This window comes from Pristiophorus japonicus, unplaced genomic scaffold (assembly GCF_044704955.1).
Source record: "Pristiophorus japonicus isolate sPriJap1 unplaced genomic scaffold, sPriJap1.hap1 HAP1_SCAFFOLD_461, whole genome shotgun sequence".
Classification (NCBI taxonomy): domain Eukaryota; kingdom Metazoa; phylum Chordata; class Chondrichthyes; family Pristiophoridae; genus Pristiophorus; species Pristiophorus japonicus.
Window position 1 is genome coordinate 1 of NW_027254365.1, and position 499,878 is coordinate 499,878.

General features: G+C 45.8%; 3 protein-coding genes, 1 long non-coding RNA gene and 1 other non-coding gene across 10 annotated transcripts; 1 reads left to right on the forward strand and 4 right to left on the reverse strand.

Annotated features, from left to right (window-relative positions):
• Nucleotides 1-28,024: 28,024 nt before the first annotated feature.
• Nucleotides 28,025-364,303, reverse strand: LOC139252375 (uncharacterized). 6 transcript variants are annotated; one of them, XM_070873361.1, is made up of 23 exons: nt 364,102-364,303; nt 346,099-346,278; nt 344,184-344,272; nt 325,708-325,758; nt 320,039-320,140; nt 268,894-268,994; nt 244,820-244,965; nt 223,609-223,721; nt 223,390-223,518; nt 221,901-222,101; nt 188,770-188,916; nt 163,503-163,610; nt 145,794-145,877; nt 128,629-128,748; nt 110,707-110,816; nt 110,088-110,193; nt 109,873-109,995; nt 89,971-90,063; nt 62,577-62,695; nt 53,148-53,283; nt 41,502-41,584; nt 38,959-39,115; nt 28,025-28,983 (listed from the first exon to the last, which is right to left on the reverse strand). In XM_070873361.1, exons 2-23 carry the CDS (start codon nt 346,112-346,114, stop codon nt 28,945-28,947), a joined length of 2,373 nt encoding a protein of 790 aa, XP_070729462.1. In that variant the 5' UTR covers nt 346,115-346,278; nt 364,102-364,303; the 3' UTR covers nt 28,025-28,944. The 6 variants fall into 6 exon arrangements, with proteins under 6 accessions (XP_070729462.1, XP_070729457.1, XP_070729461.1 ...); XM_070873356.1 differs by lacking the exon at nt 364,102-364,303 and adding an exon at nt 357,694-358,261; XM_070873360.1 differs by lacking the exon at nt 364,102-364,303 and adding an exon at nt 347,243-347,453.
• LOC139252380 (U2 spliceosomal RNA) lies at nt 68,608-68,805 on the reverse strand. Its single transcript, XR_011591450.1, has one exon. It is a non-coding gene; the product is annotated as a U2 spliceosomal RNA (small nuclear RNA).
• Nucleotides 364,304-404,454: 40,151 nt separating the features above from the next.
• On the reverse strand, nt 404,455-437,537 carry LOC139252378 (mediator of RNA polymerase II transcription subunit 28-like). Its single transcript, XM_070873363.1, has 5 exons — nt 437,266-437,537; nt 436,408-436,626; nt 426,750-426,816; nt 409,268-409,380; nt 404,455-407,774 (listed from the first exon to the last, which is right to left on the reverse strand). Exons 2-5 carry the CDS (start codon nt 436,567-436,569, stop codon nt 407,577-407,579), a joined length of 540 nt encoding a protein of 179 aa, XP_070729464.1. The 5' UTR covers nt 436,570-436,626; nt 437,266-437,537; the 3' UTR covers nt 404,455-407,576.
• On the forward strand, nt 436,413-450,628 carry LOC139252379 (uncharacterized). The gene is made up of 2 exons (XR_011591449.1): nt 436,413-437,790; nt 450,277-450,628. It is a non-coding gene; the product is annotated as an uncharacterized lncRNA (long non-coding RNA).
• A 3,038-nt stretch (nt 450,629-453,666) lies between these two features.
• LOC139252377 (cytosol aminopeptidase-like) lies at nt 453,667-499,148 on the reverse strand (the record flags this gene model as incomplete). Its single annotated transcript, XM_070873362.1, has 8 exons — nt 453,667-454,554; nt 472,512-472,621; nt 476,773-476,852; nt 477,551-477,653; nt 495,250-495,338; nt 496,143-496,267; nt 497,487-497,645; nt 498,984-499,148. Coding segments are annotated over 8 exons (1,027 nt in total), but the record flags the coding sequence as incomplete, so codon positions are not given.
• Nucleotides 499,149-499,878: the final 730 nt, after the last annotated feature.

Genomic DNA, 499,878 nt, shown 5'->3' on the forward strand with positions numbered 1-499,878 from the left:
ACCAAAAGGGTCCCAGGTACAAGTGCTAACAGGGAAAAGACGAAAAATAAAACCGACACTTCCAGTCGGAGTAACCAGATTAGGGAGGCAAGCAGTATTGTTAGTCCGCCCGGACATTAGACGGGTCCAAGGGCTTGGAAACAGTACACGGAATCTGGTAGAGGTGTAAACGTATCCAGACGAAAAAATGTTTGCGATTAAGTTGCTGAAAAAAACATCGGATAAGCTGTATTAGGTGTGAATGTCAGTCTTTAAGTGAAAGTGTTCGCGTGGAAGCTTGACTGTTGAGTTCACAAAGGACAGCTTGTTTTTTATCAAAAGATAAAGACGCAACCTTGAAACTAGACTGCTAAAAGAAAAATGAATTGAACGTCTAATTGGGAAAGAGATACTAGTTGATATTGGCTGTGAAAAAAATATTGGTTTTATTGGAGGGTAATTAACAAACGAAAGCCGAATTTTCACAATGGCCACAGTGAAATCTCGGCTTTGTTTCAAAGTGTGAATATTGGAAAAGAGATAAAAGACACTCTATGTTGATAATGATTTTAAATTACAAAAAGGTTTCACTGCAGTAAAGAAAAATTTTAATTTCGAGTTTGAAAACCTTTTCAAAATGGACAGTGCTTATCGAGAAAAAGTCCCGAACGGTCTAAACACCAGGAGAGCTTTTGAAAATAATGAGGGAAAAAGATCTAAGCTATGTGAACTCAGCAAAGGAAGGGAAAAAAACTGGGAATTAGAAAATGTTGCTGAATTTTAAATTCTTAAAAAAGATGGAACCGGCATGGAAGTTTAACTTTTGTGCTGAGAGAAATAAAACACAAGATTTGCTCAGTGAACAGAACCTGGTATATAGCTTGTGTGAAAATGTAAAAAGTGTGTCAGTTTCCCTGATTGTTTTGATTATGATCTACAGAGCTAAGATAAATAAGCCACAGTTGCCAGTACTTATTTTAAATTGGATTCCAGTAAACAAATAGCTATTAAAAATGTGTGGTCTCATTTTAAATCAATTTTTTAAAAAGCCTTTGGCAAGTATTTGAATTGAAAGTTTCGAAACACTTGGAGTTTAATCTAGAATGCTGTCTTTCCCGATGAAAATGTTTTATTTAAAGCTAATTATGGCAGCTTTACTAATGATTTCTGCTGCTTTAACGGATTCCTAATTTCTAAGCAAGCTTTGAAGGCACCAAGACTTGGGAAAAAATTTCTGATATGGGGAAAGATTAAAAAAATTACGCGAAGTCACATAATGACATCAGGCCTTCTTAGAAACCGGCAAAGAAGTTAACCCTTTCCATTGACAGCTGTTTTATACTGGATATTATTCATTTGGGTTTCTTAATAAAAGAAATGAAAAAGCAAGGATGGCAGCCAGAAAACTCACCTGACAGAGGAAATGCTGGAATAGTCAGAATAAGAATAGATAATCAAACAAAACAAAGTCAAGAGTTAGAAGCTAAGATAAATAAGCTGGAAGAGATAAAAGATAGTGCAGTGCACAGCCGTAGCAAAAAATGCAAAAATTGGAATTCCTCAAGCAGGGGATGTTTACAGACGGGCTAGGAGAAGCCCAGCAAAAATAATTAAGTTGGGATTTAGAGTGCAGGATGAAACTTTGGAGTGGGCAGAACACATAGAGGAGTTAAAGTCAGAACAACGGGAGAAGGTAGCTAAAATAACAGCAGTTATGTTAGCAGCAGAGACGAAGGGGGAGGAGACACACCCCTGCGCAGCTCCCCTGATATGTTTTAGCTGCAATAAGGGAGGAGGCGCAGGAAGGCAAGGCCCCCAACAGGCAAAGAAGGGAGCACCCTTCTGCAGTATATGAATGATATCCTGATTGCCTCCAGTACAGAACAACAACACGTACTAGCTTTAATTACAGTGCTAGGAGCTCTACAGAGCGCAGGATTAAAAATAAATCCTAGGCCGATGCAGGTGGGAAGGAGCGAAGTAACATCTAGGATACATAATTTCACAAGGGAAGAGACAGATGCCTAAGGACAGAAAGGAAGCAATTCAATCAATGCCCAGGCCAGGAACCATGAAAGGGGTCAGGCGGGTACGAGGACTATTCAACTACTGCAGAAATGCCGAGATCAGGAAATTGTGGTTGTAAGATTAAAACAAGCTCTCACAAGTGCTCCAGCCCTGGGATTACCCGACCAGAATAGGCCCTTCCACATCTATACCAACCACAGTAAAGATCATTACACGGAGAATAGGCATAGGCCAGTGGCATAGTAATGTTGGGACACATACACAGCATACCTTAATAGAATTGCTTAACGCAGGAAGGCTAAAAACGGTATCCGATGTACGAAGGGCAAGGTGGGAAGCAATGCTTTTATCCCCTAACGGGACGGTAACAATAATAAAAGACAACTGTACCAACCTTGCAGGGTGGATCATTATGGAGGGAAAAGAGCATCAGTGTAGCCCAACAGGAGAAGACGAGGGAAGTAGTCAGGCTAGTGAAACCCCACTTGAGGAGGCAGACATGGATCTATATGTAGATGGGTCTCGGCGCTATATCAACGGGACACCACAGACGGCATGGGCCGTGGTAGATAGCAGCGGACAGGTCAAAAGGGAAGGAAGGTGAGAAGGGGGCCTATCAGCTCCAGTGGCTGAATTAGTGGCTCTCACTGAGGCTCTGAGGCTGGCTAGGGGAAAACGAGTAAACATCTATACAGACAATCGATATGCTTTTGGAGTAGTGCATGGGGATACATGACCTCAGGAGGAGGGCCAATCAAACATGAGGAGATTGTTAAAAAATTAGTGGAAGCCTCCCTCCTACCCCGGGAGTGTGCGATAATAAAGGTCAAAGCGCACATAAAAATTACCGATCAATATCAACAAGGAAATGCATGGGCAGACGAAGCAGCCAAGCGGGTGGTGGAGACAGGTACACTGGCCGGGGTAGCCCAGGTCGGAGCATGTACAATACAAGTAGAACCAACATGATAAGCTTGATGTCCAGATGCTGGTGGTAGAAGGGAATGGGTAGAGATATAGAGGACCAATGTAGAAGCTGCGTGATATGCGCAAAATACAACCTAGGGGGGAAATTAAAGGTCAGAATGGGACCTTTCGTAATAAGGTGGATGAAGTTATTGCGCAGATAGTTGGTAACGGATATGATGTAATTGGGATTACGGAGACATGGCTCCAGGGTGACCAAGGCTGGGAATTTAACATCCAGCGGTATTCAATATTCAAGAAGGATAGACAGAAAGGAAAAGGAGGTGGGGTAGCTTTGCTGGTTAAAGAGGAGATTAACGCAGTAGTAAGGAAGGATAGTAGCTTGGATGATATGGAATCTGTATGGGTAGAGCTGCGGAATACCAAAGGGAAGAAAACGCTAGTGGGAGTTGTGTACAGACCACCAAACAGTAGTAGTGAGGTTGGGGACAGCATCAAACAAGAAATTAGGGATGCGTGCAATAAAGGTACAGCAGTTATCATGGGTGACTTTAATCTACATATAGATTGGGCTAACTGTTATGTATGGAGAAAGAGTCAGACGAACACTGTGAGCTCAAAGTAAAGTGTGACCTTAGTCTTTTATTGCAGGTCTCCAAAGTGCCCCTCCAACCTGTGAGGCCTCTTTAAATATCTGTGCTCCCACGAGTTTATGGGATCCCTTGGGACTCCAGGGGATGAGCCCTCTGGTGGTTGTACAGAGTAAATACAAGTTTACATATATAACAACACTCCCACACAAAGTCAATAGTGTAACTATTTACAATTCGTGAGTCGATCTGGGGCCCTTCTTGCCCTGGTTGATCGTCTCGGTGTGAAAGCTGGTATTGTTGAATCATTTGTTGGGCCCTCGCTGGGCTGCTGTGCAGCTAGCCTTGCTGGGCCTGGTGTGTTGGGCCCTGCTGGGCTGCTGTGGATGATGGGTTCTGCGTCCTGGTCAACTGTGGTGCTGGTTGCCACTGGTGTGCATGTTGGGGGATCAAAACAGGTAGGGTCCAAGGTGAGTTGTTCAGGATAGTCCGTCAATCTGAGTTTGATTTGGTCCAAGTGTTTCCGGTGAATGAGTCCATTTGAAAGTTTGACCCGAAACGCCCTGCTCCCCTCTTTGGCCACGACAGTGCCGGGAAGCCACTTGGGACCTTGTCCATAATTTAATACAAATATAGGATCATTGATTTCAATCTCGCGTGACACATTTGCGCTATCATGGTATGTTCTTTGTTGAAGCCGCCTGCTCTCTACCTGTTCATGTAGATCAGGGTGAACTAACGAGAGCCTTGTCTTAAGTGCTCTTTTCATGAGTAGTTCAGCAGGTGGGATCCCAGTGAGCGAGTGGGGTCTCGTGCGGTAACTAAGCAGGATTCGGGATAGGCGAGTCTGCAGTGAGCCTTCAGTTACCCTCTTCAAGCCTTCCTTGATGGTTTGCACTACTCTCTCTGCCTGACTATTGGACGCTGGTTTAATTGGGGCAGATATGACATGTTTGATCCTGTTATGGGTCATGAATTCTTTGAACTTAGCACTGGTAAAACATGGCTCATTGTCGCTTACCAGGACATCGGGTCAGCTATGTGTGGCAAACATGGCCCGCAGGTGTTCAGTAGTGGTAGTGGACGTGCTAGCTGATATTATCTCACATTCAATCCACTTGGAGTACGCATCTACAACCACAAGGAACATTTTACCCAAGAACGGGCCTGCATAGTCGACGTGTACCCTAGAACACGGTTTGGAGGGCCAAGACCATAAACTTAGCGGCGCCTCCCTGGGTGCATTGCTTAACTACGAGCATGCATTACATCTGTGAATGCAGGACTCTCCTAAGTCTGCATTGATACCGGGCCACCACACGTGGTATCTGGCTATCGCTTTCATCATTACGATGCCTGGGTGGGTACTGTGGAGGTCATTGATGAAGGTGTCTCTGCCCTTCTTGGGAACCACTACACGATTGCCCCACAGAAGGCAGTCTGCCTGTATAAATATTTCATCTTTGCGCCGCTGGAATGGCTTTATCTCGTCCTGCATTTCCACTGGGACACTGGATCAGCTCCCGTGAAGCACACAGCTTTTGACTAGAAATAATAAGGGGTCCTGGCTTGTCCAGGTTTTGATCTGCCGGGCAGTGACGGGTGATTGCTCATTCTCAAATGCTTCCAGAACAATGGCTAAATCTGCGGGCTGCGCCATTTCCATTCCCGTGGTGGGCAATGGCAGCCTATTGAGAGCATTGGCGCAGTTTTCTGTGCCTGGCCAGTGGCGGATGGCGTAGTTGTATGCGGACAACATGAGCGCCCATCTCTGGATGCGGGCCGATGTGTTGGTATTATCCCTTTACTCTCGGAAAACAGGGATATGAGTGGCTTGCGGTCAGTTTCAAATTCGAATTTTAGCCCAAGCAGGTATTGATGCATTTTCTTTACCCCATAGACACACACGAACGCTTCTTTCTCAATCATGCTGTAGGTTCTCTCAGCCTTAGACAGACTCCTGAATGCATAAGCAACCAGTTGCAGTTTCCCGAAATCATTAGCTTGTTGCAATACACACCCGACGCCATATGACGACGCATCACATGCTAGTACCAAACGCTTACATGGATCATACAACACAAGCAATTTGTTTGAGCATAATAATTTTCTCGCATTTACAAAGGCATTTTCTTGGCTTTTGCCCCAAACCTATTCGTCCCCTTTTCATAGTAAGACATGCAGTGGTTCTAACAGTGCGCTGAGACCCAGTAAGAAGTTACCAAAGTAGTTCAGGAGTTCCAGAAACGACCGCAGCTCCGTCACATTCTGTGGCCTCGGTGCGTTCTCGATTGCCTCCGTCTTCGTGTTGGTGGGCCTGATACCGTCCGCCGCAATCCTCCTTCCCAAGAACTCCACTTCAGGTGCCAGGAAAACGCACTTTGATCGTTTTAACCTGAGCCCCACGCGGTTGAGTCGACGAAGAATCTCCTCCAGGTTCTGCAGATGCTCGACTGTGTCCCAACCTGTTACCAAGATGTCGTCCTGGAAGACCACGGTGTGCGGGACCGACTTCAGTAAGCTTTCCATGTTTCCATGGAATATCGCCGCCGCTGATCAAATTCCAAATGGGCAATTGATATAAATAAAAAGACCTTTGTGCGTGTTGATGCAGGTGAGGCCCTTCGATGATTCCTCCAGTTCCTGCGTCATGTAGGCTGAAGTCAGAGCCAGCTTCGTGAACATCATTCCTCCCGCCAGCGTTGCAGAGATCGTTGGCCTTTGGTAGTGGGTATTGGTCCTGCAGAGAGAAACGATTGATATTTACTTTGTAATCGCCACAGATTCTGATGGTGCCGTCTCCCTTGAGGACAGGATTGATTGGGCTGGCCCACTCCGTTGAACTCGATCGGTGAAATGATGCCCTCTCATTGCAGCCGGTCTAGCTTGATCTCTACCCTTTCTCTCATCATGTACGGTACCTCTCTCGCCTTGTGATGGATGGGTCCCGCCCCATCTTCACTTTTGCTCCTTGGAATATCTCAATGTCTGGTTCAAACAGCGAAGGGAACTTGTTTAAGACCTGGGCACACGAAGTGTTGTCAGCGGGCGATAGCGCTCGGACGTCGTCCCAGTTCCAGCGTATCTTTCCCAGCCAGCTCCTGCCGAACAGCGTGGGACCATCGCCTGGTATCACCCAGAGTGGTAGCTTGTGCACAACTCTATCATAAAAGACCTTTACGGTAGCACTGCCAATTACGGGAATCAGTTCTTTCGTGTAAGTTCTTAGTTTCGTACGAATTGGAGTTAAGACTGGCCTTGAGGCCTTGTTGCACCACAGTCTTTCGAAAGTCTTTTTGCCCATGATAGACTGGCTCGCGCCCGTGTCCAGTTCCATTGACACCAGGAGTTCATTTAGTTCAACATTCAGCATTATCGGGGGACAATTCGTGGTGAATGTGTGCATCCCATGTATCTCTGCCTCCTCGGACTGAGGCTCTGGTTCGTCGTGATCCTCCGTGGATCTGTCCTCCTCTGCAATATGGTGGTTTGCAGGTTTAATAGGGTTAGCAGCTCGCCTGCACATTCGTTGGAGGTGTCCCATTGTTTCACAGCCCTTGCAAACCTACCCTTTGAATTGGCATGAATGGAAATGATGATCACCCCCGCAGCACCAACAAGGTGTTAATGGCCTTGCATTCATCACACTTGATGGTGGACTCTGAGACATCAGTGGATGTGCAGCTGCAGGCATGTGTGACTTGCCCTGTATGTTGCGATTCAATAACAACATCACTTTGTTCACAGTACTTGTAGCAGCACTTGTGTGCTGAGAGATTTGCTTAGTATTGTCACTGGTGGCAATGAACACCTGGGCTATCGCTAGGGCCTTACTCAAGGTTGGGGCCTCTACAGTCAAAAGTTTGCGAAGTATGGTTTCATGGCCAATGCTAAGTACAAAAAAATCTCTGAGCATGTGCTCCAAATGTCCTTCAAATTCGCAATATCCTGCAAGGTGTCTTAGCTCGGCATCATAACTCGACACATTTTGGCCTTCAGACCGTTTGTAGGTGTAGAACCGGTACCTTGCCATCAGAACACTTTCCTTCGGGTTCAAATGCTCTCGGACCAGTTTGCACAAATCATCGCACAATTTCTCCGTGGGTTTCGCTGGAGTGAGCAGATTCTTCATGAGGCCATACGTTGGTGCCCCACAGATGGTGAGGAGGATCGCCCTTCGTTGGCAGCGTTCTCTTCTCCATCTAGCTCGTTGGCCACGAAGTATTGGTCGAGCCGCTCCATAAAAGTTTCCCAATCATCTCCCTCCGAGAATTTCTCCAGGATGACAACTGTCACTGCATCTTTGGGTTCGCTATCTGTATCTCGTCACCAGTTATTATATATGGAGAAAGAGCTAAAGTGTGACCTTAGCCTTTTATTGCAGGTCTCCAGAGTGCCTCTCCAACCTGTGAGGCCTCCTTAAATACCTGTTCTCCCAAGGGATTATGGGATCTCTTGGGACTCCAGGGGATGAGCCCTCGGTGGCTGTACAGAGTAAATACGTTTACAAATATAACACCAACCAAACTGGTAGCAGTACGGTGCAGGAGGATTTCCTGGAGTGTATTAGGGATGGTTTTCTGGACCAATATGTCGAGGAACCAACTAGAGGGCTGGCCATCCTAGACTGGGTGATGTGTAATGAGAAAGGACTAATTAGCAATCTTGTTGTGCGAGGCCCCTTGGGGAAGAGTGACCATAATATGTTAGAATTCCTTATTAAGATGGAGAGTGACACAGTTAATTCAGAGACAAGGCTCCTGAACTTAACGAAAGGCAACTTCAATGGTATGAGACGTGAATTGGCTAGAATAGACTGCCGAATGATACTTAAAGGGTTGACGATGGATAGGCAATGGCAAACATTTAAAGATCACATGGATGAACTTCAACAATTATACATCCCTGGCTGGAGTAAAAATAAAACAGGGAAGATGGCTTAACCGTGGCTAACAAGGGAAATTAAGGAACTGTTAGATCCAAGGAAGAGGCATATAAATTGGCCAGAAAAAGCAGCAAACCTGAGGACTGAGAGAAATTTAGAATTCAGCAGAGGAGGACAAAAGGTTTAATTATGAGGGGGAAAATAGAGCATGAGAGGAAGCTTGCTGGGAACATAAAAACCTTCTGCAAAAGCTTCTATACATATGTGAAGAGAAAAAGAGTAGTGAAGACAAACGTAGGTCCCTTGCAGTCAGAATCAGGTGAATTTATAATGAGGAACAAAGAAATGGCAGACCAATTGAACAAATACTTTGGTTCTATCTTCACGAAGGAAGACACAAATAACCTTTCAGAAATACTCGGGGACCGATGATCTAATGAGAAGGAGTAACTGAAGGAAATCCTTATTAGTCAGGAAATTGTGTTAGGGAAATTGATGGGATTGAAGGCCGATAAATCCACAGGGCCTGATCGTCTGCATCCCAGAGTACTTAAGGAAGTGGCTCTAGAAATAGTGGATGCATTGGTGATCATTTTCCAACAGTCTATCAACTCTGGATCAGTTCCTATGGACTGGAGGGTAGCTAATGTAACACCACTTTTTAAGAAAGGAGGGAGAGAGAAAACGGGTAATTATACACCGGTTAGCCTGACATCAGCAGTGGGGAAAATGTTGGAATCAATTATTAGAGATGAAATAGCAGGGCATTTGGAAAGCAGTGACAGGATCGGTCCAAGTCAGCATGGATTTATGAAAGGGAAATCATGCTTGACAAATCTTCTAGAATTTTTTGAGGATGTAACTAATAGAGTGGACAAGGGAGAACCAGTGGATGTGGTGTATTTGGACTTTCAAAAGGCTTTTGATAAGGTCCCACAAAAGAGATTGGTGTGCAAAATTAAAGCACATTGTATTGGGGGTAATGTATTGACGTGGATAGAGAACTGGTTGGCAGACAGGAAGCAGAGGGTCGGGATAAATGGGTCCTTTTCAGAATGGCAGACAGTGACTAGTGGGGTGCTGCAGGGCTCAGTGCTGAGACCCCAGCTATTTACAATATACATTAATGATTTAGATGAAGGAATTGAGTGTAGTATCTCCAAATTTGCAGATGACACTAAGCTGGGTGGCGCTGTGAGCTGTGAGGAGGATGCTAAGAGGTTGCAGGGTGACTTGGACACATTAGGTGAGTGGGCAAATGCATGGCAGATGCAGTATAATGTGGATAACTGTGAAGTTATGCACTTTGGTGGCAAAAACACGAAGGCAGAATATTATCTGAATGTTGGCAGATTAGGAAAAGTGGAGGTGCTGGGTGTCATGGTACATCAGTCATTGAAAATTGGCATGCAGATACAGCAGGCGGTGAAGAAGGCAAATGGCATGTTGGCCTTCATAGCTAGGGGATTTGAGTATCGGAGCAGGGAGGTCTTACTGCAGTTGTATAGGGCCTTAGTGAGGCCTCACTTGGAATATTGTATTCAGTTTTTGTCTCCTAATCTGAGGAAGGACGTTCTTGCTATTGAGTGAGTGCAGCGAAGGTTCACCAGACTGATTCCCGGGATGGCAGGACTGACATGTGTGGAGAGACTGGATCGACTGGGCCTGTATTCACTGGAGTTTAGAAGAATGAGAGGGGATCTCATGGAAACATATAAAATTCTGACGGGACTGGACAGGTTTGATGCAGGAAGAATGTTCCCGATGTTGAGGAAGTCCAGAACCAGGGGTCACAGTCTAAGGATAAGGGGTAAGTCATTTAGGACTGAGATGAGGCGAAACTTCTTCACTCAGAGAGTTGTTAACCTGTGGAATTGTCTACTGCAGAGAGTTGTTGATGTCAGTTCATTGGATATATTCAAGAGGGTGTTAGATATGTCCCTTACAGCTAAAGGGATCAAGGGGTATGTTGAGCAAGCAGGAAAGGGGTACTGAGGTGAATGATCAGCCATGATCTTATTGAATGGTGGTGCAGGCTCGAAGGGCCGAATGGCCTACTCCTGCATCTATTTTCTATGTTTCTATGTTTCTATAAGGTGTATCACCAGAGGGCAATGTGATGGGAGACCTGAGGGTTACCTGCATAGTTGTACAGGACTCAGTATTAAAGGCTGTCCACCATGCTTGTGCCTCACTCTGGCGTTACAATAAATGGAACTAACGTCACAACAGGTGAGGCGTGAGTCCGGGGTCGGACGCCTATAAAAGGCCGCGAGATGCGTCGGGAGTTCGGTGGTGAGGCGTGAGTCCGGGGTCGGAGGCCTATAAAAGGCCGCGAGAGGCGTCGGGAGTTCGTTGGTGAGGCGTGAGTCCGGGGTCGGAGGCCTATAAAAGGCCGCGAGAGGCATCGGGAGTTCGTTGGTGAGGCGTACTTGTGCAGCTACAGGGAGAAGGCAAAAAAGAAGTAGAAAGAAACAGAAAGGTGACATCACAGCCTAGGGGGTAAGTGATTGGTTGGTGATTGGTGAGTAGTTTTTCTTTTTCTTTTTATATTAGTCAGTAACTTTTAACATTGTTGTTGCCAATTTAAGTGTATCTAAGGGTTAAGTCATGGCAGGAGAGCTCGGTCAGGTGTTATGCTCCTCCTGTACCATGTGGGAACTCAGGGACACTTCCGGTCTCCCTGACGACTACGTGTGCGGGAAGTGTATCCGCCTCGAGCTCCTGACGGTCCGCGTTGCGGAGTTGGAGCTGAGGGTAGATTCACTCTGGAGCATCCACGATGCTGAGAATGACGTGAGTAGCACGTGTAGCGAGTTGGCCTTACCGCAGGAGAAGGGTCCACAGCCAGAAAGGGAATGGAAGACCAGCAAGAAGAGTAGTGCAAGGAAGGTAGTGCAGGGGTCCCCTGTGGTCATGCCCCTGCAAAACAGATACACCGCTTTGAGTACTGTTGGGGGGGATGACTCATCAGGGGAGGGCAGCAGCAGCCAAGTTCATGGCACCGTGGCTGGCTCTGTTGCACAGAAGGGCAGGAAAAAGAGTGGGAGAGCGATAGTGATAGGGGATTCAATGGTGAGGGGAATAGATAGGCGTTTCTGCGGCCGCAACCGAGACTCCAGGATGGTATGTTGCCTCCCTGGTGCAAGGGTCAAGGATGTCTCGGAGTGGGTGCAGGACATTCTAAAAAGGGAGGGAGGACAGCCAGTTGTCGTGGTGCACATTGGTACCAACGACATAGGTAAAAAAAGGGATGAGGTCCTACGAAACGAATTTAAGGAGCTAGGAGCTAAATTAAAAAGTAGGACCTCAAAAGTAGTAATCTCGGGATTGCTACCAGTGCCACGTGCTAGTTAGAGTAGGAATCACAGGATAGTGCAGATGAATACGTGGCTTGAGCAGTGGTGCAGCAGGGAGGGATTCAAATTCCTGGGGCATTGGAACCGGTTCTGGGGGAGGTGGGACCAGTACAAACCGGACGGTCTGCACCTGGGCAGAACCGGAACCAATGTCCTAGGGGGAGTGTTTGCTAGTGCTGTTGGGGAGGAGTTAAACTAATATGGCAGGGGGATGGGAACCAATGCAGGGAGACAGAGGGAGACAAAAAGGAGGCAAAAGCAAAAGACAGAAAGGAGATGAGGAAAAGTGGAGGGCAGAGAAACCCAAGGCAAAGAACAAAAAGGGCCACTGTACAGCAAAATTCTAAAAGGACAAAGGGTGTTAAAAAAACAAGCCTGAAGGCTTTGTGTCTTAATGCAAGGAGTATCCACAATAAGGTGGACGAATTAACTGTGCAAATAGGTGTTAATAAATATGATGTGATTGGGATTACGGAGACGTGGCTCCAGGATGATCAGGGCTGGGAACTCAACATCCAGGGGTATTCAACATTCAGGAAGAATAGAATAAAAGGAAAAGGAGGTGGGGTAGCATTGCTGGTTAAAGAGGAGATTAATGCAATAGCTAGGAAGGACATTAGCTTGGATGATGTGGAATCTATATGGGTAGAGCTGCAGAACACCAAAAGGCAAAAAACGTTAGTGGGAGTTGTGTACAGACCTCCAAACAGTAGTAGTGATGTTGGGGAGGGTATCAAGCAGGAAATTAGGGGTGCATGCAATAAAGGTGCAGCAGTTATAATGGGTAACTTTAATATGCACATAGATTGGGCGAGCCAAACTGGAAGCAATACGGTGGAGGAGGATTTCCTGGAGTGCATAAGGGATGGTTTTCTGGACCAATATGTCGAGGAACCAACTAGGGGGGAGGCCATCTTAAACTGGGTGTTGTGTAATGAGAGAGGATTAATTAGCAATCTCATTGCGCGAGGCCCCTTGGGGAAGAGTGACCATAATATGGTGGAATTCTGCATTAGGATGGAGAATGAAACAGTTAATTCAGAGACCATGGTCCAGAACTTAAAGAAGGGTAACTTTGAATGTATGAGGCGAGAATTGGCTTGGATAGATTGGCGAATGATACTTAAGGGGTTGACTGTGGATGGGCAATGGCAGATATTTAGAGACCATATGGATGAACTACAACAATTGTACATTCCTGTCTGGCGTAAAAATAAAAAAGGGAAGGTGGCTCAACCGTGGCTATCAAGGGAAATCAGGGATAGTATTAAAGCCAAGGAGGTGGCATACAAATTGGCCAGAAATAGCAGTGAACCCGGGGACTGGGAGAAATTTAGAACTCAGCAGAGGAGGACAAAGGGTTTGATTAGGGCAGGGAAAATGGAGTACGAGAAGAAGCTTGCAGGGAACATTAAGGCGGATTGCAAAAGTTTCTATAGGTATGTAAAGAGAAAAAGGTTAGTAAAGACAAACGTAGGTCCCCTGCAGTCAGAATCAGGGGAAGTCATAACTGGGAACAAAGAAATGGCAGACCAATTGAACAAGTACTTTGGTTCGGTATTCACTAAGGAGGACACCAACAACCTTCGCACCTTTTATGTGGCACCTTATCGAATATCTCCTGGAAATCCAAATGCACGATATCTACTGGTTCCCCCTTATTCACCCTGCTTGTTACATCCTCAAAGAACTCCAGCAAATTTGCCAAACATGATTTCCCTTTCATAAAATCATGTTGACTCTGCTGGATTGTATTATGATTTTCTAAATGTTTTGTTACTACTTCCTTAATAATGGACTCCAGCATTTTCCCAACGACAGATGTTAGGCTAACTGGTCTACAGTTTCTTGCTTCCTGCTACAGTGGTGCAAACCTTTCAATGATCTCAGTAGGTCACAAAACATTACTGTAGAGCCACACCTCATCCTGCTGTGCCACTCATCACATCCCCATCACTCTGCCTTCCCTACCCTACTCCTGCACATCCTTACACCAACTTATCTTGCACCTCCATCCACCCCTCTCCATCTACATTATCAGATTTCCATCTAATTAGCCACCCCTCACACTCATCCTCAGCCTAGTGCAAGCATACCAACTGACAGCACACGTGGATAGAAACTTGGGTGTTTTAGCCAATGTTCATGTAAAGTTTCTGTTAATGTGTTGTCAAACATTGACATATTTATTTTCAACACTTTGCCTTCTTGGACAGATTTGTATGCACCTTTGGAAGTGGCTTAGTGAGTTGCAGTGAATGGTGAGGCATAACGGTACCCCCGCAATGGTGAGTGCAAAAGGAATGGCTTGGGCGTTGTCGGGATGCACTATGGTATTGATGTGGGGTGGTGCCAACCTGGCACATAATGTGGCAGCCAGGTGTACAGTGTCAAGTGAAGTAACTGTGACCATGGTGAGGTCATCCCTGGTATCACGAGCAGCAATGTGGTTGGGTGCTGATGCCCTGTGTCCTGTGCAGCATCAGGTGATTGTGAAGAAGGTTGGTGTTGTTGTTGGTGCTGCTGGTGTGCCCGTGCTGTTGGTGTTGGGGTTGATTGTGGTGGGATTCTGAGGACCAAGGTGAGATAGTTTCAAGGGCACCGATGCTGATGTTACAGATGACAAAGTTCTGGCCTATGTCTAAATGGGACAGAGTTGGGGCAAAGGGATTTAGGAGTATAGATTCACATGTCATTAAAAGTAGCAGCACAGGCTTACAAAGCCATAGCAAGTGCAGACAAAGGACTTGTTGAAAGGGTGGGATGAAGTAAACTGGGAGGAGGCTCATGTGGAACATAAACACTGGCATCAACCTCTTGGGTTGAATGGCCTGTTTTTATGTTGTATAACTCTGTGATATTACTATGCTCTTTTATTTGTTATCTCTTGGCTCTCAGATTCCTTTGTCTCTGCCTTGTTTCTGCCAGTCTTATTTGCTTTCTGCTTGAGGTCGAGACTATCCAGTTTGGATTTAAAACCTTTGGATTTAAAACCAATTTCCAGAGGAATTGAACTAAAAAGTAGAGAGGTTATGTTAAACTTGTAGAGAACCTTGGTTAGACCACACTAGCAGCACTGTGCACAGTTCTGGTCTCCATTTTACAAAAAGGATATAGTGCAAACTAGAGAAAGTGCAAAATAGATTAATGACGATGGTACCAGAACTGAAAGTATAGAACTATCAGGAAAAAACGAACTGGCTGGGGTTCTTTTCTCTAGAATAAAAATATGAAGGAGTTTGATAGGGTACACATAGAAAATATGTTTCCGCTTGTGGGGAAATCCAGAACTAGGGGTCGTGAATATAAGATAGCCACTAATAAATCCAATAAGGAATTCAGGGGAAACTTCTGTGCTCAGAGAGTGATAAGAATGTGGAACTTGCTACCACATGGAATGGTTGAGGCGATTAGCATAGATGTATTTAAGGGGAAGCTCGATAAGTACATGAGAGAGAATGGAACAGAAGGATATGTTGAAAGGGTGGGATGAAGTAAACTGGGAGGAGGCTCATGTGGAACATAAACACTGGCATCAACCTCTTGGGCTGAATGGCCTGTTTTTATGTTGTATAACTCTGTGATATTACTATGCTCTTTTATTTGTTATCTCTTGGCTCTCAGATTCCTTTGTCTCTGCCTTGTTTCTGCCAGTCTTATTTGCTTTCTGCTTGAGGTCGAGACTATCCAGTTTGGATTTAAAACCTTGACCTGGAAGAGCTTCTTTACTGCTCCAGATTTTGTCACACTTCCAAGTGTCTGCTGGCTGCTGTTCTAACATATCTATTAAATGATCTCTCTTCTACTGATGTGTTCAGCTTTCCCCAGCAATAACTTATTCCACAAATATTTTCCTGACACCTTTTGTTGCTCAATTTTTGCAGAATCCTTGAATCTTATGCCTGCAGTTGTAATCGGATATGAAAGTGCCCTTACACTAGATTGTTTTTGTTGACTAAATGTTGGAAAATTGGAAGCATTAATTGTGAATTTCTTGTAGGCATGCTTTGCATCACTGGTCAGTCAAGACTATGTGAATGGTACTGATCAAGAAGAAATTTGTACAGGTGAGATTCCCTTGAAGAATGCATGTAATGATATCAAATACTTTGCACAACATGAATCCTTTATTTAAGTTAACAAAATCAGACTGTGCCCTTCATGAGTGTTACTTGCATAGTTTAACGGATGTGTGTTAAATTTTCTGTTCGAATCAAGGCATATTATTTTAAAAAGGAACTTGTGTTCAGACCTGAGATGCAGCGGTTGGATTGATTTTGAAAGCTCTTAATATAATATGTTACATTGTGGAAGAAACTCTTTTCAAAGCATTCTTGCATTATACCAAGGTGGCAAGAACTATTGTAACGATGATCTTAAATAGCCTTTTGCAACATAATGCTGAATATGTTATTTATATTCATATAATACAGGGGTCAACATCTACATTTTGACACTTATTAATGTAGCTGAATTATCTGATGTAACAGTGGCCTGATGATAGGCAAAGGGAGATATGACATGAAATATGACATTCACAGCCCCAGGTTACCATGCAGGTGACAAATTTGAAAATTACCCCCAATATTCTAACTGCAGCCGAACTAATGATTTGTACAGGTTTAGCATTACCGCTTTGTTTTAATACATCATATTTCTATTTATAAAACCTAGAGAGCCATTCATAATTTTACATCTCACACTACTGTCCTTACATTTAATTGAGGAGGGGTGTTCTTATTTATAATTTACACCTCAAAATAATAATTCATAACATTAAGTGTTAGATGTCACAGATTTATTAAGCATGTAATAATTAAACATATACTTAATGGTAGCACTTAAGATGAAACTTTGCGAGTTTTAGCCGGAAAATTCAAACACGTTACAATTCTGGGCTTGGTTTTTGAGGTTTATCAAATTCTAAAGTATCTTTTCCAGCACCCACATTTTATACCTTTTTCCTTACCCCTTTTACGTCGCAATTTGCATGTTTCATTGGGTTACCTAAGACAACTCCATAATTTTAATGAACTTGTCCCTTCAAGGCCTTCTTATAAATGAACAAATGAAGCTTCTCTGCCTGTATTAAATCACTGGAATGTCTTTCGATCAGATTTATTATGTAAACTAACGATTAAAGAAAGAAGGACTTGGATTTATATACCCCCTTTCATGACCACCGAATGTCTCAAAGCGCTTTTACAGGCAATGACATACTAAACATTGTCTAAACTGACTATTGCTTCAGTATTTCTCTTTTTCTCTTCACCAAAAAACTGGAACTTTTATTTTATCGAGTTGATGACAATCTTGGCTCAGTGGAGTCAGATGAGTTGAAGCCCAGTCCGGACGCGAGTACGATACAGCTCATAATCTCGTCTGACACTGAGGCCAGAATTTTGCCGGCGCTCATAGGACGGGATGGGTGGTAGGTCAGCTGTTAAATTTAAAATGATTGACAGCAGGTCGGGACCCCACTGTCAACCCACCACCACACTACTTTCCCAGATGTCGGGTCTGTCAATGCTGAACAGACCCAACATGCAGCAGTAGAGGAGGCAATTTAGGTCATTATGACCTTGTTAAGAGCCTATTAAAATTAATTTTGAGCTGAACTTACCATTTTACCAGGTTGCCCACAGGTAATATATAGGGGATATTATATTATTGCTACTTGGGCATCACGTCCAGTAAGGACCGAGAGAACTGTGTGACCATGATTTAATTTATTTACTTGACAGCTGCAATTGTGTTATAAAATCTCCCATTTCACAACTGTTCACTTTCCAAGATCAAAAGCTGTTGCTTACTGCATTTGGAAGGCACTTTGAGCTTTATGCAGGTTGCAAGTGTTCGGAGCAATCTCTCTATCCTGTGTTACCACATTGGAACAACCTCTCTCACAATGGACAGCTTGCTTCTGTCATCTCAAGTTCACCTGACATCTATTACTATCGCACCTTGTTCCTCAGAATCCCACCACAATCAGCCCCAACACCAGCAGCACCAGGCACATCAGTACCACCAAAAACAACACCAAACTTATCTGCAATCAACTGATGCAGCACAGGACAGAGGCCATCAGCACCCGACCATATTGCTGCCGGGATGGCTTCACCATGGCCAGATATACTTCACTTGATGCTGTACACCGTGGCTGCCACATGATGTGCCAGGTTGGCACCATCCCATCCCAACACCATAAAGCATCCCTACAATGCCAAAGCCATTCCTTTCACACTCATCACCATTGCAGGGGGTACTGTTATGTCGCACCATTCACTGCAACTCACTAAGCCACTTCCAAAGGTGCACACAAATCTGTCCAAGAACACAAAGTGTTGAAAATAAAGATTTCAATGTTTGACACGACATTAACAGAAACTTTACATGAACATTGGCTAAACACCCGAGTGCCCACTCTTGTGTGTTGTTAGTTGCTATGATTGGACTAGGATGAGGGTGAGTATGAGGGGTGGCTCATGAGATGGGAAAGTGATTATATAGATAGAGAGGGATGGGTGGAGGTGCAAGGTAAGTTGGTGTAAGGATGTGCAGGAGTAGGGTAGGAAAGGCAGAGTCACGGAAATGTGATGAGTGGCACAGCAAGTTGAGGGCGAATATGGCTTTGCAGTAATGTTTCTTGATCTATTGAGATCATTGAAATGTTTGCGGCATTGCAGCCAGGTCATCCTGACCACATCCCTGTGTGTGCCCTCCTCTGCAATGTGCAACCAGGCTGTATTGATCTCTTGGGGAGGTCTGTTCCTCCCATGGGAAGTGAAGAGGACCTCACTGAATGCTGTGGCTCCCTCCATAAGCCATTAAGGAAACCGGCTGATGACGCATCATTAAATGACATCACCAGACCTGCTTCCTCTAATTGGGCTAAATCCCCATGGGCGGGCTTAACAAGCACAATCAGGTGAAATTCATTTCAGAGGTTGGGATGGAGCCAGCAGCGGGGTCGGGATCCGCCACTAGCGCCATCCGCCACGGACCGGTTGAGGTTCATAAAATCGGTTCAGGTTCATAAAATCAAGGCCATTGTGAAATAGCAAATAGTGGATATACTGGATAGCATAAAAATTGATAGAGGAGGTACCAGAAAGGCTTAAAGTTGATAAGTCACCAGGATAGGATGGGATGCATACTAGGATATGAGGGAAGTTAAGGAGGAAATCGCTGAGATGCTGGCCATAATCTTCCAATCCTCCTTAGATACGGGGGTGGTTACAAATGTTACAACATTATTCAAGAATGGATGTAAGGATAAACCCAGCAACTACAGGCCAGTTAGTTTAACTTCGATAGTGGGAAAGCTTTCAGAAAGGATAATCAGGGACAACGCTATCAGTCACTTGGACGGGTTTGGATTAATTAAGGAAAGCCAGCACGGATTTATTGAAGGCAAATCGTGTTCAATTAACTTGATCTAATTTTTGGTGAGGTAACAGAGAGGCAATGCAGTTGTACATGGTGTACATAGATTTCCAAAAGGCGTTTGATAAAGTGCCACATAATAGGCTTGCCAGCAAAGTTGAAGCCCATGGAATAAATGGCAGCATGGGTGTTTTTCGGATTGGATGAAAGTATACAGTGGTGTTCCCCAGGGGCAGATACTAGGACCACTGCTTTTCTTGATCTATATTAATGACTTGGACTTGGGTATACAGGGCATAATTTCAAAATTCAGTTCAGAGAAAGTTCACTAGGTTGATTCCGGAGATGAGGGGCTTGACCAATGAGGAAAGGTTGAGTAGGTTGGGCCTCTACTCATTGGAATTCAGAAGATTGAGAGGTGATCTTATCGAAACGTATAAGATTATGAGGGGGCTTGACAAGGTGAATGCACAGAGAATGTTTCCACTGATAGGGGAGACGAGAACTAAGGGGCATAATCTTAGAATAATGGGCCGCCCATTTAAAACTGAGATGAGGAGAAATTTACTTTCTCAGAGGGTTGTAAATCTGTGGAATTCGCTGCCTCAGGAGCTGTTGGAGCTGGGACATTGAATACATTTAAGACAGAGATAGACAGTTTCTTAACCGATAAGGGAATAAGGGGTTACAGGGAGCGGGTGGGGAAGTGGACCTGAGTCCATGATTGGATCAGCCAAGATCGTATTAAATGGCAGAGCAGGCTCGAGGGGCCTTATGGCCTACTCCTGCTCCTATTTCTTATGTTCTTATGTTCTTATCATAGGCAGTACCTCGAAACAAGGATAGAAACATAGAAACATAGAAAATAGGTGCAGAAGTAGGCCATTCGGCCATTCGAGCTTGCACCGCCATTCAATGACTGAACATGCAACTTCAGTACCCCATTCCTGCTTTCTCGCCATACCCCTTGATCCCCCTAGTAGTAAGGACTACATCTAACTCCTTTTTGAATATATTTAGTGAATTGGCCTCAACAACTTTCTGCGGTAGAGAATTCCACAGGTTCACCACTCTCTGGGTGAAGAAGTTTCTCCTTATCTCGGTCCTAAATGGCTTACCCCTTATCCTTAGACTGTGACCCCTGGTTCTGGACTTCCCCAACATTGGGAACATTCTTCCTGCATCTAACCTGTCTAAACCCATCAGAATTTTAAACATTTCGATAAGATCCCCTCTCATTCTTCTGAACTCCAGTGTATACAAGCCCAGTTGATCCAGTCTTTCTTGATATGTCAGTGCCGCCATCCCGGGAATCAGTCTGGTGAATCTTCGCTGCACTCCCTCAATAACAAGAATGTCCTTCCTCAAGTTAGAAGACCAAAACTGTACACAATACTCCAGGTGTGGCCTCACCAAGGCCCTGTACAACTGTAGTAACACCTCCCTGCCCCGGAACTCAAATCCCCTCGCTATGAAGGCCAACATGCCATTTGCTTTCTTAACCGCCTGCTGTACCTGCATGCCAACCTTCAATGACTGATGTACCATGACACCCAGGTCACGTTGCACCTCCCCTTTTCCTAATCTGTCACCATTCAGATAATAGTCTGTCTCTGTTTTTACCACCAAAGTGGATAACCTCACATTTATCCACATTATACTTCATCTGCCATGCATTTGCCCACTCACCTAACCTATCCAAGTCACTCTGCAGTCTCATAGCATCCTCCTCGCAGCTCACACTGCCACCCAACTTAGTGTCATCTGCAAATTTGGAGATACTACATTTAATCCCCTCGTCTAAATCATTAATGTACAATGCAAACAGCTGGGGCCCCAGCACAGAACCTTGCGGTACCCCACTAGTCACTGCCTGCCATTCTGAAAAGTACCCATTTACTCCTACTCTTTGCTTCCTGTCTGACAACCAGTTCTCAAATCCACATCAGCACACTACTCACAATCCCATGTGCTTTAACTTTGCACATTAATCTCTTGTGTGGGACCTTGTCGAAAGCCTTCTGAAAGTCCAAATACACCACATCAACTGGTTCCCCCTTGTCCACTCTACTGGAAACATCCTCAAAAAATTCCAGAAAATTTGTCAAGCATGATTTCCCTTTCACAAATCCATGCTGACTTGGACCTATCATGTCACCTCTTTCCAAATGCACTGCTATGACATCCTTAATAATTGATTCCATCATTTTACCCACTATCGATGTCAGGCTGTTCTCTCTCTCCCTCCTTTTTTAAAAAGTGGGGTTACATTGGCTACCCTCCACTCCATAGGAACTGATCCAGAGTCAATGGAATGTTGGAAAATGACTGTCAATGCATCCGCTATTTCCAAGGCCACCTCCTTAAGTACTCTGGGATGCAGACCATCAAGCCCTGGGGATTTATCGGCCTTCAATCCAATCAATTTCCCCAACACAATTTCCCGACTAATAAGGATTTCCCTCAGTTCCTCCTTCTTACTAGATCCTCTGACCCTTTTTATATCCGGAAGGTTGTTTGTGTCCTCCTTAGTGAATACCGAACCAAAATACTTGTTCAATTGGTCTGCCATTTCTTTGTTCCCCGTTATGACTTCCCCTGATTCTGACTGCAGGGGACCTACATTTGTCTTTACTAACCTTTTTCTCTTTATATATCTATAGAAGCGTTTGCAGTCCGTTTTAATGTTCCCTGCAAGCTTTCTCTCATACTCTATTTTCCCTGCCCTAATCAAACCCTTTGTCCTCCTCTGCTGAGTTCTAAATTTCTCCCAGTCCCCAGGTTCGTTGCTATTTCTGGCCAATTTGTATGCCACTTCCTTGGCTTTAATACTATCCCTGATTTCCCTTGATAGCCACGGTTGAGCCACCTTCCCTTTTTTATTTTTATGCCAGACAGGGATGTACAATTGTTGTCGTTCATCCATGCGGTCTCTAAATGTCTGCCATTGCCCATCCACTGTCAACCCCTTAAGTATCATTCGCCAATCTATCCTAGCCAATTCACGCCTCATACCTTCAAAGTTACCCTTCTTTAAGTTCTGAAGCATGGTCTCTAAATTAACTGCTTCATTCTCCATCCTAATGTAGAATTCCACCATATTATGGTCACTCTTCCCCAAGGGGCCTCGCACAACAAGATTGCTAATTAATCCTCTCTCATTACACAACACCCAGTCTAAGATGGCCTCCCCCCTAGTTGGTTCCTCAACATATTGGTCTAGAAAACCATCCCTTATGCACTCCAGGAAATCCTCCTCCACCGTATTGCTTCCAGTTTGGTTAGCCCAATCTATATGCATATTAAAATCACCCAAGATAACTGCTGCACCTTTATTGCATGCACCCCTAATTTCCTGTTTGATGCCTTCCCCAACATCACTACTACTGTTTGAAGGTCTGTACACTACTCCCACTAATGATTTTTGCCCTTTGGTGTTCTGCCGCTCTACCCATATAGATTCCACATCATCCAAGCTAATGTCCTTCCTAACTATTGCATTAATCTCCTCTTTAACCAGCAATGCTACCCCATCTCCTTTTCCTTTTATTCTATTCTTCCTGAATGTTGAATACCCTTGGATGTTGAGTTCCCAGCCCTGATCATCCTGGAGCCATGTCTCTGTAATCCCAATCACATCATATCTGTTAACATCTATTTGCACAGTTAATTCATCCACCTTTTTACAGATACTCCTTGCATTAAGACACAAAGCCTTCAGGCTTGTTTTTTTTAACACCCTTTGTCCTTTTAGAATTATGATGTAGTGTGGCCCTTTTTGTTTCTTGCCTTTGTTTACTTGGCCTTCCACTATTGCTTTTTACCTTTCCACCATCTGTTTCTGACTCCATATTACTTCGCCCTGTCTCGCTGCATAGGTTCCCATCCCCCTGCCATATTAGTTTAAACACTCCCGAACTGCATTAGCAAATGTTACCCCCAGGACATCAGTTCCAGTCCTGCCCAAGTGCAGACCGTCCCTTTTGTACAGGTTCCACTTCCCCCAGAACTGGTTCCAATATCCCAGGAATTTGAATCCCTCCCTCTTGCACCACTGCTCAAGTCACGTATTTATTCTAACTATCCTGCTCCCTCTACTCTGATTAGCACGTGGCACTGGTAGCAATTCAGAGATTACTACCTTTAAGTTCCTTCTTTTTAATTTAACTCCTAGCGCCATAAATTCAGCTTGTAGGACCTCTTCCCGCCTCTTGCCTATATTGTTGGTATCTACATGTACCACGGCAACTGGCTGTTCACCCTCCCTCTCCAGAATGCTCTGCAGCCACTCAAAGACATCCTTGACCCTTGCACCAGGGAGGCAACATACCATCCTGGAGTTTCGGTTGCGGCCGCAGAAACTCCTATCTATTCTCCTTACAATAGAGTCCCCTATCACTATAGCTCTCCCACTCTTTTTCTCGCCATTCTGTGCAGCAGAGCCACCCATGGTGTCATGAACCTGGCTGCTGGTGCCTTCCCCTAGTAAGTCATCGCCCCCAACAGTATCCAAAACGGTATATCTGTTTTGGAGGGAGATGACCACAGGGGCCTCCTGCACTACCTTCCTGCTCTTGCCTTGTCTCTTGGCCACCCATTCACTATCTGTCCTAACCCTTACCTGCAGTGTGACCAACTCACTAAATGTGCTATCCACAACCTTCTCAGCATCGCGCATGACTTGCTTCCACGCCGAAAAGGGGTGAGTTCACAGCTGTTTCAATGAAGGTCCTAATATTCCAGATCCCGAACTACATCTTGAAGGGTGGAAGATGCCTGTGCGTGGATTTTTTTAACGTGTGGCGGCCGTTGCACACCAGCCACCACACGGGCTTGACAGAGCGAGGTCTTGCTCCAGTGGCAAGGATTAACCAAGATGACTGGAGACCAGCTCTGCTGCACGGACCTAGTGTGCACACATATCACAATGTGGGCTGGCCCATGCTGTCCCTGGGCCCTCGCCTCTTCTGGGCCTCGATCACATCCCTCTACGAACTCTTACCGCTCCTTCGCCCCGACCTTGCCGCTCCTGCTGTACCTACCCACACTGCAATCAGCCGTTGCCCTCCTGCAGCAGCACGCGCTGCTCCCTGAAGCTGCATGCCGCCGCACGCTGCTCCCTCTAATGGCCCCGGCAAGCTGATGGTCTTGCAGGCCAGGACCGCAACAATTTCCGGGTAAGTGTATAATGGAGAAAGGTATAAGCAGGATATGTTGATTGGGTTAGATGATGGAGGCTGGTAGGAATGCTTGTGTGGAATGAAGTCCTTACTACTAGGGGGATCAAGGGGTATGGCGAGAAAGCAGGAATGGGATACTGAAGTTGCATGTTCAGCCATGAACTCATTGAATGGTGGTGCAGGCTAGAAGGGTCGAATGGCCTACTCCTGCACCTATTTTCTATGTTTCTATGAACATAAACACCGACATAAATAAGATGGGATGATTGGTCTGTTTGTATGCTATAAATTCTATGTAATTCTACAAAGTTCCATTAAGGTTGCAAAAGTAGCAGGTCCCGCACTCTGGAATTACCTCCTTGAACCCCTTCCTTTAAGGCCCTGCTTAAAACTCATGCCTTTGATCAAGCTTTGGGTAACTCCTGCTAATATTGTCTCAGCGTACTTTTTTCTCTGATTACACCTCTAAATGCCTTGGGACATTCTTCCATATTAAATATCCTATATAAATCCAAGTTGTTGAAGAAAGAACTTAAAGAAATAAACAAAGACTTACATTTATATAGTGTCTTTCATGACCACAGGATGCTCCAAAGCACTTCACAGACAGTTTTTGAAGTGCAGTGGCTGTTGTAATGTAGGGAAACACAGCAGCCATTTTTTACACAGCAAGGTCCCACAAATTACAATGCGATAAAAGACCAATTAAACTCTCAGCTCCAAGTCACACTTGGACATTTAATGCTGTTGCTTCAGAATCGCTGGGTCAAAATCCGGGATTTCCCTATCTAAATTATTGTGGGAGCACTATCACCAAAAAGACTTCAGCAGTTCAAGCAAAAGGCCCGCCATCACTCTTTAGGGATTGGCAATAAATGCAGTCTGGCCAGTGCCACCTATTATGTAATGATGTGTGTATCGTCCCAGTACCTTAAATGTATTGCAAGTACTATGCCACACCACAGAGGGCGCTGCGGTGGGAAACCCTGGTAGTACCTGTAACAAAGGCTATATAAGGCTGACCACCACACCTGGGAGGCACTCTGGAGCTGAACAATAAAGGACGAAGGTCACAGCAGTTAGATTAACACCAGACCGTGTGGAGTCAGTGATCTGTGTGCTACATACACCACATTGGCAACGAGGAAGCGGACGAAGTCCACGCAACCATGGCTACTCTGGGCTCGCTAAAGGATTTTACCGTAGGCAATGATTGGGAGGCCTTTACGGAAAGGCTCGAGTACTACTTCACAGCAAACGATCTGACGGAGGACACAAAGGCAATGAGAGAGAGGCCTAAGGCGATATTGCTCTCAAGTTGTGGAGATGAGGTTTACTGTCTCGTCAGGGATTTGCTGGCACCTGGGAGCGCCAGGGACAAGTCATACGAGGAGCTGACTGAACTCATTCGTGACCAGTTGAAACTGAAAGAGAGCATCCTCTCGGCCAGATACAAATTTTACCATCACTGCAGACCTGAGGGCCAGGATGTCACCAAATATGCTGCAGACTTCAGGAGACTCGCGGCGCCGTGTGATTTTGGGGCACACCTTGACGAGGCTTTGCGGGACGTTTTCGTTATGGGGATTGGCCACGAGGGCCTCCTTCACAAGCTGCTGGCCACGGAACCCACGGTCACTCTGACAAAGGCCATTGCCATCAGCCGGGCATATATGACCTCGACTTGCAGCACCAAGCAAATAATCCACAGTCTCGAACCCGGCAGGCACTGTCCACAGGGTAGCGCCCACCATGGACAAAACTGCAGAACGTGGCTCTGCCCGGGGCCTCGGGATCCTGGAGCTCAGAGTCCGCCGAGGGGGGCCAATCAAGCAGCACCATGCTGGCGCTGTGGAGGAAGCCATGGGGCTCACCGGTGCAGGTTTGCGGAGTATACGTGCAATACCTGCCACGTTAAAGGCTACCTTCAGCGTATGTGTAAAAGAAATCGGACTCACCGTGTGGCTGAGGAGATGGGGGATGATCCACTGTTCAGCGAGGAGCAGGTAGAAGAAGATGAGGTGTTGGGACTGTATACGTGCACTGACGATTCGCCCCCAGTGATAAGTGAAATAAAATCAACGGAGTCCCAGTGAGTATGGAAGTGGACACAGGCTCGGGTCCATTGTTGATGAGTCGGAGAACTTTTGATAAACTGTGGATTAACCCAGCTGCACAACCCAAGCTGGTCCCGGTCACGGCGAAGCTGCGTACCTACACCAGGGAACTAATACCTGTTCTCGGCAGAGCGATGGTGCAGGTATCCCACCGGGACGAGACGCACGCTTTACCTTTGTGGGTCGTTGCAGGCGATGGGCCGACACTCCTCGGCCGGAGGTGGATGGGGAAGGTCCGTGGGAGCTGGGAAGACTTCATCACTCCACAGGCTGCTGCTCCCCAGGGTGCTGCTGTGCCCCGGGTCCCCAGAGAGCAGCGCCGACCGAGCTGGAGCTGCAGCCTCAATCCACCCACAGGCAAGCCCCAGCCCCGGACCTCACACAGAGACCCTGCAGCCTTAATCCCCACAGGCAAGTCCCAGCCCCGGACCTCACACAGAGACCCTGCAGCCCCAGCCCCCACAGGCAAGCAGCCCTGCACAGAGGGGCCCAAGGGGGGGGGGTGGGGGTTGAGCCGGCGGGGCGCTGCGGGCGGGGTGCTGAGGGATCCAGGGGCCGGTGGATCGGAAGAGCCCCGCTGAGGAGCTGTTAGTGTCGGGCGGCGGCAGCAGCTGGAGGTCGGGGGCTACGGAGGCCGCGGGGGACGCGGCAAGTGCGGCCGCTGGAGAGGCCCGACGGCCGCAGGAGAGGCGGCAAGTCAGGTGGCAGCGGAGGGGAGCAGAGGCTGCGACGGCGGAGGGCATCCGGAGCGACGGAGAAGAAGATGGCGGCGGCATCGTGTCGGAGCTGCAGAGCATCAAAGATGGCGGCGCCCAAGGAGAAGCCTCGTGGAATCCTCCTGCATCAAAGATGGTGCCTTAAAAAGGAAATGCACCCGGGAGTCTTAAAAGGGCCTTACAAAGAGGTGGTCCCCACAAAGGACTTCTGTTTGGCAGAGCGAGTCTAAAATGAGTTATGTTAATGTGAGATAGTGAATTTATAATAAGAATTACTCTTTTTTATGCTGAATGGCCACTGTATTTGTGTGAAATAATGGATGAAATACAATTAATGATAACGGCTAACAAGGAAATCAAGGTTCCGCTACCAGTCAATAACCAGTTAATGTACCAGATAAAATGTACCATACTAACGCACTGTCTATGCCCACCTGCCTTCCGTTGGACAAGTGTGATGTTATGTAATGATGTGTGTATCGTTGTCCTGCGTCCAGGTGGAGGGGGGGAGGTGATGGTGATGTTATGTAATGATGTGTGTATCGTCCCAGTACCTTAAATGTATTGTAAGTACTATGCCACACCACAGAGGGCGCTGCGGTGGGAAACCCTGGTAGTACCTGTAACAAATGCTATATAAGGCTGACCACCACACCTGGGAGGCACTCTGGAGCTGAACAATAAAGGATGAAGGTCACAGCAGTTAGACTTACACCAGACCGTGTGGAGTCGGTGATTTGTGTGCTACATACACCACACCACCCACATCCCACATACAAATATAAAAAAGGTCTTCAGACTGACGCGCACTGTCTAAATTTCTAAGTGAACGATAGACATCCATGCTTAAGCTAGATTTGTTTATTTATTGTTAACAGAAAGAAAATAAGCCAGACATACAATGATTATCCTAGATGTAAACAGATGCATTTTCCTAATCACAATGATGAAATTGAAAGCATTCTATATAAAGTAATAATGTTTTAGTAAAACAATATAAATCAGCAGAAGCTTTGTGATTTCCTTTATTCACTTCAGTGAAAAATCTTGTAACAGAACTTCTGTTCCCTGAATTGCAAACCTAGGATGAGTCACATCCTGTTAACATTAAATCCTTGGTATTGCAGTCTTCTCGCTTGCCTTTCTTCTGACATCTAAACTACTTAAGAAATCAAAATGAATAATAAAAAAACATTTCATAATGTGTCCATTTTATATGAAAAGTGCATCCACACTTAGTAAAATCAGGACCAAAAGAAAACAAATACAAAGATCACACCCACAGTAAGTAAAGCAAGCTTTGCCGTCGCTGTGGGAACTGAAAATTTGTAGCTATAAGTGCTCTTACAAGTTGTGTAAATCTGAGTTATCGGTTCACAGTCCAAAAAAGTGAATTCCATTGTTCAATAGGGAATGAGCAATTTCCAGCCTCCTAACAACTAAGTCCCTCTAATCTGCAAACTTTCAGTCTCTCTTGCCGTATAAAAATTAAAAAATCCTAAAGCAAAGCAGCTCAAAGGAAAAGTACATTCAATATAAAGTACTTCTAGCTAGTTCATATTTAAAATTCCAAACTTGGAAGAAATAATCGCAGTTTAAATCTTTTTATAGCATGTGATTACATCTAAGATTGCGGGTTTAAGTCCCACTCTAGGAGTACAGTACATAGTCTTGGTTCAGACTTCAGTGCAGTACTGAAAGAAAAGGCTTTCTCAGGAAAACTTGCGATGGGCAATAAATGCAGCCTTGCCACCATCGCCCACATCCTGAATGTGGCTCAAGATGTGGTTCTTGTACCCTTCAGTGCAGCGTCAACCTGAAAATAAATACATCCACTGTCAGTCATCATTGATAACATAATCTGGACATCGGGTGGGTGTTAACTATTGGTGCTGCAGGGAGCCTCGCCAACGGGCAGAGCAAATTGAAAATTTGTGCATGCACGACCTACAATTTTTCATCATTTGCGCTGACAGTGGGCGAAGCTCTCTGCCATTGTACAAATCTCACAATTTATGGGTGAATTCATATTGTTTTCTTATTGAGTGAGCAAAACTGTCTTCAATGTAACATGGATAATATGGGTAAAAATCTAGACTCATAATTGCCTGCTTATATAGAAAATGTAGGAAACAGAAATATTTAAAAAATCTTACTGCACTACAATTCCATTATTATCCACAAGTTAAAAAGATCGACAGTTAACATTATAATTTTCCTATTATTTGTTTATATGTTTTACACAACACACTTATTCCTCATCGTAAAACATTGCCCATGCTTCATAAATTTGAAGATGAGCAGATAATTGCTCCTGTGGCTTTGAGAATACCACTTTCTAACCTGCTTCAGGTGGCACCTCATTAACACAGGAGAATGGAGGTCCCATGAAGGAGGAACTACAAGATTTTGCCCTTCCCTCAATCGGCAAATTGCTTATGAATGCTGGCTCCACACTTGTAACTTGACAATGAGAAGCAAATGAGGAACAACTATCAAAATGGCTTGAGTCACTTGCTGACTCCTTCAGACAAATTGCACAATTGCTCTGCCAATAATGAAAATCGGCCTCATGACCTCCAGACAACATCTCTGTCAAACAACCCAACTGAATTCCATCTAGTGAGTCTCCATTATAGCAGTGGATCTTTGCAAAATTACTCCCTAGATTTAGAGCCTCCTTCACTTTCCCTATGAATTTCGGATTGAGTTTTAAAAATGTATTCTTTTGATGTGAGCATCTCTGATAAGGCCAATATTTATTACCCACCTGTAGTCATCCTTGAGAAGAACATAAGAAATAGGAGCAGGAGTAGGCCATTTGGCTCCTCGAGCCTGCTCTGCCATTCAATATGATCATTGCTGATCTGATCTTGGCCTCAACTCCACTTTCCTGGCTGTTCCCCATAACCCTTGACTCCCCTTTAGTTCAAAAATCTGTCCATCTCCGCCTTGAATATATTCAATGACTCAGCCCCCAAAGCTTACTGGGGTAGAGAATTCCAAAGATTCACGACCCCACGAGAAGGTGGCTCACAGATGCTGAAAGTCATCAAACAAAGATGATAGTATTTTTAAATACCATGAAACAATAACTCAATATATATATTTTACTTGCAGCAAATATGACCTCAGAGGTGCCATCATCATCATCATCATAGGCAGTCCCTCGGAATCGAGAAGATTTGCTTCCATTCCTGAAGTGAATTCTTTGGTGGCTGAACAGTCCAATACGAGAGCGACAGACTCTGTCACAGGTGGGACAGATAGTCGTTGAGGTAAGGGGTGGGTGGGACAGGTTTGCCGCACACTCTTTCCGCTGGCTGCGCTTGATTTCTGCATGTTCTCGGCGTTGAGACTCGAGGTGCTCGGCGCCCTCTCGGATGCACTTCCTCCACTTAGGGCGGTCTTTGGCCAGGGACCCCCAGGTGTCAGTGGGGATGTTGCACTTTATCAGGGAGGCTTTGAGGGTGTCCTTGTAACGTTTCCTCTGCCCACCTTTGGCTCATTTGCCGTGAAGGAGCTCCGACTAGAGCACTTGCTTTGGGAGTCTCGTATCTGGCATGCGGACTACATGGCCTGCCCAGCGGAGCTGATCGAGTGCGGTCAGTGCTTCAATGCTGGGGATGTTAGTCGGAATGATGTTGGTGTGCCTGTCCTCCCAGGTGATTTGTAGGATCTTGCAGAGACATCGCTGGTGATTTTTCTCCAACAACTTGAGGTGCCTACTGTACATGGTCGATGTCTCTGAGCCATACAAGAGGGCAGGTATTACTACAGCCCTGTAGACCATGAGCTTTGTGGTAGCTTTGAGGGCCTGGTCTTCAAACACTCTTTTCCTCAGGTGGCCGAAGGCTGCACTGGCGCACTGGAGGCAGTGTTGGATCTCGTCGTTGATGCCTGCTCTTGTTGATAGGAGGCTCCCGAGATATGGGAAGTGGTCCACGTTGTCCAGGGCTGCACCGTGGATCTTGATGACTGGGGCACAGTGCTGTGCGGTGAGGACAGGCTGGTGGAGGACCTTTGTCTTACGGATGTATGCATATTGTGAATACCAACCAGCAGGAAAGCTTAACATTTGACATCTACGTTGTCAGAAACCTCCATCCTGGAAGGATATGTTGATGGGGTTTGATGTAATAGGGTGGGAAGAGGCTCATGTGGAACATAAATAACTGCATGGACCCATTGGGCTGAATGGCCTCTTCCTCTTCTGTACATTATATGTAATTCTATAGTCTTGCTCACAGTGACAGCAAAAAATCCTCCAAACTTAAATGAAAATTCCACTGCCTTAGTAGTATTTTTGAGGCTGTACATTGGGTTATGATGTTTTAGCAATCAGCCATTATTCAACAAGTTTCCCGCTGGAATGGAACTAAACTACAGAACCAGTGGGAACCTGTTCAACCTTCGTTGTTTCCAGGCCAGGTCCAAGACTACCCCAACCTCTGTCATCGAGCTACTGTATGCGGATGACGCCTGCGTCTGCGCACATACAGAGGCTGAACTCCAGGACATAGTCAACGTATTCACTGATGCGTATGAAAGCATGGGCCTTACGCTAAACATCCGTAAGACAAAGGTCCTCTGCCAATCTGTCCTCGCCCCACAGCACTGCCCCCCCAGTCATCAAGATCCACAGCCCGGCCCTGGACAACATGGACCACTTCCCATACCTCGGGAGATTCTTAGCAACAACAGCAGACACTGACGACTCCAGTGCGCCAGTGCAGCCTTCGGCCGCCTGAGGAAAAGCGTGTTCAAAGATCAGGCCCTCAAATTTGCCACTAAGCTCATGGTCTACAGGGCTGTAGTAATACCCGCCCTCCTGTATGGCTCAGAGACATGGATCATGTACAGTAGACACCTCAAGTCACTGGAGAAGTACCACCAACGATGTCTCCGTAAGATCCTACAAATCCCCTGGGAGGACAGATGCACCAACATTAGCGTCCTCGACCAGGCCAACATCCCCAGCATTGAAGCAATGACCACACTTGATCAGCTCCGCTGGGCAGGCCACATTGTTCACATGCCAGACACAAGACTCCCAAAGCAAGCGCTCTACTCGGAACGCCTTCATAGCAAATGAGCCAAAGGTGGGCAGAGGAAACGTTACAAGGACACCCTCAAAGCCTCCCTGATAAAGTGCAACATCCCCACTGACACCTGGGAGTCCCTGGCCAATGATCGCCCTAAGTGGAGGAAGTGCATCCGTGAGGGCGCTGAGCACCTTGAGTCTCATCTCCGAGAGCATGCAGAAATCAAGCGCAGGCAGCAAAAAGAGTGTGCAGCAAACCTGTCCCACCCACCCTTTCCCTCAACGACTATCTGTCCCATCTGTGATAGGGACTGTGGTTCTCGTATTGGACTGTTTAGACATCTAAGGACACATTTTTAGAGTTGAAGCAAGTCTTCCTCGATTCTGAGGGACTGCTTATGATGATGATGATTACATTCCAAAACCCGCCTACTACTATAATAAAAGCAATTCCTTGCCACAGTCACAGAGAAATATTCACAGAATCACAATTACTATCATTACTCTTCTGTGCTTTTAAAAATAAAACAATAGTATCTCTGCACTATGTTTTAAAAATTGTTCTATTTACTTTGAAAAAAGTAACGTTAGGGACAAAAAAAGTCTGAAAAATGTTAACCTAAACTTAAAAGGAAGCACTCGTCAAAATATGATTTAACACTTTACTTTTTAAAATGGGTCAATTTCCTTATCTGCCAGAAGGCCTGTGAAATCAGGCTTCTGCTCTGCACTGGCGATCTATGATATCATCATGAGCAGCAACCCAGAGCAGCTCAATGGGAAACAACAGGAGGCCACAATTTCAGACCAGCCTGACAGCCGATCCAGGTCCGCAAGCTGCGGAAAATCACACTTCCTGCTGTGGTGTGGGTAAGAAAACTGGCACTTGGAAAAAAAAAGTCTAACCAATTTTAATATCATTTTTTCCTCAAATATACATTTTGGGAGCACTTTCACCTCTTCTCTTTTAAATTAGAACTTGTTCAGAACTGGGAAATAACATGGGAGTTTTTATGGCTTCAAGTGCCAAAGAATGCATTACAGTATTAAGAATTATACTACTGCAGGATTTGTTTTCAATTATTCTGAGTACAATAAGGTAAAAATGAAAAATCAATAAGGAATGAGGTAATGTTGTCAGTTTTTTTTCTTTTTACATTTCTACCCTTTATCCCTGCTCTCTATTACTTGACCTGGGTTATGGTTCCAAATATTGCAACCTTTCAGTACCTTACTCAAGTGATCATTCTTGATGTTTGAACCTGAATCATGTGGAGCTGAAAAAAATCAGCCTTTCCGACACACTCTTGCCGTAACTCAGGTGGGAATGTGCCAAAGGGCCAAAAATTAAGTACGGGTCAGGGCCTTAGATTAGAGGTCCTGTCAGGCATGTACAGCGCAGTACTTCCGACCGCCCTTACAAGACCAGTGGCATAGGAGAGGGGTCTTGGACATCCGGCGAGGGAGATCCCATGCCCGTGGCCTCTTAGTAATAGAGCGAATCACAGCTAGTTATCTGGTTGAAACAAGGCCGACTAAATAATGTGAGATTGACCTGGAGTCCAGGTCTGAATTGTGGCCTGGACATTTGAACAGTGAGTATACGAGGCCGAGGAGGCAGTTACTACCACTTTCTGGGGAGGGGGCAACACTCTTCCGCTGCAGTATGCAGCCTCTGGGGCAGGTGGGTCCCTGCTAGCAGCATTTAAATCAACGGGTCATAACTTGGCAGGGTCAGCGGCACAGATCCTTGATGGGAGCATCCTGTCGCTTACACAAGGCTGCATATCCTGGATTTTGGGGATGGTTCGCTATAGGGTCATTGGAGGCCTTCCTAATCCTATCTTTGCCTGAAATCGACACATGCACATCCAACAGGAGATGTTGATTAGTGATCGATTTTTCTCTTCCCTCACCTAGAAATAACGAGGACAATTGTGGTACCTCACTCGCACCTTGGCTAAAATTTGCCTTCAGCACAAACCAAGAATCAAACCTGGAACCTAATGATTTGCATTGCACAATGCACTCAGTGAATTTATATTCTGGGGCATAGGGTAACCCCATGCTCATTATTTTTATGGTGCGGATTTTGCGGTAGGAATAAATTGGATAGCAACTTCTGGCATCCCCAAATGCGCAGATAAATGTGGAAATTATGAAGTTGCATTCCAAGTTGCCCATCTCCTCTAGAAGGTGCGCTACACCAGTGCCACGCCGAGAGATTCGGCATTAAAGTACAGGAAAGGCGTGAAGTTGCGATATTTATCCACTAGTTACCCACTAAGCATGCCAGAAAAAGTCAGGGCTGGTGCATTCAGGTGCAAGTGAATTTTTAACGGCATGATAATTACTGTCAAACAAGCTCTCTGGTTCTGGAAATTTACTTTTACAAGTGTGGAATCTTACTCCTTCAGAACTTATCGTTGGAGATTTCAAAAAAATAAAAAAAATATATAATTTTTAATGTTTTCTTTCTGTCGCTTTTATTTCTCTCATATAATCACATCTTTCTTTCCCTCCTTTTATTTTGCTTTCTCTACATGCTTTTACATTGAATTAAATATTCTAATTTATGCTTCCTGATTTAGACTCTGCGAGGTGAATTTTAACCCCTAAAAACAGGTGGGATGTAAACACTTAACAACCTCAAACCTGATGCAAACCACTTCCAACCCGCCCACTTTCGGGTTCAACAATGGCGGGATGGGTAGATTTTATCTCCATTTTAAAGTTAACTAGTTACCTGACCGGCCTGGGTTTCCCGGGCCTTGGAAACGTGGCAGCTAATGGGAGGCGAGGACTGCTGCGAGGAGGTAAGTGGCTTTCCAGCACTACTTGTGGGTCAGGAGGAGCATGAGTGCTTCATTCCACCCTCCCCCAAGCTAACCTGCTTCCCTCCCTGCGATTTGAATCCCCCCTTGCCGTGATCGGACCCCCCCAATCACCGACCCCCACCAAATCAGCCCTCAATATGTCTCTGATCCCCGCGATCACCCACTGACCCTACAAACCATCCCCCCAACCCCCTGCGATCTCTAAGCAGGAAATCTACCTACTCCTGAGCTGCGGCCTTTGCTGCAGCATTCCCTGCCCGACAAGGAGCCAAGCCTGTCAATCAATTTTGAAAAAGCACGCACGCACGCAGTGGAGTCAAAATTCCAGTGTTCGAACTCCTTAACTTCGGCTTGGAAATCTCTGTCCAGTAAATATTGGGACCTGCAAGTCTCCGTAAGGATTCTTCAGTCTGATTGGTTGAAGAGATATGCTGTTGTTTTCTCTTTTCACACATGCCCTACATTCTCTATAGAGGGTGCCGCGCCGAAACGGATCTCTAATAATTGTTAGTTGCCATGCAAAAGCTGTCCGCAAAATCCGTGCCAGTATTTTATTTTGGGCTTACCCAAGTAAGAGATGTTAGTATTGTGGAACAGAATATTTTCCCCATTGTCAACATCATACATGAAAGGGCAATTGTAACACAGGCCAGCTGTAGAATAAAGCTCCTCCTACTTTGCTCCAACATTGAGGTTATTTCCAAGCTGGAATGGTATAAATGTTTCTACTTCATACTCCAGCTATCATTCGAACCAAAATTCTTCTCTCTTTTGGCACTGTAACTTCTAGCATTTCATTATATCGGTTGAATTACTAAAGAAGTAACTAATATCAATAGCTGGCATTGATATAGCTTCTTTAACATCGAAAATTGCCTCTTTACATTTTACAGAGGCACAATTGGACAAAAATCAACAGTGAGCCAAAGAAGGAGATATTAGGAGGGCTGATAAAATTTTGCTCAAAGAAGTAAGTTATAAGGAAGGTCTTAAAGGAGGGGGAAGTGGAGGGGTTTAGAGAAGGAATTCTAGAGCATAAGACCTAGGTGGCTGAAAACATGGCCACTGGGATTTGTAGTTTGAAATTAGATGCCTGTTGCTCCCTGAGCTGGAGTGAAAGTTTGTATTTTTTTTAATTATTCGTTCTGGGATGTGGGAGTCGCTGGCAAAGCCAGCATTTATTGCCCACCCCTAATTGCCCTTGAGAAGGTGGCGGTGAGCTGCCTTCTTGAACCGCTGCAGTCCATGTGGTGAAGTTACTCCCACAGTGCTGTTTGGGAGGGAGTTCCAGGATTTTGATCCAGCGATGAAGGAAAGGTGAGATATTTTCAAGTGAGGATGGTGTGTTACTTGGAGGGGAACTTGCAGGTGATGGTGCTCTCTTGCGCCTGCTGCCCTTGTGCTTCTAGGTAGTAGAAGTCATGGGTTTGCGAGGTGATACCAAAGAAGCCATGGTGAGTTACTGCAGTGCATCTTATAGATGGTACACACTGCAGCCATGGTATGCCAGTGTTGGAGGGAATAAATGTTAAAGGTGGTGGATGGGTTGCCAATCAAGCGGGCTGCTTTGTCCTGGATGGTTGAGCTTTTTGAGTGTTGTTGGAGCTGCACTCATCCAGACAAGTGGAGAGTATTCCATCACACTCCTGACTTGTGCCTTGAGATGGTGGAAATGCTTTGTGGAGTCAGGAGGTGAGACACTCGCCACAGAATACCCAGCCTCTGACCTGCTATTGCAGCCACAATATTTACGTGGCTGGTTCAGTTAAGTTTCTGGTCAATGGTGACCCCCAGTATGTTGATGGTGGGGAATTCGGCAATGGTAATGCAGTTTACTATCATGGAGAGGTGTTTAGACTCTTACTTGTTGGAGATGGTGGCACGAATGTTACTTGCCACTTATCAGCCCAAACCTGAACGTCCTCCAGGTCTTGCTGCATGTGGGCATGGACTGCTTCATTTTCTGAGGATTTGCAAATGGAACTGAACACTGTGCATTAATTAGCAAACATCCCCACTTCTACCCTTATGATGGAGGGAAGGTCATTGATGAAGCAGCTGAAGATTGTTGGGCCTAGGACACTGCCCTGAGGAACTCCTGCAGCGATGTCCTGGGGCTGTGATGATGTGACCTCCAACAATCACAACCATCTTCCTTTGTGCTTGGTATGACTCCAGCCAGTGGAGAGTTTTCCCCTGATTCCCATTGACGAACAGCCATTTCATACAACCCCTCTTCTTTAAAGATCTTTCTGTTCTGCTGCACATTTACAAATGCTTTATTTACAGTTCACTTTCTGGTAATTTTCAAAACATTCATTGGCTGCTTTCCTGTCAACATAAACACAGTACATGTTCTGTTCAAAACAGAAAATTCCGCCAGGCCCACTCAGCTCCAGACCTCATTACAATCTTGGTCTAAACATGGACAGAAGAGCTGAATTCCAGAGCTGAGGTGAGAGTGACTGCCCTTGACATCAAGGCAGCATTTGACCGAGTGTGGCATCAAGGGGCACTAGCACAAAGGAAGATGGTTGTGGTTGTTGGAGGTCAATAAATTCAGCCCCAGGACATCGCTGCAGGAGTTCCTCAGGGCAATGTCCTAGGCCCAACCATCTTCAGCAGCTTCATCAATGACCTTCCCTCCATCATAAGGTCAGAAGTGGGGATGTTTGCCGATGATTGCAGTGTTCAGTGCCATTCGCAACTCCTCAGATAATGAAGCAATCCATACCCACAGGAAGCAAGATCTGGAGGACATTTAGGCTTGGGCTGATAAGTGGCAAGTAACATTCACACCACACAAGTGCCAGGCAATGACTATCTGCAACCAGAGAGAATCTAACCACCACCCCTTGACATTCAACAGCATTACCATCATGGAATCCCCCACCATCAACATGCTGGGGGTCACCATTGACCGGAAACTTAATTGGACCAGCCACATAAATACTACAAAAGCAGGTCAGAGGCTGGGTATTCTGCAGCGAGTGTCTCACCTCCTGACTCCCCAAAGACTTTCCACCATCTACAAGGCACAAGTCAGGAGTGTGATGGAATACTTCCCACTTGCTGGATGAGTGCATCTCCACATCATTCAAGAAGCTCGACACCATCCAAGACAATGCAGCCTGTTTTGGCACCCCTTCCACCACCTTAAACATTCACTCCCTCTACCACCAGCACACCGTGGCTGCAGTAGGAACACCACCACCTCCAGGTTCCCCTCTAAGTCACACACTATCCTGACTTGGAAATATATCGGCGTTCCTTCATTGTCGCTGAGTCAAAATCCTGGAATTCCAGGGCAATTAGGGATGGGCAATAAATGCTGGCCTTACCAGCGATGCCTACATCCCAGGAACGAAAAAGAAGGGAAATAACAAGCCTCTTCAAAAACCCAAGCAAACCTCTCTGTCATATTAAGAACTCCCTTCCACATACAGCTTATCTTTAATGTGCAACATAAACGGGTGGAAATAATGCTGAGTGAGATTTCTGCCCAAAGATTTGGAAATCCTTCAATACTACTACAAGCCCTCATTAGCAAGTAGGATGCAAACTTAACTAAGCTCTCGCTCAGTTAAGCCACTAAAGGGATCAAGGGGTATGGAGAGAAAGCAGGAAAGGGGTACTGAGGTGAGCGATCAGCCATGATCTTATTGAATGGTGGTGCAGACTCGAAGGGCCGAATGGCCTACTCCTACTATTTTCTATGTTTCTAAGCAAGCATTCACTAGTAAATGAGGAAAGATGTCTAATTAAAGGATTAAGCCCAATCAGAAAATGAATGGGGTCGAATAACATCACTGGATGTTGGTTTTCCCAGTTAGTACTCACCCAGCTCATGATAGTAAGAGTGTTCCTACCAAGTGGAAATTTTAGCTCCAAATATGAAATTCTAACATACCATTTTGATCATATTGCTGAAGTCAGACTTTAATTTCATGTTTTGCTCAATTTCATTTATTTTGAATTCATTTTGCAGAGATGTGGTCACCAGCTGCCATATTCTTGGCTTTGGATTCTTGCCCTGAGTTTTAATCTTTCCTCTGAAGGACTTCCATCTAAAATGAAAGAAAATTTGATAGTTAGCATGTTTTACATAACGAAAGGAGAGCATTATAAAACACAAATGGGTGGAAAATTGCGGTCGGAGGTTTCCTTCATACGAACGCCTCCAACCCTCCAAAAATCTACGGAAGTACCTGGTGGTCCCGGAGGAATGTAGAGATCCCAGTTGGAGGCCTAGATTCGCTGCACAGCGCATGGGGCGATGCCTTTCAGGTACGTACGTACAAGCTGGAGTCACGTGAGCCTGGACCACCAATCACTATGCAGTATTCTCATTGATAAAATGGGAGCTGTTTGTATGGACTCCCATTATTATCAATGAGAAAACCTCTAAAACACCGAAACGTAGCATAATAAATAAATAAAACACCTCACATATTTAACATTAATTAAAATTAAATGATTTTGGGTGGGGTGGAGTCTATATGTTGTGATACACAAGGTATCGCAATTGTGTGGGACAGACTCAATTTATTGTTCGTATTCCATCGAGGAATTAATTGAAGCCTTGTATTGCCATGTGACTGGATACTTAAAGTTCAGCCTCTAGCAGTAGGAGCAGCTGATATTTGACTAAATGATGGCTTTCCCAAGGTACAGAAGGAATCATTGAGTGCATGAATATAATCATTAATCTATAGCATACCTAAATTAGAAGTCCTATTGTTACATAAATGTGGAAATAAGAGTGAAATCCACACAAGAAAATACTAAACATCATTGCAGTATGCATTGTCCCAGGACTACATATTCCCGAGGGGGAAGGAGGGTAGACTCCATGGGGCCAATTTTCCACGCTGCCGATTTGTGGCACAGTTGTAGAGGCACCCAGAAAAAGTTGCAAGTTTTGTCGGAATAAACTTTCATTTTGGAGTGGCGCAGATTGTCCTTAAGCTCTGTAGGTGGAGCTTAAGGTCTGTGCGAAAAACTGAGGTTGCCAGGGTAATGAGGGACGCTGAATTTATCCTGTAGTGTCATTGCTGATTTTTCTCTCCCTAAGAACTTCTATTTTCATTACAGGTGTAAGCATTCCAAGAGCCTAATTTTTAAAAATTGATTTGTCTCTTTGTAAACTCAACCATGACCCCATGATGTGAATATAATATAGAGGATGTAACGGGCCAGAAAGATATGGCAGAAAGACTGGTTGTGACATCTCAAAAACATCCCAGAGGTTCTCTTAATTACACCTGTAGTGCACTAATGTACCTAATAGTTTTCCTCAGTGGCTTATATAAATTTACAGTTAGAGTCATCGGTGCTGCTGCTATTCCGGGCCGAAAGGCCCCCCGTCCCCGGTGCCGTGTCTTCAGCTCCGCTAGAACAATAGCATCTTCTCTGCGCTGATTTTCTTAAGTTCAGGTAAGGTCTTTCAGAACGGTGCACTGCGCCGTTTTTGAAAAAATCCTAGTTGGCCAAACTCACTTAAATGGCCAGAAATGGCGCAGCCGGCATCCCCTGTGACGTCAAAAAATCGTGAACTAAAAAAAAATCAGCCGTAAGTAGTTTGGGATGGCGCAGAAACTTTGGCGAAACTTGCAGATTTTAGTCTGCTCCAAAAAAAACAGCGTACGCCAAAAAAATGGCGCAGAATGGTGGCAAAAATTCAGACCAAAATTTCCGCAGTCACCAAGAATGGCATCTTTAAACGAAAAAGGGGAAAAAGCATTCAACCCCTTTTTGGGGAAAAGAAGAAAATATGACCCTAAATTACATAATTTAGTTACACCGACATTATCTATGCTTCAGCATTATGAGCCATAGATGACATCCTCCCACCCGGCCCCCCAAATCCACTTTTCTCCCATGGATATAAATTGTAGGCTGAACTTTTTATTTCACTATTCACATACAGGAAAACCTTTTGTCACATGTAATTTTCGAGAGAGGAGCTTTAATCCCAAATATTCCACATAATATTTATCATTACTTGGTGGCAAACATTACTCTAATATTTAAACTTAGTATATAAAGACTTTGATCAAAAATAATATAATAGATTGATTTTAGCTTCACATTGCCAATTAGAAATGAGTATAACCGCTATTCCTTACCAGCAGAGGTTCTTACACATTTGTATCATTTTTAAATGGCAATAATGAAGAGGTCAGCAATCTGGATTTTCCAGCCATCGTTTCAATGCCTGGAGAATCGGAAGTGCACAAACTGAATGTGCTAACCTCCGTGCCTCATTCTCCAATCTGTGCTGCAATCATGTGAGACTCAATGCTGAGAGCAGAGCTTTCCTCTGAAAATCTGGTAATGTAAGAGACGATTGAAGGCTGTGATTGGGGATTTGTAAGTTTATAAGATGGATGAGATAAGGTGCGCAAAATGGCCGTCCTCATCAGTATTTACCTTGTGATTCTGGATTCTTACCTCTTTTCATGAAGGTCAAATTCAAGCTTGGACTTAAAAATTCCAAATGCTTTTGTTACAGTCGATTTAAGGTCTTTGGACACCTAAGTAAACAATAAGATGTAGGTTTCCAATAAAAGTATATTCTACACAACAAAACTACTCAGAACTTTAACAAAAGCAAAATACTACGGATGCTGGAAAACCGAAATAAAAACAAAGTATTGGAAATGCTCAGCAGGTCAGGCAACATCTGTGCAGAAAGAAAGAAAGTTAACATTTTCAAAAAGTCATCGACCTGAAATGTTCACTCTGTTTCTCTCTCCACAAATGCTGCCTGACCTGCTGAGTATTCCAGCACTTTCTGTATTTACTCAGTCTTTCCCCAACCAACATCCATATCACCTGACTGACACTCAAACTCTTCCTGTCAGGGAATCTGAAATGAAAATGTCAGCTGATATTCTGAACCAGTAGAAAAGGAATAATTTCAGTCAGCCTAACCTCAGTGGTGGGAAAATTATTGGAAAAAGTCCTGAAGGACAGGATAAATCTTCACTTAGAAAGACACGGATTAATCGAGGACAGTCAGCATGGATTTGTTAAGGGAAGGTCGTGTCTGACTAACTTGATTGAATTTTTCGAGGAGGTAACCAGAAGGGTCGATGAAGGCAAAGCGTATGATGTAGTGTATATGGATTTTAGCAAAGCTTTTGATAAGGTCCCACATGGCAAAGTAAAAGCCCATGGGATCCAGGGCAAAGTGGCAAGTTGGATCCAACATTGGCTCAGAGGCAGAAAGCAAAGGGTAATAGGTGTTTTTGCGACTGGAAGGATGTTTCCAGTGGGGTTCTGCAGGGCTCAGTACTGGGTCCCTTGCTTTTTGTGATATATATCAATGATCTAGACTTGAATATTGGGGTTATGATGAAGAAGTTTGCAGATGATACTAAAATCGGCTGTGTGGTTGATAATGAAGAAAGCTGCGCACTGCAGGAAGATATCAATCAACTGGTCAGGTGGGCAGAAGAGTGGCAAATGGAATTTAATTCAGAGAAGTCTGAGGTAATGCATTTGGGGAGGGCTAACAAGGAAAGGGAATACACATTAAATGGTAGGATACTGAGAAGTGTAGAGGAACAAAGGGACCTTGGAGTGCATGTCCACAGATCCCTGAAAGTGGCAGGCCAGGTAGATAAGGTGGTTAAGAAGGCACACGGAATGCTTGCCTTTATTAGCCGAGGCATAGAATACAAGAGCAGGGGGGGTTATGCTTGAACTGTATAAATCACTGGTTAGCCACAGCTTGAGTACTGTGTGCAGTTCTGGTCACCGCATTACAGGAAAGACGTGATTGCACTGGAGAGGGTACAGAGGAGATTTACGAGGATGTTGCCGGGAGTGGAGAATATGATCTATGAGGACAGATTAGATAGGCTGGATTTGTTTTCCTTGGAACAGAAGAGGCTGAGGGGAGACCTCTTTGAGGTATATAAAATTATGAGGGGCCTAGATATACTGGATAGAAAGGGCCTATTTCCCTTAGCAGAGGGATCAACAACCAGGGGGCATAAATTTAAAGTAATTGGTCGAAGGTTTAGAGGGGATTTGAGGAGAAATTTCTTCACACAGAGGGTTGTGGGGGTCTGTAACTCGCTGCCTGAAAGGGTGGTAGAAGCAGAAACCCTCACCACATTTAAAAAGTACTCGGATGTGCACTTAAAGTGCTGTAACCTGCAGGGTTACAGACATCGAGCTGGAAAGTGGGATTAGGCTGGATAACCTCTTGTTGGCTGGCACAGACACGATGGGCCGAAATGGCCTCCTTCTGTGCTGTAAACTTCTATGATTCTATGATTATTCTATGATTTGCAGGGTTGTGAGAAAAGAATGGGACAAATTGGATTGCTCTTTCAAAGAGCCAGCTCAGACACGATGACCCTGTGCTATATTACTCTATGAAAAAAATTTGTGATGGAATATATCAATTTAGGTGGTCTGATAAGGTTTTCACTGGTGCAAGTATTTAATCTGACATATTCTTCCAGTTCTACAAATCTGTACTGTCTCCATAACATCGTATGATTGAATTTTCCATGGCGTAGAAAAAAACTTCATGCATGCGTATATGATACTGGAACAACAGAAGTCGAACTGTTGGGCATTCTCTCTTCTTTTGCTAACAGCATCTGGAAATTGGGCAGACACAAAAACTGCCTGCCTCCAAATGAACAAACCCCGGTAGTCTCAATGTGTCGCACATGTCATAACTGGGTCCAGCCGCAAAATCCAACGTGCCCACTTAAATCACACCGCAAATGCACTGCAAACATTGCAGACTTTTGGTCCCAATCACATGCAAGTTCTTTCTTTGTCTCGATATCTGACAGCTATTAGTAATTGCAATCTTTTCCAATGTCTATCAAGCTATTAAAAATAGGAAGGAACTAATAGATGATAACAGAGGTAAACTATGACCAGGGGTGTGCTCTATACTCCCAGGCAATGAAAAAAGCCTTGATCTAGAACTGTGGATGAGATAAGGAAGGTGACTAGTCAGGGTCCAACTACAGTAGTTGGAGGTTTTATCTTACCAGAAATTGACTGGGACAATAATATCTCTACTGATAAGACAGGGAAGGAATTTCGAGAGTTAATGGAAGATTGTTTTTTGACTCAGTTTGTAAAAGAGCAAACAAGGAGAGAAAACATCTAGGATTTGATTAAGAGTAATAGGGATGATCAAATCTCCCACACAAAGGTGGATGAGGCTTTAAGTTCCAATGATCATAAGCAGGATGCATAAATACGGAGATCAGAGAAACATGTTGTAATGTATGCACCTGTGAGAACGCTCACAGGTTTGTAGTGCCTACGGCCATACTGGTCTGGGGGAGCCCGATCTCGGATGCTAAGTAGAGTAAGGCCTGGTTAGTACTTGGGAGGGAGATCGACTAGGAATACATAAGAAATAGAAACAGGAGTAGGCCATACGGCTCCTCGAGCCTGCTCCGCCATTCAATAAGATCATGGCTGAACTGATCATGGATTCAGGCCTGCTCCCCATAACCCCTTATCGTTTAAGAAACTGTCTATTTCTGTCTTAAATTTATTCAATGTCCCAGCTTCCACATCTCTCTGAGGCAGTGAATTCCACAGATTTACAACCCTCTGAGAGAAGAAACTGCAACGAGAGCCCCCATAACTGGGAGCATGTGGTGTTCTCAGAAGCCTTCCTTTAAGAGCCAAAGCCTTCCTTTAAGAGCCAAAGCCTTGCAAGCATCCTGCACCCCCGTCACACTTTAACAACTTTTAAAATTATTTACACCTAGCCACTACTCAAATAAAATGTAAATAAACCAGTACAAAAGCAAAAATCTAAACTTACCTGAAAGTTGCGTGTGTCCCTTTAAGAAGCGCTGGTGGTGGGTGGGGGGGGGGTCCTTCATACAGCTGAACACACATTCAGCTGTGCGTGCTGTGGAGAGGGCCTCAAACGGAGTGGCAACATCCAAAATGGCAGGTTGTACGTCAGTTCAGCATTGCACACTGATCAATGTCATTATCTGACTAATTACCGTATTTGCAGCGAGCACAGGCAACGGTAGCGCTGACAACCTGCCCAAAATGGCAGCTGCCGTGTTCTGTGCTAGAATTGAGCAGAAGCGAGGCGGCTGCTATTTTTTTTTACCTAAACTGGCCTCATCAGCCGGTGCTAAGAGGTCGAATTTCATGGCCAATAAGTCTAAAACAAATGAAAAGGAAGCGAGTAGAGTAATAGTCAGAAATTTTGCGTTAGGCACTACAGGTAAAGGGAAAACTGAAAGATGTAAAGTAAATAAATCACGAGCGAGAAATAAGAAACGTGTGAGACAACAACATTAGAGCAGGAGGACAGGTTACGGTGTACAGTACTTTATACAAGTAGAAGGAAAAACTTGAATGAAGTGCAGGCACAAATTCAACTTAGAAAGTAATGGTAGCCATTACTGATATATGGTTAAAATAGTCAGGACTGGGAACTGAATATATACCAGGTTATAAGGTCTACAGGAAGGATAGGAAATCTAGTGGAGATGGAGGAGTAGCATTAGTGAGTAAGGATGGAATTACTTCTATAATAAGAGACGATATAACAAGTGGTAAACAGACAGTGGAGATTTTATGGGTAGAATTAAGAAGTAAAAAAATGATTTAAAACTGTAGTGGAAGTCATGTATAGGCCCTCTGGTAGCAGCTGTGAAGTAGCGCAATGTATTCATAGACAGAGATTTATAGGCAGAGATTAGACAAACATGGAGTAAAGACAGTAGTTTTAATGGGGGGTTTTATCTTTCACATAGATTGGGATAAGCAGACTAGCACCTGAATTTTGTGAGTGAGTTCAGGGTATGTCCTCGAACCAACAAGGGAGCAGGCTATATTAGATTTAATATTGAGCAATGAACCAGATTTATTTAACAGCCTAACGATGCGAAAAAATTTATCTAATCATGATCATAATATGATTGGGTTCATTGTTGTGTTTGAAAGGAAGTAATGCGAAACAGCTACACAAGATTCTAGATTTAGCTAAGGCTGACGTCAGAGACAAAGAATGTCCACAGTAAATTGGGCAAATCTGTTAATGCGTAAAACGACAGAAAATCATTGGAAGTGTTCAAAATATTATTTCAGGTCGATGACCTTTCATAGAATCATAGATTAGTACAGAACAGAATGAAACCATTCGGCCCATCAAGTTTGCTCCAGCTTTTTCGAAGAGCAATCCAGTTAGTATCACTCACCCGTTCTTTCCCCATATCCCTGCAAATTTTTCTCTTTCAAGTATTTATCCAATTCTCTTTTGAAGGCTACTATTGAATCTGTATCCACCACCCTATCAGGCGTGTATTCCAAAACCTAACCACTGGTTGTGTAAGAAAGTGTTTCCTCATGTTGCCTCTGGATCTTTTGCCAATCACCTTAATTCTGTGCCCTCTCATTATCACTCCTTCAACCATTGAAAACAGGTTCTCTTTATTTAATCTGTCTAAATACTTCATGATTTTAAACACCATTATCTCCTCTTAGCCTTCTCTGCTCCAAGGGGAACATCCCCAACTTCTCTAGACTACCCTGTAACTGTATTCCTGGAACAATTCTAGTAAAGCTCTCCAAAGCCTTCACATCCTTCCTAAAATGTGGTGCCCAGAATTGGACACAATACTCCAGCTGGGGCCAAACTAGTGTTTTATACAAGTTTAGCATAACTTCCTGGCTTTTCGACTCTATGGGGCCGAGATTGCCCCTCGCCCGAAACGGGGCAAATGCATCGCATTTGACTGTCCGTTACCGCCGATCTGGATGCGGTGTTAATAAAATAGAAATTACGCTTTTTTCTGTCCGAAACGGAGCAGTGTTAATTCCCAGTGGTAAGGGCTGCTTTCAGCAGTGTGCCTGCGGAGTGGAGATTGCACCGCAAAATTCCCCTCCTATCCATTTGATGCACACCATCATGCTAACGATGCAGCTCCCTGGCTGCCTTAAAGGGCAGGTTTTGCAGCTGTGTCTTGAGTTCCTCGACCTTTCTTTGCCCAGGATTTCCGCTGCTCTGGAAGCTCAGAGTGCTCTCATGCACTCTGGGCAACAGGGCACGGAGCGTCTTACTGCTGTTGTCTCTGATGGCTTCCAGAGTGTGGCTGCTGTCATGCAGTCTCAGCTAGAGGCTACGTGAGATCTGACTGCTGCCATTGCGGCTGGGGCCACCCCGGTCCACCGGGGACCTAACGGTGCCACCCCACCTCACCGACCTGTGCTCCAGCAGCTTGGTGGAGGAGGTGGGGTGCTGCCCCGGGGGAGCAGCACTGGTTCCCCGGACCAGGATACCGATGTGGGCTCTCCAGTTCACAGCAGCCCTGAGTCGAGACCTGCCACTCCGCAATTGCTGCCAAGTATGGCTTCACCCCAGCCACTTCCGACTGAAGGCGCACAGGAGGATGCGGCACAGTCTGCAGCCAGCCTTCCAGGGCCAGAGCTGGTCGAGGGCGTCTGAGAAGGACATCTGCAGCTTCCTCTGCACACACACAGCAGTCTTCCCAAAGCCGTGAGGCAGTCACAGGGGAGACACTGCGGCGTAGTGTAAGGATAGGTTTGCGTAAGAGGAGTAATAAGGAGTTGGACAAGCGTGATAATGGATTAAGTGAGTGGTTTGGAGACCCATTGTTTGGGTTTTAATAAATATTTAGTGTTTGGAATTTGTGATCAGGTCTCTCATTTCAGTGTGCAGGAATAGTGTGTGAGAGAGCTCACAGGTTGGTCCATGGAAATGGCCAGATGCAGGCTTAAGTGGGCATTGACTTGTGTGAGCCGGGCAGCTATGAGACGGCATTGTGCTTCCCTTGCAAGGTTAGGATGGGGACGCCACCTGCTGCGTAGCTGCACACCCGCATCCTGGTTCTCCTCCTCCTCCGCAGGTGCCACTGCTGCTTCGTCCTCCGATGGCTGAGCCCCCATGATGGCCAGGTTGTGGAGCATGCAACATACCACCACAAATGTGGAGACATGCCCAGGCGAATACTGCAGCACCCCACTCTGAGCAGTCCAGGCAACGGAACCTGTGTTTGAGAATGCCAATAGTGTGTTCGATGATGGTCCTGGTGGCCGTCACACTCTCACTGTACGCGAGTTGCCCATCAGTTCTAGGGTAGCGCAGAGGATTCATGAGCCAAGTGCTCAGTGTGTAGCCCTGGTCACCGAGGAGCCAGCCGCAATCTTCATTGGGACCAGTGAAGAGGCGTGGCACACCGCTCTGGCACAGTATGAAAGAGTCGTGGCTGCTGCCAGGAAACCGGGCATCCACTTGCAGAATCTTGCGGTTGTGGCCGCAAATGAGTTGTACATTGAAGCCCTTGCGGTTTCTGAATTGCTCTTCAGCCTGGTGGGGTGCCCTGAGACCTACGTGGGTGCAGTCAGTGATCCCCTGGGCCCTGCAAGAATGCAATCTGGCGCTCCAATTGCTTCTCTCTGGGGCAGGAGATGTCGTCGGCCCTCCTATACAGAGCACCTGTCACCTCCCGTATCGCTGTGTGGGCTGCAAACTGCGAAATGTTGCAGATGTTCACAGTGGCAGCTTGAAACGAGCCTGTGGCATAAATGTTGAGGGCTACAATGACCTCGATGCCACGCTCAAGGCTGTCCTCACCCATGTCTGTGGCTCCAATTCTGGCTGCAGGAGATTACAGATCTCAGTGACGACGTCCTTCCGGAATTTCAGTCTGCGCAGGCACTGATCATCACTCATATCTGTCTTTGCGAATTGATGGCGGAAGACCCTTCCGCGATATGCCCTCTCACCCCCACTTCTGTGTGGCCGTCTTGCTATTGGCTGCTCCCTGCTGCTGTTCTGCCTCCTCCAACTCTGCAGGCTGCTGCTGCCCAGCATCTAGCTCCGCTGCAAGCTGCCTCCTGGCTGCTCATCCGTTATCTGGTGGTGGGGGGGGGGCGGGGGCGTAACTGACTCTCCTCCTTGGGGGAGGCCCTTGCTAAGGGCCTTCGTGTGGCACCTCTTATTTGCCCTCTGTGGCCATCCCCCTGGCCCTCTCCATACTGGTCCGCAACGGTGCCTGCGGCCCTTGCCCGCTGCCTCTGCAGCTGTTGCCCCCAGCGCAGCCTTCTCCTCTGTGCCTCGGCTTCACGCACAATGCACAGCAGGCGTTGGTCTGTAAGCACTGCCCCCATTTCAAAGCCCTCCACCAACACAGCCTCCCCGAAGTGGCCACCTTGTTCTGCAGGTGGAAGGTGCCTCCAGCACTCGCAAAGCAGCGCACACTGTAGCCTTGCACTGCTAGTCAAAGAATGCAAAAAAGTTGCTGACGCTAAATCCAATCAAATCACCAACCCTTTAAGGCAATCTGGCAGTGTGCATCAGCAACTATGCACCACTCGAAAAAAACAACTCTTGGCACCGCGAGCAGCCAGATGACTTTTGAAGGGCAAAGGGGCTTCCGGCCCAGCACCTCGGCGGTGCGCGCAGTGATGATGCGCTTAGGAGTGCTGTCCATCACCGGCAGGGAAGTGGTGCTAAAACGCATCAGGGCAATAGCGATCTCGGTGGCCATTTAACGTGAACTCGGCGGCCATTGCACTCCGCAGCATGGCCGCCGATTTGAGGTGCTAACAGACTTTAACGAGAGGGGCAATTTCAGCCCCTATGCCTCTACTTATAAAGCCCAGGATCCCATATGCTTTATTAACTGCTTTGTTAATCTGCCCTGCCACCTTCAAAGGTTTGTGCACAAGCACCCCCAGGGTGCTTCTTGCATCCCCTTTAAAATTGTACCATTTAATGTGTATGTTCTCTTCTTATTCTTCCTTCCAAATTGTATCACCTCACACTTCTCTGCATTGAATTTCATCTGCCATGTGTCTGCCCATTCCACCAGCCTGTCGAGGTCTTCTAGAAGTCTATTACTATGTTCCTCACCGTTTACTACACTTTCAAGTTTCGTGTCATCTGCCAATTTTGAAATTGTGCCCTGTACCCTCAAGTCCAATTCATTAATGTATATTAAAAATAGCAGTGGTCCTAGTACTGAACCTTAGAGAATACCAATGTAAACCTCCTATTCACTACAATTCTCTGTTTTCGATCCCTTAGACAATTCTGTATTCTAGCTTGGCAGAGGGATGAGAACCTGAGTGTAGATTCAGAAGGGAGAAAAACAAAGCTGGAAATGGAAGGCAGTAAATACGTAAGTGAGTTTGGAAAGCAGAGAAAACAAAGGCTAGAAAATAGACAACAAAGGAGTTTGACAGTTCTTAGTGGTATATACTTCAAAGCAAGGAGTCCAGTGACTAAGGCAGATGAGCTGAGGGCATAGCTAGACATATGAAAGTATGATATCATAGTTGTTGAAACATGGATGAAAGAAGAGCAGGAATGGCAGCTCAACATTCCTGGTTATAGGGCTTTCAGACAAGTTAGAGAGGGCGATAAAAAAGGAGGGGAGTCGCAATATTGGTTAAAGAAACAATTACAGCTGTTAGCAGGGATGATATGTTAGAAGGATCATCAAATGAGGCTATATGGATTGAACGGGAGAACAAAAAAGAGGCAATTACACTGCTAGGAATGTACCCCCAAATAGCCAGAGGGAGATAGAAGAGCACATATGTAGGCAGATTTCTGAGAAGTGCAAAAACAATAGGGCAGTAATAGTAGGCGATTTCAACTACCCAAATATTAACTGGGATAAAATCAGTGTAATCGGTACAGGGGCGCAGAATTCTTAAAATGAAAAATGCATTCAGGAGAACTTTTTGAGCCAGTATGTAGTAAGCCCAACAAGAGAGGGAGCGGTTCTGGACTTAGGTTTAGGGAATGAGGTGGACAGGTGGAAGCGGGTGTCAGTGAGAGAGCATTTGGTGGTAGTGATCATAATTCAATTAGACATAGCATAGTTATGAAAAAGGACAAAGATAGATCAGGAATAAAAGTTCTCCAATTTTACTAAGCTGAGATGTGATTTAGCAAAAGTGTACTGGAAACAGCTACTTGAAGGTAAATCAGTATCAGCGCAGTCGGGGGCATTCAAGGAGGAGATAGTGAGGGTTCAGAACAAATATGTTCCCACAAAGCAAAGGGGTGGGACTCCCAAATCTAGAACCCACTGGATGTCAAGGGGAACACAAGATAGGATAAGGCAAAAAAGGGAAGCTTATGTGAGATACCGAGAGCTAAATACTGCAGAAAGCCTAGATGAGTATAGAAAGTGCAGGGGTGAAATTAAAAAGGAAATTAGGAAAGCAAAGAGAGAGCATGACAAAATATTGGCAACTTAAATGAAGGAAGGCACAAAGCTGTTTTACAAATACATAAAGAGCAAGAGAATAACTAAAAAAAAGAGTAGCGCATATTAAAGACCAAAAAGGAAGCTTGTGTACGGAGGCAGAAGAAATGGGTCTGGTTCTTAATGAATACTTTGCATCTGCCTTCACAAAAGAGAGGGACAATGCAGACATTGTAGTTGAGGAGGAGTGTGAAATATTAGATGGGATAAACATAGTGAGAGCGAAAGTATTAAGGGGTTTAGCAACTTTGAAAGTAGATAAATCACCAGTCCCGGATGAAATGTATCCCAGGCTGTTAAGAAAAGCAAGGGAGGAAATAGTGGAGGCTCTGACCGTCATTTTTCAATCCTCTTTGGCTAGAGGTGTGGTACTGGAGGACTGCTAACATTGTATCATTGTTTAAAAAGGAAGAAAGGGATAGACCGAGTAATTTCAGGCCAGTCAGCCAAATCTCAGTGGTGGCCAAATTATTGGAAAAAATTCTGAGCGACAATATTAATCGTCATTTACAAAGGCACAGATTAATCAAGGAAAGTCAGCATGGATTTGTTAAAGGAAAGTCATGTCTGACTAACTTGATTGAATATTAGATGGGATAAACATCTTAAGTTGCCAAAAAGTGTGGGGCGGAGCGGTAAGGGAGGTGTTGCACACCTCTCTTAGGGCGCTAGGCCGGCTGAGCATGTGCAAATCCCGAGCTGAGCAGCCAGCCTTGGAGCGCTGTAAGAGGCGCCTGGGGAGAAACAAAAACATTGAAAAAAAACACCAAAAACATTCTCAATAAATAAATCAAGCCACCACAACATAAATCGCAAAAAAAATAAAATCAAAAACAACCACACTTACCTGAGGTCAATAATACTTACCTCACTGCAGTCACTAAAGCTTGGACCACCTGCTTTCAAAAGCGATCCCAGCACGGCGCTCTACACAGCGCTACGGGTTGGGTGGGAGCTAAAAATGGAGCCGGTGTCGCCAGGAGTGGACCAGGGGTGTTGCCTTCCACCCCGCCGAAATTGGCCCCGAAAGTCCCGGATCGGAGCTGGAAGCTGGCTGCCCACCCAGAAGAGCTTATCACTGCCATTGCTGCCTCTCCGGCCAAGCTGAAAATCCAGTCCAGATGGTTCAGCAGGGATGGATGTTCAGCCCAAACAGTTTCACAGAAGAACATTCTTAACCTACATTTATTCAGTAAAGTGGTGCAAATGCAGTCCAAAAGATAGGAGTTTTAATGATGATTGAATACATTTACTGGCAATAATTTTCATTTTCATTAAATTAAAAGCAATGCCCACGTGCTCATGCTGTGCCATGACCTACACCACTCGAAGCTAGCACGAGCTCAGCTGTACAGGCTTTGGAGCAACTTACAGAGGGAACAATGGGTGAGTCACTGATCACAGGTGTGGAAGGTTAGGATCAGTGGCTTGGGGTTATGCTCTGTATTGGCTGGACTTTATAAATAAACTATTAAATAAGAAAAATAAACAATTGGCCTTAGTTTTCCTGCTAGGTGGAGATCAGCCAGGGCTCCAGAAGAGAAAGGAAAGAGAGGCTTTGCGCTAGATAAAACACTGCTGTAGAAGGCACAAGGGATATCACAAAGCTAAATGAGAAAACTAGGAAAAATAATATGGGTTAGTGTTCCAAAAGATTGGAGTCAAGTTTGAATAAATGTACATGAAAGCACAAATAATTCATAACAAAATTGGAGATTTGGGAACATAAATAAATATGGATCAATACTATTTATAACGGATACATAAAGTGAAATAATGGAAATAGATGTTCATGTTCCGCTACATTCAATACATACAAGATGAAAGAAATAAATACCTTTTCCTTCATTTCCTCAAGATTTTTCATCCGGTAAACTTGCTGTAGAAGTTGTTTCAGAGATTCTACAAGTCCTTCCTGGAACAATTTGTGCAGTTTTCTTTCAGTAAATGGAAGCCTTTCCTTGCCCATGTACCTTTAAAAACAATACGATTTGTTATACAGAGTGGAAAGATTGGCAGACAGCTGAAAAAAAAATCAACTTTTCTCTAGGTTTGGAAAGAGATGATCTATCTGACTACCGTTGTAGAATTTTAGAAATGACAGCACAGAAGGAACGCCATTTAAGCCAGTGCCAGTAATAGTGCCATCGGAGCAGGCCGGGGAGCGGAAGGAGCAGCATAACACTCCAGGGAGCAGCACGTGCTGGAGCAGGAGAGCAATGGCAGTGAAGAGGGACATCATCAAGGTCCAGGTCGGTGATTGGAGTGTGGGCAGGTACACCAGGAGCGGCGAGGCTGGGGCGAAGGAGCGGTGAGTGATTGCAGAGTGATGTGATCGGGGCCCAGGAGAGGCGTGAGTTCGGGGCCAGAGGCCCAGGGGCAGCACGGGCCAGCCCACACTGCGATATGTGTGCACACGAGGCCCGTGCAGCAGAGCAGGTCTCCACTCGTCTTGGTTAATCCTTGCCACTGGATCAAGACCTAGCTCTGTCAAGCCCGTGTGGTGGCTGGTGTGCAACGAGCACCACACGTTAAAAAAATCCATGCACGGGCATCTTCTAGCCTTCAAGATTTAGTTCGGGACCTGGAAAGTTAGGTGCTTCATTGAAATACCCGTGAAGTTTTTGACGTGGAAGCAAGTCATCCTCGATTCGAGGGACTGCCTATGATGATGATGAGTATTAGATCTACTTATCTGATTTTAAATGATGTTATAGACTCTGCCTCATAAACTATTTGTGGAAAGCATTCCATGTTCTAATAACCCGCTGTGAGCACCATTTTCTTTTAACTTTTGCTCTTAGTTCCTCTATTGATAATCCTGAATGTATCCTCCTTTGTCACCGACCCTGATATGACACCTACCCTTTGCAGGCGAGTGGTTGTTCTGCTTTATTCAAATGAGGCCTGGGAGTTTAAATGGCTTGAGCCTCATGCCGAGCTCCCCACGGGGAGGTTCCCTCCAGCCCCACGCTAATCTCCCCACCCCCAACCTCACCTCCATTGGGTGAAGCAAAGAGCATAAAGGAGCCAAAGGAGCAAGAAAGGGAAGAGGAACCTAATTTTGCTGAACAGAACATTTGTACTTCAGCTCTATTTACCTGCCTTTGTTATTATCCCTTGATATCCTTACCCAACAAAAATCTATCGATCTCAGTCTTGAAAATGTCAGTTGTCGCAGCATTCACAAGGTTCGCCGCGATCCAATTAGATTAATTAATTCAAATTCGATCCGTGGTCAGGGACAGGAGGGTGTGACTACGAGTGAGGAAGGTATGGGGATTCAGGATGGAGGGATTGAGGAGCCTCGGCCCTTGCTCTTGTCCACAGGTTCGAGGCTCTTACTCCCTGTGTGGATGAGAGCAGGGACTGCAGGGAGGATGAGCAAACTGACCACAGCACCATGGTATAGGGGTCATTCAAGTGGGGGGAGTAAAAACAAATGTTGTAGTGGTAGGGGACAGTATCATTAGGGGGATAGATAGGGTTCTCTGCAGCCGAGAGCGTGAGTCCCCAAGGCTGTGTTGCCTGCCCGATGCCAGGGTTAAGGACATCACCTCGGGGCTGGAGAGGAACTTGGAATGGGAGGGGGAAGATCCAGTTGTCGTGGTCCACGTGGGTACCAATGACTTAGAAAGGACAAAGAAAGAGGTTTTGCTGAGGGAGTATGAGCAGCTAGGGGCCAAATTAAAAAGCAGAACAAAGGTAATAATCTCTGGATTACTTCCTGAGCCACGAGCAAATTTGCATAGGGTAAATAAAATCAGAGAGTTAAGCACATGGCTCAAAGACTGGTGTGGGAGAAATGGGTTTTGGTCGTGGGACACTGACACCAGTACTGGGGTAAGAGGGAGCTGTTCCATTCGGACGGGCTCCACTTAGACCGTGCTGAGACTGGGGTCCTGGCGAATCAAATAACTAGGGCTGTAGAGGGGGCTTTAAACTAATTAGTGGGAGGAAGGATTCAGGTGAGCGAAAATTAAAAAAGTCAAAGAATAAGGAGAAGGCAATAGCAGCACTGGGGGAAATGAAAACCTTCATATTGATTGAACAAAGCAAATTGGCCAGGGTAGCCTTGAAGAAAAGTTAATAGATTGTATCCAGTATAGTTTCCTTGAACAGTATGTTGCGGAACCAACCAGGAAGCAGGCTATCTTAGATCTGGTACTGTGTAATGAGACAGGATTAATAAACAATCTCCTAGTAAAGGATCCTCTAGGAATGAGTGACCATAACATGGTTGAATTTCAAATTCAGTTGGAGGGTGAGAAAGTTTGTTCTCAAAGCAGTGTCCTAAGCTTAAATAAAGGAGACGACAAAGGTATGAGGGCAGACTTGTCTAAAGTGGACTGGGAAAATAGATTAAAGTGTGGGACAGTTGATGAGCAGTGGCAGACATTTAAGGAGATGTTTCATAACTCGCAACAAAAATGTATCCCAATGAGAAGGAACGACTGTAAGAGAAGAGATAACCATCCGTGGCTAACGAAATAAGGGATGGTATCAAATTGAAAACAAGGGCATACAATGTGGCCAAGACTGGTGGGAGGCCAGAGGATTGGGAAACTTTTAAAAGCTAGCAAAGAACGATTAAAAAAATTGAAAAAGAGAGGGAAGATAGATTATGGGCCCATGTTTCGGTCTGAGTTGCTCCTATTTTTTTTGGAGCAACTCGTTTGAATGGAACATCTTAGAAATTACAATTCTCGGCATTTAGTTTGTTCCAGTTCTAGTGAGTTAGAATAGTTTCATTTTAGGACAGATTTTTTTTCAAAGTGGGTCATGTCCAGCCATTTATGCCTGTTTTGCAAGTTTAGGCAGCGAAACTAACTTAGAATGGAGTAAGTGTAGATCTTTTACGATCAGAAAAACCTTGCCTACACTTATAAATCAGGCGTAGGGAATGAGAGATACGGGGGTGGGGAAGGGGGTTTACAAACATTAAACACCACTTTTACAAATAAAGAGCCATCATCAATAATAAATGAAAAATAAGTCAATAAATCAATCAAAAAAAAAAATCAATCAAATAAAAAATTAAGTTTCTACTCACTGACTGCAGCACTGGGAGCCCTCCAACAGTGTGCTGGGATGGGGCCCACCCAGTGTCTCTCTCTCTCTCTCTCTGTCAGTGTCTCTCTCTCTCTGTCAGTGTCTCTCTGTGTTTCTGACAGCGAGGGGTGGGGGGAGAGAGGTGGGAGGGGGGAGGGAGGGGGAGGGGGAAGAGGAGGGGGAGGGAGGCGGGGGGAGAGGAGGGGGAGGGAGGCAGGGGAGAGGAGGGGGGAGGGAGGGAGAGGAAGGGGAGGCTGAACAGGAGGGGGGGGGGAGCGAGAACTGAACGGGAGGGAGGCCCGAGTCCGATCTTCACCCGGGGAGCCCATTCGGCCAGGGCTAGGGGCGCTGTGCTTTGGGCCCCTCCCACGCAGCCACGGGGGCGAGGAGCCACTGCTCATGCGCGCACATCCCTTATGCTGTGCCACGCCAAGCACGAAGATGACCTGAGGAGCTCGCAGAATCACAAGGTAAGTTTTCGGTGCCCTTTTTATTCCAGAAAATCGGCGTACCTTATGGAGGTGCGCCGTTCTTACAGAGGGCGGAAACTTGGGCCCTATGAAAGTAAACTAGCACGAAATATAAAAACAGATAGTAAGAGTTTCCACAGGTACATAAAAAGGAAGAGTGGCTAAAGTAAATGTTGGTCCCCTAGAGAATGAGACTGGGGAATTAATAATGGAGAACAGTGGCAGAGATGTTTAACAAATATTTTGTATCGGTCTTCACGGTAGAAGACACTAAAAAGATACCAATAGTGCATAATCAAGGGAACTTAATACAATCACTATCATTAATGAAGTAGTACTTGGTAAAATAATGTGACTAAAGGCAGACAAGTCTCCTAGGGTCTTAAAAGTGACTGCAGAGAAAGTGGATGCATTGGTTGTAATCTACCAAAATTCCCTGGATTCTGGGGGGGTCCCAGCGGATTGGAAAACCGCAAATGTAACGCCCTATTTAACAAAGGAGGCAGACAAAAAGCAGGAAACTAGAGACCAATTAGCCTAATAGCTGTCTTTGGGAAAATGCTGGAGTCCATTATTAAGGAAGCAGTAGCAGGACATTTGGAAAAGCATAATTCAATCAAGCAGAGTCACCATGGTTTTATGAACGGGAAATCATGTTGACAAATTTGCTGAAGTTCTTTGAGGATGTAGCGAGCAGGGTGGATAAGGGGGAACCAGTGGATGTGGTGTATTTGGAATTCCAGAAGGCATTCGATAAGGCACCACATAAAAGGTTACTGCACAAGATAACATTTCACAGGGTTGGGGGTAATATATTAGCATGGATAGAGGATTGGCTAACTAACAGAAAAGAGAGAGTCGGGATAAATAGGTAATTTTCCGTTTGGCAAACAATGACTAGTGGGGTGCCGCAGGGATCGGTGCTGGGTCCTCAACTATTTACTATCTATATTAATGACTAAAATGAAGGGACTGAGTGTAATGTAGCCACGTTTGCTGATGATACAAAGATGTGTGGGAAAGCAAATTGTGAGGACACATAAAATCTGCAAAGGGATATAGACAGGCTAAGTGAGTGGGCAAAAATTTGGCAGATGGAGTACAATGTGGGAAAATGTAAGGTTATCCACTTTGGCAGAAAAAAATAGAAAAGAAAATTATAATTTAAATGGAGAAAAATTGCAAAGTGCTGCAGTACAGAGGCGATCCTTGTGCATGAAACATAAAAAGTTGGTATACAGGTACAGCAAGTAATCAGGAAGGCAAATGGAATGTTGGCCTTTTTTGCAAGGGGGATAGAGTATAAAAACAGAGAAGTTCTGCTACAACTGTATAGGGTATTGGTGAGGCCACACCTGCAGTACAGAGTGCATTTTTGGTTTCCGTATTTAAGGAAGGATATACTTGCATTGGAGGCTGTTCAGAGAAGGTTCACTAGGTTGATTGTGGAGATGAGGGGGTTGACTTATGAAGATAGGTTGAGTAGGTTGGGCCTATACTCATTGGAGTTCAGAAGAATGAAAGGTGATCTTATTGAAACATATAAGATAATGAGGGGGCTTGACAGGTGGATGCAGAGAGGATATTTCCACTCATAGGGGAAACTATAACTAGGTGGCATAGTCTCAGAATAAGGGGCCGCCCATTTAAAACTGAAATGAGGAGAAATTTCTTCTCTCGGAAGGTTGTAAATCTAAGGAATTCTCTGCCCCAGAGAGCTGTGGAGGCCGGGTCATTGAATATATTTAAGGCGTAGACAGATTTTTGAGTGATAAGGGAGTAAAGGGTTATGGGAAGCGGCAGAGAAGCGGAGCTGAGTCCATGATGGGATCAGCCATGTTCTTATTAAATGGTGGAGCAGGCTCGAGGGGACAGGTGGCCTAATCCTGCTCCTGAGGACTCTGATCGCTGGGATGCTGCTTTGAAAAGAAGAGTGCTTCACGGTGTCTGCCGTGGCTCAGCGCTATATAAATGCAAGTCTTTCTTTTCTTTTGTGAGGATCACACATATGACGAGGCACTGAGAATGTTCTCCCAGCACATGCAGCAAGTAGCAGGGTTACTGGTAGAGTCCACTGCCATCTTAAGCTGCACCATAAGGGAACCATATTAGCACTGTAGTACCTTTGAGTGTGTGGCAGCTCCTTACACATCTACAGCTGTCTCTCCCTGCAACATAAAGGCTCGAAGACCAGTGAGTGTGTACTCCATGGATGCAGAGACAGCTGGCCTCGACGCTTCAGAGGCCAAACTGCAGCACAGTGTCTTCTGTCCACAACCCCATGGGGCTAGGGCGCAGAGTAGCATATCTCAGGATTTCCAGGATCATACTGGAACCATTAATTCATAGAAACATAGAAAATAGGTGCAGGATTAGGCCATTCGGCCCTTCGAGCCTGCACCACCATTCAAGATCATGGCTGATCATTCCCTCAGTACCCCTTTCCTGCTTTCGCTCCATATCCCTTGATCCCTTTAGCCATGAGAGCCATATCTAACTCCTTCTTGAATATATCCAATGAACTGGCATCAACAATTCTCTGCGGCAGGGAATTCCACAGGTTAACAACTCTCTGAGTGAAGAAGTTTCTCCTCATCCTAAATGGCTTACCCCTTATCCTAAGACTGTGTCCCCTGGGTTCTGGACTTCACCATCATCGGGAACATTCTTCCCGCATCTAACCTGTCCAGTCCTCTTATAAGTTTCTATGAGATCCCCTCTCATCCTTCTAAGCTCCAGTGTATAAAGGCCCAGTTGATCCAGTCTCTCCTCATATGTCAGTCCCGCCATCCCGGGAATCAGTCTGGTGAACCTTCGCTGCACTTCCTCAATAGCAAGAACGTTCTTCCTCAGATTAGGAGACCAAAACTGAACACAATATTCCAGGTGAGGCCTCACCAAGGCCCTGTACAAGTGCAGTAAGACCTCCCTGCTTCTATACTCAAATCCTCTAGCTATGAAGGCCAACATACCATTTGCCTTCTTCACCGCCTGCTGTACCTGCATGCCAACTTTCAGTGACTGATGAATCATGACACCCAGGTCTCGTTGCACCTCCCCCTTTCCTAATCTGCCGCCATTCAGATAATATTCTTCCATTCAGGTCATATTTTGCCCCCAAAGTGGATAACCTCACATTTATCCACATTATACTGCATCTGCCATGCATTTGCCTACTCACCTAACCTGTCCAAGTCACCCTGCAGCCTTTTAGCGTCCTCCTCACAGCTCACACCGCCACCGAGTTTAGTGTCATCTGCAAACTTGGAGATATTATACTCAATTCCTTCATTTAAAACATTAATGTATATTGTAAAGAGCTGGGGTCCCAGCACTGAGCCCTGCGGCACTGCACTAGTCACTGCTTGCCATTCTGAAAAGGACCCATTTATCCCGATTCACTGCTTCCTGTCTGCCAACCAGTTCTCTATCCACGTCAGTACAATACCGCCAATACCATGTGCTTTGATTTTGCACACCAATCTCTTGTGTGGGATCTTGTCAAAAGCCTTTTGAAAGTTCAAATACAACACATGCACTGGTTCTCCCTTGATCACTCTGCGAGTTACATCCTCAAAAGATTCCAGAAGATCTGTCAAGCATGATTTCCCTTTCATAAATCCATGCTGACTTGGACCAATCCAGTCACTGCTTTCCAAATGCGCTGCTATTTCATCTTTAATAATTGATTCCAACATTTTCCCCACTACTGATGTCAGGCTAACGGATCTATAATTACCCGTTTTCTCTCTTCCTCCTTTTTTAAACAGTGGTGTTACATTAGTCCATAGGAACTGATCCAGAGTCGATAGACTGTTGGAAAATGATCACCAATGCATCCACTATTTCTATGGTCACTTCCTTAAGTACTCTGGGATGCAGACTATCAGGCCCCGGGAATTTATCGGCCTTCAATCCCATCAATTTCCCTAACACAATTTCACGCCTAATAAGGATTTCCTTCAGTTCCTCCTTCTCACTAGACCCTCGCTCACCTAGTATTTCCGGAAGGTTATTTGTGTCTTCCTTCGTGAAAACAAAACCAAAGTATTTGTTTAACTGGTCCACCATTTCTTTGTTCCCCATTATAAATTCACCTGAATCTGAATGCACGGGGGGCCTACGTTTGTTTTCACTAATCTTTTTCTCTTCACATATCTATAGAAGCTTTTGCAGTCAGTTTTTATGTTCCCAGCAAGCTTCCTCTCATACTCTATTTTGAGTAATTATAGACCGGTTAGCCTGAATTCAGCCCTACAGCTGATCATTGACCAGCCAGAAACAAGACCCTCTGTGGCATGGCAGGAGTCTGCTCACTTGACGTCTCAGGTAACACCACATTGGAGCCCTCCAGCCAGCCCTCTCAGATACCTGCACACGCAGGGAGCGGAGTCAGTTTTCCCAGGCAGCAGCAACAGAATTGGAACCTGCAGTCGGTCCTTCCCAGGACTCAGTTGTCAGAGATGAGAGCTCTCTCATTGTCCTAGTTTGTAACCAGTCACTTCTTGCACCTTGGCCCTCAGAGAGCACCTGGAAGGAGCGCCACATTATGCAGGGGCACCAACAGAAAGCAGGCCATTAGGATAGAGTAAGCCCCCACGATAGGGGTAATGCTGATAAACATTTAAGAAATGTCCTTTACTAGTTATGTCTAATAGCATCTATGTCAGCTGGCTGAATTTGGAACAATCCAAGAGAGTGCATCCTGCTGGGACAACTAGGCAAGAGCAAAGGGGCGGATCAATTCATTTGGTCTGCAGTCTGCAGTTGTCAATCAACAGAAAATGTCTTCATAGTAATCTGGGTGTGGATTGCTTTTTCAGCCAGTTAGATAGTTTGTCTGCCTCCTCTTAGCGTTGCTGCTGCTCTGTATAATGTTGGTTGTAACTGGTGCACCTTTTTCCTCATAAGCATTGATGGCTTCGTACCACCCTGAAAAGATCCAGGGCAAAATAGTTCAGGGCTGAGGTGGCTGTAGCAGTCATTGGGAGAGCAGTTTGAATTGTGGAGGTTGACAGAGATCATCCAAGATGTCCTTACTGAAGTGTAGCCTTTTGATGCACAGCTCCTGGATATGTACTTGCTGTGAGCACCAGGGTCTGTACATTCAGGCTGCTGAGTACAGGGAAGATTGTTTCACCCTCTTTGTATAATATGTTATTTGCCTTAACTTGCTACATTTCTTCTCTTCTTACTGTCATAAATAATGGGACTCTATTGGGGAAACTCATGTTGCTGCCTTTGCAGTGGCTTTAGGTGAAAATTAAATTTAGACTCCAGAAATTTCTGCAAAGAAGCAGAGTGAAGGCCGGGTCAGTAACTATCGAGTAGACAAAATAGTTCCAAATTGGGGCTGAAATGAAGCAGTGGCAAGCAATGTTTCAATCCAAGAATTGTCGTCTAAAAAAATATCACTTCCACCGTTATCAACTGACCCTGGCAAGCAAGTAGCCAAATAGTTGAAATGAACCAAAATCAGGCAGGCTGTGTTACGGACGTGCATCATGCATTCCTCTCCACCTAATTTTATTCTGCGTGCTCTGCCCAGATAACATTTTACTCCCAGGCGGTAAAGGTAAAATCTATTCCAGTATGTGGAACAGGAAGAAAGAGGAGCAGCAGGAAATACCTGAAAGAGTGGTAATTTCACCAAAGAGAAAATAAATTGAAGATGAAACTCCTTAAATTTGCAATTCATTCAGAGTTCCAGACATTAAAAATAATCTGTTTTTGAATGCACTTACCAGCCAATGGCTCCATCCAACTCTGCTTCAGCTGCCTGGCGCACAAGGATTTGCATTTTTTCAGTGTCTTTTTCAAGATGCAGGGCAAGAAAGTTGCCAAGATCCTTAATGGCACATTCCTGTAGGCAAAAAGAGCTTGAACAAGTTCTGTAAAATTATATCGCAATGGTTAAAAAAAAAGAAAATCTTTGAAGGCTGAGATAAAACAGAAATGACTCGAATACACACAGCTCCGTCAACGTTGGAATAGAGATGGGGCAGATATTCGTGTTGCTGCAAATGTTGCTAGGTGGTGTGTGGACAGTGTGCAAGGTTGCACTGTCAACTGGTTGGGACAGGCATGATGGTCTTCATGGTCTTTTCTTCCTCTTTTCTGATGTTAATATGTTGGAACTGATAGAAGGCGGCAGGAAGAACCAATCCTTCGTTCATTTTTGTGATATTTTCACAGAGCACAAGCACACACAGCTTTCTAACATGGCAGGCAGCTCTCTCGGAAGTCTCCGGAACCTGCTGCTTCAGTTTAATTATTAACTCTGTAGTTGCAGTACACAATACATCCACATCCACAGTGTGGAGCTACAAACATTGCAAGCTTACAGACATTACAATTTTTTTGACTTGATATTGACTCTCACTGTAGTGCTGTTCCATGGTCACTGGTCACCCTCCAGTACATTGCTTAAGCTCAAGTAATGTCATGATCCATTCGTGAGCCTTGACAGTGAGTGCTTGTAGGTTGTCCAGTCGTGGAGGATAACACAGCACAGCTCAATCTTGTTTGTACCCAGTGTCCACACATGTAAAACATTTGCAGTAGCGGTCACTGCACAGCAGTCAGGAGTGGGAACATGTTGGACATTCTCCTCTCCCTAACCCAGAGGCCAAGCAGAGAATTATAATGCTACTACTGCTTCTCCCACTGAAATAACATAGACCAGAGGGTGAATCAGGCACCTTCTTGGGCTGTATGGTTCAGAGACTTTACACAGTGACAGCTAGGAGAGCCCTTTTATAGATCAAAGAGAGATGGGAAAAATAATGTGTAATGGTCAGAGTATTACATAAAATATAAATAACAGAAACAGACCATTCGGCCTAACTACCCTTGTTTATACTCCACATGAATCTCCTCCCATTCTATCTACCTCATCTCAGGCTTTCAGCATATCTTTCTATTCCGTTTTCTCTCATGTACTCATTTAATTTCCTTTTGAAAACATGCATGTTATTTGCCTAAACTATTTCCTGTGGTAGCGAGTTTCACATTCTAACCACTCTGAGTAAAGGTATTTCTCCTTATTTCCCTATTGAACTTATTAGTAACTATGAGACTACTATCAAATTTCTTCATTCAGAGAGTTGTGAATTTTTTGAATTCTCTACCCCAGGGGGCTGTGGAAGCTCAGTTGTTGAGTATATTCAAGACAGAGATCGATAGATCTTTGGATATTAAGAGAATCAAGGGATATGGGAATAGTGCAGGCAATTGGAGTTGAGATAAAAGATCTCATTGAATGGAAAGGCTCGAGGGGCTAAATGGCCAATTCTGCTCCTATTTCTTATGTTAGTTAAGTATGGTTTAACCTTTCGGAATCCATACTGACTATTTTTTATTATATTTTCGGTCTCTAGATGCTCTTCTGTCACTTCTTCCAGTATGTTTCCTATCACGGACTGTAAGCTGACTGGTCTATAGTTCCCAGGTTTTGTTCTATCTCCTTTCTTCTATATTGGAAATACATTACTGTCCGCCAATCCTCTGGCACTACTCCCACCCTTCTATGGAACTTTTGTATATATATAAACTAGTGTGTCTGCTATCTGCTCCCTAGTCTCCTTGAGTATGTGTGGCTGCATACTGTCCACACCTGGGGATTTATCCTCTTTAATTTTGCTAGTTTGTCAATTAGTTTCTTCCTTTCTATCCCAACTGTATTAATATTTATTTTAAGCTCATCCTCTAGTGATGTGTCTATTTTGTTATTTTCTTTAGTAAAAACTGAGCCGAAGTAGTTATTCAATACTTCTGCCATTTTTCTGTCATTACCAATGTTCCCCCTAATTTATTTTTGGTGTGCGGACTCTCTTCCAGCGGCGGCAGCTGGAGAGTAGCTCGCACTAGACATCCCGATTGGTGTGTGGCCAATGACTCCTTACCTGTGAGATTATCTTGCTCATTCTTTAGTGGCCTTATCCCTACTTTAATTTTCATTTTGTTGGTTATGTGTCTATAGAACACTTTATTATTTATTTTTATATTCCTTGATAATCTGATTTTGTAATTTCTCTTTGCCTTCCTGATGGGTTTTTTAAAACTTCCCTCCCAAGTTCTTTGTATTCTTTTGTCCTCCTCTCCTTTAGTACCTAAGTACTTCTTATATGTTTTTTTCTTCAGATTCAATTTCCCCCGTTAGCTCTTTATTCATCCACGGTGCCCCATAATTAGCTTGCTTGTTTTTGGGTTTTAGTAGAATACATTTCTCTTGAACTCTATTAACTATCCTTTAAAAGATTTTTTAAGATTTTCTCCAAGTTTACTTTCTTTAGTTCCACCCTCATTTCTTCATAATTTGCTCTTTTCCATTCTATTACATTAGTCTTTCTCCCACTAATGTCACTCTCAATCCTAATTGTTGTGTTCCTAACACAGATGAGACTGCACACAGGGAAGTTAAAGTAACAGTGACCTCAGTCTTTATTAAGACACTCCAGAGTGAGGAACAGGCCTTAGGGGCCGGCTTATATACATTGCTCCCAAGGGATGCTGGTGGCGCAACATGGGAGTGCATGCTTTACAGATACACAACATCACTCCCCCTCAAAGTCAAAGTGAAAACTATTTACAAGGTGAGGCGGTCGGGAGCCTATCATTCCCTGGTGGACCGCCTCGGTACAAATGTCTGTTCTGGTGTGTTGGCTTGCCCTCGCTGGGCTGGCGTGTTGTTGGCCCTGCAGGGCTGCTGGGTGAACCTAGCCTTGCTGGGCTGTTGAGCGTGATGGGTTTGATTTCCTGGTCCGGCGTGGTGTTGTTAATCCTTTGGATGTGTGTTGTGGGCTCGAAAAAGGTGGTGTCTGCTGTGGGTTGTTCAGGGCAGTCTGTGAACCGCAGCCACGTTTGGTCCAGGTGCTTTCTGCAAATTTGTCCATTGTCTAGTTTGACTACAAACACCCTACTCCCTTCTTTAGCTATCACCGTGCCCGCGATCCGCTTGGGACCATGTCCATAGTTTAGCACATACGCAGGGTCATTCAGATCAATTTCCCGTGACAGTGGCGCGACCATCGTTTACATTTTGTTGCTGCCGCCTGCTCTCTACCTGACCATGCAGGTTGGTGTGAACCAGCGAGAGTCTGGTTTTAAGTGTCCTTTTCATGAGTAGCTCAGCCGGGGGCACCCCTGTGAGCGAGTGGGGTCATGTGCAGTAGCTGAGCAGTACTCGGGATAGGCAGGTTTGGAGTGAGCCTTCTGTGACTCGTTTAAGGCTCTGTTTGATTGTTTGTACTGCCCGCTCTGCTTGCCCATTGGAGGCTGGTTTAAATGGGGCTGAGGTGACATGTTTGATCCCATTGCGGGTCATGAATTCTTTAAATTCGGCACTGGTGAAACATGGCCCGTTGTCACTGATCAGTATGTCAGGCAGGCCGTGGGTGCCAAACATGGCCCTCAGGCTTTCAATGGTGGCGGTGGCGGTGCTTCCTGACATTATTTCACGTTCAATCCATTTTGAAAAAGCAGCCACCACCACCAGGAACATTTTACCGAGAAGCGGGCCCACATAGTCGACATGGATCCTCAACTATGGTCTGAAGGGCCTGGACCACAAACTTAGTGGTGCCTCTCTGGGCACGTTGCTCAACTGAGCACACACACTGCATTGCCGTACGCAGGACTCAAAGTCAGAGTTGATACCGGGCCACCACACGTGGGATCTGGCTATCGCTTTCATCATTACTATACCTGGGTGTGTGCTGTGGAGATCCGAGATGATCGTCTCCCTGCCCTTTTTGGGTAGCACTACGCGGTTACATCACAACAGGCAGTCTGCCTGAATGGACAGCTCGTCCTTTCGCTGCTGGAACGGCTTGATTAGATTTTGCATTTCAACGGGGATGCTGGCCTAGCTCCCATGCAGTACACAGTTTTTTACTAGGGACAGCAGAGGATCTTGGCTGGTCCAAGTCCTAATCTGGTGATTTATCATTTTCAAACACTTCCATGACCATCAACAAGTCTGCAGGCTGCGCCACCATCAATAAGTTTGCAGGCTGCGCCATTTCCACCCACGTGGTGGGCAATGGTAGCCGACTGAGAGTATCCGCACAGTTCTCGGTGCCTGGCCTGTGGTGGATGGTATAGTTATACGCTGATAGCGTGAGTGCTCACCTTTGTATGCGGGCTGAGGCATTAATATTTATCCCCATGCTTTCAGCGAACAGGGATATGAGGAGCTTGTGATCGGTTTCCAGCTCAAATTTGAGACCAAACAGGTACTGATGCATTTTCTTTACCCCGAACACACACGCTAAAGCCTCTTTCTCAATCATGCTGTAGGCCCTCTTGGCCTTGGACAAGCTCCTGGAAGCATAGGCGACAGTTTGCAACTTCCCCGCAACGTTAGCTTGTTGTAATACACACCCGATTCCATACGACGACGCAGCACATGCTAGCACAAGTCTTTTACACTTGTTATACAATACAAGCAGCTTGTTGGAGCATAAAATGTTTCTGGCTATTTCAAAAGCAATTACTTGGGTTTTTACCCCATACCCAGTTCTCACCTTTGTGCAATAACACATGTCGGGGCTCTAAGAGGGTGCTTAACCCCGGTAGGAAGTTACCAAAATAGTTGAGGAGTTCCAGGAACGACCGCAGCTCCATGACGTTCTGTGGCCTGGGTGCGTTCCTGATAGCCTCTGCCTTGGCGTCTGTGGGCCGAATGCCGTCCGCCGCGATCTTTCTCCCCAAAAACTCCACTTCTGTTGCCACGAAGACGCATTTCGACCTCCTCAGCCGCAGCCCTACGCGATCCAGTCGCTGGAGGACTCCTCCAGGTTTTGTAGGTGCTCGACGGTGTCCCGACCCGTGACCAATATGTCGTCCTGAAAGACCACAGTGTGTGGTACAGACTTGAATAGGCTCTCCATGTTTCTCTGGAAGATCGCTGCAGCCGACCGAATTCCAAACGGGCATCTGTTGTCGATGAACAGTCCCTTGTGCGTGTTGATGCAGGTGAGGCCCTTCGAAGACTCCTCCAGCTCCTGCGTCATGTAGGCCGAAGTCAGGTCGAGCTTGGTGAGTGTCTTGCCTCCTGCCAGTGTCGCAAATAGGTCGTCTGCCTTAGGTAGCGAGTATTGGTCCTGTAGCGAGAAACGATTAATAGTTACTTTATAATTGCCGCAAATGTTGGCCGTGCCATCACTTTTGAGTACTGGAACAATCGGGCTGGCCCACTTGCTGAATTGCACTGGGGAGATGATGCCCTTGGGTTGCAGCCTGTCCAGCTCGCTTTGCACTCTATCCCTCATCATGTGAGGTACCGCTTGCGCCTTGTGGTGAATGGGTCGTGCCTCTGGGACCAAGTTGATCCACACCTTCGCCCTGGAAAAGTTTCCAATGCCTGGCTCAAAAAGGGAAGGACATTTGTTAAGAACCTGGGTACATGAGGCCTCATCGACATGTGATAGTGCTCGGATGTCATCCCAGTTCCAGTAGATTTTGCCCAGCCAGCTCCTTCCAAGCAATGTGGGACCATCGCCTGGGACAATCCAGAGTGGCAGTTCGTGCACCATGCCCTCGTAGGTGACCTTGACCATGGCGCTGCCCAAGACAGTGATGAGCTCTTTGGTGTACGTTCTCAGTTTCGTGTGGATGGGGTTCAGGGCTGGTCCGAGTGCCTTGTTTTTTTTTTATTCGTTGCCAATCTTTCCAATTCTTTGTCAGATCACCTTGTCAGATTACAAACGCCAGAGGTCACCTTGCACACATCAAGGATCACTCTGCGCCAATGCTCTTAGCCAAAAGGCCGAGAGCCACTGCACCGTTCCTGGAAATACTGCAATACCAGGTTCGTGCCATGGAGGTGGATGGGTCAAACCACCCCACCCACCTCCTATTTCCAAAAAGCATAGGAGAACCACCTTCCTGATCCAGGGAGAACCACGTTGGGGTCATGGTTACTCCCCTGTCAGGTCAGTTACGCATGATCTTAGCCAAAAGGCCAAGTCTCTCAAACATCTTTTTACTCATGATGGATTGGCTAGCACCAGTGTCCAGTTCCATGGCTATAGGTAAGCCATTCAATTTTACGTTTAGCGTTATAGGTGGACATTTCGTCGAAAATGTGTGCACCCCGTGTACTTCAGCATCTGCCTCCTCTCTCTGAGGCTCAAAATTGCTTCGATCCACCATGGACCGATCTTCCTCTGCCACATGGTGGTTAGCAGCTTGCAGCTCGTCTGCAAGCTCGTTGGAGGTGCCCCATTGTTCCACAGCTCTTGCAAACGTACCCTTTGAAACGGCATGAATAGGCTGAATGGAAGCCTCCACAACGCCAACAAGGTGTGAATTGCCTTGCATTCATCCTTTGTTGCGGACTCTGAGTCATCTGGATCACCTGAGGCCTGCTGGCAGTTGCAGACTCGCGGTTTCTGCCCTGTACATTTCTGCTCGCAAACACAGTTCCAGTTAATTTATGAACATGTGTGCTGAGAGATTTGTTTGGTGTTATCACTGGTGGACATAAACACCTGTGCTATCACAATGGCCTTACTGAGGGTCGGTGTCTCTACAGACAAAAGTTTTCATAGGATAGTCTCGTGGCCAATGCCCAGTACAAAAAATGTCTCTGAGCATTTGCTCCAGGTAGCCATCAAACTCACATTGTCCTGCAAGTCACCATAGCTCGGTGACGTAGCTCGCCAATTCCTGACCTTCAGATCGCTGGCACGTGTAGAACCGATACCTCGCCATCAGCACGCTCTCCCTCGGGTTAAGATGCTCCCGAACCAGTGTACACAGCTCCTTATACGACTTATCTGTGGGTTTCACCGGAGCCAGAAGATTCTTCATGAGACTGTAGGTCGGTGCCCCGCAGACTGTGAGAACGCTCTCCTTTTTGCAGCGCTTCCTTCTCCGTCCAGCTCGTTGGCTACAAAGTACTGGTCTAGCCCTTCGACATAGGCTTCCCAGTCCTCACCCTCCGAGAACTTTCCAGGATGCCCAAAGTATGCTGCATCTTTGCGTTGGATTTGTATTCTCGTTGCCAGTTATTGTGTTCCTAACACAGATGAGGCTGCATACAGGAAGGTTAAAGTAACAGTGATCTCAGTCTTTAATAAGACACTCCAGAGTGAGGAACAGGCCTTCGGGGTGGGCTTATATACAGTGCTCCCAAGGGATGCTGGAATACCTTGGGACTTCAGGGGATGAGCTCCCTGGTGGCGGAACATGGGAGTGCATGCTTTACAGATACACAACAAACCTAATATTCCAGATCCCGAACTACATGTTGAAGGGTGGAAGATGCCTGTGCATGGACTTTATTAACGTGTGGTGGCCGTTGCACACCAGCCACCACCCGTTGCACACCAGCCACCACCAGTAGGCAATGAAACACGAAAGACAGACACTAATGGATTGCACAAGGATGATTAGTTGATGTTGTTATGTAGTTTCGATTAATTTATAAATTATGTTTGGAATGTTTGTTTTGTGGTGTCTCACATTTCAGCTTTGAGTCAGAGAGGGATGTTAAGGTGGGGAACTGGTGAGCAACAGGGATCTGGGGTTTCTTTCATTGGAACCGGATTCTGATGAAGCGCTTACGAACAGTGCGTTGGAATGAGGATCTGCTGCCTACCTCCTCCCTTCTTCCTCCTTCTCTTCCTGAGGTGGTCATGGAACCCATGGTGGCAATGGCTGCACTTTCATTATGGACAAGTTATGGAGGATGCAGCAGACCACCACTAAATGGGACACCCGCTTCAACGAGTACTGAGGGCTCTTCCCGAGTGGTCAAGGCAATGGAACCATTGCTTTAGAACTCTGATGGTCTGCTCCATGATGTTCCTCATTGCAGCATGGCTCTCATTATATGAGCGTTGGCTACGAGTAGTGGGGTTGCGGAGGTGAGTCATCTTTCAGGTGGAGAGAGGACAGCCCTTGTCTCTCAGCAGCCACCCTCGGGTTCGATGTGGTGGCTGGAAGATTGCTGGCACACCATGATGTGCTGGGAGTGGTCGCGTACCAACTGTACATTAAATGAGTGGTAGCCTTTGCCGTTATGGTACATCTCAGGATTGATATGTGGTGCCTGCAGAGCCAGGTGTGTGCAGTTGATGGCGCCCTGCACCATGGGTAAGCCCTATATCCTGGAAAAGTCTCATGCGCACTCCAACTGCTCTCTGTTCAGAGAGAAGGCAATGAACTCCCTTTTCCTAGAGTACAGAGCTTCTATGACCGAAGGGTGTGTTGCTTACCAGTTGCCAGGGTAAGAGACATTTTGAAACAGCTGGAATAGAATCTGGAAAGGGAGGGGGAGGATACAGTTGTGTGTTCCATGTCAGAACCAACACTATAGGAAAGGTTAGGGAAGAAGTCCTGCTAAGGGAGTATCAGGAGTTAGGACCTCACCGATAATAATGTCGGGGTTAACACCCAAGTCACATGCAAATTTGCATCGGGACAAACAGATTAGGAAAGTCAAGACATGGGTAAAGGATTGGCCTGAGAAGAAGGGGTTCCATTATCAGGGGACACTGGCACCAGTACTGGGACAGGAAGGAGCTGTACCTTTGGGATGGGCTACATCTGAACCAGGCTGGGACCAAGGTCCAAGCGGAAAGGATAAATAGGGCTGTAAATAAGACTAATTTAAACTACTAACATGGTGGGGGGGGATGTTGAGGCTACTAGAAATGGCAGAAACCTAACAATAAAAGAATCAGGAAGAGAGAGTAAAGGACAAATTAAAGGAAGGAATAAGAATGACATGAATGGCCAGAGATCAGATAAAGTCATAGAGCATAAAGGTTAAATAACTACTAAAAACAAAGACAGAGGAATAATAAATACAATTTAAATGTATTTCAAAGCAAAATGGATGAACTGGAGGCAATAATTTGTGGAGAGGATCTGGATATGGTGTGCATGACTGAAACATAGCTAAGATAAAGGGAAATACAAAGGTCTTCTGTGGGCATATTAACAGTAAAAGGGTTGTCAGAGGAGCAGTGGGGCCAATTAAGGACCAAAATGGGGAACTATTGGCGGAGGCAGAAGGTATGGCTGAGATACTAAATGAGTACTCTGCATTGGTGTTTACCAAGGAAGAGGATTTTGGCAAAGCTATGGTAAAGGAAGAGGTTGCTGGGATACTGAATGAGATTTAAAAAATGATAGAGGAGGTGCTACACAGGCTTATGGTAATTAAAGTGGATAATTCACCCGGTCTTGATAGGATGCATCCTAGGTTGCTGAGCGAAGTAAGGGTAGAAATTGCGGAGGTGCTGCCCACAAGGGGATTGAAAATGTTACTCCCTTGTTCAAAAAAGGGGAGAAGGATAAATTTGGAAATTGCAGGCCTGTCAGTTTAACGTCGGTGGTGGAGAAGATTTTAGAAACAATAATCCGAGAAACAATTATAAGCCACTCGGACAAGCATGGACTAATAAAGGAGAGCCAGCACAGATTTGTTAAGGGCAAATTATGTTTAACGAATCGTATTGAGTTTTTTGATGAGTTAACATCATCATCGTCATCATAGGCAGTCCCTCGAAACGAGGATGACTTGCTTCCACGCCAAAAAAGGATGAGTTTACAGGTGTTTCAATGAAGGACCTAATATTCCAGATCCTGAACTACATCTTGAAGGGTGGAGGATGCCTGTGCGTGGATTTTTTTTAACGTGTGGTGGCCGTTGCACACCAGCCATCACACGGGCTTGACAGAGCTAGGTCTTGGTCCAGTGGCAAGGATTACCCAAGACTAACAGGAACCTGCTCTGCTGCACAGACCGAGCGCGCACACATTTCGCAGTGTGGGCTGGCCCTTGCTGCCCCTGGGCCCTCGCCTCTTCTGGGTCCCGAACTCATGCCTCTCCTTGACCCCGGTCACTTCCCTCTATGGACTCTTGCCACTCCTTCACCCCTCCTGCTGTGCCTGCCCGCACTGCAATCAGCGACCTGGCTTTGTAGCCGTCGCCCTCCTGCAGCAGCACGTGCTGCTCCCTGCAGTGTTATGCTGCCTCACACTGCTCCCTCCAATGGCCCTGGCCGGCTGATGGTCTTGCAGGCCGGGACTGCGCCGATTTCCGGGCAATACTGTATATACTTGTGAAATGCACACCTTGACCACAGGGGGTAAACTTGTGGGAGACACTCCTCACCTGGTCATCCAGGTATATAAAGGGAGGTCCCACGCAGTGTCATCACTTCTTGGTCCTGTGAATAAAGGTGCAGGTCACAGAGTGACCTTGTCCATAGAATGTGCCTCATGTGGATTGTGCTATTGTGTAAGGACTTTACAGTGGCGACGAGAAACGGGAATCAACGACCCACGAGAATGGCTACCGGTAGCACAGAGGAATGGTACTGTGTTGGTGAGGACTGGGACGATTTCATTGAGCGGCTTCAGTAGAGCTTTGTCACAAAGGACTGGCTGGGAGATGCAGCGGCCGACAAGCGAAGGGCTCATCTACTGACCAATTGTGGATCTAAGACTTACGCACTCATGAAAGATCTGCTAGCACTCAAGAAGCCGGCGGACAAAACCTTTGAAGAGCTCAGCAAGCTAATCAGTGAGCACCTCAAACCGGCGAGCAGCATACACATGGCCCGACACAGATTTTATACCCACCGACGTCGGGAAGGACCGAGCATACGGACTTCGTTGCGGTCCTCCGGCGCTTGGCCAGCGCCTGCAGGGGGGAGATGCTAAGGGATTTCTTTATTGAGGGCATCGGTCATGCCGGAATTTTCAGAAAGTTAATCGAGACCAAGGACTTGACCTTGGAAGCGGCGGCGTTGCTGGCTCAGACTTTTATGGCGGGGGAGGAGGAAACCAAGATAATATACACGTGCAACTCTGACTCCAACATGGCGATGGATCAGGGGGTCAATATCATAAACGCGACTCAGAACCTAGCAGGCAGGCAAAGGCAGTTCGACACACCCCAGGCAGCAATAGACCCCAGAACAGGCTTTCAACACAGACAATGGCAGGCTGAATGGACATTTACGCCATCCCAGTGGACAATGCGTTCTGGGATGGGGCCATTGACACCCACTAACAGGGTGCTCAAGAGCAGTCAAAGGGACAATCAGCGAGGAATGCCTGGTAACAGCTCTTTTGTTCACAACAATGGGAATCTCAGTTCATGCTGGAGGTGTGGGGGCAGACATGCTGCCAGGACTTGCAGGTTTCAAAATTCGCCTGCAGAAATTGTAACCTCACTAGCCATTTAGTTAGAATGTGCAGGAAGCCTGTGACCAGGCTAATTTATGAGGCGGATGTACCAGAAGAGGGGTCTGTGAGCAGGATGACGCATGGGGCAAATCAATGGACGCTGAAGTTCAGCGGGTTCATGTGGCAAATATTCACAGCTCATATACCAAAACGCCACCTATGATGATGAAGGTCCTATTAAACGGCATCCTGGTATGCATGGAGCTGACACGGGGGCCAGCCAGTCACTCATGAGCGTTCAACAATTCGAAAAGCTATGGCCACTCAAAACCAGCAGACCCAAACAAGAACGCATTGAAACTCAATTACGAACGTACACCAAAGAAATCATTCCAGTGCTAGACAGTGCAATGTTGGCTGTCACACACAATGGATCAGTGAACTGGCTGCTGCTCTGGATTGTCCTGGGCAATGGTCCCGTACTGTTGGGGAGGAGCTGGTTAGCTGAGATGAACTGGAAATGGGGGGATGTGCACGCAGTTTCATCTGTGGAGCGAAGTTCATGCTCACAGGTCCTACAGCAATTTGAGTCGCTATTCCAACCAGGCGTCGGGATGTTCAAAGGTACCAAAGTAGTGATTCGCATCACCCCGGACGCCAGTCCAGTGCACCACAAAGCCAGAGCTGTGCCGTATGTGATGCGGGAGAAAATTGAAAGCGAATTGGAGCGTTTGCTGAGAGAGAGCATCATCTCACCCGTTGCATTCAGCGACTGGGCGAGCCCCATTGTTCCCGTCCTAAAAGCGGATGGCTCGGTCAGGATCTGTGGCGACTACAAAGCCACTATCAACCGGGTGTACCTACAAGACCAATACCCACTTCCGAGAGCGGAGGATTTTTTTGCCACGCTGGCAGGTGGCAAGCTGTTCACCAAGTTGGACCTCACTTCAGCCTACATGACCCAAGAACTGGCCAACGAATCCAAACTACTGACCACAATCACCACGCACAAGGGACTGTTTGTTTACAACAGGTGCCCGTTTCGCATTCGATCAGCGGCCGTGATCTTTCAAAGAAACATAGAAAGCCTGCTCAAATCCATTCCGGAAACAATCGTATTCCAGGACAATATCCTCATCATGGGTTGGGACACCGAGGAACACCTCCACAACCTGGAAGAGGTGCTACGCCGACTGGACTGGGTAGGCCTGTGACTCAAGAAGCCTAAGTGTGCGTTTTTGGCTCCCGAAGTCGAGTTTCTGGGCAGGAGGGTTGCTGCAGACGGGATTCGGCCTACCAAATCCAAAACAGAGGCGATTCGACGAGCGCCCAGGCCCTGCAACACATCGAAGTTGCGTTCATTTCTGGGACTCTAGAACTATTTCGGGAACTTTCTGCTGAACTTAAGCACATTGTTGGAGCCGCTACACGTGCTCCAGCGTAAGGGTTGCGATTGGTTTTGGGGCGACTGTCACAGTTGGCTTTTGATCGGGCGCGAAACCTACTCTGTTCAAATAAGTTGTTGACCCTGTACAACCCTTGTAAGAAATTGGTTCTGACATGTGATGCATCGTCCGATGGGATTGGGTGCGTGTTGCAGCAGGGCAATGCTGAGGGGTAACTCCAACCTGTGGCTTATGCCTGCAGGTCGCTCTCTCAAGCAGAACGGGAATATGGGATGGTTGAGAAGGAAGCACTCGCATGTGTCTATGGGGTGAAAAAGATGCACCAGTACCTTTTTGGCAGGAGGTTCGAATTAGAAACGGACCACAAGTCATTAACATCCCTGTTGTCAGACAGCAAGGCTGTCAATGCCAATGCTTCAGCTCGCATACAGCGATGGGTTCTCACGCTGGCTGCGTATGACTACACCATCCGGCACCGGCCGGGCATTGAAAATTGCGCTGACGTGCTCAGCAAGCTTCCACTAGCCACCACTGAGGGGGCAGCGGAGCAAAGCGCTGAGATGGTCATGGCCGTTGATGCCTTTGACAGCGCAGGCTCCCCCATCACAGCCCGCCAGATCAAAATCTGGACCAACAGAGATCTCCTATCTTTAATTAAGAAATGTGTCCTGACTGGGGATTGGGCGCCCACACACGGAGCATGCCCTGAGGAGGTCAGACCGTTTCACAGGCGGATGGATGCGCTCTCCATCCAAGCCGACTGCCTCCTATGGGGCAGCCGGGTAGTCATGCCCCAGAGGGGCAGGGGAGCTTTCATCAGGGAACTCCACAGCGAGCACCCAGGCATCGTGCTGATGAAGGCCATTGCCCGGTCACACATTTGTGTGATGTCTGTAAGTGCTGTAAGCTTGTAATGCTTGCAGCTCTATACTGGGATGTGGACGTATTGTGTAGTGCAGCTGCAGAGTTACAATAAACAGACAGGCAGCTTCCAGTAGCTTCCGGACTGAGAGCCTGCCATCTTAAGAGCTGTGTGTGTGTGCTCTGTTAAGATATCACAGTTGGCGACTGAGGATGGGATTTTTTCGGATGTTTAAAGCTTAAATTTTGTTGATGAAGGATTCAGCCAGCCGACAGAAGACTTTGGAAGTTTCTGTCTTTGAAAAAAAAATACAAAATCCGAGGTAAACTACAGCACAGGTGAGAACAGCTAGAGTTTAAACATGGCAGGTGTAATCGGATATTTGGGTGAATATAGACACAACCAGGAACATTTTAAAGCGTATGTGGACCGGCTAGAAATGTATTTCACTGCAAATAACATAATCAAAGTTCCAGACAATGCAGTCCAGAACCAGGCTGTATTGGAACGTAAGAAAGCGATTTTCTTATCGGTGGCGGGTCCGGCATTATACGAAACCCTTGTAAATTTGCTTGTGCCTGACGAGCCAAAGGACACAATGCTTAAAGAGATTTTAATGAAGCTGGAGTAGCACTATAACCCCAAACCGTTAGAAATTGCTGAAAGCTTTTGTTTCGGGATATGGAATCAAAAGATTTATGAAAGTATCAATGATTATATCATAGCATTAAAAAAACTATCGATGCACTGTAATTTTGGGAACTTTCAAAACCGAGCATTACGGGATCGTTTTGTTTGTGGGGTGAAAATTGATGCGACCAGAAGGAAGTTATTGATGACGGATGACTTGACTTTTGAGATTGCTTGTCAGACAGCGAGGTCGATGAGCATGGCCGAACAATATTCCCGAGAATTAAATAATGATTACGGTCGTCAGTCAACCGAGGTAAATCATCTGCAGGTTCAAAGTAAAAGACGGCCAGGGCCGAAAGTCTCAGAAACTGGAAATTCTAACAGAACGTCAAAGTCGTGCTATAGGTGCCTGGGACAACACATTGCTAAAAGTTGTCCATATGTGAAGGCAGAGTGTTTCTTCTGCAGAAAGACTGGGCATCTTGCGAAGGCATGCCGACTGAAGGGTAAACCAACTTTTAAAGCTATGAGTCCAGCGTTCAAAGCTATGCGTAGTAATCCAGAGACTGCATGGCTTGGAAGAACAACAGTAGGGCGAGATGTTAGAATTACACGTCATCAGGAACACGAGGTTAATGGACAGCGATTCAGAAAGCATCAAAATCCACATAGATGTTGCGGAATTCAAGATACCAACGGAAATTGACACGGGTGCCTCCGTGAGTGTAGTCCCGGAGTCACTATATTGCGACAAATTGCGTGATTTCCAACTGGAGAAATCCAAGATAGAGCTGCGAGGCTACTCGGGAGAGAAAATTCCTGTAGTAGGCCGTATCACCGTACCGGTGAAATATAAAGATCAATTTCAGAACTTGCCTCTAATAATAGTGAAAGGAGACAAGACTGCTTTACTAGGAAGAAATTGGTTAAGCTCACTGAAGCTGGATTGGAGTAAGGTCTTTTCTGTGGAAGCGAGATTTTCATCAACGGATGAGGTTATCAAACAGTATCCGAAGGTGTTCTGTGAAACGGGCAGTCCGATCCAAGGCTTCAAGGCGAGTGTCAGGGTACAGAAGGACGCTAGATCGGTTTACTACAAGCCAAGTTCCGTACCATATGCACTCAAAGAGAAAGTTGAGCAAGAACTCAAAAGACTAGAGACTGAGAACATTATTTGTAAGACAGATCGATGTAATTGGGCTACACCCATTGTTGTTGTACCTAAGTCTGATGGTAAAGTAAGATTGAGTGGTGATTATAAGGTAACCGTAAACCAGGTTCTAGAGAGTAATGTCCCAAATACATTGCCGAATATAGTAGATTTGTTCACAACACTAACAGGTGGTCAGATCTTCTCAAAACTGGATCTTACGAATGCTTACTTACAGCTTGAACTAGATGAAGAGTCCAAGTCATGTTTGATTATAAACACTCATCTAGGCCTATATCAATTTAATAGACTACCGTTTGGAGTGTCTTCCGCCCCTGCCATATTCCAAGGGGTGATGAACCAGATTTTGCAAGGTATTGAAGGGGTAGTATGTTATTTGGATGACATACCAATTTCAGCACCAAATAGGAAAATTCATTATAAAATATTGAATGAAGTCCTCAAACGGCTAGAGAAGCACAAAGTACGAGTGTCTGCTTATAAGTGTGACTTATTTAAAAACTCAGTGGAGTACTTAGGGTACAGAGTAGACAAAGATGGTTTACATCCGACCAAGGCAAAATTGGATGCAATTAGAAATGCACCTACTCCCAGGAATGTCACTGAATTTCGTTCATTCTTGGGTCTTTTGAACTATTATGGGAAGTTCCTACCAAATTTGGCTACAGTATTACATCCATTAAATGAACTTTTGAAAAAACAGGTCCAGTGGAAGTGGTCAAAAGAATGCGATACAGCATTCAAGGAGTGTAAAAACAAATTGGTAGAGAGCACCATGTTAGTTCACTATGACATATCTAAGGAAATTAAACAAGCATGTGATGCCGCTCCATATGGAGTTGGGGCAGTGATCTCTCATGTATTAAGCAGTGGGGAGGAGAGACCAACTGCTTTTGCTTCACGCACTCTCAGTGTCAGTGAGAGAAATTATGCGCAAATTGAAAGGGAAGCTTTGGCATTAATTTTTGGGGTCAAGGAGTTTCACAAATACTTGTATGGTCGTAAATTTACCATCGTTACGGACCATAAGCCCCTAACAGCAATCCTCCATCCAAAGTCCCCAGTTCCAACATTAGCTGCAGCCTGAATGCAGAGATGGGCTTTGATTTTATCAGCATATACATATGATATTGAATAAAGACGATCAGCTGATCACAGTAATGCTGATGCAATGTCTAGATTGCCTTCCCCATCACAGGGTACACCCGATAGGGAAGAAGTGTTTTATTTTTCATACATTGATAAACTGCCAGTCACAGCTGAAGAGATTGGTAGAGCAACCAAACATGACCCATTGATGTCAAAGGTGTATGAGGAGATTGCAACTGGATGGCCAAACCAGGGAACAGACAAAGATACACATCCATTCTTCAGTCGTAGGAATGAATTATCAGTCGATAAAGATTGTATCGTGTGGGATGCAAGAGTGGTTATACCAAATAAATTCAGGTCCAAATTATTAGGAGACCTCCATGACCAGCACCTGGGAATGTGCTTGACCAAGAGTTTTGCACGCAGTTATTTATGATGGCCAGGTTTTGATAAAGATATCGAGTACATTGTGAGTCAGTGTACGACATGTCAATCGGTAAGCAAGCAACCACCACCAGTACCATTACAGCCATGGAAATGGCCTTCCAGGGTGTGGCAAAGGCTACATATTGATTTTGCCGAGTTAGATGGACAACAATTGTTCATTGTAATTGATAGCCATTCAAAGTGGGTTGAGGTGTTTCCAATGTGGAAAATAGCAACAAATAAAACATTGGACATTTTACGAAAATTATTTTCTGCATTTGGCCTCCCTGAAGAAATTGTTTCTGATAATGGACCACAATTTCGCTCAGAAGAATTTGCACAATTCACAAGCAAAAATGGTGTGAAACATACCAACGTTCCACCATACCACCCTGCTTCGAATGGTGCAGCAGAGCGCACTGTACAAATTGTCAAACATGCCCTCATAAAATAAATGTTAGATCCAAATCCAAGAAAACGGCAGTTGTCATTGGATCACAAATTGGCTAATTTTTTGATTACATATCAAAATACTCCTCATACAACTACTGGTAGAACTCCAGCGGAGTTGTTTCTCAAACGACTGCCATGAACCAGATTCTCATTGTTAAAGCCAAATTTGGCACAGTCTATAGAAGAGACACAAATCAGACAAAAAGAGAATCATGATAGAGGTCGAGTAAAAGAGAGAAGAGTGAAATTAAACCAGAAGATGAGAGTGAAGAACCATCACCAAAAATGTTTAAAGTGGTTACCCGGAAGAATGGTGAAGATATGTGGTCCTCGCACATATTTGGGAAAGATGTTTGATAATGGACAGGTTAGGTTTGTCCATATTGATCATATTTTACCTACAGACATGGAAAGAGTTGAAGGTGGGAATGATTCAATTATTTCTGACTCATCAGATAGTTTTAATATACCAATAGCAAATCCTAAATCCAATGTACTGGAAACAAATCCAAGAGAGAATCAGAATGAAAGTCTGAGTCCGAGTCAGGGAAACAAAGAGCCTGAAGTTAGAGGGAGTACAAATGAAAATCAAGGAAATTCCATGGAGGAAAATGTTCCTCAGGATGACCCTCCAATGAGTGTGAAATCAACACCATGTTTGGAAGGTTCTGTTCGAGAGCGAAGGTATCCTCTTCGAAACAGAAAACAAGTCGTAAAGTTAAATTTGTAAATATATATAAAAATGAAGTTATTTATGATGTTTGTTATGATGGTTTTTTCATTAAGAAGGGAGAAGTGTGATGTCTGTAAGTGCTGTAAGCTTGTACTGCTTGTAGCTCTATACTGGGATGTGGACGTATTGTGTACTGCAGCTGCAGAGTTATAATAAACAGACAGGCAGCTTTTGGTAGCTTCCGGACTGAGAGCCTGCCATCTTAAGAGCTGTGTGTGTGTGCTCTGTGAAGATATCACAGTTTGGTGGCCGGGAATTGATTCAGACCTGGAACACTGTGCTCACAGGTGTACAACGTGTGCTCAGCTGGGAAATGTCCTCTGGGAGGCCCCGCTCAGCCCGTGGCCCTGGCCCACCAGGCCATGGTCACGCATTCACGTAGACTACGTGGGCCCGTTCATGGGGAAAATGATTCTCATCGTGATTGATGCGTACTCGAAATGGATCGAGTGCATCATTTTGAATTCATACACGACATCCACCACTGTGGAGAGTCTACGTGCGGTCTTTGCGACCCACGGTTTGCCGGACATCCTTGTTAGCGATAATGGCCCATGTTTCACTTGCTACGAATTCCGGGAGTTCATATCGGGTAATGGCATCAACCATGTCAGGACAGCAACGTTCAAGCCGGCCTCCAATGGTCAGGCGGAACGTGCGGTCCAAATCATAAAACAAGGCATGCTCAGGATTCAAGGTCCCTCCCTTCAATGCCGCCTATCGCGCCTCCTGCTGGCCTATAGGTCCCGACCCCACTCACTCATGGAGGTCCCGCCTGCAGAGCTCCTTATGAAACGTACACTCAAAACGCGGCTGTCCTTCATTCATCCTGTCTTGTCCGACATTGTTGAAGGCAAGCGGCAGTCCCAAAATGAGTACCATGACCGTAATTCAAGGGGGAGATGTATAGAAATTGGTGACCCCGTATTTGTTCTCAATCACGCTTTGGGGCTCAAATGGCTTGAAGGTACTGTAATAGACAAAGAGGGGAATAGGGCTATCGTGGTTAAGCTTAACAATGAGCAGATATGCCGCAAGCATCTGGACCAAGTAAAAAAAAGGTTCAGCATGGACTCTGAGGAACCTGAGGAAGATCATGAGATGGTATTCACACCACCGCCAGTGAACGAGCAACAAGAGCATTCAGCAGCATGCACAGTCCCTGCGGTCAGCCCGGACAGGCCGGAATCACTACAGGGGACAGACACGCAGGCCAAGGCTCAACAGCCAGAGCCCCAACTGCTGCGCTCCACGAGGGAGCGCAGACCACCCGAAAGACTTAACCTGTGATCCCAATAAGACGTTGGGGGGAAGGTGATGTCATGTATGTAACCTTCATGTAACAACACTGCAATACTGTATATACGTAAGAAATGCACACCTTGACCACAGGGTGTGAACTTGTGGGAGACACTCCTCACCTGGTCATCCAGGTATATAAAGGGAGGTCTCATGCAGGGTCATCACTTCTTGGTCCTGTGAATAAAGGTGCAGGTCACAGAGTGACCTTATCCATAGAATGTGCCTCGTGTGGATTTGTGGTATTGTCTAAGGACTTTACAACACACACACACACACACACACACAGAAACACAGACACACAGAAACACACACACACAGACACACACACACAGACACACACACACACACACAAAAACACACACACAGACACACACACACACACAGACACACATACACACACACAGAAACACACGCACACACAGAAACACACACACACATACACAGAAACACATAGACAGACACACACACACACAGAAACACACAGACACATACACCCACAGTGAAACACACAGACACACAGACACACACAGAAACACACATACACACAAACACACACACACATACACAGAAACACACACACACAGAAACACACAAACACACAGACAGGCACAGACACACACACACACAGAAACACACACACACAGAAACACACACACACAAACACACACACACACAGAAACACACACACACACAGAGAAACAGACACACACACACAGAAACACACACACACATACACAGCAACACATAGACAGACACACACACAGTGAAACACACAGACAGACACACACACAGAAACACACACACACACATACACAGAAACACACACACACACACACAGAAACACACACAGACACACACACACAGAAACACACATACACACAGAAACACACACACAGAAACACACACACACACAGACACACACACAGACACACAGACAGACACACACAGACACACACACACACACAGAAACACACACACACACAGACACATACGCACACAAACACACACACATACACAGAAACACACACACACAGAAACACACAGACACACACAGACACACACACACAGAAACACACATAGAGGGTGGATGAGGACAGTGCCGTTGATGTATATATGGACTTGCAAAAGGAATTTGATAAAGTACCACATAATAGGTTCATTAGCAAAATTGAAGCCCATGGGATAAAAGGTGCAGTAGCAGCATGGATACAAAATTGCCTAAGGGTTAGAAAGCAGAGAGTTGTGGTGAATGGCTGTTTTTGGATTGGATAGAGGTTCCTCAGGTTCAGTACTACGACCACTGCTGTTTTTGATACACATTAATAACTTGGACTTGGGCGGTACAGGCACAATTCCAAAATTTGCAGATGACTCGAACTTGGAAGTGTAATAAGTAGTGAGGAAGATAGTAATAGTCATAGGCAGGTTGGTGGAATTGTGGGACACATGGCAGTTGAAATTCAACGCAGGGATGTGTGAGGTGATACATTTTGGTAGGAAGAAAGAGAAGAGATAATATACACTAAATGGTACAATTTTAAAGGGGGTGTAAGAACAGATAGACCTGGAGGCTGGGTCATTGAATATATTTAAGGCAGCGATAACGGAGTAAAGGGTTATGGGGAGCGGGCAGGGAAGTGGAGCTGAGTCCATGATCAGATCAGCCATGATCTTATTGAATGGCGGAGCAGGCTCAAGGGGCCAAATGGCCTACTCCTGCTCATATTTCTTATGTTCTTATGTTGTGCACAAAGGTGGCAGGACCGGTTAACAAAGCATTTAATAAAGCATATGGGATCCTGGACTTTATAAATAGAGGCAGAGTACAAAAGCCAGGAAGTTATGCTAAACTTAGTTCGATCCCAGTTGGAGAATTGTGTCCCAATTCTGGGCACCACATTTTAGGAAGAACGTGAAGGATTTGGAGAGGGTACAGATGAGATTTAGTAGAATGGTTCCAGGGATGGAGGATTACAATTACATGGATAGACTGGAGAAGCTGGGGTTGTTCTCCTTGAAGCAGAGAAGGCTCAGAGGAGATTTGATAGAGGTGTTTAAAATCATGAAGAGTTTAGATAGAGTAAATACAGAGAAACTGTTTCCAAAGGCTGAAAGGTTAATAACCAGAGGGCACAGATTTAAGGTGATTGGCAAAAGAACCAGAGGTGACATGAGGAAAAATCTTTTTACGCAATGAGTGGTTAGAATTTGGAATGCACTGCCTGATAGGGTGGTGGATATAGATTCAGTAGGAGCCTTCAAAAGGGAAATCGATAAATACTTGAAGGAGAAAAAAATGCAGCGATATGGAGAAAAAGTGGGGAAGTGGGACTCACTGGATTGCTCTTCGAAGGGGCTGGCGTAGGCTCGATGGGCTGAATGGCCTCCTTCTGTGCTGTACTATTCTATGATTCTATGATAGGGAATCGGATTGGCAACTAAATATTGCCTGCTATAACACATTTAGAAAGAAAAGAGAAGAAAGGATGGGAGGTGGAGTAGCTATACTAGTTAAATATAACATAATGGCAGTAGAAAAGAGTGTAAATAGCAGTAATACAGATACAGAATCCATATAGATTGACGTAACAGATAAAAAGAGATCATCACCCTAATAGGAATATACTGTAGACCCCCAAATAGTGAAACGGAAATGTAGGAAGAAATACGTAGGCAAATTTAAGAGGTGATTAGCAGGCATAGAATAATAATCGTGAGAAATTTCAACTACCTTCAAATAAACTGGCAGGAAGATGTAGCAAAAGGAGACAAGGGAATTAAATTTTTACAGTGTATACAGGACTCCTTTCTCACTCAGTATGTAATAAGTCCAACAAGAAAAGAATCACTGCTGGATCTTGAAATAGGGAATGAACCAGAACAGATAGGAGAAGTAAGAGTAGAGAGCATCTTAGTAGTAGTGATCACGACATCCGAGCGCTGGCCTCATGTACCCAGGTTCTAAACAAATTTCCTTCCCTTTTTGAGCCAGGCATTGGAAACTTTTCCAGGGCGAAGGTGTGGATCCACTTGGTCCCAGAGGCACGACCCATTCACCACAAGGCGCGAGCGGTACCTCACATGATGAGGGAAAGAGTGGAAATCGACGTGGACAGGCTGCAACGCGAGGGCATCATCTCCCGAGTGGAATTCAGCGAGTGGGCCAGCCCAATTGTTCCAGTACTCAAAAGTGATGGCACGGTCAGCATTTGTGGCAATTATAAAGTAACTAATCGTTTCTCGCTACAGGACCAATACTCGCTACCTAAGGCAGACGACCTATTTGCGACGCTGGCAAGAGGCAAGACATTCACCAAGCTCGACCTGACTTTGGCCTACATGACGCAGGAGCTGGAGGAGTCTTTGAAGGGCCTCACCTGCATCAACACGCACAAGGGACTGTTCATCGACAACAGATGCCCGTTTGGAATTCGGTCAGCTGCAGCGATCTTCCAGAGAAACATGGAGAGCCTACTCAAGTCGGTACCACACATGGTGGTTTTTCAGGACGATATATTGGTCACGGGGCGGGACACCGCCGAGAACCTACAATATGTGAAGGAGGTCCTCCAGCGACTGGATCGCATAGGGCTGCAGCTGAAGAGGTCGAAATGCATCTACATGGCAACAGAAGTGGAGTTTTTGGGGAGAAAGATCGTGGCGGACGGCATTCGGCCCACAGACGCCAAGGCAGAGGCTATCAGGAACGCGCCCAGGACACAAAACGTCACGGAACTGCGGTCGTTCCTGGGACTCCTCAACTATTTTGGTAACTTCCTACCGGGGTTAAGCACCCTTTTAGAGCCCCTACATGTGTTATTGCGCAAAGGTGAGAACTGGATATGGGGGAAAAAAATCAAGTAATTGCTTTTGAGAAAGCCAGAAACATTTTATGCCCCAACAAGCTGCTTGTATTGTATAACCCGTGTAAAAGACTTGTGCTAGCATGTGACTCGTCGTCGTACGGAGTCGGGTGGGTATTACAACAAGCTAACGTTGCGGGGAAGTTGCAACCTGTCGCCTATGCTTCCAGGAGCTTGTCCAAGGCCGAGATGCCCTACAGCATGATTGAGAAAGAGGCATTAGCGTGTGTGTTCGGGGTAAAGAAAATGCATCAGTACCTGTTTGGCCTCAAATTTGAGCTGGAAACCAATCACAAGCCCCTCACATCCCTGTTCGTTGAAAACAAGGGGATAAATATTAATGCCGCAGCCCGCATACAAAGGTGGGCACTCGCGTTATCAGCGTATAACTATACCATCCGCCACAGGCTAGGCACCGAGAACTATGCGGATGCTCTCAGTCGGCTACCATTGCCCACCATGGGGGTGGAAATGGCGCAGTCTGCAAACTTATTGATGGTGGCGCAGCCCGCAGATTTGCTGATGGTCATGGAAGCATTTGAAAATGATAAATCACCTGTGACGGCCCGCCAGATTAGGACTTGGACCAGCCAAGATCCTCTGCTATCCCTAGTAAAAAACTGTGTACTGCATGGGAGCTGGGCCAGAATCCCCGTTAAAATGCAAGAGCCAATCAAGCCGTTCCAGCGGCAAAAGGATAGCTGTCCATTCAGGCAGACTGCCTGTTGTGGGGTAACTGCGTACTGCTACCAAAAAAGGGCAGAGAGACATTTATCTCGAATCTCCACAGCACACACCCGGGTATAGTAATGATGAAAGCGATAGCAAGATCCCATGTGTGGTGGCCCGGTATCGACTCTGACTTCGAGTCCTGTGTATGGCAATGCAGTTTATGTGCTCGGTTGAGCAACGCGCCCAGAGAGGCACCACTAAGTTTGTGGTCCTGGCCCTCCAGACCATGGTCGAGGATCCATGTCGACTATGCCGGCCCGTTTGTCAGTAAAATGTGCCTGGTGGTGGTGGATGCTTTTTCAAAATGGATTGAATGTGAAATAATGTCGGGAAGCACCGCCACTGCCACCATTGAAAGCCTGAGGGCCATGTTTGCCACCCACGGCCTGCCTGACATACTGGTCAGTGACAACGGCCCATGTTTCATCAGTGCCGAATTTAAAGAATTCATGACCCGCAATGGGATAAAACATGTCACCTCGGCCCCATTTAAACCAGCCTCCAATGGGCAGGCAGAGCGGGCAGTACAAACCATCAAACAGAGCCTTAAACGAGTCACAGAAGGTTCACTCCAAACCCGCCTGTCCCGAGTACTGCTCAGCTACCGCACGAGACCCCACTCGCTCACATGGGTGGCCCCGGCTGAGCTACTCATGAAAAGGACACTTAAAACCAGACTCTCACTGGTTCACCCCAACCTGCATGATCAGGTAGAGAGCAGGCGGCAGCAACAAAATGTAAACGATGGTCGCGCCACTGTGTCACGGGAAATTGATCTGAATGACCCTGTGTATGTGCTAAACTATGGACATGGTCCCAAGTGGATTGCGGGCACGGTGATAGCTAAAGAAGGGAATAGGGTGTTTGTAGTCAAACTAGACAATGGACAAATTTGCAGAAAACACCTGGACCAAACGAGGCTGCGGTTCACAGACTGCCCTGAACACCCCACAGCAGACAGCACCTTTTTCGAGCCCACAACACACACCCAAAGGATCAACGACACCACGCCGGACCAGGAAATCGAACCCATCACACCCAACAGCCCAGCAAGGCCAGGCTCACCTAGCAGCCCTGCAGGGCCAACAACATGCCAGTCCAGCGAGGGCATAGCCAACACACCAGAACAGACATTTGTACCGAGGCAGTCCACCAGGGAAAGAAAGGCTCCCGACCGCCTCACCTTGTAAATAGTTTTCACTTTGACTTTGGGGGGGTGGGGGGAGTGATGTTGTGTATCTGTAAAACATGCACTCCCATGTTCCGCCACCAGGGAGCTCATCCCCTGAAGTCGCAAGGGATCCCAGCATCCCTTGGGAGCACTGTATATAAGCCGGCCCCTAAGACCTGTTCCTCACTCTGGAGTGTCTTAATAAAGACTGAGGTCACTCTTACTTTAACCTCCCTGTGTGCAGCCTCATCTGTGTTAGAAATAGAATAAGGTCCTTCATTGAAACACCTGTGAACTGATCCCTTTTTGGCGTGGAAGCAAGTCATCCTCGCTTCGAGGGACTGCCTATGATGGTTGCCTACTCTAATGCTCCTAACGTAGTGCTACCTCAGTGGCTGCTGCATGGCTGGTGAAAGGCTGCTGAATTTCTATGGGGGAGATTGCAGATGGCCTTCCAGGACGACCCCAAGCAGCTCTGGCTGTAGAAGGCCCTGCTGTAACTGCACCACCTTAGCATGGGCGGCAGCAGTCTGGATAGGCTGGCTGACAGGCAGCACCAAGGGCACTGGCGGAGTGGCAGTGGTGGGAGTAGGAATGTTACCATCCTGAGAGAGGACCGCAGGTTCTTGTCCCACGGAGCCACTGCCACTCCCCCGGGGTGGCACCTCAACATTCTTAGCCATCGGTTGGAGGACATATTGCTGGACCTCTGAGAGACCCTGCAAGCCCCTTTCCACACTTGTAAACCCAGCCATGATAGCAGCAGTCTGAGTTTGCGTGGCAGCAAGCTAGCAGTCTGAGCTTCCACTGCAACGCTCAGATGTTGGTCGATTCCGCTTGTGCTGCAATGGAAGCTGCAACATCGGCCATCACACCCAGCATCACGGTTAGATCCACGTGCCCTAATGGAGTTGGCCATTACTTTCATCCTGGAAATCATGGCCTCCATGCAATGTTGGAGCTCTTTGATGCTGACAAGAGGCTCTTTGGTAGGCCTGCCATTGCTTCAAGCATTTCTGAATGCATGCCCATCACCCTTATTCTGAAGGCCACCCCATCGAAGTCACCATCTGAGTCCTGTGTAGCAGAATTCATGAGCGAACTCGGCAAAATATTATTGGACCGTAGACTACACCTGATATTAGTCCACCTCTTGAGCGCTAAATCAACCAATAGTGCATTTAGTGCTGAGTTCAGGGTTCCAATCATGTAAATGAGCATACAGCATGAATTTTACGTGCTGCCTGCAGCACTTTGAATGGACATGGGCAGATCATGCTTCACGCTCACCGCGCCCGTTTTTGAACCTAATCGAATTTCATCCCTTCCAAACATATAACGGGATTATCTAGATACTTACCTATATGCTTATGAATGTGTCTATTCACAACACCAAAGTTTTTATTAGTCTCCTTAGATGACAAGATGACAAGACCGGATTGCTCATTCGTCCTTTTGGACAACAAGACACATCCAGCAGTTTCCCTGGAATGTGTAATTAGATCCTCCTTGCCTACATAATCAGTGACTTTGTTTGGCCCCCTTCCTCATATATTGCACTGTGCAAGCACGACCGGATTGAGTGTGCATGCACAGTACCAAACAAGCGCGCGTGCACAGATGGAGTCAAAAAATGCCATGCAAATAATCACTTCGTAGATTTATACAGTGCACTTGTACATTTCTGGCATTTTCTGCTTCTTATTATAGAACTAAATGTTTTTTCCCAGCACAAAGCTTCACTGGTCAGGGCAACTTGGAGAATCAATATGGAATTCCTGACTCATGCCTAGACTGCATTTTGGGAAACTGCCGATTGCCAGTCCATGATTTTCCGACCCATTAATTTTAATAGACAGAATATCTCGGGACTGGGGATGTCCAATTTCATGATTTGAGCTCTGGTCATGCGCAGGGAGTGCATAACTGGAAAATCTACCCATAATTTTACAGCCATGAAGGACTGGATTTTCCTGACTCCACCTCTACAGGTTTGGGATGGGACTTACCCCAGCCATCATGTCCCCGCTATGATCCCAGTCCAGTTTCCTGGACTGTACACTTATGCTCATTTGACTTCTTTTGTAATTTTAAGAATCATGACATGAAACCACATTTAAATTAGAATGTAAGACATAAATACCTTGTATTCCTCCATTATCTTTCTAATTTCATCCAAAAAGTTTGTGAAGTCAGGCATCTTGAGGTTTCCAAATGCAATATCATACAGCTTTAACTGTAAAGACATACAAGTTAGCACATGTAGGGTTGTATTTTTACTCATAATTACCAGATTTACCTTTGGTCTATGTCTGTAACATCTTTCAAAGGAATCACTGCTAAAATGAGGCTTCAGAGGTGTCAAATAACTACTTATTGGTTAGTTACCAATCAAATATCTGATTGATTATATCTAAATTAATTAAAAGCAGTCAAATTATAAAATGATGAAGAATTAACCAGCAGGAAGTAATCTCTCCATTTTTTAAAATTATTTTTCGCCAACCAGCATGTAGCACAAAAGTGACCAATTAAGTCACTCAAATAATTTCTTCATGCTGTTGTTGGACACAAATTTTCATTTTTCACTCAGAATAGGCTAGAGCCAGAAATAACGTAAAATGAAATACACCCATAAATACTAGCTAATTAAAAAAAATAGTATTTAAATTGGTTATTTAATGTTAGAAATGCCTTCAGAAATATTTCTCCACATAGGTCTGACCTAATGTTTGCTGGAACTGAAATGTAATCTTTGTGCCGAATTCTTGGGTGCCGGGAATTTCTCGGTACCATGGTTAAACAACGGCGAAGGATCTACAAACTTAACTTCTGGCTCCAAAGCTATGGAGAGTTCAGGTCGCGGGCCTCGAGGCATATGCCTACATGAAGGCCCATGGATCCCAAAGACGCAGGCGATTCGGAAGTGACCCTGGGATCACGTGGGTCAGGTCCTCCAATGAGAAAGGAGGATTCCATTTCTGAACGGAATCCCCATAAACCCGATTGGAATCCCCAAATAATTAAACAATTTAGACAACTGTAATAAATATAAATGTTCTGATTTTCAAATTTAATTAAAAGTCCTTTCATTATAGTGAATACAATAAAAATTAAATGTTTTGAAAAACAGTTTAAATCATTTAGCTTGGGGCAATATTTGCATAAGCTAGTTTTAAGTGTTTGTGTATCATTTTGTATTTCTTAATTTTTAACAAGATTTATAATAACTGTTACACTAGTGAAAGCCGTAAGAGGTTTGTGGGCAATTGATGGGCAGTAATTGGGCAAATAGCTCAACACTGCACCAGCAAAAGTGATTTTATAGTGGGTTCAGATATGTCAAGGCGTGCCTTGACAGATCGCAAGTTCCGGGTTTTCGTGCATGCACCTGGAACTTGCAGGGCTTTTCAGAAGACCGTAAATCCTGACCCTTTGAAAGGGCAATTATAAGTCTCAAGAGTAAGAGTTATTATAAATCTTAAATAAAAAATGTTAAAATAAAAAATGATGCACAAACTCTTAAAATTAGTTTATTTCTGGGTAAAATTAGCATTGGCCTGGGATAAAATATTTAAAATTAATTTTCAAAAAATTAAATTTTTATCCCATTTGCTGTAATGTGTGTGTATGAGAGAGTTGTATCATGGGAGTTGTAGTTTTAACCTTGCTCATGCAGAACTACAATATGTAGAGTGTTCTATTTCACATGAAAAATGAGAGGCAAAAGTTTCATTGTGCCATTTTGGTGCACAAATAGGATTGCACACTCCCAACCTACGATACTGCAACCAGTAAAGTTAATCGATAAAAATTGCAGATTGGGAGTGTACTATTTTGTGTTATGCATCCTGGCACATGCCAGGAATGGCACAGCAGACATTTTACCCATAAGCAAAAAAAACAGCGGGGGAAGTTATAGCTCCTGGTGATAGATCCTGTGCACGTGAGAGCAAGTGATGCGTCGGAAGAGCTGTAGTTTTCACCCTGCATCTGTGGAAATACAATGCTGAGAATGTGTCACAGCAGTCCACATCTCTTGGCAATTAGGCAGAAATGCTAAAGAAATACAGCTGTGAGTTGTAAGTGGTAGGAAAAAAAAACACCAAAAATGGAAAAGGTGTTCGATTTTTCAGCATTTTATATAGTTTCAGCCATAAACTATCAGATTCCTTGTCAGACATCAGTTTGATCTTATAGAAACATTTAAAATAAGGAAAGGGATAGACAAGATAGAGGCGGAGAGGTTGTTTCCACTGGTCGGGGAGACTAGAACTAGGGGGCACAGCCTCAAAATACGGGGGAGCCAATTTAAAACCGAGTTGAGAAGGAATTTCTTCTCCCAGAGGGTTGTGAATCTGTGGAATTCTCTGCCCAAGGAAGCAGTTGAGGCTAGCTTATTGAATGTATTCAAGTCACAGATAGATAGATTTTTAACCAAAAAGGGAACTAAGGGTTACGGGGAGCGGGCGGGTAAGTGGAGCTGAGTCCACGGCCAGATCAGCCATGATCTTATTGAATGGCGGAGCAGGCTCGAGGGGCTAGATAGCCTACTCCTGTTCCTAATTCTTATGTTCTTATGTTATGTTCTTACTTCCAGTCTTGGATGAGTCTTAACTACCTCAGCTAAACATTGGGGAGTTATGCCATTGACTTTAGCTTCCCTTACAGACTTCCCTTTCCGGCCACTATTTCAGGTTGAATCAGATTGTTCCCAACCTCAGAGTCCTGTTTGACCCCAAGCTGAGCTTTGAACCTCATATCCTTTCTGTTATGTATGTAAACCTGTAAATACCATGTCTAACCACCAGAGGGCTTATCCCCTGGAGTCCCAAGGGATCCCACAGTCCCTTGGGAGCACCTGTATATAAGGAGGCCTCACAGGCTGGAGAGGCGCTCTGAGATCTGTAATAATGGTCACACTTACTTTGAGCTTGCAGTATCGAGTCTGACTCTTTATTCAAGACTTAACAACTGGCGAACCCCACCGCAACAATGCAGAGAACTGTGGGCATCCTGGAGAAATTTTCGGAGGGAGATGATTGGGAAGCCTTTGTGGAGCGACTTGACCAACACTTCATGGCCAACGAGCTGGAAGGAGGAGTGAACGCTGCCAAACGAAGGGCGATCCTCCTCACCGTTTGCGGGGCATCAACGTATGGCCTCATAAAAAACATGCTCGTTCCAGCGAAACCCACAGACAAGTCGTACGATGAGTTGTGCACATTGGTCCGGGAGCATCTAAACCCGAAGGAAAGCGTTCTGATGGCAAGGTATCGGTTCTACACGTACAAGAGGTCTGAAGGCCAGGAAGTGGCGAGCTATGTCGCCGAGCTAAGGCGCCTTGCAGGCCATTGCGAATTTGAAGGACGCTTGGAGCACATGCTCAGGGACTTCTTTGTACTTGGCATTGGCCATGAAGTAATACTTCGCAAACTTTTGACTCTAGAGATCCCAGCCTTGAGTAAAGCCATAGCGATAGCCCAGGCGTTTATCTCCACCAGTGACAATGCCAAGCACACTAATGCTGCTGCAAATATTGTGAACAAAGTCACGTTGTTTTTGAATCGAAATGTACATGGCAGGACTTACACGCCTGTAGCTGCACATCTGCAGATGACTCAGAGTCCGCCATCAAGGGTGGTGAATACAAGGCCATTAATACCTTGCTGGCGCTGCCGGGTCGATCATCGTTTCCATTCATGCCGCTTCAAAGGATATGTTTGCAAGGGCTGTGGAACAATGGGACACCTCCAACGCATGTGCAGGCGAGCTGTAAACACTGCGAATCCTGCAAACCACCATGTTGCAGAGGAGGACAGATCCATGGTGGATCATGACAAACCAGAGCCTCAAACCGAGGAGACAGAGGTATATGGGGTGCACACATTTACCACAAAGTGTCCCCCGATAATGTTGAAGGTTGAATATAATGGACTCCCTGTGTCCATGGAGCTGGACACGGGTTCAAGTCAGTCCATAATGAGTAAAAACTTTGGATAAGTTGTGGTGCAGCAAGACTTCAAGGCCAGTCCTGACTCCCATTCGTACCAAACTTAGAACATACACAAAGGAACTAATTCCCGTAATTGGCAGTGCTACCATAAAGGTCTCCTACGATGGAGCGGTGCACGAGCTATCACTCTGGGTGGTACCGGGCGATGGAACCACGCTGTTCGGCAGGAGCTGGCTGGAAAAGATAAGCTGGAACTGGGATGACATGTGAGCGCTTTCATCTGTCGACAACACCTCATGTGCCCAGCTCCTAAGCAAGTTCAGAATGGCAGGCAGTGACTAGTGGAGTGCCGCAGGGCTCAGTGCTGGGACCCCAGCTCTTTACAGTTTACATTAACGATTTAGATGAAGGAATAGAGTGTAATATCTCCAAGTTTGCAGATGATACTAAACTGGGTTGCGGTGTGAGTTGTGAGGAGGACGCTAAGAGGCTGCAGGGTGACTTGGACAGGTTAGGTGAGTGGGCAAATGCATGGCAGATGCAGTATAATGTGGATAAATGTGAGGTTATCCATTTTGGGGGCAAATTCACAAAGACAGATATTATCTGAATGGCGGCAGATTAGGAAAAGGGGAGGTGCAACGAGACCTGGGTGTCATGGTCATCAGTCACTGAAAGTTGGCATGCAGGTACAGCAGGCGGTAAAGAAGGCAAATGGTATGTTGGCCTTCATAGCTAGGGGATTTGAATATAGGAGCAGGGAGGTCTTAGTGCAGTTGTACAGGAACTTAGTGAGGCCTTACCTGGAATATTGTGTTCAGTTTTGGTCTCCTAGTCTGAGGAAGGACGTTCTTGCTATTGAGGGAGTGCAGCGAAGGTTCACCAGACTGATTCCAGGGATGGCTGGGCTATCATATGAGGAGAGACTGGATCAATTGGGCCTTTATTCACTGGAGTTTAGAAGGATGAGAGGGGATCTCATAGAAACGTATAAGATTCTGACGGGACTGGACAGGTTAGATGCAGGACGAATGTTCCCGATGTTGGGGAAGTCCAGAACCAGGGGACATAGTCTTAGGATAAGGGGTAGGCCATTTAGGACAGAGATGAGGAGAAACTTCTTCACTCAGAGAGTTGTTAACCTGTGGAATTCCCTACCGCATAGAGTTGTTGAGGCCAGTTCATTGGATATATTCAAGAGGGAGTTAGATATGGCCCTTACGGCTAAAGGGATCCAGGAGTATGGAGAGAAAGCAGGAAAGGGGTACTGAAGGAATGATCAGCCATGATCTTATTGAATGGCGGTGCAGGCTCGAAGGGCCGAAAGGCCTACTCTTGCATCTATTTTCTATGTTTCTATGTTTCCCCTCGCTGTTCAAACCAGGCATCAGGAAGTTCCAAGAAGCAAAAGTGCAGATCCATTTGATTCCAGGGGCACGACCCATCCATTACAAGGCGAGAGCTGTACCGTACACGATGAGAGAGAGGGTGGAGATCGAGCTGGACAGGCTGCAACAAGAGGACATCATTTCGCCGATCGAATTCAATGAGTGGGCCAGTCCAATTGTTCCAGTCCTCAAGGGAGACGGCACCATCAGAATCTGTGGTGATTACAAAGTAACTATCAATCGTTTCTCGCAGCACGATGAATACCCGCTACCAAAGGCAGATGACCTATTTGTGATGCTGGCGGGAGGGAAAGCGTTCACGAAGCTGGACTTGACCTCAGTCTACATGATGCAGAAGCTGGAGGAATCCTCGAAAGGCCTCACCTGCATCAACACACACAAAGGTCTCTTCGTTTACAACAGATGCCCGTTTGGCCGTGGCAATATTCCAGAGGAACATGGAAAGCTTGCTGAAGTTGGTCCCGTGCACCGTGGTCTTCCAGGACCAAATCTTGGTTACAGGTCGGGACACTGTCGAGCACCTTCAGAACCTGGAGGAGGTTCTTAGTCAGCTTAATCGCGTTGGGCTCAGGCTAAAACGCTCGAAGTGCGTTTTGCTGGTGCCTGAAGTGGAGTTCCTGGGGAGAAGAATTGTGGCGGACGGCATCAGGCCCACCGATTCGAAGACGGAGGCAATCAAGAATGCACCGAGACCACAGAACGTGACGGAGCTGCGGTCGTTTCTAGGGTTCCTGAACTATTTTGGTAACTTCTTACCGGGTCTTAACATATTGTTAGAACCCCTGCACTCTTTACTGCGTAAAGGAGATGAATGGGTATGGGGTAAAAGCCAAGAAAATGCCTTTGAGAAAGCTAGGAAGCTGTTATGTTCAAAGAAATTGCTTGTGTTGTACGATCCATGTAAACGTTTGGTATCAGCATGTGATGTGTCGTCGTACGGGGTCAGGTGTGTATTGCAACAAGCTAGTGAATTTGGGAAATTGCAATCGGTTGTTTATGCATCCAGAAGTCCTACAGTATGATCGAAAAAGAAGCATTAGCGTGTGTTTATGAGGTAAAGAAAATGCATCAATATCTGTTTGGGCTCAAATTTGAATTGGAAACTGACCATAAGCCGCTTATATCGCTCTTTTCTGAAAATAAGGGGATAAATACGAATGCATCGGCCCACATCCAGAGATGGGCGCTTCCGTTGTCCGTTGCGGATGGCATAGTTGTATGCGGACAACGGATACAAAAAACTGTGCCGATGCTCTCAGTAGGCTGCCATTGTCTACCACTGGGGTGGAGATCGCACAGCCCGCAGATTTAGTTATGGTAATGGAAGCATTCGAGAGTGAGCAATCACCTGTTGCCGCCTGACAGATTAGAACCTGGACGATCCAGGACCCCTTACTGTTCTTAGTAAAAAAAACTGTGTGCTCCACAGGAGTTGGTCTAATGTCCTGTTAGAGACGCAGGAATAAATAAAGCCGTACCAGTGGCGCAAAGATGAAATGTCTATACAGGCAGGCTGCCTCCTATGGGGTAATCAGATAATTGTGCAAAAAAGGACAGGGACACTTTCATTAGTGATCTTCACAGTACCCACCCAGGCATTGTGATGATGAAAGCGATAGCCAGATCCCACGTGTGGTGGTCCGGTATCGATGCAGACTTAGAGTCCTGTGTGCACAAATGTAATCTATGTTCCCAGTTAAGTACTGCACCCAGGGAGGCGCCACTAGGTTTATGGGCCTGGCCCTCCAAACCGTAGTCTAGGGTCCATGTCGACTTTGCAGGCACATTCTTGGGAAAAATGTTTTTAGTGGTTGTAGATGCGTACTCCAAATGGATTGAATGTGAGAATAATGTCGGCAAGCACGTCCACTGCCACCATTGAAAGCCTACGGGCCATGTTTGCCTGATGTTCTTGTAAGTGACAATGGGCCGTGTTTTACCAGTGCTGAATTTAAGGAGTTCATGAACCGCAATGGGATCAAACGTGTCACATCTGCCCCATTTAAGCCAGTGTCCAATGGTCAGGCAGAACGAGCAGTCCAAACAATCAAGCAGAACTCGAAAAGGGTAACTGAAGGCTCATTACAGACTCGCTTATCCCGAGTCCTGCTTAATTACCGCACAAGACCACACTCGCTCACCGGGGTCCCTTCCACTGAACTGCTCATGAAAAGGACACTTAAGACAAGGCTCTCGTTAGTCCACCCTGATCTACACGAACAGGTAGAGAACAGGCGGCTTCAAAAGAATACATATCATGATCGCGCAAATGTGTCACGTGAAATTGAAGTAAATGATCCTGTATTTGTGTTGAACTATGGACAAGGTCCCAAGTGGATTGCTGGCACTGTTTTGGCCAAAGAGGGGAGTAGGGTGTTTGTGGTCAAATTCGCAAATGGACTCACCTGCAGAAAACACTTGGACTAAACCAAACTCAGATTTACAGACTATCCAGAGCAACCCACAATAGACCAACCACCCCCAGCAGCCCAGCATGGCCGGCTGCACAGCAGCCCAGCGAAGGCCCAACAAACGACTCACCAACACCAGCATTTGCACCGAGACGATCAACCAGGAAAAGGAAGGCCCCAGATCGACTCACACTGTAAATAGTTTTTGACTTTGTGGGGGGGGGGGGGGGGGAGTGTTGTTATGTATGTAAACCTGTAAATACCATGTCTAACCACCAGAGGACTTATCCCCTGGAGTCCCAAGAGATCCCACAATCCCTTGGGAGCACCTGTATTTAAGGAGGCAGTCTGAGAACTGTAATAAAGGACTACGGTCACACTTACTTTGAGCTTGCAGTATCTAGTCTGACTCTTTATTCAAGACTTAACACTTTCCATCACGAAAATCATCTTCATAGCATCGGCCACCTCTTCCCCTACCTCAGCCCGTCTTCCATTGAAACCTACATACATGCTTACATCACTTCCACAATTGAATACTACATAGTTTGCCTGAATGCCCTCCCATCTTCCACCCTCCATAAACTACAGCTCATCTAAGTCTCTTCTGTTCATATTCTATCCCACACCAAGTCCTGCTCACCTATTTCCCATATACTTGCTGATCTGCACTGCTCCCAGTCTCTCAAAAACCTTATAGGTAAAATGATTGTCCTTGACATTAAATCATTCCATGGCCTCGAACCTCCCTATGACTTTCTTGACTGGGAGAGAAGTTGGACAAGACTATTTATGGAGTAGAGCAAGGATTGTGGCATTGAACCGCTCTTCAATGAGCTGCTCCTGAAGAGCTGCAGGCAACTGTTTGCCCTTTCCTTCTTTCAGTATTTTGTCAGTGTCAGTGGAAGCACTTGTGATTTATGAAGGTAGTGAGCTTGTCTGAATGAGGTTGCAGGGCAATGTGTTCAGTCACTATGTGAGATCCTGGACTTGAGGGATTTGTGATATCTGTGCAAACCCCACATCATTATCGTTCTGCTTCTGGCTGTTCAGAGGGAAGGGGATAAAACTTTTTGCTCCAACAAACAAGTCATCAGTCACCTCGTCAATGCAAGCATGCACAGCAGACTGACTGATGTTTCTAATATCCCCTGCGACAGCCTAGAAAGAGCCAGAGGCGAATAAGGTACCTAGAGAAGTGAAGCCTCCTTATGCACTGCTCCTCACAGAACAGGAGGTAGGTTGCATTGGACCTATTCACTCCGTTGGGAGGGTAAGGACTGCAACAAGCTTAGAACGTAAGAACATAAGAAATAGGAGCACAAGTAGGCCATTTGACCCCTCGAGCCTGCTCTGACATTTAATAAGATCATGGCTGATCTGATCATGGACTCAGCTCCACTTTCCTGCCCGCTCCCCATAACCCTTTATTCCCTTATTGCTCAAAAAATATGTCTATCTCCGCCTTAAATATATTCAATGACCCAGCTTTCACAGCTCTCTGGGGCAGAGAATTCTACAGATTTACAACACTCTGAGAGAAGAAATTCCTCCTCATCTCGGTTTTAAATGGGTGACCCTTATTCTGAGACTTTGTCCCCTAGTTTTAGGTTCCCCTACGAGTGGAAATATCCTCTCTGCATCCATCTTGTCAAGCCCCCTCATTATCTTATAAGTTTCAATAAGATCACCTCTCATGCTTCTGAACTCCAATGAGTATAGGCCCAACTTACTCAACCTATCTTCATAAGTAAACCCCCTCATCTCTGAATTAACCCAGTGAAACCTCTCTAAACAGCCGCCATTGCTAGTATATCCTTCCCTAAATAAGGAGACCAAAACTGTACGCAGTACTCCAGGTGTGGTCTCACCAGTACCCAGTACAGTTGTAGCAGGACTTCTTTGCTTTATTACTCTATCCGCCTTGCAATAAAGGCCAACACTCCATTTGCCTTCCTGATTACCTTACTTACTGTACCTGCATATTAACTTTTTGTGTTTCATACACAAGGACCCCCAGGTCCCTCTGCACTGCAGCACTTTGCAATTTTTCTCCATTTAAATTATAATTTGCTTTTCTATTTTTTCTGCCAAAGTGGATAACCTCACACTTTCCCCATTATATTCTATCTGCCAAATTTTTGTCCACTCACTTAGCCTGTCTATATCGCTTTGCAAATTTTTTGTGTTTTCCTCACAATTTGCTTTCCCACCCATTTTTGTATCATCAGCAAACTTGGCTACATTACACTCAGTCCCTTCATCCAAGTTATTAATATAGATTGTAAATAATTGAGGCCCCACCACTGATCCCTGCGGCACCCCACTAGTTACTGATTGCCAACCAGAAAATGACCCGTTTATCCCGACTCTCTGTTTTCTGTTAGTTAGCCAATCCTCTATCCATGCGATATATTATCTCAACCCCATGAACTTTTATCTTGTGTAGTAACCTTTTATGTGGCACCTTATCGAATGCCTTCTGGAAATCCAATTACATCACATCTACTGGTTTCCCTTTATCCACTCTGCTCGATACATCCTCAAAGAACTGCAACAAATTTGTCAAACCTGATTTCCCTTTCATAAAACCATGCTGATTCTGCTTGATTGAATTATGCTTTTCCAAATGTCCTGCTACTGCTTCCTTCATAATGGACTCCAGCATTTTCCCAACGACAGATGTTAGGCTAACTGGTCTATAGTTTCCTGCTTTCTGTCTGCCTCCTTTTTTAAATAGAGGCGTTGCATTTACGGTTTTCCAATCCACTGGGACCTCCCCAGAATTCAGGGAATTTTGGTTCGATTACAACTGATGCAACCACTATCTCTGCAGCTACTTCTTTTAGGACCCTAGGATGCAAGCCATCAGGTCCAGGGTACTTGTCCGCCTTTAGTCCCATTATTTTACCGAGTATTACTTCTTTAATGATAATGATTGTATTAATTTCCTCCCTCCCTATAACCCCTTGAGTATCCACAATTGGGATGTTTTTAGTGTTTTCTACTGTGAAGACTGATTTTGTTCAAAGTCTCTGCCATTTCCCTATTTCCCATTATTACTTCCCCAGTCTCATCCTCTATGGGACCAACATTTACCTTAGCCACTCTTTTCATTTTTATGTACCTGTAGAAACTCTTACGATCTGTTTTTATATTTCGTGCTAGTTTAATTTCATGATCTATCTTCCCTCCCTTTATAATTTTTTTAGTCGTTCTTTGCTGGCTTTTAAAAGTTTCCCAATCCTCTGGCCTCCCACCAGTCTTGGCCACTTTGTATGCTCTTGTTTTCAATTTGATACCATCCCTTATTTCCTTAGTTAGCCATGGATGGGTATCCCTTATCTTACAGTCCTTTCCTTCTCATTGGGATCTATTTTTGTTGCGAGTTATGAAATATCTCCTTAAATATCTGCCACTGTTCATCAACTGTCCCATACTTTAATCTATTTCCCCTCATCCAGTTTAGCTAACTCTGCCCTCATACCTTTGCAGTCTCACTTATTTAAGCTTAGGACACTGGTTTGAGATCCAACTTTCTCAGCCTCCAACTGAACTTGAAATTCAACCATGTTATGGTCACTCATTCCTAGAGGATCCTTTACTAGGAGTTGTTTATTAATCCTGTCTCATTACACAGTATCAGATCTAAGATAGCCTGCTTCCTGGTTGGTTCCGCAACGTACTGCTTAAGGAAACTATCCTGGATACACTCTATGAACTCCTCCTCACGGCTACTCTGGCCAATTTGCTTTGTCCAATCAATATGAAGGTTAAAATCGCCCATGATTATTGCCATTCCTTTTTACAAGCCTCCATTATTTCTTGATTTATACTCTGTCAAACAGTATAGCTACTGTTAGGAAGCCTATATACTATGCCCACTAATGACTTTTTCCCCTTATTATTTCTTATCTCCACCCAAACTGATTCAACATCTTGATCTTCTGAGTCAATATCGTTTCTCACTACTGCACTGATCTCATCCTTTATTAACAGAGCTACCCACCTCCTTTTCCTTTCTGTCCTTCTGAATTGTGAAATATCCTGAATATTTAGTTTCCAGCCTTGGTCACCTTGCAACCATGTCTCTGTAATGGCTATCAGATCATACCCATTTGTATCTATTTGTGCCATCAATGCATCTATTTTGAATGAATGCTGCATGCATTCAGATAAAGAGCTTTTAAGTTTTTTTTTACCATTTTTTCCTGCTTTGACCCCAATTTCTGATTCACCATTATATTTGTACATTCTGTCCTTCCTGTCACGCTCTGCTTTTCTTTTCCCCCAGTGCTACCCTGCTCTATTGACTTCCCCTTATTCTTTGACTTTTTAAATTTTCCGTCACCTGAACCCTTTTCCCCACTAATTAGTTTAAAGCCCCCTCTACAGCCCTAGTTATTTGATTCTCCAGGACCTTAGTCCCAGCACGGTCTAAGTGGAGCCTGTCCGAATGGAACAGCTCCCTCTTACCCCAGTACTGGTGTCAGTGTCCAACGACCAAAACTCACTTCTCCCACACCAGTCTTTGAGCCACGTGTTTAACTCTCTGATCTTACTTACCCTATGCAAATTTGCTTGTGGCTCAGGTAGTAATCCAGAGATTATTACCTTTGTGGTTCTGCTTTTTAATTTGGTCCCTAGCTGCTAATAATTCCTCAGCAGAACCTCTTTCTTTGTTCTACCAATGTGGACCACGACAACTGGATCTTCCCCCTCCCACTCCAACAGCTCAATTTTGGCCCACCCCTTTTTTCGGTGCACTTACCAGAGATGCGCCGCTTTTCTCCGTTGATAAGTGCGCCGAAAAAAATCTCTTCCCATTTTGGCTGCTGTCTGGCCTCTCCTCGGTCGTCGCACAGCGTGGCCAGTCGAGTTGGGGGCGGAGCCAGCATCCTGCGCTGAAAACAGTGCCGGGCCGTCTGCATGTACGCATTGGAGTTGTGTCGTGATGTCCGCGCATGCGCAGTAGCGTCGAAATTTAGCAATCGGCCATTTTTAAAAGGAATCGTAGCTGCTTGTGTTGAGAATGACGTGAATAACACGTTTAGTGAGTTGGTCTGACCGCAGGTCAAGGGTACACAGCCAGATAGGGAATGGAAGACCAACAGGAAGAGCAGTGCAAGGAAGGTAGTGCAGGGATCCCCTGCGGTCATCCCCCTGCAAAACAGATACACTGCTTTGAGTACTGTTGAGGGGGATGACTCATTAGGGGGGGAGCAGCCAAATTCATGGCACCATGGCTGGCTCTGCTGCACAGGAGGGCAGGAAAAAGAGTGGGAGAGCAATAGTGATAGGGGATTCAATTGTAAGGGGAATAGATAGGCGTTTCTGCGGCCGCAACCGAGACTCCAGGATGGTATGTTGCCTCCCTGGTGCAAGGGTCAAGGATGTCTCGGAGCGGGTGCAGGACATTCTGAAAAGGGAGGGCGAACAACCAGTTGTCGTGGTGCATACAGGTACCAATGACATAGGTAAAACACGGGATGAGGTCATACGATGCAAATTAGGGAGCTAGGAGCTAAATTAAAAAGTAGGACTTCAAAAGTAGTAATCTCAGGATTGCTACCAGTGCCACGTGCTAGTCAGAGTAGGAATCACAGGATAGCTCAGATGAATACGTGGCTTGAGGAGTGGTGCAGAAGGGAGGGATTCAAATTCCTGGGACATTGGAACCGGTTCTGGGGGAGGTGGGATCAGTACAAAACGGACGGTCTGCACCTGTGCAGGATCGGAACCAATGTCCTAGGGGGAGTGTTTTCTAGTGCTGTTGGGGAGGAGTTAAACTAATATGGCAGGGGGATGGGAACCTATGCAGGGAGACAGAGGGAAATAAAATGGAGTCAGAAGCAAAATATAGAAAGGAGAATAGTAAAAGTGGAGGGCAGAGAAACCCAAGGCAAAAAACAAAAAGGGCCACATTACAGCAAAATTCTAAAGGGGCAAAGTGTGTTTAAAAAAAAACAAGCATGAAGGCTCTGTGCCTCAATGCGAGGAGTATTAGGAATAAGGTGGATGAATTAACTGCGTAGATAGCAGTTAACGGATACGATGTGATTGGCATCACGGAGACATGGCTCCAGGGGACCAAGGCTGGGAACTCAATATCCAGGGGTATTGAGCATTTAGGAAGGATAGACAGAAAGGAAAAGGAGGAGGGGTGGCGTTGCTGGTTAAAGATGAAATCAATGCAATTGTAAGGAAGGACATTAGCCTGGATGATGTGGAATCGGTATGGGTGGAGCTGCGGAATTCCAAAGAGCAGAAAACGCTAGTGGGAGTTGTGTATAGGCCACCAAATAGTAGTAGAGGTTGGGGACAGCATCAAACATGAAATAAGGGATGTGTGCAATAAAGGTACAGCAGTAATCATGGACGACTTTAATCTACACATTGATTGGGCTAACCTAACTGGAAGCAATGCGGTGGAGGACGATATCCTGGAGTGTATTAGGGATGGTTTTCTCGAACAATATGTAGAGGAACCAACCAGGGAGCTGGCCATCTTAGACTGGGTATTGTGTAATGAGAAGGGACTAATTAGCAATCTTGTTGTGCGAGGCCCCTTGGGGAAAAGTGACCATAATATGGTAGAATTCCTTATTAAGATGGAGAGTGGCAAAGTTAATTCGGAAACTAGGGTTCTGAACTTAAGGAAAGGTAACTTCGGCTGTATGAGGCGTTAATTGGCTAGAATAGACTGGCAAATGATACTTAGTGCATTTGGAAAGAGGTGACATGATAGGTCCAAGTCAGCATGGATTTGTGAAAGGGAAATCATGCTTGACAAATCTTCTGGAATTTTTGAGGATGTTTCCAGTAGAGTGGACAAGGGAGAACCAGTTGATGTGGTATATTTGGACTTTCAGAAGGCGTTCGACAAGGTCCCACACAAGAGATTGATGTGCAAAGTTAGAGCACATGGGATTGGGGGTAGTGTGCTGACATGGATTGAGAACTGGTTGTCAGACAGGAAGCAAAGAGTAGGAGTAAATGGGTACTTTTCAGAATGGCAGGCAGTGACTAGTGGGGTACCGCAAGGTTCTGTGCTGGGGCCCCAGCTGTTTACACTGTACATTAATGATTTAGATGAGGGGATTAAATGTAGTATCTCCAAATTTGCGGATGACACTAAGTTGGGTGGCAGTGTGAGCTGCGAGGAGGATGCTGTGAGGCTGCAGAGCGACTTGGATAGGTTAGGTGAGTGGGCAAATGCATGGCAGATGAAGTATAATGTGGATAAATGTGAGGTTATCCACTTTGGTGGTAAAAACAGAGAGACAGACTATTATCTGAATGGTGACAGATTAGGAAAAGGGGAGGTGCAAAGAGACCTGGGTGTCATGGTACATCAGTCATTGAAGGTTGGCATACAGGTGCAGCAGGCGGTTAAGAAAGCAAATGGCATGTTGGCCTTCATATCAAGGGGATTTGAGTACAGGGGCAGGGAGGTGTTGCTACAGTTGTACAGGGCATTGGTGAGGCCACACCTGGAGTATTGTGTACAGTTTTGGTCTCCTAACCTGAGGAAGGACATTCTTGCTATTGAGGGAGTGTAGCGAAGGTTCACCAGACTGATTCCCGGGATGGCGGGACTGACCTATCAAGAAAGACTGGATCAACTGGGCTTGTATTCACTGGAGTTCAGAAGAATGAGAGGGGACCTCATAGAAACATTTAAAATTCTGACGGGGTTAGACAGGTTAGATGCAGGAAGAATGTTCCCAATGTTGGGGAAGTCCAGAACCAGAGGTCACAGTCTAAGGATAAGGGGTAAGCCATTTAGGACCGAGATGCGGAAGAACTTCTTCACCCAGAGAGTGGTGAACCTGTGGAATTCTCTACCACAGAAAGTTGTTGAGGCCAATTCACTAAATATATTCAAAAAGGAGTTAGATGAGGTCCTTACTACTAGGGGGATCAAGGGGTGTGGCGAGAAAGCAGGAATGGGGTACTGAAGTTGAATGTTCAGCCATGAACTCATTGAATGGCGGTGCAGGCTAGAAGGGCCGAATGGCCTACTCCTGCACCTATTTTCTATGTTTTCTATGTTTAAAGGATTGACGGTGGATAAGCAATGGCAAACATTTAAAGATCACATGGATGAACTTCAGCAAATGTACATCCCTGTCTGGAGTAAAATTAAAACTGGGAAGGTGGCTCAACCATGGCTAACAAAGGAAATTAAGGATAGTGTTAAAGCCAAGGAAGAGGCATATAAATTGGCTAGAAAAGGCAACAAACCTGAGGAGTGGGAGATGTTTAGAATTCAACAGAGGAGGACTAAGGGTTTAATTAAGAGGGGGAAAATAGAGTACGAGAGGAAGCTTGCAGGGAATATAAAAACTGACTGCAAAAGCTTCTATAAATATGTGAAGAGAAAAAGATTAGTAAAGACAAATGTAGGTCCCTTGCAGTCGGATTCAGGTGAATTTATAATGGGGAACAAAGAAATGGCAGACCTATTGAACAAATACTTCGGTTCTGTCTTCAAGGAAAAGAAGATATAAATAACCGTCCGAAGGTACTAGGGGACAGTGGGTCTAGTGAGAAGGAAGAACTGAAGGATATCCTTATTAGGCGGGAAATTGTGTTAGGGAAATTGATGTGATTGAAGGCCGATAAATCCCCGGGGCCTGATAGTCTGCATCCCAGAGTGCTCAAGGAAGTGGCCCTAGAAATAGTGGATGCATTGGTGATCATTTTCCAACAGTCTATCGACTCTGGATCAGTTCCTATGGACTGGAGGGTAGCTAATGTAACACCACTTTTTAAAAAAGGAGGGAGAGAGAAAACGGATAATTATAGACCGGTTAGCTTGACATCAGTAGTGGGGAAAATGTTGGATTCGATCATGAAGGATGAAATAGCAGCGCATTTGGAAAGCGGTGACAGGATCAAACCAAGTCAGCATGGATTTATGAAGTGGAAATCATGCTTGACGAATCTTCTGGAATTTTTTGAGGATGTAACTAGCAGAGTGGACAAGGGAGAACCGGTGGATGTGGTGTATTTGGACTTTCAGAAGGCTTTTGACAAGGTCCCGCACAAGAGATTGTTGTGCAAAATCTAAGCACATGGTATTGGGGGTAATATACTGACGTGGATAGGGAACTGGTTGGCAGACAGGAAGCAGAGAGTTGGGATAAACGGTCCTTTTTAGAATGGTAGGCAGTGACCAGTGGAGTGCCGCAGGGCTCAGTGCTGGGACCCCTGCTCTTTACAATATACATTAACGATTTGGATGAAGGGATAGAGTGTAATATCTCCAAGTTTGCAGATGACACTAAACTGGGTGGCGGTGTGAGCTGTGAGGAGGATGCTAAGAGGCTTCAGGGTGACAGGTGAGTGGGCAAATGCATGGCAGATGTAGTATAATGTGGATAAATGTGTGGTTATCCATTTTGGGGGCAAAAACACGAAGGCAGATTATCTGAATGGCAGCAGACTAGGAAAAGGGGAGGTACAACGAGACCTGGGTGTCATGGTTCATCAATCACTGAAAGTTGGCATGCAGGTACAGCAGGCGGTAAAGAAGGCAAATGGTATGTTGGCCTTCATAGCTAGGGGATTTGAATATAGAAGCAGGGAGGTCTTACTTCAGTTGTACAGGGCCTTAGTGAGGCCTCACCTGGAATATTATGTTCAGTTTTGGACTCCTAGTCTGAGAAAGGACGTTCTTGATATTGAGGGAGTGCAGCGAAGGTTCACCAGACTGATTCCAGGGATGGCTGGAATATGAGAAGAGACTGGAATATGAGGAGAGACTGGATCAACTGGGCCTTTATTCACTGGAGTTTAGAAGGATGAGAGGGGATCTCATAGAAACATATCAGATTCTGATGGGACTGGACAGGTTAGATGCGGGAAGAATGTTCCCAATGTTAGAGAAGTCCAGAACCAGGGGACATAGTCTTAGGATAAGGGGTAGGCCATTTAGGACTGAGATGAGGAGAAACTTCTTTACTTAAAGAGTTGTTAACCTGTGGAATTCCCTGCCGCAGAGAGTTGTTGATGCCAGTTCATTGGATATATTCAAGAGGATATGGCTCTTACGGTTAAGCGGATCAAGGGGTATGGAGAGAAAGCAGGAAAGGGGTACTGACGGAATGATCAGCCATGATCTTATTGAATGGCGGTGCAGGCTCGAAGGGCTGAATGGCCTACTCCTGCACCTATTTTCTATGTCTATGTTTCTATGTTTTCTGAAGTGGCCACATACGCTGGCCTAAGTAGATTTGGAGTAACTATTAGCTGGCCAAAGTGGCCTAAATGGCCAAAACTGGCATAGTTGGCTGGTAACGCCCTCTTTTGAGCAAAAAAAACTAAACTAAAAAAATCCTAACTAACTCACTTACACTGGCGCAAATTGAATGTGCAAAATGGGGATTTTTAAGATACTCCAGAAAAATCAAGTTGCTCCAAAAAAAACGGAGAAACTCCTGGCCAAAATTGAGCCCCATGTTCCTCTCGAGCCCAGAGGAGATGTCCTTAACCCTGGCATCGGGCAGGCAACACAGCCTTCGGGACTCATGCTCTCGGCTGCAGAGAACAGAATCTAGCCCCCTATTGATACTGTCCCCTACCACTACAAAATTTATTTTTATTCCCCCCACGTGAATGACCCCCTGTACCACAGTGCTGTGGTCAGTTTGCTCATCCTCCCTACAGTCCCTGCTCTCGTCCACACAGGGAGCAAGAGCCTCGAACCTGCTGGTCAAGAGCAAGGGCTGAGGCTCCTACACCATTACATCCTGGATCCCTATATCTTCCTTACTTGGAGTCACACCCTCCTGCACCTAACCACGGACCAAATTTGAATGAATTAATCTAATTGGTGTGACTAGCTCCTGCTATGCAGCGCCCAGGTAACTCACCCCCTCCCTGATGTGTCGTAGTGTCTGCAGCTCAGACTCCAGCTCATCAACACGGAGCCCAAGTTCCTCGAGCTGCAGACACTTGCTGCAGATGTGGTCACTGTGGACCTCAATGGGGTCAACCAGCTCCCACATGTCACAGCAGAAACACATTTCCTGCCCTGCCATCCGAATATATTTAATTAATTACGTTTTTGGGTTTTGTTTATAGTCCCAGCTTTTAATTCAAACCAATGCCCCAGAAAAGAGAAAAAAACTCGCCAACTAATCACTTCCCTTCACTTTGAATTTGGTTATTTCTACTTCTTGTCTTCAGCTGGGTTGGTGTTTGGGCCCCGATCTACCACTCCCTTTATGTCCCGCTGGGCTCTGCTGCTCTTTTTAATTGGCCTCCCTGCGACTGCAGTTGTTTTCTCCTTTCTCCTGCTCCTCTTCTCCTCCTCCTTTTGCCAGAGTGGAATTCCAAAAAAGACCCTCATGAAGAAATAAGTGAATTGCCAGAAGGCCCTTAAGAGTTCAGAAGGCCCAGCAGCAACAACAAGCACGTTGAAATAATCTAAATTTCAAAAGGTCATTATCTGATGTAAGCAAAATGTCTCCCAAAACTTTCTACAGCTTTGCCAGAGATGAAAATGGTGTAGAGGTGTAACTATGTCATTTGTTCCGATTTCCATTTATTAATGAGACCACCTGGCTCAAGATCATTTTTCAGTCTCTGCTCACCTGACGACCGGCACTTCCTACTCCCACCCATGAACCATGGAGGGTACAAGTCAGGAGATGGCCATTTCCAGCAATATTTAAAGGAATCCTCAGCGGTTCTAAGCTGGGAGTTTTCTTGCTTGAGAATCTGCAGGAAGGTGGGGTGAGAAGAAGCCAACCTCCCTGCCCAAGACTGGAAATAGCACCTACATAGCAGCTCAGCAAGTAGCAGTACCTGTTTTTTTATAAAGGAAGTCTGCCTCTGATCTGCACCCTGCCACCTGACATTCATTTGTATGTAATTCACATTGCTGTGCCCTCTTCATGTGCAACCACCAGCCATACAGCTTTTTGTGGGTAATGCTATACAGGTGCTGGACAGAAGTGAAACATGAGCACCCATTTTTTCTGTGCGGAACACTTGTTTTTCAGATGATATTTGAGTGCTAGATGCAGGAAAATCCGTCTTCAGATCACATTTTATCAGATTTTCATGCTGGAAAAATGCTTTAATCGCATTGATATAATCTGGGTCACCACTCATTCAAGAACCTCAATTTCATTTAAATGGTTATTACTAGCAATAATAATTGCAATTATGAAGGTTCCCCAGTATGAAAGAGCTATTGTTATATTCATAAACATATAGGTCATAAGTTATTAACTGAAACACCAACTGTTACATACCTTGTACGCAGGATGTCTGCCATTAAAATATGGGTTGAATATACCGATTGTGATGATGAATGATTTATTATTGTTCCATTCTTCCATAGCTTTTTCTGCTGCTTCTTTCAGTGAGGGTTCAATCTACAATATTGACAGATTATCAGGCATATTGTTGAAGTAAATAGTAGTTTCTGCAAACCATATTTGTTGCCTACATCATCTTCCATACCTACCGTGTTTGAAATAAGCTGATCTCTTGCTATCTTCAGTTTTCCTAATGTGTTTTTCAAGACTTGTTCATGGTTTTCACTGGCAGAGGATAAAAGTAATCCCATTGACCTGAGGTACAATTAAAACATTGATAAGATTTTTAAATATGGGGTTGGTTTTGAAATTAAGAATAAAGGATGGGTCTGTAGTGGCAAAGATTCCAGGAGGACACTTATGCCAGGATGTTCGGGGCTAACGGTATAAGGTAGAAATAAATAAGCAAAATAATTTCTTAAAGCTGGAACGAGGAGTAATTTTCCACTTTTGGGGCTCCCGGTACAAAGCAGCACACATGGAGAGCACACACTAAGAACGCTCACTGGAACACTGGAGTAAAGATCCTGTGCCCATTACACAGCACGCCTGATTTTTAGTCCATGGAAAATTTACCTTTAAAGGATGAATCAAGCCATATGGGCTAAAAGACAGTTTTGCTCCTACGTTTCAATGTTCTTCAGCATAAACAGAGAGAGAAACAAAAGGAAAAAATAATTGGTTCTTTATGCATCTACCTCAATTTGCCAATATTCCTCCAGCTGAATGAAAATTTAGAAAATGGTATCTCTTTCAATAGGTACTTACTCTTTGTTCAACAAAACTTTTTGTATTTTTTCCACAGTACTTCTTTTCCAGTCATAAAACTTCAAATACTGTTCCGTTCTTTGTTCCAGTTGGCAAAGCAAATCTTTAATCTAGATTATATGAAATATAAATTCTGTGTTTAGTTGAATTTTGTAAATTTATTAATATACATTGATTCTCAGGACCTCCACAATACATGGTGGAAACTCAGTGAGAATCATGGAATATATAGTTAACTCTATGGGGCAGATTTTATAATGTCATGCAGGCCTGAACTGTTAATGAGTAAACCTACAAAATAACAGTGGGAAGTATTCAATGAAGTAAGTAAGATACAAAAGATAAAAGGCAAAGGCTCCACTTTTGTAGTTAAATAATCATGAGCAACAAATGAAGAGACAGTAGCAAGCTAAAAAAATGCAAGGAAAAGTGGAAATCCATCAGACTGTGAAAGTTATAAAAAGCAACAAAGAGATACAACAAAGTAATGAGGTGCAGAAAGTGAGTAAGAAAAAAAACTTGCAAGGGTTATCAAAGTTAACAAAAGCTTTTATAAATATATAAAGAGAAAGGGATTGGTAAATGCGAATGTGGGCCCATTAAAGACAGATGCAGGCGAGACTATGATGGATATTAAGAGACTTGGTAAAGCAATGCTTTGCATCCGTTTTCACAGTAGAGGAAGAGCACAAAATACCAGCAGTACAGGAGAGAAGCTAAATATAAATCAAGGGAAGGAACTTAGTGGATTTAGTATGTAGAGAAAATAATAGTTCTTACGATAAACAAATCTCTAGGACAGGAAGGCTCTCATCCCAGAATACAAAAAAAGATAGGTGAGGAAATTGCAGATGCATTAGTCATAATTTTCCAAAGCTCTCCAGATTTAGGAATTGTGCCTATGAATTGGGAAATTGTAAATGTCACTCCATTATTTAAGAAGGGAGGGAGAAACCAGGTAACTACAGAACTGTCAGTTCAGCATCATTTGTGGGGAGGTTACTGGAATCTATCATCTCTGGAATGGTTTTCAATGTACAGACACTCTGGGAGTGGGGGACCCGAAGAGCATGTGAAACCCAGAAATATGTTAAGCGCATCTGTCAGTGGCTTTTTAATGCAGCTACTTCTTCAGCATTTTATTTCTGGATTTCTATCCAAAGATGACCCACATGACACGATCTCAACTTCAGTATTTAAAGCGACAATCCAAACATGTAAGTTGAAGCAGCTGAAGTTGGGAAGAGAAGAGTAAGGTCAAAAATGGAAGTGAAATGGTCCAAGGGTGCATCCTGCTTCACGGATGTCTTCTTGGCTGTGCTGCTGGGGGCTGTGAGGACTGGGAGGAAAATACTCTTCCTTACCAATGGTTGGGAGAATCCTGCTGGGGAAAACAAGATGGCGTGGTTGGAGGTGGCAGAAGAGGTCAGCAGCATGAGCGTAGTGCCACGCTTCTGAATTCAATGCAGGAAGTGGCTTAATGACATAACCAGGACAGGAAAGGTGAGAGCAATGACACGTTCACCAACATTCTGATGTGCGTATCATTCAAACCCCCCTCACTCTGCCTTTTCGAGCCTACTGCAACACGTTACTCCTCACAGCCACTTACCCTGCAGTTGCACCCATCCCTCTCTGCCTATGCACTTCCTCACATCCCCATCTATCCACTGACACTCACCCTCATCGTTATATAGTGTCATGCCTCTCCCTCATAGTCACCAATGTGGAAAGATAGAAAAAGAACAACCATAGATTGCAAGGCTTGCTGGGACATTATATTTGGTCAACCTAGGAATTAGAGCTTACTTCAGCAAACAAGCTGTCAGCAGTTGAAACCACGGGTTGCAATACCTCACAGCAGCTAAGGTCATCTGTCTTCTCTGTCTAATTATAATCACAAATAGGATGTGATAACCAAAAAAAACAGACAGTGTGTACAGGGGGCAAGGAAAGGTTATCCCAAAATAAGGAAAGGGTAGCTAAGACAAGTATCCATTGGATAACACTGATGAGGTAATTAAATTAACTGCTAGACTCTGCACTATTACAAAAAAAAGAGGAACCATCACATATGATAGGAGTTGTTTACTTGGGTGTATAAATATGTTCCAATTTCAGTGTATTACCGGAGTTGGTACCCTGTCTAGGGCACTCTCCCCTTGTATACAAGCAACAATAAACTAACAATCTGATGGTCTGCTTGTGTTAAGAGTCTTATCTTGAATCGGTGTCTTCGACAGAATTCCTTGGAGGTTCCACCGAGATCGCAAACTACGTGCCGGTGAGTAAACGGACAAGAACACGGTGACTCTCTAGGGAAGGACTCTAACTGGCCAGTTATTGGTGACATTTATGTTACTAAAGGAGCCCTTCCTTGGAGAGAGCGCGAGTGTAGTCTGTTTGTCTCGGCAGAAGTGCTGCGATCGTAAGACTCCTTTCAGGATTGAGTTACATGTTTGTAATCACTTCCTCTTTCAGCTTGACAGTAAGAGGAGGCAGATTCCGAAAAGCAAAAAAATTCAGCCCTGAAGCGGGCCGGCAGATTGTAAAGGGGGGAAGGTAAGAAAAGACGTCATTAAAAGGTCCCTGTTTCTTGTGTGGTAGAAACAAATACCCTTGTGTGATAGGGAGAAATAAGATGGGACGCGATCCTTGTGTGATAGGATCATTGAAATTAGTGATAGGATAAGTCATCCTTGTGTGATAAGATGAGGACCTTTGTTTGATGGGGTAATTTAGAATAAGTTAAGGACTCAGTCTGAAGGAGCGTACAACGCAGACTGAGAATTGATTATTTGTTTAGTTAAAGCATAAGGATTATGATCTGTGCACCCCTTTGGGTTTTTGCGTTTTTTATTGTCTTCATAATATTGTTATAGAAACATAGAAACATAGAAAATAGGTGCAGGAGCAGGCCATTCAGCCCTTCTAGCCTGCACCGCCATTCAATGAGTTCATGGCTGAACATGAAACTTCAGTACCCCCTTCCTGCTTTCTCGCCATAACCCTTGATCCCCCGAGTAGTAAGGACTTCATCTAACTCCCTTTTGAATATATTTAGTGAATTGGCCTCAACTACTTTCTGTGGTAGAGAATTCCACAGGTTCACCACTCTCTGGGTGAAGAAGTTTCTCCTCATCTCGGTCCTAAATGGCTTACCCCTTATCCTCAGACTGTGACCCCTGGTTCTGGACTTCCCCAACATTGGGAACATTCTTTCTGCATCTAACCTGTCTAAACCCGTCAGAATTTTAAACGTTTCTATGAGGTCCCCTCTCATTCTTCTGAACTCCAGTGAATACAAGCCCAGTTGATCCAATCTTTCTTGATAGGTCAGTCCCGCCATCCCGGGAATCAGTCTGGTGAACCTTCGCTGCACTCCCTCAATAGCAAGAATGTCCTTCCTCAAGTTAGGAGACCAAAACTGTACACAATACTCCAGGTGTGGCCTCACCAAGGCCCTGTACAACTGTAGCAACACCTCCCTGCCCCTGTATTCAAATCCCCTCGCTATGAAGGCCAACATGCCATTTGCTTTCTTAACCGCCTGCTGTACCTGCATGCTAACCTTCAATGACTGATGTACCATGACACCCAGGTCTCGTTGCACCTTCCCTTTTCCTAATCTGTCACCATTCAGATAATAGTCTGTCTCTCTGTTTTTACCACCAAAGTGGATAACCTCACATTTATCCACATTATACTTCATCTGCCATGCATTTGCCCACTCACCTAACCTATCCAAGTCACTCTGCAGCCTAATAGCATCCTCCTCGCAGCTCACACTGCCACCCAACTTAGTATCATCCGCAAATTTGGAGACACTGCATTTAATCCCCTCGTCTAAATCATTAATGTACAATGTAAACAGCTGGGGCCCCAGCACAGAACCTTGCGGCACTCCACTAGTCACTGCCTGCCATTCTGAAAAGTACCCGTTTACTCCTACTCTTTGCTTCCTGTCTGACAACCAGTTCTCAATCCACGTCAGCACACTACCCCCAATCCCATGTGCTTTAACTTTGCACATTAATCTCTTGTGTGGGACCTTGTCGAAAACCTTCTGAAAGTCCAAATATACCACATCAACTGGTTCTCCTTTGTCCACTTTACTGGAAACATCCTCAAAAAATTCCAGAAGATTTGTCAAGCATGATTTCCCTTTCACAAATCCATGCTGACTTGGACCTATCATGTCACCATTTTCCAGATGCACTGCTATGACATCCTTAATAATTGATTCCATCATTTTACCCACTACTGAGGTCAGGCTGACCGGTCTATAATTCCCTGTTTTCTCTCTCCCTCCTTTTTTAAAAAGTGGGGTTACATTGGCTACCCTCCACTCCATAGGAACTGATCCAGAGTCAATGGAATGTTGGAAAATGACTGTCAATGCATCCGCTATTTCCAAGGCCACCTCCTTAAGTACTCTAGGATGCAGTCCATCAGGCCCTGGGGATTTATCGGCCTTCAATCCCATCAATTTCCCCAACACAATTTCCCGACTAATAAAGATTTCCCTCAGTTCCCCCTCCTTACTAGACCCTCTGACCCCTTTTATATCCGGAAGGTTGTTTGTATCCTCCTTAGTGAATACCGAACCAAAGTACTTGTTCAATTGGTCTGCCATTTCTTTGTTCCCCGTTATGACTTCCCCTGATTCTGACTGCAGGGGACCTACGTTTGTCTTCACCAACCTTTTTCTCTTTACATACCTATAGAAACTTTTGCAATCCGCCTTAATGTTCCCTGCAAGCTTCTTCTCGTACTCCATTTTCCCTGCCCTAATCAAACCCTTTGTCCTCCTCTGCTGAGTTCTAAATTTCTCCCAGTCCCCAGGTTCGCTGCTATTTCTGGCCAATTTGTATGCCACTTCCTTGGCTTTAATACTATCCCTGATTTCCCTAGATAGCCACGGTTGAGCCACCTTCCCTTTTTTATTTTTACGCCAGACAGGAATGTACAATTGTTGTAATTCATCCATGCGGTCTCTAAATGTCTGCCATTGCCCATCCACAGTCAACCCCCTAAGTATCATTCGCCAATCTATCCTAGCCAATTCACGCCTCATACCTTCAAAGTTACCCTTCTTTAAGTTCTGGACCATGGTCTCTGAAATTACTGTTTCATTCTCCATCCTAATGCAGAATTCCACCATATTATGGTCACTCTTCCCCAAGGGGCCTCGCACAATGAGATTGCTAATTAATCCTCTCTCATTACACAACACCCAGTCTATGATGGCCTCCCCCCTAGTTGGTTCCTCAACATATTGGTCTAGAAAACCATCCCTTATGCACTCCAGGAAATCCTCCTCCACCGTATTGCTTCCAGTTTGGCTAGCCCAATCTATGTGCATATTAAAGTCACCCATTATAACTGCTACACCTTTATTGCATGCACCCCTAATTTCCTGTTTGATGCCCTCCCCAACATCCCTATTACTGTTTGGAGGTCTGTACACAACTCCTACTAACGTTTTTTGCCCTTTGGTGTTCTGCAGCTCTACCCATATAGATTCCACATCATCCAAGCTAATGTCTTTCCTAACTATTGCATTAATCTCCTCTTTAACCAGCAATGCTACCCCACCTCCTTTTCCTTTTATTCTATCCTTCCTGAATGTTGAATACCCCTGAATGTTGAGTTCCCAGCCCTGATCATCCTGGAGCCACGTCTCCATAATCCCAATCACATCATATTTGTTAACATCTATTTGCACAATTAATTCATCCACCTTATTGCGGATACTCCTTGCATTAAGACACAAAGCCTTCGGGCTTGTTTTATTAACACCCTTTGTCCTTTTAGAATTTTGCTGTACAGTGGCCCTTTTTGTTCTTTGCCTTGGGTTTCTCTGCCCTCCACTTTTCCTCATCTCCTTTCTGTCTTTTGCTTTTGTCTCCTTTTTGTTTCCCTCTGTCTCCCTGCATTGGTTCCCATCCCCCTGCGTCAATTGTCTATGAGCTCTTAGGAAGACATAACAGGGAAATCAACAGGGGAGGTTGTGTTTCAGAAACGTATAAATTAGTTGAGACAAAACAGTGATCGGTTGATCAGCAGCGAGTGACTCGTGTCCAACAATATCTCAAACACCCAGACTGAGGCCGAATTAAGAACCCAAATGGGTCACGTGACGGCCAGGTGAATTGGGCATAGGGTACTCGGTTGGAGCGAGAGGACTGTGATACAGAGAACTGTGATATCTCAACCAGTTAAATATGGGTGCCGGAGCAGGCAAACCACCACCAAAGGGCACACCAGCCTTTTTCATGCTCCAGAATTGTGGTCAGTCTTCAATTGACCACCTAAAAGAATGGGTAAAATGGACTAAGGATGGAAACAGGCTATTTCCACCTGATGGTTCATTTAATTTAGAGAGAATAACGTGTCTTGAGGAATGCCTTGTGGATACAGACCCAGGTAGAAGGGGTAAAAAGAAAATAAATTGGTCAGCTTTCAACGATCGGAAACGAGAAGCCGAAAGATGATGCGAAAGAAGCATAGAAGCTAGTAATGAAGGAGGTAAAAAAGAAAAAGAAACAGAAAGTTGAAGAGGGTAAAGGGGATGTAGAAAGCCATAAACAAATGGTAGTTAGGCAGACTGAGGGACACAGACCAAGTGCCCCTCAGTGGACACAGGAGGACGAGGAAGAACTGCAACAAGAATTAGATAACTCTTATGCACCACCGCCATGTCTGCCAGTACAAAGCCCACCACCAAACCCAAATGCTAATAATAATCAGGGCCAAGTAGGCGACCCCCAGCTAGATAGTCTACCCCTGCCCGTTCATGGTCCCGTTAATAATCAGCCAACAGACCAACAACCTCAACCAGGAGGAGGAGGAGGCGGTGGTGAGGCAGTGGCGCCCCCCCAGGAAGCCTCAGGGGGATCGCCAGCTGACAATACTAGACTCCAAACAGCACAGAGACAAGTTCAATTGCAGGATATAGCAAGACAGCAGGAAGTGGTGAGAGTGGCACAGTTAGCAGAACAAGACAGACAACAGAGAGAGCAGGGGCTGCAGGAACTGACTCGTCACTAATACAAGCCATGACACTTAACCCTGACCTACATGGAATGTATTCTCTCCGATACTTCCTAGATCCTCAGGGTGGAAACCCAGTGGCGGTTCACCAGCCCTGGACTCCATCCGAATTAAGGACCATGATAGGCAGTCTCCCAGACCCCAGAATACAGTTGGACATGGCGCTGGATGAATTACGTACCATAGTCCTGTGCCATGAGCCAAGTATTATGGAGACAACACAGAAAAAGGATGAGGATGTGGAGAACTATGTAGAAAGAATGGGGGAAATCATGGATCAATGTTCAGGAATGACTAAAGAACAATACCAAGCACCAATGGTCAGTGCGGTAGTAAATGGTCTACGACCAGAACTTAGAGACCCACTGAAGTTAGTATGCCTCGGGTGGCGCCAAAAGACCCTCCCGCAGTTAGTATCCACTCTTAAGGATTTACAGGAAAGAAATAGGGAAAGTAAAGGCAAAACATGTATACTCATGGAACAACCCACGGAGCCCGTAATAGACTTCCAGCAACCAACTCAATACCCACTAAACCCACAACAATATCCTCAATATTTTCAACAAAGCAGAGGGAGAGGGCGTGGAAAAAGGAGAGGATTTGGCCGGAGAAATAGGGGTAATATGAACCGTCCAGGGCAAGGGCAGAATTATAGTGGGAACTGCTATAACTGCAGACAAACGGGACATTGGGCAAGAAATTGTCCGTCGCAAGGAACCCAACAGTTCCAGCAGAATTGGCCCCCACAACAAAGTGGAGGTCGCGGTAATAGTAATACACAAATTCAGGTTTCCACCAGGCCTCAAGCAAATTTTACTACCCAACACCCGTGCTTTCACATCCCTTAAACAGTCTCTTATTACCACGCCGCTTTGGGACTTCCAGATTATGCAAAACCCTTTAATCTATTCGTCCACCATAAGTCAGGCTTTGCTCAGTCCGTTCTTACTCAGATACACGGGGACAGACAGCGGCCCATCGCGTATTTTAGTACACAATTGGACCCAGTAGCACGAGGTTTGCCGAGATGCCTTCCTGCAGCTTACTATGCTGTTCAGCAGGCTCAAACGATCACTTTAAATCACCACACCGTCTTGCACGTTCCACACTCCGTTGAGATACTACTCACTAAATGCGCCACTCAACATCTCACATCAGCCCGCACAACTAAATATGAGGTAGAGCTACTATCAAATGCCAGCTTAACGATTAAACATTGCACGACCCTTAACCCAAGCACGCTTCTTCCAACTGCTGAGGATGGCACCCCTCATTGCTGCGGGACTGTGACTCAGTTGGTCACCAAGCCACGCATCGACCTAAGCGAGACACCCTTCAACAATCCAGAATGAGTCTATTTTGTCGACGGATCAGCTCTAAGAAATGAACATGGCCAGTGCCGCGCTGGTTACGCCGTTACCTCATGCCATTCCACTGTGGAAGCGGCAGCCCTACCAAATACGTTTTCAGCACAGCAGGCGGAGTTATTTGCCCTCACACATGTATGTATACTGGCAACACAATGGGTCATTAATATCTATACGGACTCACGATATGCATTCGGAATTGCTCATGATTATGGACAGATTTGGAAACTCAGGGACTATTTAACCTCTGCGGGCTCAACGATTAAGAATGCCGAGCAAGTAAAAAACCCCTTATGTGCCTTACAATGTCCACAAAGAATTGCAGTAATTAAGTGTCAAGCACACACGGGCCACCGAGACGACATTGCGTTAGGCAATGATGGAGCTGATAGGGCTGCTCGAAATGCCGCCATGTCAGACACAGGACTTCAGGTGTCAGCCTACGTGCTTCAACGTACAAAACCCATTGATACGCCGCCCACAATTAATGATGTATTGGCCTTTCAGTCACAGGCCACTGCTGAGGAGGTGTTAACCTGGGCACAGAATCAATGCGATAAAACACCTGAGGGAGTATGGGTTCACCATGACGGCCGCATGGTGGCACCCAGAGCTTTGCTCCCATGGATTGCCCGCTGTGTTCATACTTTCACACATGCGGGCAAAGGGGCGATGGCAGACTATATTTTAAAAACATGGTATGCGCCAGGTATTTCTGCAATTGCAAAACAAATTAGTGAAAAATGTGTTATCTGCCAAACCATGAATCCGGGAAAAACAGAAAACAGGCTGCCTCCCACCCAAATCCAACAGGACCTTTTGTAAATTTGCAAATGGATTTTATTGAATTATCCCCATGCATGGGATTTAAGTATGTATTAGTAATTATAGATGTGTTTTCTAAATGGGTTGAAGCTTTTCCATGTAAAAAGAATGACGCAACTACTGTCGCTAAGCATTTGTTAAAAGAAATTGTGCCACGATTTGACATACCTGTACAACACTCAAGTGACAATGGGTCACATTTTACTGGGACAGTTGTGAAAGAAGTGTGTCGAGCGTTACAAATCGACCAATATTTCCAATTCAGTTATCACCCACAGTCAGCTGGATTGGTGGAGAGATACAACGGAATGTTGAAGAATAAACTAGCAAAGTTATGTGATGAGACTGGACTCAAATGGGTCGAACTGTTACCTTTGGCAGTAATGGTAATGTGATCAGCAACAAATAGAACGACAGGATTATCACCACATGAAATCGTCATGGGACATCCCCAACGTTTGCCTTTTTCTGCACCGTTTACTGCTAAACAAATGGATGTCCACAAAATGGAAGAAAATATGCTAAACTATTGCATTGTTTTAACAAAATGTATTGCTTTAACAAAATGTATTTCTAGCTTTCATTCCCAGGTAAAGGAAGCCCAAATTGATCCTGCTGAAGGAAGATCCCATAGTTTGGAGCCTGGCGAGTTCGTGTACGTGAAGGTGTTCAAGAGGAAAAATAGTCTTCACCCAAGATTTGAAGGTCCATTTCAGGCCCTGTTGACCACCAATACTGCCCTGAAGATAAAGGAGAGACCAACATGGATCCACGCCTCACACTGCAAAAGAGCTCCAGGACACGAGGAAAAGGAATCACCAACCCCATCAGTAAAGGGAAATGGATATTAGGACTATGTTTCCTTGTGACACTTATAATACCTGTAATACCCGAATTGCATGTAAACACCTTCTTGTATATGTCCCACAAATACGCTACGGAAAACAACAAAGAAGGAGGTTGTTGGATATGTACCCAAACCTCTCTCCACTGTAAGGGAGGGATTCCTCTTAGACCTATCCCACTTCATCTGTCAGAAGTAGTAGAATGGTATATCTACCAGAACGGCACACGCCAATTCCCTAGGATGATAAGAGTTGCATCTGGTAGTATACCCACCATTGGGCGACGGGAAGATGATGGAATCCTCTAGTTTATCATTTTACCCCATATCTGCAGAGCCCTGGGAAAAGGAGGGATATTGTCTGAATACCTTTGAAGGGTGGTACCAACCGAGGTATGACCACTCCCAACAGCCTCCCTTCCTCACCCTTACCAGGGCCACAGGTATGGGAAGGCCGCCGGGGACAATATGTTTAGTAAGGAACTTGGCCGGGGGAATATTCGTAGGCACGAGTCGGTGTGAATATAATTTTACAGTGATAGGTACTCCTGATGAGTTTCCCCTTTATACGTCCTCTCAGTTTTATGGTTGTACATTGAATGTCCCATACGCCAACCAGATAGGTACTTTCAACTATTCCCTGGTATCCGCAGGGTTTGATGTGGATAAAACCACCTTGTACAATGGAACATACTTTGTTTGTGGCCACAAGGCCTACCCCTGGTTGCCAAGGGGCTGGACAGGATCATGTTACCTGGCATATGTGGTACCATACATTCGTCACTTATTCTCTCTAGCAAATCACCCGCATTATCGATCCAGACGAGCCATTACAGAAACACAACGATTCTTTTCTATCCTTGTTCCCCCTCTAGAAGTAGCATTTGCCATAAGAGAAATAAGAAAAGTGGCTAGAATATTAGAAGAGGTAGCAAACGACACTGCAGAAGCTATATGCAAATTAAACGATGAGATGGTGGCTATAAGAACAGTAGCTTTGCAAAATAGAATGGCTCGAGACTATCTGCTGGCAGAAAAGGATGGAACATGTGCACTAATAGGGTCCAAGTGTTGCACGTACATTCCTGACAATTCTGAAGAAATAGGTAACTTAGTGGACCACGTCCGGAAGGAAGTTGAAAAGTTAAAAAAAACAGGTTCCTGGGGCATGTTTGATTGGGCAGGCGGATGGTTCGGGCCTATAGGTCAAACCATAGTACAAGGGCTGATCATATTCCTGGTCATTATCTTTGCTCTATATTTGGTATTTGTCCTGATAAAATATTGCTGTGCGCAACTAGGGGTTACAGCCGTACCAGCGGGGGCAACCACCATGATGGTAGCCACAACCCCAGAAGCCTCAGAGAAGGCAGAAACCATGGAGATGGAGAGACTCTGTAAACTTCAGTTGGACTAAAAGTTATTGTCCCTATAGGGACAAAAGGGAGGAATGTGGAAAGATAGAAAAAGAGCAACCATAGATTGCAAGGTTTGCTGGGACATTATATTTGGTCAACCTAGGAATTAGAGCTTACTTCAACAAACAAGCTGTCAGCAGTTGAAACCACGGATTGCAATACCTCACAGCAGCTAAGGTCATCTGTCTTCTCTGTCTAATTATAATCACAAATAGGATGTGATAACCAAAAAAAACAGACAGTGTGTACAGGGGGCAAGGAGAGGTTATCCCAAAATAAGGAAAGGGTAGCTAAGACAAGTATCCATTGAATAACACTGATGAGGTAATTAAATTAACTGCTAGACTCTGCACTATTACAAAAAAAAAGAGGAACTATCACATATGATAGGAGTTGTTCACTTGGGTGTATAAATATGTTCCAATTCTGTGTATTACCGGAGTTGGTACCCTAAGGCCTTTGTCTAGAGCACTCTCCCCTTGTATACAAGTAACAATAAACTAACAATCTGACGGTCTGCTTGTGTTAAGAGTCTTACCTTGAATCGGTGTCTTCGACACCCTCAACAAATGCTCTCCAGCCATCGGGTGAACACATGCCATTACACTCACTCAAAGATGTCTTCTTTCCCTCCTTGCAGGAGAAGAGAGCAGAGAACACTAGGGAGAGACAGTGAATCGGAGATGGCCATTGGACGATGGCCAAGAGCATCTTAGGTGTCAGGGCAGGGATATGTGCAGCCTACAGAAAGTTAGCATGCAGGTATAGCAAGCAATTAGGGAGGCAAATGGCTTGTTGGCCTTTATTTTTGCTGATGCCTGCTGATTTAAATTAGTGCAGTGAAAAACATGCGGTGTAACGCACTGTTTCAGGCAGTAGTCTCAGCATGAGGCCCGTGTAGCATGATCATAGCAGCCCTGGAGCAAAGCAGCATTCTCTTAAAGCTAGCTGGTCATTTCAGAAAGCAGCGTTGAGCCCTTAAAGGGGAAACATCTTCTAAAATGAAAAAAATAAAAGTGATTTAAAAATAGACAGTCTATAGCTCTTAGGAGCTCAACTGCATTCTGAAAAATAATTAACATTAAAAATAATTCCGAAATGGAGTCTTCAGCTCTTAAAGCTGAATTGCCTTCCACATGTAAAATAAATTGTAAAAGTGCTTCAGCACTAACACAAATTGCTCAGTAAGCTAGGGAAGGGGCACCTAGGGTCCCGCACGTAGCAGTCCAGCTTTGTGCAGGGGTTCAATACTGCAAGGTCCTCTACCCACAGGGGCCAGGAGGCCCGCCAGAAAGAATGATGTGGGGCCAGATCACCAAGGCAGTTATGCCTTCTAAAATGAAAGTGTTGACCCCACGACCTGGCTAAGTTTCATGACTTCAGACAAGTGGTCAAGGTCAGTAAATGTATGCTCAAAAGCCATCTGCCAGCAACTGCACCACGAGCCTCACACACTGCTTATTGCACGCAGCCCCCCCACCCCACCTTCATCACTCACTTACCAACAATCTGTATCAAATACGATGCATACCTCCCATTCCCAGCCTCACCTCAGTCTTACGTTACCCTCCTTCTCACATCCCACTTCCCCATTATCCCACAATATCTTCCAAGTTACAAAGTGTGCAGGTTGTAAGCATGCAGCTCTTGCTTTCCAGGCCTCCTCTTACCAGAACTCTACCCTTGTGCCTTCCTCATTTCAGACACCAAACAAATCCAACCTGCCCAGCTAGTGAGTGACCAAGAAAAGGGAGAGGGAGAGGGAGGAAGAGGGGAAGGGAGGTGGGGAGGGAGGAGGAGAGGAAAGGGGAGGAGGAGTGGAGGAGAGCTAGGAGAAGGAGGAGGTGGGGAGGAGTGATGAGGAGGAGGGAGAGGGAGGAGGGGAAGGAGGAGAGGGAGGAGGGGAAGGAGGAGAGGGGAGGAGGGGAAGGAGGAGAGGGAGGAGAGGAAGGAGGAGAGGGAGGAGGAGGAGGATGAAGGATAAGGAGGAGGGGAGGAGAAGGAGGAGGGGAGGAGAAGGCGGTGGGGAGCAGGAGGGGAGGAGGAGAAGGGGGTGGGGAGTAGGAGGGAGAGGAAGAGGGATGAGGAGGAGGGGAGGAGGAGAAGGCAGTGGGGAGGAGGAGGGGAGGAGGAGAAGGCAGTGGGGAGGAGGAGGTGGAGGAGGAGAAGGTGGTGGGGAGTAGGAGGGAGAGGAAGAGGGATAAGGAGGAGGGGAGGAGGCGAAGGCAGTGGGGAGGAGGAGGTGGAGGAGAGGGGGAGGGGGAGGAGGAGGAGGAGGGATGTGGAGGAGGGAAGGAGAAGGCAGTGGGGAGGAGGTGGAGGAGAGGAGGAGGGGTAGGAGGAGGGGGCGGGATGAGGATGAAAAGGGATGGGGAGGAGTTGAAGAGGAGAGGTTGGAGGAGGAGCGGGGGAGGAGGAGCAGGGGAGGAGGAGAAGTCGGGGGAGGAGACAGTGGGGAGGAGGAGGAGGAAGAAGAAAAGAGACACAATCACTCAATTTGACACTCCCAGCCACCAGCTCCTCAAGAACCAGCAAGGCCATCTGCAATGTCCCCCACTGAAAGTCAGCAGCCTTCCACCAGCCATGCTGCAGCCACTGGGCTAGCACTGCAAGACATCAGTAGGATAGGCAAAGACACACGCAAGACACAGGGGTAAATAGTTGATTTCTTGCGGCTAGAACCTCCAATTATTTTGCTTGCTTAACGCCCACTTTACTGCTGAAATGACATATGACACCCATATATTGCCCATTTTGGCATAAAATTGAAACTGACGGGCATTTTTAGGAAACTTATCGCCGAGTGTTACTTTTCCCATGTGCTTAATGCCGGGAAAAAATATTACCGCCCTCCCACTTTTTTTGGGCGGGATCATCAGAATGGGCGGAATCAACGGCCATAATATCGCCCAGCGTTACTTTCCGCATGGAATTAACGCCGAGATTCAATAATATTGCCCACCCATTTTTTTTTTGTCTTAAATGGGCCATTTGGCAAAACTAACGGCCAGGAGATCGGCCACCACCACTTTCACCACCTCGCACACATATCACCCACAATATCGCTCGCCCAAAAAACCATCCAGAAAAAGTGGAACTATTCTGAACGAACGCCAGCAGTGTGGCTGCCATTTTTAAAATCGCAGGTCGCTTCATTCAAAAGGCTGCTTCAACTTCGGGGGAGTTTGTATTGACTCTGGAATTCTTCTCAGGTGAAGTGACCATCTCAACAGACATATTTTCAGACTCTCGACTATTAGGGGTTTGTATTTTAGTGAGGAAATCATTGCTTCTGATCAATCATTATTATACTTTCAATGCAATGGGGCCACCAAACAATAACTGCTTAAGCAGCGCTTCAGATGTCTTGACCACTCAGGAGATGAGCTACAATACAACCCTGAGCAAGTAGCTAAATGCTGCACAACCTGCCTATCAGGAGGGGCCAAGAATTGCCAGAAGGCACTGATGCTCCACCTCAGGAGAGAGAGGAAGAGGAGGACGAGGATCTGGACGCTGACCGAGGGCCAGATAATCAGACTGGCTATACAACCATGCCCACGACCCCCCCAAGACCACAGGAAAGGGCCTGTGGTGGCTACATAGCTGCAAGACTCTTATTTGAGGAACTGATATCTGAACAATTTGCTTGAAAGAATGTTGCTGTGAGTGACAACGCTGACACACTGCTGTGTGTGTGCAGCTCAGACATCAATGGTGCCCATCATCTTGGTGCCAATTAAAGTTTACATTGATTGAAGTTAAGTTGTATTTAACCCTTTCATGTTAAGGAATCACCGGTGTGTAACAGTCCAGCTATCTGAAACAATAGCAGTCCCTCAGACCAGCATCACCACAGACAGACCCTCGGACCATCACGATAGACAGTCCCTCGGACCATCACCATAGGCAGTCCCTCGGACCGTCACCATCACCATAGACAGTCCCTCGGACCATCACCACAGACAGTCCCTCGGACCATCACCATAGGCAGTCCCTCGGACTATCACCATCACCATAGACAGTCCCTCGGACCATCACCACAGACAGTCCCTCGGACCACCATCACCATAGACAGTCCCTCAGACCATCACCATAGACAGTCCCTCGGACCATCACCACAGACAGTCTCTCGGACCACCACCACAGACGGTCCCTCGGACCGCCACCACCAGAGACAGTCCCTCGGACCATCACCACAGACAGTCCCTCGGACCGTCACCATAGACAGTCCCTCGGACCATCACCGTAGACAGTCCTCTGACCATCACCATAGACAGTCCCTCGGACCATAACCACAGACAGTCCCTCGGACCACCACCACCATAGACAGTCCCTTGGATCATCACCATAGGCAGTCCCTTGGACCATCACCATAGACAGTGCCTCGAACCACCACCACCATAGACAGTCCCTCTGACCATCACCATAGACAGTCCCTCGGACCACCACCACCATAGGCAGTCCCTCGGACCACCATCACCATAGGCAGTCCCTCGGACCACCACCATAGACAGTCCCTCGGACCATCACTATAGACAGTCCCTCAGACCATCAGCGTCACCATAGGCAGTCCCTCGGACCATCACCACACTGTGTCCAGAACAGTGCGATCCGCAGAGTGCTGGCAATGGGGCAGTACCAGAGGGAAATGTTTGCAGTGAGACATTGATTGCAATAAGGTCTGTTGCTGTGTTAACCCTTCACAGTGAAGTCTATATCACTACATTCCCCAGTGAGTCTCAATGCAATAAGTGGTGTCACATCAATAAATAAAAATGCTGCTATATATAATGTTCATCAAATTGCTGGAGGTGTGACCAAGAACAACTGGCAAGACTCCTGTCAGCTTTTCAAAGGTCTTGAATTGGGTCCCCTGCCGCTGCGTGCTTGATGGGAACAAGCACATTTTTCAGGGTTTCATACACCTCGGGGCCTGCTTCAGTCAGGAAACTAGCCCATTTTTTTTCTAAGACCACCCAGTTATGGTTTTCATCATTGGGGGCATCGACGATACTATTTGCAGCAAAAATATTTCTAGCATATCCATATACGCTCTGAAAGTATCTCGGTTGCGATGGAACTCACCCAAGCACCCTATTATTCCCATAGGCACAGCCATCTGGACTCTTCAGTTCAGCCAAGTGCGCTTGTAATTTACCTTGGATATTTTAGCTGTGCTGCAAAATAAAGAAGCTCTCCAAGACTCTCTGTTGTTTGGCAGGAATCATCCACCAACAAAAATGTCAGCTAGAGTATCCAGAAATCCTATTCTACGTCGTCAATGTAATATATCCTTACGACCTCACTAAAGCACATACACTCAAAATGGTTTCAATCTGGAACTTGCTTTTTACTGTATAAACATCAGTGGCTACATTATTACAGTAGTCCACTAGTTGGAGCAATAGTCCGCTAGGTGGAGCTATATTATAGTAGCCTGTGCGGTTGCGGTATATGTCAGGACTGATATGTGGCACTCGCAAAGCCACATGTGTGCTGTCGATGGCGCCTTCCACCTTGGGGGAAACATAATTTCCTGGCATAGGCACATCCGGCTGCTCTCTGTTCAGAAAGAAGACAATGAAGTTCCTTCTTCTAGAGTACAGAGCCTCTGTGAACCCCCAGATACTGCGATGGACCACAAACTGCAAGATGTTAGCAATGTCTTCCCATCTAGTCTAGAAGGATCCAGAGGCAAAATATTTGAGGGCCACAGTGACCTTGAGGGTCACGGGTAACATCGTCGTCCTGCTCTGAGGCTACAGGTCTGGTTCCAGAAGGTGGCATAATTCTGTGAGCACCTCCTTGGTGAAGCAGAGCCTCCGAATACACTGCTCCTGGCTTAAGTGCAGGTTGGAAAGTGCTCCCAGAATTCCCTAAGTGAGCAATGCCTCCTGCTGAGAGTCCTCCTGCCCCTCCTCCTCCTCCCTCTGCAAGCAACTTGTCCTCTTCTTTGCTGCCTCTGTTCCATCTCCTTGGCATACCCCAGCGCAAGTGGGACTGCATGTAGAGCCTCCAAGACTGGGAGCAAGTGGTCTTCCCAGAACCCTTTTAATCAGAAGCAAGTGTGTCTCCACTTGAAGCACAACTCCCTGTCACCTCGCCCAATTTAAATAACTTCAGAAAACTTCACAAACAGTTGCACAACTTGCACAGAGCCAGTAGAAATCAAAAAGCAAGTCACCTACAAGTTGTTGCTGATCCTTTCAATAACGCTGGTGGGGGGGCCCTTGTGCAGCTGAACACATGTTCAGCTGTTCATGTACTGCAGGCAATGGCCATGCTGCCAAAATGGCCATAATAGCTGACTCTTAGGTGTCGAATTTCACTGCCTCAGTATCCTGAAATGCATTTTTCAAGTTGTTTTTATGTAGAGCAAAACAAGATATTTCATATGCAATCGACTCACCCCTATCACTGAAGATTTTGCACGGTTAAACGCAAAATGATCAATTTCCTCTAAAAAGCTTTGTATGCCAGTAAATTTCAGAGAATTCTCCCATTCCTTCATTATGTCAGTTGAATTTCCCTAAAAAGAAAAGGAAAAGAAAAGCAAATGAAGAACATAGATATGACCTTCTGCATTAATTCATTGTATTCACCTCCATACAGAGTAGAACAGGAATTAAACATGGGTAATGGTGCCAGGGAGTAGGTTTTGTAGCTGAAAGCTGCAACATATTAAAAGAATGCTGTAAATATTGACAGGGTTGAACCTCCCTTATCCATAACTTGCTTATCCAGAACCACCCCTTGTCCAGAACTATTCCTGGCCACTGGGTGGCGCATGCGCAGAACTCCGATATGAACAAATTGAAGTCCTTCCTCACTGCTGACTCCCGCAATCGCTGGCTTGACCCCGCGATCCACCGCCCCGCCCTCCCCCTCTCCCTGCATGATCTCTCTGCCGCACTCCCAGCCCCAAGCCAGCCAGCCCCAATATCCCCTTGCTCAGTACCTGTACCATCCAATTTAACGTGACCTTCGTCCGGAAAAATCCCTTATCCAGAACAGGCCAGGTCCCGAGGGTTACGATTAAGGGAAGTTCAACCTGGAGTACTTCCATGTCCCGGCCGCAAGTGCGCATAGAAGCAGGAGCACCAGTGGAGCCTGAAGACCCACCTGACGATTCCACCAGAGTGATGCAAATAGGTGCAACCCTAAAGGAATGACGACAACCAGATCTGCATCTTCGAATCTAATATTCTTCCCTTAGTTATTCGAGCTTTATGTACAGGGCTTAATGTTGCTGCTAGCTTGAAGCCAATTTTACTACGTTCTGCGCCTAGGTAACACATATTTCCCAGACATGAAGCAGAAGAAATGGGGCAGAGAACCATGCCACCAGAGTTTCCCGAGAAGGCAGGCCAAGAGCTAGAACTATAGCAGCCACAAGCACCCAAAGCCATGCAAAGATGGCACATCTCCCATCTAATTTTCCGGGATCTTCAATTATTAGGCAGCCCAATGCAGGTTAGTCAGAAGCTAATGGATTTTGCCGCTTGTGACAAGTCCCTTCAGATTGGAGCATCTGAGAGGGAGAGTAACATTAGGAACAGGAGTAAGCCATTTAGCCGCTCCACCATGGGGGCAAGAGGCCTTCAAGGTTAAACAGCAGAAGGATCTGGGAAGAGATAGTGCAATCCATCACTGCGACGTGTGTTGTCCCCAGGACCTGGGTCCAGTGCCACAACAAGTTTAATGACCTCAGACGGGTGGTCAAGGTGAGTGAGGGCTTCATCAAATGCCATAATCCACCATCCGCACCACAAGTCTCACACACTGCTCAATGCACCATACATCCATTCCTCACCTACCAACAATCTCTAGCTTTCACCACTCATACTTCACAATCATAGCTTCACTTCACCCTCACACTTATCACTGCTGCACTCACACCCACATCTCACAGAAACAGAGAAAATAGGAGCAGTAGTAGGCCATTCAGCCCTTCGAGTCTGCACTGCCATTCAATATAATCATGGCTGATCCTTTATCTCAACACCATATTCCTGCTTTTTCCCCATACCACTTGATGCCTTTTGTGTCTAGAAATCTATCTATCTTCCTCTTAAATATATTCAGTGACTTGGCCTCCACAGCCTTCTATGGTAGAGAATTCCACAGGTTCACCACCCTGAGTGAAAAAATTTCTCCTCATCTCGGTCCTAAATTTCCTACCCCGTATCCTGAGACTGTGACCCCTTGTTCTAAACTTCCCAGCCAGGGGAAACATCCTCCCCGCATCCAGTCTATCCAACCCAGTCAGAATTTTATACGTTTCAATGAGATCCCCTCTCATTCTTCTAAACTCTAGTGAATACAGGCCTAGTCGACCCAATCTCTCCTCATGCAACAGTCCTGCCATCCGAGGAATCAGTCTGGTGAACCTTTGCTGTACTCCCTCTATGGCAAGTATATCCTTTCTTAGGTAAGGAGACCAAAACTGCACACAATGGGCCCAAGTTTCGGCCTCAGTTGCTCCTGATTTTTTGGAGCAACTGGTGTAGAACGGAGTATCTTAGAAATTCAAATTCTCGGCATTTAGTTTGTTCCAGTTCTAGTCTGTTAGAACAGTTTCACTTTGGAACAGAATTTTTTTTTCAAAAAGGGGCGTGTCCGGCCACTTACGCCTGTTTTCAAAGTTTCGGCAGTGAAAACTTACTCCAAACTAACTTAGAATGGAGTAAGTGAAGATTTTTGTACGCTCGAAAAAACCTTGTCTACACTTTAGAAAATCAGGCGTAGGTTACAAATCAGGCGTAGGGAATGGGGGGGGTTTAAAGGGAAGTTTACAAACATTAAACACTTCAGCTTTACAAATAAAGAGCCATCATCAATAATAAATGATAAAAACATTAATAAATCAACCAATAAATCAATCAAAAAAAATTAATAAGAAATCATTTTTTTTAAAGTCAATAAATAAAACATTTTCTACGTACCGACTGCAGCACCGGGAGCCCTCCAACAGCGTGCTGGGATGCCCCCCTCCCCCCAGTGTGTCTCTGTCAGCGTCTCTATCTCTCTGTCTGTCTGTCTGTGTGTGTCTCTCAGTCTCTGTCAGTGTCTGTGTTTCTGATAGCGAGGGGAGGTGGAGGAGGGGAGAAGGGGGAGAAGGGGAGAAGGGGGAGGGGGGGAGATGGGGGAGGGGGGGAGAAGAAGGGGAGGGGGGAGGAGGAGAAGGGGGAGAGGAGGAGAAGGGGGAAAGAGGAGGAGGGGGGGAGAAGGGGAGAAGGGGGGAAGGAAAAGGGGGGGAGGAAAAGGGGGCGGAAGGAAATGGGGGGGAAGGAGAAGGGGGAAGGAGAAGGGGGGGAGGGAGAAGGGGGGGGGGGGAAGGAGAAGGGGGAGGAAGGCTGAATGGGCCGGGCCCGGCCGGGCCCAAGACTTCGGGCAGGGCCCGTCCCCAGCACCAGATTTACAGGTAGGTGGCGTTGGGTCGAGTCGGGTCGGGATCGTGGGTCGGGTCGGGGGGAGCGCGGGTCGGGGTCGGGAGCGCGGGTCGGGTCGGGGGGGTGGTGGGAGGGAGGTCGGTTCGGTTCGGGTCGGGGGAGGGAGGGAAAGGGAGGTCAGGTCGGGAGGGGGTGGGGGGAGCGCGGGTCGGGTCCGGGTCGGGAGGGGGGGGGGGGGGGCGGGGAAGCAGGAGTTGGGTCGGTGTCGGGGTCGGGTCCGGAGGCGGGGGGGCGGGGAAGGGAGGAGAAGCGGGGAGTCGAGTTGGGTCGGGAGGAAGCAGGAGCTGGGCCGTGAGAGGAGCCTTATGCATGTAGCCCCAGTGAGGCCATTCGGCCAGGGCTAGGGGCTGTGTGCTTCGGGCCCCTCCCACACAGTTTTGGGCGCCTGGAGCTACTGCACATGCGCGCCCACTGTAGCGCGCATGTGCAGAGGTCCCGGCACTGTTTTCAGCGCAGGGACCTAGCTCCGCCCCCTACAGCTCGTGCTGTGCTAAGCTGCAAACGACCTGCAAGGAGCCGGAGAATCTGGAAGTTTTTTTTAGGCGCACTTTGTGGCGCGTAAAACGAACGTCCAGGTCGGGGCTGCGCCGTTCTAGGCGCGGCCCGAAACTTGGGCCCAATACTCCAGGTGCGATCTCACCATTGCCCTGTATAACTGTAGTAAGACATCCTTGCTCCTGTACTCAAATTCTCCTGCAATGAAGGCCAACATACCATTTGCCTTCCTAACTGCTTGCTGCACCTGCATGTTTGCTTTCAATGACTGGTGTACAAGGACACCCTGGTCCCTCTGTACATCGACACTTGCCAAGCCATCACCATTTAAATAATACTTTGTCCTTATGTTTTTCCTACCAAAGGATAACTTCACATTTATCCACGTCACACTGCATCTGCCATGTGTTTGCCCACTCACTCAACCTATCTAAATCGCCTTGCAGCGTCTTTGCATCCTCCTCACAACTCACAATCCCACCTAGTTTTGTCAGCAAAACTTGGAAATATTACATTGGTTTCCTCATCCAAATCATTTATATATATTGTGAATAGCTGGAGCCCAAGCACTGATCCCTGTGGTACCCCACTAGTCACTGCCTGCCACTCTGAAAAAGACCCATTTATTCCTACTCTCTCTGTTTCCTGTCAGTTAACCAATTTTCAATCCATGTCTGTATATTACCCCCCAATCCTATGTGCTTTAATTTTGCACACTAACCTCTTCTGTGGGACTTTATCAAATGCCTTCTGAAAATTCAAATACATTACATCCACTGCTTTTCCCTTATCTATTCTATCAGTTATATCCTCAAAAAACTCCAGTAGGTTTGTCAAACATGATTTTCCTTTCATAAATCCATGCTGACTTTGTTTAATCCTGTTGATGTTATCTAAGTATGCCGTTATCACATCCTTTATAATAGACTCCAGCATTTTCCCTACTACTTGTTGAGGCCAGTTCGTTAGATATATTCAAAAGGGAGTTAGATGTGGTCCTTATGGCTAAAGGGATCAAGGGTATGGAGAGAAAGCAGGAATGGGGTACAGAAGTTGCATGATCAGCCATGATCATATTGAATGGTGGTGCAGGCTCGAAGGGCCAATTGGCCTACTCCTGCACCTATTTTCTATGTTTCTATGTTTCTACTGATGTTAGACTAACTGGTCTATAGTTCCCTCTCTCCCTCCTTTTTCAAATAGTGGGGTTACATTTGCCACCCTCCAATCTGCAGGAACTGTTCCATAATCTATAGAATTTTGGAAGATGACAACCAATGCATCTATTTCCATGACTACCTCTTTTAGAACTCTGGGATGCAGATCATCAGGCCCTGGGGATTTATCTGCCTTCAGTCCCATTAGTTTCTCCAGAACTATTTTCTTACTAATAATCATTTCCTTTAATTCATCTTGTTCAGTAGACCCTTGGTTCCCTAGCATTTCTGGGACGTTATTTGTGTCCTCTTCTGTGAAGACAGAACCGAAGTATTTATTTAATTGTTCTGCCATTTCCTTGTTCCTCATTACAAATTCTCCCGTTTCTGTCTGTAAAGGACCTACACTTGTCTTCACTAATCTTTTTCTTTTTATGTACTTGTAGAAACTTTTGCAGTCGGTTTTTACGTTCCTTGCAAGTTTACTCTCGTACTCTTATTTTTCCCCTCTTAGTCAATCGCTCGGTCCTTTTATGCTGAATTCTAAACTGCTCCCAATCCTCAGGCTTGCTACTTTTTCTGGCAACTTTGTATAACTCCTCTTTGGATCTAATATTATCCTTAATTTCTTTTGTTAGCCATAGTTGGGCCACTTTTCCTTTTGTGTTTTTATGCCAGAAAGGAATGTATAACTGCTGCAATTCATGCATTCGTTCCTTAAATATTAGCCATTGCCTATCCACCATCATGCCTTTTAATGAATCTTCCCAATCTATCATAGCCAATTCATTCCTCTTACCTTTGTAATTTCCTTTATTTAGATTTAGGACCCGAGTTTCGGATTGGACTACTTCACTTTCCATCTTAATAAAGAATTCAATCATGCTATGATCACTCGTCCCCAAAGGACCCCGCACAACAAGACTGTTAATTAACCCCTTCTCATTACACAATACCCAATCTAGGATAGCCTGTTCCCCAGTAAGCTCCTCAACATACTGGTCTAAAAAAAATCTCGTACACAGCTGCCACCAATGTTTTCTGCCCCTTGGTGCGCCTTAGCTCCATCCAGACTGATTCTACATCTTGATTTTGAGCCAATATCCTTTCTCACTATTGCTCTGATTTCATCCTTTACTAACAACACCACACCACCCCCTCTTCCTTTTTGCCTGTCCTTCCTAAATATCGAATGTCTTTGGATATTCACTTCCCAGCCCTGGTCACCCTACAACCATGTCTCCATAATTGCAACTATATCGTATCCGTTTACATCTATTTGCGCTGCTGATTCATCTACCTTATTACAGATGTTTCTTGCATTCAGATACAAAGCTTTTAAATTTGTCTTTTTAACATTATTAGACATCTTAACATTATTTTGTACCATAGCCCTATTCGTCTTATTGCTATTTTTTCTTATCTGGACCCTATATGCTAGTGCACTCTTGTGTGTTTGTATGCTCTGTCCCTTCCTGACATCATCTGGTTATCCTTACCACAATCACTTTCCTGCATTGCTTCCTTTTCTTTTCTCTTTAGCATTCTAGATTACTCTCTACTGTGACCACCCCGCCCACCCCACCCCTTGCACATACTGACAGCGATTCAACCATGGCAGACAAATCAGCAAAACACATTGCACTACACTCACTGACACACTTCCCTTTCTCTTGCAGGCAAAGCTGGCTCATAACTGCAGAGAGCAACAGCAGACAAGAGGCAGCTAAGCGAGGGTTGAGAACCTAACCAGCCTGGAGGAATCAATGTTGCAAATAATTGGAGGGGCTGTGACAGAGTCTGTGGCAAGCAGAGAAGTGAAAAGCATCACTGTAGAGGAGGATATGCTCATATCGAATCCTTCTTGCTACATCCCCCTCATCACACAATCTCATAATTTAGAAGCTGCTGACAGTGTATGCATGGATATCTTGCTTTCCCCACCTCCCCTCACCACAGCCGACCACTGTGCCTTTCTGCTTTCAGAATCACAACAATTGAAACCTGGCCAGCATGTCCCTGAACATGAGGAAGAGACAGAGAAACATAGAAAATAGGTGCAGGAGTAGGCCATTCGGCCCTTCGAGCCTGCACTGCCATTCAATAAGATCATGGCTGATCATTCACCTCAGTACCCCTTTCCTGCTTTCTCTCCATACCCCTTGATCCCTTTAGCCGTAAAGGCCAGATCTAACTCCCTCTTGAATATATACAATGAACTGGCATCAACAGCTCTCTGCGGCAGGGAATTCCACAGGTTAACAACTCTCTGAGTGAAGAAGTTTCTCCTGATCTCGGTCCTAAATGGCCTACCCCTTATCCTAAGACTGTGTCCCCTGATTCTGGACTTCCCCAACATCTGGAACATTTTTCCCGCATCAAACCTGTCCAGTCTTATCAGAATCTTATACGTTTCTATGAGATCCCCTCTCATCCTTCTAAACTCCAGTGTATAAAGGCCCAGTTGATCCAGTCTCTCCTCATATGTCAGTCCAGCCATCCCTGGAATCAGTCTGGTGAACCTTTGCTGCACTCCCTCAATAGCAAGAACGTCCTTCCTCAGATTAGGAGACCAAAACTGAACACAATATTCCAGGTGAGGTCTCACCAAGGCCCTGTACAAATGCAGTAAAACCTCCTTGCTCCTATACTCAAATCCCCTAGCTATGAAGGCCTATATACCATTTGCCTTCTTCACCGCCTGCTGTACCTGCATGCCAACTTTCAATGACTGATGAACCAGGACACCCAGGTCTCGTTGCACCTCCCCTTTTCCTAATCTGCCGCCATTCAGATAATATTCTGCCTTTGTGTTTTTGTCCCCAAAGTGGATAACCTCACATTTATCCACATTATACTGCATCTGCCATGCATTTGCCCACTCACCTAACCTGTCCAAGTCACTCTGCAGCCTCTTAGCATCCTCCTCACAGCTCACATCGCCACCCAGTTTAGTGTCATCTGAAAACTTGGAGATATTACACTTAATTCCTTTGTCTAAATCATTAATGTATATTGTAAAGAGCTGGGGTCCCAGCACTGAGCCCTGCGGCAGTCCCCTAGTCACTGCCTGCCATTCTGAAAAGGACCCGTTTATCCCGACTCTCTGCTTCCTGTCTGCCAACCAGTTCTCTATCCACGTCAGTATATTACCCCCAATCCCATGAGCTTTAATTTTGCACACCAATCTCTTGTGTGGGATCTTGTCAAAAGCCTTTTGAAATCCAAATACACCACATCCACTGGTTCTCCCTTGTCCACTCTGCTAGTTACATCCTCAAAAAATTCCAGAAGATTCGTCAAGCATGATTTCCCTTTCATAAATCCATGCTGACTTGGATCGAACCTGTCACTGCTTTCCAAATGCGCTGTTATTTCATCCTTAATGATTGATTCCAACATTTTCTCCACTATTGATGTCAGGCTGATGAGGAGAAGAAGGAGACACATCGGCATTGCATCTGACATTCACAGATATCAGCTCAGAAAATTGCACTGCACGCACTTTAGAGGGTAGTAGAGGCAGGATCTAATCATGGTGAGACACTGGGCACGAGTGGGCTGCAGCCAGGCCAGGGGAAAAGGGGAGCTCAGGTGGCAGCTACCCAGATGGCAAATCCGCGCATGAGTGCTGGTCCACAGGAGGCAGATGCGGTCCTTGATGGGGCGGCCTTCAGAGAAGTGTGATGGGCATGCACACAGAAAGGCTAGGTGCAAAGGCCTCTTGTCAGCATCAAGGAGCATGAAGAGGCTGGCTCCAACATTGCATGGGCTTTGTGCAGAGATTGCAGCCTATGATTTACAGGATGGAAATGATGGGAAACTCTATGAGAGATCTTGTGAACCAAAATATGCTGGTGGGTGTGATGGACAATGTTGCAGCTTCCATTGCAGCACAGACAGGTGACCCAACATCTCACTGCTGCAGTGGAAGTACAGACTGCTGCCATCATGGCTGGGTTGACGATTGTCGAAAGCACGGAATCACAGCAGGCCAGTAATCTGTCCTCCAACATATTACTAGGATTGCTGAGGCACCACCCCCATGGGAGTGGCAGTGGCTCCGTGGAGCACGAACCTGCTGTCCTCTCTCAGGATTACAGCATTCCTACTCCCACCATTGTCATTCCACCACTGCCCTTGCTGCTGCCCATCAGCCAGCCAGCCCAGACTGCTGCTGCCCATGCTGAGGTAATGCAGTCTACAGTTAGCCCTTCTAGGTCCCGAGTTGCTCAAATTCATCCTGCAAGACCATCTGTGGCCTCCCACACTGAAAGTCAGAAGCTTTCCACCAGCCATGCTGTAGCCAATGGGGTAGCACTGCGTAGGATCACTACAATTTGGGGAGGGCTAACAAGGCAAGGGAATATACAATAAATGATAGGATGCTGAGAAGTGTAGAGGAACACAGGGACCTTGCATTGCATGTTCACAAATCCCTGAAGGTAGGACAGGTAGATAACGTAGTTAAGCAGGTATATGGGATACTATCCTTTATTAGTTGATGCATAGAATATAAGTGCAGGGAGGTCATGCTTGAACTTATAAAGCATGACCAGAGCTAGAGTACCGTGTGCAGTTTTGGTCACCACATTACAGGAAAGATGTGTTTGCACTAGAGAGGGTACAGAGGAGATTTACAAGTATTTTGCCTGGACTGGAGAATTTTAGCTATGCGGAAAGATTGGATAGACTGCGGTTGTTTTCTTTGGAACAGAGGAGGCTGAGGGGAGCCCTGATTGAGGTGTATGTGAGGCCTAGATAGATTGGATAGGAAGGACCTATTTCACTTCGCAAAGGGGTCAACAACCAGGGGGCATAGATTTAAAGTAATTGGTAGGAGGTTTAGAGGAGTGGAATTTTTTTCACCCAGAGGTTGGCGGGGGTCTGGAACTCACTGCATGAAAGGATGGTAGAGGCAGAAATCCTCACCACATTTAAAAAGTACTTGGATGTGCACTTGAAGTGCCGTAACCTACAGGACTATGGACCAAGAACTGGAATGTGGGATTAGGCTGGATAGCTCTTTATCGGTCGGCATGGACACGATGGGCCGAAATGGCCTCCTTCTGTGTAGTAAATTTCTATGGTTCTGTAATTCAAAAGCCAAAGGCACACGAAAAACAGACACTAAAGGAATGCACAAGGGTGAAATAACTATATCAATTTTTCTTTAGTATGCTTTGTAGTTATTCTGGATTCGTTGACTTTCTCTATTGATTTGAATTTCATAAATTTATGAATTTTGTTATGAATGTGAGTTTAGTGCTGGCTCTCATTTCAGCTTTGTGTCCAGGAGAACATTGTGATGTTCTGTCACACAAGGATAGAATGATGGGGAGTGGTGAGCAAAGGGGACCTGGGGTTTCATTCACTGGAATCGGAGTCTGAAGAGATGCTCACAATCAGCCCTTCTGGAATGGACCTTTGCTGCCTACCTCCTCCTTTCCTCCTCCTCCTGCTCATCATCTTCCTCCTCCTACTCTTCCTCTTCCTCCTTCCTCGTCCTCCTCCTGAGCTGGTCCCAGAACCTGTGTTAGCAAGGACTGCCTATTCATGATGGCCAAGTTGTGCAGCATGCAGCAGACCATCCGGCAAGTACTGGAGGACTCCTCCCGAGTACTAAAGGCAGCAGAACCTTTGCTTGAACACCCCGATGGGCTGCTCAGTGATGTTCCTCGTGGCGGCATGGCTGTTATTAGTTGAGTGCTGGCCACGTGTGGTAGGCTTGCGGACGGGAGTCCTCAGCCAGGTGCAGAGCTGATAGCACTTGTCTCCGAGCAGCCACCCTCGGGTTTGACGTGGTGGATAGAAAATGACTGGCACACCGGAAAAAAGCGAATTGAATATATACTTAAAAAGGAAACATTTGCAGTGCTACCGACTTCCCAAAAATGGCGGCTACCGTGTGACTCGCCGGAAGCTGCGGAAATAGGGGAGTGAGACTAATTGGATAACTCTTTCAAAGTCCAAGCACATGCATGATGTGCCAAATGCCCTCCTTCCATGCTGTGTGATTCTATGATTAAATGAATGCAACAAAAGGTAGCCAAAAATAATAACAAAAAATGAGAGTTCTGAACTTTTTTTCAAGACGACAACATTTAAGGCAAAGCAAAATACAAAACATATAAGGCATGTTCTAAGTTTAACTCCCGTTCTGGGCTGAGTGAGCTGTTGTCAATGATGGTATAGTTGTCGTGCACAGAGAGAGAGGAGGAAAGGAGCACTATAACTGTTCTCAGGCTAGGTAAAGGTAAAGTAAGCCAAGGCTGCTCCTCCTGATCACTATAGAATGTAAAGTGGGCTTCGCTATGAGGTACAGAGTGAAAAGCCTTCAACTTTCACCAAGTAAATATGCGCGTTGAAGAATGACCGCTTGTTTGAGATACTCCGGGAATAAGAACATAAGAAATAGGAGTAGGCCATTTGACTCCTCGAGCCTGCTCCGCCATTTAATAAGATCATGGCTGATCTGATCTTGGGCTCAGCTCCACTTTCCTGCCCGCTCCCCATAACCCTTTATTCCCTTATTGCTCAAAAATATGTCTATCTCCGCCTTAAATATATTCAATGACCCAGCCTCCACAGCTCTCTGAGGCAGCAAACTCCAGTTTTACAACCTTCTGAGAGAAGAAATTTCTCCTCATCTCGGTTTTAAGTGGGTTGCTGCTTTTTCTGAGACTATGTCCCCTAGTTTTAGTTTCCTCTATGAGTGGAAATATCCTCTCTGCATCCACATTTTTGAGCCCCCTCATTATCTTATATGTTTTGATAACATCATCTCTCATTCTTCTGAACTCCAATATGTAGAGGCCCAACCTACTCAACCTATCTTCATAAGTCAACCCCCTCATCTCCGGAATCAACTTAGTGAACCTTCTCTGAACAGCCTCCAATGCAAGTATATCCTTCCTTAAATACAGAGACCAAAACTGTATGCAGTACTCTAGGTGTGGCTTCACCAATACCCTGTACAGTTCTAGCAGGACTTCTCTGCATTTATACTCTATCCCCCTTGCAATAAAGGCCAATATTCCATTTGCCTTCCTGATTACTTGCTGTACCTGCATACTCACTTTTTGTGTTTCATGCACAAGGACCCCCAGGTCCCTCTGTACTGCAGCACTTTTCAGTTTTTCTCCATTTAAATTATAATTTGCTTTTCTATTTTTTCTGCCAAAGTTGATAACCTCACATTTTCGCACATTGTATTCCATTAGTCAAATTTTTGCCCACTACTTAGCCTGTCTAAATCCCTTTGCAGATTTTGTGTGTCTTCCTCACAATTTGCTTTCCCACCCATTTTTGTATCATCTGGAGGGAGGAGATCATGCCAGGAGATCTCAGAGATGCAATGATTGTGACCATTTTTTAAAAAGGGGACAAGTCTGACTGCGGCAACTACAGGGGAATCTCCCTGCTATCAACCACTGGGAAAGTTGTCGCTAAAGTTCTCAACCGTCTTCTCCCTATGGAGCTCCTCCCGGAATCACAGTGCAGATTTTGTCCCCTACGGGGCACAATGGACATGATCTTTGCAGCGTGACAGCTGCAGGAAAATTGCAGGGAACAGCGCCAGCCCTTATACATGGCCTTTTTCGATCTTACAAAGGCCTTTGATACTGTCAACCGTGAGGGTCTATGGAGCGTTCCCCTCCAATTCGGATGCCCCCAAAAGTTTGTCAACATCCTTCGCCTGCTTCACAACAATATGCAGGCCATGATCCTTACCAATGGATCCATTGCAGACCCAATCCACGTCCAGACCTGGGTCAAACAGGCTGTGTCATCGCTCCAACCCTCTTCCCAATCTTCCTCGCCGCCATACTCCACCTCACAGTCAACAAGCTTCCCGCTGGAGTGGAACTAAACTACAGAACCAATGGGAAGCTGTTTAACCTACGCCGCCTCCAGGCCTGGTCCAAGATTACCCCAACCTCTGTCGTCGAGCTGCAGTACGCGGACGACGCCTGCGTCTGCGCACATTCTGAGGTTGAATTACAGGATATAGTCAATGTATTCACTGAGGCATATGAAAGCATGGGCCTTACGCTTAACATCCATAAGACAAAGGTCCTCCACCAGCCTGTCCCTGCCGCACAGCACTGACCTCCAATCATCAAGATTCACGGCGCGGCCCTCGACAACGTGGACCATTTCCCATATCTCGGGAGCCTCTTATCAACAAAGGCAGACATTGATGCAGAAATTCAACATCGCCTCCAGTGCGCCAGTGAATGCCTTCGGCCGTCTGAGGAAAAGAGTGTTTAAAGACCCGGCCCTCAAATCTATCACCAAGATCATGGTCTATAGGGCTGTAGTAATACCCACCCTCCTGTATGGATCAGAGGCATGGACGATGTATAGAAGGCACCTCAAGTCGCTGGAGATATATCACCAACGATGTCTCCGCAAGATCCTGCAAATCCCCTGGGAGTTCAGGCACACCAACATCAGTGTCTTCGTACAGGCTAACGTCCCCAGTATTGAAGCACTGACCACACTCGATCAGCTTCGCTGGGCAGACCACATAGTTCGCATGCCAGATACGAGACTCCCTAAGCAAATGCTTTATGCGGAGCTCCTTCATGGCAAATGAGCCAAAGGTGGGCAGCGGAACCGTTAGAAGGACACCTTCAATACCTCCCTGGTAAAGTGCGACATCACCACTGACACCTGGGAGACCCTGGCCGAAGACCGACCGAGGTGGAGAAAGTGCATCCGGGAGGGCGTTGAGCTCTTCGAGTCTCAACGCAAAGAGCGTGAAGAGGTCAAGCGCAGGCAGTGGAAGCACGCGGCAAACCTGCCCCACCCACCCCGTCCCTCGACGAATGTCTGTCCCACCTGTAACAGGGTCTGTGGCTCTCGTATTGGACTGTTCATCCACCAAAGAACTCACTTTGGGAGTGGAAGCAAGTATTCCTCGATTGAAAGGACTGCCTATGATGATGATGGTATCATCAGCAAACTTGGCTACATTACACTCGGTCTCTTCTTCCAAGTCATTAATATAGATCATAAATAGTTGAGACCCCAGTACTGATCCCTGCGGTACTCCACTAGTCACTGTTTGCCAACCAGAAAATGACCCGTTTATCCCGACTCTCTGTTTTCTGTTAGTTAACCAATCTCTATCCATGCTAATATATTACCCCCAATCCCGTGAACTTCTATCTTGTGCAGTAACCTTTTATGTGGCACCTTATCGAATGCCTTCTGGAAATCCAAATACACCACTTCCACTGGTTCCCCCTTATCCACCCTCCTCAAAGAGCTCCAGCAAATTTTCATAAAACCATGCTGACTCTGTTTGAATTATGCTTTTCCAAATGTCCTGCTACTGCTTCCTTAATAATGGACTCCAGCATTTTCCCAACGACATTATGTTAGGCTAACTGGTCTATAGTTTCCTGATTTCTATCTGCTTCCTTTTTTAAATAGGGGAGTTACATTTGCGATTTTCCAGGGAAATTTGGTAGATGACAATCAATGCATCCACTATCTCTGCAGCCACTTCTTTTAAGACCCTAGGATGTAAGCCATCAGGTCCAGGGACCTTTAGTCCCATTATTTTACTACTTCTTTAGTAATAGTGATTGTATTAAGTTCCTCCCTCCCTATAACCCCTTGATTATCTACTATTGGGATGTTTTTAGTGTCTTCTACCGTGAAGACCGATACAAAATATTTGTTCAACATCTCTGCCAAAAGTCACTCCTTTAAGAATCATTGTACCCAAGAAAATGATGAAACTTTATATACACTGCATTGTGCAAAACATTAATGGCAAGGCAAACACACCCACATTTAACAAAATGCTTATCTGGAAGGAAAAGCGAGCTGCAATCACACTGGGAGAGAAAGAAAAGCAAATTCAATAGTTCAGTTCTTTTCGACTCAGTTCTACAATTTACAATAGTTAAGAAGAAATATGTTAGGAGAGGAGGTAATTAGCAAATTAGTTAGACCGCACTTTGAATTTTGTGTCCAGTTCTGGTCGCCAAGAAACTAGAGAACCATTCAAGCACTGGAGGCTGTGCAGGGAAGAGCTACAAGGCTCATTCGCAACATCAAGGTCTGAGTAAGGAGAATAAACGGGAGAAAGAGAGGCTTTTCAGCCTAGAAAGGAGGCATCTGAGAGGCAATCTTATAGATATATGCAAGATTGTTAAGGCTATAGAAAAAGCTAACTTGGAATATTTAAATTAAATTGCGGGAATAGAACAAGGGGACACTCGTTTAAACTAGCGAAAGATAGTTTTAAGATAGCTATCATGAATTTCGTCATCACACAAAAAGTGATCATTGTGTGCAATAAACTTGTGAGTGGAGGCAAAAATCCTGAAATCATTTAAGAGACGACTAGATGTTACAATGGGGGTGGAGGGCATTAGGATCTTTCTAAATGGAGGAATCAAGATGGGCCAATTGCCCTTACTCAGAAATTAGTATCTTGTAAGTTTGTGAACTTTTTAGTAAAATCTAAATTAGGATCTGGATCTGAGAAATCAGGACAAATACATTTGGAAAACAACCAGCCAAGATGAAATAATATGAATTTAAGGGCAAATCAACTTCCTGGAGTTTCACTTGACTTCTTTCGGAGTAAGGGAGGACTTTTGCAGAACTTTGCCAGAAGAGATAAATAAGTAGAGTAAGGCTCTGGCAAGGGTGATTTCACATGTTCCAGGCAAGAACTGTGTTTGATCGGCCAAATTACCATTTCTTGGTCCATGGTTTCATATGTTATAACATAATGGCCACAATTTTAATGGGGTGGCGCAGTTTTGCAATTGGGAAACCCAGAAGAGCGGGTTTTCCTCAGGTCCTGGTGCATTTAACGGCAGGATTTGATTCCCATTTTGGGCTTTGTTTCCTGGCCGCAACCAGACAGACTCAGAGGCTGGCAGACTATCGGGCGGATAGGCCTTCGAAAATGGCCACAGCCAAGGAGCAGAGTAGAGGGAAGGCGAGATAGAGGTCGGGACGGCATCGATGGGGGGGGTGGGAGACGGAGAGATCGGGCAATGGCGCCATCGATGGGGTGGCAGAGAGATCGTGAGAGATGGGAAGAAGAACGTGGAAGGAGCCAGGGAGATCACAGGAGGATAGGAGATGATCGTGGAAGGGAAGAGAGAGATCAGGAGTGAAGAGAAAAAGATCACTGGGGCCCCGTGGACGATATGAGGGCTGGGGGGAGATCGCGAGCCATGACATCAGGGAGGAGATCACGGGCCATGAAAGATATTGTGAGGGCATCGGATCGTGGTGGGGTATGGGAGCGAGAGATCCGATTGCTAGGGAGGTTAACAGGTTTGCTTGGAGTACCGGGGGGAAGCACTTCTGCTCCTCCTAGCCCACAAGTAGTGCTGGAAAAGCATTTACCTCAACTCTTCCATGTAGCAGCTCTTGCCCCCCTTCAGCTACCAGATTTCCCGCGGTTCGTTAATGCTGCAACAGAGAAATAATCTGAGGCACACAGCCTCTTTAAACTATTTAAATGAGCGACCAGCCTCCTGGGAGCGAGCTCGCGCCCCCGCACCCCCGCCACCCCGTCCCACCTATGTTAAAACCAAAAGTGGGGGGGTTCAGTGTGGGTTGGGTCCTGGTTTGAGATGTTTTACATATTTACTTTCCATCCTTTTTGATGGTTAAAATCACTCTCTTCCCCCCACCCCCCCCCACCCCACATATCTATCTTTTATACATGAGGGGGCGAAATTGCCTTTTTGCTTGGGGGAACAGAGCACTCCCGCCTCTCGTGAAATTGACCGGGAATTTGCGGAGGTTTCCTGCAGTTAGCGGCCCGGGCCGCCACGCAATTGACGATGATGTAGTCGCCCGAGCGCGGCGACCCCACACCGACCCTTTAGCGCCCCACAAGGGAAATTGCTCCGCGGACTACGAGGCTGGCGCGAGTGGATGACAACGCCAGCTTTGCGCTTCGCGAATCTGGTGGACACCAACTCTCTGGGTGCTCCTTAAAGGGAAGAGTGCCAGTGCCCCGGGCCGCCATATTTTTTTGTCTGCCGACTCTCGGGTCGGCTCAACAATGGCGGCCCTAGCATTTTTCGGGCTGCCATTATGCCTCTTGGGTGCCGGGCTACAGGCCCGGTTGCACGTTGCCCTGGTGGAGGCCATCGGAGACGTTGCAGAGTGTGCAGCGGTCATCCACTTTAATCGAAGGAGAGGGGCGTTGAAGCATGTCAGCACTACGCGGAGCATCTGTGTAGCGCTTCTTTCAGCGCCCAGTAGCGCCCGCAAAGGAAGAGGAGCGCGCGAGATTATGCTCGGTTTCCTTTGAGGAGAGGTAAGGGTAAATCCACGGCTGGGCAGGATTCTGCGCCGGGCGCAGAATGTCCCAGCCCTAGGAGGTTACCACCCCCAATCGGGTCGCAGAGCAATTTAACCCCCATATATTTACTTATAATTAGACTTTTGCATCATAAGCAATAAAGAAAACTTACATCTCTCATGAGAACAGATGCATGATAAACTGGGTATAAAGATGGTGTGCTCACATTCGTTTTAAATTCATCAGATAATGGTTGCTGGGGAGGGAAAGAAAGAGAATTAAAATTATTTAATGCGAGAGACAATTTTAAGATGAGAAATGTACATGGTTACAACTGAAAACTATGAAAATATGAGTTTATATTGTTGCACTAATGCATATGTGGATAATTTGAGCCTGAATGTGATCTTTACTTATCGATATAAAGTAAATTTTCGGACTTAACACTTCCAACAGCAAGCCACACCCACTAAGATCGCATTTTACAAATTTAAAATAAGATGCCAGACAGAATCACAGATGAAAAACTTTTAAAAGAGATCAATAAACATATCTGGAAACTATTCAGTCCCATTCTCTTGCCCTTTCCCCATACTCTTTAAAATTATTTGGCAAATGTTTATCCTCTTCACGTTTAAAAGCTATTGCAAAATAGAGCTCCCTTTAGTGGACTACTGCTCCACCTAGTGAACTACTGTGGTAATGCAACTAATCATGTAAATACAATAAAGGCATCATGTGACACGGTCACATGACAAGTTCATGTGTTAGGAGCCATCATGTGTGTCTGTGACGTCATCAGGAAGATATCACATTTGGCGATCGAGGATAGTATTATCAAATTCCCTAGCTGCAATTTTTGTTCGTGGAAGGTTCAGTCTACTTTGAGAGGTTCTTTGTTTTGCAGAACAGCTAAAAAAATCAAAGGTAAATTACAAGCACGCTTGGCTGAACTGAAGAGTCCAGATGGCTGCGCCTATGGGAATAATAGGGCGCTTGGGTGAGTTGCATCACCACCGAGACGTTCGGAGCATGTGTGAAGCGGTGCTAATAGTATCGCTGAAGTCCCCAATGATGAAAACCGTAACTGGGTGGTGCTAGAAAGAAAACAAGCTATTTTCCTGACTGAAGCAGGCCCTGAGGTGTATGAAACCTAGAAAAAATGTGCTTGTTCCTGTTAAGCAAAAGGACATGCCACCGATGGAGATTACAGTCCTGAGCCCCAGGAAATTGCTGAAAATTATTGTTTTGGAAATCAAGGTCAGTTAAATGACGAGAGTATCAGTGAGTACATTATATCTTTAAAAAAGCTATTCATTCACTGTCACTTCGGAAACTTTCAGGACCGAGCATTGCGTGACCGCTTTGTTTGTGGGATCAACAGTGACACAATCAGAAGAAAGTTAGCAGACAACCGAGGTCAATCGCCTGCAGGTTAAAAGTAAAAGGCAGTTGGGCCCCAAGGCCTCAGCAACCGGCCAGGTTAATAGTAAATTGAAGTCGTGCTATTGGTGTCTGGGACAACACATTGCTCAAAGCTGTCCATATGTGAACGCAGAGTGTTTTTTCTGCAAGAAAATTGGGCATCTTGCAAAGGCATACCGACTGAAAAGTAAACCAATTTTCAATGCTAGAAGTAGCAATCACCAAAGACTACATAGTATTGAATAGAAGCAATAGGACGTGGAGGTTCTGGAGATACATGTCATCAGGAGCACAAGGATATCTAACAACGATTCGCAAAGTATCGTCATCCAAGCAGACATTGCAGGAACCAGGATACCCATGGAAATCGACACTGGTGCAGCCGCGAGCGTAGTACCAGAATTGCTATATCTTGACAAGTTGCATGATTTCCTGCTGGAAAAGTCGAAGATAGAGCTGCGAGGCTGCTCAGGAGAGCAAATCCCTGTGGTAGGACGTATCATCATAGGCAGTCCCTCGTATTGAGGATGACTTGCTTCCACGCCACAAAGGGATGAGTTCACAGGTGTTTCAATGAAGGACCTAATATTTCAGATCCCAAACTACATCCTGAAGGGTAGAAGATACCTGTGCATGCATTTTTTTTAACGTGGGGTGACCGTTGCACACCAGCCACCACACGGGTTTGACAGAGCTAGGTCTTTGTCCAGTGGCAAGGGTTACGGTGATACGTCCTATCAGAGGGACGTGATCGGGGCCCAGGAGAGACGCGAGTTCGGGGCCCAGGGGCAGCACGAGCCAGTCCACACTTCGATATGTGTGTGCACTAGGTCCGTGCAGCAGAGCAGGTCTCCAGTTGTCTTGGGTAATCCTTGCCACTGGACCAAGACCTAGCTCTGTCAAGCCCGTGTGGTGACTGGTGTGCAACGGTCACCCCACGTTTAAAAAAAAAATGCACACAGGCATCTTCTATCCTTCAGGATGTAGTTCGGGATCTGGAATATTAGGTCCTTCATTGAAACACCTGTGAACTCATCCCTTTTTGGCGTGGAAGCAAGTCATCCTTGATACGAGGGACTGCCTATGATGATACGTCCTACCACAGGGATTTGCTCTCCTGAGTAGCCTCGCAGCTCTATCTTCGACTTTTCCAGCAGGAAATCATGCAACTTGTGAAATACAAGGATCAGTTTCAGAGCTTGCCTCTCTTAATAGTGACAGGGGACAAGCCTGCCTTACTAAGTTCCAACGAAGGGTCATCGACCCGAAACGTTAACTCTGCTTTCTCTCCACAGATGCTGCTTGACTCGCTGAGATTTCCAGCATTTTCTGTTTTTATTCCGGATTCCAGCATCCGCAGTATTTTGCTTTTATATTTTCTAGGTAGAAATTGGTTAGGATCACTGAAGCTGAATTGGAATGAGATTTTTCGTGTAGAAACGAGATTTGCATCGAAAGAGGATGTCATCAAGCAATATCCGAAGATGTTCTGCAAAATAGGCAGTCTAATGCAAGACTTTTAGGCAAGTGTCACAGTACAGAAGGACGCTAGACCAGTTTACTGCAAGCCATGACCCGTCCCATACGCACTCAAGGACAATCTCAAAAGACTAGAATCTGAGAATATTTTCTGTAAGGTAGATATAAATAATTAGGCTACACCCATTCTTGTACCTAAGTCAGATGGTCAGTTAAGATTGTGTGGTGATTTAAAAAGTAATCGAAAACCAGGTTCTAGGGGGTAATCTACCCAATGCATTGACAAATGTAGAAGATTTGTTCACATTGCTGACAGGTGGCCAGTTCTTCTCAAAGTTAGATCTCATAAATGCCTACTTACAACTTGAACTAGATGAGGAGTTCAAGTCATGCTTGATTATAAATATTCATCTAGGCCTATATCAATTTAATAGGCTACCATTTGGATTGTCTTCTGCCCCCGCCATATTCCAAGAGGTGATGAACCAGATTTTGCAAGGCATTGAAGGGTTAGTATGTTATTAAGATGACATACTCATTTCAGCACCAAACTGGAAAATCTATAATAACTTGTTGAATGAAGTGCTCAAATGGCTAGAGAAGCACAGAGTATGAGTGACTGCTTGCAACTGTGAGTTATTTCAATGCTCAATGGGGTACTTCGGTCACAGAGTAAACAAAGATGGTTTACACTCAACCAAGGGAAAGCTGGATGCAATCAGAAATGCACCCACTCCCATTGAACTTAGATCATTTTGAGGTCTTTTGAATTATTATGGGAAGTTCCTACCATATTTGGCTACAGTATTACATCCACTGAATGAGCTGTTGAAAAAATAGGTCCAATGGAAGTGGTCAAAAGAATGCGACGCAGCATTCAAGGAATATAAAAGCCTGTTGGTAGAGAGCACCACGTTAGTTCACTATGACATATCTAAGGAGATCAAGCTAGCATGCAATGCTTCTCCGTATGGAGTTGGGGCAATGATCTCTCATGTACTACATCATTGGGATGAGAGACGAATTGCCTTTGCTTCACGCACTCTCAGTGCCAGTGAGGCGTGAGTCCGGGGATCAGCAGAGGCCTATAAAGGCCGCGAGAGTCAGCGGGAGTTCGTGGTCGCTGAGGCGTGAGTCCGGGGATCAGCAGAGGCCTATAAAGGCCGCGAGAGTCAGCGGGAGTTCGTGGTCGCTGAGGCGTGAGTCCGGGGAGCGTCTGAAGCCTATAAAGGCCGCAAGAGGCAGCAGGAGTTGGTGGTCGCTGAGGCATGAGTCCGGGGATCGGCAGAGGCCTATAAAGGCCTCGAGAGGCAACGGGAGTTGGTAGTTGCTGAGGCATGAGTCCAGGGATCGGCAGAGGCCTATAAAGCCCGCGAGAGGCAGCGGGAGTTCGTGGTCGCTGAGTCGTGAGTCCGGGGAGCGTCCGAGGCCTATAAAGGCCGCAAGAGGCAGCGGGAGTTCGTGGTCGCTGAGGCGTGGGTCCGGGGATCGGCAGAGGCCTATAAAGGCCGCGAGAGGCAGCGGGAGTTCGTGGTCGCTGAGGCGTGAGTCCGGGGAGCGTCCGAGGCCGATAAAGGCCGCGAGAGGCAGCGGAAGTTCATGGTCGCTGAGGTGTGAGTCCGGGGATCAGCAGAGGCTTATAAAGGCCGACCGGTGCAGCTACAGGGTGAAGACAAAAAAGAAGTAGAAAGAAATAGAAAGGTGATGTCACAGCCAAGGGGTAAGTGATTGGCTGGTGATTGGTCAGTAGTTTTTCTTTTTTCTCTTCTATATCAGTGAGTAACTTTTAACATTGTTATTGCCAATTTAAGTGTATCTAAGAGTTAAGTCAAGGCAGGAGAGCTCGGACACGTGTTATGCTCCTCTTGTACTATGTGGGAAACCAGGGACGCCTCCAGTGTCTCCGACGACTACGTGTGCGGGAAGTGTATCCACCTCCAGCTCCTGACGGACCGTGTTGCGGAATTGCAACTGAAGGTGGATTTACTCTGGAGCATCCACGATACTGAGAATGACGTGAACAGCACGTTTAGTGAGTTGGTCTTACTGCAGGTAAAGGCTCCACAGCCAGATAGGGAATGGAAGACCAACAGGAAGAGCAGTGCAAGGAATGTAGTGCAGGGATCCCCTGCAGTCATTCCCCTGCAAAACAGATACACTGCTTTGAGTACTGTTGAGGGGGATGACTCATAACGGGGGAGCAGCAGCAGCCAAGTTCATGGCACCGTGGCTGGCTCTGCTGCACAGGAGGGCAGGAAAAAGAGTGGGAGAGCGATAGTGATAGGGGATTCAACTGTAAGCGGCCGCAACCAAGACTCCAGGATGGTATGTTGCCTTCCTGGTGCAAGGGTCAAGGATGTCTCGGAGCGGGTGCAGGACATTCTGAAAAGGGAGGGTGAACAGCCAGTTGTCGTGGTGCATATAGGTACCAACGACATAGGTAAAAAATGGGATGAGGTCCTACGCGGCGAATTTAGGGAGCTAGGAGCTAAATTAAAAATTAGGACCTCAAAAGTAGCAATCTCAAGATTGCTACCAATGCCACGTGCTACTCAGAGTAGGAATCGCAGGATAGCTTAGATGAATACATGGCTTGAGGAGTGGTGCACAAGGGAGGGATTCAAATTCCTGGAACATTGGAACGGTTCTGGAGGAGGTGGGACCAGTACAAACCGGACGGTCTGCACTTGGGCAGGACCGGAACCAATGTCCTAGGGGGAGTGTTTGCTAGTGCTGTTGGGAGGAGTTAAACTAATATGGCAGGAGGAATGGAATCTATGCAGGGAGACAAGAGGGAAATAAAAAGGAGGCAGAAGCAAAATATAGAAAGGAAAATAGTAAAAGTGGAGGGCAGAGAAACCCAAGGCAAAAAACAAAAAGGGCCACATTACAGCAAAATTCTAAAGGGGCAAAGTGTGTTAAAAAAACAAGCCTGAAGGCTCTGTGCCTCAATGCAAGGAGTATTCGAAATAAGTGGATGAATTAACTGCGCAGATAGCAGTTAACGGATACGATGTGATTGGCATCACGGAGACATGGCTCCAGGGGGACCAAGGCTGGGAACTCAACAACCAAGAGTATTCAGCATTTAGGAAGGATAGACAGAGGAAAAGGAGGTGGGGTGGAGTTGGTGGTTAAAGATGAAATCAATGCAATTGTAAGGAAGGACATTAGCCTGGATGATGTGGAATCGGTATGGGTGGATCTGCGGAATACCAAATGGCTGAAAACGCTAGTGGGTGTTGTGTATAGACCACCACATAGTAATAGTGAGGTTGGGGACAGCATCAAGCAAGAAATAAGGGATGTGTGCAATAAAGGTACAGCAGTAATCATGGACGACTTTAATATACACATTGATTGGGCTAACCTAACTGATAGCAATGCGGTGGAGGAGGATTTCCTGGAGTGTATTCGGGATGGTTTTCTAGACCAATATGTTGAGGAACCAACCAGGGAGCTGGCCATCCTAGACTGGGTATTGTGTAATGAGAAGGGACTAATTAGCAATCTTGTTGTGCGAGGCCCCTTGGGGAAAAGTGACCATAATGTGGTAGAATTCCTTATTAAGATGGAGAGTGACAAAGTTAACTAGGGTCCTGAACTTAAGGAAAGATAACTTCGACGGGATGAGGTGTGAATTGGCAAAAATAGACTGGCAAACGATGCTCAAAGAGTTGATGGTGGATAAGCAATGGCAAACATTTAAAGATCACATGGATAAACTTCAGCAAATGTACATCCCTGTCTGGAGTAAAAATAAAACTGGGAAGGTGGCTCAACCATGCCTAACAAAGGAAATTAAGGATAGTGTTAAAGCCAAGGAAGAGGCATATACATTGGCTAGAAAAAGCAACACACCTGAGGACTGGGAGAAATTTAGAATTCAACAGAGGAGGACTAAGGGTTTAATTAAGAGGGGGAAAATAGAGTACGAGCGGAAGCTTGCAGGGAATATAAAAACTGACTGCAAAAGCTTCTATAAATATGTGAAGAGAAAAAGATTAGTAAAGACAAACGTAGGTCCCTTGCAGTCGGATTCAGGTGAAATTATAATGGGGAACAAAGAAGGAAGATACAAATAACTGTCCGAAGGTACTAGGGGACAGTGGGTCTAATGAGAAAGAGGAACTGAAGGATATCCTTATTAGGCGGGAAATTGTGTTCGGGAAATTGATGGAATTGAAGGCCGATAAATCCCCGGGGCCTGATAGTCTGCATCCCAGAGTGCTCAAGAAAGTAGCCCTAGAAATAGTGGATACATTGATGATCATTTTCCAACAGTCTATCGACTTTGGATCAGTTTCCATGGACTGGAGGATAGCTAATGTAACACCACTTTTTAAAAAAGGAGGGAGAGAGAAAATGGGTAATTATAGACCGGTTAGCCTGCCATCAGTACTGGGGAAAATGTTGGAATCGATCATGAAGGATGAAATAACAGCGTATTTGGAAAGCAGTGACAGGATCGGATCAAGTCAGCATGGATTTATGAAAGGGAAATCATGCTTGACGAATCTTCTGGAATTTTTTGAGGATGTAACTAGCAGAGTGGACAAGGGAGATCCAGTGGATGTGGTGTATTTGGACTTTCCGAAGGCTTTTGACAAGGTACCACACAAGAGATTGGTGTGCAAAATTAAAGCACATGGTATTGGGGGTAATGTACTGACGTGGAGAGAGAACTGGTTGGCAGACAGGAAGCAGAGAGTCGGGATAAACGGGTCCTTTTCAGAATGGTAGGCAGTGACTAGTGGAGTGCCGCAGGGCTCAGTGTTGGGACCCCAGCTCTTTACAATATACATTAACGATTTGGATGAAGGAATAGAGTGTAATATCTCCAAGTTTGCGGATGGCATTAAACTGGGTGGCGGTGTGAGCTGTGAGGAGGACGCTCAGAGGCTGCAGGGTGACTTGGACAGGTTAGGTGAGTGGGCAAATGCATGCCAGATGCAGTATAATGTGGATAAATGTGAGGTTATCCACTTTGGGGGCAAAAACACGAAGGCAGAATTTTATCTGAATGGTGACAGACTAGGAAAAGGGGAGGTGCAACGAGGCCTGGGTGTCATGGTTCATCAGTCACTGAAAGTGGGCAGGCAGGTACAGCAGGCGGTGAAGAAGGCAAATGGTATGTTGACCTTCATAGCTAGGGGATTTGAATATAGAAGCATGGAGGTCTTACTGCAGTTGTACAGGGCCTTAGTGAGGCCTCACCTGGAATATTGTGTTCAGTTTTGGTCTCCTAGTCTGAAGGAGGACGTTCTTGCTATTGAGGGAGTGCAGCGAAGGTTCACCAGACTGATTCCCAGGATGGCTGGGCTGTCATATGAGGAGAGACTGGATCAACTGGAGTTCAGAAGGATGAGAGAAGATCTCATATAAACATTCTGACAGGACTGGACAGGTTAGATGCGGGAAGAATGTTCCCGATGCTGGATAAGTCCAGAACCAGAGGACATAGTCTTAGGATAAGGGGTAGGCCATTTAGGACAGAGATGAAGAGAAACTTCTTTACTCAGAGAGTTGTTAACCTGTGGAATTCCCTGCCGCAGAGAGTTGTTGATGCCAGTTCACTGAATATATTCAAGAAGGAGTTAGATATGGCTCTTACAGTTAAGGGGATCAAGGGGTATGGAGAGAAAGCAGGAAAGAGTACTGAAGGAATGATCAGCCATGATCTTATTGAATGGCGGTGCAGGCTCGAAGGGCAGAATGGCCTACTCCTGCACCTATTTTTCTATGTTTCTATGTGAGCGTAATTATGTATAGATTGAAAGAGAAGCTTTGGCATTAATTTTTGGTGTCAAGAAGTTCCACAAATATTTGTATGGTTGTAAGTTTACCATCGTTACTGACCATAAGTCCCTGACAGCAATCCTCCATCCAAGTCCCCAATTCAAACCTTGGCTACAGCCCGAATGCAGAGATGATTTTGTCAGTATATACATATGCCATTGATAACAGATGATCAGCTGATCACAGTAATGCTGATGCTATGTCTAGGTTGCCATCCTCATCACAAATTACAACCAATCGGGAAGAAATGTTCTATTTTTCATACATTGATAAACAGCCAGTCACAGCTGAAGAGATTGGTAGAGCAACCAAGCGTAGCCCAGTTATGTCAAAGATGCATGACTACATAGCAAATGGCTGGCCAAACCAGATATCACAGAAAGAAATTCATCCATACTTCGTTCGTAGGAATGAATTATCAGTGTATAAAGATTGTATCATGAGGGGTGCAAGAGTAGTTATTCCAAATAAGTTCGGGTCCACATTGTTCGGAGATCTTCATGACCAGCACCTGGGAATGTGCTTGACCAAGTGTTTTGCACGCAGCTACTTATGGTGGCCACTATCTTAAATAGTGAGGTTACAATTGCTACCTTTCAATCCATGTGAACCATTCTAGTCTTGGGGGGGGGGGAGGGGGTTAAAATTCCCTGCATAGAGCATAAAAACAAGGAATTTATACGAAACCTTTAGAAATCACTGGTTAGGCCTTAGTTAGAATATTGTGTTTAATTCTGGACACCACAGGCCTTGGAGAGGGATCAAAAGAGATTTACTAGAATGGTACCTGGGATAAAGGACTTCAGTTATGTAGAGAGACTAGAGAAGCTGGGGTTGTACTCATTAGAGAAGAGAAGGTTAAGAGAAGTTTTAATAGAGGTATTCAAAATCATGAAGGGTTTTGATCGAGTAAATAAAGAGAAACAATTCCAGGGGCAGAATGGTCGGTAGCCAGAGAACACATTTAAGGTAATTGACAAAAGAATCAGGGAGGTGATGAGGAGAATCTTTTTTAAGCATGATCTGGAATGCACTGCCTGAAAGGGTGATGGAAGCAGATTCAATAATGGGGCAGAATTTCTGACGTCCCGGGCCCGTACGACGTTTCTACGGACCCGGGAAGGCATCGGAAAAGCAGATCATCCGCAGGTCAGGAGCGAGGACATTTGTACGTGGAACTTTGGGTTATCTAGCCATATCTGGCACGGCAAATGTCCTCAGAACTCTTGCGTCTGAAAAGGCAGGCGCATAAGAGTTTAAAAACATAGAAAAAACATGATTAAAATTAAAATTTTAAAAATACATTTATGTTAAAACCCTGCCCACTCAGATAATGTTATTTTAAACCCAAACCCTAACTTTTTTTAAAAATCAGCAATTTTTTTTTCTTTTAAAAACGCGTAACATTTTTAATTTCTATTAGTTTATTGTGGGAGGTGTTTTTTTTAAAAGTTTTATGTATTTTTGGTTAGTTTTGGGGGTTTTCTCATTCATTGGATTACAAAACTCCTATTACAATTAATGAGTAAATACTTACCTGTGATTGGATGTCCAAGCACACGTGACTCCTGCGGACGTCCTGACGTGCACGCGCTGCGCGTCGCAGGGAGAGGAGGCTTGTGGATCGGGAGTTCCAGCGGGTGAAGCAGCTTCAGGTAAGTGCGCATTTTATTTCTATTCTTTATTGATTTTCCCGTGGGAAGTCCTCTTCAGAATTTCTGCCCCAATAACTTTCCTGATCTATAGAGCTCAGCTATTCACTGGTATCATTAACACCTGGTCAGTTATTTCAAAATTTCTACTATTGACTAATGCTAAAGTGGCTATTTTTTAAAGGCTTAGCACATAAGAACACAGGAAAAAGGAACAGGAGTAGGCCAATGAGCACCTTGAGCCTGTTCTGCCATTTAACGAGATCATAGCTGATCTGAAACCGAACTCCATATTCGTCATTGCACCAACACTTTTCTCGATCTTCCTTGCTGCAATGCTCCATCTCACTCTCAACAAGCTCCCCGCTGAAGTGGAACTAAACTATAGAACCAATGGGAAACTGTTCAACCTTTGCTGCCTCCAAGCTAGAACTACAGTACCTGGATGTGCTTGGGTCTGCGCATACTCAGCAGCTGAATTACAAGCCATCGTTAACACCTTCACTGAGGTGTACGAAAGTATAGACCTTATGCCAAACATCTGTAAGACAAAGGTCCTCCACCAACCTGACCCTGCCACGCAGTGCTGCCCCCCGGTCATCAAAATCCATGGCGTGACCTTGGACAAAGTGGACCATTTTCCATACCTCAGGAGCCTACTATCAGCAAGGGCAGACATCGATGACGAGTTCCAACACCGCCTGCAGTGTGCCAGTGCAGCCTTCCGTCGCATGAGGAAGAGAGTGTTTGAAGGCCAGGTCCTCAAATCTGGCACCAAGCAGTAGGGCAGTAGTGATACCCACCATCCTATATGGCTCAGAGACATGGACCATATGCAGCAGATTTCTCAAAGCGCTGGAGAAGTACCACGAACACTGCCTCCACAAGTTTCTGCAAATCCACTCGGAGGATAGACGCACTAACGTCAGTGTTTGGTGGTCATTTTCCAACATTCCATGGGCTCTGGATCAGTTCCTATGGATTGGAGGGTAGCTAATGTAACCCCACTTTTTAAAAAAGGAGGGAGAGAGAAAACAGGGATTTATAGACCGGTTAGCCTGACATCGGTGGTGGGGAAAATGCTGGAATCAATTATTAAAGATGTAATAGCAGCATATCTGGAAAGCAGTGACAGGATCGGTCCAAGTCAACGTGGATTTATGAAAGGGAAATCATGCTTGACAAATCTTCTAGAGTTTTTTGAGGATGTAACTAGTAGAGTGGATAAGGGGGAACCAGTGGGGATGTGGTGTATTTGGACTTTCAAAAGGCTTTTGACAAGGTCCCACACAAGAGATTAGTATGCAAAATTAAGGCACATGGTATTGGGGGTAATGTATTGACGTAGGTAGAGTACTGGTTGGCAGACAGGAAGCAAAGAATGGGAATAATGGGTCATTTTCAGAATGGCAGACAGTGACTAGTGGGGTGCGCAGGGTTCAGTGCTGGGACCCCAGCTATTTACAATATACATTAATGATTTAGATGAAGGAATTGAATGTATAATCTCCAAGTTTGCAGATGACACTAAGCTGGGTGGTGGTGTGAGCTGCGAGGATGATGCTAAGAGGCTGCAGGGTGACTTGGACAGGTTAGTTGAATGGGCAAATGCATGGCAGATGCAGTATAATGTGAATAAATGTGAGGTTATCCACTTTGGTGGCAAAAACAGGAAGGCAGATCATCATCTGAAAGGTGACAGATTAGTAAAAGGGAAGGTGCAAAGAGACCTGGGTGTCATGGTACATCAGTCATTGAAGGTAGGCATTCAGGTACAGGAGGCAGTAAAGAAAGCAAATGGCATGCTGGCCTTCATAGCGAGGGGATTTGAGTATAGGAACAGGGAGGTCTTACTGCAGTTGTACAGGGCCTTGGTGAGACCACACCTTGAGTATTGTGTGCAGTTTTGGTCTCCTAATCTGAGGAAGGACGTTCTTGCTATTGAGGGAGTGCAGCGAAGGTTCACCAAACTGATTCCCGGGATGGCAGGACTGATATATGAGGAAAGACTGGATCGGCTAGGCTTATACTCACTGGAATTTAGAAGAATTTATTCAGTGGAGTTTAGAAGGATGAGAGGAGATCTCATAGAAACATATAAAATTCTGACATGACTGGACAGGTTAGATGCAGGTAGAATGTTCCCGATATTGGGGAAGTCAATAATCAGGGGTCACAGACTAAAGATAAGGGGTAAGCCATGTAGGACCGAGATGAGGAGAAACTTTTTCACCCAGAGAGTTGTGAGCCTGTGGAATTCTCTGCCACAGAAAGTTGGTGAGTCCAGTTCGTTGGACATATTCAAAAGGGAGTTAGATGTGGCCTTTATGGCTAAAGGGATCAGGGGGTATGGAGAGAAGGCAGGGGTGGGGTACTGAGGTTGCCATAATTATAATGAATGGCTGTGCAGGCTCGAAGGGCCGAATGGCCTGCTCCTGCACCTATTTTCTATGTTTCTATGTTTTCTATGTTCTCGCTCAGGCCAACAACCCAGCATCAAAGCACTGACCACGCTCGACCAGCTACGTTGGGCGGGCCACATCATCCGCATGCCCGACACGAGACTCCCTAAGCAAGTGCTCTACTCGGAACTCCTACATGGCGAGCGAGCCCCAGGTGGGCAGAGGAAATGTTCCAAGGACACCCTCAAAGCCTCCTTGATAAAGTGCAACTTCCCCACCGGCACCTGAGAATCCCTGGCCCAAGACCACCCAAAATGGAGGAAGAGCATCCGGGAGGGGGCTGAGCACCTCGAGTTTCATCGCCGAGAGCATGCAGAAATCAAGCGCAGACAGCGGAAGGAGCGTGCGGCAAACCAGGCTCCCCACCCACCCTTTTCTTCAACCACCGTCTTCCCTACCTGTGACAGAGACTGTAATTCCCGCATTAGACTGTACAGCCACCTGAGAACTCACTTTTAGAGTGGAAGCAAGTCTTACATGGTTCCGAGGGACTGCCTATGTTGATGACAGGAATATAGGAACAGGAGTAGGCACTGAGCCCCTCGAGTCTGTTCTGCCATTTAATGAGATCATGGCTGATCGACAACCTAACACCCTCTTGGCCCATATCCCTTAATACCTTTGGTTAACAAAAATCTATCAATCTCAGATTTAAAATTAACAATTGATCTACATCAATTGCCATTTGCGGAAGAGAGTGCCAAACTTCTACCACCCTTTGTGTGTCGAAGTGTTTCCTAATTTCACCCCTGAAAGATTTGGCTCCATTTTTTAGACTTTGTCCCCTAGTCCTAGACTCCTCAACCAGCAGAAATAGTTTCTCTTTATCTATCCCTTAATATCTTGAAAATTTCGATCAGATCACCCCATAACTGTCTAAATTCTAGGGAACACAACCCTAATTTGTGTAATTTCTCCTCATAACTCAACCCTTGAAATTCGGGTATGATTCTGGTAAACCTACACTGCACTCCCTCCGATGCCAATATATCCTTCCTAAGATGTGGTGCACAGAACTCCAGGTGTGGTCTAACCAGGGTTTTGTTTAGCTGCAGCATAACTTCTACCCCCTTGTATTCTAGTTCTGGAGATATAAAGGCCAGCATTCCATTAGACTTGTTGATTATTTTTTATACCTGTTCATAACATTTAAATGATCTTTGTACCTGGACCCCCAAGTCTCTTTGGACCTCCGCTGTTTCTAGCTTTTCACCAGTTAGAACGTACCCTGTTCTGTCCTTTCTAGGTCCAAAGTGTATGATCTTACATTTGCCTACATTGAAATCTATTTGCCACAGTTTTGCCCGTTTACTTAATCTATCGATGTCCCTTTGTAATTTAATGTTTTTATCTACACTGCCGACAATGCCCACTATCTTTGTGTCATCGGCAAATTTGGATATGTGACTTTCTATGCCATCATCTAAATTGCTAATAAATACTGTGAATAGTTGCGGCCCCAACACAGATCCATGCGGGACACCACTAGTCACATTCTGCCAATTTGTGTAGCTAGGTATTATCCCTACTGCTTATCTCCTGCCGCTCAGCCTATTTCCGAACCAGGTAAATAATTTGCCCTCAATTCCATGGGCTTCTACCTTAGTTAACAGTCTTTTATGCCTTCTGGAAGTCCATATAAATAACATCCATCGACATTCCCTTGTACACAACTTTAGTCACCTCCTCAAAAAATTCAATCAGATCTGACAGCGAGCCACATGAGGTATAAGGACATGTGACCAAAAACTTGGTCGAAGACGTATGTTTTAAGGAACATCTTAAAGGAAGAGAGATAGGTAGATACGGAGAGGGTTAATTAACATAAGAACATAATAAATAAAAGCAGGAGTAGGCCATATGGCTCCTCGAGCCTGCTCCGCCATTCAATAATATCATGGCTGATCTGATCTTGGGCTCAGCTCCACTTCCCTGCCCGCTCCCCATAACCCTTTACTCCCTTATCGCTCAAACATCTGTCTCTCTCCGCCTTAAATATATTCAGTGAACCACCCTCCACAGCTCTCTGGGGCAGCGAATTCCACAGATTTACAACCCTCAGAGAAGAAATTCCTCCTCATCTCAGTTTTAAATGGGTGACCCCTTATTCTAAAGCTATGCCCCCAATTTTAGATTCCCCCATGAGTGGAAACATCCTCTCTGCATCAATCTTGTCGAGCCCCCTCATTATCTTATATGTCTCAATAAGATCACCTCTCATTCTTCTGAACTCCAATGAGTACAGGCCCAACCTGCTCAACCTTTCTTCAACCTTTTCATCTCAGGAATCAACTGAGTGAATCTTCTCTCAATTGCCTCTAATGAAAGTATATCCTTCCTTAAATAAGGAGAACAAAACTGTATGTAGTACTCTAGGTGTGGTCTCACCAATACCCTGTACAGTTGTAGCAGGACTTCTCTGCTTTTATACTCCATCACCCTTGCAATAAAGGCCAACATTTCATTTGTCTTCCTGATTACTTGCTGTACCTACATACTAACTTTTTGTGTTTCATGCACAAGGATCCCCATGTCCCTTTTTAGTGCAGCATTTTGTAATTTTTCTCCATTTAATTAATCATTTGCTTTATTATATTTTCTGCCAAAGTGGATAACCTCACACTTTCCCACACTATACTCCATCTGCCAAATTTTTGCCCACTCACTTAGCCTGTCTATAGCCCTTTGCAGATTTTTTGTGTCTTCCTCACAATTTGCTTTCCCACTCATCTCTGTATCATCAATCTTGGCCACGTTACACTCGGTCCCTTCATCCAAATAATTAATTTTGATTGCAAATAGTTGCGGCCCCAGCACCGATCCCTGTGGCACCTCACTAGTTACTATTTACCAACCGGAAAATGACCCATTTATCCCGACTTTCTGTTTTCTGTTAGTTAGCCAATCCTCTATCCATGCTTAATAGATTACGCTCCAGCCCCATGAACTTTCATCTTGTGCAGTAACCTTTTAAGTGGCACCTTATCGAATGCCTTCTGGAAATCCAAATACACCACATCCACTGGTTTCCACTTATCCACACTGCTCGTTACATCCTCAAAGAACTCTAGCAAATTTGTCAAACATGATTTTCCTTTCATAAAACCATGCTGACTCTGCTTGACTAAATTATGCTTTTCCAAATGTCCTGCTACTGTTTCCTTAATAATGGATTCCAGCATTTACCCAACCACAGATGTTAGGCTAACTGGTCTATAATTTCCTGCTTTCTGTCTGCCTCCTTTTTTAAATAGTGGCATTACATTTGCAGTTTTCCAATCCACTGGGACCTCCCCAGAATCACAACCAATGCAACCACTATCTCTGCAGCCACTTCTTTTAAGACCCTAAGATGCAAGCCATCAGGTCCAGTGGATTTATCTATCTTTAGTCCCATTATTTTACCGAATACTTCTTTAGTGACAGTGATTGTTTTTAGTTCCTCCCTCCCTATAGCCTCTTGATTATCCATTATTGGGATGCTTTTAGTGTTTTCTACCGTGAAGACCAATATAAAATATTTGTTCAAAGTCTCTGCCATTTCCCTGTTCCCCATTATTAATTCCCCAGTCTCATCCTCTAAAGGAACCAACATTTCTAGAGTTTAGAATGTAGACAATGCAGATGAAGGCCAATGGCGGAGCGATGAAAATCAGGGATGCGCAAAAAGCCAAAATTGGAGGAGCCCATAGTTCTCAGTGGGTTATAGAGCTGGAGGAGGATACAAATATAGGGAGGGGCAAGACCATTGAGTAATTTGAACATAAGGATGAGAATTTTAAAATATAGGTGTTGCCGGACCAGGAGCCTATGGCCTGAATTTTACAGTCAGTGGTGAAGGAACGACATTTGTCCTTGACCTCAAAAAAGTTTTAGCGGGTTCTAAAGCACAGACCCCCTCTATTCCGATGTCAGTTTGAATTTGCCGCCTTCTGCAGGGAATCTGTGGCATCTAACAACAGGGCAGGCAACAGGCAGGCTGATCAACCAATCAGATTGAAGAATTCTCACAGACAGCAAAGCAGGAAGTAAAAATCAGAGAATATAAATCACATTTAAATCATTGCTCAGAAAGCAAATTAAAGATTGGGACTTTCAAATGGGGTTAAGGGAGAAACTTAAATAGCAAAACACAAACGTGAAAAATATTTTTTTTTAAAAACCTGCAACATTTAAATTTCCTTCTGAGGGATTGGGACTCCACACTTGTAAAATTATTTTTTCAGGGTCAGAGTAGTTGTTCAGCAGTAATTATGAGTTAGTTAAAAACTCTGATTGAACAAGGCTTAACTTTTTCATTAGTCTTTACAGTGAGATTAGTGGGTAAGTAGTTCATGCCAAATCAGTGATTCTGTGCTGATTCCATCAGCGAAGACTGCAACAGTGCATCTTGTGGAGGAGCAGGATATCTCTGACAGCAATTTCCCGATTTCCGCGTTTAACTGTGCAAGTGCGGGCTCCAGAAGTTGCTGTCATTTTTACCCTGTAATAACGGCAAGCACTGACAGCCTTGCCATTATCACTACTGCAAATACCGGGCCAATGTATGTCAGCGAGCACAGGAGTGATAGGTGAACGGAGCGGTGCATGTTAGGATATTGGCTGCTGAGTTTTGGATGACCTCAAGTTTACAGAGAGTGGAGGATGTGAGACCGGCCAGAAGAGCATTGGAATAGTCATGTCTGGTGGTAACGACATGGATTATGGTTTCAACATCAGATGAGCTGAGGCAGGAGTGGAGTTGGGCGATGTTACGGAAGCTCAGCTCAAGATCAAATAGGCCACTGAGGCTATGAAAAATCCATTTCAGCTTCAGACAGTGGGCAGGGAGGGGGATGGAGATAACTGGTAATCTCACTGAGCCATTGATGAGGTGTACATGATCTATTTTTAAATGCAGTGCAGGTAATTTCACTATTCCATTAGTATTACTGTGTTCTTCACAAACCAATTTAAATTCAGTGCCAAAAACTTACTGAAAACAATTAACCAAGACGTAAAATTATCAGCGAAGTTTAAACCTAATACGAAAATATCAATGAAATATCAGCAAAATATTAATACCCGAAACAATTTCTCTAATGCAGAGAGATCATTTTTCCTCTTTTCTGCTTCTTTGGCAGTAAAGTTTTCTTCATCAGCTATTTCTTGTTCATATGCCAAGGAAGCATCCTGTACAAAGAAAATTAAAGCATTCATTATTTTGAAACATCTTTTCTAATACTGTTCTGATTAAATGAATACGAGAACAAGTAATATATTTGAGTAGTTTAGAGGGGAACATGGTTTCAAAAACTCAATTTATCTTCATTTTCAGATTAGATATATGTGTGTGTAGCAGGATCATGAGATAGGTGGGGTGAAATTGGTCGACGTTTCGGGTTCATAGTGGATCAATGCCTGTTTACAATATGCCCGATTTTATTTTCTATACATAATAACTGGGAGGTTTCAACTCAGTAATAAGTACATACATTGAATGGGTTGAAGTAATTCACCAGGTAATTCCTGTTATAGTTTGTTAAAACAGCTGGTTGAATGTGGACAGAGTTTAAGGTTCTGGTGAATAAAACCAAAAATAATGCACAGGGTATACATGTGAGCATAAAATAAATCATTCACAATCTTCAGAGTATTGGAGACATGTGAGGGAAGTGATTTATTGCACATTGCATGAACCTACCCAAAGATAGCTTTGAAGGATACAAGGGATGGAGAGAGTTGGTGCTTGGGGTAGGGAGCCCCCCCATCGTGACACAGTTTGCACACTTGAAACGTTTAACTTGCTTGTTCAGATGCTGCCTGACCTGATGATTGTTTCCAACGGTTCAGATTTCCAGCATCTACAATTTTTGATTTTTGTTCAAGATACTTTTCTATTGAGAAGCAATTCAGGGAAATGGGCAAGAAGCTGAGAAATAGTCTTAGCTTCCATCTGTTATCCACTGTCAGAAACACTATTGAACTTAACCTTTCTCAGACATTAAGCTGTGTTTGTTGTCCAGCAGCTTATCATCATCAAATATAAATCAATGATTTCCCTATTGATACCAGACAGCGTGGGGGCGAATTTCCGCAGGGGTTCTCCCACTCATCAACCATAACTTTACTTATGCCGTTTTTTTTCCAGGGCTCTTCCACCAATGTTAAAGAAAGAAAAAAAGATTTTCATTTGTATAGCACCTTTCATGACTACTGGACATCTCAAAGTGCTTTAAAGCTAATGAAGTACCTTTCAGGTGTAGTCACTGTTGTAATAGAAACATAGAAAATAGTTGCGGGAGTAGGCCATTCGGCCCTTCAAGCCAGTACCAACATTCGAAATGATCATGACTGATCATGCATTTCAGTACCCTATTCCTGCTTTCTCTCCATACCCCTTGATCCCTTTAGCCGTGAGGGCCACATCTAACTCCATTTTGAATATATCTAACGAACTGGCCCCAACAACTTTCTGTGGTAGAGAATTCCACATGCCCACAACTCTCTGAGTGAAGAAGTTTCTCCTCATCTCGGTCCTAAATGGCTTACCCCTTACCCTTAGACTGTGACCCCTGGGAACATTCTTCCTGCATCTAACCTGTCTAATGTGGTAAGGCGGCAGCCAATTTGCTCATAGCAAGCTCCCATAAACAGCAATGTGATAATGACCAGATAATCTGTTTTTGTTATGTTGATTGAGGGATAAATATTGGCCAGGACACCGGGGATAACTCCCCTGCTCTTGTTGAAAATATTGCCATGGGATCTTTTACGTCCACCTGAGAGAGCAGGTTTAACGTCTCATCTGAAAGACGGCACCTCCAACAGTGCAGCATTCCCTCAGCTCTACACTGGAGGGTCAGCCTGGATTTATGTGCTCAAGTTACAGCAGACAAGCAGGAGAACCCAGGCATAAACACAGCTGTGTTTAGTAAATGGGGAAGTGTGATGTTGCCAATGGTTGGTTGGAAACAGGGAATCAAAACTGGATAGAGTTTATCACAGAGAAATATGAGGTGATACATTTTGGGAGGAAAAATAAGAGCAATATACCTTAATTATAGAATCAGAGAATATTGCAGCACATAGGGAAGCCATTGAGTCTTTCGAAGAGCAATCCAGTTAGTCCTATTTCCCCACTCTTTCACCATATCCCTGACATTTTTTATCCGATTCCTTTTGAAAACTACTACTGAATCTGTTTCCACTGATCTTTCAGGCAGTGAGTGAATTCCAAATCCTAACCACTCATTACGTAAAAAAGTTTTTCCTCATGTTGCCTCTAGTTCGTTTGCCAATCACCTTAAATCTGTGTCCTCTGGTTACTGACCCTTCAACCACTGGAAATTGTTTCTTTATTTAATCTGTCGAAATCATTCATGATTTTTAACATCTCTATCAAATCTCCTGTTGTACCATTTAGCTTGTACTGTCTCTCCACATTTTTCCTACTAAAATGTATCACCTCACACTTTTCTGTGTTAAATTTCATCTGCCATGTGTCCATCTATTCCACCAGCAACCAGCCTATCTATGTCTTCTTGAAGTTTAGTACTATTTTACTCATTGTTTACTACACTTCCAAGTTTCGTGTCATCTGTAAATTTCTAAATTGTGCCTGTAAGAATATAGGCTTAGGAGGGTATTTAGAAGTTTCAAAGGTTAAATAACTAAAGCCTTGGCTTGAATTACTGCTCTTCAAAATAAATTGCTTTTAGGCCTTCAATGTGACTAATGTGACTAATGGTTCTTATTGCAAGCTAAAGGAGGGAGGTCCAGTTTGAGACATGAAGTCATTAGCTCTCATCACTCCCTAGATGTAGCCATGCTTATCAGAGAAGTCTTGTTATTTGTTGAAATATCATCCAATATAATCCTTTTTAAATTATTTTTCAGTATTAAAGCTTTGCGAGGTTGCAGTTTAATATTAAGTTTGCTAGACTGGTTTTATTTCTCCTTTATTAGAATTAGTAAAGAAAATGATGTTTAAGTTAGGATTTCTTTACATCAAGAATTGTCACTAGTTTCAAGGGGGTCAAGTTTCGGGCCGCGCCTAGAACGGCGCAGACCCGACATGGACGCCCGTTTTTCGCGCCTAAAGCGCGACAAAAATGTATCTTGCAATTCTTGGGCTTCCTGCAGGTCCCTCGGAGCTCGGCGCGGTGCACAGACATCAGCAGGGGGCGGAGCCACAGAGTCGCGCCGATTCTGCAAATGCAGGGGGGCGGGGCTAAGTCAAATGAGAGAACATCATGCCAGCAGCCCTGCGCGTGCGCATTGAAGCGCGCACGCACGCGCAGTAGCCCATAAACATTGGCACTCGGCCATTTTTAAAGGAACTTGAAGAAAAGTGCTGATTTGTCTTGTGAACCTCTGGAAAGGCTTGGGATTGAATTTTGGTGATTTTTTGTGCCTGAAGGATAGCTTTTAGCAGCACTGTTGAAGAAATCACCTGCTGAAATCAGTGAATGCTGCTTTTCACTGCTAAACTTCCAGAACAAGTGCTGCATAGGTGCATGCAAAATAAGGACTGTGTGTTTTGAAAAATAAGAGTGTCAATTCAATACAGCAATGGAACAACGTCCACCAAGAACAAAGAATTTCTTGCATGAGGAAGTGGAGATATTAGTCAACGTCATTGAGCAGAGATGGCAGGAGCTAGATACCAGCAACAGTGGTCGCATAAAAGTGCCACCCAAAGAAATGAAGACACGCTGGAACTAAGTTGCAGAAGATTACTGCGCAGTGGTGCATACCATGAGATCTGGAAGCCAGTGTAAAAAGAAATGGCATGACCTTGGTCAAGTAGTTAGTGTAAGTAATATTTTCATTTTTTAATGTAATCGTAATTGTAATGTGACTATCTGTATGTCCCACCCTGCAGAAAGACGCACTCAGTAAAAAGTTATATTTTACTCTTTGCAGAAGAAATTGGCCCACAAGAAAAGGGAAGCAACTCGAACAGGAGGAGGCACGCCCAATCTGCATCCACTGACACCCTTGGAACAGAGGGTAGCTGCTATGATGAGTCGTACATGGAGAAAAGCAATCAGTACAGCACAAGCTGGGCCCGCACACGAAGAAAAGGTTAAGTCCTGAAAATGCACCGTGGCCCTTCAAATCAACCTGCTGCCTGGCCTGCTATGTGTGAGAGTACTCATGCCATCCATCCTGCCCCCTCCCTTGCTGCTAAACATTTGACTGTTCTGATGTATTTTGCAGAACATGATGATGATGATGATGATGATGATGATGACGATGCTGCTGCTGCCAACCCTGAGGATCCTGAAGATACAGAACAAGGACCTGTACAACCAGATGCGGATGATCCAGACTGGATGATGGCGGCGCTAACTGAAATGTCTACAGGGGAGAGCTCCCAAATTAATGTTTATGAGCCCCCATTAAGGGGCATCAGAGTTTCAACCCCTTGCATAGGTCCTGGTTCCATCTTCCATGGTTTTGATTCCAATGTTGCGGGTCCCAGTGGTGCTGCTGGTGTAATGCAGCAGTTTACAGCCAGTGCACCACCATCCGAGCCTGCGCCTCCCACTCGCATAGGTTCTGGTTCCACCTTCCATGGTTTTGATTCCGATGTTGCGGGTCCCAGTGGTACTGGTAAGATAATGGAGCAGTTTACACCCATTCACCCACCATCCCAGCCCACAGCTCGCACTCGAGTGCTGTCGTCTGGAACACCGAGCGGCCCACCGTCCCAGCCCGTGCCTCTCTCTCTAGTACTGCCGTCTGGAACACCGAGCGCCCCACCGTCCCAGCCCACGCTTCCCTGTGTAGTGGTGCCGTTTGGAACACCAAGCGTCCGAACCTGCGCCTCCCAGTGTAGAGGTGCCGCAAGGCAGACCCAGGCAGAGAGGAGATTGGAGACACGCTCTCCTGAGATGCAACGTGGAACAGATGCGGCTCAGGTTGTGGCATTGGGTATGGAGACCAATGAGCTTACCCGATCACTCATCGGCAGCGTCAATCCAGTGGGTGAAGAGGTGACGGTACTGACGGGAGAAATAGCAGTAATGACACGGGAAATTAGGGGAGGAATGTCCGAGGGAGTGCAATCGACAGCACAGGCCGTCAGGGAGGGCATGCAAGTGACGGCACAGGCCCCCATGGAGATAGCTGCTGCAATAAGGGCACACAACCCCGCCAATCAAATGACACCCCCATGAAGAAGTGAACATTCACTGAGATGTGGATGAGAGATGGTTGCAGCCTATCTTTGCTGCTTTTGTTCTTGTTCTTGATGTAGCTGTAGTAGTGTTTTTCAAATTGAAATAGATTTGTAAGTTTTGTAACTTTACAACTGATAAGTGATCTTAGGATTTTTAAGTGATCTTATAGTGTAAATGCTCTCACTTTTTGTAACTTTTTAAATTTTGCACCTAAAAGTGATCTTGAAGTTTAAGTGATCTTAAGTGTAAGATTTTTCACATTGAAATTGTTTTCTTACTTTACAAGTTTATAAGTGATCTTAAAGTTTTTAAGTGATCTTCAAGAGTCATGTTAAAAAGTAGTTTGATACAACAAATATTTTATTACAGTGACGTTAACTTTTCAATAAAATATTTTTTCATTAAAACTGAATCATGTTCCATTAACACAACACAACGTAGGAACAACTCCAAAAAATAAACATGTCCATGTGGAACAGTGGTCGCAGAGCCCTCAGGCATCAGTAATTGAAGTGTTCACGGATGAGCTGCTGGCGCAGGGCTCGAGCAATCGTTAAAGGAGCACGATGGGCGGCCCTCCTCCGACCTCGTGCTCTGGCATCAGACACTTGCATGCTTTCCTGATCATCGTCATCATCCTCATCCTGCTCTTCCAAATCACTATCATCAGGCACTGGACCCTCATGTGGGTCTTCTGGTTCCACTACCAGCTCCTGCTGCCTCATGATGGCTAAGTTATGCAGCATGCAGCACACAACAGTGAAGTGACCGACAATCTGAGGAGAGTATTGCAAGTGGCCTCCGGAATGGTCCAGGCATCGGAAACACTGTTTCAATATGCCAACGGTCCTCTCAATGATGCTGCATGTCGCAATGTGCGCCATGTTGTATTGACGGTCAGCTTCCATCCGTGTCACGCGTAGGGGCGTCACGAGCCAGGTGGTCAGGCCGTACCCTTTGTCTCCCAGTAGCCAGCTCTGCCCTTCTGACTGTTGCTCAAACATGTCAGATATAACGCTGTCGCGTAGGATGTACGCATCATGGGTGCTGCCAGGTTATCTCACATCGACTGACATGATGCGCTGCTTGTCGTCACACACAAGCTGCACATTGATGGAGTGGAAACCTTTTCTATTCCTGTACTGCTCGGAATCCTCCACAGGTGCTCGCAAGGCTATGTGGGTACAATCAATGCAGCCCTGTACCTTTGGGAAGCCAGCAATCCTGAAGAAGCCCACAGCTCTCTCATGGATCGCTTGCGCGGTCATTGGGAACTTGATGAAGTCATTCCTTCGCACATACAGTGCAGCCATGACCTGGTAACCGCAGCCATGTATTGCACGTTGAGAGATGGCGTACACATCTCCAGTTGTAGCCTGAAACGATCCTGAGGCATAGAAGGCAAGTGCAGTTGTTAACTTCACTTCAACAGACAAGGCAGTTGACGTTCTGCTGCTGGGCTGCAAATCTGCTCTCAGATGATCACAGATCTCAACGACAACTTCTCTGCAGAAACGCAGCCTTTTGACACAATCAGCCTCGCTCATGTCCAGGTACGAGCGCCTGGCTCGATATTGCCGACGTGGGTAAGGTCTCCTGCCCATCAGCTTACGGGCTATGACGTTCCTGGTGCGGTGAGCTCCAATCAATTTTCTCCTATGCAGTGAATTGTTGGCGAACCATTGTATAATCCGCGGTGTTGACAATGCAGCACCCATTTTGCAATTACAGATTTAAGTTTCAAACTGGCTATCTGGCTGCCTCTCCCTGTCCCCTGGACGAATAGCGTCCCTCGCAGCTCGAAGGCTGCTTGCTGTGTCTTCGGCCGCTGTCAGCCACTGCTGCCGCCCCTATCCCGTGGCCGAATAGCCTCAGCTTCCCTCGCAGCTCGAAGGCTGCTTGGTGTTTCTTCGGCTGCCGTCGAGTCACTGTCGCCGCCCCTGTCTCCGAGATGGAAAGCTGGCCTGAAGGACCGCAGCTCGAAGGCTGCTGCTGCTTCTCACAGGTAGGAATATTCAATATTTTGTATTTGCTTTGTTTATAATTTTTTATTGAGGATGACTCTTTATTTGTATAAGTAAGACTGTTGAATGCTTGTAGAATTTAATTACATCCCTTCCCCACCCCCTCCTCATGCCCTACGCCTGATTTGTAACCTATGCCTTATTTGTAAAGTGTAGGCAAGGTTTTTCTGAGCATACAAAAATCTACACTTACTCCATTCTAAGTTAGTTTGGAGTAAATTTTCACTGCCTAAACTTTCAAAACAGGCGTAAGTGGCCGGACACGCCCGCTTTTGAAAAAGAAATCTGTTCCAAAATGAAACTGTTCTAACTGACTAGAACTGGAGCAAACTAAATGCTGAGAATTGCAATTTCTAATATATTCCATTCTAAACCAGTTGCTCCAAAAAAATAGGAGCAACTCAGGCTGAAACTTGACCCCAAGGTCTCCATTAACTGCTGAATAAGGACAGCTCATAGAGAGGCTAAAATCAAATATAAGGGAGGCCCAGGCCTTGTCTGTGCCTGGACGTGTACGTGCCAATCCCACGATTGGGTAGAATGGGGCTAAGGATGCTAGATGATTGGATGAATTTCGCCACAATTTAGATTTTTGGGGTATAACTGTGGGGACTGTAGCCACTCTTAAATTAGAGGTTCGAGCTGGGGGTGGACGAGGATGAATTGCACGAAGTACAAGGGACAAAGTCACAGCCCTACCTAAGGATCAACGGGGTAATATAACTCTCAATTGTTCCATTGCATGAATGAAGTCTTATTTATGCTTAAATAAACATCATAATTGTTAGCAATATGGAAGCAGCTTCGAATGACTGAACAGACAGTCCAAAAGGACTATAAATTTATTACAGGTCTTGTATCCCCAAGTCCAAACTATTAAAGTGTATCAAAACCAGCAATGGTCCTAGTACTGACCCATGGAGAGCACCACTATACACCTCCCTCCAGTCTGAAAACAGCCATTCACCACAATTCTCTGTTTTCTGTTCCTTAGCCAATTTTGTATCCATGCCGTTCTGGCCCCTTGGGCTTCAATTTTGCTAATGAGCCTATTATGTGGTATTTTATCAAATGCCTTTTGCAAGTCCATATATACATCAACGGCACTGTCCTCATCCATCCTCTGTGTTAGCTCATCAAAAAACTCAATCAAGTTAGTCAAACATGATTAGCCCTTAACAAATTCGTGCTGGCTCTCCTTTATTAGTCCATGCTTGTTAAGTGGCTGTTAATTTTCTCCCAGATTATTGTTTCTAAAAGCTTCCCCACCACTGCGTTAAACTGACTGGCCTGTAATTGCCAGGTTTATCCTTCTTCCCTTTTTGTACAAGGGTGTAATATTTGCAATCCTCCAGTCCTCTGGCACCACCGCTTGTATCGAAGGAGGGTTGGAAGATCGAGGCCAGCACCTCTGCAATTTCTGTTCTTACTACTCTCAGCAACCTAGGATGCATCACATCTGGACTGAGTGACTTATCCACTTTAATTACTAACAGCCTTTCTACTACTTCGTCGGTATCTATTTTTTATCTCATCCAACATCCCAGCAACCTTCTCGGTTGTAGTCCAAATTGGCACCAACGACATCGGTAGAAAGAGGGATGAGGTCCAGCAGGCAGATTTTAGGCAGCTAGAAAATAGATTAAAAAGCAGGACCTCATAGGTTGTAATCTCTACTACTGTGCGAGTGACTATAGAAATAGGACAGAGCAGATGAATACATGGCTGGAGAGATGGTGCAGGAGGGAGGGCTTCAGATTCCTGGGGTCAGTTTTGGGGGAGGTGGAACCTGTACAGGCCGGACAGGTTGCACCTCAACAGAGCAGGTACCAATATCCTTTGCTAGTGCTGTTGGGGAGGGTTTAAATTGAGCTGGCAGGGGAATGGGCACCAGGATGTTGCAGTAGAAAGAAGAACCGAAGGGAAAAGGATTGGGCGAGATGGATAGCACTAAAGCAAGAAATAGTAAGGTATTAGGTGGGGTCAGACTAAGAGAGAATACAGGATGGTCTAAGATAGATTTACAGTGTATGTATGCGAATTCACAGAGCATAATAAAAATTGTTGGTGAGCTGTAGGCGCAAATAGGCACATGAGAATATGATGTTGTGGCAATAACAGATGACTGGCTCAAAAAAGGGCAGGATTGGGTATTAAATATTCCTTGATATAGGGTGTTTAGGAAAGATAGGGAAAGAAAGCTAGAAGATGTTATGGCGGTATTGATTAAGGAGAATGTTACAGTGCTGGAGAGAAGCGAAGTCCTGGTGGGGTCGAGGACGGAATCGCTATGGCTAGAGTGTGTCAGCTGTGGCTCAATGGGTAGCACACTCACCTCTGAGTTAGAAGGTTGTGGGTTCAAGTCCCACTCCAGGGACTTGAGCACATAAATCTAGGCTGACACTCCAGTGCAGTGCTGAGGGAGTGCTGCACTGTTGGAGGCACTGTCTTTTAGATGAGACATTAAACTAAGGCCCTGTCTGTCCTCTCAAGTGGACATAAAAGATCCCATGGCACTATTTTGAAGATGAGCAGGGGAGTTATCCCCCGTGTCCTGGCCAATATTTATCCCTCATTCAACATAGCAAAACACATTATCAGGTCATCATCACATTGCTTTTTGTGGGAGCTTACTGTGCGCAAACTGGCTGCCGCATTTCCTACATTACAACAGTGACTACACTCCAAAAGTACTTCATTGGCTGTAAAGCATTTGAGACATCCGATGGTTGTGAAAGGCGCTATATAAATGTAAGTATTTTCTTTCTTTACTAGGTGTATTCTATAGGCCACCAACTAGTGGGAAAAATATGGAGGAGCAAATTTGTAAAGAAATTACAGAGCGATGCAAGAATTATAGAGTAGTGATAATGGAGGACTTCAACTATACGAATATTGGACTCAATTTTCCCTAGTGATTTGCACTGTTTTTTTGGAGCAGGCTGCTCTTTTTGGCCTAAGTTGAAAAACCACAGTTTCCCCAATCAATTTGCACTAGCGTAACTCAGTTACTTATGATTTTTTTTGTTCAGTTTTTTTTTCAGCCAAAGGGAGTGTAACCTGCCACCTACACCAATTCTGGCCATTTAGGGAAGTTTGGCCAGCTGAGAGTTACTCTAGTTCTGCTTAGACCAGCATATGTTAGGCGAGCATATGTGGCCTCTTCAGAAGAACCTTCAGGAGAGTTAAGGGAATCGGCGCAGGTAAGGAAATCGGCACAGCAGATGCCCGGACATACTAAAAGAATTGAAAAATACAAAGCAGCAACTTACCTCCAACCCCACCCGAAGGCTGTCTAGTCCCATTCTCGGTCCCCGGTTCACTCACACAGAGAGAGAGAGAAAAAGAGATAGAGAGAGAGAGAGAGAGAAAGAGAGAGAGAGAGAGAAAGAGAGCGAGCAAGAAAGTGAGAGAGCAAGAGAGAAAAAATGGGGACCGAGAATGGGACCGGACCGGGAGATTGGGGACCGAGAATGGGACCGGACCGGCAAGCCCTTCGGGCGGGGTTGGAGGTAAGTTGCTGCTCTGTGTTTTTCAATTCTTTTAATGTGTTCTGAGCTGGCTGTATGGTTCACTTTGCAGCCTCAGCTTGCATTGTGTCCCTGGTTACCATGGCAGCCCGATCTTTTTGGCGCAGATCAAGACTCCACCCCCAAAACTAAAAGTCGGGTTACGCCACGCCAAAATTAAGAAATCCAATGGGGAAACTTAGAATTTTTTTTTGGCCGTACTTAGACCCCTAAAAATTGGGCGTAACTTTTCAAGTACGCCAAAAAAATGCTTTGGGGAAAATTGAGCCTATAGACTGGGAGAGAAATAGTGTAAAGAACAGAGGGGGGGGGGGGGGAGGAAGAATTTCTGAAGTGTTTTCAGGAGAACTTCCTTGATCAGTATGTTTCCGACCTAACGAGGAAGGAGAAATTGCTGGATTTAGTTCTGGGGAATGAGGTAACTCAAGTTGAGCAAGTGTCAGTAGGTGAACATTTAGGGAACAGTGATCATAGTATCATAAGGTTTAGATTTGCTATCTAGAGTAAAAATACTAAATTGGAGGAAGGCACATTTCAGTGGGATGAGAATGGATCTGGCCCTTGTAAATTGGAATCAAAGATAGGCAGGCAAAACTGTAATGGAACAATGGGTTGCTTTTAAAGAGGAAATAGTTTGGGTACAGTCGATGTACATTCCCGCAAGGGGGAAAGGTAGGGCAACTAAAGACAGGGCTCCATGGATGGCGAAAGAGATAGAGTAATATCAAGCAGAAAAAGAGCACGTATGACAGATGTCAGGTCAAGAATACATCTGAGAATCAGGCTAAATATAGAAAGTATAGAGGAGAAATGAGAAAGAAAATAAGAGGGGCAAAGATAGGGTATGAGAATAGAATGGCAGCTTACATAAAGGGTAATCCAAAGGGAGGCATATAAATAGTAAAAGGGTAGTAAGAGGAGGCATGGGACCAATTAGGGACTAAAAAGGTGACCTATGAGTGAAGATGGTAAGGCTGAGGTGCTCAATGAGTACTTTGCATCTGACTTCACCAAGGAAGAAGATGCTGCCATAGACATAGTGAAAGAGGAGGCAGAGAAGATATTGGATGGGATAAAAATGAATAAAGATGAGGTACTAAAAATGCTGGCTGCACTTAAAGTAGATAAGTCACCAGGACCAGATGGGATGCATCCTAGAACGCTGAGGGAAGTGAAGGAAGAAATAGCAGAGGTATTGGCCATTATCTTCCAATCCTCCTTAGAAACAGGGGTGGTACCAGAGGACTGGAGAATTGCAAATGCTACACCCTTGTTCAAAAAAGGTTGTAAAGATAAACCCAGCAACTAAAGGCCAGTCACTTTAACCTCGGTAGTGGGGAAGCTTTTAGAAACAATAATAAGGAACAAAATAAACAGTCACTTGGACAAGTGTGGATTAATTAAGAGAAGCCAGCACAGATTTGTTAAAGGCAAATCGTCTTTAACCAATTTGATCAAGTTTTTTGATGAGGTAACAGAAGGTTGATTAGGGCAATGTGGTTGATGTAGTGTACATGGACTTCCAAAAGGTGTTTGACAAAGTGTCACATAATATGCTTACCAGCAAAGTTGAAGCCCATGGAATAAAAGGGACAGTGGCAGCATGGAAAAGAAATTGACTAAGTGACAGGAAACAGAGTGGTGGTGAAAGGTTGTTTTTCAGAATGGAGGAAGGTATACAATGGTGTTCCCCGGGGTCTGTTCCAGGACCACTGCTTTTCTTGATATATATCAATGACTTGGATTTGGGTGTACAGGGCACAATTTCAAAATTTGCAGATGACAAAAAACTTGGACGTATAGTGAAAAGTGAAGCAGATAGTAATAGACTTCAAGAGGACATAGATAGGCTGGTGGAATGGGAAGACATGTGGCAGATGAAATTTAACGCAGAGAAGTGCGAAGTGATTAATTTTGGTCGAATGAGGAGAGGAAATATAAACGAAAGGGTACAATCCTAAAGGGGGTGCATGAACAGAGTATATGTGCATAAATCGTTGAAGGAGGCAGGGCAGGTTGAGAAAGCAGTTAAAAAAAACATACGGGATCCTGGGTTTCATAAATAGAGGTATAGAGTACAAAAACTTGGAAATGATGATGAACCTGTATAAAACACTGGTTCGGCCTCAACTGGAAACTTGTGTTCAAATCTGGGCACCGCACTTTAGGAAGGATGTGAGGGTCTTAAAGGGGGTGCAGAAAAGATTTACGAGAATGATTCTAGAGATGAGGAACTTTAGTTACGTGGACAGACTAGAGAAGCCAGGGTTGTTCTCCTTGGAGCAGAGAAGATTGAGAAGAGATTTGATGGAGATGTTCAAAATCATGAGGGGTCTCGACAGAGTTGATCGAGAGAAACTGTTCCCATTGGGAGAATGGTCAAGAACCAGAGGACACAGATTTAAGACGATTAGCAAAAGAACCAAAGGCAAAATAAGAAAAAACAATTTCTACGCAGCGAGTGGTTAGGATCTGGAATGCACGGCCTGAAAGGGTGGTGGAGGCAGACTCAATCAAGGCTTTTAAGAGGGACTTGGATAAGTACCTGAAAGAAAAAAAATTGCAGGACCAAGGGGAAAGGGCGGAGAGCTGACACGAGCTCGACTGGCCGAATGGCCTTCATCCGTGCTGGAATCATTCTATGGGCTCAATGTTCCCCAATGCCATTTTTTGGCGTATTGCCAGAGTTACGCCCGTTTTTCTTGGCCCCAACTACTCCAAAAGAAAAGTAGCAACTTTGCCCGTTCTATTTTTTGAAATTGGCGCGGCGCTGCGCAGCTTGTCCTTTAGCTTCAGGGAGGGGTTGGAGCCTAATGCCTGCGCCGGAAAAAACGATGTCCCCCCTTCTGCACATGTGAGAGAAAAAAAAGGATGTTTTTGACGTGATTCCTATGGGTGCACGTGCGCAGTACAGCTCCCGGTCTGCATTCGGCCATATTTAAAGAGCGTGTGTGAGAACTTTAATTCTCAGTGGAAAAATCGGAGCTGCAATACAAGATCCAACGCGGCTCAAGGACCAAGAGTTTCTTACAGAATGAAATGGAAGCACTAGTTACTGTAATTGAGGCCAAATGGCACGAGCTGGACATCAGCAGAGGTCACATAAAAGTTTCACCAAAAGAAAAGAAACAACGCTGGAACCAACTTGCAGAAGATTACTGTGCAATGGTGACCATCCCGAGGTCTGGAGGCCAGGGCAAAAAGAAATGGCAGGACCTTGGTCAAGTAGTTAGTGTAAGTAATATTTTAATTTATTCAATGGGATTGCAATTGTAAAAGTGACCAGCTATATATGTCCCACCCAGCAGAAAGACACTGTAATGACTCAAGAGTCTGGTTACTGTAAACTCACTCAGGTGCAACCTGATCCATCTTTATTCCAGCCCAAGAGTGCCAGCTTGACAAAGACACACAGCTTATATACAGGTGACCAAGCACACATGTCACATGCATACAGGCCAATGACCTTCGACCGCCGCACTCTCTGGTGTCTGGTGACCCTCAAGCATTAATACATAACAACATCCCCCTTTTAAAATTTTAACAACAGTCTTTTTACAAATTAAGATGGTCTGGGGCTTTCCTCTCACAAGTTGATCGGCTCAGTTCAACTTTGGCTTTGGGCGAGCGTTCTGAGTCCGTTCAGACTGAGGGCTGAGTAGCCGATCTGATGGGAGTGGTCATGACCACATCAGAGACTGAACGTTCAGAGTCAGTAATGTCAGCAGAGTCTTCTGATGAGTGAACAATGGTTGGTTGGTCACTGACTGCATCTTCCTCACTCGATTCTAGTTCATCCGTGTGCCGCAGTTTAACCTGGTCAAGGTGTTTCCTGCCTGTTTGCCCATTCTTAAGCACGACAATAAACACTCTTTTAGCCTCCTTGGCTATAACAGTGCCGGCAATCCACTTTGGACCTTGACCATAGTTCAGTACATAAACTGGATCGTTGACCGAGATGTCACATGACACGGCAACATGATCATGACACCATTGCTCACTTTGACGTCTGTTTTCATTCAAATCATGATCATTCAAATCAGGATGAACAAGAGAAAGCCTGGTCTTGAGATTTCTCTTCATCAGTAGTTCAGCAGGAGGAACCCCAGTAAGCGTATGAGGTCTTGATCTGTAACTGAGCAATATACATGACAACCGTCTCTGCAGTGAGCCCCGAATTACACATTTCATACTTTGCTTGATGGTTTAAACAGCACGCTCTGCTTGACCATTAGAAGCAAGCTTGAATGGAACTGACCTCACATGTCTGATGTCATTGAGTTTCATGAACTCCTGAAACTCAAGACTTGTGAAACAAGATCCGTTGTCGCTCACAACAATGTCAGGCAAACCATGAGTAGCAAACATGATACGAAGGCTCTCAATGATAGCTGTAGATGTGCTGCATGACATAATAACACACTCTATCCATTTAGAATATGCATCTACGACGACAAAAAACATCTTTGCTAAGAACGGGCCCACAAAATCAATGTGGATCCTCCACCATGGTTTGGATGGCCACGACCAAAGACTCAGCGGAGATTACGCTGGTACTTTACTTAGCTGCGTGCAAGTATTGCACTGATGCACGCATGATTCCAGATCAGAATCAATTCCAGGCCACCATACATGAGACCTAGCAATGGACTTCATCATGACAATATCAGGATGACTGCTATGAAGTTCACATACAAATTTTTCTTGTCCTTTCTTCGGCATGATTACACGATTACCCCACAGTAAACAGTCTGACTGAATGGACAGCTCATCCTTGCGTCGGTTGTAAGGTTTGGTCTCCTCACGCATCTCCATAGATATGGCAAATCAATCACCACTGAGCACACATCGTTTCACAACCGATAAAATAGGGTCATGGCTGGTCCAGATCCTAACTTGTTGAGCAGTGACAGGGGTTCCTTCACTCTCAAAAGCATCCATTACGAACAGTCGATCTGCAGGTTGAGGCATCTCCATCTCAGTTATGGGTAAGGGCAGACGACTCAGTGCATCGGCACAATTCTCAGTACCAGGTCTATGACAGATGACGTAATCAAAGGCAGACAATGTCAGCGTCCACCTTTGAATGCGGGACGATGCATTGGTATTAATACCTTTGTTTTCCGCAAACAATGAAATGAGTGGCTTGTGATCCGTTTCTAGTTCAAAACGAAGACCAAACAGGTACTGGTGAATTTTTTTTTACCCCATACACACAGGCCAAAGCTTCTTTCTCTATCATACTGTAAGCTCTTTCCGCTTTAGACAGACTTCTCGAAGCATACGCAACAGGTTGTAGCTTGCCCGATTCATTTGCTTGTTGGGAGTACGCAGCCAACCCCATATGATGAAGCATCACAGGCCAATTCAAGACGCTTACACGATCATAATGAACAAGCAACTTGTTTGAACATAGCAGATTCTTGGCTTTCTCAAAGGCTCTATCTTGAGATGCACTCCAGACCCAGTTATCGCCTATTCTTAGTAACACATGCAGTGGCTCTAGTAAAGTGCTCAATCTGGGTAAGAAATTACCAAAGTAGTTGAGTAGCCCAAGGAACGAACACAGCTCCGTCACATTCTGAGGCCTGGGTGCATTTTTGATGGCCTTGGTTTTCGAATCAGTGGGCCTGATGCCATCAGCAGCTATCTTCCTCCCGAGGAATTCGATTTCAGGTGCCATTAATACAAACTTACTTCGAGCATTTCAGCCTGAGTCCCACTTTGTCCAGACGCTGTAGGACTTCTTCAAGATTGTTCAAATGTTCAGCAGTGTCGCAACCTGTGACCAGAATGTCATCTTGAAACACGACAGTTCTAAGAATGGACTTCAGTAAACTTTCCATATTCCTCTGAAATATGGCTGCAGCCGAACGAACCCCAAAAGGACACCTGTTGTAGACAAACAGTCCTTTATGGGTGTTGATGCAGGTGAGTTTCTTCGAAGTGTCGACAAGCTCCTGGGTCATATAGGCCGATGTCAGATCCAGTTTCGTGAATGACTTTCCATCAGCTAGCATGGTGAACAGGTCATCAGCCCTGGGTAACGGATACTGATCCTGTTTCGAAAATTGGTTAATCGTAACCTTGTAGTCTCCACAAATCCTGACAGTGCCATCACTCTTCAACACAGGAACAATGGGACTGGCCCATTCATTAAACTCGACCGGTGATATGATTCCTTCACGCTGGAGTCTGTCAAGCTCAATTTCAACCCTCATCATGTACGGAACAGACCGAGCTTTGTGATAGACAGGCCTTGCATTAGAGTCCAGGTGAATCGTATCTTGGCCCCTATAAAATTACCAATGCCCAGTTCAAACAAAGAAGGAAACTTTTTCAATATTTGAGCACACAAAGTATCATCCACCAAGGACAACATCTTGACATCCTTCCAGTTCAGCTTGATTTTCTCGAGCCAATTCCTGACGAACAGCATTGGACCATTACCTGGGACGATCCATAATGGTAATTCGTGAACCACACCATCATATGACACCTCAATTGCTGCACTGCTGAGCACCGGTATGAGTTCCTTAGTGTAAGTACGCAACCTGGCATTGACTGGACTCAGCTTCGGTTTCGCGGCCTTAGTGTCCCACAGCTTGTCGAATGTCCTTTGGTTCATTATCGACTGGCTCGCACTCATGCCCAGCTCCATTGACATGCCATTCAGCTTCACATTAACGACTATCGGCTGGCTCTTGCTCAGGAACGAATACAGTCCATTCACTTCCTCCTCGGGTTGCGTATCCGGGCCATCACTGAACTGGTCCTCATCAACCACGTGGTGAGCCGCACCACGCTTGCTCCGTTGTGGATACATCCTGTGAAGATGCCCCACTTTCGAATATCTATTGCATGAGTATGATCTAAAGCGACACTGATGAGGCCGATGATGCCCCCAAATGCTGACAGGGTGAAATCTGGTTTGAACTAGTTGGCAGGCTTTGAGCAGAGGCAGGTGTTGCGTAAGCAGCTCTGCCCAAAAATGATGCCATCTTGTTTACATTGCTTGCCGTGGAACTCCGACTCGTCGATGATATCGTCATCCGTCGTCATGCATGCCTGGGCAGTTGCGATGGCCTTTTTCAAATCCAGCGTCTCTGCAGCCAACAGCTTCCTGAGGATCGCATCATGGCTGATGCCTATCACAAAGACACCACGCAGCATGTCTTCCAGTATGTTCCCGAACTTACACGGCTCAGCAAGATGTCGTAGGTCGGCGACAAATCCCGACACGACCTGGCTCTCAGCACCGAACATGCGTGTAGAAACGGAAGCGTGATATGACGATCCCCTCTTGTGGCTTCAGATGGTTACCCACCAATGTACACAATTCCTCGTACCCTTTTTCCGCCGGATGTACAGGCGAGAGAAGATACTTCATGAGGCCGTAAATTTTCGGACCACAAACGGTGAGAACTGCCCTGCATTTAACTGCGTAGGCCTCTGCTTCCATGCCACTGGCCACAAAATACTGATCCAGGCGGTCGACAAAATCCGCCCAATCCTCGCCCTCCACGAATCTCTCCAGGATTTCAACCCTGCCCATTGTGCATGCGAAGGTTCTTAAATTACCTCGTCGTCAATTGTAATGACTCAAGAGTCTGGTTACTGTAAACTCACTCAGGTGCAACCTGATCCATCTTTATTCCAGCCCGAGAGTGACAAAGACACCCAGCTTATATACAGATGACCAAGCACACATGCCACATGCGTACAGCCCGATGACCTCCAACCACGGCGCTCTCTGGTGTCTGGTGACCCCCAAGCATTAATACATAACAGACACCCTCTCTAAAAAGTTATATTTTCATCTTTGCAGAGAAAGGTGGCACACAACAAATGGGAAGCACTCAAATAGGAGGAGGCATAGCAAATCTGTACCACTGCAAGAGAGGGTCGCTACTTTGATAGGTCCTGCCTGGAGAAAAGCAACCACCACTGCACAAGCTGGGCTCACACTCGAGAGAGAGAGAGGGTAAGTCCTGCAAATTCCACAATCTGGCTTTGCTAAATGTTAAGTACTGCGTGGGCTAGCCATGCTTCGGTTCGTGGGGATGTCTCCGTCAGCTATGCTTCGGTTAATGCAATGTGCTATCATTCATTGTGGTCCTTCAAATCAGCCTGCTGCCTGCGCTGTGTGAGCCTACTCAGGCCACCCACCCTGCCCCCTCCTTTGCTGCTCACCATTTGTCTGTTCTGTTATATTTTGCAGAACTTGAGGCCAACCCTGACGATGTAGAAGAAGATTCAGACCCGGACGAGCCTGAAGAGGAGAACATCTTCCAATCCCTCCTTCCAGACAAAGAGCATGGGGGTCAGGGGAGGGGAAGGGGGAGGTGATGGATGAAGCCCCCACTGTTGTACTCACCTTGGAAAGGGTGCAGGAGGCGCTCATTAAGGCACCAGGCCCTTTCCTGAGTGGTTCAAGTATTGTTGTGACATTCCATGGTTTCCCACAGTCCGAGATTGGGGATTCCAGTGCGGTGCAGCGAGGCACACCCAGGGCCCCTCCATCAGAGGCTGCGGGTGCCAGTGGGGTGCAGCGAGGAATACCCAAGGCCCAACCATCCGAGGCTGCGGGTCCCAGTGGGATGCAGCGTGCCACATCCAGGGTGAGGAGGGGAAGGAGAGCTCGATAGCGCTCTCCTGAGGTGTAGGATCTAACAGATGTGTTTCAGATGATGGCAATGAGTGCGGAGAGCATTGACCTTACATGATCACCCCTGGACACCATCAGTGGGGTGGGTGATGAGGTTCCGGGACTGTCAGGAGAAGTAACAGCACTATCATGAGAAATAGGAACACTGTCCGGGAACATGAGGGAGGGAATGTCTCAGGCAGCGGAAACAATGTCAGTGAACATGAGGGAGGGAATGTCGGAGTTAGCTGCTGTAATAAGGGAACATGCCCAGACCCTGCACCCATTGACAGAACAACTGCCACTCCCACTCCAGTCCTCAGACCAGCCTCTGAAGAGGCCCAAGCCGTGCCCTCCACATTACGGCCTGCCCCCCTCCCCCCCACCCCCCGCCCTTCAAGAAGTGCGCATTACCCGAGATGTTCGAAAGAATAAGCTTGGTACCAACCCAAGAAATGCTGCACCACTGCCTGTGGGCAGGGGTGTAATCACCAAGACCAAGCGCAGCGGGCGGTCTTAGAATAAGGTGGAGGAGGAGAGATGGGTGCAGCCTTTCTTTGCAGCTGCTGCTGTTATTATTATTGTTGTTATTGTTGTAACTGTTCTCAAATTTTTTTTTTTAATTGTAAATTATGCAAATTTACAAGTTTAAAAGTTTGTAAGTTTGTTAAAATTTTGAATAAAATATATTTTAAATTATAACTGAATCATTTCCATTATTTGTTCCATTATTAACACAACTTTTTGAAGTAAAGAAGAATCATTTCCATCATTTGTTCCATTAGCACAACACAACATTACGGAACAGGTCCAATCAGTAAACATGGTCTATTTGGAATAGTTGCCGCTGAGCCTTCAGGCAGTAAAGCGTTCACGGATGAGCTGCTGGCGCAAGGCTTGAGCAATCGTTAAAGAGGCACGACGACCTGCCCTCCTCCGCCGTCATGCTCCGAGTTCAGGTAGTTGCATGGCTTCCTCGTCCTCATCATCTGCATCTTCCTCATCATCATCAGCCACTCTCACCTCAGGTGGGTCTTTTACTACCAGCTGCTGCTGCCTCATGATGGCTGAGTTATGCAGCATGCAGCACACAACAGTGAACTGACCGACAATCTCAGAGGAGTATTGCAAGTAGCCTCCGGAATGGTTCAGGCATCGGAAACGCTGCTTCAAGATGCCAATAGTCCTCTCTATTATGCTGCGCGTCGCAATGTGCGCCATGTCATTGAAAGTTGGCATACAGGTACAGCAGGCGGTGAAGAAGGCAAATGGTATGTTGGCCTTCATAGCTAGGGGATTTGAGTATAGGAGCAGGGAGGTCTTACTGCAGTTGTACAGGGCCTTGGTGAGGCCTCAGCTGGAATATTGTGTTGCGTTTTGGTCTCCTAATCTGAGAAAGGACGTTCTTGCTATTGAGGGAGTGCAGCGAAAGTTCACCAGACTAATTCCCAGGATGGCAGGACTGACATATGAGGAGAGACTGGATCAACTGGGCCTTTATACATTGCAGTTTAGAAGGATGAGAGGGGATCTCATAGAAACATATAAGATTCTGACGGGACGGGACAGGTTAGATGCGAGTAGAATGTTCCCGATGTTGGGGGAAGTCCAGAGCCAGGGGACACAGTCTTAGGATAAGGGGTAGGCCATTTAGGAATGAGATGAGGAGAAACTTCTTCACTCAGAGAGTTGTTAACCTGTGGAATTCCCTGCCGCAGAGTTGTTGATGCCAGTTCATTGGATATATTCAAGAGGGAGTTAGATATGGCCCTTACGGCTAAGGGGATCAAGGGGTATGGAGAGAAAGCAGGAAAGGGGTACTGAAGGAATGATCAGCCATGATCTTATTGAATCGTGGTGTAGGCTCGAAGGGCCGAATGGCCTGCTCCTGCACCTATTTTCTATGTTTCTATGTTGTATTCCCTCTGGGTTACGCGTAGGGGCGTCATCAGTCAGGTGGTGAGGCCGTACCCTTTGTCTCCCAGTAGACAGCTCTACCCTTCTGGCTGCTGCTGAAATATGGCAGATATAACGCTCTCGTGTAGGATGAATGCATCATGGGTGCTCCCAGGATATCTTGCATCAACTGACATGATGCGATGCATGTCATCACACACGAGCTGCACATTAACGGAGTGGAAGCCTTTTCTGTTCCTGTGCATCTTGGAATCATCCAAAGATGTTCGCAAGGCGATGAGGGTACAATCAATGTAGCCCTGTACCTTTGGGAAGCCAGCAATCCTGGAGAAACCCACAGCACATTCATGCATTGCCTGGGCAGTCATGGGGAGCTTTATGTCGTCATTCCTCCGGGCATATAGTGCAGCAATCACCTGCAAAATGCAGATGTGCGCTACATGTTGAGAAATGGCACCCACAGCCCCAGTTGTGGCCTAGAACGATCCGGAGGCATAGAATGAAAGTGCAGCTGTAACCTTCACTTCAACTGACAAAGCAGTCCTCCTGACGCTTCTAGGTTTCAGGTCTGCTTTTACTAACTCACAGATCCCAGTTACAACTTCTTTGCGGAAACACAACCTTCTGACGCAGTCTACATCACTCAGGTGCCCGTCTCGATATACCCAATGTGGGTAAAGCCTCCTACCCACCACCCTACGTGCTCTGAGGTTCCTCATGCGATGATGTCGAATCAATTATCTCCTCCGCAGCATCATCATGCAGAAAGCTTGTACAAGGTATGGCATTGTCAGTATTGCCCCCATGATTCGATTGTACCTTTGTAAGAAGCTCAAAACGGCAGGCAGGACAAGGTTCTTTGCTCTCTCTCTCCCCAAGGTTGACGCCCTAGTAAGGACCACACCTAGGGCTGAGCAGGCGCAATGATCGGGATCCCCCGAGCTTCCTTTGATGCATAGTGGCATAGTGTAAGGCTTCTCATGCTTTCCATTTGCTTTCCACACCCTCCCGGGCTCCATTTGATGCATAGTGTAAGGCTTCACATGCCTTCCGTTTGCCTTCCCCCACACTCCTGGGCTTTTTTGGGGGTGGAGAGGCTGTCGGGAAACGGCTGCCTCAACTTCTGAGGCTTCCTGCAGCCTTCTCACTGCTGCAAGAAGCCTCAGTGCTGATCATAGAAGGGCAATGTGCTTTTATTAAAAAATGTTCAAACATTAAACAGCTACAAAGAACTACAAAAATGGCCGAGTGCCAATGTTTCCTTCACACTGCGCATGCGCGAACGCTCCAACGCGCACGCGCAGGGTTGCCGGCACGAATAAAACTAATTTAAATGGTACCCGCCCACTCCCACTTACAAAATCGGCGCGAGTGGTAGGCTCCGCCCACCTGGGCGCCGCGCCAAGCAGACATGGAGCTGCAGGGCGCTCCAGAATCGCGCGTTTTTTTTCAGGCGCCGTTTTTGGCACGAAAAACGGGCGCCCAGCTCGGAGGGGCGCCCGTTTTGTAGCGTGTGGAAACTTGGGGCCAGAGAGTTACGGAGTCAGATACAAATCTTTAAAAGTGGGGCTATAAGTTGATAAAGCTGCAAAAAAAAATCAACTGGATCTTGATTTTATACATAGAGTATAAAACCAAAAAGATAATGATAGCTTACACAAAGGTCATTGCTAGGCCACAGTTAGAATATTGCTTTCAGCTTTGGGTGCTGTCATGTTTTGAAATGTTTGCCAATTTGGCTCAAAAAGGATGTGGATTAATTTATATTATGATATTTACTATTACTACTGATATTACTATTTAACTTTGGTCCACAAATGATTAACTCAAAGGAAGAACAAGCTACTCGGGTTGTAGATTAGGTCCCTTAGCTGGGGCACAAGATCAAGAAGATGACAAAATTGTGTTTCACACAAAAGAGGTTAGTTTGTGATAAGGGGGGTAATCTGGTGCAATAGATCACCCGCGTGTTATAGAAAACACCCTGAATTTCATTTCCAATCAGGTGGGTTCTATAATTGGTAGTCCATTCTGTGACATTACCATCCAGGCAGAGAAGTTGAAAATTACCCCCAATTTTTCCAACACTTCCTCGAGAAATTTGCAGCTGTAATAGTGGTTTCATTCACTAAGCACAGCTAAACAGAGAGGCTTCTGATCTAAGATGATAGTTTGACTGGCAACTCGGTGAGCTGCAGAAGTGTCAGAGGTCAAAACTTTTTTGGCTTCTCTCAGTAGAAGGCGGCAGTTTGCAGTAAGTTTGAGTTTGAAACTGTCAGATAGGCAGAGAATACTCTTTCCAAGAGAGTACCAGTCAGTTCACCAATACTGACTGGTAAAGTGAAAGTAGGCCTGTACCAACAGCGACGTTTGTGTATTTTATTATTTTAGATAGGAGCGATAGGAAATATATAAACCTTGTTGCAATAATAGTATTCCGTTCAGTCATGTATTTCATGTAAAATAAACCATCTTGTTGGTTTATAATTGACCACATCTCACTGGATTGCTCATCAGTTTGCCTTCTCGGAGATAAGAGAAATGTATGTGGGTCACATGCAAGATCTTAATTCTTAAATTTATGCTCTCTAGTTACCAACTTACTGACCAAGGGAAATAGTTATCCTGTATTTACCTTGCTAAAGTTGCTTATAATTGTTCATATGTCTTTAAGATCTCCTCTTAACCTTATCCGTTCTAGCGAAAAATGCCCCAGTTTATCTGGTCTTTACTCATAACTAAAGCTTCCATCCCCAGTAACATTTTAGTAAATCTCTTCCAACTAGACTCGAGTTACCCGGTTTATCCTTTCTCCTTTTTTGAACAGAGGCATTACATTAGCAATACTTCACTCCTCTGCCACAATTGTCATATCCAAGCATGTTTGAAAGGTTGTGATCATAGCCTCTGCTATTTCCTCTCTAACTTCCCTCAGAATTCTAGGATGCACACTATTATGGTCACTTTTGTGTAGAATTTGGAGTCAGTTCTTGATACACTTGATAAAATAACACTGGTGTTAGCTGAACCCAAGATGTATATTTTATTTTTCACCTGATAAACTGTAGTTATCCCTGAGGATCTGAGAGAATTTATGCAGAAATTTTTCTTAAGAAATTAAATGATATGGAGTAGAGTCTACCGTAAGGATATATTGTACATAGCCTCTGGAATCAGCAGCCTTGGTGGGACAAATAGGGGCAGAATTTTTTGTTAGCACTTGAGTGCAAAGCATCACCTGGGTGGAGTGCAGAGAGATATATCAAGTAGGGAGGATCACACGCCAATAATTGACCCTGCCTGATTTTCCCAAGTTTGCACCTCCTAGGCAATGCTTTAGTTTAACATGCTTAAGAGAGAAGTCTGCCTCACAGTCTTTTCTTGCACTATGTTTATTATTTTTAAATTATGCAATGGGTACGAAGCAAGAAAGCTAAAGTAAAACAAGTTATCCTTTAAGAAAACTCAGGGAACTTATTTTTCGCAAGTACTGAGTCCCTACTGGCAAATTACAGGTGAAAGGGGAAGGTGTCATAGGACACAGCAGTTATAATGCAGAGAATGAATGAGCTCTTTCTATGCCGCAGATTTCTATGATTCTATACCAGGAGATGGCACATGATGCAAACAAGGCTATTAATGTGTGATTCTTAAAGGGGTCATCTCTCTTCCAAATTTTCCTCTTTTGAACAATGAACTAATCAATATCATGTGGAGGATAATTTAATGAGAAAAAATGCATATACGACAGGGACAATTTTCCAACTTTGTGCCGGTGACAAGAACTTCAGCCTCCAGAAGTGCAAGTCGGAAATTTGAGCATGTGCTCTGCACAATTTTCTGACAACTAATTTAAACGGTTTGAAAAGCAACACCCGAATTTTTACAGTGAGGAAGTCTCTCTGGCATAAACACAAAGATGGGAAACTTTTCTATTTTGAAACTTGAAAGATGTACCTTTTACCACTGGAGCTTTTTTTCCCCAAAACATGAATTACACATATAAATTAACTCATAAAATAATATACTAAAATCAATAAATACCTTTTCAGGGTACGTAACAAGAAATAGTTTTTGGTCTTCCAGATTGGTCACACATTTGTGCAGAAATCCACTGCGGGAAAGGAATTCTTTAACTCCCATTTCACTTATTGAGAAAGAATGGTCCGAGATGTACAATGCTGAATTATCCTGAGAATACAAATAAAAAGTGTGAAATCTATAATATATGCTTAGTCACAGAGAGAATCTATTGTAAAATTGCTTAAAGGGGAAGATATGTGCTAGCAGGAGCATTCTCAGGGCAATTAACCATCATTATCCCTTCAACCACAACTCCACGAAGATATTTAAGTTGTCAAAGTAACAAGCTTTAGTTGCTGATGCCCATCAGGAAGAAGGAGCAGGTGCGATGCTAGGAGAAGGACATTTGTAGCAAGATTCGGACTGTCTTGGAATTAGAGTTATGAACAAATTGTACTGTGTTCTATATTTTTAAAATGCATTCTTACTTTAAAATGGAACTACTTGACACCAATTTTGTACACAATGATTCAGTTCAAACTAAATGTTGCTCATAAAATCATAGAATGACACAGCACAGAAGGAGGTTATTCAGCCCATCGAGCCTGTGCTCGATGAAAGAGCTATCGAATTAGTCCCACTCCCAGCTCTAATCCCATTGTCCTACAATTTTTTTTCTTCAAATATTCATCCAGTTCCTTTTTGACAATTACTATTGAATCTGCTTCCATCACCCTTTCAGGCAGTACATTCCAGATCACCAACAACTCGCTGTGTTAAAAATGTTTTCCTAAAGTCGCCTCTGGTTCTTTTGCTAATTACCTTAACTCTGTGTCCTCCAGCTACCGACCCTTCTGCCATTGGAAACAATGGGAGAAAAATTGGATTACTGCTGAAAATGAGCACGTGGATCATGATGAGAGATCAACCTGTGCCCGTTCAAAGTGATGCTGGCAGCACGCCAACTTCATGCTGCTAATTAGAATGATTGTGGCGTACAGTCCAACATTGAACATAAGAATATAAGAAATAGGAGCAGGAGTAGGCCATTTTGTCCCTCGAACCTGCTCCGCCCTTCAATAAAATCATGGCTGGTCTGATCCTGGCCTCAACTCCACTTCCCTGCCCACTCCCCATAACCCTTGACTCGCTTATCATTCAAAAATCTGTATACGAACATATTGAATGCGCTGCTGAGTGGCTGCATGCTCAACATGGGGCCCAAGTTTCTAAAAGGCTAGCATCAATTAAAACTAGTCTGCATTTCTTAAAGGCAACCTGCACCTCTGAAATGGGAGGTGCATTCTGGCTGCTGCAGGTATTTCAACTGGCTGGGGAACAGAATGTGAGCGTTAAGAATTAGTATTGATGGTACAACAGGGGAAAGAGCGTGCTCCAACATTCTTGGATGTAGCACTGGAGGTTTTGGTGCAGGAGGTGGACAGGAGGAGAGAGGTCCTGTATCCACTGGGGGGGGGGGGGCGGTGGGAGGGGGGGCAGTCAGAGGACCGTCCAGACAAAATCGGAACATGCAATGGGAGCAGATAGCGTCATAGTCAATGGCAGCAATAGAAACATAGAAACATAGAAAATAGGTGCAGGAGTAGGCCATTCGGCCCTTCTACTCTGCACCACCATTCAATAAGATCATGGCTGATCATTCACCTCAGTACCCCTTTCCTGCTTTCTCTCCATACCCCTTGATCCCTTGAGCCGTAAGGGCCATATCTAACTCCCTCTTGAATATATCCAATGAACTGGCATCAACAACTCTCTGCATTATGGGAATTCCATAGGTTAACAACTCTCTGAGTGAAGAGGTTTCTCCTCATCTCAGTCCTAAATGACTTACCTTTTATCCTTAGACTATGTCCCCTGGTTCTGGACTTCCCCAACATCGTGAACATTCTTCCTGCATCTAACCTGTCCAGTTCCGTCCAGAATTTTATATGTTTCTATGAGACCCCCTCTCGTCCTTCTAAACCCCAGTGAATACAGGCCCAGTCGATCCAGTCTCTCCTCATGTGTCAGTCCTGCCATACTGAGAATCAGTCTGGTGAACCTTCGCTGCACTCCCTCAATAGCAAGAACGTCCTTCCTCAGATTAGGAGACCAAAACTGAACACAATATTCCAGGTGAGGCCTCACTAAGGCCCTGTACAACTGCAGTAAGACCTCCCTGCTCCTATACTCAAATCCCCGAGTTATGAAGGCCAACATACCATTTGCCTTCTTCACCACCTGCGGTACCTGCATGCCAACTTTCAATGACTGATGTACCATGACACCCAGGTCTCGTTGCACCTCCCCTTTTCCTCATCTGCCGCCATTCACATAATATTCTGCCTTCGTGTTTTTGCCACCAAAGTGGATAACCTCCCATTTATCCACATTATACTGCATCTGCCGCTCATTTGCCCACTCACCTAACCTGTCCAAGTCACCCTGCAGCCTTTTAGCATCCTCCTCAAAGCTCACACTGCCACCCATCTTAGTGTCATCTGCAAACTTGGAGATATTACACTCAATTCATTAATGTATATTGTAAATAGCTGGGGTCCCAGCACCGAGCCCTGCGGCACTCCACTAGTCACTGCCTGCCATTCTGAAAACGAGCCGTTTATCCCGACTCTCTGCTTCCTGTCTGCCAACCAGTTCTCTATCCACGTCAGTACATTACCCCCAATACCATGTGCTTTAATTTTGCACAACAATCTCTTGTGTGGGACCTTGTCAAAAGCCTTTTGAAAGTCCAAATACATCACATCCACCAGTTCTCCCTTGTCCACTCTACTAGTTACATCCTCAAAAAATTCTAGAAGATTTGTCAAGCAGGATTTCCCATTCATAAATCCATGCTGATTTGGACTGATCCCGTCACTGCTTTCCAAATGCGCTGCTATTTCATCTTTAATAATTGATTCCAACATTTTCCCCACTACTGATGTCAGGCTAACCGGTCTATAATTACCCGCCTTCTCTCTCCCTCCCTTCTTAAAAAGTGGTGTTACATTAGCTACCCTCCAGTCCATAGGAACTGATCCAGAGTCAATAGACTGTTGGAAAATGATCACCAATGCATCCACTATTTCTATGGTCACTTCCTTAAGTACTCTGGGATGCAGACTATCAGGCCTCGGGAATTTTTCGGCCTTCAATCCCATCAATTTCCCGAATACAATTTCCTGCCTAATAAGAGTTTCCTTCAGTTCCTCCTTCTCACTAGACCCTCGTTCCCTTAGTATTTCCGGAAGGTTATTTGTGTCTTCCTTTGTGAAGACAGAACCAAAATATTTGTTTAACTGGTCCGCTATTTCTTTGTTCCCCATTATAAATTCACCTAAATCTGACTGCAAGGAACCTACGTTTGTCTTCATTAATCTTTTTCTCCATATATCTATAGAAGCTTTTGCAGTCAGTTTTTATGTTCCCTGCAAGCTTCCTCTCATACTCTATTTTCCCCCTCCTAATTAAATCCTTTATCTTCCTCTGCTGTATTTCAAAATTCTCCCATTCCTCAGGTTTGCTACTTTTTCTGGTCAATTTATATTCCTCTTCCTTGATTTAACACTATCCTTAATTTCCCTTGTTAGCCACGGTTGAGCCACTTTCCCCATTTTATTTTTACTCCAGACAGGGATGTACAATTGTTGAAGTTCATCCACGTGATCTTTAAATGTTTGCCATTGCCTATCCACCGTCAACACTTTAAGTATCACTCGCCAGTGTATTCCAGCCAATTCACATCTCATACCATCAAAGTTACCTTTCCTTAAGTTCAGGACCCTAGTCTCTAGAATTAACTGTGTCTCTCTCCATCTTAATAAAGAATTCTACCATATTATGGTCACACTTCCCCAAAGGGCCTCGCACAACGTGATTGCTAATTAGTCCTTTCTCATTACACATCACCCAGTCTAGAATGGCCAGCCTAGGATGTAGTTAAATAGTTGGGAATCTTTCAGGTTTAGACAGAGAAAAACAAAGTAACTCTCCAGTAGGAGGCAATTAGCAGCTAGTTAAAACCAGTTCTGTAAACGACTGACCAATAGTGAGTCATCTGACCGAGATACAGTTTAAAAAAAGGCAGCTCGTGCAGAACACGGAGTGCAACAGCATAGAGTGGCATTTGTGAGTTTGGTAAGTGGGTGAGTTTGGGCAAGTGGGGGTGGCTGGTGCTGTTTTGTCTTGTTTTTCCTACCAGTGCTGACACTAGAGCAGCTCATAAGGAGTGCGAGAGTAGGAGACGGAGGCCCAGAGACCAGCCCAACCAGTTGCAGACAAAGATAGAGGAGTGCGAAATCGAGAGGTGACATCACAGCCAAGCTGGTAAGTGGTTGGCTGTTCGACTGGTAAGTATAACTCTCTTTTAGACTGACTTTTAGATTGATTTAATTGGCAGCGAACTACTAAGTAGCTGTTTGGTGTTTAAGTAAATTTTAGTAAGTAAATTAATTTAAGGGTTAAGTCATGGCAGGAGAGCTCGGACCCGTGTCATGCTCCTCCTGTGCTATGTGGGAAGTCAGGGACGCTTCCAGTGTCCCTGACTACTATGTGTGCGGGAAGTGTGTCCAGCTGCAGCTCCTGACAGACCGCATGACGGCACTGGAGCTGCGGATGGACTCACTCTGGAGCATGCGCGATGCTGAGAATGTTGTGGATAGCACATTTAGTGAGTTGGTCACACCGCAGGTAAGGGTAGGATAGATAGTGAATGGGTGAACAAGAGGCAAGGCAAAAGCAGGAAGGTAGTGCAGGAGTCCCCTGCGGTCATCTCCCTCCAAAACAGATATACCGTTTTGGATACTGTTGGGGGAGATGACTTACTAGGGGAAGGCACCAGCAGCCAGGTTCATGGCACCGTGGGTGGCTCTGCTGCACAGAAGGGTGGGAAAAAGAGTGGGAGAGCTATAGTGATGGGGGATTCTATTGTAAGGGGAATAGATAGGAGTTTCCTCGGCCGCAACCGAGACCCCAGGATGGTACGTTGCCTCCCTGGTGCAAGGGTCAAGGATGTCTCGGAGCAGCTGCAGAGCATTCTGGGGAGGGAGGGTGAACAGCCAGTTGTCGTGGTTCATGTAGGTACCAACAATATAGGTAAGAAGTGGGAAGAGGTCCTACAAACTGAATTTAGGGAGCTAGGAGTTAAATTAAAAAGTAGGACCTCAAAGATAGTAATCTCTGGATTTCTACCAGTGCCACGTGCTGATCAGAGTAGAGGGAGCAGGATAGTTAGAATAAATACGTGGCTTGAGCAGTGGTGCAAGAGGGAGGGATTCAAATTCCTGGGACATTGGAACCAGTTCTGGGGGAAGTGGGACCTGTACAAAAGGGACGGTCTGCACTTGGGCAGGACTAGAACTGATGTCTTGGGGGTAACATTTGCTAATGCAGTTCGGGAGTGTTTAAACTAATATGGCAGGGGGATGGGAACCTATGCAGCGAGATGGGGCAAAATAATATGGAGTCAGAAACAGATGGTAGAAAGGTAAAAAGCAATAGTGGAAGGCCGAGTAAACAAAGGCAAGAAACAAGAAGGGCCACACTACATCATCATTTTAAAAGGACAAAGGGAGTTAAAAAAACAAGCCTGAAGGCTTTGTGTCTTAATGCAAAGAGTATCCGTAATAAAGTGGATGAATTAACTGTGCAAATAGATGTTAACAGATATGATTTGATTGGAATTACAGAGACATGGCTCCAGGATGATCAGGGCTGGGAACTCAACATCCAGGGGTATTCAACATTCAGGAAGGATAGAATAAAAGGAAAAGGAGGTGGGGTAGCATTGCTGGTTAAAGAGGAGATTAATGCAATAGTTAGGAAGGACATTAGCTTGGATGATGTGAAATCTATATGGGTAGAGCGGCAGAACACCAAAGGGCAAAAAACGTTAGTGGGAGTAGTGTACAGACCTCCCAACAGTAGTAGTGATGATGGAGAGGGCATCAAACAGGAAATTAGGGGTGCATGCAATAAAGGTGCAGAAGTTATCATGGGTGACTTTAATATGCATATAGATTGGGCTAACCAAACTGGAAGCAATACGGTGGAGGAGGATTTCCTGGAGTGCATAAGGGACGGTTTTCTAGACCAATATTTCGAGGAACCAACTAGGGGGGAGGCCATCTTAGACTGGGTGTTGTGTAATGAGAGAGGATTAATTAGCAATCTCGTTGTGCGAGGCCCCTTGGGGAAGAGTGACCATAATATGGTGGAATTCTACATTAGGATGGAGAATGAAACAGTTAATTTAGAGACCATGGTCCAGAACTTAAAGAAGGGTAACTTTGAAGGTATGAGGCGTGAATTGGCTAGGATAGATTGGCGAATGATACTTAAGGGGTTGACTGTGGATGGGCAATGGCAGACATTTAGAGACCGCATGGATGAACTACAACAATTGTACATCCCTGTCTGGTGTAAAAATAAAAAAGGGAAGGTGGCTCAACCGTGGCTATCAAGGGAAATCAGGGATAGTATTAAAGCCAAGGAAGTGGCATACAAATTGGCCAGAAATAGCAGTGAACCTGGGGACTGCGAGAAATTTAGAACTCAGCAGAAGAGGACAAAGGGTTTGATTAGGGCAGGGAAAATAGAGTACGAGAGGAAGCTTGCAGGGAACATTAAGGCGGACTGCAAAAGTTTCTATATATATGTAAAGAGAAAAAGGTGAGTAAAGACAAATGTAGGTCCTCTGCAGTCAGAATCAGGGGAAGTCATAACGGGGAACAAAGAAATGGCAGACCAATTGAACAAGTACTTTGGTTCGGTATTCACTAAGGAGGACACAAACAACCTTCCGGATATAAAAGGGGTCAGACGGTCTAGTAAGAAGGAGGAACTGAGGGAAATCCTTATTAGTCGGGAAATTGTGTTGGGGAAATTGATGGGATTGAAGGCCGATAAATCCCCAGGGCCTGATGGACTGCATCCCAGAGTACTTAAGGAGGTGGCCTTGGAAATAGCCAATGCATTGACAGTCATTTTCCAACATTCCATAGACTCTGGATCAGTTCCTATGGAGTGGAGGGTAGCCAATGTAACCCCACTTTTTAAAAAAGGAGGGAGAAAGAAAACAGGGAATTATAGACCAGTCAGCCTGACATCGGTCGTGGGTAAAATGATGGAATCAATTATTAAGGATGTCATAGCAGCGCATTTGGAAAGAGGTGACATTATAGATCCAAGTCAGCATGGATTTGTGAAAGGGAAATCATGCTTGACAAATCTTCTGGAATTTTTTGAGGATGTTTCCAGTAGAGTGGACAAGGGAGAACCAGTTGATGTGGTGTATTTGAACTTTCAGAAGGCTTTCGACAAGGTCCCACACAAGAGATTAATGTGCAAAGTTAAAGCACATGGGATTGGGGGTAGTGTGCTGACATAGATTGAGAACTGGTTGTCAGACAGGAAGCAAAGAGTAGGAGTAAATGGGGACTTTTCAGAATGGCAGGCAGTGACTAGTGGGGTACTGCAAGGTTCTGTGCTGGTGCCCCAGCTGTTTACATTGTACATTAATGATTTAGACGAGGGGATTAAATGTAGTATCTCCAAATTTGCGGATGACACTAAGTTGGGTGGCAGTGTGAGCTGCGAGGAGGATGCTATGAGGCTGCAGAGTGACTTGGATAGGTTAGGTGAGTGGGCAAATGCATGGCAGATGAAGTATAATGTGGATAAATGTGAGGTTATCCACTTTGGTGGTAAAAACAGAGAGACAGACTATTATCTGAATGGTGACAGATTAGGAAAAGAGGAGGTGCAACGAGACCTGGGTGTCATGGTACATCAGTCATTGAAGGTTGGCATGCAGGTACAGCAGGCGGTTAAGAAAGCAAATGGCATGTTGGCCTTATAGCGAGGGGATTTGAGTACAGGGGCAGGGAGGTGTTGCTACAGTTGTACAGGGCCTTGGTGAGGCCACACCTGGAGTATTGTGTACAGTTTTGGTCTCCTAACTTGAGGAAGGACATTCTTGCTATTGAGGGAGTGCAGCGAAGGTTCACCAGACTGATTCCCGGGATGGTGGGACTGACATATCAAGAAAGACTGGATCAACTGGGCTTGTATTCACTGGAGTTCAGAAGAATGAGGGGATCTCACAGAAACATTTAAAATTCTGACGGGTTTAGACAGGTTAGATGCAGGAAGAATGTTCCCAATGTTGGGGAAGTCCAGAATCAGGGGTCACAGTCTAAGGATAAGGGGTAAGCCATTTAGGACCAAGATGAGGAGAAACGTCTTCACCCAGAGAGTGGTGAACCTGTGGAATTCTCTACCACAGAACGTTGTTGAGGCCAATTCACTAAATATATTCAAAAAGGAGTTAGATGTGGTCCTTACTACTAGGGGGATCAAGGGGTATGGCGAGAAAGCAGGAATGGGGTACTGAAGTTGCATGTTCAGCCATGAACTCATTGAATGGTGGTGCAGGCTCGAAGGGCCGAATGTCCTACACCTGCACCTATTTTCTGTTTCTATGTAGTCCCGAGGATCTGAATGCAATGTTGCAAGGAGTTTAATGACCTTACACGAGTGGTCAAGATCAGTGAATTTATCTTCAAATGCCATATCCTTACAACTAGATCACTAGCCTCACACATTGCTGAATTCAGCACCCCACCCCCCCCCCACACCTCCCCCCCTCCCCCCATTTACTCACCTACCAACAATCTCTATCAATCGCGACTCAATTCTAACATTCATAGCTTCACCTCACCCTCACACAATTAGCACTGTTGCAAGCCTCACATCATTTCTCACAGCTTGCATACACTGGCAACTATTCAACCATGAAAGTCACATCATCCAAACAGATTGTACGACACGAACTTCCATTTCTCTTGCAGGATACGGTGATGCACAATTGGAGGCAGCAGCGGTTACCTGTTGAGGGACAGGCGCACCTGCATATCCTAACCCACATGGTGGAAACGGTCCTGGCCACTCTTGGAAGGGACATTGCTGAGCCCATGGCCTGCGGCACGGCTGAATCAATTGAAGATGACGATATCCTCATACCTAAGCCTCCTTTTCACATCCTACTTCCCCCTCATCCCACAGTTTCTTGGATTTATAAACCGCAGATGGTGTAAGCACGCACCTCTTGCTTTCCACCACTCCATCTCTCCCCTCACCCCGCTTTCTCTCACCACAACCTTACCCTTGTGCCTTTCTCCTTTTAGATGGTCAAGAACTGCAACTTGACCTGCACTGGTGATTGAGCAGAAATACAAGAGGAAGAAAATGATGCAGAAGACACAGCACCACCACCCGATTTCACACTCCAGCCACCAGCTCAGATACTGACACTGCGTGGACCTAACAGGATAGGTTAGACACGAGATCGCCATGTGGTGAGATACCGGGCACAAGTGGCCTACAGCCAGGGCAGGGGGAAAGGGTAGCACAGGTGCCAGCTCCCTGGAGGGCAAGGTTGCAAACGTGTTCTTCTGCACAGGACTCAGATAAGGACTTGGAAGGGGCGGCCTACAGAACAAATCTAATGGTTATGTACAATGAAATTCTTGGTGAATTGGAAGGCCTGCTAGAAAGCCTGAATGCAATGTCAAGGAGCATGGAGGAGTCCAGATCCAACCTTATACAGGGCTTTGGGCAAAGCTTAGAGTCCAACCTTTCCAGCGTGGAAGGAGTGAGACGATCCATTAGCGCACTTGTGGACCCAACCGTCCTGCATTGTCTGATGTTTGATGTCTCAGCTTCCTTTGCAGCACAACTAGAAGCCACCCAACATCTGAGTGCTGCAATGGAAGCTCAGACTGAAGTCATCCAAGCTCAGCTTGCTGCCACGCAAGCACAGACTGCTTCCATCACGGCTGGGTTTACCAGTGTTGAAAAGGGCTTGCAGGGTGTCACAGCAGTCCAGCAGTCTATACTCCAACAAATTACTAGGATTGCTGAGGTGCCGCCCTGGGGGAGTGGCTATGGATTCACGGAGGATGAGCCTGCTGTCCTCTCTCAGGATGACAAAATTCGTCCTCCCACCACTGCCATGTTGCCAGTGCCCTTGCTGCAACCTGTCTGCCAGCCAGCCCAGACTACTGCCACCCATGCTGAGGTGGGGCAGTCCTAAACTGGGCCTTCTCGGCCAAAAGCTGCTCGAGATCATCCAGCAAGGCCATCTGCAATCTCCCCCCCTGAAAGTCAGCAGCCTTCCATCAACCATGCTGCAGCCACTGTGGTAGCACTACATAAGAACACTAGGAAAGGCAAAGGCATGGGAAGACAAACACTAAGGGAATACACAAGGGTGATTAGTTGACTTTTGAATTAAATATTGTAATGATTTGATGCATAAAATTGATTTGGGATATTTGTTTTGTGTTGTATTTTATTGTAGGATTGTGGACAAGAGGACGATGTGATGGGAGGTGAGGTGCAGGACAATTGTTGAATGTAGAATTAGGGCTGCGTTCACTGGTCCTGCAGTCGGATGAGTCGATCACAGATAGCGAGGCAATAATGGGCTGTCTGGGTTACCTCATTCTCCTCTTCTCCGTTTCATCTTCCACAGCTGCTCGTCATATGCCTGGTGGCAAGGGCAGTGCTGGCATGATGGAGAGGTGTGGAACATGCAGCAGACCATGATGAATCTTGAGACAGGCTCTGGTGAGTACTACAGGGCTTCTCCAGAGCGGTCCAGACAGCGGAAGCGTCGTTTAAGGATGCTAATGGTCTGCTCTATCAGGTTCCTTGTGGCAGTATAGCTTTTGTTATGTGCAGCAGAGTCATGAACCAGGTGCTCAGCAGATAGTCCTTGTCGCCTAGTAGCCACCTGCTGGTTTGTCGTGCTGGCTCAAATGCTGATGATACATCGGACTGCCGCATAATAGAGGCATCATGAGGGCTCCCACAATACCAAGCATTGACATGCATGATGCACTGAGTATAGTTGCACACCAGCTGGACGCTGAGGGAGTGGAATCCCTTCCGGTTGTATTATATCTCTGAAATGAGATGCGGCGCCCACAAAGCGCCATTGTGCAGTCAATGGCACCCTGCAGCATGGGGAAGCCTGCTATCCTGGTGAAGCCACGTGCTCGTCCACCTGCTTCCCTCTGACAAGAGTGAATGAAATGCACTCAGATCTCTTTGCACATGACAGCCTCACTCACTTCCCTTATACAGGAGTGGATGGCGAACTGGGAGACATTACAGATGTCGCCTGCTCGAGCCTGGAAGGAGCCTGACGTGAAGAAGGTCAAGACCATGATCACCTTCACAGCCACTGGCAATGCCTTCCTTGCTCTGGGCTAAAGCTGCAGATCTGCCTGCAGCAGGTAGCAGATTTCAGTGAGCACCTCATGAGTAAGATGGAGATGACACATGCACTGTTCCTTGCTGAGGCTGAGGTGGGAGAATTGCTCCCTGAAGACCCTGGGTGGATATGGCTTCCTGCTGAGAGCCGTTCTCCCCGTCCTCTTCCTGCCTCTTCTAGCAGCTTGTTCTGCTCTGTGCCCTGCGACCAAATTGTCGCCCAGTTTCTCATTAGTTACTCTATCAAAACTATTCATGAATTTGAACACCTCTATCGAATCTCCTCTTAATTTTCTCTACTCCCAGGAGAACAACCCCAGCATCTCCAGTCTCTCCACATAACTGAAGTCCCTCAGAAGGTACCATTCCAGTAAGTCGCTTCTGCCTTGACATCCTTCCTAAAGTGTTGTGCCCAGAATTGAAAACAATAATGCAGCTGAGACCTAATCAGTGTTTTATAAAGGTTTCGCATAACTACCTTGCTTTTGTATTCTTTGCCTCTATTATCATCATTATCATAGGTGATCCCTCGTATTAAGAATGACTTGCCTCCACGCCAAAAAGGGATGAGTTCACAGATGTTTCAACGAAGGACCTAATATTTCAGGTCCAGAAGGGTGGAAGATGCCTGTGCATGGATTTTATTAATGTGTGGTGGCCGTTGCACACCAACCATCACACGAGCTTGACAGAGCTAGGTCTTGGTCCAGTGGCAAGGATTAACCACATCTAACTGGAGACCAGCTCTGTTGCACAGACCTAGTGTGCACACATATTGCAGTGTGGGCGGGCCGGGCTGCCTCTGGGCCCTCGCCTCTTCTGGGCCCTGAACTCACACCTCTCCTGCGCCCCGATCACGTCGCTCCACGATCACTCGCCGCTCCTGCTGTACCTGCCCATGCTCCAATCAGCGACCTGGACCTTGGTGACGTCCAATCCAGTTGCCCTCTTCATAGCCATTGCTCTCCAGCTGTACCTTGACGTGGTATGCTCCTTTGAAGGCCCCGACCTGCTGATGGTCCTTGCAGGTCAGGGCCGCCGCGCTGAATCAAACCAAACCGAACAACCAGTCAGAAAGGGGATGTGAGTGGTTTTTCACAGTAGAAACACTGGAACATCATCATATACTGAAACCAATCCGAAAGCTTAGATGCGAGCCTAGTCAGTTACGACTGACAAAAGATACTGTTGAACATTTATTTTCACAATTTATCTTCTATCTTCTGAAGACACGAGTCTTGCTGAGATATGGTTCACAGATGCCAGCATTCTCCAATACTTCCCCCAGACATTCACAGGAGTTGCTGGCCAGCATTCTAGAGTGCGAACCCTGCCCGATTTCGTCCCTAACCCTAATGTGGATCCCACAGGCATGCAGGCGAATTGTAGCCACCAACAACTACCTTGGCCAAAATCAAGTGACATGGCAGCATAGTGGTTAGATTACTGGACCAGTAATAGAGAGGCTCGCATTAATGCTATGGAGACACGAGTTCCTATCCCACCATAACAGGTGCAAAATTTTAATTCAGTTAATTAAATAAATCTGAATAAAAAGCTAGTATCAGTAATGGTGCCTCTATTACTAAAGCCAAGGATCCCATATTCTACTTAACTGCCTTCTCAACTTGTCCTGCCACCTTCAAGGATTTGTGTACATACTTACCCAGGTGTTCCTGCACCCCATTTAAAATTGTACCATTTAGTTCATATTACCTCTCCTAATTCTTCATTCCAAAATGAATCACTTCACACTTCTCTGTGTTAAATTTCATCTGCCCAAGTCTATTGGCCCATAATTTGTGGTCAGCGGTGAAGCAAAGGCGCTCGCCACTGGCCCTGAAGAAAGCTGCCCAAAAAGATCTCGCAATTTCTGTGGCGAGAAGTTTGCCTTTTTCGACTTTCAGTTGAGTTCAGTGTTCTATAATCGGGATTCCAATGCCAATATTGCAGTGGCGTCAACAAGCTGTTTAAGCAGCCAATCACATTGCAGAATTCTCACAGACAAGAAACCAGGAAACGAGAAGCTGCTTTTAACTGGACTTTCTAAAAAATGTTACAGAGAGCGAAATATTGGGCTCAATTTTCCCCAGTGATTTGCGCTGTTCTTTTGGAGCAGGCTGCTCTTTTTGGCCTAAGTTGTTTCCCCGAGAGAGAGAGAGAGAGAGAGAGAGTGAGAGAGAGAAAGACAGACAGACCCCGGACAGGCAAGCTTTTTGGGTGGGGTTGAAGGTAAGTTGCTGCTATGTGTTTTTCAATTCTTTTAATGTGTTGGGCGCTGGCTGTATGCTTCAGCTCGCATTATGTCTCTGGTTACCATGGCAGCCCGATCGTTTTGGCGTAGACCAAGGCTCCATCCCCAAAACTAAAGGTCGGGTTAGGCCACACCAAAATTAAAGTATGCCTGGTGTTGCTCCTGGCATGCTTATCTGCACTCCTCATTGAACCAGGGTTGATCCCCTGGCTTGATGGTAATGGTAGAGTGAGGGATTATGCCGGGCCATGAGGTTACAGATTGTGGTGTACAATTTTGCTGCTGCTGATGCCCCACAATGCCTCATGGATGCCCAGTTTTGAGTTGCTAGATCAGTTCTGAATCTAACCCATTTAGCACAGTGGTAGTGCCACACAACACAATGGAGGTGTCTTCAGTATGAAGAAGGGACTTCATCGCCACAATCACTGTGTGGTGGTCACTGCTGTAAAGGGTTAATATCTTCACAAAACCAATAGTCAAAAAAGCCACCTTTGTTAATGGACTATTTTAATTGTGTTCGATAGTTAATGGCTTCTTTTCTGTAAAACACAGATACCAGTTTTGCTGATGTTGTCATCACAACGCTGCATCACCACGGTTCTCCCCTGCACTTAAAGGGGAAAGCGATGCAAATTTTACAGTTTGGTCCATTGGGCCACCATAGAGGCTTTCGGCCGGGCCCAGGGGCATTATTGTCGGCCTGAAAAAAAAAATGGCGGCAATGGCAATACGTCCTCCCCTTTAATGAGAGATGCACCTCCATTTTACAAGGCCACAGCCTCACTGGACCATGTCAAAAAACAGGTTTTGGCACCACTCGGTGGGAGGAAGATTTTCTTGACGGAATTTCGCCGTTGGGGGCGCGCGGGGGGGGGGGTACATTGGCGGTGCGCAATCTGATGACGCACTTAGGACGGAGTGGTGAGGGGGAGTGGGTCACCGCCGGAGCAAAATTTTGATAATGGTGGCCATTACACGAAAAATCAGCAGCCACCGTACTCCGCAGCATGGCTGATGATTTCCAGAGTTAACAACCTCAACAGGGAAGGGGCAATTTCGGCTCCCTTGTTGTTGTAAATATGCCTGCTGACTAATGCTTTCTGTCTGAGAAATGCATTCACAAAAGACAGAGAAGTTGAGAACAGATCGTGAGATTGGAACACGATAATTCAATCATCAACGGAATGAGGCAAAGCTCAGACAGCCATCAACAAGGAATGTGACGATTGTATACTGAAAAAAATTAACTACCAGACCCCTCGCCACATGGAGGAGACGACTTCAAGGAAAGAAGAGAGGGTGTCCAGCGATACATCCCACGTCAATGTGTGCAGTCATCCTTGGTTGTATGGGAAGTAAAGTCTGTATTTTAACCAAGTCATTCCTGTCCATGTGTGTATAATGCATGTTGTGTGTGTTTAATAAACTGTTCTGGTGTACTAAAGTGAGTAACCTTGTCGTCACCTTTTATGCCAGTCAAATCTATGTAAATAAGGGCATTTAAAATTCCCTACAGATTGGTGACCATCGTCAGGACTGGCGATGACGGCTTTGGATTGCCCGTTGAAGTATTCTGGAATATTGGAAGTGACGAGTTTGGCCAATGTGTGTGTTTTGGGAGGAGAAACCGGTTACAGATGTGCGGAGACTCATGTGAGACCCGCCAGTAATTCAAAAGCGTTAGTGAAATGGGGGGCAAACAAATGGTGTCAGCGTATAAGGAAAAGTTAGAAAAGTTGCCCAGGGGTGGCTTAAAGGAGCTTTTAGTAGAATGTTTAAATAGGGGAGGGCGTATGCCCTTTGAAGAAGTAATAACAGGTACAGGTAGACAAGAAAGAGTTAACAGTTGATAAGGCAAAAAAACTTTTAGCTTATGGAGCGCAATGCTGTGTGTGCAAAGAGACGATGAATTGTTCAAATAGAAAGAAAAAGAGATCAAGAGTCTTAAGCAACAGTTACAGGAGGTTAAGTTGCAGAAAGACCAAGAGATAGATCGACTCAGCTGACAGGTTCGCGCACTAGAGCTGGGGGCTGAACAGTCAGCAGCAGCAAAATCTCTCAAGTTTAAATGCAGGAGCTGTCTTGGCTGAGGCGCATCAGACTCCAGGAGTTGAAAAAGTATAAAAAGGAAAATACACAGATTAAACAAGAATTGGAGGATGTGAGAGAAACGCTGAGAGAGGCGGTCAAACAGCCCCGTAAGGGAACGGACCACTCTGTAAACTCAAAATATTAGAACTTACGGGAAAATTGGGAAAAGCAACAGACTCCCGTATCAGCTGTTACAACCAAGATAGTGACCGGCATAGGCACTGAAGACATTGGAGGTGAGGTAGATTGGGGCTATTTGAAGGAGAAGGCATTTAGATACGGGTACCGAGATGGCTGGCCTGACGGAGTGGATCCCACAGGGTCCGATAAGTCGGGTCCGGCAGTGGCGGTGATTACCACCAGTACGCAATTCGATGCGAATAATCAGCCCACAGGGACAGAGAGGGGCCGAAATTGCCCACTGCTGGAAATGGGGCGCACCTACCCTGTTTCTCGTGTTTTTACCGACGTAGTGGATGTGGTGGCTTCTTGAGTGCAATTCCGCTCTTCGGCCTTTTTGTTCAACGGACCGGAAGTCGGTCATCATGGGGAAGGATACTATCACCCCTCTTAGGTGGCCCGGTGGGTCGAAGTTTTATCATTGCGGAGGCTCTTGTACAAAAGGAACGGCAATAATCATGGGCAATTTTAACCTTCATATTGATTGGACAAAGCAAATTGGCCTGGGTAGCCATGAGGATGAGTTCACAGAGCGTATCCGGAATAGTTTCCTTGAACAGTATGTTGCGGAACCAACCAGAGAGCAGGCTATCTTTGATTTAGTACTGTGCAATGAGGCAGGATTAATAAACGATCTCCTGGTAAAGGATCCCCTTGGAATGAGTGACCATGGATTGTTGCATTTCAAATTCAGTTGGAGGGTGAGAAAGTTGGATCTCAAACCAGTGTTCTAAGCTTAAATAAAGGAGACTACAAAGGTATCAAGTCAGAGTTGGCTAAAGTGGACTGGGAAAATAGTTTGAGGTGTGGGACAGTTGATGAGCAGTGGCAGACATTTAAGGAGATATAGAAACATAGAAACATAGAAACATAGAAAATATTTCATGACTCTCAACAGAAATATATTCCAATGAGAAGGAACAACTGTAAGGGAAGGGATAACCATCTGTGGCTAACTAAGGAAATAAGGGATAGTATCAAATTGAAATCAAGGGCATACAAAGTGGCCATGACTGACGGGAGGCCAGAGGATTGGGAGACTTTTAAAAGCCAGCAAAGAATGACAAAAGTAATAAAGAGAGGGAAGATAGATGATGAAAGTAAAGTAGCACGAAATATAAAAACAGATAGTCAGAGTTTCTACAGGTACATAAAAAGGAAAAGAGTGGCTAAAGTAAATGTTGGTCCCTTAGAGGATGAGACTGGGGAATTAATAATGGGAAACAGGGAAATGGCAGAGACTTTGAAGAAATATTTTGTATCGGTCTTCACAGCAGAAGACACTAAAACCATCCCAATCGTGGATAATCAAGGGGTTAAAGGGAGGGAGGAACTTAACACAATCACTATCACTAAAGAAGTAGTACTCAGTAAAATAATGGGACTAAAGGCGAACAAGTCTCCTGGACCTGATGGCTTGCATCCTAGGGTCCTAAAAAGGAGTGGCTGCAGAGATAGTGGATGCATTGATTGTAATCTACCAAATTTCCCTAGATTCTGGGGCGGTCCCAACGGATTGGAAAACCACAAATGTAACACCAATATTTAAAAAAGGAGGCAGACAGAAAGCAGGAAACGATAGACCAGTTAGCTTAACATCTGTCATTGGGAAAATGCTGGAGTCCATTATTTAGGAAGCAGCAGCAGGACATTTGGAAAAGCATCATTCAATCAAGCAGAGTCAGCATGGTTTTATGAAAGGGAAATCATGTTTGACAAATTTGCTGGAGTTCTTTGAGGATGTAACGAGCAGGGTGGATAAGGGGGAACCAGTGGATGTGGTGTATTTGGATTTCCAGAAGGCATTCGAAAAGGTGCCACATAAAAGGTTACTGCACAAGATAAATGCGCACGAGGTTGGGGGTAATATATTGGGGCAGAAATTCCTCTCGAGGACCTCCAGCGGGCAAAGCACTAAATAATAGACATAAAATGCGCACTTACCTGAAGCTGCTGTGCCCACTCGAAATCCCGATCCGCAGGTCTCCTCTCCCTGCACGTCGCAGCATGTGCTCGTAGGGACGTGTGCAGGAGTCAAGTGTGCCTGGACACCCAATCACAGGTAAGTATTTTCTCATTCATTGTAAAGTCCGGGGAACGAGAGCAGCGGGAGATCGGAGAGGCTAGAGGCCTATAAAGGCCCACACTCGGAGTCCGGGGAGCGAGAGTTCACGGGAGCAGCGGGAGATCGGAGAGGCTAGAGGCCTATAAAGGCCCACACTCGGAGTCCGAGAAGCGAGAGTTCACGGGAGCAGCGGGAGATCGGAGAGGCTTGAGGCCTATAAAGGCCCACACTCGGAGTCCGGGGAGCGAGAGTTCACGGGAGCAGCGGGAGATCGGAGAGGCTAGAGGCCTATAAAGGCCGACACTCGGAGTCCGGAGAGCGAGAGTTCACGGGAGCAGCGGGAGATCGGAGAAGCTAGAGGCCTATAAAGGCCCACACTCGGAGTCCGGGGAGCGAGAGTTCACGGGAGCAGCGGGAGATCGGAGAGGCTAGCTGGTGCAGCTACAGCAGTGAGGTAAAAAAGAAGTAGAAAGAAATCGAAAGGTGACGTCAAAGCCAAGGGGGTAAGTGATTGGCTGGTGATTGGTAAGTAGTTTTTCTTTTTCTTTTCTAGATCAGCAAGTAACCTTTAGCATTGTTGTTGCCAATTTAAGTATATCTAAGGGTTAAGTCATGGCAGGACAGCTCGGACAGGTATTATGCTCCTCCTGTACTATGTGGGAAGTCAGGGCGCTTCTGGTGTCCGTGACGACTAAGTGTGCGGGAAGTGCAGCTGGCTGTAGCTCCTGACGGACCGCTTTACGGCACTAGAGCTGAGGGTGGATTCACTCTGGAGCATCCACGATGCTGAGAATGACGTAAATAGCACATTTAGCGAGTTGATCTTACCGCAGGTAAAGGGTACACAGCTAGATAGGGAATGGATAACCAACAGGAAGAGCAGTGCAAGGAAGGTAGTGCAGGGGTCCCTTGCGGTCATCCCCCTGCAAAACAGATACACCGCTTTGGGTACTATTGAGGGGGATGACTCATCAGGGGAGGGCAGCAGCATCCAAGTTCATGGCATCATGGGTGGCTCTGCTGCACAGGAGGGCAGGAAAAAGAGTGGGAGAGCTATAGTGATAGGGGATTCAATTGTAAGGGGAATAGATAGGCGTTTCTGCGGCTGCAACTGAGACTCCAGGATAGTATGTTGCCTCCCTGGTGCAAGGGTCAAGATGTCTCGGAGCGGATGCAAGACATTCTGAAAAGGGAGGGTGAACAGCCAGTTGTCATGGTGCATATAGGTAGCAACGATATAGGTAAAAAATGGGATGAGGTCCTACGAGACGAATTTAGGGAGCTAGGAGCTAAATTAAAAAATAGGACCTCAAAAGTAATAATCTCAGGATTGCTACCAGTGCCACGTGCTAGTCAGAGTAGGAATTGCAGGATAGCTCAGATGAATACGTGGCTTGAGGAGTGGTGCACAAGGGAGGGATTCAAATTTCTGGGACATTGGAACCGGTTCTGGGGGAGGTGGGACCAGTACAAAGCGGACCGTCTGCACCTGGGCAGGACCAGAACCAATGTCCTAGGGGGAGTGTTTGCTAGTGCTGTTGGGGAGGAGTTAAACTAATATGGCAGGGGGATAGGAACCTGTGCAAGGAGACAGAGGAAAGTAGAATGGGGGCAGAAGCAAAAGATAGAAAGAAGAAAAATAAAAGTGGAGGGCAGAGAAACTTAAAGCAAAAAGCAAAAAGGGCCACATTACACCAAAATTCTAAAGGGGCAAAGTATGTTAGAAAGACAAGCCTGAAGGCTCTGTGCCTCAATGTGAGGAGTATTCGGAATAAGTTGGATGAATTAACTGCGCAGATAGCAGTTAACGAGTATGATGTAGTTGGCATCACGGAGACATGGCTCCAGGGTGACCAAGGCTGGGAACTCAACATCCAGGGGTATTCAACATTTAGGAAGGATAGACAGAAAGGAAAAGGAGGCGGGATGGCGTTGCTGGTTAAAGAGAAAATTAATGCAATAGTAAGAAAGGACATTAGCCTGGATGGTGTGGAATCGGTATGGGTGGAGCTACTGAATACCAAGGGGCAGAAAATGCTTGTGGGAGTTGTGTACAGATCACCAAACAGTAGTAGTAAGGTTGGGGACAGCATCAAACAAAAAATTAGAGATGCATGCAATAAAGGTACAGCAGTTATCATGGGTGACTTTAATCTACATATTGATTGGTCTAACCAAATTGGTAGCAATGCGGTGGAGGAGGATTTCCTGGAGTGTCGTAGGGATGGTTTTCTGGACCAATATGTCGAGAAACCAACTAGGAAGCTGGCCTTCCTAGACTGGGTGATGTGTAATAAGAAAGGACTAATTAGCAATCTTGTTGTGCAAGGCCCCTTGGGGAAGGGTGACCATAACATTGTAGAATTCCTTATTAAGATGGAGAGTATATAGTCCTTACACAATACCACAAGTCCACACGAGGCACATTCTATGGACAAGGTTACTCTATGACCTGAACCTTTATTCACAGGACCAAGAAGTGATGACCCTGCGTGGGACCTCCCTTTTTATATACCTGGATGACCAGGTGAGGAGTATCTTCCACAAGTTCACCCCCTGTGGTCAAGCTGTGCATTTCTCAAGTATATACAGTATTGCAGTGTTGTTGCATGAAGGTTACATACATGACATCACCTCCCCCTCAACATCTTATTGGGATCACAGGTTAAGTCTTTCGGGTGGTCTGCGCTCCCTCGTGGAGCGCCACAGTTGGGGCTTTGGCTGTTGAGCCTTGGCCTGCATGTCTGTCCCCTGTGGTGATTCCAGCCTGTCCGGACTGACTGCAGGGATTGTGCATGCTGCTGAATGTTCTTGTTGCTCATTCACTGGCGGTGGTGTGAATACCATCTCATGATCTTCCTCAGGTTCCTCAGTGTCCATGCTGAAACTTTTTATTACTTGGTCCAGATGCTTGCGGCATATCTGCCCATTGTTAAGTTTGACCACGATGACCCTATTCCCCTCTTTGTCTATTACAGTACATTCAAGCCATTTGGGCCCCAAAGCATGATTGAGAACAAATACGGGGTCACCAATTTCTATAAATCTCCCCCTTGAATTTCGGTCATGGTACTCATTTTGGGACTGGCGCTTGCCCTCAACAATGTCGGACAAGACAGGATGAATGAGGGACAGCCGAGTTTTGAGTGTACGTTTCATAAGGAGCTCCGTGGATGGGACCGCCGTGAGCGAGTGCGGTCGGGACATATAGGCCAGCAGGAGGTGCGATAGGCGGCATTGAAGAGAGGGACCTTTAATCCTGAGCATGCCTTGTTTTATGATTTGGACCGCATGTTCCACCTGGCCACTGGAGGCCGGCTTGAACGGTGCTGTCCTGACATGGTTGATGCCATTACCCGACATGAACTCCCGGAATTCGTAGCTAGTGAACCATGGGCCATTATCGCTAACAAGGATGTCCAGCAAACCTTGGGTTGCAAAGACCGCACGTAGACTCTCCACAGTGGTGGATGTCGTGTATGAATTCAAAATGATGCACTCGATCCATTTCGAGTACGCATCAACCACGATGAGAAACATTTTCCCCATGAACAAACCCACGTAGTCTACGTGAATGCGTGACCATGGCCTGGTGGGCCAGGGTCACGGGCTGAGCAGGGCCTCCCTGGGGGCATTTCCCAGCTGAGCACACGTCGTGTACCTGCGAACAGTGTTCCAGGTCTGAATCAATTCCCAGCCACCAAACGTGTGACCAGGCAATGGCCTTCATCAGCACGATGCCTGGGTGCTCGCTGTGGAGTTCCCTGATGAAAGCTTCCATGCCCCTCTGGGGCATGACTACCCGGCTGCCCCATAGTAGGCAGTCGGCTTGGATGGAGAGCTCATCCAACCGCCTGTGAAACGGTCTGACCTCCTCAGGGCATGCTCTGTGTGCGGGCGCCCAATCCCCAGTCAGGAGACATTTCTTAATCAAAGATAGGAGGGGATCTCTGTTGGTCCAGATTTTGATCTGGCGGGCTGTGATGGGGGAACCTGCGCTGTCAAAGGCATCAACGGCCATGACCATCTCAACGCTTTGCTCCGCTGCCCCCTCAGTGGTGGCCAGTGGAAGCCTGCTGAGCACGTCGGCTCAATTTTCAGAGCCCATCGCTGTATGCGAGCTGACGCATTGGCATTGACAGCCTTGCTGTCTGACAACAGGGATGTTAACGGCTTGTGGTCCATTTCTAATTCAAACCTCCTGACAAAAAGGTACTGGTGCATCTTTTTCACCCCATAGACACATGCGAGTGCTTCCTTCTCAACCATCCCATATCCCCATTCTGCTCGAGAGCACGACCTGGAGGCATAAGCCACAGGTCTGAGTTGCCCCTCAGCATTGCACTGCTGCAACACGCACCCAACCCCATAGGACGATGCATCACATGTCAGAACCAATTTCTTACAGGGGACGTACAGGGTCAACAACTTATTTGAGCAAAGTAGGTTACGCGCCCGATTGAAAGCCCGTTCTTGACAGTCCCCCCAAAACCAATCGCAGCCCTTACGCAGGAGCACGTGCAGCGGCTCCAAAAATGTGCTTAGGTTCGGCAGAAAGTTCCCGAAATGGTTCAAGAGTCCCAGAAATGAACGCAACTCCGATGTGTTGCAGGACCTGAGCGCTTGTCGAATCGCCTGTTTTGGATTTGGTAGGCCGAATCCCATCTGCAGCAACCCTCCTGCCCAGAAGCTCGACTTCGGGAGCCAAAAACACACACTTAGGCTTCTTAAGTCGCAGGCCTACCCGGTCCACTCGGCGTAGCACCTCTTCCAGGTTGTGGAGGTGTTCCTCGGTGTCACGACCCGTGATGAGGATATCGTCCTGAAATACAATCGTTCCAGGAATGGATTTGAACAGGCTTTCCATGTTTCTTTGAAAAATCGCGGCCGCTGATCGAATGCTAAACGGGCACCTGTTGTAAACAAACAGTCCCTTGTGAGTGGGATGGTGGTCAATAGCTTAGATTCGTCGGCCAGTTCTTGGGTCATGTAGGCTGAAGTGAGGTCCCACTTGGTGAACAGCTTGCCGCCTGCCAGCGTGACGAAAAGATCCTCCGCTCTCGGAAGCGGGTATTGGTCTTGTAGGGACACCCGGTTGATAGTGGCCTTGTAGTCGCCACAGATCCTGACCGAGCCTTCCGCTTTTAGGACGGGAAGAATGGGGCTCGCCCAGTCGCTGAATTCAATGGGCGAGATGATGCCCTTTCTCAGCAAACGGTCCAATTCGCTTTCAATTTTCTCCCGCATCACATACGGCACAGCTCTAGCTTTGTGGTGCACTGGTCTGGCGTCCGGGGTGATGCGAATCACTACTTTGGTACCTTTGAACGTCCCGACGCCAGGTGGAATAGCGACTCAAATTGCTGTAGGACCTGTGAGCATGAACTTCGCTCCACAGATGACACTGCGTGCACATCCCCCCATTTCCAGTTCATCTCAGCTAACCAGCTCCTCCCCAACAGTGCGGGACCATTGCCCGGGACAATCCAGAGCGGCAGCCTGTTCACTGATCCATTGTGTGTGACAGCCAACATTGCACTGTCTAGCACTGGAATGATTGATTTGGTGTACGTCCATTATTGAGTCTCAATGCGTTCTAGTTTGGGTCTGCTGGCTTTGAGTGGCCATAGCTTTTTGAATTGTTGAGCGCTCATGAGCAACTGGCTGGCCCCCGTGTCCAGCTCCATGCATACCGGGATGCCATTTAATAGGACCTTCATCATCATAGGTGGCGTTTTGGTATATGAGCTGTGAACGTTCGCCACATGAACTCGCTGAACTTCAGCGTCCATTGATTTGCCCCATGCGTCATCCTGCCTCGCAGACCCCTCTTCTGGTCCCTCCACCTCGTAAATTAGCCTGGTCGCAGGCTTCCTGCACATTCTCGCTCAATGGCCAGTGAGGTTACAATTTCTGCAGGCAAACTGTTGAAACCTGCAAGTCCTAGCAGCATGTTTGCCCCCACACCTCCAGCATGAACTGAGATTCCCATTGGTGTGAACAAAAGAGCTGTTGCAAGGCATTCCTCGCTGATTGTCCCTTTGACTGCTCTTGATCACCCTGTTAGTGGGTGTCAATGGCCCCATCCCAGAACGCATTGTCCACTAGGATGGCGTAAATGTCCGTTCAGCCTGCCATTGTCTGTGTTGAAAGCCTGTTCTGGGGTCTATTGCTGCCTGGGGTGTGTCGAACTGCCTTTGCCTGCCTGCTGGGTTCTGAGTCATGTTTATGATGTTGACCCCCTGATCCATCGCCACGTTGGAGGTAGAGTTGCGTGCACATATTATCTTGGTTTCCTCCTCCCCCGCCATAAAAGTCTGAGCCAGCAACGCCGCCGCTTCCAAGGTCTCTATTAACTTTCTGAAAATCCCGGCATGACCGATGGCCTCAATAAAGAAATCCCTGAGCATCTCCCCCCTGCAGGCATCTGTGAACTTAGAGGCTGGCCAAGTGCCGGAGGTCCGCAACGAATTCCGGTATGCTCAGTCCTTCCCGACATCGGTGGGTACAAAATCTGTGTCGGGCCATGTGTATGCTGCTCGCCGGTTTGAGGTGCCCACCGATTAGTTTGCTGAGCTCTTCAAAGGTTTTGTCCGCCGGCTTCTTGGGTGCTAGCAGGTCTTTCATGAGCGTGTAAGTCTTAGGTCCACAGCTGGTCAGTAGATGAGCCCTTCGCTATTTGGCCTCTGCATCTCCCAGCTAGTCCTTCGTGACAAAGCTCTGCTGAAGCCTCTCAACGAAATCGTCCCAGTCTTCAACACAGTACCGTTCCTCTGTGCTACCGGTGGCCATTCTCGTGGGTCGTTAATTCCCGTTTCTCGTCACCACTGTAAAGTCCTTACACAATACCACAAGTCCACACGAGGCACATTCTATGGACAAGGTCACTCTATGACCTGAACCTTTATTCACAGAACCAAGAAGTGATGACCCTGCGTGGGACCTCCCTTTTTATATACTTGGATGACCAGGTGAGGAGTATCTTCCACAAGTTCACCCCCTGTGGTCAAGGTGTGCATTTCTCAAGTATATACAGTATTGCAGTGTTGTTACATGAAGGTTACATACATGACAGAGAGTAACACAGTTAATTCAGAAACTAGGGTCCTACACTTAAGGAAAGGTAACTTCAATGGTTTGAGGCATGAATTGGCTAGAATAGACTGGCAAATGATACTTAAAGGGTTGACAGTGGATAGGCAATGGCAAACATTTAAACATCCATGGATGAACTTCAGCAATTGTACATCCCTGTCTGGAGCAAAAATAAAACAAGGAAGGTGGCTCAACCATGGCTAACAAGGGAAATTAAGGATAGTGTTAAATCCAAGGAAGAGGCATATAAATTGGCCAGAAAAAGCAGCAAACCTGAGGACTGGGAGAAATTTAGAATTCAGCAAAGGAGGACAAAAGGTTTAATTAAGAGGGGAAAAATAGAGTACGAGAAGAAGCTTGCTGGGAACATAAAAACTGACTGCAAAAGCTTCTATAGATATGTGGAGAGAAAAAGATGAGTGAAGACAAACATAGTCGGATTCAGGTGAATTTATAATGGGGAACAAAGAAATGGCAGACCAATTGAACAAATACTTTGGTTCTGTCTTCACGAAGGAAGACACAAATAAGCTTCCGAAAGTACTCGGGGACCGAGGGTCTAGTGAGAAGGAGGAACTGAAGGATATCCTTATTAGGCGGGAAATTGTGTTGGGGAAATTGATGGGATTGAAGGCCGATAAATCCCCGGGGCCTGATCGCCTGCATCCCAGAGTACTTAAGGAAGTCGCCCTAGAAATAGTGGATGCATTGGTGATCATTTTCCAACACTCTACCGACTCTGGATCAGTTCCTATGGACTGGAGGGTAGCTAATGTAACACCACTTTTTAAAAAGGGAGGGAGAGAGAAAGCGGGTAATTATAGACCGGTCAGCATGACATCAGTAGTGGGTATAATGTTGGAATCAATTATTAAGGATGAAATAGCAGCGCATTTGGAAAGCATTGACAGGATCGGTCCAAGTTAGCATGGATTTATGAAGGGGAAGTCATGCTTGACAAATCTTCTGGAATTTTTTGAGGAAGTAACTAGTAGAGTGGATAAGGAAGAACCAGTGGATGTGGTGTATTTGGACTTTCAAAAGGCTTTTGACAAGGTACCACATAAGATATTGGTGTGCAAAATCAAAGCACATGGTCTTGGAGGTAATATACTGACATGGATAGAGAACTGGTTGGCAAACAGGAAGCAGAGAGTCGGGATAAACGGGTCCTTTTCAGAATGGCAGGCAGTGACTAGTGGAGTGCCGCAGGGCTCAGTACTGGGACCCCAGTTCTTTATAATATACATCAATGATTTGGATGAAGGAATTGAGTGTAATATCTCCAAGTTTGCAGATGACACTAAACTGGATGGCGGTGTGAGCTGTGAGGGGGATGCTAGGAGGCTGCAGGGTGACTTGGACAGGTTACGTGAGTGGGCAAATACATGGCAGATGCAGTATAATGTGGATAAATGTGAGGTTAGCCACTTTGGGAGCAAAAACGCGAAGACAGAATATTATCTGAATGTCGGCAGATTAGGAAAAGGGGATGTGCAACGAGACCTGGGTGTCATGGTTCATCAGTCACTGAAAGTGGGCATGCAGGTACAGCAGGCGGTGAAGAAGGCAAATGGTATGTTGGCCTTCATAGCTAGGGGATTTGAGTATAGGAGCAGGGAGGTCTTACGGCAGTTGTACAGGGCCTTAGTGAGGCCTCACCTGGAATATTTTGTACAGTTTTGGTCTCCTAATCTGAGGAAGGACGTTCTTGCTATTGAGGGAGTGTAGCGAAGGTTCACCAGACTGATTCCAGGGATGGCTGGAATGTCATATGAGGAGAGACTGGATCAACTGGACCTTTATTCACTGGAGTTTAGAAGGATGAGAGGGGATCTCATAGAAACGTATAAGATTCTGACGGGACTGGACAGGTTAGATGCGGGAAGAATGTTCCCAATGTTGGGGAAGTCCAGAACCAGGGGACATAGTCTTAGGATAAGGGGTAGGCCATTTAGGACTAAGATGAGGAGAAACTTCTTCACTCAGAGAGGTGTTAACCTAAGGAATTCCCTGCCGCAGAGAGTTGTTGATGCCAGTTCATAGGATATATTCAAGAGGGAGTTAGTTATGGTCCTTACGGCTAAGGGGATCAAGGGGTATGGAGAGAAAGTAGGAAAGGTGTACTGAGGGAATGATCAGCCATGATCTTATTGAATGGCGGTGTAGGCTCAAAGGGCCGAATGGCCTACTCCTGCACCTATTTTCTTTGTTTCTATGGTATTAACTGGACAGAAGAGGTAGGTAAAGGGGATAAGGGAATGGAGGTCCTACAATATGTACAGGACTCCTTTCTAACCCAATATTTAAAAAGCCCAACAAGGGAGAATTCGCTATTGGATTGAATAATGGGGAATGAGCCAGAGCAGATAAGAGAAGTAAAAGTAGGGGAACATCTAGGCAATAGTGATCATAATATAATGAGCAGGACTAAGGCACAGTTGATATTTGTAGGCTGACAATTCATCCCCATTTTCCGGAGGCAAACAATGTGTCCCCAGGCAAACAATGTCCCCGGAAGGGTCTCTGGTTGAGGAAACTCATCCCCGAATAGAGCTATATTCATTTGTCTGCTGGTTGGCAAGAGTTGTATTTTAGCTTTATTTTTGGATAAACTGGAAAAATTCGATCTTTGTTTTTTTAAACACAAATGTACAGAAACCCCGGAGGAGAGATTCTTGTCCCATGTCTGGCCAGTTTAAGCTCAAGAACAGATTCCAGGAGCCCACTGAATGGAGGAGACGATGACGGCCCCGCCTTTCCACAATGCAACGCGGTTGACAAAAGACCCCATCGATAGCTCGGGCCGCACTACACTCTGGGGAATTGAGTCACCGGAGAAGCTGAGGGCACAGTGAGAGCTGTAAGTGAGTGGATTTACTTTACCTCAGAGATCAACATGGTGCGTGTCTTTTTTAAATAAGGCAAGCTCTACATTCTCCCACCAGGAAGAGGTTTCTGAAACCTTCTGAGACAGAGGGTGTTTCAAACCTTATATGGAAAATTTCAGTTTGTTTGGACAGATTTAAAATTGAGAAATTAAAAGTTAGGATATTCGGGGACGAGTTAGATGGTACAGCACTATTGCCAGAACATACACAAGATTTGATATTCAGTGTATGTAAAGTGAAAATGGTGTTGACAAAAAAGTGTAATTGCTGCTTTAATGACCAGCTTCAAAAGGATTTTGCATATTTACGACCAATTGGAAAAGAAGCAACTGTATTATATTCAATATGCCAGTGATTATGCCAGTCAGTATTTTCCATTTCGAGTGGAGACAGGACATTTATAAAAGTACATAAAGGTACCACTAAACATAAAGCTGCTAGTTCAAGTACTGTTACTGATTTTTTTTGCAAGTTGAGCCAACGCAGAGTGAGCAAGCAGGAATATTTGCATATCACACCATTAGACATAATCACAGTTTCAGGTCAATAGTCTGTACTTCCAATTTAAATAAAAATGTCACCCACCCAAAATTCTTATGAGCGCAGACAACGCTTGAAGCAACAGTTGCAAATGTTTTTTCTCCATGGGCAAATGATGAACTAATTGAAGACCTAAAAGATGTTCAATATTTGTCACTGTCTTTTGATGCATTGAATAATGGATATGTAAAATTGCTTCCTGTCTTGTTTCACTATTTCAAGGCTTGTAAAGGCAGTTCATGTGTGCAAACTAAACTTATGGATGTTGTTGAACTTAACGGAGACGTCAGAACTTTTTGCAACGGAGATAATAAATAAAGTTGTGGCATTGTCAGCAGATAACACAAACAAAAACTTTGGCAGCCTGCACAGACATGGAAGAGAAAATGTGCACAACAAAGTAAAGACAAGCTTAAAAAGGGAAGTGATAGGCCCTGGATGCCTTGCTCACATCATGCATTAATATGCCCAATCTGCAAGGGATGCAATCCCAGTAGATGTTGAGAATATTCTAATTGAAATTTTGGATATTTTCATATGTTCATTAGTTGCATGAATAGATTTTGTGAGTATATGGGACAAGATTATCTGAATATATTAGGATACAGTAATGTCAGGCTGTCAATGTTTCCTGCTTTAGAGAGGATCCTTCAACTTTGAGTCATTGAAGTCAATTTTGTCAGAGGAAAAGTGCTCAGCAGGTCTTCACAAAATGTAACAAAATCTGGCTTGCTTTTATCCATGCAAACATGCAACCTTTTCATGACATAAGCATTTCGCTTAAGGGCGATGATCGCTGTGCAGTCGAATGGATCGACTGGGCCTGTATTCACTGGAGTTTAGAAGGATGAGAGGGGATCTCATAGAAACATATAAAATTCTGACGGGACTGGACAGGTTAGATGCAGGAAGAATGTTCCCGATGTGGGGGAAGTCCAGAACCAGGGGACACAGTCTAAGGATAAAGGGTAAGCCATTTAAGACTGATGAGGAGAAACTTCTTCACTCAGAGAGTTGTTAACCTGTGGAATTCCCTGCCGCAGAGAGTTGTTGATGCCAGTTCATTGGATATATTCAAGAGGGAGTTAGATATGGCCTTTACGGCTAAAGGGATCAAGGGGTATGGAGAGAAAGCAGGAAAGGGGTACTGAAGTGAATGATCAGCCATGATCTTATTGAATGGTGGTGCAGGCTCGAAGGGCCAAATGGCCTACTCCTGCACCTATTTTCTATGTTTCTATGTTTCTTTGAGTCAGACGATATCTTAAACAATATCAAAAAGAAGCTGGTCAAAGTCAAAATTACCTCCAGTCTCCTTCCAACTAATCTATCAAATTGCTTCAGAATTGTAATCACTTCTATCAAATCACCACTTAATCTCTGTTCCAATGAAAATAGCCACAATTTTTCAAGCTTTTCTTCACATTTGTATTTCCTTATAGCAGACTAATCTGCACTATACCCTCTCTATTCCCTCAACATCCTTCCTATCACGTGGAAACCAAAACTGCTCCCAATACTCCAACTAAGAAAGACACATCAACAAATGAGTTTGGTAGGTGAAGGTACAGATTATTTATCCCTAGAAATTTCATAGATTGTTTTGGCTGGATGGAAATGCTGTGTTTTTCCACCCTCTGAATCGTTTAATAGTTGGGGCAGGTTCTCCGCATTTGCAACAATTCAATAGATGCTCCGGCTTCACTGAGGAGGCAAGAATTGAGCAGCACCCAGCCACTCTGCGGACGCACTCAAAGCCCAAATCTGGCCGTAGAAGGCAAGTTAAAACTTTTAGACAACAGCCTCAAGGAGGACCATCTAGAGTTCATGGTGATGGAGGTCAAAAGCCACCTTGAAATTAATGGGCTGAATGGCCGGCTCCCGCTCCTAGTTCTTATGTTGATCTCAAGAGCCTCTCAGTAAGACTCAGCTACCTCTCCTCTTATCATGGACACACCATCGAAAAGATTAATTAGAAGAGAATAACATGCACACACTGATAGAATAGAAAAGCAGCAAGAAAACAACTATTAGGTTCAGGGATATTTATTTGGATTTGGAAGAATAATGAAGAATAATGAATTTAGCACATGGTATTTTGTGTTAGGAACTTTCATCTGGTATAAGTGTTGAACTGGACGGAGGACTGATGTCACTGGGACAGAGGTTCTTTATTCTGGGATTGTAGTTACTATTACAGAAATTTGTGGGTCAAATGGTCAGATGGTGGGAGGAATATGGTGCAGTAACAGACCAAGGTCTGTCAGGAAATATATTCATTAACTAATGTGGATCCAGCTGCTTGCAAGATGGAACCAACTTATCCTTTTCCAGCTCCTCAGGTTCTTCCCCTCTTGAAGAGTCTGGCAGCTGCTCCTCCTGATTCTTGCCTTAATCAACAGCCAAATAGAGCAGCATGCAGTACTCAGTGATGATGCTGGACACTTTGGCCGGTTGATATAGCAGGATACTCTGATTTATCCTGGCACCACAACTGTCTTTTCAGCATGCCTATCATGTGCTCTATGATGGATTTAGTGAAAGCATGGACTTCATTGTACTTTCTCTTGTGCTGCAGTATAAGGAACGGCACAGGGAGGTCATGAGCCAGGGCAACTGTGTGTATGATCAGCCTCCCAGGAACCAGTCTTTCACTCGGTGAGTATCTGCAAACAGCGGGGTTACTGTTAACTACCTGGGAACAAAGGCATAGTTTGTGCTGCCAGGGCATCCTGCAAGGTGTTATGGTAATGGTCACACACAATCTACACATTGAGGGCCCAAGTTTCCACACGATAAAAAACGGGCGCCCCTCCGAGCAGAAAAAAAACGCGCTGTTCTCGAGCGCTTTGCAGCTCCTTGTCTGTTTGGCGTGGCGCCCAGGGGGGCGGAGCCTACACTCACGCCGATTTTGTAAGTGGGAGGGGGCGGGTACTATTTAAATTAGTTTTTTTCCTGCCGGCAACGCTGCGCGTGCGCGTTGGAGCGTTCGCGCATGCTCAGTGTGAAAAAAAACATTGGCACTCGGCCATTTTTGTAGTTCTTTGTAGCTGTTTAATTTTTGAACTTTTTTTAATAAAATCACATTGCCATCAGCACATCAGCACTGAGGCTACCCTTCTCACTGTCTCCTTCCCCTCCCCACCCTCCGCGGCAACAAACGGCTGTCTCCTTGCCCTCCCTCCCCTCCACAACAACAACCCGCTGTCTCCTTCTCCTCCGCGGCAACAAACCGCTGTCTCCTTCCCCTCCCTCCCCTCCACAACAACAACCCGCTTTCTGCTCCCCCCCCCCCCCGCTCAGCGGCACGAACAGCTTTCTCCGCCCCCCCCCCCCCGCTCAGCGGCACGAACAGCTTTCTCCCCCCGCCACCCCCCGCTCAGCGGCACGAACAGCTTTCTCCCCCCCCCCGCTCAGCGGCACGAACAGCTTTCTCCGCCCCCCCCCCAACGGCAGGAACGGCTTTCTCCCCCCCCCCCCCCAGCGACACGAACGGCTTTCTCCGCCCCCCCCCCCACTCCCGCTCAGCGGCACGAACGGCTGCAGAATTCTCCCTGGTTGAAGCACTTTCACACAGGTAGGAAGATGGTTTATTTAATCTTTTCTTTGCTTATAAATGTTTATTCAGGTTGGATTTATTTGTATAATATTTGTAGAAGTATAAATAAGGATTTATTGTAGAATTTAATGAGTTCCCTTCCCCCCCCCCCTCGTTCTGGACGCCTAATTTGTAACCTGCGCCTGATTTTTTAATGTGTAGAACAGGTTTTTTCAGTTCTACAAAAATCTTCACTGGCTCCATTCTACTTTAGTTTGGAGTACGTTTTCACTGTGGAAACTTTCAAATCAGGCGTCAGTGGCCGGACACGCCCCCTTTTGAAGAAAAACTTCTGTTCCAAAGTAGAACTGTTCTACCTGACTCGAACCTGACTCGAACTGCAGAAAAAAAAATGTGGAGAATTGCGATTTCTAAGATAGTCCTAAAAATCAGGCGCAAATCATGTGGAAACTTGGGCCCTGAGAGTGTACAACCCCTTCCTATTCATACAGTTGCCACTCCTCTGAAAAAGAACATAAAAGCCTAGATCCATGTCATTGATCACTCCCTGGAACTTAGGGAACCCAACCAGCCAAATTACTGGTTCTTGGCCTAGGTTTTGGGTTCTGATAAGTGAGAGGGCAGATCAAATGACTCCCTGCAGATCCTGAAAGCCCTGAGAAGGTGCCTCCTGTTCCCAGACCCCAAGTGTCTGAAGGCTGGAATGGAGAGCTCTCTCCAAGCCAGGGCCTCCAGGGTTACTGCCTCCTCCTTGCAAGCTGATGTTGGGGGAGGGGAATGGGGTGGGGGGGGGGTGGTGGAGGATGGTCACATTCTGAAATGAAGCTGCACAATTCTATTGATCTCTTAGAGGAAAAAGTTTCCCAGCGATGCTGCATATGAAGCCAGTGAACGGAATCAAGACCCGTGTCATCTGCCTCACGTTCTGGGGGAGCACCTTTAGTAGCTCCACGTGTTTATCCAATATCCTCCTTTTCATTATAAGACCCATGAGATCAGAGTCCAGTGCCTCCACAGACAAGGGAAGGCAACTCCACAGACTCCACTGTAGCCAAATCCTTACCCTAATCCTCCAGCTGCCTCGTGCTCAAGTTACAAGATCCTCATCCCCACTAGCTAGATGTCCCAGGTGAAAATCTCTGAGCTGGTGATGGGAGAAAGAAGACAGATGACAAAGGTGATGTAATGACTTACCTCATCCAGTACATCATTGATTAGTTTTAATGCCAATGGATCGGTGTCATCAACGCCAGGTGTTTCTAGAAACTCTTTCCCAATCAAAATCTTGCATGGAGCATAAACCTCAACGGTTTTCAATGCTGCTATTTTCATATTCTGCAGAGTTCTCTCTTTATTAGGTGTTTTCTGCATGGTTATGTATTCCTGCAGTTTTTCCTGTATGAGCAATTTCAAATGGGTCATTTTAATAATTGAAATTCAAAAGACATTTCCAACACACAAGTGCCAGGTAATGACCATCTCCAACAAGCGAGAGTCTAACTACCTCCCCTTGACATTCAACTGCATTACCATTGCTGAATCCACCACTATCAACATCCTGAAAGTCACCATTGACCAGAAACTTAACTGGACCAGCCACCTAAATACTGTGGCTACAAGAGCAGATCAGAGGCTGGGATTCACCTCCTGACTCCCCAAAGCCTTTCCACCTTCTACAAGGCACAAGTCAGGAGTGTGATGGAATACTCTCCACTTGCCTGGATGAGTGCAGCTCCAACAACACTCAAGAAGCTCAACACCATCCAGGACAAAGCAACTTGCTTTATTGGCACCCCATCCACCATCTTAAACATTCATTCCCTCCACCATTGGTGCACCGTGGCTACAGTGTGTATCATCTATAAGATGCAATGCAGCAACTCGCCAAGTCTTTTTCGACAGCACCTCCCAAACCCATAACCTCTACCACCTTGAAGGAGATGGGAAGCAGGCGCATGGGAAAACCATCACTTCCAAGTTCCTCCCCAAATCACACACCATCCTGACTTGGAAATATATCGCCGTTCCTTCATTGTCACGGGGTCAAAATCCTGGAACACTCTCCCTAACAGCACTGCCAGAGTACCTTTACCAAACGGACTGCTATGGTGGCTCACCACAACCTCCTCAAGGCCAATTAGGGATGTGAAATAAATGCTGGCCCACATCCCATGAACGGAAAAAAAAATTCGTACAATAGGCATTATGTCCAGACAGATCTGTCTAGTCTTCAGCTCTGACATTTCCCAATTAATTTTGTGTTATCATGGGGGAATTTTTCACGTCTCTGCTCCCAGTATGGAGCCTCACTAGATAAGAGCTTGGACCTACAGAGAATTAGACCTAGTGTTCTAGCCCAGCTCCCACCCTATCACCAGTCTAGTGAGGCTCCACAATGTGAATACTGCTGCGCAAAATTACTCCCCATATGGATTACTAACGTGAACATTTTTCCCCACGTTCCAATAATGGAGAAATCATTTCTACAAGTTCCAGTCAGTAACCTCCAGCAACGTGTTAGCTTCATGCAATTTTTAAAATATTCAACCCAAGGGCCTAATCTTTAACCTTAAGACATCCTGCCCTTTTCTCAAATTCTGTCACAGTATTCCAGTAGAAGAAAAATAAAAATAACATTTGAGCATATTTTATATTGGCATTGGCTAAATGTGACAAACCATACCCTAATAAATATGCGATCCTTCATTACATCTTCTCCATCGCCCATATAACACTCTGAAGTTCCAGCCAAGTCCTTTACACCTTGATGAAGTTGAATGCGCCCTGGATTTTCAATGTTCTGCAATATATTCTTCAAACAACACAAGTTAAATCAGACTTCCAAAATGGCTGAATCTATATTTAAATCAAAAATAACCAAGGTATTTTTAAAACTCGCTACCTGATCAAAAGTGCAATCTGAGAAGTAAGTAGTGAGAAGACAGAATAGCTTCTCTAATGCTTCACGAGAAGTGTTTCTTCGGTCTTCTACCACACCCATGTCATCATTAGTACCTGTCAGTTAAACGAAAAACGTATGATCATTAATGGTCGTGAATAGAGTTACAGACTGGACTATTTACCCAAATAGAGTTCACTTAAATATCCCAGAAATGAAATGCAAGAACATCTGTGTCTGTTGAGTTTCATGTCTGCCAGGCATTTGGGCCAAATGGGACAGACACTAGGGGTAAAAAGTTGTTTCTGCACTTCAGCCCATGTCATAGGGGTTCAAATACATAATTCCCTGAATGTGTGAGTGTAGCTAGATATAGTACAAGTGTAAATGAGTAATAATGAATTAATACAAGATACTGAGTAGGCTAGAGTAGTGTGCAGTTTTGGGCACTCCATTATAGAAAGGACTCGTAGATCCACCAGGATGGGAAACTATAATTACGAGATATTTGGAACTATTTCTCGTGGAGCTAAGAAGCAGAAGAGGAGTTACAATTGAGGTTTTCCAAATTATGAAGGGCTTTAACAAAGTGGATAGGGAAATATTGGGGTGAATATTGTGACACCTTTCTAATTGAAGCCTATGTCGATGGCAAATGGTTAGCCCCATATTCCCGATATAGGACTGTAATAAGTGGACGACGTGCGTGGTGGGGACTGTACATTTAGTTGCTGTTCTCTTCTCCCCAATCTTCCCCTTTGCTTGCTTCAGCCCTAATAATGGCTCGCCTGTATTTTATTTTCCAATCCTATCAAACAGCTTACACCGAAATCATTAACCTGTTCTTTCTCTTTACAGATGTTGAAATACCAGTATTTGCAATTCTTCATTTAATTTGTACTTGAACAACTTCACCTTTAAACCTACACTTCCTACAAGTCACAACTGTTGCAAAGGGAACCCTTCTGAGTTCTACCTATGCTTGCCTACTCATAGAATATATGGAGCATTATAGCTCAAGTCCTGGGCCTAGAAATTCAGCACCCGTCATTTGGGAGCTACGGGTGACGAATTGGGACCAAAATGGCTTCTGGGCAGTGCGCACACATTTCTGGTGCGGGCCATGCAGAACGCTATCTTGCTGAGGATGGTAGGGCAGTCGTTAGGAGCCTGCTCTAGAAGTATTGTAAGTAGGAAGATCGTGGCGTCAATCAGCGTGCAACCTTGATTTGACGGCAGCCCTGCCATTTTTGTCATTATCGCTGGAGTTAATGCCTTGTGTTAACTTCGCACAGCTGAACATGAATTCAGCAGCAGGAAGGAACCCCACGCCCCCAACCGCCCCCCCGCCGCCACCACAGTGCTATTTAAATGGATCATCAACAAATTTCAGGTAACTTGCTTTTTGATTTCTACTGGCACTGTGTAAGTTTATGGAAGTGTTTGGGGCTTCTAGAGTTATTTAAAGTTGGAGAGGTGAGAATGAGTGCTTTTGCAAGTGGAGAAGCCCTTGCTGCTAACTTCAAGGGTTCTTGTCACACCATTTGCTCCCAGTCATGGGTGCTCTAGTTGTTATCACCCTTGGCCTGCAGCATGATAGGGAGATGGAGCAGAGGCAGAAAAGAGGACAAGCTGCTCGCAAAGGGAGGAGAAGGAGGGAGAGAAGGGCTCTCAGAAGGAGACTTTACCAACTAGGGTCTTCCGAGAGCAATTCTCTTACTTCAACCTGAGCGAGTGTATGGGACATCTGCACTTTACGAAGAAGGTGCACACAGAACGCCGCCATTTCTTGCAACCAGACCTGCCGCTCACTCCATGGCAAGACAAGGTCTTCTTAGGCGGTCCCTCGTATCGAGGATGACTTGCTTCCACACCAAAAAGGGATGAGTTCACAGGTGTTTCAATGAAGGGCCTGACATTCCAGGTCCCGAAATACATATTGAAGGGTAGAAGATGCCTGTGCATGGATTTTTTTAATTTGCGATGGCCGTTGCACATCAGGAGAAGGGCGACTGGATTGAATGTCACCAAAATCAAGGTCGCTGAATGGAGCGGGAGCAGGTACAGCAGGAGAGGCGGCAAGGAGCAGAGGAGTGGCGCGGTCGGGGCGAAGGAGCGGCGAGAGATTGTAGAGCGACGTGATCGGGGCCCAGGAGAGGAGAGAGCTCAGGGGCAGCACAGGCCAGCCCACACTGCGATATGTGTGCGCACTGGGTCCGTGCAGGAGAGCTGGTCTCCAGTCGTCTTGGTTAATCGTTGCCACTGGAACAAGACCTAGCTCTGTCAAGCCCATGGTAAAAACACTGCTGCCACTGGCTGTAAAGGTGACCATGGCCTTGAGTTTCTTCACATCAGGATCCTTCCAGGTTAGAGCAGGCAATATCTGCAACATCTCACAGTTTGCCGTCCACTGCTGCACAAGAGAGATGACAGAAGCTCTTTATGCGAGGGGAGGGGACTTAATTAACCAGAAAGAAGCAAGTGGAGCATGCACGTGGCTTTGCCAGGATAGCGGACTACCCCATGGTGCAGGGCATCATCGCTTGAACGCACGTGGCTTTGCGGGCATCACATATAAAGGCTGAGATAGAAACATAGAAAATAGGTGCAGGAGTAGGCCATTCGGCCCTTCGAGCCTGCACCGCCATTCAATATGATCATGGCTGATCATGCAACTTCAGTACCCCTTTCCTGCTTTCTCTCCATACCCCTTGAGCCCTTTAGCTGTAAGGGCCACATCTAACTCCTTTTGAATATATCTAATGAACTGGCCTCAACAACTTTCTGCGGTAGAGAATTCCATAGGTTCACTATTCTCTGAGTGAAGAAGTTTCTCCTCATCTCGGTCCTAAATGGCTTACCCCTTATCCTTAGACTGTGGCCCCTGGTTCTGGATTTCCCCAACATCGGGAACATTTTTCCCAGCATCTAACCTGTCCAATCCCATCAGAATTTTATATGTTTCTATGAGATTCCCTCTCATTCATCTAAATTCCAGTGAATATAAGCCTAGTCGATCCAGTCTTTCTTCATATGTCAGTCCTGCCATCCCGAGAATCAGTCTGGTGAACCTTTGCTGCACTCCCTCAATAGCAAGAATGTCCTTCCTCAGATTAGGATACCAAAACTGTACACAATATTCAAGGTGTGGCCTCACCTCTACAACTGCAGCAAGATCTCCCTGCTCCTATATTCAAATCCTCTCACTATGAAGGCCAACATGCCATTTGCCTTCTTCACCGCCTGCTGTACCTGCATGCCAACTTTCAATGACTGATGTACCATGAAATCCAGGTCCTGTTGCACCTCCCCTTTTACTAATCTGACACCATTCAGATAATATTCTGCATCCCTGTTTTTACCACGAAAGTAGATAACCTCACATTTATCCACATTATACTGCAATTGCCCACTCACATAACCTGTCCAAGTCATCCTGCAGCCTCTTAGCATCCTCCTCACAGCTCACACTGCCACACAGTTTAGTGTCATCTGCAAACGTGGAGATATTACATTCAATTCCTTTGTGCAAATCATTAATGTATATTGTAAATAGAAACATAGAAAATAGGTGCAGGTGTAGGACATTCGGCCATTCGAGCTTGCACCGCCATTCAATGAGTTCATGGCTGAACATGCAACTTCAGTACCCAATTCCTGCTTTCTCGCCATACCCCTTGATCCCCCTAGTAGTAAGGACTACATCTAACTCCTTTTTGAAAATATTTAGTGAATTGGCCTCAACAACTTTCTGTGGTAGAGAATTCCACAGGTTCACCACTCTCTGGGTGAAGAAGTTTCTCCTCATCTCGGTCCTAAATGGCTTACCCCTTATCCTTAGACTGTGACCCCTGGTTCTGGACTTCCCCAACATTGGGAACATTCTTCCTGCATCTAACCTGTCTAAACCCGTCAGAATTTTAAACGTTTCTATGAGATCCCCTCTCATTCTTCTGAACTCCAGTGAATACAAGCCCAGTTGATCCAATCTTTCTTGATATGTCAGTCCCGCCATCCCGGGAATCAGTCTGGTGAACCTTCGCTGCACTCCCTCAATAGCAAGAATGTCCTTCCTCAAGTTAGGAGACCAAAACTGTACACAATACTCCAGGTGTGGCCTCACCAAGGCCCTGTACAACTGTAGCAACACCTCCCTGCCCCTGTACTCAAATCCCCTTGCTATGAAGGCCAACGTGCTATTTGCTTTCTTAACTGCCTGCTGTACATGCATGCCAACCTTCAATGACTGATGTACCATGACACCCAGGTCTCGTTGCACCTCCCCTTTTCCTAATCTGTCACCATTCAGATAATAGCCTGTCTCTCTGTTTTTACCACCAAAGTGGATAACCTCACATTTATCCACATTATACTTCATCTGCCATGCATTTGCCCACTCACCTAACCTATCCAAGTCACTCTGCAGCCTCATAGCATCCTCCTCGCAGCTCACACTGCCACCCAACTTAGTGTCATCCGCAAATTTGGAGATACTACATTTAATCCCCTCGTCTAAATCATTAATGTACAATGTAAACAGCTGGGGCCCCAGCACAGAACCTTGCGGTACCCCACTAGTCACTGCCTGCCATTCTGAAAAGTACCCATTTACTCCTACTCTTTGCTTCCTGTCTGCCAATCAGTTCTCTATCCACATCTATACATTACCCCCAATAGTTTTGCACACTAATCTCTTGTGTGGGACCTTGTCAAAAGCCTTTAGAAAGTCCAAATACACCACATCACTGGTTCTCTCTTGTCCAGTCTACTAGTTACAACCTCAAAAAATTCTAGAAGATTTGTCAAGCGTGATTTTCCTTTCATAAATCCATGCTGACTTGGACCGATCCTGTCACTGCTTTCCAAATGCGCTGCTATTACGTCTTTAATAATTGATTGCAACATTTTCCCCACTACCGATGTCAGGCTAACCAGTCTATAATTCCTTGTTTTCTTTCTCCCTCCTTTTTTAAAAAGTTGGGTTACATTAGCTACCCTACAATCCATAGGAACTGATTCAGAGTCTATAGAATGTTGGAAAATGACCACCAATACATCCACTATTTCTAGTGCCACTTCATTAAATACTCTGGGATGCAGACTATCAGGCCCTGGGGATTTATCAGCCTTCAATCCCATCAATTTCCCTAACACCATTTACTGACTAATAAGGATATCCTTCAGTTCCTCCTTCTCGCGAGACCCTCGGTCCCCAGTATTTCCGGAAGGTTATTTATGTCTTTCTTAGTGAAGACAGAACCAAAGTTTTGTTCAATTGGTCTGCCATTTCTTTGTTCCTCATTATAAATTCACCTGATTCTGATTGCAAGGGACCTACATTTGTCTTCACTAATCTTTTTCTCTTCACATATCTATAGAAGCTTTCGTAGTCAGTTTTTATGTTCCCGGCAAGCTTGCTCTCATTCTCTCTTTTCCCCCTCCTAATTAAACCCTTTGTCCTCCTCTGCTGAAGTCTAAATTTCTCCTAGTCCTCAGGTTTGCTGCTTTTTCTCGACAATTTATATGCCTCTTCCTTGGATTTAACACTATCCCTAATTTCCCTTGCTAGCCACAGTTGAGCCACCTTTCCCGTTTTATTTTTACGCCAGACAGGGATGTACAATTGCTGAAGTTCATCCATGTGATCTTTAAAAGTCTGCCATTGCCTATCCACCGTCAGCCCTTTAAGTATCATTCGCCAGTCTATTCTATCCAATTCACGTCTCATACCATTGAAGTTACCTTTCTTTAAGTTCAGGACCATAGTCTCTGAATTAACTGTGTTACTCTCCATCTTAATGAAGAATTCTATCATCTGATGGTCACTCTTCCCCAAGGGGCCTCGCACAACAAGATTGCTAATTAATCCTCTCTCATTACACATCACTCAGTCTAGGATGGCCTGCTCTCTCGTTTGTTCCTCGACATATTGGTCTAGAAAACACTCCCTTATACACTCCAGGAAATCCTCCTCCACCGTGTTACTACCAGTTTGGTTAGCCCAATCTATATGTAGATTAAAGTCACCCATGATAACTGCTGTACCTTTACTGCATGCATCCCTAATTTCCTGTTTGATGCCACCCCAACCTCACTACCACTGTTTGGTGGTCTGTACACAACTCCCATTAGCGTTTTCTGCCCACTGATGTTCCGCAGCTCTACCCATACAGATTCCACATCATCCAAGCTAATGTCCTTCCTTACTATTGCGTTAATCTCCTCTTTTACCAGCATCACTACCCCACCTCCTTTTCCTTTCTGTCTATCCTTCCTGAATATTGAATAGCCCTGGATGTTGAGTTCCAAGCCTTGGTCACCCTGGAGCCATGTCTCCGTAATCCTAATTACATCATTTCCGTTAACAGCTATCTGCGCAGTTAATTCATCCACCTTATTCCGAATGCTCCGCAGTGTATCGCAACCCCAAAAGTTACAACTCGCTCAATGTGCAGTTGGTGTGCGACCACGCTCAGCACATCATGATGGTGAATGCCCAGCATCCTGGCAGCATTCTTGATGCTTTTATTCTGTGCCAGTCTGCTGTTTCCTCAACCTTTGAGCCACCAAGAAAACACCAAGACAAACCAGAGGTTGGCTACTGGGTGACAAGGGCTACCAGTGCCACGTACTAGTCAGAGTAGGAATCGCAGGATAGCTCAGATGAATACGTGGCTTGAGGAGTGTGCACAAGGGAGGGATTCAAATTCCTGGGACATTGGTACCGGTTCTGGGGGAGGTGGGACCAGTACAAACCGGACAGTTTGCACCTGGGCAGGACCGGAACCAATGTCCTAGGGGGAGTGTTTGCTAGTGCTGTTGCGGAAGGTTTATGCTAATATGGCAGGGGGATGGGAACCTATGCAGGGAGACAGAGGGAAATAGAATGGGACAGAAGCAAAAGATAGAAAGAAGAAAAATAAAAGTGGAAGGCAGAGAAACCCAAGGCAAAAATCAAAAAGGGCCACATTGCAGCAAAATTCTAAAGGGGCAAAGTGTGTTAAAAAAACAAGCCTGAAGGCTCTGTGCTTCAATGCGAGGAGTATTCGTAATAAGGTGGACGAATTAACTGCAATTAATGAATATGATATAATTGGCATCATAGAGACATGGCTCCAGGGTGACCAAGGCTGGGAACTCAACATCCAGAGGTATTCAACATTCAGGAAGGATAGACAGAAAGGAAAAGGAGGTGGGGAAGTGTTGCTGGTTAAAGATGAAATTAAATTAATGCAATAGTAAGGAAGGACAAAAGCTTGGATGATGTGGAATCTGTATGGGTGGAGCTGCGGAATACCAAAGGGCAGAAAACGTATTGGAATAAAAGCCACCCCAAAGCAAACATTCCAATCAAACTATATCCATTTCTCCATCCAATATTACATTAAAAAATCAACCATTCACCCTTGTGCATTCCCTTAGTGCCCATCTTGCACGGAGCTCTGCCTATCCCAGTGCTCCTACATTGTGCTACCCCAGTGGATGCAGCATGGTTGTTGAAAGGCTGCTAATTTTCAGTGGGGGAAATGCAGATGACCTTGCAGGCGACCTCAAGGAGCTTTGGGCCTAGTAGGCCTGGCTTTCTACTGCACCACCTTGGCATGGGCAGCAGCTGTCTGGGCTGACAGGGAACAGCAAGGGCACTGCAGGAGTCGAGTGGTGGGAGGACAAATGCTGTCATCCTGAGAGAGGACAGCAGGATCGGCCTCCACAAATCCATTGCCACTCCCCCGGGGCAGCACCTCAGCAATCCTAGTAACCTGTTGGAGAACAAACTGCTGGACTGCTATGGCACCCTGCATGCTCCTTTCAACACTGGAGGAGAGGTGAAAGAGGAAGAGAGGCTGCAACTGAGACAGCCGCTTTCTGCCCGGGCTCTACGTGAACAAATAAGCCACGAGCGATACCTGTAACTTCAACCACAACTCCCCATTCACCAACAGTCCCACACCCTTTACCTTTCCTGTCACTGTCCGTAACATCCTCCTCTTTCCCACAATGCAAAAATAAAAGCCAACACAAATTACACATTCCAATCCAAATTTATAAATTAAATCTGTTATGTATGTAAACATTATAACTGTATGAGACTTGCCACCAGAGGGCGCACCTGTTGGGCGGCCCAAGGGTCACCTGCATACCTCATGCAAGCGAGTATAAAAGGTTGTCTGCCATGCTGCTTTGGCACTCTGGAGTTTTATTAAAGAGACTAAGGTCACATCAGTTTAAGCTCACAGTACTCAGTCTTGTGGAGTTATTCTAAACATAACAATTGGCGACGAGTAACAGATCGCGAACTTTCACGTGGTTATGGCCGCCGTTGGTATTCTTGAGCGATTTGTAGAGGGTGATGATTGGGAAGCCTTCGTTGAACGTCTCGACGAGTACTTCGTGGCCAACAAGCTGGATGCGGACAATAAAGCGATCAAGCGCAGCGTGATTTTCCTCACCGTTTGTGGGTGTACAACATACGGCCTCATCAAACATCTGCTAGCACCGACAAAACCAACGGAAAAGACTTATGCAGAGTTGTGTACGCTGGTTCAGGAATACCTCAAGCAGAAGGAGAGCATCTTAATGGCCAGGTATCGCTTCTATACGGACCATTGCTCCGAGGGCCAGCACTTGGCGAGTTATGTCGCCGACCTAAGACGCCTTGAGGGACCTTGTGATTTTGCTGGATATTTGGGGGAAATGCTGCAGGATTTTTTCGTGCTTGGAATCGGCCACGAGGTCATTCTTTGCAAGCTGCTATCTGCCGAATCCCCAGACCTGAACAAGGCCATCACAATAGCCCAGGCTTTCATGTTCACGAACGATAATACTAAACTGATATCTTCTCAGCATCGAAGCTCACCGGCAAGTACTGTACATAAAATAACGCCTTTAGCAGGCAGAACTGTACATGGCAGGGCCTACACGTCTGCAGCTGCAAGACCTAGAATGACTCAGAGTCCACAGTGGGGTGTAAATGCGAATCCATTAACACCATGTTGGCGCTGCGGGGGTAATCATCGAGCCCATCAATGTCGATTCAAGCACTGCGTGTGCAAAGGCTGCGAAACAATGGGGCACCTCCAGCGAATGTGCAAACGTGCTGCGACTCACTATGTGGCAGAGTCGGCAGAAGATGGTCGATCCGAAGTGGATCACACAGAATGAGTAAAAGAGGCAACTCAACCAGAGCCCGAGGAAGAAGTGTATGGGGTACACACCTTCAACATCAAGAGTCCTCCTATAATGCTGAAAGTCAAATTAAATGACATTCCAGTTTCCATGGAGTTGAACACAGGGGCGAGTCAGTCAATTATGAGCCAGAAGGCTTTTGAGAAACTGTGGGGCAACAAGGCACAAAGGCCAAACTGAGCCCGATTTATACAAAGCTGTGCACTTACACTAAAGAGCTCATACCAGTCATTGGCAGTGTGGCAGTAAAGGGATTGTACGAAGGAGCTGTGCATGACTTATCACTATGGATTGTACCAGGTGATGGCTCAACGCTGTTCGGCAGAAGCTGGCTAGGAAAGATTCGATGGAACTGGGATGACATCAAAACACTATCTTCGGTGGATGACGCCTCATGCGCTTAAGTGCTGAGCAACTTTCCGTCATTTGACATTAATAAACAGGGCCTCAAAAGTAGTACTCTCCGAATTACTCCTAGTGCCACGTGCTAATGAGTATAAAAATAGGAGGATAAAGCAGATGAACGTGTAGTTGGAGAGATGGGGCAGGAGGGAGGGCTTTAGATTAGCCACAGATTGTAGTACATATCAGTATCAATGATATAGGTAGAAAGAGGGATAAAATCCTGCAGGCAGAATTTAGGGATCTGGGAAAGAGATTAAAAAACAGGACATCAAAGATAGTAATCTCCGGATTATTCCCGGTGCCACGTGCTAGTGAGAAATAGGACGATAGAGCAGATGAATGCGTGGCTGGAGAGCTGGTGCAGGAGGGAGGGCTTCATAATCCTGAGGCATTTGAACCGGTTCTTTGGGAGGTGGGACCTGTACAAGTCGGACCGGATGCACCACAACAGGGCCGGGACCAATAACATTGTGGGGTAATTTTCAAGTGATGTTAGGGAGAGTTTAAACTAGCTTGGCAGGCGGAAGAGAACCGCTGAAAGTGGAAGGCAGAAAATTAGTCAGTGAGTTTGGAAGGCAGAGGAAACAAAGGCTAGAACATAGACAACAAAGGCATTTGGCAGTGCTAAATAGTATATACTTCAATGCAAGGACTATAGTGAATAAGGCAGATGAGCTGAGGGCACAGATAGATATGTAGAAGTATGATACCATGGGCTAAATTTTCGGTTTGGCCGTTTTCGGGGCGGGAAAGTTACCGCCCGGGGAACATCTGTGCTCTGGGGAGAAATTTTTGCCATCTGGGCCCAGCATGAAGGGAGGCATTGTATAATTTTTGCACCGCAAAAATGGTAACCTCGCCAACTAAAGTGCGGGGCCGGAAGCGCTCCAAGAGAGGCTTTGGGGGGGGCGGGGGAAACAAAAAAACATAAAGACATTCCAAAAACATTGCCCACACCACAACACAAATCGCTACAAAAATATAAAAGAATAAACACTCAAACTTACCTTTTCTGCACTTTATCTACCTCACCGCCGCCAACATGGCTGGACCACTGTCTTTTACCTGGCGGTCATCGCGGGGCGCATGGGTTGGATGCGAGTCAAAACTCGCACTAGTGTCGCAACAAGAGACGTTGCACACCCAGCGCGGCTCTTCCCAACAGTGCTTCTAAGCGCCGCCGCAGAACCCGACCCAAAGCTCCCAACAGGATGCAGGAGACCTCGCCACCCCATTTCTCACCGCTCCGGGGCGAGATCCGGAGCACAAAGGACCCGAAAATCCAGCCCCACAGCTATTACTGAAACATGGCTTAAAGTAGGGCAGGAATGTCAGCTCAACATTTCTGGTTACAGGGTTTTCAAACGAGATAAAGAGGGGGATGAAAAAACAGAGAGGGTCGCAATATTGGTTAAATAAACAATTACAGCTGTGAGGAGGGAGGATATGTTAGAAGGATCCTCAAATGAGGTCATATAAGTTGAACTGAAGAACAAAAAAGGGGCAATCACATAGACCCCCAAATAGCCAGAGGGAGAGAGAAGAGCAAATATATAGGCAAATTCTAAGAAAAAAAAATAGGGCATTAATAGTAGGGGATTTTAACTACCCTAATATTAACTGGGATAAAATCACTGTAAAAGGGAAAGAGGTATTCAGGAGAACCTTTTTAGCCAGTACGTAGCAAGCCCAACAAGAGAGGTGGCAGTTCTGGACTGGGTTTTTAGGGAATGAAGCTGGGCAGGTAGAAGGGGTATCAATGGGAGAGCATTTTGGTGGTAGTGACCATAATTCAATTAGATTTAGTATAGTTATGGAAAGGGACAAAGATAGACCAGGAGTTAAAGTTTTCAATTGGGGAAAATCCAATTTTACTAAGCTGAGATGTGATTTAACAAAAGTGGACTGGAAACAACCACATGATGGTAAATCAGTGTTAGAGCAGTGGGAGGCATTCAAGGAGAAGATAGTGAGGGTTAAGGTTTTCTATGTTCCCTTAAAGAAAAAGGATGAGACTGCCAAATCTAGAGTCTCCAGGATGTCAAGGAGCAAGGAGATATGGGAAAAAGAGAAACTTATGTCAGATACCGAGAGCTCAATACCACAGAAAGCCTAGAGGAGTATAGAAAGGAAATTAGGAAAGCAAAGAGAAGGCATGAAAAAATATTGACAAGTAAAATCAAGGAAAACCCAAAAATGTTTGATAAATACATAAGGAGCAAGAGGATAACTAAGGAAAGAATAGGGCTTATTAGAGACCAAAAAGGTAACCTATGTGTGGAGATGGAAGAAGTGAGTATGGTCCTTAATTGATACTTTGCGCTTGTATTCACAAAAGAGTGGGAAAACGCAGACATTGTAGTTAAGGGGGAGAAGTGTGAAATATTAGATGAAATAAACATAGTGAGAGAGGAAATATAATGGGCTAAATTTTCAGCTTTTAGGATTTGGGGGCGTTAATGACGACAGGGCGGTCCTGATACCACCTGGAAAAAGTTTGCGTCTCAGTCAGCAAAATTGGGCAGCGGGGCCCTGAGTGTAAGGCGGAGCGGTAAGGGCGGTGTTGCATATCTCTCTTAGGGCGCTGGGCCGGCTGAGCATGTAAAAATCCCGAGCTAAGCAGGCGGCCTCGGAGGGCTCTAAGAGAGGCCTGGGGAGGAAAAAAAAGCCTGAAAAATATCCACCAAAAACATTCCTAATTCATACTCCATGCCACCACAACACAAATTGCAAAAAAAAGAATCACACTTACCTAAGTTGACATTACTTACCTCACTGCAGCCGCTACAGGTTGAATTGCCCGTTTTCACATGCAGTCCCAGCAGGACGCTCTACGCAGCGCTATGGGTCAGGCTGGACTCAAAAATTGAGCCGGTGCCGCAACCAGGGTCATTGCACACCGACTCACCTCTTCCGGGCGGTAATGCTCCGCGCCCTGCTGAAACCGGCCCCGAAAACCCTGGCGGGGCACTGGAAGTTGGCTGCCTACCCAGAAGAGCTCACCACTGCCAATGCCGCCCTTCCGAGACGAATACAGAGACGGACTGGAGCAGAAAATTCAGCCGTAAGGGGTGTAGCATCTTTGAAAGTAGATAAATCGTCAGGCCTGGATGAAATGTATTTCGGGCTGTGAAGAGAAGCAAGGGAGGAAATAGCGGAGGCTCTCATCATCATTTTCCAACCCTCTCTGGCTACAAGCGTGGTGCCCGAGGACTGGAGGACGTCTAACATTGTGCCTTTGGTTAAAAGAGAAAGGGATAGACCAAGTAAGTATCTGCCAGTTGGCTTACCCTCGGTGGTGGGCAAATTGTTGGAAAAAATTCTGAGGGACAGTATTAATTGTCATTTAGAAAGGCATGGATTAATCAAGGACAGTCAGTATGGATTTGTTAAGGAAGGTCGTGTCTGACTAATTTGATTGAATTTTTTGAAGAGATAACAAAGAGGGTAGTGCGTTTGATGTAGACTATATGGGTTCCCCCCCACTCCAGGGTCGTTGAGGGTAGCATATTTAGTGTAGTCTACATGGATTTTAGCAAGGCTTTTAACAAGGTCCCACATGCAAACTGGGCATAAAAGTAAAAGCCCATGGGATCCAAGGGAAAGTGGCAAGTTGGATCCAAAATTGGCTCAGTGGCAGGAAGCGAAGAGTAATGGCCGACGAGTGTTTTTGTGACCGGAAGGCTGTTTCCAGTGGGGTTCTTCAGGGCCTTGCTTTTTGTGGTAAATATCAATGATTTGGACTGGAATGTAGGGAGCATGATTTAAGAAGTTTGCAGATGATACAAAAATTGGCTGTGTGGAAAGAAGCTCTAGACTGAAGATATCAGTGGACTGGTCAGGTGGGCAAAAAAGTGGCAAATGGAATTCAGTTCTGAGAAATGTGAGGTAATGCATTTGGGGAGGGCTAACAAGGCAAGGGAATACACAATAAATATTTTTTTATTCATTCACGAGATGTAGGCGACGCTAACCACTATTTATTGCCCATCCCTATTTGCCCTTGAGCCACCTTCTTGAACCACTGCAGTCCAGGGTACTTCTTTATACTGGTTAGGTACAACTGCGTGGGCTGCTAGCCATTTCATAGGACAGTTAAGATTCAACCACATTGCTCTGGGTCTGGAATCACATAAGCCAGACCAGAAAGGACATTTGTGAACCAGATAGGTTTTACAACAATGAGTTTCATAGTCAACATTACTGAGACCAGCTTTTTATTCCAGATTTATTTAATTGAATTTAAATTTGCCATGGTGGGATTTGTACAAACATCTCCAGATCATTTGTCCAGTTCCTTGAATTACTAGCCTAGTAGCATAACCAATGTGCTACCGCACCCCGAAATAAATAGTAGAACACTGAGAAGTGTAGTAGAACAGAGGGACCTTGGAGTGCATGTCCATAGATCCCTGAAGGTAGAAGGACAGGTAGACAAGGTGGTTAAGAAGGCATAGGGGATACTTTCCTTTATTAGCCGTGGCATAGACTACAAGGGCAGGGAGGTTATGCTTGAACTGTATAAAACACTAGTTAGGCGACAGCTAGTGCACTGCGTGCAATTTTGTTAACCACATGACAGAAAGATGTGATTGCACAAGAGAGGGTACAGAGGAGATTTGTGAGGATCTTGCCAGGACTGGAGAATTTTAGCTATGAGGCAAAATTGGATAGGCTGGGATTGTTTTCTTTGGAACAGAGGAGGTTGAGGGGAGATTTCATTGAGGTGTATAAAATTATGAGGGAACCTGGATAGATTTCCCTTAGCAGAGAGGTCAATAACCAGGGGTGGGCATAGATTTAAAATAATTGTTAGGAAGATTAGAGGGGAGTTGAGGAGAACTTGTTTCACCCAGAGGGTGGTGGGATTGCGGAACTCACTGTCTGAAAGGGTGGTAGAGGCAGAAACCCTCATCACATTTAAAAAGTACTTGGATATGCACTTGAAGTTCCGTAACCTACAAGGCTACGGACCAGGAGCAGGGAAGCGTGATTAGGCTACACAGCTCTTTTTTGGCTGGCACAGATACGATGGGCTGAATGGCCACCTTCTGTGCCATATACTTCTATGATGTGTATTCAACTTAACTGGAAAACTGAATAGAGTGAGTTTCTATTGGGGATTGTTGGCATCCAATTTCCTGGTTCCTAATGACAGTCAGAATATTCACCTTGATAGACTTTATAAATACCAGCAAAATTGCAGTAGAATAATGCAAATTTCCTAAAGGAATGACAGAGTAAATTGATAGCTAGAGCTTTAGGTGGACTATGTTACACGGGCATTACACTTTGCACACAATATTCTGATATGTACCCCATGCCATGCATGCTCTATGCCAGTTTCACTAAAATGGAAAATTACCCCCAATATCTTCAGATGATTTAGCGCTCACCATGAGACAACAATAATTCATGTTGAATTTGAAGAGTGGAAAAATCAAAAAAAGAGTGGAATTATAATAACTAAATGTGAAAAGTAGAGAGAAGGTAGTCAGAAAAAAATACAAAGAGTAAAAATATACAAAGCATAAATGGAGAGGCACGGAGACAGTAAACACAGAGGTATAAGAGGTATAAGATAGACAGGTAAGACTTAAAGGGAGGATAGACAAAATATATGAAGGTGAGACGCAGAGGTGAAGACAGAAATGACTGTGAGAAATTGATGGGCAGAAATTTGTTAGCATCTAATTTGGGGCGTTAACTTTTAACATTTTGCAAAGTTAGCGTCCGGCGAAATGGCTGCTAAATTGTGGGAAATTAGGCGTTTTCACCCCAGGAGTGAAGGAGGGCAGTAAATGAGGCTAAAATGGCCTCAGTGGGGCACTGCAGAGGCGCTATTGCCAGAGAGTTACCCAATTTCAGCTGACTTGCATTCAGCAATCAGACTTCAATCCTTGACTCAAGTTCATTCCAGCTCTTAAAGGCAAGGTAATTTCCAGCTGCAGCTGCTCATTTTCAGCATTGCTGCACTTGAGTCAGGCCTCTCAGCAACTGAAGCATGTGGGATGGCTGGTGCAAATCCTGCTGCAAGGGAGAAGGCCACGCTCTTCAATAATGTGGCATTGAAGACATTGTTGGCAGCAGTGGAGAGAAGGGAATCGTTGTTCCCTGCATCTAGAAGGAGGCCATCGTCACAGGTATTCAGGGCCATGTGACGAGAAGTGGCCAAGGATGTGTTGGCCAACTCTGTAGACAGAAAGAACCCTGACACAGTGCCGCAAGAAGTTCAACGGCCTCAGTCGAGTGGTCAAGGTGAGTACATGCTTCCACACCTCCTACAGACCAGCATCTGAACCTCTGTCTGTGCACACTGTGCAAACCACCACTTCCCCATCACTCAACCTCCAAACATGTGCAACTACTCAAACTGACATCCTCATCTCGTGCCTTGCCTACATTTATAGCTATTCAACCTCGGCAGGCATATCTTCCATATACATAGCTGGACACTTCTTCACACAAGTTCCTTTCTGTTGCAGGCCAAGATGGCACGTAATAGGAGGGATCAACAGCGCACTGGAGTGTGGGGGAACCTCAACTGTGCGAGTTCACTGACCTTGAGAAGTGAGTGCTGTGGCTCATTGGCCTGCAGGTGGTGGGCGCCGTGGTGGGTGGAGACGTCGACCCCGCTGGGGGCAATACTGGTATCTTTATCCCCTCTCCTTTTCTAAACCCACTTCCCCGTCAACCCAGAAGACTTTATCACTTTCCAGATCTTAATACTGTCTGCCTTCCTTGCTCCATTCCTGCCCCCCTGCCCTTAACACGGGTTTTGTGCCATTTATGCTTTCAGAAAACCAACCAGCAAATGTGCATCTCTCACCCGCAGGCACCAGCTCAGAGACTGGCACTGCGCATTCATTAGAGGTTAGCTTGGCAGAGGGGTCTGCACTGGATGAATGCACCGGGGCCTAGCGGGATGCAACAAGGTCAAGGGGAAAGGGAACCTCGGGAGCCATCTCTCCGGAGGGCAAGTTCGCACTTGAGTGCTGCTGCAGAGGACCTCGATGGGCAAGCATTCACAAGAAGAGTGATGGCCATGTACTCTGACATGATAGGTGCAACGGCATAGGTACCAGAGAGCCTCTTGGCAGTGGTAAGGAGCGTGGAGGAGGCCACCGCCAACACTGCACATAGCTTTGCGCACACCATACAGCCCACCATTGCCAATCTGCAGACGATGGTGGACTCCCAGAGAGGCCGTGCGGATCCAGCCCTCATGACGCGTGTCATGGGCGATGTGGCAGCTTCCATTGCACCACAGGCAGAAGCAACGCAACATCTTAGAGCTGTGATGCAGTCAGTGACTGCTGGCATTGAGTCTCAGACTGTTCTCATGCCGTCTCAGCTGGATGCCACGCGAGCTCTGACTGCTGCCAGTGCCGCTGGGTCCACCACAGCTCACCGGGGATCTCATGGGGTCACAGCATCCTACCAATCTGTGCTGCAGCAGATTGCTGGGGATGCTGAGGTGCTGCCCTGGGTGAGTGTCACTGGGTCAGTGGAGCAGGAACCTGCTGTCCTCTCTCACGATGACAGCATTCCTGGGCCCACAACTGCCATTCCGCCATTGCACTTGTCGCTGCCCGTCAGCCAGCCAGCCAGACTGCCGACGCTCAGCCTGAGGTGGTGCAGCCTACTGCCGGCTCTTCCAGGCCCAGAGCTGGTCGAGGCCGTCCTGCAAGGCCATCTGTAGTCTCTGGCCCTGACACACAGCAGCCTTCCACAAGCCATGCTGCAGCCACAGGGGACACACTGAGGACGAGCACTGGAAATAGTTAAAGCAAAGAGGGGATATAATGAAATGCAGACGGGTGATTCTGAAATACATTGATACAGGTAATTGTTATTACATAAATTTTTATTGGAATGTTTCATCTTTTCTGTTGTTTCTCATTTCAGTTTTGTGGCTTTGGTATGGAAGGATAAATTGATGTGGTGATGGGGAAATCCAGAGGAACCGGGAAGCGGATGGAATTCACTGGAACTGAACTCTGATGAGACGGGTCGCGGACCGCCCTTGCAGAATCGCGATTGAATGGCTGCCTCCTCCGTCGCTGGTGTTGCTGCTCCTGCTCCTCCTCATTCTCTCCTCCTTGTCCTCCTCCTCCTCCTCCCCCTCCCCCTCCTCCTACCCCTCTTGAGGTGGTGCAGCTATCCCTGGTGGCAATGGCTGTGCCCTCATGATGGCCAGGTTGTGCAACATCCAGCAGACAACTTCGAATAGGGATATCCGCTCAGGCGAGTTCTGGAGAGCTCCTCCTGAGTGGTCAAGGCAGCGGAACCAATTCATCAGCGGATGAATGCTCGTGGCAGCTGCCAGGATAGTGGGCATTGGCAGTGAGGATTCGGCGTGTGTGGTCGCACACCAACTGCACATTCAGTGAGTGGTAGCCTTTGCGGTAACGGAATGCCTCAAGATTGTTATGCGGTGCCTGCAAAGCGATGTGGGTGCAGTCAATGGCGCCCTGCACCATGGGAAAACCCGCTATCCTGACGAAACCACATGCACGCTCATGCTGCTTCTCTCTGGTCATGGGGAAGGAAATGTAGTCCCTTCTCCTTCTGTACAGAGCATCTGTGACCTTGCAGTTGGAGCAATGCACGGTAAACTGGGAGATGTTGGAGATGTCTCCTGTTGCACCCTGAAAGGATCCATTGGCATAGAAATTGAGCGCAATGGTGACCTTGACTGCCCCTGAGAGAGCCATCCTCGAGGCTCAAGGTCTGGTTGCAGCAGAAGGCAGAGCTCTGTGACCACGCCCTTGCTCAAACGCAGCCTTTGAACACACTGTTCCTCAGTGAAATTGATGTAGGAAAACTACTGCTGGAACACCCTGAGAGGGTAAGGTCTCCTATTGCCAGCCCTGTTGGACCTTCAGCCTTTGGCCACAATTTGCTGTCTTTCTCCCTGTCTTTGTCTCCAACTAAGTAGCCTCCAACTGTGAGGTCGAAGCAGGAACTCGAGTGCTAACACAGCCCCCATAAAGTGATATAAATCTTGTCATTTCAAATCTGCCCTCAATGAAACAAAGGAATGGTTAAGAGGCAGAACAGTCTTTGAATTGAAAATCACTCAAATCTGTCTAACAGCCACTCTGCCTATGTGTCAGCAAGCTGCAAGGAGTAATGGCCAACAAAAATTGTTTCTAAAGATGATGTCTTTAAATAGCCCTCCTTCAGCCAACTCCCAACTGCAACTCGACAGCTGAAGCTATTGTTGTCAGTGCCAGGCGGTAAGTGAGGGGGCGCGGCCGAATTCCTCTTCCAGGGTGGTAACGGTGTGCTGCACACGACAATTACGGCTTCATTGCCGGGTGCAGCCAAGCAGGGCACTAACGGCAGGAGTGTGGCGCTACCTGTTAGCGCCTCCGCAAAATCCCCATCCAATTTTGCGGGTGGGGGGCACGCTTTACTCGCCACGCCCAGGCGAAAACCCATTTGCGCCATGTTTGCGCCTCTCAAAGACGCTAACAGCAGGCGCACAGGAGCCCAACTTCGCCCCTAAATGTTTAGACAGTAGATAAAGTGTGAAAGGGTGTGTAATATAAGAGAAAAGGGGAAAAAAAGTCGAGAAATACGAAGCAGAGAAAAGGATTTATCATAAAAAAAGAAGAGCATGCTGGAGAGAAAATACAGAGGAAGAAAAGGTATCAAGAAAGGAATATAGGAAGAAAATAGGTTGAAAAGAAACAGAGTAGAGATAAAGAAAGAAAAAGAAAGAACATGGTTTTATATTGGCCCTGAAATTCCGTTTTGTCCTTTCCGCGGGCATTTTAGAGAAAAAATACGCACCTACCTTAAGCTGCTGCCCACGTTCGACTTTCCGATGCTGAGGGCTCTCCTGACTGCGATTCGCAGTGCGTGCAGAGCGGGACGTGCACAGGCTTGGAGCTGGAGTCACATAGCTCTGGCAGCCAATCAGGTAAAGTATCATAGTAATAGGAGTTCCGTAAGGTCCTAAACTCCTATTACAGTGATTGAGAAACAGCCCCATACACCCAAAACACAGCCGCAAATACCCAAAAATGCTAATAAAAAAATAGAAAATATACACTACATTCATTTAAATTAAAGTTATTAATGTCTTTAAAAAAATATATATTTTCCCGATTTTTTAAAAAGTTTTTTAAAATAAACTTACCGTTGTGGGGAGGGTTTTTAATTATAAAATATGTTTTCATAACTTTATTTTTATATATTTTTTAAAACAATTGCCTTGTAAAAGTAGGCTATGCGCCTGCTTTTTCAGGCGCATGATTTTTGAGGACAATTGTGTGCGTAAATATCGGAAATTTGCACTTACAAGTGTCCTCGCTCCCGATCTGCGGATGATCTGTCAAGCTAGAAACCTGACAGATCAGAAAAGCTGGTTTTCAGCGCATGCGCATTGCGCGCCGAAAGCCGGCTTTTCCGATGCCTTCCCGGGTCCGTACAAGCTTAGTACAGGCCCGGGAACATCGGAATTTCAGGGCCATTGTGTCGATTTGAGCTGTTTAATATCGCATCCAAAACACTGTGCCTCCGACAGTGCAATATGCCTTCAGTACCGAAGTGTCAACCTAAATTATGTGCTCAAGTCTCTGGATTGGGGCTTGAACCCATAACCTTCTGATTTAAGAGGCAAATGCTATCACTGAGGCAAGGTTGACACATATCAGAGATAGTGAAGAGGGGTACAGATATGATAGAAAGGGTAGACAGGGAAGTAGAGAGAATACAAAACAGATAGATGAGAGGATAATGAGGAAGGGGTTGAGGAGAAAATATGGGCCGAAATTTGCGGTCAGAGGCTTCCCACGGTTGAATGCCTCCAAACCACAATAAAACTACGAACCTACCTGACAGTCCTGGATCCACGGAGATTTGCACTCCTGTGCCTCTACGCGATTGCATGCGTAAAGGCCCATGTATCCCGGGGGCGCATGCAGTTCGCAAGCACCCCTGGGATCAAGTGGGCCGACCCAACCAATCAGAAAGCGGATTCCCATCATGCTTACGGCGATTCCATTTATGTACCGAGTCCCCGTAAGCTTAATAGGATCACTCAAAAAACACACTTGCACAACACTGAAATAAAAAGAATCATTACATATTTTAAAATTAATTAAAATACAATTTAACATTTAAATCAAAAAATTAATGTATTCAAAAATAAATGTAAACATTTTCCAAGGGGCCAAAAATAGCCTAAACTTACTTTACAGGTTTTTGAATGTTAAAATGATATTTTTAAATTTAATTTTAATATTTATTTAAACCCTTTAGGCTGGTAAAAGAATTTGCAAGGCACTTACAGCAGTGTACGCATGGAAAATCTGGGCCAACGTTAGCAAGAGAATGGATGAGTGTGAAAGACCAAGGTGCATACAGAAAATACGACAGTTTGAGAGAAAAGTTCAAAATCAGAGAAGAGGAAAGAGAAAAAAAAAACAGATGTTTCAACAAATGTATTGATTAGAAATACATTTATCTACATTTCTAAAGATAAAGGAATATTTTAACTGATTTTAAATATGAAATCATACCAAAGATCACCTCAAGTGATTTAAAAAGCTTGTCAGCAGTTTATGTATGCAGATGTGTCACAATGAGCCATGAATAATAAAATGGATACCTTCTTTTATCATGGTCACCAGCTCATAAAGAATTGATTGAAGGTCCTCAGTGCTGAAATATTTTATTTTCATCTGATAAACTGGACCATATTTCAAATAAGTGTTGCACTTTGTGGTTGTTGAGTTAGAATTTAAAATGTTCTTCCTGGAAAATATTTGTCATCAGAAAATCATAAACTGGCGAAGTTTAATGCAAAACATGTCAAATTTAACTTTACCATAAGCACATTAATTAAAAGTACAGTATGTTAAGTTACTAATTATTCATAAATCAAGTTTAATCAACATTTTAGTGCAATTAAATCTGTTAAGGAATGAACAATATTTGCTCTGGGAAATGAGTAAAATGATTGGTTTGGGCAGAGTGAGTGCGCGGGAAGAGGGCCCAGATGCTATGGTGGCTTTCCAACTCCAAATATAGCCTGTGCAAGACCCATTCCAACTAATGATGTACCACAGATGCTTATATGGGGGGGGGGGGTGGCACGGATGGGGAGGGAGGGTAGGGTAATGTGCTATGTCACAGTTGGCGTATACATTATCTTGCTGCTGCAGAAGATCCTTGCCCACCAGAAGGCCAATCATGCATCAACACAGTAATGAGGCTGGTCATGAATCTGTGGCTTCCAATTGGCTATGAAATTTGTCAACTAGCTGCTACCATATTGAGCGACTTACCCAACTCTATCGTGGTCTTTTGATTGCAGGCTTTGAATGCTCCTACAACCAGCATCTCTGAGATGTCGCAGTTGTGCCAAAGTGGGACAAGGGCTCAAGTCCTGTGACATATCTTCAGTGACAGGTAGGCCTCTCTCTCTCTCCCTCTCTCTCTATCTCTCTCCTGTCAGCATTAGCAATACAATTGAATATATTTAGCCACCAATTAGTCTAGTTCTTAGTCTGGTGTGTAGGAGAGGGTGTACAAGGAGCTTAATGAAGGAACAACTGTTTCCAAACTTAGTCAAACATTTTGAGAGCAGCTCATATTCTAGACAACTGATGCTGAGAACTGAGCTGTATAGTAATAATGGATGAGGTTCGGGAGGTATTCCTTGCTTTCCTGCTTGGGTAATTGGAGCTGTCTGAGATGTATACAATGGGCCAGAGATTTGCCCCGCAAGTTCCAATTTTTCGCCTGCACTGTGCATGGGCGACAATCTGGAATTTGCGGCCTTGACAGATCATCCAAATTGACTAAGAAATCATTTTCGCTGGCGCAGAGCCCGGCTATTTGTCCAATTATTACCCAGCAATTGCCCACAAAACTCTTATGGCTGGTAAGAAGGCCTGCTTTCATCAGCGTAAGGGTTATTATAAATCTTAAATGAAACATTTAAAAATAAAAAATCATGCACACACACTTAAAATTAGTTCATGCAAATATTGGCCCAGATTAAAATGTTTAAAATTATTTTTCAAAAACTTTAATTTTTATTGTCTTTGGTGTAATGAAGGAACTTTTAATTATATTTGAAAATCTAAGCATTTATATTTATTAGAGTTGTTTAAATTGTTTAGTTATTTGGGGATTCCATTGCATATCATTAGGAGATTCCATTTGGAAATGACTGCGATGAAATCCTCCTTTCTCATTGGAGGACCAGGCCCATGTCTGCCTATTGCAAAGTGCTGCAGTACAGAGAGACCTGGAGGTCGTTGTGCATGAAACACAAAAAGTTAGTATATGCAGGTACAGCAAGTAATCAGGAAGGCAAATGGAATGTTGGCCTTTATTGCAAGGAGGATGGAGTATAAAAGGAGAGAAGTCCTGCTACAACTGTACAGGGTATTGGTGAGGCCACACCTGGAGTACTGCAGACAGTTTTGGTTTCCGTATTTAAGGAAGGATATACTTGCATTGGAGGCTGTTCAGAGAAGGTTCACTAGGTTGATTCCAGAAATGAGGGGGTTGACATATGAAGATGGGTTGAGTAGGTTGGGCCTATACACATTGGAGTTCAGAAGAATGAGAGGTGATCTTATTGAAACTTATAAGATAATGAGGGGGCTCGACAAGGTGGATGCAGAGAGGATATTTCGACTCATAGGGGAAACTAAAACTAGGGGACATAGTCTTAGAATAAGGGGCCGCCCATTAAAAGTGAGATGAGGAGAAATTTCTTCTCTCAGAGGGTTGTAAATCTATGGAATTCTCTGCCCCAGAGAGCTGTGAATGTTGGGTTATTGAATATATTTAAGGTGGAGATAGACAGATTTTTGAATGATAAGGGAGTAAAGGGTTATGGGGAGTGGGCAGGGAAGTGGAGTTGAGTCCCTGATCAGATCAGCCATGATCTTAATGTAGGTTCGAGGGGCCAAATGGCCTACTCCTGCTCCTATTTCTTATGTGATCCCAGGGACGCTCCCGAACCGCTTACTTTCCTGGAATCAGTGGGCCTTTACACAGGCTTATGCCTGCAGATCTAGGACCCAAACTCTCTGGAGCTTTAGAGCCAGGAGGTAAGTTCGTAGAGCTTTCGCAGATCAGAGGCGTACTCCGGAGGTACGCCTCCGACTGCAAATTCAGGGCCAATGTGTCCTCTCTGCTTGGCTTTGCAGAAAAGATATGCTTGAGCATGGATGGGCATCTTCTAGAAAAGGTAAAGACTGCAGCATGTCCTTATCACCATCCTTCCCAACACTCCATCCAAATCCAACAGCCCAAGTCCAAACAAGAAAGAGGAAGTTGTCAATTTTATATCACTTTTCCATTCACTCTTCATTCAATACCCAAAGCCCCCCCATTCATCCCAATAAATAGCATGCTCCAACACAACCTACAACTCAGCTTCAAATTAACTTCCAAAAATCAACATCATTCTAATTTTTGTGTAGTGCCACCAAACTGTGGACTCTCACCTTAAATGAGGGTTATGGATATCTTCACATTTTTTTCAAGCAATTCTGGAGGGTTGGCCTTTTTTCAAATTTTGGGCTTTGGACGTGGGAGACACTAGCAAGGCCGTATCACCCACATCTACTACCCAACCCTAATTGTCGCAAGAAGGAGGTGGTGGGCCTTTTCTTTGAACATATGTTGTATTCCCTGGAATTTAGCCGGTTATGGGGTGATTTTATCGCAGTTTTCAAGATATTAAGAGGAACTCATGGGGTAAATAGAGAGAAAGTATTTCCACTTGTTGGGGAGTCTAGGATTGAAGGACCAAAAGGTAGAGCCAGGCCTTTCAGGACTGAAGTTCTGAAACACTGCTACTCGCAAAGGGTGGTAGAAGTTTGGAACTCTCTTTCGCAAACAGCAGTTTTGTTAATTATAAATCTGAGGTCGATAGTGATACGTCCTTACTATACAGTATAAATGCACACGAGGCCCATGCTTGAGAGAAGGTCAGTCTGTGACCTGTCCTTTATTCCTCAGCACTCAAGTGATGAAGGTGGGTGGAGCTTCCCCTTTTATACCTGAAGGTCCAGATTAGGAGTGTCTCCCACCTAGTGGTCATTGTTCTCACGGCGTACAACTTAGGTCAGTTTATACATGGGTTACAATGCTGGTTGAATACATGACATCACCTCCCCCCCCAAAGTCTTATTGGGATCACAGGTTGAGTCTCTCTGGTGGTTTACGCTCCCTTGTAGAGCGCCTGAGTTGGGGCTCCGGTTTTTGGGCGCTGGCCTGAGTGTCTGCTGTTTGCGGAGTGACTGGGCTCTCCTCCCTTTGGTTCCGGTGTTCGGTCACCTGTGGTGGAGTGAACTCTATATCGTGTTCTTCCTCTGCTTCTTCTATGGGGTTGCTGAACCTCCTTTTTGTTTGACCCACATGTTTGTGGCAGATTTGTCCATTGGTAAGTTTAACTACAAGAATCCTATTTCCCTCTTTGGCAACCACAGTGCCTACGAGCCATTTGGGCCCTGCAGCGTAGTTGAGGACAAAAACAGGATCATTTACATCAACACATCGCGCCCTCGCATTCCTGTCATGGTAGTGATATTGTGACTGGCGCCTGCTCTCGACAATTTCTTTCATGGTGGGGTGTATAAGGGATAACCGGGTTTTGAGCGTCCTTTTCATTAGTAGCTCTGCAGGTGGAACCCCTGTGAGCGAGTGTGGTCGGGATCTATAGGCCAACAGGAGGCGTGATAAGCGGGTTTGTAGGGAACTCCCTTGGATTCTGAGCATCCCCTGTTTGATTATCTGCACTGCTCGTTCTGCCTGGCCATTTGAGGCTGGCTTGAACGGTGCCGTTCTAACATGGTTAATTCCATTGCCTGCCATGAAGTCCTGGAATTCAGTGTTTGTGAAGCACGGGCCATTGTCGCTGACCAAGATGTCCGGTAGACCGTGGGCGGCGAACATTGCCCGTAGACTTTCTACCGTGGCAGAGGATGTGCTTGAATTTAAAATGTCACACTCAATCCATTTGGAGTAGGCGTCTACTACAACCAAAAACATTTTCCCCATGAAAGGACCTGCGTAGTCCACATGGATGCGTGACCAAGGCTTGGCGGGCCATGGCCAGGTGCTAAGGGGGGCTTCCCTGGGCGCATTGCCCAGCTGGGCACACATGTTGCACATGCAAACACAAAGTTCCAGATCTGCGTCTATCCCTGGCCACCAAACGTGTGACCTGGCAATTGCCTTCATCGTGACAATGCCCGGGTGCCCATTGTGGAGTTCTCTGATGAACACCTCTCTGCCCATCTGGGGCATGACTACACGGTTTCCCCACAGTAGGCAATCTGCCTGAATCCTTGCGCCTGTGAAATGGTTTAAATTTCTCAGGGCATGCCCTGTACGAGGCTGCCCAGTCCTCATTCAGGACACATTTCTTGACTAGAGACAATAGCGGGTCTCTATTTGTCCAGACTTTAATCTGACGGGCTGTCACGGGTGAGCCTTCGCTTCCGAAAGCTTCAACAGCCATGACCATCTCAGCAGCATGCTCGGTAGCCCCCTCAGTGGTGGCTAGTGGGAGCCTGCTGAGTGCATCGGCGCAGTTTTCGGTGCCCGGTCTGTGCCGAATTGTGTAGTCATAGGCAGCTAATGTGAGTGCCCAGCTCTGTATGCGGGCCGATGTGTTTGCATTTATGGCCTTGTTGTCGGCCAAAAGGGACGTTAGGGGTTTGTGATCTGTCTCCAGGTCAAATTTCCTGCCAAACAGGTACTGGTGCATTTTCTTTACCGCATATACACATGCGAGCGCCTCCTTTTCTACCATCCCGTAGCCTCTTTCTGCCTGGGACAGATTCCTGGAGGCATAAGCTACCGGCTGTAACTGACCCTTGGCATTGACATGCTGCAACACACACCCAACACCACAGGACGACGCATCGCACGTTAATACAAGTTTCTTACATGGGTCATATAGCGTTAACAAATTGTTGGAACATAACAAATTGTGTGCTCTATTAAAAGCCCTTTCCTGGCTGTCCCCCCAGACCCATTCGCGACCTTTTCATAGGAGCACGTGTAGCGGCTCTAGCAGCGTGCTCAATTTGGGAAGAAAGTTACCAGCATATTTCAGGAGCCCCAGGAACGAACGCAGCTCCGTCGTGTTACGGGGTTTGGGTGCTCTCTGAATCGCTTCCGTCTTGGACGCAGTAGGGCTGATCCCGTCTGCTGCTACCCTCATCCCCAGGAATTCTACTTCTGGAGCTAGGAAGACGCACTTCGCCTTTTTCAGTCGCAGACCTACCCGGTCCAGTCTGCGTAGCACCTCCTCCAGGTTGTGGAGGTGTTCTTCAGTATCGTAACCCGTAATGAGGATGTCGTCCTGAAAAACCACCGTCCCTGGAATCGACTTGAGGAGGCTTTCCATATTTCGTTGGAAGATCGCGGCGGCCGAGCGAATCCCGAACGGACATCTGTTGTACTCAAACAACCCCTTGTGTGTCGTGATGGTGGTCAGCTTCTTCGACTCACTCGCCAGCTCCTGGGTCATGTAAGCTGAGGTCAGGTCCAATTTTGAAAAAAGTTTGCCACCGGATAGCGTCGCAAAGAGGTCCTCCGCTCTCGGTAGCGGGTACTGGTCTTGGAGTGACACCTGATTGATGGTGGCCTTGTAATCGCCACATATCCTGACCGACCTATCCGCCTTGAGCACCGGCACAATCGGGCTCGCCCAGTCACTGAATTCGACTGGCGAGATGATGCCTTCCCTCAACAGGCGGTCCAATTCGCCTTCTATCTTTTCCCGCATCACGTACGGCACCGCTCTGGCCTTGTGGTGTACTGGCCTGGCGTCCGGGTTTATGTGAATCACTACCTTGGCCCCCATGAAAGTGCCAATGCCGTGTTGAAATAATGAGTCAAATTTGTCCAGGACCTGTGAGCATGATACTCGCTCCACAGAGGAAATTGCATTGACATCGCCCCATTTCCAATTCATGACAGCAAGCCAACTCCTCCCCAGTAGTGCGGGACCGTCCCCTGGGACAATCCAGAGTGGCAACCTGTTCTCCGAATCTTTGTGGGTCACGACTACCGTGGCGCTGCCTAGCATCGGAATGATCTGCTTTGTGTAAGTCCATAGCTGTGCGTCAATCGGCGATAATTTTGGCCTCCTGGCCTTGGATGCCACAACTTTTCGAACTGTTTGATACCCATCAGGGACTGGCTGGCACCCGTGTCTAACTCCATTGATACTGGGATGCCATTGAGGAGCACTTTCATCATTATCGGTGGCGTCCTGGTGTATGAACTGTATACGTGCTCCACATGAACTCGCTGAACTTCAGCTTCCAGCGATTTCCCCCAGTGTCCATTTCTGCAATTTCTGCAGGTATTTTGCTCATCTCTGCAAACTCCGGCTGAGTGTATGCCTCCATGCCTCCAGCATGAGTTGCGGTTTGAAACAAAAGGTCCCTTGCCAGTCGATCGTCCCTGACTGCCCCTGTTATTGTCCTTGAGTGCATCATTAACAGGTGTTGATGGCCCCATTACTGGCCGCATTATCCCTTGCAATGGCGTGAATCACTGTTCAGCTTGCCATTGTCTCTGTCGAACTCCCCCTCTGGGTTCGACTACATGTTGGGGCATGCCCGACTGCCCTTGTCTGCCTGGAGAACTGTGTGCTGCTTTAACAATGTTGAATCTCTGTCCCAACCATCCCTTAACACAGTACCTCTCGTCTGTTCTGCTAGTGGCCATGCTCGCGTGGTTTAAATCCCAGTTTCTTGTCACCATTGATACGTCCTTACTATACAGTATAAATGCACACGAGGCCCATGCTTGAGAGAAGGTCAGTCTGTGACCTGTCCTTTATTCCTTAGCACTCAAAGTGATGAAGGTGGGTGGAGCTTCCCCTTTTAAACTTAAAGTCCAGGTTAGGAGTGTCTCCCACCGAGTGGTCATTGTTCTCACGGTGTACAACTTAGGTCAGTTTATACATGGGTTACAATGCTGGTTGAATACATGACAGATAGATTCTTGTTAACCAAGGATATTAAAGGACGGGGGCAAAGGTGGACATATGGAGTTCGGTCACAAATCAGCAGTGATCTTATTGAATGGCAGAACATGCTCGAGGAGCTAAATGGCCTATCCCTTTCCTATGTTCCAAACCATCGCAATTCTTGTGATGATGGTGCTCCTGCAATAGTTTAGGTAGGGAATTCCAGAATATTAACCCAGCAACAATGAAAGAAAGAACAGTGATATATGTCAAAGTCAGGCTCGTGTGTGAATTAAAGGGGAACTTGGAGGTCATGGTGTTCCCACTACTTTGCTGCTCTTGGTGGTAGAGGTTGCAGGGATGCTATTGAAATAACCTTGGTGAGTTACTGCAGGACATCTGTAGCCAGTGTGCTGGACAGGGTGGATATTGAATCGAGTGCAGGAGCAAGAATCAAATTAACTGAAACCTCTTGAGTGTTGTTGGAGCTGCACCTATCCAGGCAGAGGTAAGTATTCCATCAAATTCCTAACTTGAGCCTTGTAGATGATGGAGAGACTGAGGGGGGTCAGGAGATAAGCTACTCATAACAGTGTAAAGAAGAAAGAAAGTTTGATTTATTTCATGATCGAAGGATGTTAACAAATATGATGTGATTGGGATTACGGAGATGTGGCTCCAGGATGATCAGGGCTGGAAACTCAACATCCAGGGGTATTCAACATTCAGGAAGGATAGAATAAAATGAAAAGGAGGTGGGGTAGCATTGCTGGTTAAGGAGGAGATTAAGGCAATAGTTAGGAAGGACATTAACTTGGATGATGTGGAATCTATATGGGTAGAGCTGCAGAACACCAAAGGGCAAAAAACGTTAGTGGGAGTTGTGTACAGACCTCCAAACAGTAGTAGTGATGTTGGGGAGGGCATCAAACATGAAATTAGGGGTGCGTGCAATAAAGGTGCAGCAGTTATAATGGGTGACTTTAATATGCACATAGATTGGGCCAACCAAACTGGAAGCAATACGGTGGAGGAGGATTTCCTGGAGTGCATAAGGGATGGTTTTTTAGACCAATATGTCGAGGAACCAACTAGGGGGGAGGCCATCTTAGACTGGGTGTTATGTAATGAGAGAGGATTAATTAGTAATCTCGTTGTGCGAGGCCCCTTGGGGAAGAGTGACCATAATATGGTGGAATTCTGCATTGGGATGGAGAATGAAACAGTTAATTCAGAGACCATGGTCCAGAACTTAAAGAAGGGTAACTTTGAAGGTATGAGGCGTGAATTGGCTGGGATGGATTGGCGAATGATACTTAAGGGGTTGACTGTGGATGGGCAATGTCAGACATTTAGAGACCGCATCGATGAACTACAACAATTGTACATTCCTGTCTGGCATAAAAATAAAAAAGGGAAGGTGGCTCAACCGTGGCTATCAAGGGAAATCAGAGATAGTATTAAAGCCAAGGAAGTGGCATACAAATTGGCCAGAAATAGCAGCGAACCTGGGGACTGGGAGAAATTTAGAACTCAGCAGAGGAGGACAAAGGGTTTGATTAGGGCAGGGAAAATGGAGTATGAGAAGAAGCTTGCAGGGAACATTAAGACGGATTGCAAAAGTTTCTATAGATATGTAAAGAGAAAAAGGTTAGTAAAGACAAACGTAGGTCCCCTGCAGTCAGAATCAGGGGAAGTCATAACGGGGAACAAAGAAATGGCGGACCAATTGAACAAGTACTTTGGTTCGGTATTCACGAAGGAGGACACGAACAACCTTCCGGTTATAAAAGGGGTCGGGGGGTCTAGTAAGGAGGAGGAACTGAGGGAAATCCTTATTAGCCGGGAAATTGTGTTGGGGAAATTGATGGGATTGAAGGCCGATAAATCCCCAGGGCCTGATGGACTGCATCCCAGAGTACTTAAGGAGGTGGCCTTGGAAATAGTGGATGCGTTGACAGTCATTTTCCAACATTCCATTGACTCTGGATCAGTTCCTATGGAGTGGAGGGTAGCCAATGTAACCCCACTTTTTTAAAAATGAGGGAGAGAGAAAACAGGGAATTATAGACCGGTCAGCCTGACATCGGTAGTGGGTAAAATGATGGAATCAATTATTAAGGATGTCATAGCAGTGCATTTGGAAAGAGGTGACATGATAGGTCCAAGTCAGCATGGATTTGTGAAAGGGAAATCATGCTTGACAAATCTTCTGGAATTTTTTGAGGATGTTTCCAGTAGAGTGGATAAGGGAGAACCAGTTGATGTGGTATATTTGGACTTTCAGAAGGCGTTCGACAAGGTCCCACACAAGAGATTGATGTGCAAAGTTAGAGCACATGGGATTGGGGGTAGTGTACTGACATGGATTGAGAACTGGTTGTCAGACAGGAAGCAAAGAGTAGGAGTAAATGGGTACTTTTCAGAATGGCAGGCAGTGACTAGTGGGGTACCGCAAGGTTCTGTGCTGGGGCCCCAGCTGTTTACACTGTACATTAATGATTTAGATGAGGGGATTAAATGTAGTATCTTCAAATTTGCAGATGACACTAAGTTGGGTGGCAGTGTGAGCTGCGAGGAGGATGCTGTGATGCTGCAGAGCGACTTGGATAGGTTAGGTGAGTGGGCAAATGCATGGCAGATGAAGTATAATGTGGATAAATGTGAGGTTATCCACTTTGGTGGTAAAAACAGAGAGACAGACTATTATCTGAATGGTGACAGATTAGGAAAAGGGGAGGTGCAAAGAGACCTGGGTGTCATGGTACATCAGTCATTGAAGGTTGGCATGCAGGTGCAGCAGGCGGTTAAGAAAGCAAATGTCATGTTGGCCTTCATAGCAAGGGGATTTGAGTACAGGGGCAGGGAGGTGTTGCTACAGTTGTACAGGGCATTGGTGAGGCCACACCTGGAGTATTGTGTACAGTTTTGGTCTCCTAACCTGAGGAAGGACATTCTTGCTATTGAGGGAGTGCAGCGAAGGTTTACCAGACTGATTCCCGGGATGGCGGTACTGACCTATCAAGAAAGACTGGATCAACTGGGCTTGTATTCACTGGAGTTCAGAAGAATGAGAGGGGACCTCATAGAAACATTTAAAATTCTGACGGGGTTAGACATGTTAGATGCAGGAAGAATGTTCCCAATGTTGGGGAAGTCCAGAACCAGAGGTCACAGTCTAAGGATAAGGGGTAAGCCATTTAGGACCGAGATGCGGAGGAACTTCTTCACCCAGAGAGTGGTGAACCTGTGGAATTCTCTACCACAGAAAGTTGTTGAGGCCAATTCACTAAATATATTCAAAAAGGAGTTAGATGAGGTCCTTACTACTAGGGGGATCAAGGGGTATGGCGAGAAAGCAGGAATGGGGTACTGAAGTTGAATGTTCAGCCATGAACTCATTGAATGGCGGTGCAGGCTGGAAGGGCCGAATGGCCTACTCCTGCACCTATTTTCTATGATTCTATGTTCCAATGGCTTCACAGTCAATAAAGTATTTTTTGAAGTGCAGTCACTGTTGTGATGTAGGGAAATTCAGCAGACAATTTGCACACAGCAAGGTCCCACAGACAGCAATGAGATTGATGACAAGATAACCTGTTTTAATGATCTTGGTGTTGGGACAAATTTTGGCCAGGACACCGGGAGAACTCCCCTATTTCTCTTCAAACCTTTTACATCCATCTCTAACAGTGCACCTTACTACCGAAATATCAGCCTAGATTATGTGTTTAAGTTGCTGGAGTGAGGCTGAACCCAAAACCTCCTGATTCAGATGTGAAAGTGCTAGCACTGATCCAAGGCTGACATTACCCAGTATCTGCCCTGCTCTTGTAACCGTGGCATTGATATAGCTGGTGCAGACCAACTTTGAGTCATTTGTGACCCTCAGGATGTTGATGGCGGATGCTCTACAGAAATTTAAAAGCCCATGGGAACCAAGGGAAAGTGGCAAGTTGGATCCAAAATTGGCTCAGTGGCAGACAGGTGTTATTGTGACTGGAAGGCTGTTTCCAGTGGGGATCCGCAGGGCTCAATTCTAGGGCCCTTGCTTTTTGTGGTATATATCAATGATTTAGACTTCAATGTTGGGGGTATGATTATAAAGTTTGTCGATGATACAAAAATTGGCTGCATGGTTGATAGTGAGGAAGAAAGTTGTAGACTGCAGGAAGATATCAACGGACTGGTCAGGTGGGCAGACCGGTGGCAAATGGAATTCAATTCGAAGAAGTATGAGATAATGCATTTGGGGAGGGCTAACAAGGCATGCAAATTCACAATAAATGGTAGGACACTGAGAAGTGTAGAGGAACAGAGGGACCTTGGAGTGCATGTCCACAGAGCCCTGAAGGTAGCAAGACAGGTAGATAAGGTGGTTAAGAAGGTACATGGGATACATTCCTTTATGAGCGGAGGCATAGAATATAAGAGCAGAGAGGTTATGCTAGAACTGTATGAAACACTAGTTAGGCCACAGCTAGAGTACTGCGTGCAGTACTAGTCACCACATTACAGGGAAGATGTGACTGCATTAGAGAAAGTACAGAGGAGAGTTATAAGGATGTTGCTAGAACTGGAGAATTTTAGCTATGTGGAAAGATTGGATAGGCTGGGGTTATCTTTGGAACAGAGGAGGTTGAGGGGAGACTTGATTGAGGTGTATAAAATTAGATAGAGTGGATAAAGATAGAAAGACTTGCATTTATATAGCACCTTTCACGACTACCGGACATCTCAAAGCGCTTTAAAGCCAATGAAGTACTTTTGGAATGTGGGAAGCGCGGCAGTCAACTCGCACACAGCAAACTCTCACAAACAGCAATGTGATAATGACCAGATGATCTGTTTTTGTTATGGTGATTGAGAGATAAATATTGGCCAGGACACCGGGGATAACTCCCCTGCTCTTTTTTGAAATAGTGCCATGGGATCTTTTACATCCACCTGAGAGAGCAGACGGGGCCTCGGTTTAACGTCTCATCCAAAAGACGGTACCTCCAACAATGCAGCAATCCCTCGTCAGCCTAGATTTATGTGCTCAAGTCCCTGGTGTGGGATTTGAACCCACAACCTTCTGACTCAGAGGCGAGTGTGATACCCACTTTTTTTAAATTAATATTTATTGAACATTAAGAACATTTACATCATGATCATTTCATTCATCATACAAATCCATTCCCCCGCTCTGCACAGCCATTTCTCCAACACATATTAACATTAAAACCTGAAGTTTAATTTGTCTCCTGTAACATACATTAGTTTATTGTACTTTACAAATTGATCATAAAATACTATCTTTAAATTCTTTTCTGAATAAAACATTCACAGAGCCTTATAATGATCTTTAACTTATATTTAAAATACTCTTTTAGGTGTATTCTCCTCCACTTAGAAAAAAGAGCATTCCTTCTTTGCACAATCACAAATCTAGCCAAACTGAACATTAAATTAATTGCTGCTCTGTTAGACTCGACAGACTCTCCTACAATCCCCATCTCAAAATTGAGTGCCACGGGATTCCCATTCTTGCTCTTCAGTCCTCACCCAGCAAGAAAACCTCACACAACTGTCGAACATAGCACTTAAAACCCTTAACTGCGGACATAACACCAGTAAATGGGACAGAGTCTCATCCTACATCCCACACACTGGGCAAGTTGCCACCTCTACTCGTCCAATATTACATGACTATCGTGATAAAGATCTGGTTATGAGCCAAATTGAATTCCAGTTCAATCATTCTGTACATTTAAAACTCGCCCACACTCCCTTCCAAATCCTGTTGAAGTCCAGTTGTGGGTTTATACTCTTCCAAAACTCCTGACCAGCAGGTGTCTTGAATCTCCAGTCTCTAAATACCCCTAGAAATCTCGAGTATTACAGTTGTCAAATTGGACCAACTCCTCTCCTTTCTCCAGCAGAAAGCTTGGAAAAGCGGGACACATTATACCTCCTTTGGAGATTTGCGTACTTATTTCTTCCATCCAATCCTGTGGCATTACCCTCACAATCTTCTCATACATGATCAGAATTGCTTTTTCCTCTACCTCCTGATCCTCCTCCCAAACCATATCCCTCACTACCGCTTCCGGGCATAAACTGCACACTTTTAAAAAATTGGGCCAGTCTCTACAACCTCCTGAAAAACCGAGGGAGAGATTTAATCAATTTCAAAAACATATTGTTGTATTCCAAAGAAAATATTCCCTGTCCTCCCATCCCACTTAATTTAAAAAAATGCTGGAAACAACTCTTCCAAAAACTTGTATTTGAGTTCTGAAGAAATCTCGTCGCCCATTTAATTCTAAAGACTTTTTTCTTCAAATCAATATCTGGGAAATTGAGTCCTCCCTGATTTTTCTGTCCAATGATGGTATTGTAAGCAACCAAGACTGGTTTCCCTTCCCATGAAAACCTCACACAAACCTCTCGGATGGAATTTCTGCCCACTCAGGAATATCCTCCACCATCAATAAGTACCATAGGTTAGATAGCAGGATAGTTGAAATCACTGTCGCTCTTCCTTGCACTTTCAACCACCTTCTTTCCCATCTTCCCAAAATCTTTTTAATTTTCATAATCTTTGGTTCCCAATTTAATCGATCCACTTCATCCCTAGACTTCTTGCACCTCATATGCACCCCCAGAACTTGCAAAACCTCCACCATCTTAAAAGGGCTTTCCTCCACTCCGCCCTACTCCTTCCCACAACCAGGCATTGGGACTTACTATTATTGGCCCCAAGTTTCGCCATGATTTGCTCCTGATTTTTAGGAGCAACTGGTGTAGAACGGAGTATCTTAGAAATCGGAATTCTCGTCATTTAGTTTGCTCCAGTTCTAGTCAGTTAGAACAGTTTCACTTTGGAACAGAATTTTTTTTTCAAAAGGGGGCGTGTCCGGCCACTTACGCCTGTTTTCAAAGTTTCGTCAGTGAAAACGTACTCCATACTAACTTAGAATGGAGTAAGTGAAGATTTTTGTACGCTCGAAAAAACCTTATCTACACTTTAGAAAATCAGGCGTAGGTTACAAATCAGGCGTAGGGAATGGTGGGGTGGGGGGGGGGGGTGTTTAAAGGGAAGTTTACAAACATTAAACACTTCAGTTTTACAAATAAAGAGCCATCATCAATAATAAATGATAAATACATCAATAAATCAACCAATAAATCAATCAAAAAAAATTAATAAGAAATATATATTTTTTTTAAATCAATAAATAAAACATTTTCTACTTACCGACTGCAGCACCGGGAGCCCTCCAACAGCGTGCTGGGATGCCCCCCTCAGTGTGTCTCTGTCAGTGCCTCTATCTCTCTGTCTGTCTGTGTGTGTCTCTCATTCTCTGTCTGTCAGTGTCTGTGTTTCTGACAGCGAGGGGAGGGGGAGGAGGGGGGTAGAGGGAGAGAGGGGGGGAGCAGAGGGAGGGATGGGGGAGAAGGGGGAGGGGGGAGAAGGGGGAGGAGAAGGGGGAGGGGGGGAGTTGGGGATAAAGGGATGAAGGGGGAGAAAGGAGAAGGGGGCGGGGAAGGACATGGGGGGGGAAGGAGATGGGGGGGAAGGAGATGGGGGGGAAAGGAGATGGGGGGGAAAGGAGATGGGGGGGAAAGGAGATGGGGGGGAAAGGAGATGGGGGGGAAAGGAGATGGGGGGGGGAAAGGAGATGGAGGGGGGGAAGGAGATGGAGGGGGGGAAGGAGAAGGGGGGGAAAGGAGATGGAGGGGGGAAAGGAGATGGAGGGGGGAAAGGAGATGGAGGGGGGGAAAGGAGATGGAGGGGGGAGGAGGAGATGGGGGGCGGGGGAAGGAGAATGGGGAGGGAGGCTGAACGGGCCGGGCCCGAGACTTCGGGCAGGGCCCGTCCCCAGCACCAGATTTACAGGTAGGTGGCGTTGGGTCGGGTCGGGGGGGTGGTGGGAGGGAGGTCGGTTCGGTTTGGGTCGGGTGGAGGGAGGGAGTAGGAGGTCAGGTCGGGGGGAGGAGGTCAGGTCAAATCCAGTCCGGGGGAGCGGGAGTCGGATCGAGTCCGGTCCGGGGGCGGCGGGGAGGAAGCGGGAGTCGGGTCGGGGAGAAGCGGGAGTCGGGTCGTGTCCGGAGGCAGGGGGAGGGGAAGCGGGAGTCGGGTCGGGTCCGGAGGCGGACGGGGCAGGGGGGGCGGAGTCGGGTCAGTGTCGGGTCCGGTCTGGAGGCGGGAGTCGAGTTGAGTCGGGTCGGGAAGCAGGAGCTGGCCGTGGGAGGAGCCTTATGCACGCAGCCCCAGTGAGGCCATTCGGCCAGGGCTAGGGGCTGCGTGCTTCGGGCCCCACTGTAGCGCGTATGTGCAGAGGTCCCGGCACTGTTTTCAGCGCAGGGACCTGGCTCCGCCCCATACAGCTCCTGCTGCGCTGCGCCGAGGGCCAGAAGACCTGCAGGGAGGTGGAGAATCTGGAGGGTTTTTTTAGGTGCACTTTGTGGTGCGAAAAACGGGTGTCCAGGTCGGGACTGCGCCGTTCTAGGCACGGCTCGAAACTTGGGCCCATTCACACTGGCACCTGAAGCTCTACAATACTCCTCCACTACTCCCATAGCTTTCCTCACTGACTCCCCATCTCTCAACATAATGGGTGTGTCATCTACATATTGGTGTATCAACGACACCTGCCCAGAACTGGGAACGGCAATCCTGACTACACCTTGTTCCTTTCGTATCATGTAACCTAAAGGTTCTGCTATCAATGTGTACAACAATGGAGACAGGGGACAACCCTGTCTCACTGATCTCTGTTTGGAAAATATTTGGATTTTAAAAAATTAAATTTAATACAGCTAAATATGTTTGAATAAAAAATCCTTATCCACTCAATAAAATTTTTCCCGAAACCAAATGCTTCCAAAACCATCAATAAAAACTTAAGAGAGACTGTATCAAAGGCTTTTTCTGGATCTATCTTTAGCACATAAGCTTCCCTCCCACTTTCTCAGATTGAGACCACAGAGTCTGTTATGTCCCGGCCTACGACTCCATAGGACTGAAAGGGCAAAACTATCTGCGGCATCACCTCCTTCATACGATTTGCCATAACCCTTGTGAAGATCTTATAATCCACATTTAATAGTGTGATGGGCTCCAATTCTTCAGATCCCTTCTATCCCCTTGATTTTTATAAGCTAAGCTTATGATACCTCTACACATAGATGGGACCAGACTTCCCTCAGTTTTAATCTCCTTAAAAATCTCTAAGACCAATGGATTTAAAAGCTCTAAAAATTCTTCATAGATGTTGCATATTGTCCATTGGACCCTGGGCTTCCGCCCACCCCCCCCCTCCCCCCTCCCCGCCCCCCACCCTTCATTCCACTTATTGGTACTTTGTCACACATGCTTCCCATTGTCCTTTAAACCCTCTTCAATGATAGCACTTACTTTCTCCATTGCAAATTTAGAAATGTCTTCTTCTGTATACAACTCTTGATAAAAGCTACCAGCCGTCTCCATGATCTGCCCACTTTCATTAATGATCTTTTCCCCAACCTTCAAATCTCCAATTAATGATAAACATTGTCGCAACTTCTTTTGCTCCAGAAAATATCTAATGATCTTTCTCCCTCCCTTTAGCCTTTGCACGGAGAATAGCCCCCTTTCATTTTTCAGCTTGTAATAATTCCCACTCTTCCTTTAAAACCACCCAATTATTCTCTGCTCCCTTATCCCCTCCATCAAGTGCTTTACAGAGATCTGTAAAGCTTCTGTTTATATTCTCTTCTCGACGCCAGTTAGCAGTTGCCCTTTCTTTCCCATAATGTACAGAAAAAACTTTTACCTCATATTTGAAATTGTCCCACCAAACTCTTTTTTCTTTCAAGAATAAAGGTTCCTTCTGAGTATTCTTTATTATATTTAAAATCCTTTCTTTATAAACAATTTCTTTCAGGTACTGATTGTTTAAAATCCACACCCCTGGCCCGATCTTAACTCTGCTGTTCTTAATTATAAGAAGCAAAGCCAAGTGACATTTTTATAATAAATCTCCATCACCTCAGAACTGAACCCTTCCCGCATTAACACAAAATCTATTCGGCTCTGTTTTAAAACATCACTCACCCGACCTCTTCTGGAGAATTCCCTTTTTATGGGGTTCCGATCCCTCCATAAGTCTCTCAAATTTAAATTTGCCATCATTTTTATAATCATCCCTCTAGAGTTATCATCCTTAAGGTCATTTGGGCTGAAATGTCCATCCGAGATAAAAAATACATTAAAATCCCCCATTATACAAGGATTTTCCGCCTCTGCCTCTTCTGCGAATAACCACTGAAAAAACTCACGCCACTTGCAATGATCATTAGATATTAAAGAGATCACAATTCAATTCCTCCATTTTTACCTTCAGCTGTAAAAATCTCCCCTCAGTGTCCTTGTCCACCAAGGCAACATTCTCTTTTATGGTTTATGAACGAACTCACTAATGCAGCCATCCCTCTACAGTTATTGTTTGCACAACTTGCAAACCCGGTTCTGGGGGAGGTGGGACCAGTACAAACCGGACGGTCTACACCTGGGCAGGACCGGGACCAATGTCCTAGGGGGAGTGTTTGCAGTGCTGTTGGGGAGGAGTTAAACTAATATGGCAGGGGGATGGGATCCTATGCAGGGAGGCAGAGGGAAATAAAAGGGAGGCAGAGGCAAAAAATAGAAAGGGGGGAGAATAGTAAAAGTGGAGGGCAGAGAATACCAAGGCAAAAAACAAAAAGGGCCACATTACAGCAAAATTCTAAAGAGGCAAGGTGTGTTAAAAATACAAGCCTGAAGGCTCTATGTCTTAAGGCAAGGAGTATCCATAATAAGGTGGATCAATTAACTGTGCAAATAGATATTAACAGATATGATGTGATTGGGATTACAGAGACGTGGCTCCAGGATGATCAGGGCTGGGAACTCAACATCCAAGGGTATTCAACATTCAGGAAGGATAGAATAAAAGGAAAAGGAGGTGGGGTAGCATTGCTGGTTAAAGAGGAGATTAATTCAATAGTTAGGAAGGACATTAGCTTGGATGATGTGGAATCTATATGGGTAGAGCTGCAGAACACTAAAGGGCAAAAAACGTTAGTGGGAGTTGTGTACAGACCTCCAAACAGTAGTAGTGATGTTGGGGAGGGCATCAAACAGGAAATTAGGGGTGCATGCAATAAAGGTGCAGCAGTTATCATGGGTGACTTTAATATGCATATAGATTGGGCTAACCAAACTGGAAGCAATATGGTGGAGGAGGATTTCCTGGAGTGCATAAGGGATGGTTTTCTAAACCAATATGTTGAGGAACCAACTCGGGGGGAGGCCATCTTAGACTGGGTGTTGTGTAATGAGAGAGGATTAATTAGCAATCTCGTTGTGCGAGGTCCCTTGGGGAAGAGTGACCATAATATGGTGGAATTCTACATTAGGATGGAGAATGAAACAGTTAATTCAGAGACCATGGTCCAGAACTTAAAGGAGGGTAACTTTGAAGGTATGAGGCGTGAATTGGCTCGGATAGATTGGTGAATGATACTTAAGGGGTTGACAGTGGATGGGCAATTGCAGACATTTAGAGACCGCATGGATGAACTACAACAATTGTACATCCCTGTCTGGCGTAAAAATAAACAAGGGAAGGTGGCTCAATCGTGGCTTTCAAGGGAAATCAGGGATAGTATTAAAGCCAAAGAAGTGGCATACAAATTGGCCAGAAATAGCAACGAACCCAGGGACTGGGAGAAATTTAGAACTCAGCAAAGGAGGACAAAGGGTTTGATTAGTGCAGGGAAAATAGAGTACAAGAGGAAGCTTGCAGGGAACATTAAAACGGATTGCAAAAGCTTATTTGGTTATGTAAAGAGAAAAAGGTTAGTAAAGAAAACATAGGTCCCCTGCAGTCAGAATCAGGGGAAGTCATAACGGGGAACAAAGAAATGGCAGACCAATTGAACAAGTACTTTGGTTCGGTATTCACTAAGGAGGACACAAACAACCTTCCGGATATAAAAGGGGTCAGAGGGTCTAGTAAGAAGGAGGAACTGAGGGAAATCCTTATTAGTCGGGAAATTGTGTTGGGGAAATTGATGGGATTGAAGGCCGATAAATCCCCAGGGCCTGATGGACTGCATCCCAGAGTACTTAAGGAGGTGGCCTTGGAAATAGCGGATGCATTGACAGTCATTTTCCAACATTCCATAGACTCTGGATCAGTTCCTATGGAGTGGAGGGTAGCCAATGTAACCCCACTTTTTTAAAAAGGAGGGAGAGAGAAAACAGGGAATTATAGACTGGTCAGCTTGACATCGGTAGTGGGTAAAATGATGGAATCAATTATTAAGGATGTCATAGCAGCGCATTTGGAAAGAGGTGACATGATAGGTCCAAGTCAGTATGGATTTGTGAAAGGGAAATCATGCTTGACAAATCTTCTGGAATTTTTTGAGGATGCTTCCAGTAGAGGGGACAAGGGAGAACCAGTTGATGTGGTGTATTTGGACTTTCAGAAGGCTTTCGACAAGGTCCCACACAAGAGATTAATGTGCAAAGTTAAAGCACTTGGGATTGGGGGTAGTGTGCTGACGTGGATTGAGAACTGGTTGGTAGATAGGAAGCAAAGAGTAGGAGTAAATGGATACTTTTCAGAATGGCAGGCAGTGACTAGTGGGGTACCGCAAGGTTCTGTGCTGGGGCCCCAGCTGTTTACATTGTACATTAATGATTTAGACGAGGGGATTAAATGTAGTATCTCCAAATTTGCGGATGACACTAAGTTGGGCGGCAGCGTGAGCTGCGAGGAGGATGCTATGAGGCTGCAGAGTGACTTGGACAGGTTAGGTGAGTGGGCAAATGCATGGCAGATGAAGTATAATGTGGATAAATGTGAGGTTATCCACTTTGGTGGTAAAAACAGAGAGACAGACTATTATCTGAATGGTGACAGATTAGGAAAAGGGGAGGTGCAACGAGTCATGGTACATCAGCATCAGTCATTGAAGGTTGGCATGCAGGTACAGCAGGCGGTTAAAAAAGCAAATGGCATGTTGGCCTTATAGCGAGGGGATTTGAGTTCCGGGGCAGGGAGGTGTTATTACAGTTGTGCAGTGCCTTGGTGAGGCCACACCTGGAGTATTGTGTACAGTTTTGGTCTCCTAACTTGAGGAAGGACATTCTTGCTATTGAGGGAGTGCAGTGAAGCTTCACCAGACTGATTCCCGGGATGGCGGGACTGACATATCAAGAAAGACTGAATCAACTGGGCTTGTATTCACTGGAGTTCAGAAGAATGAGAGGGGATCTCATAGAAACATTTAAAATTCTGACGGGTTTAGACAGGTTAGATGCAGGAAGAATGTTCCCAATGTTGGGGAAGTCCAGAACCAGGGGTCACAGTCTAAGGATAAGGGGTAAGCCATTTAGGACCGAGATGAGGAGAAACTTCTTCACCCAGAGAGTGGTGAACCTGTGGAATTCTCTACCATAGAACGTTGTTGAGGCCAATTCACTAAATGTATTCAAAAAGGAGTTAGATGTAGTCCTTACTACTAGGGGGACCAAGGGGTATGGTGAGAAAGCAGGAATGGGGTACTGAAGTTGCATGTTCAACCATGAACTCATTCAATGGCAATGCAGGCTCGAAGGGATGAATGGCATACTCCTGCACCTATTTTCTATGTTTCTATGTTTCTCCTTACCAAACTCTTTCTAGGATATCTTCATCCTAAAGATTTCTTGCAGACACAACATGCCTTTAAAACACTGCAATATCTGCTGCAATTTCTTCTCCCCCTCAATCTATTCATATTGATCAAGACCAATGTAATCATTGCTCTTAATAAAAGAAGTATGCCTGATAATCTATCCATCATTTAATCTCTGGCCCTTCCCTCCTCTCATGCTGCTTCCAAACTTTTTGGGCAGCTGTTGCTTTCTCCTGCAGCCTCCGGCTCTTTTTCACCTCCTGTTTGAACTTCCACTGCAGTTTCAGTCTCTTCCTTACATCAAATTTAGGCCGCGGAGCTGCTCCTTCTCCGTCCTGCTGTCCCCCACTAATCTTTCCCTTTCCACATGATGCCACCCCACCCCCAATTCCATGTCTCCATCCTCCTCTGACTCCTCACTCTCAAGCTCTTCTGTAATCTCCTGTCCCTGTTTCCCATCAGATACATAATCTCACTTTTTGCTAACATGGTTTTTCCAACAGTGCCACTCTCTTCGGCCTTACCTCCATCGCTGACCCTTGCTCCCCATTTCTTCTCCCTCTGTGACAATGGCGCGTCTCCACCCACCTTGCTCTCTTTTGGCGTCTTTGTCTCCGCGCTCCCATCCTGCTGCCCCTTTAAGACTCCTGCCTCTTGCATCCTCTCCTTGTCCTGCCCCCTCCTGCTCCCAGAGATGTACGACTCCCCATCTTTCTTTGGAGTACTTCCACTTACCCCGCACCCTGCTCGTGCCTCCGTTCCCCCCATGGACACCTGATTCTTTAGGGAGAGACGAGCCATATTATGGCTCGACTCTGTCTTTGACCCATGATGTCCTCCACTGAATTTGACTTTATCCACCATACTTGGTGTGTTTTCCACCATGTTTTCTGCTCCGCAATTTTCTGCCTCTTCTTGCGCTCTTTCCTCATTCCCTTCGGCGGCTGTGTCCTCCACCACTCCACTCACACCTCCTGCTTCCTCTCCCATCTCCCCATCACTCAAGTGGCTTCCATCTGCCTCACACTCACAGCGGGTGGGGCCTTTGTGACAAACCGCACAATTCTCTGCCTTGCAGTTCTGAGCATCGTGTCCAGATTCGCCACAGTTATAACAGTACAGGTCGGGACAGCTTCTTACTAGATGGTCGTGTCCAAGACAGTAATCGCAAAGCTATACTGGGCCCACAACTGGTCAGCAGTATAGTCTTGCGTTTCTCCACCAATGTGTCCATCTCCCCTGCCAGGTCATTTACCACAAAATATTGCTCGAGCCTTTCTGTGAAAGCATCCCAATCATCACCCTCTGCAAAGTCTTTTAGTGTGCTAAAGATAGCTATAATCACGTGAAAGTCTGTATTCTCGTCACCAGTTGTTAAGTCTGTAATGTACTTATGAATGACCCCACGAGGCAATGTGTTGTACTCAAACTGTAGTGACCTTGTTCCTTTATTCGTAACTCCAGAGCGAGGCACAAGCATGGTTGGCAGCCTTTTATACTGGGCCTATGCAGATAACCCTCAGGTCTCCCACCGCAATGCCCTCTGGTGGACAGCCTCTGCCACAGAGGCAGGAAACCCCAGTCTCCACCAGTTGCAGCCTCTAGTGGTGCCAGCATAGTGCATACATCGTGTAAACCTTATTGATAGTACATCAGGTAACAAGTCTCCATCTTATGCAACTATACAGTGACAACAGAGAGTATATCTATAGTCTGCATATATAACATTTGCGATGGTGGTGCAATTATCTCAAGCAGAGGTGGCTGGGATTTCTTGCGTTTAAGATGGTCATTGCCTGGCACTCATATGGCATGAATGTTACTTGTCACTTGTCAGCCCAAGTCTGGATATTATACAGGTCCTGTTCTAGGTTGCTTCATTATTTGAGGAGTTGTCAATGGAGCTGAATCCTGTGGAATCATCAGTGATCAGACCCAGTCCTGGCTTTATAATAAATCAAAGGTCATTGCTGAAGCAGCTGAAGATGGTTGGGCCAAGGATGCTTCCCTGAGGAAGTCCTGCAGTGATGTCCTAGGATCATGATGACTGTCCTCCAACAACTACAACTATCTTCCTTCGTGTCAGATGCGATTCTGCCTATTGGAGGGTTTTTCTTTTGACCCTACTCCACAAATGATGAGTTTTGTTATGGCTCCTGGGCAATATTTGGTTCAATGCTGCCTGGATGTCGAGAGCAGCTACTGTCGCCTCTCCTCTGGCATTCAGCTCTTCTATTCATGTCTGGATTAATGCTGTGATGTCATCTGGAGCCAAGTGATTAGGCAGAACCCTATACTTGTACATGGGTCATCTTATACATAAGAATAAACAATAGTTTTATTCCTGTAATACCAGCATTCACTTAGAATCACAGTTTATGAGTTGAAAACAAACAACTGACCACAGCAGGGGTCTTGGTCGTGTCAGCAGTCTAACAGTATTATTATATCAGAGGTGCTGTTCTGAAACTGGTACCTGTTTGGAGTAATGCAAGGCGAACAGATACAAACGAGACTACTTTCTGCATATTGCGCTCCGGCCAGGAAGAACACCCTGCTTACTGGTATCCAAATGCAAATTAAATTTTAACCACTGGTTTTCACTTAATGAAACATCTTGATATGGATATATTTACATCTTACTGTACGCCCTGAGCCAGCAGCGAGGCTACCATTTGAATAATTTTATTAAGCGTCTATCTGAACATTGCAATATATACAAGTATCAGGAGCAATTTTCTGACTTTTCACTGATGACGGGGAGCCTCGTCCACCAAAATCAGTGATCAGAAATTCACTCGCATGTTGTGCACAAGTTTCTAACCATCATCTTAACTGAGTTGAAAAATCAGCTCCATTGTACAATTCGAATTTCCGATACGCAGTACTGAGAGCAAAGTTCATTTGCAGCAGTGCAAAGTCAATAAAGTATCGCATAATATTAAAAAAACAAACAGCGTTAGGTTCAAGTAAGTGAATTGAAGCAGTCTTAACCCTCATAGTTCATAATGAGTAGCTGTACTTACACTGGAAGCAAATAAGGTTGTAGACTAGTAATACGTTTTCCATCAGAATAATCGCGGAGTGAATCAAATGATTTTTTCTCATTCTCCACGGCCTCCTCCATCTTAAAAGATATAAACAACATTATATTTTTCATACAGTTGACATTATTCAAATGTTAGAAAACTCATCTTAGTACCAAATACACGCAAACCCAATTGAAAAACAAGTCAAATTTTTCACAAAATCACTTGTAACTGAGATTATTGGATTTTCTATAGATTATAATCAGTGCTCAATGATGTTATGAAAGTCTACTGTAAAAGAGAGAAATAGTGTAAGATAATAAATCAAAGCAAATCTCACAGTAGACATGAACATGCTCTGTGACTGCTGGTACATGTCCAGCTATGCTGCAGTGGATAAAAGTGTTCTGTTTGACTGTCTGTCTTACTCCCAATTTCCTGCTTATTAAACTCCGTCCCCTAGTAAACAAGTTGCCTGGATCAATTTTGTCAATTCCCTTCATATCTTGAAACATGCTTGTTTCAAAAACAACTCTTTCCCTCATAACTTCAATTCCTGATATTGAGAATTATCTTTGTTGCTTGACTCTAATCTCTCAAGCCAATAATATTCTTGTCATGATTTAGTGCCCAGAACTATGTAGGGCACCCCGATGTATGACCAACGACTTATACAGTAATAATATAACTGTACGATTTTGACACCATCCTGCTATTATTTCAACCCAATACATTACCTCATTTTCACAGCAGCCAAGCAGATTTCAGAGATTGATTCACATTAACCCTAACATCTCTTTCTTGATCAATACACAGTGTGACTGTATTGAATACATAAGCCTAGAAAGTACATGTGACAATATTAGAAGAAAAACAGCACAATCATATGAAATGCCTTTATCACAATTTTAAGCATTCACCCATTTAAATTAAACAGCAACAGTAATTTCTAAGTGATACTTTCTCAATTGATTATTGTTTACAAACACATTATATCTATCTACATCCTTCTGACTCTGAGGCGGGGGTGCTGCCCACTGAGTCACAGCTGACACAAGGCAGGTTTCTGATACCTTCTGGCATCCGTGGAGATTTTAGCGACGCCTTTCACACTCTACTCCCTACTGACTGATTTTATATCCCAAATCTTATATTTGTCAATAATTGTGTTTACCTTGTCGCAGGTCGGGACCGCCATGCTGCCTATAGCCGCCGCTCACCGCTCCTTTTGTGGCCCATTAGCGGCAGGTTGGGGCCATAGGGTGAGTGGCGAGCGGCGGCCATGAGCAGCGTGGCGGCATACCACTGCAAGATACAGCGCGAGTTGGTGCAGGAGGGCAATGGCGCGAAGAGGGATGTCATCAAGGTCCAGGTCGCTGATTGCAGCGTGGGCAGATACAGCAGAAGCGGCGAGAGGCTGTAGAGGGATGTGATCGGGGCCTAAAGAGGCGTAGTCCCAGGGGCAGCACGGGCCAGCCCACACTGCGATATGTGTGCACACTAGATCCGTGCAGCAGAGCAGCTCTCCAGTCGTCTTGGATAACCCTTGCCACTGTACCAAGACCTAGCTCTGTCAAACCCGTGTGGTGGCTGGTGTGCAACGGCCACCCCACGTTAAAAAAATCCACTCACAGGCATCTTCCACCCTACAGGATGTAGTTCAGGACCTGGAATATTAGGTCCTTCATTGGAACACCTGTGAACTCATCCTTTTTTAGCGTGGAAGCAAGTCATCCTCGTTACGAGGGACTGCCTATGATGATGATGATCTACATCAAAGTACATCTGCCACAAAATTCCCAATTTCATAAACAATTCAAATGTTTGTGAATCTGATTGCTTGGTTTTTCATTATTTGCACTATTTTTGATATATGCAGATTGAAGATATTGTTTATGTTACCCTAGTACTAATCAAAAATCTATAGAATTAATCGGCCGAAAATTGCAGCCTCGCTGGGTCGGTACGAAGTGCGCATGCACCCGACGAGGCCTCGCAAAAGCCCGATTCTCGGTGCGCCTAGAACCGGCTTTACCGATCTGTCAAAATTTCTTTAGAGAGATTCTACGCATCCCTGGGAGAAGGACATCCACGCGGGAGAGATTTGAGCTATTTTTTACGCCTGGTAAAAGCAGGTGTATAGCTTACTTATACCAGCATAACACTTTTAAAGCATAGAAAATTTCAATTTAATCACTCATTTTTTTATTAAAAATCCTGTCCATTAAGGTAAGTTTATTTTTAACCCTATTAAAACACATTTTAAAAAATTTCCAAAAAATATTTTTTTTTCTAAAACATTTAATTACATTTAATTTCAATTAATTTTAAATATGTGAGGTGTTTTTTTTTTTATTTATTGTGATGTGTTTCGGTGTTTTATGGGTTTATTCTAATTGATAATAATGAGAGCCCGTACAAACAGAGCTCCCATTTTTATCAATGAGAATACTAGATAGTGATTGGTGGTCCAGGCCCATGTGATTCCAACAGTTGCGTTCGTACGTGGAAAACATCTTTCAGTGCGCTGTGCAGCGAATGAAGGCCTCAGACCGGAATCCTACGTTCCTCCGGGAAACACAGGTAGTTCGTAGATTTTTTTCGGGTCAGAGGCATTTGTACGAAGGAAACCTCCAACCGCAATTTTCAGCCCAAAATGTTTTTGTTTCTATAGGATCATGTCTGATATTTCTGCTTGGTTTAGTGTTTCTACTGTTGATTGTTGCCAAAATAAGCTTTAAGAATCAATGATTAATCAGATACTACAGTTAGAATGTTCCCTCCTATTTCATCTGCCATTACTATTTCATGGGCCACAACCTCAACCACTATCTGCTGCTAGCCTCTCCCTCACTTCCAGACCTACCACGGTTTGATATAACTCAGCCTCATTCTCACTGATCACTCCTTTAGCTCCAAATCTACATAGGATATACGCCACAGAAACAGGCCATTCAACCCAACTAGTCCACACCAGTGTTTATGCTCCATTCGAGCCTCCTCTTGTCTTTCCTCATCTAAATCTATCAGCATAACCCTCTATTCCATTCTCCCTCATATGCTTGTCTAGCCTCCCCTTAAATGCATCGATACTATTCGCTTCGACCACTTCCTGTGGTAGCAAGTTCCACAGTTTCACCACTCTATGGGTAAAGAACTTTCGTCTGAATTCCCTATTGGATTTCTTGATGACTATTTTATATTGATGGTCTCTAGTTATTCTCTTCCCTACAAGTGGAAACATTCTCTCTGTATCCACTCTATCAAAATCTTTCATAATTTTAAAGACCTCTAATAGGTCACCTCTCAGCCTTCTTTTTTCAAGAGAAAAGAGACCCAGCCTGTTCATCCTTTCCTGATACGTATACACTTGCATTTCTGGTATCATCCTTGTAAATCTTCTCTGCACCCTCTCCAGTGCCTCTATATCATTTTTATAACATGATGACCAGAACTGTACACAGTACTCTAAATGTGGTCGAACCAAGGTTCAATACAGGTTCCCCTAGCATAACTTCCCTACTTTTCAATTCTATCCCCCTATAAATGTGCTTGGTTTGCATTTTTATGGCCTTGCTAACCTGTGTCGCAACTTTTAGTGATTTGTGTATTTCCACTGAGATCCCTTTGTTCCTCTACCCCACCTTGACTCGCACCCACCAAGTAATAAACAATATTCTTACTACCAAAATGTACTACCTCACATTTATCTGTGTTCAACTTAATTTTACAATTATATGCCCATTCTGCAAGTTTATTAATGTCCTCTTGTAATTGGATGCAGTTCTCCTCAGTATTGACTAGTCCCTCCAATTTGGTTTCTCTGCAAATTTAGAAATTGTGTTTTTGATTTCAAAGTCTAAATCGTTAATGTAAAGTGTGAACAACAGTGGTCCCAGCACTGATCCTTGTGGAACACCACGACCCCCCTTCTGCCACTGTGAATAGCTACGTTTTTCCCCTTCTCTCTGCTTTCTGTCTTGAAGCCAGCGAGCTATCCACTCTGCTACTTGTCTCCTGATTCCGCATTCTCTGACTTTGTTCATCAGTCTATTATGAGGTACCTTATCGAAGGCCTTTTGAAAAACTAGATAAATTACATCTACTGCATTACCATCATGTACTCTCCCTGTTACCTCTTCAAAAAATTCAATGAGGTTGGTCAAACAAGACTTTCCCTTTTGAAATCCATGCTGACTATTCATTATTATATTTTTGGTATCTAGCTGTTCTTCTATTTTCTCCTTTAGCAGTATTCCATTTTTTTTCCTACCACCGATGTTAAGCTCACTGGTCTATAATTCCCTGGACATAGTCTATTCCCCTTCTTGAATATAGGTACAGGTAGAGCGTCTGAAATCCAGAAACCTCTGGACCGAGGCCGTTCCGGATTTCGGAACGTTTTCCGACGTCCCGAATCCAGAACCGCCCAGGAAAAACCTGTGTTGCTGCCATTGGGACAGCAGGATAGGTATGAAGCCCTGCAAAGAAGGTAAGTTAAAGTTTTCATTTTTTAATTATTTTGCAGCAATTCGCTAGAAATGGGTCTTCTAAATGTTTTTTTATTTTTTTAATTTTTTGGCATTTTTTGGGGGTGTTTTCCCCCCTCCCTAGGCCCACCTCACAGCAGTAATCGACCTCGGACTAAAGTTGGCAAGGACCGCGGCTTCCGCTCATTTTTACTGCTGGGCATCTAAATAGTAGCATAGTGATTTGTGGTATTTTTGGAGAAAAAGTACCGCTATCGCCGTTTTTAAAAATGTCCGATTTCGGAACATTTTCCAGATTTCGGACGATCCCGCCACAGATCAGCGTGACGTCCGGATTTCGGAACATTCCGAATTTCGGAACTTCGGATTTCAGATGCTCTACCTGTATTACCGAGCTATCTGCCAGACATCTGGCTCTACACCTGTTTCTAATGAATTATTAAATATGTGTATTAATGCTTCTGCTATCTCAATCCTAGATTCTTTTAAAATGTGTGACTGCAATCCATCCAGACCAGGGGTTTTATCCCCTTTGAGTTTGATTAGTTTATTTAATATATCCACTCTTTTTATTTTAAATGCAATTATCTCATTACTAATCTCATCATCCAATGTAATGTCTACCTGTTCTATTTCCTTGGTAAATACTGAAGCAAAATAATTATTCAATATTTCTGCCATCTCTCTCTTATTGTCTGTGGTATTATCCTGTCTGTTCCATAATGTCCCTATTCCTATCCCACCCTTCCTTTTGTCTTGATGTGCCTGTAAAATATTTTACTATTTTGTTTTAGGTTCCTTCATAATGTAATGTCATAGTTCCACTTTGATTCCTAATTGTTTTTTTGACTTCTCTCCTAATCTCTTCGTATTCTCTCATCATGCACTCCCCTGCTGACTATGTACTTAATATATGCCTCTTTCCTTACCCTCAGTTGTTCCCTTATGGAGTCTCATTTGTGATTAGTTTGTTTTTTCCGTTGAGTGGGATATATTGTTCCTGCACTCTGTTGAACAGTTTTAAATATTTCCCATTTTATTTTCCCAAGTTCTAAACTCAGCCCCTCAAAATCAACAATCTATTAATCTTATACATTTCAAATAAGATAACCTCTCATTCTTCTAAACTTCAATGAGTATAGGCCCAATCTGCTCAACCTTTCTTCATAAAAGGGGCCCGAGAGTCGGAGGAGCCACAGGAGCAGGAGGGGGAGGATCGTGAGGCCCATAAAAGGGGCCCGAGAGTTGGAGGAGCCACAGGAGCAGGAGTGGCAGGGTCGAGAGGCACATAAAAGGGAACCCTAGAGTCGGAGGAGTCAGCTGGTGCAGGGACAAAAGATTTTTTTTTAATTCAAAATCGAACTGTGACGTCACAGCCAAGCGGGTAAATGATTGGCTGGTGGTTTGGTGAGAATTTTATCTTTTCCTTTTTCTTTTTCTTTTCTTATCAGTAGGAAACCTTTGGCATTGTTGCCAAATTAAGTTAATTTAAGGGTTAAGTCATGGTAGGAGAGCCCAGACCCATGTCATGCTCCTCCTGTGCTATGTGGGAAATCAGGGACGCTTCCAGTGTCTCTGATGACTATGTGTGCAGGAAGTGTATCCAGCTGCAGCTCCTGACAGACCACATTGCGGCACTGGAGTTGCGCATGGATTCAGTCTGGAACATCTGCGATGCTGAGGATGTCGTGAATAGCATGTTTAGTGAGTTGGTCACACCACAGGTAAAGGTTACAAAGGCAGATAGGGAATGGGTGGCCATCCGGCAGAGCAGTGGGAGGAAGGTAGTGCAGGGGTCCCCTGCGGTCATCTCCCTCCAAAACAGATATACTACTTTGGATGCTGTTGGGGGAGATGGCTCATCAGGGGAGGGCAGCAGCAGCCAAGTTCATGGCACCATGGCTGGCTCTGCTGCATAGCAGGGCAGGAAGATGAGTGGGAGAGCTATAGTGATAGGGGATTCTATTGTAAGGGGAATAGATAGGCGTTTCTGCGGCCGCAATCGAGACTCCAGGACGGTATGTTGCCTTCCTGGTGCAAGGGTCAAGGATGTCTCGGAGCGACTGCAGGGCATTCTGGAGGGGGAGGGTGAACAGCCAGTTGTTGTGGTGCATATAGGTACCAACGATATAGGTAAAAAACGGGATGAGGTCCTACAAGCTGAATTTAGGGAGCTAGGAGTTAATTTAAAAAGTAGGACCTCAAAGATCGTAATCTCAGGGGTGCTACCAGTGCCACGTGCTAGTCAGAGTAGGAATAGCAGGATACGTGGCTTGAGGAATAGTGCAAGAGGGAGGGATTCAAATTCCTGGGACATTGGAACCGGTTCTGGGGGAGGTGGGACAGTACAAATTGGACGGTCTGCACCTGGACAGGACCGGAACTGATGTCCTAGAGGGAGTGTTTGCTCATGCTGTTGGGGAGGATTTAAACGAATATGGCAGGGGGATGGGAATCTATGCGGGGAGACAGAGCAAAGTTAAATGGGGACAGATGCAAAAGGTAGAAAGGAGATAAGGAAAAGTGGAGGGCAGAGAAATCAAGGGCAAAAATCAAAAAGGGCCACATCACATTATAATTCTAAAAGGACAAAGAGTGTTAAAAAAACAAGCCTGATGGCTCTGTGTCTCAATGCGAGGAGCATTCGTAACAAGGTGGATGAATTAACTGCGCAGATAGCTGTTAACGGATATGATGTAATTGGGATTACGGAGACATGGCTCCAGGGTGACCAAAGCTGGGAACTCAACATCCAGGGGTATTCAATATTCAGGAAGGATAGGCAGAAAGGAAAAGGAGGTGAGATAGCGTTACTGGTTAAAATGGAGATTAACGCAATAGTAAGGAAAGACATTAGCTTGAATGATGTGGAATCTGTATGGGTAGAGCTGCGGAACACCAAAGGGCAGGAAAAGCTCATGAGAGCTGTGTACAGACTACCAAACAGTAGTAGTGAAGTTGGGGATGGCATCAAACAGGAAATTAGGGATGCGTGCAATAAAGGTACAGCAGTTATCATGGGTGACTTTAATCTACATATAGATTGGGCTAACCAAACTGGTAGCAATACGGTAGAGGAGGATTTCCTGGAGTGTATAAGGGATGGTTTTCCAGGCCAATATGTCGAGGAACCAACTAGAGAGCTGGCCATCCTAGACTGGGTGTTGTGTAATGAGATAGAATTAATTAGCAATCTTGTTGTGCGAGGCCCCTTGGGGAAGAGTGACCATAAGATGGTAGAATTCTTCATTAAGGTGGAGAGTGATACAGTTAATTCAGAGACTAGGGTACTGAACTTAAAGAAAGGTAACTTCGATGGTATGAGACGTGAATTGGCTAGGATAGACTGGCGAATGATACTTAAAGGGTTGGCGGTGGATAGGCAATGGCAGACATTTTAAGATCACATGGATGAACTTCAACAATTATACATCCCTGACTGGTGTAAAAATAAAACAGGGAAGATGGCTCAACCGTGGCTAACAAGGGAAATTAGGGATAGTGTTAAATCCAAGGAAGAGGCATATGAATTAGAAAAAGCAGCAAACCCGAGGACTGGGAGAAATTTAGAATTCAGCAGAGGAGGACAAAAGGTTTAATTAGGAGGGGGAAAATAGAGTATGAGAGTAAGCTTGCAGGAAACATAAAAACTGACTGCAAAAGCTTCAATAGATATAAGAGAAAAAGATTAGTGAAGACAAATGTAGGTTCCTTGCAGTCAGAATCAGGTAAATTTATAATGGGGAACAAAGAAATGGCAGACCAATTGAACAAATACTTTGGTTCTGTCTTCACTAAGGAAGACACAAATAACCTTCCGGAAATACTAGGGGACCGAGGGTCTAGCGAGAAGGAGGAACTGAAGGAAATCCTTATTAGTCAGGAAATTGTGTTAGGAAAATTGATGTGATTGAAGGCCAATAAATCCCCAGGGTCTGATAGTCTGCATCCCAGAGTACTTAAGGAAGTGGCCCTAGATATAGTGAATGCATTGGTGGTCATTTTCCAACATTCTATAGACTCTAGATCAATTCCTATGGATTGGAGGGTAGCTAATGTAACCCCACTTTTTAAAAAAGGAGATAGAAAACGGGGAATTATAGACAAGTTAGCTTGACATTGGGAGTGGGGAAAATGTTGGAATCAATTATTAACGATGCAATAGCAGCGGATTTGGAAAGCAGTGACCGGATCAGTCCAAGTCAGCATGGATTTATGAAAGGGAAATCATGCTTGACAAATCTTCTAGAATTTTTTGAGGATGTAACTAGTAGAGTGGACAAGGGAGAACCAATGGATGTGGTCATTTTCCAACATTCTATAGACTCTGGATCAGTTCAAAGGGCTTTTGACAAGGTCCCACACAAGAGATTAGTTGCAAAATTAAAGCACATGATACTGGGGGTAATGTACTGACGTGGATCGAGAACTGGTTGGCAGACAGGAAGCAAAGAGTAGGAATAAATGGGTCCTTTTCAAAATTGCAGGCAGTGATTAGTGGGCTAATGCAAGGTTCAGTGCTAGGACCCCAGCTATTTACAATATACATTAATGATTTAGATGAAGGAATTGAATGTAATATCTCCAAGTTTGCAGATTGACACGAAGCTGGGTGGCAGTGTGAGCTACGAGGAGGATGCTAAGAGCCTGCAGGGTGACTTGGACAGGTTAGATGAGTGGGCAAATGCATGGCAGGTGTAGTATAATGTAGATAAATGTGAGGTTATCCACTTTGGTGGCAAAAACAGGAAGGCAGAGTAGTATCTGAATGGTGACAGATTAGGAAAAGGGGAGGTGCAACGAGACCTGGGTGTCATGGTACATCAGTCTTTGAAAGTTGGGATGCAGGTACAGCAGGCGGTGAAGAAGGCAAATGGCATTTGGTCTTCATAGCGAGAGGATTTGAGTATAGGAGCAGGGAGGTCTTACTAGAGTTGTACAGGACCTTGGTGAGGCCACACCTTGAATATTGTGTGCCGTTTTGGTTTCTTAATTCTGAGGAAGGACAGTCTTGCAATTGAGGGAGTGCAGCGAAGGTTCACCAGACTGATTCCCGGGATGGCAAGACTGCCATATGAAGAAAGACTGGATCGACTAGGCTTATATTCACTTGAATTTAGAAGAGTGAGAGGGGATCTCATAGAAACATATCAAATTCTGACAGGATTGGACAGATTAGATTCAGGAAGAATGTTCCCGATTTGGAGAAGTCCAGGACCAGGGGTCACAGTCTAAGGATAAGGGGTAAGCCATTTAGGACCAAGATGAGGAGAAACTTCTTCACTCAGAGAATTGTGAACCTGTGGAATTCTCTACCACAGAAAGTTTGTTGGATATATTCAAGAGGGAGTTGGATGTGCCCCTTAAGGCTAAAGGGATCAAGGGGTATGGAGAGAAAGCAGGAATGCGGTACTTAAGTTGCATGATCAGCCATGATCATATTGAATGGTGGTGCAGGCTCGAAGGGCTGAATGGCCTACTCCTGCACCTATTTTCTATGTTTCTATGTTTCATAAGATAACCCCCTCATCTCAGCGATCAACCTCATGAACATTCTATGAACTGCCTCCAATGCAAGTATATCCCTCCTTAAATAAGGAGACCAAAACTTACGCAGTACTCCAGGTGTGGTCTCACTAACGCTCTGTAGCAGGACTTCCCTACTTTTACACTCCATTCCAATTGCAACAAAGGCCAACATTCCATTTCCCTTCCTAATTACTTGCTGTACCTGCATGCTAACTTTTTGTGTTTCATGCACAAGAACTCGCTGATCCCTCTGTACCACAGCATTTTGTAATCTCTCCCCATTTAAATAATAATTTGCTTTTTTTCCTACAGACGTGGATAACCTCACATTTTCCCACATTATAATCCATCTGCCAAATTTTTGCCCACTCACTTAGCCTATCTATATCCCTTTGCAAATTCTTAGCGTCCTCCTCACAACTTGCCTTCCCACCTATCTTTGTATCATCAGCAAAGTTGGCTACATTACACTCGATCCCTTCATCCAAATCATTAATATAGATTGTAAATAGTTGAGGCCCCAGCACAGATCCTGTGGCACCCCACTAGTTACTGTTTGTCAACCTGAAAATGACCCATTTATCCTGACTCTCTGTTTTCTGTTACTTAGCCAATCCTCTATCCATGCTAATATATTACTCCCAACCCTGTTGTAAGAATAAAAGTGTTTAGGCAAAGCAGGAACCACCCTCCGCAGCAGAAGCAAGGACAAATGCTTGTGTTTTGCCAGAGCGAAGTGAAATATAACTTTTTATACTTTTTTATAAATCATTATTGTAACATCATTGTATCTGGTGTAACTAAGTAGATCTGTAGGATAGCTGAGGACTGCTGTTTCTCTGCTAGATGTGCATGTGTGTGTGTGTGTGTGTTTAATAAACTATTCCAAATTGTTTTAAAAGAATCAGTCTTGCTGTCAATTTAATGCCAGAGATTTAGAGATCTTACAGATTGGAGGCTCATCCAGGAGCTGGCGAGACAGCTTTTGATCATTCTTTTGAACAATTGAAAATCTCTGTAGTTGCGATTCTAACCTGTGTTGCGAAGATTAAACTGTAAACTTTTAAAGGGATCGGGAGAAGTTAAGTCTTAAAGAGCAGTCCTTTCGATAGTTGGAACTGTTTAAGTGGGGAACCATCAGTAGTTAAATTCAAAAGGCACAGGATGAAGGGATCGGGTCATGTACAGAAAGCCAGCAAAAGATGTAGAGGGAGTCTATCAGGAGAAAGTATCCAAAAAGTTGACCATAAAGGATATACAAGAGTTACAGGCATAGGCACAGGGACTGTACTTCCATAAGGGCCAACATGCATTCTTTGGGGAGCTTGTGGCATTTATCCAGGAGAAAGTAAATCAAGGAGAGCTAAGGCCAAAATGGGCAAACGGTCTCTTGGCATACAGTGCACATTACTGCGCTCAGAGAGATGAGGAATTAATGAGGCAGGATGCAAGAGAGATTCAGAATTTAAGGGAAGTGATACAAGATTTAAATGAACAAAGGGCAAAAGAAATACAAGACTTAAAAGAATCGCAAGTAAGAGAGTTAAAGAAAAAGAGATTCAAAGTATAAAAGAACATATTGGATAAATGGTTCATTCTCTGGTTGGCAACCAGTAACTAGTGGGGTGCCGCAGGGATCAGTACTGGGACCCCAACTATTTACAATCTATATTAACGACTTGGAAGAAGGGACTGAGTGTAACGTAGCCAAGTTTGCTGATGATACAAAGATGGGAGGGAAAGCAATGTGTGAGGATACAAAAAATCTGCAAAAGGACATAGACAGGCTAAGTGAGTGGGCAAAGATTTGGCAGGTGGAGTATAATGTTGGAAAGTGTGAGGTCATGCACTTTGGCGGAAAAAAAATCTAAAAGCAAGTTATTATTTAAATGGAGAAAGATTGCAATGTGCTGCAGTACAGCGGGACCTGGGGGTACTTATGCATGAAACACAAAAGGATTGTATGCAGATACAGCAAGTGATCAGGAAGGCCAATGGTATCTTGGCCTCTATTGCAAAGGGGATGGAGTATAAAAGCAGGGAAGTCTTGCTACAGCTACATAAGCTATTGATGAGGCCATACCTGTAATACTGCGTGCCGTTTTGGTTTCCATACTTACGAAAGGATATACCTGCTTTGGAGGCAGTTCAGAAAAGGTTCACTCGGTTGATTCCGGGAATGAGGGGGTTGACTTATGAGGAAAAGTTGAGTAGATTGGGCCTCTACTCATTGGAATTCAGAAGAATGAGAGGTGATCTTATCAAAACGTATAAGATTATGAGGGGGCTTGACAAGGTGGATGCAGAGAGGATGTTTCCACTGATGGGGGAGACTAGAACTAGAGGGCATGATCTTAAAATAAGGGGCCACCCATTTAAAACAGAGATGAGGAAAAATTTCTTCTCTCAGAGGGTTGTAAATCTGTGGAATTCGCTGCCTGAGAGAGCTATGGAAGCTGGGACATTGAATAAATTTAAGACAGAGATAGACAGGTTCGTAAACGATAAGGGGATAAGGGGTTATGGGGAGCAGGCTCGAGGGGCTGTATGGCCTACTCCTGCTCCTATTTCTTCTGTTCTTCTGTTCTTATGTAAAAGGAAGAAGGCCTCCAACCTACTTGGCAATTAAGAGAGGGAGAAATATAGCATTTCAGACAAGAAATTGATCGATTAAACCACAGTATTGGGCAATTAGAAAGAGGGGCCGAACAGGCAGCTTCATTGCTACAGCAACAAAGCCTCTCAAATTTAAATGCCACAGCAGCCGTCGTTGAAGCAAATGAAAACAGATTAGAGTTAAAAATATATAAATTGGAAAACTTGGGGCTCTGGCAAGTGGTAGAAGATGCTAGGGGGGCATTAACGGAAGTAATTAAGAAGCCACAAAGGGAGGCAGACCACTCCCGGTGCCAACTAGAAATAGCGAGGCTAAAAAGTAAGTTAGGGGAGCAGCAGGCCCTGGTATCTGCAATAACACGGGCAGCCATAATAGAGACAGCAGAATGGGACAAGAGGGAGACAGATTGGGAAGAGGAAGGCAATCAGTATAATCCCCAGGAGGGTGGTGAAGGATGGAATACTTTGGAGACAGGAGGTAGCAGTAGAAACCACTTCTTTACGGCGTAATACGCATGGTCACATCAACAGTAACCATACCGACTCACGGCCCATATCTGGTGCTGATGCCATGGTGGGTAGCCATGAGTTGGGGCCATTAATGATGGGGACAACCCATTGGGAGTTAAAAGAGGTGAGCAAATTTCAGGAGAAGTCACCCTGAGTTAGAACAGAGAGACTTAACACGAGTACTTCTCTTGGCCTGTTCCACTTCCCGAAAAGATAATCTGCCGGACGCAGTCCTCCAGCATGGCACAGTGACCGATGCAGTCATGACCGAGATCCTAAACCATTTAGGAATCCAAAACTTAAACTTAGTGGCTCTGCTTAATCAGACCAAGCAGCGCCCAGAAGAGCCCCCAGAGCCTTCAGTAATTGCTGTACGATATCTATGAACGTACCCAGAACCAGGCACCCGCAAATGCTGCAGTAGGAAAGAATCAGGAACAATTTAAATCAATGTTCGTGATCCAACTCCATCCTTTAGTTAAAACCACCCTGGGAATATCCATGAGGCCCACCAATCAGTGGACAGATATAGAGAGCAATGCTCAAATAACCTGGAAGGTGGTAAAAGACCAGTTAAAGGTGAAGTCACCATCCACCGCAAATAAACCAGTGTCAATGGTGGAGGGATCTAGGTGTTACCCCTTTAAGGGACAGTGTTTTAATTGTAAGAAGGTAGGCCACCTAGCAAAAGACTGCAACAGACCCAGACAGGCACCATGCCACAGTGCAACGCATAGATAGCTCCCGAGGGACGAATCTCCAAGCCCTCTGGGACGAATGAATGACTGGACCAGTTGATAACCCTCATACAAACTCAAATTGCCACGGGGGTGATGCAAAATCATTTACCAGAGCCTACAATCGCCGATGCACACTCATTATAGAGATCCCTTCAAGGTTCCACTCGATGACAGGGTCCGGCCGCCAAAGATTGGTCGGAAGTGGGGTTCCGACGTGATGATAGCGGGAGACCAGTAGTCCTTGTTGTCTTCATCATCATAGGCAGTCCCTCGAAACGAGGATAACTTGCTTCCACGTCAAATAGGGATGAGTTCACAGGTGTTTCAATGAAGGACCTAATATTCCAGATTCCGAACTACATCTTGAAGGGTGGAAGACGCCTGTGAGAGGATTTAAGATGTTTTCTTAAAAGGGGGCTGGCAGCAGACTATGCTTATTGATACCGGCTCAGCTATTACCATCATCCCCACCCCATATCCTGAACGCCATGCAGCGGCGGGCAAGGGTTGTATGACCCTTAAAGGGTTTAATGGTGATTCACCCACATGGCCAGTTGAAAAGCCTGATAGCAGCTGGCGACTGACTATTGATTCTATAAGAAAGTTAAATTCTATAACACCAGCCTGCTCACCGGTAGTAAGAGAAACCCCCACCATATTATCACAAATTTCTGCTCTTTCTAAGTACTTCGCAACCCTCGACATCGCCAATAGATTCTGGAGTATCCCTGTTAAAAGGGAACATCAGTACAAATTCGCGTTCACATTTGAGGACCAGAGCTACACCTGGACATGCCTTCCTCAGGGGTTCCACAATGCGATCTTCCACAAAAGAATGGCTGCAACTTTAAAAGACTTTTCCCGCCCTACCTGCTTGCTGCAGTACGTAGACGACCTACTGCTGGCACCCGACAGCATGGAGGAGCACATGTCCCTTTTGCACAAACCTTTGACATCGTTGGCTCAGGCAGGACTAAAGGTGAATCCCCGTAAGGTTCAATTAGTAAAAGAACGGGTCACCTTTCGAGGAGTGTCCATTTCTCCAGACTTCCAAAACAGCCCTACGATCATTCTTGGGTTTAGTGGGGTACAAAAGTGGGTTTCCTTGCAGCGCCTCAGCAAATGGACATTGGAATTTATGAAAAGAGACATTGATAACATTTCCAAACCCACCATATTGCTGCCACAATTTCTGATCTATGAGGGGGACCCGCATGATTAACTTTGAGACCCATCCTGTGCAGAAAGAGCCCATACAGGCTGCCCCAGATGTCTACATCGATGGATCAACATATCACATTGAGGGATCCCCCCACACCGGGTATGCTGTGGTATTGCCAGAAAGAACCATCCAGCGAAGATGCAACAGACAGTCTTCACAACATGCAGAAATCGCCGCACTTCTAACCGCTGTGAAGGAAACCTCAGATAGATCCATGAATATTTGGTCAGATAGTGCCTATGCTCTAAACACCATGCTCTCCTTGCCCCTATACCACAAAAATGACTATCGTATGACAGACGGTAAGGCCCTGGTCCATGGGCCCTGGTTACGCCTGCTTTGGTCATACCTTAAATAGCGATTCCAGCCCTGCTTCATTAAATAAATTTAAGACAGAAATAGACAGTTTCTTAAACAATATGGGGATAAGGGGTTATGGGGAGCGGGCAGGGAAGTAGAGCTGAGTCCATGATCAGGTCAGCCATGATCTTACAAAATGGCGGAGCAGGCTCGAGGGGCCATATGGCCTACTCCTGCTCCTATTTCTTATGTTCTTATGTTCTTATGAAATGTAGCAGCCCATAGAAAAGGGGGTCCACACTGTGAGGGAAATTCCAGAACAGACAGAGCAGCCAAGAACGCTGCGATTGATGGGGAGATAGAGGATATAGTTGTTGAGCCCTGCAATGCTGTTAGCAAGGGCTCCTCAAAGATCAGCTAGGTTTAAAGTCCCTGCTGCAATAATACTGGTCATATGCTGTTGTAAGCACCTGGCACGAGGAAGGCAGACCCCTTCTTCAACCAACAGCCTGGGCTCCCAATACCATACGAGCCACTGTCCCTGACTCTGCTGATGTTCAAAAGAAAGCCAAACGCCTGCCCGGTGGTGTGTATTCCACCAGAGGTGGGTCAGGAACTGCTCTCCCTCCTTCACTCCCACCCCACAGCAGGGCACTATTTGGTCCTGATAACCTTCTATAAGGTAGCATCCGCAGCTTGGTGGCCTTCCATGAGGGAAACAATCGACCAATATGTGGCACCATGCCTATCGTGCCTGCAGTACAATCCTCCCGCATGCACTAACTGAACTTTGCTTCAAAGCGCACCCCCACCTCAAGGGCCATGGACGCACCTCCAGATAGACTTCTTTGGGCCGCTTCCACAGGCGCAAGGCAATTTTCAGCCTGCCCTAGTGGTGGTGGATCAATTCACTAAATGGATTGAAGCATGCCCCTGCCGCTCCAACACCGCAATCACAGCAGCAAAATACTATTAAATCAAGTGTTTTATAGATGGGGAGGAATAAGCTCATAATAAAGGATAAAACTAAGTACTGTGTGCAATGAGCAAGTATGACCTTAGCTCCTTTAATGAGACTCCAGAGTGCAGGTACCTCCTGGGTGGCCTGCTTATATACTGTGCTCCCAAGGGATGCTGGGATCCCTTGGGACTCCAACAGGTAGGCCCTCTGCTGGTAGTATAATACAGGTTGCAAGAGGTTAAATACATAACATCACTCCCCCGTGAAGTCAATAGTACACTTATTTACATGGTGAGACGATCTGGGGCTTTTCGCTCCCTTGTCGATCGTCTCGGTACAAATGCAGGTGTGGGTGAATTGGTCAGTTCTTCACTGGGCTGCTGGGCAGCCGGCCTTGCTGGGCTACTGGGGATGGTGAGTTCGGCTTCGTGGTCAACCATGATGTCAGTTGCCACTTGTGTGTGTGTTGGAGGGTCAAAGTGGGTGGTGTCTTCTTCGGTTTGTTTGTAGTCGTTGGTGAACCGCAATTTGATTTGGTCCAAATCTGTTTAAAAAAGGGGGCAGACAAAAGGCAGGTAACTATAGGCCAGTTAGTTTAACATCTGTAGTGGGGAAAATGCTTGAAACTATCATTAAGGAAGAATAGCGGGACATCTGGATAGGAATAGTGCAATCAAGCAGATGCAGCATGGATTCATGAAGGGGAAATCATGTTTAACTAATTTATTGGAATTCTTTGAGGATATAACGAGCATGGTGGATAGAGGTGTACCAATGGATGTGGTGTATTTAGATTTCCAAAAGGCATTCGATAAGGTGCCACACAAAAGGTTACTGCAGAAGATAAAGGTACGCGGAGTCAGAGGAAATGTATTAGCATGGATAGAGAATTGGCTGGCTAACAGAAAGCAGAGAGTCGGGATAAGTGGGTCCTTTTCGGGTTGGAAATCGGTGGTTAGTGGTGTGCCACAGGGATCGGTGCTGGGACCACAACTGTTTACAATATACATAGATGACCTGGAAGAGGGGACAGAGTGTAGTGTAACAAAATTTGCAGATGACACAAAGATTAGTGGGAAAGCGGGTTGTGTAGAGGACACAGAAAGGCTGCAAAGAGATTTAGATAGGTTAAGTGAATGGGCTAAGGTTTGGCAGATGGAATACAATGTCGGAAAGTGTGAGGTCATCCACCTTTGGAAAAAAAAAGTAAAAGGGAATATTATTTGAATGGGGAGAAATTACAACATGCTGCGGTACAGAGGGACCTGGGGGTCCTTGTGCATGAATCCCAAAAAGTTTGTTTGCAGGTGCAGCAGGTAATCAGGAAGGCGAATGGAATGTTGGCCTTCATTGCGAGAGGGATGGAGTACAAAAGCAGGGAGGTCCTTCTGCAACTGTATAGGGTATTGATGAGGCCGCACCTGGAGTACTGCGTGCAGTTTTGGTCATCTTACTTAAGGAAGGATATACTAGCTTTGGAGTGGGTACAGAGATGATTCACTTGGCTGATTCCGGAGATGAGGGGGTTACCTTATGATGATAGATTGAGTAGACTGGGTCTTTACTCATTGGAGTTCAGAAGGATGTGGGGTGATATTATAGAAACATTTAAAATAATGAAAGGGATAGACAAGATAGAGACAGAGAGGTTGGGGAGACTAGAACTAGGGGGCACAGCCTCAAAATATGGGGGAGCCAATTTAAAACCGAGTTGAGAAGGAATTTCTTCTCCCAGAGGGTTGTGAATCTGTGGAATTCTCTGCCCAAGGAAGCAGTTGAGACTAGCTCATTAAATGTATTCAAGTCACAGATAGATAGATTTTTAACCAATAAGGGAATTAAGGGTTACGGGGAGCAGGCGGGTAAGTGGAGCGAAGTCCACGGCCAGATCAGCCATGATCTTGTTGAGTGGCGGAGCAGGCTCGAGGGGCTAGATGGCCTACTCCTGTTCCTAATTCTTATGTTCTTATGTTCTTTTGTAAATGTTTTCTGTACGTTCGTCCATTGGCAAATTTGACCTGAAACACCCTATTCCCCTCTTTGGCTGTGACCATGCCAGCGAGCCATTTGGGACCATGTCCATAATTGAGTACAAACACAGGATCGTTGACCTCAATATCGCGTGACAAATTTGCGCGGTCATGGTACACACTTTGTTGATGGTGCCTGCCCTCCACGTGATCATGGAGATCAGGGTGGAGAAGAGAGAGCCTTGTTTTGAGCGCCCTTTTCATGAGCAGCTTGGCTGGGGGAACTCCGGTGAGTGAGTGGGATCTGGTGCGGTAGCTGAGCAGCACTCGGGACAGCCGGATCTGCAGAGAGCCTTCCGAAACACGTTTCAAGCTTTGCTTGATGGTCTGAACTGCCCGTTCTGCCTGGCCATTGGATGCGGGCTTGAACGGGGCAGATGTGACGTGCTTGATCCCACTGCGGATCATGAATTCCTTGAATTCAGCACTGGTGAAACATGGCCCATTGTCACTGACCAGGACATCAGGCAGGCCGTGCGAGGCAAACATGTCTTGTAGGCTTTCAATAGTGGCTGTGGACGTGCTTACAGACATTATCGCACATTCAATCCATTTTGAGTAAGCCTCCTTGACAACCAAAAACATTTTGCCTAGAAATGGGCCCGTATAGTCCACATGGATCCTCGACCACGGTTTGGGGGGCCACGACCACAAACTTAATGGTGCCTCTCTGGGTGCATTGCTCAGCTGAGAGCAAGTTTTGCACTGGCGCACGCATGATGCTAAATCTGAGTCGATGCCAGGCCACCACATATGGGATCTGGCTATGGCTTTCATCATTACAATGATGTGCAGTTCACAAATGAATGTATCTCTGCATTTTTTGGGCAAGACCACGCGATTGCCCCACAACAAACAGTCCGCCTGCAGGGACATTTCGTCTTTGCGCCTGTGGAACAGCTAAATCACTTTCTGCATCTCCACTGGGACACTGAACCAGCTCCCATGGAGGACAGTCTTTTACCAAGGACAATAAAGGATCCTGACAAGTCCAGGTCCTGATCTGGCGAGCCATGACAGGGGACCTTTCGTTCTCGAATGCATTCATTACCATGAGCAAGTCCGCTGGCTGTGCCATTTCCACCCCGGTGGTGGGCAGTGGTAGCCGACTAAGAGCATCTGCGCAGTTCTGTGCCCGGTCTGTGGCGGATTCCATAGTTGTATGCCAACAGCGTGAGTGCCCATCTTTGGATGCGGGCAGAGGCATTGGTATTAATCCCTTTGCTCTCAGAGAACAGCGATATGAGCGGCTTGTGGTCAGTTTCAAGCTCAAACTTGAGGCCAAATAAGTACTGGTGCATTTTTTTTTACCCCGTAAACGCACGCCAGAGCCTCTTTTTCAATCATGCTGTAGGCACTTTCAGCCTTAAACAAACTCCTGGACGCATAATGCAAAATCCCCGATTCGTTAGCCTGTTGTAACACACACCTGATCCCGTATGACGACGCATCACAAGCCAGCACTAATCTTTTACAAGGGTTATACAGGATAAGCAGTTTGTTTGAACACAACAGAGTTCTGGCTTTCTTAAAGGCAGCCTCTTGTGAAATCCCCCATACCCAGTCATCTCCCTTGCGCAGTAGCGCATGTAGGGGTTCTAGCAGGGTGCTTAACCCAGGTAGGAAATGACCGAAATAGTTAAGGAGTCCCAGGAATGATCGCAGCCCCGTCACGTTCTGTGGTCTCGGCGTGTTCTTGATGGCCTCTGTCTTGGCGTCGGTGGGTCTAATGCTGTCTGCTGCGATTCTTTTTCCCAAGCACTCGACCTCCTGCGCCAGGAAACACACTTCGAGCGTTTCAACCTGAGCCCCACGCGATCCAACCGACTAAGAATCTCTTCCAGGTTCTGCAAGTGTTCGATGGTGTCCCGACCTGTAACCAGTATGTCATCCTGGAAAGCCATGGTGCGAGGAACCGACTTTAGCAGGCTCTCCATGTTCCGTTGGAAGATTGCCGCGGCCGACCGAATCCCGAACAGGCATCTGATATAGATGAACAGACCTTTGTGCGTGTTGATGCAGGTAAGGCCTTTCGAAGACTCCTCCAGCTCCTGTGTCATGTAGGCCGAGGTCAGGTCCAGCTTGGTGAACGTCTTCCCTCCAGCCAGGGTTGCAAATAGGTTGTCTGCCTTGGGTAGCGGGTACTGGTCCTGTAGCGAAAAACGGTTGATCGTTACTTTATAGTCCCCACAAATTCTAACCGTGTCGTCCTCTTTAAGTACCGGGATAATCGGACTAGCCCATTCGTTGAATTCCATCGGCGCACTGATGCCTTCTCGCTGCAGCCTGTCCAGCTCAATTTCCACTTTCTCACGCATCATATACAGTACCGTCCATGCCTTGTGGTGGATAGGTCGCGTACCAGGAACAAAATGGATCTGCACTTTCGCCCCTGAGAAGCTTCCAATGCCTGGCTCGAACAACGATGGAAACTTGCTCAGAACTTGGGCACATGAGGCGTCGTCGACGGACGAGAGCACTTGGATGTCATCCCAGTTCCAGCGGATTTTTCCCAGCCAGCTTCTGCCTAACAGTGTAGGGCCATTCTCAGGCACAATCCACAGCGGGAGTTCGTGTACTGCTCCATCATAGGAGATATTGCATTCTGCACTGCCAATTACAGGGATTAGTTCCTTGGTGTAAGTCCTTAGTTTGGTGTGAATGGGGCTGAGCTTGGACCTGTGTGCCTTGTTGCACCACAGCCTGTCGAAGGCCTTTTTACTCATTATGGACTGACTCACACCCGTGTCCAGTTCCATTGATACTGGAATTACGTTCAGTTCAACTTTCAACATTATTGGTGGACATTTCGTGGTGAATTTGAGTACCCCTGCACTTCTGCCTCCTCGGTTCAAGTCTCCGATTCAGTGGATCGATCTTCCTCTGCAATGTGGTGGTTTGCAGGGTTTGCAGGGTTTGCAGCTCGCCTGCACATTCGCTCGAGGTGTCCCATTGTTCTGCAACTGTTGCACGCATAGTGTTTGAAGCGGCATTGATGGGGCCGATGATCACCTCTGCAGCGCCAACAAGGTATTAATTGCTTAGCATTAACGATTGATGGTGGACTCTGGGTCATCTGAGGTTGGGCAGCAGCAGTCGGCGTGTACGTTCTGCCATGTATATTCCTGCTCGAAAACTACGTTATTTTGTAAACTGTACTGGCCGAAACTTCTTTACTCTGTGAAATCTGTTTGGTGTTGTCGCTGGTGGACATAAATGCCTGGGCTATCGTTATGGCTTTACTTAGATTCGGAGTTTCAATGTTTAACAGTTTGCGAAGGATTGTCTCATGGCCAATGCCCAGTACAAAAAAGTCTCTAAGCATTTGTTCGAGGAATCCCTCAAATTCACAATGTCCTGCAAGGTGCCTTGGTTCGGTGACATAGCTCGCCACTTCCTGGCCCTCCGACCGTTGACACGTGTAGAACCGATATATCGCCATCAAAACGCTTTCCTTAGGATTTAGGTGCTCCCAGACCAGCGTACACAATTCTTCACAGGATTTAGCTGTTGGTTTTGCCGGAGCTCGGAGATTCTTCATGAGGCCATAGGTTGTTGCCCCACAGACAGTTAGGAGGATCGCCCTTCGTTTGGTAGCGTTCTTGTCCCCTTCCAGCTCGTTGGCCACAAAGTATTGGTCGAGTCTCTCCACGAAGGCCTCCCAATCGTCCCCTTCTGAGAACTTCTCCAGGATACCGACTGTTCTTTGCATTTGCGCGCGGTTATTCGTTACCTCGTCGCCAATTGATAAGCTCATAATAAAGGATGAAACTGAGTACTGTGTACAATGAGAAAGTGTGATCTTAGCTCCTTTAATGAGACTCCAGAATGCAGGTACCTCGTGGGTGGCCTGCTTATATACCATGCTCCCAAGGGATGCTGGGATCCCTTGGGACTCCAACAGGTAGGCCCTCTGGTGGTTGTGTAATACAGGTTGCAAGGGGTTAAATACATAACAGAGAGTACCAGTACAAGTGGACAGTGAACAAGGTTCACACTTTATTGGTAAAATTTTTACCCACCTGCAGGAAATGTGGGGGATAAAACACAAATTACATATTGCTCACCACCCCCAGTCATCCGGAGGGATCGAAAGGGGGAACAGGACCCTCAAGTTAATGTTAAAAAAATTGCGCGCAGACCACCCACTCAATGGGCTAACATGCTGCCAATGTGCTTAATGGCAATGAGGTCCACACGTCACAAAACAACAGGGGTCTCCCCATATCAGGCCATGACAGGGAGGCTCATGAGAACTAACACCAACAGGGATGAGTCTCCTGACAATGAAACCATGTAGTTCCAAGTGACCGGAACAAGAGGTAGATCACACCGATCAGATGAATCGATTTGTGGCCACCAAATTGGGGAAGTCAAAAAGACAAATTAAAAGGTACTTTGACAAGAAAATACGTCCCTTTGAATATCAGGTGGGAGACTCAGTAATGATTTCAATTTATGGGAAAAAGCTGCCTTTGAGCCCAGGTGGTGGGGACCGCATACGATTATAGACCGACTGAACCCCGCGGTTTATTTGATTCAGTTACCGGGGAAAAGGGGCGTTAAGCACAAGAAATGGTTTCACATTAATCAGTTAAAAACTGCCAAAGAGTAAGTACTACACTGATCTTGTTTCCTACAGACAACGATACGGAACCTTATGATTGTTGGGACGATACTGGCCACGACCGAAGTCGAGAGAAGATGGAGGAATAGGAGCTGCAGCATGACTTACGAACATCATCAATGTGCTTTGAGAAGCGATGGTGCACTGAAGATACGGGAAGGGGAGGCTCTCCGCTGGAGATATTATTGCACTATAGTAAATCCCCTACGTGTGGCATACACCTTACGAGGTGGGGACCGAATCAGGCTGTCCACTTTTCTCTCTCTCTCTCTGTCTCTCTCTCCAAGTTTAAAACCCATTGTACAACGGTCATCCACTTCACAGAAACATAAACAGCAGAGCTATCAGAACCCTCTAAATGTTTATGATATGCGAGCCCTGAACAGATAAACCATATGAGGAGTCAATAAGGATATTTCCCCCTCAAGGTGGGGGGTCTGTAAGAATAAAAGGGGCCGAAATTCATCATCTCACCTTGCACTGTCGCCGATTGCCGCCGACATTGCTCTTCTTGATCCGCCCAGTGCCACTTTCGAGGTGGCCTGGAGCGTGCGGGAGGGGAGAGCCGCCGCGAAATGCCTGCTGATGTCAGCAGATGACCAAGTGCTCCCAGATTCCTGCGGGCGGGATTCAGTGGCAGAATGAGGGTACAGGCTGGTCTGTCCCCATGGTGAGTATGAAGAACCTGAATTTTTTTAAAATTTCCACAGCAACTTACCTGCATGGGGTCCCCTAGAGATCTTCCAATAGTTTTTTTATTATTTACTGCTGCATTTTTTTTTCAGATCTTTGACCCTCCGTGGGCCTGACTCCATCCTCGGCGGCACTTGGGCGGCAAGCGCCTCTGCCGCCGAGAATGAGACTTCCCGCCCGATGACCTTCGAGGGACCTCGGCGATGAATATCCCGCCGAAAGTACCATCCGGTATCTCGCCGGCCAGCAGCAGCACTTTGGGCGGGCGGAGACCTTAATGAAAATCGGCCCCAAAGTGTGTATTGATGATAACATTGATTCTGTATATATAAATGTTAAAAGTGTAGATTATACGGAAAGGCTGCAGTTTTGAAAGAGACAAAATGGATACCTTCCCCAAGCCCATGTGTTCTCTGGCTGGGCAGAACCCAAGGAATAAAGGAAGCATGGCTTTGAAACTCACCAGACAAGAAAAGATCTTAATTGGAAAGCCATTAATCTGATCAAGGAATGGCACTGGTCCTCCAGACAGACACATGTATGAGGAGAAGCCAATCAGGAACGGCCCTGGAAACCAGACCCAATCCTGAGGCTTTCTGAGAAACAATGGACTTAAGGGACATAAAAACTCAAGCAAAAAGATTGCTCGCTCTCTTTTCCTTAGGACATGGCAAAGCAGGAATCTCTTTCCACAGCAGAAGCAAAGACAAACGTCAAGTGCTTGTGCTTTGCCAGAGGGAAGAGAAGTATACTTTTTTATAAATCATAATTGTAACATCATTGTATTTGTTGTAACTAAGTACATCCATAGGATAGTTCACGACTGCTGTTTCTCTGATAGATGTGCATATGTGTGTGTGTAATAAACTATTCCAAATTGTTTTAACAGAATCGGTCTTGCTGTCAATTTAATGCCAGAGATGTAGAAATCTTACACCAGGAGCTCTTATCTTGTGCAGTAACGTTTTAGGTGGCACCTTATCGAATGTCTTCTGGAAATCAAAATATAAGTTCCCCTTTATCCACCCTGCTTGTTACATCCTCAAAGAACTTCAGCAAATTTGTCAAACATGATTTCCCTTTCATAAAACCATGCTGACTCTGCTTGACTGCATTATGATTTTCTAAATGTCCTGCTACTACTTCTTTAATAATGGACTCCAGCATTTTCCCAATGACAGATGTCAAGCTAACTGGTCTACAGTTTCCTGCATTCTGTCTGACTCCTTTCTTAAATAGGGGCTTTTTCCAATCCGCTGGGACCTCACCATAATCCAGGGAATTTTGGTAGATTACAACCAATGCATCCACTATCTCTGCAGCCACTTAATTTAAGACCCTAGGATGCAGGCCATCAGGTCCAGGGGACTTGTCCACCTTTAGTCCCATTAGTTTGCCTAATACTTTTTCTCTAGTGATACAGTTTCTCCCTCCCAATAGCCCCTTGATTATCAATTATTGGGATGCTTTTCATGTCTTCTACTGTGAAGACCGATACAAAATATTTGTTCAAAGTCTCTGTCATTTCTCTGTTTCCCATTATTAATTCCCAAGTCTCATCCTCTAAGGGATCAACATTTACTTTAGCTACTCGCTTCCTTTTTATATACCTGTAGAAGCTCTTACTGTCTCTTTTTTTATTTCTTGCTAGTTAATATCATAATCTATCTTCTCCCTCTTTCTTATTTTTTTAGTTGTCCTTTGCTGGTTTCTAAAAACTTCTTCCTTCCACTAATCTTCGCAACATTGTATGTCTTTGTTTTCAATTTGATACCATCCCTTACTTCTTTAGTTCGACAAGGATGGTTCATCCTTCTCTTAGTCTTTCTTTTTCACTGGAATATATCTTTGCTGAGAGTTATAAAATATCTCCTTAAATGTCTGCTACTGCTCATCTACCGTCGTACCCTTTAAACTATTTTCCCAGTCCACTTTAACCAACTCTGCCTTCATACCTTTGTAATTACCTTTATTTAAGTTCAGGGCACTAGTTTGAGACCTAACTTTCTCACCCTCAAACTGAATTTGAAACTCTACCATGGTATGATCACTCTTCCCAAGAGGATCCTTTACTATGAGATCATTAATAAGTCCTGTCTCATTACACAGTACCAGATCCAAGCTAACCTTCTCCCTGGTTGGTTCCGCAATGTACTGTTCAAGGAGACCATCACGGATACTCTATAAACTCTTCCTTAAGGCTACTTTGGCCAATTTGATTTGTCCAATCAATATGAAGATTAAAATCGCCTATAATTATTGCCGTACATTTCTTACAAACCTCGATTATTTCTTGATTTATACTCTGTCCTACAGTGTGGCTACTGTTAGGGGACCTATAGACTACTCCCACCAGTGACTTTTTCTCCTTATTATTTCTTATCTCCACCCAAACTGATTCTACATCTTGATCATCTGAGTCAATATCATTTCTCACTACTGCACTGATCTCATCCTTTCTTAACAGAGCTACCCCACCTCCTTTTCCTTTCTGTCTATCGTTTCTGAAATGTCAAATACACCAAAATATTCAGTTCCCAGCTTTGGCCCCCTTGCAACCAAGTCTCTGTAATATTTCCATTTGTGCCATCAACTCATCTATCTTGTTACGAATGCTGCGTGCATTCAGATATAGAGCTTTTAATTTTGTCTTTTTACTATTTTTCCCTACTCTGACCCCACTTTCTGATGCACTCTTATGTTTACACAATCTGTCCCTTCCGTCCCGTGTTCCCTCCACCGCCCCCCCCCCACCCCATTATATATCTTAAAGTACTATCTACAGCCCTAGTTAATCAATTCACCAGGACACTGGACCTAATTTTTTTGTAACCATGTCTCAGTAATTCCTACTATGCCTGGTTCCTCACAACGCATGATTGCCTCCAGCTCCCCTGTTTTATTACGTACACTGCGTGCATTGTGGTACAGACAGTTTAACTCATTTTTTATAGGTTTTCGTCTCACTTTATGCTTAACAATCTTTTTAGACTCCTGGGGCTAGATTTTTGGCATTTTGGATTTCAGAACGTTAATCGCAGTGGTGCATCTGAAAGTAGTTTGCACCTTTGGACTGGAGGTTTCGGCAAAGAAGTCATCTGGAGAAGCATTGGCGTTAAGGCAGGCATTGCACGACTGACAATTTGCCGAAACGTTCGGTGTTAAAGGAGGCAGCCATTTTGCACATGCGCAGTGATAGTTTCTCTATTCTGGTTGTAAACGCTAATGCAGGGCGCAGCAGCTTCCTGCGCACATGCGCATATAAACCGCCCACTTCAGCCACTTCTGCTAAGATGGAGAAGTAAGAGGGAAGGCAGCATGCCAGGTGCTTCAGTCATGAGGCGAGTGAGGCCTGAGTCCTCACTCAGTCTTGCTGGGGGAGCCAGACCTCTCCCCACTGTGTTTAAGCGAATATGGAAGATAGCGCAGGAAGTGTCTGCTGCAGACACTGTGCCAGGACTGGCACACAGCATCGAACAAAGTTCAACGGCCCATACGAGAAAACATCAGAGTGAGTGCAATTTGCGTGGATGTATGCCTCTATGACTTTTAACATTAATCTCACACACTATGTGAAGGTCCCTCTCAACACTCTAGGGTGGCTTTCACAACGCATAATAAAGATGAAGGTTTACTTCGGCACCCATTGGCTTTTAATGATCCACACACATTAACTCTATCATTCACATCATCCCTCGCAATACACTCCAACTGTTGCGATGCCTTTCTGAAAGATCACTTACAGCCCCCATGTTAGATGCCTCCAACATACGAACAGATACTGATGAAGCATACAACATCCAAACAGATTGAATGGAAGCAACAATAACATTCACACAGTATCACCTATTATACTCTCATAGGCATATGTGCCACAACAGCAGAGAAACCCTGTCTGAACCCTTCCTATTTTTCTCTTTGCAGTCCAAACACTCCCATAATAGAAGGGAGCAGCTGCGGACAGGCGGGTGTCCTCCTCAACCAATCCCCTTGACGGATGTCGAGGAAGGGGTCTCGGCCCTCATCGGAGTCCCAGCTTGGACAGTTGTCAGGGGCGATGCCGAGACCCCTTCGGGTAGTGAGTGTATGTAAATGGATCGCGCGACTCAATATACTGCATTGAATGATATTATGGAGTTGTGGCGGCCCTTCAAATGAACCTGTGCAATGCCACATTCCTCATGTCACCCTGTCCCCTCCCCAGATGCTAACCACTCGTCTGTTGTTTTCTACTTCCAGGTGACCAACCAGAAGTGCAGCATCCCTCGAGGGAGACCTCCACGTCAGGCCATGGTGAAAACGTCAAGGAAAGGTGAAGATTGCTCTTGCAGAGCATTGCAGCCCACCAGTTGCCTCATCGGGGCTAAGTTCATCGGGGCACGATGTTGACCTCCCGGAGTTTGAAGAGTCGGAGGCAATGCAGTATTGGGGTAGAATCTCGCAGACTAGCTCTCCGGAGGGCGAGTCAGCAAAGTCGGTCTGCTCAAAGACTGGCAGACATGGAACTGGACCTGGTGGTGATGTCCTAGGAAACCACAGTAATGCACCGTGACCTTATTGATGCATTGGGATGGAGCCCAGCGAGCATTGACAAGACTGTTGCAGAGGCAGCGTCACAGATTGTCATGCGAGTCGTGAATCCAACAAGGGCATCATTGCCCACACACAGTGGTGTTCCAGAGAGTGTGGCGCGAGCCATGGATCACGCCGCAGAATTGAGCACATCACAGATACAAGCTTTGCTTTAGCTTGGCCAAATGATGCAGTCCATGTCTGGTTCCATACTCTCTGTGTTCCCCACTGTCCAATGGGGAAGTGACGGTGCCAAAGCAGGCCAGCAAGTTGTTCCTTGACATCATGTTCTGGTTGCTAAGGCCTAGCCCTGTCAAAGTGTTAGTGGCTGCCCGGAAATGGCAGGCGGTCTCATTCCTCAGGATGACAGCATTCCGGATCCCACCACTCACTCGCCAACCATATACCATACACGATTGACACCCCAGCAACCTGTGACTGGTGACGCCGATGATGACGCGCCCCAGTTCAAAGCCGGGCCTTCCAGGCCACGAGCTGGTCCAGGGTGTCCTCAGATGCCATCTGCACCGTCTGGTCCCCCCAACACAGCAGCCCTCTAGCCTTGCTGTATGCCCTGAGGACTTATTGAGGGGGAGCAGCAGGTATGGGAGGGGGTTGAAGGGACGGAGGGAGGGGAAAGTTTTGCAAAGACCCAATAAGGCCTGGCAACAATGTCCACATTGTTATCATCATAGGCAGTCCCTCGAAATTGAGGAAGACTTGCTTCCACTTTAAAAGTGAGTTCTTAGGTGACTGAACAGTCCAATATGGGAATTACAGTCTCTGTCACAGGTGGGACAGACAGTCGTTGGAGGAAAGGGTGGCTGGGGAGTCTGGTTTTCCGCATGCTCCTTCCGCTGGCTGCGCTTGCTTTCTGCATGCTCTTGGCGACGAGACTCGAGGTGCTCAGAACCCTCCCGGATGCTCTTCCTCCACTTAGGGCGGACTCTGGCCAGGGATTCCCAGCTTTCAGTGGGGATGTTGCATTTTATCAAGGAGGCTTTGAGGGTGTCCTTGAAACATTTCCTCTGCCCACCTGGGGCTCGCTTGCTGTGTAGGAGTTCCGAGTAGAGCGCTTGCTTTGGGAGTCTTGTGTCAGACATGCGAACAATGTGGCCTGCCCAACAGAGCTGGTCAAGTGTGGTCAGTGCTTCGATGCTGGGGATGTTGCCTGATCGAGAACATTAAACGTTGGTGCGTCTGTCCTCCAAAGAGATTTGCAGGATCTTACAGAAACATCGTTGGGGGTATTTCTCCAGCGATTTGAGGTGTCTACTGTATATGGTCCACGTCTCTGAGCCATACAGGAGGGCAGGTATCAATGCAGCCCTGTAGACCATGAGCTTGGTGCCAGATTTGAGGGCCTGATCTTCGAAAACTCTCTTCCTCAGGCAGCCGAAGGTTGTGCTGGCGCAGTGGAGGCAGTGTTGAACCTCGTCGTCGATGTCTGCCCTTGCTGATAATAGGCTCCCGAGGTATGGAAAGTGGTCCACATATTTCAGAGCCATGCCGTGCATCTTGATGACGGGGGAGCAGTGCTGTGTGGTGGGGTCAGGTTGGTGGAGGACCTTTGTCTTACGGATGTTTAGTGTAAGGCTCATGCTTTCGTACACCTCGCTGAAGATATTGACCATGACTTGGAGTTCAGTCTCTGAATGTGCGCAGACGCAAGCATCATCCGTGTACTGTAGCTCAACCACAGAGGGTGGGACAGTCTTGGATCTGACCTGGAGATGACGAAGGTTGAACAGGTTCCCACTGGTTCTGTAGTTTAGTTCCACTCCAGCGGGGAGTTTGTTGAGTGTGAGGTGGAGCATTGCAGCGAGGAAGATCGAGATGAGGGTTGGCGCGATGACGTAGCCCTGCATAACCCCGGTCCGGACGTGGATTGGGTCAGTGGTGGATCTGTTGGTCAGGATCACGGCTTGTATGTTGTCGTGGAGCAGGCGGAGGATGGCGACAAACTTTTGGGGGCAGCCAAAACGGAGGAGGACGCTCCATAGTCCCTCGCAGTTAACAGTGTCGTAGGCCTTTGTACGGTCAAAGAAAGCCATGTACAAGGGTTGGTGTTGTTCCCTGCATTTCTCTTGCAGTTGTCGCGCCGTAAAAATCACATCCGTGTGCCCCGTAGTGGGCGGAATTCGCACTGTGACTCAGGGAGGAGCTCCTCAGCCACAGGGAGAAGATAGTTGAGGAGGATTCTAGCAATGACCTTCCCAGTGGCTGATAACAATGTTCAGATTGTACATAGTTGGATGATAATAATGCACTCCTCTTCAATGGTGTTGCTGCATGAATCAGTCTTGTGTTCATTTACATATCGATCACTGCAGGAAGCAGTTTTGTGCTCATTTACATAGTCTTTAAGCACTGTATATTTTTGGGGGCAGAAAAATTGTAAATGTTGCATTTCAAAAAAATTGTTTGACCTTTGCCATTGGTGCCTTATGTCTCATTCGCAGAATCAAGTGTAGATGAGCCAGCATGGTGGCACAGAGTAGCGAGTCAACGCTACAACCACACAGTCAATGATCAGCTGCCGACGTAAGGCTCTTGCTACAGCCACATCTCCAAGCTGCCTCTCCTGTCGCTGTGATGGATGCGCAATGGGTTCCTCGCCAGGCTCCTCTTCCTCCTCCTCCTCCTGAGGTGGTCCTCCTATTCCCACTGGCAATGCCTGTCCCCTCATGATGGCTAAGTTGTGTAGCCTGCAGCACATCACAATGAACTCAGAGAACTGCTGAGGGGAGTATTGTAGGCTGCCTCCAGAGCAGTCCAGGCATCAGAAGCGCTGCTTCAGCACACCAGTTGTCTGTTCAATTATGTTGCCTGTGGCTGCATGGCTCTCACTATAGCGCTGCTGGGCTACTGTGGCAGGGTTCCAGAGGGGCGTCATGAGCCAGGTGGCCAGGCCGTATCCTTTGTCCCCAATCAGCCAGCTCTGACCTTGTCTTTGTCGCTGAAACATGGTGAGTCACTGCTCTCACACAAGATGAAAGAGTCATGTGCGCTCCCTGGATAGTGGGCATTGACTGCGAGGATGCACTGAGTGTGGTCACAGAGCAGCTGAACGTTTAGGAAGTGGTATCCCTTTCTGTTTCTGAAGACCTCTCCATTGTGTAATGGTGCTCGCAAGGCGACGTGTGTGCAGCCAATGGCACCTTGAACCTTGGAGAAGCCTGCAAATCGTCCAAAGCCTAGAGCCCTCATTCTGGTTGTCCCTGCTCATTGGGAACTTTATGAAGGCCCAACAGTTGGCGGAGGCCGGAGTTCAAGCAGCGAGAGTCCGGGGAGGCGTCAGCGAGGCCTATAAAAGGCCCAACAATCAGCGGAGGCGAGAGTTCGAGCAGCGAGGGTCCGGGGAGGCATCAGAGGGGCCTATAAAAGGCCCAACAGTTGGCGGAGGCCGGAGTTCGAGCAGCGAGAGTCCAGGGAGGCGTCAGAGGGGCCTATAAAAGGCCCAACAGTCGGCGGAAGCGGGAGTTCGAGCAGCGGGAGTCCGGGGAGGCGTCAGAGGGGCCTATAAAAGGCCCAACAGTCAGCGGAGGCCGGAGTTCGAGCAGCGGGAGTCCGGGGAGGCGTCGGAGAGGCCTATAAAAGGCCCAACAGTCGGCGGAGGTCGGAATTTGAGCAGCGGGAGTCCGGGGAGGCATCGGAGAGGACTTTAAAAGGCCCAACAGTCGGCGGAAGCGGGAGTTCAAGCAGCGGGAGTCCGGGGAGGCGTCGGAGAGGCCAGCTGGTGCAGAGGCAGAAGGTAAACAAAGAAACAGAAAGAAATCGAAAGGTGACGTCACAGCCAAGGGGGTAAGTGGTTGGCTGGTGATTGGTGAGTAGCTTTTCTTTTTCTTTTCCTTTATCAGTTGGTAACCATTATCATTGTTGTTGCCAAATGAAGTTGATCTCGGGGTTAAGTCATGGCAGGATAGCTCGGACACGTGTCATGCTCCTCCTGTGTTAAGTGGGAACTCAGGGACGCTTCCAGTGTCCCTGACGACTACATGTGCGGGAAGTGTATCCTGCTGCAGCTCCTGACAGACCGCATTGTGGCACTGGAGCTGCGGGTGGATTCACTCTGGAGCATCCGAGATGCTGAGGATGTCGTGAATAGCACGTTTAGTGAGTTGGTCTTACCGCAGGTAAAAGTTACACAGACAGATAGGGAATGGGAGACCAACAGGAAGAGCAGTGGAAGGAAGGTAGTGCAGGGGTCCGCTGCGGTCATCCCCCTGCAAAACAGATACACTGCTTTGGGTACTGCTGGGGGGGCTGACTAATCAGGGGAGGGCAGCAACAGCCAAGTCCATGGCACCGTGGGTGGCTCTGCTGCACAGGAGGGCAGGAAAAAGAGTGGGAGAACTATAGTGGTAGGGAATTCTATTGTAAGGGGAATAGATAGACATTTCTGCGGCTGCAATTGAGACTGCAGGATGGTATGTTACCTCCCTGGTGCAAGGGTCAAGGATGTCTCGGAGCAGTTGCAGGACATTCTGGAGGGGGAGGATGAACAGCCAGTTGTCATGGTGCATATAGGTACCAACGATATAGGTAAAAAATGGAATGAGGTCCTATAAGGTGAATTTAGGGAGCTAGGAGTTAAATTAAAAAGTAGGACCTCAAAGGTAGTAATCTCAGGATTGCTACCAATGCCACGAGTTGTTGATGCCAGTTCATTGGATATATTCAAGAGGGAGTTAGATATGGCCCTTACGGCTAAAGGGATCAAGGGGTATGGAGAGAAAGCAGGAAAGGGGTACTGAGGTGAATGATCGGTCATAATCTTATTGAATGCTGGTGCGTGCTCGAAGGGCCGAATGGCCTACTCCTGCACCTATTTTCTATGTTTCTAAGTCCCTTGTAACCTAGCGAATGCAGCAATGTGCAGCATGCTGCGAGATGCTGCATATGTCTGCTGTTCCTGCCTGGAAGGAGCCAGAGGCATAGAAGGCCATCGCCACTGTAACCTTCACCTCGACGGGCAGCACAGTCCTGTTGGCGCTGGTCGGCTGTAGGTCTGCCTGGATGAGCTGGCATATCTCTGTAAGCACTTCTTTTAGGAAGTGCAGCCTTCTAACGCACTGCACATCAGAGATGTGGAGGTATGAGCGATGTTCCGTGTAAACCCATGGGTGAGGGTAAGGCCTCCTCCCCAAACATCTGCGACCTCTTCGATTCCGTGGCCCAACATGGCCAAGAACCATTCTTCCAGCTTGAAGCCGCCTGTCAACAGCAACTAGTATGTTACGCTGGCAAACTAGTATTGGCCCCATTGAAATCTCTCACTGACCTTGTAAACAACGTGTGAGGTCACATAAAAGTGCGACTTTAAACTTTAGTCTCATGCAGCGTTCTGCGCTCAACCGTGGCAGTCACTGACAACTGCGATATAAAATCCTCAAGCCTCCCTTTAAATATGCCGCCAATAGAGCCTGCTGCACACTGGGTCCGCCTGTTTTTTTCAGTCGTTTCCTGGGGCGGTCGTTAAATGAGGTGTGAGGGCTGAAAGTTCCACCCGGGGTGCTAGCGCCGCCTTGCACGACGATTTACGTGATAATGACGGACAAACTGGAAGGTAGAGCAGTAGGTTTTTGCACCGCCGCAAAACCATTGGTGAAACTTCCGGCTGGGCAATAAATCCTGGATGCCGTTTCACACCCATAAACAGCATTTACTCCTCCGCCGGGGCGCGAAACGAGGCGCAAATTAGAGGAAAATCCAGCCCCTGTACTATAACTCTGTTTATTCCCTTGCCATCAATGTCCTAACTTACTTTATTCTTTCCTATGCTCTCTGTTTTGTTTATATTTAGGCTGGTTATGTTTCTTGTAGATCCCTCCCCCAGTCTTACTAATTTAAAGCCTTTCCCGCCTCCCTATTTATCCTTTCCACTAGGAAACGGGTCCCATCCTGGTTGAGGTGGAGCCCGTCCAATTTATTAAGGAGTTCACCCTTTCTCTCAGACCCCATCTCTCATGGCCTTGCCCTTGCTCTTGCCTGATAGACAATTTCCAGCACTCTTATTACCAGCCTCCTTACCACACACGTTCCAGGCATCTTACGCACTACGGCCCTGAAATTCGGGTCGGAGGCTTCCCGCGGGCAATTGCCTCTAGCCTGAAACATTTCTACAAAATTACCTGGTGGTCCGGGAGGAGCCTAGGATTCCGGTGGGGAGGCCTTCTCTTCCCGTCCTCCAGGTTCCCACACAGAAGGTGCAGTCACATGTGACTACTCAGCCAATCAGGTACTGTATTCCAGCTTTCTCATTAATAGCAATGAGAACTCTGTATCTACGAGTTCTCACTGCTATTAATGAGAAAAAAAACAAAGACACTAAACACATGTAATAAAAAATAAAAAAACACACCTCACATAATTAAAATTAATTGAAATTAAAGTTAATAAATATGTGAGAATTTTTTTTTTCCTGAGTTTTTAAAAAGTTTTTTTCATTATGCTAAAAATAAATGTAATGTAGTGGGCAGGGTTTTTAAAAATGTGTTTTTTTAATTCAATTTAATTATATTTTTGTATGTTTTTAAACTCTTACGCCTGTGAAAGTGGGCGATGCACCTACTTTTATCAGGCGCAAGAATTTTGAGGACATTTGCTGGGTAAGATATGGGTAAATCCCGCAACCTTGCCCTTGCAAATGTCCTCGCTCCAGATATGCGTGAGATCAGAAAAGCCAGTTTTCAGCGCATGCACATTGTGCGCTGAAAACCATTTTTTCCGATGCCTTCCCGGGTCTGTAGAAACTCCGTACGGACCCGGAGAGGCTGGAATTTCAGGGCCTACATGTTTGCTGCCCTATCCAGCCTTTCCTCTGCTCCATCCTTCCAGTCATACCTAGGCTTTCAGCATCCAGAGAACATTTACTCAGCCTTATTCTCTGCCGTACAATGATAGATGTACTACTACGACTACTAGAATCATAGAAATTTACAGCACAGAAGGAGGCCATTGTGTCCATGCTGGCCGACAAAGAGCTATTCAGCCTAATCCCACTTTCCAACACTTGGTCGAAACCTTGTAGGTTACAGCACTTCAAGTGCATATCCAAGTACTTTTTAAATGTGGAGAGGGTGTCTGGCTCTACTACTCTTTCAGGCAGTGAGTTCCAGACCACTACCATCCTTGGACGAAAATCTTTCCCTTCAAATTCCCGCGAAACCTCATACCAATTACTTTAAATCTATGCACCCTGGTTGTTGACCCTTTTGCTAAGGGAAATAAGTCCTTCCTATCCACTCTATCCAGGCCCCTCATAATTTTACACACCTCAATGAGGTCTTCACTCAGCCTTCTCTGTTCTAAATAAATCAAACCCAGCCTATCCAATCTTTCCTCATAGCTAAAATTCTCCAGTCAGGCAACATCCTCGTAAATCTCCTCTGTACCCTTTCTAGTGCAATCACATCTTTCCTGTTATGTCGTGACCAGAACTACACACAGTACTTTAGCTGTGGCCTAACTAGTGTTTTATACAGTTCTAGCATAACTTCCCTGCTCTTATATTCTATAGCTTAGCTAATAAAGGCAATTATCTTGTATGCCTTCTTCACCACCTTATCTACCTATCCTGCTACTGTCAGGGATCTGTGGGCATGCACTCCAAGGTCACCTTGTTCCTCTATACTTCTCAGTGTCCTACCACTTAATGTGTATTCCCTTGTTAGCCCTCCCCAAATCTTACATATCTCTGTATTGAATTCCATTTGCCACTGTTCTACCCACCTGATCAGTTCATTGATATCTTCCTGCAGTCTGCAACTTTCTACTTCATTATCAACCGCACGGCTAATTTTTGTATTATCTTCTTAACCATATCCCCAACATTCAAGTCTAAATCATTAATATATACCAAAAAAGAATGTGACCTTGTACTAAGCCCTATGGAACCCCACTGGAAAAATCCTTCCAGTCACAAGAACACCCATCAACCATTACCCTTTGCTTCCTACTTATAAGCCAATTTTGGATCCAACTTGCCACTTTGCCTTGGATCCCATGAGCTTTTACTTTCGTGACTAGTCTGCCATGTGGGACCTTATCAAAAATATTGCTAAAATCCATATATACTACATCGAATGCACCACCCTCATCGACCCTCCTTGTTACTACCTTAAAAAATTCAATCAAGTTAGTCAAACACGACCTTCCCTGAACAAATCCATTCTGACTGTCCTTGATTAATCCATGTCTTTCTAAATGAAGATTTATTCTGTCCCTCAGAAATTTTTGCAATAATTTTCCCATCATCGAAGTTAGGCTGACTGGCCTGTAATTACTCGGTCTATCCCTTTCTCCCTTTTTCAACAATGGTACAATGTTAGCAATCCTCCAGTCCTCTGGCACCGCACCTGTAGCCAGAGAGGATTGGAAAATGATGGTCAGAGTCTCTCTTGCTTCTCTTAACAGCCTGAGATACATTTCATCTGGGCCTGGAGATTTATCGACTTTAAAAGATGCTTTAATACTTCCTTTTTCACTATGTTTATTTCATCTAATATTTCACACTCCATCTCCCTGATTGCAATGTCTGCATCACTCATCTTTTTTGTGAAAACGGATGCAAAGTATTCATTAAGAAGCAGACCCACGTCTTCCGCCTCCACATACTCCATCATGGTATCTAAAAGGCCCTACTCTTTCTTTAGTTATCCTCTTGCTCTTAATGTATTTATAAAACATCTTTGGGTTTTACTTGATTTCACATGCCAATATTTTTTCATGGGCTCTCCTAATTTTCTTTTTAATTTTACCCCTGCACTTTCTATATTCCTCGAGGTTTTCTGCAGTACTGAGCCCTTAGTATCTGGCATAAGCCTCTTTATCCCACCCTGTATGCCCCTTGACATCCAGGGAGCTCTAGATTTGTTAATCTCATCCTTTTTCTTTAAGGGAGCATACTTGCTCCGAATCCTCAGGATCTTCTTCTTGAATGCCTCTGATACTGAATTACCTTCATGAAGCTGTTTCCAATCCACCTTGGCTCAATCACATCTTGATGGTATGAGAATGAATTGGTTAGGATAGACCTGGCAAATGATACTTAAAGGGTTGACAGTGGATAGGCAATGACAGACATTTATAGAAAACATGGATGAACTTCAACAATTGTACATTCCTGTCTGGAGTAAAAGTAAAACGGGGAAGGTAGCTTAACCATGGCCAACGAGGGAAATTAGGGATAGTGTTAAATCCAAGGAAGAGGCATATAAATTGGCCAAATAAAGCAGAAAATCTGAGGACTGGGAGAAATTTAGAATTCAGCAGAGGAGGACAAAGGGTCTAACTAGGAGGGGGAAAATAGAGTATGAGAGGAAGCTTGCACGGAACATAAAAACTGACTGCAAAAGCTTCTATTAGATATGTGAAGAGAAAAAGATTAGTGAAAACCAACGAAGGTCCTTCGCAGTCAGAATCAGGTGAATTTATAATGGGGAACAAAGAAATGGCAGACCAATTGAACAACTACTTTGGATCTGTCTTCAGGAAGGAAGACACAAATAACCTTTCGGAAGTACTAGGGGTTCGAGGGTCGAGCGAAAAGGAGGAACTGAAGGAAATCCTTATTAGTCATGAAATTGTGTTTGGGAAATTGATGGGATTGAAGGCCGATAAATCCCCAGGGCCTGATAAGTACTCTGGGAGGCAGCCTTAGGAAGTGGCTCTAGAAATAGTGGATGCATTGGTCATCATTTTCCAACATTCGATTGATTCTGGATCAGTTCCTATGGACTGGAGTGTAACTAATGTAACACCACTTTTTAAAAAAGGAGGGAGAGAGAAAACAAGGAATTATTGGCCGGTTAGCCTGACATCCGGTGGTGGGGAAAATGTTGGAATCAATTATTAAAGATGAAATAGCAGCGCATTTGGAAAGCAGTGACAGGATCGGTCCAAGTCAGCATGGATTTATGAAAGGGAAATCATGCTTGACAAATCTTCGAGAGTTTTTTGAGGATGTAACTAGTAAAGTGGACAAGGAAGAACCAGTGGATGTGGTGTATTTGGACTTTCAAAAGGCTTTTGACAATGTCCCACACAAGAGATTAGTGTGCAAAATTAAAGCACATGGTATTGGGGGTAATGTATTGACGTGGATAGAAAACTGGTTGGCAGACAGGAAGCAGAGAGTCGAATAGAATGGCAGGCAGTGACTAGTGGGGTGCCGCAGGGTTCAGTGCTGGGACCCCAGCTCTTTACAATATACATCAATGATTAAATGAAGAAATTGAATGTAATATCTCCAGGTTTGCAGATGGCACCAAGCTGGGTGGCAGTGTGAGTTGTGAGGAGGACGCTAAGAGGCTGCAGGTTGACTTGGACAGGTTCGGTGAGTGAGCAAATGCATGGCAGATGCAGTATAATGTGGATAAATGTGAGGTTATCCACTTTGGTGACAAAAACAGGAAGACAGAATATTATCTGAATGGTGACAGATTAGGAAAAGGGGAGGTGCAACAAGACCTGGGTGTCATGGTACATCAGTTATTGAAGGTTGGCATGCAGGTACAGCAGGCAGTGAAGAAGTCAAATGGCATGTTGGCCTTCATAGCTACAGGATTTGAGTATAGGAGCAGGGAGGTCTTACTGCAGTTGTACAGAGCCTTGGTGAGGCCACACCTAGAATATTGTGTTCAGTTTTGGTCTCCTAATCTGAGGAAGGATGTTCTTGCTATTGAGGGAGTACAGCAAAGGTTCACCAGACTGGTTCCCGGGATGGCAGGACTGACATATGAGGAGAGATTGGATCAACTGGGCTTGTATCCACTGGAGTTTAAAAGAATGAGAGGGGATTTCATAGAAACATATAAAATTCTGATGAGATTGGACAAGTGAGAGGCAGGAAGAATGTTATACCATTGCTGAGGAGTTCCAGAACAAGGGGTCACAGTCTAAGAATAAGGGGTAAGCCATTTAGGACCGAGATGAGAAGAAACTTCTTCACTCAGAGAGTGGTTAACCTGTGGAATTCTCCACCGCAGAAAGTTGTTGAGGCCAGTTTGTTAGATATATTCAAAAGGGAGTTAGATATGGCCCTTACGGCCAAAGGGATCAAGGGGTATGAAGAGAAAGCAGGAATGGGGTACTGAGGTTGAATGATCAGCCATGATCTTATTGAATGGGGGTGCAGGCTCGAAGGGCCGAATGGCCTGCTCCTGCACCTAATTTCTGTTTCTATGTTTCAACGTAGTAAAATTGTCTTTTCCCCAATTGAGAACTTTTATTCCTGGTCTATCTTTGTTCTTTTCCATAGCTACCCTAAATCTAACTGAATTATGATCACTCGCACCAAAATGCTCTCCCACTGATACCCCTTCCACCTGCCCAGCTTCATTCCCTAAAACTAAATCCAGAACCGCCCCCTCCCTTGTTGGGTTTGCTAAAAAGTACTAGCTAAAAAGTTCTCCTGAATGCAATTTTAGGTATTCTGCACCCTCCATACCCTTCACACTAATTCAATCCCTGTTAATAATAGGATAGTTGGTATCCCCTACTTTTGGTGCCCTAAAGTTTTTGCACTTCTGACAAATTTGACGACATATATGTTCCTCTATCTCCCTCTGACTGTTTGGGAGTGCATAGCACACTTCCAGCAGTGTGATCACCACATTTTTGTTTTTCAGTTCAATCCATATGACCTTATTTGATGATCTTTCTAACATATCATCCATCCTTACAGCTGTAATTGTTTCTTTAATCAATACTGCGAGCCCCTCTCTATCTCGTCTGAAAACCCTTGTAACCAGGAATGTTGAGCTGCCATTCCTGCCCTTCTTTCAGCCATGTCTCAATAATAGCTATATTGTCATACTCCCAAGTATCTATCTGTGCCTGCAGCTCATCTGCTTTATTCCCCAGACTCTTGCATTGCAGTATATATAATTTAGCACTTCCAAACTCCTTTGTTGTATAATTTTTAGCCTTTGATTCCTCTGCCTTCCAAATATGCTTTTCTGCCTTCTATTTCCAGCTTTGCTTCTCTCCCTTCTGAATCTATTCGCAGCTAGTTTAAACCCTCCTCAACAGCACGAGCAAACTCGCACGCGAGGATATTGGTCCTGGCTCTGTTGGGATGCAAACCGTCCGGCTTGTACAGGTCCCATCTCCACCAGAAATGGCGCCAATGCCTCAGGAATATAAAGCGCTCCCTCCTGCACCATCTCTGCAGCCAGTCATTCATCTGCTCCATGCACCTATTCCTGTACTCACTATCACATGGCACTGGGAGTAACCTGGAGATTAGTACCTTAGATGTCCTACATTTTGATCTCTTTCCTAGATCCCTCAATTCTGAGAGCAAATCAATCTGAGCGTGACTCAATCTGAGCGTGACTCAATAGGAGAGCGAATCAATGGGAGAGCGAATCAATGGGAGAGCGAATCAATCCGAGAGCGAATCAATCCGAGAGCGAATCAATCCGAGAGCGAATCAATGCGAGAGCGAATCAATGCGAGAGCGAATCAATGGGAGAGCGAATCAATGCGAGAGCGAATCAATCCCAGAGTGAAGCAATCCCAGAGTGAAGCAATCCGAGTGATTCAATTTGAGTGTAAATGAATGCGAGAGTGAATCAATCAGAGAGTGAATCAATGCGAGAGTGACTCAATCCGAGAGTGAATCAATCCGAGAGTGAATCAATCCGAGAGTGAATCAAACCGAGAGGGAATCAATCCGAGAGGGAATCAATCCGAGAGGGAATCCATCCGAGAGGGAATCCATCCGAGAGGGAATCCATCCGAGAGGGAATCAATGCGAGAGCGAATCCATCCGAGAGCGAATCAATGCGAGAGCGAATCAATGCGAGAGCGAATGAAACCGAGAGTGACTCAATGCGAGAGTGACTCAATGCGAGAGTGACTCAATGCGAGAGTGACTCAATGCGAGTGACTCAATGCGAGAGTGACTCAATGCGAGAGTGACTCAATGCGAGAGCGAATCAATCCGAGAGCGAGTCAATGCGAGAGCGAATCAATGCGAGAGCGAATCAATGCGAGAGCGAATCAATGCTAGAGCGAATCAATGCGAGAGCGAATCAATGCTAGAGCGATTCAATGCGAGAGCGAGTCAATGCGAGAGCGAGTCAATGCGAGAGCGAGTCAATGCGAGAGCGAGTCAATGCGAGAGCGAGTCAATGCGAGAGCGAGTCAATCCGAGAGCGAGTCAATCCGAGAGCGAGTCAATGTTGGAGTGAATTAATGTGAGACTGAATCAATCCGAAAGTGAGTCAATCCGAGAGTGAATGAATGAGAGAGTGAATCAATCCGTGAGTGAATCAACGCGAGAGTGAATTCTTCTCGTTAGATCCTCGGTCCCCTAGTATTTCCAGAAGGTTATTTGTTTCTTCCTTGGTGAAGACAGTACCAATATTAGTTCAATTGGTCTGCCACTTCTTTGTTCCCCATTATAAATTCGACTGATTCTGACTGCAAGGGACCCACATTTGTCTTCACTAATCTTTTTCTTTTCACGTATCTGTAAAAGCTTTTGCAGTCAGTTTTTATGTTCCCTGCAAGCTTACTCTCATATTCTAATATCCCCCTCCTAATTAAACCATTTGTCCTGCTCTGCTGAATTCTAAATTTCTCTCAGTTCTCAGGTTTGCTGTTTTTTTGGGCCAATTTATATGCCTCTTCCTTGGATTTAACACTATCCCTAATTTCCTATGTTAGCCACAGTTGAGCCACCTTCCCCTTTTTATTTTTACGCCAGACAGGGATGTACAATTGTTAAAGTTCATCCAAGTGATCTTTAAATGTCTGCCATTGCTTATCAACTACCGTCAACCCTTTAAGTATCATTCACCAGTCTATTCTAGCCAATTCACGCCCCATACCGTCGAAGTTACCTATATTTAAGTTCAGGACTCGAGACTCTGAATTAACTGTATCACTCGCCATCTTAATGAAGAATTCTACCATATTATGGTCACTCTTCCCCAATGGGTCTCGCACAACAAGATTGCTAATTAATCCTCTCTCATTACACAACACCCAGTCTAGAATGGCCAGCTCTCGAGTTGGTTCCTCGACATATTGGTCTAGAAAACTATGCCGTATACACTGCAGGAAATCCTCCTCCACCGTATTGCTACCAGTTTGTTTAGCCCAATCTCACCCATGATAACTGCTGTACCTTTATTGCATGCATTCCTAATTTCTTGTTTGATGCTGTCCCCAACCTCCCTACTATTGTTTGGTGGTCTGTACACAACTCCCATGAGCATTTTCTGCCTTTTGGTGCTCCGCAGCTCTACCCATACAGATTCCACCTCAGCCACGCTAATGTCCTTCCTTACTATTGCGTTAATCTCCTCTTTAACCAGCAACGCTACCCCACCTTTTTTTCCTTTCAGTCTATCTTTCCTGAATATTGAATACCCTTGGATGTTGAGTTCCCAGCCTTGGTCACTCTGGAGCCATGTCTCCGAAATCCTAATTACATCATATCCGTTAACAGCTATCTGCGCAGTTAATTCATCCAACTTATTACGAATGCTCCTCACATTGAGACACAGAGCCTTCAGGCTTGTTTTTTTAACACTCTTTGTCCTTTTAGAATTATGTTGTAATGTGGCCCTTTTTGATTTTTGCCTTTGATTTTTCTGCCTTCCACTTCTATTTTTCTCCTTTATACCTTTTGCTTCTGACCCCATTTTACTTCCCCCTGTCTCCCTGTGTAGGTTCCCATCCCCCTGTCCTACTAGTTTAAATCTTCCCCAACTAGAAAATACTCCCCTTATGGGAGTGGTGAGTGTTTCTGCATCCACCACTCTTCCAGGCAGCGAGTTCCAGATCCCCACAACACTCTGTGTAAAAGAGCCCCCCCCTCAAATCCCCTGTAAACCTTCCACCAACCACCTTAAAACTATGCCCCCTCATAATAGACCCCTCCACCAATGGAAATAGGCCCTTGCTATCCACTATGTCCAGGCCCCTCAATATTTTGTACACCTCAATGAGGTCTCCTCTCAACCTCCTCTGTCCCAATGAGAACAAACCCAGCCTATCCAATCTGTCCTCATAACTAAGATTCTTCATTCCAGGCAGCATCCTAGTAAATCTCCTCTGCACCCTCTCTAGTATAATCACGTCGTTCCTCTAATACGGCAACATGCACGCAGCACTCCAGCTGTGCCCTAACCAAAGTATTATACAATTTAAGCATAACCTTCCTGCTCTTATATTCTATGCCTCGGCCAATAAAGGCAAGCATTCCGTATGTCTTCTTGACCACCTTATCCAACTGGCCTGCTACTTTCAGGGACCTGTGGACAAGCACTCCAAGGTCCCTTTGTTAATCTACACTATTAAATGGCCTGCTGCTTATTGTATATACCGTTTCCTTATTATCCTTCCCAAAGTGGGCTCACACATCACACTTCTCTGAATTAAATGCCATTTGCCACTGCTCTGCCCACCTGACCAGCACATTGATATCCTCCTGCAGCCCATGACTTTATCATTATCAACCACACAGCCAATTTTAGTGTCATCTGCGAACTTCTTAATCATACTCCCTATATTAAATCTAAATTGTTTATATATACCACAAAAAGCAACGGACCCAGTACTGAGCCCTGCGGAACCCCACTGGAAACATCCTTCCAGTCACAAAAGCATCTATCAATCATTGCCCTTTGCTTCCTACCTCCAAGCCAATTTTGGATCCAACATGCCACTTTGCCCTGGATCCCATGGGCTTTAACCTTCATGACCAGTCTACCATGTGGGTCCTTATCAAAAGCCTTGCTAAAGTCCATATACACTACATCGTACGCACTACCCTCATCGACCCTCTTGGTTACCTCCTCAAAAAATTCAATCAGGTTAGTCAAACACGATCTTCCCTGAACAAATCTGTGCTGACTGTCCCCAATTAATCCTTGACTTTCCAAATGTAGATTTATCCTATCTTTCAGGATTTTTTCCAATAATTTTCCCACCACTGAGGCATCCCACCGCTGGGCGGTGCCAAGAGTTGGTTTTTCGGGTGGTGCATAGTTTCTGATGCACGCCGCCAGAGTGCCTTAAAGGTATGTTGCTTTCAGTCGATTTTGTGTCGCCGACTTTTTCGCTTTCTTTCACTAGCAGTGCAAGGATACTGCTTTGCGAGTGCTGGAGGCGCCTTCCACATGCAGAACATGGAGGCTACTTCGAGGAGGCTGGGCTTGTGGAGAGATTTGAAATGGAGGCAGTGCTGACAGGCCAACGCTTCCTGCACATTGTGCATGCTGCAGAGGCACAGAGGAGAAGGCGGCGCTGGGGGCAACGGCTGCAGAGGCAGGCGGGCAAGGTTCACAGGTATCACTGCAGCCCAGCACGGAGAGGGCCAGGGAGATGGCCACAGAGGGGAGGCCAGAGAGCTGCCACAGGAAGGCCCTCAGCAAGGGTGTCCCCTCAGCAGGAGAGCGAGGTACACGGACCCCCCACACCAGATACTGAGCCAGCAGGCCAGGAGGCAGCCTGCAGCGGAGATAGATGCTGGGCAGCAGCAGCCTGCAGAGGTGGAGGAGCCAGCAGAGCAGCAGGGAGAAGCCAATGAGTCACCTCACAGAGCAAGATGGCCACACAGGTGTGGGGGCGACAGGCCATATCGAGAAAGGGTCTTCAGCCAGAAATTCTCATACACTGATATGAATGATGATCAGTGCCTACACAAACTGAGTTTCCAGAAGGACGTCGTGACTGAGCTCTGTAATCTCCTGCAGGCAGAATTGGAGACCCAAACATGGGTGAGGACAGCCCTGAGTGTGGCATCCAAGGCGACTATCGCCCTCAACTTTTATGCGACTGCATCCTTCCAAGCTGACACAGCGGACATGTGCAACATCTCGCAGTTTGAAGCCTTCACAGTGATACGGGAAGTCACAGATGCTCTGTATAGGAGGGGGGCTGACTACATCTCCTTCCCTATGACCAGGGACAAGCAATTGGCACAGCAGACTGCATTTCTGCACATTGTGGGCTTCCCCAGGGTCCAGGGGATCATTGATTGCAACAATGTCGCTCTCAGGGCACCCCAACAAACTCTCACACAATTCAGAAACCGCAAGGGCTTCCTCTCCCTCAATGTTCAACTCGTTTGCGACCACAACCGCAAGATTCTGCAAGTGGATGGCCCGTTTCCTGGCAGCAGCCGTGACTCTTTCATACTGCACCAGAGCAGTGTGCCACGCCTCTTCACTGGTCCCAATGAAGATTGCGGCTGGCTCCTCGGTGACAAGGGCTACGTACTGAGCACTTGGCTCATGACTCCTCTGCACAACCCGAGAACTGATGGGCAGCTCATGTACACTGAGAGTCTGACAATCATCGAACACTCTATTGGCATTCTCAAGCAGAGGTTCCATTGCCTGGACTGCTCGGGGGGGGGGGGGGGGGGGGGTGGGGTGCTGCAGTACTCGCCTGAGCATGTCTCCATATTCGTGGTGATCTGCTGCATGCTCCACAACCTGGCCATTATGAGGGCGCAGCCATCGGAAGACGAGGAAGCAGTTGCACCTGTGGAGGAGGAGGACCAGGATGCAGGTGGGCAGCCAGGCAGTAGGTGGCGTCGCCATCGTGAGCCTGCAAGCGAAGCACAATGCCACCTCATCTGGCCATGTCCATGGGCCAACCTGTGAGCCTTCTCACATATCATTCCCGCACAGTAAAATGAGAGACCACAAATTCCAAAAACTAAATAAAGATTTATTAGAACTCAAAAAATGGGTTTCCATAATTAATTACTACCCTTATGCAACTCCCTATAACTGCTCTTAAGCAGACCTATCCTTACACTACACTGCAGAGTCTCCACTGTGGCTGCCTCATGGCTTTGGGAAGGCTGCTATGTGTCTGTAGAGGAAGCTACACATGTCCTTCTCGGATGCCCTCGACCAGCTCTGGCCTTGGAAGGGCGGCTGAAGACTGTGTCTTCAGTCGGAAGTGACTGAGCGATTCCATGGATGGCAGCAATTGCGGAGTGGCAGGTCACGGCTCAGTACTGCTATGAACCAGAAAGCCCATATCAGTATCCTGGTCCGAGGAGCCAGCGCCTCCCCCAGGGCAGCAGCCCCCACCTACCCCATCAAGCTGCTGGAGCTCAGGTCGGCGGGGTGTGGTGGCACCATTAGGTCCCCTATCAAACCGTGGTGGACCCAGCCGCAATGGCAGCAGTGAGACTGCATGAGAGCAGCCACACTCTGGAAGCCATCAGAGACGACAGCACTAAGATGCTCCGTGCCCTGTTGCCCAGAGTGCATGAGAGCATTCTGAGCTTCCAGAGCAGCAGCCATCCTGTCCAAAGAAGCACAGCCATGCTCATTCCCTCGCACCTGTGCTGCAATGGCAGCTGTCACCTCGGTCAAGAGATGCATCATCACAGCTGGATCCGCACGGTCACTCTGGGATTCCGCCATCATCTACACACTGGCAATGATGGTCCCAATGGTGTGCGCAGAGCTGTCCACAATGCAGGAGGCGCACTCCTCCATGCTCCTCACCATTTGCAACAGCCTCTCGGGCACCCCTTGCATTGCTGCCAAGAGCTTGGAATGCATGGCCCCCACCCTTTGTTCATAAGCCCCAACATCGATCGGCTCGTCTGAGCCCTCGTCATCAGGACTCAGCAGCGCACTCGCCTCCCCGGAGAGATGGCACCCGAGGCTGTCATAGGCCGGTCAGTCTGACATCGGTGGTGGGGAAAATGTTGGAATGAATTATTAAAGATGAAATAGCAGTGCATTTGGAAAGCAGTGACAGGATTGGTCCAAGTCAGCATGGATTTATGAAAGGGAAATCATGCTTGACAAATCTTCTAGAATTTTTTGAGGAAGTAACTAGTAGAGTGGACAAGGGAGAACCAGTGGATGACGTATATTTAGACTTTCAAAAGGCTTTTGACAAGGTCCCACACAAGAGATTAGTGTGCAAAATTAAAGCACATGGTATTAGGGGTAATGTACTGACGTGGATAAAGAACTGGTTGGCAGACAGGAAGCAAACAGTCGGAATAAACGAGTCCTTTTCAGAATGGCAGGCAGTGACTAGTGGGGTACCGCAAGATTCAGTGCTGGGACCCCAGCTATTTATAATATACATTAATGATTTAGATGAAGGAATTGAATGTAATATCTCCAAGTTTGCAGATGACACTAAGCTGGGTGGCAGTGTGAGCTGTGAGGAGGATGCTAAGAGGCTGCAGGTTGACTTGGACAGGTTAGGTGAGTGGGCAAATACATGGCAGGTGCGGTATAATATAGATAAATGTGAGGTTATCTACTTTGGTGGTAAAAACAGGAAGGCAGGTTATTATCTGAATGGTAGCAGATTAGTAAAAGGGGAGGTGCAACGAGACCTGGGTGTCATGGTGCATCAGTCATTGAAAGTTGGCATACAGGTACAGCAGGCAGTGAAGAAGGCAAATGGCATGTTGGCCTTCATAGCGAGAGGATTTGAGTATAGCAGCAGGGAGGTCTTACTACAGTTTTTACAGGGCCTTGGTGAGGCCATACCTTGAATTTTGTGTACAGTTTTGGTCTCCTAATCTGAGGAAGGACATTCTTGCTATTGAGGGAGTGCAGCAAAGGTTCACCAGACTGATTCCCGGAATGACAGGACTGACATATGAAGAATGACTGGATCGACTAGGCTTATATTCAAAGGAATTTAGAATAATGAGAGGGGATCTCATAGAAACATATAAAATTCTAGATGCAGGAAGAATGTTCACCATGTTGGGGAAGTCCAGAACCAGAGGTCACAGTCTAAGGATAAGGGATAAGCCATTTAGGACCGAGATGAGGAGTAACTTCTTCACTCAGAGAATTGTTAACCTGTGGAATTCTCTACCACAGAAAGTTGTTGATGCCAGTTCATTGGATATATTCAAAAGGGAGTTAGATGTGGCTCTTACTACTAAAGGGATCAAGGGATATGGAAAGCAGGAATGGGGTACTGAAGTACATGATCAGCAATGATCATATTGAATTGTGGTGCAGGCTCGAAAGGCCAAATGGCCTACTCCTGCACCTATTTTCTATGTTTCTATGTTTCTTGGCCCTTCAAGATGTTGTAGCCCACAAGGTCCCGGTGCTTCATCCAGTGCAGACCCCTCTGCTAAATCTATGTTACCCGATCGCGGACTCCCAGTATCTGAGCTGGTGCGTGGGACTGTAGGAAGCAGAGATGCACTGTTGCTGGCAGAGCTCTCCCCCTCTCCATCTCCCTCATCCGACACGCTGCCAAGATCATCGAGGGTGTCAAGTGTCTCCTCCTCACTGTGGCTGCCAGTTGAGTCAAGGGTGTCTGTATCGCTCATGATGACACTGGGGTTATCATCTGCAAGCATAAAAGGGAGAAGGGGCGCCATGAGGGTGAGGAGCTGCATTGCATCATGCAGCAAGCAGCTTTCACAGAAGTATAAGCAACAGTCAAGTAGGCCATTGCACTGTGAGGGAGAGATGGCATTACAGTCACTAACCCACGCAGCCCCGAGCGCCATCGGAGCAACCAGCAGCCACAGGGAGACCAATGTGTGCGCCCACTAGCCGCTGCACCCTCTGCTCAAAATCTGTGAGCAGCACATTTTGGGATTCGCCCCCCAGTGTCTTATTGGTCGCGTGGTTTTGTGCCACCTTGGCCTTGAAAGCAATGAAGGATTGGTAAGTCTCAGTTTCCCGAGGCCTTGGCAATGAGTGCAAGTGTGGGTCCATTAAATGCAGCTGTGAATCTCAGATGTATGGCATCCTCCATTGTGAGTGTGTACACATACAGGCCTAGCAATCAACAGGCACTTCAGCTACTAAGTAGTGTTGGTGAGAAACAAGTTAAGGTGAAGGAGAGTGCGGCAGATGTAATGTGAGGAGTTAGGGGAACATGTACTCACTTTCATCAACTGAATAAGGTCGGTTAGCCTTTTCCTGCATTGGCTGGGGGTCTGCTGGTAATGAACGTCCCCGAAACCTCCTCCGTTATCTCCCTCCAGGCTTCAGTGAAGACACCTCGAGTTGGTCTCCCACCACTTTCAGGGAAGAATAGCCACCTCCTTCCCTCCACAGCTTCGATTAGAGTCTCGAGTTCTGCGTCACTGAAGCGCCTCCCCCTGCTCAAATCTCCCCTTGCAGCCATCTCCTCGGATGCGGGTCAAAATGAACTCAAGACACAGCTGCAAAGCCTGTCCTTTAAGGCCAGGGAGCAGCTGCATCGTTAGCATGATCATTAGCATTAAATGGATAGGAGGGGAATTTTGCGGTACAAACGCCACTCCGCAGCCACACCGCTAAAAGCAGCCCTTACCACCAGGCATTACCATTCCACTCCATTTCTGGCCCAAATAAGCCGAATCTCTATCTTAATGCCACCCCATCCATATCAGCAGTACCAGACACTCAAATGCGGTGCATGCGCCCGGTTTTGGGCGAGGGGAAATTTCGGCCCCACAGTATCTGAGCTGGTGACTAGAAGTGTGAAATTGAGTAACAATGTTTCTTCTTCATTTTCCTCTCCTTCTTCATGTTGACCCACTGGCTGGGCAGGCTGGATTCATAGAATCATAGGGCCCAAGTTTGGTCCACCCATGTACCGTCGAAAGGATCACCATGATCCTGATGGAACTTTGGGCAGAAGTTTGATAGAAAAAAAAACGCCAAGCCGTAAAAACGGGCATTATACACCGAATCTGGGTGGCAAATGCGATCCTCGGCAAAGCAACGCCGAGGATAGAGTCGGGCCCAGGGAGGGGGGGCGGGGGGGGGGGGGGGGGGGGGGAGCTGAAAAAAAAATGTTCAACAAATTAAAAAGGAACTATTACAAATCCTTCAGAGGACCCCATTCAACAAAATCGTTGCAAAAGAAATGAAGAAAACCATTTCACTAACCTTTTCTTGCAGGTCTTCATACTTACCATTCAGGTAAGACCTGCCTCCACGTGGCGGTCTCTGCTGCTGGAGTGGAAGACCGCCCAGACCAATCTCGGGAGGGAGTGGGCAAGAGGACTTTTGGCGGCGCCGCACGCCAACGGATGCTCCCCAGCGGACTTCTCTCCCTGCTGGCATGAGGACCTGACCAACTCGGTCAGAGGGGAGAGTGTTGAAAAAACAGGAAGACCGCCAAGAAAACTCGGTGGCAGCCAGTGGTACATTCACCAAACTCGGGCCCACAGAAACATAGAAATTTACAGCACGGAAGGAGGCCATTTCGGCCCATCGCATCCGCGCCGGCCGACCAAGTGCTATCCAGCCTAATCCCGCTTTCCAGCCTTGTAGGTTACGGCACTTTGAGTGCATATCCAGGTATTTTTTAAATGTGGTGAAGCTTTCTGCCTCTACCACCCTTTCAGGCAGTGAGTTCCAGATCCGCACCACTCTCTGGGTGAAGAAATTTCCTCTCCTATCTCTTCTAAACCTCCCCCCAATGACTTTAAATCTATGCCCCCTGGTTGTTGACCCCTCTGCCAAGGGACACAGGTCCTTCCTATCCACTCTATCCAGACCCCTCATAATTTTATACACCTCCATCAGGTCTCCCATCAGCCTCCTCTGTTCCAAAGAAAACAGGCCCAACATCTCAAATCTTTCCTCATATCTAAAATTCACTAGTCCAGTCAACACTCTGGTAAATCTCCTCTGCACCCTTTCCAGTGCAATCACATCTTTCCTGTAATGTGATGACCAGAACTGCACACAGTGACTATTAGTGTACAAATATTTAATGTATTCATACTCTAGTATTCACACTACTTAATTTTACGGCTTTATGTATAAATTATAGCCAGCCAGAATGCTTTATTTTGCTATTGCAAATGATTTGCAATTTAGTCGATATTATGAATACAGAAAATGGGCAGTCATGAAGCACTTACCTTCAAATCAGATGATGATGATGTCCGCTTGCAATTTGCAATCATTTTCTGAAAGACTTCTTCTTTTTCATTTTCTTTTAGTTTCTCAAGATCTTCTCTCAGCTTTGAAAACATAGGAGGAGAACATATTATGGCTGATTCATCAACTGGGTGCTCCCTTCGAGTTGCAATGTTTGTAGGGAGCGTTGGTTGGGAAATCATGAGCCTGCAGCCTGAGTGTCCATTCATTTAAATTAATGGGTGGAAATCAGGAGTTGAGCTCCGAAAATTTCCTGACCAGGATTCCTTGTGACCACCGGTCCTCACATAGAATATCTGATTATGGAGAGAGCCCTATTATACATTCAAACATCAGTTTAACATGTACTAGAGCAGTAACACAGAATATGTTACAGTATTATATGATCCCTATTTCTTCATCTTTCCATCTATCATTAATACTTGGATCAAGTCCTTTTTTAAAATAGTAATGTTGGAAGTTGGGAACGATGAATAGACCTTCGCCCCATTGAATATTTATTAGTCATGGCAGCTTTTCATCTTTTTAACCCCAATTCCTTGTCCTTTCTCCATATCCCTTAGTACCCCTAGGTGTCAAGCATTTATTTGTATATTAAATAGCTCAATTAATTCTGCATTAAATCATAGAATGATACAACACAGAAGGAGGACATTTGGTCCATCGTGCCTGTACCGGCTCTATGAGGAGCTATACAATTAGGCCCACTCCCCTGCTCTTCCCTCATAGCCCTCAAATTTTCCCCTTTAATTATTTTTCCAATTCATCTCAATTGTCAACCCGAAGAACCATCACCAGATCCCAAGGTCAATATCCTTTCCAAGGTGAAGCGTCCAAAACTGAATGCAACACTGCAAACTATATCTGCAAGCATACTTCCCTTCCTTTAGCACTCTTAACTCATACGATGAAGCCCAGTGTCCCAATTGCAACTACAATCTAGTTTTTAATGAATGTACCTGGAACCCTAAATCCCTTTGACCATTTTTCTTGACTTAGGCTGTATTCTCATCTCTCTTTCTTGCACTTTATATTGAATGGTATGAGAACCGTGCCCATGGTATATCTTAAAACATTTCTCACACAAAGGGGATTAATTTTCAAACTTTGCATTATTAACGGGAAGCCTTGTCTGCCAGGTATGCATATCAGAAAATCAGGCTTGTACCTCATTTTCTGACCAAATTGTTCAGCTGGGTGAGATTTCCCACTAGTAGTATGAAGTCAGGAAATTTCCTGCAAGCTCCGATCAATCCATAAGTCCCATTGCTTAAGTTTCTTGACCAGGAAATTAAGTTTTTGCAATGAACTGGAACTTTGTTGAATTTTAAAAGTACCTGATAGCTGCAAAATGAACTTCTACAAATGTATACAAGTGCTCAGAGCTGCGTCATTGAGCATGGTATAGGCTGTCTACAGTAATCGTTACAAGTAAGTGAAGGTCTACATCCTAGAAATCTCCACCCCTCAAAATTCTAACTTTTGAAAGACCATCAACAGACACTCAACGACTTGGCTTGGGTCTAAGGAACCTAGATACTCATGCTGGGCTACAGATATTGAACCTGTGGTGACTGGCCAAAGGGGGCTCAGGGATAGCAAGGAAATAATTCTTCTCCTCCCCAGAGCTCGAGTCTGAAAGACTAATTTCCAATTTCTAATTATCAACGTAATGGTCTTCAATACATCAGTCACCATAGATAGTACTGATTATATGGTAACAGAGGAGACAGAATAATGGCCCCAAGTTTCCACATGATTTGCTCCTGATCTTTAGGAGCAACTGGTGTAGAACGGAGTATCTTAGAAATCGCAATTCTCCACATTTAAGTTTTCTGCAGTTCTAGTCATGTAGAACAGTTTCACTTTGGAACAGAATTTTTTTTCAAAAGGGGGCGTGTCCAGCCACTGACGCCTGATTTGAAAGTTTCCACAGTGAAAACGTACTCCAAACTAACTTAGAATGGAGCAAGTGAGGATTTTTGTAGGCCTGAAAAAACCTTGTCTACAGATTAAAAAATCAGGCGCAGGTTACAAATTAGACATTTGGAACGAGGTGGGGTGGGGGGGTGGGGGAAGAGAAGTCATTACATTCTACAATAAATCCTTCGTTATACTTATACAAATATTATACAAATAATTCCAACCTGAATAAAAATTTATAAGCAAAGAAAAGATTAAATAAACCATGTTCCTACCTGTGTGAAAGTGCTTAAGGCAGGGAGAAGGCTGCAGGAAGCCTCACAAGTTGAGGCAGCCGTTCCCGACGGCAGGGGGGGGAGGCAGGGAGGAGGCAGCTGTTCCCGACGGCAGGGGGTGGGGAGGAGGCAGTGAGGAGGCAGCTGTTCCCGACGGCAGGGGGTGGGGAGGAGGCAGTGAGGAGGCAGCCGTTCCCGACGGCAGCAGGCGGGGGGGGGGGGGGGGGGAGGCCCCCCTGCCGTCAGTCGGGCCTGTCGGGAAACGGCTGCCTCAACTTCTGAGGCTTCCTGCAGCCTTCTCACTGCTGCAAGAAGCCTCAGTGCTGATCATGGAAGGGCAATGTGGTTTTATTAAAAAATGTTAAAAATTGAACAGCTACAAAGAACTACAAAAATGGCCAAGTGTCAATGTTTCCTTCACACTGCGCGTGCGCGAACGCTCCAATGCGCACGCGCAGGGTTGCCGGCATGAAAAAAACTCATTTAAATGGTACCCGCCCCCTCCTACTTACAAAATCGGCGCGAGTGGTAGGCTCCGCCCCCTGGGCACCGCGCCAAGCTGACATCGAGCTGCAAAGCGCTCGAGAATAGCGCGTTTTTTTTCAGGCGGCGTTTTCGACGCGAAAAATGGGCGCCCAGCTCGGAGGGGCGCCTGTTTTGCCGCGTGTGGAAACTTGGGGCCTTAGTTTGCTCCAGTTCTAGTCAGTTAGAACAGTTTCACTTTGGAACAAAAAATTTTTTTCAAAAGGGGGCGTGTCCGGCCACTTACGCCTGATTTCAAAGTTTCGTGAGTGAAAACTTACTCCAAACTAACTTAGAATGGAGTAAGTGAAGATTTTTGTACGCTCGAAAAAACCTTGTCCACACTTTAGAAAATCAGGCGTTGGTTACAAATCAGGCGTAGGGAATAGTGGGGGGAGGTGTTTAAAGGGAAGTTTACAAACATTAAACACTTCAGTTTTACAAATAAAGAGCCATCATCAATAATAAATGATAAATACATCAATAAATCAACCAATAAATCAATCAAAAAAAATTAATAAGAAATCATTTTTTTTTTAAATCAATAAATAAAACATTTTCTACTTACCGACTGCAGCACCGGGAGCCCTCCAACAGCGTGCTGGGATGCCCCCATCAGTGTGTCTCTGTCAGTGTCTCTATCTCTCTGTCTAACTGTCTCTCATTCTCTGTCTGTCAGTGTCTGTGTTTCTGACAGCGAGGGGAGGGGGAGGAGGGGGGTAGAGGGAGAGAGGGGGGGAGCAGAGGGAGGGAAGGGGGCGGAGGGGGAGGGAAGGGGAGAAGGGGGGGGAGAAGGGGATAAAGGGGAGAAAGGAGATGGGGGAGTAAGGAGATTGGGGTGGTGGGGGGGGGAAGGAGATTGGGGTGGTGGGGGGGAAGGAGATTGGGGTGGTGCGGGGGAAGGAGATTGGGGTGGTGCGGGGGAAGGAGATTGGGGAGGTGGGGGGAAAAGAGATTGGGGGGGTGGGGGGGGAAGGAGATTGGGGTGGTGGGGGGGAAGGAGATTGGGGTGGTGCGGGGGAAGGAGATTGGGGTGGTGGGGGGGAAGGAGATTGGGGTGGTGCGGGGGAAGGAGATTGGGGTGGTGGGAGGGGAAGGAGATTGGGGTGGTGGGAGGGGAAGGAGATTGGGATGGTGGGAGGGGAAGGAGATTGGGATGGTGGGGGGGAAGAGGATTGGGGTGGTGGGGGGGAAGAGGATTGGGGTGGTGGGGGGGAAGGAGATTGGGGTGGTGGGGGGGAAGGAGATTGGGGTGGTGGGGGGGAAGGAGATTGGGGTGGTGGGGGGGAAGGAGATTGGGGTGGTGGGGGGGGGAAGGAGATTGGGGGGGGAGAAGGAGATTGGGGGGGTGGGGGGGAAGGAGATTGGGGGGGGTGGGGGGGAAGGAGATTGGGGGGGGTGGGGGGGAAGGAGATTGGGGGGGGTGGGGGGGAAGGAGATTGGGGGGGGTGGGGGGGAAGGGGATTGGGGGGGGGATGGGGGGGGAAGGGGATTGGGGGGGGATGGGGGGGGGAAGGGGATTGGGGGGGGGGTGGGGGGGAAGGAGATTGGGGGGGGGGGGGAGGCTGAACGGGCCGGGCCCGAGACTTCGGGCAGGGCCCGTCCCCAGCACCAGATTTGCAGGTAGGTGGCATTTGGTCGGGTCGGGGGGGTGGTGGGAGGGATGGAGGTTCGGGTCGGGGGGGAGGGAGGGAGGGAGAGGGAGGTCAGGTCGGGAGGAGGGAGGTCAGGTCGGATCCAGTCCAGGGGCGGGGAGGAGAGCGGGTGTCAGGTCCAGTCCGGAGGCGGGGGGGGGAGGGGGAGAGCGGGTGTTGGGTCCGGTCCGGAGGGGGGCGGGGGGGGTGGGGGGGGGAGGGGGAGAGCGGGTGTCGGGTCCGGTCCGGAGGCGGGCGGGGGCGGCGGAGAGCAGCGGGTGTCGGGTCCGGTCCGGGGAGGGGGGGGAAGAGCGCGGGTGTCGGGTCCGGTCTGGAGGCGGGAAGCGGGAGTCGAGTCGGGTCAGGAGGAAGCAGGAGCTGGCCGTGGGAGGAGCCTTATTCACGCAGCCCCAGTGAGGCCATTCGGCCAGGGCTAGGGGTTGCGTGCTTCGGGCCGCTCCCACACAGTTTCCGGCGCCTGGAGCTACTGCACTTGCGCATATGTGCAGAGGTCCCGGCACTGTTTTCGGCGCAGGGACCTGGCTCCGTCCTCCACAGCTCCTGCTGCGCTGCGCAGAGGGCCAGAGAACCTGCAGGGAGGTGGAGAATCTGGAGGGTTTTTTTTAGGCGCACTTTGTGGCGCGAAAAACGGGTGTCCAGGTCGGGACTGCGCCGTTCTAGGCGCGGCTCGAAACTTGGGCCCAATGTTTCTACAAATTCACAGGTTAATTCATTAACTGTTTGAACAAATGTTTGAACATGGCCATGAAAGTCAGGAACATGTACTCACACCCGTTTCGTTTAACTCAATTTGGCCACATTGGCGGTAGCTAGAAGAGAGTATAGGAATGTGAAGAAGGCTCATTTGAAGCATCTGTAGAAGTGATCAGCAATATATAATGGGCAATGATTCTGGGTTTCTGAGTACTTCCAAAATTATGGTCAGTGCTGAACAATTACAACTTTACTCATAATTCCCTACTTTGCGACAAACCAACTTTTGATCAGAAATCAAATTCAAACGTGAAATATTTGAAGTGCCAAACTTACATTCTGTTGCGATAAACGAACAATATTCAGCAACCATTCAGTTACTTACACCACAGTTCATTATAACTATAGATTATAATTCAGGTCATTTAGAAAATAATGGATACAACCTTGCAGATACAATATCTTTTAATTTCCAGTATAATTTTCTTCTAAATCAATCCCTGCTGTTTATGACAATTTACCTCCAACAAATGAGCAAAATACAGTTGTAGCATATTAAAATTTAATTTAATGAGTACTTACAACTTGAGGAATCTTTGCCATTTCTTGTCTGCAGTTTGCTTTAGTCAGGTCCTGAGTGAAGCAAAATAGTTTTACTCGCTCAAAAAAATAGTAAATCATTTGTGCCCACTGGATGAAGCTTTGTAACAATCAGTAAAACATAAAACTTCTACTCAAAATAAATAAATACATATTCTAAAATTTAAGAGATCACCTTTAGATTAATTCCCTAATTGAGCATTCGTGGCAAGGAGGGGTACTCATCGGGAGTGTTGATCGGAAAATCCTAAGGCCGTGATTGTCCATCCTATTAAATCCCTAGAAGTGCCTCTCCTCACTACAAATCCAGAAATTAGCTCTAATCTTTAGAGGAGATTCAATTGCCAGCCTTTCAGTGAGACACAAGCTGTGGTCTTATTTTGGGTGCATGCTGAATCTTTCTAGCACTATAGCGAAAAATTTCTGAAAAAAATATGGAAACTATGAAAAAGCTCACTAATGCATTTGCAATACAGACCATATTTAGACATTTACACACAATTTTTGCTTTTACATTAAGATTTTAATTAAAACTTTCACAGTAAATACACCATGGCCTGGAAACGCATCCACGTATAAAGAGCTGGGAGGATATCAGAGCAGATTCCAGCTGAATAGTCCTCATATTTTGGCACAGTCAGATCATGGAAGTATCGCAGAGCAGGAGCGGTACATAATTCCATTGTTATCATTCTTTGGGAGGTGGGTATAACGCTCAGTAAAAACATTTGGTATGACTTGCATCTATCTACCTGATCTCCCCCATGGTTATGCTTTTGTTACACCCAATACCAACAATGTCTTCACAGCCAATATAGAGTAAATTGTGAGCAGACCCTCCCCTCCATTAAATTATCACACTACCACAACTCTCTCCCCATTTAACTATATTTTTCCAAATTGCACAGTGTCTAAGACATTTCATTATGCATTTCTAACTATTTCTTGACCTGCCTCAGTAGTCAATTCTCGAACCAGCTGGGCTGACTTTCTCAAAAGTCTATGGGGGTTAAATTGGATGGGCCTGAAAACAGGCGTGGGGATCGCGATGTGCAATTAACCTATGTCCGTTGATTGCAATGCAGGCAGCACGCCAACTTCGATATAAGAAATAGGAGCAAGAGTAGGCCATACGACACCTCGAGCTTGCTCCACCATTCAATAAGATCTTGACTGCTCCTCGACCTCAACTGTACTTTCCTGCCTGATCCCCATATCGCTTGAAAAAGACAAAAAATGCTGGAAATCACAGCGGGTCAGGCAGCATCTGTGAAGAGAAAAACAGAGTTAACGTTTCAAGTCGATGACCCTTCGTCAGAACTGGCAATAGTTTAACATGTAACAGATTCTTAAGGAAGTGCTGGGGCCTGAAAGGGGGATGGGGGGGTGGGGGGGGCAGGGGGAGGGGGGGGGCAAGGGTGGTGTAAAGAACAAACGGGAAGGTCTGTGATAGGGTGAAATTCAGAAGAGATTTGAGAGACAAAAGGGATGATGAGCCGAATTGAGATGGTAATAGCACAAGTTAGGAAACAAAAGATAGGGTCTGAATGGCAGAATAATTACCAGCTGCCATGGGAAAGAACAAAAGGGAAGGTCTGTAAAGTGCCTAAACAAAAGATGAGGTGTTCCCGAGGACGGAGCGTTCCACTCCCACTCTGACCTCTCCGTCGGCCTCCTACACTGTTCCAATGAAGCTCAACACAAGTTCAAGGAGCAACATCTCATGTTTTGTTTAGGTACTTTACAGCCTTCTGAGGTCAACGTTTTCAACAATTTCAGACCATAATCTCTGCCCGCATTTTGTTCCCTTTCCTCCCATTTTTTTTTACAAAAACTCCCTCCACTTTTTTATTTTTATTTTATTTCTCTCTACTTCCCATGGCAGCTGGTAATTATTCCGCCATTCACACCCTATCTTCTGTTTCGTAACGTGCTATTACCATCTCAATTCGGCCCATCATCCCTTAAATCTCTTCTGCCTTCCACCCTATCACAAGCCTTCCTTTTTGTTCTTTCCACGCCCCTCCCCTTTCATTGAATATATTTAAGGTGGAGATGGACAGATTTTTGAGCGATAATGGTGTGAAGGATTATGGGGAGTGGGCAGGGAATTGGATCTGAGCCCAATATCATATCAGCCATGATCTTATTAAATGGCGGAGCAGGCTCAAGGACCAAATGGCCTACTCCTATTTCTTATGTTCTTATGTTCAAGGTCCCAGCACTTCCTTAAGAATCTGTTACATTTTGAACTACTGCCAGTTCTGATGAAGGATCTTCGACCTGAAACATTAACTGTTTCTCTCTCCACAGGTGCTGCCTGACCCGCTGAGATTTGCATCAGTTTCAGGTTTTTTTCAGATTCCAGCATTCGCAGCATTTTGCATTTGTCCCCATATCTCTTGATTCCCTTAGAGTCTAAAAATGTATCAACCTCCACAATGAATATACTCAACAACTGAGCATCCGCAGCCGTCTGTGGTAGAGAATTCCAAAGATTCACAAAGCCTCTGAGTGAAGAAATTTCTCCTCATCTCAAACCTAAATGGTCAACCATTATCCTGAGACAATGTTCCCTAGTCCTAGACTCTCCAGCCAGGGGAAACAGCCTCGCAGCATGCACCCTATCAAGCCCTCTCAGAATCATATGGCCTAGAAATTGGATAGGGCCCAAAACCGGGCGCAGGGAGCATGAAGTGCAATGTGTCCACATCCGTTCAAAGTGGTGCAGGTGTCACACAAAACCCCTGCCGCCTGCTCATTATAATGTTTGCAGCACTGATCTCAGCACTAAACATGCTGCTGACTGACTCAGCACTGAAAAAGGGGGGTCAATATCAGGTGCAGTCTACTGGCCAATAATGTTTGGCCGAAGCTCTCTGCACTACATAAAGGGAAGGTGTTTTGCTGCAGAAGCACCTCATTGTCATTGTGAAGAAAGCCATGGCCCAAGAAAGAGGGCAAAGTGATTTTGCAATGCGGCACTGGAGGCCTTGGTCCTGGGAGTTCAAAGATGCCGTCAGTTCCTCTGTCTGCAGGGGGGCAGGAGGCTTTCCAGGCAGAACAGCAGAACGCTGCAGGAGGAGATAATTGAAGCCTTCAGTGAGATGAGTGTTATCCCCAGGACCAGGATCAGGTGCCGCAAGAAGTTTAATTACCTCACATGAGTGGTCAAGGTGAGTGACCATGGTTTCATGGACCATAATGGAGGTTGATGGCATAGCAAGAGATCCAGCAGTTTTAAGAATTTATCTGCAGACATCGGGAAACATCAAACGTAACAGCACGGTGACGATTTTTAAAATTTTGCCCTTCAAAGGCTCGGAATTAACATTGACAAGATCTCTCAGTCCAACAATATTGCTCTTTGAAATTAAAAATAAATGGACTCAGGCACAATATATTGGGTTCTTTTAGAACAATAAGAGGCCCAAGTTCAGTTAAATAAAATTGAACAAACAAAATATGTTTAAACTTGGACCAAGTGGGAAGAATTGAACTATGTTTTGAAGATATTATGGGGGAAAATTGAGTACCAGCATTTGGGGGTGGTAAGTCACGAAGCTCGAGACTTTGCGCCAGGCGCAGAAATCTCACCTCTTGCAAGAAATTGGGGTTAAATAACGCGCTCCACTTCGTTTCTGCAAACTCTGCAGGAACAGAAGTAGGCCATACGGCCCTCGAGACTGCTCCGCCATTCAATAAGATCATGGCCGATCTGATCATGGACTCAGCTCCACTTCCCCGCCCACTCCCCATAATCCCTTATCCCTTTATTGTTTGAGAAACTATCTATTTCTGTCTTAAATTTATTCAATGTTTCAGCTTCCACAGCTCTCTGAGGCAGCGAATTCCACAGATTTATAACCCTCTGAGAGAAGAAATTTCTCCTCATCTCTGTTTTTATTGGGCGGCACCTTATTCTAAGATCATGCCCTCTAGTTCTAGTCTCCCCCATCAGTGGAAACATCCTCTCTGCATCCACCTTGTCAAGCCTCCTCATAATCTTACACGTTTGAATAAGATCACCTCTCATTCTTCTGAATTCCAATGAGTAAAGGTCCAACCTACTCAACCTTTCCTCATAAGTCAACCCCCTCATTCCCGGAATCAACCGAGTGAACTTTCTCTGAACTGCCTCCAGCAAGTATATCCTTTCATAAATATGGAAACCAAAACTGCACGCAGTATTCCAGGTGTGGCCTCACCAATACCTTATATAGCTGGAGCATGACTTCCCTGTTTTTATACTCCATCCCCTTTGTAATAAAGGCCAAGACACCATTGGCCTTCCTGATCACTTGCTGTACCTGCACACCAATCTGTTGCGTTTCATGCACAAGTACCCCCAGGTCCCGCTGTACTGCGGCACTTTGCAATCTTTCTCCATTTAAATAACAACTTGCTCTTTGATTTTTTTTTCTGCCAAAGTGCATGACCTCACACTTTCCAACATTATACTCCATCTGCCAAATTCTTGCCCACTCACTTAGCCTGTCTATGTTCTTTTGCAGATTTTTTGTGTCCCACCTCACACATTTCTTTTCCTCCGATCTTTATATCGTCAGCAAACTTGGCTACATTACACTCAGTCCCTTCTTCCAAGTCGTTAATATAGATTGCAAATAGTTGGGGTCCCAGCACTGATCCCTGCGTGACCCCACTAGTTATTGGTTGCCAACCAGAGAATGAACCATTTATCCTGACTCTCTGTTCTCTGTTAGTTAGCCAATCCTCTATCCATGCTAATATATTACCCCCAACCCAATGAACTTTTATCTTGTGCAGTAACGTTTTATGTGGCGCCTTGTCAAATGCCTTCTGGAAGTCCAAATACACATCCACTGGTTCCCCTTTATCCACCCTGTTCGTTACATTCTCAAAGAATTCCAGCACATTTGTCAAACATGACTTCCCCTTCATAATTCCATGCTGACTCTGCCTGACCGAATTTTGCTTTTCCAAATGTCCTGCTACTGCTTCTTTAATAATGGACTCCAACATTTTCCCAACCACAGCTGTTAGGCTAACTGGTCTATCGTTTCCTGCTTTTTGTCTGCCTCCTTTTTTAAATAGGGGCATTACATTTGCAGTTTTCCAATCTGCTGGGACCTCCCCAGAATCCAGGGAATTTTGGTAAATTACAACCAATGCATCCACAATCCCTGCCGCTACTTTTCTTAAGTCATTAAGTCCAGGGAATTTATCTGCCTGTTGTGTAAGGAAGTCAATAAGGGACATTGAAAATATAAGGAAAGGTAAGGCGAGAGCAAGGGCACTAAGAGGAATCCAGGATTATTAATGACAAAGGAGGATATAAAACATTTTGCTAAGAGTTAAGGTATTCCATGAAAAATAAAGTAGGACATGTTGGCATATGGAACTAGGTTAATTCAGCTTCCGAAATGTGTTCATAGAAACATAGAAACATAGAAAATAGGTGCAGGAGTAGGCCATTTGGCCCTTCGAGCGTGCAACACCATTCAATATGATCATGGCTGATCATGCAACTTCAGTACCCCATTTCTGCTTTCTCTCCATACCCCTTGATCCCTTTAGCCGTAAGGGCCACATCTAACTCCCTTTTCAATATATATAATGAACTGGCCTCAACAACTTTATGTGGCAGAGAATTCCACAGGTTCACAATTCTCTGAGTGAAGAAGTTTTTCCTCATCTCAGTCCTAAATGGCTTTCCCCTTATTCTTACATTGTGACCCCTGGTTCTGGACTTCCTCAACATCGGGAACATTCTTCCTGCATCTAACCTGTCCAGTCCCGTCAGAATGTTATGTGTTTCTGTGGGATCCCCTCTCATTCTTCTAAATTCAAGTGAACATAAGCCTAGTCGATCCAGTCTTTCTTCATATGTCAGTCCTGCCATCCCGGGAATCAGTCTGGTGAACCTTCGCTGCACTCCCTCAATAGCAAGAATATCCTTCCTCAGATTAGGACACCAACACTGTACACAATATTCAAGGTGTGACCTCATCAAGACCCTGTGCAACTGCAGTAGAACCTCCCTGCTCCTATACTCAAAATCCTCTCGCTATGAAAGCCAACATGCCATTGGCCTTCTTCACCACCTGCTGTACCTGCATGCCAACTTTCAATGACTGACATAGCATGACACCCAGGTCTCGTTGCACCTCCCCTTTACCTAATCTGTCACCATTCCGATAATATTCTGCCTTCTTGCTTTTGCCACCAAAGTGGATAACCTCACATTTATCTACATTATACTGCATCTGCCATGCATTTGCCCACTCATCTAACCTGTCCAAGTCACCCTGCAGCCTTTTAGCATCCTCCTCACAGCTCACACTGCCACCCAGCTTAGTGTCATCTGCAAACTTGGAGATATTACATTCAATTCCTTCGTCTAAATCATTAATGTATATTGTAAATAGCCGGGGTCCCAGCACTGAACTTTGCAGTACCCCACTAGTCACTGCCTGCCATTCAGAAAAGGAGCCATTCATTCCGACTCTTTGCCAACCAGTTTTCTATCCACATCAACACATTATCCCCAATACCATGTGCTTTAATTTTGCACATTAATCTCTTGTGTGGGACCATGTCAAAAGCCTTTTGAAAGTCCAAATACACCACATCCACTGGTTCTCCCTTGTCCACTCTATTAGTTACATCCTCAAAAAATTCTAGAAGATTTGTCAAGCATGATTTCCCTTTCATAAATCCATGCTGACTTGGACTGATCCGGTCAATGCTTTCCAAATGCACTGCTATTACATCTTTATTAATTGATTCCAACATTTTCCCCACTACTGATGTCAGGCTAACGGTCTATTATTCCCTGTTTTCTCTCTTCCCTCCTTTTTTAAAAAGTGGGATTACATTAGCTACCCTCCAATCCATAGGAACTGATCTAGAGTCTATAGAATGTTGGAAAATGACCACCAATGCATCCACTATTTCTAGGGCCACTTCCTTAAGTACTCTGGGATGCAGACTATCAGGCCCTGGGGATTTATCGGCCTTCAATCCCATCAATTTCCCTAACACAATTTCCTGACTAATAAGGATTTCCTTCAGTTCCTCCTTCTCGCTAGACCCTCGGTCCCCTAGTATTTCCGGAAGGTTATTTGTGTCTTCCTTAGTGAAGACAGAATCAAAGTATTTGTTCAACTGGTCTGCCATTTCTTTATTCCCCATTATAAATTCACCTGATTCTGACTGCAAGGGATCTAGAAACATAGAAACTAGATGCAGGAGTAGGCCATTCGGCCCTTCGAGCCTGCTCCGCCATTCAATAAGATCATGGCTGATCATTCCTTCAGTACCCCTTTCCTGCTTTCTCTCCATACCCCTTGATTCCCTTAACTGTAAGAGCCATATCTAACTCCCTCTTGAATATATCCAATGAACTGGCATCAACAACTCACTGTGGCAGGGAATTCCAAAGGCTAACAACTCTCTGAGTGAAGAAGTTTCTCCTCATCTCATTCCTAAATGGCCTATCCCTTATCCTAAGACTATGTCCCCTGGTTCTGGACTTCCCCAACATCGGGAACATTCTTCCCGCATTTGGTGGCCATTAAAGAAACGTGGTTGCAGGGTGGCCAAGACTGGGAATTAAACATATAGGGGTATCCGACGATTCGGAAAGATAGACAAGAAGGGAAAGGAGGTGGGGTAGCTCTGTTAATAAAGGGTGATATCAGGGCAGTTGTGAGAGACGATATTGGCTCTAATGAACAAAATGTTGAATCATTGTGGGTGGAGATTAGAGATAGTAAGGGGAAAAAGTCACTGGTGGGCGTAGTTTATAGGCCCCCAAATAATAACTTCACGCTGGGGCGGACAATAATCAAGGGAATAATGGAGGCATGTGAAAAAGGAATGGCAGTAGTCATGGGGGATTTTAATCGAAATATCGATTGGTCAACTCAAATCGCACGGGGTAGCCTGGAGGAGGAATTCATAGAATGCATACGGGATTGTTTCTTAGAATAGTATGCAACAGAACCTACAGGGAGCAAGCTATCTTAGATCTGGTCCTGTGTAATGAGACAGGAATAATAAACGTTCTCCTCGTAAAAGATCCTCTCGGAAGGAGTGATCACAGTATGGTTGAATTTGTAATACAGGTTGAGGGTGAGGAAGTAGTGTCTCAAACGAGCATACTATGCTTAAACAAAGGGGACTACAGTGGGATGAGGGCAGAGTTGGCTAAAGTAGACTGGAAACACAGACTAAATGGTGGCACAATTGAGGAACAGTGGAGGACTTTTAAGGAGCTCTTTCATAGTGCTCAACAAAAATATATTCCAGTGAAAAAGAAAGGCAGTAAGAGAAGGGATAACCAGCCGTGGATAACCAGGGAAATTAAGGAGAGTATCAAATTAAAAACCAATGCGTATAAGGTGGCCAAGGTTAGTGGGAAAATAGAAGATTGGGAAAATTTTAAATGACAGCAAAGAATGACTAAAAAAGCAATAAAGAAAGGAAAGATAGATTACAAAGTTAAACTTGCGCAAAACATAAAAACGGATAGTAAAAGCTTTTACAGATATATAAAACGGAAAAGAGTGACTAAAGTAAATGTTGGTCCCTTAGAAGATGAGAAGGGGGATTTAATAATGGGAAATGTGGAAATGGCCGAGACCTTAAACAATTATTTTGCTTCGGTCTTCACAGTGGAAGACACAGAAACCATGCCAAAAATTGCTGGTCACAGGAATGTGGGAAGGGAGGACCTGGAGACAATCACTATCACTAGGGGGTTAGTGCTGGACAGGCTAATGGGACTCAAGGTAGACAAGTCCACTGGTCCTGATGAAATGCATCCCAGGGTATTAAAAGAGATGGCGGAAGTTATAGCAGATGCATTCGTTAGAATCTACCAAAATTCTCTGGACTCTGGGGAGGTGCCAGCGGATTGGAAAGCAGCTAATGTAACGCCTCTGTTTAAGAAAGGGGGCAGACAAAGGCAGGTAACTATAGACCGGTTAGTTTAACATCTGTAGTGGGGAAAATGCTTGAAACTATTAAGGAAGAAATAGCGGGACATCTAGATAGGAATAGTGCAATCAAGCAGACGCAGCATAGATTCAAGAAGGGGAAATCATGTTTCACTAATTTACTGGAATTCTTTGAGGATATAACGAGCATGTTGGATAGAGGTGTACCGATGGATGTGGTGTATTTAGATTTCCAAAAGGCATTCAATAAGGTGCCACACAAAAGGTTACTGCAGAAGATAAAGGTACGCGGGGTTAGTGGAAATGTATTAGCATGGATAGAGAATTGGCTGGCTAACAGAAAGCAGAGTGTCAGGATAAATGGGTCCTTTTCGGGTTGGAAATCGGTGGTTAGTGGTGTGCCACAGGGATCGGTGCTGGGACCACAACTGTTTACAATATACGTAGATGACCTGGAAGAGGGGACAAAGTGTAGTGTAACAAAATTTGCAGAAGACACAAAGATTAGTGGGAAAGCGGGTTGTGTAGAGGACACAGAGAGGCTGCAAAGAGATTCAGATAGGTTAAGCGAATGGGCTAAGGTTTGGCAGATGGAATACAATGTCGGAAAGTGTGAGGTCATCCACCTTGGGAAAAAAACAAAAAAAGGGAATACAATTTGAATGGGGAGAAATTACAACATGCTGAGGTGCAGAGGGACCTGGGGGTCCTTGTGCATGAATCCCAAAAAGTTAATTTGCAGGTGCAGCAGGTAATCAGGAAGGCGAATGGAATGTTGGCCTTCATTGCGAGAGGGATGGAGTACAAAAGCAGGGAGGTCCTTCTGCAACTGTATAGGGTATTGGTGAGGCCGCACCTGGAGTACTGCATGCAGTTTTGATCACCTTACTTAAGGAAGGATATACTGGCTTTGGAGGGGGTACAGAGACGATTCACTCGGTTGATTCCGGAGATGAGGGGGTTACCTTATGAGGATAGATTGAGTAGACTGGGTCTTTACTCGTTGGAGTTCAGAAGAATGAGGGGTGATCTTATAGAAACATTTAAAATAATGAAAGGGATAGACAAGATAGAGGCAGAGAGGTTGTTTCCACTGGTCGGGGAGACTAGAACTAGGGGGCACAGCCTCAAAATATGGGGGAGCCAATTTAAAACCGAGTTGAGAAGGAATTTCTTCTCCCAGAGGGTTGTGAATCTGTGGAATGCTCTGCCCAAGGAAGCAGCTGAGGCTAGCTCATTGAATGTATTCAAGTCACAGATAGGTAGATTTTTAACCAATAAGGGAATAAGGGGTTATGGGGAGCGGGCAGGGAAATGAACCTGTGTCCATGACCGGATCAACCAAGATCGTATTAAATGGCGGAGCAGGCTCGAGGGGCCGTATAGCCTGCTCCTAGTCCTCTTTCTTATCTTCTTATGTTTATAGTATTGCCATACTGTAAACTTCCCATCACATACCATTGCAATTTTTGCAGGAGGATGTTGAATTACAAGCCGGTTGAAGGACGGTACATTGAACGTCAACCACCGAATGTTGATGTGTGAGAAATGTAGGGGCCGTAATTGGTGGAGGTTGTGCCCGCAGCTGCCAAGGTTGCGCCGGAAATGTAGTTTTTTGGGGTGATTCCTCCGGAACCGCCCATCTGCCGTTCATATTCCACCCGGCGGGAGATTGGTCGTGCCGCCTGCCCATGCTGGATGTTGCAAATCGCTCATTTTGGTGAGGGATGCTGGCCTCAGATCGACCTGCCGCCCCCCAGAAGGACCACTGGCAAAAAGCAGGTCTGAGCTGGCCGTGAGTCGGTTGGCAGGGAGAAGGGCTCTGAGTGCTGCACATCGCGGGTATGGTGCAGATTCTGCAGCATTATGAGTGGGACTGCTGGAAAAAAGTTTGCTGGATGTTGCTTTAGTTTATTGTTCGTGCTCATGTTTAATTGGTATGTGATAAAAGTGACTAAAATGTGTCTAAGTTGATGGAAACTTTTTTTTTTTACCTTGCTGGCACACCTTCATTTAGAACCACAATGACCAAGACCAAATCATTATCAATAACTCAAAAGTATGCAGCATGTCACATTTTGTACAGCCAAGTCATGTGGATGGGAAGATATTTGTGGTAAAACAGATGACCTGAGGGACAGATGTGTGTTTCTCACATGGCACCACACATGACGTTAAAATGAGACACTGACCAAGAGGGTCAACAATGCAAGTGTATTTACAAGTGCACAATAACAAAGGTTATATAACATTATTACATTTAGGAACATTTCCACTACCAACACCCACCCTCTATCTGGCACCACCACCTCTCTTCCCCCCCTTGCAGCGATGCCCAAGCTCCTCTTCTTTGCCCCTCCTACACCGTGGCATCCCGCTCCCCTGCCCCTCATTGCCTCTGGTTGACAAGGTTGTGCAGGAGGGCAGCGGGATCTCTGCAGACATGTGCATGTTGGTGAAAAGGCAGGGGAGGTGACCGAAGGCGCCGGGATTTGCTACTCCTCCGGACCTGTCTGCCTTGAGGGTGTGAGGTCGGGGGCTTGCACTACATGGCCAGAAGCCATCTCGTCACATCGCCTCAACTGTCTCGGTTGTGCGCTCCAACACAGTAATGAGCCGGTCCATCCTGGCATCATGTTGCTGAGTGAACGTGGCGATGCTGCCAGCTATCCCAGCCATTGTCTGGAGCATATCACGACTTATCTGCACGCTCGTCCGTGATAGCTGGATCATCTCCTGAATTGCAGAGAGCGGTGCTGCATCCTCAGCTGGTTGCTCGCTGCTGGTGGGTTCAGGCGCCTTGCTTGCCTTTGCGCCACAGCCTCTATGCTTGGTCGAGCTTGCCAGTATGGACTCCGTTCCAAACCCCACGTTGCGGCCTTTAGCCCCTTTGCTAATACCCCTCACACACACTCCCACACACACACACACACACACACATCTGGTGCACAACCTTTTTGCACAGGAGGGGGGCAATACATTTTTACTCACTCTGACTGCCGCCACCAAATCGTTCCAACGTTTTTTGCATTGGTCCCCATCCTGCACGATATTGCCCATTGCGGACACGATCTCAGTGATCTCCCTCCAAATGCATCGGTATTGTGGTGGTGGAGACTTGCCACCGAGCATCCTGGGTGAGGTCTTTATACCTGCGCTCCACCTCCATTACTCGCTCTTCCAGTTCCTCTTCATTAAGCCAGGGAGCTCTGGGCCTGGTTTTGATAGTCACCATTGCAGATTTTTGTCCACCCATCGTCAATGATTAAAGGAATGGCTGCTCAAGACTTTGTGGCTCTCAATTTACAAGACGGTCCCCTCTCCAACTCACACTCTCCTCTTTCCAACTCACAGCAGCAAGAGAATGGTGTGCCTTTAAGCGCATGTGCAGATGTCCCATCAGCCTCAAACGTGGCCGAAATGACGTCAGGTAGGTGAAAAGACTAAAAAACAAATCTCGCGCATGCGCGTTGCAGGGCCTCCAAAGTTTTCCGATTCGAGAGGCCTGCACCTGCCGCCCGCCAACTCCTGCTGCCTATCACTGACGCCCACACAACCTCGCCGAAAACGGCTCCTGACAGGACCCGGCGGCACTGGGTGGCATAAAGGTAGGTACCGCCAGGGAACCGCCGAAAAATTGGTGGGCCTTACCGGACATCAATTTTGGGGCCGTAGAGTTGTGTGCATCAGCTGAAGGATGGTACTTTTGACTGGAGGCTACCAAATAAGGCAAGGTTACTTCCAGTATGATAAAGAGAATAGTGTATAAATAAAAATGTTTTCCTTTGTTCAGGCAGCACGAGAAAGGACACATGCCTACGTTTGTGTGTTCTATCTGTGAGTACACTCTGCTAGTAAATTGCTTTTTATATTGAAGTTAAAGAATAAAATGATTATAACCATAGGACTGAATTTGTTACTACAGGCAACTCTCGATTATCCGGGTCCCTCAGGGATTGGGCTATTCCGGGTCAACGATTTTTCCGTTAGGGCGAGTTTACATTTATAAGTTAAAACTTTAATGAATAATACAATCAGCTACAAACAGTAACAAAAAATGAACATTACCAGCATGCATGGACAGGTTCTGTGCTTGGTTTGCTGGTACGCTGGTGAAGTTAGCAGTCTTCTGATTAAAGTCTGTGCCTGGAACCCAGTGCCGGCACTGCCCCCGTTCCCAACACCAGCGGCGGCCGCGAGAGACAGCGGCTGCAACAGCGCACACATACACACACCAGAAAAGCAAGGGCAGAGGAGGGTGATTTTTATGGTGAGTGAGAGAGAGTGTGTGAAAGACCCTTTGGCAGGTCGTCCCGGAGTCCACCCAGTGCCGTGTCTTTTCGGCCCGGGACAGAAGTGGCCGGTACGGGGTCCCTTCGGCCAGGGAGAGAGAATGTGTGATTGTGAGAGAGAGAATGAGCAAATACAAATGCGCACAGTGTTTGGAAGGTGATTTTTCCAAATTATTTGAGGCTGTCTTTTCACTTGTTAGCAACAGAATTTTAAATCCCGTTACAACGGTTTTCCGTTGGATTCGTGTACGGACAATCGAGAGTTGCCTGTAATCGGGTGAACGACAGACGGCTGTGTTGGTGTGTATTTGTGCATAGCGGGAAACGGCCTCCTCCTCCTCAGCTGCTCACTGTATAGCTGGTGGTGAGGTTGTGCAACGTTCAGAAGACCACCACAAATCTTAACAACCGCTTCGCCGAGTACTGCAAGGCTCCTCCAAAGCGGTCCAGGGAGCGGAAGCGTTGTTTCAGCACACCAATATTCTGCTCTAAGAACATTGTGCGATCTTCCTGCTCTGCTACACAATGGATTGGCAATTTGTCCACATGATTATTGTGGCTGTCCACACGGGTGGTGACAATTTAATATATAGAAAATTTTGAATTTTAGGCATTATTAACAGAATTACAACAGGAGTCATCCAGAATGGCAACAGACCAGATTAGAAAATAGACTCAAATTGAGAGACATCTTGTGGATTGTATTCTTCAAAGGAGATATCTGCTAATTCAGGAAAGGGAATGATGTAGCCCAGATGCCTTTGCCTGAAAATGTTCTTCAAATTCAAACTCGTCTTCTCCTCATCTTTCTCCTATTCCAAAAAGATGAAGAGATCTACCCAGAGATCAGTAAAGTAACATCTGGTTTTGAATGAATCAGTCACAGGCAAACATATAATTACCTCAGGTGCTCTGGACTCTACTATAACCAAAGTTTCCTACATTACCACAGTGGCTACACCTCAAAAAGAAGTACTTAATTGGCTGTAAAGCTCTGGAACATCCTGAGGTCGTGAAAGGCACTGTATAAATGCAAGTCTTTTTTTCAGTTGATGCCAGCACTGCAACATATGCCCCAGGATACTGCTACAGCCGGAGGAAGGGCAATAGTCTTTTTGCCATCATCATAGAACTTTCAAATGCTGAGGGAACAGCACTGGAAGCAAGGAGATTGCTATGTATCCCATTTATTGAACGTTCCTGGGAGCAGTGTTTTCTTGCATTCAATTCCCTTGGAGCTGCAGGCTTGCTTCTGTGTAGTATTGGAACCCAAAGTACCTGTAGCTGAGCGGATCAGGTTTGGACATCATTTTAATTAGAATTGTCTTCCAGTGAACAAACATCCATATGCTCAGTCTCGAGCAAGCTCCTCCACCTACAGTGGGAAGGTTTTGCAGTCAGCACTCTTGTTGGATTTCAGGACCAACCACAATTTTCTGCAGTGCTAAGGCTGATCAGATTATCTGAACAGTAACCAAAGAGCTCTGGTCACTTGATCAAAACCAGCATTTGATGCTGCCAAACAGGTTGCTCAAGGGAGTCAACTGAGACCAAAGTGACCAGCATAAGCCTGAGGACACTGACACTGAAGTGTGGAGAATAAGATGGGTTAAAGTGCCATCGATGTAATAACAAAAGCTCATCAATGTTGCACATCTTGAAATTTTTCACTGCAAGGCAGTTCCCAGACTGAACTGGACTTTGTCTGATGTAGGAAATAACAAAAAAGGGAAGAAAAATCACTTCCAATGTAAGGAAGCAAAGAACGAAGGGCATGACCCAGAAGCAGGCCTTGTACATAGAAGGAAACCATGGTCACTTTTTCCGGTCGTCTGCGTGTCCTCCATTTAAAGGAACCTCTGCTCATGGATGGTGGGAATTTTGTCGGTATCTGAGGCTGAATAAATGAGGAACACACTGACACAGACAAAATAGAGCTTTAATCTGTAAACTTTCCCCTTCTTTGAAAGAAACTCAAGCTACCTACAGTCTGTTCTTAGCTCAAACTCACTTAATTCAAATGTTTGATATTTCACATTTATTAAATATTAAATTACCATTTTTCTATGTTATTTACATTGCTTATTTCAAATTACTGAATAACTCAAATTATCTGCACAAAATATGCAACTTTGAATTATAAGTAGACTGCATGGGTTCAAAATTGTCCCTCGCCCAAAACAGGGCACACGCACCCTGTTTCAATTATTTTTAGCACAACTGTGGTTGAAATTGCCTCTTGAGCGAAATTCCAATCTGTTGTATTTTTTTTATTCGGATCCAGAAGTCGTTCTTAATGGGGGCGGTGACTACACGAGAGGGACGGATACACGGCGGTGGCAACAACTGAGGGACAGAAGTCGGGGGCGGTGCGGAGTTACCGCCGCGATGACATCATCGTGGCGCCGCATCACCACGGCTCTCCCCTTCACTTAAAGGGGAGAGCCTTCGCGATTTTAAAACTTCGGTCCACTGGGCCACCAGGGAGGAGGTGACAGGCTGCCTGTTTGTGGCCCGGTCGAACCTGGGAGCATAATTGTCAGGCCGACATAGCAGTCGGCTGACAAAAAAAAACATGGCGGCAGCGGCAGTGCATTCTCCCCTTTAAGGGAAGCTGCACCGCTTTGCAGAAGGCCACAGCCTCACTGGACCACCAGGAAAAAACAGATTTTGGCACCGTCAGGCGGGCAGAAGATTTTCAGAGCGAAATTTCGCCGTCGGGGAGGGGGTAGATCGGCTTTGTGCACAGTGGTGGCGCATTTAACACGGATCGGCGTCAGCAGAGCGGTAAGGAGGGGATCAGGGCACGGCCAGGAAACCTCGGAAGGGCAATTGGGTTATCAGCGGCTTCTCCACTCCGAAGCTTGGCCGCCAATTTGCGGTGGCAACAGGCCTTAAGGAGAGGGGCAATTTCGGCCACCATATATCTATACCGCTTTATTAGGACCAGTTTGATGATTATGCACTCCCGGCACAGAGTCTCACCTGCTGACAATGCATAAAGGGAATTCACATGGGCACGATTCACGATTTTCTATCCAAAATTGCAATGAATAGAAAATTGTGGTGAGTGTATATATAAATTCCCAATATACATTCCCAGCATCGTAAGCACAAAATCATAAAATTTAATGTAACTTTTTGGGACTTTTACCTACAAGGCCTAGAAATGGTTTTGTTTTAATTTAGGTTACGTTATTGATATATGGTCAGATTTATTTTATAAAGATTATCTCCCAGAGATGCACAAGCTCTTTAGAATAATCGATTAGGAAGTTTTCTAAGTGGGATACTAGAGACACCAGCCATCATAAATATCATATTGTTTACTTTTACATGCAAATTTAGCTTTGAGATGTGAGCAATTGCCACCATTATATAGATTGTATTTTAATTCGATGGCCCAGAATTTCTAGGGAAAATAAAGACGAGTTCACGATGCATACTGTCGTTACTCCGTTTAAACACATAGAAATTTGTGGTGAGGAAGGATGCTGTGAGTTATGAATCACCACAAATTGCTGCCGATTTGCAATGTTCCACGTTAGCCTCGCAAAAGCGAGAGCTCACCATCAACTTCCTCATGAGTGTCAAGAAATTGCTGGATTTGCGCAGAAAATACAAATTAAACTCGCCACAGAAAGCTAGGGCTTTAACAACGTCTACACTCTGTTAATGCGGTGATTTATGGTTCCTGACATGCAATTCAATCTTGGAGACTCAGAAAGGGAACAACTGAAACTGTGACATCTCACTGCAGATAAGAAATTATTCCTAGAGGTTTTTTTCAATTTTAAATTAAATGTTTTTCTTACTTTTGCTTTCTGTCTCCCTTATTTCTCTCTTTTAATCCAATCTTTCTCTTTATTTCTCTTTCTGCATCTAATCTGACTCGAATTCACCCTACTTCCTGCTCTGTCATTCGCTCTGTTTCTTTCTCTATCCCTAAATGTCTTGGTTAAGGAAATAGACTATTGGTCCCGTCACTCACCAAGGTCCCAGATGTCCCATTTCCTTCATTATCATTCGCACTTCCAGCATTTTGTGACAAAAATAATTAGAGCTGATTGGTGAGGAAAAAATACAATTCATGGCGCATATAGCGAGATGTCCCAATCCAGCAAATTCTGGGCAATGTGCTTGGCAGGGAGTTTAACTGACAAGACATATAGGTGCTGGATACTTCTGCAACAAGGCCGCTTCTTATTCAAGCTGGTAACTTTGATTGGCAGCTCAGCAAGCCAATCCACAAATCGCATAATGAAGGGAGCAGGGTCTAAGGACAGTCTTTATTTTTCTCACTCTGGAGGGACAATCTGAGATAGTGTGATTCAGTCATAAACACACATACAGGCTCAAGATGGCAATGAACCCATACTGCTTGTAGTTGAAAGAGATTATCAGTTAAAGAAAGAACTTGCATTTATATTGCATCTTTTACAACTTCAGGATATCCTAAAGCACTTCACAGCCAAAGTACTTGTTGAAGTGCAATTGCTGTTGTAATATGAGGAAACACAGCAGCCAACGCGCACAGTAAGGCCCCAACAAACGCCAATCAGAGAAATGCCCAGATAAACTGTTTAGTATTGATGTTTGTTGAGGGATTAATGTTGGTGAGGACATTGGGATAACACCCCTGCTCTTCTTTGAATAGTGCCATGGGATATTTTATATTCACCTGAGAGGGTAGACAGGCCCTCAGTTTAAAATCACATCCACACGACAACACTTGGCACCTCAGTACTACACTGAAGTGCCAGCCTACATTACGTGCTCAAGTCTCTGGAGTGGGGCTGTTTATGGACAGTTAGTGAAGTTTGTATGGAATAGTGGCAAAGTCTTATATTTTTATGTTATGTTAGATTTAGTACTGTGATGTTCTATGATGATCTGACAAAAAAGCAATTGCATGTTGAGATTGCTTCTGAATGTTTACTCAGGCAAGAACAAAGAATCTTGCAATAAAAGCAACTGAGTCAACAAATCATATGAAGACGGAAATGAGACTTTCTGTCCTCTGGGGTAAGTGTCATTTCCATCATTCTATATCTAACGTAGGGGAGCACCCACATGTGATGTTCAGGACCTGTTATTTTTATCTCACGTCACGACACATGTGTACATACATCAAAACACAATTATTACATTACATTTTCAAATTGTCTTTTTATAATTTAATCACATTTTGTTGCCTACACATTAAAAAGGTGACCACTACCTTCAAGTACATATTGTTTTGCTTGTATTCCTCATCACTGTCAGCTGTCAGACACAGAAGAAGATTCAGTATGAAACTTTTTCCTTTTCCTGTTGAATAAAACAATTGATTTAGAATGTTTAATGAAGCTATTTACATATCTAACAGTGTCATCTATGCACTAACATATCTGACCAACTATCATACTGTTGATGTTTACTACACAACCAACAAAACATTTAAGTAAGAAATGGATTAACGGTTGTTCTACTATTATTTGTGGTAAGCAAATAGAATCACAAGAAATATTGGGGGAGAAATTGCGGTAGCGCAAAAAAGTACGCAAGGGATTCCGACGGGAACTTCTGGTTTAGTGTACCAGGAAGTAAGTGGACTGCTAAATCAAGCGCTACCACTTCCCTTGGAGCTCTAAAGCCGGCAAGAGGGGCAGTAGCAGTGCAGCGGTGCCCAATGTCGAGGGAAGCGCTGCCGGGAACAAAGGCTCCTTCCCTCCCTTAAAGGGAAGGGCCATCGCTGCAGGCTCTGCATGAAGTTGAGGTCCCTCGTCACTGACAGCAGCTACGATCCGCGACGATCAGCCCCAAGCACTCTAACAGAGTGCAGGACTGATCAATCGCGATACATCAAGATGATGCAAACTCAATCTAAGGGGTAAAAAAAAAATGTTCATTATATATCGCTCCCCAAGCGGCAGACCTCCCTGACTACGCTGCCTGCAGCTGCCAGTGTTGACGCGCGGCAATGCTGCAGGGGGCGGAAACGGAGGTGAAGTTCGGGTACAGGGTGTTACTGGGGTGATGCGAGCACGATGACGTCACGATATCTGCCACCTCAAACCTCAATGGGAATTTCGCGGACATCGGTACTCTCAGTCGGTGGTGCCCTGTTGTCCCCTCAGAGGCACTAACGGGAGACACAAAGGATGTGAATTTCTTATTTTAGTAACGTGTGAGGGAATTTTTTAAAAATTTAAGTAGATTAATACATAAAGAAATTTTGAAAAAAGTGTGTCTGAGGCTAGAAAAGTGCCTAAAGCTGTGAGCCCAGTTCTGCAAACACACCCTATTGTCCCACCAAAGTCCTCCCATCCTAGGAAGACCAAGCGCCACAGAGAACCAGCAGTCCCTGACTTCCTGCTCAAACACCGCATCAAACTCCAAACAACCTTTCTGCCACCCTTATCTATCGATCAGTGCATGACCCAGTCTCCAACTGCCAAAAAGAGTCCTCTGTCTGCTAATACATAGTAATTTCACCCAACCATCTATATGATGAGTAACATGCATTTGTGAATTTGAGTATCCTGTGATCTTTTGGGCAAAATCTTCTTTGATCCGACATCACTAACCATGTCTCGCACGCAGCAGGAGGCTTATCAGAGAATCACTGCTAATGGCATGATGTCTCGGGCAACGTAACCTTATATATATCATGGCTAACCTAGATTGGTAAAATGTGAATGTGATGGAATGCTACATGTATTTTTATGTTGACCAGATATGTAAACTTTGCAAATAACATTAATCTCCCTGCCATGAGAAGTGATTGGGTCATTTCTCTTTACCGTACTTATATTCATACATCCAACTCCATTTGGAGATTAAATAAATTAAATAGAATGGAAGGAAACAAAGAAAGAACAACTTGCATTTATACAGCACCTTTCATAACCTCAGGGGAAGTTCCAAAGCGCTTTACAGACAATGAAGTATTTTTGAACTGTATGTACCAGTTCTTTATTTTCTTAATTTCAAGGTTTTTTTGTAGCAATCCTTGCTTTATTTAGGATTTATTTTGCCAAATAATTTCAACATTTATTATTTTGCACTAACTAATTGCATATTCCTTTATAACAAAATACTGGTTGTTTCAGGTGTAGAAGATACTGAGAACATTTGACTTGAATTTTATTTACCATTTTGTGACAGCATGGAAATCTTAGTATGGTTTTCTTCAAATTCCTTAATAAGGCAGTTGATGTCTCCTGTAGTATCTCTGATGCCAAGCCAATCCACTGTTTTGCTTGATAAAGTTTTCACTTTATCTTCAAGTTCACGATAAATAGTTTTCAGAATGTGCTGTGCAAAATCCACATCTACAAAAAAAAAGTGAACATAGATTTAAACAGACCCAATTAAACAGACCTCTTAAACTCACACGCAATAAAAGTTGATGATCACCACAATCTGCAAAAGATTAAGGCTATTAAGAGCTAATTTTGCAGTCCAGTCGAGGTTTGGGCTTGCAATGCATCCCTAGCTGTTATCACAAATCTAGCCAACTGCAGTGGTGAGGCAATGAACATCTAATCCCTGTTTCAAGCCTGACGAATTGTACATCACAGCTCAACGTTACTGCACAATATAGACAAAGCTCAATATTGCTGACACTTCCTGGCCAGGCTCAGACCTTATGCTGTTCAGGTGTGGCTTCCGGCCAAGAGATTGTGAGCACAGATCAGCCCCATTTTAAAAAGGACGCGTGCGGCAGGATTTCCATCGGACTTTTCCAATCACCGTTGCTTTGGCAGAAGATCATTGGAAATTCTGGAGAAACTGCATATATGGCGGTTTCTCCAGGGTTTTCATCAATTTTCCGAATTTACAATAGGAGATTGGGACAACTCAGTGGAAATTCTACCTCTTGTATTTTAATGCAGCAAAGTGCGAGGTAGTGAGATTTGCATGCAAGAATGGCAGAATGTCACATTTCAGGATTTTTGAACATTTCTCACAAAAAGGATTTGGAAAAAAGACTCCTATTTAAGGGTGCATTTTAAAGCAAAATGTATTTATGTTTTTAAAGAAGAGACTGAGATGAAAGGTGGTAAAATGACAGGTTTTGAAATTGTTTCCCCAAAAACTGTATAGAATAAACAATTAGTTCATCTGTCTTGGTAACTAATAAAACATCTCACAACTCACTCAGCAGAATTTTTACTTGTGAGTGGGTTCAAGTGTGGGGGTGTGAGGGGGGGGGGGGGGGGGAGCGGCTGCACGCTAGCGAATCGCCATCACGAACGGTCAATCAGTGCGCTTTCCACTGCATCTTTAACTTACTTAGGTCACTTGACTGAGCCATGTGGGTTTCCCAGCCAACTAAATGGAGCAGGTGTGATGACGTCATGGATGACTCGACTTCAGCGGCAGTTGACAGACGAGAGCTGGAGGCTGTTGGTGGCGGTCCAGAGGTGCCTATCGGTGTTACAGTGAGTAGTTCGACTTTGACTGTGAGGGTACAATCATTTAGAGGCAGCGATGCAGTCTCAGCACCAGAAGGCTGCACCAAGGATCTTTGATTCCTCCCTGGGCATTCTCCTCTGGTAGTGAGGTAAAGGAAGGAGGACCTCTTCCCTGGTGACGGCAGCAAGAGGCCAGCCACTGAAATAAAGAGAGCATGGCTGGAGATTGTACAAGAAGTGCGCAGCCACTCCTGGATTCAATGCAGAAAGAGTTTGAATGATCTCATGTAGTCAGGAAAAATGAGTGGAATGCCACATTCAACTACATCCTCATGTGCGTGTCACTCTGCCTTCCCAAACCTACTCCTGCACCGTCACTCCTCACACCAACATACCTTGGTGCATCCATCGCTCAGTCTCTATGCATCTACTCACATCCCCATCTGACTGCCCACCACTGACACTGTTAATATGGATTCTTTTTCCCTCAATCTGTCTCAGCGAATACACTGACGCGAACACCTTCTTGCATTTTCTGTAAAAGACCTTTATTGAAGATTCTCCGGCCGGGACTTGTCAAGACAAAGGAACACTCTCAATCAGAGCCTGTTTACCTTCCTCTGGACAAGCCCCTTTACAGTGCGAAAAGCACAGTAGTTATACATTTTCAAAACATAACACATTTGATCAGCACTTGGTCTGTCCACTCCTTTTCTTCCCCCCCCCCCCCCCCGAGTATGTTCAATGGCAGGCGAGGAGGACTCCTAATTAGAGCTGGCCCCGAGGTCAGCTTGTTTATAGCCTCATTAAATTCTTCTTCTTTATCAGTAAAACCTATTTCCCTCTTATCAGTAAAAAGCATTACGTTATTCTCCCCTCCTTATTAGTGAAAACCATTACGTTACCTTCTCCTATCTGTGATTGCTTTTTCTTTCCCGTGACCTGTGTTTAACCTCAACTCTCAGTAACCCCCTTTTTTTCTGTTGATTCTGCAATGTCTGCATCTTGACATTTCTTTAGCTATTTTCCCATGATTTCCTATCTCCATCCCTCTGCCACATTTACAATCCTTCTGTATCCAATCCCCCTCATCCTAATGCAATCATAGAAAGTAATGCCACAGAAGGAGGCCATTTGAGTCCTTCATAGTCACCCTCTACAGATGTAGCACATTCATCCCTACACTCATTCCATCTTTCGCTTCTTTCTTTCCCTTCTTGCAGAGAGCACAAAACAACAGGGAGAGACTGAGAACCAGAGATGGCCCTTCAATTTACACTGCATTTGATGCCAGCAGAGCAGGATGCTCTGGAATTAAGCGGAGGTGGAGAGCTGCTGGAAGTGGGAGATGGAGAGAGGGGGACCTCCCAGCAACCTGGTGACAGAATTAAATATCTTACAGCCACATGGCATACAACAGTCACTCGTGGTGACTGATGTCAGTATCCAGTAAAATATCTTGTACATAATGGTAACGTTAAACATTCTGATCAGAGTTCTAGTTTAAGAGCCCGAAATTGATGATGACTGTTTCTTGGCGGTATTCGGGCGGCCCTTCATATTTTACAGCCCGCTGCCGCTGAGATCCTCCAGCGCGAATTTCATGAAAATGTAGTGGGCGTGGGTGGGCGGTGCAGGCCATTAGACTCAGCAAAAATCGGAGGCTGAGTTCTGCGAATGCGCATGTGTCTGTCAAGCTCCGCCCCCGTCCTCCGTCGGCCCCAAACCATTCACTCCACAGGAGTGCAGAAAGCGATTAGGAACATGGGATAGTGAAAGACTTGCTAATAGCATCACCATCCAGGTTCCAGTGGTCACTATGGTGTTGCTTTATTGTCATTGAAGGGGCTGAGGCCTGAGACTGTTGACTTGTCTTTTCTCTGCTCCGGCACAAGCTCGGCGAGGGGGCCGAGAGGGAGGTGGAAGGATAAGATAGCAAGGGAGGTGGAAGGATAAGAGAGCAGGGGAGGAGAGAGAGAGAGAGAGAGAGAGCCTGGGGAGAAGAGATAGCCTGGGGCGGGGGAGGATAGAGAGAGAGAGAGGCTGGGGAGAAGAGATAGCCTGGGGCGGGGGAGGATAGAGAGAGAGAGACAGAGAGCCTGGAAGGTAGGGGGGGGGGGGGAGGAAAGAGAGCCTGGGGTGGGGGGAGAGGTGAGTGGAAGAGAGCCGGGGGGGGGGGGGCGGGGAAAGAGAGCCTGGGGGGGGGGGGGGGGCGGTGGGTGAAGAGTCAGAGAGCCTCTGGGGGGGGGAAAAGAGCGAGAGAGAGAGAGACTGGGGGAGAGAGGGAGCGAGAAAGAGAGCGTCTGGGGGGGAAGAGAGAGAGAGGGGGAGAGAGAGAGGGCGCCTGGGGCAGGCGGGCGGTGGGGGTGGGAAGAGAGAGAGAGAGAGAGAGAGAGAGAGAGAGAGAGAGAGAGAGAGAGAGAGAGAGAGAGAGAGAGAGAGAGAGAGAGAGAGAGAGAGAGAGAGAGAGAGAGAGCGCCTGAGGTGGGGGGGAGAAAGAGAGAACGAGACACTGAGGGAGAGAGAGAAAGGGAGAGAACGCGCCTGGGGGGGAAGGGGAGAGAGAGAGAACGCGCCTGGGGGGGAAGGGGAGAGAGAGAGATTGGGGGAGAGAGAGACAGCGAACCTGCGGGGGGGGGGGGGTGATATGGGGGGGGGCGGGGGAGAGAGAGAAAGTGTGGGGGGTTGGAAGAGAGCCTAGGGGGTGAGAGCCTTGGGGGAGAAAGAGACTAGGGGGGGGAAGAGAGAGAGAGAGAGAGAAAAAGAGAGAGCGTCTGGGAGGGAAGGGGGAGGAGAGAGAGAGAAAGTCTGAGGGGGGGGGGAAGGGGAGAAGAGAGAGAGAGACGAGGGGAAGAGAGAGACGTGGGAGTGGGAGAAGAGAGAGAGAAACGGCGGGGGTGGGGGGAAGAGACTAGTGGAGAGAGAGAGAGAGATAGAGCGCTTTGGGGGTGGGGAGGGGGAAGAGAGAGGGAGAAAGTGAGAGAGAGAGCACCTGGGGGGAAGGGTGGAAGAAGAGAGACAGTCTGTGGTGGGGGGGAGGGGGAGAGAGAGAACCTGAGGGAGGGTGGGGCAGCAAATGTGAGCCTGGGGGGGGGGCGAGGGGGAGAGAGAGCGAGAGAGCTTGGGGATGGCGTGGGGGGAGAGAGAGGAGAGAGAGAGCGGCGCGCGCCTGGGGCGGGGGGGAGGAGAGAGAGAGAGAGAGAGAGAGAGAGAGAGAGAGAGACACGGGGAAGGAGAGACAGAGTCTGCAGGAGAGGGGGGAGGGAGAGAGAGAGATGGGAAAGAGAGAGAAAAACAGGCAGGGGGAAGAGAGAGAAAAACAGGCAGGGGGAAAAGAGAGAGAGAGAGAGAGAGATCAGACAGGCTGGGAAAGAGAGAGACAACGAACCCTGGGTGGGGCGTGGCGGAGAGAGAGAGAAAGTCTGGGGGTGGGGAGGGAGGAAATGGGGGGGTGGGTGGGGGAGGGAGATAGAGAGAGAGACGGGGCGGGGGAAGAGAGACATACTGGGCAGTGGGGGGGGGGGGAAGATAGAGGGGGAGAGAGAGAGAGGAAAGAGAGTGAGAGAGAGACAGAAGGACAGGTGTGGAGAGAGAGCCTGGGGCGAAAGAGGAAGCCTGGGCGGGGGGGGGTGGGGGGGCGAAGAGAGAGCCTGGGAGAGAAAGAGATGTGTCTGGGCGGGGGCGGGGGGGGGGGTAGGAAGAGACGGGAGGGGGGGGAGAGAGAGAGAGAGACACGGGTGGGGGGAAGAGACTGAGGGAGAGAGATGGAGTGCTTTGGGGGGGGGGGGGAAAAGGAGAAAGACAGCCTGGTTGGGGGGGGGGGGGGGGGGGGGAGAAAGAGATGGGGAGGGGGGGGAGAGAGAGAGAGAGAGAGAGAGAGAGAGAGAGAGAGAGAGAGAGAGAGAGAGAGAGAGAGAGAGAGAGAGAGAGAGAGAGAGAGAGAGAGAGAGAGAGAGAGACACGGGTGGGGGGAGTGGGTGGGGGGAAGAGACTGAGGGAGAGAGATGAAGCGCTTTTGGGGGGGGGGGGGGGGGAAGGAGAAAGACAGCCTGGTTGGGGTGGGAGGGGGGGGAGAGAGAGGGAGAAACTGGCGGACGGAGAGAGACTGGGGTAGAGACAGACAGGCGGAGAGAGCGAGGGAGAGAGCCTGGGGGCGGGGGGAGGGGCGAGGAGGGGACAGAGACACACTGGGGAGAGAGAGAGAGAGAGAGATAGACTGCGGGAAAGGGAGACAGAGAGCCTGGTTTGGGGGAGAGGGGGGAGGTCGGGGGGGAGGGAGAGAGAGAGAAACAGACAGGGGGAGAGAGAGAGAAAGCGAGCAAGCCTGGGGTGAGGAGGGGGGAGGGGATGGTGGTGGGGGGGGGGGGGGGGGGGGGAGGAAAGAGAGGGAGAGAGACTGGGGGAGAGAGAAAGAGAGAGTGAGAGATTGTCATGTATCTTACATTATTATATATAACTGTATCCTAACATGCTATACATGACTGTAATAAGATATGACCTGTAACCACCAGCATACCTTACCACCAGGGATGCACTTGCAAGAGACAGGTATATAAGGACAGGTCTCATGCAAGTGCAGCATTCCAGAGCTGTGAAATAAAGGTGCAGGTCCAGAGTGACCTTGACTTCACTACATGCCTCGTGTGAATCTGTACTGAGGGGACAGGACTTTACTGTGGTGACGGGTTACGGGATTACAGAATCCACAGAATGGCGAACAAAGGATCAGATGAAAAGTACAATGCGGGAGACAATTGGGAGGACTTTATAGAAAGGCTCCAGCAAAGCTTTGTAACCAAAGACTGGTTAGGCGACAATAAGGCAGACAAGGGAAGAGTCCATCTCTTCACCAGCTGTGGCTCGAAAACAAGCTTTAATGAAGGATCTGTTGGCACCCGAGAAACCAGCAAGCAAGTCGTTTGAAGAATTGAGCACACTGGTAAGGGACCACCTGAAGCCAGCGAGCAGCCTACACATGGCCAGACACAGGTTCTACAACTACAGACGCTGTGTGGGCCAGAGCATACCCGACTTCGTGGCAGAACTTCGGAGGTTGGCTAGTTTATGCGAGTTCTCCGATGAACTGAGGAGAGAAATGCTGAGAGACTTTTTCATTGAAGGAATAGGCCACGCAGGCATATTCCGAAAGCTCATAGAGACCAAGAACCTGACCTTAGAGGCAGCAGCACTGGTCGCACAGACATTCTTGGTAGAGGAAGAAGCAACGAGGTTGATTTACAATGCAGGTACGACAACTAACGAAATATTGGAACAAGAAGTTCACAGCACTAAACAAGCTGCTACCCTCACACACAGACAAAACCGGGAGAACAGGTTCTCGACAGCAGGCAATAGCCATCAAGGGCCACACCTCATCAATCCACAATGCGAGCAATCAACTACAAACTGAGAGAAGCTCAAGAGAAAGATCAGCCAGACGCAGCTCATTCTTTGGGAACACTTTGAACAATGGAACAGGTCTGTGCTGGAGGTGTGGGGGTGGGCATTCAGCAAGGGGATGTCGATTTCAGCAGGCTGTTTGCAGAAATTGTGAATATACAGGGCATTTGGCCTGCATGTGCAAAAAAACAGCAGCTCGGCTGGTATATGAATCGGATGGGTCGGAAAGCGGACGAGAAGATGGTGGGGACAGTACCCGGGACACCGGTGTACAGCGGGTCAACACTATCAATGGCCGCTGCTCCTACAACAGGATGCCTCCTATAATGATGAGGGTCCTACTCAACGGAATATCTGTCAACATGGAGTTGGATACGGGAGCAAGTCAATCTCATGGGCGCTCAACAATTTGAACAACTGTGGCCGCATAAGAGACAGACCAAAACTCACAAGGGTCGACACCACACTAAGGACCTATACCAAAGAATTCGTACCATCCTCGGCAGCGCCATGCTCTCTGTCACACACAAAGGGACAGTGAACCGACTTCCTCTGTGGATTGTCCCCGGAGACCCCCCAGCACTGCTGGGGAGAAGCTGGCTGGCAAAACTAAACTGGAAATGGGATGATGTCCATGCCATGTCATTAGAGGAACGGACCTCCTGCTCAACAGTTATAAAGCGATTTGAACATCTCTTTCAGCCAGGTGTGGGCACTTTCAAAGGGGCCAAAGTCAAAATCTACATCGCACAGGATGCTAGACCAGTTCATCACAAGGCCAGAGCTGTACCCTATGTGATGAGGGAAAAGATTGAACACGAACGAGGCAGGCTTCTGCGGGAAGGCATTATATCACCTGTGGAATTTAGCAACTGGGCAAGTCCCATCGTCCCAGTCATGAAGCCTGATGGATCCGTATGAATCTCTAAGGATTACAAATCTACCATAAACAGAGTCTCCCGACAGGACCAGTACCCGCTGCCCAGAGCGGAGGACTTATTTGCCACATTGGCTGAAGGTAAACTTTTCTCAAAATTAGACCTCACATCTGCATATATGACGCAAGAATTGACCGAGGAATCCAAGCTACTCACCACCATCAACACACATCGAGGCCTTTTCATGTACAATCAATGCCCATTCGGCATCAGGTCAGCAGCTGCCATATTCCAGTGCAACATGGAGAGTCTGCTCAAGTCCATCCCGGGGACGGTTGTATTTCAAGACGACATACTTATCACGGGCAGGGACACCGTCTCCCATCTCCGTAATTTGGAGGAAGGACTAAAGTGGTTGGATCGGGTAGGCCTACGAGTCAAGAAATGCAAGTGCCTGTTTCTCGCACCCGAGGTTGAATTTTTGGGCAGAAGGATTGCCGCTGATGGAATCCGCCCAACAGAGTCCAAAACAGAAGCAATTGTCCTGGCACCCAGGCCCCGGAATGTCTCAGAACTGCGCGCCTTTCTCGGGCTACTCAATTACTTTGGGAACTTTATGCAGAACTTAAGCACGCTGCTGGAGCCTCTCCACGTACTACTCAGAAAGGGGTGCGATTGGTTTTGGGGGCACACCCAGGAACGCGCCTTCAATAAGGCACGCAACCTTCTGTGTTCCAACAGTGTTTTGACTTTCTTTGACCCAGGTAAAAAGCTAGTTCTCACATGCGATGCGTCAGCGTATGGGGTCGGGTGCGTTTTGCAACATGTCAATAGTGCGGGCAAATTACAACCCATAGCTTATGCCTCCAGGTCACTTTTGCGGGCGGAGCGCGGGTACGGAATGGTAGAGAAGGAGGCGTTCGCATGCGTGTACGGTGTCAAAAAGATGCACCAATACCTTTTCGGGGCCAAGTTCGCGTTAGAAACTGACCACAAGCCCCTCCTATCCGAGAGCAAGGCAATAAACGCCAACGCCTCGGCGCAAATTCAACGGTGGGCACTCATGGTGGCGTCCTACGACTGACTATACCATAAGGCACAGACCAGGCACAGACAACTGTGCCGACGCACTCAGCAGGCTACCCCTGGCGACCACGGAAGGGTCTGACGAACAGGACTGTGAGATAGTCATGACAATCAATGCCTTTGAGTCCACAGGTTCGCCCATGACGGCTCGCCAAATCAGAGCCTGGACGGCCAGCGACCCCACGTTATCCTTAGTAAAAAGATGTGTCCTACGGTGACTGGGCAGAGGCTCGCGATGCCTGCCCCGAGGAATTAAAACCCTTTCACAGGCGCATGCATGAGCGATCACTACAAGCAGACTGCCTGATGTGGGGCAGCCGAGTAGTCATGCCTTTGCGAGGCAGAGAGGCATTTGTCCGGGAGCTCCACCGCGAGCACCCAGGGATTGTTCTCATGAAGGCCATAGCCAGATCCCACGTCTGGTGGCCTGGTATTGACGCGGACCTGGATCTCTGCATCCGAAGGTGCACCATTTGTGCCCAACTCAGCAATGCCCCCAAGGAGGCTCCACTGAGCCCCTGGCCTACCAAACCGTGGTCGCGGGTGCGTGTAGACTATGCGGGCCCATTCATGGGCAAAATGTTCCTCGTAGTTGTAGATGCATTTTCAAAGTGGATCGAATGCACCATTTTAAAATCGAGCACAACCTCCACCACTGTGGAGAGCCTCGCAACCATGTTTGCAACGCACGGAATCCCGGACATATTGGTCAGTAAAAATGGGCCGTGCTTCACCAGCGCAGAATTCCAAGACTTTATAATTGACTACGGCATAAATCACATCAAGAAGGCACCGTTCAAGCCGGCCTCCAACGGCCAGGTGGAGAGAGCAGTGCAAATCATTAAACAAGGCATGCTTAAAATCCAAGGTCCCACGCTGCAGGGTCGCCTGTCGCGACTGCTGCTGGCATACAGATCTCGTCCGCACTCATTGACTGGGATCACCCCCATGCAATTGTTGATGAAAAGGACTTTAAAAACAAGGCTCTCATTAATCCTCCCAGACATGCACAAAATCGTTGAGGCAAAACACCGTAAGCTGACTGAGTTCCATGATAGAAATTCGAGGGGGAGATGGAATGAGATAGGGGACAAAGTGTTTGTACTAAACTATGGCAGGGGTCCCAAATGGCTTGCAGGGACAGTAACGGGCAAGGAAGGAAACAGGCTACTGGTAGTACAAATGAACAATGGCAAAACCTGCCGGAGGCATGTAGACCAAGTCAAAAGCAGATTTACCAACAACACTGCAGAACCAGAGGCAGACTACAATGTGAAACTCACACCACACCTGGTGGACAGACAGAGGGAACAACCTGAGGAAAGGGCAATCCCAACAGACAGCCCGGTGAGTCAACAACAATCACACCAATCGAAACAGACAGCCCAGGCGAGATACCAGCAACCACACCCAAAGAAAAACAGACACCAAGGCAAACAACTGAACCACAACTCAGACGCTCCATGCGAGAGCGTAGACCACCTGAGAGACTGAACCTATAAAGACAATAAGGTCTTGGGGGAGGGTGATGTCATGTATCTTACATTATTATATATAACTGTATCCTAACATGCTATACATGACTGTAATAAGATATGACCTGTAACCACCAGCATACCTTACCACCAGGGGTGCACTTGCAAGAGACAGGTATATAAGGGCAGGTCTCAGGCAAGTGCAGCATTCCAGAACTGTGAAATAAAGGTGCAGGTCCAGAGTGACTTTGACTTCCTTCACTACATGCCTTGTGTGAATCTGTACTGAGGGGACAGGACTTTACAGAGATAGACAGGGGCGGGGGAACAAAGTCTGCGGCGGGGGGGGGGGGGAGGGGAGAGAGTGAGCGAGACAGAGTGGGAGAGAAGACAGAGCCTGTGGTGGGAGGGGAAGAGCGAGAGAGAGAGAGAAAGCACCTGGGGGTGGGGAGGAGAAAGTGAGAGAGCCTAAAGGCCCATGTATCCCAGGGATGCATGCGATTTGCAAGCAACCCTGAATTACGTGAGCTGGCCCAACTAATCACAAAGGGGATTCTCGTAATGCTTATGGGGATTTAGTTTGCGAACGGATTCCCAATAAGCATAATCGAAAATACAGAAATAATTTTTCACACAATCTAAATAAAAATAAATCACATGTTTAAAATTAACAAAAATACAATTAAATTAAACATTTATTTACAACAGTGACTACATTCCAAAAGTACTTAATTGGCTGTAAAGTGCTTTGCGACGTCCGGTGGTCGTAAACGGCGCTATATAAATGTTAGTCTTTTCTTTTAAAACAAAAATTTCCAATTTTTTATTAATAAATTTTACATTTTTTAAAGGGGCCAAAAATAACAAACTAATTTGAAAAGTTATTGACTGTTTAAGTGATTTTTAAAATGTTAGTTTAATATTTATTAAAACCCTTACGCTGGTAAAAGGAGACCCTGTGCCTGATGTTACCAGGCGTAAGAGTTTCATGGGCGTTCGCTGAGCAAACAGTCCAGCTCTCCGCCAGCCGAAGTCAATTTCCTACAGATGCGGATGATGTGTGAAACTGAAATTACAAATCGCAAATTCCGGGTTTTCGCAGATGTGAAAACCGGGGACTTGCGGGACACACTGGGGGAGAGAGAGAGAGAGAGCGCGAGAGAGCCTGGGGGGAGGATAGGACAGAGACACACGGGGAGAGAGAGATAGACTGGGGGAAAGGAGGACAGAGACACACGGGGAGAGAGAGATAGACTGGGGGAAAGGGAGACAGAGAGCCTGGTTTGGGGGGGAGACAGGAGAAAAGAGAGACAGAGCCTGGTTGGAGGTCGGGAGGGAGGGAGAGAGAAAGAGAAAGCGAGCGTGGGGCGGGGTGAAGAGAGGGAGAGAGAGACTGGGGGAGAGAGATAGACAGAGAGACTGTTCAAGGTCATAGCCCCGTAAAATCCGGCCACGGTTCAGCCCCCTCCTGTGAATATAAACCGAGTTACCGGAGATCAGTGGCTCCAATGGGGCTCCAGCATTCGCAGGGTCTTGAATTCTCTCGATCCAGAAGTTACCAGAGGCCATCAGTTCCTGCAGCCTGGTCTTGAGTTCTTGGACGAAGAGTTTGAAAGTGTCCTCGCTCAGTGGGTTGCTTTCCTCAAACTCAACTACGATGCTCCCTGATTTTATTGCTCTCACGAACAAGCCATAAAGTCCCGCCAATTCTGTAAGGGTATTGGATAAACCCATTGAGTGCAATTGTCTCAGAACGTGAGCACTCGCCCCTGCTTTAGCAATTGGGCAGATTATCCCGCCAACAGTCCGAACGAAGTTATCGCTGATGCTGACAGATAAGCTCCCAGCTCTTAAATTCAGTGTGAAGTTAGAATGTGCGTCCTCGCCGACCCTTACTCTTCTGGCAAGTGGTGAGCCTGAATCTGAATCCGCCGTCGCCATCTTCACCCAATACAATCGAGCAGAGATCTAAGATTGGTGATTTACTGTCTGATCTCAACAACCCAGTTTACACTCTGCCTTTCTCGCACCCGAAGAGACAATTTCCTGGTTCAGTCACTGCGATGCAGGAAGTGGTTTTGCCGCCAAGCCTTATTGCAGCTGTGACTTAGAAAGTACTTACCATGATAACATCACCAAATAAACAGCACCAGAGCCATGGATATTTTTGCTAAAACTTTATTCAGGAATGAAGCAATATATACACACAATCCCCGCCTCCCCCCAAAATCATTTTTGTACAACAACAACGCATTTATAAGGTCATCAGGGGAGACTAGAACTAGAGGGCATGATCTTAGAATAAGGGGCTGCCCATTTAAAACAGAGATGAGGAGAAATTTCTCTGAGGGTGATAAAGCTGCCTCAGAGAGCTGTGGAAGCTGGGACATTGAATAAATTTAAGACAGTTTCTTAAACGATAAGGGGTTATGGGGAGCGGGCGGGAAAGTGGAGCTGAGTCCATGATCAGATCAGCCATGATCTTATTGAATGGCGGAGCAGGCTCGAGAGGCCATATGGCCTACTCCTTTTCCTATTTCTTATATTCTTATGTTCTTATCATAGGCAGTCCCTCGAAACGAGGATAACTTGCTTGAACGCCAAAAAAGGATGAGTTCACAGGTGTTTCAATGAAGGACCTGAACTACATCCTCAAGGGTGGAAGATGCATATGCGTGGATTTTTTTAACGTGTGGTGGCCATTGCACCCCGACCCTTGCTCTTCTGGCAGGTGGTGAATCTGAATCTGAACCCACCGTCACCATCTTCACCCAATTCAATCTATAAGGTTATTGTGCCCACATAAGAGGTTATTGTGCAAAATTAAAGCACATACGATTGGGGGTAATGTATTGGCATGGATTGAAAATTGGTTAACTGATAGGAAACAGAGAGTAGGAATAAACGGGTCTTTTTCAGGGTGGCGGGCAGTGACTAGTGTGGTACCACGGGGATCAGTGCATGGGCCCCAGCTATTCACAATATATAGAAACATAGAAAATAGGTGCAGGAGTAGGCCATTCGGCCCTTCGAGCCTGCACCACCATTCAATAAGATCATGGCTGATCATTCAACCTTGGTATCACTTTCCTGCTTTCCCTCCATACCCCTTGATCCCTTTAGCCATGAGGGCCATATCTAACTCTCTTTTGAATATATCTAACGAACTGGCTTCTACAACTTTCTGTGGTAGAGAATTCCACAGGTTAACAACTCTCCGAGTGAAGAAGTTTCTCCTCATCTCGGTCTTAAATGGCTTACCCCTTATCCTTAGACTATAACCCCAGCATCGGGAACATTCTTCCTGCCTCTAACCTGTCCAATCCTGACAGAATTTTGTATGTTTCTATGATATCCCCTCTCATTCTTCTAAACTCCAGTGAATACAAGCCCACTCGATCCAGTCTCTCCTGATATGTCAGTCCTGCCATCCCGGGAATCAGTCTGGTGAACCTTCGCTGCACTCCCTCAATAGCAAGAATGTCCTTCCTCAGATTAGGAGACCAAAACTGAACACAATACTCAAGGTGTTGCCGCATCAAGACCCTGTACAACTGCAGTAAGACCTCCCTGCTCCAATACTCAAATCCTATAGCTATGAAGGCCAACATGCCATTTTTCACTGCCTGCTGTACCTGCTTGCCAAGTTTCAATGACTGATGTACCATGACATCCAGGTGTCATTGCACCTCCCCTTTTACTAATCTGTCACCATTCAGATAATATTCTGCCTTCCTCTTTTTGCTAACAAGTGGATAACCTCACATTTATCCACATTATACTGCATCTGCCATGCATTTGCCCACTCACTAACCTGTCCAAGAATCCTCCTCACAGCTCACACTGCCACCCAGCTTAGAGTCATCTGCATCAACTTGGAGATATTACACTCAATTCCTTCATCTAAATCATTAATGTATATTGTAAATAGCTGGGGGCCCAGCACTGAACCCTGCGGCACCCCACTAGTCATTGTCTGCCATTCTGAAAAGTACCCATTTATTCCGACTCTCTGCTTCCTGTCTGCCAACCAGTTCTTTATCCACGTCAATACATTACCCCCAATACCATGTGCTTTAATTTTGCACACTAATCTCTTGTATGGGACAATGTCAAAAGTCTTTTGAAAGTCCAAATACACCACATCCACCCGTTCTCCCTTGTCCACTCTACTAGTTACATCCTCAAAAAATTCTAGAAGATTTGTCAAGCATGATTTCCCTTTCATAAATCCATGCTGACTTGGACCGATCCTGTCACTGCTTTCCAAATGCGCTGCTATTTCATCTTTAATAATTGATTCCAACATTTTCCCCACCACCGATGTCAGGCAAACCGGTCTATAATTCACTGTTTTCTCTCTCACTCCTTTTTTAAAATGTGGTGTTACATTAGCTACCCTCCAGTCCATAGGAACTGATCCAGAGTCAATAGAATGTTGGAAAGTGATCACCAATGCATCCACTATTTCGAGGACCACTTCCTTAAGTACTCTGGGATGCAGCCTAATAGGCCCTGGGGATTTATCGGCCTTCAATCCCATCTATTTCCCTAACACAATTTTCTGACTGATAAGGATTCCCTTCAGTTCCTCCTTCTCGCTTGACCCTCGGAGCCCTAGTATTGCCGAAAGGTTATTTGTGTCTTCCTTAGACAGAACCAAAGTATTTGTTCAATTAGTCTGCCATTTCTTTGTTCCCTACTATAAATTCACTTGATTCTGACTGCAAGGGACCTATGTTTGTCTTCACTAACTTTTTCTCTTCACATATCTATAAAAGCTTTTGCAATCAGTTTTTATGTTCCCTGCAAGCTTCCTCTCATACTCTATTTTCCCCTTCCTAATTAAACCCTTTGTCCTCCACTGCTGAACTCTAAATTTCTCCCAGTCCTCAGGTTTACTGCTTTTTCTGGCCATTTTATATGCCTCTTCCTTGGATTTAACACTATCCCTAATTTCACTTGTTAGCCACAGTTGAGCCATTTTCCCCATTTTATTTTTACTCCAGACAGGAATGTACAATTGTTGAAGTTCATCCATGTGATCTATAAAAGTCTGCCATTGCCTATCCACCGTCAACCCTTTAAGTATCATTTTCCAGTCTATCCTAGCCAATTCACGTCTCATACCATCAAAGTTATCTTTGCTTAAGTTCAGGACCCTAGTCTCTGAATTAACTCCATCTTAATAAAGAATTCTACCATATTATGATCACTCTTTCCCAAGGGCCCTCGCACAACAAGATTGCTAATTAGTCCTCTCTCATTACGCAACACCCAGTCTAGGATGGCCAGCTCTCTAGTTGGTTCCTCGACATATTGATCTAGAAAACCATCCCTAATACACTCCAGGAAATCCTCCTCCACCGTATTGTTACCAGTTTGGCTAGCCCAATCTATATGTAGATTAAAGTCCCCATGATAACTGCTGTACCTTTATTGCACACATCCCTAATTTCTTGTTTGATGCCATCCCCAACCTCACTACTACTGTTTGGTGATCTGTACACAACTCCCACTAGCGTTTTCTGCCCTTTGGTATTCAGCAGCACCACCATACAGATTGCACATCATCCAAGCTAATGTACTTTCTTACTATTGCGTTAATTTCCTCTTTAACCAGCAACACTACCCCACCTCCTTTTCCTTTCTGTCTATCCTTCCTGAATGTCGAATACCCCTGGATGTTGAGTTCCCAGCTTTGGTCACCCTGGAGCCATGTCTCCGTAATCTCAATGATATCATATTTGTTAATAGTTGCCTGCGCAGTTAATTCGTCCACCTTATTATGAATACTCCTTGCATTGAGGCACAGAGCTTTCAGGCTTTCTTTTTAACACTCTTTTTAATACTCTTTGTCCCTTTAGAATTAAGCTGTAATGTGGCCCTTTTTGATTTTTGCCTTGGATTTCTCTGCCCTCTACTTTTACTTTTCTCCTTTCTATCTTTTGCTTCTGCCCCCATTTTACTTCCCTCAGTCTCCCTGCATAGATTCCCATCCCCCTGCCATATTAGTTTAACCCCTCCCCAATAGCACGAGCAAACACTCCCCCTAGGACATCGGTTCCGTGTTGCCCAGATGCAGACCGTCTGTTTTGTACTGGTCCCAGCTCCCCCAGAACCGCTTCCAATGACCCCGGAATTTGAATCCCTCCCTCTTGCACCACTCCTCAACCACGTATTCATCTTAACTATCCTGCTATTTCTACTCTGACTGGTAGCAATCCTGAGATTACTACCTCTGTGGTCCTACTTTTTAATTTAACTCCTAGCTTCCTAAATTCAGCTTGTAGGACCTCATCCCATTTTTTACCTATATCGTTGGTATCTATATGCACCACGACAACTGGCTGTTCACCTTCTCCCTCCAGAATGCCCTGCAGCCGCACCGAGACATCCTTGACCCTTGCACCAGGGAGGCAACATACTATCCTGGAGTCTCGGTTGCAACCGCAGAAACGCCTGTCTATTCCCCTTACAATAGAATCCCCTACCACTATAGCTTTCCCACTCTTTTTCCTGCTGCTGCTTGGCTGCTGCTGCCTTCCCCTGATGAGTCATCTCCCCCAACAGTACCCAAGGTGATGTATCTGTTTTGGAGATTAATATATAAATGATTTGGATGAGGGAACCAAATGTAATATTTCCAAGTTTGCTGAAGACACAAAACTAGGTGGGATTGTGAGCAAAGACACTGCAAGGTGATTTAGATAGGTTGAGTGAGTGGGCAAACACATGGCAGATGCAGTATAATGTGGATAAATGTGAAGTTATCCACTTTGGCAGGAAAAACATAAGGACAAAGTATTATTTAAATAGCGCTGGCTTGGGAAATGTCGATGTGCAAAGGGACCTGGCTGTCCTTGTACACTAGTCATTGAAAGTGTTATGTAATGATGTGTGTATCATCCCAGTACTTTAAATGTAATGTAAGCACTATGCCACACCACAGAGGGCGCTGTGGTGGGAAACCTGGAAGTACCTAGAACAGGCACTATATAAGGCTGACCACCACACCTGAGAGGCACGCTGGAGCTGAACAATAAAGGACGAAGGTCACAGCAGTTAGACTTGCACCAGACCGTGTGGAGTCAGTGATTTGTGTGCTACATACACCACATTGGCAACGAGGAAGCGGACGAACTCCACGCAACCATGGCTACTCTGGGCTCGCTAAAGGATTTTACCGTGGGCAATGATTGGGAGGCCTTCACGGAAAGGCTCGAGTACTACTTCACAGCAAACAACCTGACGGAGGACACGGACGCAATGAGAGAGAAGCGTAAAGCGATATTGCTCTCCAGTTGTGGAGATGAGGTTTACTGTCTCGTCAGGGATTTGCTGGCACCCGGGAGCGCTAGGGACAAGTCATACGAGGAGCTGGATGAACTCATTCATGACCAGTTGAAACCGAAGGAGAGTATCCTCATGGCCAGATACAAATTTTACCATCACTGCAGACCTGAGGGCCAGGATGTCACCAAATATGCTGCGGACCTCAAGAGACTCGCGGCGCCGTGTGATTTTGGCGCACACCTTGACGAGGCGTTACGGGACGTTTTCGTTATGGGGATTGGCCACGAGGGACTCCTTTACAAGCTGTTAGCCACGGAACCCACAGTCACTCTGACAAAGGCCATCACCATCAGCGGGGCATATATGACCTCGACTTGGAGCACCAAGCAAATGATAATAGGCTCGAACCCGTCAGGCACTGTCCACAGGATAGCGCCCACCACGGACAAAACCGGGGCAGAGAGCACGGACCTCGGGATCCTGGAACTCAGAGTCCGCTGAGGGGGACCAATCAAGCAGCACCATGCTGCTTGGAGTACACGTGCAATACCTGCCACGTTAAAGGCCACCTTCAGCGTATGTATAAAAGAAATCGGACTCACCATGTGGCTGAGGAGATGGGGGATGATCTACTGTTCAGCGAGGAGCAGGTCGAAGAAGATGAGGTGTTGGGACTGTATACGTGTACTGACGATTCGCCCCCAGTGATAAGGGAAGTAAAAATCAACTGAATCCCTGTGAGTATGGAAGTGGACACAGGCTCGGGTCCGTCGTTGATGAGTCGGAGAACTTTTGATAAACTGTGGATTAACCCAGCTGCACGACCCAAGCTGGTCCCGGTCACGGCGAAGCTGCGTACCTACACCAGGGAACTGCTAACTGTTCTTGGTAGAGCAATGGTGAGGTATCCCACGGGGATGAGTCGCACGGTTTACCTTTGTGGGTCGTTGCAGGCGATGGGCCGACACTCCTCGGCCGGAGGTGGATGGGGACGGTCCGTGGGAGCTGGGAAGACTTCATCACTCCACGGGCTGCTGCTCCCCGGGGTGCTGCCGTGCCCCGGGTCCCCAGAGAGCAGCACCGACCGAGCTGGAGCTGCAGCCTCAATCCACCCACAGGCAAGCCCCAGGCCCGGACCTCACACAGAGATCCTGCAGCCTCAGCCCCCACAGGCAAACAGTCCTGCACAGAGGGGCCTAGTGGGGGGGAGTGAGCCGGCGGGATGCGAGGGATCCAGGATGGCCGGCGGTTCGGAAGAGCCCCGCCGAGGAGCTGTTAGCATCGGGCGGCGGCAGCAGTTGGAGGTCGTTGGCCACGGCGGCCGCATGGGAGGCCACTATGGAGGCCTCGGGGGGAAGCGGAAAGTGCGGCCGCTGGAGATGCCACGACGGGCGCAGGAGAGGCGGCAAGTCAGGTGGTAGCGGAGGGGAGCGGAGGCTGCGACGGCAGAGGGCATCCGGAACGGTGGAGAAGAAGATGGCGGCGGCATCGTGTTCAGAGCAGCAGAGCATCAAAGATGGCGGCGCCCAAGGAGAAACCTCGTGGAATCCTCCTGCATCAAAGATGGTGCCTTAAAAAGGAAATGCACCCAGGAGTCTTAAAAGGGCCTTACAAAGAGGTGGTCCCCACAAAGGACTTCTGTAAGGCAGAGCGAGTCTAAAATGAGCTATGTTAATGTGAGATGGCGAATTTATAATAAGAATTAATTTTTTAATGCTGAATGGCCACTGCATTTGTGTAAAATAATGGATGAAGTATAATTAATGATAAGGGCTAACAAGGAAATCAAGGATCCGTTATCAGTCAATAACTAGTTAATGTACCAGATAATATGTACCACACTAACGCGCTGTCCATGCCTACCTGCCTTCCGTTGGACAAGTGTGATGTTATGTAATGATGTGTGTATCGTTGTCCTGGTGCGGGGGGAAGGTGATGTTATGTAATGATGTGTGTATCGTCCCAGTACCTTAAATGTAATGTAAGCACTATGCCACACCACAGAGGGCGCTGTGGTGGGAAACCTGGAAGTACCTAGAACAGGCACTATATAAGGCTGACCACCACACTTGAGAGGCACCCTGGAGCTGAACAATAAAGGACGAAGGTCACAGCAGTTAGATTTACACCAGACCATGTGGAGTCAGTGATTTGTGTGCTACATACACCACAGAAACAAACATGCAGGTGCAGCAAGCAGTTAGGAAGACAAATGGTATGTTGGCCTTCATTGCAAGAGGATTTGAGTACAGGAGCAAGGATGTCTTACTATAGTTATACAGGACCTTGGTGAGACCGCACCTGGAGTATTGTGTGCAGTTTTGGTCTCCTTACCTAAGAAAGGAAAAACTTGCCATAGAGGGAATGCAATGAAGGTTCACCAGACTGATCCCTGGGATGGCAGGATTGTCGTATGAGGAGAGATTGGGTCGACTAGTCCTGTATTCACTAGAGTTTAGAAGAATGAGAGGGGAACTCATTGAAACTTATAAAATTCTGACTGGGTTGAATAGAATGGATGCGGGGAGGCTGTTTCCTCTGGCTGGGAAGTCTAGAACAAGAGGTCACAGTCTCAGGATAAGGGGTAGGAAATTTAGGACTGAGATGAGGAGAATTTTTTTGACTCAGAGGGTGGTGAACCTGTGGAATTCTCTGCACAGAAGGCTGTGGAGGCCAAATCACTGAATATATTTAAGAGGGAGATAGATAGATTTCTAGAAACAAAAGGCATCAAGGGGTATGGGGATAAAACGGGAATATGGTGTTGAGATAGAGAATCAGCCATGATCATATTGAATGGCGCTGGAGACTCGAAGGGCCGAATGGCCTATTACTGTTCCTATTTTCTATGTTTCTATGTTTCTATATACTGCCTTAATGTAGTTATCAAACAAAATTTGACACCGAGCCACATAAGGAGATATGGACCCCGATTTTTGTGGTCAGCTGCACGAACAGCACTAGCCATTCATTGCTCACACTTGCCCACAGACCTTCTATAGGATTTTGTGCTGCAACTTGTGTTGATTAGAAATTAATACTATGCAACGCCCTCTCATCATCTTCATAGGCAGTCCCTCGGAATCGAGGAAGACTTGCTTCCACTCTTAAAATGAGTCCTTAGGTGGCTGAACAGTCGAATACGAGAGCCACAGTCCCTGTCACAGGTGGGACAGATAGTCGTTGAGGGTAAGGGTGGGTGGGACAGGTTTGCCGCACGCTCTTTCCGCTGCCTGCGCTTGATTTCTGCATGCTCTCGGCGATGAGACTCGAGGTGCCCAGCGCCCTCCCAGATGCACTTCCTCCACTTAGGGCGGTCTTTGGCCAGGGACTCCCAGGTGTCAGTGGGGATGTTGCATTTTATCAGGGAGGCTTTGAGGCTGTCCTTGTAACATTTCCTCTGCCCACCTTTGGCTCGTTTGCCATGAAGGAGTTCCGAGTAGAGCGTTTGCTTTGGGAATCTCGCGTCTGGCATGTGGACAATGTGGCCTGCCCAGAGGAGCTAATCAAGTATGGTCATTGCTTCAATGCTGGGGATGTTGGCCTGGTTGAGGTCGCTAATGTTGGTGCGTCTGTCCTCCCAGGGGATTTGTAGGATCTTGCAGCGACATCGTTGGTGGTATTTCTCCAGCGACTTGAGGTGCCTACTGTACATGGTCCATGTCTCTGTGCGGCAAGAACAGGCTGCTGGAGGACCTTTGTCTTACGGATGTTTAGCGTAAGGCCCATGCTTTCGTATGCCTCAGTAAATAAGTCGACTATGTCCTGGAATTCAGCATCTGAATGTGCGCAGACGCAGGCGTCGTCTGTGTACTGTAGCTCGCGACAGAGGTTGGAGTGGTCTTGGACCTGGCCTGGAGACGTCGAAGGTTGAACAGGTTCCCACTGGTTTTGTAGTTTGTTGACTGTGAGGTGGAGCATGGCAGCGAGGAAGATTGAGAAGGGGGTTTGGGTGATGATGGAGCCCTGTTTGACCCTAGTCCAGACGTGGATTGGGTCTGTAATGGATCCGTTGGTCAGGATCACGGCCTGCATGTCGTCGTGCAGCAGGCGGAGGATGGTGACGAACTTTTCGGGGCATCCAAAATGGAGAAGGACGCTCCATAGACCCTCGTGGTTGACAGTGTCAAAGGCCTTTGTAAGGTTGACGAAGGCCATGTATAAGGGCTGGCGCTGTTCCCTGCATTTTTCCTGCAGCTGTCGCGCTGCAAAAATCATGTCCGTTGTGCACCGTAGGGGACGAAATCCGCACTGTGACTCCGGGAGGAGCTCCTCGGCCACAGGGAGAAGACGGTTGAGGAGGACTCTAACGACAACTTTCCCAGTGGCTGATAGCAGGGAGATTTCTCTGTAGTTGCCGCAGTCGGACTTGTCCCCTTTTTTAAAGATGGTCACGGTCACTGCATCTCTGAGATCTCCCGGCATGCTATCCTCCCTCCAGATGAGAGAGATGAGGTCATGTATTCGCGCCAACAGTGCCTCTCCACCGTACTTCAGTGCCTCAGCAGGGATTCTATCCGCTCCTGTAGCCTTGTTGTTCTTAAGCTGTCTTTTGGCTTTTTCTACCTCGTGCAGTGCTGGGGTTTTACTGAGATGGTGGCAGGTAGCATGCTGCGGGATGGAATTGAGAACAGTCGAGTCAAAGTCAGAGTCTTGATTGAGGAGATCTTCGAAATGCTCCTTCCAGCGGGCCCTGACTGCCTCGGTGTCCTTGATGAGTGTTTCCTCGTTCTTGGCCAGCAGTGGGGTGGGGCCTTGGGAGTTTGGACCATAGGTGGCCTTGAAGAATCCTCGCACATCATGGCTGTCGGCCAGCTGCTGTATCTCTTGTGCTTTCTTCATCTACCACCTGTTCTTTAGTACGCCCTTTACTGGGGATCTGGCACCCATGTGAACAATGTTGTGTCTCTTTAACCAATCAGATTGAAGAATCCTTACTAATTTATTCTTTAATAACAATGAACGTTGCTAGCTTCACTCTTATTCATACAGCAAAATCCGGGCCATTTGGTTCTTTGAAAACATTAAGGCTGAGAGGGTATTGCATAGGATTCAGCCTCTCTGTACAAAAAAAATGAACAAAACAGCGGAAGGGCTGTTGATAGTGGCCATTCCCCACTTAGCTTTTGCTGCACCAAGATTATTCTCCCTCAGCACATAATCCTGCACCATGAAATGTGCCAGTCTGCAACACTCGGTCACAGACAGCACCATTTCTCAAAGATGGCGCCTTTAAATAACGCTCCCCCAGCTGACTCCTGCCTGAAACTCAACAGCTGAAGCTGGCGTTATCAGCGCCAGGTGGGAACACAGCACGCAAATTTAGCTTCTGGGGTGGTAACGGGACGCTGCACATGGTGGTGGTGTCATCATCGCTGGGCGCAGCGAGCAGGGCGCTACGTGCTTAGCATTGGACTGTACCATCTGTACCTTGTGGTAAAGCTTTACAGAAGAACAAGTTTAAAAAAAGGAGAAAGAGATAGAACGAGTAATTACAGTCCAGTCAGCCTAACCTCAGTGGTGGGAAAATTATTGGAAAAAATCCTGAAGGACAGGATAAATCTTAATTTGGTAAGACATGGATTAATCAAGGACAGTCAGTACAGAGTTGTTAAGGAAAAGTCGTGTCTGAATAACTTGATTGAATTTTTTGAGGAGCTAACTAGGAGGGTTGATGAGGGCAGTGTATATAATGTAATGTATATGGATTTTAGCAAAGCTTTTGATAAGGTCCCACATGTATACTGGTTATGAAAGTAATAGCCCATGGGATCCAGGGAAAAGTGGCAAGTTGGATTCAAAATTGGCTCAGAGGCAGGAAGCAAAGGGTAATGGTTGATGGTTGTTTTTGTGACTGGAAGGCTGTATGCAGTGGGGTTCCACAGTACTCAGTGCTGGGTCCCTTGCTTTTTGTGGTATATATCAATGACTTGGGCTTAAATGTTGGGGGTATGATTAAGAAGTTTGCAGATGACACTAAAATAGGCTGTGTGGTTGATAATGAAGACGAAAGCTGTGGACTGTAGGAAGGTATCAATGTGCTGGTCAGGTGGGTGGAACAGTGGCAAATGGAATTTAATCCAGACAAGTGTGAGGTAATGCATTTGGGGAGGTCAAACAAGGCAAGGGAATACACATTAAATGTGTAAGGTTTACACACTTTCACAAAAGGCACAGGAAGCGGCCATGAACTAAAAATGGTTTAAAACAAGCTTTTGGGATTGACTGGGCAAGGGAGGAAAAGGCGCCAGCCTGCGGTAGGTGGTGACTCATCACCAAATAAAAACAATCTCTGCGGTCAAGAGCCAGACCTGTTTATGCATCAAAACAAAGGGGTTGATGCAATCCCACCGACGAGCCCCTGGATTGATTGGCCGGATGGGGAAAAACAGTTCCCTCTAGAGACTACAAGTCTGCAAGAAACCAGGACAACAAAGTGTTGTGTATTGTGCCAGTACCTCAAATGTATGACAAGTACAATGATGCACCACAGAGGGCGCTGCGGTGGGAGACCTGAAAGTACCTGCACGAGGCAGTATATAAGGCCCCCCCAGCACACCTGTGGGCACTCTGAAGCTAGTGAATAAAGGACAAAGGTCACAGCAGTTAGATCAACAACAGACCACGTGGAGTCAGTGTTTTGTGTGCTACATACATACATTGACAATGAGGAAGCGGACGAACTCAACGCAACCATGGCTACTCTGGGCTCGCTAAAGGATTTTACCGTGCACAATGATTGGGAGGCCTTCAGGGAACGGCTTGAGTACTACTTCACAGCAAACAACCTGACGGAGGACACGGACGCAATGAGAGAGAGGCCTAAGGCGATATTGCTCTCCAGTTGTGGCGATGAGGTTTACTGAATAATCAGGGATTTGCTGGCACCTGAGAGCGCCAGGGACAAGTCATACGAGGAGCTGGTCGAACTCATTCGTGACCAGTTGCAACTGAAGGAGAGTATCCTAATGGCCAGATACAAATTTTACCATCACTGCAGACCCGAGGACCAGGATGTCACCAAATATGCTGCGGACCTCAGGAGACTTGCGGCGCCGTTTGATTTTGGGGCACACCTTGACGAGGCGCTGCGGGACATTTTCGTCATGGGGATCGGCCATGAGGGCTTCCTTCACAAGCTGCTAGCCACGGAACCCACAGTCACCCTGACAAAGGCCATCACCATCAGCCGGGCAGATATGACCTCGATGTGCAGCACCAAGCAAATAATCCACACAGCCTCGAACCTGGCAGGCACCGTCCACAGGATAGCGCCCACCACGGACAGTACTGCAGAATGTGGCTCTGCCCAGGGTAGAGAGCACAGACCCCGGGGTCCTCGAACTCAGAGTCCGCTGAGGGGGGCCAATCAAGCAGCACCATGCTGGCGCTGCGGAGGAAGCCATGGGGCTCACCGGTGCAGGTTTGCGAAGTACACGTGCAATACCTGCCACATTAAAGGCCACCTTCAGCGCATGTGTAAAAGAAATCGGACTCACCACGTGGCTGAGGAGACAGGGGATGACCCACTGCTCAGCGAGGGGCAGGCAGACGAAGATGAGGTGATGGGACTGTATACGTGCACCGACGATTCTTCCCCTGTGATAATGGAAGTAAAAATTGATGGAGTCCCAGTGAGTATGGCAGTGGATATGGGATCGGGTCCGTCGTTAATGAGTCAGAGAACTTTTGAGAAACTGTGGGGTAACCCGGCTGCACGACCCAAGCTGGCCCCTATCACGGCTAAGCTGCATACTTACACCGAGGCGCTGATACCTGTTCTCGGCAGAACGGATGTGCAGGTATCTCACGGGAGTGAGACGCACAGTTTACTCTTATGGATCATTGCAGGCGATGGGCCAACGCTCCTCGGCAGGAGATGGATGGGAAAGGTCCGTGGGAGCTGGGAAGACTTCATCCCTCTACAGACTGCAGCCTCAGCCTCCACAGATGAGCAGCCTCAAGGAGAGCCAGACTGCAGGTGTGATGGGCCTATTGTTGGGGTGCGGGCCGGCGGGGCACTGCGGGCGAAGCAGTCGGGCGGCCTCAGCAGCAGCAGAAGGAACGGCCTCGGCGGCCTCAGGAGAGGCGGCCTCGGTGGCCGCAGAAGGAACGGCCTCGGCGGCCTCAGGAGAGGCGGCCTCGGTGGCCGCAGAAGGAACAGCCTCGGCGGCAGCAGGGGAACTGGCCTCGGCGGCGGCAGAAGGGTCAAATCCAGGCCCACTATAGAGCCGCCAATGGAGAGTGTGTGTCTGTCTGGCAAAGAGTTCAGGGCTTTGTCCCTGTGTCCATCAAGTATTCCCGTTCTTTTTTTTTCTTCGCCAGCGAGCTCAAAATGGCGGTGAGCCTCGTGGCACCGGAGACAAAGGCCAGCAGAGAACCTAAGATGGCGGCATCCAAAGAACACCTCGTGGGAGCCACAAGATGACGTCTTAAAAGCGAAATGCTCCTGGGAGTCTTAAAAGGGCATTATACCACTGCGGTCCCCACAAAGATTTTTGGACTTTTGTAAGGCTAGAGAGAGAGAGACCAAATGTGCTATGGAATGAGGATGATGGATTTATGACATGAATTAATACTTTAATGCCGGGTGGTCACTGCGTTTATAATAATGGACATGAACTGCGAATCACGATAAGAGTTGTTATTTTAATGCTGAAATGTATCTGTGGTTAAAATCAGGGACGCGGATTCATGACTAACAACATTAATGGGTTGAGGCATTTTTCGATGTAGGGGATTCAGCAACGGCTTTTTGAATTGAAGGGGGAAGTGATGTTGTGTATTGTGCCAGTACCTCAAATGTATGACAAGTACAATGGTGCACCACAGAGGGCGCTGCGGTGGGAGACCTGAAAGTACCTGCACGAGGCAGTATATAAGCCCCCCACAGCACACCTGTGGGCACTCTGAAGCTAGTGAATAAAGGACCAAAGTCACAGCAGTTAGATCAACAACAGACCGCGTGGAGTCAGTGTTTCGTGTGATACATACACTACACACAGGATCCCACAAGGTGTGCATTTTGGAGAATGGGGCACTTAAGATAAGGAGTTATCTTTTGCCCTGTCGACTCCGTGTGCAAATTGTGGATATCCAGACCCATCACAGCAGCCAGTCAAACGGATCATCACAAACAACGAAACCGATCCAGACGCATTAACGGAAACCTCAGCTCAGCGGGACATTTATTCATAAAATGGATATATATACATGAGCTGGAAGCAGCTCAGAGCGAACGAAAAGGAATGAATGAACATGGAAGAAATGGAAGAGAAGAGAATGACCAGAAAAGGGAACATTGAAGAGGACAACCTGTCACAGCACCAACGACCACGAACCTACAATCTAGCAACTAACTGGATGGATGATTGTATGCCTTCGGTCAATTCTCTCAGAAATCTTGTTCTGTAACTTTTAGTTAGTTTTTGCGTAATAAAACTGACAGTTGGGCTAAGCCTAAACTTTGCGTCACGTGTAGTCCTTTCCTGTAATTCCCGACGTCTACGAATCAAAGTAGAGTGTAAAATGAACACTCTACAGAAAATGGTGACCATGGCAGGATCTCGGAGTTTGGAATAGGATCACTGACACAAATCAAGGGCAAGAAACCCTGGGGAGGCTTGGTTAAGTCTCAAGTCGGCTAAGGTAGCCGTAGGATGAAAGGAATCTCAAGGGCAGCTAGGACAAGAGAAGGAAAGAAAAAGTCTTGGGTACGCTGGAGTAATCCTGGGTTGACTAGGGTAGCCACCGAGAAAAGTAATCGCGGGTAGTCTGCGAAGGGGTCTCGAGGAGACCAAAGGAATCTCAAGGGTGACTTGCGCAACCAGAGGAGAGAAACCGTCTCGGACAGGCTGGAGTAATCTCGGGTAGCCACAGAGAGGAACCTGAGTAACAGTAACTGCAGGTCACTGTGAGGTGGCCTCAGGGGAGACCAAGGTAGTCAGGGAAAATTTCTCAGCCAGAGGCACTGGAAATGGACTCACCGCAGCAAAATGCGGTAGAGCCCGTGGCTAAGAGCAGTCGTAGGAAGTCCATGGAGGCTAAGGTAGCTGCATATATATGCAACAAACTGGACATTTCAAAGCCATGGGCACGAGAAATGCTGCACTCTGGGGATCCGCAGGAAAAAGCGGCTGAGTGGACAGTTAGTAGTAATCACAAAGGGTCAAAAGAGAAGGCGATTTGGCTCATGTGCCTCCAGAAGCAGACACAACTGTTGCGAGAAAAGGTAGGACAGTTGGAGGAGGAGAATAAGAAATTAAAAGGTGAGATAAGCAGTTTCGAGAAAGAAAAGTAGGACCAAGGTATTTGTTATGTATTAATGCTTGGGGGTCACCAGACACCAGATGGCGCCATGGTCGGAGGTCATCGGCCTGTACGCATGTGGCATGTGTGCTTGGTCACCTGTATATAAGCCGGATGTCTTTGTCAAGCTGGCAGTCTCGGGCTGGAATAAAGATGGATCAGGTTGCACCTGAGTGAGTTTACAGTAACCAGACTCTTGAGTCATTGGTGACGAGGTAATTTAGGAACCTTCGCATGCACAATGGGCACTGTTGGAATCTGGTGAGATTTGTGGAGAGCGAGGATTGGGCCGATTTTTGACACAAAGATTAGTGGGAAAACGGGTTGTGTAGAGGACACAGAGAGGCTGCAAAGAGAGTTAGATAGGTTAAGCGAATGGGCTAAGGTTTGGCAGATGGAATACAATGTCGGAAAGTGTGAGGTCATCCACCTTGGGAAAAAAAACAAAAAAAGGAATATTATTTGAATGGGGAGAAATTACAACATGCTGCGGTGCAGAGGGACCTGGGGGTCCTTGTGCATGAATCCCAAAAAGTTAGTTTGCAGGTGCAGCAGGTAATCAGGAAGGCGAATGGAATGTTGGCCTTCATTGCGAGAGGGATGAAGTACAAAAGCAGGGAGGTCCTTCTGCAACTGTATAGGGTATTGGTGAGGCCGCACCTGGAGTACTGCGTGCAGTTTTGGTCGCCTTACTTAAGGAAGGCTGTACTGGCTTTGGAGGGGGTACAGAGACGATTCAGTAGGCTGATTCTGGAGATGAGGGGGTTACTTTATGATGATAGATTGAGTAGACTGGGTCTTTACTCGTTGGAGTCCAGAAGGATGAGGGGTGATCTTATAGAAACATTTAAAATAATGAAAGGGATAGACAAGATTGAGGCAGAGAGGTTGTTTCCACTGGTCGGGGCACTAGGGGGCACAGCCTCAAAATACGGAGGAGCCAATTTAAAACCAAGTTGTGAAGGAATTTCTTCTCCCAGAGGAATTGTGGAATTCTCTGCCCAAGGAAGCAGTTGAGGCTAGCTCATTGAATGTATTCAAGTCACAGATAGATAGATTTTTAACTAATAAGGGAATTAAGGGTTATGGGGAGCGGGCGGGTAAGTGGAGCTGAGTCCACGGCCAGATCAGCCATGATCTTGTTGAATGGCGGAGCAGGCTCCTGACCCTAATTCTAATGTTCTTATGATTTTGTCGACCGCCTCGATCAGTATTTTGTGGCCAACGGCATGGAGGCAGAGGCCTACGCAGTTAAGCACAGGACAGTTCTCCTCACCGTTTGTGGTCCGAAAATTTACGGCTTCATGAAGAATCTTCTCTCGCCTGTACGTCCAGCAGTAAAAGGGTACGAGAAATTGTGTACGTTGGGTGGGTAACCATCTAAAGCCAAAAGTGGGGATCATCATATCACGCTACCGTTTCTAAACGCATGTACGTGCTGAGGGCCAGGACGAGTCAGGATTTGTCGTCAACCTGCAATGTCTTGCTGAGCCGTGTAAGTTCAGGAACATGCTGGAAGACATGCTGCATGATGTCTTCGTGATAGGCATCAACCATGATGCGATCCTCAGGAAGCTGTTGGCTGCAGAGACGCTGGAGTTGAAAAAGGCCATCGTGACTGCCCAGGCATGCATGACGACGGATGACAATTTGAGGCAGATATCATTGACGAGTCGGAGTTCCACGGCAAGTACTGTAAACAAGATGGCATCGTCTTCGGGCAGAGCTGCTTACGTCAAACCTGCCGCTGCTCAGAGCCCGCCAACTATTTCAAACTAGATTTCACCCTGCTGGCGTTGTGGGGAAAATCATCGGCCTCATCAGTGTTGGTTTAAACAATACTCATGCAATGGATGTTCAAAAGTGGGGCATCTTCACAGGATGTGTCCACAACGGAGCAAGCATGGTGCGGCTCACCACGTGGTTGATGAGGACCAGTTCAGTGATGGCCCGGATACGCAACCTAAAGGGGAAGTGAATGGACTGTATTCGTTCCTGAGCAAGAGCCAGCCTATAGTCGTTTGAGTTTAACGAGTGGGCTAGTCCCATTGTTCCTGTGTTGAAGAGTGATGGCACTGTCAGCATTTGTGGAGACTACAAGGTTACGATTAACCAATTTTCGAAACAGGATCAGTATCCGTTACCCAGGGCTGATAACTTGTTTGCCATGCTAGTTGGTGGAAAGTCGTTCACGAAATTGGATCTGACGTCGGCCTATATGACACAGGAGCTTGTCGACACTTTGAAGAAACTCACCTGCATCATCACCCATAAAGGACTGTTCTTCTACAGCAGGTGTCCTTTTGGGATTCGTTTGGCTGCAGCCATATTTCAGAGGAATATGGAGAGTTTACTGAAGTCTGTTCCTAGAACTGTCGTGTTTCAAGATAACATTCTGATCACTTGTCGCGACACCGCTGAATATCTGAACAATCTTAAAGAAGTCTTACAGCATCTGGACAAAGTGGGACTCAGGCCGAAACGCTTGAAGTGTGTATTCATGGCACCTGAAGTCGAATTCCTCGGGAGGAAGATTGCTGCTGATGGCATCAGGCCCACTGATTCGAAAATCGAGACCATCAAAACTGCACCCAGGCCTCAGAATGGGACGGAGCTGCTTGGGCTACTCAACTACTTTGGTCATTTCTTACCCAGATTGAGCACTTTACTAGAGCCACTGCATGTGTTACTAAGAAAAAGGCGACAACTGGGTCTGGGGTGCATCTCAAGATAGAGCCTTTGAGAAGGCCAAGAATCTGCTATGTTCAAACAAGTTGCTTGTTCTTTATGATCCGTGTAAGCGTCTTGTATTGGCCTGTGATGCTTCATCATATGGGGTTGGCTGCGTACTCCAACAAGCAAATGAATCGGGCAAGCTACAACCTGTTGCATATGCTTCGAGAAGTCTATCTAAAGTGGAAAGAGCTTACAGTATGGTAGAGAAAGACGCTTTGGCTTGTGTGTATGGGGTAAAAAAAAATGCACCAGTACCTGTTTGGTCTTTGTTTTGAACTAGAAATGAATCACAAGCCACTCATTTAATTGTTTACGGAAAACAAAGGTATCATCCCGCATTCATAGGTGGGCGCTGACATTGTTTGCCTATGATTACATCATATGTCATAGACCTGACACTGAGAATTGTGTGGATGCACTGAGTCGTCTGCCTTACCAAAACTGAGATGGAGACACCTCAACCTGCAGATCTACTGTTAGTAATGGATGCTTTTGAGAGTGAAGGAACCCCTGTAACTGCTCAACAAGTTAGGATCTGGACCAGCCGTGACCCTATTTTATCGGTTGCGAAACAGTGTGTACTCAGTGGTGATTGGTCTGCCACACCTATGGAGATGCGTGAGGAGACCAAACCTTACAACCGTCGCAAGGATGGGCTGTCCATTCAGTCAGACTGTTTACTGTGGGGTAATCGTGTAATCATGCCGAAGAAAGGTAGAGAAAAATTTGTATGTGAACTTCATAGCACTCATCCTGGTATTGTCATGATGAAGTCCATTGCTAGGTCTCATGTATGGTGGCCTGGAATTTACTCTGATCTGGAATCATGCGTGCATCAGTGCAATACTTGCATGCAGCTAAGTAAAGTACCAGCAGAATCTCCGCTGAGTCTTTGGTCGTGGCCATCCAAACCATGGTCGAGGATCCACATTTATTTTGTGGACCCGTTCATGGAAAGATGTTTTTTGTCATAGTAGATGCATATTCTAAGTGGATAAAGTGTGTTATTATGTCATCCAGCACGTCTACAGCTACCATTGAGAGCCTTCGTACCATGTTTGCTACTCATGGTTTGCCTGACATTGTTGTGAGCGACAACAGATCTTGCTTCACAAGTCTTGAGTTCCAGGAGTTCATGAAACTCAATGGTATCAGACATTTGAGCTCAGCTCCATTCAAACCTGCTTCTAATGGTCAAGCAGAGCATGCTGTTCAAACGATCAAGCAAAGTATAAAACGTGTAACTCAGGGCTCACTGCAGAGATGGTTGTCATGTATATTGCTCATATATATATAGTTACAGGTCAAGACCTCTTACACTTACTGGGGTCCTCCTGTTGAACTACTGATGAAGAGAAATCTCAAGACCAGGCTTTCTCTTGTTCTTCCTGATTTGAATGATCGTGTTGAAAACAGACGTCAAAGTCAGCAATGGTGTCGTGATCGTGTTGCTGTGTCACGCGACATCTCGGTCAACGATCCAGTTTATGTACTGAACTATGGTCAAGGTCCAAAGTGGATCGCTGGCACTGTTACAGCCAAGGAGGGTAACAGAGTGTTTATTGTCATGCTCAAGAATGGGCAAACATGCAGGAAACACCTTGACCAGGTTAAACTGCAGCACACTGATGAACTGGAACCGAGTGAGGAAGATGCAGTCACTGACCAACCAACCATTGTTCACTCATCAGAGAACTCTGTTAACATTACTGACTCTGAACCTTCAGTCTCTGATATGGTCATGACCACTTCCATCAGATCGGCTATTCAGCCCTCAGTCTCAACGGGCTCAGAACGCTTGCCCAGAGCCAAAGTTGAACTGAGACGATCAACTCGTGAGAGGAAAGCCCCAGACTGGTTATTAAAATTTTAAAGGGGGGATGTTGTTATGTATTAATGCTTGGGGGTCACCAGACACCAGAGGGTGCCGCGGTCGGAAGTCATCGGGCTGTATGCATGTAGCATGTGTGCTTGGTCACCTGTATATAAGCTGTGTGTCTTTGTCACGCAGGCACTCTTGGGCTGGAATAAAGATGGATCTGGTTGCACCTGAGTGAGTTTACAGTAACCAGACTCTTGAGTCATTACAGTATTAAGGAAGAAATGGCCCGTAATCACCTAGAATATTTGCAGTGCCAGGTGACCGAGTGCAAAAGGCAGCAGCAGACATACATCGAACAACGTGAAAGGCACTTAGAGAGAGCCAAAGAGGCAGAAGAACAGCTAAGATAGATAAAGATACCATATCAGGTAGCGCAGAAACAGGGTTACGAGAGGGCAGATCATGGACCTTGTAAAGAAAAGATCCGCCAGTTAACGGCAGAATTAGACAGGGCCAAAGGAATGGTTTGTTTCATGGCACCAGGAGGAGGCGAGGAAGTTTGGGATCCAGAGGGGAATGAGTCAGACGATGGGCCCTGTGTATAGCGAGCATCGGCCGGCTCCCGAGGCACCAGGACCCCCAAAACCGATGTGTCCCTTGAGACAGCAGAAATTCGGCCCACCCCCACCAAATGGTGGTCCGGTACCATTACAGAGTGACTATGTGAGCCCATACACATCGCTTCAGCTACAGGAGATGCTGACGGGTATGGCAAAATTAAAGCCAGGAGGGGATGCCTCCGTTCATTTTGCCAACATAGAGCAGATAGGGGGTATCAATAACTACAGCGAGGAAGAGATAGTGAAGGTAACACTGCTCTCCCTGGAAGGGAAGCTATATCAGAGTTTGTCGACAGCCACCAAGTTAGGTGGAGGAACCCCACAGGGCTTAAAGGAGGAAACCTTGGCAGTGTTCGGGTACAGTCAAGGTAGTCCGTTCTGGCAAGTAGAACAGACTAGGCAGCAAATAAACAAATCACCTGATACGTTTGCAGATTGTGGCCTATTTATGTAAGAGGCACTGGAGGGAATCTGGTACAGGCAGACTTTATAGGGGAACCAGAAACCATTGACTGAGAACCATAATGGCTAATGGTTTGCCACGGCTCAGAGCCAGGGTCAAAGCATGGTTTGACCCAGACAATCTCCAGAACACTAAGGCAAGGGTATTGAGAAGGTTAACGCTAGCTTTTAAGTCCAGACAAGGGGAAGAGGAGAATCTAAAAGAGAAGGTGCACAAAGTAAAAGGAGAGGTTAGGACAAAGAGAGAATGGAGACAAGAGGGAGGTAATGCAGGTCGATCCAGAGAATGTTTTAACTGTGGGAAGTTGGGACACTGGAGTAAGGATTGTAGACTCTCGAGAGGAGGGAAGCCAGGGTACGAGGGTGCTGAGGCAGAAAAAGGCCAAAGGAAGGCAGCCGACGACCCAGTACAGGTTTTAGTGGCCACATTACAGCAGGTTATGGGCACGGGTGGAGAAAAGCTGGATGCAGCAGTGGGAGAAAAGAGACCCAATGCATCGGCACCTCCACCTTGACATTGCACCCAGCCAGAGTACCTGTGTCTGCTCATCTACGATGAGTGGGGCAGGCCATGTGTGGAGGTAAAGATGGAAGCAGTTAGGGGAAGGTATCTGGTAGATACAGGAGCTTCTAGTACGGTTGTCCACTCACCGAATCCGACCACTTCCCCATGGTCGAGCGGAGTCCTATTTACACTGGCTGGTTTTGAGCAGGCTGGGGCAGTGTCAAAACCCTTAACCATAGAGTTAGAACCTAACACAACAAAGTGGGAATGCATTTTAATGAAGTGGGAACAGCCCGGTTCAGGAGTTCTCGGAACCGACTACATGTTGGCACACCATGCCATAATGGATATGAAGAACAATTGTCTATGGGGGGCAGTTCATGCAGATAGGATGGGAGAGATCGTAGTGATTCCCAGGGACAGTACAGACAAAGGCAGCAACTGCGCGATGAAACCGAAAGGGAGTTATGACTTAGAAGGATTAGTCGATAACATTCCGGCCAGATATCAAGGGCATGTACGGGAGAATATGGATGCATTTGCAACACACAAGCATGATTGCAGGAGGGTAACTGGGGTAGAGGTGAAGATAGATGGGGATCTGATGACACGGCCCCAGAAACAGTCTAATTTTCCCCGGGAAGCAGAAAGGGATTTGGAAACTGCTATAAATTCCCTGGTGGATCAAGATGTGTTGAGGACTATAGGCACACACGTAAACTCACTCCTATGGCCAGTAAAGAAGTCCGATGACTCATGGAGGGCCACGGTAGATTACCGAGTCCTGAACAAAAATATTCCAGCCTGTGCACCCACGGTAGCAGTGGTAGCAGATTTGATAGAGTATCCCTGCGGCCGCAACAACTTTTACCGTGCTGGACATTTCACACTGGTTTTGGTCCATTTTCCTGAGCCGGGAGGACCAGTATAAATTTGCCTTTACCTTAAGGGTCACCAGTATACCTGGACATGTCTTCCACAATGGTTGCACAACAGTCCCTCAATCTTTCACCAAGGTATAGGCGAGGCACTAAAAGGTTTTAGTCAGCCAGATCAGTTAGTCCAATATGTGGACGACCTGTTGATGTTCTCTGAAAGTGCGGAGGACCACGGGCCATTATTGAGTGAATTGCTGCATTTGTTGAAAGAAGCAGGTTTTAAGGTAAATCCAAAGAAAGCTCAAGTAGGCCAAGAGGAGGTGCAGTTTCTAGGTTTGACCATTGGAGCAGGAGAGAGAGCCTGAGAAAGGTAGTCCGGGAACTATCTGTTCCTTAGGACGTATCTGGAGTACAATATACATAGATGACCTGGAGGAGGGGACAGAGTGTAGTGTAACAAAATTTGCAGATGACACAAAGAGTAGTGGGAAAGCGGGTTGTGTAGAGGACACAGAGAGGCTGCAAAAAGAGTTAGATAGGTTAAGCGAATGGGCTACGGTTTGGCAGATGGAATACAATGTTGGCAAATGTGAGGTCATCCACCTTGGAAAAAAAAACAGTAAAAGGGAATATTATTTAAATGGGTAGAAATTCGGTGCAGAGGGACCTGGGGGTCATTGTGCATGTTTCCCAAAAGTTAGTTTGCAGGTAATCAGGAAGGCAAATGGAATGTTGGTCTTCATTGCGAGAGGGATGGAGTACAAAAGCAGGGAGGTCCTGCTGCAACTGTACAGGGTATTGGTGAGGCCGCACCTAGAGTACTGCGTGCAGTTTTGGTCACCTTACTTAAGGAAGGATATACTAGCTTTGGAGGGGGTACAGAGATGATTCACTAGGCTGATTCCGGAGATGAGGAGGTTACCTTATGATGATAGATTGAGTAGACTGGGTCTTTACTCGTTGGAGTTCAGAAGGATGAGGGGTGATCTTATAGAAACATTTAAAATAATGAAAGGGATAGACAAGATAGAGGCAGAGAGGTTGTTTCCACTGGTCGGGGAGACTAGAACTAGGGGGCACAGCCTCAAAATACGGGGGAGCCAATTTAAAACCGAGTTGAGAAGGAATTTCTTCTCCTAGAGGGTTGTGAATCTGTGGAATTCTCTGCCCAAGGAAGCAGTTGAGGCTAGCTCATTGAATGTATTCAAATCACAGATAGATAGATTTTTAACCAATAAAGGAATTAAGAGTTATGGGGAACAGGCGGGTAAGTGGAGCTGAGTCCACGGCCAGATCAGCCATGATCTAGATGGCCTACTCCTGTTCCTAATTCTTATGTTATATAAGGTCTTTCCTGGAAATAACGGGTTACTGCAGGGAATTTATCGAAGGATATGCAGCAATTGCAGCTCCTTTGTTGAGGCTTCTTAGGAAAGGAGTAGAGTGGGAATGGAGTGAGTTGTCAGGAAACATAGAAACATAGAAACATAGAAAGTAGGTGCAGGAGTAGGCCATTCGGCCCTTCGAGCCTGCACCACCATTCAATATGTTCATGGCTGATCATACAACTTTAGTACCCCATTCCTGTTTTTTTCCATACCCTTGATCCCTTTAGCCGTAAGGGCCACATCTAACTCCCTTTTGAATACATGTAATGAACTGCCCTCAACAACTTTCTGTGGTAGAGAATTCCACAGGTTCACAATTCTCTGAGTTAAGAAGTTTCTCCTCATCTCGGTCCTAAATGGCTTACCATTTATCCTTAGACTGTTACCCCTGGTTCTGGACTTCCCCAACATCGGGAACATTCTTCCTGTATTTAACCTGTCCAATCCCGTCAGAATTTTATATGTTTCTATGATATCCCCTCATTCTTCTAAATTTCAGTGAATATAAGCCTAGTCGATCCAATCTTTCTTCATATGTCAGTCCTGCCATCCCGGGAATCAGTCTGGTGAACCTTCGCTGCACTCCCTCAATAGCAAGCATGTCCTTCCTCAGATTAGGAGACCAAAACTGCACACAATACTCAAGGTGTGGTCTCACCAAGGCCCTGTACAACTGCAGTGAAACCTCCCTGCTCCTATACTCAAATCCTCTCGCTATGAAGGCCAGCATGCCATTTGCTTTCTTTACTGCCTGCTGTACCTGCATGCCTACCTTCAATGACTGATGTACCATGACACCCAGGTCTCATTGCACCTTCCCTTTTACTAATCTGTCATCATTCAGATAATAATCTGCCTTCCTGTTTTTGCCACCAAAGTGGATAACCTCACATTTATCTACATTATATTGCATCTGCCATGCATTTGCCCATTCACCTAACCTGTCCAAGTCCCCCAGCAGCCTCCTATCATCCTCCTCACAGCTCGCACTGCCACCCAGCTTAGTGTCATCTGCAAACTTGGAGATATTACGTTCAATTCCTCCGTCTAAATCATTAATGTATATTGTAAATTGCTGGGGTCCCAGCACTGAACCCTGCGGCACCCCACTAGTCACTACCTGTCATTCCGAAAAGGACCCGTTTATTCCCACTCTTTGCTTCCTGCCTGCCAACCAGTTCTCTATCCATGTCAATACATTACCCCCAATACCATGTGCCTTAATTTTGCACACCAATCTCTTGTGTGGGACCTTGTCAAAAAGCCTTTTGAAAGTCAAAATACAACACACCCATTGATTCTCCCTTATCAACTCTACTAGTTACATCCTCAAAAAATTCTCGAAGATTTGTCAAGCATGATTTCCCTTTCATAAACCCATGCTGACTTGGACCAATCCTGTCACTGCTTTCCAAATGCGCTGCTATTGCATCTTTAATAATTGATTCCAGCATTTTCCCCACTACCGATGTCATGCTAACCAGTCTATAATTCCCTGTTTTCTCTCTCCCTTCTTTTATAAAAAGTGGGGTTACATTCACTACCCTCCAATCCATAGGAACTGAACCAGAGTCCATGGAATGTTGGAAAATGACTACAAATGCAACTACTATTCCTAGGGCCACTTCCTTAAGTACTCTGGGATGCAAACTATCAGGCCCTGGGGATTTATCGGCCTTCAGTCCCTTCAATTTCCCTAACACCATTTCCTGACTAATAAGGATTTCCTTCAGTTCCTCCTTTTCGTTAGACCTTGTATTTCCAGAAGGTTATTTGTGTCTTCCTTAATGAAGACAGATCCAAAGTATTTGTTCAATTGGTCTGCCATTTCTTTGTTCCCCATTATAAATTCACCTGATTCTGACTGCAAAGGACCTATGTTGGTCTTCACTAATCTTTTTCTCTTCACATATCTATAGAAGCTTTTGCAGTCAGTTTTTATGTTCCCTGCAAGCTTCCTCTCATATTCTATTTTCCCCCTCCTAATTAAACCCTTTGTCCTCCTCTGCTGAATTCTAAATTTCTCCCAGTCCTCAGGTTTGCTGCTTTTTCTTCTTATGCCTCTTCCTTGGATTTATTACTATCCTTAATTTCTCTTGTTAGCCACGGTTGAGCTACCTTCCCCATTTTATTTTTACTCCAGACAGGGATGTACAATTGTTGAAGTTCATCCATGTAATCTATAAATGTCTGCCATTGCCTATCCACTGTCAACCCTTTACGTATCATTTTCCAGTCTATCCTAGCCAATTCACATCTCCTACCATCGAAGTTATCTTTCCTTAAGTTCAGGACCCTAGTCTTTGAATTAACACTGTCACTCTCCATCTTAATATCTTAATAAAGACACTGCTATCGAGGAGCGTGAAATATTAGATGAAATAGACATAGTGAGAGAGGGGGTATTAAAGGGTTTAGCAGCTTTGAAAGTGGATAGGTCCACAGTTCCGGATGAAATGTATCCCAGGCTGTTAAGCAAAGCAAAAGAGGAAATAGCAGAGGCTTTGACCATCATTTTACAATCCTCTCTGGCTTCAGGTGTGGTACCAGAGGACTGGAGGACTGCTAATGTGGTACATTTGTTTAAGAAGGGAGAAAGGGATAGACAAAGTAATTACAGGCCAGTCAACCTAACCTCAGTAGTGGGAAAATTATTGGAAAAAATCCTGAAGGACAGGATACATCTACATTTAGAAAGACACGGATTAATCGAGGACAGTCAGCATGGATTTGTTAAGGGAAGGTCCTGTCTGACTAACTTGATTGAATTTTTCGAGGAGGTAACCAGGAGTGTCGATGAGATGAGGGCAGTATCATGTAGTATATATGGATTTTAGCAAAGCTTTTATAAGGTCCCACATGGCAGACTGGTCACGAAAGTAAAAGCCCATGGGATCCAGGGGAAAGTGGCAAGTTGGATCCAAAATTGGCGCAGAAGCATGAAGCAAAGGGTAATGGTTGATGGGTGTTTTTGTGACTGGAAGGATGTTTCCAGTGGGGTTCCACAGGGCTCAATAGTAGGTCCCTTGCTTTTTGTGGTATACATCAATAATCTAGACTTGAATATAGGGGGTATGATTAAGAAGTTTGCAGATGATACAAAAACAGGCTGTGTGGTTGATAATGAAGAAAGCTGCGAACTGCAGGAAGATATCAATCAACTAGTCAGATGGGCAGAACAGTGGCAAATGGAATTTAATCCGGAGAAGTGTGAGGTAGTGCATTTGGGAAGAGTTAACAAGGAATGTGAACACACATTAAATGGTAGGATACTGAGAAGTGTAGAAGAACAAAGGGACCTGGGAGTGCATGTCCACAGATCCATGAAGGTAGCAGGCCAGGTAGATAAGGTGGTTAAGATGGCATAGGGAATGCTTGCCTTCCTTAGCCGAGGCATAGAATATAAGAGTAGGGGGGGTTATGCTTGAACTGTATAGAACACTAGTTAGGCCACAGCTGGAGTACTGCATAAGTTCTGGTCACCGCATTACAGGAAGGACGTGATTGCACTGGAGAAGGTAGGAGATTTACGAGGATGTTGCCGGTAGTGAAGAATCTTAGCTACGAGGACAGATTGGATAGACTGGGTTGGTTTTTCTTGGAACCGAGGAGCCTGAGGGGAGACCTCTTTGAGGAGTATACAATTATGAGGGGCCTAGTTATAGTGGATAGAAAGGGCCTATTTCCCTTAGCAGAGGGGTCAACAAGCAGGGGGCATAAATTTAAAGTAATTGGTAGAAGGTTTAGAGGGGATTTGAGGGGAAATGTCTTCACGCAGAAGGTTGTGGGGGTCTGGAACTCACTGCCTGAAAGGGTGGTAGAGGCAGAAACGCTCACCACATTTAAGAAGTACCTGGATGTGCACTTGAAGTGCTGTAACCTGCAGGGTTACGGACCTTGAGCTGGAAAGTGGGATTAGGCTGGATAGCCACTTGTTGGCCGGCTCAGACATGATGGGCCAAAATGGCCTCCTTCCGTGCTGTAAACTTCTATCATTCTATATAATGAGCACCATGCTGCCACCAGGAACCTCATCGAACAGTCTATCGGGGTGCTCAAACAATGGTTCCGATGCCTTGAATGCTCTGGCAGAGCCCTGCAGTACTCTCCTGATCGAGCTTTCCTTTTCGTTGTTGTGTGCTGCATGCTGCACAACCTGGCCATTGAGAAGGCCCAGTCATTGCTACCAGAGAATGCAGATCCATCTCAGAATGAGGAGAAGGAGGAGAAGCAGCAATGGAGGAGGGAGTGTGCCGATGTTGCTTTTGCAAGGGCGGTGTGTCAACGCCTCATTATGCAGCGTTTCCACTAAAGCACATATCATATGGCGATTGGGCTGGACTAACAAAGGGTTATGTGCACAGTGCAGAGCCTACCACTCTGCACGTGGCAAATGAAAAACATGACCAAATATGAACTTTAAAATGACCCATTTATTACAACCCCCAACAACACCCATAAGTACCAACAACCAACAACAACAACAATATATTTATCGAAATAACAATTTGCTATTCACAAATTATAACCCACAACCAGCATCAAGAATATATTTACAAAGTAATCATCTGACCATTTCTCTCCCGATCCCTTCGCCCCCATCCCTGCCCTACTGCTCCTCCTTAATGGGGCCCCAGTGCCTGCAGCAAGGCTGGTAGCAGGCTGCTCACTCTGCAACACATAGACTGCACATGGCCTTGCAGGACGCCCTCGACCAACTCTGAGCCTGGAAGGCCCGGCTGTAGGCTGCACCACCTCAGGCTGGGAGGCAGCAGTCTCGTATGACTGGGGCACTGACAGTGCCAAGTGCAATGGCGAAGTGGCAGTGCTGGAAACCAGAATGCTCTCATCCTGAGAGAGGACAGCACCTTCCATTTCAACCGACACACTGCCACTCCCCCTGGGCAGTACCTCAGCATCCAGAGCAATCTGCTGGAGAACAGATTTCTGGCCTGCTGCGGCACCGTGAGATCCCCATTGGACTGCGAGAAATCCAGAAACGATGGCAGCTGTCAGTGCTTGCGTAGCATCAATCTGAATGTCATCAAAGCAGACTGAGCCTGCATGAGAGCAGATTGAGATTGTATGCCACCAATCACTGACTCCATTACAGCAGTAAGCCATAGTGTGGCTTCAGCCTGTGCTGAAATAGCTGCTGCAACCTCACCCATGACACGCGGCATGAGGTTCGGGTCCCTAACATCTCTCTGCGAGTCTACCATCCTTTGGAAGCTGCCATGGATGAGCTCGAAGCTGTGCTGAGAGACGCACGCAATGCTGGAGGCGGGTTCATCCAAACCGCTAGCAAGTGCGTCCATGCATTTGGGCACCTTGCCATAGTACCCATAAGCTCACTGAGCATGCCCCCTGACCATCTGGCCATAGTCACCACATTGAGGTCCTCATCTGAGTCCTGCTGAGCAGAACTCACGCGCGAACTCACCCTCTGGGAAGCAGGCCTTTGAGATTCCCTTGCCTCATAGTGTTGCTGCATGCCACTGGGTCCCGGAGCATCACCCTCATCAAATCCCTGGAACATTGCCTCCTCCACCGACGTCGTCTCCCCATAGTTGGGGGTAGCTTGTTTGAGGTGACTGCATCTGTGCTGGTGTCTCCTGTCCTTCATCTTCATCTTCCTTGCCGCTCCCACTGGGAAGCTGAGGGACAGGCTGCTGCTGCGCTGGCTCATCATCTGAAAGCATAAAGGCACAAGAGTGTGGTTAAGTTCAGAGACGGGTGCAGGAAGGGAGCAGGGAATGAAGGTGTTTTATATGCAGACTATAGATATACTGTCTGTGTAGTCACTGCATAAATGCATAAGATGGAGACTTGTTTACCTGATGTACTGTCAATAAGGTTTACACTGTGTATATACTATGCTGGCACCACGAGAGGGTGCAACTGGTGGAGACCGGGGTTTCCTGCCCTGGTGGCAGGGGCTGTATAAAAGGGGAGCCACCATGCGGCTGCCTCACTCTGGAGTTACGAATAAAGGACCAAGGTCTCTACAGTTTGAGTAATCACATTGCCTCATGGAGTCATTCATAAGTGCATTACAGACATAACAACTGGTGACGAGAATACGGACTTTCACGCGATTATGGCTATCTATGGCACACTAAAAGACTTCGCAGAGGGTGATGATTGAGATGCCTTCATGGAAAGGCTCGAGCTATATTTCGTGGCAAACGACCTGGCAGGGGAGACGGACGCATCGGCGGAGAAGCGCAAGGCTATACTGCTGACCAGTTGTGGGCCCGAGGTCTACTGCCTCGTCAGGGACTTGCTGGCACCCATGAAGGCCAAGGATAAGACATACGATGAGCTGACAGAACTAATTCGCAAGCAACTAAAACCAAAAGAGAGCATCCTCATGGCCAGGCACAGATTCTACACTCACCGCAGAGTTGAGGGCCAGGAGATTGCAAAATATGCTGCCGACCTCAGGAGACTTGCGGCACCGTGTGATTTTGGCACGCACCTCAACTAAGCATTGCGAGACATCTTCGTTATTGGAATTGGCCACGAGGGCCTCCTTCACAAGCTATTATCTGCCGACACCACAGTCAACCAGCAGAAGGCCATCAGCATCAATCAGGTGTTCATGACCTCGACCTGCAGCACCAAGCAAATTATTTATCCTGTGGACTCAAACCCGGCAAGTAATGTACACAGAATGGTGCCTTTCACAGGCAAGACTGTAGAATGTGGTTCTGCCCAGGGCAGAGAGCACAGACCTCAGGGTTCCAGAACCCAGAGTCCACCAAGGGGTGCTAATCGAATAGCACCATGCTGGCGTTGTGGAGGAAACCATAGAGCTCACCAGTGTCGGTTTGCTGAGTACGTATGCAAAGCCTGTAACACGGAGGGCCACCTCCAGCGTATGTGTAAAAGAAACACGACTCACCATCCAGCAGAGGAGTCGGTAGATGACTTTGAATCCAGTGGGGAGTATGATGATTTGGCCAGAGAGGCAGCTCAGCCCCAAGAAGAAATTATGGAGTGTATACCTGCACCACCGATTGTCCTCCAGTGAAGATGGAAGTCGAGATAAACGGCGGTCCAGTCTTCATGGAAGTGGACACGGGAGCGAGCCAGTCAGTGATGAGCCAGGATGCCTTTAAGAGACTATGGAACGGAAAACGACCCGAGCTGGTTCCAGTACATGAAAAGTTGCGCACCTACACCAAGGAGCTGATCCCAGTCCTTGGTAGTGTGGATGTAAGTGTAACCCATAATGGCATGGTGCACAAGTTACCTCTGTGGATTGTTGTAGGTGATGGTCCAATGCTACTCTGAAGAAGGTGGATGGGGAAGATCCAGTGGAAATGGGAAGACCTCTTCACTCCAGCAATCGATATCCCCCGTGCTCAGAGGCAGAACAAAACCTCACCTTCACTTGGGCCAGGCACCAGAGAACAGACAAGCGCAGCACTTGAGGCACAAACCGTCCATCACGACTGCATGGCAATGAACCGACCGGAATGACCTAAAAGTACCTTCCCAGCTCCAGTGGCAGGACTCCTGGGGAGGAAGATCGAATTCACAGGCGCTCTTCCAGCTTTTGTAGCAGAAGCGCGGGAGAGAAGGATCAAGGCAGTCGACCTCAAGGACAGAGGCAAGATGGCGTCCCTGCTGCAGCGAGGTGCAGCATGTCTGAAAAAAAAAGATGGCCGCAGCAATACCACGAGGTGCAACACTGAGAGACCAACACGTGGTGTCTAACAAAGGATTTGATTGGGGTAAAGCCAGCAGGGTTCTCTTAAAGGAGACCTGCAACCAACTGAACTTAAAGAGACATTGTATGCATGGCATCACTGTAACGAACCGATTAAGATTGTGAACAAAATGTTGTTGCGAGATGTTGGTACAATTCCTAATGTAAAGAACAAAATGTTGTTGCGAGATATCCGGAATAGAGGGTCCCCTAAAGTAGCAAGCGAGCGTATTTAGGAGGGTAAAGGTGCTGATCCTGATGCCCTGCCCCAAGTGTCCCCACAAGTTATAGGTCAGCGACCTCAGGAGGGTGAAGGCACTGATCCTAATACCCTGCCCCAGGTCTATCCCACACTGCAGGCACCCAATGGCACTATTTGCCACAGACCTGGCAACGAAAACAGCACCAATACGTGCAGTCGGCCGTCGTTGCCCACCACCCGGGTGAAGACGGCGCAGCCCCCAGACCCAGTCGCTACCTCGGCCATGTCCGGGAGCATAAGGTCCGAACCAACAAGTTCCCCAAACGGGACCTGGAACAGCCAGGTTCCCAACGCCATTAGAGAGCAGGCAGAAGATTCTGCAGCCCTCAAAGGAGGACAGAGAGGCCACACACATCTGTGGCTCTGCCCACCACTCGGCAATGGCAAAGGTACTGAATCCTGGCAAGGTGAGCGAACCAAGCCCACCCCGCTAGGAGGGGACGCAGCGCCACCATCAGACGACTAGGACTCTGTCCGGTTGCTCTGGAACCAGCGACCTCACATACCTGTACTGCTACCTCAGTACTGACCATGACTGATCCATGAATGCAATCTACCCAATCCTGGCGCACGACCGTAAAATGTAACGAATGTAAGTCACTGAACCAAGGTGTCACGATACAAACTTTTTTTCTTCCTTTCTTTGTACTTGCACTGTGTCTGATCCTGTATGTTAATGTAACGGGCCTGCTGCACTATCTCGCTGTGGGGGCGGGGGTGGGGTGGAAATGGATGTATGTAGCCATGGACATACACATGGATCACACCCAGAACCTACTGGAACCTCCACTGCATCATCGAACCATCCAAACAGGTAACCACTACCCAACATTGTGGCAAAAGGACTTGGGGATTTACAGGGAGAGAGCCAAGCCAAAGCACAGCCAAGGTGCAAGGGCTTTGGCACTTAAGTCTGGGGAGAGCTAAGCCAGAGCACATAGTACAAAGTTAATCTGCACAAAGGACTTGGGGGAGAGTGATGGTATATATGCAGACTATAGACATACTCTCTTTGTAGTCACTGTATAAGTGCATAAGATGGAGAGTTGTTTACTTGATGTACTGTCAATAAGGTTTACACTGTGTATATACTATGCTGGCACCACTAGAGGGTGTAACTGGTGGAGACCGAGGTTTCCTGCCCTGGTGGCAGGGGCTGTACGAAAGGGGAGCCACCATGCGGCTGCCTCACTCTGAAGTTACGAATAAAGGACCAAGGTCACTACAGTTTAAGTACAACACATTGCCTCGTGAAGTCATTCATAAATACATTATAGACATAACAGAAGGCACTACACTTTAATGCAAAATGGGAAAGGCTTGTGGTTTGAGGCGGAATTGGCATGAGGGAAAAGGGAGAGGAGAGGAACATACCATTGCTGTCCCCATGGGGGTCGGGATGGTTGTGTGCTGCAGCTCCTATGACTTGTGGGCCGATGATCTCCTGGACTCATTGTTTCAGGTCAGTGAGGGGCCTCAGGTCTGTCCTTTCTTGCTCCTGTCTATTGTGTGCCAGTTTGGCCTGCAAGAAAAAAAAGCCTTTAAGTGACTGTGCAGCACATGTGGTTGTCACGTGCATACCGTAGTTGAATAGCTGTAAATGTAGGCAAGTGTTGAGATGTGGATGTGACTTTTAGCAGTTGAACACATTTTGTGTGCGAGTGCTGGGATGTGGCATTTGAGAGTCTCTACAAATAATTGTGTTGACATTGTGGCATGCAGAGGTTGTGGAAGAAAGTACTCACACTGACCACCGAGTGACGTCATTGCATCACTGTCCTGTCCAGCACGCTCCTGGAAGACACATATTGTGCTACATCCCTCCATAGACGCCCGTAGGTGGCTAGCATTGGCCTCCTACCAGTCTCAGGGAACATAGTCGCCTCTCCACCGCCTCCACAAGTGCCTGAAGGGCATCATCGCTAAAGTGCATGGCGCGCAGACTTCGTAGCTGAGCAGCCATGTTGCTCCTTCAACACCAACAGCAAAGATGGAATGGTGAGTTTGAGGTTGTGTGGCATCATAGCCCCTCCCCTTAAAGGTCCAGTTGGAGCCAGCATGTCTGATGAGTCTGGACACGAGCACAGCTGAAATTGATTGGCGCTAAAGGTAGGGCTGTGCTTGGCGATACTATCGCCCTAAGACGTGTGCAGCACTTGATTTGGTGCTACAATCCCCTCTTAGAGCGGTAAAAATCAATTTTCCAATTGCCCGTGCTAAATTTTCCAATTGCTCAGCGCTAAATTTAACGCCCAGGCGATGTTAGCGCCTCAAAATGATCGATAATCAATTTCCCCCCATATATTTGAAATGATTATCCTTAATATTAAATCACGCCATGGCCTTGCACTCCCCGTAACCTCCTCTCGCTACACTACTTCCTCCAAACTCTCCATTCCTTTGACATCAGCCTCTTGTGCATCCATCACTCCCTCCCTTTGCCCCATCATTGTAACTTCTGCTGCATGGGTCCCACTGTCTGAAATTCTCTACCTCTCCATCTTCCTATTCCCTTTAAGGCCCTCCTTAAAACTTGGCCACCTCCTAAATCTCTGTTGACTCAGTGCCTGTTTTCCTCACACCTCTGAAGCACCGGAGAATGTTTTAATATTTTAATGGCGTTTTATAAATGTTAAATAAAAATTGCTAGCTAATGCTGTTGTTTTGGTTTTTTTATGTAACACTAGCTTTTATTGTGAATTTGTATTGTTAAGGAAAATGTGTTCTGTCCCAATAAAGCCAAACTGGTTTATAATCCCAGAGCCAAAAGTGCCACTGGAGGTTCATATTTCCAGAAGGCATTGCTGCCCTGGAAGGCCCATCTAGTGCAATCTATTAGCCATGAGAATCTTCTTATCAGCTTTTTACTGATGTGGGGAACCTGTAAACCCATGATGAGATGCATACACTTGCATACATGTCAAGTGCTGAGCTTCAATGTCCTAAAGTCCGCAGGGCTGAGCATCACAGCTTAGTTGCTCAGAAGCACTTGCCCAGAACCTCCACAGCTAACCCAGCAAAATTTACAGGGTCAGGGGTCAGCTTCTTCATTTCCATGGCAATGGCAGGTGTCAGTGCCACTAGGGATGTATTTTGGGTGCCCAACTGCTGAAGGGACCATAGAGTTTAGCTGAACACTGGTGATCCAGGTGATGTCATGGTGACAATCTGCACCCAGCAACACCCTTAGTATGGGGCCTGCTTTAAAATATATATTTTTAATTATTATTATTTTCTTTGCGGGTCTAGGCTAAGATCCCAGGCTGGGTCCTCACACGGACTATTGGTGAGTCAGGCGTATCTTTGTTCAACCTACGGTGGGTCCCTTTGATGGTTAGAGACGCAGGAACCCAAATGTAAGGTTTGCCCACCCCAAAACTTGTTCTGTACTGCATTGATGGTGAAGTTCCACCCTCAAAAGGCCAATTAGAAACTCCAATGCAAGGCCCATCATACCTGGCATAATTTACAGCCCTTCCGGTGGACTCATGTCAAAGTTATGGTGGGAATGTGCTGGCAGGACTGGATTTTCACACACCATTTGTCTGTTGTATTGTCACATCCAAGCTGTATATTCATGTCACATGTATTGCCCTAACTGCACTGCAATAATAATGTACTCTCTATTGATTCATGTGCTCTGTTCAGGAGTGCAGAGGCCACGGCTGGAATCTTCCCAGCCCTGCAAGTGTGGATTTGGAAGTGGGCCCACTGTCAAAATGGCCCTGATTGACAGCGGGTCAGGATCTCACTCGGAACCCACCTCCATGTGAATTTCTCACCTGTCAGATCTGCATTCGGATAGCAGTCCGTCAGCAAGGGGCAGGACAAGTAATTAACATTATTAAAAGGTATTAAATTGCTAGTTAAGAGGTTTAAAAGCAGGCATTTACAATTTTACCAACCTTTTGACAGGTTTGCCGTCCCTCGTGTTTCACGCCAGGTTCTCAGTACTCTATTGCTTTGGCTAGTTGACAGCTGCAGAAGTGGTATAAAAGCTACCATTTCACAGCTGTTCACTTTCCAATGTCAGAAGCTGAAGCTTTCAGGTTTTGGAAGAGACTTTTGAGCTGTATGCACTTTGGAAGTGCTTGCAGTGAACTCTCTATTCACTGTCACCTCTTTGGAGCAATCTCTCTCATCATTGACATGTCAGGGGAGCTTGGGGTGTGGGTTCGAATCCACACTCCCCTGAGGTTCTGTACGTGCGATTTATGAGGGTGGGTGAGTAACGAGGCACCAGACACAGTGGGTAAGAGTACAAAATGGCTAATGTTGTTTATTTAGAATAGTAAACACAAAGATAGAGGGCATAGGAAGAGGTCGTAAATAACAGTAATGGCACAATCTCACTCAACAACACGAAAAATTCTCGCGACAGGGAAGGGGAAGATAAGAGGTTGAAACATTCCACCCACACACAACCCCACCTCCCACTTCCACCCTTCTTACCAATTCCTATCCTAAATTGAGTCTGTGAGGGGGTTTGGGCGATACTCACAATCCTATCAACTCAGGGGTTCTGGGGGCATTTATTTCAGCTCGGGGTCCCTCTGGGGCGGGTTTTACGTTGTTGGTCGGTTCGGTTTTCCTCCTCGATGTTGTGTCGGTTTCTTCTAATTACCTCTCGGTTGGCTCCTAAGCAAAAAAGCTGCTGGAGTTAAGCATTCCTTCCCCAGAGCGAGGGCCTGTCAAGAGCTGACTCAACTCGCCTTTAACTCAGCTCAACCACAACGAAAACTGACTCCCATCTTCTTAACTCAACCCTACAACTCAATGCAAAAAGCTGACTCCAACCTCCAACCTCCTTGTGTGTTTTTGCAGCTTTTCTCATAGTCCGTTCATCTTCACGCCAAAACTGCATGCCATTGTCTTGGGTCTTCCATGAATAAAATGGGGTGTGAATGGCAGTTCGATGTGTATCGATCTGTCTGGAATGGGAGATTAGCCACACCTCCTGTATCCTGTCACTCGCTGATGGGGTGAATGAAGATGATTGTTCACTATCTCGACAGAGGTGCCACTCTGTCTGGGCTGGCCAAAATGATTGCATCAGACCTGTGGGCCTTTGCTTAATTATTCAAATTGATACCCTTTGTGTTGCCTTGTGTATTACTGGGGAGATTTTGCCTGGACATGTTGCCTCTTCTGTGAGGGTTTTACACGAAAAGCTGGAGAAATGTTGTTTTAAAAATATAAAGTTGGCTTGTATCCATTTTCCTGGAAGAACCGAATATACACTCTTCCCCCTTACGGTAGCTGGCTTATCCCCCGTCCGGTTCCGTGCCCCTGCAACACTGTCTGTTACTGTACAGGGTGGCCAGAGTCCCATCATCCTCTGCAGTTTACAGGCTGTTGGCTGCAGTTGGTCATTTTAAACATGGTATCTTCCCATTCTCCCTGCCACATGTCTCCGTGGTTGGTTTTGCAGAACCTTCCAGTCCCCCGTTAAAACACTCTGTCTCAGGGTGTTTTCAAAATGTGAAGCAAAACCTTTTCCCTCTCACAGAGCCAATCTTGCCCAAATCTTACCTAAACCCACGATAAAACATTAAAATACACCAATGGTATTCATACATTTGGAATCAATACAATACTGAAAATGTAAAAATGCTTCTCAACCAATACCCTTCACCAAAATCATAATAGTACATAGTTTCACACATCATAGTATTACAGATAGGGAGGTACGGACCTTTTACAAGGTACAGACTTTTCTTCACAGTGCAATACATTCGGCTCGTACAATCAGTCCCGTCATACTGCATAGATTTTGCTAGCCCTCCCTTTTCGTTTGGCCTTTGACTTGGCCTCCCGTATAGCTTTCTCAATTTTTAAATGACGGCCCTTTCTCCTAAGCTGGCAGCGGATCGGCAGCAAATCAGCTACGATCATCAGCTGTGCCGCTACCAGGGCGTGAGAGAGGATGCGGTCCCAGGCCGGGACCTCTACGTCCAACCCCCAATCCCACCAGGGCCTTGAATTTAAGTCAGCTAACTGGGCTCACAATTTTACTGTTTTTTTTTGTTGTAGGGTGAAATAACGTTTCTGGGAATTTTGTGCTGCTTTGAACAGATCTGTCAGGTGCTCTGGTAAAAATGGAATGTGGTATCTGAAATGTGCTACATAATTGTCCATGCTATTAATCATTGATGCACCGGTGTTGAAACCGGTAAAAACATAATTCCAGATCCCTCTTCTGTGTATTTTTTGGTTTGACGTTGTCTTTGGGTTGTAGACGGTACAGCAAAGTTCAGTCAGGGCTGTGGGCAGGGGCTGTCTGGGGCGTGCGCTTAACTCGGTGGCGTGGATGGAGCTGGGATGGCTTACTATGCATGCGACCATGCTCCGGTCCCATCCCATCCCCTCCCCTTCATCCTGCCACTGTCGGGTGAATGCTATGGAGATGCCTGCTGGACATATCTTCTCTGATCCCCACACACACTCCTAACTCCGCCTCCCACCATTTATCCCAACACACACTCACTCCCCTCTGAGTGCCCGTGATGGTCAAATAGCCAAAATCGAGCTCATAGAATGTCCTGAACATTTCTCAAAGGAGAGCTGTTTCTCGAAGGTGCTGTTGTCGAGTCTCTCCCAATCTGCAGCCGGGTTTCCCATGTCCTTGCTCAGCTTCCTGAGCCACCACCACCTTCCCACTGGGATGTGCCCCTTACAGGTCAGGCGAACCCTCTTCCCAACCACTACCCTAACCCGGGATGCGGTCACCTCAATGCTGGGGCAGGAGACTGATGCTTCCCCATACGTGACCCCGGGGTGGTTGGAGTATCTCGTGGAATTGGACCCCAACCACCCTGGCCACCTTCCCCTGTGGGTATATATTGCGGTCCCCTCTACCCCTGGTGTCCCTTCTCCTGTGGTGACAGTCGGTGCCTGCCCCCTGAGCATCCAAAAATAATGGCTTCTTCAGTCTCTCCCCGGTAGCCGATGCACATTCTGATGTAGGTGCACAGGAGCAGGATTTTCCTCATCTCTGGTTCCTCTTCTGAAAGACAAAACCTCATTTGGTTCAAAAACCCTGAGCCCCCTGGCTCATCCCTCCCCCATTTTCCACTCTGTCTACACCTCACAGTACCCCTGCACGGGTTTAAACTGTGTGTGCCTATCGGTCTGGCCGCAAACCACAATTTTACTGTGGAAGTCAAGGGGTTTCAACTAATAAACACTTGAAACAACAAACAAACCTTACACAAAAGAGGAGTGAGAGAAAAAAAATAAGTCCAGGCTCCCTATCCCATTGGCTCAAAAGCCTCACTGTTATACTCCCTATATTGCAGAGGCCACCTGAGCCCCACTACACTAGAGAAAACTTATATATATATCTGTACACACCGACTGCTTTTCTTTTTAACCTGCTTGCCACCCTTCCCGGGTGGCTGTGCTAATCCCTGGGACGCTCCTTGGTTTTCCTTTTATGCGGGGGAATGTAGGAGGGAGACCACCTCTCCTTTGGCCTCTTGGGCCGGACCGACCTCTGCAGCCCCTCTGTCTCCCCGTCAAGGTGTCCCCTGAGCTTCAGGTGGTGCTTTCTGGGCTGGTACAGCCCCTCATCCCCTCCAGGGATGGCTCACTGCCCTCGGGAGCAACGAAAATTCCCCCGGCAGGCTCCTCACTGCCGGGGACTCTCGTATCCTCTGGGGGCTTTGGGTTGTACAAGGGTTCCACCCGAAACCACTCGCAGCTGATACTCTCACAGCGTTTCCTCAGTTCTTCTAGGGACCACTCACTACTGGGACCTGCCGCCACCCTCTCTCCTGCAGGCTCTGGGCTGTCTGCAACAAAGGCTAGGCTATCCCCGACAGGCTCCTCACTGTCGGCGGCCCCTTCCTCCGGTACAACCCCTTCCCTGTCAGGAGACTCTCGTTCTTCCAGGGACCACTCACTGCTGGGACCCGCCGCAACTATCTCGCTTGCAGGCTCTGGGTTGTCCGCACCGAAGGCTAGGCTAGCCCCGACAGGCTCCTCACTGTCTCCGGTACAATCCCTTCCTCATCAGGAGACCTTGGCAGCGGGGTCACGTCCAGTGACTGGCTGCCTGCCCTGCGCAGCCCTTTTCCCCTAGTGCCTCTCGGGAAAGTAAAACAGGCTGCTAGGGACGGTGGCACCCTTGGCTGCGGAGTCTGAGCGGATCTCCTAACGGGTGGAGGTGAGTCCTCGTCCCATATGTAAGGTGGGAATCCCCCTTCCTGTGGGCCCCAAATCTGTGGGTAGTTTGTACCTGTGAAGCAACTCACTGTTCCTTGTGGTGGGATCGGTGGGACTGCAGTGGTGTGCTGGGGGCCTGGGCTTCCCGTTGGGATTATCCCTCCGGGCTGCCCTTTCCCACAAGGTTTTGCCTTGTTGGGGTTAAACAGTTTACATTGGTTAATGTGAAACCATTTAACCCGGCGGGGCATCTTGACCGCGTATACCATGGGGCTTGCCTTGTCGACAATGCTGTAAGGCCCCATGTATAGTGGCTCAAAGACTCCCACCCTGGCAAAGTTGCGGACCATGACCTCGTTCCCCACCTGCCACTCGTGGTGTTTGCTCGGTTCCAGCAGCAATCGGTTGGTCTGATGCTGCTTCCCCATGTTAGTGGCTGCCTGCCAGTGAATCTGCTTGAGGTGCTCCAACAGACTCTTGGTAAAGCTGATAGAGAATTCAAACAAGCAGGCTGTGAGAAAGCACAGACCCTCAGTCAGAGCTGCTATGTGAGTGGGAGCATGTTGCATTAAGTCATCAATCAACTTGACATTTCAGGACCTTTGGCAGCGAGCCAATTAAAGGTTAACAGAATATCAATTGAGCCAATAAGGTCAAAGAAGGCGAGTTCTTTTCTGTAAATTGATCAGGTATAAAAACAGCCATGTTTTGCCATGTGTCTCAGAAGGACAAAGGCCTGGCTTAAAGCCAAGAGCTTGTTGCAGCTGCCAGAATAAAGTTACGTTAAACCTACAACCGGTGTTCGCATTTCATTGAAAATTAAGAGATCTAACAAAAGCGGTCCCTATTCACCTCGATTACCTGAGCTTTCGTCAGGACCGGGGCAAGTACATGGGTGGGGGTTCGCATAGCTCTTCCAGTCATGAGAGCTCGTATGGGGAATACCCCATGCTTTTCGACTGGCTGGCCCGGATCCCCATCAAAACCAGGGGCAACCGCTCCAGCCACCTCTGCGGGGAATCCCCAGTCTCCTTCCTGAGTTTTTCTTTCAAGGTCCTATTCATACGCTCCACTAGCCCCAAGGACTGGGGGTTGTAGGCGACGTGTCACTTCCCCTCAATCCCCAGCACCTTAAGGGTTGCCTGCATGACCTGTCCCGTGAAGTGGCTCCCCCGGTCGGACTCCACGTACTGTGGAAGTCCCCACCTGGAGAACACCTCCCTAACCAATATCCTGGCGGTCCCCGCTGCTGTGGCTGTTCGGCAAGGGAAGACTTCAACCCACTTTGTGAAAGTGTCCACCAAAATCAAACAGTACCGGTACCCTCCCTTAGCCACAGGTAGGGGCCCTATGTAATCGATTTGTATTGATTGTATGGTCCCTCTATCCTCCTTGCGTGTCCTAGAGACACCTTTCTTTTCTGGGGATCTGGATTATTGGTTGCACAGACAAGACAGTTCACTCAAAATTCACGAGTGTCTTCCTGGAGCTGGGGCCACCACCCGACCTGTTCCACCCATTGCCAGGTGACCTCCGGTCCGGGGTGTCCAGATCCAGGGCCTGCATGGGCCAGCTGAAGGAACTCCCTCTGGTGCTGCTGGGGCACTATCCACTGCTCTCCTTTAAACAACATCTTCTGCCTAACATGGATGCCTGTGCCTCCGTATGGTCCTTCGACCTTTTCTCCCGCAGTCAGCTTGTCCATGACGGACTTGAGGACGGGATCTCGTGCCTGTACCTGCTGGAGGTCCGGGGCTAAAGCCACCTCTGCGCTCCCTTGTGCCCCTATCCACCCTGGATAGCTGCTATGGGGCCTGCCTCGAGCGGGTTCCACTTGGTTCCCGTTCGGGCTCCCTCTTTGGCCAGTTGATCTGCCTTTTGGTTCCCTGCAGCCCTGGGCTCATGGTTGTAATGGGCCTTTACTTTGTGAATGCAAATGTCTGCCCCGGTCCCTACTGCCTGCATGATGTGCTGCAGTAGGGGTTTTATGGCCATGGACTTACCGTCTGCAGATGTATACCCACGACGGGACCAGATGGCTTGGTGCTCCATGCAGGCATTGCAGGTGAACATACTATCTGAACAGATAGTATAAGGCCGTGGGAATTCATCGGGGTGGGTGACTACATACATGACTGCCGACAGTTCAGCATGCTGGGCGCTCATGGTGGTTGGGAGCTTTATGGCCCTGGCAATGCCTGCCTGGGGATCGTAAATCCCGCACCCTGTGAGCCTTTCCCCCGCTACCACCATGCTGGACCCGTCAACATAGATCTCCCGGTCGTCCCAGACCCCCTCAACGGAGCAACGGTGGGCTTTCCCGGGGTACAGCATGTTGGCTGCCAGTCGGGGCTCACACATCCCTTTTACTCTCAAATCCATCTGTGAGAGCAGGAGGGTCCAGCGAGCAATGCGTGCGCTGCTCACTGTCCCATCCTTAATTCTCCCATCCAGCAGCATCTGAGTGGGGGTGTGATCAGTGAGGATGGTGATTGGGGACACTCCTGTAAACACCTGCGACCACTTCACAGCCCAGTGGGTGGCCAGCAGGTGCCTTTCACAGTTTGAGTAACCCCTCTCAACCTCAGTGAGGACCCTGGAGGAGTAGGCCACCGGCCTCAGCTGGCCGTGCTGCTGTTGCATCAGCACAGCACTTAAGCTATCCCCGCTGGCTGCTACCTCCAGGAAAAATTCCTCGCCCTCATCGACCGCTCCCAGGGCCGGAGCTTTCTGCAGCTCTCCCTTGAGGTGGGTAAATGCTGCATCACAGTCCTCATCCCACTCCCACTCCACGCCTTTGCGCGGGAGCCAGAGTAGGGGTGCTGCAATGGCTGCGTAATCCTCAATGAAGTCCCAGCAGTAACCGGTCAGACCCAGGAACGACCTCACCCCTGTAACTGTAGTCAGAGCCAGTAACTCCTGAACTGCCCTCCTCTTAGCCTCATCAATGGCTCTCTCCCCTGTCCGCACAGTCAGCCCCAGGAATTTTACCTCTGTCTGACCGATCTGTGCTTTCTTAGGGTTTACTTTAAAACCCTCCTCATGCAGCAGTCCCAACAGCTCTGCCAGCAGGGACCATGCTCTTCCTCCAAATCGGAGAATAGCAGCAAGTCGTCCACATACTGGACTAGCTGTCTGGGTCTGCTGAACTCTTTCAGGCAGTTGGCCATACATTGATGAAAAATGCTCGGGAAGCCCTGGGGAAGACAGTTCCAGGTATATTGCTGTCCTTTGAATGTAATGGCGAATTTGTACTGGTCCTCCCACCGCAGCGGGATGGACCAGAACCCATTCGAGATGTCCAGCACCGTAAAGACGGCTGCGGGCGCGGGGATGGCTGTGACTAGGTCGGCTACGGCTGCCACTGTGCGCGTACAGGCAGGGATATTTTTATTGAGGACTCGGTAGTCCACCATGGCCCTCCAAGAATTGTCCGTTTTCCTAACCGGCCAAAGTGGAGAGTTCACATGTGTGGCTATTGGTCACAACACTCCCTGTCTGACTAGAGATCCCAATGCGACCTCTAGGTCTGCTTCAGCCTCCCTGGGAAAATTATACTGCTTCTGGGGCTTAGACATGGGGTCCCCATCTACTCTGACCTCGACACCATTTACCCGTCCACAGTCATGCTTATGCCTGGCAAATGCTGCCAGGTTGGCCCGCACAAATGCCTGATAGATCATCGGGGTGCCGTCTACCAGAGCGCCGAGGTCATATCCCTCCTTCGGCTTTACAGTGCAGAGGGAACCCTTCCCCTGTTTCCCCTGGATGACTGCTGTACTTTCCCCCTCCCCGGTGTCAGCTGTGCCCCACAGACAGTGGTTCCTCAGGTCTACCAGAATTTTCTGGCCGCTGAGGAAATCTGCCCCTAGGATCCTTTACCCACTCCCTCCCACGGCAGAAGGACACATTTCCACATGGTGTGGAGGGTGCCTATGTGTATCTGCAGTGGTTTGGAGAAGAAGCCCTTGCGTTCTTCTCCAGTGAAGCTGGTTAGGCAGTAGGGGATCCCACTGGATAGGGGTGAGGTGGTCAGGTCGTCTACATGAACCAGGATGCACGAGGCCGCTGTGTCCAGCAGATACTCCCCCCGGACCCCCTCAACCCCCATCATGACACGTGGTCTGCTCCACGCATCATAGGTGACCGGGCAGAGGTACACGGGTTTCTTGGGGTCTAGTCATTGGGGGGTGTTGGTCTGGGCCTGAAGGAATTCGCCCCCGGTCACAGCTGCGACCTTCCCAGTCTGGGTAAAGAGTGCCTGCAGAGCCGCGAGGAGACCCTCGAGTGGGGCGGCAGGGCTGGGCACAGCTCGTGGCCGTGGGGACTGGGGCTGAGGTTGGGGCCTGTGGACCTCTCTTTTTCTGCCTCGGATCCTGCCATTCCCTCCTCATGTGCCCGTCTTCCCGCACCCGTAGCAAACCCCCTCTCTGTCTGCCGGCCAATTCCCTTCTTGCCTCCACTCTCTCTTATCAGAGCCGGGGCGGATCTCACACACCTTCCCCTTGGTGGGTTTCTCCCCACCCCCCCGATTCTGCCATTGCGAAAAGAGAGGGTCAGCTGCCTCAGCACTGTCCCCTCTGTGGCTTGGGGGTCTCTGAAATCGAACCACAGGTTGGCCTGGGCACGCAACTCCGGTAGGCTGTTTGCCACCAGTGCACGCAGCCAGCGACCACGTCGGTGTGCATCCAGCTGGGTTCTGTCCAAATTCCCCCCCACTGGTTTCCTCATACACTGGCCACAGTCGATCAGTGAATGCCTGGGGGGGGTCTCCCCAGGTCTCTGGACAGTGGCCTGTACCCGGTCGAACGGACAGCCATCGTTCAACCGCATGGCCTCCAGGATATCCTCCTGGAGAGCGGCCACTGTTCGCTGACCCCTCTTGCTCTCAGCAGAGAGAGCCTGACACAGGGCTGTGTCCAGTGAGAACAGCAGCAGTTTTCTCCGTTCGGCCTCATCGCAGTAATTTATGTCTCCTACCTGCTCTACTTCCATAAAGTGAACAGAGGAGTCTCCTTTTCGGGTAAGTTTATTCACATGGGCCACCATCTGCCGCAGCTGGGTCACACTGTGGGGAAGCACGTATTGGTTCTGTAGGGGACCCTCAGCCTGACCCACTGCGGGTGGTCCGAATCTACTCTGCCTGATGGGGCACATTGGGGCTGGTCCCGAAGGTTTAGATTCCAGCATTTCACCCTGCCTCTCCTCCGGGATCCCCAATGGGGCTGTGGGAGAGGGCCTGTAGGATTCTTCCTCCCTATCCTCCTCCCCACAGCCTGTTTCACTATGCTCCCCCTTCCGCACCTCAGCTGGGCTGATAAGGCACACCACTCCTTTACTGGGTGCCTTGCTTTCAGCCCAGCCAAGGGCTTTTGCCTCAGCTAGGGCCAGAGCTTTGGTGTCAGGCCGGGTGGGGATTCGAGTCTCGGGCACTACCAGAGCTTTTGCTCCGGCTAGAATAAGGGCTGCTTTGGCTTCAGCCAGAGCCAGGGTGAGCCAATCAATTTGTTCCTGAAAGGAACGATGATCCGCCTCTGCCCTGCTGTGGCACGCCTGAAACGCAGCTTGTAGCTGGAGACTCTTATCCTCTCCCAACCTTCCCTGGTTCTAAGCCTGGGCAAGTTCCTCCTGCAGTTCCCTGACGTAACCTTTTCCCTCAGTTACCTGGGACTGAAGGTACTCCCTGTGGTTGCGATAGCTTTCTCCATCTCTCTCTCGTTCCTGCCTCTCCCACTTTAAATCCTGATCCAGCTTTTCCCTTTCTTTGCTGGTCTTTTCCACTGATCTTTTATGATCTTTACTCTGGGTCCACCTGGCTGCTGCATCCTCAGGCCATTCACCCCTCAGCAGCGCCTGCACTCACTTCCTTGAGCAGTTTATCCTTGCTGTTACATACCTAGCAATCCTACCCTCCATTTTATACTACTCTCCACCAAGACCTACTGTCTCTTCACCTTCATTCAATGCACGTCCTGCCGCGGTCACCATTGTAAGGGGCGCTTGGGGTGTGGGTTCGAATCCACACTCCCCTGAGGTTCTGTACGGACGATTTATGAGGATGGGTGAGTAACGAGGCACCAGACACAGTGGGTAAGAGTACAAAATGGCTAATGTTGTTTATTTAGAAAAGTAAACACAAAGAGAGAGGGCATAGGAAGAGGTCATAAATAGCAGTAATGGCACAATCTCACTCAACAACACGAAAAATTCTCGCAACAGGGAAGGGGAAAATAAGAGGTTAAAACATTCCACCCACACACAACCCACCTCCCACTTCCACCCTTCTTACCAATTCCTATCCTAAATTGAGTCTGTGAGGGGGTTTGGGCGATACTCACAATCCTATCAACTCCGGGGTTCTGGGGGCACTTATTTCAGCTCGGGGTCCCTCTGGGGTGGGTTTTACGTTGTTGGTCGGTTCGGTTTTCCTCCTCGATGTTGTGTCGGTTTCTTTTATTTGCCTCTCGGTTGGCTCCTAAGCAAAAAAGCTGCTGGAGTTAAGCACACCTTCCCCAGAGCGAGGGCCTGTCAAGAGCTGACTCAACTCCCCTTTAACTCAACTCAACCACAACGAAAACTGACTCCCACCTTCTTAACTCAACCCTACAACTCAGTGCAAAAAGCTGACTCCAACCTCCAAGTGTGTTTTTGCAGCTTATCTTATAGTCCGTTCATCTTCGCGCCAAAACTGCATGCCATTGTCTTGGGTCTTCCATGAATAAAATGGGGTGTGAATGGCACTTCGATGTGTATCGATCTGTCTGAAATGGAAGATTAGCCACACCTCCTGTATCCTGTCACTCGCTGATGGGGTGAATGATGATTGTTCACTATCTCGACAGAGGTGCCACTCTGTCTGGGCTGGCCAAAATGATTGCATCAGACCTGTGGGCCTTTGTTTAATTATTCAAACTGATACCCTTTGTGTTGCCTTGTGTTTTACTGGGGTGATTTTGCCTGAACATGTTGCCTCTTGTGTGAGGGTGTTACACAAAAAGCTGGAGAAATGTAGTTTTAAAAATATAAAATTGGCTTGTATCCATTTTCCTGGAAGAACCGAATGTACACTCTTCCGCCTTACGGTAGCTGGCTTATCCCCCGTCCGGTTCTGTGCCCCTGCAACACTGTCTGTTACTGTACAGCGTGGCCAGAGTTCCATCATCCTCCACGGTTTACAGGCTGTTGGCTGCAGTTGGTCATTTTAAACATGGCATCTTCCCATTCTCCCTGCCACGTCTCCGTGGTTGGTTTTGCAGAACCTTACAGACAGGGCATTTCTGTCATCTCAAACTTACCTGCCATCTATTCCAGCAGCATCGGTGCCCTTGAATAAATCTCACCTTGACACTTACAGTCCCACCACAATCAGCCCAAACACTATCACTAAACACACCAGCATCACTACCAACACCAACCTTCTCCACAATCACCTGATGCTGCACAGGACACAGGGCATCAGCACTCAACCACATTGCTTCCCGGGAGGCCAGTGATGGCCTCACCATAGCCACATTTACTTCACTTCATGCTGTACATTCTGACTGCCCCATGATGCTCCAGGTTGGCACCACCCCACACCAGTTCTGCAAAGCGTCCCTGCAATGTTCAACCCATTCCTTTCACTCATCACCATTGTGAGAACCCTCGAGAAGATGCACGGTCACTTGCTCTTACCATTCCAAGCACCAACAGAAATCAGCCTCCCGCATTACTTAAGATAGTGAATTAGAGGGGTCTGTACTGAGTGATTGCAAGGTATAAGCCAGCAGGTGGTGAAGCCAAGGACAGTCCAGGAAAGAACTCAGCACAATGCTAGCTCACTTCCTAGCTCTGCTGAAGAGAACATAGATAGAGGAGGGAATTACCATTTTTTTTGCTTTACATTCTCTTACAGCCTCTCCATTAAAAAAATTCTATAAAGTTTACCTGCAGTTTTTGAAATTTGACCTCTAGCTTTGCTTCTAATAATTTTTAAAACTCGGCAAAAACTGCGACAAGCTGAAGAAAAATATTCCATCAGTGCACCTAACTGAACAGTACTGATGTATCCTGGGTTGCACTTCAAAAGTACTGAGGTTGTGAAAGTGCAAATACAAGTTATTTTGTATTCAGATTGTCCAGTTACAGCGTATCAAATTTATGTAGAAATTTCCATTATAAATACGGGCACAGGAATTTATAATGGAAATAGCTGACTCAAAGAATGTTCCAGACTTCTGAAACTCGAAAGACAGACAAAAACTGCAACCTTAAAACAGTGCCTTGTAACTTTATGGAACCAACTAAGCCATTAACCTGGCATTTCTCACCAGGATCCTGCAAGCTAGATGCTCACAGATTTGCTTGGTCTTTATAGGTGTGTGAATTACTTGAGTTAGGGATGAGAGTGAGCAACCCTCAAATTAGCTCATACTTCTCCAAGTTCTCAGTCAGTCACTCTGTCCCTGGTGATAGATTCCAGTAATGTTCCCACAACTGATGTTAAACTGACAGGTCTGTTGTTTACTGGTTTCTGCTTCGCTCCCTTCTTAAATAATGCAGTGACAGTTGCAAGTTTCCAATCCAAAAGTCACAATTACCAAATCGAGAGATTTAAAATTAATCCAAAAGCCCAAAAATCGGGGCCCGATTTAGATTCGAAGGTACATTTTTTTATTTTACCCCCAGGTACACAAAGTTGTAGTGCCACGGAGGTCTCAATGTCCAAGTACAATTCTACCAGCCAAATGCTGCCTCCTTCAAAGGCTGCTTGTTGACGATGATTACTGGTGGGACTAGGTTACTACATTCTGCAAGACATTTAACACATTTACTATTAAAAAAATTATAAATGTGATAAAAAACTTATCTAGAATAAATTTCAATAGCATTATATTTTGACTGCTCAAAAAACTAGACATTCTTCAACATAGTTAGTAGCAATACACTATTTGCCACAAACATCTAGTATTTTGTACACAAAGTTTTATCATATCAATCATGTCAACAATATAATTACACATTTTTTCACAGAGAATAACTGCTCTGAAGATGCATGTATCAGCAATTTATACCCTGCAGTTCCAAAGGTTGTAATTGCAAAGTGATTCAGTCACTGTACATAATACTCTTGGTGCCATTCAAGAGGTTAACTGGAACTGATTATTTTGGGGGGTGCGGGTGTACAACAGTTAAGATGAAACTTCCTGACACCTTGGCCCATGTGTATAATTTTCACGTTTGCTTTAGTGGAGCTGGGATATTTGCAGATGCTTGTTCAAGATAGGCCAACGGTCCTTGAGCCAGGTCAGCTGATTTTTTGGGCTGTACATTAATATCTTCCAAGACTTGTTGCCAGTGGCGCAGCTTACTTAGGTGCTTCTGGATCAAGGCCTCCTTTCTCTGTAGCTCATTTTTCAATTCTGAAACATCCTGTAAAACAATATTAAAACAAATTAAGAACCTTTCCCAAAAAAGTGAATTCAATGCTTAGACTTTAAAAAGGCACAATGTGGTCAGAAATTTATAGTTAATAAAATATACATTGAGGCAAAAGTTTCTGAAAAAAACAGTTGAGCAGTGCCAAGCAGTGGAACTGGTAGGTCCATGGCACACATGCCGCTTGCAATTGTTAAGTTAATAGTAGCATTTGGAAAAGTGTAGGCCACCCCACTGAGCAAGGGATGGGGGGAAAATGGATGCAAGAACCAGTGATACAACAGTTAACATAGTTAAGCTACTCGCTGGGTTTTTTGCCTTTGAAAAGTGCAAGAAAGTTCTGCACGAAATATTTTTTTTTAAAAGAGAAAGAGCAAGAGACACACACAAAGCGCAAGTGCGCACGAGGGAGGGAGACTAAGAGCCCGAGGGAGGGAAACGGTGCGTGCCCCCGAGGGAGGGAGAGAGAAAGAAAAGGAGAATGTACAAAGAGAAAACACACAGGGCAATGATGCAATAAACAAGGGTGCCCCAACTGCAATGTAGAAGTTGTTGCGATCTGACCCCTGAAGCACTATCTATAATAGTCAAATGGTTCCAAAGACCATTGGCATCACACTTTTCCCAACCTGTGTGTAGTCACTCCACCAGTCTGCCACACATTTTCCCTCAGTTGAAGTACTTTGTTGCCTGGAGAACCACAGTAACGGTGAAGCAGGATTTGGACACCAGAATTGATTAATATAGGAACAGGAGTAGGCCATTTAGCCCCTCGAATCTGTGCTGCCATTCAATGAGATCATTGCTGATCTGTGACCTAACTCCATAAACCCACCTTTGCCCCACATCCCTTCATACCTTTGGTTAACAAATATATATCAATCTCAAATTGAAAATTAACAATTGATCTAGCATCGAGTGCTATTTGCAGAAGAGAACTCCAAACTTCTACCACCCTGTGTGTGTAGAAGTGTTTCCTAACTTCACTTCTGAAAGGCCTTGCTCTACCTTTAGGCAATGTCCCCATGTCCTCGACTCCCCAACCAGCGGAAATCGTCTTTCTCTTATCCCCTTAATATCTTGAAACCTTCAATCAAATCACACGTAACCTTCTAAATTCCAGGGACTATCACCCTAGTTTGTGTAATCCCTCCTTGTATTTAATCCTTAGAATCCTGGTATTATTCTGGTAAATATATGCTGCACTCCATCCAAGGCCAATATATCCTTCTTAAGGTGTTGTGCCCAGACACAATCCAACAAGTATTTCTCTTTCATAAAAGATTATATAGGCTAATAAGAAAAGCCAGCACTTCTGCCATCATTTTATATCCAGAAATTAATAACTCCATTCAGCTTTATTGTGGATCCTAGTAATAAAATACCCATGACTCAATCCCCAATTGATTTTTCCGTCGAGACAACTTATCCAGAAAGAGGAAAGAGAAAAGAGAAATATTAAACCACAGAAAATAAAGTCCCTTCACCTCTTTTATGACTTGTTCAGGTTTTTGAACAGCAAGCTGTAGCCTCTTCTGAAGAAAGAAGCACTCCGTTTGTCTGGCAACATCCAAAAACTTTTGAATGCATTGCTCTACACCTGTGGCAAAATAAATGAAGACATTCACAAAAAATATGCCATGTTGTTGGAAATTTCATAATTTGAATCGAAATGCATCTAAATCTGCATCAATAGCAGAACTGAAAAGTGAAAAATGCCATAAGATGGTAATAAGATAAACTTTCTAATAATTTAGTTATCTTTGAGGCTCACACCCTTTTTGCTAGATAAATCTCTTCCATATGCCTCCATTCAAAGCCTGTCCTGCTGTGATATGTTGACCAAGCGAGGAATCAGTGCTTTTCTTGCTCGAGGAAAAGATGTCAAGGAACTGCGACTAGCAAGCAAGCTTCCATACAATCACAATCACTAAGGAGGTGGTACTCAGTAAGATAATGGGACTAAAGGCAAATAAATCCCTTGGACCTGATGGTTTGCATCCTAGGGTCTTAAGAGAAGTAGCAGCAGGGATTGTGGATGCATTGGTTGTAATTTACCAAAATTCCCTGGATTCCGGGGAGGTCCCAGCAGATTGAAAAACTGCAAATGCAAAAAAGGAGGAAAACAAAAAGCAGGAAACTATAGACCAGTTAGCCTAACATCCATGGTTGGGAAAATGTTGGAGTCCATTATTAAAGAAGCAGTCGCAGGACATTTGCAAAAGCATAATTCGGTCAGGCAGAGTCAGCATGGATTTCTGAAGGGGGTCATGTTTGACAAATTTGCTGGAATTCTTTGAGGATGTAACGAACAGGGTGGATAAAGGGGAACCAGTGGATGTGGTGTATTTGGACTTCCAGAAGGCATTTGACAAGATGCCACATAAAAGGTTACTGCACAAGATAAAAGTTCACAGGATTGGGGGTAATGTATTAACATGGATAGAGGATTGGCTAGCGAACAGAAAACAGAGAGTAGGGATAAATGGTTCATTCTCGGGTTGGCAATCAGTAACTAGTGGGGTGCTGCAGGGATCAGTGCTGGGACCCCAACTATTTACAATCTATACTAATGACTTGGAAGAAAGAACCGAGTGTAACGTAGCCAAGGTTGCTGACGATACAATTATGGGAGGAAAAGCAATGTGTGAGGAGGACACAAAAAATCTGCAAAAGGACATAGACAGGCTAGGTGAGTGGGCAAAAATTTGGCAGATGGAGTATAATGTTGGAAAGTGTGAGGTCATGCACTTTGGCAGAAAAAAAAAATCAAAAAGCAAGATATTATTTAAATGGAGAAAAATTCCAAAGTGCTGCAGTACAGTGGGACCTGGGGGTACTTGTGCATGAAAACACAAAAGGTTAGTATGCAGGTATAGCAAGTGATCAGGAAGGCCAATGGAATCTTGATCTTTATTGCAAAGGGGATAGAATATAAAAGCAGGGAAGTCTTGCTAGTTATACAGGGTATTGGTGAGGCCACACCTGGAATACTGCACACAGTTTTGGTTTCATTTACGAAAGGATATTCTTGCTTTGGAATCAGTTCGGAGAAGGTTCACTAGGTTGATTCCGGAGATGAGGGGGTTGACTTATGAGGAAAGGTTGAGGAGGTTGGGCCTCTACACATTGGAATTCAGAAGAACGAGAAGTGATCTTATCGAAATGTCTAAGATTACGAGGGGGCTTGACAAGGTGGATGCAGAGAGGATGTTTCCACTGATAGGGGAGACTAGAACTAGGGGGTATAATCTGAGAATAAGGGGCCGCCCATTTAAAATTGAGATAAGGAGGAATTTCTTCTCTCAGTCGGTTGTAAATCTGTGGCATTCGCTGCCTCAGAGAGCTGTGGAAGCCGGGACATTGAATAAATTTAAGACAGAGATAGACAGTTTCTTAACCGATAAGGGATTAAGGGGTAATGGGGAGTGGGCAGGGAAGTGGACCAGAGTCCATGATTGGATCAGCCATGATTGTATTAAATGGCGGAGCAGGCTCGAGGGGCCGTATGGCCTACTCCTGCTCCTATTTCTTATGTTCTTATAAGAAATAGGAGCCGGAGTAGGCCATTTGGCCCCTCGAGTCTGCTCCGCCATTCAATAAGATCATGGCTAATCTGATCATGGACTCAGCTCCACTTCCCTGCCCGCTCCCCATAACCCTTTACTTGCTTATCGCTCAAAAATCTGTCTATCTCCGCCTTAAATATATTCAATGACCCAGCCTCCACAACTCTCTGGGGTAGAGAATTCCATAGATTTGCAACCCTCAGAGGAAATTTCTCCTCATCTCAGTTTTAAATGGGTGGCCCCTTATTCATGGGGCTCGACTTTCCACTTCGATCGCTAGGGCCCAAAAAATGGGCGATGTTCCAGCCTTAGTGATGTTTCAGCTCTCAAGAGCGCCCATTTTTCAGATTACAACTTTCGGCTTTTTTTTCCGGAGATAGCCCAGCGATGTGAATTGGGCCTTAACGATGCGAAATGGGCCCCAGCAATGTGGAAGGCAAAGCGTCTCTAGCAACGGCCTTTCTGCACATGCGTTTTTTTTTGCAAAAGTTGCCCACCATTTGGGAGGTCAGGAGTCATCCAGGCATGCGCAGAAGGCAAAGGGGGGTGGCGGGGTGAGGAAGAGAGGAGAGAGAGAGAGAGAGAGAGAGAGAGAGAGAGAGAGAGAGAGAGAGAGAGAGAGAGAGAGAGAATCAAAAAAAGATGTCCAAGCACGAGTAGCCCGCAGAGAGTGGGCAGGAGGGCAAAACCGTTTTCCGACGAGGCCAACGAGGCCCTCGTCCAGGAGGTGCACGCAAGATGGGGCCAATTAACCCAGGGTGCACGTGGGAAACCTCCATCCCGGACATATCGGAAAATTTGGGGCGAGATCGCCGATGTGATGTCCTCGGTGTCCGAGTCGAAGGGATCGGACCAATGCCGCAAAATGTGGAACAGCTTGGTTCCTTAGGCAAGAATAAGTATTAAATGGATTTTAAATTGTAATGATCCACTGAATATGTAAATCTACCAGATTGAAATTAAGCTGGGTATGCTTGCATAGATTCCCTGCTAAGATTTGGACAGGGTTCTGAACCTGCGCCCATTAATTCTAATTTTCGCAGTCTCTTTTTGGGTTACGTTGGTGGATGGGGCATGACTGAGCACTGAGGGGTCTGGTCACCTTCACCCACACTGTCAGTCTCTCCAGCTGCTGTCACTTAGTGACCCAGCCTGGACTGGGGAGAGAGCTGCCCTGGCTCAATGTCTGCCCTGGGACACTTAGGGACATTAACTCCCATCATTGCCGAGCTCACCAGCTGTCCTGATTCCCATCCCCTGCCTCACCCCCCCCAGGGGCCCTTCATGGAGATTGTAGTGGAGATGTTTGTGTCAAGCATTAGATCCCTAACGCGATCTTTGTTATAACCATGCACCAATTGTGGATACAAACCCTATTAGCATATAACATTGGAAACTGTTGTCTTTCCACGATAGTAGCTAATCAATTAGCTTATGCCATGCTCTTGTCACGTTTGCAGAGGAAGATATCCAAGAATTGGGCTAAGCGCAGGTACACAGGAGGAGGCCCTGCCCAGCTCAGTATCCTAACGGACCTTGAGGAACGTGCGGCAGCACTTGTGGGCACCCACGGTCGCTCGGCCACCACCTGTGGTAGTGCAGATCCCTCCCTTACGTCACGTGAGTAATGTGTAAAGCAATGGTAATTCAAAGTAATGAAACGGTATTTCATTATAATATATGAATGATGTCATGTTATGTATGAGGCTTCTGTACTACTCTCAGGTTAACAACTTAAGAACATAAAAGAAATAGGACCAGGAGAAGGCCATCTGGCCCCTCAAACCTGCTCCGCCATTATAAGGTCATGGCTGAATTCCACATAAATGTACTACCATATGATGTAATAATACGTAACGCCTCTCGGTTCCCAATTATTGCAGTACTGTTGTTCCTCCTACGTATGCCAGCGCAGTGCAAGAGTGTGTACCTTCTGTTCTAATAAGCTCAATTGTGTTTTGCAGGTCACCCAGCTCCAGAGACGCAAAGGGAGGCCGCACCTGCAGCTGCCCCATTGCAAGTGGTCATAAGAATTAGGAACAGGAGTAGGCCATCTAGCCCCTCGAGCCTGCTCCGCCATTCAACAAGATCATGGCTGATCTGGCTGTGGACTCAGCTCCACTTCCCCGCCTGCTCCCCATAACCCTTAATTCGCTATTGGTTAAAAATCTATCTATCTGTGATTTGAATATTCAATGAGCTAGCCTCAACTGCTTCCTTGGGCAGAGAATTCCACAGATCCACAACCCTCTGGGAGAAGAAATTCCTTCTTAACTCGGTTTTAAATTGGCTCCCCCGTATTTTGAGGCTGTACCCCCTAGTTCTAGTCACCCCGACCAGTGGAAACAACCTCTCTGCCTCTATCTTGTCTATCCCTTTCATTATTTTAAATGTTTCTATAAGATCACCCCTCATCCTTCTGAACTCCAACGAGTAAAAGACCCAGTCTACTCAATCGATCATCATAAGGTAACCCCCTCATCTCCGGAATCAGCCAGGTGCTGAAGAGATCACCAAGCCAGAGGAGGATGATGTTATGGAAACAGAGGAGGATTCCCCTTGCATCCCTGTGAATGTTGTACCTGCGGCCACTTCGTCTTGGAGAGAAGTAGCGGGCCCAAGCGGCTTGCAGCAGGCGACTCCAAGGTGTACAGTGCCCACGCCGACTCCACGGAGGTTGAGTCACCGAGGTCGGCACACACTAAGATGGGCTGATCGCTATGAGGACATGACCACACTGTGCAGGGAGAGCGTCGCTATAAGTCGCAAGCTCCTCCAGGCGTTTGCTGGGTTGACGGGGAACATTGTCAGGATGTCCGCTCGCATATCAGAGGGTATGGAGCGGATGATTGTGGCAATGGGCCAACAGACCCCGCCATCCATGCCTTGCAGCATGCGATACTGTCAGGAGACGACACTGCACTCCAAGGTACCGTCCCAACAACCGTCAGCACAGATGCGAGTCAGGAGGAAGAACTTCCTTGTGGCTCAGAAGTCAGTTCATCAGAAACGTCTTCTCCTCCTCCACCCCCTGAAAGGATTCTGCCACCGTCACTACCCCCACCACCACCAGCCCTTGAGGTCATCTACTGCAAGTCGTCCTGGTCCGTTACCCGATTACAACGGGGAGTTAAGGTACGTGGAGGGGGGGGGGGGAAGAAGTTATCTGGAAGGAAGCCTGACCGCAGGTAGAGCCGGGGGAGGGTTCTCGTTGTTGTTGTATTTTAAATTTATTGTTGGGTGACTGTTGGGAGTGGGGGGGGGGTGTATAGAGTTAAAAAATTTTTTAAATTGTTCAATAATTTAAATATTTTATTGCATTTTACAATTGTTGTCAAGTGTCTTATAATAACGTACGGTAAGGTAAAACATGAATACAATTGTTGGAAAACAATGGCCAGGCAAGGATGAAATGTAATGCAACTGCAACTGTTGTCTTTCTGTAACTGTCACCAATGTAAATTCATGCAAAACGTTCATTTATGAGTTGCTGACAAGAGTTTTGCAGCTGCTTAACTTCCATAGGACTTTTCCAGTCTTGTGGGTGGGTGGGTGGGTTCATCGCCAGGCTGATTGTCCTCCCTGAGGTCCTCGTCATCCTCCTCCTGTCCTCTCTCCTGAGGTGGACCGGCAGCCCCATCTGGCAATTGTTGTTCTCTCCTTATAGCAAGGTTATGCAACATGCTGCACACCACGATGAACTCAGCGACCTGCTCAGGGTGGTATTGTAGGCTGCCTCCAGAGTGGTTCAGGCATCTGAAGCGCTGCTTCAGCACTCCCGTCTTTGATGATATTGCGTGTAGCTATATGGATTTTGTTGTAGCGCTTCTCGGCTTCCATCTGGGGATTACGCAGGAGAGTCATGAGCCAGCTGGCAAGGCCATATCCTTTATCTCCCAGCATCCAACCGTGACCTTGTGGCTGACTGTTAAACAGGTCAGAGACAGTGCTGCCACGCAAGATATGCGCATCATGGATGCTTCCTGGAGAATGAGCATTTACTGCCATCATTTGGTTGTGGTCGACAACAAGCTGTACATCCAGGGGGTGGAATCCCTTTCGGTTATGAAAACACCTCTGCATCCTGTAAAGGTGCTCTCAGAGCAATGTGCGTAGTCTATTGCTCCCTGCACCTTGGGGAAGTTTGCTATTCGAGAACCCCAAAGCCCTCTCGGTCTGTGCCTCGCTGGTCATAGGGAAATTTATAAAGTCCATCCTGCGAGCGTAAAGAGCTTTAGTCACCTGTTGAATGGAGCAATGTGTGGCGTGCTGAGAGATACCACAAATGTCACCAGCTGAGGCCTGAAAGGAGCCCGATGTATAGAAGGAAAGTGCCGCAGTAACCTTTACCTCAACGGGCAGTGCGGTCCTGATGGTGCTGGTAGGCTGCAGATCTCCCTTGATGCGCTGGCATATCTCAGCGGTGAGCTGCTTTCAGAAGCGCAGCCTCCTAAGGCACGTGTTATCGGACAAGTTCAGGCATGATTGCTTTTCTCTAAGTTAGTCGGGTGTCAGGTCTCCTCCTCCGCAGCAATCTGCCATCTCTTTGATTGGGCACATAATGCTCTTCAATATACCTTCTCCCATCTTAGTCTGCAGCATGTGATTATTCATCAATAATGGTAGAGAAGTTACAGATACCATAGCTATTGCTATAAATGCCCTAAATTTTGTCCTCAATAAATAGAAATATGAGTAATGATTGCCAAAGAGTTAGTGAGGCCCTTAAAATAACTCAAATTCATTCTCCTCATAAGCCCCTTCAAGCAGCCTCACTTCCTCAGATGTTCAAAATTGCGTCCGTAGTGCCGAGTCCTGCCGAACAGTGTCAGTCAGGAGCAGTTTTTCTCCAGCGATCTTCTCGGTGTGCGATCAGCCTGGCAATGTGGTGAAAGTTGCGGTGGGCGATCACCTCGGCGATGTGAAATTCTTGTGCGCTGAAAGTTGGGTCGGCAATCTTTGGGCAATGTTCCGGCCCAACTTTCCACTTTTAAGGTAAAATGGGCGATAGCCTGCATATTTGGACGATAGATGGGCAATAGCCCAACAATCATCAGGGGAAAGGCCAGCCCTAAGACTATGTCCTCTAGTTTTAGATTCCCCATGTGTAAATATCCCTCTCTGCATCCACCTTGTCGAGCCCCTTCATTATTTTATGTTTCGATAAGATCATCTCTCATTCTTCTGAACTCCAATGTGTATAGGCCCAACCTACCCTTTAAGTCAACCCCCTCATCTTCAGAATCAACCTAGTGAACTTTCTCTGAACAGCCTCCAATGCAAGTATATCCTTCCTTAAATACGGAGACCAAAACTGTACGCAGTACTCTAGGTGTGGCCTCACCAATACCCTGTACAGTTGTAGCAGGATTTCTTTGCTTTTATACTCCATCCCCTTTGCAATAAAGGCCAACATTCAATTTGCCTTCCTGATTACTTGCTGTACCTGCATACTAACTTTTTGTGTTTCATGCACAAGGACCCAGGTGTCTCTGTACTGCAGCACTTCGCAAATTTTTCTCCATTTAAATTATAATTTGCTTTTCTATTATTTCTGCCAAAGTTTTCCCACATTTTACTCCATCTGCCAAATTTTTGCCCACTTAGCCTGTCTCTATCCCTTTGCAGATTTTCTGTGTCCTCCTCACAATTTGCTTTACCACCCATCTTTGTATCAGCAAACTTGGCTACATTACACTCAGTCGAAAGGGCCAAATTAAAGCAGAACAACTGGTTCTTTAGCTTCTCCTCTTCCCCGCCCCCGTTGTGAGCAATGCCCATCTCCCACTCAGTAACTGCCCCTCGTGCAACAATTTTGAATCTGGAGCACACTGAATGGATAATCACCGATGCAGACCAGTATTCCCATTACTCTGTCAAAGGAGTTGCACTGTTCCTGAAAATGGCCCAAGACGAAATGTTTGCAACGAGGGTTTTAAATTACATTGTTCAAAATTACCTTAGATGGTCCTAGATCAGAGGATAGATGTGTAATTTCAAATTATGTCTAAGCAAATATCAAACTACAGTTTTTATAACAAAAAGTTACATAAACAAAGATTGATTATAGTTTTAATCAGGCTACAATAGTAAAAAAGGACAATCTATAATTAGCTGCAGGCAGTTGGGGGACATATATGAAACAATGCCAATAACAATCAGACTCAATATAAAAACTGAAAAGGAAAGGGAACAGCAATAATGAATGAATCGCGAGACCCGAGCTTTTTAATAAAAATTTATACCAACTCGCGATCTCGGATTGCGAACCGTGCCGCTCTGCTGCACCGGAAACAGCTTCAGATTTGAATCTAACCGACCCTGTGCGAGCATTGAAACCATTTGGGCAAACGGGGTAAGGGGCGAAAAAAGATAGCCAATCAAAAATAGACTTGCCGCAGACCAGGTCTCTGCAATCACGTGACAGTGCTGTGCATTGGTTGATGGCTTAGAGAAGGATTTTTTTGGTTGGTGGAGAATGCCACTTCAGCAAAAGACACTGTTATAATCAGTGTGAAAGCCGCTTTAAATATTTTAAACTGCCAGAGCCAACGAAGATGAGCGGCTAAATGAACAAGTGGAGGATAAGTGTGCAGCAAAGTTTGGCAATTTTATCATGTAGAATTGTCCGGGGGGAGAAGATCTTGGACGCACTGTGAAAATGTCAGATACCAGCCATCGTAACTGTCCAGTGAAACACGGACCGACCACACACCCGGAGCAAGAGAGCGAGCGCATGATGCTGAGCCAGCTCGGTGTCTGACCCTCTCTCTGCACAAACAGCCCGTCCTGCACTCACCCACTCCAGCATGCTGTGATTTAATTATTTTTTTAAATGAGTTATTTCTGATCAAAATAAGACTCGCTGTAAAACGAGACTGCAACAGCGAAAGAGAGTGACATAACGACAACCAAAATAATGATTTCCTTTTCCAACATGGACTCGCTATTAAAGCTCAATAATGGTTTGGCTGGTTCTTAAAGTGCATCATTAATGCTGGCACTCCCTCTCTCTTTCTTCCTCCTCTCAAATGAAGATTGAGATGTGTGTTTATTTTTTTTAACATTTTTTTTTATAAGACAAACCAGAGAGCTCCAGACTCTCAGCTCAGGCAGCAGAAAAGGTTTCTAGTACCTTTTACAAATACATCAGTAAAGAGGGATCTGGGAGGCAGAGTAGATTTTTTCTTTAATGGTCTGAGAACAGGAGGAGAAAAACATGGGATTTTAAAAAAATGTGCATAAATTCCCTTTTAACTTTCAAAATGGAATTGGATCTATTCTTAAAGAAAAATAATTTACAGGGCTACGGGAAAAGAGTAGGGGGAGTGGAACTATTTAGATAGCTCTTTCAAAGAGCCGGCACAGTCGCAATGGGCCGAATGGCGTCCTCCTGCGCCATACGATGCTAAAGTAATACTTAATTTCATTTAAGTGTGAAATGTAAGAAGTACATTCAAAATAATACAAGATCAAGGCATTTCCTCCTTTAAATGTCCAGTGAGGCTGAAGACGACTTGAGCTTCTTCCATTTGTTATTGTTGCTCATGAATTCCAGGTGTGTTGCTCTTTTAAGCGCTTTACTGCACTGCATAATGCAGCTATATTTATCTACACGGCCACAACATAGACATCAATCTTATTCAATAGTACCATAACGAGAGCTGAAGCACTTCTGAAGGATTACAGGATTTTGGTAGGTTTTTAAAGTTTTATCTTGCCATGTAAATATTACAGGGCTGTCACTATCAGGAAATGTTAAGAGTGAGATTTTTAAATCAAAAGAAAGTGAAAGATTGTACGCCATTTGAGCATATGGTGCTTTGCCCATGGAAATTATGTAAACGGTGCACAATTTTAAACTAACAGTGGGCACACCTCTCGTGGTTTTTGTTTGCACTTCAGTGTCAGATCTGGAGCACGTTTGTCTGATTTAGCTGCAAACGTGGCTTGTTGCTGTTCGAAAAAAAACAAAGGGTAATGGTTGATGGGTGTTTTTGTGGCTGGAAGGCTGTATCCAGTGGTGCTCCGCAGGGCTCAGTGCTGGGTCCCTTGCTTTTTGTGGTATATATTAATGACTTGGACTTAAATGTTGGGGGTATGATTAAGAAGTTTGCAGATGATACTAAAATTGGCCATGTGGTTGATAACGAAGAAGAAAACTGCGGACTGCAGGAAGATATCCATGTACTGGGCAGGTGGGAAGAACAGGGAAAAATAATTCAATCCGAATAAGTGTGAGGTAATGCATTTGGGGAAGTCTAACAAGGCAAGGGAATACACATTAAATGGTACTGCACTGAAAGGTGTTGAGGAACAAACTGACGATGGAGTGCAGGTCCACAGATCCTTGAAGGTAGCAGGCCAGGTAGATAAGATGGTTAAGAAGGCATATGGAATATAGTTGAGCGTCCCAAATCCGACAACCGAGAGACTGAAGCCGAGCCGGTTTTCGTGTTTTTCAGGACTTCGGAACGTGTTTGACGTCCGTAAACACCCGAGCCCAGGTTCGGGTATTTCCGAATTTCGGAACGTCAGAAGGGGGGGTGCTCTCCGAGGAGCTGTTTGGGTCGCCAGCCCCGCCCAGGAGGTCATCGGGCGGGGCGGCAGCGAGGCCCCAAGGCAAGGGCGGTGGCGAGGCCCCAAGGTCGGCAGGGTCGTCTGGCCTGGATTCCGGAATATTTTACAGATTCCGGACGATCCTGCCACGGATCGTCCCAGAGTCCGAATTCCGGAACATTCCAGATTCTGGAACTCCAGATTTGGACGCTCAACCTGTAAGTCGAGACATGGAATACAAGAGCAAGGGGGTTATGCTTGAACTGTATAAAACACTGGTTAGGCCGCAGCTGGAATATTGTGTGCAGTTCTGGTCACCACATTACAGGAAAGATGTGATTACACTGAAAAGGGTGCAGAGGAGTTTTACAAGTATGTTGGACTGGAGAATTTTGGCTATGAGGAAAGATTGGAGATGCTGGGTCTGTTTTCTTTGGAACAGAGGAGGCTATGGAGAGACTTGATTGAGGTGTATAAAATGATGAGGGGCCTGGAAAGAGTGGATAGGAAGGACCTGTTTCCCTTGGCAGAGGGGTCATCAACCAGGAGGCATAGATTTAAAGTAATTGGAGAGAGGTTTAGAGGAGATACGAGGGGAAATTTCTTCACACAAAGGGTGGTGGGAGTCTGGAACTCACTCCCTGAAAGGGTGGTAGAGACAGGAACCCTCACCACATTTAAAAGATACTTGGATGTGCACTCAAAGTGCCGTAACCTAGAGCTGCGATGTGGGATTAGATTGGATAGCTATTGGTCAGCTGGCGCGGACACGATGGGCCAAAATGACCTCCTTCCGTGCTGTAAATTTCTATGATTCTATGATTCACTCTGAAGGAAAGATGGGGCCTTGGTTTAACATCTCATCCAAAAGAGCAAATAATCTAGGCTGACAATTCAGTGCAGTACTAAGCACCTCCAACAACTTGTATTTATATAGCGCCTTTAACGTAGTGAAACATCCCAAAGCTCATCACAGGAGTATTATGAGACAAATAATTTGACACCGATCCACATAAGAATAATTTAGGGTAGATGACCAAAAGCTTGGTCAAAAAGATAGGTTTTAAGAAGCGTCTTGAAGGAGGAAAGAGAGATAGAGAGGCGGAGAGGTTTAGACAGGGAATTCCAGAGCTTAGAGCCTATACAACAAAAGGCACGGCCACCAATGGTTGAGCGATTATAATCAGGGATGCTCAAGAGGGCAAAATTAGAGGGGCGCAGACATCTCGGGGGGAGAGATTAGAGATAGGGAGGGGTGAGGCCATGGAGAGATGTGAAAACAAGAATGAGAATTTTGAAATCGAGGTGAAGCTTAACCGGGAGCCAATGTAGGTCAGCGAGCACAGGGGTGATGGGTGAACAGGACTTGGTGCGAATTAGGACACGGGCAGCCGAGTTTTGGATCACCTCTAGTTTACGTAGGGTAGAATGTGGGAGGCCAGCCAGGAGTGCATTGGAATAGTCAAGTCTAGAGGTAACAAAGGCATGGATGAGGAATTCAGCAGCGGATGAGCTGAAGCAAGGGCGAAGACGGGCAATGTTACAGAGGTGGAAATAGGCAGTCTTAATTATGCCGCGGGTATGTGGTCGAAAGCTCACTTTAAGGTCAAATATAACACCAAGTTGCGAACAGTGTGGTTCAGCCTCAGACAGAAGTTGGGGGCAGGGATGGAGTCAGTGGCTAGGGAACAGAGTTTGTGGTGGGGATCAAAAACAATGGCTTTGTCTTCCCAATATTTAATTGGAGGAAATTTCTGTTCATCCAGAACTGGAAGTTGGACAAGCAGTCTGACAATTTAGAGACTGAGGAGGGGTCGAGAGAAGTGGTAGTGAGGTAGAGCTGGGTGCTGTCAGCGTACATGTGGTAACTGATGCTGTGTTTTCGGATGATGTTGCCAAGGGGAAACATATAGATGAGAAATAGGAGGGGGCCAAGGATAGATCCTTGGGGGGACACCAGAGATAATGATACGTGGGCTTGAAGAGAAGCCGCTGCAGGTAATTCTCTGGCTACGATTAGATAGGCAAGAGTGGAACCAGGCGAGTGCAGTCCCACCCAGCTGGACAACGGTAGAGAGACATTGGAGAAGGATAGAGTGGTCAACCGTTTCAAAGCCGCAGACAAGTCAAGAAGGACAAGGAGGGATCGTTGCCTTTGTCTGAGAGCCGTACTGTGGCAGGGGCAGAAACCAGATTGAAGGGCTTCAAACATTGAGTTGCGGTACAGATGGGCAAGGGTGATGATGGCAGATTTGAAGACGAGGGGGGGACAGTACCTGAGGAGAGAGAACTGTTAACAATGTTAGCTAACATGGGAGCCAGAAAAGGAAGTTGGGTGTTCAGCAGTTTAGTGGGAATAGGGTCAAGGGAGCAAGAAATGAGTCTCATGGACAAGATGAGCGTGGAGGTCAAGAGGTGAGATGAGAGAGAAACTGGAGAAAGATGCAAGTTCAGGGGAAAACCTCAGAGGAAGTTTGGCCTGGTGGGTTAGGGAGGGGAAGGAAGGGAAGTGGCAGAGGCAGCTGATCGGATGATCTCAATCTTTCAGACAAAGAAGTCCATGAGCTCCTCGCACTTGTTGGTGGAGGTGAGTGTGGTGGAGACAGGGAAGAGGGGTTTAAGAAGACGGTTAGCAGTAGAGAATAGTAGCCGGAGGTTATCTTTGCATTCCAGATGAACAAATGAAGCTTCTCTGCCTTTGAAAAACATTCCAGTGATTTAATAATCAGATTTATTGTCTAAACTGACCATTGCTTCAAGGCCAGTCTTAATTCAACAGTTCAGTGACCACTGCATCTAAATTGACGTGTTTCCTCACTTAACAGGCAAAAGCTAAAGGATATTACTACAATTTAAAGAAAAATCAATAGCAGTATAACATTAGCAGACTTCAAATCATTCTGATTAATCCTTTTCTTAGAAACTTTTAAAGAGTTGTTTATCTAAAGCTTAATTTTATCAACAAGCTTACTTTGTAGCACCTTATTGAACATTCACTACATTTTCTTTATCAATTATTTCCTCAAAAAACTATATTACATTTGAGAGACATGACTTGTCTTTTACCCATCTCTGTTGGTTGTCCATAATTAAACCCGGGTTTTTCTAAGTATTACTTCAATCCCATATTATGGCCCTAGATGCTAACGCACTATTGATGTTGGGCAGACTGATCTATAGTCATCCAGTTTACTGCTTTCTCCATTTTTAAACCGAGGTGTTGCATTGACAACCTCTCCCTCGACTTTCCATATCCAAGAATGTTCAAAAGATTGTGGTCAAGCTTTTGCTATTTGCTCTGACTTTCTACAGCATTCTCAAATGCTTGCCATCAAGGTCCAGTGCCTCTTCCACTTTGAGTTCCAGCTTTTTCAGTGCTACTTCCTTATCTATAGTTAGCCTATCCAATTGCTCCACCTCCTCTTGTATGTTTTCATTCCACTATTGCACTTTTTTTCATTAAAAAACAAGGCAAAGTACTCATTTAATATTTCTCTCATGCCTTCACCTCCGTGAGAAGTTATCCTTTGTCACCTCTTATTAGACCTAAGCTTTCTTTATCCATTCTTTCACTTGTATGTTTATAAAATCCTTTACTGTTTCCCCTTGGTCTCTGTCTGTCTTCCTTTCTGCTTCCCCTCTATATTTTCTGTACTGTGTTTTTTTGTATTACTTGCTGTAGATTTGTCAGCTGCCTAGGCCCTAAGCTCTGGAACTCCCTCCCGCTCCGCCCTCCTTTAAGATGCTCCTTAAAACCTCTCTTTGACCAAGCTTTTGGTTATCTGCTGTAATTTCTCGTGTGGCTTGGTGCCAAATTTTTGCCTCATCACACTCCTGTGAAGGGCCTTGGGTCGTTTTACGACATAAAGGTGCTATTTAAATACAACTTGTTGTATTAGAAGGCCTTGAAGGGACAACTCAATAATTTTATGAAACATGCAAATGATCACGTAGAAGAGGTAAGGAAAAAGGTATAAAAAGTGGGTATTGGAGCAGATATTTTAGAATTCGATTAAGGTCTGATAAACCTGAAAAACCAAGCTCAGAATTGCAACGTGCTTAAACTATATTACCCACCAAACATAATTTGATCAAGTAATAAATATCATTTAGGCATGAGGCTCAATTTTTCCCAGTATTTGCGCCGTTTTTTTTGCGAATGTGAATGCACTCACCATACTTTAGGTAGGTGCTGTAGCCTTAATCACAGGACTTTACAAAAGATTAACGAAGGAAGAAGATGGCGAGGAAGAAAAGGAAAAGTAACATTTGTTCTGGTCTGCATTCAATGAAATTTGAATTGTGTTAATTTTTAAAGTAATTGGAAAGTATATGTACACAGTTATATTTTATTCTGCCACTTAAAGTTATAGTAATTGAGAGTCATGTCATTACCATGGGCTCAATTTTCCCCGAGCCCGTTTTCTGACATATTGCCAGAGTTGCGCCACTTATTTAGGTAAATAAATGTGCCAGAAAAAAATGTCGGAAGTTTCCCTGATGTTTGTGCTGCAATCTGCAGCCGGGCAGCGTGGCCGGTCACCTCATGGGGTGGAGCCTGTGGTCTGCGCTGGAAAAAGGAGCCGGGCTTTCTGCGCATGTGTGGGGAAAAAAAACTGACGTTCTGGACGTCGCTGAAATGGCCACGCATGCGCAGTAGAGCTCAGAGAAAGGCGAATGGCAGACAGTGTTGGCTTGTGGATGGCAGCCATGAGAGGTGGCAACAGGGAATAGACAGTCAACATCAGGCCACAGGACTCATTTTAGGTCCTTAAAGACTGCTCAACGGTAAGTAACATCACCACCTAGTTTGGAGACCGGGTTTAAAGGACTCAAGTCAGAGCTAGGTAAAATGAATAGGGAGCGTACTTATGACAGAAAGCAGGCACGACGAGAATTTCAATCACAGGAGGAGATAGAACAAATCTGAGAGGAATGGCATCATGATTATAATACCAGGCAACTGATGCATCTCTCAAAAGACTGAACTCATAACTACCATCCAATATCATCAAAGATCAGTGTTGCAAACCTAACGCAGCAACTGAAGTATTTCCCTGTAGTCGAAAGAGTTTCACTGCAAATGGAAGCAACAGTGATGTCCTACTAAATGACACTAAACTGGGTGGCAGTGTGAGCTGTGAGGAGGATGCCAAGAGGCTGCAGGGTGACTTGGACAGGTTAGGCGAGTGGGCAAATACATGGCAGATGCAGTATAATGTGGATAAATGTGAGGTTATCCACTTTGGGGGCAAAAACACGAAGGCAGAATATTATCTGAATGACGGCAGATTAGGAAAAGGGGAGGTGCAGCAAGACCTGGGTGTCATGGTTCATCAGTCATTGAAAGCTGGCATGCAGGTACAGCAGGCGGTGAAGGCGGCAAATGGTATGTTGGCCTTCATAGCAAAGGGATTTGAGTATAGGAGCAGGGAAGTCTTGCTGCGTTGTACAGGGCCTTGGTGAGGCCCCACCTGGAATATTGTGTTCAGTTTTGCTCTCCTAATCTGAGGAAGGATGTTCTTGCTATTGAGGGAGTGCAGCGAAGGTTCACCAGACTGATTCCCGGGATGGCTGGACTGACATATGAGGAGAAACTGGATCAACTGGGCCTTTATACACTGGAGTTTAGAAGGATGAGATGGGATCTCATAGAAACATATAAGATTCTGACTGGACTGGACAGGCTAGATGCGGGAAGAATGTCCCCGATGTTGGGGAAGTCCAGAACCAGGGGACACAGTCTTAGGATAAGGGGCAGGCCGTTTAGGACTGAGATGAGGAAAAACTTCTTCACTCAGAGAGTTGTTAATCTGTGGAATTCCCTGCCAGAGAGAGTTGTAGATGCCAGTTCATTGGATATATTCAAGAGGGAGTTAGATATGGCCCTTACGGCTAAAGGGATCAAGGGGTATGGAGAGAAATCTGGAAAGGGGTACTGAAGGAATGATCAGCCATGATCTTATTGAATGGTGGTGCAGGCTCGAAGGGCCGAATGGCCTACTCCTGTACCTATTTTCTATGTTTCTACTATGCAATATAGGAACTTTTAAAATTTGAGTCGGAGATGCCAATAAAAAAAAAGTTACGGCAAAGATGTTGATATTGTCTGTGAAACATGATTGTGTACAAGACTCAATAACAAAGGGTTTCTATATAGATACTGCATTTCAAAAATCAATATGTTGGTATTTTGTTACATAATTATAACAAAATGCTGATATATGAAATAAGTACTAGTTTTGGCAATTGTGCAGTCTACATATTTTTCCAACAATTCTAACTTCTTTAATTGTTTTCGTTAAATGTATTCAGTAACTATCTCGCAATGAAATATGTAGTGAATGTTCTCTAAAATACTTGCATCTATAAATTTATTAAGGAACAATTTGCTATTTAATTAAAAATTGTTAAAATGATTTAAAAATCTTTAAAAAGGTAATTTCAATGCTGCAGGTTGAAAGAAGTGGGTGCATCTTCGCTTACACATAGGCTGTATGCTGTGCTCAGTGATGTAATACGTTACGCACAACTCTGCAGCGCCGAACTGCAAGTCTACGGGTGGGGCCTCGCACCAGGCAAGTGCTATGCTGACTGCAATTTTTAGGCCATTATATTAAGAGCTTTCATAATTAATTCACCCGCTGCATCTCAGGTCTGAATACAAGTTACTTTTTAAAATAATATGCCTTGATTCACACAGAATTTAACACTTCCCTTAAACTATGCAATGTAACACCGATGAGTGCATAGACAGTCTGATTTTGTTAACTGAACTAAAAGATTCATGTTGTGCAAACATATTTTATATCATTGCATGCATTCTTCAAGGGAATCTCACCTGTTCGAATTTCTTCTTGATCAGTACCATTCACATAGTCTTGACTGACCAGTGATGCAAAGCATGCCTACAAGAAATTCACAATTATTGCTTCCAATTTTCCAACATTTAGTCAACAGAAACAATCTAGTGTAAGGGCACTTTCATATCCGATTACAACTGCAGGCATAAGATTCAAGGATTCAGCGGAAATCGAGCAACAAAAGGCGAAGGGAAAATATTTGTGAAATAGATTATTGAACACATCAGAAGAGAGATCATTTAATAGATAAGTTGGAACAGCAGCCAGCAGACACTCAGAAGTGAGAAACTTCTTCACTCAGTGGGTGGTGAATCTTTGGAATTATCTGCTCCAAAGGGTTGTGGAGGCTCAGTCTTTGATTATATTCAAGACAGAGATCGATAGATTTTTGGATATTAAGGGAATCAAGGGATATGGGGATAGTGCAGGAGTGTGTTGAGGTAGAAGATCAGCCATGATCTTATTGAATGGTGGAGCAGGCTCAAGGGGCCGAATGGCCTGCTCCTGCTCCTAATCCTTACGTTCTTATATTCTGATGACTAGCCATGTCAATTCACAAAAAGGGAAAGGAAAGGTATTGATCTCAAGAGGTTGGAGAGGTGCATGGACCACCTACTATATTAATCTACATGTTGTATGATTTGTACCTTTTTTTGTTCATTCCTGGGATACGGACATCACTGGCAAGGCCATCATTTACTGTCCATCCCTAATTGCCCTTGAGGAGGTGGTGGTGAGCCTCTGCCTTGAACCGCTGCCGTCCTAAATGGCTGACCCCTTATTCTGAGACTGTGACCACTGGTTCTGGACTCGTCAGCTAGAGGAAACATCCTCCCTGCATCTACCCTGTCAAGCCCTGTAAGAATTTTGTATGTTTCAATGGGATCACCTCTCATTCTTCTAAACTCTAGAGAATATAGGCCTAGTCTACTCAATCCCTCCTCATAGGACAATCCTCCCATCCCTGGAATCAGTCTGGTGAACCTTTGTTGCACTCCCTCTATGCAGAGCTGGTCTCCAGTCATCTTGGTTAATCCTTGTCACTGGACCAAGAGCTAGCTCGGTCAAGCCTGTATGGTGGTTGGTGTGCAATGGCCACTACACGGTAAAAAAAATCCACACACAGGCATCCTCCACCCTTCAGGATGTAGTTCGGGACCTGGAATATTAGGTCCTTCACTGAAACACCTGAAAACTTATCCCCTTTAGGCATGGACGCAAGTTATCCTCGATACGAGGGACCGTCTATAATAAATAATAATAATGAAAGAAGTGAGATAAAATATGGACCAGTAAAGAAGCAGATTGAATCAACAAAGAACTCTTCCAGGTCAAGGTTTTAAAGCCAATATGTACTGGATAGCAGAAAGCAAAGAAGACTGGCAGAAGACAGGGCAGAGACAAAGGAATCTCAGAGCCAAGAGATACCGAATAAAAGAACATAGTAATATCACAGAATTATACAGCATAAACATTCGACCCAACAGGTCTATGCCAGTGTTTATGCTCCACATGAGCCTCCTCCCAACTTACTTCATCTTTCCTTATAAACATACCCTTCTATTCCATTCTCCCTCATGTACTTATCTAGCTTCTCCTTAAATGCATCCATGCTAATTGCCTCAACCACTGCATGTGGTACCAAGTTCCACATTCTTACCACTCTCCAAGTACAGAATTTCTCCTGAATTACTTATTAGATTTATTAGTGGTTATCTTATGTTCTTATCTTCTATTCATGACCCCTAGTTTTGGACTCCCCCATAAGTGGAAACATCTTTTCTACATCTCTACATCTACCCTATCGAATTCCTTCATAATGCTAAAGACCTCTATCAGGGTCACCTTTCAGTATTCTCTTTCCTAATAGTTATATCCTCTCAGTTCTTGTACCATTCTTCGCCAGTGCTTCTATATCCTTTTTGCAATATGGAGACTAGAACCGTGCACAGTGCCTTTCACTAAGATAGCAAACTCAGAGTGTCCAGTACCTTCCTCTGACAGCAGTCCATACCCAGATCCTGCACCTGATATCCAATACCTTAGATTGCATCAACACTCTACAAACCCAAGACTGGAATATGCACAATGTGCCCTGGGGGTTCTCAACCAAAGGTTCGTAGCCTCATTTTAATTTTTGACAGAGCCCTTGAAAAGAAAATCAATTTAAAAAAAGATAAAAGGAAAAATACACCGTCGTGTAATAGTGGGTTCGAGCTGAGAAACTGGCAGCTCCAGTCCCAACTCGAACCTCTGCTTTCCCCCTCCCGAACGGCTGTGTGAGGATGTCGACAGCTGCCGCTGAGACCAGGCCCCACCCGCTGAGGGAGAGAGGAGGCGGCCAATGAGACCAGGCCCCGCCCGCCGAGAGGGAGAGAGGAGGCGGCCAATGAGACCAGGCCCCGCCCGCTGAGAGGGAGAGAGGCGGTGGCCAATGAGACCAGGACCCGCCCGCTGAGAGGGAGAGAGGCGGCGGCCAATGAGACCAGGCCCCGCCCACTGAGAGGGAGAGAGGAGGCGGCCGATGAGCCCAGGCCCGGTTCGCTGAGAGGGAGAGAGGCGACGGTCGATGAGCCCAAGGCCCCGCCCGCTGAGGGAGAGAGGCGGTGGCTGATGAGCCCAGGTCCCGGCTCGCTGAGAGGGAGAGAGGCGGCGGCCGATCATTGCTAAGCGCAGATCCCTGGCTCGAGCTCTCCATCATCCTCTAGCCAGGTACGTACGCGCTTACCTCAGTTCCACTGGAGATTTGATTTTTTTGTCATTTGTTATTCGTGCAGTCACAATTGTCAATCAAATGAAGGGGCAAGGAAATAGGCAGCAGCTGCATGGAGGAAAGGAGCTGCTGGGACTCGCTGTCTTTGTGGAGGAAGAAGAGCGGAATATGTCAACATTAGGAAACTATTAGGATTGACACTTATCAGCAAAACTGAAACAGTTTGCAACTTCCTTTAAGTATTCTGCATTGTCTAATTTCCCGCCCCCCCAATTTTCTCTCCTGCTGTATTCAAAGTGTTGTAGTATAGTTACAAGGGTGCTGGCTGCCCTTTGGTGCCTAACCTCATTCATTCTTTACCTGCGAGCCGACACCGAGTGTTAGCAGTCTTGTTCTACCAAGGAGGGCATCACAGGAAGACCGGATTCCTCACACCCAATGTTAGCCTCCAGCAAGGATTTCAACCTTCCAGCATTGTCCTGGAGTTGCCAGGAATAAAACAGTAATCTGGACACTAGTATGAGCAATTTGGAGAAAAATCCTATGGACCGTAAAAAAATGGTGTTTTTTCATTTTTATTGTACACTTTTGCTTATTAGTTATAAAAATATTGGAGATAGGGGAAAAAAGGGCTGTTGACTGACAATCAAGCAGAGAACTGGGACCGGCTGTTGTGCCAGGAACAGTCAGTGAGGGAGTGGGGGGTTGCTAGGGAAAGGTGGTGATTGGGCTCATGTGGAGACAAAGCAGGAATGGGATGGGTGTGGGGACCAGTATTTTCTGCAGTGCTGGGATGAGTGGAAGCGGTGCCGGGAGAATTTTTATACACGGGAGAAAAAATACTCGTGCTGTATTAGAGAGTCCGTGGAATTTTTCTAACACAGCTGGAGGTGGTGGGGCCTCGGAAGCAAAAATGTTGAGAACCCCTGCCTTTTACTAAATCAATAACCACTACATACACCAGAGTCAATGTCTGCTAAATACCAACAAACTGCCACAATGCATCCCATATGCGAGGATTCAATTAGTGCCCACTGAGTATCCACCTAATCAAAATGCAATCAATGCATGTTATACACATCCCAACTTAAATACAATCAATACCAATCATCCAGAATCAGCAGAGGAGGTGGCCATTTAGCCCATCGCATTTCTGAAAGTGAGTATTGATTCTCTTTGCCACTGTAAAAAGTTTCGGTTGTCTCTAACTTTGTTCTTTGGCAATCTCAAATTTATGATATCGAGTCATCAACTAACCAAACACTGGAAACAATTTTTTTTCTTCTACTTTATCAAAGTTCTATAATCTTGAACATTTAAATGAGTTCCCCACTTAAGTTTCTCTATTCGAATGAAAAGAGCCCCAGTTTATAATGTCTCTTCCATAACACTTCATTTCATGGCCTTGATATCTTTCCTAAATTATGGGTGTCCAATACAGCATGCCAGGTGCCTCTCCCTAACACTGGCATCTCCCCTCAGAGAAATAGAATGACATAGCATAGGAGGCGGCTATTTGGCCCATTGTGCCTGTGCCAGCTCTTTGGTAGAGCTAACCAATTAATCCCACTCCCCTGCTTTTTCCCCCCTTCGAGTATTAATACAATTCTTTCTTGAATGTTACTATTGAATTTTCAGGCAGTGCATTCCATTGCTGTGTAAAAATGTTTCCTCATGCTCCTTTGGTCTTTTGCCAATCACCTTAAATCAATGGCCTCTGGTTGCCGACCATTCCGTCACTGGAAACCGTTTCTCCTTATTTACTCAAACAAAAACCATTCAGGATTTTGAACAAATCTCCTCTTAACCTTTTCTGCTCTAAGGAGAACAACCCTATCTTCTCCAGTCTCTCCACATAACTGAAGTCCCTCATTCCTAGTACCATTTTAGTAAATCTCTTCTACACCCTCTCCAACGCCTTGACATCCTTCCTAAAGTGTAGTGCCCAGAATTGAAAACAATACTCCAGCTGAGACCTTACCAGTGTTTTATAAAGGTTTAGCATAACATCCTTGCTTTTGTACTCTATTTCTCTATTAATAAAGCCAAGGATCAAATATGCTTTTTTAACAGCCTTCTCAACTTGTCCTGCTACAGTCAAAGATTTGTGTACATACACCCCATGTCTCTCTTCTTGCGCCCCCTATAAAATTGTACCATTTAGTTCATATCGCCTCTCCTCTTTCTTCCTACCAAAATCTATTACTTCACATTTCTCTATATTAAACTTCATCTGCCATGTGTCTGCCCATTTTATCAATCTATGTCCTCCTGAATGACTATCCCACATTTGAGTTTCATATCATCTGCAAACTTTGAAATGATGGCCTGTATACCCAACCCCAGGCCATTAATATCAAAAAGAGCAGTGGTCACAACACCCATTCCCTTGGGAACACCACTGTATACTTCCTTCCAGTTTGAAAAAACAGCGGTTACCACTACTCTTTGCTTTCTGTCCCTTTGTATCAATGCTGCACTGTCCCTTTAATCCCATGGGTTTTAATTTTGCAAACTAGTCTATTATGTGGTACTTTGTCAAACTCCTTTTGAAAGTCCATATATACACAACATCAACCACACTACCCTCATCAACCCTCTCTCTGTTACTTCATCAAAGAACTTGATCAAGTTAGTCAAATGCAATTTTCCTTTAACAAATCCATGCTGGCTTTCATTTATTAGCCCATACTTCCAAATGCCAATTAATTTTGTCCCACATTATTGTCTCATATTAGGCTGACTGGCCTGTCGTTGCAGGGTTTATCCCTCTCCCCTTTTTTTTTAAAAAAAGGAGGGTGTAACATTTGCAATCCTCCAGTCCTCTGGCACCACCCCCCATATCCAAGGAGGACTGGAAGATTGAGGCCAGAGCCTCCACAATTTCCATCCTTACTTCCCTCAGTAACCCAAGATGCATCCCATTTGGTGACTTTTCTACTTTGAAGACAACCAACCTTATCTCCTCTTTATCTATTTTATCTTATCTAATATCGCTACTGCCTCCTTCTTTACTGCTACATTGGCAGCATCCTCTTCTTTAGTGAAGACAGATGCAAAGTACTCATTTGGTACCTCAGCCCTGCCCTCTGCCTCTACAAGATCATCTTTTTGTCCCCTAATCAGCCCCACCCTTCCTTTGACTGCCCTTTTATTATTTATGTATTTATAAAATATTTTTGGGTTCCCTTTTGTTAACCGCTAATCTATTCTCATACTCTCTTTGCCCCTCACTCCCTTTTTTAGATCACCTTTGTACTTCCTATATTCAGCTTCGTTCTCTACTGTATTATGAACCTTACAATTGTCATAAGCCTCCTTTTTCTATCTCATTTTAACTATATCTTTAGTCATCCAAGGAGTGCTAGCTTTGGATGCCCTTCTTTTCCCCATTCCCCCTCACACAATGTGCCTTCTCTGCATCCGAATCATCTCCTCTTTTGAAGGGCTACCATTTTTCAATTACTATTTTGCCAACCAATTTTTTAATCCAATCCACCTAGGCCATGGCATTCCCTTTTCAACTCACTGAAGTTAGCCCCTCCTCCATTTAAGGATTTTTACACTTGATTGTACCTTGTCCTTTTCCATAACTATTCTAAATCTGATATTATGATCACTGTTGCCCAAATTATCTCTCACTGAAACATGCTCCACTTGTCCCACTTCATTTCCCAGAACTAGATCCAGCACTGCTTTCTTTCTGGTTGGGCTGGAATCACATTGATCAAGAAAGTTCAGGTATTCTGGAATTGCCCCCCCTCTTTGCCCTTTACACTGTTCCTATCTTAGGGTAATTGAAGTCCCCCATTAACACTCCTCTAAAGTTCTTGCATTTTTCCATTTATAGTGGGCTGTAGTATGCTCCTAGCCAATGTTTCATTTAATATTTTTTAGGTGTGCAGCCCCCATTCAAAATACCGTACATATGCAGTTTTCCCTATTTAAAAGCTGGTGAGCCAACTGCGCGGGAGCTGCAGAACGCAGCACAGCTTAAAGGAAACACTGCACCCAGCGGCGAAATATCTAAATTCTTCCTTAATTCTAACCAAATAGACAATATTTGGCCACTCAACCGAGTACAGTACCATAGTGGTTATTGTTGCTGGACTATTAATCCAGAGGCCTGGACTAATAATCTGGAGACGCGAGTTCAAATCTCACCATGGCAGCTGGGGGGATTTAAATTCAGTTAATTAAAAAATGCTACTATCAGTAATGGTGACCATGAAACTACAGGATTGTCAGAAAACCCCAACTGATTCACTCAAGTCCTTTAGGGAAGGAAATCTGCCATCCTTACCTGGTCAGGCCTATTTGTGACTCCTAACTGCCCTCTGAAATGGCCGAGTAAACCACTCAGTTGTATCAAACCGCTACAACAAAGTCAGCACTATGGGAGTACCTTCACCACACGGACTGCAGCGGTTCAAGGCGGCGGCTCACCATCACCGTTTCAAGGGCAATTAGCGATGGGCAATAAATGCCAGCCTTGCCAGCGACGCCCTCATCCCTTGAACGAATAAGCAAAAAAGGGCACCACCCCTCCTGTAACAGTTCTCCTGACCTCAGGCCTGAGCTCGATCCATTCCCCCGACAAGCACCTCCCTCCCTACACCTGACAACACCCCAGCATCCCTTTCCACCCCCTTCCCCTCCCCCAACAACCACCCCCAACCCTTCCCCCCCAGACACCACCTCAATCCTTCACCTCCCTCCCTTGAAACCCTCCCTCCTCGACCCTTCCGCCCCCGCACAACCCTACACCCACCTCCTCTTTCCCCAACCACCCCCCCCACCAACAACCTCGTACCCCCTCTCCCCGACCTTTCCCCCCTACTCCCCACCCCTCTTCCCCCCCTCCCCACCCCTCTTCCCCCACACCCCTCTTCCCCCACACCCCCATTCTCCCCAACCCCTCTCTCCCCGACCCCATCTCCCTCACTCCCCTCCCCCCACTCCACCAGACCCTCATCCCCAACCTCCCCAACTCCTCGCTCCCTGACCCCTCCCCCAAACTCCCCCTCCTCCTCCTCTCTTCCTCCAAACCATCCTTCACCTCCTTTCTCCCTCCCCGACTCGACTCTCCTCTCTTCCCCCCCCTCCAGCACCTCCTCTCTCTTCCCCCCTCCCCCCTCCAGCACCTCCTCTCACCCACCCCTCTTCCCACACCCCTCTTCCCCCCCCCACACACCCCTCTTCCCCCCACACACCCCTCTTCCCCCCCACACACCCCTCTTCCCCCCCACACACACCCCTCTTCCCCCCCACACACACCCCTCTTCCCCCCCCACCCACACCCCTCTTCCCTTCCCCCACCCACACCCCTCTTCCCCCCCCACCCCTCTTCCCTTCCCCCACCCACACCCCTCTTCCCCCCCCACCCCTCTTCCCTTCCCCCACCCACACCCCTCTTCCCCCCCCACCCCTCTTCCCTTCCCCCACCCCTCTTCCCTTCCCCCACCCCTCTTTCCCCCACCCACACCCCTCTTCCCCTCCCCACACCCCTCTTCCCCCTACTCCCCACCCCTCTTCCCCCCCCACACCCCTCTTCCCCCCCACACCCCTCTTCCCCCCCCCCACACCCCTCTTCCCCCCCCCCACACCCCTCTTCCCCCCCCCACACCCCTCTTCCCCCCCCCCACACCCCTCTTCCCCCCCCCCACACACCTCTTCCCCCCCCCCACACACCCCTCTTCCCCCCCCACACACCCCTCTTCCCCCCCCACACACCCCTCTTCCCCCCCCCCACACACCCCTCTTCCCCCCCCCCACACACCCCTCTTCCCCCCCCCCACACACCCCTCTTCCCCCCCCCCACACACCCCTCTTCCCCCCCCACACACCCCTCTTCCCCCCCCCCCACACCCCTCTTCCCCCCCCCCACACACCTCTTTCCCCCCCCCCCACACACCTCTTTCCCCCCTCCCCACACACCTCTTTCCCCCCTCCCCACACACCTCTTTCCCCCCTCCCCACCCCTCTTCCTCTTTCCCCCCTCCCCACCCCTCTTCCTCTTTCCCCCCTCCCCACCCCTCTTCCTCTTTCCCCCCTCCCCACCCCTCTTCCCCCCCTCCCCACCCCTCTTCCCCCCCTCCCCACCCCTCTTCCCCCCCTCCCCACCCCTCTTCCCCACCCCTCTTCCCCCCTCCCCACCCCTCTTCCCCACCCCTCTTCCCCCACACCTCTTCCCCCCCTCCCCACCTCCCCACCCCTCTTCCCCCCCTCCCCACCCCTCTTCCCCCCCTCCCCTCCACCCCTCTTCCCCCACCCCTCTTCCCCCACACCCCTCTTCCCCCCCTCCCCTCCACCCCTCTTCCCCCCCTCCCCTCCACCCCTCTTCCCCCCCTCCCCTCCACCCCTCTTCCCCCACCCCTCTTCCCCCACACCCCTCTTCCCCCCCTCCCCTCCACCCCTCTTCCCCCCCTCCCCTCCACCCCTCTTCCCCCCCTCCCCTCCACCCCTCTTCCCCCCCTCCCCTCCACCCCTCTTCCCCCCTCCCCTCCACTTCCCCCCCTCCCCTCCACTTCCCCCCCTCCCCTCCACCCCTCTTCCCCCCTCCCCTCCACCCCTCTTCCCCCCCTCCCCTCCACCCCTCTTCCCCCCCTCCCCTCCACCCCTCTTCCCCCCCTCCCCTCCACCCCTCTTCCCCCCCTCCCCTCCTCTTCCCCCCCTCCCCTCCTCCCTCTTCCCCCCCTCCCCTCCTCCCTCTTCCCCCCCTCCCCTCCTCCCTCTTCCCCCCCTCCCCTCCTCCCTCTTCCCCCCCTCCCCTCCTCCCTCTTCCCCCCCTCCCCTCCTCCCTCTTCCCCCCCTCCCCTCCTCCCTCTTCCCCCCCTCCCCTCCTCCCTCTTCCCCCCCTCCCCTCCTCCCTCTTCCCCCCCCCTCTTCCCCCACACATCTCTTCACTCCAACGCTGCCGTTACCTCAAATGAAGCCTCGAGCTCGTCCACCAGGGTGCTGGGAGGTCGAGGCGGGGCTGCGGCGAGGCCGGGCCCGGTAGGTGCTGGGGGCCCGGCTCCAGAAGGCGGCGGTGGCGGCGGATTCTGCGGCGGGTGCGGAAACATCCCCGAGAGCGCGGCGGCCATCTTGTGCTGGCCTCACTGCGCAGGCGCGGCCCCTGTGGCTGGATTGACTCCCAATGTCTGGAAAATGTTGCCAACTTTAACATACCATTCTGAACGTTTTAACAAAAGATATGGTTTACAAAAATAAGAATTTGCTCATTACAACTTTTCAATGAGAAAATCGATTTCAAAGGCCCTTTTTTGATTGGGGTGAAGATGCCAGCTGTGCTTCTATCCCAGTGACAGTGTGCAAGTGACATAACTGGAATATCCAATGTTTGATGTTATTAGGCGTTATTGACGTTGGTTTAATCACTTTTTCACGAACATTGTAGTCCTTCAGTCTGAATGTTGGCCAAACCTTTCTGTTTTATCGACATCTGGGGGTGGAGAGGTTATGGTTTAAACTAAAAGGGGGGAAGGGTCAGGTGAGGGGAAATTTAGAAATCGAAAGGAGAAAAGTCAAGGCCATAGAGAAGTGCAGCGATTTGGATAAACATAAGTAGTATGACAGGAAGATACAGAAAGGCCAAAATTGCCCCTTTCGATAAGACCTGGCACGGAATGGCCGCTGACCCCGTGGAAGGGCCACCATTTTAGAAATTGCCCTTAGGAGCGAAGCGGTGTCCGGTACCGCTCCGCCAGTTTTCTTGTCACGACGTACATGGGCCGACCCCGTACAATCTGGCAGGGACCCCTCGCAAAATTGTCCCTTACCCGAAATTGCTCCATGGGAGCGGCCCAGCCACTGGCCGGTGCCGCCAACAGCTGTTGGTGCACTCTGTGTGAAATGGCGGCACGGCCCCCCTTAAAGGGAAGTGCGCACTACGGCAGCTGCCATGTTTTTTTTTGTCGGCCGATTGCCAGGTTGGCCCGACAATTGTGCCCCCGGGTTTGGCCGGGCCGCCAACAGGCAGCTTGGCACCCTCGCTTGGGTGCCAGGCCACTGGCCCGGCCGAACACCTCCTTGGTGACCTAGTGGGTGCCACTGAAGTGGCAGCAGAGTTCACAGCGCTCTCCCCTTTAACTGAAGGGGAGAGATGTTGTGATGCGTCAGCACGACGCTACACATCCACATCGTGCTGATGACTGATCGAGGCGATGGACCCACTGCAAGGACGCTTCTGCCTCACACTCGACTGGAACACCACACCATACCATGGAGAGAAAAAAAAACAAAATGATGAATTTCTCCTGTAACTCCGCCCGATGGACTGCAGCGGAGAAAAACTTTAAAAAACAGTAGGTGTGCCCCAATTTGGGCGAAGGACAATTTCTAACCCAGAGAGTTTAATGGTGATAGTGCATCAGCAAATAAGGTGAAAGCAGGGAATAATGGTAAAGAGTATTTAATTTTAATTTTTTATCTGCATGCATAAAGCATTCATAATAAGATAGATAAATTAGTGGCACAAATAGTGATAAATGGCTTTGATCTAATAGCCATTACAGAGACAGGTAATAGTATTGGGATAAGAGGGAGCTGTTCCATCAGGACGGGCTTCACTTGAACCAGGTCGGGGCCAGTGTCCTGGCGAATCGAATAACTAGGGTTGTAGATAGGGATTTAAACTAAATAGTCGGGGGGAGAGATCCAGTGAGCGGGAAATTAAAAAAGTCAAAGAGAAAGGAGAAGGCAAAAGTGCAGGGTAGCGAATTGGGTAATGATAACCAGAGTGTGACAGGAAGGGACAGAGCGTATATACATAAAACAAAATTAAAAGCTCCATATCTGAATGCATGCAATATGCATATGGGGGGGCTTCTTTACGCAGAGGGTTGTGGGGATCTGGAACTCACTGCCTGGAAGAGTGGTGGATCCAGAAACCCTCACCACTTTTAAGAGATGGATGGGCACTTAAAGTGCAGCAACCTGCATGCAGGGTTATGGACCGAGAGCTGGTAATTAGGATTAGACTGGATGACCTTTTGTTGGATGGAACAGATATAATGGTAAGTACTGCAGGGAATAGAATACAGCCAGGGTGATCTTCTGAACTAGCTTCAATTGCCTGGATGGATTGGAGAGGAATTTTCCCAGATTTTTTCTCCCTAAATTGGCCTGGGCTTTTATCTCGCTTTTGCCTCTCCCAGGAGATCACATGGCTCCGGTTGGGTGGGGTGTAGAATGTTTTAGTATAAGGGGTGTCGCAGTTGTAGTGAGGCGGATTGGTTGGGCTGGGTGCTCTTTGCCTTCCCGTCATTGTTCATAGGTTTATATGTAACCTTTAGGGCTACTGACCAAGGGTTGTGTGGCTCTTTGTTGGCAGGCGCGGACACGATGGGACGAAATGGCCTCCTTCTGCACTGTAAATTTCTAAGTTTCTATTTCAAATTTCCAGAATTCACAATATTTTGCTTTGATTTAATGGTTGATTGAGGGCTAATCTGAGAGGTCCTTGGACTGGATAAATTCTAATCCATTTTCCCAGTGCTTTCGACAGAAAATCTAATATCCATGAATGAAATAAGATTTGCATAGTCTAGTTATATTGCATCTGGAATAAAACCAGAAAATGTTGTGTGTGATAGGATGGAAGGCAGGAGTGATTAAATGACAAAAAGGATGATGGTGCAAGGCAAAAGTGGGTGACAATAGGACAAGAAACAAAAGATTATTCTAGAGGAGCTGTAAATGGCAACAGCAAAACCATTATCTGCACCCGCCGTCCATAAAAAATGGGAGCAGTGGTTATGATATAAGGGAATTGGATAAGTACCTGAAAGATAAAACTTTGCAGGGCTACGGGGAAAGGGCAGCGGAGTGGGACTAGCTGAAGTACTCTTGCAGAGAGCCTACACGGGCCGAATGGCCTCCTCTTGTGCTGTAACCATTCTATGATTCTATTTTAGGACAAGATTGACAGTGGAGCATTTTGCACTCGGCAGGCTTTCAATCTCTGTTGACTTCTGTTTTTCTAGTTCAGTGTAATCTCCATTGGATCATGGAACCCAGGGATTTGTTAATTTTTCCTTTCACAGCATTTTATTTTGTTTATTATTGCCTAAGTACCATATTTTTAAGGTATTTTTACCGCGAGGGCAATGAGGTAATTCATTCCAATGCCACTATTTGACAGATTACAAGGAGATAAGTTTTCCTTTTTGACAATCCATCTTTTAGTCATGTTGGAAAAGAAAAATCAAAGCAAATGGTGCCACTACAGCTGCAAATACATTGTAGACTGGACCAGTAAAAAACAGCAGATGAACACACATTTTGTCTTGTTTATTGTGAGGACATCAGCATTGGGAATTCTGGAGTAACCAACCTCAAAAACCTCAACAAGGAGGTTTGATTTAAGTATTTTCACCAGACTCTGAAAGTTGTAAAAACAGACTTCTTATCCATGGAAATATGTATCGAAGAATCATAGAAAGGTTACTGCATGGAAGGTGGCCATTCAGCCCATGCCGGCTCTCTGCAAGAGGACCTCACCTAGTCCCACTCCCCTGCCCTTTCCCTGTAGCCCTGCAACTGTTTTTCTTTCAGGTACTTATCCAACTCCCCTTTGAAAGCAATGAAAGGGTGGTGGAGGCACACTCATTCAGGCAGTACATTCCAGATCCTAACCACTCGCTGTGTAAAAAAGTTGTTTCTTATGTTGCCTTTGGTTCTTTTGCCAATTACCTTAAATCTGTGAACTTTGCTTCTCGACACTTTTGCCAATGGGAACAGTTTCTCTCTATCTACTCTGTCCAGACACCTCGTGATATTGAACACCTCTATCATATCTCCTCTCACTCTTCTCTGCTCGAAGGAGAACAACCCCAGCTTCTCCAGTCTATCCACTTAACTGAAGTCCCTCATCCCTGGAATCATTCTCGTAAATCTTTTCTGCACCCTCTCTAAGGCCTTCACATTCTTCCTAAAGTGCAGTGCCCCGAATTGGACACAATACTCCAGTTGAGACTGAACCAGTGTTTTATACAGATTTATCATAACTTCCTTGCTTTTGTACAGTATACCTCTATTTATGAAGCTTTCTCAACCTGCCCTGTCACCTTCAACGATTTGTGCACATATACCCCCAGGTCTCTCTGTTCGTACACCTCCTTTAGGATTGTACCATTTAGTTGATATTTCCCCTCATTCTTTCGATCAAAATGTATCACACTTCATTTTTCTTCGTGAAATTTCACCAGCCTGTCTGTGTCCTCTTGAAGTCTATCACTATCTTCTTCACTGTTCACTATACTTCCAAGGTTGTGTCCTGAAAATTTTGAAATTGTGCCCTGTACCCAAGTCATTAATATATATACACATGTAATACAGCAAATGCAGAAAACCATAATGTAATAAATTCTGTTTTTGCTAACCATCACATTCCATGGGAGAATGTTATTATTTCTCTTCTGACCCTGCCAATAACTGTTTTAAGTTGGATAAAACAACAGTCAAGTTCCATGTACAGTCTGCCTTGTGTTTCCCACATTGCGCATCCTGCAGCGAAGGATGCTGTTGAAGCAATCTCAAAACCAGTGGCAGATCTGCTACTGGACTTTTAGAAATAATTTTAACGGTAGCGTAAAATGAAGAGAGCAATACTAGCACTGATATGATGCAAACGAGCTTTAACGAATAAAACATGGAGGAACAAGGTGGCTCAGTCTCCGCCAAGCAATAGCAAGATGTGATAACCAGAGGGAGCCCCTTAAAGCCTATTTTGGAAGCAACAATGAAACAGAGCAACCTGGCCTAGTTCAGTGAATTTACACATACATACAAGATGAGGAAATGCATCTTTACTTTCTTTTTTTGGAACATGGGTTGGATGATTTATTAGCCGACAATGATTTTTCTCAAGACAAGGATTTGAGAATTGCCTACCACTGGGAAGACAGCATTAAACTGCTAAAAACACTGCTCAATCGATTTGTCATGTCGGATGTGTCAAGCAGTACCAATGATGGATTTCCAAGATTTAACAAGTCAGGAAGAAAACCAGAAATTGTCTGTTTGCATTAAAGCTAAAATTTTTATTGCTGCTAATGGAAATTTAGACAATGCCACATTTCATAACTTCTATGCTGGAGTCAGAAAGTTTTATTCTACAGCTGTCCAGAAACTACCAAGAAAATTACCACTATCATACAAAATTCTTGAGGTGTTGGGGACTACTACATCCACTTAAAAAATTGGATTAAGATGAAGATGCAATTATTAATCTACTGACATGATTTCTGTTATGTTCAGAATAAATCCACAGGTCTATGTCACAAGCTCAAACTGTTGAGACCTTGGTCGTTTTATTTCAGACTTTCGAGTGAGGAAGCAGCTTTATACCTCCTTGCCCCAGGGTGCACAGGTGACCCTTAGGTCTCCCACAGGTGTGCCCCCTGGTGGCAAGTCTTATATTTGGGTACGGTCTACATACATACATAACATCACTCCCCCTCCCCCCCCAAAGTCTTACTGTGCAAGTTATTTGCAAGTTGAGGCGATCTGGCGCCCTGTACCCTCGGGTCGATCACCTGGGTTGAAGTCTTGACATGGTGGGTTCATCCTTGTGGTTGACGGTGAGGTTGATCGTGTTGGTGGGTCGCTGGGGGCCAGCTCCTTACGGTGTGGTTCCTGGTTATCTGTCGTGCGCAGTTTGGTCTCGTCCCACTGCTTTACTTGTTAGTGCGGTACATGGTTTCACAATCAAACACTCCGTTTTCATCACATGCACTCCATTCCCACCCTTGGCTAATGCGGTACGAGCTGCCCGACTGGGTCCATGAACATGGTCTGCATCACTTATTCCGATGTCGTGTGGAGGGGCCGTGCACTTACGGTGCATTCTCTGCTGATGGCATGCGGAAGGCTCGGTTCTGAGTGATTCGGTCTGGTGATTGCGTAACACCCAGGATAGCCGGGTCTGTAGGAAGTCTACTGTGGCACGCGTGGTGCTAGGTTTGGTGATTTGGGCGCTGACCCTGAGATTTGGAAAGCCCAGGATGGCCGCAATAACCTTGAGACTTTCGGTAGTGGCGGGAGGCCTAATGGTCCCCGTGGACATTGGGCCATAGTATGGGGGCCCCGGACCACCGACTGCGTGTAGCCGCCCTGCCTTGCTTTGCAACGTTGGGATGGGTCTATCGTCTTTTTGGCGGATAGGTTGTCACGTCCCGTCTAGCAGTTCACCTTTGGCAGGTGGTAACATGGGATCCTGGCTGGTCAGGTCCTAAGCTGGAGGGCCGTTACAGTTGACCCCTCACTTTCGAGCACTTCCACGACCGCGAGTGGGTCTTCAGGCTGCGCCGTTTCACCCCGGGGGTGGGCAACGGTGGCCAACTGAGAGCATGGGTGCCGCTCTCTGTGCCTGGCCCGTGGCGGATCATGTTACAGTGCACAGTGTTGGACATTCTCGAAGCAACACATCGATAATGGTGCCTCTGCTCTCCCAAGCTTGTGGGATGAGCAGCTTGTCTGACTCGAGCACATATTGGGACACTCTTTGGTACGTCTCTTTAGTCCCATGAACACAGGCTGCTGCTTTGTTTAACTTATTTGATGCATGTTCAATCATTTGGGGCTCGCCCGCTACTTTTGCTTGCTACGCAACACTCCCGACCCCGTGCGGTAACATCTCACTTGCTACGGATGCTTTGTTAGATACATATACAACTGGTTGGGGTTCACCCGCTACTTTGGTTTGCTGTATAACACACCCGACCCCGTGTGACAACACATCACTTGTTACAAGTACTTTGTCAGATACATATACGACCGGATGATGTTCGCCTGCCACTTTGGCTTGTTGTAAGGTACTCCCAACCCAATGGTACATCATTGGCTGTGAAAGACCGCTCGCATGGGTTACATGGTGTACACAATTTATTTGAGCATGGCTGCCCCTTTACCTTTGCCCCGAACCCAGTCATCTTCCTTGCTGGGCGACACATTCCTCCATTCCGTTGCGGCGACCTTCCGTGGTCTGGATGCTCTCTCATCCCGTGGTCTGGACACACCTTCGTCCATGTCTGTGATGCCGACTGCCGTGATTTTCCTCCCCAGGTATTTTGCCTCTGGCGTCGGGAAGATGCATTCGGATCGTTTCGGCCAGAGTCCCACTCCGCATGGTCAACCTGGAGCCTCTTCCATCATCGCGAAGGGGTCGTTGGCTTCGGGTGGTGGGTACCGCACCTGTTCCTCTGCTCGGTTGAACTTTACCTTCTCGTGGTTGTGATGAGCGGCCTGTGCCTCAGGGATCTGCAAATGGATCTGCACTTCGATGCCTGGTTCAGCTGGAAGAGGGGGTTTGCTCGGCCTTTGGGAAAGGGAGGCCTCGTTCGCTGGAGTGGGTACACAGAGATCTTCCTAGTTCCATCGAATCTTCCCCATCCACCTCCTTCCAAGCAGCATTGGCCCATCACCTGAAACAATCCACAGTGGTAATTCTTGCACTGCTCCCTCATGGAATACTTTTATGTCCGCACTACCAATATCTGGTATCAGTTCCTTGGTGTCGGTGCGCAGCTTTGCCTGAATCGGGATCAGCTCGGGTCGCTTGGTTTCGTCGCTCCACAGCCTTCTGGCTCATGACTGATGACTCACCCTCGTGTCTAGTTCCATGGATACTGCAGTGCCGTTAAGTTCAACTTTTAACATTATCGGAGGGCTTTTGGTGGTGAAGGTGTGTATCCATATATTTCCTCTTCATCCTCAGGTTCAATTGCCTCGCTGCTCGGTCATTGTGATCCTCGCTGGATCGGTCGTCCTCTCCTGACTCTGCCACGTGGTGAGTCAGAGATCGTTTGCACATTCGCTGGAGATGGCCCAGTGTTTCACAGTCCTTGCACACATCGGGCTTGAATCGACATTGATAAGGTCTATGGATGCCCCCGCAGCGCCAACACGATGCTAATTGATACGCATTCACGCCCCACGGCGGACTCAGAGTCTAGGCCTAGGTCTAGCCTCTGCAACCGTGTGGGCCCTGCCCTGTGCCATTCTGCCTGCTGCAAACATTATTTTGTGCACGGTGCTCGCCGGTGAACTTCGATTCTGTGAAGATATCTGTTTCGTGTTGTCGCTCATGGATATGAAGGCTTGGGCTATCGTGATGGCCTTGTTCAGATCTAGAGATTCGGCAGATAGCAGTTTGCGAAGAATGACCTCGTGGCCAATTTCAAGCACAAAAAAGTTCCGCAACATTTCCCCCAAGGATCCTGCAAAGTCGCACTGCCCCGCAAGGTGTCTTAGGTCGGCGACAAAACTCGGCACATTCTGGCCCTCGGAGCGACGGTGCGTGTAAAAGCGGTACCTGGCCATCAGGATGCTCTCCTTTGGTTTGAGATGTTCCTTAGCCAGTGTACACAGCTCTGGGTAAGATTTGTCCGTTATTTTGACCGGTGCCAGCAAGTTTTTTTTGGAGGCCATATACCGATGACCCACATACGGTGAGGAGAATCGCCCTGCGCTTGGCCTCCATCTCAGCCTTGTCCAATTCGTTGGCCACAAAGTACTGGGCGAGGTGCTCAGCAAAGGGTTCTCAATCTTCACCCTCAACAAATCTCTCAAGAATACCAACGGCAGCCATTACCGTGTGAAAGTTTGTGATTCGTTTTTCGTCGCCAATTTGTTATGTTCAAAATAAATCCACAGGACTATATCACAAGCTCAAACTGTTATGGCCTTGATCTCTTTATTTCGGACTCTAGAGTGAGGAAGCAGCATGGCGAGTCACCTTTTATACCTGCTTTCCCCAGGGTACACAGGTGAACCGTAGGTCTCCCACAGGTGTGCCCCCTGGTGGCAAGTCTTACATTTGGGTAAGGTCTACATACATACATAACAATTTTCATCTGTAACAAAATCTGATGATGAAAAATAAACAATCATAATGAGTGGAACCAGTATCAAGTAGATTCTGAACTGCCCGATTTCCAGTAACGAATCTGGATGAGTGGTGGGGGCAAGTGCTGGATCTTAACAAAATGGAGACACAAGAAAAATGATACCCAGCTCTTTGGAAATTGATATGTCAAGCAGTGCCAATGATGGATTTCCACGATTTGACAAATCAGGAAGAAAACAAGAAGCTGTCTGTTTGCGTTAAAGCTAAAAATGTTATTGCTGGTAATGGAGATTCAGACAGAGAGACTAGGAATAGAGAGAGACTAGGAGGGGGGGGGAAAGAGTGAAAGACTAGGGGGGGGGGGAAGAGGGAGAGAGACGGAGGGGGGGGGGAGAGGGAGAGAGACGGAGGGGGGGGAGAGGGAGAGAGACGGAGGGGGGGGAGAGGGAGAGAGACGGGGGGGGGGGAGGGGAGAGGGAGAGAGACGGGGGGGGGGGGAGGGGAGAGGGAGAGAGACGGGGGGGGGGGGAGGGGAGAGGGAGAGAGACCGGGGGGGGGGGAGGGGAGAGGGAGAGAGACGGGGGGGGGGGGGAGGGGAGAGGGAGAGAGACGGAGAGGGAGAGAGACGGGGGGGGGGGGAGATGGAGAGAGACGGGGGGGGGGGGAAGATGGAGAGAGACGGGGGGGGAGAGAGAGAGGGGGGGAGGGGGAAGAGAGAGATTGGGGGAGAGAGATTGGGGGAGAGAGATTCCCTGCGCTATATACAATCGTGGTAAAAAAAAATCTAACATTCTCTGTCAGTGCCTCATTTAATCATCTCCTAAAACCTGCAATCAGTTATCACTCAGGATTACACTGAGCAGGAACATTTAATTAATTGTGAACAGGTTAGTGAAGCTGTGTCTGATCTGAGCACCTTCATTATCACCAGAGCACAAACAGAAGAGCATTGTCAAGATGTGTTTCCCCTAAGAGGGAAAGAATTCTGCTAATTTTCCAACAAAGACTGGATTTTAAATATTTAACAAAATGGGAGGAAAGCTCTCTCCTGAATCAACACTGATTCTCTGCTTCTCCTTTTGCGCTGATGTTCTTTGCAGAGACAGCAAGACAGAGTGAGAGACAGGGACATAGGGAGAGTTGGAGAGACAGACAGACTGGGACAGAGGGAGAGAGAGACTGAGACAGAGGGAGAGCGAGAGACAGGAACAGAGGGAGATGGAGAGAGACAGGGCCAGAGGGAGATGCAGAATCAGGGACAGAGGGCGATGGAGAGACAGGGACAGAGGGAGGATGGAGAGACAGGGACAGGTGGTGTAGAATTTACCAATATCTCGCAAAGATTCCAGGTACCTTTCCCCTGCAGAGGAGAAGAATTCCTTTCTGGGCTTTTAAAATGAGTTTAAAGGGGCAGACGAAGCCTGCGGGGGATAAAAGGGGATGCATTCATGGAGACCCCCCCCAGTGTTTGGACTCATAGGAAAGGGAATTCAAAATGGACCTAAATTACAGAAGCTTGAGATCCCCTAAACATCTATGGGAAGGAGCATATCAATTTTAAGATTCTACAACATTTTGGCTGCGAAAAAGAGTTACCAAATACAGGAGGTGGGGCCTACCTCTGAAGCAAATTCGTGTATTAAGGATCCCAGGCTATTCCCCCCTAAGAGATAATCGAATTACCCAATCAAGCACAATGGAAATCATGGTCAGAAAACTGGACAATACTAAAACAATGCAAAACCAGTGATAGCACATTTTCACACCCTAATCGAGTTACTGCTGACAAAGGAGACATTTGAAAATCAATGGACAGAACAGTTTAAACCGTGCCCAAGAGATTTGATGGGAGATAACTGAGCCTTTTTTTGGGGATATATTTATCCCCCAGTTTTACAAGGAAAAGGAAGGAGAACACAGACACAGACACAAGCAGCCTGCTTCCTCTACAGTGAAAAAATGGAATAGTGAAGGAAACTACCAGAACTGATCAGGAACTGACCGAGCACGAGGCCCACGAAACGGAAGGTTGTCGGCAACCAAATTGACAACCACTCTACAATCTGCTTCTGAACGACCCAACGGGGGAGAAATTACAAAAAGGGACTAACTAAAACTATTCGTAACCAAAGAAAGTGGGTACTTACCCCATACATCCAAAACGCAACTTAGCGCATCAACGGACGCACCCCAACCGAAGACTACGCGGTCCGAAGTCCTCTCCTCCGTCTGGGGTACGGCTCGCCTAGAAGGCCAAGTGCAGCGAACTCCGAAACCGTGATTCACCGGCAACTGTCTAAAGGGATTGGTGAGCATAGCCCCTAAACCCCCAGAGCTATAACTTAGTTAGTTAGGGGAATTGGGAGGGGGGAGGCTGGGATAACTTGTGTAAATGTATCTGCATTCTCCTCTTTACCCCATTTAGAGTTTAAGCTGTATTCTTTTCCCCACAGGCTGTAATTTGACATTTTATTCAATGTGTTGTACCCTTCAGTGTGTATTGGTCTGTGTGTGTTATTAAAGGTTGCCTTTTACTTCTTTTTAAACACAATAAAGCCATACCTGCTTCCTACCTTGAAATCGATTGTCTGTCCAAGTCTGTCACAGTCCCTTCATAATTCCAGTGTCTAGAACCAAGGGTGTGGGAGTGATTCGGAACCGCTCATATAAGGTCAGAAGGGAAAGCTGATCCCCTGCAAACCACCCCTTACAGTGGAGACAGGGACAGGGAGAAAGAAACAGAGGGTCGGAGAGACAGCCAAAGAGGAAGAGAGAGATGGCTGGGTGAAGGTCCACTCCAGACGCGTGTAATCCATTCCTGGGGCTGAATACCGACTGCACTTTGGAACAACACAGTTAAAGACGCAGCACGTGTACAATGGCTGCTGGAAGGAGACTACAGCAAACAATTTTTAGGCCCATGGTGACATTTTTTTTTAAATTCGGAAAATTGTTTAAAGCCAGAAAAAAATACGGGAAAGTGATATTGAACGTCCCTTGGTATCAATTACTTTTTGAAAGAGGGAAAGGCAAACTTGGAGTAACTTATTCTGTCAAAGCTGCAATGAGTCTTGAACGAATGTAAAGATTTTTAATTAACTTTTCACAAAGAAATGAATGATTAAAAACACTTGTACCCCCATGTTTCAAATATGATTTTGGAAGAAACAAGCAAGAATCAATTTTCCCCTCATCGAAACAAGTTTCAACCTGGTCTTGAAGTCCAAATGCTTTCAAATAGGCTCTGAAATGCTTAAAACATTTAAAAATTGAAATTTCCCAATAGTTGATTTTGAATGATCGACTGAAGTGAGTAGCTTTACACAAACATGCAACAATGTTGTTGAGGATGGGGAGGGCAGGGGAGGATTTGCAGGAGTTACATATTACTTTTTTATTAACTTGAAAATATTAAGACGTTTAGGAAGAGCACTAAAAAAAGGGAAAAACACAAACCATTTTATTTTGCCTGTCGTTCTATAGTCCGAACAAATCTCAGGAATAATATAAATATAGATTTCCTCTTAAATATTTATTGTTTTAATAGTTATGTAATGATGTATAAAAATTGCAAGCTACTTTAGAAGAAACCACTATTTGTTTATTGAGAAAGACACAGAAAATACTTCGATTAAACTGATATGTTTGAAATAGGGATTCAAAATTGAGTGTACAATGAAGTTTGTTTCCCGCTATTTAATTGTGAAGTACCTAAAATAATTCAACACTGTGAGAAGAACAGGGATTAATATTGTGCAGAATGTTTGAGAAAAAACATGATGCAAAATTCGTAAATTAACATCTTTACGTCACCATTTTAGTTTTGAAGTCAATCTGATTGGTTCTCCTGTCCAGAAAGATGAATGTTTATTTCTGTTAAATTATAGCTTTTCCTGCTTTTTGCTTTTAATTCGGTGATGCAAATTGTGTATGTATTTTTCTGCAGTTGTGAATAAGTGCTGCATTTCTGGTTCAAGAAGACAATGTTTATTAATAGAAGTGATTGAAGTTGAAAGTATGGATGTGTGTTTTTGTTCCAATTCTTTTTAATACTGTGAACTAAAGAACTGCAGCACTTGTCTGGTTGCATTATGATTAATATTCTAATTATGTATCTGTATCTACACAGCATGTCAGCACCACAGGAAAACTGCTGCTCCTGCTGCTTGTGCAGCCATTGCTGTAGCGACATGAGGTTGAGCTCATCTGTTGAAAACTTGAAAATTAATACTAATTGCATGAATAGATATGCCTCTTTCAGGTCACCATGGGCCTTTGGATTGTTTGTCGATACATAACTGTGTAACTGAGTGATGTTTCTGAAAAGATATTGCATTATTATGCAGTTCTTTTATATATCCCAGTCATTTTTGTTTTTAATAGAGCTTGTACATGACGAACTAAAAGCTTTTCATTAATTATACCATAAACACACTTGCAGAACTGGCATCTAAATAACACATGAATTTCAATATAGATGTGAGGTGATGGATTTTGGTAGGAGGAATAAGGAGGCCAACTACTCCTTGGAAAATAAGAGTCTAAAAAATGGAGTAGAGGTGCAAAGGGATCTCGGGGTATAGATTCACAAATCATTCAAAGTAGCAACGCAGGTTAATAATGGCATAAAAGTGCAAATAAAGCACAGGGGTTCATTACGAGAGGAATAGAATTTAAATGGACCTTACACCCCGATTCTCGGCAGAAAATGGAATCTTGGGCCAATTGGGGGGGTTCTTAAACAAAATGGGCGGTAATTACTAAAAATTTAGACCGAGGCTGCGGGGTTAGGCCTAGGAGGGGGTAAACACAAAAAATATTTTTTCCAAAGAAACATAAAATAAAAATTCAGAAAACATTCTCAGGACCCTTTTCACCTTAATTACTGTAAAAGAATTTTAAAATATTTATTAAAAACCCATTAACTTATCTTTTTTTGCAGGGCTACTTACCTACCGCCCAGCTCCCGCTGCTTCTCGTGGGCGTTTATTTTCTACTTACCTATGAGTCACCGCTGAGTCAAAAATCGGGCGATGGTGGACTATGGACAGTGCACGCTCCCCAGTAATACTTCGAAACTGCCGGCTCGATTTTCGCCCAAAACGATCAATACCGCCGAGAAACCGAGCGGAAATGCAGTGCAAAATCTAGCCCATAGTTTTTGTAAAGAGCTCTGACCTGTTCGAAATGAAATAAGCCAGTCGAGGTTTATAAACTGTCAATCTATATTGGTTTATGTTTGAAAAAAATAGCAACATGATTTATATACCTGTACTAAATCTCTTGATTTTTAAGAGTTTGTGTCTTGATTTATGAGATGGTGGGGTTGACATTATTGTATTTTGCACCTTTCAGAGGAGACAGAAGATGGTAGATTTCCCACGTAAACTCCAGTGAATAGAAGTTCATTTTTAAACCGGAGCTGCAATCCATACATAGCAAATGTAACAGATTTAAATGATAGGAGACGGTCTTCTTAATGGTGTTGGGGGAAAAGCCTCAACCATAACATTGCCTTCAAGGAGTTGGATTATGTTCCCATTTCTTTTGTGAAAAAGAGTGTGAACTGAGTGAAAATTAAGCAACTCAAACTGCTTTATCATGGTGGAGGTGGAACTAATTTGCCAAACTTATTTATTAGGCGGCAGCTAAGATACAACTTGTACTCAAATGTACATCTACATCATTCACTCAAAATGGATCTTGGTAGAACAGGAGAGCCTCAGATAACTTTTGAGGAGGTCTTTACATTCCAACCATCAGAGAAATTTGTATCTCAGCTTCATCTTCATCTCTAAGAATCTAGTTATCACTTACTCAAGATACAGATGAGGAAGGCATTTTGCCTCAAAGTAACTCATCCATCTAGGAGGACCGTATACTTCCATCATAGAATTTAACTTTTTCTTAATTTTCCCTTTCACTCCTCTACCTAGAACTCCATTCCATGTGTTGGTCACTCTTGGTGTGAAGAACGGATATCAGTCTACTATTTATGTAAAACAGCTATCAAGCCAGGAAAGGAAATATTATGAGGGGTGACTGGAAGTTTGTTCAAACAGGTGGGTTCTGAAGCTTTTGAACAAGTGAAAAGATTCAGGGAGGGATCCCCAGAGAGTGGACTCTAACCAGCTAAAGGCTCTGACACCAACAGCAGAACAAAGGGACAAGGATGCACAAAAGGCCTTTTTCAAAGGAATGGAGTATTCAGGGAAATAGGGAAGAGATATAAGGTTGAAGGAGGTTGTATAGATAGGGTGGTGAAAGTCAATTGAGACATTTAAAAACAAGGAGTAGGATTTAAATTTAAGAAATGGGGAACAGGAAGCTATTACAAGTCAGTAAAGTCAGGGGTGATAGGTGAACAGGATTTATTGTGGAACAGGATATAAGCAATGGTTCACCCCCAAGATGTGCGGCCACACAGTAATCTCAAAGGTCCCACGCAGGCCGCTTACCAGCTATTACATCGTATATATCGCGCATGCACAGAAAGTTAAAGGGACCAAGCATTAAAACAGGCCGCACAGAACAAAGCACAGCTTATAGGGAACATTGGATACAAGTGGTACAGTTTTGGAAAGATTGGAATTTATGCCAACTAGTGGATGGAATGTCAGGAAGGAAGGGTTTGGAGCATTTGAATACTGAGGTGACAACTGAGGAACAGAAGTGGGCCATTCAGCCCCTCGAGCCTGTTCCGCCATTCAATTCGACCATGGCTAATCTATATCTTAACTCCATCTACCTGTCTTTGTTCCGTAACCATTAATACGCTTGCCTAACAAAAATCTATCAATCTCAGTTTTGAAATTTTCAATTGACATTTTGAAGGAAGATTTCAACAGTACAGAAGCAGAGATAGGGTGGAAGTGGGCAATGTTGTAGAAATAGAAGTGATAGAACGGTTAGGGGGTCTTAAACTCAATTCAGGGTCAAACATGATACAAAGTTGCAAATACTTTGCTTCAGCCTGAAAAAGTGGTCAGGGAGAGTAATGTAATCAGTGGCAAGGGAGCAAAGTTTGTGACAGGGCCAAAGGCAAAGGCTTTGGACTTTCCATTGTTAAACTGGAGAAAGTTATGACTCCTCCAAGACAGGATGTTACAAAAGCAGTGGCAGTGGAGGCAGATATGTGTGTTATCAACATATATGTGAACCTGATCCCAGGTCTACAGATGATGTCACCAAGGAACCAACTGCTGTTCAACTGAGTATCTTTGATCACCAGTTATATGTTGCACCTCAATGCCATGGAACAATCACCTTCAATAAGGTCAGCTTAAAATTCATCAGAACAAATTGCAACCTGATCCTAAATTATAAAAATACATGTTTACTTATCATCTTATTGCATTGAAGTATCTTAAAGCACTTCAAACAATGGTCCGGAATCTGCAGTTGTAATGTCAGCATTTGCCATCATTACAGAAACTTCTGGAGTCTGCACATGGTATTTAAACACGGAAATCCTGAAGTTGCTCCATCAGAGGGCGTGCTGCTGCAGTCTTTGCAGATAGAAATCAATTAGAAATCACTGAATTGTCGTGAGCTTCCACTTTTTACACTCTATTCTCACTGTAAAAACCCTTGAAAAAGTTGAGCCTTATTGAATGAGGTGTAATTAATTTTTTTTTAAAACAGCGTACTCTGCCATAATAGGCCTTGAAAAAACGGATTTTATATTTTTAGAATGTCAAATTTCTACATTCCATGATAAAAATTCCATAGATTTTTAGAATAATTTTATTTTGAAGTTTATGACATTTCAGCTTCCACCTTAATTCCAGGTATATCTTTATTTCGCTTTTCTGTAAAATTATAAAAAGTGAATGATAAAACCTGCTTGTTACTTCCTGGTTTGCTGCGTCAGAATTCATCAATGTGACTGGCTGCTTAGCGTGCTTACTGAAATCATTGTTACTGGCCACCAGAGATTCCCTTATAGATGGCGCCAGAATTAAATTAACGTTGGGAAAAGTGTTGGCTAAACATTTGTAGGCAGCTTTTTTCGAGGTCAGTGATGAGCACCATCACGTCACCGTTGACCGCAAAATCCCGGCTAACTAATTATTCTTGAAACAGTGACTGTTATAGAAGTAAATATAGCAATATCTCACAAATTTTGGTTGAGGAACGTAGTCCACTAAGATATTGGAAGAGGTAGACAGGACTTCAGGTCATCTCAACCAATGTCCTGTCCTAGGGTTCGGGATAAATGATGATCTCTATTGGTTGGTCACAACTCAGTAAAGACATGAGGTTGATTTCAGCTCTGAATTGTTAAGATTTCACATTCAGCTCTTAGAACACTAGTTGGCCGACTCAAGTATTTCCTTGTACATGTACTTTTATTGCAGATGGATCAAAAGAATTATCGACATTCTGGAATGATTTTGCATCCATTAATTAGATTTTATCTGACATCAGCATTGTCAATACTAAATGTTTTGTAATCACAGCTGTGATCAGTTAGGAATTCTCATTATGTCCAGTTTATTTTCCTTTATTGTTTTGGCTTGCATGGTCTCCACTTTATTTGGCAGCTAGCAATACTGAAAGCTCAATACATCCGTCAGCTTTTGTTTTTAAACTGGGGAGACTTATTTTTCAACTATATTCAAAACATCTCAAAACTGGTCAGTTTTCACACTTTCACTGTTTGTATTGTCCAAGAGACTCTGGAATACTGCAGCTTTTGTGTTGCTGCAAAGTAGTTTCCCTTTTGCATCAAGTGAGTAGTAGCACAATGAATGATAGGAATTATGGTTCAGAGAAGATAAAAATCACCATTTAACATAAGTCACAACTGCAAATGTGAACCATGATTATAAAACTGTTCATTAATAAAATTGGTAACAAAAAATATAATTTTTTGATTCAGTACCATCTTTCCAAATGTAAAGGGAACAAAATCCAAAGTAAGCTTAATCACAGATACAAAAAAAGGGCATTTGTTTGGGTACCAAAATTATGAAACTGATGAAGTGGAAAAATATGTGGACTCATCTTTAAAAATACATTTTAAGATTTCTGTCTTTCTTGACTCAGGTAGGCTGCAAATTCCACTAATGTTCTGGTCGGTCTTCCTGCCATTCCCTTTCGCAGGTATGGAACTTCATCTTTGTTTGACATCACACCAGCTATGTCAAGGTGAGCCCAGTGTGAGACTGTAACAAACTCTCGCAAGAACGCTGCAGCTGTACACGCACCACCAGACCTGCAGGAACATTTCAGAGCAGAGTGGAAGTTACCAAGTGGCAGCAAGTGAATGTATTTCTTTGGAAGTTCATCACAGATTTTTTTTTTTAAATTGAAAATCCCCTTCAAAAAGAAAATTAAAACAAATTTTTTTCCAAATTATTCCCCCTTGAATTCTCATTATGTCCACTTGATCCCCAATTGAAACACAGTCACTCTCTGCCCTGCTGGGCAAATTTCTTGGGTGACTGTTTCATTGGGCCATCACTGCAACAACCTGTATGAAACTAACAAGCTCCCTCTTTTAATTTATATTTTCACTTTTCATCGACTAAGAGCATGTTCTCAAATTTTCAGTTTATTTTGAATAGTGGACAAAATGGTTCACTGTCAGTCACAATGCAATTTTTCAGTTGTGGTACAGTAACATTTACAGTATAATGAATAGTTATAGACTTGCATTCAATTGTTTCAACTCTAAGGCAACCACATCATGGGATTGATTTTCACGTGAAGCATATATCGGGTAGGCAGTGGGCTACTCCCAACCACCTGATGACATCTGCAGGAGGCCTAATCAATTTTTGTGATCAGGCCTCATTTACATTGACATGAGGAGGCGCCAGTGCTAATTGCACTTTTACGGATAGCTGGCTGTATAGGAGAGCAGGAAATCCGGCAATGCACCATGGACCTGCAGCAACACTTTAAAAGGGAAGGTGGAAGTGTCAGGAGTCAAACAAAGCAGCAGTTTTCAGAAAATATTAAATAATGGCTCATAACACACAAGACACTGCAGGAAAACTGAGTGCCAGACCCCTTTCCAGCTTTCCCCGACTGTAGCTAAATGCACCTGGAAATGGCCAGCTCCCGATCTGTACCGCCTGCAGTTTGTGCAATAGAATGCAGGTCGATACAAATATGGTGTTAGGGCACTGACGTGATGTGACCCTGATCTGCAAACAATACTCAGGCCTCTGCCTGTTTTCAGCCTAAATTAAGGTCAGCCTGAAAATGGGAAAGAACATACCTCCAGGGAATTCCATCCCCCACCCCGATTCTCATCCCCCCTACTGCTCACCTTATGCCTAATAGCGGGGTGGTCATAAGACAAAAATCTGTCCCCATAGTGTGCTCGACACAAAATAAAATTAAACTCGAGCTCAGATGTGTAAGATTAACAACATGCATTTATACAAGTGTCTTCAATGCAGAAAACATTCCAAGGCTCTTCACAGAGGCATAATCAAACAAAAATGGATGCCGAGCCACAGGATATATTAGCAGGGGCGTCCAAAAGCTTGGTCAAAGAGGTAGGTTTTAAGGAGGGTTTAAAACAAATTAAGAGTGGTGGAGAGGGATTTAGGGAGGGACTTCCACAGCATAGTCCCTAGATGGCTAAAGGCACAGTGCCAACAGTGCAGCAAGGGGGATATACAAGTTCTGGGGAGCTTGTATGGCTGGAGAAAGTTAGAGATAGCGAGAGGCAAAGCCAAGAATGAATTTAAACACAAAGACGGGAATTTTTAATTCGAAGCATTGGGGAACCGGGAGCCAATGTAGGTCAGTAATGATAGGGGTGGTGGGCGAGAAGGACCTGGTGCAGAATAGGATATGGGCAACTGAGTATTGGATGATGTGTAGTTTATGGAGGGTGCAAGATGAGAGATTGGGCAGGAGAGCATCGGCATATCCTTAAAACCTTTCAGTATCAAATCAAAACAGAAAATAGTTTGCAGATCTTTTACCACACAACAGTAACAATATTTGAGTTTACAAATGTAAAGAGTGCTTATTTGGAAGAGTACTGAAAAGTATTAATGCCTTAACGTAAAGGCAATTAACCACAGAATGCAAGTTCACACAAAATAGGAAACATCTAATGGATATAAATTTGCTCAGTGTAACTCCTCAGTTTGGTATAAGACTACAGAATTAGGATTTACGTCCTAAATAAAAATCTGAGTAATGAAAGTCCCACCCGAAACAGAACAACTTGTATTTATATAGCACCTTTAACATAGTAAAACATCCACATTATAAAATAAAATTTGACACTGCGCCACATAAGGAGATATGAGTGCAGATGACTAAAAGTTTGATCAAAGAGGTAGGTTTTAAGGAGCGTCTTAAAGGAGGAAAGAGAGGTAAAGAGGCGGAGAGGTTTAGGGAAGGAATTCCAGAGCTCAGGGTCTAGGCAGCTGAAGGCACAGCCATTGATGGCAGAGCAATTAAAATCGGGTATGCTCATGAGACCAGAATTAGAGGACGCAGATATCTCGAAGGATTGTGGGGCTGGAGTAGATTACAGGGATAGGGATGGAGGGATTTAAATACATGGATGTGAATTTAAAATCGAGGCGTTGCATAACCAGGAGCCAATGTAGGTCAACGAGCACAGGGGTGATGGGCGAATGGGACTTGGTGCAAGTTAGGACACGGACAGCAGAGTTTTGGATGACCTCAAGTTTATGGAGGGTAGAACGAGGGAGGCCAACCAGGAGTGCATTGGAATAGTCACGTCTAGATGTAATGAAGGCATGGATGAAGGATTCAGCAGATGAGCTGAGGCAGGGATCGAGTCTGGCAATGTTCTGGAGGTGGAAATAGGCGGTCTTAATGATGGAGTGGATATGTGGTCGGAAACCCAGCTCGGGGTCAAATATGACACCAAGGATGCGAACAGTCTGGTTCAGCCTCAGACAGTTGCCAGGGAACGGGATGGAGTCAGTGACTGGGGAAAGGAGACAATAGAGAGGTTGAGAGAGGTGGTGGAGAGGCAGAACTGGGTGTCAGCATGTGGAACCTGAAGTTGTGTTTTTGGTTGATGTCAGAGGGGCAGCATGTAATGAGAAATATGAAGGGGCCAAAGATAGATCCTTGGGGGTCTCCAAAGGTGCAGGAGCGGGAAGAGAAGCAATTACAGGTGATACTATGACTACGACTGGATAGATAAGAATGGAACCAGGCAAAAGCAGGAACACAGCTAGATGACGGTGGAGAGGCGTTGGAGGAGGATTGCGTGGTCAACCATGTCAAAGGCTACAGACAGGTCGAGAAGGACAAGGAGAGATAGTTTACCTTTGCACTGTCACATAGGATGTCATTTTTTACTTTGATGGGAGCCCATTCGTTACTGTGACAGGGCGGAAACCTGATTGGAGTTCTGGGAAAGATGGGCATAGATTTGGGAGGCAATACGTTCAAGGATTTGAGAGGAAAGGGAGGTTGGAGATGGGGCAACGATTAATCTATAATTCTCTTTCAGATGCTAAACGACCTGCTGTAAAATTCCAACAATGGCCTGGATTTTGCTGTACTAATAACGGAAGGCTGTCATCCTTATTGCTGAGTAACAGTGACAGCAATTTCTGGCGTCCGCACATGCGTAATTAAACACGGAAATCCGGAAGTTCCTGTCACTGATGCCCTGCTCCTCCACAGGGTGTGCTGTTGCAGTATTCGTCGATGGAATCTGCACAGAAATCACAGTGATGGCGAGAACTTAGGCCAACTACCCCTATTTTCTCTCTAAACACAAATGAAAAGGCTAGGTGTTGTACAATCAGGAGTAGCTGAGTTTTTAAACAGCGTAGTAAGTGATAATTACTGAACAACTTCTCTGGATCTTGAAAAAAATAATTGCACAAGTATGGAGTCTCATTGCCTCAAGAAATTAATGTTGCAGATTTATTTTTAATAAAAATAATTTTTTTTTAAATTCTGCTTTTGTTCTTCTTTAATGTCTTTCCCTTAATTCCATGCGTATGTCCCAGCCTTTATTTTTCTTCCTATCCAATAATTTAAATAATAATTTATATTTCCAGTTTTAATTCCTACTTTGCCATCTGTGTCTCAGTGAAGATTGTTCAATCTGGTTGATTGAACAGCCTCCATGCTGCTTGACCTACTCACAGATGCCACAGAGCCCCTGTAGAGGGCGCCAAATTCAACAAGCCCTCTAAAAGTCTGTGGGCAACCGTACGCAAAGTGAATAGCAAAAACTGTTCCTTCGGCGCTCATAGCAAAATCTGGGCCAATAGCATAATTATTTCACTTGTTTTTTAGTACCCAGAAATCAACCCAAGTGCTAACATAAAAGTGCCATTGGATATGTGAATGAATAACGGAAAAAATAAAGTATGAGGTCAAGGCCCATGATGTAGGACATTAGAAAAAGTGGAGAAAGGTTTGGCAATATCAAGTTTGGGTTTTAAAAGCCGACACACATTGGCGAAGGGAAGACTTGAGGAGATAAGAATTTTCAAAGTTTTGTGGTTCTGTGATAGGGTAGGATGAGTTTAAATTTCAACACAGCAGGCTTACAACCTTATACTGCAGCATCATGAAACAAGCAAATGTAACTCCCTTATTTAAAAAAGGAGAGAGCGAAACCACAAAATTATAGACCCGTTAGTCTAATATCTGTCGTGGAGAAGTTATTGGAATCTATAATTAAGGACAAAATGACTAAGCATTTGGAGAAATTTGAGCTGATTACAGAGCGCCAACATGCATTTGTAAACATTGGGTCATGTCTAACATAGAAACATAGAAAATAGGAGCAGGAGTAGGCCATTTGGCCCTTCGAGCCTGCACCACCATTCAATATGATCATGGCTGATCATGCAACTTCAGTACCCCATTCCTGCTTTCTCTCCATACCCCTTGATCCCTTTAGCCTAAAGGGCCACATCTAAATCCCTTTTGAATATATCTAATGAACTGCCTTCAACAACTTTTTGTGGTAGAGAATTCCACTGGTTCTCAATTCTCCAAGTGAAGAAGTTTCTCCTCGTCTCGGTCCTAAATGGCTTACCTCTTATCCTTAGACTGTGACCCCTGGTTCTGGACTTCCCCAACATCAGGAACATTCTTCTTGCATCTAACTTGTCCAACCCCTTCAGAATTTTATATGTTTCTATGAGATCCCCTCTCATTCTTCTAAATTCCAGTGAATATAAGCCTAATCGATCCGGTCTTTCTTCATATGTCGGTCCTGCCATCCCAGGAATCAGTATGGTGAACCTTCTCTCCAACTCCCTCAATAGCAAGAATGTCCTTCCTCAGATTAAGAGACCAAAACTGTACACAATATTCAAGTTGTGGCCTCACCAAGGCCCTGTACAACTGCAGTAAAACCTCCTTGCTCTTATACTCAAATCCTCTCGCTATGAAGGCCAACATGACATTTGCCTTCTTCACCGCCTGCTGTACCTGCATGCCAACTTTCAATGACTGATGTACCATGACACTCAGGTCTCGTTGCACCTCCCCTTTTCCTAACCTGTCACCATTCAGATAATATTCTGCCTTCCTGTTTTTTTCCACCAAAGTGAATAACCTCACATTTATCTACATTGTACTGCATCTGCCATGCATTTGCCCACTCACCTAACCTATCCAAGTCACCCTGCAGCCTCTTAGCATCCTCCTCACAGCTCACACTGCCACCCAGCTTAGTGTCATCTGCAAACTTGGAAATATTACATTCAATTCCTTCATCCAAATAATTAATGTATATTGTAAATAGCTGAGGTCCCAGCACTGAACCTTGCGGTACCCCACTAGTCACTGCCTGCCATTCTGAAAAGAACCCATTTATTCCTACTCTTTGCTTCCTGTCTGCCAACCAGTTTTCTATCCACATCAATACATTACCCCCAATACCATGAGCTTTAATTTTGCACACTAATCTCTTTAGTTTAATTTAGTTTTTTTTAGGAAGTAACTAAAGTCTATGGATGCAGCTTATATGGTCTTTCAGAAGGCATTTGATAAGGTTCCACATCAGAGACTGTTAGCTAAAATTAAAGAAAAATTAATGACCTGGTTAGGAGACTGGTGTGAGAATCCTGGGAAGTCTCCATTTCAGATTTTCCCGACAAACTAACATGGACTAAATGAATTAAGTATTATGAGTTATAGGTTCAAGTTTGTATTTTGTTCCTGTTACACGACGCACGACGATTCTTGAATAATCATACTTTTAAACTAGTGTAATATGCCCTGGGTGGACCCGGTTAGATGGATTAGTTGATTATTAGAATATTCGTTTTCTATCTTTAGTGATGTAATCATAAGTAATCGATTTATAATCGTGTGCAAGAATTAAATGTAAAGGTTTATAATCATCAATTGTTTGGAATGATAACCTGAATTATATATGACATGTAAACCTTTTGCTTATGATTAAAAGTCTGTGAGTAAGCTGTAACCAAACAGCCTGGGGTGAGAAAGAGGAATGCCATGGTCGAATAGGGAGGCTATGGGTGAAGGTTGGATATTAGCCAACAGTAAGGATAGAGGCATAGAGTGCAGCTAGCCTGGGATGCAAGGTCAGATGTGGCTGCCACTGTGTTGGAATGTTATGAAGTCTGCGGTAAATTAAAAACATTGGCCTCTCACAGAAAGAGCAAGGACACCATATCTCGACACTTTGGAGATATGTTCATTTTGCGCTGCCGTAACTACCCCAGATATGAGTCTTGATGGTCAAAAACAGATGATGTAAGGCTGTCATAAGACCAGAAGCTGTATAAGTCACGGTGCTGCAGATGTGGCACCTTTATGGTTGGATTTTGGGTTTTGGATGTAAGCCAGTGATTGATTCAATAAGTCTCCATAGGCTTAGAAAAAGTGAGAAAAAGTCTAAGAAGGGGTCACTTGGGCACTTAGAGGGTAGAGGCATTCGGCCAAGAGCTTGGGAACATCCACCAGATGAGCTGAGGAGGGGGCAGGTTGTCGGAGGACCCATACCGATGGACGAGGGAGCCTAGAGGCCAGGGCTGACATGGGTGGATTCGTGGAGATCACGACCTTCTAACCAGGGTACAACAGATAATGTAACTCACATTTGCGCCTTGTTAGACTATTGCTCAGATACTGTAATGTATTAAGTCTTGCTTATACTGAATAAAAATAATCACCGTCACCAATAAAGGTCACATCGAATCTTTCGTACCTTAACAGTGGAAACAGTTAATTGGTCAGGATCCCGAAACTCTAACAATAGTTAGATAGTGGAAGACATAGAGTAGGGTTAATGGGTATGTACTTGAATTGGAAGGAAGTGACTAGTAGTGTCCATAAGGGTCTGTGGTGGAGCCTCATCCATTCACTATATTTATTGATGAATTAAGAGAGAGCCATATATCCAAGTTTGCTGGTTGGCGACACAGTAAGTCGCGTAGATAAGAAGCATAAAATTATGATGCTGGTAACATTGGAGAAGGATGAATTTCAGAAACAAGGATATTGTACTGTAAAGATAGGCACATATAAATATTGAGCTCAAGAATTTTTAAGATTGAAATACATAGACTTTTAAAACACAGGTTTTTCATCACAGCAGGAGGCAGTGTATGGGAAGGAGATTGCTGCAATATAAAAGGCAATATGGTGCTATAGAACATGCATCAAAGATTGTTCATAATAAAGCTATGGCTCAGGTAAAGCAGTGATCGGAAGTAGCAGTATGGTGTGAAAATGCATGGGGGACTCCTATCTCCGTTTGGCAATCGGTTCAAAAAACTAGGTGGTCATAAAACATCAGATGGTGTTGGATTCAGCAGGAAGCAGACCATAAAGAAAATGGTATAAGAAGAGATTCCATGTTTTTATTTAGTTAGAAAGAGATCTTTGACTACCTTCGAGACCCAAAAAGCAATCTTAGCAATTCCTCATTAAAATCCACACACGTGTCAGAAACTCGGCTAATGTGCACTATGCTGTATGGGTGTTTACAAGATTAATGTTTTGTCAATAATAAATTAAGTGAATCATTATATTACTATCTCTACCTTTATGAATCGGTTTAAAGGATAAAGGACTTATTCAACAGTTAGCCTTTATAATTAGAGAGCTAGTATATAAAAGGGAAGGAAGTTTTACAACTATGATACAAAGCCCTGGTTAGACCACATCTGGAGTAGTGTGCCGTTCTGGGCACTGCACTTTAGTGATGTATTGGCCTTGGATTCACGAGAATGTTATCAGAGCTCCAAGGGTTAAATTACAAGAGATTACATAAACTAGACATATTCCTTGGAACATAGAAGATTACTGCTGATTGATTTGATTGAGGTTTTTTGGACTTTGAAAGGAATTTATAGGGTAGATAGAGCAAAACCTTTTCCGCTGGTGGGGGAATCCAGTACAAGGGGACATAACCTTAAAATCAGAGCCAAACCATTCAGGAGAGAAGTTAGGAAACACTTTTTCAAGCAAAGGCTGGTAGAGGTGTGGAATTCTCTCCTACAAAAAGCAACAGATACTAGCTCAATTAATAATTTTAAATCCAAGATCGATAAATTTTTGCTATCCAAGGGTATTAGGGATTTGGAGCAAGGCAGGTGGATGGAGTTAGGATTCAGATCAGCCATGGTTTCATTGAATGGGGAAACAAGTTCGAGGGGCTGAATGGCCTACTCCTGTTCCTATGATTCAATTTCTTCAGTTTCATGCAATGTATGTTTAAAGTCATAAACATATGTGGGACATCCTGGAGAGATGTATGTTGGTCAGTGTTCTCGATCAGGCCAACATCCCCAGCATCGAAGCACCACATTCAACCAGCTCCGTTGGGCAGGCCACATTGTCCGCATGCCTGACACAAGACTCCCAAAGCAAGTATTCTACTCGGAATTCCTACACGGCAAGCGAGCCCCGGTGGGCAGAGGAAACATTTCAAGGACACCCTCAAAGCCTCCTTGATAAAGTGCAACATCCCCGTTGACACTTGGGAACCCCTGGCCATAGACTCGAGTCTCGTCGCCTAGAGCATGCAGAGAACAAGTGCAGGCAGCGGAAGGAGCGTGTGACAAACCAAACACCCCACACACCCAACGACTGTCTGTCCCACCTGTGACAGAGACTAACTGCCGTATTGGACTGTACAGTCACCTGAGAACTCACTTTTAGAGTGGAAGCAAGTCTTCCTCGATTTCGAGGGACTACCTATAATAATGATGACCCCCCCTGTGTAAGCCCCAGATAGAAGCCGATGATGTTGGACATCTTGGGGAGTTAAGGTTAACAATCAAACTTCTTTGTATCTTAAAGCAGCAGGCTTTCCAATATAAACATGATGATATTGAAGTATTGTAAAAGGAATGCATTGTCAGGCTTTCCGATATAAACAAGATTACTTTGAGGTGTCATGAGGAAAAGGCATTGCTTTTTTTCTGAAACAAAGTGTTTGTGAGGGAATAAATGTTAGCAATGACATGGTTAATGTTTCATTTTAAGGGAAGAAACATGGGAAGTAGATATCCATTGATTGATTGATTGATTAATTAATTAATTCACCCATTAACAGATAGCAATTGGTCAAAGATACTAGAAAATGTTATGTCAGGAAGTCTTGTTTAAGGTAAGTGGTTGAGGCAAACAATTGCAAACTGTTTACATAGATAGTGTGTTTTCAGATAAAGTGCGACATCCCTACTGACGCCTGGGAGTCCCTGGCCCAAGACCGCCCTAAGTGGAGGAAGTGCATCCGAGAGAGTGCTGAACACCTCGAGTGCATGCAGAAATCATGCGCAGGCAGCGGAAAGAGCGTGCGGCAAACCAGTCCCACCCACCCCTTCCTTCAACGACTATCTGTCCCACCTGTGACAGAGTCTGTGACTCTCGTATTGGACTGTTCAGCCACCAAAGAACTCACTTCAGGAGTGGAAACAAGTCTTCCTCGATACCGAGGGACTGCATTTTATGATGATGTTATCAGAGGATTTGGGAAATAGATAAATCATTGATATTTTCCTTTGATGTAGTCAAAATATTGTATATAAAGATACAGAAATTGAATATCCACTCTTTGTATACAGTTGAAGACCAATCACCTTTACTGTGCATCAATAAAGTCTGTTCCGTTTACTCGACTACGAAGGGCTCAATTTTCCCCAATGTCGTTTTTTGGTGCATTTCAAGAGTTACGCCCGTTTTTTTTGGCCCCGACTACTTAAAAAAAAAACTTGCAAGTTTCTACGTTCTAATTTTTGAAATTGGCGCCGTGCAAACTGTCCTTTAGCTTTGGAGAGATGGAGCCTAACGTCCGCATTGAAAAAAGGATAGCCCCCGCCCCGTTCTGCACATGCACAAAAAAAAAATGACGTTTTTTACGTGACTGCTGTGGGCAGCATGCCCAGTACACCTCCCAGTCTGCATTTGGCCATTTTTAAAGAGCTTTGTGAGAGAACTTTTAGAGTGCTGTTGAGAACTTTAATTCTCAGGGGAAAAATCACGAGCTGTAATATGCAATGCGGCTCAAGGACCAAGAATTTCTCACAAGAGGAAATGGAGACACTAGTTACTGTAATTGAGGCCAGATGGCACGAGCTGGATACCAGTAGAGGTCACATAAAAGTTTCACCAAAAGAAATGAAGAAACACTGGAACCAACTTGCAAAAGATTACTGTGCAATGGTGACCACCCCGAGGTCTGGAGGCCAGTGCAAAAAGTGGCAGGACCTTGGTCAAGTAGTTAGTGTAAGTAATATTTTCATTTATTCACTAGAATTGTAATTGTAAACGTGACCATCTGTATGTCCCACCCAGCAGAAAGACACCCTCTCTAAAAAGTTCTATTTTCATCTTTGCAGAGGAAGGTGGCACACAACAAAAGAGAGAGAACTCGAACAGGAGGCGGCCCAGCAAATCGGCACCCACTGAAACACTTGAAAAACAGGGTTCGCTGCTTTGATGGGTTCTGTCCGGAGAAAAGCAACCATCACTGCACAAGCTGGGCCCACACTCGAGGGAGAGGGCAAGTCCTGCAAATTCCACCTCCTGGCTTTGCTAAAAGTCAAGTCCTGCACGGGCTAGCCATGCTTCGGTTTCTGGGGATGTCTCCATCAGCTACGCTTCGGTTGATGCAATGTGCTATCATTCATCGTGGTCCTTCAAATGAGCCTGCTGCTTGCGCTGTGTGAGCCTACTCGTGCCACCTTCCCCCCTCCTCTGCTGCTAACCATTTGTCTCTTCAGTTATATTTTGCAGAATTTAAGGCCAACCTGATGAGCCTGAAGATGATTTCAGAAGATTCAGACGCGGACGAGCCTGAAGAGGAGAACATCTTCCAATCCCACCTTCCAGACCAAGAGCATGGGGGTGAGGGGGAGGGGGGAGGATAAAGCCCTCAATGTTGTACTCACTCTGGAGCAGGTGCAGGCGCCGCCCATTGAGGTGCTAGCCCCTTTCCTGAGTGGTACGAGTGTTGGGACATTCCATGGTTTTGCATAGTCCGAGGCTGCGGGTTCCAGTGGGGTGCAGCGAGCCACACCCAGGATGAGGAGGGGCAGGAGAGCTCGACCGCGTTCTCCTGAGGTGCAAGATGCAACAGATGTGGTTCAGATGATGACAATGAGTGCAGAGAGCATTTACCTTACGCGATCAGTCCTGGACACCATCAATGGGGTGGGTGATGAGGTATTGGGACAGTCGAGAAAAGTAACAACACTCTCACGAGAAATGGGAACACTGTCGGTGCACATGAGGGAGGGAGGGTCGCAGGTAGCAGATACATTGTTAGTGAACATGAGGGAGGGAATGTCGCGGGTAACTGATACACTGTTGGTGAATATGAGGGAGGGAATGTTGCAGGTAGTTGAGACACTGTCAGGGCACATGAGGGAGGGAATGTCGGAGATAGCTGCTGCTAGAAGGGTACATGCCAGACCACTCGGTCATTGATGGAATCAACAGCCACTCCCACGCCAATCCCCAGGCCAGCCTCTGAAGAGGCCCAAGCCGGGCCTTCCACATTATTGCCTGCCCACGCACCCCCATCAAGAAGTACGCATTGCCCGAGATGCTTGAAAGGATAAGCTTGGTACCAACCCGAGAAACGCTGCGCCACCGCCTGCGGGCAGGGGTGAAGTCACCAAGACCAAGGGCAGCGGGCGGTCTTCGAATAAGGTGGCGGAGAGAATGGTGCAGTCTTTATTTGCTGCTATTGTTGTTATTATTGTTGTTACTATTGTAACTGTTCTTAAATTAAACGTTTTCTGTAAGTGATGTAAATTTACAAGTTTAAAAGTTTGTAAGTGATCTTAACTGAAAACTTAAAAGTGTGATACAAGAATATTGTTATTAGTTAAGTACAAACAAGTGTTAAACATTTGAATAAAATATATTTTAAATTATAACTGAATCATTTCCATTATTTGTTCCATTATTAACACAACTTTTTGAACTAAAGAAGAATTATTTCCATTATTTGTTCCATTAACACAACAACATTATGGAACAGGTCCAAACAGTAAACATGGTCCATTTGGAATAGTTGCCGCTGTACCTTCAGGCAGCAAAGCATTCACAAATGAGCTGCTGCCAGAAGGCTCGAGCATTCGTTAAAGCCCGACCTCCTCCGTCATTGTGCTCCGAGTTCAGGTAGTTGTATGGCTTCCTCGTTCTCATCAGCAGCCACGCTCACCTCAGGTGGGTCTTCGACTACCAGTTGCTGCCTCATGATGGCTAAGTTACGCAGCATGCAGCACATAACAGTGAACTGACCGGCAATCTCAGGGGAGTATTGCAAGTAGCCTCCAGAATGGCCCAGGCATCAGAAATGCTGCTTCAAGATGCCAATGGTCCTCTATTATGCTGCGCATCGCAATATAGAAATATAGAAAATAGACGCACCAATAGGCCATTCGGCTCTTCGAGCCTGCACCACCACTTAATGTGATCATGGCTGATCATGCACTTCAGTACGCCATTCCTGCTTTCTCTCCTTACCCCTTTGATCCCTTTAGCCATAAGGGCCACATCGAACTCCTTTTGAATATATCGAACGAACTTCTGTGGTAGGGAATTTCACATGCTCACAACTCTGAGTGAAGAGGTTTCTCCTCATCTCGGTCCTAAATGGCTTACCCTTATCCTTAGACTGTGACCCCTGGTTCTAGACTTCCCCAACATCGAGAACATTCTTCCTGCATTTAACCTGTCCAATCACGTCAGAATTTTATATGTTTCTTTGAGATCTGAAGAGATAGCAAAGTTTCTGTTTAAAGAATGGACTCAGTCGAGAATATTTTGTGGATTTTATGGGGTCACCCTGCGCAGATATGTGAAAAAGCTGGTTTTGTTAAAACTCCAGAGACCGCATGGCAGTTAGCTCGGACAAAAGAACTGTCAGTCATCCATTGACAAAAGAGCTGTCAGCCAGGAAGGGGAGGGGCCATTCAAAGCCACTCTAATATGCAAAAGTACTTCTCACCTCCATCTCAAAAGAAGAGCAGAACAATGAACCCACTAGCCTGGCCAGCCATAGAGGAGCCGGGTTTTTCCCAACACAAAGACTGAGAGAGATGCCCAGATTAAGGGCCATCAGCCAAATACACACGGGTTGGATGGCCCATCACTGATCAAGTACCCGTGCTTAGAAACAAAGGGATTTTAAAGATTGGCGGGAAAGATAGGGGTAGCAAGACTCCCAGAGGTCTTTCCACTTTATTTTTAGCTTGGAGCTTGGAGTGAAGCTTGGAGCTTGCAGCTTGTATCTAGAGAGATCTCTCTCTCCATCTTGCTCCATCAAGATCGATGTACCAGAGGAAGTGGCCACAGTACCACAGAAGAAGCCACCGAGACTGAAGACCAGGCAGTGACTTCCCACAGCTGAGCTGAGAAAGGAAACTGGCTGCGTGTGGTGGTGAGCATGGTTGAGAGTGTCTCAAGCCAGTAACCAGATATCCCAGGCGAGCTGGGTAAGGGCTCAGGGTTTTCTCAGAAGTGAAGCTTTACAGGGCTATTCTGAGGAGGGTAATTCGTTGGTAGGGGTAGAGTTAGAATCCACCAGGGAATTACTGCATGTTACTAGGTCTCATTTCTGTACTGTATGTATGTTGTTTGTAACCTGGATTTTATTCTCCACAGAGACAGTGATTTCGTTTAGTAGTGCATGTTTTAAATAGTGTATGTTAGACCAAATAAATATAAGTACGATTTTTCACCGAAGCATTCCTGTCCGTGACTCATTTAATTTACACTCCGAATAATAATTCCCGAGTCTAGAACTTTCGTAAGGCGGGGGCGAATCGAACCGTCCGTCTAGCAATTGGGCTAGAATCAAAACCGTTTACAGATCCCCCCTCATTCTTCTAAATTCCATTGAATACAAGCCTAGTCGATCCAGTCTTTCTTCATATGTCAATCCTGTCATCCCGGGCTTCAGTCTGGTGAACTTTCGCTGTATTCCCTCATTAGCAAGATTGCCCTTCCTTAGATTAGGAGACCAAAACTGTACACAATATCCAAGGTGTAGCCTCACCAAGGCCCTGTACAACTGTAAGAGGACCTTCCTGCTCCGATACTCAAATCCTCTCGCTATGATGGCCAACATGCCATTTGCCTTCTTCACCATCTGCTATACCTGTATGCCAACTTTCAATGACTGATGTACCATGACACCCAGGTCTCGTTGCACCTCCCCTTTTACAAATCTGTCACCATTCAGATAATAATCTGCCTCAAATTTATCTACATTATACCACATCTGCCATGTATTTGCCCAAGCACCTAACCTATCCCAAGTCACCCTGCAGCCTCTTAGCATCTTCCTCACAGCTCACACTGCCACCCAGCTTAGTGTCATCTGCAAACTTGGAGATATTGCATTCAATTCCTTCGTCTAAATCATTAATGTATATTGTAAATAGCTGGGGTCCCAACATTGAACCTTGCGGTACTCCACTAGTCACTGCCTGCCATTCTGAAAAGGACCCGGTTATTCCTACTCTTTGCTTCCTATTTGCCAACCAGTTCTCTAGCCACGTCAATATATTACCCCCAATACCATGTGCTTTAATTTTGCACACTAATCTCTTGTGTGGGACCTTGTCAAAAGCCTTTTGAAAATCTAAATACACCACATCCACTGGCTCCCCCTTATCCACTCTACTAGTTACGTACTCAAAAAATTCTAGAAGATTTGTCAAGCATTATTTCCCTTTCATAAATTCATGCTGACTTGGACTGATCCTGTCACTGCTTTCCAAATGCGCTGCTATTACATCTTTAATAATTGATTTCAACATTTTCCCCACCACTGATGTCAGGCTGAAGGTCTGTAATTCCCTGTTTTCTCTCCCTCCTTTTTTTAAAAAGTGGGGTTACATTAGCTATCCTCCAGTCCATAGGAACTGATCCAGAGTCTATAGAATGTTGGAAAATGACCACCAATGCATTCACTATTTCTAGGACCACTTTCTTAAGGATGCAGTCTATCAGGCCCTGGGGATTTATCGGCCATCAATCCATCAATTTTCCGAACACAATTTGCTGACTAATAAAGATTTCCTTTAGTTCCTCCTTCTCGCTAGACCCTCGGTTCCCTAGTATTTCCGGCAGGTTATTTGTGTCTTCCTTAGTGAAGACAGAACCAAAGTATTTGTTCAATTGTCTGCCATTTCTTTGTTCCCCATTATAAATTCACCAAATTCTGACTGTAAGGGACCGACATTTGTCTTCACTAATCTTTTTCTCTTCACGTATCTGTAGAAGCTCTTGCAGTCAGTTTTTATGTTCCTTGCAAGCTTACTCTCATATTCTATTTTTCCCCTCCTAATTAAACCTTTTGTCCTCCTCTGCTGAATTCTAAATTTCTCCCAGTCCTCAAGTTTGCTGCTTTTTTTGACTAATTTATATGCCTCTTCCTTGGATTTAATACTATCCCTAATTTCCCTTGTAAGCCACGGTTGAGCCATCTTCCCCTTTTTATTTTTATGCCAGACAGGGATGTACAATTATTGAAGTTCATCCATGTGATCTTTAAATGTCTGCCATTGCCTATCTACCATCAACCCTTTAAGTATCATTCGCTAGTCTATCCTAGCTAAATCACGTCTCATACCATCGAAGTTACCATTCTTTAAGTTCCGGACTCTAGTCTCTGAACTAACTGTGTCACTCTCCATTCTAATGAAGAATTCTACCATATTATGGTCACTCTTCCCCAAGGGGCCTCGCACAACAAGATTGCTAATTAATCCTCTCTCATTACAAAACACCCAGTCTAGGATGGCCAGCTCTCTAATTGATTCCTCAACATATTGGTCTAGAAAACCGTCCCTTATGCGACATGTTGTATTCCCGCTCAGCTTCCGTTCGGGTTACGCGCAGGGGCTTCATGAGCCAGGTGGCGGGGCCGTACCCCTTGTCTCCCAGCAGCCAGCTCTGCCCTTCTGGCTGCTGCTGAAACGTGGCAGATATAGCGCTCTCGTGTAGGATGACTGCATCATGGGTGCTCCCATGGTATCATGCATCAACTGCCATGATGCTGTGCATGTCGTCACAGACGAGCTGCACAAACACGGAGTCGAAGCCTTTTCTGTTCCTGTACATCTCGGAAACCTCCAAAGGTGCTCGCAAGGCGATGTGGGTGCAGTCAATGCAGCCCTGTATCTTTGGGAACCCAGCAATCCTGGAGAAGCCCACAGCCCTGTCACGCCTTGCCTCGGTGGTCATGGGGAACTTCATGTAGTCATTCCTCTTGGCATATAGTGCAGCAGTCACCTGCCGAATGCAGATATGTGTTGCATGTTGAGAAATGGCGCACACATCCCCAGTTGTGGCCTGCAATGATCCAGATGCATAAAATGAAAGTGCAGCTGTAACCTTTGCTTCAACTGACAAAGCAGTCCTCCTGATGCTTCTCGGGCGCAGGTCTGCTTTTATTAACTCACAGATCTTGTTACAACTTCTTTGCAGAAATGCAGCCTTCTCACACAGTCTGCATCACTGAGGTTCAGGTATGAACGCCTGCCTCGATATACCCGATGTGGGTAAGGCCTCCTGCCCATCATCCTACGTGCTCTGAGGTTCTTCATGTGATGATGTCTAATCAATCTTCTCCTCTGCAGCACCATCACCCAGAAAGCTTGCACCAGGCATTGTCAATATTGCCTCCATAATTAAATTGTAACTTTGCAAGGAGGTCAAAACAGCAGGACAAAGCACTCAACCTTCTTTCCTCTCTCTCTATTCCCAAGATCGACGCCCTAGTATGGACCACACCCTGGTCTGCACATGCGCTTAGAACGGGAAGCTCAGTATTAAGTGAAGACATTTGGGGCAACGAAGTTTAATGCAATTCTTTAATTTTTGATATTTTTCAAAGTACCACCCCACCACCGACCGAACGGCTCCTCACCGGGCTCGAGGGCCAGCCAGCAAATCGCTCCCTCGCCCAGACATAGGGGCTCAACGTCCACCAACCCCACCGCCCCACCGCCCCCCCCGCCCACCCACCCCACCCCCTCCCCCCCAACCCAACTGGGCTTCTTTTGAAGCTGCTGTATAGTAGATGGGTTCTCATCCCTTCAGTTCGGCTTCCACCCCCCCACCCTCTTTTGAAGCTGAGCCCCGAGCCCGTGTCTGGGCGAGGAAGCGATTCTGCCGGCCGACTTTCGGTGGTGGCGTGGTACTTTGAAAAAAATCAAAAATTAAAGAATTGCATTAGACTTCCATTTTCTCCCTTTTGGCTTCATGATGCATATTCTTTGTCTTCTTGACTCCCTCCAAAACTTCACCTAAAAACAATGGTGTCTTTCTGCGCTGATTTTTTAATGTGTGCTGGTTTTTCTTAAGTGCCCAGAAGGTTTTGTAGGAGTGGTCACATACACCGTCCTAGGAAAAATGTAAGTTGGCCAAACTTGCTTAAATGTGAAAAACTGGCGCAGACATCAGGTTACACCCCCATGACACAAATAAACACTAACTTAAAAAAATCGTACCAAACTGAGTTACACTGGCGTAGAAACTTTGGGGAAACTTGGATATTTTAATTAACACCAAAAAATGCGGCACACGTCAAATAAAAAACAGCGCAGATAACTGGGGAAAATTGAGCCCGAAGTCTCGTGCTTACTCGAAAGTGTTGTTGTGAACCAGAGGAGAAAGGAGATTGCTTAACAATGTAATATGAAATAAAGTGAGAATTGTTTCGATTTAAGGGCATGATACTGTATTCACCTGTATTTGCCGATGTTATTCAGGTCTGCTAGTTGCGATTCTGTGATCTGTCTGGTGTAATGCTGGAAGAGTGGCATCCTCCACACTCTATCTCCAGTCACAACACTAGCCTAAACAAGAACAGTACATGCTCAGCATTATCCATTATGGTTAAAAATGCACCATCCAAAACTGAAAAGGACATTAATTAAACCTAAATTCTCAATGAAAAAACATTCTATTCATATTACTAGTGCTACACTTTAAAAGATAACAAGGTGAATAAACTATCAGCACAAATTTTAATGATTTTCAAGCTACTCCACACATTGCTAATTAGACCATGCATTGTTACTAATAAAAGCACCAATTGTTTAGAATCTGAGTGCGGTAAATTATTTAAAAATAGATGTGTTTTTGAGCCACCGTGCTTATGAAGGACTTGAATGGAAGATGGGGCTGGATATAAAAATTGCCCTTTCTTGTTACAATATTATGGCCCTATAATATAGTCGAACATCAACTTACAAAATAAATTAGGGTATTTAGTTTTAAATACACTTTTGATTGCAGTTCTGCAATTGATTGATTGCAAGATTGATGACGACTTGTTATTCCCAAATTCCTGCTGATGTTACTATATCACTGTACGGTACAAGCGGTGATAGAAGCTGGTTGGTCAAGTTAACAGACTCACTATGCTGTTGGTTCGTTGTTCTTTCTGAAAATTCATGGTGGCTAACCAGGAGGGAGAATCAAGGCTACAGTACTTGAGCAGTGCCGACTCACTCTATCTCTAAGCTGTCCTGGTCTGCAGTTCTGTTTCATCCCTCGCCTCATTCTTAACCAAAAACTTTTTTCCTTCCTTTCAGGTGTCAAGGATTGTAAACTTCAACAACTCTTGGACACCAACTCCCCTCCGGAACCTTCTTCCCCTACACTTCCCTCTGATCCCATCCCTTCTTCCAATCTCACCCCCTGCAGTATTTTCACTATCCCCTCTGACCTTCCTCTCTCTGACCCCGAACGATCAGTCCTCAGCAAAGGCCTGAGCTTCATCCCTTTACGCTCCCACCTCAATGAATTTTGAGCTCGGCACGATACTGAGCTCTTTTTCCGCCGCCTTCGCCTCGGTGCCCACTTCTGCAGCCAGGAGTCTTTCCCCCCCCCCTTCTCCCATTTTCAGAATTCTCGCTCTACCTGGACCCCTCCCCCTCTGGCCTTTAATCCTCTCCAGACCTCTTCATTGCAAACTGCCAATGGGACATTGGCTGTCTCAATTTCTCTGCTCCCCTCACTCACTCCAACCTATCTCCCTCTGAACTTGCAGCACTCCGCTCTCTCAGATCCAACCCCGACTTTGTCATTAAACCTACGCTCCCAGCATTCCTAAGGGACCACTCCCTCTGCGACACCCTGGTCCATTCCACAGTCACCCCCAGCACCCCCTCCCCTTCCCATGGCACCTTCCCTTGCAAGCGAAGTAAGAGAGGAAATAGCAGAGGCTTTGACCATCATGTTCCAGTCCTCTTTGGATCTGGGCATGGTGCTGGAGGATTGGAGGACAGCTAATGTAGTACCCTTGTTTAAGAAGGGAGAAAGGGATAGGCCGAGTAATTACAGGCCTGTCAGCCTAACCTCAGTGATGGGAAAATTATTGGAAAAAGTCCTGAAAGACGGGATAAATCAGCATTTGCAAAGGCAAGGATTAATTAGGGTCAGCATGGATTTGTTAAGAGAAGATTGTGCCTGACTAACCTGATTGAATTTTTTGAGGAGGTAACCAAGAGGGCCGATGAGGGTAGTGCGTACGATGTAGTATATATGGACTTTAGCAAAGTTTTTGATAAGGTCCCACATGGTAGACTGGTCATGAAGGTTAAAGCCCATGAAATACAGGGCAAAGTGTCAAGTTGGATCCAAAATTGGTTTGGAGGTAGGAAGCAAAGGGTAATGATTGATGGATGGTTTTGTGACTGGAAGGATATTTCTAGTGGGGTTCTGCAGAGCTCAGTACTGGGACCCTTGTTTTTTGTAGTATATATCAACGATTTAGATTTGAATTTAGGGAGTATGATTAAGAAGTTTGCAGACAACACTAAAATTGGCTGTGTGGTTAATAATGGAGAGGAAAGTCATGGACTGCAGGAGGATATCAATCTACTGGTCAGGTGGGCAGAGCAGTAGCAAATGGAATTTAATTCAGAGAAGTATGAGGTGATGCACTTTGGGAGGGCTAATAAGAAAAGGGTATACACATTAAGCGGTAGGCCACTTAATAGTGTAGATGAACAAAGGAACCTTGGAATGCTTGTCCACAGATCTCTGAAAGTAGCAGGCCAGGTGGATAAGGTGGTTAAGAAGGTATATGGAATGCTTGCCTTTATTGGCCGAGGCATAGAATATAAGAGCAGGGAGGTTATGCTTAAAGTGTATAATACGTTGGTTAGGCCACAGCTGGAGTATTGCGTGCAATCTGGTCGCCGTATTATAGGAAGGACGAGATTGCATTAGAGAGGGTGCAGAGGAGATTTACTAGGATGCTGTCTGGAGTGGAGAATCTTAGTTATGAGGACAGATTGGATAGGCTGGGTTTGTTCTCATTGGAACAGAGGAGGTTGAGAGGAGACCTCATTGAGGTGTACAAATTATTGAGGGGCCTGGACATAGTGGATAGTAAGGGTCTATTTCCATTGGTGGAGGGATCTATTATGAGGGGGCATAGTTTTAAGGTGCAAGGTTTAGAGGGGATTTGACGGGGGCTTCTTTACGCAGAGGGTTGTGGGGATCTGGAACTCGCTGCCTGGAAGAGTGGTGGATGCAGAAACCCTCACCACTTTTAAGAGATGGTTGGATGGGCACTTAAAGTGCAGCAACCTGCAGGGTTATGGAGATGGTCATTGGGATTAGACTGGATGACCTTTTGTTGGACGGAGCAGATATAATGGCAAGTACTACAGGGAATAGAATACGGCCAGGGTGATCTCCTGGACTAGTTTTGATCGCCTGGATGAGTCGGAGAGGAATTTTCCCAGATTTTTTCTCCCTAAATTGGCCTGTTTTTTAAATCTGGCTTTTGCTTCTCCCAGGAGATCACATGGCTCCGGTTGGGGTGGAGTGTAGAATGTTTTAGTATAAGGGGTGTCACAGTTGTGGTGAGGCGGATTGGTTGGGCTGGGTGCTCTTTGCTTTTCCATCATTGTTCATAGGTTTATATGTAACCTTTAGGGCTGCTGGCCAGGGGCCGTGTGGCTCTTTGTCAGCTGGCATGAACTCGATGGGCCGGAATGGCTGTCTCCTGCGCTGTAAATTTCTATGTTTTTAAGCGCAGGAGATGCAACACCTGCTCTTTTACCTCCACTCTTCCCATTATCCAGGGCCCCAAATACTCCTTCCAGGTGAAACAGCAATTTACATGTACTTCTTTCAATTTAGTATACTGTATTCGCTGCTCACGATGGTCTCCTCTACATTGGGGAGACCAAACGCAGATTGGGTGACCGCTTTGCGGAGCACCTCCGTTCAGTCTGTAAGCATGACCCTGAGCTTCCGGTTGCCTGTCACTTTAATTCCTCGCTCCACTCCAAAATTTCCGTCCTCGGCCTCCTACACTGTTTCAATAAAGCCCAACGCAAGCTCGAGGAACAGCACCTCATCTTTCATTCAGGCACTTTACAGTCTTCTGGACTCAACATCAAATTCAACAATTTCAGATAACCTCTGCCCATTTTTGGCTCCCTCCCCCCACCCCCCACCCCCGCAATCTTGTGTTTTTTTTCTCTTTGTCTCCAATGGCAGCTGGTCATTATTCCGTCATTAACACCCTATCGAGACTAACCTTTTTCTAACTCCTGGCATTACCATTTGAATTCGGCCCATCATCCCTTTGTCTTGCTAATCTCACCTACCTTCCACCCTATTACAGACCTTCCCTTCTGTTCTTTCTTCCCCTCCCCCTTTCAGTGCCCCTTAAGAATCTGTTCTTTTCAAACGTTTGCCAGTTCTGACAAAGGGTCATCGACCCGAAACGTGAACTGCTTTTTTTTCTCCACAGATGCTGCCTGACTCGCTGAGATTGCCAGCATTTTCTGTTTTTACTACCGTACTGTAGCTCTATCTCAGACCTATACTTCCTTCAAGCCTGGTTTTCTCGCACAAGTGTAGAATCGCAGAATTAGCCCACAGCTCCATTTATTTTTTTTGAAGTGCTTTAAAATAGAAATTAGATTTTACAAATAAATCGGCAATCTTTTACATACAACACTGCATAAACTATTCTTACTTGTCTGAGGTGCCCCCACAACCAGTCAGAGTTGGTGAAAACTCCAGTAGCTGCTGATCCCAGAGCAACATCGATTGCACCTGTTAAAATAGCTCAAATCAAATCGCTGCAGTTCAAATTTTTAAAAACGTATTAATGATTACATTTCAGTCTGACTACCAAAATCTTACGTAAGGCATAATCAACAACTTCTCTGCTATCACAATTGTATATATTACAATATTGTAGTGGTTATGTTACTGGACCAGACAGAGGTCTGGACTAATGATCCAGAGTACGAGAGTTCAAATCCCACCATGGCATGTTGAGAATTTGAATTGAGTTTTTAAAATCTAGAAATTAAAAAAAAACTGGTTTCAGTAAAAGACCATGATGCTGTCAGATTGTTGTAAAAATCCAACAGGTTCATTAATGTCCTTTAGGGAAGGAAACCTGTTGACCTAGTCTGGCCTATATTCCAGTCCCACACGGTTACTCAGTTACATCAAACCACTACAAAGAATATCACAGGGACGACAGGGGTTCAAAAAGGCCCAGCACCACCGCCCACATCACAATCATTTTTTTAAAATTCTGAATTAAATGTTTTGCTTTGAACACATTTCAAAAGTTGTCAAGCAAAGGAGTTCTAATGTCAAATTGGCACAATGATGCAGTTGTAGTTGGGATGACTTTCTCAGCACTTTAATTCCTAAAGAAATTGGCAGATATTGCATAGTTGTCATCACATGCACTTACTGACTTTGTGCAGGATCAAAGAAAGTTAGCTTTACAATACCTGTTAAAGTTGCTGCATTTACAACTGCTTTGGGGTTAAAGTTGTGTGCATAGCACAGGGCATCAGCGAGTATCAAACGGCCTTCAGCATCGGTGTTATCCACCTTAAAAATAGAGAATTCAAGCAGAGAGGACTTAGAAAACTTCACTGAAATAAGATCCGTAACCAGAATCCCAACATGTAAAATAATTGAACACTTAAGATTCTGGTTCAAATCAATTACTTCTGATGGTTTCAAAAATAATCTATTTGAAAACACAAACCCACCAACCCCACTCCCAAGATCAAGCTTCAGTCTTCAATCCCATCAGTTACTAGCTCCAGTAGTGGATAAGGTAGCATAGTGGCTTTGGGCTCAAAATTGGCCCCTGCAGATTTTTGCCGCACTCACTGGAGTTGCGCCGCTTTTGTAGGATGAAAAGGACTCTGAAAAAATGTCCTCCGATTCTGGTCGCTGTGTTGTCTCTTCCAGGGCTTGGCGCGGCGTGGTCAGTCAATTGGGGGCTGGAGCTAGGGCCCTGCGCCAGAAACAGTGCCGGCAGCTCTCCACATGTGCATTACAGTGTGCGCGCACGTGCAGTAGCTCCTGCCTCCAGCCTCTCGGTGTGCATGCTGCAGCGTGGGACCCATGCGTTCCGCCCCTAGCCCAGGCCGAGTGGCCGATTGCACAGGCCAGCCCGTTGCAGGAGAAAATGCTTCGTTCGGACCGGACATCGAGATCGTGTGGCTGCAATAGCGTGTTGTTTATAATTTATAATTAAGTTTATAATTAAGTACGTAACTCTATAATTATTGCAGAATATGGGAAGCAGTTAGCTGGTGTTTGGTTATTTTAAAATGCGATTCCAAGTATGACCGGCACTATGCAGCTCTCCACTTTGAAGCCAGCTTGAAAGCTCCAGTTCAGCACTTTATCTCTTGGGCTTTGTTTGAATGGCATTGCTGTTTGCTGCTCGTTATGTTAATGTTTGCTAAGATTTGTTGTGGCAAGTAATGATTTGTTGGCACAAGCAATGGTGTGCTGCCACCCAGAAACTGTCATATCCTCTCCATTTGGGACTTTGTGCAGAATTATAGTAGTGGGGCAGAAATCACACTGTACACGGTAAGGGCTGAAGTCCATGGGGGTTTGCTGTGGGATCGTCGTTGTGCTAAACCACTTTCTTTAATTATCTTTAATTAGTTGTGAGATTAGGGCAATTTAATTCAACTTTTACTTCTTTTATTTTTGTAGTTTAAGCTTCCATGAATGCTTCTGTTGTATAGTAAATTAACTTTGCGAAGTTTGTCATATGATGTCCTGTATAGCTGTTTTATCCTATTCACATTCTTTAGTCAAGTCATTAAGTTCTGCTGGCCTCCGATGTACCTACCGTCACTGATTTCTTAACTCTCCACAAGGGTTTTCTGTGCGGCCACAAGTGGCCACATACACTGGCCTAAGTTAGTTTGGAGTAACTATTAGCTGTCCAAAGTGGCTGGTAATGCCCGCTTTTGAAAAAAAGAACTAAACTAAAAAAATCCTAACTAACTCACTTACACTGGCGCAAATTGAATGTGCAAAATGGGGATTTTTAAGATACTCCAGAAAAATCAAGTTGCTCCAAAAAAAATGGAGCAACTCCTGGCCAGTTTTGAGCCTTATGTTATGATACGAGTAATCCAGAACCTGGACTAATGATCGAGAAACAAGAGTTCCCCCATGTAAACTGGGGACATTTAAATTCAGTTAATTAAATAAAAATCTGGAATTTAAAAAATCTGCAAAAACCCAACTGGAAGGAAAGGAAAGCTTCTATCATTACCTTGTTTGTCCTTTATGTGACCCCAGACCCACACCAATGTGGTTGACTCTAAACTACCCTCTGAAATGGCAGCACAACACCACCTTCTCAAGGGCAATTAGAGATGGGCAATAAATGCCGGCCTTGCCAGCGACGCCCACATCCCTTGAACGGAAAACAATCCCAGAGTGACACTCACAGCAATTCTTTCTCCTATGGGGAAAATGCTGAACCTTCCCTCAACAACTTTAATTGATAATATAGCTCAGGTTGCGTCATCACATATTTAAAAAGTAAAAAAATTGAAATTCAATTCTGGGGCTTAGGGGTCTGAGTAATTTTTAGCCCCACCACATTCCTCTTCCCCTTATAGTCCACCACCCTCCGCACCCCCCCCCACCAGACAGTCAAACTGAATCAGACTAGTTGCATTCAGCATCCTGTTCAACTGAGCTGATCTGTAGACCCACATTCTACCCCATACCACGTTCACTTGTTTCCACGTGATTCTGGCTCTACCTCACCACTCAATGCTGCTGAAACATGTATAAGTGCCTTTTTCACCAGTTCCAATACTGACCTCTCTTGCTGCATAAACTCTGCAGCTTATATCCTGTCTCACACGAAGTCTCATTCATCAGTCAACCACATCCTTCACAAACAGCACTGGCTTCCAATCCCCAATCCATCTCTGCATTGTCTGTTGGTGGTGATGTTGTTGTCAGCCATCCGTTCTACAGTTTCCAAATCCTAGGCTGAAATTGTTATGTATCTGGACTAGTATCTGCTCTGTACAGCCACCAGCGGGCTCATTCCACGGAGTCCCAAGGGATCTCATAATCCCTTGGGAGCACAGGTATTTAAGAGTGCTTCACAGGTTGGAGAGGCACTCTGGAGACCTGCAATAAAAGACTACGGTCACACTTTACTTTGAACTCACAGTGTTCAGTCTGACTCTTTCTCCATACACAACAACTGGCGACAAGATACAGATAGCGAACCCAAAGATCCAGAGAACAGTGAACATCCTGGAGAAATTTTCAGAGGGAGATGATTGGGAAACTTTTGTGGAGCGACTCGATCAATACTTCATGGCCAACGAGCTAGATGGGGAAGAGACCGCGGCCAAACGTAGAGCGATCCTCCTCACCGTCTGTGGGGCACCAACGTATGGCCTCATGAAGAATCTACTTACTCCAGCGCAACCCAGGGAGAAACCGTATGACGATTTGTGCACACTGGTCCGAGAGCATTTAAACCTGAAGAAAAGCGTTCTGATGGTGAGGTACCGGTTCTACACCTACAAAAGTTCTGAAGGCTAGAAAGTGGCGAGTTATGTCGCCGAGCTAAGACGCCTTGCAGGACATTGCTAATTTGAAGGACATTTGGAGCACATGCTCAGAGACTTTTTCGTACTTGGCATTGGCCACGAAACCATACTTCGCAAACTTTTGACTGTAGAGACCCCAACCTTGAGTAAGGCCATAGCGATAGCCCAGGCGTTCATTGCCACCAGTGACAATACTAAGCAAATCTCTCAGCACACAAGTGCTGCTACAAGTACTGTGAACAAAGTGATGATGTTTTCGAATCGTAATGGACAGGGCAGGTCACACATACCTGCAGTTACACGTCTGCAGATGTCTCAGAGTCCAACATCAAGGGTGATGAATGCAAGGCCATTAACACCTTGTTGGCGCTGCGGGGGTGATCATCGTTTCCATTCATGCCGATTCAAAGGATACATTTGCAAGGGCTGTGGAACAATGGGACACCTCCGACGAGTGTGCAGGCGAGCTGCTAGGCCTGCTAAACCTGCAAACCACCACGTTGCAGAGGACAACAGATCCACGGAGGATCACGACGAAACAGAACCTCTGATAGAGGAGGCAGAGGTGCACACATTCAACCAGAATTGTTCCCCGATAATGCTGAAGGTTGAACTAAATGGACTCCCAGTGTCAATGGAGCTGGACATGGGCGCGAGCCAGTCCATCATGGGCAAAAAGACTTTCGAACGGTTGTGGTGCAACAAGGCCTCAAGGCCAGTCTTAAAACTCCAATTCGCACGAAACTAAGAACTTACATGAAAGAACTGATTCCTGTAATCAGCAGTGCTACTGTAAAGGTCTCCTATGATGGAGTGGTGCACAAGCTACCACTCTGAGTGGTACTGGGCGATGGTCCCACGCTGCTCGGCAGGAGCTGGCTGGGAAAGATACGCTGGAACTGGGACGACATCCGAGCGCTATCGCCTGCTGACGACACTTCGTGTGCACAGGTCTTAAACAAATTTCATTTGCTGTTCGAACCAGGCATCGGGAAATTCCAAGGAGCAAGAGTGCAGATCCACCTAATTCCGGGGGCGCGACCCATCCAACACAAGGCGAGAGCAGTACCGTACATGACGAGAGAAAGAGTAGAAATCGAGCTCGACCGGCTAGAAAGAGAGGGCATCATCTCACTGATCGAGTTCAGCGAGTGGGCCAGTCCTATTGTCCCAATCCTCAAGGGAGATGGCACCGTCAGAATCTGTGGCGACTACAAAGTAACTATCAATCGTTTCTCCCTGCAGGACCAATACCCACTTCCAAAAGCCGAAAACCCCTATGCAACGCTGGCGAGAGGAAAGACGTTCACTAAGCTGGATTTGACCTCAGCCTACATGACGCATGAACTGAAGGAATCATCGAAGGCCCTCACCTGCAACAACAAGAACCAAGGTCTTTTTGTTTATATCAGGTGCCCGTTTGAAATCCGATCAGCGGCGGCGTTATTCCAGAGAAACATGGAAAATTTACTGAAGTCGGTCCAGCACATCGTGGTCTTCCAGGACGACATCTTGGTCACAGGTCGGAACACAGTCGAGCATCTGCAGAACCTGGAGGTTCTTAGTCGGCTCAACCACGTGGGGCTCAGGTTAAAACGCCCGAAGTGCGTTTTCCTGGTGCCTGAAGTGGAGTTCTTGGGAAGGAGGATTGCGGCTGACGGCATCAGGCCCACCAACGCGAAGACGGAGGCAATCGAGAATGCACCGAGGCCACAGAACGTGAGGGAGCTGCGGTTGTTCCTGGGACTCTTGAACTACTTTGGTAACTTCTTACGAGTCTCAGCACCCTGCTAGAACCACTGCATGTCTTACTACGAAAAGGGGGCGAAAGGGTTTGGGGCAAAAGCCAAGAAAATGCCTTTGTAAAATAGAGAAAATTGTTATGCTCAAACAAATTGCTTGTGTTGCATGATCCATGTAAGCGTTTGGTACTAGCATGTGATGCGTCGTCATATGGCGTCGGGTGTGCATTGCAACAAGCCAACGATTTCGGGAAACTTCAACTGGTTACTTATGCATCCAGGAGCCTGTCTAAGGCCGAGAGAACCTGCAGCATGATTGAAAAAGAAGCGTTCACGTGTGTCTATGGGGCAAAGAAAATGCATCAATACCTGTTTGGGCTAAAATTCGAATTGGAAACTGACCATAAGCCACTTATATCCCTGTTTTCCGAGAGCAAAGGGATAAATACCAAAGCATCGGTCCGCATCCAGAGATGGATGCTCATGTTGTCAGCATACAACTATGCCATCCGCCACATGCCAGGCACAGAAAACTGCGCCGATGCTCTCAGTAGCCTGCCATTGCCCACCACTGGGGTGGAAATGGCGCAGCCCGCAGATCTAGCCATGGTTATGGAAGCATTTGAGAGTGAGCAATCACCCGTCACTGCCCGGCAGATCAAAACCTGGACAAGCCAGGACCTCTTATTATCTCTAGTCAAAAGCTGTGTGCTTCACAGGAGCTGGTCCAGTGTCCCAGTGGAAATGCAGGAAGAGATAAAGCCGTTCCAGCGGCTCAAAGATGAAATGTCTATACAGGCAGACTACCTTCTGTAGGGCAATCGAGTAGTGGTCCCCAAGAAGGGCAGAGACACCTTCATCAATGACCTCCACAGTACCCACCCAGGCATCGTAATGATGAAAGCGATAGCCAGATCCCATGTGTGGTGGCCCGGCATCGATGCGGACTCAAGAGTCCTGCGTTCACAGATGTAATAAATGCTCGCAGTTAAGCAATGTACCCAGGGAGGCGCTGCTAAGTTTATGGTCTTAGCCCTCCAAACCGTGGTCTAGGGTACACATCGACTGTGCAGGCCCGTTCTTGGGTAAAATGTTTCTTGTGGTTGTAGACGCGTAATGCAAGTGGATTGAATGTGAGATAATGTCGCTAGCACGTCCGCTGCCACCACTGAAAGCCTGCAGGCCATGTTTGCCACACATGGCTTACCTGATGTCCTGGTGAGCGACAACGGGCCATGTTTTACCAATGCTGAGTTCAAAGAATTTATGACCGATAACGGAATCAAACATGTCACATCTGCCCTGTTTAAACTAGCGTCCAATGGTCAGGCAGAAAGAGCAGTGCAAACCATCAAGCAAGGCTTGAAGAGGGTAACTGAAGGCTCACTGCAGACCCGCCTATCCAGAGTCCTGCTTAGCTACCGCACGAGACCACACTCACTCACTGGGATCCCACCTGCTGAACTGCTCATGAAAAGAGCACTTAAGACAAGGCTCTCGTGAGTTCACCCTGATCTACATGAACAGGTAGAGAGCAGGCGGCTTCAACAACGTGCATACCATAATAGCGCAAATGTGTCACGCGAGATTGAAGTCAATGATCCTGTATTTGTATTAAATTATGGTCAAGGTCTCAAGTGGCTTCCCGGCACTGTCATGGCCAAAGAGGGGAGCAGGGTGTTTCGGGTCAAACTTTTAAATGGACTCATTCACCGAAACACTTGGACCAAATCAAATTCAGATTCACGGACTACCCTGAGCAACCCACCTTGGACCCTACCTTTTTTGATCCCCCAACACACACACCAGTGGCAACCGGCACCACGGTTGACCACGAAGCAGAACCCATCATCCACAGCAGCCCTGCAGGGCCCAACACACCAGGCAGCCCAGCAAGGCCAGCTGCACAGCAGCCCAGCGAGGGCACAACAAATGACTCAACAACACCAGCTTTCACACCGAGACGATCAACCAGGGCAAGAAGGGCCCCAGATCGACTCACATTGTAAATAGTTACACTATTGCCTTTAGGGGGGAATGTTGTTATGGAGGGGAGGGACTGGGCATGAGACAACACTATTCTGTATGACAGCACTTAATGGTATACTGTACCACTACAACTAACCTGTAAATAAGACATGTAAAAATCTATATACTCTATACACCCACCAGAGGGCTCATTCTCCAGAGTCCCAAGGGAGCTCATAATCCCTTGGGAGCACAGGTATTTAAGAGTGCTTCACAGGTTAGAGAGGCACTCTGGAGACCTGCAATAAAAGACTAAGGTCATAATTTACTTTGAGCTCACAGTGTTCAGTCTGATTCTTTCTCCATACACTACAGAAATTATCTTGTTTTCTATCCCCAAATTCAAAGAAAAAAAATCTGCCATCTTTACTCTTATGTGGAGGGGAGGGGCTGGGCAAGAGACAACACTATTCTGTATGACAGCATTTAATGGTATAGTGTACCACTAATACTGGAACAACTAACCTGTAAATAAGACATGTAAAAATCTATTACATATTAAAATCGATGAGTGGGTTATAACAATCCATTTCAAAATGTATTGAAAACTCCTATGTTAGGCCCTGTCTACAGCAGTGTTCTTCAATAGACAATTGCTGACTAGCCACAGGTGTGGCTAGTGACACCATTTTGGCCACATGCACTAATTTTAATAGAAAACACCTTACATACACTCACACAATACAGGTACATGTACTTCACGTGCATATTTATTTACCAAACATCGACCCCCATTCAGCAATCAATGAAGTAAGGCACTCACAACGATCAAAAAACACACTTGCACTCTGTTATTCATCTTACTATTTTACCAACAAACGCACAAAAAGGTTAAAGTACACATGCGTACACGTGCAAATAAATATTGAGATCAGATGTTCAACAACAGTGATTAATACTCCCTTTTTATTTGCTAATCAGAAATGCAATTAGCCACATCTGGATACCCAATTAGCCACAGGTCGCTCATCGCTAATGTATTGGACAACACTAGTTCTGTGGCAAAACCCATTATAAAATTGGCACTAGTTATCTACAATACCAGTTATGCCTGTAGATGGCACGGTGATTGTTTTTTTCAATATCAAATGTCACATTATAACAGGGAATGGTACCCTAGTGGTTAAGGTACTGGACGAGCAACACAACTGTGAACTCAACTCCCAGCATGGCAAGTTGCAAAACTCAATTCAATAAACCTGGTCATTTGTACACGAGCATAAAAGCTATTGTCATAAAATCCAAATGATTCACTCATGCTTCAAAGAACAGAACCTGCTGTTCTTACAATGGTCTAAGTGGTTAACTCAATTCCACCAGGGATGGGTAATAAATTCTGCTTTGCCAGTGTTGCGTATATCCCAAAAATAAAAGTTAGCTCCACAAACAACAAAGTTCAAAACATGGGTGGAACCTACTTGCAGGTTTTGGCCACCAAGTGTCAATGTGATACAGTCTTGTGTCTGAGCAAGCAAACATGTTAGTAGAAGTATTAGTAAATTAAAAACGCGAATTAAATTACATAGAATATACAGCACAGAAATAGGCCATTTGGCCCAACCAGTCCATGCCAGTATTATAAGAACATAAGAAATAGGAGTAGGAGTCGGCCCTACGGCCCTTCGAGCCTGCTCCACCATTCAATATCATGTCTGATCATCGACCTCAACACTTTACTGCCCGATCTCCATATCCCTCGATTCCAAAATTCTATCTATGACAGCCTTGAATATATTCAGAGACTCAGCATCCACAGCCCTCTGGGGCAGAGAATTCCAAAGAATAACAACCCTGAGTGAAGAAATTCCTCCTTATCTCTGTCTTAAAATGACCTACCCCTTATCCTGAGACTGTGCCCCCTAGTTCTAGACACTCCAGCCAGGAGTAACAACCTCTCAGCATCTACCCTGTCAATTCCCTTCAGAATCTTGTATGTTCCAATGATATCACCTCTCATTCTTCCAAACGCCAAAGAGTGTAGGCCCGTTCTGCACAATCTCTCATCATAATACATTCCTCTCATCCCAGGAATCATTCTAGTGAACCTCCGTTGTACCGCCTTCAAGGCAAGAATATCCTTCCTTCGATCAGGAGAGCAAAACTGCGCACAGTACTCCAGATGTAGTCTCACCAAGGTCCTGTACGATTGTAGCAAGACTTCCTTACTCTTATACTCCAAACCCCTTGCAATTAAAGCATATTGTATTAGGGGTAATGTATTGACGTGGATAGAAAACTAGTTGGCAGACAGAATCAGGGAAAGCCATAACGGGGAAGTCATAACGGGGAACAAAGAAATGGCAGACCAATTGAACAAGTATTTTGGTTCGGTATTCACGAGTATTCTCTAGTAAGAAGGAGGAACTGAGGGAAATCCTTATTAGTCGGGAAATTGTGTTGGGGAAATTGATGGGGTTGAAGGCCGATAAATCCCCAGGGCCTGATGGATTGCATCCCAGAGTACTTAAGGTGGTGGTCTTGGAAATAGCGGATGCATTGACAGTCATTTTCCAACATTCCATAGACTCTGGATCAGTTCCTATCGAGTAGAGGATAGCCAATGTAACCCCACTTTTTAAAAAAGGAGGGAGAAAGAAAACAGGGAATTATAGACCAGTCAGCCTGACATCGGTAGTGGGTAAAATGATGGAATCAATTATTAAGGATGTCATAGCAGCGCATTTGGAAAGAGGTGACATGATAGGTCCAAGTCAGCATGGATTTGTGAAAGGGAAATCATGCTCGACAAATCTTCTAGAATTTTTTGAGGATGTTTCCAGTAGAGTGGACAAGGGAGAACCAGTTGATGTGGTATATTTGGACTTTCTAAAGGCTTTCGACAAGGTCCCACACAAGAGATTAATGTGCAAAGTTAAAGCACATGGGATTGAGGGTAGTGTGCTGACATGGATTGCTAACTGGTTGTCAGACAGGAAGCAAAGAGTAGGAGTAAATGGGTACTTTTCAGAATGGCAGGCAGTGACTAGTGGGGTACCGCAAGGTTCTGTGCTGGGGCCCCAGCTGTTTACATTGTACATTAATGATTTAGACGAGGGGATTAAATGTAGTATCTCCAAATTTGCGAATGACACTAAGTTGGGTGGCAGTGTGAGTTGCGAGGAGGATGCTATGAGGCTGCAGAGTGACTTGGATAGGTTAGGTGAGTGGGCAAATGCATGGCAGATGAAGTATAATGTGGATAAATGTGAGGTTATCCACTTTGGTGGTAAAAAGAGAGACAGACTATTATCTGAATGGTGACAGATTAGGAAAAGGGGAGGTGCAACGAGACCTGGGTGTCATGGTACATCAGTCATTGAAGGTTGGCATGCAGGTACAGCAGGCGGTTAAGAAAGCAAATGGCATGTTGGCCTTCATAGCGAGGGGATTTGAGTACAGGAGCAGCGAGGTGTTGCTACAGTTGTACAGGGCCTTGGTGAGGCCACACCTGGAGTATTGTGTACAGTTTTGGTCTCCTAACTTGAGGAAGGACATTCTTGCTATTGAGGGAGTGCAGCGAAGGTTCACCAGACTGATTCCCGGGATGGCGGGACCGACATATCAAGAAAAACTGGATCAACTGGGCTTGTATTCACTGGAGTTCAGAAGAATGAGAGGGGATCTCATAGAAACGTTTAAAATTCTGACGGGTTTAGACAGGTTAGATGCAGGAAGAATGATCCCAATGTTGGGCAAGTCCAGAGCCAGGGGTCACAGTCTAAGGATAAGGGGTAAGCCATTTAGGACCGAGATGAGGAGAAACTTCTTCACCCAGAGAGTGGTGAACCTGTGGGATTCTCTACCACAGAATGTTGTTGAGGCCAATTCACTAAATATATTCAAAAAGGATTTAGATGTCGTCCTTACTATTGGGGGATCAAGGGGTGTGGCGAGAAAGCAGGAATGGGGTACTGAAGTTGCATGTTCAGCCATGAACTCATTGAATGGCGGTGCAGGCTCGAAGGGCCAAATGGCCTACTCCTGCACCTATTTTCTATGTTTCTAAAGAGTAGGAATAAACGGGTCCTTTTCAGAATGGCAGACAGTGACTACTGGGGTACCGCAAGGTTTAGTGCTGGGACCCCAGCTATTTACAATATATATTAATGACTTAGAATAAGGAATTGAATGTAATATCTCCAAGTTTGCAGATGACATTAAGCTGGGTGGCAGTGAGAGCTGTGGGGAGAATGCTAAGAGGTTGCAGGGTGACTTGGACAGGTTAGGTGAGTGGGCAAATGCATGGCAGATGCAGTATGATGTAGATAAATGTGAGGTTATCCACTTTAGTGGCAAAAACAGGAAGGCAGATTATCTGACTGGTGACAGATTAGGAAAAGGGGAGGTGCAACGAGATCTGGGTGTCATGGTACATCAGTCATTGAAAGTTGGCATGCAGGTACAGCAGGTGGTGAAGGCGGTAAATGGCATGTTGGCCTTCATAGCGAGAGGATGAGAGTATAGGAGCAACGAGGTCTTACTGCAGTTGTACACAGCCTCGGTGAATATTGTGTACAGTTTTGGTCTCCTAATCTGAGGAAGGACATTCTTGCTATTGAGGGAGTGGAGTGAAGGTTCACCAGACTGATTCCCGGGATGGTAGAACTATCATATGAAGAAAGACTGGATCGACTAGGCTTATATTCACTGGAATCTAGAAGAATGAGAGGGGATCTCATAGAAACATATACAATTCTGACAGGATTGGACAGGTTAGATGCAGGAAGAATGTTCCCGATGCTGGGGAAGTCCAGAACCAGGGGTCACAGTCTAAGGATAAGGGGTAAGCCATTTAGGACCGAGATGAGGAGAAACTTCTTCACTCAGAGAATTGTGAACCTCTCTACCTGTGGAATTCTTTACCACAGAAAGTTGTTGAGGCCAGTTCATTCGATATATTCAAAAGAGAGTTAGATGTGATCCTTACAGCTAAAGGGATCAAGGGGTATGGAGAGAAAGCAGGAATGGGGTACGGAAGTTGCATGATCATATTGAATGGCCTACTCCTGCACCTATTTTCTATGTTTCTAACATGCCATTAGCATTCCTCATTGCTAGCTTTTTGTGTTTATTGCACAAGGACACCCAAATTTCTCTGAACATCAACATTTAAAAGTTCAACATTTAAAAAATATTTTGTTTTTCTATTCTTCCAACCAAAGTGAATAACCTCTCATATCCCTGCATTATACTCCCATCTGCCACCTTACTGCCCACTCACTTCGTCCATCTATATCCCTTTGCAGACGCTTTGTGTTCTCCTAACAGCTTACTATCCCAACAAGTTTTATATTGTCAGCAAACTTGGATACATGACACTCGGTCCCTTCATCTCGATCATTAATATAGATTGTAAATAGCTGAGACCCCAGCACTGAACCTTGCGACACCCCACGAGTTACAGTCTGCCAACCTGAAAAAGACCCATTTATCCCTACTGTGGAAATTTACTTTCTAAGTTACATTTTCTGTTAAATGTACCCTTTTGTAATAAAACAAAATGGAGTCTCAGTTCTCCCAGAAGTCCCTACAGCAGACAGCCTGTCTCTGTATAAACATGTTAACCTTGATTGATAGCCAATTAATTTAGAAGTTTGGGAGCCATCTGTGTGAGTGAGGGAACCTTGAATTTACCCTCCCTGTCTTGTAAGAACTATACTCCCTGCTAAATAACTGTCGCTGTGTTAAATCTTAAAAGTATTAGACAAAGGCTGTATAGATAAGTAGGAAATTAAAACAAGGATGTAATGTTAATCAAGTGATTGAAGAACTCCTTATCTGTATTTGCTGACCGCAAGGGCAGAACTGATACACGTGATGGAACCATAATTTCTTTGTTTGTTCTTCTGTATAAAGATAGTGTGTTTTTGTATTACTGTAGAAGTCTTTGCGGAGCTTTTGACTTAGCAGGACTTTTCCTTGCAGCAAGTATATTAAAGGGACATCTACCGAGCTGTTTATGTCTGAGTTTCACTTTTTTTTAGTTAAATTGAGAGTCGAGGTTTCGACACTACTCTGTCCATGCTCTATCATTGCCTCCAATCCCATGAGTCCTTATCTTGTGTAATAACCTTTTATGAGGCACCTTATTGAATGCCTTTTGGAAATCCAAATATACTACATCCACTGGTTCTCCTTTATCTACCCTGCCTGCTAGTTACATCCTCAAAAGACTAATAAATTTGTCAAACATATTTCCTTTTCATAAAACCATGTTGACTCTGCCTAATCATGTTATGATTATCTAAGTGGCCTGATACCACTTCCTTAACAATGGATTCCAGCATTTTCAATGATGTTTGTTGTCAGGCTAACTGGCCTGCAGTTCCCAGTTTTCTCTCTCCCTCCTTTCTTGAATAGCGATGTTACATTTGCTACCTTCCAATCTGCTGGGACCGTTCTACAATCTAGAATCCTGAAAGATCAAAACCAATGCATCCACTATCTCTGCAGCCACCTCTTTTAGAACCCTAGAATGTAGGCCATCAGGTCCAGGAGATTTGGCGGCTTTTAATCCCATTAGTTTCTCTAGTACTTTTTCTCTACTTATATTAATTACATTAAGTTCCTTACCCTCACTAGACCCTTGGTTTCCCACCATTTTAGGTATGCGTTTTGCGTCTTCTACTGTGAAGACAGATGCAAATTATTTGTTTAACGTTTCTGCCATTTTCTTATTCCCCATAATAATTTGTCCTGTCTCAGTCTCTAAGGAACCGATGTTTACTTTAGCTATTCTCTTCCTTTTTACATACTTGTAGAAGCTCTTACAATCAGTTTTAATATTTTTTGTTAGTTTTCTTTGACTATTTTTTCCTTTTATTATTCAATTTTTTGGTCATCCTTTCCTGGTTTCTGAAACTCTCCAAATCCTCAGGCTCACTAGTATTCTTCACTACATTATAAGCTTTTTATTTCAATCTAATGCTATCCTTAACTTCATTAGTTAGCCACGGATGTATCACTTTTCCTGTGGAATTTGTGTTTCTTAATGGAATGGATTTTTGTTGAGAATTATGAAATATTTATTTAAATGCTAGCCATTGCTTATCTATTGCAATACCTTTTAATCCATTTTTATGATCTACCTCAGCCAATTCACCCTTCATACCTATGTAATTGGCTTTATTTAAGTTTAAGACTCTAGTTTCGGACTTACTCTCAAATGTAACGTGAAATTCGATCATATTATGATCACTCTGCCCCAGAGGACCCTTTACTGTGAGATTGCTAATTAACCTGGTCTCATTACACAATACAAGATCTAAAATAGCCTGTTCCCTGGTTGGTTCGATGACGTATTGTTCTAGGAAACTGTCCTGAATGCATTCCATGAACTCGTCCTCCAGGCTACCTTTACAAATTTGATTTGTCCAGTCTATATGAAGATTAAAGTCCCCCACGATTATTGCAATACCTTTGTTACAAGCTCCTACTATTTCTTGATTAATATTCTGTCCAACGGTATAGCTACTGTTAGGGGGCCTATATACTACTCCCACCAGTGTTTTTTGTCCCTTGTATTCCTTATCTCCACCCATACTGATTCGACTTTCTGATCTTCCGAGCCAAGATCCTTTCTCTCTACTGTCCTTATATCATCCTTTATCAGGGCTTACATGCCGCCCCCCCGTCCTGAACCATTCTGCCTGTCTTTTCAAAACGTCAAGTACCCTGGAACATTTAGTTCCCTTGCAACCATGCATCTGTAATGGCTATTAGATCAAACCCCTTTATCTCTATTTGTGCCACTAATTCATCTATCTTATTACGAATGCTCCACGCATTCAGATAGAGCCTTGAATTTGTTTACCATTATTCCCTGCTTTGACCTTGTTCTCTGCTGCCATTAAACTCTCTGTCCCTTCCTGTCACACTCTGCTTATTTTTACCCAAACCCTACACTGCTCTATAGCATTGACCTTTCTCTTTATGTTCCATTTGTGCCACCTCCCGTCATTTCTCATCTAACTATCGGCATAACCCTATATTCCCTTGTGCCTCATTTGCTTATCTAGCCTCCCCTTAAATGCATCTATACTATTCACCTCAACCTGTGGTAGCGAGTTCCACATTCTCACCACTCTCTGGGTAAAGAAGTTTCTTCCGAATTCCCTATTTGGTTTTTGGTAACTATAATTCCCTCTTCCAGCTGTTCAACACATCCTCTCACTTCACCCAATGACTAAATCCTCTCCAAGGTGCTTGTTCTCCACTCTGCCATTCTGTAATCCCAAAGCTATGCATGATGGCCTGTAATTTTGCTCTTCCCCACAAGTGGAAATACTCACTCTGGGTCTACTTTATCAAAACCTTTCCTAACTTTAAAGACCTCTATTAGGTCACCCCTCAGCCATTTCTTTTCAAGAGAAGAGAAACCCAGTCTGTTGTTCCTTTCCGGATAGGTACAACCTCGCAGTTCTGGTATGACCCTTGTAAATCTTTTTGCAACCAGAATTGTACACAATGACTATATCCTCTGCATGATGCTTGTTCTCCAAGTTTGGTCTAACTGAGGTTCGCTACAAATGTAGCGTAACATCTCTACTTTTCAATTCTGTCTCTCTAGAAATAAACCCTAGTGCTTGTTTTATTTTTATGGCCTTATTAACCAGTGCGCTACTTTTAGTGATTTGTGTATTTATACTCCTAGATCCCTTTGCTCAGCCTTCCAGCTGTTCATCACATCCTCTCACCTCGCCCAATGATTAAATCCTCAGCATGGTGCTTGTTCTCCACCCTGCCGGTCAGTAATCCCAAAGCTCATTGTAAGTGAGCAATCGCCTTGTAATCTGTTTCATCAGCTTCCTCTGCGACCTCCCCAGGCCGCCCTTGCACAAAACTCTTAGTTTCCTTGTCTGCTGGATCTGCCTTGCACTCCCTGTCACATCTGCTAATCGGTCTTCTCGCTTGCTCAGTCACCGTTCTGCCAAACATTTCGTGTTTTTAGGCAAGCACTGAAATCCAGGTCCTGCAAGTCCCACCCACCACCCCTATCAAAATTTCTATTCAGTAACACTGGCAGGAATTCTCACCTCAACCTCATTTAGAATCATTTCACTCTCCCACCTGACTGCTACCCTCCCCTAAATGACATAAGAACACAAGAACCTCCCCACACACTGAGCAGCTTTCAGCCCCGCCATGCTCAACAATTTGTCGCTACTAATCAGCCTTTTGGCCCTTGCCAAACGCCCCCCTCCCCAACACTGAAGGCCCACTATTACCCTCCACTGTCCCTCCCATCACTGGGAAGCGAAATCAACTTTGGCACTCTGCCTCTCTTTCTTTCAGAATGACAAGCTGGAGACATCGTCACATGCCTCCACCAATTCTGCTCTACGGGCAGCTGCTAGAAGTTCACAGTATTTAAGCCATTTGATTTTCTATCATACCTGCTCTCTGCTCAGTGCCCATGACAGCACAGATGAGATTATGACCAACATTAATGGGAAGTACAGTTCTGTTTCATGTCTCATTATTCTATGGCACGGCATATTGGTGTTCCATTCATCTGCCCTAACGTAACACTGTAACATTTTTTTAAATGATGGTATTCAAACAAATATCATTTAAGAAGATCCATCACAGAGATTGCATCTACAGTGGGTACTGATATCGTCAGAGCTTCAATTACTTTTGTCAAAAGGGGGAATGTTGGTCTATTAAACATAGCTAATGGCGAGATTATAACAGACAATAAAGAAATGGCAGTCTCGTTAAATAATTTTTTGTATCCATTTTCACAGCAGAGGAAGAGGACAAAATATCAGCGGCAACATTCCAGTAAGCTGATGGTTGTCCAGCAGTCTGGAGGTCCAACACAGGCCATTCAGCGGCTTTTAAATGGAAAAACAGCGCATGCATGGAAATTTGCATGGCCTGCACAACCTGTTAAAGGGGCCATGCACTCAAAAACAAACAGTGGGAACATTAGCCACAGTACAAGAGTACCAAAAAATAAGTAATGGGGAGGAACTTATGATTTAATACAAGTTAAAAATGGCAATGGAAAAAATAATGGTACTTGAGACAAAAATCTCCAGGACCTGATGGTTTTGCAGATTTCCACTACCCTTGATGTGAAAAAGTGCTTTCTGATTTTATCCTGAATGACATAACTCTAATTTTAAGATTGCCCTCTTGTTCTGGATTCTCCCGCCAGAGGAAATAGTTTCTCTATCTACCATATTGAATTCCTTTATTATTTTAAAGACCTCAATTAGATTCGATGAGGAAACTGAAGATGAGTTTGTCATAATTTTCTGAAGCTCTCTAGATTTGAGAATTATGCCGTATAAAATTGCAATTAGCACTCTATTTAAGAAGGGAGGAAAGGGAAAAACCTGTCAGTTTAACATTAGTTGTGGGGAAGTTACTGGAATCTATCATTAGAGACAGTGATTTAACACTTGGACATGTATGAGCTGATCAGAAAGTCAGAATGGATGTTTGATAGGTAGATCCTGTCTTGACTTTTTGGAGATCACTAACATTGTGGATATTGGAGTGTCTATGAATGCTGTCCATGTGGATGTCCAGAAAACATTTAATAAGGTTCTGCACAAAAGGTTATTAGCAAAATTAAAAGCACACGGAATTGGTGATAAGCTTGTGACATGGGTCGGTACTTGGTTGAGAAGTAGGAGATAGAGTAGGGTTAAAGGGAATGTATCCCATCAAACAACTTAACTACATCACAACATTTACTGTAGCACAGATAGAACACTCTTAGATCCATTCACATGTAGCACTAAGTAGAAAATGACTATCACTGCCCTTAAAAAACATTTTAACAATTAAACATTACTTTACCTGTATTGTTTTCCCATTCATTGCTTTGACTACATCACCAGGTTTATTTGCTCTGCCATTCAGCATATTCTCACACAAAGGAGCCAGACCTAAAAGATGCATTAGCCATTAGTAATAAAGCTTTACCACCAAAATTAAATGTGTGTCTCCCATCTCCTAGCATCCCCAAATGGAGGTGGCAAGAATTATATGCACCCACTATTCAGAAAAGTGAAATCTTTGGTTCAGTACCTGATTCTTCTCATTCTTTCACAATTTAGAGACATTACACACTATTGACAGGATTTAAAAACACTCTTCAATGCACTCAGTGCTCATAAAGTGGTGATTTTCTATATAATGAGGGGGTCACCTCAGAGAAGTAAGAACAGTTTGTATGAGGACTCTCTGGAAAAGTGCAGATTGGACCTAACCCAGTTCTTTTTGGGAGGGGGGAGCAAGGGAACAAGGCACTTAAAACCTCTCCCCTTCCCAGCTAAACTATTTAGTTAACAAATAATAGTTAGAACAAGATCAATTCTGGAACTAGGAGATTAAAATAAAAATTGAGGTAATTTTATAACAAAGGAATTTCCAGTGCTGTCCTCCAGAGATGTAGATTTTTAACCCTTTAAGCACTAAAAGAAATATGAACATAATATTCACACGCACAAAATTACAATTTATTCCAGGAATGTAAATTAAATTGTGACTCTACGCAATACTCGCTTTAAAATGGCATATAAATTGTGTAGATACAGATAATGCTTCCACATGTTAAATACAAGAAATTACATTCAGTACTCAAGGGGTTCATGATGAAATCTTCTGAAACTACTAAATTGTGCACTACTAAAGTTGGTAATACCTCCCAGTTTCCAGCATCACAAGAGAATCATATCCCAATGTTTTACCTATAATGTTAAGGGGAAGTTTCAAAGATGCTGCGGTGATGATGGCAGAACAGATTGTTGCTGCTCCTCCCATGTCAGCTCTCATTGCATCCATACCTGACGCAGGTTTAATTGAGATTCCACCACTGCCACAAGAGAAGGTGAAGATGCAGTTAGCTAAAACATAACTCCACATGCATGACTGCAAAATGTTACAATCAAAGCTTGTTCTTAAAACAATGATATAGCTGCTCCCATCGTATGAAATCCAGTTAGAATGAATTTGCTAGGAACCCAAGTGAATTGCTGTGGTCATAGTGCTCTCAGACAGGATATTCCAGTTATCTTTTCAAAATTATGTAGCAACTGAATCAAAATCTGGAAAACTCAACTAACGAGAGAGTTTGCTTTCACATGCCAGTTGATATGTCGAAAGCTGGATCAGGGTAGGATAAAGGTGCGACAGGGTGGGACCATGGCTCAAGCAGAGATTTACTTTGCTGTTGGTGAAAATTCAATGAAAGCCTCCACTGTGGAAAAAAATGACTTTGATTTAGAAAAAAAATGACTTTTGTCATGGGAGTTTGAATTGGAACAATTTCAGCACACTCCAAAAACACCTGTGATTCAAAACTGGGCAGGTGGGAACTTTAGTAAAGACTATGGGCTAGAAATTGGCCAGCCTTACACCCATTTTTTAGGTGATATTTCGCCTTTTTTGACGTTAAAAGGTGCTCACCTAAATTGGCCAAAGTTATGCGGCAGCGGTTTTGAAAAACCTTGAAAATTGGACCGCCGACGTGCATCGCCAAAAAAAGCGCTATCACTTTAAATTGACCGTTCGACGCACCAGTATTCTGCGCGAAAAAAAACGTCAGGTAAAAAGCTGCATTGCCGCCTCAGAAACAGCAGCAAGTACGAAGACCTAGAAAAAAGATAGGTTAAAGTTTTTATTTTTTTAATTCTTTTGCAGCGATTACTTAGTTAAGGGTCTTGTAAATGTTTTGTGAATTTAGATTTTTTGTTTTTTGCAATTTATTTTGTTTCTCCTCCCCCCTCCCAGGACCTGTCTTTTTAGCGGTAATCGGTCTCGAACAAAAGTTGTCGAGGATTGTGGTTTCCACCGCGAATCCTCGTGCAATGCCAATTTTTACCGTCGCCCGCATTTTGTTGCCAATTTTACCCCTTAAAAAAAATAGTGGTATTTGTAACGGTATTTTTGCGCAAAAATGCTGGGGAAAAAATGCTATCGCCAAAAGTTCAATTTCTAGCCCAAAGATTCAATCTCCAATCTTCTGATTGAGAAGCCAATACGACATATGGAATTTAAAAAAATATTAAGCAGTGAAACCACTCAGAACTTACCTGTCAAATGTTATACCTTTTCCTACAAAGACTAATGGTGATTCACCCGAGATTGTGGAACCGTTATAGTGAATCTCTAAGAAAACTGGTTCTTCATCTGAGCCTTTAGCTACACTAAGGAAAGCTCCCATCTGTTGTTTCTCAATCCAGGATTTGGGTCTATGAATAATGTAAGAAACAGATGAAAAACAAACATTATTGTAAACTGCCTTCAATAAAACAATGTCTTACATAATAACCATTCCTTTTAATTCACTCATCGTTGGCAAAGCTGGAAGTGTTTGCCTATTCCTGGTTGCACCGAGTGGCTTGCTAGGCCATTGCAGCAGGCAGTTAAGAATCAATCACATTGCTGTGGAACTGGAGTCACATATAGAACAGATCGGGCAAGGACAGCAGATTTTCTTCTCTGAATTACATCAGTGGGTTTTACAGCAATTCGAGACTTTAATGGTGACTTTTTACTGATACCAGTTTTTTTTTGATAACTGAATTAAAATTCTCAAACTGCCATGGTGGGATTTGAAATCACGTTCTTTTGATGATTAGTCCAGGCCTTTATTTCCCCACCATCCCATGTAGTGAATCATGTGAATAGAATTAGCTCTTGGATGCACATAACACTCTTGTTCACATATTTGAAACTAAGTGCTGGATGATGATATGAATGCTTTTTATTAGTCAACCTAGACATAGATGGCTCAGAAGAGTTGCTGAAAATTATGAATCTGATGAGAGTTACACAATAACATTGGTTAAAGCTCTGCCAAGATGCATTTGATTCTTCTACTGCAAACCTTGAGTTGAACATAGTAGGTGTAGGCTGCGGCCTTTTCCTTTGGAGATTTATCCTCCTTCCTCACCAAATTTCTCTGGTTCTCTCCCTTTGCTGGGGTATGGTTTCACAAGTGCCAGGTGCTCTCTGGTACCATATCCAAGTGATCATTCTGAATGTTGACTGGGAGTGTTGCCAGCTAACTCAGCAGGAATAGGGGAATCCAGTCTCACAGCTTTCCAGTCTGCATGGCTCAGCTATTCATTACTTCAACTCATTGGGTTAGGGGAGTGAGGTTTGTCCTTGCAGTTTTTATTAGGAGCGAATAAATACAAAAAAATCCTGAGTTACTGTTATTCCGCACTTTGGCAAAGCAATTTAAAAAATGAACACATAACTCTTTTAGCCGTCAGTTAAGTTACACCGGCAGGTAATAAGACTGCCGACAGTCTGTCTCAAAGAGGAAAAGCCTTCATTTATTTTTACAGCATAAACACAATATATTAAAGATAACATATACAGGGGACTAAGAACAGATAATAGAGAAGCATTCTCTGTATTAACCAAACTGTTCACAGTCTGAAGTTTTCCTTTGCCACATCTTAATAAATTAATAAAAGCGGACCGTGAACCATTTGCACTCTGCCCTCCAGCCTTTTTCTCATAAGTACTGCAACTCTACATTTAATGTTACCATTCTCAGAACAGGATGCCAGAATTACCTTATGTGTACTTTGACTTTATCACCTGTTGAATGCAGTGCTTGTTGAATGGCCTCAGCAAAACTGGTTGGAGTTAAATAATTAGCTGGTGCTTCCATCAAATGCCGTGCTAAATTCTGTCCTTCTGCATACAAAACTCCTTTCTGCCAAGCGTCACTTTCCAAACTTGCAAAAAAAAATACAGGTTTTTTTAAAAATGTGCACGTTAAATTCAATGCAATTCAATGAAGCAACGATATTCAGCTATCAGATCTAAATGACTGTCAGACGAATCCGTTAAAATAAAATCGAGTCTGCAGTCTTCAGTACTTATTTGAGCAATTTATGTAGTTTCAAAAGGGCAGCATTTTTTCCTTAGAGTTCTTGTACCAAATTACAGAAATCAGCCAAAAAGATGAGTTTTACTTTAAAACCTAATTATTTACAGTACTGAATACCAGAAAAGTGGTTATTATTGCAGGTAAGTGAACAGGTTTAATTAGATTCCATGGGCTCAAGTTTTGGCCTGATTTGCTCCTTTTTTTTGGAGCAACTAGTTTAGAATGGAGCATCTTAGAAATTGCAATTCTCGGCATTTAGTTTGCTCCCGTTCTGGTGAGTTAGAATAGTTTCATTTTAGAACAGATTTTTTTTCAAAAGGGGGCGCGTCCAGCTACTTACGCCTGTTTTACAAGTTTAGGCAAGTTACAAAAACCTTACTCCAAACTAAAATGGAGTAAGTGTAGATTTTTGTACGCTCAGAAAAACCTTGCCTACACTTATAAATCAGGCGTAGGGAACGATAGATTGGGGGGGGGGGGTGCCAGGAAAGGGGGATTACAAACATTAAACACTTCACTTTTACAAATAAAGAGCCATCATCAATAATAAATGATATATAAATCAATAAATCAAT

What these genes read in the sequence shown, in the direction of transcription:
- LOC139252375 (XM_070873356.1), bottom strand. Translation starts at nt 358,144, where the DNA reads ATGGCGACGGCGGATTCAGATTCAGGCTCACCACTTGCCAGAAGAGTA. An exon ending in AAAACAATATGTACTTGAAG is followed by an intron (nt 325,759 to 344,183) that starts GTAGTGGTCACC and finishes TGCTTCACTCAG; the next exon opens with GACCTGACTAAAGCAAACTG. An exon ending in CATCTGTTCTCATGAGAGAT is followed by an intron (nt 128,749 to 145,793) that starts GTAAGTTTTCTT and finishes TTTTCTTTTTAG; the next exon opens with GGAAATTCAACTGACATAAT.
- LOC139252378 (XM_070873363.1), bottom strand. Translation starts at nt 436,569, where the DNA reads ATGGCCGCCGCGCTCTCGGGGATGTTTCCGCACCCGCCGCAGAATCCG. An exon ending in TCAAGAAGAAATTCGAACAG is followed by an intron (nt 409,381 to 426,749) that starts GTGAGATTCCCT and finishes ATTTTGCCACAG; the next exon opens with GTGTAGAGCAATGCATTCAA. An exon ending in CTGAACAAGTCATAAAAGAG is followed by an intron (nt 407,775 to 409,267) that starts GTGAAGGGACTT and finishes ATTGTTTTACAG; the next exon opens with GATGTTTCAGAATTGAAAAA.